This window comes from Toxoplasma gondii, chromosome VIII, assembly GCF_000006565.2.
Source record: "Toxoplasma gondii ME49 chromosome VIII, whole genome shotgun sequence".
Taxonomy (NCBI): Eukaryota; Apicomplexa; class Conoidasida; order Eucoccidiorida; family Sarcocystidae; genus Toxoplasma; species Toxoplasma gondii.
The window spans coordinates 1845374-2336056 of NC_031476.1; the positions used below are offsets into that span (position 1 = coordinate 1845374).

General features: G+C 52.7%; 79 protein-coding genes and 1 non-coding gene across 80 annotated transcripts; 35 read left to right on the top strand and 45 right to left on the bottom strand.

Moving 5' to 3' along the window:
• Positions 1 to 330: 330 nt before the first annotated feature.
• TGME49_232085 (hypothetical protein) lies at positions 331 to 1511 on the top strand (the record flags this gene model as incomplete). Its single annotated transcript, XM_018780317.1, has 2 exons — positions 331 to 623; positions 1328 to 1511. The coding sequence occupies 2 exons, from the start codon at positions 331 to 333 to the stop codon at positions 1509 to 1511; spliced, it is 477 nt and encodes a 158-aa protein (XP_018636825.1).
• A 3388-nt stretch (positions 1512 to 4899) lies between these two features.
• On the top strand, positions 4900 to 7125 carry TGME49_232090 (3-hydroxyacyl-CoA dehydrogenase, NAD binding domain-containing protein; the record flags this gene model as incomplete). Its single annotated transcript, XM_002368038.1, has 2 exons — positions 4900 to 6183; positions 6880 to 7125. 2 exons carry the CDS (start codon positions 4900 to 4902, stop codon positions 7123 to 7125), a joined length of 1530 nt encoding a protein of 509 aa, XP_002368079.1.
• A 1907-nt stretch (positions 7126 to 9032) lies between these two features.
• On the bottom strand, positions 9033 to 13808 carry TGME49_232100 (RAP domain-containing protein; the record flags this gene model as incomplete). The annotated part of the gene is made up of 1 exon (XM_002368039.2): positions 9033 to 13808. The coding sequence occupies one exon, from the start codon at positions 13806 to 13808 to the stop codon at positions 9033 to 9035; it is 4776 nt and encodes a 1591-aa protein (XP_002368080.2).
• A 506-nt stretch (positions 13809 to 14314) lies between these two features.
• Positions 14315 to 16829, bottom strand: TGME49_232110 (hypothetical protein; the record flags this gene model as incomplete). The annotated part of the gene is made up of 4 exons (XM_018780318.1): positions 14315 to 14458; positions 15516 to 15826; positions 16163 to 16221; positions 16798 to 16829. 4 exons carry the CDS (start codon positions 16827 to 16829, stop codon positions 14315 to 14317), a joined length of 546 nt encoding a protein of 181 aa, XP_018636824.1.
• Positions 16830 to 18994: 2165 nt separating this feature from the next.
• TGME49_232120 (hypothetical protein) lies at positions 18995 to 32530 on the top strand (the record flags this gene model as incomplete). The annotated part of the gene is made up of 13 exons (XM_018780319.1): positions 18995 to 21749; positions 22455 to 22642; positions 22909 to 24131; positions 25110 to 25837; positions 26399 to 26535; positions 26935 to 27085; positions 27691 to 27771; positions 28339 to 28457; positions 28963 to 29110; positions 29985 to 30099; positions 30683 to 30854; positions 31490 to 31570; positions 32348 to 32530. 13 exons carry the CDS (start codon positions 18995 to 18997, stop codon positions 32528 to 32530), a joined length of 6081 nt encoding a protein of 2026 aa, XP_018636823.1.
• A 2437-nt stretch (positions 32531 to 34967) lies between these two features.
• On the top strand, positions 34968 to 39166 carry TGME49_232130 (hypothetical protein). Its single transcript, XM_002368042.2, has 9 exons — positions 34968 to 35092; positions 35355 to 35414; positions 35754 to 36526; positions 36664 to 36732; positions 36862 to 36978; positions 37255 to 37404; positions 37538 to 37615; positions 37886 to 37972; positions 38246 to 39166. The coding sequence occupies exons 3-9, from the start codon at positions 35957 to 35959 to the stop codon at positions 38513 to 38515; spliced, it is 1341 nt and encodes a 446-aa protein (XP_002368083.1). The 5' UTR covers positions 34968 to 35092; positions 35355 to 35414; positions 35754 to 35956; the 3' UTR covers positions 38516 to 39166.
• Positions 39167 to 40679: 1513 nt separating this feature from the next.
• On the bottom strand, positions 40680 to 41813 carry TGME49_232140 (hypothetical protein; the record flags this gene model as incomplete). The annotated part of the gene is made up of 1 exon (XM_002368043.1): positions 40680 to 41813. One exon carries the CDS (start codon positions 41811 to 41813, stop codon positions 40680 to 40682), a length of 1134 nt encoding a protein of 377 aa, XP_002368084.1.
• Positions 41814 to 42330: 517 nt separating this feature from the next.
• On the top strand, positions 42331 to 56027 carry TGME49_232150 (hypothetical protein). Its single transcript, XM_018780320.1, has 18 exons — positions 42331 to 44400; positions 44838 to 45209; positions 45816 to 45909; positions 46275 to 46454; positions 47045 to 47196; positions 48052 to 48182; positions 48640 to 48784; positions 49347 to 49441; positions 49933 to 50059; positions 50550 to 50731; positions 51142 to 51252; positions 51682 to 51792; positions 52002 to 52139; positions 52453 to 52648; positions 53014 to 53065; positions 53376 to 53711; positions 54142 to 54256; positions 55106 to 56027. The coding sequence occupies exons 1-18, from the start codon at positions 44064 to 44066 to the stop codon at positions 55160 to 55162; spliced, it is 2931 nt and encodes a 976-aa protein (XP_018636822.1). The 5' UTR covers positions 42331 to 44063; the 3' UTR covers positions 55163 to 56027.
• A 2024-nt stretch (positions 56028 to 58051) lies between these two features.
• Positions 58052 to 62463, bottom strand: TGME49_232160 (zinc finger, C3HC4 type (RING finger) domain-containing protein). The gene is made up of 2 exons (XM_002368045.1): positions 61087 to 62463; positions 58052 to 60446 (listed from the first exon to the last, which is right to left on the bottom strand). Exons 1-2 carry the CDS (start codon positions 62394 to 62396, stop codon positions 59945 to 59947), a joined length of 1812 nt encoding a protein of 603 aa, XP_002368086.1. The 5' UTR covers positions 62397 to 62463; the 3' UTR covers positions 58052 to 59944.
• Positions 62464 to 66233: 3770 nt separating this feature from the next.
• TGME49_232170 (hypothetical protein) lies at positions 66234 to 70563 on the bottom strand (the record flags this gene model as incomplete). The annotated part of the gene is made up of 5 exons (XM_002368046.1): positions 66234 to 67214; positions 67759 to 67953; positions 68518 to 68775; positions 69355 to 69720; positions 70126 to 70563. The coding sequence occupies 5 exons, from the start codon at positions 70561 to 70563 to the stop codon at positions 66234 to 66236; spliced, it is 2238 nt and encodes a 745-aa protein (XP_002368087.1).
• A 2597-nt stretch (positions 70564 to 73160) lies between these two features.
• TGME49_232180 (UBA/TS-N domain-containing protein) lies at positions 73161 to 83799 on the bottom strand (the record flags this gene model as incomplete). The annotated part of the gene is made up of 6 exons (XM_002368047.2): positions 73161 to 73325; positions 73948 to 74157; positions 74564 to 75379; positions 75905 to 77171; positions 80008 to 82301; positions 82927 to 83799. 6 exons carry the CDS (start codon positions 83797 to 83799, stop codon positions 73161 to 73163), a joined length of 5625 nt encoding a protein of 1874 aa, XP_002368088.2.
• A 4062-nt stretch (positions 83800 to 87861) lies between these two features.
• Positions 87862 to 104052, top strand: TGME49_232190 (Sec7 domain-containing protein; the record flags this gene model as incomplete). Its single annotated transcript, XM_002368048.1, has 11 exons — positions 87862 to 91317; positions 91713 to 91880; positions 92505 to 92595; positions 93369 to 93793; positions 94250 to 95743; positions 96107 to 96483; positions 97187 to 98471; positions 98868 to 99530; positions 100269 to 100733; positions 101376 to 101666; positions 102217 to 104052. 11 exons carry the CDS (start codon positions 87862 to 87864, stop codon positions 103384 to 103386), a joined length of 9885 nt encoding a protein of 3294 aa, XP_002368089.1. The 3' UTR covers positions 103387 to 104052.
• A 2118-nt stretch (positions 104053 to 106170) lies between these two features.
• TGME49_232200 (hypothetical protein) lies at positions 106171 to 107026 on the top strand (the record flags this gene model as incomplete). The annotated part of the gene is made up of 5 exons (XM_002368049.2): positions 106171 to 106270; positions 106324 to 106425; positions 106491 to 106627; positions 106688 to 106738; positions 106802 to 107026. Exons 2-5 carry the CDS (start codon positions 106362 to 106364, stop codon positions 107024 to 107026), a joined length of 477 nt encoding a protein of 158 aa, XP_002368090.1. The 5' UTR covers positions 106171 to 106270; positions 106324 to 106361.
• A 117-nt stretch (positions 107027 to 107143) lies between these two features.
• On the bottom strand, positions 107144 to 111974 carry TGME49_232210 (hypothetical protein). Its single transcript, XM_018780321.1, has 7 exons — positions 111166 to 111974; positions 110653 to 110711; positions 109644 to 109748; positions 108886 to 109294; positions 108150 to 108277; positions 107831 to 107902; positions 107144 to 107674 (listed from the first exon to the last, which is right to left on the bottom strand). The coding sequence occupies exons 1-7, from the start codon at positions 111299 to 111301 to the stop codon at positions 107621 to 107623; spliced, it is 963 nt and encodes a 320-aa protein (XP_018636821.1). The 5' UTR covers positions 111302 to 111974; the 3' UTR covers positions 107144 to 107620.
• A 900-nt stretch (positions 111975 to 112874) lies between these two features.
• On the top strand, positions 112875 to 117004 carry TGME49_232220 (SWIB/MDM2 domain-containing protein; the record flags this gene model as incomplete). The annotated part of the gene is made up of 3 exons (XM_002368051.1): positions 112875 to 115580; positions 115989 to 116384; positions 116885 to 117004. 3 exons carry the CDS (start codon positions 112875 to 112877, stop codon positions 117002 to 117004), a joined length of 3222 nt encoding a protein of 1073 aa, XP_002368092.1.
• A 1876-nt stretch (positions 117005 to 118880) lies between these two features.
• RPL30 (ribosomal protein RPL30) lies at positions 118881 to 121247 on the bottom strand. Its single transcript, XM_002368052.1, has 3 exons — positions 120866 to 121247; positions 119778 to 119879; positions 118881 to 119264 (listed from the first exon to the last, which is right to left on the bottom strand). The coding sequence occupies exons 1-3, from the start codon at positions 120987 to 120989 to the stop codon at positions 119164 to 119166; spliced, it is 327 nt and encodes a 108-aa protein (XP_002368093.1). The 5' UTR covers positions 120990 to 121247; the 3' UTR covers positions 118881 to 119163.
• A 1006-nt stretch (positions 121248 to 122253) lies between these two features.
• On the top strand, positions 122254 to 126409 carry TGME49_232240 (hypothetical protein; the record flags this gene model as incomplete). Its single annotated transcript, XM_002368053.1, has 2 exons — positions 122254 to 123231; positions 123848 to 126409. 2 exons carry the CDS (start codon positions 122254 to 122256, stop codon positions 126407 to 126409), a joined length of 3540 nt encoding a protein of 1179 aa, XP_002368094.1.
• A 1006-nt stretch (positions 126410 to 127415) lies between these two features.
• Positions 127416 to 136468, bottom strand: TGME49_232250 (catalase). The gene is made up of 11 exons (XM_002368054.2): positions 136305 to 136468; positions 135781 to 135821; positions 134621 to 134861; positions 134061 to 134120; positions 133803 to 133870; positions 132759 to 133154; positions 131719 to 131890; positions 130823 to 131078; positions 129814 to 130037; positions 129087 to 129191; positions 127416 to 128744 (listed from the first exon to the last, which is right to left on the bottom strand). The coding sequence occupies exons 3-11, from the start codon at positions 134735 to 134737 to the stop codon at positions 128634 to 128636; spliced, it is 1509 nt and encodes a 502-aa protein (XP_002368095.1). The 5' UTR covers positions 134738 to 134861; positions 135781 to 135821; positions 136305 to 136468; the 3' UTR covers positions 127416 to 128633.
• Positions 136469 to 137673: 1205 nt separating this feature from the next.
• Positions 137674 to 140390, bottom strand: TGME49_232260 (hypothetical protein). Its single transcript, XM_002368055.1, has 3 exons — positions 138881 to 140390; positions 138432 to 138474; positions 137674 to 138085 (listed from the first exon to the last, which is right to left on the bottom strand). Exons 1-3 carry the CDS (start codon positions 139682 to 139684, stop codon positions 138012 to 138014), a joined length of 921 nt encoding a protein of 306 aa, XP_002368096.1. The 5' UTR covers positions 139685 to 140390; the 3' UTR covers positions 137674 to 138011.
• A 2931-nt stretch (positions 140391 to 143321) lies between these two features.
• On the top strand, positions 143322 to 146190 carry TGME49_232270 (histidine acid phosphatase superfamily protein). The gene has a single exon (XM_002368056.2). It carries the CDS (start codon positions 143370 to 143372, stop codon positions 145995 to 145997), a length of 2628 nt encoding a protein of 875 aa, XP_002368097.2. The 5' UTR covers positions 143322 to 143369; the 3' UTR covers positions 145998 to 146190.
• A 1394-nt stretch (positions 146191 to 147584) lies between these two features.
• TGME49_232280 (hypothetical protein) lies at positions 147585 to 149536 on the top strand (the record flags this gene model as incomplete). Its single annotated transcript, XM_018780322.1, has 5 exons — positions 147585 to 147617; positions 147735 to 148001; positions 148468 to 148635; positions 148881 to 149211; positions 149508 to 149536. The coding sequence occupies 5 exons, from the start codon at positions 147585 to 147587 to the stop codon at positions 149534 to 149536; spliced, it is 828 nt and encodes a 275-aa protein (XP_018636820.1).
• Positions 149537 to 151092: 1556 nt separating this feature from the next.
• Positions 151093 to 153143, top strand: TGME49_232290 (hypothetical protein). Its single transcript, XM_018780323.1, has 13 exons — positions 151093 to 151176; positions 151237 to 151325; positions 151385 to 151466; positions 151521 to 151542; positions 151594 to 151744; positions 151800 to 151887; positions 151938 to 152004; positions 152066 to 152157; positions 152214 to 152264; positions 152320 to 152399; positions 152456 to 152492; positions 152549 to 152625; positions 152681 to 153143. Exons 1-13 carry the CDS (start codon positions 151125 to 151127, stop codon positions 152762 to 152764), a joined length of 972 nt encoding a protein of 323 aa, XP_018636819.1. The 5' UTR covers positions 151093 to 151124; the 3' UTR covers positions 152765 to 153143.
• Positions 152721 to 154380, bottom strand: RPS3 (ribosomal protein RPS3). The gene is made up of 3 exons (XM_018780324.1): positions 153397 to 154380; positions 153145 to 153284; positions 152721 to 153047 (listed from the first exon to the last, which is right to left on the bottom strand). The coding sequence occupies exons 1-3, from the start codon at positions 153857 to 153859 to the stop codon at positions 152883 to 152885; spliced, it is 768 nt and encodes a 255-aa protein (XP_018636818.1). The 5' UTR covers positions 153860 to 154380; the 3' UTR covers positions 152721 to 152882.
• A 2226-nt stretch (positions 154381 to 156606) lies between these two features.
• On the bottom strand, positions 156607 to 160131 carry TGME49_232310 (endonuclease/exonuclease/phosphatase family protein; the record flags this gene model as incomplete). The annotated part of the gene is made up of 2 exons (XM_002368060.1): positions 156607 to 157962; positions 158522 to 160131. 2 exons carry the CDS (start codon positions 160129 to 160131, stop codon positions 156636 to 156638), a joined length of 2937 nt encoding a protein of 978 aa, XP_002368101.1. The 3' UTR covers positions 156607 to 156635.
• A 2498-nt stretch (positions 160132 to 162629) lies between these two features.
• Positions 162630 to 171090, bottom strand: TGME49_232320 (hypothetical protein; the record flags this gene model as incomplete). Its single annotated transcript, XM_018780325.1, has 9 exons — positions 162630 to 162729; positions 163095 to 163345; positions 163859 to 164228; positions 165180 to 165247; positions 165436 to 166216; positions 166994 to 167160; positions 167477 to 168502; positions 168829 to 169268; positions 169860 to 171090. The coding sequence occupies 9 exons, from the start codon at positions 171088 to 171090 to the stop codon at positions 162630 to 162632; spliced, it is 4434 nt and encodes a 1477-aa protein (XP_018636817.1).
• Positions 171091 to 173744: 2654 nt separating this feature from the next.
• On the bottom strand, positions 173745 to 179863 carry TGME49_232340 (protein phosphatase 2C domain-containing protein; the record flags this gene model as incomplete). The annotated part of the gene is made up of 8 exons (XM_002368063.1): positions 178261 to 179863; positions 177519 to 177737; positions 176968 to 177069; positions 176081 to 176521; positions 175527 to 175723; positions 174606 to 174681; positions 174140 to 174263; positions 173745 to 173908 (listed from the first exon to the last, which is right to left on the bottom strand). Exons 1-8 carry the CDS (start codon positions 178576 to 178578, stop codon positions 173745 to 173747), a joined length of 1641 nt encoding a protein of 546 aa, XP_002368104.1. The 5' UTR covers positions 178579 to 179863.
• A 2817-nt stretch (positions 179864 to 182680) lies between these two features.
• LDH1 (lactate dehydrogenase LDH1) lies at positions 182681 to 185404 on the top strand. Its single transcript, XM_002368064.1, has 2 exons — positions 182681 to 182963; positions 183502 to 185404. Exons 1-2 carry the CDS (start codon positions 182834 to 182836, stop codon positions 184359 to 184361), a joined length of 990 nt encoding a protein of 329 aa, XP_002368105.1. The 5' UTR covers positions 182681 to 182833; the 3' UTR covers positions 184362 to 185404.
• Positions 185405 to 188204: 2800 nt separating this feature from the next.
• Positions 188205 to 202278, bottom strand: TGME49_232360 (exonuclease; the record flags this gene model as incomplete). The annotated part of the gene is made up of 12 exons (XM_018780326.1): positions 188205 to 188532; positions 189266 to 189475; positions 189861 to 189971; positions 190678 to 190773; positions 191374 to 192157; positions 192584 to 193458; positions 194084 to 194769; positions 195192 to 196030; positions 196914 to 197047; positions 197731 to 197795; positions 198095 to 198654; positions 199185 to 202278. 12 exons carry the CDS (start codon positions 202276 to 202278, stop codon positions 188205 to 188207), a joined length of 7782 nt encoding a protein of 2593 aa, XP_018636816.1.
• Positions 202279 to 206645: 4367 nt separating this feature from the next.
• TGME49_232370 (CW-type Zinc Finger protein) lies at positions 206646 to 210318 on the bottom strand (the record flags this gene model as incomplete). Its single annotated transcript, XM_002368066.1, has 2 exons — positions 206646 to 209705; positions 209908 to 210318. 2 exons carry the CDS (start codon positions 210316 to 210318, stop codon positions 206646 to 206648), a joined length of 3471 nt encoding a protein of 1156 aa, XP_002368107.1.
• A 3422-nt stretch (positions 210319 to 213740) lies between these two features.
• TGME49_232380 (WD domain, G-beta repeat-containing protein) lies at positions 213741 to 222557 on the bottom strand (the record flags this gene model as incomplete). Its single annotated transcript, XM_002368067.1, has 11 exons — positions 213741 to 213956; positions 214675 to 214756; positions 215013 to 215236; positions 215654 to 215971; positions 216663 to 217046; positions 217455 to 217851; positions 218730 to 218868; positions 219275 to 219359; positions 219698 to 219841; positions 220145 to 220948; positions 221565 to 222557. 11 exons carry the CDS (start codon positions 222555 to 222557, stop codon positions 213834 to 213836), a joined length of 3693 nt encoding a protein of 1230 aa, XP_002368108.1. The 3' UTR covers positions 213741 to 213833.
• Positions 222558 to 224057: 1500 nt separating this feature from the next.
• On the top strand, positions 224058 to 225862 carry TGME49_232390 (18S rRNA biogenesis protein RCL1 protein; the record flags this gene model as incomplete). The annotated part of the gene is made up of 2 exons (XM_002368068.2): positions 224058 to 225221; positions 225641 to 225862. 2 exons carry the CDS (start codon positions 224058 to 224060, stop codon positions 225803 to 225805), a joined length of 1329 nt encoding a protein of 442 aa, XP_002368109.1. The 3' UTR covers positions 225806 to 225862.
• Positions 225863 to 228079: 2217 nt separating this feature from the next.
• Positions 228080 to 229321, bottom strand: TGME49_232400 (PAN domain-containing protein; the record flags this gene model as incomplete). The annotated part of the gene is made up of 1 exon (XM_002368069.2): positions 228080 to 229321. One exon carries the CDS (start codon positions 229319 to 229321, stop codon positions 228080 to 228082), a length of 1242 nt encoding a protein of 413 aa, XP_002368110.2.
• A 3948-nt stretch (positions 229322 to 233269) lies between these two features.
• TGME49_232410 (PDI family protein) lies at positions 233270 to 236602 on the bottom strand. The gene is made up of 3 exons (XM_002368070.1): positions 235410 to 236602; positions 234738 to 234883; positions 233270 to 234188 (listed from the first exon to the last, which is right to left on the bottom strand). The coding sequence occupies exons 1-3, from the start codon at positions 235543 to 235545 to the stop codon at positions 233808 to 233810; spliced, it is 663 nt and encodes a 220-aa protein (XP_002368111.1). The 5' UTR covers positions 235546 to 236602; the 3' UTR covers positions 233270 to 233807.
• A 74-nt stretch (positions 236603 to 236676) lies between these two features.
• Positions 236677 to 239815, bottom strand: TGME49_232420 (hypothetical protein). The gene is made up of 4 exons (XM_002368071.2): positions 239273 to 239815; positions 238326 to 238595; positions 237519 to 237825; positions 236677 to 237394 (listed from the first exon to the last, which is right to left on the bottom strand). Exons 1-4 carry the CDS (start codon positions 239777 to 239779, stop codon positions 237102 to 237104), a joined length of 1377 nt encoding a protein of 458 aa, XP_002368112.2. The 5' UTR covers positions 239780 to 239815; the 3' UTR covers positions 236677 to 237101.
• A 1570-nt stretch (positions 239816 to 241385) lies between these two features.
• TGME49_232430 (hypothetical protein) lies at positions 241386 to 245517 on the bottom strand (the record flags this gene model as incomplete). Its single annotated transcript, XM_002368072.2, has 7 exons — positions 241386 to 242059; positions 242316 to 242468; positions 242913 to 243017; positions 243375 to 243471; positions 244376 to 244425; positions 244859 to 244924; positions 245157 to 245517. The coding sequence occupies 7 exons, from the start codon at positions 245515 to 245517 to the stop codon at positions 241593 to 241595; spliced, it is 1299 nt and encodes a 432-aa protein (XP_002368113.2). The 3' UTR covers positions 241386 to 241592.
• A 3376-nt stretch (positions 245518 to 248893) lies between these two features.
• TGME49_232440 (Brf1p family coiled coil protein) lies at positions 248894 to 255896 on the top strand. Its single transcript, XM_002368073.2, has 9 exons — positions 248894 to 249204; positions 250391 to 250705; positions 251176 to 251352; positions 251866 to 252091; positions 252593 to 252777; positions 253351 to 253437; positions 253790 to 253993; positions 254306 to 254467; positions 254980 to 255896. The coding sequence occupies exons 2-9, from the start codon at positions 250559 to 250561 to the stop codon at positions 255196 to 255198; spliced, it is 1407 nt and encodes a 468-aa protein (XP_002368114.1). The 5' UTR covers positions 248894 to 249204; positions 250391 to 250558; the 3' UTR covers positions 255199 to 255896.
• A 1460-nt stretch (positions 255897 to 257356) lies between these two features.
• RAD54 (SWI2/SNF2-containing protein RAD54) lies at positions 257357 to 267892 on the bottom strand (the record flags this gene model as incomplete). The annotated part of the gene is made up of 18 exons (XM_018780327.1): positions 257357 to 257554; positions 257999 to 258186; positions 258456 to 258554; positions 258954 to 259072; positions 259628 to 259695; positions 260311 to 260403; positions 260707 to 260844; positions 261454 to 261616; positions 262115 to 262224; positions 262809 to 262941; positions 263432 to 263496; positions 263955 to 264142; positions 265081 to 265321; positions 265939 to 266099; positions 266336 to 266514; positions 266761 to 266965; positions 267374 to 267597; positions 267864 to 267892. 18 exons carry the CDS (start codon positions 267890 to 267892, stop codon positions 257357 to 257359), a joined length of 2601 nt encoding a protein of 866 aa, XP_018636815.1.
• Positions 267893 to 268367: 475 nt separating this feature from the next.
• On the top strand, positions 268368 to 268441 carry TGME49_232460. Its single transcript has one exon. It is a non-coding gene; the product is annotated as a tRNA-Asn (tRNA).
• A 495-nt stretch (positions 268442 to 268936) lies between these two features.
• On the top strand, positions 268937 to 272673 carry TGME49_232475 (hypothetical protein; the record flags this gene model as incomplete). Its single annotated transcript, XM_018780328.1, has 22 exons — positions 268937 to 269249; positions 269304 to 269638; positions 269698 to 269793; positions 269850 to 269999; positions 270055 to 270270; positions 270326 to 270412; positions 270476 to 270513; positions 270568 to 270730; positions 270786 to 270890; positions 270947 to 271028; positions 271082 to 271154; positions 271208 to 271328; positions 271385 to 271442; positions 271502 to 271584; positions 271634 to 271720; positions 271778 to 271943; positions 272003 to 272042; positions 272106 to 272135; positions 272193 to 272226; positions 272281 to 272370; positions 272423 to 272479; positions 272536 to 272673. Exons 1-22 carry the CDS (start codon positions 269072 to 269074, stop codon positions 272671 to 272673), a joined length of 2427 nt encoding a protein of 808 aa, XP_018636814.1. The 5' UTR covers positions 268937 to 269071.
• Positions 272569 to 277165, bottom strand: TGME49_232500 (hypothetical protein; the record flags this gene model as incomplete). Its single annotated transcript, XM_018780329.1, has 7 exons — positions 272569 to 273240; positions 273346 to 273453; positions 273552 to 273782; positions 273886 to 274089; positions 274377 to 274493; positions 274609 to 275148; positions 275369 to 277165. 7 exons carry the CDS (start codon positions 277163 to 277165, stop codon positions 272989 to 272991), a joined length of 3249 nt encoding a protein of 1082 aa, XP_018636813.1. The 3' UTR covers positions 272569 to 272988.
• Positions 277166 to 280102: 2937 nt separating this feature from the next.
• TGME49_232510 (hypothetical protein) lies at positions 280103 to 288452 on the top strand (the record flags this gene model as incomplete). The annotated part of the gene is made up of 8 exons (XM_002368079.1): positions 280103 to 282736; positions 283332 to 283680; positions 284270 to 284568; positions 285524 to 285610; positions 286610 to 286740; positions 287196 to 287256; positions 287790 to 287852; positions 288291 to 288452. The coding sequence occupies 8 exons, from the start codon at positions 280103 to 280105 to the stop codon at positions 288450 to 288452; spliced, it is 3786 nt and encodes a 1261-aa protein (XP_002368120.1).
• Positions 288453 to 289890: 1438 nt separating this feature from the next.
• TGME49_232520 (brix domain-containing protein) lies at positions 289891 to 291958 on the bottom strand. The gene is made up of 2 exons (XM_002368080.1): positions 290873 to 291958; positions 289891 to 290359 (listed from the first exon to the last, which is right to left on the bottom strand). The coding sequence occupies exons 1-2, from the start codon at positions 291781 to 291783 to the stop codon at positions 290065 to 290067; spliced, it is 1206 nt and encodes a 401-aa protein (XP_002368121.1). The 5' UTR covers positions 291784 to 291958; the 3' UTR covers positions 289891 to 290064.
• A 3312-nt stretch (positions 291959 to 295270) lies between these two features.
• On the top strand, positions 295271 to 300610 carry TGME49_232530 (hypothetical protein; the record flags this gene model as incomplete). Its single annotated transcript, XM_002368081.2, has 1 exon — positions 295271 to 300610. The coding sequence occupies one exon, from the start codon at positions 295271 to 295273 to the stop codon at positions 300608 to 300610; it is 5340 nt and encodes a 1779-aa protein (XP_002368122.1).
• Positions 300611 to 303156: 2546 nt separating this feature from the next.
• TGME49_232540 (FAD binding domain-containing protein) lies at positions 303157 to 310551 on the bottom strand (the record flags this gene model as incomplete). The annotated part of the gene is made up of 9 exons (XM_002368082.1): positions 303157 to 303443; positions 303890 to 304369; positions 304790 to 304922; positions 305493 to 305684; positions 306084 to 306374; positions 306670 to 307697; positions 308079 to 308522; positions 309322 to 309468; positions 309939 to 310551. 9 exons carry the CDS (start codon positions 310549 to 310551, stop codon positions 303157 to 303159), a joined length of 3615 nt encoding a protein of 1204 aa, XP_002368123.1.
• A 1602-nt stretch (positions 310552 to 312153) lies between these two features.
• On the top strand, positions 312154 to 314019 carry TGME49_232550 (hypothetical protein). The gene is made up of 2 exons (XM_002368083.1): positions 312154 to 312966; positions 313401 to 314019. Exons 1-2 carry the CDS (start codon positions 312729 to 312731, stop codon positions 313844 to 313846), a joined length of 684 nt encoding a protein of 227 aa, XP_002368124.1. The 5' UTR covers positions 312154 to 312728; the 3' UTR covers positions 313847 to 314019.
• A 1552-nt stretch (positions 314020 to 315571) lies between these two features.
• TGME49_232560 (hypothetical protein) lies at positions 315572 to 324754 on the top strand. Its single transcript, XM_018780330.1, has 7 exons — positions 315572 to 315960; positions 316686 to 317646; positions 318232 to 318266; positions 318884 to 318947; positions 319117 to 319289; positions 319870 to 320987; positions 321625 to 324754. The coding sequence occupies exons 1-7, from the start codon at positions 315901 to 315903 to the stop codon at positions 324680 to 324682; spliced, it is 5469 nt and encodes a 1822-aa protein (XP_018636812.1). The 5' UTR covers positions 315572 to 315900; the 3' UTR covers positions 324683 to 324754.
• Positions 324755 to 325342: 588 nt separating this feature from the next.
• Positions 325343 to 329173, bottom strand: TGME49_232580 (propionate-CoA ligase; the record flags this gene model as incomplete). The annotated part of the gene is made up of 5 exons (XM_002368086.1): positions 325343 to 325949; positions 326249 to 326401; positions 326714 to 327047; positions 327431 to 328396; positions 328768 to 329173. The coding sequence occupies 5 exons, from the start codon at positions 329171 to 329173 to the stop codon at positions 325343 to 325345; spliced, it is 2466 nt and encodes an 821-aa protein (XP_002368127.1).
• Positions 329174 to 330727: 1554 nt separating this feature from the next.
• TGME49_232590 (glutamate-cysteine ligase, catalytic subunit domain-containing protein) lies at positions 330728 to 338509 on the bottom strand (the record flags this gene model as incomplete). The annotated part of the gene is made up of 9 exons (XM_002368087.2): positions 330728 to 332879; positions 333414 to 334004; positions 334442 to 334612; positions 335182 to 335369; positions 335795 to 335922; positions 336318 to 336634; positions 337182 to 337558; positions 337920 to 337982; positions 338350 to 338509. The coding sequence occupies 9 exons, from the start codon at positions 338507 to 338509 to the stop codon at positions 331686 to 331688; spliced, it is 3189 nt and encodes a 1062-aa protein (XP_002368128.1). The 3' UTR covers positions 330728 to 331685.
• Positions 338510 to 341328: 2819 nt separating this feature from the next.
• On the top strand, positions 341329 to 344174 carry TGME49_232600 (phospholipase, patatin family protein; the record flags this gene model as incomplete). The annotated part of the gene is made up of 2 exons (XM_002368088.2): positions 341329 to 342352; positions 343014 to 344174. The coding sequence occupies 2 exons, from the start codon at positions 341329 to 341331 to the stop codon at positions 343985 to 343987; spliced, it is 1998 nt and encodes a 665-aa protein (XP_002368129.2). The 3' UTR covers positions 343988 to 344174.
• Positions 344175 to 344991: 817 nt separating this feature from the next.
• TGME49_232610 (histone acetyltransferase subunit nua4 protein) lies at positions 344992 to 347530 on the bottom strand (the record flags this gene model as incomplete). The annotated part of the gene is made up of 3 exons (XM_002368089.1): positions 344992 to 345850; positions 346485 to 346604; positions 347257 to 347530. 3 exons carry the CDS (start codon positions 347528 to 347530, stop codon positions 345519 to 345521), a joined length of 726 nt encoding a protein of 241 aa, XP_002368130.1. The 3' UTR covers positions 344992 to 345518.
• Positions 347531 to 349359: 1829 nt separating this feature from the next.
• Positions 349360 to 352661, top strand: TGME49_232620 (hypothetical protein; the record flags this gene model as incomplete). The annotated part of the gene is made up of 2 exons (XM_002368090.1): positions 349360 to 350020; positions 350419 to 352661. 2 exons carry the CDS (start codon positions 349360 to 349362, stop codon positions 352440 to 352442), a joined length of 2685 nt encoding a protein of 894 aa, XP_002368131.1. The 3' UTR covers positions 352443 to 352661.
• A 1891-nt stretch (positions 352662 to 354552) lies between these two features.
• TGME49_232630 (hypothetical protein) lies at positions 354553 to 357038 on the bottom strand. Its single transcript, XM_018780331.1, has one exon. It carries the CDS (start codon positions 356037 to 356039, stop codon positions 355374 to 355376), a length of 666 nt encoding a protein of 221 aa, XP_018636811.1. The 5' UTR covers positions 356040 to 357038; the 3' UTR covers positions 354553 to 355373.
• Positions 357039 to 357306: 268 nt separating this feature from the next.
• TGME49_232640 (RNA 2'-phosphotransferase, Tpt1/KptA family protein) lies at positions 357307 to 359042 on the top strand (the record flags this gene model as incomplete). The annotated part of the gene is made up of 1 exon (XM_002368092.2): positions 357307 to 359042. The coding sequence occupies exon 1, from the start codon at positions 357900 to 357902 to the stop codon at positions 359040 to 359042; it is 1143 nt and encodes a 380-aa protein (XP_002368133.1). The 5' UTR covers positions 357307 to 357899.
• Positions 359043 to 360153: 1111 nt separating this feature from the next.
• Positions 360154 to 362601, bottom strand: TGME49_232650 (hypothetical protein). The gene is made up of 2 exons (XM_018780332.1): positions 361501 to 362601; positions 360154 to 361050 (listed from the first exon to the last, which is right to left on the bottom strand). The coding sequence occupies exons 1-2, from the start codon at positions 362093 to 362095 to the stop codon at positions 360317 to 360319; spliced, it is 1329 nt and encodes a 442-aa protein (XP_018636810.1). The 5' UTR covers positions 362096 to 362601; the 3' UTR covers positions 360154 to 360316.
• A 1165-nt stretch (positions 362602 to 363766) lies between these two features.
• Positions 363767 to 365095, top strand: TGME49_232655 (hypothetical protein). Its single transcript, XM_018780333.1, has 9 exons — positions 363767 to 363962; positions 364014 to 364044; positions 364101 to 364166; positions 364221 to 364282; positions 364342 to 364376; positions 364433 to 364515; positions 364573 to 364599; positions 364655 to 364704; positions 364761 to 365095. Exons 1-9 carry the CDS (start codon positions 363837 to 363839, stop codon positions 364827 to 364829), a joined length of 549 nt encoding a protein of 182 aa, XP_018636809.1. The 5' UTR covers positions 363767 to 363836; the 3' UTR covers positions 364830 to 365095.
• Positions 364648 to 368145, bottom strand: HIP (Hsp70 interacting protein HIP). The gene is made up of 10 exons (XM_002368094.1): positions 367970 to 368145; positions 367387 to 367586; positions 367001 to 367165; positions 366700 to 366899; positions 366550 to 366601; positions 366262 to 366363; positions 366067 to 366163; positions 365743 to 365967; positions 365588 to 365646; positions 364648 to 365479 (listed from the first exon to the last, which is right to left on the bottom strand). The coding sequence occupies exons 1-10, from the start codon at positions 367992 to 367994 to the stop codon at positions 365327 to 365329; spliced, it is 1278 nt and encodes a 425-aa protein (XP_002368135.1). The 5' UTR covers positions 367995 to 368145; the 3' UTR covers positions 364648 to 365326.
• Positions 368146 to 370505: 2360 nt separating this feature from the next.
• Positions 370506 to 373909, top strand: TGME49_232670 (hypothetical protein; the record flags this gene model as incomplete). Its single annotated transcript, XM_018780334.1, has 4 exons — positions 370506 to 370559; positions 371287 to 372910; positions 373269 to 373660; positions 373817 to 373909. The coding sequence occupies 4 exons, from the start codon at positions 370506 to 370508 to the stop codon at positions 373907 to 373909; spliced, it is 2163 nt and encodes a 720-aa protein (XP_018636808.1).
• Positions 373910 to 375453: 1544 nt separating this feature from the next.
• Positions 375454 to 384380, bottom strand: TGME49_232680 (hypothetical protein; the record flags this gene model as incomplete). The annotated part of the gene is made up of 8 exons (XM_002368096.1): positions 375454 to 376675; positions 377103 to 377206; positions 377740 to 377952; positions 378615 to 378761; positions 379400 to 379742; positions 380435 to 382105; positions 382572 to 383257; positions 383550 to 384380. The coding sequence occupies 8 exons, from the start codon at positions 384378 to 384380 to the stop codon at positions 375454 to 375456; spliced, it is 5217 nt and encodes a 1738-aa protein (XP_002368137.1).
• Positions 384381 to 385428: 1048 nt separating this feature from the next.
• On the top strand, positions 385429 to 388222 carry TGME49_232690 (DP-fucose transporter, putative; the record flags this gene model as incomplete). The annotated part of the gene is made up of 8 exons (XM_018780335.1): positions 385429 to 386603; positions 386747 to 386784; positions 386896 to 386957; positions 387092 to 387267; positions 387425 to 387535; positions 387631 to 387701; positions 387854 to 387899; positions 388083 to 388222. Exons 1-8 carry the CDS (start codon positions 386063 to 386065, stop codon positions 388220 to 388222), a joined length of 1185 nt encoding a protein of 394 aa, XP_018636807.1. The 5' UTR covers positions 385429 to 386062.
• A 31-nt stretch (positions 388223 to 388253) lies between these two features.
• TGME49_232700 (hypothetical protein) lies at positions 388254 to 389413 on the bottom strand. The gene is made up of 7 exons (XM_018780336.1): positions 389288 to 389413; positions 389180 to 389234; positions 389032 to 389116; positions 388912 to 388974; positions 388769 to 388851; positions 388619 to 388711; positions 388254 to 388563 (listed from the first exon to the last, which is right to left on the bottom strand). Exons 1-7 carry the CDS (start codon positions 389377 to 389379, stop codon positions 388453 to 388455), a joined length of 582 nt encoding a protein of 193 aa, XP_018636806.1. The 5' UTR covers positions 389380 to 389413; the 3' UTR covers positions 388254 to 388452.
• Positions 389414 to 390372: 959 nt separating this feature from the next.
• On the top strand, positions 390373 to 392153 carry RPS3A (ribosomal protein RPS3A). The gene is made up of 4 exons (XM_002368099.2): positions 390373 to 390698; positions 391023 to 391296; positions 391434 to 391669; positions 391818 to 392153. Exons 1-4 carry the CDS (start codon positions 390536 to 390538, stop codon positions 391922 to 391924), a joined length of 780 nt encoding a protein of 259 aa, XP_002368140.1. The 5' UTR covers positions 390373 to 390535; the 3' UTR covers positions 391925 to 392153.
• A 966-nt stretch (positions 392154 to 393119) lies between these two features.
• TGME49_232720 (Lsm12, putative) lies at positions 393120 to 395118 on the bottom strand (the record flags this gene model as incomplete). Its single annotated transcript, XM_018780337.1, has 5 exons — positions 394278 to 395118; positions 393930 to 394173; positions 393544 to 393673; positions 393354 to 393440; positions 393120 to 393227 (listed from the first exon to the last, which is right to left on the bottom strand). The coding sequence occupies exons 1-5, from the start codon at positions 394456 to 394458 to the stop codon at positions 393120 to 393122; spliced, it is 750 nt and encodes a 249-aa protein (XP_018636805.1). The 5' UTR covers positions 394459 to 395118.
• Positions 395119 to 395740: 622 nt separating this feature from the next.
• On the top strand, positions 395741 to 399793 carry TGME49_232730 (acyl-CoA:diacylglycerol acyltransferase 1-related enzyme; the record flags this gene model as incomplete). The annotated part of the gene is made up of 15 exons (XM_002368101.2): positions 395741 to 396030; positions 396216 to 396367; positions 396546 to 396619; positions 396870 to 397029; positions 397222 to 397315; positions 397503 to 397542; positions 397722 to 397808; positions 397934 to 398019; positions 398135 to 398240; positions 398332 to 398451; positions 398568 to 398670; positions 398778 to 398897; positions 399372 to 399409; positions 399529 to 399594; positions 399707 to 399793. 15 exons carry the CDS (start codon positions 395741 to 395743, stop codon positions 399791 to 399793), a joined length of 1623 nt encoding a protein of 540 aa, XP_002368142.1.
• Positions 399794 to 399888: 95 nt separating this feature from the next.
• Positions 399889 to 402464, bottom strand: TGME49_232740 (hipothetical protein; the record flags this gene model as incomplete). Its single annotated transcript, XM_018780338.1, has 19 exons — positions 399889 to 399951; positions 400004 to 400065; positions 400119 to 400212; positions 400276 to 400418; positions 400476 to 400574; positions 400632 to 400683; positions 400748 to 400804; positions 400864 to 400892; positions 400950 to 401033; positions 401088 to 401122; positions 401179 to 401205; positions 401267 to 401326; positions 401381 to 401477; positions 401530 to 401558; positions 401623 to 401746; positions 401813 to 401859; positions 401919 to 402019; positions 402075 to 402142; positions 402194 to 402464. The coding sequence occupies 19 exons, from the start codon at positions 402462 to 402464 to the stop codon at positions 399898 to 399900; spliced, it is 1533 nt and encodes a 510-aa protein (XP_018636804.1). The 3' UTR covers positions 399889 to 399897.
• Positions 402465 to 403088: 624 nt separating this feature from the next.
• On the bottom strand, positions 403089 to 405792 carry TGME49_232750 (23S rRNA (adenine(1618)-N(6))-methyltransferase, putative). The gene is made up of 2 exons (XM_018780339.1): positions 405163 to 405792; positions 403089 to 405014 (listed from the first exon to the last, which is right to left on the bottom strand). Exons 1-2 carry the CDS (start codon positions 405323 to 405325, stop codon positions 403414 to 403416), a joined length of 1764 nt encoding a protein of 587 aa, XP_018636803.1. The 5' UTR covers positions 405326 to 405792; the 3' UTR covers positions 403089 to 403413.
• Positions 405793 to 405958: 166 nt separating this feature from the next.
• On the top strand, positions 405959 to 407757 carry IPP2 (protein phosphatase inhibitor IPP2). The gene is made up of 4 exons (XM_002368104.1): positions 405959 to 406298; positions 406525 to 406630; positions 406976 to 407011; positions 407195 to 407757. Exons 1-4 carry the CDS (start codon positions 406204 to 406206, stop codon positions 407393 to 407395), a joined length of 438 nt encoding a protein of 145 aa, XP_002368145.1. The 5' UTR covers positions 405959 to 406203; the 3' UTR covers positions 407396 to 407757.
• A 2240-nt stretch (positions 407758 to 409997) lies between these two features.
• On the top strand, positions 409998 to 410364 carry TGME49_232770 (hypothetical protein; the record flags this gene model as incomplete). Its single annotated transcript, XM_002368105.1, has 2 exons — positions 409998 to 410117; positions 410167 to 410364. 2 exons carry the CDS (start codon positions 409998 to 410000, stop codon positions 410362 to 410364), a joined length of 318 nt encoding a protein of 105 aa, XP_002368146.1.
• A 4202-nt stretch (positions 410365 to 414566) lies between these two features.
• TGME49_232780 (hypothetical protein) lies at positions 414567 to 419624 on the bottom strand (the record flags this gene model as incomplete). The annotated part of the gene is made up of 8 exons (XM_018780340.1): positions 418550 to 419624; positions 418161 to 418246; positions 417476 to 417562; positions 417144 to 417229; positions 416658 to 416778; positions 415851 to 415949; positions 415412 to 415543; positions 414567 to 415076 (listed from the first exon to the last, which is right to left on the bottom strand). The coding sequence occupies exons 1-8, from the start codon at positions 419568 to 419570 to the stop codon at positions 414567 to 414569; spliced, it is 2142 nt and encodes a 713-aa protein (XP_018636802.1). The 5' UTR covers positions 419571 to 419624.
• A 4043-nt stretch (positions 419625 to 423667) lies between these two features.
• On the top strand, positions 423668 to 428532 carry TGME49_232800 (hypothetical protein; the record flags this gene model as incomplete). The annotated part of the gene is made up of 1 exon (XM_002368108.1): positions 423668 to 428532. The coding sequence occupies one exon, from the start codon at positions 423668 to 423670 to the stop codon at positions 428177 to 428179; it is 4512 nt and encodes a 1503-aa protein (XP_002368149.1). The 3' UTR covers positions 428180 to 428532.
• A 436-nt stretch (positions 428533 to 428968) lies between these two features.
• Positions 428969 to 433050, bottom strand: TGME49_232815 (Erv1 / Alr family protein). The gene is made up of 4 exons (XM_002368109.2): positions 431669 to 433050; positions 431312 to 431460; positions 431024 to 431113; positions 428969 to 430468 (listed from the first exon to the last, which is right to left on the bottom strand). Exons 1-4 carry the CDS (start codon positions 432146 to 432148, stop codon positions 430420 to 430422), a joined length of 768 nt encoding a protein of 255 aa, XP_002368150.1. The 5' UTR covers positions 432149 to 433050; the 3' UTR covers positions 428969 to 430419.
• Positions 433051 to 434801: 1751 nt separating this feature from the next.
• Positions 434802 to 440137, bottom strand: TGME49_232830 (vacuolar proton translocating ATPase subunit A, putative). Its single transcript, XM_002368111.1, has 6 exons — positions 438924 to 440137; positions 438159 to 438338; positions 437764 to 437870; positions 437293 to 437388; positions 436555 to 436905; positions 434802 to 436255 (listed from the first exon to the last, which is right to left on the bottom strand). The coding sequence occupies exons 1-6, from the start codon at positions 439837 to 439839 to the stop codon at positions 435176 to 435178; spliced, it is 2730 nt and encodes a 909-aa protein (XP_002368152.1). The 5' UTR covers positions 439840 to 440137; the 3' UTR covers positions 434802 to 435175.
• A 367-nt stretch (positions 440138 to 440504) lies between these two features.
• TGME49_232840 (hypothetical protein) lies at positions 440505 to 441293 on the bottom strand (the record flags this gene model as incomplete). The annotated part of the gene is made up of 2 exons (XM_018780341.1): positions 440505 to 440679; positions 441229 to 441293. 2 exons carry the CDS (start codon positions 441291 to 441293, stop codon positions 440505 to 440507), a joined length of 240 nt encoding a protein of 79 aa, XP_018636801.1.
• Positions 441294 to 442602: 1309 nt separating this feature from the next.
• On the bottom strand, positions 442603 to 444718 carry HSP20 (heat shock protein HSP20). Its single transcript, XM_018780342.1, has 4 exons — positions 444634 to 444718; positions 444312 to 444396; positions 443804 to 444173; positions 442603 to 443691 (listed from the first exon to the last, which is right to left on the bottom strand). The coding sequence occupies exons 2-4, from the start codon at positions 444393 to 444395 to the stop codon at positions 443588 to 443590; spliced, it is 558 nt and encodes a 185-aa protein (XP_018636800.1). The 5' UTR covers position 444396; positions 444634 to 444718; the 3' UTR covers positions 442603 to 443587.
• Positions 444719 to 445849: 1131 nt separating this feature from the next.
• Positions 445850 to 447632, top strand: TGME49_232950 (hypothetical protein). Its single transcript, XM_018780343.1, has 12 exons — positions 445850 to 446128; positions 446187 to 446243; positions 446304 to 446376; positions 446436 to 446534; positions 446593 to 446616; positions 446674 to 446710; positions 446769 to 446872; positions 446932 to 446969; positions 447024 to 447054; positions 447116 to 447175; positions 447226 to 447290; positions 447357 to 447632. The coding sequence occupies exons 1-12, from the start codon at positions 445955 to 445957 to the stop codon at positions 447399 to 447401; spliced, it is 807 nt and encodes a 268-aa protein (XP_018636799.1). The 5' UTR covers positions 445850 to 445954; the 3' UTR covers positions 447402 to 447632.
• Positions 447633 to 448121: 489 nt separating this feature from the next.
• TGME49_232955 (hypothetical protein) lies at positions 448122 to 448716 on the bottom strand (the record flags this gene model as incomplete). Its single annotated transcript, XM_018780344.1, has 1 exon — positions 448122 to 448716. The coding sequence occupies one exon, from the start codon at positions 448714 to 448716 to the stop codon at positions 448336 to 448338; it is 381 nt and encodes a 126-aa protein (XP_018636798.1). The 3' UTR covers positions 448122 to 448335.
• Positions 448717 to 449818: 1102 nt separating this feature from the next.
• TGME49_232960 (oxidoreductase, 2OG-Fe(II) oxygenase family protein) lies at positions 449819 to 453882 on the top strand. Its single transcript, XM_002368114.1, has 8 exons — positions 449819 to 449971; positions 450430 to 450527; positions 450869 to 450980; positions 451563 to 451655; positions 451861 to 451958; positions 452436 to 452483; positions 452695 to 452815; positions 453260 to 453882. Exons 1-8 carry the CDS (start codon positions 449850 to 449852, stop codon positions 453381 to 453383), a joined length of 816 nt encoding a protein of 271 aa, XP_002368155.1. The 5' UTR covers positions 449819 to 449849; the 3' UTR covers positions 453384 to 453882.
• A 1832-nt stretch (positions 453883 to 455714) lies between these two features.
• TGME49_232970 (hypothetical protein) lies at positions 455715 to 460328 on the top strand (the record flags this gene model as incomplete). Its single annotated transcript, XM_002368115.1, has 1 exon — positions 455715 to 460328. One exon carries the CDS (start codon positions 455715 to 455717, stop codon positions 460326 to 460328), a length of 4614 nt encoding a protein of 1537 aa, XP_002368156.1.
• A 1501-nt stretch (positions 460329 to 461829) lies between these two features.
• TGME49_232980 (hypothetical protein) lies at positions 461830 to 469377 on the bottom strand (the record flags this gene model as incomplete). Its single annotated transcript, XM_018780345.1, has 7 exons — positions 461830 to 461946; positions 462553 to 462594; positions 463071 to 463554; positions 464291 to 464329; positions 465013 to 465201; positions 465855 to 466191; positions 466551 to 469377. The coding sequence occupies 7 exons, from the start codon at positions 469375 to 469377 to the stop codon at positions 461830 to 461832; spliced, it is 4035 nt and encodes a 1344-aa protein (XP_018636797.1).
• Positions 469378 to 470369: 992 nt separating this feature from the next.
• TGME49_232990 (hypothetical protein) lies at positions 470370 to 470870 on the bottom strand (the record flags this gene model as incomplete). The annotated part of the gene is made up of 1 exon (XM_002368117.1): positions 470370 to 470870. One exon carries the CDS (start codon positions 470868 to 470870, stop codon positions 470370 to 470372), a length of 501 nt encoding a protein of 166 aa, XP_002368158.1.
• Positions 470871 to 473034: 2164 nt separating this feature from the next.
• On the bottom strand, positions 473035 to 486885 carry TGME49_233000 (KOW motif domain-containing protein; the record flags this gene model as incomplete). The annotated part of the gene is made up of 17 exons (XM_018780346.1): positions 473035 to 473202; positions 474569 to 474700; positions 475480 to 475612; positions 476014 to 476416; positions 476765 to 476847; positions 477299 to 478119; positions 478522 to 478665; positions 479011 to 479210; positions 479677 to 479817; positions 480523 to 480673; positions 481362 to 481532; positions 482082 to 482321; positions 482982 to 483055; positions 483819 to 484068; positions 484667 to 484882; positions 485812 to 485856; positions 486748 to 486885. 17 exons carry the CDS (start codon positions 486883 to 486885, stop codon positions 473035 to 473037), a joined length of 3510 nt encoding a protein of 1169 aa, XP_018636796.1.
• Positions 486886 to 490683: the final 3798 nt, after the last annotated feature.

The following is a 490683-nucleotide window of genomic DNA, read 5'->3' on the forward strand; positions in this document are numbered from 1 at the left end:
GAAAGCAGAATCGAGACAAGGAACAGCAAGAGCGTCACAAATTGGCCGTTTGCTTTTCACAGCGTTCTCTCTCACAACAGCGAAGACACCGCTGCAGCTAGCAAGAGAGACCTAGGTTATGGGTGCCTCCCGCGGAAATGTTTTCAACTTTTTAAAAAGTGGTAAACGAGAGGCAGTCGGTAGCAGCAAACCAAAAAAAGAAAACTTCGTCGCAAATTTCCAGGCCCCAATCCTTTATAGAACGCGAAAGGCTGGTCATGGCAGAGACTAGAAAAGTAGGACGAGCAGTCGACTCTCCAGATTTCTCACTCGCGAAAACAGCGTCTGCGCATGTATTTTTTCCGATTGCGCAGAAAGCAACGAAACGAGAGGCAGAGACCCTGGAGGAGACTCGGGAAAGGCCCTTTCAAAAGGAGACAGACAATCGATGAAGAAGAAGCCGAGACTACTGTCTGTCGCAAAACGAAACACTCCAAAGTCCCCCTGGTCCGGGCAAAGATGCCTCATTCGCGCTCTCCCAACCCCAGACACGCAACCCGGCCGGGGGCTCGCTGTAAAAGAAAAGAGGATTCTTCGGAAATGTCCAACCCGGCAGACAATTTGGGTATTTCGTTTGTTATTCGGTAGGTTTACAAGTGTAAAGGTTCTTCCATAAGCTGCATACGTCTGCTGTGGTAGCCTCGCTTCTGTCCGAATCTGTAGTGAGGGACTCGTTCGCTCTGTGCAACGGCCTTAGACTTGCAAGTTCTTTCTTTTTATCGGAGCCAAGGGTTGAATCAGAAGACTCCAAGAGTCGAGGGAGCGGCCGAGGCGCGCTTCTGAGACAACAGTTGCTTCAGCTCGGAAGGCAGCGGTGAAAACGGATGCCGACAACAAGCAGAGCACGTGGAACTAGGCACTGGATGGGAGCGAGGTGTGTGCGAGGATTCAGACGTAACAACTGTACTTGAACAGCAACTGTACTTGCGACCATATTCACGTTGACAGGGCTATAGTCTTCAGGCAGGCCGCGGCAAGTGTGTAAACGAGTGCGTAGAGTTGATAACACTCGAAGAAAGGGTCACTCCAAACCTCGATCACGCGGAAGGCACGCTGCACAAACTCAGGGAGCAAAAGATCAGCGTATCGTGTTTGTCAAGTTATCCCTATTTTACATTTTTTCCATCATGTAGGGAGGAGAAACGGAACTGTGCATACCGGTATGCGTTGCTTCAACGCAGTTCTCCTCACGCGTACGGCTGCGATCCTTCTCTGAGTCGAGGGGTTTAAACGGCAAGGGAACAGCAAAAGCACTTCACGGCTTGTCGCATTCTGGTGTGGTCCCCAGCTTCGAGCCTGCCCGGAGCTTGTTTTTCCTTCACAGGTTTGAGAAGCGGTTACCAGTGTTTCAGTTTGTTCCACGCACCTCCCCGTTAGAAACGCGACGCGATATCCGAGAAACGACGAAAAAAGAAACAGAAGATACGCCTTTCAGCCATAAGTGTGTATCCGGATGTTGCATAGTCTCGTAGGATTGCAGGTATGTGTGCAACGATGTAGATCTATGTCTGTGCGTCCTGGTGGTTGCTTTTGTCATCTGTGGCGACGAGCACTATTTCCCGTTCAGTGCCGTACCATCACACCCTCCGTTGTTTGCAGATGCCCAGCATTTCACAACTCTTTGAGAAACCCATAGAGTGTTCTTTCCTGCTCAGAAACCGGCGACAGAATGCATGGATTGCGGCGTCTTGCCAAAAAATATCACTGGGTGCATAGATATCATCGGGTGTCGCCAAAGTTTTTCGCGTGATTCCAGTAGAGATCCAGCTGCCCGGTCTTACGCAATCAATCTGTTGACGGATGCGTTTGCCTTTTCGGATAGTGTCTATGCGGTATGTTGTGAGCGGACAAAAGCCAGAAAGATGCATTCGGAGAAACGGTGGCTCGGGAACAGCAGACACAACTTTGAAGTCGGATATACAAGCGACACAGATACAGAAAGACTCAAGAGGAACAGAGACAAAAACAGAGATTGATGACCTCAACACGCGACCACGTCGACGGGCACGCAGTACAAGTCGATGCGCATTGTTGTTCAGGGATCCAAATCCCTTTCCAATCTACACACATGATCAAAAGTAACCCTGTCTCCGAGATTATTACTTCCGATACGATGGTACTTATCGTGCTATCATATGAAATGCTGTTTTCTCTCGCTGATAATTCCATTGAAGCGGTAATCGCAGAGACGCAAGATGTGCCCCGAATAAAATCAAAGATGTACCGAGTGTTCTCGAAACCAAACAAGCATCTGTGATCCCGTTACATCAGTAGATCTAGAAGAAGAAATGCTGCCCGGTGCTTATTCAGCATCTACCTGGAGGGAAAACTCCGAAAGACGCAGAGCTGCACATGTGTAGGCCTGTTTCGGAAAACGGTTATCTATTCCCAAGAGAGCCTTGAAACACGTGTAAAGTGACCTACACTCTAAATCACCACAACACATGAAACAAGCCCGATTTCTACACATACTTCGGCCCCTTGAAGAGCGACAGGATAAACAGTGAATTCTCAGGCATTCGTGTATCAATGAAAAGTGCTAGCCTTGCGGCAGCTGTATCGACACTGATGTGTGCCGTCGTTATATTCATGTACCAATCGTGCATGCAAAACGAGAAACCGTTGAAAGCAAAGGGCATCATTCGTCCTAGAACGTCAAAGACTGACTCCGCGAGTGCATCCGCCCAGGTGGTAAGGCGATAACATTTCTTAAGAGCAACTGATTTATCCTGGTCGACGACTAAGAGCGCGTGAGAACGACAGATCGATTGTAAGTGGCGCATCTCTACTTTTGGGCGATCTTCCCTCAATTTGGCTGTCCTAGAAAAATCGAAAAACAACGTCAGCTGCTCTTTCAAACGGCTTTACGTCGTAGATACCATTTCCAGGAACCTGCAGCGTTCTGATTGACAGACCGGCGCACAGTAAGTGGGTAGTACACCCAGACACAGGATTCACAACTTTACAGCTGAGCATCCCCTCATTACTATCCAATTATACAAAAATCACTCCAACCCTCTGTAAATATCCTTCAACTCACGCATTCCTCCAATCAGCGAAACCTTCCTGCCGATACGCAGCTTGAGCCCGACCTTCCCCCGACCTACAACTGACGAAGTGACTTTTTCGCATTCACCAGTCTCTCTCATGAGATATCTTGATCAAGTATTTCCTTCGGAATTGCTTGTCTTTGGAGTTCCTCGCGAACGAACGAGTTTTTGAAGGTTGCAGAACGTGCGATCGTTTCTGCCGCACGGCAGCGACAGCCTCTCGAGGCTTTTTCATGGAAACAACTGCTTTCGGCGTCACGCGTTTCCCCAAGGACTGTCGACGTCAACAGGCTCCTGAGAAAGACACCCTGTTGTCTGCTGGAAACCCACAGCCTTCTCTCAAGGTTCGAGTTCGACTCATACAACGAACGTACAGCGCCGAAGCCGCGGCTACCAGGCTGCTTCACGAGCACATGCGGCGACACCCTTGATTTTAGATACTTTTACTCGATGAGCAACCCGATTATGCGCAATAGCGTCGTCCTTCCCCCTTGAGGGAGATCCACCGTTTTTCATTGTCAGGGAGCTCCGCGAAATACAGGCTCTCTGCAGTGGAAGGGACGGTGGCCACGAGACGCGAGTCGCACACGGTATTCCCGTCCAAAAAGTTGCCGTCTCCTGGGCTGCTGCTTTTAGCCCGCTTTGCTTTTTGTGCCAACATATTAGTCAACTTCTTTCCTACTTTGAGGATCGACAGCCGAGCCGCGTTCCTTTTTGTGCCCTCACTGTAGTAGAAATTCATAAAAACGTTGAGCGCATGCACATCGAACAAGCCATGCTGGTGTCAGAGAACCCGCGTGTCGCGTGGGTCTATAGGCGGGCTGCAACTTTTGTTTTTACTTTCAATACAGTGCGTTTCCTTCCTTTTCTTGTCATGTTTCGTGGAAATAGGAGTTTCTAGCCTACTTTGCGCTCCATGGTCCCGGTTTCTGTTGAATTTCCGTGCCATGTCCGTCTGTTTCTCAGTCGTGGAGTGTCTCCTTGTCTGTTTGTGCAGCTAGAAGTGTAGTAGCCATTGCACCAAAGAAACGGGGCTCTCGTTTTCTGTCCTCTCTCGCGCAAGACTCTTCTTAAACGTGCAAAGTTCAGAACGCAGAGTTTTCGCGTCTCAGCAGGCTCCTGCCAAGGCTTTTCCGCGGCACCACTTTGTGTTCCACAGTTAAACCGCGGCTCCTGCCAACTCGCCGGTTGCACACTACCTACCTCATCACCTTGAGTAGATGTTTCCGTATTTCTGTAGAACAAGGGAATGATTTGATGGTCACGATGTGACTCAGAACATGCTTTTCGGCGCGGTCGGTGCAGATTTTTCGGGTATGGAGACACGCATGTAACGAAGGACGACCCCCGCTGAACGGAAAAGTCTTCATCAAGGTTTATTATGCCTGTGTTTGCTCGGTTTTCGGCGTCCTGTCCTGTTTTCGCGCATGCACATCCCGTCTGAAGCAAGATTTCTTGACTTTCAGAGTGGACGCCCCACCAGATCTGGTCCCCTTTCGAGTCGGTAACACCCGGTAGCGCGGACGAAGCTGAACGAGTTTCCCCGGGGCTTCAGACGCGAGGAAAAAGAAAGCAAACAAGTAGGGAGAGCCATGTCTTTCCAAGAAGCTGAGAAACGGAGGCCAAAACCGGAGAGGAAGCTACACTGAACTGTCCACCCGTTGTTGCCTCGCCTGTGGCCTCTGGATCTGTCCGAGACCCGATTTCCCCTCTCCTCCACACTTTCCTTTGCTTCTTTTTCTCTCTCTTTCTTCACCTCCTTCTCCCCTCTCTCTCTTTTTCCTCCTTCGATCCTCCTCGCCCACACACGATGCCTTTCTCCAGCCTGGCGAGGACGGCGAGTCGGCAGCCCAACGCGGCTTCTCTCCCTCCGGTGACCGGGCTCTCTTCTCGCAAGCCTCGGTTCTGTGAGCGCCGTCTCCTCCCTCAAGCGAGCTCGTCAACTCTTCTTCTCTCCCTCTCTTCTCTCTCTGCCTTCCCGGCCTCTCGCCTCGCTCTCTCCTGTCAGCGACTGCCCCTCTCCAGCGCGGCGTCTCCTCGTTCGCCGTTCTCGTCCCCTGCCTCAACGTCTCGCCTGTTCTTCGCCTCTCCGCGTTTCTTCTCCTTTTCCTCGTCTGCCTCCGAGCCTTCGGGTAGCTCGACAGTCGCCGCCGAGGATGCCTCCGCCACCGCCGCCAGTCCGGCCGCAGAGCCCCTGTCTTCCCCCGCGTTTGAGTTTGTGGCTGTGATCGGCGCAGGGCAGATGGGGACGGGGATCGGGATCACGGCTGCGAGGCACTTGAAGCATTCGCAGGTCGCTCTGCTCGACATTTCCGAGACTCAGCTGCAGCGCGCGCGGACTCTAGCGGACATTTGGATGAACAAGCAAGTCTCCAAAGGCCGCCTGACAGATGCAGAGGCGACAGAGTTCTTCAAACGCTTGTCCTACTGGCGGCTCGACCCCACCGCCCTCTCCTCCTTCCACCAACGCCGCGCGTTGTTCGCGAAACCCACCCTGTCGTACTCTTCGCATGCGTCCCCGCCAGGCATGTCGGCATCTGACGGCTCGGGAGGCTTGCGCGCGAGCGAGAAGAAAGCCGAGTCAGCTGGCGACTCCTCGCATGCGGGGAAGGAGGCCGAGACAGGCGTTGAGGCGGATGGCCCTGCACCTCCCGCCTCGGCGGCCTCTCCAGGCTTCTCCGCCTTCGCCTCTGACGTCGCCGCCGCCCCCGAGTGTCTGCGCCGAGCGACGTTCTGCATCGAAGCAGCACTGGAAAATGCCACGATCAAGTCTGCACTTTTCTCCTACTTGGACGCCGTCACTCCTCCGTCGACGATTCTCGCGACCAACACTTCATCGCTGTCCATCACGAAGATCGCTGCAGCTACGCGCAGACCCCACAAAGTTATCGGCATGCACTTCATGAACCCTGTGCCAGTGATGCCGCTCGTAGAAGTCATCACTGGCCTTTGCACAGCGGAGGAGACTCTTCATGCGACCGAACTGCTGGCGCAGCTCTTGGGGAAAACCACGGCGCGAGCCCTCGACCGGCCTGGCTTCGTGGCGAACCGCCTCCTGATGCCCTACCTGAACGAGGCCATCTTTGCTCTACAGGTGAAAACGGTTTGAGTATTTCGCGTTCAGGTCCAGCGCGTGATGGAGAGTGGAACGCTGGGGCGGTCTGTGGAGTTGTCGGGAGCCTTCGTCAAATTCGTAGGACCGTGCATGGACTGGGTTTAGAGCTGCGAGACGCAGATGTCGCGAAAAAAAAGACCTTCTTCGTCAGTGGCTGAACAGAGCGCCGATACAAAGGCAAACGAAGGTCGACGTACTGGGTGGTTCAGACTGGCTTCGCATAAACACACAGTTGTCAGCGAGCAACGGGTCTAGGTGAACAAGGAAAGAAGAACTCGCTGAGTCTCGAGACACACAGACTCACAGGTCAACGCTCAATGTGACGCTGGTAACGGAATGGTTTCAGACCCTGCCCTTTCTGTGCGTTTGCATGCTCTTCTGGAGATACAGCTACACACTTCGACACACGTAGACATCTCCATATATGCAGTACTTAGTCGCAAGTACGCGCGCAGGGGCGCATGTTGAATGCGGACATCTCTCTCTCTCTTTCTCTTTTTCGGCCGGAGCTGCCTGGGCCACTGCCTCTCGCAGATCTCCACCCGACTGCAGTGTGTGTGCATGTGTACTCTTTTTAACGCGAATTTTCTTCCGAGTCAGACACGCATGCACGCGAACCGCGTTGTTGGCTGTGACGGGTGTCTCTCTCAACGTCTTGTCCGGCCTGTTTCTCAGGAGGGGATCAGTTCGGCGAGGGACATCGACACGATCATGAAGTTGGGAACGAACGTCCCGATGGGTCCTCTGGAACTCGCAGACTTCATTGGCCTCGACACTTGCCTAACCATCATGCGCGTGCTCTGCACCGAGTTGGGAGATTCCAAGTACCGCCCGGCTCCCCTCCTCGTGCAGTACGTCGACGCTGGGTTCCTCGGCAGGAAGACAGGAAAAGGATTCTACGACTACTCCAAGAAACTGTAGCCGCTGGAGACCAGGCGTGGTGGGCCGATCGCGCCACCGAGCCTTTTGTCTCGCCGGGCAGACGCTTCTGGGGTCCGGAGAAAACAGCCACAGCGGACAAAGACCGAATCCCCTGAGGCGTCTGCGTCTCGACAGAGCCCCCGGTCGGATGCAGAAACTGAAAAATAAGCTTTTGGTCGAATGCCGTTTTTCCGGGAGTCGCGCTGAGCTTCTTCTCTGCGGGGAACACCATGCGTTATCGCGCCGCGCAGCCGCCCAAGAAGATCTCCCCTTTCATGCATGCTCGCAAGTCAGGGTGCTCTGCAAGCGAAAAAACTCTCCTTTCTGCCGGAAGGAACGCTGTGGACCCTGTTACGCGACTTCCTCAATTCGGTAATGTACACAGGTTTGGAGGTGTATGTACGTGCTAATCCGCATATATACATATATATACATATATATATACATATATATACATATATATATATATACATATATATACATATATATATATATATATACATATATATATATATATACATATATATACATATATACATATATATATATATATGTATATAAATGTGTGCATGTGTCGTTGTGTGTAGAAGGAGATTTAGAGGCATGCCTTGAGAGTCGCCCCGACTCTGTTGTAGACATGCATTTCTGTGCATGTGTGTGTCTCTCTGGGGTAGAGAGACAAAATGTTGTTTAAATGGAAAATCGATATGGCGCTCGTCTCGCGGCGGTCCGCTACCGAGGGCGTTGCAGCTCTCGTCGCGCACCGAAATGTGCAGAGAAATTGTAACCACGCGTTGGTTTTCAGATTTCCGCTAGACGCCACTATACTCGAGGCACTTGACACGATGGTCCTGAAAAGCAGAAAAGACCTTGGAGGAGGCAGCTTGAAAAATTGCTCGAAACGTTATAGCAGACTTCAGGTTCTCTAGGAACGATCAGAGGTGAACATGGCTTGAAGTTAAACAAGAGGACGCAAGACGTAATGGGATGAGTGCCGCGAGGTCAACTGCGGATTCACACTCGCGGCTTTTGGTGCAGCAGGGTGCCGAGAAAGTGACAAGGTGGACTGTGTGCGTTTCGCTTGCGTGACTGTTCGCCGTGTGTCATCCTGGCGTGTGAGAAGGCATTTGCTGTGTCTCTTCTTCTCGGCGTTTTCCGTTCGCCTTTTTTTCTCGGAGCCGTAAAGCGCATGCAGAGAGGCTCAAAAGAAAAGCGACCGCAGCCATGCTACGAAAGACACATGGTTTCTGTAGATACACGACACCATGCTTGGTCGTCAATATGACGAAGCATACTGCGATGCTTGGATCCAGTGAGCTCGTTGCCTCCCTAGATTCGCGACGCTCGGTGTCTTTTTTCGATTTACCGCGCATGCACTTTCGCTCTCTCTACCCTGAAGGAGTCCGAAACGGGTTCGTTGAAGGCCGAAAGGCGGAAACAGACTCTGCACTCAGAACAAGATGGAGAGCGAACTCCTGTTGACAAGGAACAGAAAGCACCTGCTGCATCGACGCGCCACCCACGGCTGCCTGCACCTGTGTCACGAAAAGTAGTCGCCAAACTCCACACGGTACATACGAGATTTGCAGTCTCCTCTCCGGTGTAAGCCGCATCTGCCTAGACAAAAATGGTTCAAGGCTGAGCGTCTTGAAACACACAGCAGAGGAAGGCATGCCAGATGCGCCCCTCACACACACCGCTGCGGCTGCGACGGTTTAGCAACGAGTCCTCGCTGCAGCGCCACCACGCGCCTCGCCTTTTCTCTGGAACGCACTTCGTTTCTCCCCGGCCTCGGTTCAAGTTGAGGAGGCCTTTGCTTACAGCTGGTGCCGTCGCAGTCAGGACTGCGGCCCTTCGCCGCAGAAACACTCGGAGCGCGAGCACAGAGTGAACAGACGCGAGAAGAACTAGCTGTCTCCCCAGCAGCGGTCCTCGGGGAAGATGGGGACTTGATCCGGCGCCGGCCACTCGATAGAGAGGTCCGGTGACACCCAAGTCGCGAAATCTTTTTCTTCGTCTCTCAGGCGCTCTTCTACAGACAGAACTGTGTCCTGTTCTGTGTAAAGGAGATCCGAAAACTGCCTTCTGTAGACCCGGAACTCGCGCGCTTCCTGTCTTGCCTTCCCTCCACTCTTTGGCGCTTCTCTCTGAGCTGGGTGCGACTTCTCCCTGAGAGCCTCCATGCCTCTTGCCTCTGCATTCGTCTCGCGAGTCACCGCCCACACCTCACTGTCGCAACGCTCCTTCACCCCCGCGTGCCTTGTGTCTTTGTCCTCTCGCCGTTCTTCTTCTTCTTCTCTTTCGTCGTCTTCCGATGCGGCCCTTTGGCTATTCGGGGAATTCTTTCGGAGGAGTTGCATCAGAGCCGCCTGTTGATTGTGAGGTCGGCGAGGCCAATCGAACCAGGCAATGTGGAGGACATGCCAACCGGCGCCTGTTAAAATTCGATGTTTCAGGCGCGTTTTGCTGTCGTAGTGGAGTGTACTCAGCTGCGGAACACCTGCGTTGTCGAGCGATATCTCTCCCACTCTCTCTTCTCGGTCGCTGCCTTCTCTACCGCTCATTGTCTTTCTCTCGTCCTTTTCAGAGCCTTCCCCCGTATCGTGTCTGTCTTCCTCCAATACTTCTCCTTCTCTCTCTCTTCTCTCATCTTCTCTCTCTTCTCTTCCTTCTGTCTGTTCTTCTCGCGCCGCTCTCCCCTGGCTGCGTGCGTCCTCCTCGTCCTCGCGTTCTCTGAAGGCTTCCGTTTGTTCGTGTCTCCCTGCTCCGGCCTGGCTTTCTCTCTCGGACGTTGTGTCTCTCCAGGCTTCAGTGTCCTCTGAGTCCTTCTTTTCTGGACTTCCCCTCGCCCGCGCGCCGAGCTCGTCGACGGTTCTCCCCGTCTTCTTTGCGGGAGTCCCTTCTTCGCGCGGCCTCTGAAACACATCCGTGAAGTGCAGGGGACCTTCGATTTCGATGCAGATCGCCTCCTCCTCCAAAGCAACATCCAGGAGGTACGGCCCAGCGGGATACTCGACTTGGTGCCTGATGCCTAGAGCACGCAGAGCAGAAGAGACTTGGCTGTGCTGGGCGCTGCTTTCCTTCTGGACCTCGAGTGCGTCTTCTGTCGACCTGTGGAGCGAAAGGTACTTGAGCATCTGCAAGATCGACCGCCTTCCGTCGCCTTCAGGTGACCATCCTCCGCAGGAACGCGCAGAGTCCGCCGCGACCGCGCGAGGAGAGGCAGGCGGCGCCGAAGCTGAAGGCGAAGACCGGTCGGACGAAAGAGACTGCGCAGGGGAAGAACAGGTCGGAGTCAGAGGAGGCTCCAGCGACGCTGGTGACCCAGAGAGCCCAGCAGAAACAGAGGCAGAAAACGACTCTTCGACATGTTCTTCTCCATGTTGGGTGTCCTGAACTGTGTCTTGTTCAGCACGATGCTGGGTGTCGAGATCCCCCTGTTGTTCGCTGTGCCGGCCTCGGGTCTCTTCTCGCGCGTCGCTTTCCGGCGCGCGTCCGGTCGCTTCTCCGCGTTTCTGCTCTTCTTGTTCTGCGTCCTCTCTCTGCAGTTGCTGCAGTTTCGCAACGAGAAGGGGGAACTCGAAGCCGATGGCCAAGGCCGCAGTCTCGATCTGCCGGCAAAGAAACGGACTGGGCTGTCCCAAACGCCCGCGAGCGAAGACACCCGAAGTCTCTCTCTCTGTGCTCGTTTGACTTCCGCCTTTTTCTCCTGTCTCAAGTTCGCTGCTCGCGACGCCGTCCTGGTCTGCGGAGTCACGCAAGCCGAAGCTCGAGGCGCACGCAGAAAGACGAGCCTCTTCAGACGGACAGCGAGCGGAGGGCGACACCCTCGAGAGAGAAGAAGAAGAAGAAGAAGATCGCGGTGAGCAAGGAACGAATCTTTCCAGTTCACGATCCTCGGTCTTCCCGAGTTTCTCCCACTGTGTGTAGAGGGTGACGGCGCGGAGACAGTTGAAGAGGGTCTCTTCTTGCAGCAGTTTGATCTCGGCGAAGAGGGCAGGACTCCTTCTCGCTTCGCAGCCGCTCTCGAGTGACACGGTCGCGAGGGCAAGTTCCCCCACGGCGACCTGAGCCGTTGCCGCGCTCCTCTCAGAGTGCAGAAGGTCGAAGAAAGCCGGAGAGGCAGTTCGCCGCAGCAGAGGGAGAACAAAGTCCGGATGTGAGGCCGGAGAGAGATCGAGTCGCGCGCAGAAGTGCAGCGTCTTCGACAAGCTGAGCAGCGATCGAGAGACCATCAGAGCTGGCGAAATCCGTGAAAGCAAAGGACTGTACAAACGTCGCAGAGAAACGAACTGCAGCTTCCCACACGCCTCCAGAAGAGGCAAAACGCGAGTTTCGTGGATGGGGGGAAGGCATGTCGTCCGAGAAGCGACAGACGAAGAAGAGGGGAGAGAGAGCGAAGAAGATGATGAGCTCGCAGAAGAGGAAAAGCAAGACGAAGGAGAAGAAGCAAGAGAGGGAGGAGAACTGGAAGAATTCGATCTCTTGATTCGACTGGGGGGTTGATGACCCCCGTCGACTTTTGACATTGTCTCTGTTCTCTCATGGTCCTTTTCTCGTCTCGCAAGACTTCGCGTCACCGCCGCTTGAGCTGCTTTGAGTAACAGTTCGAAAAGCATGCAGATTTCAGTGCGAACAACGAGAGGCTTCCCTTCAGAGGTTGTGACCCATCTCATGAATTCTTGGTCTTTCCTTGCTTCCACCTCCTGTCTGTTCTCTATCTTGCCCGCGTCGTCCTTCTTTTTCGCTGCCTCATGACTTAGCCTCTCATCGAGGCGAAACTCGCCTGCCTCCAACTCCCCCTCGGAGACCTGCTCTGGCTGTCCTCTCCCGGCTTCGCGGTGGCCTGCAGAGCTCGATGGTCTGTGTCCACCGGGCCTCAGTTCTGCAGCACCGCCATACGCATGCAGGGCGTCTCCGCAGCTGCGCGGGCAGTGTCGCATCGCGCGGCTTCTCTCTGAGGAGAAGAAGGTGAACGGAACCGCAGGGTCAGGCAGTCTCTCTCTCGCGAAGAAACGCGCGACAAGCGAGACTTCCTCGAGAGAGAGCACGCAGTCAGGCCGCGAAAGCCGGTACAGAAAGGCGCCCAAGAGAACCGACCGCATGTCGAACTGCAGCGCCTCCACAGACGAACGAAACTCCGGCAGAGACTCCGAAGCAACAGACGAATCTCCTGCAAGCGACGAATCAGGAGATACCGACATCGGACGAGACGGAGAGACAGAAGAAGCGAGGAAGGCAGGAAGGAAAGAGTATGGAGTACAAGATGGTGGAAAGGGAAGGAAGGCGACGAAGGGGGGAGAGCGTCCGTCGTGGAAGTCGAGGCGCTCGACGACGACAAGAAGTCGAACGAGCTGTTTGAGAGTGAGGTGAGGAAGGTAACGGGGATATCTCCAGAGCAGCGCTTCCAGAGGAAGGCCGCCTCGCAGCCGCAGCGACGACGGCGGTGAGAGGAAAGGAACGCCACAGACTGACGCGCTCGAGTCGACTCCAAAGGATACCGAGGTCGAAGACCTGTGCATGCAAGCTTCGCCTTCCGGTGTCTCTACACCCCTGCCGCCTCGCTTCTTCCACACGGGCCTCCCGTGGTTGAGTCTCTCTTCCTGGTCTCTTGCTTCCTTCTCTTTTCTTCTCTCGACTCTCGCCTGTTTCTTCTGCTTCTCTCTCGCGCGAACCTGTCTCCGCAGCGTCTCTGCTGTCTCCATCAACATCTGCAAACGAATTTGGGAGTCTCGTTTCCTTCGCGCGCCTCGCTGGCCCCGCATCTCTCCCACCACGCGCGAAAGGGCCTCCAACGCATGCAGCCATTCCGCCGGTGTTACGCTGAGCAGGTTCTTCAAAACGCGGGAGGCCTCCTCACGCACGGGGTCTACATCCTCTCTTGCTCTCGGGTGTCTCTTCGGCGACTGTGTCTCGCCTCCTCTCTCGCCTCCGCTTTCGCATCTTTCTGTCTTCTTTCCTCTCGGATATCCGTCGCTCTCACGTTCACTATGGCACTGGTCTCTCTCCTGGCCGTTCGCCTGCGCTGGCGAATTCGTCCTCCGGAGACCTGGCCGCGCTGACTGGAGACTGGAGAAGACGCGTCTCTGCGTTGACGATCCGGCGTCGACGTGAGGAGAGAACAGATCTCTCCCTCGCCTGTCTCTCGCTGTCCTTCCTACGAAAGGCGTCGCGCCTGCGGTGCTCTTTTGCAGTTCCTCCGCGGCTTCCCCGTTCCGTCTCCCTGTTTCGCGCCTCGAGTCTCTCGAAAAGAGAGGAGAATGTCTGCGTCCAGCCTTCTCGCGTTTCTCTACATGCAAAGGTCGTCTGAAAGGCCTGCTTCCTCCCCGTTGCCTCCGCAAGCAAGCAGAGATAGGCGAAACTGAGGCAGTGAAGTCGAGAGAAGAGGCGCAAGGAAACGACGGAGAAGGAGTGGAGGAAGAAGAGGGGAACGAGTCGGAAGAGAAAGGGGAGAAAGACCTCCTGGGAGACGAAGAGATGGAAGAAGAGATGGAAGAAGAGATGGAAGAAGAGGCTGGAAGAGAAGCAGCAGGGTGGACAGGAGAAGCTGCGAAAAAAGTAGGACTCGAACCGGGAGACGAAGATCCTGAAAGCAGACGAAGAGGGCAAAGTGAGATTCGGGGGAAGCAGAGCCGCGAAAAAGAGAGAGACGAATGCCGCCTCAGATTCGCAGAGGGCCTCATGGTCTCTACATCATGAATTCTCTCGAGAGACGCAGGGAGGGAGACGACGACAGGCACCAGCCACACTGCCTTTCGCGATGCTTCCCTGCAGTCTCGATCAGCGCGATGTCCGCCAACTGGGTAAAGGGAAAGGACTGTGACGATCTTCTTCAGCCATTGGCGCGTTCGTGGAGAAAGTCGAGACAAAGAAGAAATGGTGGAGGGAGAAAGAGGAAAGAAACGGCTATCTTTCTGCGGGAGGACGACTGCTCGGTGTCTCTCTTCTTTCTGCGCATGCATGCGCGCCGAAGGGCCGTGGTTCGCGCGGCGCGAATAAAAAAGTCTCGCGAGCACCGTGTGAATGTGCAAATACGGAGGAATCCCAGCGAAGCAGAAAAACTCCAGGCCACAAAGACGAGTCCGAGGAAAGAAACGCTCGCCTCCGCATGCAGAGAGGAAAACGCTCGACGAACCGCACAAACGAAGCATCGATGTGCGCTTGACGCATGCAGGCACTCTCGCTGCAGTCAGCGAATCGAGAAGGTTTCCCTCTGTAGAGGAAACGGAGAAACCTTTTTCGAGAAGGAATTGCGGAGAACGCTTCTCCTCCTTGACAACGCACTGAGAAGAAGTTCCCCCTCGAAACACAAATTGACGAGGAAGTCGCGCTTCTGAACAGCACATAGAGGAGAACCGTCCTGGACAAGACAGCAGACTGCGTGGAAAGGTTCTTTCTGCAGATGAATTCCCCCGATAAGGAAGCCAGCGTAATGACGTGGAATTTGAAAAGAAAGCGAAACCTGCAAGTTCCCGCGTTACACCGAAACAGGCAAAAACTGCGTAGAACAGACACACGCCGACTGGCCCACCAAGAGCGTTGGAATGCTCGCAGGCACCCTTTTAGAAATTGAACTGCACATGCAAACATCCCCATAAAAAATAGAACTGTATTTCAAATACCCCCTAACAAAGCAGAATTGCAGGGGGAGCATGTAAATACCCGCATACAAAAATAGAACTGTTTGTGCAGATTCTCGGATGTCTGGAAGAGGTTTGTATTGAGATACAGCGGTGACTACGTCAGGAGACGACTCAAATCTGTATGTATGCATCTACGCGTTGAAAACTACATTATTCCCTCTCCTTTATTCATTAGACCATTAGTCGTCAGTTTCTCTTGCACCTCGTTTTCCAGTTCGTTTGCTGCATGTTGCGGTTGACTGGACTGGCATTTGCCGACAATGGCGCCAAGTGCTTCTCCACACACACTGTTTATAAACGGATTAGAATCTGCGAAAGACTGCCAGAGAAGGCGTTTCTGTACTGTTTACTTTTCACTTTGAAAAATTGTCCAGCGGCGCCGTCCAGTACAGCTCTAACTGAAACTGAGACATGACCGATTACAATCACGTAGTCTGAGCTCGAGACGAAATGGCCCATGTACACGGACGCATACAAATGTGGGTTTGCATATTATCTCTGAGTAAATATAAATATGACCATCTGAATTGCTGAGAGTGCTCTAAGATGTGCCACAAACCTCGAAAACGAGAAACAAACATGTTAGAGGAAGCCAAGCCTGTACAGGGTGGGTCTGGGCAGTACTTAAGCGCGGAAAAGAACATTATTGATCCTTTAATTCGAGAACCTGCCTCAGGCTATAAGCGTGGAAGAGACCGCAGAGAGAAGAGGTGCGAGGGGTGAGGGAGAAGGGATGGCCAGTTGTACCTGAAACGCCTCAGAAACTTGTGTATTTGTCGAAGCGCGTCTTGCCATGCTCCTCAGAGTTCCTTCCTCGCCGACATGGGACGGCGTGTGGAGACAAAGTTTCGGTGGGAGGCAGGGGGCTTGTCCGCAGGCAGGATCCGGTCCGTAGATAAATTGAAGCGTCTGGTTTGAAGCACTGCGAGAGCGATGGGTTCCCAGTCCGATTGTAAGGATCATAGGAGCAGCTGAGATGTTGTGTTCTCTGGTGTCTTCAGAGAAATGGACTCCCAGTACGGTGAGAGAGGTCACACTTGTGTCGTCGATTTCCCCAGCTGGAAATGCGCGTGATGCACTCCATTCCTCCACCTGACTCCGAGGTGGTTTGCTTCGCGTTTTCTTCGCCTCCCCAGAAGAAAGCTTTTTTGCGTGCGGCTCTTCCGTTTCAGATCTGATCCTTCTTTGAGAGCAGTGGAAAACCGTCGCTTTCGGTTGAACGGAAAAATGACGCAAGCGGAAGAGCGGGCCGGAGAGAGATGATATCTACCAGGGAAGTTGGCGTCAGGGACTTCCACATTTTCGATGGATTCAAAGTGGAAGAGGAGTCTTGAAACTCCGTTGCCAACGCATTCTACCGACTTTCAAGTGTCTTTGACTCCTGTCACTCTGACGGTTAGCAAAAAGATGAGCAAAGGACCCGGCCCTGTTGGCGGCCTTCCCGTCTGCGCACCTACGAGAGACAAATACGAACGTTGGTACTTCGACTTTTCCTCTAGTGTTCCCCCATATGAGTTCCACGACGCACTGCAGGGCCGGTCACGAGTGCTGTCTCATTGCATATCCATCTTCGCCCGTGGCGATATTTCCAAAGGATGGAAATTGATAAATCTAAATAGATTGTACCATGATAGATAGGTAGATATATAGATCTAGAGAAAGAGACCTAGGGAGAGAGATACATCTAGAGGACTAGATAGATCTAGAGAGATAGAGATGCACAGGTAGATAGATGGATGTATAGGTCTGTATAGACAGGTCTAAAGAGATGGATAGATCTGAATATATAGAGAGGCCTGGGTATATTGGTAGAGAAATTGATCTAGAAGGATAGATTTAAAGAGAGAAACAGATATAGATACAAAGGTAGATAGACGAACAGATCTACGTATTTCGTCCAGACTCGTCTGAGGAAGAGGCCTGGAAAAGTGAATATCGTGATACGCGTACAGCTTGTTTACACTTTACTGAGAGTTGACGCAAAGGCTCACTATGTTAGCTCGTATCGGATCCATTTTTAATCTCCTACCTGGTCTGCGTACACGTCACACAACAGTCCATCTCCAAAGCGCAAACGTAGAGTTTACGGTTCAGCTACACGGCGAGGTCTGGTTTCCAATCAAACAGATCCACAGGATTTCGATGCGAAAAACGCGTCCGATACAGTGCACCTGGTTATTCATTTTTACAACAAACGAGACCCTTAGGAAGAGCGCGGCACAGAGTGCAAGCGTCCAGATATCTCTATGGCGCCCGGAAGAGGATCCGCACCACTGCTTATGTAAATACGAGCAAGCAGAGCTTCTCCGAAATAGCCTTCCGTCTGTTTTTTAGAACTTGTTTTTCAAATCTCCCGTAAATATATGCTGCAACTTGTGCATTTGCCAGAGTTCAACATCTAGTTAGCGAGGCAGCAGCAGGATGCGATTTCACGGTGCTGCATGCTGCAACACCCTCTTTCGTATTCTTTTGTATGTTCCGGAGTGACTCTCTCTCGACAGGAGAAAGAAGAGTTTTCATCAACCCTGGAACGCCTTGTACTTTCTCCACTCCCCGTCACACTTGTGGTAGGACGGTCAAGAGTCTTCTTCCATATCTTTCCAGGACTCTACGGAATCCTAAGACTGCATCCTTTCACGGCCCGGCTCTGTCTTGTGAGTATGGTCTTCCGGAGTATGAGCGGCGCTATTGCGCAAGCAACATTCATCTTTCGTGGGAGATTCGTTTCTAACTTACACCGAGATTTTGCTGGGGGGTCTAGTCTGAAGGTTTCGACTCGTGGTTTAGATCGTGAAGGACATGGAGGCCCGGAACAAGAACGCGATTCGGGATATGCTTTGTTTCGCGGATCGAAGTTTCGGAACGCGTATCTCATGAGCATACCAACACAGAAAAAAGGATTAAGTTTACCTTTGCTTTCGTGGACGCATCCCGAAGGGTGCTGTCGGCGCCGCCGCATTTGAAGGACTTACGCTCCTCTTCCACGCCTTGTCACAGTCTTCCGCGCCACACTGGGAGACCCGCGCATACGGGGGAACAAAAAAAACTTTCCATCTGCTTTTTTGAGCTTTTTTCCGTTTTCTCACCAAGAGACGTTATTAAGAAGTTCCTGTCTCAAACGAAGAGACTTCCTTTCCCCTCAGTGTCTCCCATTGTCTCGTGATTGCGGCAGCTGAGACGACCAGCGATGTCTCAGTCTGCTGCTTTTCTCATGGCAACAGTCACAGTGGCGGTCAAATCTTTCAAGAGAAAACCGTGTCGAACTCCAGAAGAACCTAGCCGTGAACTTTCCCTTGAAATCGTGGGTTTTCGCTGTTTCCTCTGCATGCATAACTATGCTCCTTCCGGTTCTTCATCCGGGTGTGTGTATGCGACGGGGCTCTGCATTTTTGCCATTTTTGCCGGCCGAGCTCCCGTTTCCCCGTGGTCGATTTTTGCCGCGCGAACGGCGAGAAAGCGACACCGCAGGCAAGCGGAGACTCGTCTCGAAGGGGTCTGTGTCAAAATTTCCGAGGAATTCTGTGTTCCACGCGTTCTGCCTCTGAAAAAGACTTCTCACCGATATACATACACACACCACCAGTCAGCTGTATGCCCCCCGTGAAACAGCCAATGCGTTTGGCTTGCGAGCGCGTCTACCGCTCCTGCTGATTTTCGCGTCCTTTTCCCCAAACTTTCCCGCTTTTTGTCTCGAACTCGCAGCTTTCTCGCTGCCGTTCGGCCGTCTAGCCGCGGGCGCCGTCCCCTTTGTCGTGTGTGTGTAAGGCTGTCGAACTCGCGGCCGTGGACAGGTTCCTTCTGAAGGGCGTCTCAACGCTTTCGCGCTTCCCGGAGTCTCGACTCCAGTCGCTCCTCCTTTTTTGCCGCCTTTTCTCCCGTCGTTCCGATATTTTTGCTTGCGGAGACCTCCTGTCTCCTCTGCCGGAGTTTCCGCGCGTCCAGCTCCTCTCTAAGAAGCATTTTTTTCGCTCTGTTTAGGTGCCGCGGTCGTCAACGAGGTTTGGACGGAGGACGCGCGAACTTCTTTTTCTTGCCAGTCTACGTTTTGGCCCCAAGTCGCTTTTAAGAAACGCGTGTAACCACGGACGCGAACCAAGCGCAGCAACTTGAAGGCCGTCTGAAGCAGGAACGGGGGCAAGGTGCTGGCCTTCAGCAGTCTGCGATCTCGAAAAGGTACTCCCCGTCGGCCATGCTCCAGGCGCCTATTCTAGACTTCTTTTTCTCCGATGGAGTGCAAGACGCAGAGGGAGACAGACGAGACTCTGCTTCTTCCCGGAGGAAGAGGTCTTGCCTCTCTTGGAGCGCAAACGTTCTCTGAGCACTCCTCGGATCGAGACGCCAGTTGCCACCGCCCGAACCTGTCTGTCTCACCTCTTTTCAGAGAACATGCGTCTGCAGATCGGCGTTCGTTCCCCTCGACAGGTCGGTATTTGTCGGGAAGATGGGGAGCCTCCTGTCTCGTTCTGTGTCTTTTCTTGCCGGCGTTTCTTCGACATGGCGACAGCAACGCTCTGTCGAGCCCCCTCGCTGTCGCCTGCGCCCACACACTGCCAACGGAGGGACGTGGAACAGTTTCAGAAGGAAACCATAAACATGTCAGGCCTGTAGACGAAGCAGTTGAAAGACATCCTCGACAAACGAAGAGAAAGGCTTCTCTGGGAGATGAGGATCCTTCAAAAACCGGGATATTCTCCCCCACAGACTGGCTACCCCACATAACCTTTCCGGCCTCTTCCTCTCCTTCCCCTCCTTCTTCCTCTCATTTTTCCTCTCATTTTTCCTCTCCTTCTCCTTCTTCTCCTTCTCATTCTTCTCCTTCTTCCTCTCCCTCTTCTTCTTTGGAGCATGATTTGATCCACTCTTCACCTGTCTTGTTCCGCGAAGGAGATGAAGGTGCACAAACGCGACTTCCCGCTGGAGATGGAGAGAGGAAAGAACTGCTGAGAGCGTTTCTCGCTGCGCCTTCGCTTGCCCCAGATCCCGAGACATCCGCGCAGAACCTGCACCCGCAAAACAGGGTGCACAGCAGAGAAGCGCGAGGAAGGGAAGAAGAGAGAGGAGATGGTGATGTGTGGATGAGAGGTTTTTCTCCTGTGTTGGGTCGAGGTCCTTCCCCGCAAGATGGAAACCGAATTCTCGGTAGAGACTCCTCGTCTTTCCGCGTTCCGTCAGGGGAGACGCTTGACGCTGGAGATCCGCGCTTTGCTTTCGAGGCCCACAAAGACACAAAAGATCCTCCTGACGCGTCCTTCTCTGCGTCTCCTTCCCTCTTCCTCTCGTCACTGTCGGATTCCTCAGAGGCGAGAAGTCGCCTCCCCTGGCGAGTTTTCATCGGAAACAAAAATACGCCTTTACGCATTCAAGTCGTGTCTGGGAAGAAGTCCTTCTCTCGACGCCTAGAGCCTGCGTCTTCCCCGTCTTCTCTTTCGCGTCTCTCCCTTTCTTCTTCTCGTTCCTCTTCTTCGTTGTCTCCGTCGTCTTCTTCGGACGCGAGCCTTCCTGCGGTCCCTCGGGAGGATCTCCTGGAGGTGCATGCAGCGCAGGCGTTCTCCGGCTCCCCAGAAGAGAGCAAGTTTGTGGTGCTGGACACCGAGCTTCGCGGACTTCTTCTCACAGCCCTGTACGACATTCTCCTGTTTCTCTTGGCCCTCCTGTGCTGGCTGCGGCTTCGGAGATTTCGTGGAGACCATCTCTGTCTCCCTCCAGATGTCTGGCGAGCGTCGCTGTCCCTCAGGGAGCCCCCCGTGCTCACCAGAGATCTCTGCGCTGGCTCCATTCCGGTACCTGCTGCTTCACATCCTGTCTCTGAAGCTGTCCGTCCCCCCTCTTCGTTTTCTCATTTGTCTTCTTATGTGTCTCCTCAAACGTCTGCTCCTCCTCAAACGTCTGCTCCTCCTCAACCGTCTTCTTTTCCGCATGCGTCTGCGTGTCTTCCTCACGCGTCTCCGGACGCCTGTCCGCTGTCTCCTTCCTCTGCGGTGTCGTTCGTCTCTCCTCCTTCGGATTTGGAGGCGGGAGGCGTGGAGGGCGCGTTGGCGCTGGAGGATTTCGCTGGGCCGGCGGCGAGGGGATCTGGGCGAGAGGGTGAGGGAAGGGAAGCCGACTGGCGCGGCGGTCCGAAGGGAGCTTTTTCGACGCCGCTGCATGCGCTGAGTCTGAATCCGCCGCTGGTCGTGCCGCTCCTGTCTCCGCTCGAACAGAGACAGGCGAAGGACGGAGACAGGGCCGCGCGGACCGCGGCAGTCGTCGAGAGAGTCGAGCCGAGCTTCCAGGTGTCTCCGTCGCTCGCCGCGCGGCCGCCGGAGGCGGGAGTCCACGGAACGCAGGTCGACACTCCCGCTGTACAGTCACCGGAGGTGAGAGGCGAGGACAGCGAGTCTCGCCAGTCCTTCAGAAGCGCGCGTCGATGGCGGCCGTATCATAGCTTCAAGGTGTGTTGTCGCTCGGCCTTGAAAATGTGGAGAACGTTAAGAGACATATACCTCGCGATGGAGAGTCCAGTGGCTCTGCTGCACCGGAGGTCATGCTCGGAGAAGAAGAGAAGAAGAGACCCTCGCGCAGAACAAGCCGAAGCGCGCCACAGACACCTGACCGACCCCACGCACCTGACCTCAGAAAAGAGCAACGAAGAAGAAGGCGGAAGAAGGGAGAGCAGAGAAAACAAGCGAGAACAAAAGGAAGAACAACAGAGAGAACAAGAGGGAAAACAAGAGAGAGAACAAGAAAGAGGACGAACTGGATGGAGGGGGATGCCTCCTTCAGTGTCGTGCGTGGAAGACTCGAGAGAGGGCGAGGGACGAGCAGAGACACAAAGACCGCGCTCTGGGTCTTGGGAAGGCAAACGATGGCTTTTCCGCGAGCTCTGGCGCACCGCGTCCGAGGGAGACGAACTCGATTTCAATTGTCTCAAAGGAGACATGGCTGTCTATCTCCACTTCCTCAGGACGGCCCGGGCATGTTGTCAGGCCCTCTGCATTGCAGGTGAGAACTGCAGGACTTTTCCTCTCTTCTCCAAGTCCAGTTAACGACTTCTCCCCAGTCGTCTCGCTGTCAAGAGGAGGCACACGAGATAACGTCTCCAGAGAATTTACTCCACGTAATGCATGTACATATACGAACGTAAGGTCTGCAGATGTGCGTTTTGACGTCTGTTCCCGTTTGTGTACGTTTGAACGCAGGTTTAGGTCCATTTTGTCGGGGGAAGGATATTTAAGGTGTGGAGGAGAGTCTGCATATGCTCATGCAGGCGACTTGTAGAAGCCAGGCTGCCTTTTTTTCTTCTGTGTCTGGGTCGCGGTGTCTTCTTCACAAACGCATAAAAGCGCTCACACATCCGCTCTCTTTGTACATATACGCAACTGTACATGTACGTATCTGTACGCGAGCAGACACGTAAGTATTCAGATTCGGAGGGTACGTACAGAGAGATTCGTAGAATCGATAGACAAGGATACGCAGAGCGAGCAAACGCAGAGCGAGCATATGCAGAGCAAGCATATGCAGAGCGAGCATATGCAGAGCGAGCAAATGCAGAGGGAGGTCGACAGCTGCGTGCAGCTTCAGGGTGACAGAGACAGGTGGAAAAGGACAGAAGGTGTGGAGTTTCGAAGGTCGACGTAAGTGAGAAGAAGTCTTTCTTCTGGGTTGTAGCTTTTTGTTCACGCTGCGTTTGTTTGCGTCTTTCAGGTTTCTTGGTTCTGATTCCGCTGTACGTGGTGGGCGAGAAGCCACACAGAGAGTTTTACACTTTCCTCGACATGTGCACCGCGGTCGACAAATCGTCCAAAAGCGTTCTCTGGAGCATGTACGGAGTGTCTTGGATCTTCTCCGTGATGGTCTACTACGCGATCTACCAATTCTGGCTGTTCTTGAAGGTACCGACCGTGACAAGATTGCACATTCTTTTCTTTCTTCTTCCCTCTGGATGCGTTTCGGGTGTCTGGTTCGTTCTCCCCCCTGTCTGCTTCTGTCATTTGTCCTCACTTCCCCGTTTTTCTCGGTGGACCAGACAGGTGCGTCTTCCGTCTCTCTGCCCTCTTTTCTCCTCTTGCATGCTCCGAAATGACTTTTGCTCAACCGTAAAAAAAGCGATCTCCCAACACTCGCTGCCCTTTTTTCTTTGTCGGCTCTCTTCTGGCAGGCGATTCGCAGCCAGCTGATCCCGGCGCGTCCGTCGGTCGGAGCTCAAGTGTCTCCTTTCCGCTTTCCCCGCTCGACAGGGCACGGCTGGTGTGCGCCGCAGGTCATCGGCAGGCGATCGCCGCTGAGTGGGCCTTTGCCCGCGTCTTTCGCTCCCGCGTCCACGACATCGACAGAAGAGGGTACGGCGCTACCTCCCGCAGCAAAGGACGCTTGTCAGGAAATGCCGACGCTTGCGCCGCTCCGTGATCCTTCACAGCATTCTACGAATACTCCACATCCTCACCCTCTGCCCCCCACCCCCCTGTCTTCTTCCTCGTCCTCCTCGTCTTCCTCTGCTCGCGGGATTTCCTCTTCTTTTGCTTCTTCGTTTTCTTCTTTTCCGCCTCGAGGCGACGGTGCGTGGCTGGCGCCGCCACAAGCCTTCGCGGTGATGCTGACGAACGTCGATCGACGCGTAGTGGATGCGCATGCGTTCGCCGCGGCCTTTGTGGACCTCCACCAACTGTACTGCAGTGTGTGTACACCCGGGCGCATGCGGCAGGTGCGCCTGCTGCAGGCGGAACAGGCGAAGAACGCGCGAGAAGGGAGACGCCGAGGCCGGACTCAGGCTCTGGGGACCGACGACTCTGCTCTGCTGCTGCAGGCGGAAGAGCGACGCACAGACAAAGGCCTCGAGAGCACTTTGTCTTGCTCCGTTTCCGACAAGCAAAGAAGCCAGCGACGAAGAGAGGAAAGCGCCAGAAGTCGTGACTCAGACACCCATCTTACAAGCAAAGCGAGAAGCAGACAGAAAGGCAGAGAGAGAAGCGGAGAAGGCAGTGGAGAGAGAAGTGGAGGGAGAAGAGAAGAGCGAAGCAGAGAGGAGGCTGAGAGCAGCGGAAAGGGGGGACAATGGAGAGAGGTGGTTGGCGCGAAGGCCGTGAGAAGCGCGTCGCCTTCGAGAGCGACGGGGGCGGGAGAACTGGAGAGCGACAGAACGAGGCCAGAAGAAGAAAAGCAAAAACTGGAAGGCAGAGAGAAAAACAAATGCTTGCACAAGTCGCCGAGCAATCCTGAAGAACTTACGCGGCTGGGGCAGACACATGCAGACCAAAGAAACTTTGACAAGGGGGATAGCGACTCAGAAGAACTCTGCTCCTGCTTTGTCCCCGGCTCCATCTCCTGCAAGTGCTCGTGCGTCCTCAAAGTCAGACTCGTCATGCAGTGCGGGAAGCGAACATGGTGAGAAATCTCTGATGCACACACACAGGCACATGTATCTTTTCTCTCTGTGTCGATCCGTCGATCTCGAGACCCGTTTAGCTCCGCTTCTGTCTCTGTGCCTATCTGTATGCATTTATCTCTACATATCTCTGCATATGGACAGACGTATCTATTTACAGGAAGACATAGAAATGTACGTAGATGTACATAGGTTTGAATAAAAAACAAAGGTCGACGTACAATGTTTCAGAGAGATTCATGGATGCAACTGTAAATTGTTCTTACAGAGAAACAGGCATATGCACATATATCTGTATATATATATATATATATATGTAGATATATATATGTATGTACCTATATATATGTAGATATATATATATATATATATTGATGCATACATGTATATACATATATGTATTCATATGCAGATGTGTATATGTCTCGTTCTATACATGCCCTTCCGCCCTGGCGGTCCCTGCGGTGTGCAGACGGCCGGACGCCTCCAGTCGACGACTTTTCGAAGTTCCGGGGGAAAGGGAATGTTTGCTGGTAGTTGTTTTTGCCTGGATCTCCACATTACTTTACGTTTCACTGTGTTCCCTTATGTTGTCAGTGGGTTAAATTAGTTGCATTTTTTATCACGGCCTACAGCAGCTGTCTCCGCCCGGTCTCCCTTCTGACGCCGGTTGCGCGAGAATATTTCTTGAACAAATCCATCTTCTGCTCCACGTTTTGTCGCTGCTTTCAAAAGCTTCTTTTCCAAATGTTTGCAGCATTTTCAAAGACGTTTTCAAATTTATTTTCAGCGTTTTTCCAGGATTGCGCAGTTTCAGTTGGTCGAAAGACTGACTTTCCATGTTGTTCTCGCAGTTTGGAAGACGTTCTAGAGATGTTTTCGCGAACCTTCGTCGCACTTGGGGAGCATTGGTTTTCACTCATTTCCACGGCTCTGTGGCATTTTGAGGGATTACAGTTTTTTCACCGTGTCTGCAGCGTCGATGACACCCTGCCGCCCCGAACATATCTTCGCCTCCATCCGCCGGCGGACGGGGGCGGACTGGTGTCTCCGAGCGCCCTCCGACTGTCTCCAGGGACGCCTCTGGCTTCTGTCTCAGGATTCGACGGATCTCATTTCCACGGCAATTCGCTCGGTGCCTTGGCGCTTCCTTCGTCGCAGGAGATCCGCCGGGCCGCGCCGCTCGCAGCGTCTCCGTCGCCGTTCGCGCGAGACGGCCGCTTGCCGCCGCTTCTCTCGCCGGCCTCGCTCTTTCTCCACGACCGCTCAGCTGTATGGACACCCGAGGAAGATCGATTCTTTGCAGGCGAAGAGGCGCAGGATACACCAGTGATTTTTACCCCCGCCGCGCACCAGCAGTCCAGGAAAAGGGGATCGACGCACGAGCCGGGAGAACGAGACAGCGAAGGAAGAGGACAAGCGAGAGAACAAGGAAGAGAACAAGGAAGAGAAGGAGGAGAACAAGGCAGAGAAAGAAGGAGTGAAAGAGAGGGAAGGGAAGGCGAGGAAAAAGCGGGAGGTCGCGGATCGACACGATGCTGCGGGTGTCGAGGGAGAAGCGCCAGATGTGACCGAGACGATGAGGAGAGAGACGAAGCTCCAGTCTCGAGGCGACCCCCATGTCGTCCTCTCGCGCCCTACCGAAACGCTGGAATCGCCTTCGTCGTCTTCGACAACCAAGTTTGCGCCAAGGAAGCACTCCACAGTGCGTTGTTTGTTGAGTCTGTGTTAAACTGAAATCCCCACAGTGTAGCAGGATGGACAGATACCGAGCTGCATGCATTCCTAAGCATATGTAGATACTTTTGTATTTACTGCTGTGTGCATATATTCATGCATATTTTTATATACATATATATATATATATATATTGTATATATATATATATGTGTATATTTCTGTGCATATTTATGTAGATTTCTCCCTCATTACGTACATGTGTAGGCATCTCCCCTGAGGGATTGTCGGTGCGTCTTTGCATGCATGGGCATCTCGGATTATGGTGTCTGTTTCGATTTGTCTGAATGTGCAAGCACGCAAGGGACTCTCGAGTTGCTGCTTCGAGTCCGAGTTTCGGGTCGTCTCTGTTCCGGTCGGTTGAGGGGAAATGAGGTTTCTTCAACGGTGACTGTGTTTGCCTCCTTGAAAAGTGAAGTCTGGCCGCAACATGGAGAACGGAAAGTCGATACGCGGTCCGCAGTCGCCCGGGAGGATCGACAGCAGTCAAACGGCGGCTGTGTCTGCTTTGCATGTTTTTCTCTGCCAGACTCTTATCGGTACCGCGCCGCGAGTCGCGCTCAAGGCCGAGACGCCGCTGTCTCTTTCTCCAAAGTTCGCTTCTCGCCGGCTCCCGCCCCGTCCGACGTCAACTGGGAGCATCTGCATGTGTCTCGCCTCAGTCAGGTACGAATGGTTTTCCTGCCCTTCTCACTGGCGATTATGGAGCCCAATGCCTCGTTCTTTTTCTCTCAAGTGCTTCCTTCTTTCTCTTCGCTGTCTTGGTTTCTTCCGTTTCCGTTTTTTGTATTCTCTCTTCCTCTTCAGAGCCTTCTTCCTCTCACTCTTAAAAACGCACTTACAAGTTGCTTCTGGTCTCCGTCCTTCTCTCGACCTGCGACTCCTCACTCTTTCCCTCTCCTCTTTCGAGCGGCGGTGGCACTCGACTTTTCTTTTTTTCTCCGTTGTGCGCAAGTTGCTCTGTCGCTCGTCTTTCACTGAGACACGGCTGCGTCTGCCCAGGACTCACGCCGTTGTTTTCCACCATCCGCGGTGCGTTTTCTCCCCGCGTTTCTCTCTGTCCAGGTGAGCCGCGTAGTGGGGTTGAACGCTCTCCTCGTCGTGCTCTGCGTGACAATCATTTCACCAGTGGCGGTGTTGAATGAGTTAACACCCATTGTCGAGTCCATCGACGAACAACTCATCGAACACCGCCTGACGCGTCTGACCATCACCGGTAAGGAACTAAAAAAACGAAAAAAAACGAAAAAACGCAAAAAACACGAAAAACTGACAGACAGCTCGCACGCAGTGCACAGCCACCCTCACGAGACGCACATAAAAACATATTTATTTAATTAGTTGTATGTATATATATATATATATATGTTTGTGTGAATATTTGCATATATATAGGCATATGTCGGGAGATATTCGGGTGGGCAAAGAGAGACTGAGAGAAATCGAGTTCGCACGACATCTGCGTCTCTGTCTTTCAAGCGACAGCAGTGCAAAATACAGACACACACACACACAACTCATCTGATAAACATATATGTATATGTATATATATATGCATCTATATACGTATATGTATCCCTGTATTTATTTAGATATATATGTAACGAAAGCAGAAATGTAAGCTATTGATGTAGGATTGACAACAAGGAGTACGCGTGGAGATATCTACATAGGGAAGAACGTAGAGTCAAGGAAGTGTGTCTCTAGATGTTTTGCTTGTGCCTCGGTGCCTCTTGAGGGCAGAGGAACGGGATGTCTAGACAAGAGAGTGAAGAAGAGCGCTCAAGCCTTTGTGCAGTTCCTTGCTTTTCTGTGTCTCAGCCTGGCTGCCGCCTTTGATTCTGCTCTGCATTAACAGTTTCGTCCAGCCGCTCTTGGTGTCCTACGTTGCTGCCGGATCCGGTAAATCCTTTTTCCTGGCTTCTGACGCATTCCAAAACGTCTCGCTTTCTTTTGAGAAGTTTCTTGCATCTGCAGATGGATGTAATGCATGCACACGTTTATCGATGCACGTAAATACATGTATATACCTATACACATATACATACATTGCACGTAAATACATGTATATACCTATACACATATACATACATTGCACGTAAATACATGTATATACATATACACATATACATACATTGCACGTAAATACATGTATATACATATACACATGTAAATACATTGCACGTAAATAGATATGTATACATATTCACATATACATGCACATGTATTAGTCGCATCTGCTGTTTCGCTCCGAGCACCTGCATGGGAGTGAAATCGGTTGAGTTGAGTAGGCGCGCATGGGTGTGTATCGGGGTACGCGTGTGTCTCTCTTCATGCACAGATAGTCCTGCATGAAAGCATGCACTTTTCTAGGACGTTCTTGTGCTGGAGAAGTGAGTGTGTGCAGTTTCTCGAACTCTTCGCAGCTCGCGCAGGCGAGGGCCGCTGTGTTGTCGGATGTATGTACAGGGTACTGGCTCAAGTCGGTGGAGACGGCGTACACTGTGCACGGCAACATCGTTTTCCAGATTTTGAACACTTTGGTTATTCCTCTTCTCTCGCTTTCGTCCATCGACTCGGTCATGCGGGTGAGTTCGGAGGCATTGCCAGCGTCTCCCGTCTGCAGAGAAGCTGGAAATCGGAAGTGATTCCGAGAAGGTTTTTGTGGCTGTTGGCACCCAGAGACGTCGGTGACCCTTTCAGGTTTCATGGCGTTCTCCGATGCGTTTCCATCTTCACGGAGACCGAGGAAACGCGAAGCGTAGTATGTTTGAGAGTGCTCCTTTTGTTTTTTCTCGAAGCGCGTTTCAAACATCGCGGCTGGTGCACATCTCTTCATCATAGAGCGAAAAGGCGTACGCGAGTCCAGGGACAAAGCGTGGACGCGCCTCAAGTGTACAGACACATGCGGGATGTGAGGCAGATCCCGCCGAACAGTGACAAGCCATGCAGAAACAAATTTTCGCAGAATGCCTTTGAAATGTTGGTTCTTCGTCTGCGCTGCCCGTTCTCTGAGACAACGTTTCAAGACCCTCTTTCCAGACTCGTGGACGCTGGCTTTTCTTTTTCGCTATTTTTCACCTGCTTAAACAGATCATGTACACAAACGAAATACGCGACTGGTCGTTGATTCTCGGCTTCACCCTCATGCACTCCAGTGGGAGTTTCGCTCTCCGTTACCTCCTCAATCTTACCTTCCTCGGAACCGCCAACGAAATGCTACAAATCTTCCCTCTCATCAGTAAGTCACGACACACACAAACTATATATATACACATATATATACATATATATACATATATACATGTATATGTTTCTGTGGTGTTGTCTATGTAGGAATATATATATATATATATATATATATATATATATGTAGGGGTGCACTCGTAGAGTCCATCTGCAGAACCGAATGTGGCGACACAAGCTCACACAAGTAGACTGAAATGGATGAAACCTTGTGCATACACGCACTTGACAACGTGCACACAGTGCATATATATATATATATATACATGTATATATATATATATATATATGTATATAAATGTGTGTGTGCAAGTGTGCTGCTGCATCCACGTTCCTCAGGAATTCTGTGTCGCCAAGAAGCGTTTCAGGAGTCCTCTCTTTCTGATGGCAGGGTTCCGATGTAACTGCCCCCCTTCCCGCCGGTGAAACTGTGTCTGCACATTTGCGCCTTTGTGAAGTTGTTTTGTTTCGTTTCTCAGAGCGCGGCCAGGCGGCTGTGTGAAATGTTGTTCTCTGGTGTTTTCTCTCAAGAAAGCAAAGCCCCTCTCTGTTAAAGCAGCTGTTTTTATATCGCTTGCGAGTGGCGTTTATGTGAATGCTTGGTGAGGCGCTCTCGTTCCTGAAATGTCGCCTTCTTCTCACGGATCGAATCAACGCGTCGAGATGTTTGTGTGAAAGTCGTTTTCAGTTCTTCAGTGAAACTCTGCGTAGCACCTACTCTAAATACGAGTCCACGAGCGTTTGCAGGATCTCCGCAGATCCTTCATCCCGAAGTCACACGACTGTTTTGCCGTCTTCTTTTCTCCGGCTTCTTATGTCGACACATAAAAAAAATGTGAATCAACGATCTCCTGTGCACCGATCCGCAGTGTCTCGCATCGATACGTACTTTTACGGTTCGGCGGAAAGACGAAAGTACCCTTTTGATATCGGCTACGCTTACGCACAAGCGCTCTCGGCTTTCACTCTCGTCCTCATGTTCAGGTGAGACGAAAAACAGCAAAGGAATTTTTTCGTGTGTTCCTGGTTAACGTTAGAGGATGGTCTTCGTGAACTGTCTGCTGCTTCGAATATCCGCATATACATTTATGCATTTATTTTTAATCAAGTGTACCTATATGTATGTATATATACGTAGATATATATATGTATATGAATATGTTGCAGCGAGCCATGCATGCGCGTGAATGGGATCTTTGGAGTCTGTTTTGTGTGTTTTGGAAGGTTTGGATGTTTTTTCGCTTCCGCAATTCCGGTGGGCGAGTCTCCAATACGGATGTTTGACCATTGAGACGCCTACTTGTCTCTCCAAAGCGTATTTGCACTTCTACATTATAAAATATATATATATATATATGCATATATACATTCACACAAGCATATATATATATATATATATATATGTATATGTATATGTATGTATGTGAATGCATGTGAGTGTGCACAGGTATCCCCGTTTGGGTGTGTGGGGCTTCGCTGTGCGTGTGTGTCGTTTTGGAGGGCATTCCCCGGCGTTATTCCCTCACTTCCGGGTGCTCCTTTCCGTTGCGTTTGTGTGTTTGCGCAGCGTGGTCGTCCCTTTGATCCTCCCCCTGGGCATTCTTTACTTTTGTTTTCGGTACCAAGTTGACAAGTACAACTACATGTTTCACGTCTACGCCGACCTCGACTTCAACTCGAACGGCACACTCGCTGTGACAGCTATAAAGTACATGCTCTTCGCGGTCTCGTTCATGCAAGTGAGGTTCCCAGGAGGACGCTTCGCCGAGGCGAGAGATGTGTGTGGTGGAGAAAAGACCTGTCTCCGGTGAATGTGCGAGTCTGTCGCTGTGTCGCGTTTTCGGTAAAGTCGATACACGTTCCCCGTCAAATGCTAGTTGGTCGCATTGGTCGCGGCGACGCGGCTCCGTCTCGGACTGTGCAAGTCAGCGTTTACAGCGTGAATATCTGCACCTCTTGACTGCAGCGATGCACGATGGAAACAAAGGACATCAACTGAGGGGTTCGGGAGTGTCCGCGGTTCTGTGTCTACAACAAAATGTCGTCTTAACCGCGGAAAAACGAAGGAACTTGGATCCGGTCAACAGAAACATTTGAGACCCAAACGATCACTCGAAGCCGTAGTGGTACTCAGAGTCCAGACTCCCAAGGTACCGCCGACAGTGCGTGTGTGTGTGAGTGGCGCGGGTGAGCGGTCGCGAGAAAGGCATGCGTTTTGCGGCGCTGTGCGACACTGAGGACATTCCACGCCGGTTTGCTGTTCTAGGCTCAATGTCTCGATTGTTTCTGTTACACGGGAACAACGTCTTGGGTGCGGTCGGGATTGAACTGTGGCTGAAACGGTAGTGGCGCTTGTCTTTTTTGTGTCGTGCAGTTCGCCATGGCTGGATTTTTCCTCTCCCAGGACGACACCTGGATGCCTGTCGCCGGCGGGTTCATGTTGTTTTTCTCTCTCGTGAGTTCTGCACTGAGGGCCAAACGGTTTTACCTCAATTCTGTGAGATTACGGAATCATCGGTCTGGGCTCGTTAATGCATAGACAGTTCCGTCTTCCAGCTTCAAAGTACGCATCAGGGTTGCACCACGCCGTCGGTCTGGTTCGTTTTAAGAAGGCTTTTCGCTCTGTATACAAAAACCTTTTGTTTCCAGCTTCGTTTCCCCGATGCCGATAACGTCCAAGAGCGGGTTCCAGTATTCAATACGTAGACAGCATTCGGTGTCGTGTGTCCTGACTAGATTTGTGCGTCACAGTTTTAGCAAATACCGGCGCTACTTATGCGTACAGGCATGTCTATGCGTGTAATTGAGTCTTTTGGTAGCCATTTGTACGGTGTTTGCATTGAGACTCCATTTTAACCGCAGGTTCAGTAGAGAGGAACGCCACAAGTGAATTCCCAGTGAAATGGCGTACACTGCACGAACCTGATGGTGTGACTAGGTAGCCGGGGACGAATCTGCAGAACATTCCGGTCGTTCGCGTCTAACATAAATAACCGAATCTCAACGCAGGTAGTTAGTTTCAATATTTTTTTCGACAGTAGTGTTATTCCACAGTGGTATGTTCTAGCCGGAGTTCATGCATTACTGCGTGTGTGTGTCATAATGGTCCTTTGTTTCCTTTGTAAACCGACGCGGCGGTCACGCGTTTGTAACAAGTGTTTTGTCGGGAGGCTCGCGACCTGCTTACAAATTGCGCAGCCGTGAACTTTTCTTTGTGATTCTTCTTTTGCAGATGTCCTGGGTGACCCTTTTGTGCTACTCCGTCGTTCCACCAGAGTCCATCAGTGCCAGAGAAGCCTCGCGCCTAAAAAACAGCGAAGGCGTCCAAGTGCTTCTCCCGCGGCAACGGCAAGAACTTCGAGAGGCTTATCGGCAACCGTGTGGCATTGCTTCTGTCTGTGATTGTGCCGTTTGACGAATCAAGATGCAGTTACTTAACAGGAAAATGGGAGAGAAACGCGCAAGAAGAAGACCTATAGCGAAACGGTATCTGGCGCACAGCTCACGTTGCCTCGATCGTGTGCAGCAGCACCCGTTGGATTTTTAGCACGATGTCGAACACAGGCATGCATCTGTGTCGATTTGAGAAAAGAAATGCATGCAGAGACTTGTTAAAACAGGAAAAGGGAAAACTCTAAGCAGATGTCCATCGTGGTCTTTGTGGGTGTTTTATGTAGAGAGGCACAATAGTGTCAGGCAGCTTCACTGGCAGCGATTCGGGAAACGATTCCGACTTTCCAGATGCAGAACTGCGTTACCGGCAAAAACACCAAGTACACAGAAACCCGCTTCTGGGTTCGTGCTTTTGGAAAGGGTTGGACACGGTGGTTGCGTGAAACTACACGTTGGTCTCTCCCACGCGTCCTCAGAAGCAAAAGTAAAAGTGAATAGGCGCAGAAGTACGCAACGGTGAACACCCTGGAACGAACTCAGAGTACGCATATTCTGGTCTGCAGCACTGTGACCACATATCCGCACATGTTTTAGGCTTTGTCACCTTTGAAATAGAAAGTCTTCATTTGCGACAGGGCAGCGGAACATCGGGTGAGAATCAGCGCGGGCCACCAAACGGTGGTTGTGGGCCAGTTAGGAGCACTAGGCATGACAAAAGGACATTGGAACTTAGATTTCGTTTGAGCGAAATGAGTGCCCGCGAAAAAGAGAAGTGTAGAGGAGCGAGCAGATGGGGAACTCCAGAGAAATTAGCATTATTACGGCGGGAAAGATTCGACAGTAATGCATACCCGACAGCCGCAGGTATCAGCGGTCGTCTGCGATAATAAAAAACATTCGTCACAGGAACAGAAGGAATGAATCATGGCGGAGCTGATTGTAGTTAAATATGACGAATCCAGTACGTGGAAAGAGGTTCAGAATAACATTTTCAGTGGATCAGTCGAAAAGTTAGTTGGCAACATGATGCCAGTTCTCATTGTGTATTCGTTGGAAGAACATAATTCTCGATTCGCAGAAAAAAGACGACACTGCCGTACACCTCCCATATAGAGAAGCCTCTTTTGACGTGAGAAGAGACATTCGACAAGATCTTTGAGGAAAGATATAACGAGCGTCAGAGTTTCTAACTTGATTTTCCGGTTCGCGGCGGTGTACAGCTGCAGCGTCACGAGGACGAGCTGCGCTCAATCACAGATAGGCAAATTCTTCACACTCGCTGTTTAGTTCTGCGTTTACAATTGACTGTGATAAGAACAATCATCGCAATGTCAACACTAGATCCGCCGTGACAAGGTATATGCGTGGAAGCGCATCCGTGTGTGTATACATACGATGCATAATTTCTACTGTGTAGCAAGTCGTAAAAAGGATCTTTTAATGAGATATCGTGGAGTCTCTTTCCGCCCTTGTAATTTTCGCTTGCCAGTGTGACACGGTCCTCAGTTTCTGGTCCAGTTTAAAGAACAGCAGTCCAGTCTTCAGTGTTTTCTTTAACTACAAACTAAAATGGCGGCTCGTGTAAACAGACACTGCTCGTCTCCAGATTTTTGATCGGTTGGTACCGAATGTCAAACTCATTACTCATTAACACATAAATCCTACAGGAATGAACTGTGATTGTGTTTCAGTGCCCCGGAGTTGCGTCGTGAGAATCGCGGTGGAAGTCAACGAATCCATTTCTGAAAATTGTGCAGAGTCTGCCTAGCAGATTGCCATGTTACGGCACTACTTTCACGCGTTCTTGCCATGAGCCAGGAACGCCGCAGTTTTGTTGGGGTCTATTGTTTTTCGGTCATGCTTGCTGCTTACAATATCGGCAATCGTTTCTCAGTGTGTCTCTTAACATTACTGGAAGGTCTCGCTTACGGTTCTGCGATGTGGCAGCAAGGGTTGATGCTTGGACGACTCGGACGAGTTATGGGCTGTGAATATTTCAGCCTAGTAAGTCAAGTTGGGTATATTACCCGGATGCTCTAGGAAACGACGTCTGGAAACCGGGTTATGCAGTTCTCTGCATTTACCCTCGTCATTTCTAATGGCCGTGCGTCGCGTGTCAAGGATGTTTACAGTTTACGCTGCGTGCTGGGCTGTTGCCATGCCTCTTGAGGAAAACGTTGGCTAGCTGGTGTTAGTCCTGTTCGCCTCATGGTGCCGGTTTCGAGAGGAGACACAGCCGAGCTTCATCTTCCAAAATTGCCTCGGCCTCATGAGTCTTTTGTCGGAAGGCGTCCGCGCGGAGTCGCCGTCGACAGCGAGCTCGATTGACGGGTCGGATAGGCCCCATGCGCTCGTAATAACGGAGAGGCCAGCACAGAGTGCGCGGACTGAGGCCGGGAGTTTTCCGGTGTTCGGCATCTTCTCTTGCAACAGCGCCACAGTTTCCCCGATGTGAGAGAGGTTTCACGTTTCCTCGCTTCTTTGGTTTGTGGGAATTTGCAACGGACTTGGCAGAAACGAAGATTTCTGTCCACCGTCTGTCCAGCCACTCGGGTCCCTCGTCGGCTGCCGCTCCATAATTTTTGTAAGTCACGTTGCGCGCGGATGACCACTCTGTCAAGCGTCCATTTTTTTCCGCGCCACGGACTTTGCCAGTCAGCCCTCTCTACTTCCGCGTCATTTCTTTTGGGCTTCGGCTCACTTTGCTCGCTCGAACTACCGGTTCTGTTATCCCCAGTGCATCGACCGCTCGAAACCAGTTTCAGCGAAGTGCCGCCAGCTGGCCGCGCAAACCCGTGCAACTGTGGTGAATGTACAGCTGTGCTGCCTTGCATCACTTGTGGCAGACTTGCGAAGGCGTTTTGAAACGTGTTCCAAATTTTTTGTCGTCTGCGGCTGCACACGGGGTGAGATGGTAGGAGGTACTGCCATAAGTCCACGGGTTCTTGCTTCTGTGATCACCTCCCGCTCGTTGCTCGGTGACCAACTCGCCAGCCGTTGTCAAGTAGAAACCGTGTTGGGTTCGTGTTCTACGGCGCGTGAAGCGTTTCTCACCTACCTGTCGTCCACATCTCCCGGTTGAAAGTGCCATCGCTTCTCTTCCTGTGCGACAACGATCTCTCCCGTGGCTCTCCCGTGACACTGGCAAAATAGGCGTGGTTGTGCAGGTATCTTGTTTACCGGCTCTTCCGCGTGGCCGACTCGCCCCACGAAAATCTTCTGTTCGTGTGCTATGTGATCTGCAGAGTCTCCCTCGGCAACGGCTACCACGCATTTCGTCAACGCTTGCATCCGGCTCTGTGCTATAACTACCACGCGGGCTTCTTCGCAAGGTCTTTGGGGTAATTGTCCGGGAAGCGCCTCCTGTGCCAACGCCTTTGCGTTTTTCTGCCGTCTGGTCGCACACCTTTCGTAGAATTTCGTCGAATTCCCCTCTCTGCAAGTCACCATGGATCCACGCGGCCAGCCCGTCGGCCCTGCGCGTCCCGGCGTCCCCCCGCAAATGATGAGGCCTCAAGGCGGCCCCCCGCCGGGCGCATTCCCTGGAGGCCCGCGTGGCCCCGCCGGCGCCCCGTTCGGAGCCCCCATGGGGCCTGGTGGCCCGATGGGCCCCCCCAGAGGGCCTGGCCCTCAGATGGGCCCACCCAGAGGCCCTGGACCTCAGATGGGCCCACCCAGAGGCCAGCAGGGACCCCCTCCCCCTGGAGTTCGCGGCCTCATGCCCGGCATGACGCCGCAGGGTCCCCCTGGAGCTCGCCCAGGCATGCCGCCCCCCGGAACAATGCCTATGGGCCCCGACGGCAAGCTTCGCATGCAGCCTCAGACAGCCCCCGGTGCACCACCTGCGGGGATGCCTGGCACCGGCATGCCCCCCCAACAAGTCCCCAGGGGCCCCATGGGGCATGTCGGAGGCGGCACTGGTGGGATGCCTGCTCCTGATGCGCGGCAACCCGTACCGAGCAAGACCGACTCACACGGCCTCCAGCAGAAGGACCTGGCGCAACGCTCGCGGAATCTGGTGAGAGGGGAGACAACTCCAGAGAGGAAGAGATGTGGAGTTTGAGATGACTTTCAGACAGCGTTATTTCTGTCCTTCACGGAGGTCATGTGACCATGTGTGAGTGTGTGTGTGTGGTATGTTTGTTCGTTGCTCAGAGGACACTGGAAGACGACGAGAGGTCCGACCATCAGTTTGGAGAGGAAATTCTGAACAAAGGCCTGCAGGTGAGCGCGAAGCATTTTCGGGTGGAACGAGGGACGGTGGTGGGGTGAAGGCGGAGTTTTGGCCCCCCGAAGAAGGCGTATTTGTGTGTACAGACAAAGCAGTTTTTGGCTGTGTCCGGTGTTCCGCAGACATTTGCACGTCTTGTCGCTCTGAACGACGTCGGCGACCTAGGGGCCTGGAACGGGTACACCTGGAAATCCAGGCGCCCTCCTTCAGTGTTCTTCATCAATATCACCCACGACCCTGTAAGTTGAGCTGAACTTCGTCCAGATCCCGAAGTCGCCTCGGCAAAGGCCGTGTCTCGAATTGCAAGCGGATCCCGCCACCGGTGGAATAACCGAAGACCCGCGAAAACACACACATACGTAACCGAGGCATCTGAACGGCTACTCTTTCTCCACTTAGCCACGGACATTGGAATGAACAACGAATTCTTACGGTGACGTTGCGTTTAGCGCACGCTCCGGAAAAGCCTGGAATGCACAAGGCGCACATGTGGGGACTGTCCGTATGTTTTTCAGGAGGGTCGCCTTTGGGCCGTCACCGAGAGCAACGAAGTTGGCAAGCTGACTGTGAAGGGCTTCAAGGCCATTGGCCACATCGGCCAGGAAGACGTAGTTGACATCACGTTTGACCCCAAGGACGGCACCTTGTGGGCGATTAACCGCGTCGTAAGTCTGCAATTCTTCTTTGTCTACCAAACGCTCAGGCACTTGGCGTGGTAGCATTCGAGGGACTCGACTCTATGTAAGAGACGGAGTGCAGAAAGAGGGTGCCAGCGATGCGGATTCGCTTTCTTTTCAGGGCGAACTTCTGCACTGGAACGGCTACACCTGGGACAAGAAGTACCACGCTGGCTTCCACAAGCTGAGGGCTGCGACTGTAAGTATTGTTGCAGGTGCTGTGCGTAGTGAGCTAATTAGATACTAAAACCACTGGCAAGCGTCACTTGAGTTTAGGAACCACTAGAAGATATCACGGACGGGACATCTCCCCACGGCATGTGTTTGAAAGGAGCGTAGCTTTTCGTCAGTTTTCGCCGTATGCATTTGCATTGTTGTTTTGTGGCACCTGAGCTGTCTCGGGAACCGTCTCCGTTGAAAAGGATTCTCAAGGGGCGAAAGCCGTCTTGCTGGAGTTTTCTGTTTGCAGTTCGACAGAAAGGGCAACCTCTGGGTCGTCAACACCGCAGGCGAAATTGCCATGTGGGACGAGGAAGAGCAGCAGTGGGATCTCAAGGTAGGTAGAATCCTTCAAATTTTGAAGGACGTGAACTGTATACGGAGTACGTGTTTGGAGTAGGTTTTATGCGTACTTTAGAATAAGGTCTCCGAATATAAAAGTTCATCCCCGGAACTTTCGGGTGTCTCCGTCTTTTTGTTTCGGGGTTTTACTCGTGGTCTCGGGATAAAACTCGTCACCTTTGGAGTTCGAGACCGTCGCTGCGTCGACAAGTTTTCAGATGTCCGCTTACCCTGCTGCGTGTTCTTGTTGGCTGGCTGTACTTTTCAGAAGGTTCCAGGAGCTACACGTTTACACACGCTGGCGTTCGATGAGAACAACAAATTGTGGGTTCTCGGCAGCCATGGCGAACTGATGCTGTTGGCCGCCAACCGCTGGGTCGTGTACGGCTGGGTGGGATGCTGGAAGTTCAGGGACATTTCGTTCAGGTGGAGCAAAACCGCGATTGAGCAACTGCGGGCAGTTCGATCTACGGGGACAGTGTTTGGTGGGCGCTCTAGCGCTCTCGCTGACCGGCTGCCGGTGCCGCAGGGTGCATAGGCCAGTGGGTTGTCCACCTTCACCCGCAGAAAAAACCAGCCGTGAAATGCAACGCCTTCGCTCGCAGGGGCAGTTTGCAGCACTAGCACTGAACTCTGTGGAGTTTTGTCGCCAAGAAGGAACGTGTGGCCACAGACGAAGAGTTGGGAAACGTTGGTTTCCTGGCCATGGGACCTAGACAGTAGAGCTAAGAGTCTGCGGTTTAGGTTGGGATTCGACTGGTGGCGACTAGGGAGTCGCGGAGCTGCGTCATTCCTCAGCCAGGAACGCTGAAGCAGAGGCACATTCGGGGTGTTCTAAATGCAGTTGTCGCTCTCGATGGTGGGAGCAGGTGCGTTCTTCGGTGGATTTCGACACTGAAATCGTTGTTTCTAAGTGAGTATAGGTCATGTGCTGAAACGCCCTCGGGTCTTTCGGGATTTCAGAAGTGTGGGCTGAGCACCGGCGTGCAGCCAAAAAAAGGCCAAGCAACACTCTGAGAGACCCACAGCTCATGTACTTTTGTCTGCTGTTACGCGCATTCGTGTACGGGATATGTAAACTCTATGCACCGTCCGACTTGTCTGAGTTCTTCGACTTGGGCAGCGCCGTGCAGGAAGGTGTGTTTTCTTGCGAGGGAAGTCAGAGCAGGGTGCGTCACCTCGTCGAGGGACGCCTCTCGCTACCAGAGGTTTACGTAGAGACCGTCGTTAAAACGCGCTTTGAAGTTGTCACGTGTAAATCAACATGAAGTTTCTTCACTTGGCGTGGGAAGTGGCAGCCTGCACACCTGGGTGTCACAGCGAGAAGCGGGCGATCATCATGAGCCACTCCCGCGGGGTACACGTGAAGTCTTCGTGGCGCGTGTCGTTTATAACAATTGCAACGCTGTCCGGAACGGACGAAGTTTAAACGCCTTCGGTTTCTAATTTTGAAAGGACCATCAGAACGCAGCGGTTTGACTGCGGTGATTAGCGACAGCAGCGCAGCCTCGTCGACGAGACGATCTGTAGTGATCTAAGGAAACGTGAATCACGGCGAAACAGTTCGATGCGAAAAGACCATTTGAAACCCGTTACTCGGCCGGTGTTTTGCTCCACACACGATGTCAGAGTTGTTGTAAAGTCGCCTGGGGTAGCGTACCCACGGCATCGCGTTACACGAATACTTGCTCTGCTAGGTTTGCAAGAAGATGGAAAATATCGGTTTCCCTCGAAAAACGAGAGCGTTCATCCGCCAGTGCGGTGCCCTCCACTGTGACTCGCGGAAACCTACGATGGCGCATCGGCCGTTCAAGCAGAGAATCGGATTCTAATGGACGGTCTTGTCACGGATGGCCACTTGGTTTTTTAACAAATTCATCCCGTGGTCGTCATGACCACGGGATGGACACATTTCAGTGGTTCCCGAGTAACAAAGAGGCTTAGTTTCGTGAGGTCGGTTATGGGCAGAAGTACTTTATGGGAGAGAAGTCTTCTGGGACGGTGGAGGAGCGTAGTTCGAGAGGCAATTTCTCGAGGCTGATGCTGGCAGGGATCGGATTCTGTGATGTTTTCCCGGCACACCTCTGTACTCCAAAGAATGACATGTCTCTTACCGTCTAGATATACTTGACAAGAACACACAGCACACACCAGGGAGGGAGCGCGGATACCGTTTCTTACTGAGGTATTTTGTGTTGTCGGCGGCGTTGTGGAAGCACAGTGTCGGGAGACACGATGAAATGGACAAAGAGACACCTCGAATGAAGAGCATGTGAGAACTGTGTTCTCCCCAGAGGGGGCGACTCCGTTAGTTGTGAAGAACTCATGTGTGCCAGGCGTTCAGGGTGAGCAATGCAAACTCCAAGAGGTGTACATTGGAATCTGCAGATGGGAATGCACACTGCGTCTTCCGAGAATGTGAACAGGTGACGGACAAGGGAGTTCCGCATGCGTTTATGCTTTTAAGGAACGAACTCGAGGCGCGGAGAAACCTGCGGGTGGTTGCCTCGCTCGCATCAGAGCCGCTGCATTCTTCGTGGCGGCTCAACACAGAACAGAGCGGTGCTTTCGACGGCGTTGCTTGACTCCCGCACGTCCCGCATCTGCGTACGCCGAAACCAAATAGCGTAGAAAGCGTTGCCTTTTCAAAAAGAAGTGTATTCGTTTTTCGGGTCGACAGTAGGGAGGGAACCGTCCCCCTCTCAGTCCCAAGGTGGTTCGTCCTCTGAGTTTTCTTCCAAGTCCAGGTGCTCTATTTCTTCTGCGCGTTCTGCTGCTTCGGCTGCCCGCTGCTCGCCTTGCGCGAGAATGGAAACGATGCCTCTCATGCGGCAAGTTTCTCTTGCCTGTCGCAGGCGATCCGCTTCTTTCTCGTCTCGCTCTTCCCGCTCGACCTCTTGCAGCTGTTTGTCCTCAGGCCTGCTGGACTGCAGCTGCTTTCTGACGAGTTCCTCCGCCTCCGTGCCTCGCAAGTGTCCCTCCCGAAACAGCTGCAGGCGTCTGCGTAGCTTGCGTTTCCGCTCCTGCTCGGCCATTTCGTCGACTCCAGTTTCGAAGAACTTCTTCCGATTTTCCAAAACAGGTCCACACTGTTGCGGACATCCCTGGTGGCAGCCGCTCCAGACGACGCAGCGGGCGGCTTCTGCGCCACACCACCGACACTTCAACTCGTCCGTTAGGTTCTTCCCGAGACCTCTGCAGTCTTCTCCACAGAACTCTCTGCAGTCCCAGTCTCTCGTGCAAAAGTGCTCGGAGAAGCGACAAAGCTCACAGTGCGGCTTCAGCGGGCCAAAACCGTAAATGTCCGTCATGCGAGCCCACCGCTCTGGAGTTAAGAAATGCGGAATTGCATCAAACGGACTCTCTGTGATGGGGACCGCTCCGGAGTTCGGAACATCGCCGCCCGACTCTCGACTTGCTCCCGTAAGCTTTGATTCTCTTTCTGTAACTGTTCGAGAGTCGGGAGCACTGCCAGGAGATCGCCCGCGTGCTCCCGAGGAGATAACTCGTCCCTCGCGGGGTCTTCTTCCATTGTGGCCGACGCCACGGTTCGTTTGTGTCGTACCTGCCTCAGCGAAGTCGGAGAAGACATCTAGGACAGGTGGGCGGAACGGACATGTTTCGGGTCCGGAAAAAGAATGTGCAAAAGCCGAGTGCTGGTGTGCGAGTCTGTCTCCCCCTTTGTTGCTTTCGAGTTCTCTAGGAGTTCTACTATGGACTTCCGTCACGACCGTCGTGTTCGGGAATGTCGACCCTAAGGCGTCTTCACTCTGCGCGACACAGATGCCGACGAGCGCGGCGGCGAGAAGTGTGCACACGCCGGTGCGAACAAACATGATTTTCTTTGTCCTGTGAGGAGCTACCGGAACACACAAATGTGCGAATCGAGCCCGCCGCGCTGTGAAACGATGGACTGGGTTTTAGACACCTTTTCTACCGCGGCGAACTGCCTTCCTGCACTTAAACCTGCAGCGACAGCTCGTCAAAAGCTCCCTGGGACAAACCGCTGGTCAAGAAGAAACTTGAGCGACTTCGCAGAGGCTTTTACAGATGCTAAATCCCAGCCATCGGACAACGCGAACTGTGACTGGCGGCGCTGTGGGCGCGTGCGCGAGGTTCTGTACTTTGAACTGTTTTTTAACTGCCCCGCCAGGCTAACCAGCCGGGCTGAAACTGAATCTCCACAGACGAGTTTCGTGGAGATGCAGGCAGTCTGAGGAAGCCCCTCTGCGACCGAAGGAAAAGAAGACTGAAGTTTGGCAAGTGCGACTGCGTCCTCTTCCGGCACCTAGGCGTCGGTCTACGAACGGAGAAACTCCGCTGATGGTGTGTTCTGAGCAACGAGAGGGAAGGCGCGAAACGGCTGGCAAACGCCTCACAGTCGTTTCAGATGGACTGTGTTTTAGCCAAGTGCGACGACAAGAGCTCTTCGCTTGCTCTCAACTCGAATGCGGTGTCCTCGCGACAACTGTCCAGCGTCTTCGACAGTGAGCGAGATCCCCGTTCTCACAAACAGCTCGTGGCTTTTATTTTTCTTCCATGCAGCGAATCGTGCGACCGGCAAGACAAAAGGCTTTAAAGAAACGCGATCCTCCAGTCCGACAACTTGGCTGCTTTCAACGCCCAACCGTTTCTTTTCTCTGCCACGTGAGTGTCCGAGGGGCAGTGCGACTCCTCGTCGTCCTCCTAACTTTCTTTTTCGCCGTTTTTCGAGGTGCGCCAGCTTTCCTCGTTTCTGCTGCCTTTTCACCGTTCCTACAAAACTGTTCTTGCCTCGCCGCTCCGAACGCGAAACCGTGTGCCAGCTGCAGACCTGGTGGACGACTGCACGCTCTAAAGCGTGTTTTTTCGCGGGCGCGCCGACGTATCCCGGGAGAAGGCCTCGCTTCGAGGAGCAGGGTAAATCTTTACAATCTAGACTGTTCACTTGCCTTTTCTGGGGTCGCACTGGGAGAAACTTGTCCGCTGCCGCTGCGCAGCTGCGCCAGCCTGCCCCTCCCCCTCTCTGAGCTCGCCGACACACCTCTCACTTCGCCCTGGTACTCGCGGATCTTCTACGACAAAGCCGCCTTCCTGCAGAGGGGAAAAACCACGTTATCGCAGTCGCGGAGTGGGTCCCGCCGGGGCGGAAACGCGAAACTGGCAACGTTCCTAAATAGTCGCGGCAGTTCTGACCTCACCTTCTTCGCTGCTCTGCTTTGCTCGGCTTCTCGTCCGACCCGCCAGTGTTCGTCCCTCGAGTTCGCTGTCCAGAAGATCAGAGAGGATCAGAGAGCAGAGTCAACCTTCGTTTCTATATCAGGCTGGCTGTCGACTGCTGTGCGGCTTGCGCAAATTCGCGAGGAAAAAGTGGAAAAGACACAGCGATTTTTTCCGGTTTTCTTCGAGACTCTCGCGTTTTCTTCTCGACCGACTCCGCGAAAGAGTGCGGCAAAGACTGTTTCCTGCTGCTGCGCGGCGAACTGCGCTTTCGTAAGTTTGTCTGCTCTGTCACAGCCGTTTCTCGCGGGCGCGCGTTTCGCTCCTCGCCGCCCTTTTTGCGAATACGCCGCTCTTTTCTCACCACGCGTTTCCGCGACTTCGACTCCGCCGTGAAGACACCCGAAAACTCGCTTCTCTTGTGGCCGCTTCTCCTGTCTTCTACCTGGAATCTGCGCCCTGCTTCCGCACCGCAGGACTCTGTCAAGTCTTCTTCCCGTCCTCTCCCCGTCTGCGACGGTTTCGACGCGAAGCCAGCACTCACGGAGATCCGCAAGATAGCAAAATTGCACGGTTGTCTCTTTTCCGTTTTCGTTTTTTCCTTCCTCGCACCATGCGCCTCTCGTCGGCGCGAAACCGCCGCTTCCTCCCTGAATAACTCTGTTGCTCGTGCCTCCTCCTCCCTGCTCTCTTTCTTCTGCGTCTCCTCTCTTTTTCCCCCGTTCAAGGAGCGGCAACGGCAAACCATCTGTTCGCATTTAAATACTCACTCGTATCTTACGTGCAGAACACCACCGATGTGAAACAACCTCGTTGGTGCAGGATACTGAAGTCCAGCTCTTCGCCGCGTCCGAGGCTCCCGCCGCGTTCCTCGAGTTTTCCCCAAGATGGCTCTCTTCCGCGGCTGCAGCAACGTCATCGACGAGAGTCTCGATGAATTCCTCGTCAAGCACGACCCAGACTACGCGGGCGGCCGCGGGGGCGGTGCCGCAGTCGCGCCGGACCGAGTTGCGTCGTCAGGCTCCGACGAAACCACGGCATTTCTCGGCAGCGGCGTCGAGTCTGGCTTGCAGGACTGGCGCGACACTGGAGGGTGCAAGCGGTCACCGTCTCTCACTGGGAAGCCGCGAACAGAAGACGATGGAACCGTCAGAATCGACACACAGAAGCTCGGCCGCGCTCTCAGCGTCGCTGTCACTGGTCTCGGCGAGCAAGTCAAACACGGTACGAAGAAAGGAAAAGACCCAAACGGCAGAGAAGAAAGCGACGAGGCGAAGGCGGAGAGACGGGCGTCAGGTACTTGGGGGGGGGGGGGGAGGGGGACGGGGGTGGATGGACAGCCGACGGAGAGATCAGACATGAAAACTTGACGACGCCACCTTCACTCGATGTGCCTTTCGTCTTTTGTCTTTCTGTCGCTGTCTCTGGTTCTCTTCTCTTTCTTCTCTCTCGTGTGTGTTCACTCTCTTTCTCTTTTTCTCTCTGCTCGCTCCCTCTCGCCGATCCTGCTCCCCCTTTCTTCCTTTCTGCTTCTCGGTGCTCTGTGTTTCTTTTGTCGTTTCCTTTCTTCGACTCCTTCTCATCTCCGCTTCTCTCAAGTCTCCCTGTCTGGCTCTCTGCTGCGCGTCTCTCCTCCCATGTCTCCTCTGGCTCGGCTGCAGGCGGCGAGCTTCTCTGGCGCTCGGCTGTCACGGCAGCTGGGCAGGTGATTGTCCAGCATGGACTCCAGACGCGCGGCGGCTCCGGGACAGGTCTCTCTTCGCCGTCTGCAGCTGCGCTGATTTCCTCTTCGCTCTCTTCGTCTTCGCTTGCGTCTGCAGTCTCCTCCGCCACTTGCTTCCAGCTGCAACTGTCCGCAGGCCAGAAGGCATGGAGTCTCGACTCCGCGCCTTTCTCTCTCGGCGCCTGGCTGGCGTCGCCCTCAGTGGCGGCCGACGTCTGGGGTGACGGAAACTTCCATGTGATTCTGCAGGAACAGAGACAAAGTGAAGACGCCGCAGGACAACTCACTGCAGAACCCAGAGCGAAAGAAGGTACACACACACTCTCTCTCTCTCTCGCGCGCGCCGTTCGATTCAACCGGAGAAAAGACCGTCTGCGTTTCCTCTGTCGACCCTGTGCTTGCGCAAACCTGAAGGGCATCGAGCTCTCTGACAGGTGCATCGAAGAATGCGTCGTTGTAGAAAACAGCGAGGCGACCGACGAGCGAGCACTGGATGTGCGACCCTGGCGAGGGAAGGCGGCGAGAAAAATCGGCTTCCTGTGTTGCCGACGAGGATGACGGCAAAGTCGAGGAGCTGAAGGAATTCAGAGAAAATCCTGAAACTCTGAAGGCCACCGCCCGCTCTCCTCTCGGGAAATGCAAGACTCAGCCTCCTGCACGCAAGAGTGCAGAAACCGTACAAAGAACGTCTCTGCACACTCGTAGATCTACGCACCGATATATACATATATATACACATATCTATATACATATATATATATATATACATATATATACATGTATATACATATATATGTATATATATATATATATATGTATCTGTTTTGTTTGCTTTCGTGTACCGTCACGGAGGTGTATTCTCGAGATGGAGAGATGTCCTTTTCAGTTTTAGTTTCTTCTTTGCGACTTTTCTCAGGTGAAGGAAGAGTGAACCCAGAGCGTTTCACGTACCGATGGAGAAGAGTCTTCCCGAACGGCGTCCTCGTCGACGTTCCCGATGTCACAGGAAAGTAAGACAAATCGTGCAGTTCTGCTGTCGACCTCTCAGTCTCTCTGCGTCGCCCTCTGTCGAAAGGTTTCTCGTCTCCCCACCAGTCCGTGACTACGAAGCTCTCTCCTTTGTCCGTCTGCCTTTCCATGTAGATTTATACATGTATATATATATATATATATATATATACATATGTATATGTATATAGGTATATATGCATGCATGCATGATTTTTGCGTGGTGTCTCTGTGTTTGTGCGTTTTCTACGGCTTTGGGTCTGCCATTTGAGTGGAGTGGACCATCTCTGGGTTCTGGGGGACGCCCTCGAGTCGTGCTCCGGTGGATGTACACCTGCCGTATTCTGTTTCGGCTTGCTTTCTGCAGTACGTACTTTATTTCTGCGGACGACATCGGCTGCAAGGTCCAGGTGACTTGCAGCTGTCCGCGCTCGGCGTTTGTGGGGGAGATGCATGCGTCTCTGGGACCTTTCCAGGTCGACAGCCGGTCGAGGTCTTGCGTTTTGAACTCTCTCGCGCGCGGCGGCTCGAGATTCCCTTGCTGCGCGTAAGACGAGGTCCACTGAAGAAAAAAAGGGGACAACAGAGGAGAGGGGCGAGGCGAGCGAAGAAGAGATAAGACAGGTCCGGAGGACGAGTGAAGACAGGCGAAGTCATCTCGTTTTGCGTGGTCCTTTTTCTTCATGTTTCAGGATGGCTGAGTGCCCTTCCTCCATGCGTTTTCTCGCGTTTTCTCTCTTTCCTTCGGGATCAGTCTGTGTTTCCTTCTGAGACACGATGCGGTTTTCGCGACGAGGGTGGCGAACGCGAAGGCGCTCGAAGAAAAGAACTCATGTCGAAAGCATTTTCAAAAGTCTGGTGGAGCGACTCTCCTCACTCGAGCCGCAAGCATCTGCTTCTGCGACTGTGCTCGGGAACCCAAAGCATCTGAACAAATGCATGCATGCATTTGTGTTTGCGGGACTGCTCCGTTACGTTCACGTGCGTGCCTGTGGTGATGCTACTACAGTTGCATGCATGCATGTATTTGTTGCGCATTTATGTATATTTTCAGATGTCTGGAGACCGCTGGAAATGTGGAGAGAGCAGTTTCCCTGTGTTTCAAGCAAATGTGAGGAGACTGACGTTTTTTTTCAGAGTTCTGGAAGAAGACCTGGCGGGGAGAGACGGCCGGCTTGCGGCAAGCAGTCTGGAGGCAGACCGAATGGCGCGGAGAGAAGAAGGAAGAGAATTTTTCGTCTACGTTAACCACGAGGAGGTTGTTATCACGCAGAGAGGCGGCCCCGCCAGTAAGCCGGCACCGAGGCGTCGAAGCTCATTTCGATTTTCCCAGTGAACTGGTCGCAAGAAACTCACGTTTTCGGAGCGCGTCTCCCTCCTGAGCGAGAGAGGTGCTCGTCTGTGGCATCTTCTTTGTGCTACGAGCTCCGCGACAGGAGAGGCACCAGCTTTTGCGATGGGCAACGGAGTCTCTGCGCCTGCAGCGAGGCTTTTGCGGACAAGAGGATCCAGGCTGCAAGAGTTTCAGCGAGAAAGAGAAAGACAGAGGCAGACAGAGAGACACAGCGAGACGAAAAAAGAACGGAACAGAGCGAGGACGAAGGCAAATGCGTGTCTGAACATCGATGTGGTGTTCGAACTGAGCCATCCTTTTTTTATAAATCTCTCTCATATATATATGTATATATTTGCTTTTAGTTATATATATATATATATGTATGTATGTATACGCAAAGTTTTATTTGTTCATATATATATATATATATTTGTTGACGGAAGAGGTGATGCGGGCGATGCGTTGTGATGTGTAAACAGCAGTAAGTTTGTCGCTGTTTGCACTGTTGACATGCATAGATGGATCAATAGATACAGACTATAAAACAGTAATCGGTATAGGTAGAGTTACGGTTAGTTAGAGAGAGAAGGACAGATGCAGTTGCCCATATGTATTGATGTATGTGCATATATATATATATATATATATATATATATATATATATATATATATATATATATGTATATGTATTTATATGTATTATATTTAAATGTAGATGGATGTCATTTGGCAGTGTCAACTTAGGACTGGACAAGGTTTTATTCGTGTGTTTCCCGAGTACATTTCTTTGTTTTCGTGTGTGTTTTAGCCTCGAGCGAAAGTGAAAGTTTTCTGGCAAGTGGAGGAGTGAGTAGTCTCCTCGACCGTCGCTGGAGTGCGCGCTTCTCGGCGGAGTATCCGAAGCTGCTTCTCCACTCTCAACATCCCAAACGTTTCACAGTGAGTTTTGAGACCTGTGTCGCATGACCAGTCTCTTTTGCGCTTCCAGATCTTACGGAAGGTCTGGAAAAGTCTTTTCAAAAGTATCAATCCCCGTGAACTCCCTTCGCGGAGTGCCTCCTCATCCCGCGCTTTCTGCCTCGCTGCCGAGAGGACTGTCTGGCGCGTCTCTTCCGCCGTGATGGACTTCCCCTTCTCTTTATCTCCAAATGTTACGTCTCCTCTCTATACAACTGCGCGCGACTGTCTCTGAACGCGGTGTACATGTACATGGGTCCTTCCTGTCGATCTGCGATATATAGATGCTTTTGAATCGTACCTGTCAACGGACGTGGATCCCTGTGCATGTGTGTGTGTGTATTTTCGGTTGGGCTTCGACTTTTTTTCGTTTGCATGCATCGCCTTTTTGCGTGCTTTCCTACTGCGGAGCGCAGAGCTTTGTTCTGTTCGTTTTCAGGTCGCTCTGAGCGAGGAGAAAGTCTTTGTTTTGGATGCGTACACTCGCCACCAGCGCGACCTGGTAGCAGTCACTCTCCGTTCTTTCCACGCTCGCGCAATCGTCGGAGCCTCCACCCTTCTCGACCTTGTGCACTCCATGTCTTGTAAGTCTTCTCCGTTTCCCTCCTTTCTCCCAGCGGGTGTTTCTTCTTCCGCTGTCTGTCTTTGCTGCTTATGCAGACCTCGTTCTTCTTTTTCCTTTCGTCGTTCTCTTCTGTCTCTTCCCTGATCTTTTCTCCGATCTGTGTCGACCTCTCTCTCTGTCGCTCTGCGGCTCTCGTCTCGCAGTCCTGCGTGTGTGTTTCCTCTCTGCTTCTTGCTCTTCACCTGCCTCGTCTTCCGCAAACATCCCTCGCGGCGCCGCCTCAGCCGTCTTCCTGTGCTCAGCGTCAGTTGATCTGTTTGTCCTAGACAAGGTTAAACAATCGTCTTGGCGGTGGAAGCGGTAGAGCTGCATTCCCCAGCAAACGTCTGTCTTCACCAAGAAACACTGCTCCTCTTTGTGTCCGCCGACCCCCGTCAGAAAGTTCAGCAGCTGAGACAGAAAGAAAGAGGAAGAGAAAACAGAAGAAAGAGAATTACCTTCGATCCGTGCTCGGTTTTCTTCCGGCGTCTTCTTGTGAACTGTGGCCGTCTGTTTCTTCTCTCGGATTCTGACTTGGCCAGGCACAGGAAGGACGCCTCCTGCAGCCGATGAAATCATTTCTGAACTTGAAGACAAGCGCGTCGATCTCTACGTGATGGTGCATTCCCTCTGTTCGGTGAGGTCCTCGCCGCGAAACACAAACTAGACACACGTCCGATCCCATACACTCCAAAAAGAGACAATGGTGGCGATGTATTCATGCGTGCATGTCCCCTTATATATATATATATATATTTATTTATTTATAAAGACATGTTTTGATGTACCAGCGTATGTACATTTCGATAGCTCCCTATCTATATCTGTATATACGTATATCTTCCAACGTGTACACTCACATGTGTGTGTATATAGAAAGTACTTTTGTATCTGAGGATGTATCTTTTGATCCATATGCGCATGTATCAACGTACATTTGTATATACATATACATATATATATATATACATATATATATATATATATACATATATATATATACATGTATGCATATATGTGTATGTAGACGTAAATATGTGTATTTTGGAGTTGTTTCTTCATGTGTATGTGAGCTTTTTGCGTTGTTTTAAGTCGGCATTTGTTTTCGAGAAGTGACGCTTTTTTCAGGAGCTCCATAGCGCGGTGGCCGGGCGACTGCGAACGATGCGCGATTGGGCGCGAGTCTCGAAGGAAAAGGAGGCTCTGGAGGAGGAAATGACGTCCACCATCCAAGCGTTTCAGAGTCAGATTGCAGGTAACAGAAGAGCGACGCGAGAACGAGGAATCTGAAGAGTCCGTTCTTCGCTGTGTCTCACTCGCGTGTATCCGGCAATGCGGGAGACGGCATGCCGAGGGGGAGGTGTATGCGGTGTCTCGAAGCGGGGACAGAGCAATTTTTTCAAAAGTTGACTTCGCACGAAGGAGAAAAAAAAGGCGTCCGGCGGTCTCCGAGGTGAAAGCATCGTCGGGATTTCGCGAAAAGCGGACGCGCTGGAAGATCCAGGAGAGAGGCACGAAGAGTGTCTGTCTCGTTTGTTGTTTTTCTTTGCTTTCGCCTGTCTTGACGTGGGTTTCCCCCTCGTCTTTTCCTTCTGCTCCTTAACTCCATTTTCTTCCTCGACCGGTTTCCTTTCTCTCTTCCTCGAAAGCTTCCTCCTCACTTCTTGCCACTCGCGTCTCCATTTCTGTCCATTTTCTCGCCATTTTCTGTCCATTTTTCTCGCGATTTCCTGTCCGATTTCCAGACCTCGCAAACGAGCAAGCTTCGACAGCGGCGCCGTCGGAGGGATCTTGTGGAAACTGGAATTCAAGGCTGCTGCAGATGACGGACGACATGCAGGCGGTTCGAGCACAGAATCGCGCCTACGTGGAGGAAATCGAACAGCTGAAAATCGCACAAAACGAGATGGTCATGCGCCTCGAAAACGTAGGACTCAAAAAACACCAGTCGGCTCCAGGGTCCTCACTGTTCCCTCGCAGGCGCACGCACTCACGCCTCGTTTCCTCTTTCCATTTCCTTCAGGCACTCCACAGAGCGCATGCTCAGCTGCAGTGTGCATGCAGGAATGCCGAGACTGGTCGCTATCCTGTGGGTGTCTGCTCCTGTCTCTCGTCGCTGCCTGTCTGAGTCCTCTGTGAGTGCTGGCCGCCGCCTTCGGACGTTGGCGTTGTTTTCGGCCGTTTCTCTCCTGCGTTCGGTGCCTGTCGTCTCTGCCCAGCTGCAGAGGAGAGGCGCATCGTCTGCGTAGTTTCTTCGAACTGTTCGAAAACGAGACGGCTCGAGTTTCACTGAGAGGCGAGACTGTCGCATGCGCGCCGCCTTCTGCTGGGTTGCAGGAGCGCCACACCTTCCAGGAACTGCTGAGCAAACGACTGGAGACGCTCGTCGAGGAGAACCGACAGCTGCAAGCTGCGAACGAACAGCTGGGTTCCCGTCTGATCAAGCAGGTGCGATCCAGAAGCAAAGGCTCGAGAAATTCAGACGTCTGCTACACGTAGAAGATGAACCGAGCTCGACGCACCAGTGGATACGGGTGTCTGTACAGCCGCACAAATCTCTCTGAGGAGAGATGCAGATGTGTGTTTGTGTCCACCCCACGCGTTCATAGACATATATGCATTCACATATGTACTCACATATATATATAAATATATATGTAAATATATATATATATATATATGTATATATATGGGTGTCTGCATGAGTCTACGTGGCTGTGCATTGTGGTGGGTTAACGTCGGTGAGGAGTGGGTGGGTGGTTGAGCGAAGCGAATAAAAAGGAATTTTCATCTGAATGTGAATTTCGTGCGTTCCGGTGTGAACATGTTTTCGAACTGTATGCAGTACGAACTGAACGCTTCTTTGTTTTTTTCTAGGCGGCAGAAGGAAGCGCGGGAGCTGGCGCGGGAGGCCTGGAGGCGCCGGAACGTCTGCAGGCGGAGCTGCGGCGCCTGAGGAGAGAGGTTGAAGAAGCTCACCTAGGAAAGGTACGACCGTGAAAAGAATAAAGCAAGAAACTACCTGGAAGCGAAGCTTAAGAAGTCGGGATCGGCGAAAAAGTGCAGAGGTGTGGAGTGAAGAATCCAGAAACGCATGCGAAGGAACCCCCCGGGAAACGAAGAAAAAGACACGAACGAGACAACGGACACAGGGATTTCGGAGGAAATATGGAACTGGTTTCCTTTGTTCTTTTCAGCATCAGCTGGCGCATGAGCTGGAGGAGATGAAGGCGACGGCGGCGAGAGAGAGGCAAGAGAAGGAGGCTGCACTCGCCAGTGTGCAAGACGGTCTCGTTCACATGAAAGCGCGCTACGACTGCCTGCTGGAGGAAATGGTACGCTTGCAGACAGCAACATTCCGCGCTTTCGCATTCGCAGGTTACCTGTCAAGTTACAGAACTGGACTTTGCAGTGATCTTCTTTTCTCGTTCGAATATTTAGCGCAGAGGACGAACGAGCGGGGAAGAACAAGAGAGAAAGAGAGCGGAAAGAGTGAGAAGGCGAGGACAGGAGCAAACTTGGAAGGAGCAGTGAAATGGGTCCCCGTTTTGTGTGAATCTGTCGGTCTGTTAAGCGAGGCAGGAGACGTTCAAGGCTTCTTTTTGATTGTCTCTCTGCGTTTTTCGCGTCCTTCCGTGTTTTCTGCAGCAAGCGCTTCGGGAGTCTCGGGACTCTGCTGAAGAAGGCGTCTCGCAGAAAGTAAAAGTGTATGAGGATTTGCTGCTCTCCCGCGAGACGCAGTGTAGCGAGCAGACGAAGCAGCTGGAGGCGGCTCGGGAGGAGTTGTCGGAGCTGCAGGCCGAACGGAATCGCCTGAAAAAAGTTCTTGAATCTCTCACGAGAGGTGCGACAAAGCCTTTTTCTTTCAGAAAGGCAAGAACTGGTTTTTCGTTGCTGGAAGTTGTTGATTTTTCAACCTTTTTTTCGGGTGAAAGTGTGGTTTTCCCGTCGCAGACATGGAGAATTCTAGGAGTTTCCCTGTGTCCAGACAACGCGTCTTTCTCTCTCCCCCGATCCTGCACATCCTGCAAGGGTGCCGTTTTCGAGGGTGGTGAGATCCGCCGGAAGACTCCAGACGGCTGCTTGCGAAGCGAATAGATGCGCATGTGAGAAGCGTAAAGGCGGTGTCGGCTGCGGCCGCGCTTCTCTTCAGAGACGTTTCCTCGCAGTCGTGGATAGGTCGTTCTTGTCTCCGACTGTTTTCTTCAGACTTAGAGAAGTCGCGTGCAGCTCTCGATGCTGCGGCTGCCAGGCAACAGACGTAAGTCGAAGCAGAGAAGCCCCCAGAGAAGAAAACAAAGAACAGAGAGAACGAAGAGCGCTCGGGAGAGAGGACGCCAGAGACACGAAAGCGGTGGAGAGAAGGAAAGGCAGAGAGGAGCGGCAAAGAAAACGAGGACAACAGGGGAGAGACTGCGGTGGAGATGAGGTGTGGGGGCCAAGGCTCCTTTTCACGAGAGAGAGTGTCTCGCCTATGGAGAAGAGATTTGCGAAGCTGGTCTGGCGTCGCGCCGCGTCAAACTGCATGCGCGCGGTTGTCCGTCGAACTGCATGCATGTTTTTTTCGCCAGGGTGGCTTCGGAGAAGCAGCAACTGGAGATTCGTCTCGCTGAGGTAGTGCAGCGGCAGCAGAGACAGGAGCAGCTCAGCTCTCGAGAAGAACAACTGAAGCAGCAAGAGAGCTTGCGGCGCGTGCAGGAGGCGCAGCGGCGGGCAGACGAGGTGTCTAGACAGCTGGAGGAGACGCGGAAGGCGCTGCAGCAGGAACAGCAAGGTCGCATGCTTCAGCAGCAGCGCGCAGACGCTGGCAGCCAGCAGCTGGCGGCAGTGCAAAGCAGACTGACTGAGAAGGACGCGCAGCTCGCGCAAATGAAGGCCGAAATCGAACAGCTGCGGTCTCAGGCGCGGTGAGGAAAGAATGTCACGAGAAGCGCCCAGAGACGACGCGCCGAACTCGCAGTTCCAAGATACAGCTCAAAAGAGACTCACGGCCAGCACAGACACCCTTATGGAGTCTGCTTGCATGCGCCAATAAACAGATGCTGCGCTTTCAAGAGAGGGCGGACGCCATAGGGGTCTTCACAGTTAACGCATATATCTGTAGATGCACATGCATATATATATATATATATATGTATCTTCATATATACCTATATATAGATATTTATAGACATATACATGTATATATATACATATATGTGTGTAGAGAGAGAGATGCAGATAGAGCGAAGCATGTATATACATGTATGAGTATGTAGTGGAGTGTAGGTTGCGAGCGCAGATGGATCCTGGACAGCTCTGAAGATGTTTTGAGAGGTGTGTGGATTGTATTGCAAGGCCGGGACCGGAGAGCGAAAGTGCAGGCGAGGGAGAAGAACATTTGCTGCGAGCGAAGGTGACGGAGTTGACGGACGTTCTCGCTCGACAGGAAGAAGAAATGCGAAGGCTGAAGGTGCGTCGCGGCTCCAGAGAGGCATTTCCCCCTCTTCTTTCAGACTTCTCAGGCAGCTGAAGCTGGATTTCTGGGCCGCAGGTCTCGTGCTCTTCGGTTCTGCCTCTGCACGATACGGATCGCTGTCTGTCGCTGGGGTCTCCGGCCATCGTTCGCACACAATTCTACATCTGAATATAAATAAATAAACATATATATATATATATATATATATATATATATATTTATATGGATATGTAAATCGATGTAAAGTGTGTGGATGTGTTGCGGCTTTCGAATTTTCTTTTTGCTGGCCGATCGACCGCATTGGTGAGTCTGTTTTCTGCTGTTTCCCCCGTTCCTTGTTCATCCGTGTGTCTGTGCGAATGCGTGAGCCTGTGGAGAGTATCTCAGAGTCGTTGCCTCTCAGATTTTGTTTTTCCGGCTTTCAGATGCGTTGAGAAAGCGTTGAGCCAGCTAGTTTTAGTTCAGTATATAAAGGTCGAGTCGTATGGACCAATAGACTACAGAGGGAGTTCGCTTCGTGCTCGCTCTGCTTTCTCTCCCTCTGCAGTCGACGCATCGCGTTCTGCCTCTCTGTGGTTCATTTGTGGTTCTCCGCGACGATCACCGTAGTCTTCTTCCCTATGGGTGCTTGAACTCGTGTTACATCAAGAAGGTTCCGAGACTGTCCTCACTCACGCGACTGCAAGGCGTTGTCGCTTTGTTCTTTCTTCGGTGAGACAAGTCAGGGCAGCGACTTTCTTTCGCCGCGTCACATGTCTTTCGTCCACGCGCGTACGTCTCCGGTAGCCGCGCCGTTTCGAACGTTTTTGCCTGGAGGTTTTTGCGGGTCTTCGTGGTTTTCAGGACGAGAGCTCGACGCTGAAGACTCGCCTGATAAAGCTCACGAAGGCAAACACGTAGGACTTTCTTCAGAGCAAGTCCCGACAGGATTTCTCGTTCGATCTCTCCGCCGCTCCTCGCATGCTCTGCAACGCCAGCAGCTACGCGAGACTTGCAGAGGGTACAGGGGGGTGGGGGGGCGTTCGACCGATGCTGTGGCGGAGGGAGTTCGGCCAACGACGACTGGAGACTTGCGACCGGCCAACTCCTCCGCGTAAACAGAAAGAGAAAGCTGCGTATCTCGCCGAGAAGACTGCGGTCTTTTGCTGGAGCCGGAGAAATGCAGACTCCGGGAGACGTCCTCTCCGTCGAAAGAAATCTCCAAATCTCCCAGACAGCTCGAGGAGCAGCACTGGACTTCTCGAGTCGACGGACGCTGGAGAAAATCGGACTCTGCTCCGAGGAAAGCCTCTGCAGACACCAAATGCCACAAAAGACAGAGCTGCATGCGAAGGATACGCATCTCTATTTATCGACATACGTACACATCTACGCATACGCATATGTTTATGTATGTTGATGTGAAGGTAGACATACGTACACACATATAGGGCTCGTCGAGTGCTCGGACTGAGGAAGAGGTGAAGCGTTGCTGGGCGCAAGAAGATGCGTGGAGGAAGTGAGGCTGAATACGCCGCGACTTTTCAAAAGAAATGTCCTATTTGAAACGCATGCAAGAAGCGTCTGCATGCATGTGAGCCACCGTGGATAGCCGTCTGCTCTCGCACAGAGGCGTGCGGTGAACGCGGCAGCTCTGAAAGCTCGGAAAATCGTTTTCTTTCACTGACACTCGACCAGAAAACTCACCCTCGCAAAAGATATACAAAGTGGATCATACATTCATATACATACATATGCGTGGACATATATATATATATATATATATATATATTTATAGATATATATTTATAGATATGTGCATATGCATATGTGTATTTGGATGTATGTTTTATGTATGGGGACCATTGGTCTGGGTGTTGCTTTCTGCTTGGTTGTTCTTTCGTTTTTCTGACGGGAGAGAAGTCTCGGTGAGGACAGTGAGCGCGGCTGTCTGTCGTGCGAGTTGGATGCAGGCGCTCTTGTGGGAAGTGTGTTGTTTCCATGGGGTTTCTTCGTTTTTTTTTCGTTTCCTTTTGGTTTTGGAGTTTTGGAGTCGCGTGCTTTTGCTCGCTCTTACAACAGGTTTGTCTCGCTTCTTCGCACGCTCCCGAAGTCGCTTAGCAGGTCCAGTGTGCGTTGTTTTTTCGTAGTTTTTCTGGCTGCTTCTTCTCGTCTCTCATGTTACAAAGTGCATGCGGTGCCGTCTGCCGGCCGCTGCTGCCAGCGCGGGACCTAGACGGTCTTGAGGAGAACTGAAGCGTTTTCTCTCTGTGTGGATGAAACTGAAGAAAGTCTTTTTTCGCGCGGAAAAGCCACAGAGCTGTGCGGCCGAACAGCAGAGAACGGAGCTCTGAAAGCGTGAGAGGCCACAGAGGCGATTCGTGGACAGCGAGAGTTCGACGCACATCCCCGAACTTTTTTCGCCATCTCTTCCGGTGTATCTGCTGCTGCGCACGGACTTGATTAAAAACAAAGACGCTCAAGATCTAATCCAGTTCAACTCGCACGATACACTCTTCAGAAGTGGGGTGTCAAGACACATGCGTATGCATATATATATATATATATATATATATATATATATATATATAGTTTGTGTGTATCTATATATAAATATGGTGATGTATAAAGATACCCAGAGTGAGGAAAAGAGGCAAAGTTGGCAAGCTGTCGGCGACACGCCCCGCGACTGTACGTGAAAATTACACAACGGCGGCAGACATGCCGGGGATAAGAGGCCAGGTCCCGTTGGAGGTTGAACTGTTTTCTAGTTCCTGATGAGTAGATGCTGCAAATGCTACACCGCGGATTCCCAGAAATTCTTTTTTTTTCTTATTGGAGTTGTCCGGTTTGGGACGGAATGGCTTCTTCAATGTACCCAGTGGCGCGAGGTCCACCGAAACTCGAGCACGTGAAGAAGGGGAGAGAAAGCGGGGAGGATATGGGTGAGCTCATGTTCGACAAAAAGGGGGAATATTGCCCGTGAAAGAGCAGGCGACCTGCAGTCATCGAGATCCTGCGACGAACCCAACTAGCGAAGGCGTCCATTAACTGAACTTCGATTGGTGGCGTCTGTCTCTCGCGACTGGAGACCTATTTCCCTGCACGAACGAACTACTCTGTGGTCGGATCCGAAGAAGCAGAGGTAAAGAAACCCAAGAAACTCGACAAACGAACACTGGAAGCATCCAAACGACAGAAAAGAGTGGTGTAGCATGTCAAATTTCGTGGATTTCAACAGCCTACGACGTCAAAAACGGATAAACTCTACAGCGTTGTGCTAGGTAGCCGGGAGTCCAACGCGCGGTGCATGCTCCCCAGAAACAGTTAGACCGGAAAGCTGCGACAGAGAAAGCCTTTTCGAGATGACTGCACACCAGCAGTGAAATGTCAAACACGCGACTTTCACGTCTTCCCAATCTTCGTGGATGGGTAGGCGCGGTGCAAGCAGCGCATCCTCAGAGCGTCTCCCTTCTGGGCGAGATGCGAAGACGAGCAGGCTGGAAACTGTGTGTGGTCGCGGAAGGTTGTCCCCGCTTCCGAGATTTGAGGCGGCAGTTCAAAAGGTACCCCTCTCCGGGTGTAACGGCACCTCACCATGTCGACGGCTCTGGAAACTCTACACGAAAACGAGGAGCGCCGACGGGCGCCGCGCGAGGCCAGGCTCCAGTTGCTCGGTCGTTTCGCGTGCATCGACTCGGGAACTCGCAGAATGCAATGCGGCAAACGCAAAAGAAAACGACCATCGTGCGGGGGTGGACAAGCTCTAAAGACGTAGGAGAAAACAGCAATACATGTGTGCAGGATCAGTGCCATCGCTCGAAAATACTGGTCTCTAAGAACTGTCGGCTTTACTGCGGTGTCTGTGCTGCGAATGTCAGTCCTTGTTGAGCGTGCACTAGTCGCTGTTTTGGGCTGTCGCCAACAAGCATGTGCGGCTGTCGAAAGAACCGCAAAAATCCCAACACGTCCAAATGTGTTTCGTTTCTCGACCCTCTGCCAAAGGGTGGGCGTAAAAAAGGTAAGTTGGACTCGTCCGTTGGGACTCCGGCACTGACAGAAAAGAAAAACGAGTGGATGCCTTTTAAACCGAGCACCTGCGGAGACGCGAGACAAATACAGAAACGGTTGACAAACAGACCAAGCCAAAACCGGGTGTCTGTACGCCCGACGCACGCGCCCCGCACACACCTGACTCTCACATTCGAGACAAGGGAAATCGCCGACTTCCCCGTAGCAAACAAGCTGGTCTGCTTTTTTTAGTGTTTTCCGACGGGGGCGTGTGGCGAAAAAGAAAAACTGAATGTGACAGACGCATTCGACCCTTTCTCTCGAACAACGAAAACGACCTTTGCTGTCGCATCGCAAACACAGGGGCAAACGCTGAGAAGCGCAGCTGCTAAAGGTTGCAGCGACGCCTCAGCAGTCCATCTCCAAACGACTGACATAAGCGGACATACGGATACGTAAACGTACGAAAACCAAGCGACAGCTCTCGATACTTTCACTAAACAGACACCTTCGACGCGAGTGAAACGGGGCCTCCAACGTTGGGTCCGCATTACACGCCTCTCCGGGACGGCAGGTGTACGTACACCGGAAGACCTGCCGCCACCGAACTTGGAAGCAAGCGCTTGCACAGGACGCGGGCGAACCGCCGCGAGTCCACCCAACGGAGTCCACAGAAACACTAGAACTGAATTCCTTCGAACTGAATTTATCCGAACGCACGCGAAACCAACGGCCTGTCCTGACGAAGCGAGCAGCGACCGCAGGTAGCTTCTGTACGCCCACCTGCTTGTGCGGCGTTTATACAGAGGAGTGTAATATCCACATGCGTGCACGTGTAGATGGAGGCGCGCATGCCGCAAAAAACACACACTCGAGTGTGCGTGTGTACAAAGGCAACTGGCGGCGAACGCCTGTTACATCTGGAAACGTGACGCGAAGCTTCAGAGATCACGCGAGAAACAGACGGAACAGAGAACTCGAACTTCAACTTGGGCACATCTCAGGGCGTCGATCCCAGTCCTCTCCACCAAGTCTCTTGTTTCGTTTTTAGTTCCCTCCACCCTACGAGGCCTTGTCCGCGCTACCTGTTCTTTCTGTCGGCGTCGCTATTCGCGATCCAGAACCGCCGCACTCAAACGCCTCGGGGCAGGAATACGGAAAGTCTCACATTCTCGTCGCCACATGCAGTTCCGTTCTTCGTCGGATGTACGTACACTGCACAGGCTCGCACAAGACACCCTTTCTCGCAGGTCTTCCTGCGTAGTCGTTGCCCGATTTTCTTACGTTTTGGAAATATGTTTCTTCGAAAGCACTCGATCGCACCGCAAGCGGCTACGCTCGCCTTCTCCCCGGCCCAGTCGTCACTGGACCGGCACAGAGTGCAGCCTTCTGTCTCGCGATTCACGACCAACGTTTCTCACCGTTCAAGACACCACTTGGTGTGAGCCAGTGTCCCACTGCCGTCCTGTCACTACACACAGGCAGACCCTATCATCGTGGGAGTCTCCGTCCTCGTCTGCGGCAATCCCTTGCATGTCTCTTTCTCCTTCTTCTCCGAAAAATTGCAGACACCGAGGGCGTTCCTCTTGACACCAATTCCTTTCTCCCTAGTCCTCGTCCTCCAGTGCAAGGCTCTGCACCCCGGGAGCGGCTGGCGGGTCGCCATGAGTCCGGCCGCGGTGTACATACACCTTAAGCATGGGAGGCAGTGGCGCGCGCGGGGTTACTTTCGCCCGCCCGAAAAAGTTGCGTTTCTTCTCCTGGACCGAAGAGTCGCACATCGACGTCTTCTGACATCCATATTCTCACCTGTTCTCTACCTTCCTCTCTCCCCGTCTGCGCCTCTGCGTGCGCCTGTCTCTCCACCAACTCGCTTTCCTCAGTTCCCTCCGCCGCACCCGCCTCGCCGACACCCCTCTCACTTTCCCCCGAGGCCTGGCGGGCCTCTGGAATTACCTCAGAGCGAGTGACGGCCGCCCGGTGTGCTCGTCTGTGCCGACGCGGAATCGCTCCGACTGCATGCGACGGAGAGGAACTGTACACCTCGCCAGTGAAGAAGTTCACATGACACCTCAGCGGGCAGCTGGCGTGGCTCCGTAGCCACCGCGCGATGCATGCGCTGTGAAAAAAGTGCTGGCAGGGCAGCCGGCGAATCCAGTCGTTCTCCTCAAACTCGCAAAGACAAATCGCGCAGCTGCGAAACGGGCACACATGCACACGGTGGTCGTCCGTCAAGCAGGCACACATGGACGCCGGGAGGAAGTCGGGGAGCGCAGAAAACGCGATTCCGTGGAAAACCTCCTCAGCAGAGCGACTTCCTCAGAAACCTGCTTTCTCGGACGCAGTCAACGAGGCCGACGAGCTGCGTCCTGTGTCTGCCTCGCTTTTCCTCGTTTATTTCCCTCAACGCTCATGTTCTCCCCCCTGTCAACTCTGCTCACAAAGAGATTTGCAAACGCTCGGTGCCCAGGTGTGCGACCTCTCTCTTGTACTTCTTTTCCTTGCCCATCCTTCTTCGTGCTTCGCGCGCGCTTCTTCAGGCACCCCCCGATACTTCTTTCTTCCCCGTTTCGGTGAAGCAATTCCTCCTCACTGTCTTCTCCCTCTCGCTCTCTGTTTACTCGGTTTGAGTTATACCAATGTGAACACATATAGGATCATTGAATATAACGGTATGTTCCTGAATGAAACGGTAAAAACTGTAAACACAGGACTCTTTCTCAACATGAACTGACGAGTTAAGTAGGTACAAACCGTACACGGATTCATTGTATGCACCTGTGCATCTAAGATAACACTCTGCCTCTTCCACTCAGTCCTCTTCTCTCACTTACATGACATCGTCTTCGACTGCCTTGTTGGCGCCAGATGGCCTGTCTGTTTGCCTCGCGGGTCTGAGTTTCTTCCTTCGTCGGCCGACGCACAGGTGCGCGAGGCGTCTCTTTCTCGTGTTTTTGTCTGCGCGTTCGCCTTCGCGGTCTTCCTCCAGTCCGGTGTCTGCACGGGCAGTCGCGTCGACGTTTTCGCGGTCTGCAGCTGCAGAGGCCGGAAGCCACTTTTCCTCCTTCATGCGCTGGAGGAATTTTTTGGGAAGGGCTCGTCCGCTGCGCGGCTCCTCCACGAGCAGGTGCTCGAACTGCTCCGGCGGCGAACAGAGGCAGAGCACGAAGCTGGTGCAGATGCAGGCCAGCAGGAGGATGTGGGGACCGAGCAGCGACAGGAAGACGAGGACGATGACGGAGATGTACCTGAGGAGGACGGGGGCGTCAGCTGACGTCGTGCCGGTGCCGCCGTGGTGGTACGCCAGGTGCAGGGTTGCGAAGTAGACACAAAAGGAGAAGACAAACAACACGCGGCGAGCCTGGCAGAGGGGCGAAGTCAGCAGTGCAACTGTGTCCTTCAGCACGGGCCGGTGCCACCAGGCCGTCTGGAGTGTACGTACAGCCCAGAGGAGACGCACGCGGACCGCGAGCGTCGCGACGCTCAGGCCGAGCATCACCCCGAGAATCGGCAGGAACGGGACAGGCTCCTTCATTGGCGCCTCGAAAGCGCACGTGTAGACCAGCACCACGACATGTGCAGTTGCCAGGCAAGCGGAAATGGAGATGAAAATCAGCTGCTCGTAAAACAAGACGTCCAGCAGACGCCGCACATCCGCCACGCGTCGAGGCAGCGACACGGCGTAGCAGCACCGCCGCGCACAGAAACTCTGGAAGACCCCGAGCCTTCCGGCAGTCGCCGCTCGCGAAGACGGGGCGGAACTCGGTGAGGCCGTCACCTGAGAAGGAGGCGTCAAGGAAGCCGCAGAGAGCGCAGACACTTCTGCGAAAAAACGCGTCGTCACAGGAGACGAGACACCAACGGAAGAAGATGAAGAGGAGACAGGAACAGGCGAGGAAGCGGGGACGATGGCAGAAGAGGGCGCAGGAAGAGAAGAGGGAGCAGGAAGAGAAGAGGGAGCAGGAAGAGAAGAGGGAGCAGGAAGAGAAGCGGGCGCACCCGCGGACGAGGGGGATGCAGAAACCGGAAGAAGGGGGGTTTGCTGCGGTCGATTAAGCGGCCAGATATGAAAGGGAAAGGAACTAGAAAGCCTGTCTGTCCCGGCAGGGACAGTCTCGATGGAAGAGAAGACGGGTGTCTCCATGTTTGTTGTTCGAAGAAGAAAGAGGCAAACGGACGAAACGTCTCGTGGTTCGGTGCGCTGTAGGGTCGCCAGGCTGCGCAGATGGCAGAAAAATCGAGAGAACAGCCTGGCACGGCAGAGTTCAGCCACCTTCTCGGAAGCGTTACACTTCAGGGAACACCGGCAAAAAACACGGAGAGACCTCTGAACAGTGAGGTGAATAGCGGCACACAACAACTGCGCGAGAGTGGCAGGCCACCTCCGGGGTTCCTCAGCGCCACTGACATGGTGCGTCGTCTCTGTGTGAGGACGAATTTCGTTTCCTTTCACAGAACTGCAAAAGGGAGAGGAAAGGCGGTGCCCCGCCAGAGAAGCGGAGGCCACGCTGTCGCCAAATTCTCGACAACGCAGTGCCTAGGCTCTCCCCCCTCTGTACCGGTCAAGCAAGACAAAGATCAGGCCAACAAAGTTCCTTAAAAAAAGAGAAGAGGGAAAGGCGGACGGGAAAAACAACGGTGCTGCTCTGTCTCTCTCGCTAAAAGAAAGGTTTCCTACTCCTACAAACCACCTGCTAGCGCGGGGTCCTGCTGCGCGGAACCAGCGGCCACGCCACAGCGGAATCAGGAGGCTCCCGCCGGGAATTTCCTGCCGACAATTTCCCACGGAGTTGCCCGATTTCCTTTAAGAAGAAAAGTTGCAGAGAAAACGAGAGAACGGGGAGAAACGCATGCGGCTGCGGCGCAATCTGCTCGTGGCCACCGCGGCAAAAACACCCGGGCAATTGCAGTCTAAGAAACGGACCACCGGCTTTCGAACGGTTTCCCGGCACTCGCATGATCAGTAAGAATCCGGAAGTGTGGCGTTTCCTAGGTGGAAAAGGCTCTTTGAACTAGCGAACACTCTTCACTGACGAGACCGCTTTCTACTCCACACGGGGAGGCGGGAGAATCTTCAAGAAGCCGTATCGGCAGTTCGTACAAACGGCAGGAACGGGCATCGACTTCCGCGTGCCTCCAGCTGGAGACAAAACGGCACGCGCAGAAATGCAGGAAGGATCTAATGAAGTCAGCCGTTGCTTCCTCCTGGCCCACTTTACCCAAGGTAATCTGTCGAAGCAAATCAAGAAAGTTCGGAAAATAGTCGAAGCGACGGGGGAAGGAACCCGAACTCTCCAGACTTGCAGGCTGGGGCACGAAAAAAACACAGGGACACCTTTTGCCCGACGGGTTAAATACCGGAAAAAAATTCACAAGAACTTCGCCAAAATCGAAACAAAGAAAGAACGGGTGTTCCTCGGAGGAGGGGAGGGTCTCTTCTCACGTTTGCTCTGGATGACGTTCGTCTCTGAGGAATGACGAGAAAGCGGTGTCTTCTGTGTTCCCGCTGAGTCCACGTCGAACCGGCAAGGAAACGACGCCCGAATTCCGAGAGTAACCACCCACGACCTCGGCAACCACAGAGGCGCCAGAAGCTGGCACACGAGTTTCGGGACACAGCAAGTTTGTTAAGTCCTGAAGTGCCACAAGTTTCGTGTGTTCGAATTCAAGCGGCCTATGCTGAGTTACGAGGGTGGCGGTGTAGAGGAGCACACGCACCCGAGGCAGAGGAAGCTCAGTCCAGTGAAGAATCAGACCCAGATGGACGCTGAGGTGACTAGTTTGCTACACCGGTCAACGCGAGGCAGGTCCGACTAAACGGCCAGCTGTCGCTAAACTCGTTTCAGCTGACAGACACACTAGACACGTATCAGGTTATTCAGATACGGACGCAGTCAATCTTTTACAACCTTTGCAATCGCTTACATGTTCGGTCGTTCAAGACGGTGAGTCGACAAAAGTGGACAGGAAAGCGGGGATCGCCGCGACGTCAAAAACGGCGCACGGGGAGTCTTGCGAACGGGGGTGCTCTCCGGAGAGGGGTCGTGCTCAAAAAAACACAGAAAAAGACATGCACAAACCTGTCCAACAAACGCAAAAATGTTAAAGTGACTTTCGTGCAAAGTTCGCAGAGAGCAAGACGCACAAGCCACCAAGGCACTCCTCTGGTGGCTGCGGCCCGAAGGGCGATCTGTGCACGATGTAATACGAGGGAGACTCTGCGCGGAAAACGGCCACAGGCTCCCAGAAAAGAACAAGAAAATGCATGGTGTTAGCAAGTCGCGACCACTTGCTGTATTAGACAATCCCAGCTTTCGTGCCAGAAGAGCGGCCCTTCGCGGCTGGCGACTGGGACGCTGGACTCAGACGGAAGAGGGGATGAAGGAACAGGGACCGTCAAGATCTGAAATAGTACTCAGCTCGTTGTATCAGTTCCCAGGAAAAGGCAGCTCATATAAACCTAGAAATATCAGCATGGCGTCGCACGGTTGATGAATACTCCGAAGTCTGAATCGGAAGTGGAAACATGGTTGTTGACGACGGCGCGAGCCCATGTCTAAGAGGGAACAAAGTTTGCGATTTGTGGAGTGGCCTGTGTGTCTCTGCAGCACTGGAGGCAAAGCCGCCGCGTCGACACGGAGAAGGTGATCGCTCGCCAGGGTAATGGGTGTTAACAGCAGTTCCCTGTCGCAGTTGGCTCAATGCACTTTCTAATAGTCAAAACGCAGCTGCTCACGCACGGCATGTCTAAACGGTGCATCGTCATTTCTGAAGAACTGGGCACATCTCCAGTAATCCCTCGGAAGGAATGTGTAATCGGAGCATGGCTCTCGGCGCGTCTGTCAGAGGGAAGTTTCAAGCGTCACTTTCGTGCTACTTTTGAGTCGTCACTGTACAAAGAGCTTCTGAAAAGCCCCGTGTGTCAACTATACCCGAGAAGGGACCTCCGGGTATGCTATTCCGCGATGAGTGCACTGTTTTTAACTGATAATGCTATCCTCTGGAACTCGTCGCTTCGTTGTTTCTGCACCCAAGTGAAGAAAGACTAAGCAGACAACTCAGCACAGAACTTGGGGAAGAAACCGTTTGAGGAGAAGCCGCCCTTCAGAGAGTGCGTGTCGTATCGGCTGACCGAACGACATGCATACGATGTGTGCGCATCAAAGCAAACGCACCGTACATTTTTTGCCGCAGGCACACAGCTGCGTCCAAATGTGCATCACTGATTTTCTATCTAATCTACTCGAAGAGACGTCCTTGCGCCACTGTGAGGAAAAATACGAGGACTGGGACTCTTCATTTGAATGTTAAATCTCGGAAGTTGGAATGTGCAAGAATAGTGGCGATCAACTTGATTACATTTTAAGCGGAGGCGTTGTGCGCATACCCCGCAAATGCGAATAGAATAGACATTTACGACACGAACCATACGGCGGGTTTATGTCTGATCACAGTCGCCCCGATCCAGAGTCGAGGGCAGGCGCTCTCTTCCGTGTCCTCGCTCTCCGGACCTGTTCGATTGTGTCCGCACGTGGAAAAGATGTTTTCTTCTCATGCACATCTAGCTAACACTGTTCATGACGGGTTTTGACTCGTGTTCTACCGAATGAGCTACCGAAGGTGGGAACGACTGTCAATTTCTCCTTTGCGCTTCCTTGTGGTCGGAAAATCGTGGATGGATGGATGTACGTGGCGATACTGCTATTGTGGCCCACACTTCGTCACAGGTTTGGCATCTATATTGTTACACACCTGGAAATAGAGCGCCTGCCTACGCTGGCTATACACTTGACTGCCCACGCTGCGCACAAACAATCTGTTGACTCAGGGAGTCGGAATGGTTAGCGACCATCTTGTATCTATCGTGTGCTCGTGGTGCATGAAGTGGAAAGCATGTCCAAGTGGGCAATGCGGAATCTGTGTTCGGTGTGCATGCACGTCTCGAGCCATTGAGGTCGCAGGACGTGCTTTTTCTGCGCGTCTACACCTCCATAATCCGGACGATTCCTGTGGCAGTTCCAGTGATGATTTCTCCGGGCCCGACTTGCGTGGCGGCGTAGATGGAGTTGACCATGGGCCCCATGCCTATGTTGTAGTAGAACTTGGATTCTCCGGTCCACCAGTCGAGCGCCTCCAGGGTCCACATGCCTCTCATGGGGGCTGCCTCACTGCCGAAATGGCCTCTCTTTCCGATGCCGTACATCAGTCCAGAAGTCGCACTCATTGTCGGAATTCCGTTGGGAATCGACACCTCCGTGTTCACCCACGTCACGCGCAGAGTGTTGTCGTCGGGGTTGAACTCGAGCTGCTCGACGCCCTTGGGAGCATCCCCGACAATGACCGGCCAGGCATTGGTGAGCGTCTCGCTGATGCGGGTCGGCACTTCGCCTCCGCCGAGCAGGAGAGCTGCGGGGCTGCCAAACATCTTGAGGAAATTCGGCGTCTGCTTCAACTCCTCAGTCGGTGTGTTATTCACCACGGCCAATCGCCAGCCGTGGACCAGGACGGACTGCTCGCTGCTCGTATGTTTCGCACTGGAGTTTCCAAAGTTGATCGGATGCGCTGCTTTGATTTCACCCGTCTGCGCGTCCATGATCAGTACGTTCATGATATCCGCGTCGTCGGTGATTACGACGTATTTCTTTCCTTTCTCGCCCATAATGGACGGCGTGCTGCCAGAGCCGGCGCCGAGCCGAACTGCCTGCGTTCCGCCGGCCGTCGACGTCGCGTACGGCTTCTCCCAACGGATCTTCAGCTTTCTTCCGTTCCAGTCCACGCGGTGCATGAATTTGTCCGACACCACGTAGATGCCCCCTTCATCGTCGCACGCCATATTGTTCGATACCTCCAGGTCTTTGTCGTAGCCCACAGAGGTCCCGAGCATCAGCCAGTCGGCCGCTTTTCGGAAACTTCCGCCCTTTATGTTGCGGTTCAGAACACCCACGCGGCCGTGACTCGTCGCCTGAAAACACACCGCACAGACACGCGCCACTGAACGAATCATAAATCGCGGTGAACAACACCATATATATATATATATATATATATGTAGACGCAAAAATCCACATGCATCAACATGTATACGCATGTGTTCTTGCAAGTGCATATGGGTCAGCACATGGAACTCTGCATGGATGTATAAAATGTGTCTGTGTGCATGATGTGCGTATGGATATTGACATTTGCCAGAGCTGTACTGAGAACTCTCATGCAATGTGTGTCTGTCGTTCGTCTCTCACTTTGGCAAAAAATTTCGCGCCATACGTCTCCACCAGTACATAGTTTTATGAGACACGGAGATCTATATGAAGGGACAAAACCAGAAACTATGTCTGGCACGTATGCCTACATATAACAGAATAGTCGAAGAGATGGATAGCACGTGGCTGTGTGTGGAGTCTGTTCCAGCACATGCGTGTATATATATATATATTTATACATATATGCGTCCTTGCTCGTGAATGTGTGATGTTGCTCTTGTAGTTTTCTGTGAATTCGTATTGTACCCAGACGATGTGTCCATCGCTGCTCATGCAGAGGGCTCGAATGACTTCCTCTGGTCTTTGAGGGAAACGAACTTCATTGGCGAGCTCGTTGGTGATGTCAAATTTCTCAGGGTGCATCATAATCTGCTGCGAGTTGCTTCCCGGCTTGTCGTAGTACGCCTCCAGGTGGTCGCCCGAAGATACAACGAAAACTTCCTATAAACAAGCACCGTTGAAAGTCACCGTTTCTCGGGTACTCTAATAAAACGGAGATACAGAGGCTACACACGCATACGCCGCCAATGTTTTCTGACCTACCCAATTAGTCATGTCTACATGCATGTATTTTTGAAAAAAACTTCAGCTACAGAGACAAGCATACGAAAGGAGGTTGGTAAACAAAAACACTGGTAAACAGAACTATATAGGACTGGTGACTCATAGAATAAGAGATACAGAGCCAGATATGTAGAGGTTGCGGTCTACACTAACGCTGCTACATTTCTTTGTGCCTAGTGATTCTTAAGGAAACAGTGCAAAGAGATGAGCATGAGGAACTCGTTAAGGCATCGGTCTTTCAGCCCGTAGGCTGCGTGTCTTTCCGGCACCACACGGCTTCGGTTGTTCACAAACAAGAAACGGATGACACCTCGTGTCTTGCCTCCGTGCAATGGCGTCTGTCAAATTAAGGATGGCTTCGTGGCCCACCTCCACAACGTGATCAAGCCTCTTGACTGTTTGCCGTCTTTTTCGCTTTTAACTTCTAATTTTTTCACTGACTTCCTTTGTCAAAAGGGCATAGGCACCGTGGAACTTGTCGGCAAAGACCTTCTCGACAGGCTTGGCAACGTAGTCGACCAGGCGGAGAGAAGACTTTCCGCGAGCCACCTTGAAGATTGTCGTCCAGCTGCTGCCCCAGAGATACTTTTGGTCTTCTGAGTAGAAGAGCGTGATTGGGTTATTCGCAATAACAGCCCGGTTCAGGAAGTTGTGACTCAGGCGTTTGGAGCCGTCGGGACCTCTGTACGGCGAGCTTGCCTACGCCAACGACGAGAGAAGCGGCACGACACATACTCCGTGCAAAAACCGATACGAAACTTACTGTCCTCCACTACACAGATGTCTACAATACGAAACGAGCTCAGTAGGGACTCAGCGAGGCCGATAATTAAGACCTTCAAGACCTACACCAATAGTTCATCTTGTAGTACACACTCCGCACGAAAAGCCTATAAGTAATCGTGTGTCAGAGAGAATTACTTCCAGCACGATGGTACTGGTCATACGAGCAACGGGGTAGTATTTTTCTCTCAAGACCTGAACAAGAGAGGGGGATCACTGGAAAGATGTTCTGTGGCGTCCGTGTGTGTGCAATGCCATTGTTTCTTATCTTCGCGAGTCGCCTGCCGCGGTGAATGTAAGCGCCCAGACACAACCGTACCTACACATGTGTGCATACATATGTGCCTATTACGCGCAGGGAGAGGCAGAGAAGAAATTCGTATGCCTGCACCTCTCTCTGACGGACGGTACAAAAAGAATGAGGAGAGCAGGACAAGTGGACGTCATTCGGTGTACATTTGTGCACATCGGTTGAGCTGCATTAAAAGTTGATACCTGAGCAAAACCTGTTCGATGTGGCGCTGGCCAGGGGCTAGCGGCAAGACCTTCACAGACGCCTGGCATAGCCACAGGTGGGAGCTGCATGGTCCTGTAAAGAGATGCGTCGACTGTGTCGCGGTATTGCTTGAGAATGTCTTTCGACAGCGGGCGTCCTTGAATCACTTGGTCGATCAACACGTCGACGGCGAGTTCCTCTTCTTCTGACGACTCATTGATTTTTCGCGGCGCGAAGGGCAGTGGCGGAAGACCGTGCAGACCGAGCGCGAGATTCAGTTTCCTCAGATTCCGCGAATCTAGAGTAGGAGTTGCATCGACAGTGACTGACGAAGGCTGCTTCGCCGTCCAGTGGAAAGACCCCACCTGCCGCAGAGGCACAACGAAACACCAACGTGCGCACTCTATGTGAACGCCGGTAGATATATGTCGGGGACCAACAGTGGGATGGGTCCGAGTTTCGTGAGTAGCGTAGCATTTCCAGAGCAGCCCCTGCCGGTACAGGTGTCTACGGGAGTTGTATCACGAGATTAGAGTACACATAGGAACTAATCATGTGGGGATGTATATGCTTGGTTTTCGTGAGATTTGGTGCACGTTTCAGCGACAGCAGCGGCTGTCATTTGAAGGTTAGGAGTGCCTATATCCGGAGCCTGTCATCTATCAGAAGAGACATTTCTCGACGTGACTGGACGAGGCTGTAGCGCGTTCTTTGAGGAAAGGTCGGGGTAGAATCCCTTCATTTCGGGATCCGGTGTACACTTTTCTGACCTCGCCAACAGCGCTGATGATGGCTTGGTCCAAAGGAGACATGTTGAACGCAGTGAGAGAGATGGCCCGCCTTCTTCCATCGTCAGTAGGCTGAAGAATCCCTTCTTGGATAACGCTGGGGATGAGACCGCTTGCTGTTTGCGCAACTGTTCGTAGCACTTTCTGGCCATTCTGAAGCGTGGAGCTCAACAGAGCGTTGTCGGCTATTTGAGAAGACACACTGGCACTCTCTTCATTTCGCACGGAAGACAAGGTCGACGACCCGCCGCCGAGGAAGTCGATAGGCAGACGCGACAGCGGATTCAAAGCGCTCGAAATGAGCTGCGAAATCTCCGCAATTTGACAAGAGACAGGATAGGGGAGAGAGGAAAAGGAGAAAACAGAAAGTGAAAACAGGAGAAAGACTGCAGAGGAAAGAAGCCTTCTGGGTGCCGTCATCTTGACGACCAATGCATGTCACGAGACCGGACGGAATCTGTTGCAAGATAAGAAAATCTTGGACTTTTTCCGCGTTTCCGGAGCGGTTCACGTTCTGGGTTCTCTTCTTCGATGAGTTGCCTGCGGCGTCTGCTTCAGAAGAGTGAGAGGGTAAAGTGGTATGCACGGAGAGCTCGCCGGTGGACAAGGAGCGGTTTGTTTGGACATACTCGTCTCGCGATCTCGTTTGGCTTCCCCGAAACTACTGACACAGCAAAGTAGAAAGAGCGAACCTGCAGGCGCTAGCGTCAAGGGGTGTGGAGGAGGCTACCTGGCAACGGAAAACTGGAATGAAACCTGTGGATATGAACCTGCTGACTACCAACGAAGACATTCACAAGGTACCGAAGTCGTTTGCACCGAAACCAAAGTGAATGAGGTAGAAGTAACCTAACGCAGAACGACTGGTGGACTTAAAAGGCACCATAACGCGGACTTGTAACACTGCAGCATTTGGAGAGGCAAGGACACGCGTTTCGCCGGCAGAAACGTGATGCAAGAGCGGACGAACTTGTAGTTTTTGCTGCACGTTTAAAGAACACCACCGAAAATGTTTCTTGGTTTTCCATGGAGAGCACGCTGTTTTTGGCCTCTGTGCACACGTTTAGACACGCAAAGAGCACAGGGCGATTCACACAAATTCCCTGGCCAGACGGGAAGCACTTGTCGAGTTGAAACCCACGCGCACCACCGAGGAAATTGCATACAGAAACACATACACTCACAATTGCCAGCAATTAGGCGCACATATCGGAATGTCTGTTGATTTCCGTCTCTGAACGCTCGCCCACGCTTCGTATCGAACAGAACAACTTTTTAAGCGCGCCGAGGCGGTCTAGCCAGAGGCTTCCGACTCTCCAACCTCAAAAAACGGAAGAACTAACGCGATTTCCTACTTCCTAGTACCATTATCTTCTATGTTTGTAACTCACTGTACTTGTGCTGAACTCACTAGGGTCCTGGTTTGGACTATGTACCTTTCATTAAGTATTAGATTGATGGTTCTAAATCTGAAACGACTGGTTCTTCTATCGAGGAGTCTCCGGAACGTTTCGCCGCTTCCAGAACTCCGCCTCTTCGGCTATTTCTTGTTTTTTCCCGCCAATCGACAGACTGGAAATCTGTTTCTGACACTACGGCAAACCGAGTTTCGTGCGCTCACGTTGTCACGACTATCCTGTCACTCGCAGGCTTCTCAGAACGGACAGCTAACTGAATGAGATGTTCCCTCAACGTGTGACACGTGCAGAACTCCGGAATGTCTACCACGCCAGTGCCTTCACTCGGGGACACCTGCCCTTGCAAACACATGCACTGTGGGACTCCTTTCTTCCACAGTTTCGTACAACCGCAGCCTTGCGAATATGCATGCAGATTAACGACGTATCATTGACTATATATATATATATTCGTCAAGAGAACAGAGAATGCTCCCTAGATCCACCGCCGTTGTGTGTTGGTCCCCGTACTCTGTAGAAGGCTGCGTTGTATGTCATTGGCGCGTTGCAGTTGCTATATTGTGGTAAACAGAACTTCAACACGATGACGGCGCCGACCATCCAGGACTGTTTGTCTGATGCTGAAAAATTGCGTACGCTGATTGTGTGTGGTTTCCTTGATGATCACTCCGCCTGTGTGAGTCTAAGAAGAGTGGCCGTGTGCTCATTTTGTAGTGATCTGCTCAGATGGGAGTTCTCCGAGAAACGCCTAGAGAAGGACGCAGAAATGATACAGCCCCTCGTTCTCGAACAGTGCGGTTCATGAGCCAGTAGAACGGAGAGGCTTGTCTGGGAACTCGCAGAAATTCCTCCACATTTGTGAACAAAGATGTAAGTGCGAGGCCGATAGAAAAGAAACGCGTGTGGTGGCCTTTCCCGAGCGTCTCGCGGTTGCCTCACGCTAGGGCACCTCTCATAAGAGCGGAAGTTCTTCGATGTGTGACAGAGAAGACCCGTCCTCCTTCCGGTTCAACGTGTTTCCGTTCGCCTTTCGGCGGCTTACAAAAACTGCCTCCCGCTTTACCACGACAGCTGTTGACACCACACACGTTCCGAAAAATTAAAGGGATGCACGCCAAACCACACAGCACAAGACAAGAGTGCATGCAACCGTCGAGATGTATACAACGAGTCGTGCTCCTCACAGATGTACCGCTGTTCAGGAAAGGAGAAAGATGCATATGCGCCGCCTTCTACGAAGACACATCGGCACCCACCGGCATTTGTGGTGTGCACCCGCGCTTGTGAGAGAGCGTTTCGGTGTGAAGTCCAGAAGTGCATCAGTTGGGTTGCGTTGTCAAAGTTAGGACGAATGGAGTAGAGAGACACCCCAGCAGTGGAAGCCAATGAACCAAGTGTTGACGAAAAGACTACAGAGGAAGACGAGGGTCACAAAAGCTGACGAGTGTGGCCTGGAGAAGACGAGAGTAGGTCGCCGCCCAAATCCAGTGTCTGTGCAGGTGTGCAAGCATTCTGTTCACGTCCGATTCCTGTAGACAGATCTTCTCTCCGTTTCTTGTCGCCACCGAAACTTGAGAAAGCGCAGAAAAGCGGCGCTGGCTACAGAGCTGCTGCTGCCTTCTCCAGCAGCTTGCGCTGTTTGAAGACCTTGATAAAGCCAACGAAGAGGGGAAGGAAAAACGGGAGAACGACGGGAAGGTAAATTGCACACTTGAACTCGAAGCTAAAGTGCGACTGCCCGGTTACGCTCTCTTCCTGGAGGGCCTGCAAAAAACGCACGCGCGACATCGAGACTCATGCTTGGCTTGCCAGAAAATCTGTTTGCGAAAAGAAACTTGACAGACAATCCTTTCTGATGGGCACAAAATTCAATCCCAGCAGCAGGGGCGAAGACGACAAGATCGAGTGCTATCCGCCCAACCCAGGCGTAGGAGTGAAACCTGCCGATGCATGACTTAGGCACTGAGTTGGACGCAAAAAGAAGCAGACGAAAATACACATCCGTCTTCCATCACACATCCAACCACGGATCAACACCTACGCGCACAAGGACAAACACAACTGTTCGTGATTAGCAGAGGTGAAACCCACACAGAAGAAAGCAGACGTTGAAGAACGGGCGGCGGCGATCCACACATGTACAATTCGAAGAGAAATATCTCTGTCACCGGGACAGGCAATACATGCGAAAAGAGATATATATTCCTGTTCACGGGCACACACGGACATGCATATGCGTTTTGATGCAAACAGGTTCTCCTGCACAGATCCCCACCAAACAACACATGATTGAATGAGGACTCTGAAGGGTCTCCAGGAAGAAGTCCACCTTCGCTGGAATCGTTGTGAGACAGCGAAACCGAAACCGTTCGAATTTCGTGTTTACCTCCAGAGAATCCTGGAACGCTGCGCGTGCGAGAGCAAGAGCGAGTCCGAGGAAGCGCGCGGGGGGGACATGGCGATCTTTCTGAGGCTGAGAACTTCGATTTTTCTCTGCCACAGGTGCCAGAAGTTGTTCACGAACGTCTTCAGGGAGCTGCGAGCAAATCTGGCCCTGAAGGGCTTCTGCACTGCAGTCAATGAAAGTCAGTGCTCTCTGAGGAAGGCGATAAACAGAAAGTGAAAATGAAAATGAGCGTCTGCAACGGTTCCGCCCGTTCATCTGGACGCGTAGGCACAAGGGCGCGCACCGCAACACACACAAACCCGCACAAATTCGTGTACGAAGGTCCTCCCTCGATACAAATATATATATATATATAGAGAGAGAGAGAGAGAGAGAAAACGACTACTCAGATGCTAGCCTGATCAGTAGCACCGTCCTGGGAGTACCTAGGATACTGAATATGACTCCAGCTATGAGATACAGACAACCAAGTTCTGTACCTCTCTCTATATATATGTATGCATCCTTGGGTGTATGCGTGAGTTTGGAGATGCCACCGCTTGAGAAAGAAGCCTTTTCCCGACGTGATGGTAAGTCTGTTTCCAGTCAGCTGTACCTGGAGGGCCTCTCCAACATGGGGGTAGACGGCGAGCTCCGTTTGATCTTCGATGATGGTTTGGAGGCTGCGGATGTTGCTGACGGCTCTTTCGACGAGCTGTACATACACCCGGCGGGCGAGGCGCCAAACTTCCCAGAGCCCCAGGCCGGCGTCGGTGTGTTGCGCGACGACGAGGACTTTGTCTTCTGTGTCGTCCTGTTTCTCGCCCGGGTGTGTCCAGACCATCACGACGTCGTCCACTTGACGCGCTTCCCGTTTCTCCAGATTCAGCGCGCGCGCGAGAAGCGTCTGTCTCTCGGCGGGAGAGGCGACGATATGCATGCGCCAGTGGTCTGCCGCCCGCTCCGCCGCCGCCCCAGAGAAGTAGTCTTCGAGTGTTTCCGGGAGGGAGAAGAAGGAGCGAAGCTGCGCAACCCAGACTCCGCAGATCTGCCGCATTTCTTCCGAGGAGAAACGCGTGACGGCCGAGTCTGAGAAAACGGTGGAGGCTGGCGAGGCAATGACCAAGCCACCCCACCCTGGAATCGCGATCCCGTTCAGAGTTTCTGTGCGCGCGCCGGCCCCAGCCTCCTGCGAGGCAGCGATGCGCCGCCCCGGCTTCCCGTCCTTGAGGACTAGAGGCACCGGAGAACGATACACCGCAAAGTTGATCGCCGGCGCAGGCGCATGCGTCGGTGTCGTGATGATCTGCTCAGGCTGCCAGTTGCTCGCTACTGCATGCAGTTTGTGTTGGGACGCGAGATCCAGGAGCCAGGGCGAGGCAGGCGTCTCCGGCCGCTTCAGAAGCGACGCGATGCTGCTGTGAGGCACCACCTGCGGGGAAGACAGGAGCACATGCGGAGTGCAACGGGAGGTGGATTGAAAAGACACTGCGAGCGAAGAAGCCAAGCGGCCCTCGTTTCTGGAGACGTCAATCCGCGGAGATACTCGGGCGACGGCACAGAACTGTCTCGCCAAAGGATGCACACACTCAGAGACAAAGACACACATTTGAAGACAGACTCGAGGTTCGGACGCCAGCGGTTAATCGTAAGCGCCGTCCCTCTCCAGGAGGTGAGGAAAAGGAGAGGTAAATCGCCGACGCTCAGTCGCAGAGGACATCCAGCAGGTATACGAACAGGAGAAGCTGCAGACGGCCGACGCCCTCCCTCTCGAGTGTAACGAGAACTGCTGCAGAGACGCGCGAGTCACGCACAAGGGGAGTCAGCGAAAGACAGACAGCTTGTGTTCGGTCTCAGAGGCTTTCTCGGCGAAATCCCTCCACCTGTCGGCCGGCACCCCGACTGGCATGCCTGCAGCTTGTGGGATGTCTGCGGAGACGCCGAGTCGCGTGCCTACCTGGGACTGCATGTGCAGGAAGTTGAAGACGAAAGAGAGGCGAGAAAAGAAGGACTCAAGGAAACTGTCGTAGACGTCCCTTTTGAAGCGCCAGGTGAGGCGGCGGCCACTCGCCGCGTGCGCTCCCTCTGACTCTTCGTGGGTCTCTTGACCCTGCGGGGCGGAGGGCAGAGGGTCGCCGCCGAGCCAGAACGTTAGGTCGTACTGCGAAGAGAAGGGGAAGCGAAAAGCAGCTTCGTCCAGGGGAGAGAAGAAGGAGAGACGCAGAAGCTGCGCGAGCGCTGGGAAAGTGACCCCGGCCTTGTCCCTGAACGAGGAAGAAGCGCCGTCAGACGAGTGGACGGACGCCACTGAAATGGACGAGTCCGAGTGGAGCACGAAGTGTGCGGAGAAGGAGTCTGCGGCCTCTGGGGAATGGTCACCTGTCTGTTCGACTAGCTCTCGCGAACCAGTCGAGAAAGCAATCGTGTACGTCAGCTCGGCTTCGTCTAGCTCGAGGTCTCCAGGCGCACAGGCGCAGGAGGCCCCCCGAGGCGGAGCAGCGAGGACAACCCGCAGGAGAGAAGTCGATGTGGCTCCTTGGTCGCCAGGTGGAGCGGGATCTGCAGACGCCAGAAGCAGGTTGAGATCGGTGACAAACGCCGGCGTCGGCTCTGCGGTCTGGGCCGCTTCGCCTTCGCCTCCCTCGTCCAGGCGCAGCCCCAGGAACAGCGAGCCGTAGACGCGCGGCTCCGCGGGCAGCGACACGAGCCCCGAGTTCCGGAGCGACGCCGCCTTCGCTTGCAGCCAGTCGAAGAAGCTGGCCGCATCTCGACGCGCCTCTTCGCAGAGCGGTACGAGCTTCAGCGAGAAACCTGTGACCAGGGGAGGCAGGAGCGCGAAGAAGGGTGGAACTGAGGACGCCTCCCTTCCTTCCCGTCGCCGCTTGGTGTGCGCCGCCTCCCAGCGCGCGTAGGCGGCAGTCGCTGCTTTGCGTCTCGCAGCTTCTCCGCGTCCCTGACTCCCCTCAGCGAGCTGAGAAGCGACGCGCTCCGCAGTGGGGAAAGACGACAGCGCCGGAATCGGCGAACGCGTAATGGACGTGACGTACCACCAGGCTGCGAGCCCCAGAGCCGCCCAAAACAGAAACGCAGAAAGCACCGTCAGGCGGAGACGAATCTTCGCCCTCTCCACAGAAACGAGAGATTCCATCGTCGCAGAGACGCACGGGAACGGACAGGGTGTAGAGGAGCACGCCGGCGCAGAATAATCGACGGTGTACGTACACCTGAAAAAGTGGCACCAGCGGTGTATTGACTGCTGGTGATAGGGCTGCGGTTCGTGGAGAACCGACCCTAGGACGCCAGAGGGAAGGATGCCAGAGGGAAGGATGCCCGGCGCAGAGAAAAGAGAGACGAACCAGCTGGCTTAAACAGACGGAGAAGAGGGCCTGGCCGTCCGTGCACCTAGAACCGCGAGCGAGACGGACTGGCGCGTTCCATGGCTCCGAAGAGAAACGCAGGTGAAGGAGACGCGTGGACCGCCAGCGGAGCGAAAAGGCCGGAAGAGGAGACAGGCCTCGCCCTAGGAAAGAGGGAAGGGGGAGCGCGAAGCAACAGGAAGACAGCAGGAGCCAGCGTGAGGAGTCTCGTAGCAGTGCACATGGTATCCGAACGTCAATACAGCTGGAGGCGGTGCTCTCGAGTCTCTCCACGCCTTCCTGCTCTGGGAGCCTGCGGTGCCTCCTGCCGGAAGGCAACACTGAGGGATCCCCGAAGTCACGACGCAGCGACGATGCAGGCCGCTCCGCACCGCTGAACCGAGAAGAATGAACGAGTTGAAGAGACTCTCCAGGCGAAGAAGGGCCAGGAAAAGAGAGACGCTAGCCGAAGAAGGTTCCGGCGTGAGCCTCGGGTGTGTCGGACTGAGGCGCGACAGAGACAGCCGGCAACAGAGAGAGACTTGGTCGAGGAAGAGAAACAAGAAGAGCGTACACTCCTTCAGAGCATCTGAGTGCGGAAGCAAGTGATCGTGTGTCTCCGGGGAGGAGTCTCAAAAAAACAGTGTCTTCAAAGCGAGCCACCCTCCTTTGGCGTCGTGTGTGCATGCACAGTGCATGTACACCCGAGAAGACGAGACGCGAGCGGAGAAGTTCGAAGCGGTTCGCTTCTGCCTTTGAAGTTGCCCCTCCACAAACAGTTTTGAAGTAGCTTTTCTCCTGGATAAATCTGTCCGACTCTCACCAAGTTACAGCGGGCAACAGGTAAGGGCGTCGCGGCCATCACGCGCCGCCGCGTCGCCTCCGCAGCTCTTGACTGGTCTCTCGCACCGGACTTCGCGCTTTGTCTTCGCGTCTCGCAGGGAAAACATATTTTCCAGAAATGCAGAGGTATTCACATGGTCTTCACACTGGGCAGCTGGGATAGCTGCCTCACTGGATGTCTCTCCACGTTCGTTTCGCCGACCTCACATACACATCCCGCTTTCCTTTTTCGAGGTCAGCCTCGCACAAGTCTGTTCCTCGCATTTATGGATGTCACGGAATCGCCGACACGGATTATGGCTTCTGGAAAGCAGCTCTACATTTCTTTGAGAATAGCAAGCAGCCGTCGCCCTAGCGCTTGGTCCACTTCTGGTGTGTCTGGACACCGCACGAGTTTCGAGTTTCGGAGGCAACGCATTTTCTGTGTCGTGCGCGGAACAAAAAAAAAAGCACAGAGTGCCACCTGGAGAAAACATGCCCTTCTGGGATTTGAAAGTGTCTACTCTCAGTCAGATCTGACTGCTTCTTTGTTTGCTGCCGCATCGAGAGACACAGCCATTCTGGTGAACGACCTCGCCGCCGTTACCAAGGGACAGTCACGCAGCGCCCACAAACGGGTGGGGCCAGAGAGCTTTGAAAACTGCCCCCGGAGGAGGCATGCTGACTCCGCCTCTTCGCTCCCTTTTCACTCGGCTCTTCTCCCAAACACTACGCACAAAGAAGAAGACTGAGATGCAGGCGCATGCGGGTGTGTAGATAAATGGATACCTATTCACATGGGACAAGGCAGAGGAATCTACTAGAGTCTCTGCCGACAGCGATTTCTGTAGTGGCTGAACGAGGCTCTCTGGCCTGCTCCTTCTGTCTTTTTCTGCTTTTTTCCGGGGGAAATCTTGCGCCTCTCTCTCGACCTCTGGAGGGCGCGCAGACAGACGTCCTCAGGGCGCAACGGAAGAAGGAAGCGTAAACGTATCTACGAACAGATATCTCTACGTGTATTTAAGATGCACAGAAATATATGAACGCATTTTCACTTTACATGCACACGTGTGTTTATGCAGATATTTGCGTATGAGCGTGCACAAAAATGTCTACAAGCGCGTGTGCACGCGGTGTATATACACCAGATCGTTTTGTGGAGACTCGGAGTGCAAGACCCGCTGCGTATCAGTTCGCGGAATCCTCAGGCGGCCAGACGGCCGACAAGCAACGCAGGCGTCCGAAAAGCAAAGTGCTTCAGACTCAGATTTCTTCCTGAAAGGCATGGTGCATTCACAGGCCACCACGCCGTTCCACACTTTTTTCCTGCGAATCGAAAACGATACCATGGGCAGGCTCCGAGTTCCCGCGGCTCCAGTCGCTTCTCCAGAGTTTCCAACGCCGTCGAACCAAGGTGTACATACACACGAATACACATACACGTGTATCTATACATACGCGAATATATATATTTAACCATGTGGCTCCGAATACAAGTCGAGATGCGAAAATGTGTAACTGGTGGGGATCTTTGCAGTCTCAGCCTCGTCTCCAGATTTCGTTCCACCTTTCGGAACTCGAACAAAAAGCTGTTCAGAATGCAGTCGCGAGATGGAAAAAAGCCGAGGAAGAAATGTGTGCTTTGTCCTCGATTCCTCCCTTGTCACTTCGCCTCTCCGCGGTTCTGTGTTTTCTTGTCTTCTCTCGCTACGAAAAAAACGCCCTCGCTGCACCTGCCTTGTCCGTCTCCGTCTCTTTGGCGCGTCCTCCGCACTGAGGAGGGTCTCGCGCTCGCTGTCTTCCTCTCCAGGTGTACGTCCACCCTGTGTGTGCCGCTCTCTTCTCCAGCAGGTGTCTCTACAGCAGGTCGTCGAAGGCGCACATTCTGTCCGCGATGGTTCTCGATTCCGCGAGGGCGCCTGCGTCTGTGCCTTCTTGTCTCTCCTCGCGCACGGCGTTTCTCGGTTCTTTCTCTCCCTCTGTCTGTTCCCGCTGCCTCTCGCCATCTTTGCTCGACACCTGCCGCTCTGGCGCCTCCACCGCGCTCCCCGAACTCTCCGTGCCAGAGGAGGATGAAAACTCCCCGCGGCTTCCTCCCTTCTCCCGCTGCGCCTCGCGTTCTCTCTCGCGCGCGCGGACTGGCTCTGCACCTCTGCAGCTCGCTCCGCCGGGAGTCGCCGCGTCGAATTCTCCCAGGAGGTCCGGCAGCGGCGGAACTGGCGCAGCCGAGTGAGTTCTCTCTTCCTGTATGTCTCTCCGCTCGTCTCCGCGCCAGGGACATGTCTCGCGGGTGGTGTATGTGAATGCTTCCTCGAGGTCGGCGAACGGCGAGAGCGGCTGTCGGCTACCTTCAGACCTCTCGCTTCTCTCTCGCCGCTCTCTCGACGTCGCCTTCTTCGTCTGCCCCGCCTCTCGCCTGCCTCTCTCTCTGCGGCGCTCCTCCTCACTCCAGTCCGAGTCCGACGTTTGGCTCATCTCCGAGGACGAGCTCCGTCTCCCGCGTCTCTTCCCCTGGTCTCTCCCCCCGTCGTTCGCCTTCTCGCCCTCGCGCCTGCTGCCTCTCTCTGCCGGGCCATCCAAGAAACTTCCGATCCAGTCGTCGCACCTCCGCTCTCCTCTCTGCTCTGCACTCCAGCGACTCCTCTCGCTGCTTCCTCTTCTTTCTCTGCTTCCGCGTCGTTCTCTTCTCTCGTGCTTGTCTCGCCTGTCGCGTTCTGTGCCTCCCCGACTGCGGTGTCTGCTCCGGAAAGAGTCATGTTCTTCCTCCGAGGAGAGCGACTGAGAAAAGTCCCTTTGCTTCCTCGCGTCCTTTCCGCGACGACCGTGGCGTCGAGAGTCTCTGTCTCTTTTTTCTCTCTCTCGGTCTGTCTTCTCTCTCCCTGCTTGGGCGTCTCGGCGCGTCGTGCGCGAGCAAGCATCTGCTTCGCCGTCTGAAGAGCTCGATCGAGTCTTTCCTCGCGTCTCTCTGACGCCTGCAGGTTCTCGGTGTCGAGACACCCCCCAGTCCGAGGCGTCTCTTCCTGGGTTGTCGCTGAGGAGGTCGCGTTCCACCGCACTCGCGGAGGCGGCTTTGCCTGCGTCGCGCTTCGCGTCTTCCCAAGGGAACTCCGGACTTGTTTCTGCTCTTCGTTGAGAGCCATGCTGAGTTCCACCCTCCTCTCTGCACAAACTCATCTGTCTCCTTCGCTCTCCCTGTCTCCGCGCTTCTCTCCCTCCTCGCCGTTCGCTTCCTTCTCTCCCACTGCCGCCCCCACTCTCACTCTCGCTGCGTCGGTTCTCTCTCTCTGCTTTGTTGTGGCGCCTCCTCTCGCCTCTCGTGTCGCCTGCGTTCGCGCGTCCGGTCTTCCCCGCGGCGTCTCTGCCCTCTCTCCTCTCTCTGCTGTCTCTCCTCTCTCTGCTGTCTCTCCTCTCTCTGTTGTCCCTCCGGTCGCGAGTCTCTCCTTTCTGGGGTCTCTGCACAAAGAAGTCGTCTCCTCCGTGGTCTCCAATCACGTTGTCTTTCGCAGGTTCTTCGCCCTGCTCCGCGTCTCTCTCCGCAAGCGACTCTGCAGCTGCTGCGGCGCTCTCGCGCTCTGCGCGGCGCTTCTGCTGCCATGTTTGTCGCTCTTTCCGCTTCGCTGCCTTCAGCTTCTCCACCCACTTGAGTGTCGTCGGAAGCCGCACGGTCTCCAGTCCTGCGCCGTCCTGCGTCGCGCCTCCACCGCCTCCGCTGCCTCCACTCTGTCCCTCCTCTTCACCCGGGTGAGCGTCTCTCGTCTCCGCACCCGCCCTCGCCTCCTCGCGTTTCTCTTCTCGCCGCTCGATCTCGCGCTGCTCCCGCTGTCTCTGCAGCTCCGCAGAGCCGCCGTTGAGCAGCCAGTCCATGGCGGCCTGTGTATCGTTGCCGTGCATCTGCAGAGCGCGCTTCGCGAAGCCTTCTTCGAAGCCTTGCGCCGTCAACACGGCGAGCGACAGAATGTCCACCGTCACTTCGCTCTCCTCCTCGTCCGCCTCCGGCCTCTGCAAAAGGAGCACTGGCGGCGCCCCCGTCGACGCGTCTGCGACGAGCGTGCAGAGAGAAGCCTCCCGTCCCCATTTCTCCACCAGCCGCTCCGTCGCCGTCAGCCCCGTCAACTTCCCCTGCGCGGAGCCGCTCTCCTCTTCAGCTGCGGCGCGCTCCGCCAACTCCAGTTCCACCTGAAACGAACCAACGACAGAGCTGCAGATGATGCTTCATGCACTCGACCAGACTCCACACAGAAACAGATGTCCACGCTTCAAAACAGTCTTCTCCCTCTCCGTGGAGACACACGCATGCACCCGCGCAACTCTCCGCGCCGATCCACGTACGCGTCTCTCCTGCAGACAGCTGCGAGAGCACCTCGAAATGCCTTCGCAGTGCATCTGGCCGCGCGCGCACTTTCAAGTCCACAAATTTACGTAGACATATATATATATATATATGAGTATATGTATGTATATATATGTATATGTATGTATATGTATATGTATGTTTATGTATATATATGTATATAGATATGTGTATATATATGTATATGTATGTGCACATCGCGATCCACTTTTGTGCATGACTCCATACACGCGTGAGTCTGCTTGCAGATGCTCATCTGGGCGCATTCAAATATCCAGACGTCCACGTCCGTCTACAAGCAGACGCGTATCTCTATACGCCAACGCCAGTACGCAAGCGCATACGATTGGAACTCTTTTATGGACGAAACCTCGACGGCGGCGTCTCGGCGTTTGTGGGGCGCTTTTTTTCTCTCGTCTCGCACGCTCCGGCTTCGGTACGCGTTCACACCTGGGGAAGGAGGAGTTGAGGAGTCATCTCGACCATCGGTCTGAACTCCATGCGGCTGGGCAGGACCCTGGCGACGACGTGAGCACTGCTGGCGAAGAATTCGTACTGGAGGTACTTGAGCGTTTGCAGCGCGCTGTCGAAGATGTCACATTTGTACGCCTCGAGCATCTGAAGCCATTCGAAGAGGACGTCGTCGACCTCCTTGAAGCGGAGCCTCGCTGTCTCGACAGCAGCCTCCGCGAAAAGTATGTCCTTCTCACGCACCCGCGCGCCGCCGCCTCCGCCTAGGGGTCTCTCTTCCTCCGGTTCTCCCTCGCGGCCTGCAGAGGCTGTCTCGAACTTCCGAGATCCCGCAGCTTTCTGCAGATGTTCGAGTTTCTTCTGGGCGAGAATCCACTCCGCGAGGCGTCGATTTCGCGTCTGGATGTCCTGCAGAAGCTTCGCGTTGTGCTCACGGTGTCTGCGCAGCGGCTCAGTGACGTTGAACTGGAGGTCGCGCTTCAGCTTCGCGTAGGCTGCGTGTGGTGCGTCTGCGCGAGTCACGCGGTGGACGGCTTCCCGATACAGACATGCGTCTCGGACGATGCATGCGTCACTCTTCTTCGTCAGGTGGAGGACCGCGGCCTCGGACAGGATGCTCAGACCTGTGCAGAGGTGCTCGACGCCGTCGAGGAAGCGCGCGACTCCGCCCTGGAGAGCCTCGAGGCTCTCGTCAAAGCGCTGGAAGTCGCGAACCATGCCCTCGAACACAGGGTCCTGCGCCTTCAGCGAGGTCTCCAGCGAGCCATGCTGCAACCGAGACAAGAAGTACACCAACTCCGACTTGATCGCCGACAAAGAGTCCTCCATCTTCCCCCGAGACGAACTACTCATCGAGACAGAAAGAACGAGGAGGACGCGAGGGGAGACGAAGCTCACACTCCCGAGAGACACAGGGAGGAAAAGGTCGGGGGCAGAGAAGAGGAAACTGAAACGGGGGAGAAAAGAGAAAGAGACAGAAGAGAACGAGAGAGAAGAGAACGAGAGAGAAGAGGGAAGTGAAAGGGGGAGAGAGAGAAGAGAGGAAAGAGAAACGAGAGACTGAAGGAGAGGTCGGCAGAAGCGCTTAGAGAGGACGGGAGAGCGCTGCTGGAGAGAGGAGGCGTCGACCTCCGGCGAAAAGCATCTTTGGCTGATGCTGCCTGCGCTTCATCTCTGAGGAAGAAAAGTGAGAGGTGAAAGGCCGAGAAGGAGAAAGACGGGAGCGGAGCAGGAGAAAACACACACAGGGGAGACGCAAAGAAGAACGGGAGAGAAGCTGAAGGGGAGAGCAAGGGGAGAAAGGAACGAGAGAAGGAGAGAGAAGAGTTGAGGGTCGACGAAGGCGCGGAACGAAGAGAAGACAACGATGGCGAAGAGAGGAGGAAAGTGAGGAATTAAAAGAATCAGGAGAAGAGTTGGGCGAAGCATATCTCGCTTGCCCTCTCTTTTTACCTGGCCGGCGCGTCGCCTCTCTCACCGAAGCGCCGGCCGAATCGGGAGGGCAAAGCAAGAAACAAAAAGGGAAACAGGAAAGCCAAGACTTTCTCGCTTTTTCCAGACCCTGACACACCACGTCGTCGGCTGTTTCCTCTGCGCCGGGCAAACGCAAACGCGGCGAGTTTCCGCGACGATGCGGTCCTCCTGTTTCTGTGGCGAGGAGGACGTACACCCGACAGCTCGACGCGGAGAGGCACTCGCTTGGGTAGTCTCCGAAGAATTTTTGCCGGAGAAAAACTCCACGGCGAGAGCGAGGACGAGAGAAGCCGCGAACCGCGCGCGAGGAAAAGGGAGCTCGCAAAGGCGCCGCTTTGCTGCCCGCCCGGCGCGCCGTCGTCGGGCCGCGGTTCTTTTCTCAACCCCCAGCACAGACGAAGTTTTTCGCTGTCCAGCGAATCGGCAAACAGACGGAGGAAGTCAGTGAAAAGAACGGCCTGGCGGAGAGACCTGGAGGAGAGACCGGGAGGAGAAGAACCTGCGAAAGAAGCGAAAGTCACCGGCGGGATTCGGAAGACGCTCCAGAGTTTTCTCCGGCTGTATGTCCACCGCGAGTCGAACTCAAAAACCTGAAAGTTGGTGGTTCTCCAAGCCGTCAAAAAACGCCGAGACACCGCACCTAAAACGCTGCTTTCGATGCACAGCGCGACTCTTTCGCAGCTGTCGCTTTTATGAAGCATCACTATACATCTCTGCAGTTCGACGGGAGAGAAAACCAACGGAGGGAAATGCCCGTCAAAACGCGTGATTGCCAGGAGAGGCGCCGTTGCAGCTTCCCCGTAGTCCTCGAGGGAGATTTTCCGCGGGAAAGTCCTGCAAAACAAAGTCGCTTGAGGTCTTCCCCAGCGAGTTCTCCCTCCCCTCTGCCGAAAAAACAAGTGACTCAACTTCAGTGGTACTGCAGTCGCCCCTCGTCTTCTCGCCTGTTGTCCCCAGCGTCCGTGTGGAGGCAGTTAATTCGTTGTCTAACCAACAGACAATCTGCACAGGCGCTCTACAGAACTCGAGGCAGACAGAAATACATCCCAAAATATAAATAAATAAATATAAATAAATAAATATATATATATATATATGTACATATGTACACGTCGTATATCATCTCTAACCTGACATACGCATAAACATGAACCAAGGCAAATACATATATATATATATGTATATCCAAATACATATATATATATATATATATGTATATCTATGTATTATATATATATATATATGGCCGACGGTCTTTAGATCGGCATGTAGACAGTAGAGGGAAGCGAAATACCTGCTCGATCACCTCTCTGTGAGCATGTGGATGTGGAGGGTTGTGTGCCAGTCGATCCGGTCACGCACAGGCTTTTTCCATTTAGCGCTGCATGTCTGAGACGCGTTTCTCGCTCTCTCTTTGTTTCTCGCTCTCTCTCTCTTTGTTCTCGCGAGGCTTGGCGGCGCAGGCCTGCAAGAGTAGCGAGGAAGCAGAGCCCCAAAAAAGCTTCAAGGCAGCAGCTGTGCTCTGTGTGTTGGCGTCCCCTCTCAGGCCGAACGAGGCTGTTCTTTTCACCGTCGCAAGGCAGACCTGCGTTTCAGCTTCAAAACTCCTTGCGACGACCTCTCGCAGCCGTTCTTTCCTGCATTCGCAAAGGCCAAGAGAGGAGAACTGCTCACAGACATGAGCTCTTCTCCACGCAGTCTCGGGTTCCAAACGCTCTCGTTTACCCTGGCGCATGCCTGAGCACACACACACATGCATGCATACGCAAATGTAGGCACACCAGGACCACGGATGCATGCGCGCAAACCACGTACAAGTCGGCAAAACCGAGAGCGACTGAAATTGTCAAGGACTGCCTTGCGCTTTTTTTTCTCTCCAAAGGGCCACGTGAAGCACTCGAGTCTAAGCGAAGACTTTCCTCATGCTGAGTCACATCTCTACCTATATATATATATATATATATACATATATATACATATATATATTATATAATGTATTATATATAATGTATTATATATAATGTAATATATATATTATAATATATATATATATATATATTATAATATACATAATATAGTATATATAATATATGTAATGTAGGATATATGTATATATAATATGTAAATGCGTATGAGTGTATGTATTGAGAAGTTCACGTTGGCCTTCCCACTCTGAAGAACCTTTGCTCCGGGCAGAAACGCACACAGGCTGTCTGCGAGTCTGTGCTGAGACTCCCTGAGGAGTTGAGAAAGACTGTGGCTTCGACCGTCTGCAGAAAGACGCAACTCTGCAGAGTCGAGACGAGGAGAAACAGAGAAACGCGGAGGCGCCGTGATTGTTTTCTGCAGGTGATTCGCAGGCCTTCTTCCGCAGAGCCGCCATCCATCTCGACTGTTCCTTCCTCGCTCTTAGTTCTTATCGTTCTCTCTCTATCTCCCTTTCTTTGCCTTCCTCTCGCTCCAGTGTCTCACTCTCCTGCTCTTTCTTTTCTTCTAAACATCACACCGTCCCCTCGCGCCTCCCAGCTTCTTTTCTGTCTTGTCTCGCGGGTGCCGAGTTCTGCCGGGGAGGCCCTGGACGCGCGCGAGACGCTCCGTTTTTCTGGAGAGAGAAAGGAGTCTTTTCTCGCAGGGATACCCGCTCAACGGCTTTTCTCTTTTCCCCAACGCGTTTCTCCCTGTTCTTCCCTCACGCACTAAGGGAGCGGTTTGCCGCGTCCATAGTAGTTTGTGGTGCAGCTTCAGAGTAGACTAGCGCTGGCGACAGAGGTCCGCTTTTCGGCGGAAGAAGACCGCTGGAAGAGACAAGCGCGGGTGGGGGGAGGGTGGCGACCCGCTGAAAGCAGCAGGCAGAGAAGGCGGCGCGACGTCCTTTCCTTTTGGACTTGTTTTTGACATGAACATCTCCTGAGCGAAGAAGTCGAGAACAGACGCGAGGCCTCGCTCTGTCGCAGCATGTGTGGCGGAGAGCAGAGGGCGGCCCCGTCGCGCCTCTCCACGAAGCCTCGCCCCTTTCGTTCCTTCTGTCTTCTTTTCTCCCCTTCTTTGCTTCTTGTCTCTCCTCGTCTTCTTTCTCCTCTTCTCTCCTCCAATTCTCTCGGCGGAAACAGGACGAATTGTCCGCCGTCAGCCGCAAGACAGACACCCTACGCGGATCGTCCGCGTGCGAACCGCGACTCTGCCGGCGCTGAGAGGCAGGATCGCAGAGCGCGGACCTTCTTTTCAAATTCACCCGAGTCCGAGAGGCGCCGAAAACGCCCTCCAATCTGCTGATTGCCGTGACACCTTGCGGCGTCGAAAGGCTCCCGTAAATCTTCTCTCTTCTTCTCTCTCGTCTTCTCCCTCGTCTTCTTCTTCTCCCTCGTCTTCTCGCTCTGGCGTTCTCCCTCTCTTTCGGGCCTCGTTCTCCGTGTGCTGTTACTCGCTGGTTTTTTCGCGAGGATGGCGTCGATCCGAGTCGTACCGGCTCGCGCATCCGAGCCGTCTGCGCGAGTCGAGAGTTCTCAGCTGTCTCGTTCACCCTCGCCGCAGTCTTCTCCGCAGAGAGGTCGCTTGCCTCCTCTGGCGCCGATCGACTCTGAGGACGCTCCGCCTGCTTCGCTGTCGTCCTCCTTCGAAGCCGACAACGCGCAGACGCCCCTGGCAGTCTCTTCTTCTCTCGCGTCTCTGCGCCGCCGCTCGCTGCTCTCGTCCTCCTCCGTCCCGTCACTCGCGCTCTTCTCTGCCTCCTTCGTCGCCCGGCACCCGCTCCGCTGTATCTACAGCGAGCTTCACACGCTGCTGACTGTGATCCGCGTCGCCGGCTCGGCGTCGAGTCTCTCTGCTTCGCTGCACTCCGCGTCGGCCAGCTGCTTCGGAGATCCGCAGGCGTTGCCTCCGCCGCTCTCAGGCTTCGTCGAGTCCATCGAGAGCCTTCTCGCTTCGCTGCACCGACAGATTCACCGCGAGTCCGACCTCGAGGACTTCCGTTCGCTCTTCTCTGTGTGTGGGCGCGACTCGCGGCGCGAGAGCGCCTCGCGCGCGACGCCCCGGAGAGCCGCCGACGGCGCTCTAGACACCCGAAGCCGCGGTGGAGACTCGCGACAACCGTTTTGTGAGCCGCGCCGCGAGATTGCTTCGAATCGAGCCTCGAAATCGAACGAGTGCGACCCTCTCCCCTCTCCTGTCGCCACCGCTCTGTCTCCTGTCTCGCCTTCCCCGTATTTTCTTCGCTCCTCCGCTGTGACCTCTCGAGTGAACGGTGCTCACCTGGCTCCCTTCTTGTTCGTGGTGGCGGACCTCTGGCCGCTGGTCCACTCGTCGGCGACGCAGAGTTCGCGGTCGCCGTCGCTCGCGCAGCTCTTCAGTCCGCGGCCGGTCGTCGCGGGGGCGCTCGCGTCTCTTGCCAAGTTCGTAGCGCATGACTTGCTCGCGCCTGCACACTGCGAAGACGCCGCGCTGCTCGCCAATCAAGTCGTCCAGGCAGTCTTGGCTTGCGCGCACCAGCAGCTGCACCAGCTGGCGACCCTCGCCCTCTCTCCGCGGGCCTCGTTCTCGGTGTTTCCGCCTCTCGCCCAAGCGTCCACTCTCGCGAACGCAGGCGTCGAGGAGGAGGTCGTCCTGCACCGCGCCGTCAGTCTCCTTCTCGCGGTCGTGGAGTCGTCAGCGGGACCGCTGGTGGCGGACGAGGGCCTCTGGGAAGCTCTGAAGCTTTGCTACTTCGTCGTGCGACAACCAAAGATCTCGGGCGTCTTGCGCAGCCACACAGAGGCCGTCCTCAGCGAACTGCTGCTCGTCATCTTCGCTCCAAAGCGACATGCCTTCTCCGCAGACCGAGAGCGAGACTGCTCCATGGGAGAGGTCGAGGAGGCGGCGTTTGTGAGGGGAGAAGAAGCCGGAGACGGTCGGGTGGAAGACCGGGGTGCGAGGGAGACTCCGAGTGGCGTTCGGCGAGGAGGCGTTTCAGAGAAGAAATCGGATCGCCACGCATTGGCCAAAAGCCTCCAGCCGGCGACCGTCTCCTACCGGCCTCATGGTCTCGGGGGGCTGTACATGGCGCTGCGATTCATCGCCTTTCTGATCGCTCATGGCCTCCCATTTTCGTCCTCTTCCTCTCGCGCCCCGCCGTCGCTCCGCGCCGTCCCCCTCGGAGGCGAAGAGACTCTCAAAGCGCCGGCCTCGTCTGGGGCCGCCGGCGCCGCGCCGGAGTCTTCGAGCGCGTCGGGATCCGTCCTCGTTTCGGAGGCCAGCGCCTCCTCCGAGGCGTCTCCGCCGACTCTGCAGAGTGCGTCGGCGGCGTTCTACGCGAGCGAAGAAGACCTGTCTTCCTCCGCTGTGTCTCCTCGAGACGTCTCCTCGCGGCGCATGCGAAGCGCGGACGCAGGTGCGTCGATTCGCAAAATGGAGCTCGACTTGCTGGCGCTTTATGACGACTTTTGTCAGAAGGGGAAGGGTGACGAAGACTTCCACCTCGAGATGCGCGCGCTCGGCTTGACTCTGTTGAATGGAGTGCTCGAAGCGGCAGGTCCCGCCATCGCCTGCGCGCCGTCTTTGCAGCAGGTGATGCGCGAGGAGGTCGCATGGGCGATGCTGGGCGCGGCGGCGGGATCGGTGTTCGCGTCGGGACGCGACGCGTCGCTCTTGGTGGCCTCCGAGCTGCTCCGCGCAGTGTGGAACCTCCGTACCTTCTGTTTCCTGCGTCCAGTCACTGAGGCGATGCTCTTGCAGACGGCGCTGCTTCGCGTCCTCGCCTCGCCCCTGCATCTGCTGCTCTTCGAGCCTCCCGCACATGCACTCGGACCTCCCGGGACGTCTTCAGCTGGCGTTCAGACCCAATACCAGAGTCTGTGTCAGCTCCTGCAGCAGCAGGTTGCGAGCCACGACCTCCGCTTCCTGACCTTGGACGCCCTCGTCGAACTCTGCGCGTTGCCGGACTTCCTGCCGCTGCTCTTCATCCGCTTCGACTGCGACGTCCGAGCGCCTCACGACCTCTGCGCTCAGGTCGTCGCGCTCCTCGTCTTTCTGCTTCTCTCTCCCGCGGCGCCTCCCCTTCCCTCCCTCGCGCGCCTGCAGCAGTACCTTCAGACGGTCGGAAGGCCCCGCGACGACGGCCTGCTCGCTGCTGGCGACGAAGGCCTCGCGGCTCTGCATGCCGCGAACTCTCGGCTCTTGCCCCCCTTTCGCGGCGTCTACCGGACACCGGCCTTCGTCACGCTCGCTCAAGACGCAGCGGCGCAGTGCTCGCCGCTCTGCGTCGCGCCAGAGGCTCGAGTGCGGCTCCGCGCGGTGCAGAAAGAGCGTCCTGAGGAGGCCGCCGCGACCTGCGAGAAGAAGAAAGGCGAGAGGGATGTGGACCCTTTCTTCGGGACTCGGAGGAACTACTCCGCCCTCGCGGTCGAGATGCGGAGACGCCTCGCCGCTGCCGAGACAGAGGCCGAACGCGGGGGTCTGCTCTTCGACTTTGGGAGACCGCACGCGGCCACAGAGCTGAATCGCCTGGCTCTCCGCGGCATTCTCGAAGTCCTTGCCCTCGCCGTCGCCAGGCTCGAGCAGCGGAGACGCGCCGCAGCCCAGAACCGAGAAAACAACAGAGAGAAGAACCGAGAAAAGAAGGTCGGGAAGTCCATGCAGAGGAAGGCGTCTGGGGAAGAAGGCCGAGACGGCAGTGCAGACGAACGCAGCGGCGAGACTGCAGAAACAGAGGAAGTGGAGGATATCGAAGAGGTGGAGGAAAGAGAAGAACTGGAGGAAAGAGAAGAGAGCGAACAAGACAGGAGGAGTGCGGCGGCGGAGTCCGTTGCTCAAACCATCATCGCTGGCGGAAAAGCCTCCGCTGCGACCGCCTTCGCCATCGTCCAGCCTTTCAGCCGTCTCTGTGAGAGACGCGAAAGAAAGAGACGTCTTGAGGCCGCCGCCGCTGTACGTGCAGAATACGCCAGGCACAGTTGATGACAGAGGGCGCACTCTAGGATTCATCGATGCAGCGGTGTCCAGCTCTCCGGGGGTCTCTCTGGATACTGCATCTATGTCTATATGCATGCCTATGTATGGTTGAATCTCCAGGCGTTGGAAAAGCCTCTGTGGCTGCGTGTATCGTAGATAAAGGAGGTACGCATGTATAGAGATGTGCATGTATGTATGCATTCCTGTATGCGCAGATGCGTATATCTAGGTGTCTCTCTCGGCTTGTGTGACGGAGGCAGTTGATAGATGTGAACGTATTTTTTTTTGACGCAGTTGCATGCATGTGAAGGTTCTCCGTTGGTTTCACTGACGAAGAGTGTCTTGGTGAATTTCTCGAATTTAAAAATCAGATTTTCAACGCAAATCCCAAGCACTTCATTCCGCACTTGGAGGAGTTGGAGCTCTTGCCCTCCCCGGCGACGCCCCGCGCCGTCGCGGCTTTTCTGCGAGACACGCGCGGCCTCGACTTGGTGAAAGTTGGAGAGTACCTCGCACAAAACAAAGAATGGAATAAACAGGTTCGACAAACATGCCAAAAAAGAGTCTCCAAATGCTCTCCAAGTGCCGATACAGAGATATCTCCATATTTTACTCAGACGTCTCGTTCTATCTTTATCCATATATGCATATCTATATCCATAATGTGCGTGTATACATTCGTGTTTGTATATATAATTATATATATTTATATGCATTTATATGTGTATACCCGTGTATGCATATCGATGTATATATATATATATGTATATATGCATATATATAAATGTATTTATATCTGTTCCACTGGGAGATCCTGCTCTCTCTCTCAGCTGTTGACCGTGCGGTCATCTTCGTGGAGCTCTGTATTTTTTTATCTTTGTCTCTTTCTGCGGGGAGTTCCTTCTCTCAGTGTTCGTCTGCTTTGAAACCGGGGATTTTCGGGAGGAGCTGTGGATGCAGCGACCTGGGGGTGCGCGTGCCTGACGTCTACCTCTGCACAGACAAAGATCTGCATGCATCTGCAAACGTATCTCCACAAATACTCGTTTGCATCTCTACTTTGTTCGTCGATGTATAGATCGACGAATGTTTCTCAGGTGCATGCGTCTTTGCGTGGGTGTGGATGAGTGTTTTCGCTCGGGTGAACTCTTGAATTTCTTCAGGTCTTGGTCGAGTTCCTGGCGACTTTCGCTTTTGCCTCTGTTTCTCTTGTTGAGGCCTTGCGGACGCTCCTCGCTTCTTTTCGCCTTCCGGGTACGACCCACACCGAGAAGGCAAAGCAAGCGTTTATACCTGGCACATGTGATATTCATATTCATATATATATATATATGTGTATATAGATAAATATAGATAAATATAGATAAATATATATAGATCTAGATAAATGTATGCAAATATCCCTGCAGGTGTGTTTATCTGTTAAATTATCTGGATTCTTCGCTTCCTGCATCTGTATCTGAGGCTGGATCTGTGTCGCTCTGTATTATCTGCACCTATCTCTCGGCATCTCCACAGTTCTCTCCTCTGTCGTCTCGGTGTATGTTTCTGCCGATGTGTGCACTTTTCTACATACATACATTCATACATGCATATCTCTCTCTCTCTCTATATATATATATATACATGCCTGCATATATATTTATTTATATATTTATATATTTATAGAGGTATGTGTGGAGATCTGCGCGGCTCTGTGAAACGGAACGTGCGTCTGCGTGGACAGACCTGTGTGACTGGGGAGCGTTGTCGATCTCTCTGCCGTTGCGTTGACGCGCTCGATTCTCTCTGTTCATGCTCCCAACGAGTTCGTCTACTCTTCCCCTCTATGTCTCTCTCTCTGCAGTCGCATCCATATATATATGTATATATATATATATATGTATATGCGTGCATCTACCTGCAGGTGCAGACATATTCATTTCTATGTAAAAGTATACGCACAAATTGTGAATATGTGTATACGTGTGTATGTCCGTGTATTTTTCCTTTCCATTGTTCGTCTGCCTCAATCCATGCCTTTTCAGGAGAGTCCCAGCAGATCGAACGCATCATGGAGGCCTTTGCGGGAGAGTATTTTCACCAGCAGCCGTTTGTCACGCGGCCCGAGCTTCCCGGACAACTCGCAGAAATGGAGCTCTTCGCCGCGTCCGCGCAAAAAGAGAAAGAAGGCGAGAGACAGAAAGACAAGAGAAAAGAGACAGAAGACCCGCGGTTCGGAATTCCACGCTGGGTTGTGAGTGAAGCAGCTTTCTGGAGGCTCGCAGAAGAGGAAGAGAGTGACGGGAGTGGACTCGGCGACGACGAAGATAAACTGGTGGAGGCGCTGGAATTGCCAAGGAGACGCTCCTCCGTCGATTTTGACTTCCCAAACGAGGATGGACTCGTGAAGTCCCAAGACACAATTCGTCAACACCTCACAAAGAAACTCAAACAATTCACCCCGGATAACGTACGGCCGGCACATGTATCACGAGAAAAAATATACATATATATATACTCATCTATATGTATATGTGTACATGTATGAGGTGGGGATACTAACCAAGAGCATGCGTATATATATATATATATATATATGTATATATATATATGATAGACGTTCTCCTGGTCAGGAGCCTGTATATACATATATATATATATATACATATTTGTATGATGGAGAGACAAAGCAGAGGGGCATCTCCAGGCATTTAGAAACGTAAGATAGAGACACGGATCAGGAGTCGATGTATATATATATATATATATATATATATCTGTATGTATTCATATAGGTATTCATTCACATATGTATATATAAGTGTATAAAAGAGTATGTTTGTGAACTGAGACAGCGATGTGTACAGACCTCGACACGCTTGTGAATACTGAAGTCTTTAACTCTTGTCACTGCGCTTGTTTGTAGCCGCCGCGGGGTTACGTGACGTTTGAGCACCGGGATACGGTGTTTGTGTTGTCTTACTCGATTGTGATGCTGAACACCGATTTGCACAACTCGCAAGTGAAGGTGAAGATGAATGTGGAGCAGTTTCTTCGCAACAACCGAGGCATCAATCAGGGAAGGAGTCTGCCGGTGTTCTTCCTGACGGAGATTTACTTGTCGATTCGCGACGACGAAATTCGGATGAGGAACGCAGCGTCGCCACACACTCGCGGCGCGGTGTCTGGACAGAGCGACGGCGTCGCCTTCTCAGGTGGGCGAGAAGAGTCCCTCCAGGCCAAGTTCGCAGTCTCTCGCAGTTCACGGCGGAAGCCTGGTGCTTGCCCCTCTGCAGCGCGCAGAGGTCGAGACAAAAGCTCTCACGCTTCTTCTCTCTTCCACTTCCTCCATAAACGCGAGAAGCGAGAGCGACGAAGAAGCTCAGCCTCTTCAGAGCTCCTCTCGGCGCGGTCTTCGCTCTCCTGCGCAAAGAGCCAGTCCACAGGCGTTCCCTCCAGTGCCGGCGAAACCAAGTCCAGTCACTCAGACAAATCGAGGCCTGCGGAGACCAGACGCGGCGGAGAGAGAGGTATCTGTTCGGCTGCTTGTGCAGAAGGGAACGCCGTTGGAGATCTGGTGTTTGAGAAGCAGCGTGCGACTCAAACGTCTCTGTGGTCTCCTTCGTCTTGGGGAAGTGGAGACGGCGAAGAGGCGCCGCGGATCGTGTTGGAGGCCGAGCTGGATGCGTTGTTCTTCTTCACTTTCTGGGAGCAAGGCGTCTTCGACGCGCTCCGAGGCGTCCTCGAGTCCTCCACGGACATCTCCCTCGTGGAGGCTGCCCTGTCTGGCGTTCTCCTTCTCGCGAAACTGGCAATCGCTCTCGGCTTCTCTCAGGCGCTGAACGTGATCGTCGTCGAACTCTGCGCCTACGTCGACCTCTCCATGGGGTTGCTCTCGCAGGCTGTGCTTCCCGTCCTCTTTGAGATTCTGAGGCCTCCGCAGCTGCAGACAAGGCAAGCAGCTGGTGCTCAGCGCGCGCGCGAGCGAGAAACCGACGCATCCTGCGCAAGCCAAGAGAGAGAGCAAGCCTGTGCAGATGGCGAAGGCCTCCCAGGTACTGGCCTGGGCGGCTGCGCGCTGCTCCGCGAAGAGGGCTGGGCCGCGTTTCTGGAAGTGCTTCTGAAGTTCTTTTCTCTTGGGTTGTTGCCGCCGTCGCTGGCGAATCTTCAGGACTTCTGCGACGCACAGGGGCACCCTCTGCCGAGACTCTGCGCACTGTCGCCCCCCGCCTTCGCGGCGCCAGCGCATGCCCGGAAAAAAGGCGGACGCCGCGGCTGGCTCGGAGACCTCACGAACCTTCTCTTCGCCTTCGCCGACACCGACGAAGACAGCGAAGGCGAAAACGGCGAAGAGGAGCCCGGCCGCGCGAGTTTAACTGCGGCGCAGCAGCAACAGATCGTCGCCAGTGTCTTGGGCGAGGTGAGACGGCGAACGGGGGAGACGGGGGGACTACGGTAGAGAGGCGAGGAGAGGAAGCAGAAAGCGAGGAGAGAGCGAAGAATAACGATACACATGAGAGGCGAGTGAGAAGGAGACGACCAGCGGTCGCCAAAACAGATAGGAAGAGAAGGTTGGAGACTTCCGGACGAGGTGAAAGAAACGAAGGACGAGAGGACAGACAGAGGGGAGAGAACTGAGAACTGAGGCAACGGGCCTACAGTGGTGGGAGGGGGGAGAAAAGCGGGCGTGGAGGGCCAGCGAGGACGTCGGTGTTCCGAGTGCAAAGGCGAAGACTGGCAGATTCCTCAGACACCCGAGAGTCCCTGTTGTTGTGCTTTTCAGGATGGAGCCTCCACCTGTTTCTCGCCCTCTCTGTTTGACAAGCTGTGTCTTCTCCGCTGTGGCACAACCTTCTCCTTTCTCCCCACGACGCTGCCTCCGCCGCTGAGTGTCGAGCGCTCCAGTCTCTCTTCGGAGCTTCCACAGTCCGAGAGTTCAGGTCCTCACAAGTTTCCTCAACCTCTCGGCCTCGTCGCCGCCAGTCAGGGACGCAGTGTCGAGGAGGCGGAGGGGAGAGACGGTGGAGAGAAACAACGTCGCGCGCAGCGAGAAGCGAGCGAGAGGGAAGAACGGGAGAGACAGCTGGCGCTGGTCGCCCCCTTCTTCAGATTCAAAGCTGTCTTGGAGCGATGCTTCAAATTCGACCAACTACTTTCACAGTGAGTTTTCTTCGGCGACTTAACGCAGCGGAAGATCTGTGTCCGCAAGGTGGAGGCAAACCGAGAGAAGAGATGTCCTCAGGAGCGCTACTTTTCGGAATCTCTGCCTCGTCTTGTCTTCCTTCCTGGGGTGCACAGCGCTCTGCTCATTCGCCTTCCTTCTCCTTTCTTGTGCCCTGTGTCTTGCCTTCTTCTCTTTCTCTGTGTTCCTGTCTCCCGCTTCAGCATCCAGGCGTCCTCACAAAAGGTTCACTAACGAGTGTACACTGTAACCCCCCATCCTCACATCTGTTAGCGAATTGGTTACAATGTAGACCTAAAGAAACATACACACATACGGGAACACTCACATGTATGTATGCCTGTATTTATGTATGCCTGTATGTATGTATGTCTGTATGTATGCCTGTATTTATGTGTGTCTGTATGTATGCCTGTATTTATGTATGTCTGTATGTATGCCTGTATTTGTGTATGTATGTACCCTAACGCACTCAATCGCATGCAGAGGTTTGTAGATCTGTCGCGGAGCCCGTGTGACACCGCTGAAGCATTTGCGTTCCTCGACTTCCCCGCATGGTCTCTCACGACGCGCGTGCATTTGGCGACGCGATGGCCAGTTCCTCGCAGAGACTGGCCGTCGTGGTTCGGTGTGGACTCCGAGAGACGGTGTCGGTTCTTGTGCGATTCTTCTCGTTTTCAGAATCTTCACTTCGCTTCCTCCGGCGGCGGCGCTGCCTCTCGCAAGCGTCCTCGTGCTGCACACTCTGCCTCTTTCATCTTTTCCCCCGTCCGCTCCCTCTCTCTCCGACTCTCCTCCTGCGTCAGGAGATCCTGCGCGCGCGTCTTCTTCTCTCGCTGCTGTGGCGGCTGGCGATTCTTCTTTCCTCGAGTCGCCGAACGCGTACTTTCCCTATCCGCGACTCTCGGCTTTTCCGCCGTCCATCCCGCTCGCGGCGCTCGACCGCGGCGTCCCTGGGCTTCTCGTCCCTTCCCTGGGCGGACTCAGCAGTCCTCGCGCGGCGGTCTCTGCGAGTGCGGTCGGCGCCTCGCCGTCGGGAGACGCGGCAGAGCCTGTCGCGCCGCGCCTCGCAACTTTGCGCGAACTGTGGGCCGCCGCGCCGAGAGCCGCGGGTCCTCGAGGCCCCGAGGAGACCCTCCGAGAGACAGACGCGGGGGCGCTGTGTGGGGCGAGCATGGCCGAGGACGTGCGACGCTTCCGAACCGTCGGAGACCGCGCGTTTGCGCTCGAAATCTTTGGATTCCTCGTCGCAGATCAAGGCCTCCTGCTGGTCGACCCCTGCGCGCGAGACTCGCGGGCAGAAGGGGAGGCCGAGCGCGAAGAACAGGAGACCGAGAGAGACGCGCAGAGAGAGAAGGAAAGAGAGGACAAGAGTGGACAGGGGACTGGAGAGGAAAACGGAGAGGACAGCTTTGCTGGGGAAGAGGTGGCGGACAGTGAAGAGGCTTCCAAAACAGAGTTCCTGGAGGAACTGTCGACCCAGGAGTTGGTCTGGCTCCTCTGCAACACCCACTTGAACGTCTTGCTTCGCCGCTATGTGATCGCAGCGGCCGCAGAGACCGTGCAGCCGCCGCTTGTCGCCATTGAGGACGCCGTCCGTCTCCGGCGAGCGAAGAGAGAGACGAGAGAGAACAGAGAGGCCCCGGAAGCAAGACAGCGACTGGAAAGAGAACAAGGCGCACTCGTGAGACAGATGCTCGCTTCCTGGGGCAGGCAGCTCTCCGTAGAAACGCCCGCGTGTCTCGACAGAGAGGAACTGCTTTTCATCGAGCGGCTGATGGTCGCGGCGCTGCGTCTGGTGGCAGAGTTCCTTCCCATCGGCGCCTGTCTCGGTGACCGTCCGAAGTGTACAGACACCCTGGAGGCGTGGATCGAGCCGTCCGTCCTCCACCTTCTCGCCCTCATCGTGCACCTCCACCCCAACGTCTACATGCTTCAGACGGAGAGAATCAGTGCCGCGCTTCAGGTGAGGAAGACTCGACGCATTAAGCTGCGTTTTCAGCGGTTTTTTCCACGCACCGTCCGCAGATACGTCCCCTTCTCACCGCCTTCAGACTATCCAAACGGGTACCTTCTCCTCCTAGAAACATCATGGAGAAAGACAGATCTGCCTGTCTCTGCAGAGGTGCATTTTGTGACTTTTTGACCGTGGTCGTTCTCTCCGTCCTGTCTCTGTATTTGGCTATCCTGAGAGATGCACGGAAGCCCTTTTTTCTCCTGCAGTTTTGTGCACTAGCGACGTCCAGCTTGCCTTTCGCCGACCTCTCCCTTTGCTCCTCGTACATCACTCTCTCCCCCGTCCAGAGTCGTCCTCTCTGCTCATCGTCGCTTTGCTTCCGAGGCCCTCTGTGTCTCTCTGCAGCTGTTGACGTCGCCGGAGTGTCTCGCCTCGCTTCGGTCGCCGCTCGCGGTGGATGTCTTCCTTGGAATTCTCCAACGCACAATCCCTCTCCCGCCCTTCTTGCCGCCCTCAGCGCTCCCCGCCTCGCTGCTCCGTCAGCAGCCGCAGCAACTCGCCGCAGGCGCCGCAGACTTCCTCGCTCTCTGGCTCGAATCCCCAGGGGCGCTCCTCGAGGCTGCCCGGCCGGGCCACTTCCAGGGCTGCGTCCAGACGCTGCTCGCGCTGAGTGTACATACACCCCAGCTGGCCCTCCTGAAGCCGGGCGCGGGGCTCGCGGGGCCGCGGGAGCTGGAGGGGCGCGAGTGCGGCGGGGCCTCTACGCCCCACGCGGGCCTCCGCTGGGGCTTTCGGCGCCTCGCGGGCCCCCATCGGAGACCCGCGGGGGGGGCAGAGGCCCCAAGTGGGGACCTGGGCTCGGCCTTCGTCGCGAATCTGCAGGCGCTGAAGATGCTCAGCGACCTCCCGGGTGCAGTCGCAGCCGCAGAGAGGCGCGAGGCCGAACGAGGCTGCGCGCGGGCTTGGCTCGACGCGGAAGAAACCGCCGTGATGTGGGTGAAGGTGCTCCAGGCGCTCGCGATTTGCTGCGCCTTTGGACCGAAACCCGTGCGGGTGAAAGCTCTCGGGGTAAGAATGGAAGAAGGCGTTAGCGGAAGCGTGAACAGAACGAGGAGAAGAAGAGGGAGATGAGAAGCAAAGGGTGATAAGGATGAGGAGAAGAAGAAACGCGTGAGAAAGAAACGGATGAAGAGGATGAAGAGGATGGAAACGGGGACGAAGAAGGATGAGAGGACGCAGAGGATGAGAGGACGCAGTGAATGAGAAGCGAAAGAGGGAGAGACACAGAGAGATATAGGTTGGAAAAGGAACACAATCGAAGGAGGAGAAGGAAAGGGAAAGTGAGACGTTCAAGGGGATTCACGGACGCGGGTTTGCTGCTTCGCTTCGCAAGCTCTCCGGTGCTCACATGGCAAGTGTATCTCCTGTGAAAGTGTGCGCATAATTCACGCAAATAGATATGTGGGGAAGTGGAACTTCACATGTCGATGTTTTGTCTGTTTTTCTGAGATTCCTGTCTTCCAAAGCCTTCCTCGAGACATCTCTCAGGCAACAAAGCAACGTTTCCAGGCCCTTTCACTCTCTTTTCGGCGGAGTCCAGACTCCCCAAGTGAATAGAACGACACTGTATATCTGTTCTGCTTGTCTACAGCTGGTGGCTTCCCGTTTCCAACTCTACACTAGAGACTGTATACTCGATGCACTGAGAGTGAGGTTTGAGAGACGAATTGTCCATACAGGGACCTCGAGAAGCTGTTCTTGGACGTTCAATTTGCCTTCCTCTAGTCTCATCTCCTTCATTTGCAGCTCCTGCAGCAGCACCTGGTCCGCGCATCGTCGCCTCTGCCGGCGTCTGTTGAGCCTGAAGACTCGTCGACTTCCGAAGATGCTGCTGGCGGACCTTCACTTCTGCAGACCGTGATGACGAGCCCTGCAGTATGGCGCCTTGTCCTCCAGGAAGCTCTCTTCCCGCTCCTGACCTACGGCTTCCAGTACCCGTACGAAGCTCCGGCGCGAGGGGCCAAAGAGAGCCGCGGCGCGGAGACAGCGACGAGACGCCTGCCAAAGACAGCGAGGCACCCGCGGGAGGCAGGACCTTCGGACCAGAGCGAGGGCGAAAGTGGTGAGACAGAGGAGGCGAAAGCCGTCGCGGAAAGTCCGTACACCTTCCCGGCGGAAAGCCGAGCGACGCGGCCGCATGCGTGGATGGCGGTGCCTCTCGGCAGACGATACACACTCGAGGCAGCAATTGCCGCTCTCGGGGCCGAGGAAGTAAGCTGCGCTTTCCATTTTTTCAATCTAAGTACACTCAGGTCACTGAGGGATGCCATCAAGACCAGCACACCACGGGCTTTGGATAGAGACTTTACGCGGCGCACCATATGCTGCGCGGCGTCTTCGCCGAGAGATTCAAAGATTTACACAAGGAAATACCGAAACCGAAGACGAAACTCGTAATGGGAGACAGACAGAGCAAGAAAGCCAAAGAAATACAGATGCGTAGATCGACACGTTGCTAGATGTGCACATAGGTGGGGTCGATATTTAGACTACGTGGAGAAATAAGCAAGGTGTCAAACAGATCGAGATACAAAGAGACAGGTGGACACAGATAAGCAGATGGCCAGAGAGAGAAATGAAGAGAGATAGACAGGTAGTTCGATCTACACGTTGATGACATCGATAGGAAGAGAGAATGGAAATAGATAGATTGCGTATATTGGTAAAACGAGAAAGGTGTGAAAACAGATGTGGAGTAGGGTAGACGGAGCTTGAGAGGGCGGAGAGATGGCAACCGTTCCAGTGCCGGTGTCTGATCCCTTCTTGAGTCTTGAGTTGAGCTTAACAAGGAACGTGTTATCTCTCTCGCGGTTCAACAGTGTTTTTCTCTCGAAACGGTGATTGTTTTTCTAGATTCTGCAGCGACGGGCGGCTTCGGCGAGTCTTGTGTGTCGCCTTTTTCTCTCTCACCTGGATTTTCTTCTTCAACCACTCAACCCTGTCTCGCGTTCCTCGAACGAGCGCGACGAAGATCGAGAGGGTGAAGAAAGTGCGCTGCCCCTCCTCGGTCTTGTCGGAGATCAAATACTTAGCCACTTTGGAGGCAATTTCGAGGCCGCGCATGCAGCGGCGACCTCTGGAGGCCTGCGTCTGCTGCTGCCCCCCCTCGTCCAGTTCCTCGAGCTCCTCGTTGCACAAGCCAGCGTACGTCCGTCCTGAGACCTGAGGAACGCGCGGAAATGGACGAAGCACAGGAACGAAAAAAACTGCATGTACACCGCAGCGTAGAGGCAGGGAAGGGAAAAGCAAGTAGCGAGAACAGAAGTGGAACACATAGATATCTATATAAATATATATATGAAATTGTATAAGTAGAATTATACCTATTTGAAGGAAGGGGAAAGCAAACAGAAGAGAGAAGGGAGTTGGAAAACGAATCCAGATTCAGGCTTTGAGAAAACGAAATGTGGAGATATTCCTGTCATGTGTTGTTGATATATGTTTTCGCGAGAAAAAATCTGATGTTCGATTCTTTTTCCACGTCTCTTCTGCTTGACGCCTCGTTACGGTTTTGATTATGTAGAAAGCGCGCGTTGGGGTTCCGTTGTGGAGCGAGTCTCCTACAGCATTCAGGTCATTCCACATCGGTTCCGCTGTAGATGTGTAACTACGTGCAACTATTTTTTTGGTCTTTTGTGACCAAACGCAAGGTTCGAAACGAGACCCTTTTGCAAACGTTGTGCTCTCTGTCCAGGCTGCGCCACTAGTGTTCTGTGACGCTTTTTTGGAAAATTTGAAGAACACACTTTTGGTGGTGCTGACCTCGCCCGCAGTGGCCAGGGCCTCGACGGAGGGGACAGTGGAGCTGCCGCCGCCGACTGCAGCGGACTTTGATTTTCCTGTGGAGGAGAAAGCAGAGGAGAAAGACGGAGACAGAGAGAAAGACGGAGAAGCGAAGGAACAAGACGAGAAAGCGGACGAAGAGGGTGGAGCGGACGCGCAGGGACGCACGAGAAAACGAGTGGGGGCTCGCAGTCAAGTCGGGTCGCCTGCGTTCTTTGATGCGGCGCTGCAGCAGTTATCCAAGAGCCAGCAGCTGCTCATTGTCATTGCTCACCAAATTATCTCTCCGTCCTTCCCGTATCTTGTGAAAGACCTCTTGGCAATTATCCTGCCGACGATACTTCCTCGCTCGAGCGTGGCAGCGTCCCCGTCGGCGTCGTTCAGAACCGCAGAGGAACAAACCTCGTTGGGCCAGGCTCTGGGAGACAGCGAACTGCATGCGCCGGTTCGGCCCGAGGAAACCGGGACGTCGGAGGGAGTGCAAGACGGAGACGCGGTCGGAGAGGACTCCAGAAGCACGGAGAGAGAAGAAGACACGAGAAGATATCCACAGGATCGACCGCCAACGCCGCCACCGCCCCCGCCTCCGCCCCGGCCCCCTTCCTTAGGGACTCCCCCAGATCTCGGAGTGAAGCCCCGGGAGAGTGTGGGCGGAGCGACGCCAGGAGACCAAACAGAGAGTCCTAAAAAAGGGATAGACGAGGAAAAAAGGTATGAAGAGCGCGATGTTGGGGAGGGGAGCTTGTGCACCATCGAGGCGGGACAGACTGCTGACGGCGAGGAAGGGGCAGAGAAAAAAGAGTTGCACAGAGGCCGTGCACAAGATGCCGAGGGGACACTGCCACCTGAGGTTCCACAAAAGGAGGAAGGAGAGGGAAGAGGAACAGAGACACGGAACGAAGTTGATGTAAATAGTCAACATAGACCAGGGGAAGAAAACAAAGAGTCGAAACAACATCCGCGGCCGCGAAGCTGGCGGGAGACGTTCTTCGGGGCAGGCGCTGCAGCTGCAGCAGCCGCCTTGGGAAGGGAAGTCTCTTGGACGGACCAAGCTCCGGATGGCAGGGGACAGAATTCTTAGATTCAGGAACACGAGGACGAAAAAGTTGGAAGCAGTTGTGAACGTCTTCGAGAAGCTGTCAGGCGGCAGACATAAATGAGGAAGCGGATGGCTGCGGTGTAACTCAACGAAAGGGGGAAGGGACGTCGCAGCGGAAGGAAAAGGAGGGTTACTTTCTCGTTTGTTACCGGGGGGACAGCGTTCAAGAACTGGAATCTGCAGTCACTTCTGACGCAGAACAACGTCAGTGTGCTGCCGCGCTTCGGGGATAGTTGCCTGTGTCGAAGTTGGGGGTTGCCGGAAAGAGAATGTAGGACGTGTCAGCTTGGGGAACATTAAGTCACCATAGTAAAAGGATCAGTTTTTCACCAGTACAGGATGATAGGACCCACTGCAAACACCAGACGGCAAGAATGTTGCGTTGACGAAGGGTCGCCTGATGGCAGTGTACTAGGCTGTGCTGATTTGGAGCCACATGTTTGCGGCCTGACACGCGACAATGCGGAATGCTCTGCATCTTACCTCATGCCAATCCTGGCTTGTGCATTCTGTGTGGTTATCTGTGGTCTAGTTCTGTTTTTTTCCCTCAGTGCGACTTATGAAAACCAGTTACCCTTTCGAACTTGTGCTCTGGAACGCATCCAGAGCTCTCAAACTTTTCGTGACGTCTAATTCTGCCGGTTGTTGCAACTAACGCAGTCCTGCAGATACACACTACACACCTTACCAGCTGCTCAAGGATAATTCTGAATCTCGGGCTATCCAGTTCGTCGGTGTTCGTTTGCCTGCCAGAGCCGGCCAGCACGTGAAAAGCGAGCGGAACGCTCCAGTTGCTGGAAATTCGATTGACGTGAATCCTCTCTTTCAGCGTAGTTCTTTTTGCTTGTTGTTAGCACTGCAGAAAATGTCTCTTTGGGACGGAGGACTCATCATGGGGGAGGTATCATCGTGGGTCGTGCTAGTGCTATCATGCGCCGGCTGCACCGAAGCATCAAACCTTTCATCGAACGTACCTCCATGCAAAGCGAGCCGCGAAACTAGAATGCAGCCGCCGGCACTCTCGTCGCTATTATGCCGTACGTTCAGTCCACTTCTGCCATGGCCAGTGGATGAATCACTTTTTATCTCCACCGAGTTTGCTCATCTAATCTTTACTCTAAACGACCGCTGTTCTTGACTTGAGTCGAAGAGGCATGTGTATCGCGACTGCGACGGCCTCACCAACGCGGCTTACGCATGTGCGTGTCTTTCCGCGATCGGAGTGCACCTGCAAGTGAACACAATGGCACCCGTAGAGAAAGTGCCACAGGCCCAGCGACAACATGTGCAAAATATAATGACGTTCTAGCGCAACACAGAGTCCGTCATTGAAACTCAGCGATGTAGGCTGTTTTATGCTTTTTAACACCCTTGCCAAAAACACGATTTAGTGGAAACTGAACGCGAGCGCGAAGTGGGCAGCTGTATGTACAGCCCATTAAAGTTGCCGAACTGGGGATTCCGAGCGTACTCTTCGCAGATGGCGCTTCTGGTCTCGCACCTGCTTGAGTGACTCTCCGTCAAAAACGGAAACAGGATATTCAAGATGGACGCTTACACGCAGAGTCAGGTTAGCGGACGTGCCTTGTCCAGAATTTGTTGCAGGACAACGTAGTATTTTAGGGCTACAAACGTTGTCGGGAACTTCTCGAGATCCTGCACGGACAACCAGATCGCACTGCATTTTCCCAACCTGCTGACGCCTTCAAAACGCATTTGCAAAGCAATGCGTATGCTGCGGAGGTGCTGTTGAAGCGACGCAGCATCCACAGCTTCAGCGTAGGTCTCCCACGTTGCGGTGCATGATTCATAAACGTTTGAACGAATTGGTTCAGCAACCTGCCACAACAGGAACTGGCGCAGAGGACGACACCTTTCGATTATCATGTATGGCAGAAACGCCCTGTAGTGGTGGTGCTGCGCAAACGTTCTCGGCGGCTACTGGCAGGGCGCCAACAAGACCCGCCAACAAGACACAAGCTGAAGCGTTAGCGGTCGCACGGAGGATTTTGAATGAACAAAGAACTGCGCAGTTACGAAGAAAGTCAGACGAAACACAGCCGAGCACAAGGGGCAATCACCTGGAGAAGACACAAGAGAAACTGCAACGGCAGATCAGAGAATCGTTATTATTCACAGCGCCAGTGCTCTTAGACTCTCAGGAAGTTTCTGGTTCTAATCTGACAAGTTCTCAGATGGCATTCAGCAGACGTAATAGCCAGACTTTTTCTGAAGGTCGCTTGCCGCCCAGTCTCACTCACACGGTTCATTCTGCAAGCAACCCGGGTCCCTTCCTTGCAGTGTCAACAAACGACGCAAGACATCCAGTATTTCCTCTGGTAAATCTTTACCCCAGTGAGCTCCTTAGTAAACTTGTTAATAGGTTTGCGCTCCAGGCTATATTAACCCGACCAATCTCTAGCGTGAATGATACGGGCGACCGCGAGACAATGCGTTCGTTGGTATCTTACCACTTAGGAGGTAAGATATCCTCAAGACTGTTGCCTTTGCAGCAGAGCATACGCATTGGTAGCAGGTCTTGAGGCGCTTGATGCAAACCCGAAACGAACCGAAAACCATGAAATTATTCGGACATTTTTCGAGCGCGCGATCTCCATGTGTATCAAACCGATTATTGTCCCATGTGTCACGGCGGGAGTTCCTCTGCTCGACCGAAAGGTCAAACTCGATATACAGAAAATTCTAGGTAGGATATGAACTGCTCCGTGACGGGTTTTGGTGGGCTCCGAAACGTGTCTTCGGGCAGGAGTGGCTAAAATTCAAGCAGACTTTCGCGTGACCTTAACGCACTGCGCTGTGCGAGTGTTTACAGAGTTGCTCTACTCACAAAGCAACTGGCGCGACCGTAGGCCCTTTGATTTAGTTTGAAATCCATTCCATATTTTATCCCTGGTTCAGCACGGGACGTTCATAAATGGTTCGTACGACCCGCCCTTATGGAACTTTTGACATCGTTTGTCGACGAGACCACGTGCAACACTTGTTTTGGGAACTTGATCCGTAGGTCAATTTATCGTGTAGCTTCAAGGTGATGTCTATGGTGATATGCTAGTGGCTTTTGACAGTCGTCAGCGCCGCCTGCGCCGCTCTGGATTGTACTGAACAGGCTACAAAACGTACAGTGAAGCCGGACAACCTGGTTATGGCTCTTGACATTATCAGTTTCGCCGTTCGGAAAATGCACCCGAAGTGTTTTGACCACGTAGGTGTTTATAGCGATAAATTCGCCCATTCGCCTATGAACGATTTCACTCTGACACAGACTGAAACGGAACAACTACGATCAGCTGCCCTATCCGCTGCTGGTGTGCAAGTCAGTCCTCTACACAGAAAATACAAACTACGGCAAAGGCTGTCTCACTGACGGTACTTGCAGATGAAAAGACTTTTGAACGACCGCAGCTGCAAGCCGATTGTGAAGGCACAGATTACGGGCATAGAGCTTGCTCTCGAGCACTTGACAAGCCAGTCATCAATCCTGGCTCTGCAAAACGACGTGGAATCCAAAACGTCGAGAACGCGTTTTCTCCGAACCCTGTCCGGGTTCTGGAAAGTTCGCATGCCACTAGCACTCCAGCGAATATCGAGCACTTCGTGTTGACGTCTTGAGCTAATGTCGTTTTATCAGTCTCAGTGACAGATTAGACGTGCACCTGATGGCATATCCGTGTGACGACAGCAAGACGAGCTTTGATTTCAATAAACCAAGCACATCAAAATTCAGCTTGTTGGTTAGGCTAGATCCTGTCAGGCAGCGCTGTCTCAGCAAGAAGCACGAACACGCCCCGGTGCCCGGTCTATGCGTTTGCTCAAATGCTGTTTCCTGTTCTGTTCAGAGTTCTAGCAGTCTAGGATTTCCGAGGTGGAGAACCGGCTTTAAGCACAGAGGAAGTGTACAGACTGACGGTCTGTTGGCACGACTGCACACAACAAGCGTCGAACGTCGACAAGCTTTTTGTCGATGTAGTAACTGAGCCGATAAGATTAAAAAACCCTTTTCTGCTGTCGCTGCCGAGAACCATTGACCTTGACGAAATTGCGGAAGAACCTCTAAATAGTTCGAAGGGCGCGACGCATCCACAACAAGATTCACAAATGACATTTGCGTGTTGTCGGCTAGCCAACGTTCCACAAACTACAGCAGAGTACAGACTCACGACACGAGTCTGTTTGGAGCGGAGAAACCGCGTCCGTTCTAAAACTTCAGTTCGCCGTAAAAGCGATCGAATGCAATTTCCTGCCTGCCGGCCTGCAGCAGCAATACAGCAAGGCAGCCACAGCGCACATGTGTTTTGATTTTCGGGTTGGGAACCTGATGATGCACTCGCCAAACAACTCTGAAGGTCCCAGTAAATCTGTGAATACCCGCTTCTCTGAATTCAGGTTCTCCCTCCTAATCCCTTACTCGTATAATGCCATGCCGGAGCATTACTCTCCAGTTGGTTGTTTTCTTCCCGCTTGAACCACATCGTTCAACCTGAATGTGCACACGTTCACACAGGAAGCAGGTTTCTGGAGATGCCACAGGAGGCTGCGTGCGCGAAAAGAAACTTTTTTTTGCGTTCATGACCAGACCTCACGCGCGTCAGAAGACATTCTGTCTCTCCGACGCAGTAAGTCATGAAGCAAGACGTGGCGCACGCTTCTTGTAACACGTGGAGGAAAAATTAACCTGCCCTCGCAGTACCAGAAGCCGAAGTATTCGCAGGGAGTTTTCAGCCTACCTTGTCGTAGAGTGCATAGATGCCATCCGTGGCTGCAGGTTCCTGGTCATCGAGATCGGAGACATCGTCGAGTTGCTCTTCTTTTTCCTCAAGCTCAGGGCGAATGTGGCTGCTTGTGTCAGTTCCACCTGGGTCAACCAGTCAGCAAAGGCGGAACGTCACACAGTCGGTACCCGCGAGGTGCATCGGTGATTTCAGAGAACCCGAATGTCCGTTATCAGCTGCTATGTCGTGGGAAACGGATCTCACACGCTTCCGTCTCGCCACATTCTGTCGCTTTTGTCCTCTCGTCTGGCTGCTGACACCTGCACGGGTCGAACCATTCTCACCCGATTTATCGCTCTCTCACTCTCATCTTTGTTCTAGATTCACCCACTCAACTGTCGCTGTCCTAGCTCATTTTCCCCAAAATCCAGACTCCAAAGAATTCGCTTGTCGATGTATTTCGTGTTACGGTCTCTCCCGACACCCTAAGCGATGTCCGTCATCCCCCGAACCCCCATCATTGCAGCTTCACAGCCAATGGACTGGGAGGCATCATCTCTGGGACACGACAAAAGTCCAGTTACGGGATACAGATTGCCAAGTTCGAGGAACGATAGTTCACCGTCTAACGGAATACGTGGGCAGGTTTGTACCTGCCTGACTCCTCAGTTCATGCTGAGGACTCCTGGAACAGGCTCTCTGAGACCTTCACGGACCCTTTTTAGCAAAAGCGTAAACGAGACGAACTCACCTGCCGCGTCAGCACTCGTCGGCGGCTTTTCCTGTTGGCTGCTCTCTTGGGAGGCACCTTGTGAGGCCTCAATCTGGCTGTCAGTTGAACCGAGAGGAGGCCCTGGACAAGGCCCGCCAACGGCTTCAGCTTCGTCGACGTCGGCATCTGCGAAATCATCGTCATCTTCAGCGTCTTTCTCCTGTCCCTCTGGCTTTAAGTCGAGAGAGTCAGAAGGTAAATCCGCTTTTGTTGATTTTTCCGAGTTTGCGTTGCCGTTCTCCGACTCCAAAGGCCCTCCGGATACTGGCGACTCCCTGCCTTCTCCAGGAGGGTTGGCAGACACCCCAGAATGCATTGAACCCGCAGGCGAAGATGCGGCAGGCGCCCCCGCAACAGGCGCAGGAGGCCTCGCCTTGTTTTGAGGTTCCTGAGCAGAACAGCCACAGCACAGGGTGTGCACCTCGTAAAATTTAGAAAGGAATGGATGTAGAATAGCCCAATATCGTGGGACATTGATGTCGAACGCGGTCATAAATCTTACACACTCCAGCGATGCGTCACAAAACAAGCATAAATAACAGGGAGACACTTCGAAAATTGGCACACGCGTCCGAGGTTGGAAACACGCATGAATGGGATTCGGGAGGAGGCGTTTTTGCTTTGAGAAAGAACCATCGTGCAATGACGCGAACATAGATTTCTCTCGTGGTTGAGGAGATACCTGCGGTCAGGGAGATGCCCCCACGAGCCATCACACCTGAGAAAAAAGGCCTTACCGCTGCAGTTTCACATTTGCCGACACTCGTGCTCGTCTCAGTCCCTGGCGAGGGAGCGGAGCGCCGCAGCTCCGCCGTTCTCCTCTGCAAGGCGAGTCTCCATTGCTGCAGATAAAGCCATCGAGAGACACTCTGGTGGTGACGTCAAGCATTTGGGCGCAGACTGTGCAGCGTAGTCGTCTCTCCTGTCAAGTCAATCGAATGCGTTTGATCGCGCCAGTCGAGTCGACCAAGGAAGATGCGACGCTATTGAACATTTTAGAAAGGGATACGTGATTGGTCAAGGCCTAACCTCCAAGCCGTCTGGATCGCGAGGATCTCACTTACACCCACAGCCCCGCATGGTCTGCCGAAACCTTGGCCTGCTGTCTCCACCAAACTTCGGAAAATGCACACTTGCTGGACTTCGAAGCAGGCGGAGAAAGCGGCGCGGACATTTCGTCTCGAGCGGACAGTCGAGAACCCAACATGCGCAGACAAACTGTACAGACATGAGGGTCCCTTTGAACTGTGCAAGCGAAAGATCATCCAAGATGGCGGGGACAAACGATGGAGTGTCTCCACACCGGGGACTTTGGCGCGCAGCGGTCTCGAAGACTGACGGAGGCAGGGGGCGACTTCTCAGTATGCACGGCGCATGCACCGTTTGGGGTGACGTATGAAAGAAGAATTGGACAAGATTCAGTAGGAGGCCAGACACAGAGCAGATGTCTTGTGGCTGACTGGGCAGGGACGGCGTACCCTTTACCGCGAAGCTACAGAATAATCGTGTGTTCGTCGAGTTACGATATTTCGATCAACTACGTTCTGTACTGTTGAGTTCCTGCTCACTGCGGAAGACCCATCACACACATGCACCAAGGAATTCAGGAGAACTCAAAGACTGTTGTCGCCGCCCTCTGCAAGTCCTTCAGTCCAGTCATCAGTCGCAAAGACTCAGAATCGAAGCAGGTGTCGCCCCGGCGTCTCATCTCTCGCTCTGGCGAGACGCGCACCGACCGGAGCTTACTCGCTCGATGGCGTCCATCACCTTCGGGCTCTGGAACTGCGTGCACCGCTGAACGGTCGCTGCATGCAGAAAGAACCCACAGAGCACTTGGCCGCATGCAGGCGAGGGCAGAAACGGAAAAGGCGTCCTGTGGAAGTCAGAGACGAAGAGGAGAGTCACAGACAGGCGCTGAAGGGATTGAGGGAAGGAAGAAGTTGGCGGACAGAGAGCAGCGAGAGCAGGACTGCTCGAAAGGTGCAGCCAAGAGTCCTGACGCGAGCTTCATGACCGTCACAGCCGACGAAGGCGCGACAGAGAAGACAGAAGGCAGCGAGAAGGAGGGAGCAGCAAACAACACGAAAAGTGACGAAGGGACGAGAACCTGCCGAGAGGGAGAACAGGTGGCGTCAGACAGAACGCACAGCTCAAAAAAAAAGTTACCGACAGAGCGCCACTGTTGGACAGAGCGCCACTGTTGGACAGAGAGACCTGTAGCACGCAATTCGTCTGCTTCCTTCGTGGTTCTCTACATACACGCGATAACCTGATTGTAGAGGGCGCTGATGTTGTGAGGAGAGCCGAGACGCTGCAGGAGCACCTGAGACTCAGCAAGGTCTCCGGCCTCTCCTCCACGCCCTTGGCGCCCCCTCTTGAGCGCGGCCGGCTGCATGCTGGCGAAGAAGCGCAGCGGCAGAGGGCGAGAACAGGTCGAGCGCGCGACAGGAAGTACGGAGAGAAGAAATCCGCAGCGGCAGTGGAAGAGAGAAGGCGAGACCGAGGAAACGAAAGGCGAGCAGAGAGCAGAAGCCGAGTCGTGGCGAGGTTTGGACTCGAGAATTCGCGTCTGGAAAAGGAGGACGCTCTCTCGCAGAAGAGGGAGGACAACAGGGAAACGCAACTCGGAGGCGGAGAAGTGAAGAGCTGCTGCATAAGAAAATGCGAAAAAATGGGGATGGTTTCCGTTGTGTCTCTCAAAAACCGAAGAAGACCGAGTCGAAAGACACCCTGTCTCTGGGAGTGCGCGCTCGCAGCTCTCCCTGCCCCTTCCGCAGACGACAGAACGACCGACTCGCGCTGCACAGACTCTCTCTGGGGACGGGCAGCTGAAAAGAGAGGGTGGAAAGAAGGAGACAGCGGAGATAGAGAGACACACCGAGAGACGAAGGGGAGAGACAGCGGAGAAGGCGGTCACGAGACATCTGAGCGCATCAGCGTGCACGGCGCGGTGAGTCTGCGCGCGAAAACCGGCGAGGCGGGAAAAAGACACGCACTGCAGCGCAGAAAAGAAGCGAGCAAAGAGAAGCAAACGAGTCGAAGTGAAAGGAGAAGTCCGAATGAAAAAGAAAGCAGCTGAACGGGACACAGAAGTGAGGCAGACAAAAATACGCGAAAGTCACACGCAGCCGTTCGCTGTGTTCCGGCAACAACGCGCGCGCGTTCGGAAAAGCTGTCTCTGCTTCTTCCATCTTGTTCAGCGACCTCTCCATTGCACCCTTTTATTTACATGTGTGTTGTCTATGTGAGTTTCTCTCCTTGCTTTCTGTGTCCAACAGCTCTCCTGCTTCTCGCCGGGTCGCGCTTCCACTCGGAGTGGCAGATCGGGTGTACATACACACCTGCCTCTGAGTTCTGCGGGCGACTCTCAGGAACGAGAGCCCTCGGAGTCGCTTCGTCCTCTTTCCTCCAGTTTCCTCATTCCCTTGACTCGAGCCAGGACACCGTTTTCTGGTGCTTTTCAGTGTCGAACGCGGACTCCTCCGCTGTAGCGCGGCTCGGCGGAAGCGACGGCGGCGCGCGAGGAGGCTGCCGAGCGGAAGAGGACAGCCGCTACGTGGAGGAGGAGAAGAGCCAGTGGAGAGGAGAAGAAGGCTGAGCACCGAGGGGGCGAGGCCCCCCGTGTGGAGAGAAGAAGCGGAAACGGGGAGAAGAGACAGAAAAGAAGAAACGTCACTGTCAGGGCGCAGACGGCATGGCGAGGGAACTGTCTGTCGCCGACGCCAGACACTGAGAAGAGAGAGAAGACTTGGATGAGTGCCCTAGGCCTTTGTCGAGCGACCTCAACGAGAAAGATTGGGGCGGAGTTCAGGAAGTAGACATCAGCCACCACGCATTTTCCTTCTCTGTGTCTCTCTCCGCTGTCCTGAGGACCAGCAAGACCAGCAAGAGACCCTCTTCTTCTCCCATGCGCACTCTCTGCCTCTTTTCTCGCAGCTAAGAGAGCAGTACTGCTCGAAAAGAGCGAAATGAAGGAGGAAAAGAGACGCCCGAAAGCAGAGGGCGGCCGGCAGGCGTGCAGCGCCACCCGGAGCTCCTCCCACTCTCTTCCACCTGTGAAAAAAAGCGAAACGAAACCTGCCGTCTCCTCCTGTCTCTTCTCCCGCCCCAAGTCCGAGACCCCACTCACGAAGCTCATCAAATCTTGCCCCCAGTCCTCTGTCTCTTCATCTGGCTCTTCTTCCAAGACGACGGCGTGGACATGTCGGGCAGACAAGCAGGCAGCGTTGGCGCGAGTTCGTGCGGCGCAGCAGCTTGGGAAACCGCGTTCGGGAGCCTCGGCCTGCAAGAAGGAAGGTGACTTCCATGTCCCACCGGCGGTGAAGAAGCCGCGACGTCGAAAGACACGCAGAAGAAAGGGGAAGGCCTCGCGCAGGCGCCGGAGGCCGACCGCCGCCCAGCGGGCTGCGGGTCGCGCGACGCTGCTTCGCGAAGTGCGCCTGTCGCCCCTTCTGCGGGAAATCGTCTTCGCCGTATATTCGGAGAAAAGGCACGAGGCGGGAGAGCTGCGCATGTCCCGGCCGCAGGTCACGCAGTGCATTTGGCAGTACGCCAAGACGCAGAACCTGCCGCGCGAAGGCGACGGGAAGACGGTCTGGTGCGACGAGAGGCTGAGGAACCTCTTTGGAGGCAGAGAAAAAGTCGACCTTTTTCGCGAGCTCCAGTCTCTCCTAGTGCCGCACCTTCTCTTCTACGAAGAAAGCGACTACGCAGACTCAACTCAGGGGCTAGCCGAAGGCGAAGACAGTGGAGACGAAGAAGGAGACAGTGGCGACGAAGAAGGAGACAGCGGCGACGAAGAAGGAGACAGTAGCGACGGAGAGGAGGAGAGAACGGAGAGGACGAGGAGAGGCGGTGAGAGAAGGGATAGAGGGCGAACGGCGGGAGGCAGCGGAGGTTTTTCAGACTCGAGCGAGACCAGCAGCGACAGTTCGAGCGCAGGATCCTCGGGAGACGAAGACAGCGACACAGAGAACAGCGAAGAGGAGAAGGAAGACAAAGGGCAAAGCGGGACAGGAAAGAAAACCCAGGGGAGAGGAGAGCACGAAGAGAGCGGAGAAAAGGAAGCGAGAGACAGTGCAAGAAGAGGTGCTGGGACATCAGGGAGAGACGAAGGAAGGGCGGCAGAACAGACAGGAATGGCGAGGAGAAGGAGACTCCTCAGGTGCGACTCTTCTTCCAGTGACAACGATTCTTCAAATGAATATTCAACAGAACGCAGACAGGAACGCGTACGTCTTTCAGCTTCTTCCTCCTCTCCATCTTCCTCTGCGTCGTCCTCCTCTGTATCTTCCTCTTCCTCCTCTCCATCTTCCTCTGCGTCTTCCTCCTCTGTATCTTCCTCTTCCTCGTCTCCATCTTCCTCTGCGTCTTTCTCCTCTTCTTCTTCCTCTTCCTCCTCTGCATCTTCCTTTTCCTGCTCTTTATCTTCCTCTTCTTCTTCGTCCTGTCCTTCGTTCTCGAGTAACAGGTGGGGGGAAGGAGTAGGTGAGGGCGGGGAAGACGCTGAGGAGAGGAGAAGGCGCATTCGCTTGGCTGTCTCTGCAGCTGTCTCGAGCGCGGGCGAGAGTGACAGCGTATGGAGCAGTCGCGTCGGACATCAGACTGGGGTGTCTAGGCAGGTCGCGGTTCCACCGCTGCCGCCGCGCGCGGAAGCAGGCGAGGGCCGGCTGCGGGGCGAAGGCGGCGGCGCGGAGAACTCGATCTTTGTCGCCGACAACCTGGTACGAGTTGAGCATCCGAGACAACCTGCGAGTGCAGGGGAAGCGGACGCCATGCAGAGAAACACACGAGACGCAGGAGAGAGAGGAGACAGGCGAGAGAGAGGAGACAGGCGAGAGAGACGAGACAGAAGAGACGACAGGAGAGACAGAGACGGAGGCTCTACAGATGCTGTTGCAGCCGCGGAAGAGGAGAGACGCGGGAGCGACCGCGGCGCGTCGAGAAGCGACACAGGGCGAGAGAAACGAAGAAGAAGAGAGGGAGATGGTTTGATTTCTTCCTCGGAGTCGAGCGCCGACGAAAGAAGAAAGAGGACGAGGTCGGGCGGAGATGCGTCGTCAGGTGAAGACAGCAGCTGCGATTCTCTCAGTCGGCTGTTTCCGGGCCGTGGAAGGAGGCAGAAGTTTTCTGAACTTCCCAGAAAGAGCGAAGAAGACCAGCGAAAGTGTCTGTTTCCTTCACACTCTGCTTCGCCTCCTCCTCATCCTCTCCCCAGCGCCCCCGGCGGGGCGACCTCGCTCTCCGTCTCGATCCCCAGCGAGGAGTCTGGGGTGTACATACACCTCACGGCGATCACAGCGACGTCCGTGGCGCCCGCGTTCGAGGTGCGACCTTCGCGCCGCGTCGCCGCCGCCTTCTTGGAAGGCCGGCTGAGTTTTCAGCTCCAGTTTTTTCCGGTTTTTCCCGTGAAGACAAAGGGAGGGGGAGAGGGCGAAGGACAGACGCTTAGCCGAGGCGAATGCGTGAAGAGCGAAGAAACGTCTTGTGCGACAGAGACAGCCTACAGCGAGCTCGCGAGGAGAGAGGCTGAGGCCGCCGCAAACTCGGGCGCCTTTTCTCCAGCTGGCGGTTCGGTCTCTTCGGGTGTACGGACAGCCCAGGAGCGCGCGCGGGACGAGAAGGAGGAACCCGAGGACCGCGGCGCGGCGGCGAAGAATCCAGTCAAGTACTTGGTGAGTATCGCCATCTTTGGGAGCCGTCAGAAGTCTCAGAGCTACGCGTGTGAGACCGCGAAAAGTGGAAGGAGTTCCTCAAACATTTGTCGGTATATCCCAGAGCAAGAACCGTAGAGATACATCAAGAAAAACGCGAGATTTCGTCTCGCAGAAAATCCTTTGGAGTCCAACCCCTTGACCCAACACGCACACACCAACACGTAAGCTCATATATATATATATATATATACATATATACATATATATACATATACATATATACATATACATATATATACATATATATATATATAGATATATATCTATATATATTTGCCTATGAGTTTATGCATGTTGCTGCGTATGTGAATATGAAGGTGTGTGTACACGTGAGTGGAGGTTGTCTTTCTCGTTTTTGTGTCTCAGCCGGTGGACACGACGCTCGACCGCGCTCCAGAGACTGGCCGCCTGCGTCTTCGCGGTGTCTGCCGCGTCGGCGAACTCGACCCGGCATTTGCCTACCGGTTTACTCTCCAAGCGCTCAAACAGACACCCACGAAGAGAGACGGACGGGAGTCTGAGGCATCAAATGGAACTTCTTCCTCTTCTTCCTCCTCTTCGTTTTCGCTGTCTGCGCACGATTTGGCGGACGCGGTGTTGATGCAGAGACTGTCTCCTGCGTTGTGGGGTGTCTCCGAAGTGTCTCTTTTTCTGCAGTCCCTCTTGGTTCCTGGGCTGGCGGCCGCGGGCGAGGCTTGCGGACTCGACGGCCTGGGAGTGATGGAGTTGCGCGAAGAAGACTTGACGAGTCTCGGAGTTCACGTGAGCGAACAGGAAAGGACGAGAGGAGGGGGAAGGGGAAACGGGAGAAAAACGCCTCGGCACCGATGAGGGAATGTTGTTTCCTTTTCCTCTGAGTACTAAGATGACTCAGCTCCTCAAGCAAAGCATTTTAAATTCAAAAATGCTGAAAGGGTTCCCTGATCGCTCTCTCTCAAGCTCCGACGGCACTTCTTGAGCGGGGCTATGCAGCCCATAAATATGAACGCACATGCATCTCGAATCTGCACATGTTAGTACTCAAATAATATATGTATATATATATATATATACATATATATGTATATATATATATATATGTATATATGTATATATATATATATATGTTTATATGTATATGAATATATATGTATCTGTATCCGAATATGAACGCAAAGTCTTTAGATGGAGAGACGAGCATGTGTGGTGGTACGTCTGGGACTTGCGTGCATGCATTTCTGCATTTCTCCGTTTTCTGTGATTTTCACTCTCCCACCTGGTAGGCGCCTTTCCTCAGGCGACGCGTTTTGGAGGCGCTGCGCAGGCTGAAGGCAGACGTGGCGAGGGTGGAAGCAAAGGCAGAGGAGGATGAAGAAGAACGAAGGAGCCCGTGCCCAGGGTGAAGACGAAAGCGGCGCGGGAGAGGCGAGGAGAACGCGAAGCGCACCGCATCAGAGTGCAGCCTCCGAGGCGCAAAAGGCGTTGTTTGCCTCAAAAGAACTTTCAGTCTGCTTCGCTGGAGTCGAAGAATATCCGACATCCCCAAAGCCTAAATCCTTGTACCAATAAATGTCGCGATATAGGCCTACCTGTGCATTTGCATGGATATAGCTGCGCGCCTTTGGATTTTCCGTACATGGATATGCGTATTCATGACTACGTACATATATATATATATATATATATATATATATATACATATTTATTGATATGGACGCACATAGAGATGTCAAGTTAGGCGTGCATTTACATACAGGGGTGTGTTCGAACAGTACTACGTGGCAGATTTGTCATGTTGAAGACAGAGATTCTCTCGACTCTAGTTTTCGGTCTTTCTCGCGCTTGACTTCGGATGTATGTACACCCTGTGGACGTGTCCTTTCACTCCTGTGCGCAGAAAGGACCGGCTGTTCGTCGCAAATCTTTGTCTCTTTTCTCGTCGCTCTTCTCTTCTCATGAGACACTCTCTCAGCTTTCACCAGTGCAAACAGAAAAGACAACGCAGACGAAAAACTCTGTCTCACCGTGCATTCAAGTTCTGGGGCTACTTCAGAAGACAACGCATGCGTTTCTCTCGCTAGACACAAATACGGAAATATATATATATATATATATATATGCATTTAGTTATTGATATACTTTTATGCGTACAGATGAATATATATATATATATATATTCGTTTCTATTTATCTTGATCTCTGTTCAGGCCCGACGGATGACTAGAAATAGGTCTCTGAATCTCTTTTTCGCATTTTCATTTTTTTCGTTATCGCTTTTCGAAAGAGTGGGGTTTTGCTGAGTGTCTTGAGGCTTCCGTCAACTGGGAGCAGGAAACAACGAAGATTCTGTCTCGTTGGCGCCTGAAGAATGGCTTTCAAGAACACTCCGTGACTTCACTGCGCGTGCTTTCGACCCGTCGAAGCCTGCAGTTTCGCGTAGTCTGAAGAGTCGAGGAAGATCGCTCGAACTGGATTTGAAGGCGAGATAGGTGGAAAACGAATAAAGCACCCAGAAGGCAAGATCAAGCGAAGCAACTCGTTTGCTAAGTTCAGAAAACAACGGAGGCTAGGCCTCAAGTAAGCAGAGCCTGCGGAGAGATGGCGAGTACCGTACACACAGTTTTCTGACAACTGTGCTCTGCCACGACCGGTCACGTTCCTCAATAAAACCATCTGTGGTCGAAGACCCTGTTTCAGCTCCTCGGTTTTCTCTCCTGGACAAGGTTCCTTCCCGGAGGACTGTCTGGACATCTCAAAGCTCTGACAGGGAACGAGCAGCCTCTCCTAACGCCCTGGTCGACGCGCCAGGCGCCGCTCTAAAACAAATTTCCACCCTCCAGTCTTTACCTGAAACAAAAACCTAAATGATATAGCTGTGCACGGATACTCTCAGTTCTTCTGGGCGCGTAAATTTACATATGCCTTTGTATATGTAATTACATCTACTTGGTGCAGAAGCGAGATCTGGTGTGAGAGAGAGTGAGAGGATAGATTCGAGATGCTCGAAGGGATTCGTCAACCACAAAGGGTAAGACACCTCTGCGGTTGTCCGGCGTTCGTGGCGAGTCTGTTCAGGCCGTTTCCTCTACGGTTTCTCCGAGTTTCGTCCTTTCTCTAACTCAGTTTCTTTCGGGTCTCTCTTGTGCGCGGCCTCTGCTACGACGCTTGGGCTGTGAACGCCTGTGCAGGGGAGTCTCCAGAACAGAACGGAGAGCAGAAGAGAAGGTATAGAGGCCGGCAGAGAGGGAAAAGAAGAACAAGAGCATACAGAGAGGAGGACACCCCGGAGAAAGGAGATGGAAAGCTGACGAAGAGCAGCCGAGTTCAGAGAAGACAGAAACTTCAACGCGGGTTCGAGTCCGACAGATCGACACAGGAGCTGAGGAGCGCGCCTCTCACTTCCCTTTTCACGGAGACAGGAACTGACAATTCGCTCCGTCCCTCGCGCTTGCAGCCGCCACCAACACCCCAAAAGACGACCGACGAACTCCACAGTCCTGCACACCCCACCAAGGAAGTGCGGCGCATGCAGTTGTCTCAGAAGACTTGGCGACTTTCGGATTTACTCCACCGAGCGGATGATGTCCGAGTCGCCCGGGTCAGTCACAGCCAAGCAGCTCACGCGGAAGAGCTTCCCGCACGCAGTGCCGAGCTCGTTGTTGTCTGAGAAAATGAAGAAAACGAAACTGTTCCGAACAGGCGTCTGCGGTCCCGTGGAAAGTCACGAAGACTTGCATGCATGCATCAACATGCACTTTGTGGTTCCTATAATCCGCAAAGACCCGTTTCTGAAAAAACCGACCCTCCTCGTCATCCTGTCTTTTACACAAACGTACACATATATATATATATATACATACATACATAGATCCATAAGCATATGTATGTGTGACTAGTACAGACTGGACGAATACACTAGACACCTATGTATACATGTATACATATACATGCATATATATATCATGCATATCGATACGTACGTAGGCAGAAGAGGTGCTCTTGAGAGGATGTTCTCTTTTTTTGAGGAAACTGAATGAGACGGAAAGAGAGAACGAGAGAGGCAGAAGCTCCACAAAAGAGAAACGTCGAGAAGAACATAGGAACCATGACTGAACACCAACGAGAAGGTCGATTCGAGGTTGCCTCTACTGCTTGCAGTGTACATGTCTGTCTCACCTCCGTGGTAGTGGTGGACGCCGCACTTGGAGAGCATGGCGTAGTACTCGATCTCGGACTTGCGGAGAGCAGGGCAATTGTTGCTGATGATGATGAGCTTCGCTGCGAAAAACAAACAGAAGCGCGGCAAGCGTTATGAAGTCTCGCCAAAAAGAGAGAACTGCATGCAGCCTCGCCTTTCCCGCAGAGTGTGCCGCTCCGGCGACGGAAACAAAGAGGAAGAAAAGAAAAGGTGCGACCCGCTCGGAGGGGGTGGTGTCTCCTCTCGCTCGTTTGACCTCTTTCTTCCCTCGCATTTCTTCTTTTCTTTCCGGCATGTCTCGTCTCCTTCACCCTATTCTTTCGTCTCTCTCGAAGACACAAACCTAATAGCTTCTCCGGTGCATGCCTCCACAGCGAGAGAAAGCAACCTAACTGGGCATTGCCGCGTCTCGAGAAACAGCGGTAGACAGGATCTCCGAGAGAAGGATCCCCTTCGTCCCTTCCCTCGCCCTCTGCACATGCTCCAGAGAGAGTCTCCCATCTCCGAAGACCGCTCTCTCTTCCTCGACCCGCTCTGACTAGGAGGGAACAGCAGCACGGAGAAGAAGAACTCAACAGAAAAGAAGGAAAAGAGAACACAAGAACTGAGGAGAGAATGGGAGAGTCTCTCTTCCGGAGTGTGTGCTCCGCAGGTCAACAGCGGACGCAGATAAAAAGTCCTGGGGTCTCCAGAGGGAAGAGTTCTCGCGAATAAGCAAAGCAGGAAGCTGGGAAAGCGAAAAGGGAGCGAGAGCCTTCTTTTCGGGGATAGCGCTGCTTCTCTCGTTGGCGCTCCGCGCTTGGGAGCGCCCCGTCAGCGGGGCCGAAGAAAAGACTGGCCAGATGGGGGAAACAAGTGAACTCCACAGAGAGAAAAAGACGACATTCTCTAAAATTCCTCCCTTTCAAACGAAATTTCCCTCTCGGCGCCCGCCTCCGGTCTCGACTCGGGTTCCTCCCCCACACAGGGCGCGGTGAGAGTACAGGATCTTGATGTTTCTCAATTTTCTGGAGTTCTCTGTTCTTCGCCGACATCAGAGTTCTCCGCTCTGCTCTCTCGCTCTCACCTTTGCCAGTGCGGAGAGCGTGGATGGCCGTCTTGCACCCGAGGTTGACTTTGCCGCTCTTCATGACCAGCTGGAGGCGGGAGTTGATCCCCTCACTGCCGGACTTCTTCGCTTTCTTTGCCATTTTGAGGAAAACGAAAACAGGAAAACGCGCGAAACTGACGGGCCTCGAGTCCCCTGTCCAACGCCTCGCGAGAAACCGGAAAGAAAGTGAACAAGAGAGCCTGCGGGCAGCAAACCGGGGGAAGGCGACTTCGAATCCGTTGAGAACAGGGTGTACATACACCGCGCGCGATTCTGTGTCTCCCGCTCTTCCCCTCTCTCCGAAAAACGCTCATGCGGGGCACACTCTTCGTTCTAAAAGCCGATAGGGAAAAAGAGTAATAATTGAGAGCCGCCCGCCGCGGTCCTGTGTCGGCTAATAAAACGCTGGCCGCGCCCGCCTCGAAGCTAAAATTGGGGGCCCTAATATAAGCCGACAAGCCCAGAACTGCATGCACGGGCACACGGCACAGTGAGAGCGATCTCGAGACACACCAGTCAGCTGGCCTCCACGGCGCGTGCGCACGGAAGAAGAGTCTCGAGAAGGAGACTTGCGAAGAGACGGAAAAAAAGGATACGTCCATCGCAGCATTGGAACGCAGCTTCATATAGGTCTTTGCGTATGAAACACTGAAGCTGGAGTTTTCGCGCAGAGAGACCTGCGTGTAGATACACCTCAGGATCTCGGTGTCTCGGCGAGTCGCAAGGTTGCAAGTGTTTTGCCACGACGCTGCATTATGGTTTTTAGTTGGACGAGGGAACATCACACGTGAGATGTGTCTTGTCTTTCTTTTTTTCTTTGTGGCTTTTCTCGTGAAGGAAAAGCGACGCTCCAGAGAGGCGAGGAACCTCGATCTGGCAAGCCCCTTGCTATTCGACCCAGTTTACGTCTACTGTTCGAAACTTTACGGGAACATACACGACCGTCCCCCGCCGCTTTCTTCAAACGAATAAGGCGTCTCACACAGTTTCCAGATCATCCGGGAGGAGACACGTTTTCGAAACGAGCACGAAGAGCAAAGCGGCGAACATGCAAGAAGGGAAAACGGAGTAACGCGCGAAGCAACGCCTCCTCTGGCCTCTCAGGCGTGGACCTCAGGCGTTCTCATACACCCGGTCCGGACCGGAAAAGCGTCGCGCGAGGCTACTCGTGTGCCTGACCTGTGAGGCTCTTTTTTTCGCGGGAGTTTCTTTAGGGCGTCTTCGAGAGAGAGCCTCGCCCTTCGCCATTGAAACGCGAGGCCGCGGGCGCGGTACACAAGATGACAGAGACAGGAAAATGAGATGCACAAGTCGCTGACCAAGGCCCTCTGCTTCGTTTTGGGCGCCTCAAAGCGCAAACCACCATGGATTTCGACCACGCGAGTCTGCGGTCCAGCGCTACAGACATAGACTCTGAATCTTCTCCCGTGTCTGCTTCAAACGCGCTCCTTCCTCCCGGTTCTCTATCAACTTCTTGCTTTCCTGCCTCTTCTCTCGAAGCCTCCTCGCTGTACACCAACTGTCCGCCGTCTACCTTCGACTCCCTGCTCCCGTGGAAGTCGCCTTCCTCCCCTACGTCGCAGTCATCTCCGTCTCTTCCTCCCGCGTCTCCTCCGCTTCCCCCGTCCTCCTCTCCTTTCTTGCCTGTCTCCACCTTTCCTGCTTCTGTGCTGTCCACTTCTACCTCCCCGCCCCCGCTTTCTTCTCCTGCCCCCTCTCTTCCTGTGTCTTGTGTCTCCCTCCCTTCTGCCGAGGTGGGTTCTGCAAATTCCTCTACTTCCTCTTCTGCAGTGTCTGCGGGTCTCCAGGCTGGTGCGTCCGGCTCTCAGCCTTCGCTTCTGTGCGATCCTTCGCTTCCCGTTGGCCCTCCGCCACCGCCCTCTTTCCTCTTTGATCTGCAGTCCTTCTCTCCCTCGGCGCGCTTCTTTGCGAGACTTCAACACGGAGGAGTGTCTGCAGCAGAGAGAGATGGAGCCGACTCGCCTTCTCTCTCTTGTTTGCCCTCACGCTCCAAACTGGCTCCTTCACCTGGCGGCGCAGCCGACGAACAAGAGGGTGACTTCCCGAGCCTCAGTGGCCAAGAGAGACATGCGCTACTGACCGGCGGAGGCACCGTGGAAGAAGAAGGTGACCCTCTTCTCTCTTCCTTCGAAGAGCTCGAGGAAGGCGTCCTTTTCCCCCTCCCGTTTTGTCCGCCTCCCGAGTTCCTCTGGCGCACCTCGAGCGACACAGAAGACTTCTGGGGAGAAGGCGACCTGGAAGAAGACAGATTCCCCAGTCTCTTTCGCGGCGACCCTCAGGTGTACAGACAGCTCCTCCACCGGCACTTCGAACCGCGACCGGTACGTCAAAGTCTCTTTAATCTCCATCTGTACGGAATGTAACGCACATCTCGGCAAAGCACTTGCTTTTCTGGATCGCGCCGGTTCGTGAGAAAACGGCTCGGAGCCGCCGATACAGAGTGGTGCAAAGAAGTTACCGTCGCCTGAGTATGAAAGAAAGCGACCGACGGCGAAGGAGGTGTGTGAAAACACGCGAAGCGGAAAAGCATGGAGGGACCTCGTTTTCGAGTGGAAGAGAGAGGAGACAGTGCATGCGTCGAGCGCGCTCAGGACCGGGAGGGGAAGGGCCAGTTATTGTTTCAGGGAAGCTGTTGAATGCGGCCGTATCAAACAGAGGGGTGGAGAGTCACACGGGTGGAGAGAGAGAGGAAGCAGTCAAGAGTGTTGTTTCTCAGAGCAGAAGAAAGGTCACCTGACAAGTTGAAGGCGTAGTTTCTCCTTGTCAAGCTGTTCCGTGACATTTCTCATCTGTCTTCCGTTTCTTTTCATCTGTCTGCATCGTCTTCGCGTTCTCTATGTGCCTCTCTCCCAATTTGCGTATTCTCTCGCTCGCTTTGTGCTGGAGCGTTCCTCATCCCTCCGTTCTTCGTTTCCTTTCTTTTCGCTCCGGTTCCAGGCCAGTCAGCGGTCGTCGCGAGCGAAGGGCGCGGGGTCTCGCAGCGCTGACGAGCTTCTGGTTCCCGTGGAGCTGCAGGACGAGTACCTCGCCTTCTCGCCTGAGCCGTTTGCGTCGACCTGTCTCTCTCCGGCGGTGTTTCGAGAGCGGGCAGACCGCATCTCTGAGGCCATTGAAGCGCTTGTTGTCCCGCCGCCTCCGCAGCCGCTTCCGCTGAGATTCAGAAAGTTCATTTCCCTCGCCGAGAAGCTCCAGAAGAAACAGACAAGCGCCCCGACAGAGGTGCAGGAAGCGAGGAGCGAACCAACAAACGAGGGAAGAGAGAGACGAGATGCAGCGGTGGGTGCAACTAGACACCCCAGCCGGTCTCCTGACTCCACATTGACTCACTCGTCGTCGGCGTCTCCTACGTCTTCCTCTCCCTCTCCCTCTCCTTCTTCTGTCTCTTCCTCTTCTCCGTCTGCTTTCTCTTCGTCTTCTGTCTCTCGCTCGTCCGACCTTTCTTGTCTTGTCAGTTACTTTGCGTTTTTTTTCGCCGCTGGAGTTCGGGTGCCGTCTGTCGAGGAGGCGGTGGGGTGGAGCGTGGCGCGGGAGCTGCGTGCATGGCCTGAGACACTCGAGGTGTCTGTACGCCGGAGCTTGGCCGAGGCGCTGAGGCACAGCCGCGCGCGCCGCTTCAACCGCTTCGCCTGTCGCGTTGCCTGGCCGCCGCTCCTCCCTCAGCTCTGTCCGTACAGCGAAGGGAATCTCTGGGTGGCTTTCCGCGAGGCAGTCGCCCTAGCTTCGTTCAGGAACGTGCAGGATCTTTTTCGCTCGCGATTCAGCCGGCAAATCGACCTCCACAACTTCGCTCTCAACCAGCATACTCTTCAGCAACGCGCGCACCAGCAGAGGGCAAGGCGTCGGGCGGAGCGCGGGTGCACAAGGGCAGGCGAACGCACAGCGACGCCTGCAGAGGAAGGCCCCGATTACAGTCTCGATACAGGGAACAGACCTAGAGACCACAGTCCAGTTCACTCTCCACGAAGAGATTCCAGTACTTCTGTGCCGGGGTCCTCTTCTTCATCCGCGGTGTCTTCGGTTACATCTTCTTTCTCCTCAGTCTCAGGTGTTTTATCTCCTCTCCCAGGCTCTTCTTCCTCTTCTTCGGTCTCTTTTTCGTCGTCTTCCTCCTCATGTTCCGCGTCGGCGCCTTCCAGACTGGACGAGAGGGTGGACGCGAGGGAAACGGTGATTTCGGTGTCTTTTTACCACGCGACGCGGGGCACCAAGTTGGCCTCTTTCGACTTGCTCGCGTCGCAGACGCTGCTGGACCTGCGGCGCGCGCTTCTCGGCTGCTGCGAAGGCGAGTCGGAGCCGGGAGTCCCGCTCTTCCCTGCCAGCTGCTTCCTCATAGACGGCGTCCTGTTTCCTGACACGCGCTGTCCCGGCAGCGAAACGGAGTATGCAGACCTGGTCGCCGACCACTTGCGAGAAACCGGCAAGCTCGCGACGAAGGAACGCGTCTTCTTTAGAAAGAAGCGCCTCAGACATCCGCGCCTGGAGAACCCAGAAGGGAGAACCGGAACAGGCACAGAAGGACGAGGCGAAGGACGCGAGGAAGGAAGAGACGTAGTTGAAGACATGGAAGAGAGAAGGAAGAAGGAAGAGGAGAGAAGGCGGCGGCACCGCGCACGAGTGGAGAGAAGAGGACGCATCCTGGAGAGAAGACTGGAGAGGGTGGCAGGAGCGAGAGGGGTCGTCGAAGAGAGGGAAGTGTGGATTGTCGCCGCGCCTCCTGCCAAGTGTCTGGACGGCGTGCCTCGAGGGCGGGCACAGCCGCGAAGCGCGAGCGCGCGACGCAGCGACGCGAGAGGAGAAGAGAACCAATTCTCCGCAAGAGAAGATGACAGAGAGCGACTCGAGAGGTGGACGGGAGAGGACGGTGGATGTACAGCAGGGGGCGTGAGGCGTTGGAGCGCCGGAGCTCGAGACGCTCCGCGGACTTGGCTGGGAGGCGACGGAGACAGCGGGGCGGGCGCCTGCTTGCCTGGAGGGGAAGGAAGCGAACGCGTCTCCGACAGCAGTGAAGAGGAAATCGAGAGAGAAGAAGACGTCGTCATCATTCCACAGCACGAAGCCGTGTTGAGGGACCTCGTGCTGCCTCTGCGGTCGCCTGCATGTTTCCTCCACCAAGGGACTTGTGAGCACCGCGTAGTCTTTTGGAACCTGCGGCAGTTCGACCCGCGACGGGACTGTACGTACACTGCAGCATACCCCGTGAGGACGTACAAGCCGGCGGGAAAGACGGTGGTGTGTCACGCCTGTGAGCAGAGTCTGGCGGTCAAAGGCGTCGTCAACAGTTTTCTCTGCGCGCTCCACAACCCAACGTACCTCTGCTCTGCGTGCTACCGGCTGCTCTTTGGAGACGGGCAGCGCTCGACGACGCTTTCGCCGAGAAGCAAAGGTGGAGAGGGCGGGACGCGAGTAGAAAGCAACGCGCAAGATGCACTCGACAGAGAAGAAGAAGACGAAGAAGAAGAGGAGCCCTTTGCTGTCCACTTCGACCTGTTCGACGGATAGACTGCAGGGAGGCTCTGCAGCGGGCGTCGCGAGTCTACAGGAACAAAGGGAGCGGTTGGAGCAGCAGCGAAACAAGGAACACGCGGCTGGCGTACGAGTTGAGGAACAGGACGAATGGGAGGAGCAGAATCTCTTGCGAGGAAGCGCGGCCGGGGGAAAGGGCCGCCGACTCGGTGAGCAAAGTTGTTCTCTGCCGCTCAAGAAGGAACGAACACAACAGAGAAGGAAGAAAAAAACAAGCGGAGGAGAACCCGTACAACCGCAACGGTATCGAGATGCGACGGTGTCTTTTTGGTTTGGGGGAGACCGGGCGAAGAAAACCTCAGAAGCAGGGTGAAGACGACACTTACAGGTTACGTGTCTCTGCAGGGACCGGAGGACGAGTTCGACAAAGAGTCAGAGGAGGAACAAGCAGGTGAAGAGAGAACGATGGAAAAGCGCCTCTGGTGCCTTCTGTGCGTGTAGAGAAACGCAGTGACCGAACAGCAGGAAAACATTCCTGGGGTCCTAAAAAAGGTTAAACGTTCTGGAATCTTGTACACTCTTGTCGCTTGACACCAACGATGCTTTCAGTTGTATTTATCTCCCTCCAAGCATTTGAGCGTCGGCTTCCACGAAAATACGCGTTCCACAAGACGTGAAAAGTTATCTGCTCTCCATGAAGAGTTCGAAGCAGCTCACTGAATCAATAAAAAGAGTGTACACGCTAGGTTAGGGGGCGTGGTTCTAGTCAGGATTAGTAAGTACGCGGTCACAAAAGAGAAGGCGCAGCTACCACTGAAACGTACTTTGATTATCTTCGGTTTACGGAACCACGGGAGGATTCACCTGGTTCTATTCGGCAATAATGGTCACCTTAAGGATGATGCGCTAACGCAGGAGATTCGAATCCGGTAGGCAATTTTCTAGCTTTCGTGCACTGTTCAGACTTTCCGTATTGGAACGTGAGGTAGGCGAGGTGTCAAACCTCGTGTTGTCAGCACTCAGCTAACACCAAGTGCACATCGCGAGGAACGAATTTATTCCAAGCTTTGGATATTGTTTCTTGATCCGGAATAAGTCAATGCCGTCTTCCTCTGATGTTAGACCCGAGTGCGCTTTCACGGCTTCCAGGGTCCACGGCGGGAAAACTGCTGGCAAGAGTACGAGGAAAGAAAGTTCTTTTACGTGCACAGAAGGGAAGTGTTTGGTAGTAGAGAGAAATCCTCGTCTCCTCTACCTTCGCGATCCGCGGCGGAAAACGGGCTTCCACCCTTAGGTTTAGAGAGGCTTGTCAGGTAAGTAACTAGCGTCTTCAAAAAGGATGGGGAAATCCTCACAAAACAGTCACTTTTGTCATCTTGCTTCCGACGTCACCTCTTCAGGCGTTTCTGTCGATGTAACGGCAGAACCTAGCGCAATCTTCAGTGCCTTCATTCCATCCGCAGTTTTTTGTTACCGACAGAGGTGATACTTTTGGCACGATCCTCTCGTTCAGAAAGTGCTGTTCCCGCGGGAACGTTTTCTCACAAAAGGTCCGCTTTGAAAAGGGGGAAACACGCTGCAGATGGAATTACGAAATGCTGGGTTGGCTCAGGTGGGTGCACATACACCCGGTCTTTCACCTTTCAGAAACAGTAAATGCAAATCCTTTGAGAAAAAACGCGGATAGATTCCTGAGACCCCCCCCGCGATCTCTACCTTTAGGCGCAAACTGGACACGGCAGGACCACTGGAAGAGGATGCTGAGCCCTCCCACCCTCACATTTCCTTTCCCTTCCAAAAATTGCCAGAGTGCAAGTGATTGCAAGAAGGAAATCAAGAACAAGAATGTGAAACTGACGTCGTAAACGCCGACACCTGCAGTCAAATTGGTTTACCATGGATATGTAGCAGTTCATGCAAGCTTACCCATACACATGCATTTCTCTAACTACAAGTGTTGGAAGACGCAACAGCAGCAAGTCACTACACAACTATCTGTAATTACGCGATGACCAAACGCTTGTGCGCATCGTGACAGAGATAAGCCACATTTACGCAGGTGGACGAACGCTACGGTCATCGCTGTTCGCTTTGTCTTTTTACTCGTCGTTGTCACACAAGGCGACGAACCCGTTGGTCCCCTCAGCGCCAAGAATTCAGACTGCGTGTTTTCCGTCTTCGAAAGGGTCCTGTCTTCCTTCCTTGCGCATATTTAGTCCCTCTATTGTTGGTCTTCTCGCTCAAGCGGGACAACGCACGCCTACATCTTGGCTGGGTAGCACGCCGCAGTCGGCAAACCGATGGCTCGAGCGACGCGCTCGCCATACTCTGGATCGCACTTGTAAAAAATCTTCACCTGTCGCTCTTGAATCTGCGACAGCGTTAAGACAAATCAGAGAGCGGCAATCGTAAAATTCCTGCAGCTGCACTCCCTCTTCCATAGTATAAAACGGGATTCCTACGTGTCTGTAATCTACGATCGTCTAAAGAGTTGAACAGTGTGGAACGCAAATGTGTGCCAGCTCAGAGACCTGATCGATGGAAGGTTGGCCTGACGTCCAAGTTCTGTTCCAACTCTGTAGCTCGAGTGACAGAGGAAGGCAACGGATCTAGGAAGAAAGCCTGGACACGCTATGAGTCTATCGTCATACGATAAAGCACGTCGGTACCACCACGGACAGAAGAATACACGCTAGTGGATGTACTTGCTTACATCTCGTCTCGCCTGCCTGAGATGCTCGGCGATGTTGCCAATGAGCGCTTCCCTCTCCGGCTCACTCAAGACCGTCCTATAAAAGTTCCCTGGCTGCTCAAAGTCCTGTCGGAAAAAATGCGGAGGAAACCAATCAATACTGTTTTGGTTATACATCAAAACTCTCAGAATGGCCTTCCTCGAAAATGTCTACTTGCATGTTCATAGACGAATTCACAACTACAGGCATGCACTGTATATAGACGCACGTATGTAAGCATAAGCAATTTGAACCTTGAATGCTCGCACATCTAGATTTTAAAATCATATATATATATATACTTACATATATATATACATATATACATATGAATGTGTCCTCGCAATAGTGTCTAAATATGTGTAATGTCGTGGCGAGTGCTGCCAGTTCGGGCTCATTAGGAAAAGAGAAAAAATGTTTATCTTTCATGTGAAGACATTGCAGAGACACTTGTTTCATTTCTTTTCCAGGGGTCTCTGTTTTCCGCCAAGAAGAACTGAGCAGCTCCACACAGACACCCTGCATCTCTCTGCTTGTGAAAACTGCCACTGCGACCAGCGTCCACCTAGATGACTCTGTAACACCGGCCCCCAGATGCGCTGTGGAACGTCGTCGCTTGCTGGCAGCTTTTACGCAGAGGTGCTCGACTCGTTCGACAAGCAAATATAAAGATGGGCCAACACGGATACGCTTCCCTCTCTGGCTTACACTGTTGGGGTGCTCTTGAGGATGGCACGCGACCGTGCCACTCACTGTGGTCGTTCCCGACACAGCAGCATTTCTGTCTTCCTTTGGAAAGCCGTCCACACTGTTCGGTTCGTAATTCAGCTGAGACCCTTTGTTCCCGTCGACGCACATTGGACCATCGCGGACGGAGTAGTCGCCCCCACGGGCGTTCCACGGGCGGTTCACAGGAATCTGATGGTAATTGGCTGTGAGAAACAGCAAAAAGGGGGCAAAGGACTAACATCAAACAGGGAAACGAAGTAAAATCAAACAGATCCGCATCCACGCGTCTGAGAGTGGGCACCTCCCCATGTGAGGGTAGCATACAGCTGGACGCACTGTTCCAACCTCAGTTTGTTTCGAAATGCACACGGTCGGCGCATGTATTTCTGAGCACCATTCGCTGTTAATGAAGTTGAAACAAATGATGGATGCGTGGGAGGAATGTCAGACTTTGTTCAAAACCCCCGGTGCAAAGTCTGCGTCGTTATTCAAACGCAAAAAGACGCTGGCCCCCAAAGGCACGCGTTTGCGGTCCGTACAAACCCTCCAAACCCATTCTCTCCACTGCGTCCAGAGAGAGACCCGGTGCCTCAAAGGCTTAGGACTCGCCGCGGGAAACGGTTTCGGAGGCTATGCCAGTTGCAGGGACACACAAGACCTGTTGTGACCCCTCGTGAGCAATCAAGAAGACAGTAAGTATAAAGCAGATGGAAGGAAGACACTCAACCGAGAGAGCGACGACGAGGGGGCAGCCACAAAGAGAGAAACATACTAAAAGAGTACAAGAGAAACGGAAGGGGGGAGTGTACACGAGATCGCTGGCAACCGTCAGTGAAAAAAGGGGAGACGACGCGGAGTGGGGAAGCGGCATGCAGATATGAGAGCCAGGTGAAGAGAAACAACGTTAAAAGCAGAGACCGTCGGGCGCTGAAGACGCCGTGAAAATCGTTCGTAAAACCTTGAGCTTGCCCGCGTCTCAGAGCCTTACCGCCAAGTCTGTGCCGATGAGTGTCGATGTAGGAGAACATGCGTCCCTGCAGCATGCGATCTTCGCTCGGTTCAATCCCTGGCACCATATGAGCTGGCGCAAAAGCTGCTTGTTCCACGTCTTGGAAATAGTTTTCTGGGTTGCGATCCAGCACGAGTCTTCCGACCGGGATGAGTGGGTAGTCTCCGTGCGGCCACACTTTGGTCACGTCAAAGACATTCCATTTGTACGTCTCTGCATCTTTCAAGGGCATTACCTAAAAACGAATCACACGCCAACGACAAAAGTTTAATGCACACATACACCCATGCACATGTGGACGTACAAGCGTACCCACCAGGGGGGATCAACGTAAATCGACAAACGCACCACACCGGGACAGCTTTCGATCTGTCTCGCTGAATGTATTGATGTCATCCGGACTTCCCTGCTCCGTTGAACAGAGAATGAAAAATGGAGCTACATGCCTTAAAGAGCTAAATCTATTCATTTATCCACAAACATGGGAACCGCCTAGAACGCCGCCTTTCACTTTGACACCCTCATAGTTCCGTGAACCTAGAGCGGAGAATTCTGCGCGATTCCCCCAACGCGGATTACAAATAACGACACAGACATCTTAATTCTTCAAGAATTGACTTGAAACCGGCCAATAAAACCCGTTAATCGGCGTGGTTTTCTCGACAACGCTCTTGTCCAAAGAGAATGATCAAGTGGGATAGCGGGAAAGTGGCAGTGGTCCGCACTAGATACGGAATCAGGCAACAACTAAGGACCATCACGCACTGAGAAGCCACCGTGTTGCAGAAGATTCGCAGGGAACTCTTTGAGACCATTTGATACAGAGAAATTACGTGGTTTTCAAGATCCACGAGAAATTGGTATCCGTTCTCCACCTGAATACAGAAGGTCCAAGAGGGAAACTCTCGCTTGGCAATGGCGTTGAACAGGTCGCGAACCGCGTAGTCAGGATCTTCGCTCTCGAGTTCTTTTGCGCGCTGTCTGTTCAGGTTCTTGATTCCTTGGTTTGTCTTGAAGTGCCACTTGACATAAAAGGCTTCGTTGTCTCTGTTTCAGTACAAGCATCAGGCGAAAGAGACACAATGGAAACCGTGAAAGTCAAGAAGACACAGCTCGGCGGGCACTGTAGTGCGCCGCGCCGCAGTAAAGCGGGGGAAGGAGTAGGCCGCGGAACAGTCAGTGGTAATCCAGGTGTTCTTTGTGTGTAAGTTCTGTGTGTTCTTGGTTATGTAGATTAAGCGGCGCAAAACATCTTTGCAATGTAACCAAGACACTCAAAAGACAGCCGCACCCGGCCGAACGGGAGGAGAAACAGAAAACTGGTGGAACGCATAGAGATAGTCTCAGCCTCCAGACGTTCGAGATGCAAATCTCAGGCAAGTGTAACAGGAAGACAAGCAAGTAAGTTTGCCTCAGCAACCGTATATGTGCATTTTTATGTATATGCATGTATGGAACTGCTTTTCACGGCAAAGACACATACGTAACCCGTGCGCAAGGAAGTTGCCCGAATGACATACGGATGCCCCAACACGCGAACGCGTACACCACTTCTTACGAATGCGTTGGTGTGTACAGATCGAAGAAAATTAAAGAATCCTCTGCGTTTATGCAGGCATTCACATGTACGGACTTATTCACTGTCCTAGGTAGGCTCCCACAACGACTCCCTCAGATAACGATGGGCACAGATATATCGAACCGACATGCACAGAGAACGAGCACAAATAAATACATTTGCACAGATATCGCTGGAACCTGATAATCGGAACGGGTGTGTGTGGACGCGAATAAGCAGCCATGGACGCAAAAGTTTATCCTTGTCGAGAAAAATGCACATAGCTGGACATATTGATGCGTCTGAGTACGTGGAAGGTTCTCTTCACGTTCACTTCTCGATCTTTCTGAGTCCTACTTGTTGATGAATTTGAAGGTGTGACTCCCGTAGCCATTCATATGGCGGAAGCCGTCCGGTGTGCCACGGTCCGTGTACAGGAAGGTCACTTGATGCACACTTTCCGGAACGAGCGAGAAGAAATCCCACACCATGTTCGGGTCGTGGAGGTGCGTTTGCGGATGCCGCTTCTGCGTATGAATGAAGTCGGGGAACTTTATGGCGTCTCGAACGAAAAAGATAGGAGTGTTGTTTCCAACCATGTCCCAGTTCCCCTCCTCCGTGTAGAACTTGAGTGCGAAGCCGCGCGGGTCGCGCCTGGTGTCCGCACTCCCCGACTCGCCAGCCACCGTCGAAAAACGTGCAAACACAGGCGTCCGCTTTCCGATTTTCTCGAACAGCTTCGCTTTGCAGAATCTGACGAACGAAGAGAGGCGATGTACCGACAGGAAACAGGAATGGGTGAGAACGAAGTTAAAAACTTAAGCGACAGCCGATAGCCGCGGAGGGGGGAAAGGAAAAAATCCAAGTATCCAGAGGCAGAACAAGGAGAACATTTGGGAGAATAAGCGAAGCTTAAGGAACGAAGCGAAACATAGAAAGCGAAGAGACACGAATGTAAAGAGTGAAAAAACTGGACATGGGCGCAGAAGGCTCAAGAAAGCGAGCCGGCGACAAACGGTGATAAAATAGGAGAGAGTATCCGATCAACCGGGAACAAAGGTAAGAAATTCAGAAACTGCGCCAACGCACGAAACCGGCAAACGGAGCGGAGGACCATGAACCGAGACAATCAAGCGATCACTCACTAATACGTACACACTCAGCGTTTCCTGTTAATGCAGTTATATATATATATATATATATATATATATATGCATATAGGCATATAACCGAAGACATGTACGATGCACACTCTCACCGAGGTATGACCATAAAACATACGTGGTGGTTTCGTAGCGAAACGAAAGAAATTTCGACACGATGTTAAAATTGCAGACACTCAACCGTTTCTTTCAAGAGAGAAACGGTAACAACAGTTGGGGAGGAACAAAATCAGCTCACCTGGTGATGTCATGAGTGACCTCGAAATAGCCAAAGGCGCCACCGCCCTTGGCATGCACAACGCGCTCCTGCACAGAGCACAACTCACGTGAACCCAGAACAAGGTGAGTACTAAATCCGGAGAAGTGTATTCACAAATGGAAAAAAATAACGCGCACGAGTGACGCGGCTCCCCCACCGACTCTTTTGTTCTCTTTGTCGATCTTGAATTCTGTAGAGATCATCCCTGGTATGGAGATTACAGAAAGCGACACTTACGGGAATGCGTTCTCGATCGAAGTGGGCCAGCTTGTCGATGAGATGGAAGTTACTCAGGATCTACGCGTAGTGCAGTGACAAAAGGAACCGCAGAGCAACGCGCGAAAATATGGCTTCTATGACTGCCAATGCTGTGCAGGCAAGCGTTGCTAAATGAACAGCAAACGCAGCGATTGCCCCTAAGCTAAAACAGAAGCAGAACCACAGTGTCATGTCGGCACGAGACAGGGCAAGGTTGCCTGGGTACGTCCAGTCCTAAGCAAAGACGCAGCTCGCACAACTGAGAGAAGAAATAATTCTCGCGCGATATAAATTTGGCAGAGCCAACGTAGCAACATGTTTGTATGTGGTGAGTGGGAAGCAGAAAGGAACGGCACAGCAACCCAAAGACACACGGATATGTACGTACGTGAAGAGAACGCTGCTGCAACGAAGGCAGAAACGTGCATGATGCTTGTGTGGGTACTTCACATAACATCCTCCTCTCTTCCTATGAGAATACATCTACTCATTGTGACTGATTCCAGTACAGGACGCATCACAGATTCTCTCTTGCTTACCGCGGGGCCGTAGGGTCCAGCAGTTACCGAGTTTTGGTTGTCATCGACTGGGTTCCCAGCAGAGGTCGTGATAACCGGTCCATACTGCTGGAATGTTACGGGCGGAACCTGAGTCATTTTCGCTGACGGCGTGCACGTTTCCCTTCGGGGTCAAAAACAGAAGAATCTCCGTACCGTCAAAAGCTGGCTGGCCGACCTTCACCGTGAGGACAAGCAACAGTGGCCTTCACGAGACGCGCACCTACAGGCAAACCAGCAGTGCCCAAGCAAAAGCCGAACGTGGAAACGATTTCCTCCATCCTTCCGCAGACGAATACTCCTATGTACTCAAGATATTGGCTCGATCATACGTAAACGAGTGTCTGTTCGTTTGTGTGTATTTATTTACATACACGAATGAATGTAGTAGAGTGTTTGCGAGTGTTATGTTTCAAGTTCTTTTACTGGCATTGATGTACGGCAAGTTTCGATGTGGTGGGACTTGACAGAGCCCATTCCTTCCTTAAAGTGGGTATTCTAACAAACAGAAATGGTACGGTTCTTCAGTACTCAGCGTACCATTCAACACAAAGATGCACGCAGTTTAACGCTCATATTGGCAACTTCGCCATCTGCATTGCTAGTCCATTTTCATGTAATACACGTCCATATGAAGACGATTCACCGCAAAGGCCGTGCGCAATCACTATGTGGGTGTTAAATTCTGCTCCACAGTAACGACTTCCCCCCAATGTGTACTGAAACGGCCTCCCCGGAAAGCAAAATATGCCGGAAATATGGCCAATCTAACTGGCGAATTCTTTACAAAGATGAGTTGTTAACGTGTCGAGCACCTCCGAAAGTGCAAAAGTACTGCATACAGTGTCTCCAAGGTAAAAACCCCCAAAACCCCTTCAGCATTTCAATTTCCACAATCGCGGTGATTACAGATATAGTACAGATTAACGAAAAACCCGCGTCAGCTCCACGGTAATTAGCGGCGGGCTCACAGTCCATAATTTTCCTAAACGGTACGAATGCTTCTGGTAGATACATGGAATGCGATGACGAATATACCCTGGGTAGTACAATCCGCGACTTGCTACTGTTTTGTGTTTCCTAGTTCATCCTCATTGTTCCGTATGAAAACAATGGAAACTGCGGGCATCAGCCAATCTTACCTCAGCGTTTCACTCAGTCCTTCGAGGAGCCGCACGAGGGTCTGAATTACCGTCACATAAGTTCAAAAGAATGTTTATAAGGATCGCTAGTTGGCATGCCACACGTACCACCAAGAAGTTCTCCACACGACCTCTCCAACCAATTGTTGGGTAATCCAGACATGGCAAAACAAACTGGCAGGTCACATTCCTCAAGAGCTTGGACACGGTGCGCACTCACTATCAAGACATCTGCGGAGTACACACGGGCTAAACGATGAAACGGACACGGATGAGAAGCCGGGAAGTCCGCAATTTTGACCTCGTACTAATGGGGAAAACTGGGGGAACTGCCAGCTAGGAGAATTACACGGGGTGGGGGGTGACAACCTGAGGCACGGTCTTTGTGAAACTGTGTGTTCATTACAGATGTTGCATGAAAATTGACACAAAATGGTTACAGTAATGATAAGATTAGGCTTCCTCCAGCGGCGTCAACGGAAACACCGTTGCTGGATCGTGGTGGCTATTCTACAGTGACTCACGAGTGTGTCCAGAGCTGTTGTCGCGCAGCTATTGTTCAAGATCAGATGTCCAGCCGAGTGTGTTTGGAACAAATGCTTTCATGTCACACGTAACTCGTTTAGACGCTTTGACTGCCGAAAGGCAAAAAAGTTAGGAACTAGCACTCCAGAAGCAATAGTTCCACACTTTTTTGGGAGAAGTTGAAGGAGAGCCTTGTTTGCGTCTCAAATAGAACCAGAGGCCTCACTTCGTCAACTCCAGCGTACAGCCAGCAGCCGCTGCGGGAGGCAATGCCGGGTTCTGGCCACCGGTGCCGACATACTTGCGGTCCTAACTCGTTGGCATTCCAGCGTTGTCAGCGTAGCTGTTCAACTTAAAAAAAGGAAGAACAAGCAAGCCTACCGCCCCAACTTTTAGTGCTTGTGGAATGAAAATACTGAATACGTTCTAGGGTTCAGTTGGTACCCAAAAAAAGGCTCGATATGACAGTGCGTCAGTCAAGTTTGGAGGAACCTGAATTGAAAATTGGACAGAAAGGAACTCTTTGTGGGTGTTGGTGGGGGAGAGGCTGTCGAACAGTTCGACAAAACGTGAAGAGGATTCAAGCTGGAGGTGCGTCACGTTCTGCGCCCGATGATGCCACCCACTGAAAGAATTGCTGTTGCAAACGTCGCGGTACTTCGTTTGACGTTCGCCGCGCCAGCTACCAGTGTGTTTTCTGTTAACTACAACGGTACTTTTTCTGTGTGTGACCCTTCAGTGGCGCGTATCGCTCTGTGTTCCTAAACACAGACGGTACCCTCTTCCACTTACGCGCATATTTGCTACGTATTGGCGCCTTGCAGTGTCACGGGAGAAAAGGACGGCTCGTTGCACGGACTCTTTCGAGCGCAACGCGGTAGTGTTTTGAATTAGAAAACCACAGCACACTCATCCCAGACATTCCATCTTGCGACTTTAAGCCGGCGACGCTTGTGGACACTCTGCTGAGGCGCGAGCCTCGAGGGATATTACGTCGGATAGGATCAGAAAACAAAAAGTCCCGGCCTCTGGGTTATGTGAGTGGCTCTTGCACCACTAGCAGCGGGCTCTCGTGTTCGACCAGAACGCACTCGGGGCGTCGCCCTAGTTTCTTTCTGTGAAAGCAGTGAGCGGAAACAAATGCGTTAGATTGGAAATCCCGGTTGAAAATGCGGGATTTGGGGTTGGTCGATGGCTTGTCGCTAGTCTCCATCAGTTCTATTTGAGACGGGGGGACCTGAACGGTCATGCCAGCCTCCACGCCACAGAGAATCCTTTCACGAGAAACTTTCACGGTATCCTTCAGCGAAGCGCTACGACTGCTCAAAACGCTATTTTGAGGATTATGTCACGCTGGTGCATACCGCATCCTCACAACTGCTAATTGGTGAACGGGTTCGGAGCGTAACACATTCCGTCGCTGATATAGTGAAAATTAGACTGGATAAATCCCTTCTGCACTCTTAGAGGATTTGGAAACGAAGAGACCTCTGGACTGCTTGGTTACTGGTCTCTCCATATTCCTTCCCATCCAAAAGAGTGCCTAGAGCAACACCCGGTGCATTGAATTCGGGCGGCTTCAGTACAGAAATCGTCTTCCCTGAAGTATACCAATCAAGTCAATGTCACCCGGTCTGGTCACCTCCGACTCGTCCCTCATTTGCCTCCAGAGAAACAGGAACAGGGGCGACGAAAGCTGCGTCTTCCTAATCTGAGCCAGGAGGAAGAATGGACGTGCCTCCGGGGACAGGGCCGGCGCCTCCCAGGCCAAGAGTGGTGCCTGACGAGGAAAGACAGCAAAAGAATGTAAATCCGGAAGCTTGGATATTTGAGCATGGAGAACAACGTATTCCAGACTGGTTCTAGGAGAGGAAAGAGTAGAAAATGATCACAAATGAGGAAGCAGGTGCGATACGGTGTACAGACGCATCAGTCTAGACGAACAATGCATATTTTCCAGACATACATGTTTCTTTTCTCTGCCTTGTGTTTGCATGACGATGTCAGTGGAACCGATACACCGTCTGGATCTGCACGTGCTACCGTCGTGTAAAAAACTCTTTGAGTCCCGGAAATGTGAGGCGTCCCTGTTTGGTGCAGGTGCGGTGACGGGAAAGAGGACTTACGTTGTTGTTGGACCCACGTGAAGGAAAGGAAAATGAGGAAAATCTGCATACAAACGGCGTGGAAAAGAAATGCCACAACTGAACGTGGTCGGAACGGCAGGACGCCGCGTACAAGCACAGGAAAGGGTCTACACCTCGCGCAATGCAAATGCTCAACCGTAGCTAGTCTCTCTTCCCCGCTCCTGTGCAAGTTCCTTCCGTGAGAGGAGTGAAATTCCAACCGGATGAACTGTATGTACTCTCCTTCCATCAGCTGCTTCGAAGGTCGTTCGGTTTCTCCGACAAAAAACGGCAAAGACTACCGCTGCTACAGGCACTCATCAGATCAGAGTCACCATTTAACTACAGAGAGCAAAAATACTCCTGTCACAACAGCGACGCTCAGCACCCTGAAGTCGAATGGACCGGAATGAGGCTGCTTCTGCCGTGACGGCAGAAACGAAACTCACCTTGACAAGAAGATTGAATGTGGAAAGACCCAGAGCCCAGTTGTGCATGCCGTATGTCCAGCGAACCCGAAGGTTTTCGCTTTCTGGGAAGCAGAGTTCCGCATCGCCTTTTTCGCAGCTCCACGTTGAGTACGCAATGAACAGCCACGTGATCTCTACTATGGAGGCGATGCAGAGCAAGACAGCGTACTGTCGGGCGCCGCGAAGAAGCCTCTTAACGCCAGTAACGCTCTTCGTCTCGCCATCGACGCACCACAGGTGGTAGCCCACTAAGTAGAGAACGAAGTTGAAGTCGGTCCTTCCGAGGCAGGCGAACAGGGACGAAACGAGAAGCACCATGATGCAGGTGACGATGCCCCCGCGGAGTGTACGTACACCTGGTAAGTCTTCAGACGAGGCGTCAGCGAGGCGACTGCCGAGCCAGCCTGCGCGGAACGAATGTGGGAGCGCAGGCAGCAGAGTCGGAGGCTGGGCTTGACGAACTGTCGAAATCGGTGCCGAAGACATAAAAAAGCTGCCTCCGGGCATGGCACTCTGGGCCGGGTACGAGAAACTGCCGGTCGTCGAAGGCGCGAGACCAGTGGACGGCAAACCCTGAGCCATGACGTACACCGTGCCCGGCGCAGCTGAGGCGGGACACGCGACATAGCTCGAAGGCATTGGGGCGCCGGCGGAAGGCATCACCACAGACGGACCCGTTGGCGGACCGTTGCTAACAAGAACAGCTGGACGCGTAGGTTCGTTCGCCGCCGAAGAGACGGGAGCATAATGCGCCGCATACGGATCGGAGAGTTGCGTCGCCATGGTCAACAGAGGGAGAGAGACGACCTTCGGGGAGTCGACGGCTGTGTCTAGAGGAAAGAATAAGCCTAACGTGAACGCACTGTCGGCTCAATCGGAAAACATACTTTCGTGCTGCACCGGAAGCTATGCGCCTGCGAAACGCGACCGCAAGAAAAAGGCTTAGCGGAGGCTTGGGAGCAAGACAGATGACAGTGCCTTGAAGTACGAGGAAAGAGAAGTGACTGCTGTGCAGAGGAAGCAGCTTTCGAGAGAGGACTGAATACAGAGTTACCGGGGACGAACGACACTCAGAGTATTTTTGGGAGGGCGGCTGGGCCCCTACAGCCCTTCCAAGAGGTGCGGCTGAAAACCATGTGCGGAGACAAAACCGCCCTGAAGAAGTTGCGATTTTGCTGTAAGGCAGAAGGGATGAGTCACGGTCGACCAACGGCCTGGAAAGGAACAGAAGAAAGTGGAAACGGCCGTCGGCGGAGAGTGGTTGTAAAAAGAGAGCGCGAAAAAGCAGGGGTAACGGATCCAGTTTGCTTCAGTCACTGAGTCGAGTCTAACGAAGAATCAGTGAGAAAAGCAGAGGTGGGAAAGGACGCAGTCAGTGTCTTCCGACCGCCACTCGCGCGCACGGCTTGAGGGGTTGAGTTTCCCGGAGAAAGCGCTTGGAACGGCTGATCTACCTCGAGATATCGGTGGTTTTTTCCAAATTCCGTCCAGGAGGCAGAAGCGGCAACCCAGTTGGGGAAAATCTGTGCAAATACAAGGGAGAATTTCGGGCTTCGAACCGAGGAAGCACATTGGGATACGCGCCACCTCGCCAGAACAGCTACCGTAGCAGGTGGGAGGCAGAGCGGGTCGCCACCGAGCTGTGCAAGTCACTGCAAGACAAGCGTGAGAGCACCACAAAAAATCAAGTCCTGTGCTTTCTGGTCACGCATTCCCAGCATTCTTCCGCAGCAGAAATCTACAGCGGTGGGTGGAACCTCGTATAAGTGTAAGTTGGCTGCATAATAACCAAGGGAGGAGATGAGGTCGCAACACATGTTGTTCCCGGTGCGGCAAGACATGCCGTGGCGGACACAGCCTGGCGGCTCTGCTCTTTTCACCACTGGAGGAGCTGGAAACAGACGATCCGGGCTCTGAGTTGCCTTTTTTTATCGGTGGCCTCGACAAACTTTGCGAAGTCCGAGAACGCTGCCGAAGGGACCTTCTGTGCAGTTCCGCATGGAAGCGACACCATTTCGTGTCTTGCGGGAGTCTACCAAGCAGTTTACCCTTGCAACTGAACAGGTGGGGGTCACCAGCTGCAATGGCGCGAAGGTCACCTTTCTCCCTGAGTGAAAGAGAGAGCTGGTTCTTCAGTGTTGAATTTACAAAGCGGGGGACAGCTACACTGACTCAGGTGACGGCTCTGAGCGCCTTCAAGTTGGAGGTTTTTTGCTCCGACATCTGCAGTTGTTGGTGCCTCCGCTTCCGATGAAACCACCTCGTGTCGCTGCAACCCTTCTCCGCTATGTGTTACTAAATGCTGAGCATCATAGCAGAAAACCATTGCTGCTTAGCTCAGTGAACCTCATGTCAAGAGCGATAGCCTGACGCTGACGTCCTTCGGCAAGAAGTCCGGCGGTGATCTGTAGAGACTCTTCCAGGTGCTTACCTTACGGTTTATTGCCTGGCACCGCGCCGGTAGTAGTCTGTGGACTTCTGCGTACCCTGCCGTGGTACACGAATAGTCAGTCTTTTTCTCAAACCTTTGATACCCCTTATGGGGTGTTCAGCGCCAATCAAGAACAGTGCATTAGTATCATCCACCCTGGGGGTGTCCCCGACTCAAGGCCCTTACGGTCTGTTGTGAAGGACCTCGGGTTCGTGCCGTTGTTAGCAGGGTTGCTGGAACCATTTAAATGTAAGCAGAAAATATGTGGGACTATGGCGGTTGAATTCGGACAGCCCAAAGGAAGTTAACTATCAAATGTATTCAGTGTATCCTTGAAACCTGATGCAGCTTAGTCTTCTATGTTGCTATCTTAGTCAACTAAGCTTCAAGGGGAAAGAACTTGTCGAGAGCAGTCGTCGTGGTAAAAGCTGGTCCGACTTTTTGCATGGTACTTGCCTGGCGCATTTTTTACGTACTTTGCCAGAAGAAAAGGCTTATGTGGTAGAATCATTGTGATGGCACCTGCTGTGTGCATCTGACCCCTCAGCTTTTACCAGAAGACACGAACGGGGAACGGGGTCCCTGAGTTCGTTATCCTGGGTGTATGTGTGAGACTCCGGGTTGCCTCGATCTCTTCGACTAGAGTCCCGTCGGCTGAGTTTGGTCAGGTGCAGCATCGGGGGCTACGCGAACGGCACCTAGACACGATGGAGGAGGTAACTGTTCCTCGTTTCGGCCCTTACAATTTCATCGGTATAGAAGAGAAGTTCCTTTTCACGCTCTCTGGCATTTGCCCTTCCGGGTGACACGTCGACAATTTGTGGGTCGTCGATTTCTCTCATCCGTAGGGAATGTCTTTCATTTTTTGAGGACATGTTACCGAGGGGCTAAATGTTCCGAGAGATAGTCTGTCCTGTTTATCCAAACACAAAGTTTGCCAATTGCAGCACCACTGGAGGCGGTCACCGCCTTTCCCGAGGGAAATCGTGAGATATGTATACTTTCTTAACGCGTGCGACTGATTGTACACGGGTTTGCTTCTTGCCTCCAAATAGCACTAAAGAAGCAGTCTCTGTGGCGAAACCCTGTCCAGGCATCTTGTTAAAACAGATGGCAGGGACAGGGCCCCCTCCAGAGATGGCTAGTCTCGATCGAGCACATACTTTCGTGCTCGTCGGAGACTATATAACGGAGACCGATCACAGAAGCAAAACGGCGTGTGTTTTGTTCATTTCCAGCTAGGTACCGCTGAAACGCCCCGTGTTTTTACCGTAACAGGACTTGCCGACCCCAATACAGCTAATATCAACAGTCGTAATTAGTCGGGCCTGCGAAAATTATGGTCCCAGCACCGACTGGCAAAATGCGCACAATGTGCATGCAGCAAGAGGCAAAGCTAGGTTCTCGCGTCGAGAAGTTAGTATTCTCTCGATGCCCAGCGTCCACACTTTGTTACGCACATTTCACTGGAACGAGAGACAGTGGCACCAAAACATACGGTGCATCGCGCACTGACGAGCACGTGCGGTTTCTACAGGGATGTAAAAAGCTGCCGCGACAATGTAAGGAGGAGTTGGAGATCTCTTCGAGCATTGCATTTCACTGCTGATCAAGGCGGGACCACGGGGTTTCGAGCACCCGGTTCCCCCTGTCTCGGAAGATGCCACTCTATGGGCCGCAAACCCTTCTTACGATCCTGGCTTTATTTCCTGCTCCTGTTTGTGTCTCTCATCCAAGAGAGGTACAGTATCAAGCCTCATTAAAGTATGAACAGGCGAAGCAATCGATCACATAGATTGAGGGCGTGGTATTCCATAGGCAAGAACAACTTTTTTCTCTTGAGGCGACAAACGCACCCGAGACGCGCTAGCGCCCCCTCGTCCGCGTAAAGGCGTGTTTACATGCGCGTAGCACTGCGCGGGTACAGGCAGTTGGGGGCACCAGTTTCCACAGGGGTTCTTTCACCAGCGTCGCTGAATATGGTTCTGTATTGAGACTTATTTGCCTGCAAGATGCTAAGTTTCACCCGAAAGAAATATGGAGGGGGTGAACGTGGGCGGTGAGACACGGTCCCATCAGCGGCCGGCGTGTAGAGGAGCATTGAGGCTAAGTAAGCTTCTCTACTGCATCTCCGTGGTTTCTCAAACGGCGCAAGCTGTCAGAAGCGTACAAGATGGCTCTTCTACCACAACCCCATCGTCTTCGATTCCGCTTCTGGGAGAGCGTGGCCGGCAGTTGCCTGTTCCTCTCACCCCGTTAACCGCGACTATCTCTCAAGTCGGCACAAATGGCGGAGGCATCGCGGTGCAGGCTCAAACGAACGGTGGTTCTCAGAGGAGGGACAAAGAGGGTAATTCCACAGAAAGTCACCGAAGAAACGGCGACTCGCCTTCTGAGTTTAGTTTTTGCGAAGTGCAGCACTCCCGTCTCAGCACTGGGGGGTCAGCTACGTTCCCAACATCTGTAGAATCAGCGTCAGGATCTCCTGCCACGTCTGCTGATTTGCCTACAGAATTTGTCTTTGTCCTTCACAGACATGGGGCCCGTTCATCATCTTCATATGCTTCGTCCACGCCCCGATACGGAGGCACACAACCTGGGCAGCTTCTGCCCTTAGGTGCGACGCAGCTCCGCGACTCTGGCTTGGAGCTCAGGCGGCGTCTTCTGTCAACGTTTATCAAAACCCGCAGTGACTCACTTTCTCGCGAAACCACACATCGGCTGACGCGGACAGAGCCAACTTCGTTTTCCTCAGATGCAAGAAATTACAGTATACAACAGAAAAAACCTGGCGCGTCACCCCGTGTAGTCAATGGGCACCTCGACAGTAACGGGTTAACACCCAAGGAGCCGAGGGGATTAACCGGAGAGAACAAACTGCCTGGCATGCCGGCGAACGTGGCAACGGGTCTTTCGAGTAAAAGTGTGCCGCTGGATTCCGATGACATGCTTTGGTGTCTTGCTGAGGCCGATAAGGTGACAGACTGTGGCCCGCACACATACGGACTGTCCGCCCTCCTTCAGCTGCTGCCCCCGCCCAGCGTGTTAGTCAGAGCCACGGCGTACCCTCGGACAAAGTGGAGCGCTTTGGCATTTCTAGAAGGCCTCTACGGCCTTCCTCGTGGGTGTTTCGTCTCTCCAGATGATCTTGCCCGCACCGAAGGGAAGAAAAGTGGGGAACCTTGGTGTGTGACACGAACTGTATGCGCCGACGTAGTGGGTACCCGTCTGACCCAGCCGACCAGCACTGGTTTCACCGGCCTTTCAGCGAACAACGTTGCTGCTGATGAGTTTGCCGGTGAAGCACAACGGTGTGTTGAGTTTACGGTGCCCTGCGTCATGGCCGCACCGGCTGCTTCTGACGGACTCCTCAAGGGGATGATATCCTCAGATGCCCCTCCTGAAGTATGGAAACTGTACGGGGATATCAAGGCGAAACCGGCATGGATACATAAGGTAGGGGAACTAGACAAGGTTCTGCGGATAGCCGCCGAAGTATTTGGAGACAAAGCTGTAGGCGAAATGGGATGGATTGTTGGAGAAATGCTTGTTTCCGAAGAAGCAGCTGGCGAACAAGTGCCGCTAAAGAAGTTAAGCGACTGGTTTGCGAGCCGCAAAGAAGGGGGACATCTGGAGGAAACGGGGCTAGCACAAAGTGTGGGTGGCTCACAGTCTGCGGAGGGAGGAAATTCAAAGCCTTCCGAGACGCACACTAGCCGCATCGGGCAGAGACTTTCAGCGCACGTGGCTGGTGCTGGCGACGCCGGTGACTACATCAAGACCTATCGCGACGCCATTGGAGGCATTCGAGAGGCATTTAGGGCGGGTTTTGATCTAGTGTATGCTGACAAGAAACTGAGTAGATACATTGCGCAAGGGTGTGTGCGTTTGCTTAATGCCTTTCTTCGGGCCAAAGCGTATGGCCGCCCGACAGACATCGAAGAGCTCCGTCGGGCAGCTGCTGAAGTTGGTGGCTTCGAGGGGTTCCTGCGTCCGGAACCGGCAGTGGGAACCGACGAGAAGAACGCCGGGAGCGGTGGGGAGTTTCATTTCAGCTCTCGTAGCGAAGGCGATGACCGGTTTTTACAACAGGTCCAGAACTTAATGGTGATGCTTCTGAGTCTGCACGACCACAGTATCATTGGTTTTTTAGCCAGTCTTGGGGTTTACGACCATTCGATCATTCCTCCTGGCGCGCGAGTCGTCGTGGAACTCGTACGCATGGGCAGTCCAATGCAGGCAACCCCAGGCGCGACCCACGACGCCGAAAATGCGTTACAGCGCGAGGCACCGTTTGCAGGCGAAAGGGGCCCAGGCACTATCCCGAAAAAAGTACCTGACGCTGTACGCCATGAGAAGAGTAAGCGAGAGCAGCAACCATCCACGCGCATCACTGATGTGGCGGCAGCCACCACAACCCGCGTGGCAAGCGCTAAGTCAAGTCATGACCTGCCCTCCTCTGACGGACTGTCTACACAGGGACGCCCAGACTGGTCACCGTCGGGATTTTTCGTGCGAGTTTTATATGGCGAGCCAGAACGCCCAATGCGCGAGGTAGCGTTGCCCTTTTGTGCAGAAGAGTTCACTTTTGGCGGCAGAGTGTTTAGAAGCCTTTGTCCACTTGATATATGGTTAAGGCGGACGTATGAAGCACTGGACCGCTGACTCCAACAGTTCTAAGCATTCAGCTCCATCTCGTTTGTTGGGTACTCGCCGTGGGGCCGTGCGACACAGTATATATCGGTTCTCTTCTCGTAGTGTGGTGAAGTGCAATTCTTCTCGAGAAAGCTAACCCGACACAAACCTCATTCGACTGTCGCATCTTCCGTGTGCGCAGCGTGGTGAATCTCACCAGGTCGTGGAGCTTCGCCGGTCGAAGCTGTCATCGTTAGCGTAGCTTTTTTGGTGTTCGGCTTCGCCGGTTTAAGCAACATTTGTACCGCTCCTCTACGTGCTGCCACTTCTTACGCCCTATTCCGTTGCGTCGCCTTGTCAGGCGGATCACCCGTGTACGTATAACTATGTCCACACACTACCACGTCCTTGCGTGTTCGTAAAGCACATGAGAAAGGGGAGGCGTAGCTACAAGCGAGCACCTGTGTTGGTAGGTGGGGAAGCACCAACTGGTCAGGGAACAGCAGGTCCCAGCCAGCGGCAGCGGTCTTGTCTGAAAATGGGTGTTGATAGCACGACTGAGTGTATACACTGTAGCGGGATATTTGGCAACTGTACCACATGGCTGAAAATTGCCCTCAAGTTTCGCCTGGCACTGGACAACAGCTGTGTTTCCCTACGACGGCGCTGTACTTGGCTGTCTCTTTCAGACTATGCTACTGAAACTTGTGGATCAATTTTCTGTGTCGAACTGCCAAACCAAGGCGCAGCTCAAGATTGGGTGCTGACTTAACGTGCACTTTCATGCGAAGTGCGGGCAGATGAGCCCAGTAGGTTTTTTCGATGCCAGTGCCAGTGTGATTACCACCCACCGGACGATCGCACGCAGGACAGCAGTGGAACAAGCCACGGCGCCCAAACGCGTCCGCAGATGTAATTTTGTGTCATCCAGGCTACCAGAAGAGACGAAAAAAGATATCGAATGTACGTTTCAAGTGAAGGAGTAGGCTTCCAGAAACTAGCCATTCTGTATAACGAAGGTGTTGACGGTGGCCGTCACAAGACAAAGCGGCGCCTACTTCGCGGAGACTCTATCTACCCCGGGAAGTCATTGTTTTGACTTGACGTTGCTTCCTGTCACACCATTCGTGCTGAATGATATCCCCGGGACTGTGACAGTTGGTGCTGTTACTTCTATTTGATCCATTGTGTTGAGCTGCGTTGTATCATCATCGGGCTCGACAATGCAAAGCGCACTTCCCCAGCTTGCTTTGGCGTAGGGGACACGTGTGCGCCCTGCTGAGCGCCTAGCTATTTTCATCGTGCTTGGGGTGTCCCAGGCATGCGCGCGCTGCTGTAACACAGAGCGACTCAGTCTACACGGCGTCGCGAAGAATCGGAATCGACGTTCAAATGAACAGACTAAAACACAAGCCGGATGTTTGCAAAGTCAAATTTCGCTACTGTTTTGAGTAAGGGCGCTACATGTTGCTTTCTTGTGTCCTGTGCTAGCTCCCACTTTTAGGCTTGTAGTGTCACTTTTTGGGTCGATACCGGCCAAACCGCTCTCGATTTCTCTCTGTGCCTCACTGCTGCTCCCCCTCGTGCGTTTTCGCGGAACAGACGCAACTGATCAAAATGGGGGCGGTGTGCGGTAAATCAAAGAAGCAGGCAGCCACCAAGGATTCCCATGCAGCAAATGCCGATTCACAAACGCCTATGCAAAAGCTGCAGACTGCCCGGGCAGCTGTTGCAGCCGCAGCCGCCAATGGGGCGGAAACGGGCAAGGCGCCCCACCTGAAACTGGCAGGTCAAATGAGTTTGGCAGCACGAAGTGCTGCAACAATAGAAGAGTTCAAACCCGGAGACGGCGACGGTGCCTACTTGTTGGAATCTCAGGAGGATCACGTTTCTCTGGTGTCTCAATATGCACACAAAAAACCTACCGAACAAGGAACCGTGCTTCTCCAGGTGAAGGCCCCTCCCTACAAGCCCATCCCTGAAAGCCGCTTTAAACTGCAATCAGGAAAGAGAATCCTCCGGCAGAATATTGAGGTAAGCGTCAATTGTGGTTCTGATGTGAGCATGGGGCGTACACCAAGAGGGAGCGGTCTGTGCTGACGAAACGGCTTGCAAGCTATAAACGTCTGTTGTCCAGATGGAAACAGGGGCGAATGTGAAAACTTGAACGAACGATATAGAAGATTAATGTGTAGTTATTTTACGCGTTTTCGAGACCGCCAACTCCGAGTGATACATGACGGGCGACAGGTGATCTTAATGGCGCCTCCTGGGTCCTCATGAATTCCACGATGTCGCTGTCCGTCCGGTTATAACGTGTCCACGTCACGGCCCTGTGATTTCGCTACCCGTATGGAAGGATGACAACGAGACTTTCATGCGGTTCGGTATCAATCTTCTGTTGAGAAAAAAGGTGCTCCGGGATGTCAAGTGGTGTGTCAGCTTCCCTAGCTTAAGAAGTCAAATATCGTGCTGCACTGCCTTGCCTTTTTAACTGCAGACTATGAAAGATACTCCCGAAGCAAAGGCAAAGTACTGTGAGGCTGTGATGGATTTTGTCCGTCTCGCGGCTACGTACAACGGCTTTTTGTGGGCATCTTCCCACCTGGGCGAAATCAAGCAGCCCTTCACCATTCTCTACTTGGAACCCGAACAGAGGACTTTTGCGGTGAGTATCTATGAGCACAGATTCTCAATATATACTGATCCGACGCTTCAAAGTATGGTGTCACCATGAGAAAATTGGTGCACACAACTGGTGGATTAGATGGCTCCTTGTGTGTCCCGCCCACTACGTCTTGCTCTGGTCGTCTGCCGGGGGTGTTGGCTCCGTCCGCGTGCCATAGTTGTTTCACATAACCGTGGTACAGCTTTTCGAATTTTTCTCCTGCTGGGTGAGTGCTGCTCTTTCAGGAACCAGAACAACCCGACATAGAAGTCAAAGACACTGTTGCAATCGGGAAAGATGCGCTGGAGAAGCAGGAAGAGAAGGCCGCAGAAACCGTTGCTGAAAAGGAAGGAGAGCAGAGTGCGCCCAAAAACGAATCGCCTGAATCTGGACACGATGCTACTGCGCAAAGAAAAATCCTCGTCCGGTATTTAGGTCCTGAGTCCAGTGTTCCTCACAGATTGTTGGCGACTTGTGGCATCCTCCCTCTGCCACTGGATAAAGCGAAGGAACTGATCCAGGAGGGCAAGCGAGTGGACAATGTCGACGAGATCAAAACCATCATCACGGAAGCAGGTAGTTAAACCAGAGATGCTACGCATGACCAGTCGAAAGTGGGCAATATGTTTTCGTATTTTGTTCGCAGTGCGAACTTACTGGTTTTATACTGGATCTGCTGAAGTGAAGTAGCTACGGTTGATAAATCGAACTTGCACGCTGAACATGGCATTAAGTATTTCAGTTAAGCGTGAAACTCTGGCGTATTGTGCTCCATATTTGTGCCGAGTGGCAGTGCTGAACATGACTCCATCTGTAAAGTGACGTAGGTCTGATGGTGATTTATGTCAGGTGTGCTATGGTGACACTCGCAGGTGGCTTCTTTGGAACTCCGGTGGCGTGAAAACAGTAGCTCTGTTACCAGAGAGCTGCTGGCTCATATTTCGTAGTGCTGGAGGAAAACCTCTGTTTGCGAGGTTTTGCTCGATACGTACGTTGATTCGGAGTCAGATAACAACATGAAGAGATGAGGGATTATCCTGTCGTCTTGAACTCAAGGCATCTGGAACGCTTTGTGCAAGGAGATTTGTGCGCGGTCAACGTTTAGCCAAGGGGAATGCCAGTTTCGAAGGTGGTCGAAGAGGGCGGTGTACAGGACAACAAAGTTGGAACCTGGCGCCTATCGATTCGAATACAGCGTTCCAAAAATTGCTGACGGGCCCTTGGATTTGGTCGTTTTCAGATGATTGCAGGGTACACTAGCTAATAGAAAATTTGCTACATGTTGCCGTTTGTGCCTCGAGGGTATGTCACAGAAGTGCTGCGCGTCTACTGTTTTGTTTCATGTATTTAAGACCGTGTTCATCCAGGTGCTGCCAATTGGAAGATTTAACATTTTTTGCCGTGGTTCGTTTGAGAGTCTTCAGGTGGCACGATATTCCGTGGGTGGAGCTCTCGAGGCACGAGAAACTTCCGTATCTGACACCGAATTTGTTTAGTTTCTGGTGGATTGGCTTTTTGGGGTGGGGAACTCCGGTCGCGTTCACCGGGATTTCATGCAGTGGAAACTGAATCAGCAGCGGTTGGGCTCATCTTTGAACTTGCGCGAGTTGTGTAACGTTCGAATACCGAAGAAACCTCCGTGCGTACTGATGATCTTCGGAGAGCCTGATAACTGTCTTGGGCCAACAGCACTGTACTGTTACGTATTCTGAGTCTCATGTCAAGGACTTCCCTGGTTTTGAAGACTTGTGCTAAAATTTTCTTTCTTCCCCAGACGTAACGGCACGCACGTCTTCTTCTCGGCCCGCTGTGCTGGTAGCCACTATGAGAGTCGCCTCAACTGTCATTAAGACGTTCATCTCATAAACTCTTGTCCCGAAGGATCGAATATCGCTCCATAGCGCATACTCTAGGCCACCTCAGGGAAGCACAGTAGCAATGACGAAAATGAACGGATTTCAAGTCCCTCACCGCACAATAGTCCATAAATTCGAGCTGTACGTACTGCCGGAATATGGTGAGCCACAAGGTAGTCAATTCATTGCTGAGTTTTTGGCTGTGGCAACACTAGGGGGTCACATGTCCAGACATCTTTGGCCTAATGGTGTTGCAATAAGGAAGGCAGTGGTATGGATTCATTCCAGGAGAACAGTTGGACCAGAAATCGGTTTTTTTCGCTCAGCAGACTTCTATTTGGTGCTTGAGTTAACGATGCAACTCCGCGTTGCAGGCGCAGCCTGTTTTCTAGGTATTGCGCTTTCTGCTCAGATGTCTGCAAGCGCAAACGTTGGAGGTTCCACGATTTACGAGGAACGACAATTTGACGCACGACCCGTCTTCTACTATGGATATATAAATAATGACCACTACGAGCATTTTCTGCCCGGGCTCCGCGGATCGAAAAATCGGCTTGTTAGTCTCACGCACTACCTCACGAGGTGACACCCCTTTGCAAATATGCGTTTCTAGGGCAACAATATCGTGCTGGAATGTCCTCCTGGAAGCGTCGTACGGGCCACTCGGGCCAGCTTTGGAAATCCTGTGCAAGCGGGTGAGGGTGTGCTCCTGTGTTACTAGCTCCTGCTTTCAACATTGTCTCAGGCGGTGGCAAATGGGAACCCGGTCGCTGCAGCTTTAGCAACAGCCTGTTGGTCGTGCAGCGTAACTGCCAAGGAAAAGAAACGTGCCAGGTTCGTGTTTTCTGAAGAACAACACAACGGACTAGAATGCGTTAGTAAATTACTTTCAGCTCAAGGCAGATGTGGAGCTGTTCCTGGATCATGGCGTTACTGACCCGTGCCCTGACCTGCAAAGCAGATTGTTGGCTGTTGGTTAGTGACAACTCAAACAGTGCCCTGGAACACATCCGACTTCTGATGTTTTAGATTACGATTGCGTTCCCCTGAGGTAAAGAGACAAAAGCATGCCTTTCTCCGAAAGAAATCAACGCACAGTCAGTCGACCGGCGCCTCTTTTCGATGCCAAGAGGGAAACGTTCCGATCTGGAGTCACGCCTCACTACCTGCTTGTTGCTGACCACACTACAAGCTGTGCACAGAAGTCGATTGTCGAAGTATCAGCGACCGAAGCCGCAGAAGTGTATAACCTGGTTCGATGATAAGTCCTAGCCCATTTCTTTTTGCATGTAAAACAGATGGTCGCAGAACGACGCCCGTCGGGTGTGCAGCTTGCACCACCAGTGTTCCTACTTTATCTGGGACTTCAAGAGCCACCAGGCCACTTTCTGCTCAGGTAGGGACTCCGCCTTTTTTCAGGTGACACACAAACTTAACGCTTTGAAGGAGATGGATGGAAACGAACGGAAAAGAGCCACGGCTTCACAATTGGTGTGAAGCCTTCTCAATTCAGGTGCGTCGGTTCCAGCAGTGAAGCCAGCGAGCATAAACGCTTACGCCGTTCCTTGCTACAGTATCCCCGGATACGCCGTCTATCTGAACTACGCAGGCATCTGCACTGAGCCGAACATTGTGGACAAAAAGGGATGCATTAACCACGTGAAAGGTATGCTTGCGCACGAGTTGTATCGTGCAGTGGCTCTTGCGCCAGCACCCGTACAGATGGTGCAATCCTATGTAGCGCTCGAGAACAATGCGAATTCTGGACAGCTAGTGAGTGTCAGCTTGCGCGTGAGAGATGTTCTACACTACAAGCGCCTTATGCCAGGTATATCTCCCGGACTGGTGTCCCTCCCCGGCTACGATCACCACCTGTGGCTTTGCAGTGGCCCTCCCACTATGATGCCGGTTAGCATTATCCATACTATCGACCGTGAGAAGCCACTTCCACTCAAGACGTGCAGAGAGACGGATTCGTATTTGCTGCCAAGGCGCAGAATGGTGAGTCGAGAGTACTGTGGAGAATACTAATCTGATATAAATCAAAAACCACTCAGAAACCAGTGTCCAGCCAGAGGCTCTTCTTGAAGAGCTCGCCCGACCGAGTGAAATAGATTTGTTTCGCTTCCCTCAGGCAAGCCAGAAGTGCATGCCTTCTCTGGTGGATGCATATGCTTGTGCGTACGTAGGGTTATCCCACTGCCTCTGAGGTCGACAGGGCCAAATCCCTGAAGCAAGCAGAAGATTCCAGACTCGTTGGCCAGATATACTAGCCGGAAAAGAGTTTTACGTCACGAAGGAGCATGCGAATTTCGTTAAGCGGCTGCTCCACGGTCACGCACATGTGGACACCCTCCTCCCATAAATCAACAGTCACGCACGAATCACTCATTACATTGGACCGAGCACTCCCTCGTCCATCTCCTCAGGCTGCACAACGGGGATCTCTGGCTTGGGATCCATCACGATAATAGTATCCGGCAGCGGGTTCGCGGGGCCACGTTTGCCCTCCGGGTCATGCGGCAGCATGATCTTGACTCTAACACCAAGAACACCCTGCAAAAAAAACACACATACACTGCCTCTGTACATACTAGCTCCTACACAAATTGCCCATTACTACGTAACTGAGGCTTAATAATTTGAAACTTACTTGTCGAAGTTGCACCGAGCGGATTGCTTGGTCGACGAACATCTTCGAGGGCTCTCCAGTAGAGATCAGGTAACCATCCTTGAACTTCATGCTCTTGGCACGCTGAGCGCGAAGTTTACCGGACACGACGACCTCGCAACCTGAAAAGAAAAAAGTCCGGCGAAGATACGTGTGACAGTCGACTAATGCTTTTTGTTCACACTCTAAATTCAAGTTACCTCATACAATACATGGCACTTTGTCAGCACTCACCTTTAGCTCCGGACTCCATGATGTGGCGGAGGACACCATAGCAGGCGCGTCTGACTGCAAGCCCCTTTAGAAGCTTGTACCGCAACGATTCTGCCTGTGCCATGGCGCACAGACCACGGTTCTCCACACGCTCGGCGAAGAGCTCAACCGAGTCGGGCGCGAAGCCGAATCGCTTCTGAACGACCGACGTCAATTCGCGGATACGCCTTCCCTTGTCGCCGAGCACTTCCCTAGTCCTGGTGGCGCGGATGATGATCTCTGTGCGGATGGGAGTCACACGGACTTCAACTCCCGAGTACCCATCCTCGGACAGTGTGCAGGAGAGGAACTCATTGAGCTCCGCCTGGAAGACACCATCCTTGACGAACTTTCTCTTTTTGCAAGTCTGCAGACGGCATACACACAGAAGCCACAAAAGCCCACCATGCGTTCGCTGCTCACGACGGGAGTGGAACCAGAGCATTGCTGGGCCGCGCACAATATCTCCGAGCGGTTGTTGATTTAACAGTCTCCACGCATATCTAAAAGCATGCAAAAGAACTCGACAAGGCAAATATGTAAACAAGCATTTGGTACCAAGGCCCTGCAAAAAAACTGCGGCCTGCCGCGTGTTCTTCACTCAAAGAGATCCAGACAGTACGATTTCACACGCAACGAGACATCGCGTGCTCCAATACGGAAGCGTCAGACTGCAGACGAAATTCAACAATGATTAAACCGTGCATCTTCCCGTAGACTGCTTCAATCTGCCAACTGGTGGAGAACAGCATGTTTTCACGGCGGCCTTTTCTCCCTCAAGAGAGCAATGCAGTGCGGAGAATCCCCTTACGTTGCCGGTCGACGCCATCTTGGACAAAACAGGGATGAGAACTGTGTCAAATTACCACCTCACAAAAGTGGACAAACAGCTCGTCGTGACAAAAATCCCCTGTTTCCCCTTTGCATGGCAACGCTTTCCTCTGGGAGTCTCCCCCACTGCTTTTCGTCCATGCTGGACAAGGCCGCTACGTTGTGCTGGGGCATGCGCCGTGCCCCACAAGAGGAGCCTCCGAGGGAGGGCTGCTGCCTGCAGCACAGTGGTTTTGCCATCCATCCATCGGGGCAACCGCCTTGTCCCGGCCAGCTTGATGCATGCATGCAACACAAAAAAGCGCACCGCTACAGCAGACACCTATCTTTACGCGGAGGTTAAAGATCTCACTGGCGCATCTGTCCGGGCATACCCAAGAGGGGTCCCTACCAAGGCTGCCACTTGTAGATGACATGCGCTCGGGGCTGTTGGAGGAAATTACATCGAATTGCTTTTTTTTCGATAGCTGGAATACAAGCCTCCGGAGGGGTTATATGCTGTGGGCCCGAATGTAACCAGGATTGTGCGTTAGTTGTTTATTCCTTGTAACGTAGTGAACCCCGAGCCCGTGTCCGTAACGTGATCGGCTCGGTGCACAAACCCTTTAAACCTAGAGACGTTAACAAGAGTGTAGCTTCCCTGCCATTTCTGAAGAAGGAGTGGGATGTAGGCCATTAGAGCTTCGCGTTTCGTGTAAGCTTCGTGCTCGGTCAGTCTCGCAGCAAAAACAGAAAGCAGACAAAAGAAGCGTTGGGCTACCAAGCGATTGAAGTGATGCAGCTTGCTGGTGCTGGACATTCGTGTACGAGTGGAGACGACTTGCTTATTGCATCCATGTACTCGTCAGAACAGTGGAAGCTCTGGCGGGACATCGTGTTAACGCGGACGACGTCGAGACCCCGCGACAGCGGTGCGGTCGAGGGTTGCTTCCGTGGCGCCGCATCTTCCAGAGTGCTTACCAAATGTGGGCTTGGTAGCCAACCTTTTGCGGGAAATACATGGCTGATCGAGTGGTTTCATTTCATCTAGGTTGGGGAAGAGAGCAACCCGAGGCAAACTGCGGGCAAAATTGGGGAAGGCATGTTCACCTTCTCCTCTGCCCTGAGTCGCCTGCAGCAAAGCCCGACTTCTGAAGTTTTCGGGTGTGAGTACAGTGAAGGTGTACGAAGTAGAGACTGCGGCCGGTACAGGGCCAGCGAATGCAGGAAAAGTGCAGCTCATTCGTGTCTCTCGCGTTTCAGTGCGAAAAAGCTTCAACCCCTTCCAGAGGGTAAGGAAGTGGCAGCTGTAGAGTATTCCGGTGACAAACAGTTGAGACCGGATCGGTCGCCGTGAGTGACAGATTGGCTGGAGGGGCCCATGCAGTTTGTCCGCTCCGGACCTCACTGTCAACAGGTTCCCACTGCACTGTTTTCAGCCAGCTGCATTCCTCGAGTCGGTCTGTCGCCCGCGCCAATCGACCGGGTAACACTAGTTCTCTTTCTAGAGAGTTCCGACCTCTGTAATTTCTTAGCTTTCTGACGCACGTCCGAGTTCCCTCACGTGTACACGAAATGACGGCTATCCACCCCCCAGGATGGGTGTGTGGCAAGTACAACACGCATGTCGCCGCGTTGTTTGATACCTCTCTTGCTACTGTTGTTGTCATCTGTGCCTTATCCCCCCTCTTTCCTGCACCGATTTCGTGTCCGTTGTTCCGCCGAAACGTGGCAGAAATACTGTGTGTGTCTCAGCCCACGGCTCCGTCGACTCCACTCAGACAATCTCACTAAGGTCTTTCCGTCCGTATTAACGCGTGGGAAGCTGGGCGAAAGGCGACGGAACTTTCGTTGTTTCTCTAACTTAGATCGATAGCTTATATTTCCCTTTTTTCGTGAACAAAAACCATGCGACTGTTCTGTACAGCGGAACGCACTGCATAGTCAACACCTGGCCATTGGCGAGCTGCGCGTCCCAGCACGGCGTTCATGCCGCTCTTTTGTCGTGCTGCATCATTCTCTTCCCTCTCTGCCATCATATGTGTTCCCTCGACATCCAGTAATTGAGAATGAAAGCCAGTCACTCATCTGCCAACACTCGCGTGCTAGAGAACTCGTGTCAGTTTCGCCGTCCGTGATTCGCCTCTTTCGGACTCGCCACAAAAACAGGTATCACAGAAAACCATCCGGTTCCTCTGCCTTCTGGCGACCTCGCAGTCCCCATCACCGTAGCTACCATCGAGAAATGAAAACGAGGGCGACCGCAGCCGCTCGTGCCTCTCGCTCCCTGAGTTTTGAAGTGCTCACCCGGTGTCCCTACACCCGGCGTCTCAGCATGCGTGAAGATGGGCAACGTGTCACCGTCTTGTTTCTCGAAACTTGCATACACATCAGTACAAATTTCTCCAAACTCAGTGCTCACTGTGCTCTGCGATCGGCCCGCGCTTGAATCGCGCGAGAAGACCAAAGTGGTCGCTTGGGAAGCGGCCACACGTCGGCAGGCGGTTGACGCCCACGAGCCGCAGAGACTGAGGAATCCAGGTCATAGGTGTCTGGGTCCCTGGTGCGCCAGTGGAGAGAAGCGACTCGTCTTTTTTTTCTCGTCCACGCTGAAGTGAAGCAGAAGAAGAGCGGCTCTCGGAGTCTTTTGTGAGAGCTGGCATTTCCGTCTCGCCAGCCCTCCCAGTCTTGTCAGCCTTGGCGATCGTTCCGGGAGCCGGCCCACTCGAAGGCGAAGAGGACGAACTCGCTCTCGGGCTCCACCAGTACAGCCGGTCGAAGCGAAGCCTCGGGCGCCACTTCATTTGTTTGTTGTCGTTTCGCAGCATGTCCCAGGTGTACCTACACTCGTCAGGTCTGCCCAGAACTTCCCAAACGTCTCGGACGCTGCGGGGGATGATCGACACCGATTCGGTCTCCCCTCCTCCACTCTCGTTTGCCAAGCGCGGCCGCCTCTTCTCTTCGTTCGGTGTCTTCTGCGGCCTCCCAGAAAACTTCTCCGCCTTCCCCCCGCACCCCGAGGCGCCGTCCTGCACCAACTCGGAGTCCCGGAGATTGGTATCGCCTCCAAAGACCGCCGCAAACGCGGGCTTCCACTCCGCCATCTCCCCTACACCCTCTCTTTCCTCTGTCTCCCTTGTCTCCCGTGTCTCCACTCTCTCCCCGGTTTCACCGTTTCTCTGCTGCCCCGCTTCCGAAGCTGACTGGTTTGTTTCCTCTTCGCTGACGTGGGCGAAGCTGCGCGTGACGACTTGCATGCAGCGGCGGAACTGGCGGACGCGCTCCTCTCGGTACTCCTTGATCGACTCAAGGTGCGATGTGAGGAAGAGGAGGCGGTCGTCTGGCCAGCTCATCGGCGCCGCGACGATCCCCAGCAGGTGCCGGCCCATCTGGCTGTGAGGAAACCACTCTGTGAGGGCGCCTTGGTCGACGTCCAGCGGCAGCATCTGTTCTCGGCACAGCATCAATACGCAAAAGTACGGACAGCCGAGGGGCGGGGGTGGTCCAGAGACGGGTGAGAAGCTATCCGTTTCACGGAGCAGCGAAGCGGCGGCGTCACCCAGAGAAGAAGAAGGCGTATAGATGTGGTACAGAGGCGACAGATGCGACGCGAGAAGCTGTAGAGACACCGCAACGACCTCCTGAAACATCACAACGGCCGGACGCAGCGTACGGACAGTTGAAGCTACCGCAGCAGTCCGCACGCGCAGCGCCCCCTCGTCGAGGCCGTCCAAGTTCCTACACACAGAAGCGACAGGGGACGACAGGGACAAAAGACACGATGGATCGCAAACTGACAAGAGAGGAGGCACTTGAAGAGGAAGACGTGAAAGAAGATGTGACAGAGAAGGGAAAAACGGATGCAGCGAAGAAGACACACGGCTTGTGAGAAGAGCAGAGAAAGGGATGGAAAACGCGCGGAACAGAGTGGCGAAACAGACCTGGGAAGAGAACGGCAACTCTAAAAAGACCACGGTGTAGGGTTGATATCGTCTCCCTGTAGGTGTGTAATTGGAGGCGAGACCAAGCCGACAGCGAGAGAGAGCGTGAATGAGGAGGAGAAACAGGACAAGAGGAGACACAGCAGTTGATGAAAAAGAGAAAGAGACAGCGGATCGACTTTTAGACACGCGAGACAAAGAATGAAAGTCAACCGGACAGCGCTGTGACAAGAATTGTAGGAATGTGCTGTTATCAGAAAGAGGATTCCCGTCGGCCGAATAAGGTTCTTGAACCCTGTGCAAACGTCGCGTGAAAACTCGCAAAAAATCAGTCACACTCCCCCTACTCTCTTTACCAGGTCAAGACATCGAACTGACTCGACCAAATTGGCAGGCAGTTGCCTTCCTGCGACTCCTGAGGTTCGACCGCCTCGGCGGCCTTTCCCTTCCTGTCCTCCGTCTCCATCATCGCATCCTTCTGCTTGCTCTCTGTCTCCATCCCTTCCGCGAAGCCTCTCTCTGAGGATCTCACGCCTGTCTCCGCCTTCGTCTCTTCCTCCACGACGATGACATCTCGACTCTCCGTTTGCTCTCTCCCTCTCTTTCTCAGCAGACTCCCCAGAGGCACCCCGTCGCCTCTGTCTCTCCCTTTTTGGGGTCTCTGTTCTCTCCTCTCTTCTCCCAGTCGTCTCCCTGGGCCCTGAAAGCGTCGTTCTGTCTCCTCCCTTGTCTCGCCCTCGCGCGCAGCGCGCGCCAGTCGACAGGCGAGAGCGGAGAACCTCTTTTGCTCTTCTTCCTCTCGTTCGACTGCTCTCAGACTCCGTTCCTCCCTGCCACGACCGCCCTGCAGATGCACTGCGTCGTCCAGCTTTCTCTCCAGTCTGAAGGACTCGGCGCGCCGGCCCTGGGGGAAAGTTGCCGGCTCCGAAGAACCCAGGGAAGCGGCGGCCGTCGCGCTTCTGTCTCGAGTTCCCTCGTACCCCGCAGAAAACGCAGACGCGCCGCTGCCCGACGGGGAGGACAGAGACGCGAGAGATGCAAACGACGACGAAGACGAGGCAGGAGGGAGAGAACGGGAAGAAGGTGCAGAAGAGACCGAGTCACTCTGTTTGTGTTCTCTGTATTTGGCAGCACGCAGACGCCGGATCTCAGAAAGCTCACCAGCAAAGTCTGGTCTGCTTGGCAGCGCGGAGCGCGGATCTGTCTCCTGCGCCTGTTGCCTCACGGCGTCCTCTCGACGCTCGCGGTGTGGGGATGCCATGTCGCTCTCGCGTCTCAGGAGAGAAGAAGACGCAGGCGAAAACGCGAAGGCGCAGAGGACAGAGAAACCGGGAGGGTCTCCTCTGTACAGACTCGCGAAGGCGAGCTTCCGTTTCCGGCTTCTTGCGGAGGCACCGGGATACGGGAGGCCCTGCGACGGACACCAACGGCGGCACCCCAGTCGGTTAATTCTCTGAGACGAGACAGAGGATTTGCCAGTCGAATGCACACGATCTGCCTGAGTTTTGGGAGAGAAGAAGAGCGAAGTGAAATGTAGAGGACAGCCAGTGTTCGCCGCAGGAGAACGGCGCTGCACCAGTCTTCTGACTCGCAGTGTAGAGACAGAGGAGACCCACAGTGAAGAGCTAGAACTTGGGTTCCCAACCGTTCGGCGTCTCGGCCGCGGCGAGAAAACGAAGGGGAAGAAGCTGTCTGAGGCGGAGGCGACAAGTCTCTGTTGGGATGTCCATCTTCTCCCTGTTGGAGAAGCGGCGTGAGCTGAAGTCGACAGAAGCGAACCTGGCTGTCTCCTGCATGCAACGAGGCCTCCCGCTGCACAGTGGAGAGAAGAAGAGGAGATGCAGAAGAAAAGGACGAGCAGTCGGGCGGGACCCGCGGAACGAAGCGACCTTGCCTCGTTCTCCCAATGGTTCAGATCTTGAAGATCTCTGTTTACCGAGGCCCCGCTTTGTTGCATCGGATGCATAGATGTGGAGCTGCAAGCAGTTCTCGCGAAGAACTGGGCAAACTGAGAACTTGAATACACTGAAGCACCTGCAGTCCGATGGACTCGGTCAGAGGCTCTCCGAGCACCGCTTTCTTGAGGAAGAGAATCCTCTGTCCCTTGTTTGCGGGGCGCGGATTGCTCAGGTGAGGGAGCAGCGGGAGGAATGACGCCGAGAGGGAAGAGGCGTGCCTGGACGAAGGCGACTGGCGGGGACGGCGCGCTTATAGCAGCGATGGAAGTGCAATTTCATCCACGGAGAAAAGACGCGAGAGGGAACTCCTGGGATTTTCACGGGTTTCCGACCTGTCAAGGCGGCTCCGAGCGCCGCAGGTTTCCCTCTAGGCATCGACGAAGGTCCCGACGGGGTCGCGCGGGAGGAATCATCACCTGGGCAGTCTCTTCTAAACAGAAGGCGCCGGCGTTTCCCCAGCCACACAACCGCGACCCTCAAAGCTGCGACAGGGAAAAGAGTCGATGTTCGATATCCTAACGCATCAAGTTCACATCGCTTTTGTTGGAAAGAAAGTACAAGAATTCGCGAATTCGCGGCGCCCGGGACCAGCCCGCATCTGAGCCGTCGGTGTCTCGTGTGTACATACAGCTCGTGACACATGGCCAGCGCGAGGCGCTTCGAGGGTTCGGATCGGGCGGAAAGACGAAATAACGCAAAGTTTCCCGTGTTTCTTGGAGAAACGCCACACACCTGCTCTGCTTCACGTCGAAAAGTCTCTGCAGAGCCTCGTCTGTCAACGATCCGTGTCTCCCGAGCTGACGGCGAGCCGGGACGTAACGCACTGCGTCGGCAGGCACTCGCGAGCCGACGCCGGTGTCCGGGACAGAGAAAGCAGCACTTGACAAGTCCGAGAAACAGCAAAGTCTCTGACGAACTCGAACTAAAAAGGAGCAAGAAGTCGAGGGAAAGACGCACTAGCCAGAATTGCACCCGTTCCAGCCTGGACGGGTCACTCCGACAATCGCGCGTGTGCATGCGCGTTGCGCCTTTTCTTGCCCTGGGTCACCGACAAAGCACGTGGTTTTTCTACTGCTTCAAGTACAGCCGCTGCGAAATGACAAGAAGGAAATGTTTCTTCTGTTTGTGTCGCCGCTTGGACAGAACATCCGCCCGAAAGTGACTCTGACCGAAGGGATTTCCGTTCCAACGCAGGAAACGCGACGAGTTCTCCCAAAAAGCAGACCGCTGCCCAGTGTGGACGTAGACTGTATTTACATACTGTATATGGCGTGTAAAGATACAGTGTATTTGTATACATAATGCACAGGAAACGCCTCACACAGAACGAGTGCATGCTCTTTCAAGGTGCACACATCGCATCATTCTTCAGGAGTCCGCGCTGGGGTTCAACCCTGTGTTTAGTTCGTTCACATTAAGTTCAACACGGACAAGTCGTGGTGTTTCTGTCGGTTACGGACCTGATGCCGCGTGTCAAGTACCTTGTTTCTCGTCACTTACCTCAATGTGCATATATACGTATTTATCTAGTTATAAGGTTTCGGATAAACTGTTTCGGTGTGGCTGGACCCACATGAAACTACTTCCGTACATTCAGAATATTTGCCCTCCGGGCGCGGGGGGGGGGGGGTGGCGCTGACGCCGCGTTAAAAGTGCCAAGCTGTAACAGTTTGCTCGTCGAGTTTTAGCACCTCTGTGGAGACGACTCGCGTTCTCTGCAATGACAGAAGTACCGTCTTTGGCTTTTCACGGGTTTCTCCACTTCCTTCTGACACTGCCTCATAGGCTAGCGGTGGTCCAGGAGCCGCGAGTTCACACTCGCATTTGCTTTGCATCAGAACGGGGGCGCCGTAAACGTGTCTTCCAGTTCTTAGGTACAGAGACATACGGTGTATTGACACCTCGTGACACAAAAAGAGTCCCAGGTTTCCACGCTGTTGTGTTTTCTTCCTTCTCTCTGTGGGGAGAAGACGGCATTTGCGGCGAGAATGGAATCTCGTCTTCTCCATGTCTCTCTCTATGCCTACAGTGAAGACGGGAAAATCACACATCGCCGATGTCTTTCCCTGTCTCTCCGAGTTTACCTAGAAATGTACGTACGGGTTATTAGTTGCATTTACAGCTGTAGACATGAAGAGAGACACTGGGCCTTGTAAACTGTTTCGCGTTCCTTCGCTGGTGAGACACCAAGAAGACACTCGCTTTTTACATAAAAGAAATACAAAAAGTGTATCTCCACGCCTGCACAGCACATTCTCACACAAACAGGTGGCGTTTCTCGAGCGAGTCTAAGCTTTTTTCCGAAGAAACTGACGGAATTCGTTTCTCCTCGTGTCCTCTTGCGAGAGACAGAGAAAGTAGTCGGGAGTCACACGCAATATCTGAGGTCCTAGAGGGTCTCGGTTTGCTCGACAAACGCTTGCAACCGCCTCTGCACAGAGCCGGCATCGCTGAACAACTTGCGCCGAATTAAAAGCGACGCCATGTAGCTTGCGAGCTGTTTCGATCACACGAGCGGCGAGGTCTCGGCTGCACAGCTCCTCGTAGTGTCTGCCTTCGAATCACCTGCGCAAGTGCACTGCGATGCCTCGAAGCAGAGCGGAGAGCTGCAGAGACACAAAAAAATTAAGAAAGAGCGAAACTGCCTCTTCCTCTTCCTCAGCGCTTACACCGGCACCTCGACTTGCACCGTGCACCGGTGAGCTCTCGTCTTTCTTCTGCACCTCTCGGCCACCCTGGCTCGACCTGTCCATCAAGCAAAGGGAAGCACTTCGCAAAGTCGCCCCTACTCAAACATATATATATATATATATATATATATAGATAGATAGATACATATATACTATACATATATATATATATATATATGTATATGTATACATATACATATCTCTTGTAGTGAATGCGGACGCATATGAGTAAGTACGTCTTTTTGAGCAAGCATGCACGTAAAAACAAATGCGGAACGCACCAGAATAACTCTCCCGTTTCTGCTTCCCGAAGGTTCCCAGGGGCGGCGCGACACCCGCGGCAGGAGCGCCACCAGCGCGTGCAGTCCTCCGCTGTATGTACACCAGGCCGGTCCCGAGCGTCTCCGACGGCTGTTTCCGGTGTTTCGTGATCTTCCTTCCAGGGGGAAAGAGACGAATCAGCGGCGGACGAGGAGGGAGACAGAAGTTCGCAAGGGAGAGGCGCGGAAGACGGAGGGGCGAAATCCACGCTCTAAACGCAAAGCAGAAGCCCCCGGGGAAAACGCATCAGACTGATATGTATGCTCAGGGACGCGTCGACACACACACATACATAGATGTATGTATACATATGTATATATATGTATATATATGTATATATGTATATACATATATATGTATATATATGTATATATATATGTATATATATATGTATATACATGCAAATACGTATGTATGTACATATGCATGTGCAAGAGTGTGCCTACATCGGTACTCGAACACATCTACATGTGCACTTGTACGAAGTTCGAAACCGATCTGAGAAGCATTCTGACAGTCGTGCGTCAGGGGAAGAGTCTCCTCCTTGGTTGGTCTGTCGACGTTAACTCTAGCGTTCAAAGAAAGCCTGTGCGTTTTCGTGAGTCCTGTCTCTTCTGAAAGCGCCGCGCATGCGTGCTGGCGTATCTGTTTCCCTTTCCCTCTGCTCCTGAAGAGCGAAACGAGCACAGCGGCGACAAGGAATTCGTTCCTTCCCTTCACTCACCTCGAGCACATAGTCGACATGGCCTGCATGGCGTTCTGACGCTTCTCGGTTGATTGACAGATACACGATACGCCGCCCTCCTCCCCCCACAGTCGCCGCAACTGGGACTGTCTCTCCGGCTCTCCCTCGCCCGCTGTTTCCTCTCTCGCCGCCGCCATCTTCTCTCTCTCGGCCTCTGTCTCCTTCTCTTCTGTCGCGGCAGGTATTTCTCCTGTTGCCTCCTGCAGGCTCTCTGTCTTCCGTCGATTGTTCTGCGGGAGAGTCTCTCGCCTCTGCGCACCGCAGAGCAGCGTCTGAGAAGCGGAAGGCCGGCGCGGGGAACTGGGACAGACACACCCCAGACCGCAGGTCGAAGGCGCGCGAGAAGTCGCTGCACACCACAGAGATACTCGAAGATTTTTTCAGTGACACCGAGTGCGACTCACCCATCTCAACCGTGTGTCTGGACCTAAGGCAATCGAGCGTCCGCTGTTTCGTTTCAACGTCGTGACTATGCTCTCTGAGAATCAAGAAACCTCGTCACCACTGCACTCAAGAGTTCCAGTAGCTGCAGAGACTGGGAAACCCTCGAGTGTGTCTCCGACACAGGGAGGACATCTTGAGAAGAACAAGAAGATGGACAACATCCCGGTCGCAGGCGAGAGACAGAAGGAGTGAAGAAAGCGTCCCTTTTTTCGCGCGGCTGGCAGGAGGAAGAACAAGCGCCTGAGACTGAGCCGGAACGCGACGCGAAAAAACACACGAGAGAGACCATCGGAAAAAGAACGAAGGCCCCCGAAACGGAACATGTTGAGAGGAAGGACACGAAGGCAGAAGCACACAGCGAACGACCAGAGACAACTGACTTCCTGAAAGAAAGCGACGGAGAGAAAACAGGAGTACGCCTGCGAAACGGGACCCAGGAACAAAGTCATCCCTAGTTCACTGCTGAAAGAAAAGAGAAGCATTTGTCAGAAAGCTCTCTTGTCACGCTGGCAAACCCTGTGAAAGCGCTGCACAGCCACCAAGTGCATGCACAGCTGATCTCAATGCATGTGTGCCTTCACTCGTCTTCCTCAGAGAGATACGACAGACAGTCTCCACACATACACTGAATTAGGGCATACATACATATGCATATATATACACAAATACATACATATATATACACAAATATATATGTATATATATATACACAAATACATATATATGTATATATATATCTGTATACAGATGTATATAGATATATATATGTGCGGAGCTGCAGTGACACCAAAGCATGCATATGCACGTTAAGTATAAACCAACAGCACATGCATGTCCTTTTTTAGCGGAGACGCACTGTGTGGCGACGAGGATGCCCGCATCGAGAAAAAGAGCAAGGCTGTCGACCCGCCAGCCGTCCATGCACTGAAAAAAACACAAGAGCAAAACTTCCAAGAGTGAGAAAGAAAGTGAAAGAGAAGAGGGGAGAAGAGAGAGGCAAGAGCAGGAGGAGCGTCGAACGAAAGCTTAAGTGCACTTGCAGCAAACTGCTTTTTTCCTGTTTGCAGAGGCTACGTCCGACGCAGCCAAACTTCACTTTCGCCGTTGCTCACTTCTCCATTGATGCACCACAGCACCTCGAAGGAAAACTCGCTCTCCTCCTCTCCGACTTCTCCACTGCCTCGGAATCGGCTGCAGGCGCCCTGTGCCGGCGCATGCCAAGGCGCGCGCGAGACATTCCTCTGACCTCCCTCAGCATACACACAAGACGAAGACGTAGAAGGAGAAGAGGAAGACGGAGAGGAGTAGAGAAAGGGAGCTTGCCTGTGTCCGACAGGCTGGCGAGCAGGTGAGTTCTTGTGGGGGCGAGGAGTTCGATGGAGCATCCCGACGAGGAGGGCGCCAGCCGAGCAGCCAACAGCCACCAAGAGCGTGCGAGGCGAAACGACGGAGACAGAAGAGGAGGGGGACCAGGAGGTCGAAGCGGGAGACGCACACGCGACAGAAGAAGAGACAGCAGAGGGAGAAGAGGAAGAACGCGTGGAAGAACTTCTGTGAACGGGATGAGGAGACTGCGCAGGAAGGGTGAGGGAGCCAGAGGAGGAGACATCTGCCTTCGGAGTCGAGGCCAAAGACGAGGAGGGAGACGAGGAGGGAGAGGAAAACAGCGAGGCAGAGAGGACAGAGAAGTCTGTCGCGTCTGAGTCAGAGGAAGGCGAGTGCGAAGACGCCCAGTCGTCTGTCGTCGCGCGCCTGGACTCACTGGAAAGACTGCTTCTCCGCTCTCTCTCCTTGGCCACTGGCGACGCCCCGAAGTCCGGCAACGCCAAAGGCGGCAGCGGATGCAGAGGCGCAACTGGAGAGACCGCGAGCGCGGAAAAGCCTCCAAACTCTCTGCTCAACAGCGCAGTCCAGACACAAAGTTGCGGAACTGAGAAGCAAGCAAGCGACTCCCTTTCCACTGACCTCCCAAGCTCTCTCGCCAGTTGCTCCCTCAACACTTCCCCCCCCCCCACAAACGGAGATGCAAGTCCCCTTTAACCCCCTCTACTCACGTGTGCATGCATGCATGCATACAAACAATTATACATATAGAGAGCTATAGAGAGATAGAAAGAGATAGAAAGATAGAGATAGAAAGAGATGGATAGAAATAGATAGCTCGACAGATAGATAGATAGCAATAGATAGAGAGGTAGCTATAGAGAGATAGATTTAGATAGACAGATAGATATAGATAGAGAGGTAGATATATAGAGAGATAGATATAGAGAGATATAGACAGATGGATATAGATAGATAGATAGACAAAGAGATAGATAGATAGATAGATGTAGATAGATATAGATAGATAGATATAGATAGACAGATAGATATAGATAGATACGCGTGTATGTTTACGTGCAGATCCTTCTCTATATTGATGTTTCCTCCCTGCCATTTTGAGCTTTTCGCTCTTCGATCGAACTCTCTGTCGACCGCAGGACCTAAATCATCAAGAATCTCTTGCTGCTCTTCTCCCTCTGGTTCTCCGATTCCTGTGCCTTTTTTGTCCTCTTCTCCGTCTTCTCTGCTTCTGTTCGTTTTCTCCCGCTCTTCTCCTTCTTGTTCTCATTTTCTCTTCCTCCTCTCCCCTTCCACTTCTTCTCTTTTCTTCTTCTGGGGACTTACGCGGCGAGTCCTGGCAGGGCCTCAAGGTTCGTGTGCCAGTCTGTCGCATTTTCTGCCCTTCGCGAGTCGCGCGGAAGTGACGAGGAGCTCTGCTGTCTCTTCTCACGCGCCAGCCGCGTGATGTGGAGTTCGAGACTTTCGCTGGGCGACCAGAGCAAGAGGTCCTCCTAAAAACAAGAACGAGAGAGGACTCGAACTGAAAAAAGTTCACACATGAAAGAGATCGTCACAGACAGGAGACACGGTCCCTCTAAAGTAAGGGCCGAGGGGGACGACGAGGAGATTCCTGCAGCGCAGGGAGAGAAATGCACATGGCTCACCTACCAGGATGACGGCAAATCGGATCGACCACTGAAGCGAAGAAAAAGAGAGACGACAACCCCACAAACAGGTTGTACAGCGCGTCTCAAGAAGAAGGACAGAAGACGACTTAACCAGAGTGAGGTCACACCACGGAAACCTTTCCAGACACAGCTTGCGTACCACAAGGGCGCCCACCGCACACCCCCACCGGCCTGCGATGCGGTATTGTTTACGACCAAGAACCATCAGCAGGCGATCCTCTTCTTCTCTCTCTGCTGTTTCCTCTCCTGCTGCTTCTTTTCTCTCTCCTGCTTGTTCTCTGTTGTCGCCCTCTTCTTCTCGTCCTCTGTCTTCTTCTTGTTCTGCTCGCGTCAGCTCCTTCAGTTCGCGGTGGCGCCCTCCCTTGTCTACGTTTGACTTTCTTCCGTCGCGGAGGCGAAGCAGACGGTCTGGTGCGTCTGGCGTCGGAGGCTGCTCTGTCTTCCCGCCTCTCCGGTGTCTGTACAGCCCGTGAATGCGCCAAAACACGACAGTGTACAGCCTCTTCTTCCTGATTTTCATTTCTCTCTGCTCTTGCTCCGTCGCCCTCCTCCACACGCTCTCCTCTCCTCCCCGCGCAGCAACTTCCCGAGGTTCTTCGGCGAAAGCTTCCTCCTCTTCGCTCTCTTCTTCTCTCTCTTCTTCTTCCTCTGCTGGAGCATTTGGACGCGGTGTCTGGTAGCAGTGTCTCTGCATGGCGACGATGAACTGGTCGTTGCTCCAGAGGTGCCACGAGCTCGGGAGTTGGCCAGCGAGTTTTAGCGACTCGCAGATTTCCCTCTGCGCCTCTTCGTCCTCTCCGTTTCGCTCGGATGAGAACGCGTTGGAAGGCAGAGGCTGAGCGTCCGAAGCCGCGAACGGCGAGAAAGGAGACGCTGTCTTCACGCCGCCTCTTGGCGGCACAGCGAGGAGAACCTGCCGGCCGTCGCGGGCGCTGTAGAGGTCTAGGCGGAACCAGCAGAGACTGTCGCGGCCTCTCTGAGGCGCACACCACCCGAGAAGGAAGACGACAGACTCTAAGCGACGCGGCGGCGGAGATGACGAGCGAGAAGCAGTGGGCGCAGCAGACAGAGAGAGCGAGAGGAAGTCTGCCGCAGAGGCGCTGGCGACGAAGGGTGGAAACAACTCCGAGACGATAGACAGAGAGGGGAGACGGAAGAGCGAGACCTGCGGACAGCGGAAGTCCCCGGGAAGAAGAGAACGCCTTCACAGTCGAACGGCTCTGAAACGCAGCAGAGACGAGGAGCGACTCCGAAAACGCAGAACGCGCAGACGTCGAAGCCGCACGAACCAGGAGGGAAGAGGAAGAGAAAAGATTCAAGAGCGAGACGAGAGAAGAACGAACAGAGACAAGATCGAGACAAGAAAGGCAGAGAGGAAGCGCGAGGTGAAGGGAAGAATGCAGTCCCAGAAAACGAGGTCCTCGTCACCGCAAACCGAAGCGAAAGCGAGAGAGAGTCGCCTTCTCGACTCACAGTCCTCAAACTTCTTACCTTGGTTCCTCTGTGCAGAACGAGACGCGTCTCCCCCAGACAGAGAAGAGGAGGGCAATGCTCGCTCTCAATTGTCGCGCAAAGGGCGGCCCTGTCTCTTTGTTCTCTCCGCGGGACATCCTCGTCTGCCGGCTTCCCACCGCAAGAGGATGCATGCAAAGGCAACGAAGAGTACGCGACGAGTACGGGGTCCTCGCACTCCGCTCTGAACGCTTCAGTCTCCTCGCGGCGCCACAAGGCCGAAACGCGGTCGAGACGAGGCGTCTGCAGAGACACCAGGGACTCCGAACTGCCACAACCTGCGGCAGAAGAGAGCGAGGAAGAAGAAGGAGACAGAGAGGGAGAAGAAGTTGAGAGAGAGGAAGAGGAAGAAGGAAGACGCCAGAGACTCAAGAGGGGATGAGCAACAGAGTTTGTGAGGACGAGGACGAGCCAGGTGCCTGAAGAAGAAGGCGCGGGCAGAGACAAGCGCTGTCAGTCTGGAAGAGAGAGAACATGTTTCGAATGGCAACGAACGAAGGAGAGACACAGCAAGAAGAACGTAAGCTGCTCAGGTCTTCCGCATGCATGTGCAACGGCCCTCTTGCACTTTTAGTAAACCAAACAAAGCAGCAGATTCACACGAAAAGCGCAAACCCGCGAGCACACCAATCCATAATTTGACACACACGCATGCATCCATATCCAGAGCGTCCTCTGTGGGTATCCATAGACAGATATAGACATATATATATATATACATACATGCATATACGTATATATATATATATATATGCATATATATATGTATAAATATAAATATATATAGATATTATATGTGTAAGCGTATTTCTTCAACTAGAAAGGTATGTATGAAGCTGAGTTCAAGTGTTCATGATTGTACATACATGTAAGCCTACATATGCACATATACATGCGTATATATGTGCGAGCTGTGAGTGGAAGTTGAAACGTGAAGGGAGCCATTCTCAACGTCGAACATCATTTTGTGTTCCAAACGCGAATGTTTTTTGCGTTTCTCCCTCGCGTACCCGATGAGGAGAGGAGGAGAGAAGCGTCTGGCGGGGGGGCGCGGCTTTGGACCCGTTCCGGTATCTCTGTTGAGCGGGTCCTTTCCCGCGGGTGTCCGTTCTTCGGGAGTCGTCTGGAGTCCTCTTTTTTTCTTGAAGAAAAATACTCCGACAAAGGACGTGAACGACAAGCATTCGCGTGCATAGGAAACGCGCCTGCTCGCCGCGAAAAACGGCGCCAGTGGAATTCCAAGTTGCGGACGTAGCAGCAGAGCGAGTAGGGTGTATAGGGTGTACGTACACCTGTCCCCGGGGTGCCTGCAGGGTGTTCAAAGGCGACGAGAACGGAGGACGGAGGTCGACTGGACAGTCTTTCGGACTCTGTCTCTCCTCGCTGACGAGTTGCAGACGTCCTGTCCACATCTGCGACCGCCAGGCGAGCGACAGGACTCTGCGCTCTCGCCGCAGACGCCGCGCTAGCCGCGGCCTCCCTGAGGTATACATACACCTCGACTTGGTTGGCAGGCGAGTAGTCAGTCTGGGTGGATCTATCCGGGGGGCGAACTCCCGGAGATCTCCTGCATCTGTCGCCATCGTTCGCTTCTTCTCCACCTGGGTCTTCTCTGTGGCGATCGACAAAGTCTTCGCACTCTTTTGTGTCTCCCGTCGAGGGGAGGTTCCCCGGCTGCTGTCTCCACCCTTTGGGCCGCGCAGGAGAGGACACCGCGCCTCTCCTTCCTTGCCCTTCCTCTCCCTGGGGCCGCGCGGCAGCAGCTTCAGTATCACCTTCTTCCCAGTGCCTCTTCGAGGATAACGGCGGCGAGACGAGAGACAGCTGAGAGGCGGGCGCGAGGGCGCCTGCAGCGGCGGAAGGACAGAAAGCCGCGACCGAAGAAGGGAGGAAGAAGTGCGGAAGGGGAAGCGTCAGAGTCCACGAGGCAGCTGAAGCGTCGGAGAGAAGACGCAGAAGAGGTCGCGACGCGAGACTCAGAGGCGCCAGTGGACAGAGAGTTGTGAAGGGAGATGCAGGGGAGAAACTCTGGCGATCCAGAGAAGAGGAGGGAAGAAACGAGTGATGCGAAAGATGAGAGTGCGAAGAGGGAGGCACAGCGGGTGTTGAGAGAGAAGAAACAGAGGGAAGAGAGGGCGCAGAGGGGGCTTGTGACGTTTGAGAGCTGTGAAGAAAAAGATGAATAAGAATCAAGATCTCGTCACCAGCGGCAGAAAGAAAGGAGACGAGGTCACCCGCCATGTTTTCGCCATTTGAATGACAGTTTTCTCGAATCCGCGCCCCCAGCTTCTCGACTCTTCAACTACGACCTACAGAGGTCCGCACAGAGCCTTCGAGTGTACATGCACCCAAGTCTTTTGAGTCCAAGCCTGCACACACCTGGGTCTTTTGAGTGTCTTGTATCTATAGCCTCGTTCCTGGGCGAGGACCATGCGAGACATCGGCTTTTCTGTCTCGCCGGCAAGCAAAGGGCAGCAATTAGGCCGCTCTTACTGCTGAGTGGCTCTCGCAGGCAAGCACTTTCAGAAAAAAACGAGGAAAAGATGGAAGAGACACCCCGGGATGAGACAGAAAGCGAGGAAGGCTCGTCCGCGAGCTGGACCTCGCCAGACAAGATCCGTGCACTCTTGAATCTCCCTTTGCAAACAGACTTTTCTCGGTTTTCAGGGAAAGGCGACGAGAAAGAATTCGTTTTGAAACTCCAGAATCCGCAGCAGAGTCGAAAGAAAGCGAAATGGCAGTAGGACCCCTGCCAACATTTACACACCTGTATACGTATTTATCCATGCGCACACAGTTCGCTCTAGCTAGCCACGGCACTTTGGCATCGATGCCGCGTGCATGTGCGGAAAAAACGACTTTGCCTGAAATCCGCCCCGCATCAGCAGGCATCCAGTGTAATAGTGAGGCGGAAATTGCGTTTTCTGCAGTTAAAAAGCGAAATCTCGATGTCCGCGGTTGCAGTTTTCTCCAACACCCCCCTGCAGCCTCACATGCACGGCTTTGCCTCATCTCACCCGCCGTTCACCCTGTCTTTGGCTCCAAGGACTGACGTCCTGACAGCGAGGACAAGCGTGAAGCAGACATCCCGTGTGAATCAGCTGGGATGTGCGACGGCCGCAGCGACAACCGGACTACAAAAGAAAAGCGAAATTCATCGTCGGGGATGTTCCGCCACGTACAAAGCTGCAGCGCCTTAACACTCACAACCTCCTCGGTGAAAAGTCACTCAAGAACAAAAGACTTTCCGCACCAGCGCAGCAAAAACCTTGAGCGCTCCAGCGTCCAGTTCATCACCTGCCGGGCTCCGGAGGAGGAAAGAGGTTCAGTGCTTCAGGGAAATTATCTGTCGCGCCGTCCGCACCAAAACTTCTGCGGCGTCCACATGCATGCACTCAAACCGAACCGCCAGAGTGCGGCCTAGACCGTAAAACCCCATATCGTACATATATATATATATATATATATATATGTATAATCGTACATATATGTATATATGTATAGAAAACGTTATTTTATACCCTGCATCATGCATGTGCATGAATATGTGTATATATACCTAAATATGTAGAGTGTTTTGTTCTAAACACTGAACCCTGTGTGTCGTCAGTTGTGGTGAACTGAAGCATGTTTTTGCGATTTGCTTTCGAACTGTGGGATGTTTGCCAGGGGCTTCGTCGACTCCTGTGCGGCGTTTTGACTGAAGATAAACAGTGTGGGATTCCTGAGTTCTCCAACCTTTGCTCTGACAAAGTCGAAAATGTTGGCGAGTCTGCACATCTGCTCGTCGCCTCGCCCCGCAGGACGACAGGCTGGACGCGTCCGCAGTCGCTCGCGCGTCTCCGTTTGCCTCCGTTTGCCTCGTTTCTGGTCGTTTTCTCTCTTTTCTTTGCGAGCATTTCCCGGGCATGTGGAGGTCAGTTGTGGAAGATGCACGCAAGAGGCGCGAGCGGCGAGGCGCATCCCGTCGCCACTCGAAAGATCACACGTGCGTGAAGACGACAGGAAACACACCCCTGGTGACTCCACCTTCTCTCCCGCGCGCCCCGCTCTCCGCTGCACCCTTTGCAAGCAAAAAAGTAAAAAACAAGCGCGTCGAAGAGAGGCGTGAACAAGACAAGGCACCGCTCTCCAGGAGAGCGGCGCCTCCAGAAACGTCGCCAGAGAGAAGAGTGCGCACAAGAGCGCGCATGCGAAGACGCGGAGTCGCGAAACGAGAGAGAGAGAGAGAACGCAACGCATGCACGACTGAACAAGGTCCGTGCAAACAAGAGACAAGAAAAAGAAACAAAAAAATGAAGCAGCGTGCACAGAGTCTCTCGGCAGTCGCGAAAAAACGGTGCAGCTCCCGCCCGGCCGAGAACCTGGCGGCTGTGCGTTGTGTATGTACACTCCCCGTGCGCGGCGAGCTCGGAGGGAGACGACGATCCAGCGCGCGCGCGCTCCATCTGGAGACTTGCAGACTGAGGCAGACCGCCTCCCGGAGACGAACGGCGGACCGCAGTTCAGTGGACAGTTCGCCAGGACCCGCACTCGCGACCGCTTCTCGGCCGTCTTCGCCGAAGCACCCCAGGCAACCAAGAAACAGATCGTCACCTTGACCGGCGTGACGGGACAGCCTGAGACAACGCGACCAGACAGTCCAGCGCTTGACAAAAAGAGAGGGAGGAGTCTCGCGCGTCTCTCCCCCACAGCAGCCGACGACCGACCTGCTGCCTGTGCGGTCGAGAACCTGCAGGTCGTCTGCGGTGCAAGTTCAGCGCACCTGCATCGCGTTCCGGGGACCGGCCACAAACCGGAAACTTGTTCCTCGCGAAAGGTTCCGGCGCACCTACACCCGAGCGAGCTGGTGTCTCGCCGCGTCGCTTCCTCTCCCCTTTGCGGCGTTTCCCCCCTCACTCGTCGTTGTCCGACTCGAACTGGTTCTCGTCGCGCCCCAGATACTTGTCTTCGCATCCTCCGTACAAAGTGATGCGTGCATCGGCCGTCGCCGTCGCCGCGCTCTTCAGACAGGACGAGAGCTCGACGATCAGGCAAGTCATGTTGTCGCACCCGTGACCTGCGGGACAAACATGCATGCAAGCACCCAGACACGAAACGCAGAGACCCGCTGAAAAACACCGTCTCCTCCTCCGCATGCAAATACACGTGCATACTCATATATATATATATATATATATATATGGGTGTGCATGTATGTATGTGTACATGTATATATAAATGTTTATTATGAGTGTATGAAATACATATTCGGAGAGAGGACAGAGTCTTTAAGAAGAGGTGAGTTTACCTTCTGACTGGAGGGGGTCTTCTGCGAGGCACTCGTCGCAGAGATCTTCGCAGACTTGCTTCAGAGTCGCGGAAGTCACGTTTCCTGCGGCTTGCAACTTCTCGCGGACAAAGTCCACTGCTTCCTGAAAGAATAGTTGAGCGAACACAGGGACTCGGTCAAACATGCGGACCACTAAGAGAGGGAGATTCTCTCCTGAGTCATGAGGCAACGAGAAACCGAGAAACGTCCGGACACAGCCTCTCTTGAATCCTTCAAAACCCACGGTTTCGCTGGAAAAACGTCTCTTCTAAATCCTGAAAAGTTAAAAAAACGTTCAAGCGGGCAAAAAAGACTTCCCAGACCTGACACGACGCCACCCCTGTGACGAAAATGATACTTTGACGCAAAAGAAAAAAAAAGACTTCGACGCAAAAAAAGAAAAAGAGGTCGAACGCTGAGACCAAACTTTTGACGAACGCCTCACCTGGTTACTCTTCCCATCCCAGATGCCGTCGCACGCGATGATGACGAACTCGTCCTCAGGAGTAATTCTCGTGATGCTGCACACACACACACACCAAAACATGCAGCAACATCACCCATTTAAAGCAAAAATTATGACCACGCATTCGCCTAAATACAGTGACATATATATATATGTAAATATATAAATATATATAAATATATTCATCTATTTAAGTACATGCATAAACAGAAAACACACAAGTATGCATGCATGGATGAGCATGTGTACACACGCACATGGATACTCAACAATACATACACCTATGTATATATATATATATATATATATATATGAATCGACGCCATATATATATATATATATGTATATATATATATAAATAGACGTCTTGGGATTCTCGAGAATGGGGCGGGAGATCTGGTGTACGAAGACACGCTTTCCGCGATGCTGTGATTCAGCAGCAGGCGGATTGGCGTGAGCATGTCTCGTCGAGTTGAGCTCAAGATCGCAGGTTCCCAGATCCCTCGAAGTCGAAGGCTCCTGCACTCTCGCATCCTGTGTTTCCTACGAAACTCGCGTCGAAGAAAGCAGTGGGGACTTGCGCACAGGCACTCAGCTTTCGCAGCTGAGAAAGGAATCAAAAGCGCAGACCTGCATCTTCTGTGAAGTCTACGAATCTCTCCACATGCTGCACAGCTCTTTTGGAAACTCGCTGGCGGACATGCACATGCTCGAGCTCGAAACGAGTGACGACACCAGATTTATTTCAGCAACTTCTGCGGGAACCTGCGCAGTTCTGTCCAGCGCTGTGAGCCTCGCTAGACGAGCATGACAACATCAGTAGTCTCTGTGGGAGTCTGGACGCAAGTGTAAACTGCTACTCTCGCGAGCTGCGACTCGCCAGCTCCAGCGTTCCCTCACCGAACGTCGGGGAAGGCAGTGATGCGTTGCGCCTTGGCAGGCAACTCTTTCGTCTGTTTGTAAAAAAGGTCTCCCACAGCTCGAGACAAGTTCAGGTTTCCATCGACGCGGCCGTTCGTCACGTAGCCGCCTGCTGCAACGATTCTCTTCTTCTCGTCGGGATTCGTCGGCTTGTGGTCATGGGACAGTGGGAACGCCTGCGCAGAAAGTGAAGTTTCAAGTGTAACTTTCTGAGCAGAGACGAAGCTCTGAGAAGAAGCCTTTTGAATGGAAATGCATACAGATCTTCAACTGGAACCAATCTCAAGCGCTTCTGCAAAGACCCTCTTCCTCGCAAGTCTCTTGCAAGAAATTAGAGACAAAAGGCCGGGGGCAAGCACGGCTGCGAAATCTCGGCAAACAGAACCTCTCGACTTTACTCTCCCTTCTGCAGTGTGATGAGAAAGTAGACATTTACATAGACTGACAGATATCGTCCCCTCTGAAGTAGAAGACATGTTTTCACATGTACAAATGGGATGTGTGTACTTGTTTTCTGCGGAGAAAAAGATTACCTTTCCACCTCGGCAGATGACACCTCTGGAGTCTCCGGCATTTGCAGTGATAATGACAGGGTCTTCTCCGCCGACGACGAGGACGACGACGGCGGTGGCACCGGAGCCTTCTGGGGTGCTCGGATGGGCAAACAGCGGCCGTTCTCCAGCTTTGTCTTCTTCCTCTTTCTCGGTTTCCTCTTCTTTCTCTTTCTCTGTGTCCTTCTCTTCCTCGCTCTCAGGCTTCTTCTCCGAGTCTTCCTCTTCGATCTTCGTGCTGTTCAGACGCGTCAGCTTAACTGTCTCTGCCTCAGCAGTTCTCTTCTCCTCTCCGTTGACAGCCCCAGACGCCTCTTCCTTCGCCGCTGCTTCCTTCTCTGTCTCGTCCTGTCCGTCTCCCTCTGCTTTCTCGCGAGAGGCGCCTTCCCCGTCCTCTTCGTCTTCACTGGTTCGCGGCACAAACTGAAAAAAGAAACAGAGAGAAGTCCCAGTGCATGCGCCTCTCAACAGCGAATTCGGGGAGCGGACTCCAGCCCAACGACGGCGAGACGCGCGCATTCACACCTCGAGAAGAAGAGTGGAGAGGAGACCGGTCACGCGTCGTCACAGAACGGGTGATTCGCAGCTTCGTTTGCGGAGACTTTCTCACGCATGCAGTTCCGGCTCTCGCGCAGAAGCCCCCAACAGACAGTCACGAAAGGACCGAACTTCCTCCCTGCAGCGGCAGAAAAACAGGGTGAACCTGTCGCGAGAAGACGCAGACGTCTCTCGCAGAGAGGATGGTTCTCAGTTCGCGAACACTCACGACACCCGGCATTCTTCACGAATGAGTCACCGCTGAGAACGCGTCTGCTCTGGAGTGATCCCCGGAAAAAGCTGTGCATGCATGCAACCCCCCGCGCTCGCACCTGGAGGTACTTTTGCCCGTCCATCTCGACTAGACGCACGTCGCCTCCGTCGTTCAAGTACCTCTGGATGTACGTTTCGTTGTCGCGCTGCTCCAGTTGGCCCTGAGAAAAAACCGGAAAGACAAAACGTTTCCACCTTTCCAGAGACAAAGCCGCAGTTGCCGTTTGAGCTCTCCGCTCACAGATCTTCCGATTTCTGGTTGAGCGCCGACTCTTTGTCTCGCAGTTCGCAGCCGAAAACTTTCGCGAAGACGACGGGAGAAAAGAGAGAAGAAAGACCGACGCAACCGAGGCGAGAAGAGCTCCGCAACAACGCTCTCTCGCCTCTTCGTTGCGCCTGTCTCCTTCAAACGGACCCCACAAGAAAGCGAGTCCAGAGTGCATGAGGCGACATCGTACGGGAACAAGACCCGAGAAGGACGGCGACAGCAACGCGAGGGACCTAGGGACGAAGGAGACAGACAGAAAAGTGCAGCGGCAAAGCAGGAGAAAAAGGAGAAGCGAGGAGAAAACATGGAAAACGGAGATGAGAAAAGAGACGTCGGGGGTACCTGTTCAAAGTACTTCTTTAGTTCCTGTCGATTATCCTCTCTCTTCATCTGTTCGTCGACGTCGAGGAAACTTTGCTGGAGTGCCTCGCAGAGGACGGCGTTTCTCAGGCTGAAGATGCTTTCATCCGGCAGTTGTCGAGACAGCGACTCGGCGAGACCTGCCGGAGAGACGCCTTTCTTCGCGTCTGCTTCGATTTGCTCCAGACGATCCAGAAACACCTGGAAAGAAAAGCAAGCTCCTCTGCCGCACAGCTTCAGACGAAAACATCACAGAACCTCTTTGCACAGGAGAGCAGAAGACGCTCGTCTTCCGATACAGAGGAAAAAGAAGAGATCGAACGGACTTTTCCTCGAGACGAGACCTTGAGCGCCGATCACCGGCCAACCTCCGAGGCTCGCCACTCGAGACGTACGTCGAGAGGGGGTGCGCAGACGGCGGAGAAGTTGAGACGCACGAGAACGCGAAGCAACACAGCGGGACGCGACAGGCAACGAAGAATGAAGACGAAGGGTGACAAAAAGGAAAGAGAGGAGAAAGCGAGGAGAAGCACAGAACCGAGGCTCCCGAGAGTCGTCGCGCCCCCACCCCGGGTCTCTCGGGAGACCTCTGCTTTGTCTCGCTTTGCACCAGCAGAGCGTCCATCGGCCGCCAGCCTCTTCCACTGCGCATCCCCGAAAACGGACTTCGTTCTCCCTCTGGACGCGTCGTTTCGGAGTCGGCCTCCTCTGTGTATGTTCGTACCTTGGTGTAGTGATCTGAAACCCAGCAGCTGACGGCGTTGCTCGCATGGCCGTCGAAAACGGCGTAAAGCGACATGTCTTGCGCGAAAGCCGGCAGCGCCTCTTTGCTTTCTCGAGACCCGGACTGTGCAAGTTCCTCGAGAGTCTTGGCGGCCGCAGGCGAAGCAGTCCGAAGAGACGGCGTCGCGATGTGAGCGTCTTCCATCGTCTGTCGCCATCCCTGCATCGAGGCGGCACCGAAGCAGGTGATCGTGCGACCCTCTTCTCCACCTTCTTCCGAGACCTTCTGGGTCTTAGGTTTCGCCAGATACGCTCCCATCTTCGCGCAGCCTTTGAAAGCGCGGAGACGTCCGAGGAACTCTCGCTCGGCGGTGATCACGCAGATGCAGGGTGTACACAGACACCGTCTGAGGCGCGGAGCGGGAGGAGAGCGCGGAGAGGAGACTGCGACGGAAGATGTCAGGCGGGAGACAGAGACCGTTCCGAAAAGAGAACGGCGGCGGACGAACTGAAGAACACCCAGGCGGGAGAACTGACTTCAGAGAAACGACGAGTTTGCTGACGGGGAAGAGACGGGGGAACAAAAGGTTCGGTGGAAGCTGATGCGAGTGGCGCTCAACGCTTGGGTTCCGCGAGACAGGCGAAACGGCATGAAGCCTGCAGGGCGTTGAGCCGCCAAAAGGACAGCAAAAAACCGGAGAGAACTCAGAGGCTCTGAAGTCGCAAGTCTTTTTCTCCAGGAAGGAACGCGCAGAGACGCGGTGGAAGCGGAAAGGCCAGGTCCTAGGCGACTGGGGACTGTTTACCGGAAACAAGAAAAGAGTTTGACCTTCCCCGCGGAGTCAGTTCGGGAGAGGCCGCGAAACAGAGACAACGCGCGCCACCGAAAAACAGATCGCGTTCTGACAAAAACGTGGAACGGCGAGTTTCTCTCTCAGATCGTCGGCGCTCGGAGAAGTCTCCGTGCTCAGATAGTCACGGTTCCGCACACGAGTCGGCAGCCGACGCAAACCACGCGTTCCTCCTCTCAAGGGCAGATGATCCCGGGCTGCAAAGGCGGGCGTTTCCCTCTACAAATTCACGGGGAACGCGAGGGGCGGGACCGTCCGCAGAACGAACGGAGCGGAGGCAGAAAAATGCAGAGAAACTAGGACGGACGGGAGCGCCCTGGGCTGTGTAGATGGGGCGGGCGCACGGTGGGAGTTCTGGAGAGAGCGACTGGCTGCGAAAAGGCGATTCCCGAGAGAAACCCCCGAAAAAGTCTGGGAACTGGAACGCGCGACGGACAGGGGGAGGAGTTTGTCGCCTGCAGAGAACGCAAGAAAAGGGCCGACGAAGGGAGACCGGAATGAGGAACGGGGAGACAAGAGAACGGGGAAACAGGAGAAAAGGCGAAGACAAGCCAGCGCGGTCCCTACGCTCTCGCGGAGGGTCGAACGAAAACGGGAAAAAGATGTTCGCCAGGTTTCGTAGAAGCGCGAGAACCAGGCGCGGGGAAAAGAGTTCTGGGAAGGGCAGCACGAAAGTGCGATTGTGGAAAGAACGCGGTGCCGCAGAAAACACGGATCAACCGGGAAAACGCTCTGTCGCACGTGGTGATTTTACACGACCTTTTTGCCCCGGCGCTCCGGGAAGTTCAGGGCTTTCCGGGACGGCCAGGAACCCCCGAACACGCCGCCGAGAGGGGAAGACAAGAAGACGGTACAGCATAAGGCTTTTTCGCGATGCAACCGCATCTCCCCCTCTTGAACAAGGCCGCACGCTGGACGTTACCCCCCGTTTTAATTGGAAAACGATTGTCGTCGCGTTGCCCCTATCCCTATGTTAGCCGAAGTCGCAGTCCTCGCGTCGTTTCGCTCTCCTTCCGCACAAACTCAGACCCCTGAAAGGCGCCCGAAAAATCGAGACACCGGGAAAAAAACCTCTTCCGCGACATTTCCCTGAATATCAGACAGACCAAGCCGGTTTGTGCAGGAATTCATGCGGTACAATTATCCCACCACCCTTCTACCCGCTGTAGGAGGGTCGCCACACGGACTTGTGCGTCGCTCCTAACAAAGGGGCGGAAACAGCCTTTCTGCCGGGCTTCGACGGAGAAAGGTTACGTTTTCGACGTCTTCCGGGCAACTTTTCCACTTTCGAGTGTCTCTGTAGTTGGGAGACTGTGGGGGAAGGTACGTTTTTGGGGGGGAGACGGTAAATCCAGGTAGTTTGACGCAGCAGCCGTGTAGGCCTGAGGGGAGGGTGTGCCACACAGAGGAACCTGAAGCAGAGAAGGGAGCAGAAACTCGAAGGGACGCGGAAGACTAAATCTGGAGCACATGATCGTGAATTGCCGTACAGCTGATACAGCTGTGTCAGAGGGGACGATCCAGCAATGCCCGCTCCGGCACACTCGGGAAATCGACACAAGCTAAACAGGAAAGGCGGAAATCTGGACGGATTACGTCTTAGTCCGCAGATTGTACTTCGAAGATGCACTCCATCTATCTGAAAAGCGTAGGTTGCGAAATTCTGCCCGCCTCTAGATTGCGTCTGGGAATTTGCAGTCCACTTCGTTACCCCCTGTGCAAACACCGTCCCACTCACACTGAACAACGCAGAAACGTCACGGGCAGCGCATTCGTCGGTCGTATTCTGCTAGGCTGTTAAACGGTTGAACAGGAGGTCCATCGGATTTGTCCTGTCAGTAAACGCGGAAAGACTTGTTACTGACGACAGAGCCCCCGTAATTCGCAGGCGAACCGTCTAAGGCAAGGATCGAACATGCTTCGCTAAGCAGAGAAGAACCGAATCGATATTCACCGTAGTAGCCGTACACATGCACTATGCACGTTGAACGACAAAGTTTCTCAATCACATTTTGTGCTCTGGGCGATCCACTGTATCGTGGAAGCTCCGGCAGAACGTTACTTCGATAGTCACGACAACCACCGAAGATATCACTCCAACGAGGACTGACGTCTCTAACCATGTTGAAGAATGGACGTGGGTGGCTACCACTTTGCCTGTACGTCTTTCCTCCCATCCGACCTCTACCGCGCTTAGGATAGCGTCTGCAGTATGTTACAGAAGCTGCTGCAACTTTGGATTGATGACAGAACACCGTGCAGGTGTGTACGCTCGAAGAGCGAAAAGTCTGGACTTTCCACCATCATTGTCATCTACTCTTAGAACTGCTGATGTCCGAATACGATGGAGTTGATGAAGGAGTCCGCGTACAGAAACACCGTGCAGCGCACAAGAGGGGAGCGGACAATGTGAGAAGTAGTCATCAATACGCGTTCTTCCTCGATTCAGGCAGTCTCCCTAGCACCTCGTGCACACTTCTCAAAACGCAATCTACGTTTACCGGGAGGAAATAAAAGGAAAGAGGCAGGAAGCTGTCGCCTGTCCAGCGTAGCAATCACTGGAAACAACCGAGAGCGCTGGATACTACTGCCGAAAAGTGTGTCTTGCTCTAGCTGAGTACTCGGGAATCGGACAGTCAAAACTTCCCCAAAAATGGATCCTTTTCTTTTCGAGTCTACGTCACGATTGTGACACACGCCACTCTGCAGGCGTGATTTCTGATCTGCAGTGCCCTGTGAACAACTCATTCGCGCTCTGTCCTAACCACCTCTTCCCTACCCAGCAAACTCGTTGAGTAGCGTTCTGCTCTCTGATCGCGCCATGGATCCCTGGTCCCTACGTTCCACCCATTCACCAGAGTTCTTTGAATCTTCAAAATGAAGTCAACAAACGACGCAAAGCACAGTGTAACAGTGAATCGGACGGTCCGCCCTCGGAAGCAACTCTTTCAGAATGTAGCGAGGGGCCTCCGATCCGACTCGAGATGTGTCAGCATACAGAGTCACCCCGTTTGTTGAAATGCCGTAGGTACAGATTAACAGAATACATACGCAATGTATAGTATGCCGTGGATCTCTAAATCTCTACCCGAGGGCCTGCTGTGCGAATGTGTCGCGTCGTTTAAAACTGAACGTGGAAACCGTTTTCGTGCGATCCCAGTTACTCGGCGGCGTCTGAAGTGTGTCCCTCTTCTCCACTTCAAGACTGGGACGGGAACGAGAGTTGGACGACCACTGGAAGCGGGCGCTCGAATTTTCTAAAGTTGGCCTCGGGTGTTCGTCCGGTATCTCGCAGCAGATGACGCAGCACTCCCCGCTGTTTAAGGAACTGGAATCTTGAACTGTGCCCCTCTAACATCGCACCGTCTCTGCGCACCGTCGCTGTTCCGCGACTCCCGTCAGAGCGATATCGCGTTGCGTCACGTCATCGTTATTCGGTTTTTGTTCGGGAAAATGGCAGCAGCGGGACGAACACACTGGGTAGTGTCCACGCCGCTTCCGTCCCACCTGCGAAGGTGCGTCCACCACAACTCACGCGACTAGGTGCTGCGGCTGCGAATTCGCGTTCCCACACTCGACCAGATTTTTTTGATTTTCGATTTCCAAACGCGATTTATTCCAATCCGCCTTGTAGCAGACTAACCGGTGCACTTTTGCACGTGTACGCAAGACAGCTTCGCAGACAACATCTGGCAGCCTCCCGCTCATTTTTAGTCAGCAAAAATGGCACCCGCACTTGTGCAGAGGAGAAAGAAGGTGGCCATGATTGGCTCTGGCATGATTGGTGGCACTATGGGCTACCTGTGCGCTCTCCGTGAGCTCGCTGACGTCGTTCTCTACGATGTTGTCAAAGGTACGACCTCCTTGCCGCAATTGCCACGATTCTCCTTTTGCGTTCCGATTGCCCTTGTGTGTGCGGTGGACATCCGGTCAAGATCGTGCTCCTCGGCTTGCATGTAGCTGTTTTACGGTGCAAACTGAAATCGGAGCGACCAGCGATTTAGCTAGAATTCTGCTGTTTTGCGGTCGATTCGTGCGACGCGGAGGCAGAGGGAACCCGTACCCACCAGGGTCTGGCACGCCTTCGGTGTTTTCGTTTTCTTACGTCGCTGTTACACGGTTATGCTAGACGCGGAGAGTTGTGACCCGCGTGCATGTTTCCTCTGAATGATGCAGGTCGTACCGTACCCATTTCCGGTGTGTTACGGGACCGTATTTTTTGTGTTTCCGGCTTGCTTCCGCGAGCGACCCGCTGTTTATGATGACGTCTCAGCTCGGGGAGTTCCCTTTTTGACACGGTGTGTCGTGAAATATCGTTCTTTTTAATGTGTACCCTGAGTGTGTAGCTTGGACGTTTATCATTTATGCCTCTTGATTTGCTGTGTTTGCAGGTATGCCCGAGGGTAAGGCTCTTGACCTGAGCCATGTGACCTCCGTGGTCGACACCAACGTTTCCGTCCGTGCTGAGTACTCTTACGAGGCCGCGCTCACCGGTGCGGACTGCGTTATCGTTACCGCCGGTCTGACCAAGGTGCCGGGCAAGCCCGACTCCGAGTGGAGCCGAAACGATCTGCTCCCGTTCAACTCGAAGATCATTCGCGAGATCGGTCAGAACATCAAGAAGTACTGCCCCAAGACCTTCATCATCGTGGTCACCAACCCGCTGGACTGCATGGTCAAGGTCATGTGCGAGGCCTCTGGCGTCCCGACCAACATGATCTGCGGTATGGCCTGCATGCTCGACTCTGGTCGCTTCCGCCGATACGTCGCCGACGCGCTGTCTGTCTCTCCCCGCGACGTCCAGGCCACCGTCATCGGCACACACGGCGACTGCATGGTCCCGCTTGTCCGGTACATTACCGTGAACGGCTACCCGATCCAGAAGTTCATCAAGGACGGCGTAGTCACGGAGAAGCAGCTCGAGGAGATCGCTGAGCACACCAAAGTGTCTGGCGGCGAGATCGTCCGCTTCCTCGGCCAGGGTTCCGCTTACTACGCCCCCGCCGCATCCGCTGTCGCCATGGCAACATCCTTCTTGAACGACGAAAAGCGCGTCATCCCGTGCAGTGTGTACTGCAACGGAGAGTACGGCTTGAAGGACATGTTCATTGGTCTCCCGGCCGTCATTGGAGGCGCCGGCATCGAGCGCGTCATCGAGCTCGAGCTGAACGAGGAGGAGAAGAAGCAGTTCCAGAAGTCCGTCGACGACGTCATGGCGCTCAACAAGGCGGTTGCTGCTCTTCAGGCGTAAGCGTTGGCAAAACAGGAGCGGAATGCCACTTTACTGCGCGGGGCCCATGATTTATACACGCGTTTGCAACGGAAGCGAAAAGACGGTTCCGGTTCGCACCACGCGCTCGTCCCGAAAAAGGGAAGTCGCGGCGCTGTCGGTCAACGCTGTGCGGGTTGCAGGTGCGTGCTTAAGCATCACAAAGTGGCAGAGCCATTTTGTCCAGGGAAGTAGCGTCTCAAACAGGTGAACGCGTGCAAGCATGAGAGGCATCCGTCGCTGCGTTCGCTCACATATCCGAAGGCAACAGATTTTGGTCGGCAAAAGCCTCTGCACAACCGTGGCAAGATGATGGAAACAGTTCGTGTTTGGACAGCAACCGCGTTCGCTCTCACTCAAAACCCTGTAGTCGAGAGGGGTGTCGCATGACTTGGCTTTTGTGGGAGTGCCCAAATCGTCTGTGTTCGAGGTGAAGATCACATGTCCGCTGCAGTACTGAAAAACACTTGGTGCGCAGAGGCGAGCGATAGGTGCGCTGACTTTTTTTTTGTTTGTTCAAGGAAGGCATCTTTTTTTTTTTACCGGTTGTCCACTGTCATGTCGAAAACGTAGTCCGTGTGAAGTGGTTGGTCCCCTGTTGTCCTTTGTCTAGCCGCGCGTGTCTCATGGAGCATTTTTCAACGTTGCTTCAAACGAATGCTGGTTTCTCGAGTGCACCTGCACCGAAAGCTGCGGGAAATTCAAAATCTTTCCCGACAATGCGGAGCCGTACGAAAGCCGACGTGGGTTATTTGGCCCATGATACATAGAGGAACTGGTGCTTTGAAGGCGCCCGTAGGCACCTAACACTTCAGATGGCCGTAGGGAAACTAAAACTTTTTGCTGTTTACCCCTTACCTACGAACTCGTGTGACTGCTGAACGCGTCCCCTTTGTTAGCAACAGTGCATCAGGGTGAGCAGTTCAATCCACCGAACCGTCCGGTTGGCGTAGGGAGCAATAGGATAACGGGGGCACGTCCTACTGGTTGTAGGCGGATGTTCGCGAGTCGCTGTTCTGGGTTTTATCGTTCAGCGGCGGTCAGGAAAAGTCAACTCCCTATGGGGGAAATTGTGATCAAGCTGGAGCCGAAAGGTCTCCGACAGCGCGCGCCGGGGAAGGGGAAAAGTCCCCCAAAAGCTCTGAAAAGGTCGGCCACAGGCTGCTCCACTCTCTCAAGAAGCTGCACCACAAAAAGTAGACAGAAGCGGAACGGAGAGGAAGCGAAACTGAGAGGCACGGATCATCCCACGAGGGATAAGGTGCAGAGCAGAGAAGCGCTGAGTTTCAGAAATGTAGGACCGCCGTGTTTCCCGTCTGCGTTGATCCCAGCTTGTAGCTACATCTCATACAGGACAAAAATGAAGTGCGAGGGCACTCTGTGCTCTCGATTTCTGGTGTGCATACACCGCGCCGAAGTCGTGGCGCTCGTGCAAGATTCGATGTGTATGTGCATCGTTCGTTGAATTTCGTCGGGCTCCCCTGAGTGGAGATTGCCCTAAACCCGTAGTGCTGCCAGCCAGTTCTCGAGAATACCCAAGTTCTTTGGCGATGCAGGAAGAGATTGAGAAACTATTTGTCGAAAGAGGTACTATTGGTTTTCGTGAGAAAACCGGTGTTTCGGCCTGTAGCACAGTAAGGGGATCCTTACCTTAAACTAAGTGCTGCTGCACAAAGTTCGAGCGGCGGACGTTCCAACGAAATCTGAGTTTGTACAATTCTCCCACGCGAGCGAACCGGTCGCAGGATCCTTTTACGATCCGTTTCGTACAGTTGGGACTCAGCGACGTTTCCCCAAGCTGGCGTCTCCTCAGGAACGGCCTAGCTTCACGCTCACTTGCCTGTAGATTGCCACATGGTAACCGGACAAGTAGTACCAGCTCCTGTAGAACCGATCAAAAAATTACCAGATGCACTAAGAAGCGAAGTCAGTTGGGAGACGAAGCACGTGCTGCGCGAGCATGTTTTAAACTGAATTGCTTTCTGCAGTAGCGTGGATGAGAGTGAAGTGTCACTCAATCATCATCCGAAAGTGATGGGGTACACCAACGCTTTGGGCAAGCCATGCCTCATAAGTAAGGAGTGAGTACTTTTCCGTGGATCAACAGTTTCGCAAGAATAGTCTGGCCAGCTTGACATTCAGCCTTCTCTGTGCCCCTGCCCTGAAATAAATAGCTGCAAACCACAGCTGCACGCCTACACAGGAAAGAGCAGTCTGCATGTAATATGCGGTGCAAAACTTATCTATTATTGACAAAATTGACTTTATCCATGCCGCAACAGTACGTCCCCGCCAAGCTTCACGCTTGTTCCGCGTTCTTCGATCAACAGTATTTCGATCCACTCAGTGGCGCTGGCTGCTGCGCACGGCTTATCGTCTAAGAGTGTCATTCAGAAACAAACGCTGCACGGGTGTTAGGGTTATTAGCGCTTGAGTACCAAAGATTTGGCAGTAACACGTATTGAAAATCCAGCGTCGGCGTTCTCATGTGGAATATACCGTCACGGGACAAAGATGCACCTCGCGTGCAACTCGAGACTGTTTCGCTCCACAAATTGTTCCGGCGTGGAGCGTTCGGTAAATGAAGGAGTTCTTAATTGCCATCGGCGGGTTAACATTCTGGGTTGTCTTCGTTCCCAGTTTCTCCTCTGTTCTAAAGAACAAACATCAAAACAGCCTCCGGCACACGCGTCAGGTGTCAGTATTTTTGTTATCACTTGGCTTCTACAACAACCTGAGGCTGATAAACAATCCTGGCATGACTAGCATTTCTGTCATTGAGACAGAGGGCCAGTAAGGCTGCAGACAAGCTTCACACGCGTGACCACGCCCCGCGTGATCCTGATCGTGGTTTCTTGTAGTTAGAACACCCCCGTCTTTTCCTACGATATTGCCGTGTTTTGGACAAACAAGAATCGTAAACGGGAACTATGGGTCTGTTGTGTGTTTCACAGCGTATGAATTGCATCCTGTAAGGAGAGCGTCTGTTGTACATCCGCACTAGATCCTGCTCCTGTCACTGCAGAGGTTGTCTATCTGTGCATCTAAGCGGATACTCGGTTACATATGGTCGACGCCAACTTGGAAAACACCTCCCCTCTCGCCGTTGGCATGATTTTAGAGAACCAGAAGTCGACATGCTACCTTCTCACTGTCTATCATGTTTACGCATCCTTTTCCTGTCCTCTTCCTGTCTCCGGTTTTGACAAAAGCCGCACCGCCCCCGGAAAAGAGCGTATTCGTTCTTCGTAGGAGAAAGGCTCACGCGAGTCTAAAGAGAAACGTTGGCGTATTAAAGTGACGTATTCCCTCGGAACTATAGCCCTGATGGTACCTGTACACCCGACAAAGCTCCCGCGGACTTTGCACTCACAATCTGCTTACACGGCGAACAGGGGCTGCGTAGCTGCATACAAAAACCGCTTCCCCACCAGTGTTTTCTCCATCTGTGTCACAAACCGTTCCTGGTTTCTCTTCCCCGACAACCAGTTCTGTCAACGTGACAAGTGCCGGCGTCTCACATGCGAAAGACCCCTTACAATCCTCCTCCCTGCCCTCCGGCCTTTCCTCCGCTTTAAGACCCCTCTGCCTGCCTGCTCTAGACAGAGAGACAAGGCACCACAGACGCGAACCGCGCATCACTCGCTGTTCCTCTATATTCCCGTTCTCTTATTTTTCCTTTCCTTCACCTTCGGTGCCTTGTCCCGCCTCAAGACGCATGCACCACCCTCACATCTTTTCTTCTCTCTGCTGCTTGTCTTCTTCTCGCCTCTCTCCTCCCACTCATCAGTCTTTGGTAGCTTCACCCTCTCCTTCCGAAATGCGCTATTTCTCCTCTGCCTCTCTCTCCAGTCCAACGGCAGGAGGCGAAGACGGCAACTGTTGCCGCCTGCCAGCTCCGCAGCGGAGCACAAACGGCAGAGCCTCCGGCGAGAGTCGGGAGCACACAGGCCCGGACGAGGACAGCGGGAGAGAAGAAGGAAAAGACACAGAAGAAGGGAGAGAAGAGTGTGCAGAAGAAAAGGGGCAGTGAAAAGAGAGAGGCAAGACAGCTGGAGAGTCGGGGACACTCCACTTGGTGGAATAGCCAATTCGGTAGAGATGCTGAATGCATTGCTCCAAAGTGCCGTTTCGTCGAAGTTCGTTGTAACGCCTGCGGAAAACGTTTTGACAACATCTTTCGCAACGCTTTCACACCTTTCCCGTGTTAAGTTACAGCCCCAGGAGGGACTGAAAGTACAACAGAGACGAGAAAGATTCAGACCAACCGTGGCAAGTTTCCTCGAAGAATACGAGAGGTGAAAACAAGCGGGCAATGTGGGCTTTCTCGGATGTGCACATCCACGGAGGAAAAGCGGCGCCAGAAACGTAGTGGAAACAAATGTGTCGAGCGACCTCACAGAGGTACGGGAAAAAGAAAGGGAGAACACAGAAATCCAAAGAAATCCACATCCGAGCGTCTTCTTATTTGCGCTGGCATCGATCCACATCTTCATTTGAAGACGGCTGGAGTTTCTCGTCTGACTGGTGAGGCCCACAGAAACACAGCTTTCCCCCTCTTGCTCGCCAAGAAAATCGACATCAGTCTTAACATCTACATAGCCACGCGGTGTCTAGACGCCACGATACTTGCCTTCTTCGCTACGGAGATGTACACCACCTGTAACTGTATATATTTACGACTGCACTTCTCGAAATAGAGGTGTACGTAAATACAAATATGAATCTGTATGCGTGTAAGTAAATGCAAATTTGTCTGTGTAAACATAACTATTTAGACAGATGTATTTGTGTGCGTAGGTGTTTTCTTGCATGTGTGTGTGCACGCATGCCTCTTTTGCCAGAGGCGTTCGTAGCTCGTTGTTTCGTATTCCCTTTTTCCTCACCTGTAGAGGAGGAGAGCAGAGCGCGCGTCTTCGACAGAGTCGTGGGTTGTCTGCTGAATCCGCAAGTCGAGAAGGTGCGCCGCGAGGAATTTCAGCGAGAGCAGGCGACGTCCGGGAAGACGAAAGAGCTCCACCGTGTCGATGATTTGAGAGGAAGGTACAAACAAGTTGATGATCCGAAAGTCCTGGGACAGCCCGTGGCCAACGAAGCTGAAACGCAGACCGTCAAAAAGCTTGACACGGATGCACAACATCGCTCGACATCGAGGTCTCTCTCGTCACTCCTCTCGCGCGTCCCTTCCATGCTCTTCTGGCTTCCTTCTCAATCTCCACACACTTTACATGCAGCCATCCACCTTCACACACAAGTCGTTCTCTCCTATAAAACTCTACACACATATATGCATGCATATTGATACTGCGCACATACGCATGCACAGGACACACGTACGTGTATGGACAAACATAGATCGGACTAAGAAGTGCTCCTGATCTTGCCGAATATATATATATATATATATACATATATATATATATATGTTTGTATGTATGTATGCACGTATGTATGTGTGCGGAGGCAGGTTTTGATGCTTACACACAACCAGCGTCGACGAGGTAGCGGAGTTTCTGGTGTATCGCTTTTTTTGTGGAGAGCCAGAACTGGGAAGCGTGGAGATCCAAGTCTCCCGGGCGAAGTCCAGAGAATCTGAGGGAAAGGGAGACACATGCGACTTGTCGCCTAGCTGTCTTGACACTCCGCGAGAGACAGCCGCGGAAGAGACGCCTTCTCGTTCATTGTGAGGACCACTCGTGCGGAGACACAAAACGCCTACTTCTGGAACGGCAAAATGCTCCTACCTGTGACAGAGCATGTAATTGAAAAGTGAAATAACTGAAACAAATACAACTTTTCACATGTATTTACGTGTCTCTGTATTCAGAGTGAACATCGATCCGCATTCTAGAGAGACTCTCCCGAGCTGGTCCAGAAGCAGAAAAAGAGGAGGCTTCTTTGGCTCCGCCTGACAGACGAGAACTCACAGTGCCCTTTGCTTCACACATGGACCTTCGTCTCGCATGTCCAGAGGACGTACGACCGAGAATCAACTTGGATGCACACACGGATCTGATTCATCCTTGTCCGGATTGTGGGGTGAGAGTCAGTCCAATCGATCCGGCGGAAGGCCCTCTCGCCGACATACAAGAAAAAGTCACCTTTCCGTGTTGTTCCACACCAGATGAATCTGCGTGAATGTGCAGAGAGGTTCGACGGAGTGTTTGGACTCTTTTAGATCGATTACTTCTCTCTCGCATGGAACTCTGTCGCCCTCTGACCCCCCCCCCCGTCCCTCTGCCTTTTCTGTTGTGCACAAAACCGAGTCTACGGTTCAGAGTTTCGCAACGTCGCTTGCCTTGTCAAGTAATCCTTCGGCGCCACTTTGAAATGGACGTAGTGGTCGATGAAGGGGACACCAGCCTGAGGGCCTTCTCCTCGAAGAACACTCACTCTGATGACGGAGACGACAGACAGCAAGCACTCGAACTTTGCATGCAGACGGGAACGAAACCCCACACTCGTCTGTTGCTCATCAATGTGGAGATACACTCCGCATCCTCGGCCGAGTCGGCAGCACGCACACACCTGAGACACAATATTCTGATGAACAGTGGAGGAGGGGCAAGGTCGAGAGGCTCCAGAGTTCAAACCTTCTCCTGCCGACGCACACCCTTTGAGGTGTACGTACACCCCGCAGAGGACAAGCAGCTGGATACAGACTGTCCTATGACCCGCTGTCGCTGATCTTTTCCCTCGCGTTCAGATCTCGTTTCGAGTCTCGCTTCCTTTGCTCGCGTCTTCTGCTTCTCTCTGTGCTTTTCCTCCCCTCCATTTCTCTCTACCGATCTCTACCTATCTCTATCTGAATCTGTTATCTGTCTCTGTCTCTGATCCATATCTAGCTGATACCTATATCTGTTTCTCTCTGGCTCTCTCTCTATATATCTTTACAAGTCTTCCTCTGTCTCTGTCTTTCTCGTTCCTTTCGCTCGCGTTTCGCCTGAGTTTCCTTCGCTTGGTTTCTCTCTGTCCCTCCCTGAATTCCCTTTACCTCGCAAGAGCCAGCGACTGTGTAGAGACAGGCTTCACGCGATGGAACTCATTCACGAGCGGAACAGCCTCTTCTTTCTCCAAGTCTTCTGCAACGAATTCCGCATCCAAGGCCACCAACCAGCCCATTGGCTTCTCCTTTTCCTCTGCCCCTCTGTCTCTGCCTTCTGGAGAGACTCCCGGGGAGAACAGAGGGGTGAAGACAGGTGCATATGCGTCCTCTTCGTTGCTCGACAGATCCTCTGAGTGCTCGGTCTTTCTCGCGCTCGTCGCTGCTCCCTTCGCCTCTCGCTTCTTTTCCTCCACTCTGGGCTCCACTGTGTGTCGCTCCTCTTCGTCCTTGGCGTTGCTGCCCTCCCTCCCTTCTCCATTAAACTCAATCTTCTCCGCCTCTCCTACCGCGGTCGGCAAACGCCGCTCCGCAGAGACACTGCACCTCGCCACTTCGATTGCCTCTGTCCCTGCGCGGCCTTCTGTTCCTCGACGCTTCGCACTCCCGTCTCGCTCCACGTCCACCCTCAGGCAAGAGGGACCGCACAAGAAGCAAGAGGAAGAAGAAGGAGACGAAGAAGCAGAAGACGCGGGAGAGGCAGAGGGCGAAGACGCAGAAGAAGACGGAGAAGAAGCAGGAGAAGTAGACGAAGAGAGAGCAGAAGCAGAAGGAGTCGAAGAAGAGGACGAGAAAGCTGGAGACGAAAAATCGTTTCCCCTACGTGTATTGCCGCCAAAATGTGTAGTGGAGGGTGACGCTTTCCGGCGTTGAAGAGCCACCAGCTCGTCGTGTGCTGCAGCAAGAAAAGAAGGCGAAAGAAAGGTAACTGAGCACCATCGACTTCTGGAAGCAGAGTGAACTTCTGCTTCAACCTGTGCTGCGGACGCATCCGTATACGGGTCTCAGAGTCTCATCAACTCGGCTTTGGAAAAAAAATCACAAGACGCCTGACGACTCGACCGCAAAGCCACAGAGGTGCCGCGCCCAAGGAGTGAAGTCGGTCGCACGAATCTACGCAGACTTGCATCTGTTACCAGAAACAAAGGAAAGACCTGAAGGTTCACCTCTTTCCACCGAGTTCCCCCCGCAGAAAAGACAACTGCAGTCCGGAGGCGTTTCTCCTTCTCTCTCGAACTTTTCTCCTTCTCTCTACCCCGTTTTGCGTCTCTTCTTCTGCGCAGCTTCGTTCGAAAGGGGAGCGAGGTGTCTCCGCGCTTACTCAGAGGCAGGAACGTCGTGGGTGTTTTGGCAGCGAGCGGACGGAGAGAAATGTTTTCGTCCGCCTGGAAGAGGTGAAAAGCGACAGAAGACGCGAAAAGTTCCTCGGGTTCCTCCAACCTGCCTGGTTTCTCCGTTCTTCCTGCTCTTGACGTCGTCTCTCTCAGCGCGTCCGCTGCTTCCCGTCGGCAGCCGCTTTCTCCAAAAAAACGGCGATACGTCGAACGGCCTTCCGAGTCTACTGAGGAGGCCGCGAAGCCCGAGCTGTCTCCTTTCTCGCCTTCGCACGTTCTGGACGCCTCTCGGAGCTCGCCAGAAGACGCGGAAGAAGCGTCGAGACAGTCTCTGCGAGTGAACTGGAGGAGAACAGGGAGCTTCCAGGACCGCGAGAAATCCAGCACAGTCGTCTCCTTCACGTACGCGAGAACATGGTCATTAATCAACAGCCACCTGGTTCCCTTTGAACTATGTTTCCTCCTCTCCGACCAAGCAGCTGTGCAGCGCTCCTCTTCTCTTTCCTCCTCCTTGCCCTCTTTTCTCGCCTTGTCGTTATCGCCTCCACGGTTCAGAGAGAGACGACCTGCCCCACAGCTTGAAGTTTTTTCCAGCACCACTCTCTCTTCTCCTCCGCTCGCATCCAAATCTCCTTCTTCGCCTTCTCCCCACTGTGAGATCTTCGCGTCCACTGCTCTTCCCGCCTCTGTGCGTCCTGCTTGCGACCTCTCGCCTCTCGCGTGGGCTGTACAGACACCTGACATGCCCAGAGATACCTTCGACAACGAAGAGGAAGAAGAAGAATCCCCGCGTGTCTCGTCGAACTCGTCAGGTCCGCCACTGGGGGAAACATCATGCGTTTCCAGGTACGACTCCGGCACCCTGTTCCAGAAAACAGAAAGAAGAAAAGGAGAACACAGGTCGAGCGTCTAGTGTAGATACACCACGTGGAAACGACGTTGATACAGCATGGAAACTCGTAATTCCATGTGAAGCGTAGAGAATCCATAGACACTTTCTGCGGCGTGTGTCCAGATAAAATTCTCACGAGTCCCTTTCAACATGTCTGACTTGCTTTGCCTCTGTATGTTTCTCACCGTCACTGGCACAGAAACCCAGGACAAGTTTCATGTTCACCTCTCTTGTCTTCTTCACAAGTTCGCGTTTTTGTTTGCGTCACGAAAGTTTGGAACGCGCCTGTTCTTTTTTCTCTTCGCAAACACCCTTCTCTTCTTCTGTGCACCGGCCGCCGTGTCTGCTGTATCCCTCGCTCTTCTCTCTTCTCTCTTCACTCGGGCGCGAGAACGCGAGCGTCCGTGCTTCTGTTGCCCTCACTCTCTCAGTCTTTTTGGCTGTCCTTCCCTTCTCTCTTAACGTTCGGATTTTGTTGACAGTCCACTCTCTCTACTTCCCCGTCCCCGTCACTCCCAGTCGCATGCTTGCTGGAGCGGTGTCTCCGGACTCTGCGAGGACGCGCAGCTCGCCACTTTCCTTTTCGCCTGCTGACCTCACGAAGAGAAGCAGTCGTTCTTCCTCGGCCTCCCTCGGGTCTGCCGGACGCGAATTTCCTTTTGCCTGGCCGCCTGTGACTTCTCTCGCTTCCTCGCTGCTCGCTGCCGCCTGGCGTCCACGAGTTCTGCAACTTGCGTGCGACCCAGACAACCTCTCTTCACTTCTTCTCGCGTTCGACTGCTCTCCTGTAGAACTCGAGAGACACGCGTGCGACGCAGAGACTCCCGGAGAAGAGAGGAAGAGAGGCGCTGACAGCGGCGCCCCAGACGGAAGCAGCGGCGAGGACGCAGACCGAGAAGAAGAAAACGCAGAGGAAGAGGAGGAACGACGCACTGACGCAGCAGAGGACCAGGCAACCGCAAACGAAAACGGAGACGGGAGAGAAGGCTGAGACGTGGAAGAGGGAGTCGTAGAAAAAGAAAAGGAAGGAGAAAGCGGCAAAGAAGAAGAAGAGAGAGCGAAAGAAGAAGACACGCTTGAGGTGACCAAAGGTGGAGGAGAGAGCGCCTCTCGAGTGTGAGAGACAGAGTCGAGAGGAAGACAGCCTGGACCAAGGGAGACGGACTTTCGTCGAGGAGGCGACGACGCGAAGGAATGTGGAGAGCGAACGCAGAATAAAACAGCTGAGAGAACATAGTGGACTGCTCCAGGGAAACGCTCCTGTCGCACTCGAGGGAGTGTCTGAAGACCCGCACAAAGTTGGACGCAAATCCACGAAAACACGATTTCCTCGAGTCAGTCTTTTCCCTCCTTCTCTTTGGACCGCCCACTGTATATGCGCATGCGTGCGCAGTGTACATACACCCTCCCTGCATCTGCGTACTTGGACATGCTCTTGCAGTGTACACACGGCGTCACTGAGAGAGATGGCCAACAGAATCAGACAGAGGTTCCTTTATTCCGACTGAGGCGTTCTACTTCCGACATTCCATACTGTTGCTCGAGACAGCCTGGCGCGACCAGAAGAAGAGAACTGATTTCTCTCTCAGCCTCGAAACGAAGACGAGTACCAGCAGGAAACTGGAATCTGACACTTTTCCTTCCTTTCTTCGGCACACTCTTCTTCCAGGCAAAAGTGACTCCTGAGTGGCTCGCGAACTCACCTCGGTTTCTCCGGCTTCTCCCGACGACTGAAGCTTCACCCAGAACTCTTCGCACAGGAACGCAGGTCGACTGCGCTTCCCTTCTTCTCCTCCCTCTCGAGCCGCTTCCTCAGGTGTACATACACCTCGCGGCGCCCTTCTTCCTCGGACTCGCGCACGCCAGTGGGCGGCGTCCGCTTCGCTCTCGAGGTTTGAATCGATGAAAAGCAAGGGTGGATACGCCGACAGAGGGGACTCGTCTTGTTCCTTTTCTTCTCCGTTTCTCGTTTCGCGCCCACCGATGTCTTGTTCTCGACTTCTCTTCTCTTCTCGGACGCTCCTTTCTTCTCCAGTCACCGTGTCTCTGCTCGAGGCACTGACGGCAGCGGCCTCTTCGCGGAGGCCTCCGTCTGAGCTTCCTGCGCACGGAACGCTCTCTCTCTGTCGCTTCGTCTCCCTCTTCCTCACGCCGTAGACTCGCAGTGAGTGCTCCAACACCTGCGCAAAGGAAAGCGACGAAGCAGGTGACCTCGGAGCGTCTCCAGGGTCCGTACTCGAACAAGAGGAAAACGAGGCAGCAGCGGAGGAAGAACAAGAGAGAGAAGAGGATGACGAACAGCTTGTTTCCGATATTTCTTTGTGAGGATATCGAAGCGGGAGGAAGAATTCAGAGGCGACGTCGACCTCGTCTCCCCGTTCGGCACTAGATCCCGGAGTGTCTCGCAGGTGAAAAAGGAAATCGATAGGAGAAGAAAAAGAAGACGCGACTTGAGAGGAACTATCCTTCAGGTCTTCGTGAAGATGTTCGAGAAGGAGACCGCAGAAGATGCGCGTTCTTCGTGCCAGTGCAGAAAAAGTGCCTACGTGAGGAACATGCAGAGAAACCTCGGAATCGTTTCAGAGAAACAAATTCAGGTGAGAATCTATGAACAAGGCGCACAAGCTTGAGCTGCACTACATTCAACCGTAACTCTGAATACGCTTCAGCGTTACCTCGTTGCAGACCACGGGAGCGAACATATTCGCCTACGGAAACCTCTGAACAAGCGACAGTCAGCACAGTCTGCCTCATGTCGGGTGTTTGTACACCCGAACGTTGACGGGAAGGAGAGCACTTGCTTGGAAGAGGAAACTCCAGACGCCCGGAATCAAACCGATCTGCTCACCTAGCAGCTTCTCCCCGAGATACGCGGATGCACAGGTACTCTCAAATATTTACAAACGCGGCATGAGCGCATGCGCTGGGGGTCTCCGAACTAAGCAAAGAAAACAGTACTTCCAAGCACCTGCCCCAGTCCCTCTCACCCACACAGGAGCACAGAAACACTATATATATATCTCTCTCTCTCTCTCTATATATATATATATATACATGCATATATATATATATATATATGAATATGTGTCTACGTATGTATGGTTTTATATCGTTGCATGTGGGTGTAGGTATATATAGAATGTACGTGCACGTCCGTAAATACACCTGTGTACGCATATTCAAGTTCACACAGAAGTACGCAGATGCATATATATATATATATATATAAATACATACACCTGTATGTATCTCTATATATTGATGCATGCGATAGATGCATCTACACCTTTGAGTCATGAACTACGAAGACGGTAGGAGACGTTTGCTTGTGGCTTAGAATGAATCCGCGGCTCGGCCGGACGTGCGGCAACTTGAAAACTCGAATCGTCTTTGTCTCGCCTCGACTGTTCGCTGTTTCTCCTCACCTCGAGCAACTTCGTTTCCATCAGAAGGGAAACAAGAGTGGAAGACGCGCGCGCGTCGCATGCGAGGCAAGTCTCTCAAAAGCCGCTGGAGATTCGTGCTTTGACAAACGCGTCGGAAAGGATCTTCTTCCTTCCTGGGCGACAGAGGAACGCAGAAACCTTGACAAGTTCTCACACGTTCCGAGAACAGAAGAAGACTGCTCTCGCCGTCGTTTCCACCTGCCAGCTTTCAGTGGCGCTTCCACCGACCTCAGCGCCTCAGAAAAACATGAACGGCGAGAGAACTGACCTATGGCGAGGCCGAGAAGCGGGCAAGCGAAAAAGAGAGACAGAGCGACCGACGCAGAGGCATTCACAGTCTTCTCTGGTTGGAGGCGTTCCACGGCCTGAGGCTCAGTTCTGTGTGCGTTTCAGGACCGTCACCTTCGCGACTTGAGACTCTCTGGAGTACGGAGGTCATCCGCGGCTGCTACGAACGACTTCTGCCGAGCCTCATGTGAACCTCACTGCGCGGAAGGGTGAAGAGGAAGAAGAGGAGACGAAAGAGAGAAGAAGCGCGACACACGGACATGCAGAGGCCATGGGCGCCACAAGACGAGAAGAGAAAGCTTAGGGAAAGAAAAGGCGACGAACACAGACTGAGGAACGCCACAGAGGCACAACGTAGGAGGAGAAGAACTCGCAGCGATCGCACAGACGCAACATGACAGAGAGCTCCATGTAGGTGCGGATCTGCAAAGAAGGATGCCGAAAGGCAAGAGACGACGGCAGAGTCCTCTAAAGTTCTAAAAACGGGAGAAGACAGTGTGTCTCGTACCGAGCCAGGTCGAGCATGTGAAGAAGAAAGCCGAGCTCGCATGCAACGCACGCATGGCGATCGCACTGAACAGAGCGCAGACAGCGTGGGGTCGGAACAATATTCTCTCTTCTCCACAGTCAATCAGAAAACAAACATAAGATTGATTCTCCTACTCGTCCGTTCTCTTTCATATATCTTCCTCTGTTGTTCTCCTCACTCTTCTCCCGCTTTTTCCCCATCCCTCCCCCACTTACTTCCCTCCCTCTCCTTCCGTCTGCTCTCTCGCTTGTTCTCTCTCCTTCCGTCCGCTCTCTCTCCTGTTCTCTCTCCTTCCATCTGCTCTCTCTCCTGTTCTCTCTCTCTGCGTCTGCGTCGCACTCACCTGGTGTCTGGCGAGCACGCCTTTCAAGAGGGGGGCGAAGAAGACGGCTTGGGCGACTGCGTGGACGAAGTCGCGTTCGGTTTTTCCGGATTTCTCGATTCCTGCAAAGGCCGTCGGATTGAGCAGCCGCGGCAGGTGGGCCTCTCGGATCTCTCGCGCCCACGCTCGGCTCTCAGGCGGCCATACCGGGAAATTCATGAAGCGCCAAGGAATCGCCTGCCTCTCTCGTTTCTGCCCTGCTCTCCCCGCAACTCGCAAAGACGGAGAGGTTGAAGAAGCATCCGGTGCATGCGCACGCATAAACAAAGTCGGAGAACACGGGAGAGAACGGGCGAGAGAAGGAGAAAGGGAAGACGAAGCGAGAGAAGAGCAAGCGAGAGAAGAGCAAGCGAGAGAAGGAGAAGAAGAACAGAGAGAAGGAGAGGAAGGACACGAACAGGAGGAAGCCGCGAGCGGAGGAACGAGGAAAGAAGAAGAAGGCCGATGTCCCGGTTTCGAAGATCGCGGCGAAAGCTGCGTCTTTCTCACGTGAGGAACGCGAGGCAAGGAACGCGTCTCTTCTGCAAGTGCGCAAGAAAAACGAAAACGCAACCGATGAGGAACGACGACCAGTCGACTGCAAATAGGAGAGGAAACGAAACTCGATGCGTGACCATGCCCCACGACGACAACGCTGAAAGGAGACAACCCTCCGCATCCTTCCCTTTTTTCTCCTTTTTTGAGGCAGATGCTTTCGGCTTTCCTTTCTTCTATTCCTACTGCCCACTTCCTTCTTGGACGCCTCTTCTCTGTGTTCGTCTTCTCTTTCTTGAAAGCAGGTTTTCGCTTTTAAGGTGTCTTCTTCCAGCCGGACTGGGGGGGGGGGGCGCTTGAAAAGGAGTGAGACTGTGACTCTACCAAAGAGCTGGATCACGCTTTTTCCCTGCGTCCGCTCAACCTACGAGAAGGAACAGAGAGTCTGAGACCAGCCTTTCCTCGGCCTCGCTGAGACACACCTAAGAAGCGCGAGTGGGTAGATCTCTTTCCTCCATCCCCACAGTCACACGCGAAAATGTCTCTTCAGTTTGGATGCACTGTGAACGTGCCTCACTCGTTTCCTCTTCGTCTGCTCCTTCCGACTCTGCGCCCTCTTGCGACCCGTCGCCGTTCGAGATAAGCTCATCGCTGGTCTCGTCTTCCGAAGCCGAAGAGAGGGAAGAAAGGACAAGGGCAATGTCTTCGTAGAAGCGCAGGCTCCGGACTCCCCAGGCGCCTCGCGTTCCTTCTCTCCCGGCTCGCGGCTGCGGAGACCCACCCCCCTTTGCGTGCATAGGCGAAGTCGAGAAGGCATCCTCCAGCGCGGCGAAGGACGACGAAGCCCAAGCAGAACAGGGAGAGAAGGCAGGAGCTGAAGAAGAGAGAGAAGACGAGAACGACGATGCAGAGAACGAGGAGAATGCGGGAGCTGAAGAAGAGAGAGAAGAAGAGAGCGACGACGCAGACGAAGGAGAGAACGCGGGAGACGTCGAAGAAAGAGAAGAAGAGAACGATGCCGCAGACGAAGGAGAGAACGCAGGAGACGTCGAAGAAAGAGAAGAAGAGAACGATGCCGCAGACGAAGGAGAGAACGCGGGAGACGTCGAAGAAAGAGAAGAAGAGAACGATGCCGCAGACGAAGGAGAGAACGCGGGAGACGTCGACGAAAGAGAAGAAGAGAACGATGCCGCAGACGAAGGAGAGAACGCGGGAGACGTCGAAGAAAGAGAAGAAGAGAACGATGCCGCAGACGAAGGAGAGAACGCGGGAGACGTCGAAGAAAGAGAAGAAGAGAACGATGCCGCAGACGAAGGAGAGAACGCGGGAGACGTCGAAGAAAGAGAAGACGAGAACGATGCCGCAGACGACGGAGAGAACGCGGGAGACGTCGAAGAAAGAGAAGAAGAGAACGATGCCGCAGACGAAGGAGAGAACGCGGGAGACGTCGAAGAAAGAGAAGAAGAGAACGACGACGCAGACGAAGGAGAGAACGCGGGAGACGTCGAAGAAAGAGAAGACGAGAACGACGACGCAGAGAACGGAGAGGGGGACGAGGAAGCTAACGAAGAAGATTGAGAAAAAGAAGAACAGCGAATTCGAGGCTTTGTGAGAAACAGCGTCTGAGACATAACACCTGTCTCAAAAGACTCAGTGCTTGCATTTTCGAACGAGTCTCCGTTCAAAGGCGACCGCCGTCCTGCAGACTCCGGAAACGCAACAGTGAGGTCTCCTCGGGGGGTTCGGTCTTGGTTTCTCCTCTGTAGTGACACCCCAGACGGGGCGGAGGGAGAAAACGGCGAGGAGTACGGAGAAAACTGAAAGGGCTTCCGCAGCCTCTCCGTCTCCCCTGAGCATGCAATCTCTGCATGCAAAGGGAACGACGCAGCGGCAGAAACAGAGGCAGAGGCAAGCGAAGCGCCAGAGAGAGGCAGGGAAGCATCTGCGTAGAGGAAGCGAGAAGACGCGGGGTAGAACGGCGAAGCGCGAGAGCAGAGCTGCGAGGAAAGCTTCTTGTCCTCTCGATGAGTTTCGCCTGTCGTCTCTGTCGACGCCGTCTCCTCAAAACTCTGCCGCAAAGCTCCTCTTTGCAGCTCCTCCCAAGAAGGCGCAGAAGCCGAGAGAGCGCGACCCCCCCTCGACGCCCCTGTCCCCCACACCAACGCAGGAGATGCATGGACCGAGCCTTCGCCGCTCGCTCGAGGAACAGAAAACGCCCTGCCCTCGCTGTGCACGCCGTCGTCCAGTGTATAGACACCCTGTGCGTCAAGATACTCGACAGCAGACGTGAACGGCGCAGGCGCCGCAGACGCGGTGGGCGGACGATAAACCGAGAACGGAGAAGAAACCGTCTGAGAGAAAGAAGGCGTTGTCGAAGGAGAGGGATCGCGTCGACGCACTGGCGCGTCTGTCCGGGTGTGTGAGGGAGACAGGGAGCACGAGGCAGTCCCAGGAGAAGACGCGTAAACGTGGAGGAGAGTCGGGGCGACGGCTACACGGTTCCCAAAAGACGAGAACGATTGTCCCTCCTCGTTATCGCTTTTCTCATATCCAAACTCCTCAAAAGAAGCGACAGGTGCCTCCCCTTCCGGCAAGAAGGACTGGTCGCCGTACGGCGTCGGGAAGGACGGACACCAAGCGCAAAAGAACGCGTCAACGTCGCGTGGACCGAGGCGTCCAGCCTCTTCTGGGGGTTCGCAGAACGCCGACTCTCCACCTTCGTCTTCCGCCCAGGACCTTTGGGCGTCAAGCGAAGAGTAGAGAGCCGCTTGCACTGCTTCCCCTTGCCCAGAGTCGCGCAGACCAGCGTCCTCTTTCGCTGCGGCCTCTCCGGCGCCGTCAGTCCACGCCACCGCCCCGAAGTCCGGCGACCCCGGCACAAAGAACCTGCATTCGGGTGTACATACGCCGTCGAACTCGGAGCCGCCCGGGACTACCTGCGCAGCCGCGTGCGAACTTGCAGGAGGCAGGAAGAACGGCGAGCCAGTCTGGGACTCGGCGAAAGAAGGTGGAAGGGAGGAGGAGCGGAGGAGGGAGGCGAAGGTCGCAGGCGCCTCGTGTGCATGAGGCGGCAGCTGCGAGTGCGAGCCGGAGCTCTCCAGCGGTGCCGCGGTGTGCGAGTGGACCGAGAAGAAGGAAAGAGAACTCGCAAACGAAGGCGAGACACCCACTTCTCGACATGCGGAATCGAACGCAGAACTCTCTCCGGGAGAGGTCTCAAATGAAGCAGAGACGTGAGGCAGACCGCACGACCTCCCCAACGTCTTCTCTGAGGTGAGGGGCGATTCTGACAAGCTGCGGTGAAGCCCCGGAGAAGGTCCGCAGCTCTGTCTTCCCGGCGCCTGCCAAGTGCGAGAGAGCAAGCGCCTCGGAGACAGAGAGGAGAAGAAGCCAGAGGCCAACGAGGCGTCGCCAGGCGAGGCTGCATGCGACACCGCGCACGTAGAGGCGAAGCACGACGCGAAGGAGGGATGAAACGGAGACGCATCTCTCCGCAGCTGGTGCGAACGAGCCTTCCCGCCTTCTTCTCGTTCTCCGGCTCTGCATGCGGCGCCCCTTTGGCTTTCCTCACCACACCACACTTCCTTCTGCTCCTCGGAGACAGGCGCAGACGCCTCTGCGCCGCCGCTCTTCTCGCCCCCGCGCCCTTCAGGGGAAATCACGTCACACATTCTCGACACAGAAACGGCTTGCTCTCTCAGATGTGCCGAATGAGAGGAAAGACGCTCCACGGAACGCCTCTCCTCTCGCCTCTTTTCTCTCGCCTCCTCTCTCTCCTCTTCTGTCTCCTCGTCGCCGCCTGCGTCAGCATTTCTGCCCCGCTGTCTCTCACTCGAGCTGCGGCCGAAAGCCGTTCGTCGAGGGTGACCCGTGGAGAGCCGAACGAACCATCGTCCTGCGCCGCTTCTGCGCCTTTTCTCGGATGCGTCTCTTTTCTTTGTCTCTTTCGAAGATTCGCTCCGAGCGGCCTGCTTCGCGTTTCCTGTGGCTGTGTGTGTGTCAGATGGATGCCGCGACCTCTTCAACCTATGTCGCTCGGATCTCTCCAGTGGACGGAGCTGTACGTACAGTCTGAGGCGGGCTCCGACGCGGAAACTGTACAGTGAGGCGCGTGGGTGCCGGGAGAGCGGAGAAAGTGAGAGAGGGACGAGAGGCAGTCCTGGGAGGAGAAGATGAGATGGTCACAAAAAAAGGCAGAGATGACTGCGTGTTCTCATGCAAAGAGGAGACAGAGGCAACGAGAGAAACACCACAGGTGGGAAGAAAAAAAGAGGAAACAGCGGAACGAGAAACGAGTGAATGTCGACGCCTTCTCACAAACTGACAACCTGTGGTGTCTTTCTTATTACAGAGAAGAGCTCATTTTTCGTTTCTCCCCTATCCGTCGGTCCAAGCATTGTCTCCCCTGTTTCTCTGTTCTCCGCGCCCCACCCTCCAACAATCGTTCTGTCTCTCCCGAGGTTCTCAGAAGCGGACGCAGCACGAGAGACCTGCAGAAGCACTCTGGAAGAAACACTGGTTTGACACCTGACTCCGTAGCATGCCTATACACGCAGGTTTCCCTTTCTTCGCAGTGGTGCAAATGCACACGCAGTCTTGCGCGGAAGCAACTGGACGCATACAGCCTGCGGGTGCAATTCAGAGTCTCTCCGAGAAGCGGCACTGGAGTAGGTATTGGAGTCCGAGGTTAGAGTCGTAGAAAAAGTACTGAGTTTCCTCGAACCCATATTAACACGGTGGAGTTTTGATTCGGCAGAATACAGACACCTTGAAGATCGGGTGAAGTCCAAGGAGGGGAGCCGAAACGACTAGTCGACGCGTAAGATGGGTGTCTCTCCAGCTTCGCTATTGGCGACAGCTTGAAACAAAGGCCGCGCGTCACGCGGCAGAAGCGAGGTCAGAGCGCCTGTAGTAGGGATGCACAGCAAAAGAAAAGAGCTGACGCAGACCTGCACAGGCTTCGCCTCCAAGGGACAGCGATTGCACGCTCACAGTTTTCGCGCGAAACTTCTACCAGTTGTACAGACGGCATGATTTCCACCTGACAGTCTCTGCGGTAGTCGCCTTCCCTGTGTTGGTCAGGAGGCCGTGAAGCCGGAAGAGACTTGCGCGTTGTTAGAAGGCTGGCCAGCTGCGAAAGTCTGCAGTTGCGGGCTAACGCGGTGGCGGGACGGCGCTTCTGAGGGAAGGGTAAGTGCGTTGACAGCGCGTTTCATTGAACCCTCGAAACACAAACAACGGAAGAAAAGCAAAGTGGACGCGATAGGCAGCCGCGAAACACAGAGGAGGCTGCACTCGTTGCTTTCCCTCGCCGTTGCGCGCCGTGTGCGATGGCATGCTGTTTACTGACCCTCCATTTCAGCTCTTTCAACGGTTTGCGACGCACACAAAGTCAACAAGTCGCGGTCTTCGGTACACGAGTAGAAACTCGCGATCCACGTCTCCGTTCCCCTGCTCTCTGGACGTTCCTGACAGCGCAGACTCTCCGATTCTGGAAGCAGTTAATTCCGGGAAGAAGGGGAGACAAGCCAAGCGGCAGCCTGCTGCATGCGCGCGCCACGCCGGACGCAGCATCGAGTTTGAGGGGAAGACGGCTGTATATCGTCGGCGATTCGTCGCCTTTTCCGCGCGGCCTTCGCAAAAGCACTCATTTAGCCGACTGCCAGAGACTGCGAAAAAGAAAACGTCTGGACGACCACGCGTTTCCCGCCGTTTTCCCGAACGACCGACCCCTGAGGTGCCAAACAGCCTGCAACGCAGGTTTGGTGTCTGGCTAGTTCCGGCGTCGACTGTATGTACACCCGAGGACTTCGTGGCTGACGGCCACATGCGTCGGAGGGGGAAGGCGCGCCGGCGCATTCTGAAGATGAAACTAAGGAAGAGTCGAGTATTGTCCGCTCTTACTTTTTTCCCAGGCGTAAAAACCGTTCACTCAGATACTAAACAGGTGCCAAGCCAACGGGGGAAATGCGTTCTTGTTCGCGATTGTGTGAACTACAGAATGACACGAGAACCGGCGGGGTTCCTCTGCGCCGCGCCAAGAACTGTCGACCACATACTCGAGTGTCAGAGGAAAGAACCTGCCTTTCCTCGACCTGTTCATTCAGCTACAGCACTGTCGCGCCAGAACAGAATGCCAAAGCTCGTCAGCAGAACCCTTCAGTCCGTGTGCGGCTTTTCCACCGTCCGACACACGGATCACACCGTGGTAAACCGCTCTCCCGTGTGCACGCGTCACTTCGAGTGAAGGCCTTAGCAAGCGAAAGAACCAGTTCCACGCAACACAGACACACCAACTGCAGGCGTGCTGAGTTTGTTTCTGTACTAGGATGCTCACGATCTCAGTCTTTCCACGAGGAAACACACGGCTGGCAAGATTCTTACCAGGGTTGCGATTCATGCAGTGGCAAGCCTGCGCTTCTTCGGGCTGTCTTTCACTTTTTCCGCTGAAAATGCCCGTCATGCTCGTCCCCAATTCGAATTCACGTTTAGCGTTGGGCAGCAGATGTTAAAATAGCCGCAGCACCTCGAGAGATCGCAGCTTTCATTCGGGCGTCGTGACCGCAACTCTCCGCCTGACTACGGTTGTTGTGTGGTGACCACTCATGACAACCACGTCTAGTGGATCCAGTGCAGTGGTATCCGATGTCTATTTCGAAAAACCAACATGTGTATGATGCAAGCTGTAAACAAAGGAATCTTAAACTGAGGACGCATTCTGACGCTGTGTTTTCAGACACATCCTGGAGAGAAGACTTTTAATGAGGTGTCACTGAGCACACTGCGAAAGGCTCTAGGACGCAACATCCTAAACTCCCATTCTGCTGCTACTTTTCTAGATGTAGAACGCTAGCAAATGCACAAGATGAACTTAAAGTAGATGTGAGAGTGATACGTGTAACTGTCTATGTGCAAATGTTATTTCGACTATGAAGACGATAAATTGAGATTCAGGGCACCGATAAAATCCGGTGGCATTCAAACGCGCACTCGGTTTCCGTCTCGGTTATTTGGAGCGCAGACAGGCTGCGGGAAAACACAAACTCTGAGGCAGAGCGAGAGACAGAACAGCCCCCTTGAACTCGATCCTACAGTGCCTCCGGTAAGCATACATCCATTCATACACACTTATATCGATATATACGTTCGGGTAGCATAACTGTTGAGACGTCCAGCTTTGAAGAGTTTTTTCCGTGTCACGCTGGTTATTTTCTTTCTCTTGTCTCCATCTCGGGATGTCGCCTGCGTTTCCCTGCTAAACTGTCACGACTCTCTTGTGCAGAGTCAGTTTCATCCGTCGTGGATGCTGGAAACGAGACACGAAGCGAGTGCTCCTGAAAAGAAGTTCGCGTCTGCCGAAGTCAAGAGTCTTGGCGCAAGTCCGCGTAAGCATGCGGCGTTGACGAAAATTCCCACGTTGAGGTGCTTGTAGAGCGACAAAAGAAAGTGCGCTACCCCACGGCTCATGACAGAACTGGCACCTCTGTCGGTACACCCGTTGGCTCTTTTCACGAGCATGCAAAGTGGATACTCCCTGCACGACTGTCCGTCTCTAGGCTCGCTTCTTCAGTCGCTTTTCCCTCTCAAGAAAACAAAGACAAGACTACACAAAAGTGAGCATAATCAACACAGGCACGTCTACGCATCTACTTGAGCACTCAGCACATCTACCTGCGCGTCTCGCCACGAGTTCGACACGGCAAGTACAGAGCTGTGGACAGTCCTTGCTTTCATCTAATCACACATCAGGATTTGATCTTGTGCATTCGCGAACATAAAACATAAATTCACACGGGTGTCTCGACTGCATCTTCAGAGACACGTTTGCGGACACTGCGCAAAAAGCCTTCACTGTCTCGCGCCAGCTGCTCAGGCAACAGCTCGCAAAGTCTACGCGTCACTCCCTGTGCTCTCTTCTCATTCCCCAGAGACCAGAGACCTGTCCAAGAAAAAGTACCATCGTTTTTCTTGAACCCCCGAACGGCCTCTGTTCTTCGCCAGTTCCTCTGCTGTCTTCCCAGTCCGAGAAGAAAGTTTTCTACGCTGAAAACAAGCACTCGACGACCCTCCCCTCGCTTCTTTCCTCTTGCTGAGAAAGAAGAGCTGTTAAGGGCGGCAGGCGACAGGAAACGGGAAGCACCGGAGAAGAGAGACAAGCGCCAGATTGGAGACAACGCGAAGAAAGAGAACGTAAAGAGAGAGAGGGAGAGGAGAGAGAGGGAGAAGACAGGGACAGAGAGACTGCAGGAGAGAGAGACGGAGACCGCGACGGCGACAGAGTAGGCGAAGAGGCTAGCGCCGAAGAAGACCGAAACCAAGAAAAGTGCGAGGACGGTAGGCCGGCTGTTTTGTGTGTCTCTGCTCCACGAGTTTCCCTGCCAAGTTCCCTGTCGTCGAACACGGACCAGGCAGGGTGTCGTGCCTTTGGGGACGAATCCCCATCTGCGAGCGCCTCTACAGAAGCGAAATCGACTTTGCCTTGAGTCCACTCGACGCGAACACCCTGTCCACTCGAAACTGCAGACGCCTCAGTCGAGGGTGTCGAAGGCGCTGCGGCGTCCTCGTCGCCAGGAGACAAGTCGGCTGCTCTTCTTCCGCATACATCGTCCTCGAGAGACAAGAGTCGAGACAATGAGCGCGGGCTGCGAGGCAGGCGTGCAGACGGAGCGGCCCCCAGAGAGAACAACCGCGAAACAGACACTGACGGCGAACGCAGAGGCGGAGACAGTGGAGACGCCAGAGCAGGAAGGGGAGAGATCGGAGTCAGGTGACCCGTCCCCATCTGGAGAGGACGTTGAGAGGTCGGACTGGAGCAGTTGTCCTGAAGCTCTGGCCGCAGATCGTGCGAGGAATTCGTTGCCTCGCTTCCCGTCTCCTCAACGCCCACTCGCTCCTCCACATATTCGTTGTTTTCGTGCTCCTCACCCGCAGTCTTCCCGCTGTCTTCTCCTTTGTTGTCGTCTCCCCCCTCTCGCTTCTCCGAAGCCTCACCGCCCGACGGCGCGTCGCCCCCAGAGCCGCCCGTCCCTCCCGCCGCCCCGCTTCCACCCTGCGACGGCTCATCGTCCTGTTCTTCATCGCTTGAGTCATTATCTGATTCGTTCTCCTTCCCCTCCTCTTCCTTCTGCTCCTTCTCCTCTTCTTTTTGCTCCTCTTCATCTTTCTCCTCCTCTTCCTTCTCTTCCGCCTTCTTCTCCGTCTCATCCACTTGAGAGTCCGCGGCTGCAGGTTTCGCGGCGTCTGCGCCCTTGTCCCCGACACGGGCCGCGGTTGGGTGGCCCGCGAGGCTGAGGGCGCCTAAGTTGGCTCCCGAACTTTGGAGTTGGAGGAGAAGTTGCAAGCGCTGTTGCGGATTCAGATGGCCGGTCGGAAAGGGGAGCGCAGGGTCGGTCCCAGGCAGTCCTGGAGACTCGGTACGCCCAGCCTCGTGCGAGTTCTGAACTGCATGCGCGAGCGTCGAGAACGTCTCCGAGAGACCCTCACGCGGCGCCGGGGCTCCAGAGGGGTCTCCAGGCGCGGGCGCTTGCCAGGGCTCCTGCGGCGCGGCGCACGACGCATGCGCAGCCGACCAAACGTTCATGTAGCAGCAGAATCGGTCGTTCTTGAACACCGCTTCTTCAGGCACTCGCCGCCATTTGCTGCAACTCGTACACTGGTGCCACTTCAGTGGCTTCCCCTCCACAGTCCGCCCCGCGAAACCCCCAGCGCTGCCACTGCGCCCCGACCCAGGGACCGGCGCCGGAGGCAGCGACGACTGCGAGGAGAGAGAAGAAAGAGACGTAGGCAAAGAAGGAAGGGAAGAAGTGACAGTTGCTGAAGAGCGCGAGATGTCGGGGATGTCGCCCAAAGGGCCAGAGACAACACGTTGTCCAGTCTGGAGTGCGGCGCGGGAAGCGACGGCGAACGACGTCTGCGAGAGCGCGGCGCCGGGGAGGCGAGACTTGGCACCCTCGACCGAGGCAGGATGCTCTTTTTCAGAAACGGCATCTGGTTTCTCGAGGGTGTCGAGTTGGTCGGCTTCGAGAGCGCCCTGAGGAACCCCGCCAGCGTCGGCCTTCTCTGTCTTCGCCTTTGCTTTCGCCTTTGTCTTCGCTGCCCCTGCACCGAGACCCGAGGCACTCCGCTGTCTCTTCTGGGCGCCCCGCGCAGTCCCCCGGCTGGCCTCGCCGTCGTCGCGTCTCGCGCCGCCCCCGCCAGGCGTCTCCTTGGCGACCTGCGCCGCCTCCGCACCTGCTTCGGGGTCGGGCTCCTCAGGTGCGTCGCAGGAGGCGAACTGGGGAGCCCAGGTGTTCATACAGCAGAACCACTTGTCGCTTTTGATCTCTGCGGGGGCGCGGCGCCACTTGTTGCACGAGTCACACTGAACCCAGTGTTCGAGGACGAGTTGCGTGCTGTTCGGGGCACCAACGAACGCAGGCGTCGCGCCGCCCTGCGCGTACGAGTGAATCTGTTGGAGGAGTCGCTGACCCTGCAGCTGCTGCAGCGCCAAGCCGGCGCGGGCCTCGCGGAGTCCGGCACCGCTCGCCCCCTGAAGAGCCCCAGAAGCGAGGAGCGGGTGCTGGAGCAGCTGCTGCGTCTGTGCGTGCTGAAGCGCCGAGAAGGGGAGTCCAGCTGCCATCAGCGCGGACGCCGCCGAGCTGAGGTCCACGACTGAAGGTCCGGCCTGCGGTGCGACAGACTCCTTCGCGGGTCGCGAACCGCCGTCTCCTCCCGGCGAGGCCTTGCGGCCGCGGCCCTTCTTCGCAGCCGGCGGGCTCGCTCCGGCTACACATACAGCCGGCGCCCCCTTCGCCTTCTTCCCGCGCGCTGCGCATGACTTGCTCGCCGGCACTGCCTGGCCACCTTTCACCTTTCCAGGCCCCAGGCTAGGCCCCGCAGGTGCAGCACCGGCGGAGACACCTGCGCCCCTCAGAGCCGCTTGGAAGCCCTGAGTTGCGTCTTGAGGGGGTCCGTCGTCTGAGGAAGACTCCGCCTCGACGTTCGTCTCCTCCGGCGCACTGCAGGAGGCGAAGCGCGGGTCCCAGGTGTTCTGGGCACACACCCAAGTCGACGCGTTGATTTCAAACGGAGCCACCCGCCACTTGTCGCATCGGTCGCACTGCAGACACGAGGAAAAGACGCCTTGAAAAGAGAACTGGGTGGCTCTAGTCGATTCCACATTGGCCTATGAGCTGGTTTGAGAGTGAACCCTCGAAAGGTTGTCCCTACCGCCCCCACGGAGAGTGAAAAAAAAACGAATTCAAACGGAACACCAGGTAAACGGCGCCCACATCGCTTGTTCGCCTTCGCGTCTTCCTCACCTGAACCCAGTGGACTTTCTCGGGAGCCGCTCCGCCTCCAGGCGCCTCCTGCACCTCTCGCTGCGATACTGTTTGCGGCACGCGGTTTGCATGCAGAAGCGCAGACAGTGCGCCAGGCTGTCTGGGCGCAGCCGCGAGCGCCTGCTGCTTGGCCAAGGCGCTTTGCTGGAGGCGCAGGAGGTGAAGTGGAAGCGAGATCGCGGCGCTCGCAGCCGCCTGGTGGTGCTGCTGCAGAGCGCCAGAGGCGAGCAGCGCGGGGGAGAGGCCCCGCGAGGCGAAGGACGGAAAGGCGAGAGACGACGCGAAGGAGGCCCCTGGAGGCAGCTGCGATCCTGCGAGCGAGGCAGGGTGTGCAGAGGAAGCCAGCGCCGGAGAGGAAGAGTGGTCCGAAGCAGAGCCGTCAGACCGCATGGCGCTGAAGATTCACACAGACAAGTCAACATGCACGGAAAAAAGAGTTTTTTTAAAAAACTGAAGTCAGCGAGATAGGCAGAGAAAAGTGTGGTCAACAGCGGGGTCGTCAGAGAATGCGCTCTCAAAAAACTCAGACATGCAGTCACGAAAACCGGTGACGAGTGGAGGGGCTGGAGAGCTCGCACAAACACGGAAAGCAGAGAAACATGGGAGACGGAGGACAAACAGAGACGGAAGTCAGAGAACCCCAGGAGAAAGAGGAACAGCGAGGCAAACAGGAAAGCGCGGAGGACGCTTGAAACTGGAGAAGCACAGAGGGCAGAGAGAACTGGAAGAACAGGGGATGCAACCACGGGAAGCAGAGGAAATTAGGTGACAGAAATGCTGAAAGGATCGTAGAACAATGGCCAGAGGGGAAACGTACCTTTTGCAGAGGTGTGGAAGACGCAGAGGGCAGGAGACTTCTGGGCCGCAGCTCACGCAAAAACGTTTCTCGCAAGGTGGAGTTCAGACTCGAGAAAAGGCGACCAGGAACAGAATAAATGGATAAAGAGACTGGAAGAAGCGACTGTTTGTCAAAAGGAAAGGGCGTCCTTCCATCCTCCTCGGGAAAGAATTCGAGAGTGAGTCGTGTGCTGCGCCGCGGCGCGTTTCCGTCTCAGACAGATAGGAGTGTCGAGAAGTAAGACATTTCTGGACTCCCACCAAATGTCTGTAAACACACGCATACCACTGCGTGAGAAAGCGGTGAAGATCTACGATGCGGAGAACCGTGACAAATCCAGACGGTCTTTGCTCTGTCCCGCAGGCACGAGCACGAGACGCCAAGATGGGAGGCTTGGCTAGAAGGGGGAAGGTGGTCGCCTCCTGTAAAGGAGACAGAACGACAAGTTCGTGTGAAAGAAGGATGAAACACTAGCAGTCTTTGAAAGAAACGAGGAGTGGTCGCAATACTCGACGGAAAAAGCCGTACGGTGAAGGACCGGAGAAAAGTCTCTGGCGCGCGCGCCACACATCACACCTTTTCACGAGTAGAGACCCCTCTAAATTTTTCCCTCTTTTGTTTACGCCGAACTCCGCAGAGAGCTCGGCTCTGCGAAGCAGTGAAATGTTGTTATAGTTTTAGGGCGAATACGCTTGAAGATGAGAGAAGAAGAGTCCAAGATGCACGGAGAAGTGGACGAGCGTCGCGCAACCGCGAGAGTAGAGGTAAACCGAGACACAGACGACACCAGTTCGCTGTGCGCATCTCCAACGCGAACTGCATTGAAAAAAAGCGTCAACGCGATCCGGGTGGCGCAAGGGTCAGCAGGAAAAGAAGAAACCTGGAAAAAGACGCAGTTCCAGTCGGTTACGATGGTCTTACCGTCGAAGGGCCGTGGAGGGAGATGGTGGACGAGCAGTGGTTGTTGTACCAGGCCGCTACCGCAGCACGTCACCAGAACGGGCGACCGAGACAGCCCAGGACTAACATTCGACCGCAGAAAAAGTTGTACATTTTTAGTTCAAGAAGCCGCAGAGAAGAATCGGGAAAACCAGCCAGGAGTCACCACCATCCGCGGGAAACAACCGCATGCAAGAAGAAGCGGGGGATTCTGTTTTGTAGGGCACCCTACACACACCCCAGCTGGCTAAGCGAACTGGGGGGGTGTACGTACACCCGAGGCTGCACTTCGGCGATTGCACCACGGGGCGCCCACCCTCAGTTCTCGCGAACTCGATCGAACAACAGGCAATCCGGCGATTTGGTCAGAAACATACGGGCAGTGTGTACAAAGAAGGGCGGATCCCCGGCACGGGACGGCCATCAAGCGGGAAACACACCGCCAGAGCTAGCGAAACATTCGGCCGAATCCATGGAGTTACAACCAGCACGTTTTGCGTTTTGGACGTGCGTCGACCAAGTCGCGCGGTCGGGTCACACAATTGCAGACGTGAGAAATATTCCATGCGTTTCACACAAATTGCCAACGCCAGTTGGGCGCCAGATAATCGCGGCACGGTGGCACTCACGTATTCAAAGCAGCTGGGTCGGAATTCGTGTGCAGCCCGTGTGTTGGACGCTCGAGCTGTGGATCTTGCAGCAATTTCGTTCGAGAAACCCTGGCCTGGGGAATTTACGATATGGTTTTTCTGAACCTCCAACCTACCTCAGTGCTGAGTTGGATGGAGACTCGAGCGGGGGTGGTGGTCAGAGGCCGAGCTCTGCTGCTGCCGCTCTGACAGACAATTCCTTTGACTCGCTTCTCAGGCCCGTTGCCTACGAGGGGGGTAAATGTTTTTTGTCCAGACCTCGGTCAATGGATCGGGTAGAAGCTACGTCACTTTCTAGGGTAGAGAGTCGTGAAACGCAGTCTTCGACTCTGCCGTTTTCATAGTGCACATCGTTACCTCTCACGAAGGTCCGCAGTCTCGCTCCTTACACAAGGATCTAGGCTCAGCAGCGACCAAGGGTGGCATTACAGATGTTTCTGCAATCACTGCAGAGCGACGAACAGGGCGAAATAAGATGTTGAAACAAATAGAGAAAGCACTAAAGGCATATATGGAACTGTGCGTACTACAGGGAATAGGGCGAAACCACTAGGCTGAAAGGAAGCGTTTACACAAGTAGTTCTAATCGAGTTGGAGGGTTTAGGGTTCTTGCAGCAAAAGGGTGAGCTACGTAGTCGGTCCAAAACTGCCTGCTCCAATCGGTTCGCGGACGAGGGGAAGTTCGCTAGAGCCTTTCAGTGTCAGCAGAAGATACGTAACATTCGTGTAATACAATCTATAGAAGGCCAAAGAAAATGTGACACACGGGATCATTTAATGTTGCGTCAGATACGTGGCAGCTTCCAAGTAGCCAAAGTGGGGGGGGGTGGTGGGGGGACTCGAGTTTGTTTCATCAATAAAGGATCCTATTGATACGTAAAACAGCATCGCGTCCAGTAAACCAGTCAGTAGCCTGAGGATTTAGAACTCTCTTGTTTTAACAACTGACATCGTGGACCGCACAGGTCTTTTCAAGTCGGAGAAACGAGTGTCGCCCCAGATGTGGAACTTTCAAGATCTGGCTACCGCAACTTTTTGCCTTCCGTCCCCATCTGTTCATGAAGGATGCTAAATGCCATAGCTAATTGGAATACACTGTATACAAGTGGCGTTTTGTTTTGGCGTATTCATCACGAAGCCGTCTTTAAATGACGACGGTCCGCTGTGTGAGTCACTTTCGACCTCCGGGGTAGTGTGCACACCTACGATCCTTGTCCAGCAAAAGTCGTTTTTCCTACCAGACACAAGCAACTTTCCTGTTTCTGTAAAGCACCACTTTCTCCTGACAATAAGAAAACGATGTGTCTCGGAACGATAACATCGGTTTTAGTGGGAACCTTCCCAGATGATACGCAGTGTTGTATTCCCCTTCTGTGCTCGAATCCTGGCGTCCGCGTTCCCGCCTGGTTTTCCGGATTTCGGCGTGGGCTGCTGCTTCTATTTCCACGTTTGTTTGTGGACTTTTCTGCCGCAGGAGTTCAGACAGTAGTTTTCTGCCGCTTTGAACCCGGTACCTTCGCATCCGGGAGGGCCTGGAATCGCTCCTGCTCCATTTTTCTCTGGAGAAAAGTCAACGCCGCATTGTTGAAACGCATGCGATCCTGCAAACATACCGATAGGGTTTCGCAGCACGCCACCGGGCAGCATTCAAGAGCTGCCAACAAATACACGCAGTAAGGTCAACCAAAATGGACCGACTGCCTCTCATTCTTTTTACCCCCCTCAGACTCCAACAAAGATACCCCAGGGGGATCCCCCAAGGCGCACGTCAAAAAGCCTTGATGAACCCACTGTTCGTTTATTTGGAAAAAGTGATCCACACACTACGTCCAGAAAACAGCCAATTTGGAATATACCCTTAATGCCGTAGGGTATTGATTCCAACATTTTTAGCTATCTTAGCAATCCAGCAACCGTAAAATAAAGAACTTTGCATCTCGAGACTGGACTCGACGACTATACCATCAGGAAGGAGACTACTGAACACAGTACCGTACAGCTTCCCTGCTGATGTTGGTTTTCCAACTCTACGCTGAATTCTACTCTACTTTTTGTACGTGTAGGACATCGAGATTGCGGAAACGATCCCGAACGCACAATAACGATTGAAACAAAGAAGTTTCCAAATCCTCTAGTAAAATCAGAACCCGACAGCGGGCACAAGTAGAAAACCGGCTAATGAATTTTCAACCGAATCGCTAGGCTGAATCTGTGATATACCTTTCACCTACAACTGTACGGAACAAACCTCCAGGCAAGGAACTCGTTGTTCTGTTCCAATTCCCCAAATTTTCCAGATAATCTAGTGTTGTCTCTTACCCTCTCCCGGACGAGGAGCGGACGCAGGCATGCCTGGAGGCGAGCAAGGATTTGTCGCTGTTTGGGCGAGGCGAGGAACAGCCTGAAATACACATGAAAACGCGAAAAAGTATGTTTTCGAGCAGTTCGTGCTCTCAGTGTCCTTTTGTTTTGTATCAAACAACTCGAATGCAGCTAGGGTAACTCACACACAAGCCCCTACTTCTGCCTGAAGCGGAAGCGGCGCCCGGCTCCAGCACTGGCGTTCGCATGTCTTTACAAGGCATGTATGCACTTCCTAACACAGGTTTTCTCGAGAACTCGATCCCAAACGGAAACCACTTCTCAATGTGCCGTACCTGAAATGCAGCTGAACAAGAATGAGAGCGACGCGAGCGACGCTTTCAATGGGGCAGAGACACAAAATCGCGTCTGTCGATTGCCCTGTGTCCTGACCCTCTGCATGCGCTTCCTTTTCTTGCGAAAAGGCCGAAGACAATGTTGATGTCTCTGTCTCTCTCGCCTTGTCGCTTGTCGTCAAAACATGTAGCAGAGAAAGATGTGCAACCAAGAATTCGAGAAGCTGACAAACACAACGCACGCAACGCAATCCCATAAACATACATGCAAACATGTATAAGCATGTGGGCAACGATGTACATAATATATATATATACACATAAATGTATAAACATATATATATATATATACATATATGTGCACGTGCATATATACATATACAAGTGAACACAGTTCATGATGACACAGTGCTCCACTGACGAAGAATCACACACCTGGAAGCATCAAAAGGAAGGACAAGCTCGAAAAGAGGCGAGCACATAGCATAAGAGGGCAAGAGACTGTGTGCGTCCGTGAAAGGAAACGCTAGTCGTGATACGAGAGTTGAGACAACACAACAACACGGAAACCGCCACCCAGGAGACAGAACAACTGAAATCTCCGACGGATAGATGGGGAGGTGAAAAGTCGGTTTTCCTACTCTGTAGGCGTAGTCGAAGGGAAGAGCCACAAGCACCTCGAAAGTGCTGCCTGCCTTCCATGTCGCGATAGCCCGCAGTACGTGTTCCATTGCACTTTTCCCCATTAACTCCACTTTCTGAGGAGGCGGAGCGGGACGCGGGGGGAGTCCTTCTATCGCCCTTTCCTCCCTGTCTTGGTCGAAAGAGAATCTGTCTCCCTTCAAAGGTCGCTTCAGACCCTGTTTCTGCGCCAGGTCACTTCGTCTCTTCTCCCATGCAAGCAGCGCGGCTGCGTACGCCTCGTCTGCTTCCTGCTGCTCCCGCGCTTCATCCAGAACCTGGAGCACGACGGAGAAGAGAACAAAGACGAATAGAAGGAAGCAAAAGAGCTGAAGAAGAACAGGGGAGGACAGGGAGACAAGAAGGACGACACAAGAAGAAGCGGCAGCACCCCGAGAGAAAGCAGAGGAGAGAAAGACAAGAACGACGCCACCAAACAAGAACTTCTGGGAGTGAAAGACGAATGGAGAAACCGATAGATTCCTTTCTTTGTCTAGCACAGCTGAGAAAAACCTTCTTTCAAGAAGTAAAAAGCCAGATGGCGAAAGAGAGAAACTTGAGCTACGCCCCGACCGCAAAGGCAGTTCACTTGCAGGTCGTTTTCCTCCCCTGTCCTTTCTTTTTTCGGCCTTTCCCCTTTTGTTTTCTTCGTTTCCCCCCCCCCCTCAATCCTCGTCCCCCTTTCCTTCTTGCCTTGCCAGCGAGACCCTCACCACGTTCTCGTTTTCTGCGCACAGTGTTCAGCTGAACTTCCACAGTGCTTCTTTTCTCTCGCCTTTGCTTCCCAATCCCCGAAACGCGCTCTCCCCTCGTCGAGTCTGCAAGAAATCTGCGAAGCGAGAAAAGACCTAGGCAGTGGAGGAGCCGTTGACAAAGCAGTGCGCTCTCTGTTTGGAATCTTCTGCTCTCACTCTCACTCTCTCTCTCCCCTCTGAATTTTTTCCACTTCCCGTCTGCCCTCTCGCTTACTTCCATGAGTCTCTCCGTGGTTCGCACTGTCTCCATCGTGCGTTTACTCGTTCTGTCCATGACGACAGCTGCACTGGTGGCCGTGCTGACGAGGACTCCGTCTTCTCTGAGGGCCTCTCTTTCTGCGCTCTCTTCCCACCTTCTCTCCTCCTCTTCCTCCGCAAACAGTTGTTCACTTGTGCGCCGCCAACACTGCAGCAGGCGACTCGCGTCGGCCACAAACACTCTGTCTCCGTCTTGGCTAGCCGCCAGACAGCGCAAGGGCGAGTTCGACGCTGAGGGGAGAATCGCGACGAGGCAAGACTGTCGGTCGACATCCCAGAGCTTCAAGGAAGCGTCTGAAGAGGCGCTCAACAGATAGTGCGTCCCGAAGAGAAAGAGCACCTGATCAAAGCAAAGGAAGGAGGCAACGTGAATGGGCAAAGAGTGCAAGAGGGAAAGAGAAAGGGGGGCGGGGGAAGCTCGTGAGAGAAAAACGTGTGGAAGCGATGGTCTTCCAAAAACGAAACTGTCACAGTGATGCGGCCTGCTGTTCCCTGGAGCTCTGCTGGGTTCTCTCTTCTTTCTTTTCGCTCGCTTTCCTTCCTGCTCTGGCTTGTCCCGGCTATCGTCTGTCTTCGTGCCGTCCTTTCCAGACATTCTCCGTGTTTCCTTCGCCTTCCTTTCTCCTGCGCCCTCTTCACGTTCTTCTCGACCTCCCTCCCCTTCGAGCTCTGTCCTTCCTTCTTCTCTGTCTCTCCCGCCCTCTCCCTCCCGCCTTTCTTCCGCTCCACCACCTTCGCTTCGCCTCACTTGAGTCACGGCGTCGTCGTGCGCGAGGAGACTCTGTTGAATGTTTCCAAAGTCGAGGCCCCAGATTTTGACAGTTTTGTCGGCGCTGCCGGTCGCGAGGCGCGTGCTGTCTGAGGAGACAGCGAGGGTGAGCACGGGGAGCTGGTGCCCGTACAGCGACAGGAAGAGCTTGCATGTGTCCGAATAAAAGACGAGGACAGTCATGTCCAGCAACGCACAAATCAGGAACTTCCCGTCCATCGAGTAGCGGACGTCCAGCCCCTGGTCCGGCAGTGGAAGGCTCCCGACTTGGCGGAACTGGACGTTGCCTGAGTCTTCCTTCTTTTGAGGCGACCCGCTGTCGCTCAAGTGAAACACAAACAACTTCACGCTCTTGTCCGCAGAGACGGACGCAAACCTGAGAGAAAACGAAGAAGCAAGCAGCAGGCAGAGATACCGAACTACAGAGTCAAGGAGCGACGGAGAGAGACGGAGACAGAAAGAAACAGGAAGAAAGAGAGGGAAAGAGGGGGAAGGAGAGGGAAGGAGAGGGAAAGAGAGGGGGAGACGTCAAGCGAGAAAGAGACGCAGAGAGAGAGAAGGGAGAGAGAAACGGCTCCTTCACAGAAAACGCAACTTCGGATCTCACGGGAACAGAGGTACCAGACCTCGATTCTACGTGATTTGAACGGACTGCGCCCACCTCTCTCCGTGTTCCAAACTCCCCCTCTTTTCTCTTCTCAAACACTGCGTCCAGCACCGTGGATACTCAGACACAAATATACACCGGAATGTACCACGAGTACATAAACCAACATGCACACTTGCACAAGAGTCCAAATATCCGTACGTCTCGATGTAGAATACGAACAGGGAGATCAGTACAGGGAGTCAGACAGACAACACAGACACAGATTCTTGCTTGCCAAGCCGCGTCATCAGACACATGTACGCACGTATATATATATATATATATATGTTATGCATGTATATGTATGTATACGTATATGTTATTTGCAGGTGTGTCACATGCAAGTAACGTTGTTGAACAGAGAGTTGTCTAGACGAGCGTCGACCGCTCCGATCGTGCACAGACACAGAGGGATGTAGATCTAGTCGGCATGAAGCCGAAGAGAGAAACCTGAAGATTCAGAAGAGAAGCGAAACCTCTTGCTTCAGAAACAACCCAAAGGGGTGAAGATTTGGAAGCAAAAGGACGCGCAAGTCCGCAACGTGTGGATCCTGTCGAAAGAGCGGAAGTTCTCCTCTCGCGTCTGGCGCAGCCTGAGAGCCTACCCAGTGTGCTTTGGATGTTCTGCGAGGGCGTTGACTGCTCCACCGTGTGCATGTTCGAGGCGCTGGCGCACAGCGCATGCGCCGACGTCGAAGAGAAGCAGGTCTCCGGCCTTGGTGCCGAGGACAACGTAGTCGTTTCCTGCAAGTCGACACAGAGAGGCGTTTTTTCGAGCTTCTCGTCCCTTTGTTTGTAGAGAGAAGACAGGAGCGGGAGGAGCGGGAGGAGCGGCAGTGGACGCGCACCATTGTCGGGTCTCAGAGAAAAAAAAGACTTTTCACTTTGAAGCGTAAAAGAACAGAGTCTCTCACACTGGAGTGGCTATATGTTGGGCGAAAGGGTGTTTTTGAAAGTTCGTGTCTCGCCGCTGCACTCTTGTTTTTGCATCCTTCTCGCTGTGACCTCGTGAGTGTGGTTTGTTGGGAATGAAAGTGGAAACGAAAGATCAAAACACGAAGGAGTGCCAGACTGCGTTTCTGCTTCCAGCTGCACCTTCCGTCAAAGACAATCGTGCAAATGTCTATTCCGAGATTGCTCCCTTTCTCACCTGCGACGAAGAAGCCACAGAGGGGCAGGTCGATGGATACGCTCTTCACGCACTGTCGCGTGTGTGTCGTCCACACTTTGAATCCCTAGAGAGCCCACGGCGCAGAAGGAGAAGAGGGACGTATAGAACGGTGCAAAAGAAGAGAAGAGACAGGAAAGAGAGAAGGCCAATGGTAGAAGCAGAGGACAGAAGAAATACGAGAAGGTACAGAGAGAAGAGAGAGGGCCGAGAGAGAAGAACTGGAAACTTTCATATGACAAAGAGACACAACGAACATGGGCCAGCGTAGAGACCAAGTGTGACGACTTCATCGCTTCCTGATCTCTGCTGTCCTCCAGTTCGTCCAACGTCTCTTAGCTTTCCCCTCTCCCCTCAACTAGTTTCGTCTCTTCTCTCAGCCTTTCGCGTTGTGTTCCAACTCACCTCGTCCGCAATCGAGAGAAGATATGCGCTGTCGTGGCTAACCGCCAACTGGCGCACGGTGCCTCGGTGGCCTCCTGAAGCCACGCGGCAGAGTTGTTTGAAGCATGCGTCGTCTTTGTCTCCCTGCGTCTCGCTCTCAGGTGTCTGTACACTCCACAGACACGGAACGCGCAGGTGCAGCAGAAAAAAGCCGGCAACCGGAGAGACAGACAGGCGAGTTGGAAGCCCAGACTCGAACAGACCGAAACGAAGGATCTTGAAGTGCAAGCGGTACACAGGAGACCTGGTGAGGAGAGAGTCGCAGACGGAAGACACATGAACTGAAGTGGACACAGGAGACTGAAGGAAGAGGAAACGTAGGAGCGAAAGCATCGAAACAGGCGGCAAGTGACTCAGACGATTCCTCTTGAATTCGGAGCATGCATCGACGCCGAAGGCCTCTCTGACCTTCTGAGAAAGGCGATTGGATAATTGCTGGACGTCCACTCTCCACATCTCAAACGCGTTGTCGGCGAGGCCGAGAACTACCTGCACCTCAGGAGCCTGGCCCTTTGTGCTCTTGTCCGCAGCCGCCTTCTGCGATGTACAGACAGCTCGCACGTGGAAGGTTTTGACGACGCTGGCAGTGTGGAGGCGGGAGAGGAACACAAATTCGTCTGTGACGCGCGCCGCGATGTCATCTTCCCTTTCTTCTTCCTTTTCTCCCTCTTCTTCGTCGAAGCGGAGGTGAGTGTTTCTGGCGTCTCGCGACTTCTCTTCGCGTTTCTTCTTCTTCTCTTCGTTGCGTTTCCGTCGCCTCTTCATCCGCTTTCTTCGCTCCGACTCGCCACAGACTTTGAACACCTCGACGCTCCGACTGTTGCCGCTCCCCACAATGAGGACGCCCTCTTCTTCAGCTTCTTCCTCTCCGTCCTCCTGGCCTGTCTTCTCGCGCCCTCGCCGGCCGCCACGCACTGACCAACAGGCAAACTTGAGACAAGTCGTCTTTTTCTGGCCACCAGCAGGTCGAGGCAGAACCCCCAGGAACCTGGCGAAGCAACGGAGACCGGTGTGTGGGTCGATGTGAAGTTCTGCGTCTTCTCCGCCTTCGTTTGCGGCGAGCGCGTCGTCTGCACCCTCGCCTTCTGGCGCGTTTTCTCCCTCGTTCCCGGTCCCGGGGCCTCTCCCCGAGACGCTCCGCCTGGACGCTGACAGTCCGTACAGTGCGTAGACGCGAAGAAGCTGGTCGCTGCATCCTACGACGAGGCGTGTCTGGAGAAAAACATCGAGGGCACAGACAAAAGCCACAAATGGGAGTTCACGCGCGCCACACAAGGTCGCGTCGCTCTCGCCTCTTCTCTTCCTCTCCGTTCAGCTCCTTTCGTTCCCTCGCCTTTCCCTCATGCACAATTCATCGCTACCGTGGCGGTTTGCTCTCGCAGTGAATTCAAGTCCTTCCTCAACCCACTCGCCTACTCGCAATCCTCTTTCTACTTGCTGGGGGGTCCCACAAACGCCGGTGTTCGCCTCCTTTCTCCCTTTCCTGCGACTTATCTCCCTCTGTCCTCTTCGTCACCTAAAAAAAGGTATTCTTCGCTTCCTCCTCCACGAGTCACCTCTTCCACTTCAGTTGCATCCTCCGCTTTTCCTCGTCCTGCCCCTGCCCTCTTCTTCTCCCTCTTCTTCTTCTCCCTCGTCTTCTTCTCCCTCTTCTTCAGCTCCCTCTTCTTCTTCTCTGCCTCGTCTTCTTCTCCCTCTTCTTCTCTGCCTCGTCTTCTTCTCCCTCGTCTTCTCTCCCTCGTCTTCTCTCCCTCTTCTTCTCTGCCTCTTCTTCTCTGCCTGAAGAGCCTTGGCCTGCGCAGTTTTCTCTGCCGCTGTCCGCTCTCACCTGTTGCGGATTGACTGCGAGACTCCACACCTCTTTGGCTTTGGATGCGCCCGGCACCGTGTCGACGAGGCTCTGCAGACAGAGCTCGAGGTCGGCGTCCCAGATTTTGACGAGTCCGTCTTTCCCTGCGGAGACAAGAAGCAGGCCAGCGCCGGGGAGAGTTCGACTTGCGCGGGTGCTTCCAGGACCATCGAGGGCGCGCGAGGCAGCGACGCGCGCCGACGCAGAGCCACGCCCATCCTCCACCTTTCGCTTTCCACGCACCGTCTGCGGGGCCGCCGCCTGCGCCTCCTCCGCGCGACGCATGTCCTCAGCCGTGTCTCTTCGGCACTGCCAGCTCGTCTCGCTCGCGAGCGCCGCCCTCGGTCTCTTGAGGGCAAGGACTTGGGTGACTTGCCCGGCGTGAGCATGCAGTCTGTGGAGGCCAGCGCCCGCGACGCAGTCCCAGACGATGACGTCTCCGTCTGCAGAGCCGGAGATGAGGAGGTGATCGACCGCGGCACCGGGCGCGGCGCGCGGCGACTCGGGAAAGGACGTCTGGTCCTCGCCAGCGCTCCAACAGAGCGCAGTGATAGCGCTGCGGTGGCCCTGGAGAGTGAGCGCGGGGGGCGGAGAAAGCAGGTGCGTCCCTGAGGAGACGCTCGAGGGCAGAGCCGAAGCAGCGAGCTGAGAGAGGTCCGCAGCCGTCGGCGTCGCCCAGACCCGCACGCTGCCGTCGCTGTAGCCGACAGCGAGGTGAGACCGGCTCTCAGAGAGCGCGAGGCGGACAGCGTGATGGTAGGAAGAGCCGTGAGAAGAAGGAGGCGAGAAGGAGACGAGTGGGCACTGGCGAACGGAGTTCCAGAGGGTCACCGACGCCCCCGCGCAAGTCAGCACATACGCCGAAGGCCGGCCGGGAGACCCCGCCGGAGAGAAGAACGCCACATTTGCATGCGGAGAGGAGAGGAGGCCGAAGGCCTCTTCGTGGACGTAACGCAAGTATGCCTTCACCATCTTCCTCGACGCTTTTCCGCGTCAGTGGAGTCCGCGTTCCGGCGCCGCAAGAAGGAGACCGCGCCCGTGTGACCAACGGAGAGGGGCGTTCCAGCGAGCACTTGGGTTCGCTGCGCCGTCTGACAAAGAGGCCGCGCACGAACTGCAACTCCCGCCCGCTTGGGAAGGCGAAAAAAGTTCAGGAACTCGTCGCGAAAAAGAAACGCGAGGACGCAGCCGGACTTCCGGTGTCCACACAGACGCAGCAGCGGCGCCCGCGAGCCTCCCAACGACCCCACGGACGAGACGGCAGCAGCTGCTGTCGTGGACGAAAGGGACAAGCGTGGAAGACGAGAAGACTCGCTCGAAGTCGAGAGGCGAACGTGTCCCCCGCCTTCGGACGACTGACGGCCGCCCGGTTCGGCTTTGCCCTCTGCCAGCGTTTCCCCTCAAACGGTTTGCGGCGGCAAAAGAGAGGGCGGCGAGAGGCGAGAGAGACAAGGGAGGAACCACCCACAGGCGCGGAAAACGTGGGAGGGAAGAAGGGGCGAAAGATCCGAGGAAATGAGGCGAAACTCCGTCGCACTCTGCAGGTTTTCCCAATCAATCCTCGAGTGTATCGACAGCGTGCATGCGACGGGGTCGCGCATGCAAGCTGCGAGCAGGGCTCTCTTGCCCCACAAGACGCGAGAAATATGGGCCTTGCAGTTTTGCCACCGCACTTTCATCTTCCTGCAGCCTTCCTTGAACTCGAAAAGAACGGAAAAACCCTTCGTTAGTCCGAGCAAGGCTCGCTGGACCCTTTGTATCGGCGGCGCTCCTGCCGCCTCTGTAGCCCGCCTCTCTAGCCCGCGTGAAGCTTTTCGTGGAAGTCGATTTCCAGGTTTCTCTCCAGGTTTCGCGCGCTTTTTTCGAGTTCTTGGCGAAAGAACGAAGCATGCGTAGCTGACAGAGCAAGCTCGACGGCTCCAAGGAGGGGGCTACCTGCCCCCTCTCTGACGATGCGCACCACTGTCGCATGAACGCCGTTTGTACGCGGAGGTATGTGCCCGCGACCAATCTCTCTTGTCCAGGAAAAGAAGATGGTGTTTCGTCCGTGAACTCTACGCGAGTATGTCCCTCGCTTTTTCTCCGTTTCTTCTCGGTCGTCTCCACTCCTGTTCCTAGTCCTCGTCCTGTGGCGTCAACTCTCTTTCGTCTGCCCGTTCTGTCCGGCCCTTTCCGTCTTCGGCGCCCGTTCGTGGTCTCTTTGCGTCTTGGATTTCCTCTTTTCTTCTCCTCTTTCTTCTCAACTGCTCCCCCACTGATTCGGAGCGTCTCCTCCCCTTATTTTGCTCTGTCTCGTTTCTCTAGTGGCTCTCTGTCTCTCTTCTCTCTTCCGCTGTGCTGGCTTTCTCGTTCTCTTCCCTTCCTCCAGCGTTCCTGCGTCTCGCCTTCTTCCACTCCCCCCCCTGTCCTCTCATCCGCTGCTTGTCTTCATCTTCGTCTCCCTCCCAGTCTCTCTCCTTCGTCCTGACAACCATGAAGCACCTGTGCTACGAAGGCAGCGCGTTTCTGCGCCAGCGTCTACTGCTATCGACGCTGACGGGTCAGCCAGTGCGAATTTCGCAGATTCGAGCCTCGGCTTCTGGTCTGTCGCTGCCTGGCTTGCGACCCCACGAGGCTTCGCTGCTTCGCCTTCTGTGTAAAGTAACTGTGGGGACGCGAGTGCACATCGATGCGACGGGGACGGTGCTGACGTACGTCCCCGGTCAGTTGCTTGGCAGCGACGAGGCGAGTCCAGACCGTCTCGCGCATACATGTCACCCTGGTCGTGGTCTCTCGTACTACCTCGAAGTGCTGCTGCTTCTTGCGCCCTTCTGCAAGAATCCACTCTCGATTTCGCTCTCGGGCGTGACCGACGGCTCCTCCGTCGACCCCCCCGTCGACCTCACGCGCGCCGTCACTGTCCCTACACTCCAGCGCCTCCTCGCACTCGTCGGTTCCCGAGGCGGAGCCGGCGGCTCGTCTCCACTCTCTCTCGAAGTCAAAATTCTCCGGCGCGGCTTCCCACCCGCGGGCGGCGGCGAGGTGTCTGTCCACTGCTCGGGGGTCCTCGCGGGGCCGTTGCATCCCTTTGCCCTGGTCGACGTGGGGCGCGTGAAGCGGGTGCGCGGCGTCGCCTTCGCCGAGAACGTCAGTCCGCTCCTCGCTCGTCGCTGCATCAACCGCGTTCGCCATGTCTTCAACGCCTTTCTCCCCGATGTCTGGGTGTATCTTGACGTCAAGAAGAAAACCGCGAAGGAGGCCGAGAAAGCCGCGAAGCAGGAGAAGCGGCGCGGAGTGGGCGTCGCCCTCGTGGCGGAGACGATCACCGGCAACGTGAGGGGGGCCTTCAGCTGCGAGACCTTCCACGAGAGCGACGGAGACAAAGGCGCCGAAGCAGGCGACTGCGCAGACGCAGACGCGTCGAGAGCCACGGGGAACTGCAAGCTGACGCGACTTTTGGAGAAAGAAGCGCGGGAGAACGCGCAGAGAGAACAGAGCGCAGACGGAAGCGAGGAGCTCGGCCAGTCCGAGAAAATGGGTCAAGACGCCGCGCGCCGGCTGCTCCTCGAAATCATGCAGGGCGGCGTCGTCGACACACACCACCAATACATGGCGCTCCTCTTCGCTGCGGCGGCGGAGGAACACCAGCCCTGCAAGGTAGGCGAACGCGCAAATCGAGGACCGGCTTCTGCGTCGAGGGCGAGAAAGAAGCCAGGAAACTGAAGAGCACAAAAGCACAGACACTCCGACACGCGTTCTCCCAGACATAGTGAGGCCGGCTGGATGTAGAGAATTCTAGAGGCGGGAGATACCACTCACGGAAGGGGACGGGGGAGGGGAGTCGAGCGGACACAAGAACAGACCTGCAGAAGCTGAGGTGCAGATTCGTCACGCGGGACCTCATTTTGTACGGTATTTATTTTCTATCTGGTACGCGAAAGACCTAGCGAAAGCAACTTGCTCGCACAGCAACTTTGGGTTTTCGCGCGGCGTGTCTGTCGGGCACATTATAAAGTCATCCCTCGCAGCTATTGGCCAACTTCGTCAGACGTGTTTCCTTTTGTGTGGATGTACAGCTGAGACTGTCGCGACTGACACCGTACACGACGCAGTTCCTGCGACACTTGAGAGATTTTCTTGGTGTCACGTTCCACTTCGAGGAGACGAACGCCGACACCCCCGAGGTTCTTCTTAGATGCGTTGGAGTCGGTTTGAGGAATACTGCCAGAAAAACTTTTTAACCGTCTGCACTGCAACGTTGCAAAGCCGTTCCATCGCTCCCAAGCACACAGAGCAGCCGTTGCTGAGGCGACCGTTTTCCAGTCGGTTGTCGGCGGACTGACACGGTCAACTGGAGGGAAATTCAAATCGTTCATGGCCTTTGCCGGACTGTAAAAGAACATGTGTACAAACCGTGCATACCTTTTGGGAAGCAAAAGAGAGGGTGCTGAGTCCCTACTTTTAAGGTGCGCGCGTAACGCTACCTCGTACCATCGGATTTTCCAGGCAAAGCCTGAAATCCTGCTGAGAGTGCACATGTTCAACTTTCAAACGTTTCTGAAAGGGAGGCGGTAGTCATCATGCAGCATATTAAATCTCCACCCTACTGCTACTTCTCTAACAAGATGTTGAATGCTGGCGGATGGACAAGATGCTTCTGAACTATACCTAAAAGCTAAAGAATTACCTGAATTATCTGAAGCATACAGGCCAATACAACTCGGAAACCTTTTCGCGCAGAATCACGAAGACAACCCGAAGAAACAGTGATTGATGATGTGCCCAAAGTAGGGAATCTGGGACAGGGATACATAGATCTGCTGCTCATGTAGCATTCTGACACTTGTAGCTCTGTTAAGCATTCCTGCGGGGCAGAGCATAGTTAAGCTGATAATTATTGTGAACCGACATTGTGAATGACTACAGCTTTTGGAGCCAGGATCGTAGACCCAGCCAGGTGCGCGGGGGTCTGGGAAATATATACATATATATATATATATATACATAACCGCCGGTTAAAACAAATAGCTTATCAATGGTCAAGTCTACGTTGCACAATCTTCAGTTATTATCGAGCCTTGCACTTTTCCGCACGACTAATGCCACTGGAACATCGTACACAATCGAACAACCGCAGACTGAGTGTGCCGCGCTCTGATTGCACTTCAGCACCAGCATTTCGTATGTAAATCAAGAGTGCTCTGTTTCTTGGAAGAGCGGAGGATCGGAGGGCTCTAGGCAACGAGTGCCCTTGTGCGGCATTTGTACAGCTTGTAGTCAAGTTTTGGTTTTTCGAGGGGCCACCACCTTAGGCGCTTTTAGTGGTGTCGACATTCTATGTGTAAAACCAACATTCGTTTGAAATAAATTACCATTCAGGTACGATATTGCCAAGAGATGCTACGAAGAGCTTGACTGGGACTGACTTATTTGGGCGAGACAGTTCCATCAAACCCCATGTGGGCTGCGAACTCGACATGCACCGTTTGATGAGGAGGGGCAAGCCCGGACATTCTGGTGGCGCATTGCGTTGTGTAGCAGAAAACTCGCATACGAAATCTTTAGAGATTTGTTCTGGCAGCGAAACCGCTCCATTACGGAACCGTTATGGACTCGGGGTCCGTGTGCCGGGTACAAGGTGCATCGCGTCTTCGGCGAACGCGTGTGGAGTCTACATGAATGGATCGATTATCACCGGTTGCATTATGTCTTTTGTGCGTCACTTGTCAGACAGTTTCTGCATTTCAGGGGGAGAAGACATGAAGGGGAAAGAAGATTAAGGGAAATGAAACATTTAACAAGACGGCGCCGTACGCTGTCAATGCTTACTCTCCATGTGGGCGTGGAACCGGACGAACTCGCAGGGGAACAGACAGGGGCGGAGCCCCCTGTTGACTGCATCTACCCAGCATCAAGCGCACAACGAACGGAAAGAGTTTTCCGCAGGCGGCAAAGGATTTGCTATCCGCACGGACACAGCGGATCAAGGACCTTGGCTACGCGTTCATTGTTTCAGATGTGAGCCGCACACCGCGAGGCGGACAAAGCTCGATGGACCAGCCAAAGAAAGCGTCGCTACCCCAAGCAGAACAATTCCGGTTCACCAGACGCTCTGTCCTTGGGACGCGAACTTCTGGTTGTGTCCCAGCATCTCTCAAACCGTCTCGCGCATCCTCCACTGCCTCACGCTGTGGCAGTACCTTCACGGTCGCACAAAGATCCGTTCCACTAACAGTCTTATCCGCAGAGCGCTGGTCCGGACCCCTGCTGCGGAAGAGACGACACAATCAGATTTCGGCAGGCCCTAACCGTCTCTCTGGATACACAACTGCACGAAGCGTACGTCTCTTCTTGAGTGCGTCGGCCCAAGTGACGTGCCTCGTGCGTGTGTGTCCACCTCGTTGATCATGAGCCGGACACGGTCGCTTCGTCGAGGCACATGCCTGTTGTCAGTGCTCCGCTATGTCCCCATATCCAGGTGAAAGATCAAGAGCCTTGTCGCGCAGCCGGTTTCTTTATATGCCACAGTTCGTGTCGCCAGAGATGTATCCCTCGACGTCCTCAGCGACGGAACCGAGACCGTGTAGGAAGCAGCCTTCGGGGCCGAAGCTGTAATGGAAGCATCGGTGGTTTTCCTGGCACCTCCTTTGGCAGCCCTTATTGGTCTTGATGGAGTTGGGGGAGAAGGACATGAGGAAATCTCCGGCGCGTCTCTTACCCTGGGTTTCACACGCCTGAGGCAGGCCGCAGCCAGGGGGTCCGAAGAACGACCCGTTCTGCGGTGCGACGTGATCAAACGCACTGGCGGGCTTGAGATGACACGCTTTGGAACCTACGTCGAACGAGAAAGCTGCGCAGCCTGCATGGTTCAGGCAAATTTCGCTGCAGTGCAAGGGGCCGCTGGCGGTGGTCGTCTTCAGGGTCTCACCCTGGAGCGTGTGGTTGGGTGCAAAGCACCAGGAGTCCGTGTTTCGGCAGTTGTGAAAGCCCACCTGTAACCCCTGTTGGGGGCGGATTGCGGACTGGATGCCGTCGCGGTGGCGCTTGAAGTGGCACTTCTTCGACTCCTTATCGTAGACGTAGAAGTTGCACCCCCTCGTGCGGCACTCCGAGGCGCACCCCTGCACGGTCATCGCAATGACGAGATAGTCGTCTTCCGTGTCAGCCACATTAAAGTTATCGAGCAAACAAGTCGGGCATCGCTTACGGGAAAAGCGGGCAGTTGCCTTCTCGGCCAGATTGCCCGTTCGCGAGTGCAGCACGCAACGTCTGCTGTCCGCGTGGTAGGTGAACGCTGCACATTCGGGATGCTCCGCGCAGTATCTCTGGCAAGTCGCGTTGAAGGGCACTCCGGTGAACTCTGCCATTTGGAAATTTGTTTGCTCTTGCTGGACTGGGCAGTCATTCGGGATGTTGAGTCTCAGCAGGTCTTCAGCATCGACCTGCGCATCGACGCGCTGCACACCGCTCTTGGCCAGCAGAAGCCCTGGAAGAAGAACCGCTAGTGCGGTTTGAACACGCTTGGAAACCATGTTTGAAAAGGGGGAAAAGGATAACGGACACAAAGCAACAGGGCTCTCGAACCGAACACCGCAGACTGCTGCGCTTGTGGCTGCGTCCCGCCGGTGGGCACTCGAGGTGGCGAACAGGGAAATGACGTTGCGGGGAAATTTGCGTAGGGAAGAAAGAGGGAAGAGGCTCGGCCGGAACAAGTCCAGATGGAGAAAGATGCACATGAAAAAGTCTTTTATCTCCATTAGATTCGGGCCTGAGGCAAGCCAGCGAGAAGGGTTCTACGGGAGCCCCAGTACTTCAACCGGGTGGGCTAGCTGATCCCGGGTGTGGCCATCCCCTCCGGCTAGAGTGGCCCACTGGATGCCTATGGCGCTCGCTTGTTCCAGAGTTGAGCTAACCCACCAAGGGGCTGGAACTAACAGCCAGCTCGACTTGTCGGCGAGACACGCTGGGAGGATCGAAGAAAGAGCGACAAGCCATGCTCAGGCGGGTTGCCGCCGCTCCTATTGGTGTTGTGCCCTGTGGGTAAGCGACCCGGTACGGGGAACCGTGTGGATTGCCTGAATTACTCTGTTCACTTCGCGCACCCCCAAAAACTGCGAGCGCTCGTCTGCACAGGAGCTCACGACAAACACTTTTTAAAGGGCGAATTATCTCATAATCTGCGCCAAGACCGTGCTTGTCAAGGCAGTCTGGGGACCGCTAGCTGACCCTCACCGCGGTTTAATGGGTGTCGTGGGAACCCGAAACGTAGAGCATGTAGAATAAATATCTAGTACAGCGATACTCTCGTTTCAGAGTAATGGATATGAGAAGACAGTTGTGTGAGATTCGACCGCCTTCCGCCATGCTTACGACGCTGTTATCTTCAAAAAGGGAATGGAAAAAAGCCAGGGGTGGGAAGGCACCAGAATGCGCTCGCAAGGTCCTACGTTATAAACAGTACTTCTTTCCCCGCTACCGCCGAAGAGGTACCGTTTTTACCGGTGAGGCAGTTTACAGGCTCTCACAAAAGCGTTTTGGTGCGATAATGCCTTCAGAAGGTTGCGTAGTCGGGCGAAGAAGGAATCGGCAGCTCTTATCCTCGCCACAGTAGCACATACTCTGCGGATCAGAAAACAGCACTAAGAACTGCAAGTGCCCCAGAACGGGGCGAACGAATACGTCAAGGTTTGCCTCTGCTACTCAGACATCTCCCACTGTCGGAGAAAGCTCTCTACAATGAGACAGTGAAGGGGTGGGATGAAACCGACCGAGTGCACCCGAGAACTTTCTCCGGAAATCGACGTTGTTCAGGTCGCATTCGGTGAGCTGTCGTTGGCTCCTGGTCCACGCAGGCGTCCGGATTCTGTGGAACAGTAGCATTACAAATGGCAACGTGTACGAAAGACGGGTTATCTCTATGCTAGTCCAGACTCGTGTGTTGTCCCGTTCTATGCCAAGTGGAGCTGTAGATAAATTCCCAACAGCCGTACGGATGTTCAGTATAGTTCAGCGGGCAACAGTGTGTCAGCGCTGCTGTTGGTTTGACGGTGGTCATTTTCGTCGGTAAACAGTGGGGGGTAATATCAATACTAAGGTACTGGTCGCTGACTGTGGACGCTGTCGCAGTTGAAATTGCATGGATTTTAGCACCAAATTCTATGCGTCTTAAAGCGAGCCTGGAGTGGAAATGGCTGGCGGGATCTACCTGCTACTTCTTCGGTTACTGCAAAGTGGCCCCGAGAAAGATAGTGAAACAGCTTAAGAATCGACTGACGTCGTGGCCACGTACACAAGACAAAACAAATATTTGTCACGATACTGGCATGCATATGCACTGAGATCGTGGAGCGGATGGGAACTGAAGAGAATCGACAATGCTATGTGCGGAAGGGTACCGTTACACAATTGTCCCCTTATACGATAATCTGCGCCTACGGCGCTCCTGGGCGAGTCTGTCTGCTATCGGTGTTTCTGCAGCAGCTTATCACTTCTTTTGGCTCTAGTGTGAAGCAACTTTCAGACGGGAATCGAGTAACAGGAGACCAGCCGAGTTTTGTCGCTTAGCAAGGTACGCGAGAGAAGAAAAGATCTTCGAGACTGACTAGTACCATACATAATATTTTTATGATCCTAGGATGGTTTAATAAGTCATAGTTTAGCCGGGAAGTCAGCGTCTACCAGATATAACCGAGTATCAACTTAGATGCGCAGATGGACATAATTAATCCTTGTACGGTTTGTACCTACTTGACGCCTCAGTTTAAGTTAAACAGCCCTTTGTTTACAGCTTGTTCCGTTATATTCAGGAGCATACCGTTATATTTGATGATCTTATGTGTTCACATAGGAATAACTCAAATCGAAGAAACAGAGACAGTATAGTACCGAGGATACTGAATATGACTGCAGTTATGAGATACAGACAACCAAGTTCTTTATTATTGCTGTGCACCACCGCCCCACTGGACTGCTTAAGACAGCTAAAAGTGTTGGATTTCAATATGCTACGACATTAAGGTTATTCCACATCGGTTATGTTCTACGCGTAATATATTGATTACTGTTATCACGTGTATTAACAGCGAGAGAAAACTACTACTCAGATGCTAGTCTGATCAGCACCATCGTACTGGTTGTAATAATCTCTGAGACAGGATTATTTATAATCTTTTTCTGGGGAGTGTATACTACGAGGTGGACTACTGGTTTAGAGCTTGAAGGTCTTTGTCTACCGGATCCAAGTTCTATTGTGTTAGTACGGTTTCGCGAACAATCATGATATCTATGAGTCTATTTCGGGCACATCTCGTCTTTTATGGTGTGCTCTATATCTAAATTCACCTTATAATTTTGGTTTCTTAGTTGCAATGGCCTTTGTACTACAAACACTTGCAGTTTTCAATCTAGTGTTTAGATATACTTCAGAAGCGTCGTGTGCATTTGCTAGCGTTCAACATCTAGTTAGAGAAGCAGCAGCAGGATGGGAATTTAGGATGTTGCATGCTATAGTAGCCTCTTTCGTAATCTTGCGTATTTTAATTCACATGAGTCGAGGATTTAATAACTGGAGTTATAGTTATTTAACTACCGCTTGGATGTCTGGTTTAGTTTTATATCTACTTACTATGGCCACTGCCTTCCTCGGATAGGTACTACCATGGGGACAAACGACTTTCTGGGGTGCTAAAGTCGTTACAAACCTCCTTTCTCCAGTACCATATTTGGTACCTTGGCTACTTGGAGGATGCTACGTATCGGATGTAACATTAAAACGATTCTTTGTATCACATTTTATCTTGCCTTTTGTAGGTTGTATTAGAATAGTTTTACATATGTTCTACTTACATTTAAATGGTTCTAGCAACCCTGCAGGTATTGATACCGCGCTTAAAGGTGCCTTTTATCCTCATATGTTAATGACATGCTAAATGTCTATCACATTTAATTGGATGAATCTTCTTACAAGCGGCTCATTGTATTATGTAGTTTATTCGGAAGATGGAAAACGGAATCGTTATTAAGCGCCAGGTAGTCCTGGACACTGAATCCATGAACGTGAACATTGTTGTTCTGCTGTATATATTTACACAATTTTAAATGGTAGATAGGGAACAACCTGTCTCCAAGTCAACAGCTACGCGTCCTCAACAGCCAAGTGTGCTTTTATAGGTCTCACTCTGTGTATGTCAAAAGCTATCGATCAATCAGCTCTGACGCTTCTCTCCATATATAGTACTGACGTGAGGAGGATGGCAGCTTTGTCCCCAACTCCACGTGTCACTTCGTTCAAGCGCCACGTCTCAATTAAAAAGCGACAGTATAACGCTTCGAAACAAGGGACTGGCATCACCAGCGGTCTCTCAAACTTACACCATCACAAGCACATACTACTTTACGCTATTGTCGATCAACAATGGGAATACGTCAAATCCTTAGCGCGGAAGCGTAACGATTTCTGACTACTGACTCAGACGGCAGGGTGTGAATTGCGTCAAGTAGGGGCGACTTCACTACCACACCAAGCTGAACTGGGGAACCAAACTGGCTGGAGAACTTCCGTCACCCTGAAACTGCTCGGAAACGCAACCTGGTGTGTGCACCAGCTGCTTTTCTTCCACTGTGTGTGGCCCATAACAGGAAGGCCGTTACGTGGATGCAGTTTCAACAACAGGGTGCAGGCTCACGTCACGGTGGCTGCTAGCATTGTGCATGAGGCATTACCTTTTCGAAACATTGTTTCTTTCTGTCAGGCCGAGGAAGTCACATTTTGAGTACCGCTCGCCAGAGACGCATCGCTGTAAAGGTCGACAAGTTGATCCTGATGTACTCCCGGAACGTCACAGAAAGAGAACCAGACACCCCACCAAAGAGCGAGAGCGTGTCCAGTGGGCCAAACGGTGGCGACACGTTGTGGTACGTCACAGAACCACAAGTTCTTTTCTTTCGATGTTTCCACCACAAATAATCGTGGCGCGTGGCGACCCGATCACACAGTCATTTAAGCCATGAGAGTCTGATGCCATGTGCGACGGAATTCCCGAAGAAATTAGTACGAAGCAGCTGCATCACGACCAAGACAGTCAATGCTTAAAAACTCGGCTTCAGGCAGTTCTCCACTCATGGCATGTTACAACAGTCGGCACGTCGCCTCGTCCATTCGTTTTCGTGTCCAACGACTAACCGGTGCGGGGACCTCTATCCACGCACCTTCATCTGGCTCCGCGCTTTACACCGGCTTTGTCCCTACTGCTCTAAAAGGGTTGGGCGAACGTGGAACTGGTCAGAGGCGAACTTCGTGTTTCTCCAGTCCCAGCGAAGAAGAGCTCTGTCGCCTTCCTCGAGGCCGCTGCAGATAGGGAGGAACTGGGCTTCACGCCCGTCACTGCCAATCACGATGACACTCGGGACGCCAGTCCTGCTGCCGTATCCATACGTAGGCACCTCATATTCCTTCATGACTCGAAAATGACGCTTTAAGATCTCTGTCAAAGGATTTTCCAAGTCGATGCTGAGCCACGGCATGTGCGCTCGATGACTCTCAAAAGCCTCGCGATCTCGATCCAAACTAACAAAAATGATCTCTATCTTCTGGTTGGCGCCGCCCTCATTCATCGTCCGGTAATACTGCAGAATCGCATGCCACACGCAGAGAATGGCGTTGAAACGTCAGATATGGATTGCGTAAAGCCCCCCCCGGTGAGTATGCGTTTGCAACGACAGGAATGTTCCCGTGTATCACGATTTGATGCGCCTGGGCTCCTGAATGTAACGGCACAAGCTGTAAACAAAGGCCTCCTTAACTTAAACTGAGGCCAAGTATGTACAAACCCGCTGAAGAAAATACCGGTGAGATCTGTTTTTTGCTAGCTATAACATTCAGGAAAATAAGGAGAGACTTATGCTAATGACTACCTCTGTGCACTCCCCGAACTACAGTGACGGACCACAACTGAGGCCGCAGATATTGCAGCCAAACGTTTCAGTTGTCGTCACTGTCTCCACACCGTGACTGGTTGGGAGACGTTTACGCTGTAGTCAAAGAAAGCACAAGTTAGCTCCCCATGGCCACTCTTCAGGTGCATAGAGAAATGTGGAGCGACTGTACCACCTGGGCGAGCAAATGAACCAGCTGCCAGCCTTCCCCCACATACCGCAAAGGAAAGAATAACTTACGTTGAGCAGAAAGGGGAGGAGAGACGCGCACTTCGGGTCGGCACCATCAGCGAAGTAAAGAGCCACGGATTTTCCCTTCAAGTGGGACTGAGGAATGACCGTGTTGTTCGAATTCTTCAGGCTGCCCTCCGGGAAAAGGATGAGGTCTGAAAAAAGCATACAACCGACGAGCATGCGTGCCGTGTCACATGCAAGTTTTCTGTGTTCTTCCGATATGTGCAGCTTAATGTCCTGCTCTGGGATTTGTTCACGCAGCGTTAGAGAACACATTCCCGTAGCGACAGGCAAACACACGTGGCGGTTGACTTCAGTCCCTGCTGCTTGCGTCACCATCGCGTGGTTGCCAGGAACACACGCCTGGCGCATAGTGTAAGTCAAAAAGAAAGCAGTTGCCTGACAGCTGGGTACTTGCAAATACGCGTGCAGAAAACGCAAGGGATTTCACAGGGGCAAGCGGCTGCCCTGGGCGACCGCATAATCCCGGCCTCTCAAGCGGGCCGTACATGTCCCACCCCATGTACCCAGCATGTGCTTAGTAAGAGGAAAATCTGCACACTGATACATTCTCGCCAGATGCACAAGATGAGTAGAACTTCGAATTAGTTGCTTAGCACCGCGGGGAGATGACCGCATGTGCTCCGCGTCCGCTAAGGGCTTTCGGTTGACTCTTACCCATATCTCCGTAGTTGGGTGGCAATTGAATGTTCACACCTTCACCGCCTGCCTTCTGGGCCTGCATCAAAGCCCGCTCTTCATTAAGCCTCCTCTTTTCCACGTTCAGTGGAGACGCGAACACAGGTTGCGACATTTTGGCGGCACAGAAAAGGACACCAACTGGCGGTATCAACTGCTAAGTGGCCCTCGTGAGCGCGGCGAATGGAGCAGCGTCAACATGAACGAAACGCCGTAGCAGGTGACGGGGAGTAACTCTGGAGAGGAAGGGAAAAGGCGCAAAGTTTGAAAAAACAAGCTGAACTTCGCCGACGTGCGTCAACAAGCAAAGTGAAAATTGGATCCGCACGTTCCCAGTCGCGCGGAGAGCACCCAAGCAGATACTCGCGCCCGCGAATTTTCTTGGGAAAACGCATCGCTAGCCGTTGCATCCGACCGTCATCTGTTGTGTGCCGTGTGCGCGAATGGTGTGGGCCGAATCTGCTTGGGACGGCGACACCGAGACGCCCGCTCGACACTTTCCCGTGAAAAGCCCGATTTGTGAAGTACGCTAGAGACGAGAATAACGGCGTCGCTTTTGGACCGCCTTACGGATCAGCGAGAGTAATGAGCAGTTTCCTACTCAACATGTCGATTCCAATGCACAGAAGATTCCGAAGGTGTCATCGCACACTCGCTGCCAGACTCGTTGAAGCGAGAAAACCGAAAGCCAGGTAATAAAACAAGCTCGCTTACAGGGTCTCTTTCTCTCGCGACAAACGAAGAAGCCTCTAGATACGGGAGAGGTGAGTTGACGTTGTGTTGCCAGTTTTGAAATTAACGTCAGTAATTGAAGTGCTGTCTAAGTTTGCGGTGGTGACTTCGATCCTCACAATGAACTACGGCGGGCACTCACGAAACACTTTTTTCGTGGACGAGCGTAATAAACGAACAATCAGAGTGCCAAAACCAAACGCATTAGGGCTTGATGGAATCCCACCCACCTACCAGCAGCTATATTTACGATCGACATCGAGCGATAGATGCTCGAGGACCGTCAGCCGTGATAAACTACGGCTGCCGGACAGGTGAACCTGTGGAGTAGCGCTCTTCCGAAAGATGACCGGAGAAGTCTCCGTATGCCAATCCAAAAGCGTCAGTGTGCGAAGCGGAAGGAATGTACGCCTTGTTGTGTGGTTTTCTGTGGATTGCGGTGGCAGTGGCAAGTACTCAGGCAAGTTGTGAGTCACAACATGACTTCTGTGTATTAGAGTGGCAATTACGGCTGTACGACTCTGGAACTACTGCTGGAAGAGCCAATAAGGAAACGGAATTTACACTGTCCACAAGAAAGAACAGTTCACCTGCCCACAAGAAAGAACACTTCACCAAGTGCTACAGCGAGGAAACACGATGACCTGCTAGTCGCTTATAGAGACCACAGCTGCCCTCTACGGCACCGGCACGTGAGATCGCAGGCCCGAGCAGTGTGCCGAGAAGCATGCCTTTAACCCAATAGTACTCGACCGATAAGAATTGTACAGGAGTGCAAACAAAAGCGACAATATTGTGGAAGTCGTTTTGCCTCCTGTGTGAAAGGGAAATGGACTACTCGCTCGCGTGCAAGCAGTGACCCAGTTCCGGCTACGCAACACTTGTGTGCACGTACAATTCATGCTTCCTTGTTTGACAGCTGATCCCCGTGTAAACTTCCTAACTGACAAGGATGAAGTCTGGCAAGCCATCCCGCAGCTGAATCTTGTACTTTATTGTGCCGAGCGTCACAGATCCTTCCAGCCGGTCGTCTTGGAAACCCAACCCGATGTCCATGTCCTTCGCCTTGAAACCGGCATTTCCTCCCACCTCACGGTTATCGTTCCGATCTGCTCCAGCAGAAACAGAGGTGCCGGCTTTCGCGTTTTCGACCTCTACTCGGGCTGATACTGCCTGGCTTTGGGCGTCCTTCAAGTCGTTTTCCCACAGCACCGTAAACTCGTCCAGCTGGCCTGTGGGCAGCAAGACGCATTATCACTCGTGGAGTTCATTCGAGACCTATATTTACAGTGGTGCAATCCACGTCCTGGTGATAGTGAGAAGAATCTCCAGCGGCTCAAGCTTCTTGTGACGTACCTCTCAAGTGATTTCGACGTGCATCTGAATCCAGCGACGCTTCAAAACGCCCCTTCGGAACCATAAGCGACATGCCATACTCAGTTTGGAGGGGATCGAATTCCAATGATATCCCAGAGTCCTGGTACGAAACCGTCACATTTGTGGGTGCTGAAGCAGTCCCTTCGAAGCCGTGAAGAACACTGACGTTCGTGTCTCCGAGTGCTACTTGTTGGCCATACACTTTTTCGTCTGCGTCGTATATGGTCTTGATTTTTGTGGTGTTTGACTTCACGTCAACAGAAATATTCTTTCCGCCGATTGGTACCTACCGGGCAACCGTAAGCCAACAAGACCACATGCTACTCTAAAATAGACCTGGACCCTTGCACAACACAGCCAAGGGAGAGTATCCAGCTTCCTCAAAGAACATCGTCTTTCTGCAACCAGCTTGCTGTGACCGAAGTCCACAAGCACAGTTAAACGCCATGGCGATTTCTTCAGCGACAAACTACTCCTGTGGGACACCCATGAACTGCCACCCAGACTGACTGGCTCCCATACAACTTTTTCCTGAATACCCACTACCTGTATCTACAACTTGCGAAGAAACACATTTCTTGCATAGGATCCGACGGGTGTAAAGCATCCTGTGACATTCGGCCCTAGCCTATTTGGCCACAGCTGGCTTGGGATCCGAAGCTCCCAGTCGCACACTCATTTATTCAGATGCCCCTTATTTCCTTCTACATACCTCGCCGCGTTTTTTGTACACAATGCAGGCAGACAAACTATCATTTTTTACACGTGTGATCTACTTTGTCTCACCGTATCAAATCTGGTTTTGGTGTTGTTAACAGGAATGCGGATCATCTGGGGTTTCCCTGCAGACACTGTAACCTTGGTATCTCGATATCCAACGGAAACTGCGGCCCGCTGAGGAAAGGGTGAGTAGCCTATTTCTATGACACCTTTCCCTGCATTGATTCGAAATGGCCGAGAACGTGGCAGATTCAGACCAAGCTGCTGCCTCATAGCCACCGTCGCAAAGCTTCTCATGGTGCCAGCAAGGTCAACCTTCCAAAAGGGTAACCTGGTCTGAGACAGGATAACCACAGTTTACGAAAAATTTTGCGCAGCTTTAAACAGTAATGGGCAATACGACTCTGAGACAATTGACACGGAGAAGAGAGTTCACTCATGAGTTGTGCGTCTGTCTTGCAATATTCACCCATTGGTGCGAGAGCAAACAAACCCACGGAACGCACATACATTCCTAAGTATTACACGCTTCGTGCTCGATACAGCCACAGAGTCAGTGAATTCTCATTGCGTAGTTGAGCCGTAGCGCCGTGGGCTGAAAATGCCTAAATACAACACCTGAATATGATTCAATGGTTTACGAATCTGAAGAGATTGTGGTTCGCCCGCTTCCCTGATGTTTGTTTTTACGGGAGACCAATGACTCTCCATATATCCGTGCATACAGTGGCAATACATTCAGTTGTCCAACAGTTCATAGCGCCAATACGTGAATGCAACGAAGGCCCGACAACACAGCTATCGCATGGTCGAAATCCAGGTATAAAGACACGATCTTCAGACTAGTTGTTTTTTGCATTTGCTCTGGAGGCAAGACCATCCTCATATGCCGTAAGATCTGGACAAGAAGTTCTGAAGTGAGACTGGACATGATTCACCGCAATTGTGGCACATTATTTTTGTCAGGGTCGGTGGCGCGTTCGTGTCTCACAACGTAAAGGAGAGAGGCTTACCGTTGCAATGAGGCGTCCCGTCTCGTCAAGCTTCAAATGAAAGCCACTGGAGAGATACTCGGAAGGTTGACTCTGAAAAAGCTCGACCATTCGCCAGGAGTCTTCAATCAGCCTCCAGTCGTTGCTGAGTCGGACGGACTGAGCTTCTTCCAAGAGGATGTTCTCTATCACATCATTTACTTGCCAAACGGTGTCATTTTTGTTGGAGGCAGGATGCCCCTTCTCTTTGTTTCCGAACAGTTCCGGCGTATGTGTCTCTGTGAGTTCTGAAGTGTCCGCTCCCGGAATTGTTTCAGCCGAATTCGGGTTTGTTTGATTCATGAAAACCGATATCCGTCCTTGTCTTGTCCTGTTATCGGGCCCACTGTGACTGGTGACGTCAGTCAGACTGCGCGAACTGTTTCCTTCTGCCTTTTCCACACTGCCGATGCTACCTGCAGTAACAACTTCCCCAGGATTGTTGTATACTCTCGTGATCACGGTAGGCGCCGCAACGCATCTCTCCATTCCTGAAGATATACAGAGCGCGCTAATAACGAAGCAGATGCACGCACATGGTAAGCGCCACAACGCGCATCTGATGGTATGCCTGGCCAATTGGGGGAGGACTGGGAGACGGCTGAATTTTTCGCAGGTTCGATTGCTTGGATGGTGATATAAATAAAAAGATAGGAACAGTGTCATTAGCATTATTGAGCTACTGGTAAGACGAACCTTGGATTGGTTCCCGCCACGGACCGCGTCGATTTACATAGATATGACATACATTACGCCGTCGAAAGCGTTGCATGCTATGTGTTGAATGAAAAAAATGGCAACAAAGTGCTACACTTGCGCAGTCGGCTCCTGCCAGCTGACTGTGTGAGAGCTGTCGCTTGCGGAGCATTCCTGCTCGGGCGAAGCAGCAGAGGCTTCGAATCGGGAGAAAGGTTATCCGTTTCGTTTCGCCGCCAAGCAAGCGGATATCAGAAGGCAGACAAAAAGTCCTGGTTTGAACTGTCGCGACCATGCACAAACAGTGTTTTTTGAAGCCGCCTCTGGAAACATAGTTTCCCAATAGTCTCAACTCCACGTTTTATGCAGTGGCGGCTTCCCATGTCCGTCAACGTTTGAAGCAAATTGTAATAACAGTTTGAACAGGAGGACTATCCATCAGCACGGCTACACAGCAATTCGGTCTTCTGACCCGGTTGTCACTTTACGCTCCCCTGTGCTTCACGCCAAGCCGATCGACTGGCTCGTGTATGCGTTCTGTACGATCTCAAAGCATCTCCCCGCCGTTTCAGATTGCAACGGTTTCCACTTTCTTCACCCTTCGCCTGCCTGTACGGAACTGTGGCTCCAATGTGAAGGCTTCACTGCGAGGAAGCCTTCAACGAGCGTAGCTTACACCCAGTGAAGCAAAAATCAGGCAATGCCAGTCGCGTTCCAATGTGGTCGGCAGCACGCGTGACTATCTAGGAAGTGGCAGACACACATAATCGACAAACGCATGGCAACGCCCGCGAGCCTTGCGCTGTATAATTACTTGTCTATTCTGCGGATGCGAACATGCATCTCGCTTCTCGACGAAGTCATGATCGAGACGTTACTGTCGCCGAGACAGCCAGTTTGCTACAAGTGGATTACCCTTGAAAAACTCTGTGTTCATCACAATAAAAGCAACTGCAGTTCCACCGCAGTTCCGGACGGTGCACAAGAAACAGATTTATGAAAATATCGTTTGTACAGCCGATCCTGAACGCGCTTTCATCTAGTTAGACGGCTTGTCTCGTCACAGCCGGCTCCCGATATGTGAAGACTTAAGGTACGGAACTTAACGAACCCCCGTGCAAAGAACTTGATATTCCACTTCAATTCACCATGGTAAACTTGACCAACCAGCGGCGGAGGGAGCACTTCTCCGCTATGCAGTGTCACAGGCGATAAACTTATCGCTGTACTGTGTCTACCATATTAAAAAGCCACGCGGCAACACGCGACCGCGACTCTGATGATGTCCATTGTTATTTCGCGTTGACAACTATTTCCATAGTAGTGTCTTGTTCGTCGCTCCCACCTTCAGGAGACAGATGCTACACTATGGACACTTTCTCAGGTCCTTGGGATATCCGTTTCAGTGCAGCACCATAGATGCGTCCCAGTTCTTCTCTCAGCCCATCTCCCCCTCCTTTCAGTCGCGTAAAAAGACGGCAAACTCGTTTTACGAGATGTCTGTTCCAAGCATAAGCTGTCTATACACCTGGTGTTTCTTTGGTAAGAGGATGGTTGACCGAACGCCCCCCACGAAAAGGTGTCCCTGTTAACTATAATGTGCATGCTAGTTCTGCCATCTTCGCTGGACTGTTTCGAATTCTTTGTTACCCGACCCGAAAACAAAGAGAGACGTGCGATCCGCTGCGTCTTTCATCTTCCTTGCCTCTGGCTGCTTCTGCACCCGAGCCCCTGTAAACGCGGTAACCTGCCTGTCATTCCCAGCCACATAGGAACCGGTTTGCCAGGTTCGTTCCGGGGGTGTTGCTCCTCTCTGACTCGAAGAAACTGCTTTAGTGACCGGGCGGTCGTCTGAGAAGGCCGGATTGTCCTTCTGTTTATCTACCACTCCTCTCAAGGCCGGCTCCCGCCGCATAGGCAACCGTGACTGCGCGGTGGGAGCAACGCAGGGCTTCCGCCATTCTTTGAAACTTCGTCGCATACATGCAACCACGATGGGGAGAGAAATCTCGGCTCGGCCAAACGCTTCCATGACATCTTCGAATATATCCACAGGCGGCCAACAATGCGCATCTGAAACCACACAGAACCCGTGAAATCGACTCTGGATAGATACACATAAAGGTACACACAGATCGACCTAGATCGACATGTACAGGCCGCTAAAACAAACAGAAAGAGAAGGGAAGCAACGGAGACGCTTTCGGCTCCGTGAAAACGCGATGACAGCAGGCGCTAAACGAAACTAGAAACGACTGATATCTGCGAAGAATGCCAATCTCGCGTTTATCTAAGAATAACTCCCTTTCTTCCTTCTTAGTGTGTGTACCTGAGACAGCGCCGTGGGCGTCGAGCTGGAAAGCAAAGAAACACTCGCCCTTGTCCGCGTTCTCTTCTTGAACGGATTCTTCTCCGGGTGCAACGCTGCGCTTCGAAGCTCCAGGGAATAAGCCAGAAAAGCGAATGATCGTGGGACCGCCGGCTGTTCCAGACATGAAACGAAACAGAGAAACGCGAGCGATGTTGAGAGCAAGGAGACAAATACTTGTGTTGTCAACCTCGACAAGAAGAGACAAATCACCAGCGCAACAGAAAAAGCGTCGTGGCTGTCATCTGAGTAGAGGTGGAACATTGGAGAATCATGGGACAAACGGCAGGAAAACAGATATTCAGGATCGAAACCAATAGTCCAACCTTTAGTGCATACTCCCTGGAGAGAAAGGTCGTTTACAGAACCTAGAAACCCCACTTTATGTGTACCACAGAGTGCAGCTTCAGTTGTTATCTGAATGGTATTGCATGCCTGGAAATTCATGACTCGTATGGAGCAACACTACTCGTGCCATATCTCCACTGAGTTGCAGACGTTTCTTTGCGGCAGCAGCCCTTTCTTCGATCGCTTCGACCTGTTCCTGTCCATTCTCACCGTCGTCCTGATGAATCCGAATGCCAAGCGCCTTCTCGTAGACACGAATCTTTTCTTCCCACGCGAGTAAAGCGTATTCATTTTGCTTTTGAACAAGTCTGTACTCTGCGAAGAAAGAGAAGGCACCAATTTGAAAACACACGCTCCATTCGAATGCTGCACGAAAGACCAACTCGACTACTTCACGAGCAAAGTCTTGCAGACACGCCATCGCGTAAACTCGTCCGCCAGTGACCCCTACATATTCCGCCCGTCACGGACTACACGTGGTGGGATGGTTTCGGGTGTACAGACGCTCACGTGCATCGCAGGCTTCCCCTCCCATGTCTAGTGACTAGAAGTTGATCGCCGTGCAGAAACAACTCAGCTCTCTTCAAATTCGAACAAAAGTTTTTATTTCTAAAAACCCCGCCTCGACGCTCGCTACACGGTGCATGCGTAACGACACGAGGAAAGCCTTGCCTGCTCTGGCGGCTTCGAGAGACGCTCTCTCTTCTTCCCGGAAGACGTCCAGACTCTGCAGCTTCGCTGGTAGCTCCTGAAGTTCGTTGTCAATTGCCTGAAGAAGGCAGAGATAAGAAAAACGCTCTTGACCACTCCAAGCTGCCTCAGCGCGGCACGAAAGCTTGGACTGTACGTTGTCCGTCCTTTGTCGGAGACAGACTTTCACAAAGTTACATTCGAGGCGTGTTGTGGCGAAGACACAGACTCTTCCACCGACTGGGTATGCATCTTCCCTTCATCTCTACGAGGTTGTGTGCATTTAATCTGTTAGAAAATCTCCCCAACCCTCACTCTTGAACTGAAGATCAGTCACAAGTAGTCTGTCTTGTCCCCCTGCGACTTGGTTGACGGCGTCGCCAGCAAAGACGTGAAGACAGAGGGAGAGAGATTTTGCGGCCACGCTAAAGGCCAGAAAGGGAGCATGTTTCCGAGAAAAAAGGTGTTTATTAGCCGGAAAGCTACCCAGCAGCAGACCTCCGGCTCTGCGGAATTTCATTTCAAGCTGCAAGCTCATACATGATCCTGGCGCAGGGACGATAACTGCCAGATGATGGTGATCTGATCACGTAGCATCTGCGTAGTCGGTGTCTCTCGCTGTTAATACGAATGACAACTCCCCGCTACACTGCTTAAGACAGCTGAAAGCGGTGGATTTCACTATCTTGCGACATTAAAGTTGCCCTGTACCGTTTATGTTCTAGGCGGGGGACTTCAGCTCTTGTGCGTGAGTCTCTCTCCGCAGCCTTTTTTCTGGTGTGTCTTTCCTTGTCCCATTTGCTTTCGACTGCCTCAAGTGAAACGTCCTTCGACGGAGCTGAATACGTATTGCAATTGGCGCACTGCGCGCAGAAAGTGTCTCCGTACAAGCGACCCGCGATCCGCAACCGGAGAAGTGAAGCAGGACGAGGACGGGGACAATTTCTTTCATATCTCGGCGAGGTTCTTCAGGATGCACGTACCTTGTCTTCTTCTTTCAGTCGCTCGATGAGATGAAGATTCTGCTGGCGTTCTGAGAACCGCAGCACAAAAAGTGACGGGACTTGTTCCAGTAAGGCAACGCGCTTCCAATCGAGAACTCACCCGTCGTAGAGGCGTGGGAGCTGTCGTGGCCAGCGATGGTGTGCCAGGAGTTTCTGCGCCACGAGCTCATTCGTATGTCTGCGATATGCCTTTCTCTGTTCGGCCGCACAAGCGGCATCTGCTTCCTAAACTTTAAAGACAGCCTGTGTGATTTTCCGATTCACTCTTTCGGAGGCACCCGCACCAGTGGTGAAACCCTTGCTGAAATGATTAAGTGAATACGGGTATCCTGTCTTGGAACAGTTTCAAATTCAATATGTGAGGTTTGGGAAGCAGATCCTCTAGCTCCTTCAGGAACGCGAGTCGAGAACAGACACTGCCACCTGCAGCGCCGCCCCCGAAGGCCAGGTGTCGTTCCTCACTTCTTCGGCAGTCTCTGGCATGTTCTCGCATCTCCTCTGCCTCCTCGACGAGCTTGCGGATTGCATCTACACGCAGAATACGCATTTACCGTGACTGCGTTGTACCACACGTCTCGCAAGCAGCGGGGATGAGACACCAGCGGAGCAGGGCGGGACATTCGACGTGATGCGCCATAGGTCGGTGCGCAGAACCGACACGAAACCAAGAAACTAGAGGCTTCTCCGACAACACAGAGGACGCCGCTAAGAGCTGCGGCTTCGCACGCCATGCTTTGCATGTACATCGAAAAAAACGCACCTGCTTTCGGCTGGAGCTGCTCCATGGTCTCCTGTAACCGGTGTCTGTCGCTGGCCATCGACCGACTGCTATCCCTCTCTAATGTATCGAACAGCATACTGGCCGTCTCTTTCAACTGCTGCAGTTGATGGCACTTTGCGCAAGGCTCTCTTCTCAACGGAGATGCCGCTTTTAGGGGAGTTTCTCTTCTGTACGACGACACAGGTTTCGGTGACGCCTGTCTCTCGTGCGACAGGCTGGTTGCCGCCCTGGCTCCTGTCTGCAACGTCCCACGCTCAGGTGTGTGTACACTCGAGAGGTCGTTGCGGAGATCCGCAGAGCAGGCATCGCTGCTGGCGGATCTGAAATCGTTTCCGTCCATGCCGTGGGACTCTGAATTTTTGAATCCACGGCAAGGAGTGGGAAGTCCACAGACGACCGGGTTGACAGTTATGGGAACGAGAAGAACCCTCAGGTTTCTGCCACCATGTCGTGCGCTTCTGAGTTGTGAAGAGTCAGAAACGCACGCGTGGACACACACGCGCACATCAGACGCGGAAAGGAACCGAGCGCGACCGGCGGAGAAAAAAGAGGCGAATTCGGGGGGTGGAACGGCAAAGACAAACGCGTGCAGTTAATCAGAGGTCTGTTCAGACTGTTGATACAAAGAAAGCAGTCTGCCAAAGGAAGTGGCAGGAAACCAATGTGCAGGAATACTTGACGAGCGCGTCGCTGGGCGGCTCGAGTGCAACGAAGGGTTCGGGCGCTGCACACAGCGCAATCGCTTCTCGACAAAGCTAGGAGAGATGCCCGATTAGGTCTCACCACACAGACTTGAGAAAATCCTCATTCCATGCCGCGTTCGCCGGCTCATTGAGACATCATTCAAAACCAAGGTTCCAGGGGAAACGGTTGGATACCGTCCACTTGCGGAAGACGGACACTGCTCCAAAGCGCCTGAAGTTCAGAAAGACTAAAACAGATTAGTAAAGTCAGTTAAAGGCGCTCACAGCCATCTGTACAGGCACAGATTTGTTGGAGAACAGTCGCTCGGACAGCTCCTTGGTTACCCTGTGCCAAAAAGTGGCGACAGAGAACGCCTTTCTCGCATGCTGGGCAAAATCGCCGCGAGGGAACCGCTTGTGCAGGCGTCTGTGTGCAGCGAACCGCTCACAGCGCAAAGCTACTCAGATTTACAAATCTGCTTGCAACAAACGCCACGATCTCGTCTCGTCAGGCTCGCGAAATTGCATCGTTGTACACCACCTGCTTCAACTGAACCAAGATGCCGTAGACCACACCGCCTCTGACGCATCGCTAGAAAAACCCGAGTCGGGTTCGGTGTCTACCACCGCTTGTCTTCCTTTTCATCGCCGGCAGCGTGCCAGCCTCCGAGCTGAGTCACTCAAAATACAGGATTCTTTCGGGTGTTTTATCACACCACCAACGACTATATCGGGGAACGAAGGGAAAACCGAATTGTAGCGAGCTGTACGAATATCCAGTGTCAGTTTACGAGACTGGTGGCTTAGCGCGGTTGACAGAACACAGCCGGCCAGAGGACGCAAATCACGGCAAGGGGTTCCCCAAACAAAACACGAAGGAACGTGTTGTAGCATCGCGTGGCATTTTCAAATCAACAATGCTTTATTGCGTTGCTTTGATCAGCACAGCGCAACGATGGGAAGGAACGAGGCTTTGGGTAGCCTAGCCTGTTTTCGGAAACATCACACATGCGCCAACTGCGAATTGGAGTGCAATAGAACCTGGATAGTCTGAAGCCTTCTTGGCGTGCACAAATGGACACAGTCCATCCTTTTACGGCGTAAATGTGGAGGGCGACAGCTGTTCTTCGGCACCGGCAACGCGAACGTCGGATGTACCGTGTCCGAGTAAAACTGTTTGCGCTGGGAGACAAAAAGAGATCCGTCTAGCTCTGCCGGTTCACTTTGGTTAGAGGACTGTTTCCCACCTCAGCCTCTACATCTTCCGTGGACAATTCCTCAGCTTCACACCTAGTGGAATCTTCTACTGTTCGTGAACTTTTGTTGACATCTGCGCCTTGTGCAGAACCACTTGGATCCTGGAGCGGGCTCGTAATCTTCGCGTAGTCTATCTCCATCAGGCAATCTCCAACTACTCGTCACGGGACGCTTACTTCCTTAAGATTTCGATTCCTACCTTCAACGTCATTCGCTATTCACCCGACATCGCAGTCAGCCACAGTGACATGAAAGAAGGAGCAGAGGAAGAGCACATTTTTGTGATTCAGGCGGGTCTTTTCAAATTCGAGTTGCTCTTTTGCCAGCGGCCCCGTCCAGACTTAGTCTGATACGTTCTCCTCACGGTCATTAAATGTCTACTTGTTCTCTTTGTGTGCCACGAACAGCTGCACACTCGGTCACGGTACACATCACGGAAAATGCCGGTTCTGCGAGACACTCTTTTGCCAGACGACCAACCAACACTATCTGTGTCGTCACCGGCTGCGGCACTTAAGAAACGGGACATATCAACGCCAGTTTAGTGTGCCAAGACATCTCTTGCACGTGCGACTTCAGCTTGAAGGACACTTTTGATCACCTGTCGCCTACAGGATTTTCTGACGCGAAGCCCTGCAGTGACCTATCGAAGTCTGCCTCTGTTGTCAGCGGACGGTGACACCTATCTTCTGTCCGACGGCCACTCCGGTTATCCTTTCTCCACACGGAAGCGAGGAACGAGAAGAGATTTCCTGATATTCAGAGAATAAAAAAGCAGTACCTAATATTCTGTGTGCTGTCTTGCAGGGCATCCGTTGTTATGTTGTGGCTGTAGAGGCAAAAGTAACAACGGCGCTGTTGTTCCTTGCCACTCTCAGGAGAACAGGAACACATCCAGCATGCCTGGTGTTCCTTGGTGCCTCACTTTTGGCCGTGGTTCCTTCATCACTGAGAAAGGGATTTGTGCGCTTGTACACATACACAACGACAGATGAGATTCAGCAGAGAAGGCACTGGCGGAAAAGCTGCACACGTCAGAGAGTCGATTCTATCGATGTATCTGGAGAATGTCCCCCTGTTGTTCCACCCCCTAGTTTTTCTGCTGTGGTGTACTTAGAGAGTCCGTAGTCTCGTGTCGCTTTCCTTCTCTGGACAGCTTGGTTGTTTCGCTAAACATTAGGAGGGGGGTGTAGTAAGGCAGCGAAACTGTTGAACTTTTCTATAAGAGCAGTCTTTTTTACCCCTTGGCTGTTGCGAAGTTTTGTTCCATTTTTCCCTGCGTTTTTTGTGTCTATGGGTATTTTGGAGAGAAGTGGATGCTTTTGCCGAGGTCAGCTCCACGGGGATTCAATACCCCGACGGTGCAGGGGGTAAAAAAGGGGAACGAGAAACTCTGGGAGTGACCGCACTTTGTGCCCGGCCTCGTTCCCCACTGCAAGTCTTGCAAAGCGCTAAATGCGCGATTCAGTCGCGCCACATCTCGACCTGCGGGGTTGCTATAACCACGTAAATTGTAGGTGTAAAACAATGACAGAGCATATGAAAGGTGTCACATTCTGCCACGGCTACTGTCCGTCTTCTTCCTCTATCTTCCACTTTTCTTGTATTAGACGATCTCCGGTTACGTTTCGGACCAGGTCGCGGGTCGCTGCGAGCGCAGCAACGCGCTTGCGAGAGGGCGTCGAAAGGCGGAAAAGTTTTCCCCCCTCTAAGCAAACACGAGAGGTGGAAGCTCAGCGCTGTGCCTGGTCTGGCGCCGGTGTCTCTGCACCGTATATTCCTTGCGCCGATTGCACCCCCACTTCTGCTTTCTTTCCGAGTTTTTTTTCTCGGCAAACTGCGATACAACCGGCTCCGCAGACACGAATCTTTTCTGGAGGAGTCTGGAGAAGCTACCCCGTCGCTTCGGACAGTCCCCCTCGCAGCAACTGCCCCTTCGTTTCCGCTTTTGACAACTCCTCCCCCCAAGACCTGTCTCCCGTGCCGTGTTCGTTTCGCGAGTTTATCTCTCCTTCCTGCCAAGTCTGTTTCTAAATAAATGCGTCTTTTCCGCGAAAGCCTCCGCCTCCACGTCTACAACCCTGCAGGTACGTCTCTTTTTTCTCTCCGGTGGCGCGCAAAAAACATTTTCTTCCGTGACGGAAAACGCACTTGTGTGTGCGTTCCAAGTCGCTAACACTTCTCTTCGACTTCCGTACACCCTTGCTGCGATCCACGATCCTTGTCTTGATGGCTGAAACACAATTGCGGGGAAGTGCCTGCGAGTGCTGGTTTCTGCCTTTCCGTACCCTCCATTTTTGACGATTTCCTGAAGAGAGCGTCCTTGCACGGTCGGGAACTGTGGTACTCGCCAGCGGTTTCGCTTTTTGAACACACAACTCCTCTGCCGTACGGGAGAAAACTTCTATCAGTAAATTGTGGACCTTCAAGGAAATGCAGAAAGGTGCATTCGGTGGTGAAACTCTGCGATGTCGACCTCTCCAGTCACGTAGTTCCCGGGGAAGTCAGTCACTTTGAGGAAATGCCCACGGAAGGTGGCGAAAGCCCTCTTGGATAATACGCGAGCTTTCACAGCTCAACCGCGTCTGCAGGGACTGCACATCCGCATTATAGGCACTCCTCTCATGTATCTGCTTCTTCCGATTTCTCGTGTGCCCTTTCTTGACTTCGTCGACGGAGGATTGGAATTCTCGGGAGTAAATCTGCGGACCACTCTGTCGCACTCCAGTGTCTGCCGTCTTTTTGTTTCCAAAGCTTCCGGCGGCCATTTCTTCTGACGTCTCAGTGTGGAGGGGAAAAGGGTCTTACCGTTTTGTGCCGAGTTTGTGTGGAGGCTTTGGACACTTTTTCGGACAATTCACTAGGGTTAGGCTCGACTTTGTGTTCGAACCAACCTGAACTCCGTCATCCTGTCTATATACATATCCTGAGACCAGTCCACTTTCTTGTATCTCGAAAGCTCACCTCGTGCCTTGGGCGAACCCAAAGAGCGGTGTTGAAGTGGAAGGCGTTTCTCCTTTCGTGGCCGGCAACGGCGCCTTTCTGCAGATCTGTCCTGTCAACCGCTTCCGCTTCTTCGCGTGCGTATCACGGTTTCACTTTTAGGTCTGGAGGATCCACGGAATCGGTAAACGAACGGGGTGCCAACGCAACTCAACAACCAGGTTCCGTGTGTCTTCCCGGTGTATGTACACACTCGCCACGAGCCCACTTCGTGGCAGCGCCTCGCACATCTGCACCGCCCCCAACATCTGCCGTTGCTTGTTTCTTCAGGTCTTTTTCGGGAGGCTAAAATGCTGTAGCGGAGCTCCTGCGGCGCCAGGCCCTCTTCTTCAACAGTCGCGCGTTTCTCGTGTACGAAGAACAGTTGATCTTTTCAGGATTTTTTTCAGCGGCCGCAGCCTCCGTCTCTCGTCTCAGTGAGATTTCCCGTTTTAGAAAATGGCGAACGCTACGGAGAAAGCCAGCCCTGCGGGCAAGAAGGACCACAAGGAGAAACTCGCTCCCGTCCCGAAGCCGAACGACAAAGAATTCAAGGACCGCATCGAGGCCGAAACGAGAGCGATCGATGAGTTGAAGGCGAAAATCGTAAGGTTTTTAGCTGCTGCTTCTCCGGTCCTCAGCCCCGCAGGAGAGTTGCTGACTGGAAGCCGTGCTTTTTTGTGTTTTTTTATTTTGGACCAGCCGGCCGAAGAAGCTCGTCCGTTCTCCGTATTTCTCTCCATCACGTAGCAACGCTCCCCTCGGGTTCCTGGGCGCCGTCAATTCCAGATATTACACAGGATCTCTGCTCGACTCAGCGGCTTTGATTTCCATTCTTTCGCTACGAGGTGGAATCCCACGTACCGGCACTGATTGAAAGTCGTGCCTTTCGAGAAGTGCATGTTTCGAGTCGAGAAATGCCTGGCTGCCGCGTAGACCGTGAAGTCTTCAGTCGCGCGAGCGTTGCCCCATCGGCATCTCCGTGTAGGCTCGTCTACCTTATCGCGGAGCAGAGTCCGCTGTTGCTGGACGTCGAGAGCTTTCGGTCTCTCGTTGCTTTCTGTCTCTGCATGCAGAACGACTTGCAGCAGCGTATCACTTCCGTCGTCGGCGGCCGAGACGAATACAACCGGAAGAAGCAGGAAATGCGCTCGCGGCTGGACGAGCTGCAGGCGCAAATGGACAAGTACGAAGCAGAGAGAAAGAGGCTGACTGAGGCGATCGACTCCCGACAGAAGGAAGGCTGGGAAATGGTCAGTTCCAAACTCGAGGCACCGTACAGACTCGATCCACATGGTGGGAACTCCGCTGTTTTTTTGGCATGTCGTCCTGCGTTTCCGGTGACTCCGTCGACACACAGATTCAAGGGGGAGTCCGCTGAGTCCAGTGGCACATCCAGTGGCGGTGCAAATCTCCAGGTCGCGCATGCACGCAGTTCGCATTCGTGATCTTTCCCGCCCTCCTTTCTTGTGCGGATAGTCTGCTCGGATTGCGTAGTTCGATCTGCGTATTTGGGCCGAGACACACACGGGCGCGTCGGATGATTGTGGTGATATCCGTTGTCACATAGAGAGAAAGGCACGTTGTCGGCGGTAGCTGGAGACACAACGCGTCAGGGGAGGTCTTTGCTTCCAAGGTGGAGGACGGAAACGGATGGAACAACTTGTCAGAGAATCGTGTGAATCACACGCGAACCTGCGACATGTGGACGACACTCGCCTGGATGTCCCGCCGCTGCCTGCTGCTCGCGTCTGCCTTTTTTGCAGAAGCAGAACGTCCAAGACATGAAGCGAAAGCTGGGCTTCTCTTCGACAGAGGAGATCGACAAGCGGATCGCTGCCCTGGAACATTCGATGATGACGAGCACCTTGACTCTGAAGGAAGAGAAGAAACTTCTCGACCAAATCAAGCAGCTGAAACACAACAAGCCTCTCGTCGGCAAATTCGCAGGTCTCGAGGCGGGCGCCAGCTCCTTCGAGGAAACCTCCGTCTGTACGCATCTGCCGTTGAGTTCCCGCACGCACCCGCAAACACTGCGCTCCCGTTTCGACGAAAAATCACACACACACACAGATGCAAGGCGCTACACAGTGTATCCCCAGTATACATACCTCTATATGTGTGTGCGTATATATATGTATAGGTGTATACAGCTACGTATATATATATATATATATATGTATAATTGTTGCATGGGGTTTCACTAGTTTCAACATACATACACACACGTATATATATATATATATATACATGGATGTACATTGTATAGCGTGGAGAGATCCGCGTGTTGTGTGGGATGTTTTAATCTATGTAAGGTTTTCGGCAGGGAGTTTTCGTGGTTGAGATCGTGTCTTTTCGTGAAATTCCGTGTCTGGGATTTTATGCATGATTCACGAGAAACGCCTCCTTTGTGAAACCTGGACGCATTTACCCGCTCGATGTAGGTGTCAAGATCTTGTTCACGATCGTCATGGAAGTTGAGTCTTTTTTCAGATCCTCTGCGCGCGATGCTGGACGAGGCACGCACCAAGTTGCTGGAACTGCGAGCGCTGAAACGTGAAGAGCAAGAAAAATATTTCGCTCTGGTCAAACAGCGACAAGAGGCCACTGCTCCCGGCCGCGAACTGATCGAAGAGCGCGACCGACTCTCCAAGCAGATGAGTGAACACATGATCAAGGTGAGCAGAAAAGAATCAAACAGCGACGAAAAAAGGACTAGCGAAAAAACTCATGTGATCCAGTGAGACAAGTAAGCAACTATGAGAGAAAACGCTCTGCATGCAGGGGTCACGTATGGATCGCAGTCGATCCTCGGCGTCCGATGATAGACTTTGTCCTCTGTATATGTGCCTGAGAATTCGCCCGCTTCGGATCCACCGCAAGAACGCAGTGAGTTGCGCAGATGTTCCTCTCTCAGAGAAATGCACTCTAAGCTGTGTAGTTTCACAGGGGGGACTTTTTTCTGTAGGTTTTGTGTAGACGCATGTTCACAAGTGTACTCGATATCGCGAGCAAACGAACAGAGTGCACTGGTGGCACTCGGAGTTGGGGAGGGCGTCTGCGACGGGAGGCCTGCAGTGTCAAATGCCAAAAAGGAAAGAATGATCCGTTGAAGTGTATTCCCGGTCCCGTTATGCGCGAGGTGAATTGAACTCTGTCCTTAGAAATGTTTTTCGCCAGTTTCTTGTGTGTTGTGTGTTTCTGAAGCACCATCTTCCGCGTTTCCTTTGATCTCTGTGTGTCTCTTCCAGCGTCGGGAGATTCAGGACGAGTATAAGAAGGAAAACTGGAAGTACCAGGCCTTCCTTGCTCAGCAGCGACAGGAGAGGAATGAGAAAGTGAGTTTTCATTCGTTTCCATTTTCCTTGGTTTACCGGAGACGAGAACGCAAGCCTTTTTGCTCCCCCGCATTGCATGGCGTCCGGCCGCCTCTCGCTGCTCTAAGTCTCTCGGACCTTCTCCGGGCGACGGTGACTGTGTGCATGCTCTGAGAAAAGAGATTCGGTGTTCTCTCTGTACCCTTGTCTGTGTCATCTCTGGGATTGCCAGTCTTTTTCTCGCGGTCTTGCCCTTTTGCGTGCTTTTGACGCTCCAAAGCCGATCTCAAGAACCTTCGCAGTTCTAGAGATTCTTTGAGAGTGGTGGAAGGTTTCCAAGAAAAGGTTTTCACTGTTTTCTCGCGCTCTACAGATGAGGGAAGAGCGCGCGCGTCGTCAGATTGAGCAGGAGCGAGCAAACTTGGAGAGACAGCTGGAGATGGTGGATGAGGAACCTGTCGATGGAGAGTTGATTCTCCTCACCCAGACCATCGCGTACGTCCAGAAAATCATGGACGAACACAACCAGACCCAAGACGGCAGTCCCGGAACTGAGCAGAAGAAGACCCCCGAGGCGGTGAGTCGAAAAATGCTTTTAAATTCCTTTCGTGTCGGAAAAGCCACGCCGTCAATTGTGGGTTCAACATACTTGCATTGATGCTTATTTGATCGCATGTGTATCTGTGTTTATGTCTCTAAATGTTCATATATATATATATATATATATAAATAAAATATATATATAAATGTGTATGTATAAATACATAATTATATATATATATATATGTATGTATGCATATAGGCGTGTCTTTCTGCTTGTGTCGCGTGTTGCGCGGTTTGCTTCCGCGAGTTGACGCTTGGGATGGAATATGATGCTGTGTCTGTTCAGCCCAAGGGCGACGGCATGGCGCTCTTGCCGAAGAGCCAGCGCGAGGAAGAGTATTTCTTCGCGCCCAAGGGTGGAAAGAAGAAGACCGAAGGCGGGAAGAAGGCGAAGCCGAAGAACATCAAACACGACATCGGCACGCTGCTCTACTTTGAGCAGTGCGGGGTACGTATCCCTCGAATCGGGTCGCAGGCGTCCGGAGACACCTCTCACTTGACTCGAGACGGCGGGAACAAGCGTTTAGAGTCGACAATTGTTTCGACGAACCGCGAGAACTTCGCACCTCGCTTCGCGGTCTCTGGTGACGCCTCGTCTGTCTTTGGCAGTCGAGCTCTCGCCTGCAACCGACAGAAGTCGCTCCGTGTCTTCATCCGAAACACGGAGCTGCTTCCGCGACAGACGCTCTGGAAGGCCTTCCGCACCGCAGGGACCCACACAGTGCTCTTTCTTTCATGCCAACAAACCGAACTGCACTCTGCCACATCATACTATATATATTTATAATTATATATATATATATACTTATACATATATCTACTTATACATATATCTACTTATATATGTATCTACTTATATATATATATATATATATGTTTATATCTGCATGTAAATCTGTCTCCGTCCCTCTCGTTTTGCACGTGTGAGTGCGGCGTCCGATGATCTGCGTTGGTTTCCAGGTTGCGGCGCCTGTCTGTGAAGGAGATCTGGAGCCATGCATGAAGACACTGGAGGAGAAGCTGGCGGCAGCAAAGGAGTTGCAGGCGACGAAGGCTGCACGCGTCGAAGCTCGGCGTCAAGAACTTCAGAGAGAGTTGGAGGCGATCGACGCGCGCGTCGCGGGCGTCTCTGAGAAACGGGAGGCCGAGAGCGAAGACGCAGAAGACACGGAGGAGTAGAGAACGAGCAAAGCGCTGCAGAGTGAAGACACACTCTTCTCGGCCACAGCTTCGCGACGCAGAAGAGGGTGAACTCTGTTTTGAAACGCGCACGAGGGAGGAAACCTGAAGCAGTGAGGAGAGGGGACCATGGAGAGTTTTAAGGTTCGCTTGGGAGCGAAGAGACGCACTGCAAAGGAGAGGTGCTCAGTTGCCAAGGAGGCCGCGGAGACGGTCTTCCCTTCTCCCTGGCGTGCGTCACCATGAAAGAGAAAGACATGCAGCGAGCTAATTGTTGTGCGAGAGAGTTCTGCTTTTTGCCAGCAACATTTGCCTCGGACTTCTCGCCTCCTGTTTGTTCTGGTGTCTGCGGACTAATGAATCCTTTTCTGTCTCCACACAAGCGACTCTTCTCGCCGCAGAGCGAGTCTCGCCCAGAGGCTCCGGTGGCGGGAGGCCTTACGCAGCAGACACTCGACACGGAGACACCCTACACTTTCGCAGAAGCTTGTCCAGACACTAAGTGAATGCATGTCTGGGGGGGGGGGGTTTCCCCTCTTGACAACCGCCTAGCACTTGAAACGACGAGCTGCCCTTTTTGAGTCTTTGGGATTCGACCTGATTCTTCTTTTCGCGTCTGGTGCGCGTGCCTCCCATAGGATTTTTAATTTGTTTCAGTCCTGAAAAGACTCCTTTCCATGCGATTAAAAGCTTAGAAACTGCTGTCGGTTGTCCAAATGAAAGCTTCGTATCTCTAGAAGATAGTGTCAAAAGTCGTTACACCTTTGTTTCGCGTCTGAAACGGATCGAAGGTCACGCAAAGGGAACCCTCCGTTCAACCGCATTCCACAGAAAACAAAGGTTCTTCTTGTTGAAAGTCGAGTCTGTGCATTCTTTTCGAATCGCCTCGGAGAGAGCTCAGAAGATGGGAACGCGCGAGTAAGGGGAGATCTAGGACAAATCACTCGCTGTTCGGAAGAGGCCAAGAAAAACCTCGTTCCTCCTTGAGGCGCGCCCTGGGCCTCAAGGCCTTTAGCAGAGGTGCAGAGGCAGAGGCTCTATCCTGCAGGGGCGATGACTCACGCGGGCGCCGCAGGAAGAAGCCAGAATATGCGTACGCCTCTAGTTCCACACTCGCCAGTCCAGTGTGTAAGTTTTGTGTATGCTGAGGTGCTCATGTAGTGAAACCGTGAAAACTGGAATCGTTTTTGAACAGGAACACTGCGGTGGTCCGACGACACAAAAGATACAAGCTTTCAGAGGAACTCGCACTGTACCGGAGCAGTTAGAGATCTCGACACCCAGTAGCGAAACTGAAGGGGTGCATGCGGCGGCGCGGCGTTCTGACTCTAAACTCAACGCAGTTGAGCGTGCTTTCTGGCATACAGCGTTTCCACGTCCCTCGAGCTTCTTTACCGAGCAGAAGACGCCCCAGTCGCCTTAACTGTGAACGATGGCCACTCGGCCCCGGAAAAAGCGTTACTAAAGCTGCAGTCCCGCGAAAAGGCGAGACAGAGAGTTGCCTGCAGAGACGCGACAACGACAGTAGCGTGCAGCATCCTGGTTTCCACTCTGTGCTACTATTCTAACAAGATGCTGAAAGCAAGCGAATGCACACGATGCTTCTGGTTTTTCTAATATCTGAGAACTACACCGAGTGATAAAAACTTAAAACTTTAAAACGGAAAACAAAATATATAAAAAAGTAGTGTAAATCCACGCGAGAGCCAGCCAGCTCGTGCTCTTTAATGTCGGGAAGAAGTCGAGTTTCTTAAGCAGGCGGTATGCGTCAAATCGCCTTCGGTTTGCAGCCAACAACAGAAAAAGGCAAACGGGACAAAGAAGCATTGCCAAACGCATCCTCATTCATGTTACATAAACAAACATATATATACGTATACATATATATATATATATATATACTGTACAGAGGAATATGTCGGAGAAGCAGAGCTTCAGAATCAAGGCCGACAAAGAGTGCAGGAACAAAAAAAGAAGAGAGAAAACTTGTGCTTTTTAAGGAAGAGAGAATTCGAGAAAAAGGGTCCGAGACACGGCGAACGAAGAGAGAAAATGATGCATCTCGTCGCTCTTGCTGTCGTCGCTGCGTCGGCTCAGAGCGCGTCAGTTTCGCGTTCTTCTCTCTGGTTGTTGTGCGCTTCGAAGCCCCGCGGCCTTTTCACTCTTCCTCACTCGACGTTTCGTCGACGCAAACGACAAACTCCTCGTCTTCTTCTGAATCTGCTAGTTTCCTTTTCTTCGACAGCCCCTCAGAGAGAGCGACCGGGGACGCCGGCGCACGCGCCGAGAGAGTTTCCCCACACGGAGAAGCCTCAGCAGAACTCTTCCCGCAAACCGGTGCCGCAGCCGCAGGCGACTGACAAAAGAAAAAGAACATCAAAGAAAAAGAACTAACAGAAAAGGTCTAAGGAAAGGAATAAATGCACGCCAACACAAAATCGGACTCTGTCTTCACCGCGGGGACTTGGAACAGAACATCGAGTGCTTTCCCTGAAGGCTTGATTCGCTCCGCACAGTCGTAGGTAAAGAGGAACTTGGAGACTGAGGCTAGCGGCCGACAGTACAGTTGACGGGGATTAAAGTTAAGTGCGCAGGATACTGGAGAACCAAACTCAAGCACTTTGCTTTGTTTTCATCCGGTTTGGACAAGGTGCACAAGCTTGGCAAACTCAGTTGCTTGTCGAGCTTAAAACCGGTCTTCGGTTTCCTCGACTGTGAACCAAGGGGGGGAATAAGCTTGCCGCTTTGGGACATCGAACCTGTTTTTCTCTGTTTCTTCTAGACTCCCCGGAGTCTTTACCTGGGGTTTCCCCTCGTCCTTGAACTCGATACGACAGGACATAACGAAACTGATAGGCTGCTCAGAAGAAATCATTTCTTCATCTTCCCTGTCACACGCGAGAGGATCGACGCAGGCGAGCGCCGCCTGCCGAAGGCAAGGATCAGGCACACTCGCCAGGTCTCGGTGGTGCGCCCAGGTCACCAGATCTGCAGTCGGAAGAAGAACATATCGTGGAAGGGGAAACTAAGAGAGAAGCAGAGAAAGTAGAAAGAAGCTGGGAACAGCGGAGAGGGGAGTAGAAGAAAAGGAAAACAGTGGGAGCGTACGGAGGTATTCGATTGGAGAGACAGAAGACGCCCAGTGAGAGAGGAGCAAGCATCTAGATCGCTTTTTCTATCTACGCCATGTACGCGTTTGCGACCTGGTGCTGCGTAGAAGATCTTTTTTCCGGTTGCTCTCTGGATTTCGGTCGTACCGTCCTCGTCAAAATCCTCGTCAAGTTGGGGGACGGAGCCCAGCATCTCTTCTTCCGTCTCTCTTCTCTTCGCCTCGCGCCTCTCGTTTTCGCCTTCGTCTGCCAACGGCAAAACAAAGCCTGGCTTTCGGCTAGATGAAACCGCAGCAAACACTCGCCTTCAACGCTGGATATATAGCGCGCAAGATACTTCACCGCCTCCCAGGCAAAAGCACGAGAGAACAACCTGACCTTGGCCTGCCCGGCCGAGCTGAAGGCACACCTCGTGGAGACGCGCGTCGACCCCAGAGGCCACAGAAGAAGCGAGAATGAGACTGCAGGACCGAAGGCCAGGGAACGGAGATGCGAGCGAGAGAAGAAAGGAAGGCGAAAGGGCAGAGAAGCAGAGGAGACACGAGACACTGCCCAGAGGCGTAGATACAGAGAAGTGCTGACATAGTTCTGGGACGAAGAGAGAGGGACCTCGAAAGAAGGAAGCTGCGTTTCTCCTTTTCTTACTTTCAACATCCTGGCCAGCCGCGCGGCAACCACAGCGTCTACACTCGAGCATGTCGTGCGTATCCGACAGAGTGTCTTCTCTCAGGCGAAACAGATCTTTCACCAACTCGGTAGACAAACTGAACGAAGCGTGTGGGAAGAGCGAGGGAAGAACAAAGACATGAAGAAAGAAAAGATGCAGACCGACGCATGCACTCAAAGGCGAGACCAACATAAATAGATTTCTGGAATGAAAATTCGACAGGACGTAGAGTTGATACGCTCCACATTTGAGGAATACGAGTTTTCCTGTTATGAAACGAACAACGTGCTTGGCTGTCGGCTGCTTCTCTCTTGACTCGCACGATTGACCTCCATGAAAGACTTCTCCTTCAGCACAGACACCGAGAAGACACGCATGCAAGACTGCAGCAGGAGGCGTCAGGCCACCAAGAACTCAATATGCAGAAGTCGTGTGAAAACATCAGAAGACTACTCAAAAAAAAGTGAGCACCACACCGGACAGCGTGCATGCAACTGTTGAGCTTCACATCGACGCTGTCTGCACGACTATTCTTCCTGCAGGTTTCTTAACTTGGTCAGGGAAAACGCGACAGAGCTGGTGCACCTGAAGAGAGGAGAGGAAGACAGACAGACATAAAACTTGCATGCTTTCGTAGCACGCCTGCGCTGACCTGTCTTTGATTTGATTCTCCCCGTCGCTGACGAGCATCGCACTCAGGCCGTCTTTGCAGATCTGGCGCTGAACCAACAAAAAACAGAAACCGTGTTTCACTCGGCACCTGCTTTGAAATCGCCGTTTCTCTCCCAGAAATAGACCACAATTCTGTGCATGCAATTCCACGTGGACAGCTCCTGAGACGCACAAGTTTGTACTGACACACATCTGTGAATGCGCACACGCATGTACACAGAATATCCACAAATACATATATGTTTATATACATATATATACATATGTAAATATATATATATATATATATATACCTGAGTATAAATGCACTGGAGGTTTGTTGACACCTACATATTTGTTTCAAAACACATCTATACAAACATGCATAGAGACTCCCATATGCGCATACATTTATATATATACATTTATATATTTATATATTTATATATATATATATGTTTTGGACACCTGTTGACAGCTACAAGTAAGCATGCAAATATATCTACATATACACATAAATGTATAAACATGTCAAGAGTTGCCCGTGTATATATATATATATATATGTATGTATGCGTGTATGCATGGAGATGCGTTTCGATGTGCTTTAGAGAATACAGAAAATGACGTGGTTTGAATTTTTCAAAAACGCGGAGAAACCTTCTCCGGGGCACACAGACGAACTTGGTAGATTTTTTCTTCAATCGTTCCGGTGCTGAAGAAACGATAAATGTAGCAGGACTTCTTCTGGCCATCTCTCCACACGCGCGCAAGTGCCTGACACGAAACGCAGAGAGGAGGGAGCGGGGGAAGCGAAGGTGGAACAGCGGCGAAAACGAGGCAGCCAAGAAGACGAAGAAAACGTGCGAAAGGAGATAAAGTCGGAAAAGGAGGGGGACGGAAAACGAAGGAATTGCGTGGGGACCGATGTGACGGCAGCGACGAGGAACAGAGAGAAGGGTGGAGAACAAGAACTCCGAAAGAAACTGACGATTGTGGAGAAAGAAGAAAATAGAAGCAAACGAGGCAGCGAAAGGCACGAGGAAAAGAAACGCAAGAAAAACAGGACACAGGACGAACCTGTTTATCATTCGCAGGATTCCAATCAGGGTCAAAGAGCACCAGTCGATTTGCGCCGATCAAGTTCACTCCGCATCCTCCGGCTTTGCTCGACAAAAGGAAAACGAAGCTGTGAGGATTCATAGGATCATTGAACTTCTGAAGAAAAGGGCATGTAAAACACATGCGTGCACAGACACCTAAGGAAAGGTAAACTCGCCTTCAACTCTCCCCCAAAACAGCTTATACAGCACTTGACACAGACTCCTACATATATACATACATATATACATATATACATATATATATATATATATATATATATATGTATATGTATATATTAGTGTAGAGGAATTCGAGTGCGTACATGCGTGTGTGTGTATTTGTGTGTGGGTTTGCGTGTAGGCACGACTGCGTCGAACAGCAAAAGAAAGAACTGGAAGAAGAGAATGAACTCAGGATAGATCCACAAACGAAAAAAAAGATGGAGAACAGGACAAGGACACACGCAGACGTCGGTCTAGCTCCTGTCGAACCTCGACGTGCATGCAGTTGCCCAGACATGCAGGCCGGTATGCATTCGTCCGTTCACATGCAAGTACATGCGCATCCACATAAGTATATGGATATCGACTATTTAGGGACAGATATGAATAAATGTGTACGACTGCGTTTTTGCATGTATGCGTGTAGGTATGTGTGTGTCTATGAAGGTGGAGAAACTCAATTCAGCGTGTCTGCGTTTTGGCCTGCTTCTCGTTTTCTGACCGTGATCATCGCATGACGCTTTTTGATGGAAGTCTGTCCATCGAGACGCATGACTGGGTAGCCACAGTCGCGGCACATGCGGTCGAACAAGTCGAGAGTTTGTGTGTAATTGCTGATGAGGACGATTTTATCATTTGTGGTGGTTCTGATGACGTCGAGGAGCCTGCGAAGAGAGAGGCGCACGCGGGGCGCAGGCGCATAGAGAAGCGATGCACGGCAGGAAGAAACATGCAGGCCGCTCTGAAGGATGCGACGTCGAGAGACGAACTGGAAATGAGCAGCAACAGTGTACGCATCATGCACTGCAAAACCCATTCATGGCAGAGAGAAAACAGAAAAGCAAGAGAATAAACTGACGAGGACGACAACAGGAAATGCCCCAGCGAAGAAGAAGAAGCAAGAGAGGAAGACAGAGACGAAAGGAGAAGAGAGAAGAGAGTAAAAAACTCGAGGAATAAAAAGACGAGAAACAATCGAGGGAGGAGAAGAAAGAGGATGAGGTCAAGAAGACGGAGAGCAAGGAGAAGTCGCGGGAGAAGCACACAGAGGAGGAGACGATGGAGAACAGGAAGAAAAAGGAGGACAAGGAGCGACTGAAGCAAACGCAGGGAGTGCGAGGGAAAGAATGAGAGTAGAGGAATAGACGAAGAGAGTGACCGACCTAGCAAGAAGCAGAAGCTTCCCGGAGATTTCAGTGCGGACCATCCTTGAGCGTGCCTTCTGGCCTTCGAGGTCGAGTTCGCTGAAGTATTTTTCACATTTTTCAAATCCCTGAAGAAACCGCGAGAAAAGGAAAGCATGCATAGTCAACCAGAATACCAATGAACATCGAGAAAAGAACTGCAGGAAAGGACAGATCAAGTACAACTCGCGACTCATCCGTTTGCAAGTAGACAGACACGTTTGTATCTTTCTACTCAGATGTCTGCAGATGGCAAATATCTGTGCATCTTTTATACAGGTGGCCAGTTTTCAAGCATGCGCTGGATATTACTTTTTTACTCCGCAGCGGTGGGAAGCTGGACATGAGGACGCTTGTGAAAACTCTACAGGTGGCGGCGCCTTCGTTGTTGTTCTTCGATTGCAGATTCGAGTTTTACTTTTATCTCAAGGCAATCTGCTGACGCAGTGGATCTGAACTTGCCTTGGTTGGGGACCTCACCTGTGTTCCTGGGTTTTCTCCGTACTCCATGGACTGTATTTTCCACCAGTTTTTTCTTGAGTTTTCCCTTCTTCTTGCCTTAAGATTTTACCTCTCCTTTGTACCTTCCGTGTCGCCTCTTATTTTTCGTTGGTTTTCTCCCCTTCCTTTTCGTCCGATTTGCCTCTCATTTGTTTCCTGACTCGGGAACTACCTGGAGCATTTGCGCTTGGGACTTCACCAGCGACGGATGGTTGCAGAGCTTCATGAGTCCCTGAATGCTCGACAGCACGCGCCCTGTGAAGCCACCCTTCCCTTCTGCCTCCGCCGTGAACATCTTCCGACAGCTGAGCATCAGGCGCGCAGAGATCCTCCGAGTTGCTTTGTACGCGTCTCTCAGCTGCTCGGCACTGCAGTGGCCGATACAGGCAACTCGCGAGTTACACACGCGCAGCTCAGTGAATCCCGCGACTACGACTCCCGGGGCGAACGTGGCGAGGAGAACGACGTACAAACAAGGAAAGCGACGAGAAGCGGTGCAAGATATCCGAGAGAAAAGAGTCGCGCAGGAACGGAACTGTGGGGAGACGAGACACGCGAGAGAACGCAGTTCGTCCTGTTCGGAGCGACGCTTTCACAGCCAACTCGAGGGCCGAGAGAGAAAACGAGGTTCAAGCATGGAATTGAGAGGAGAGAGCAGATGAAGCCGAATGGGAGTGCGAAGAGAGTCAAATGTGCAGCTCCCGCAAAAACAAAGTCAGAAGAAACACTCCGGTTTCTCCAGCAGCGAGAAGCACGAGAGAAACGGACAACATGGTGCTGTGTAGACTTCCGTACCTTTTCGAGCTGAGGAAGGACCGGTAGAACTCCTTCTGAAGAGGCGTCAGGCGACAAAAAACATTCTAAACACCGCAGAAAAAGGGGAAACACAAAGACACTCTCGCCGTGAACCATCGCTTTACTGATCGCTGAAGATACGCACATGCCGAAAACAAGTGGCGTCAAGACATAATTACACATTCATATGCATTGACATATATGCTCATATATATATGTATATATATATTTATAATTGGATAGATGTGGAAATATGCTCAGGCTCAGGAAGAAGAGCAGGACACAGACTTTCTGGTTTTGCATGCATAGGTGTCGTTTTCCGTATTCGACGAAGAGCGCCGAACACAGCTTCCTTTAAAGGACGAGGAAAACTTTCTGCTGAGAGAAGAGTAGCCCAGCTCGTGTTGAAGGCAGTCAATCTTTTCTTCGGCTGGTGGAACTCTGAGATCATCCTCAAGGGGAGAAGAAGCGTGTGGCTGAACGAAAGGCAGATTTGGTCGCGTCTTGTTCGTAGAAGGCGTACGAGAACAACTTTGGGAGGAAGGACTTTCGCGAGGAGAGAATTCGTTCGACGAAGAATAAACAAGTTGGTCAGCGACGAAAGCTCCGTCAGCCTCTCTGCCGCAAGTTGCTGCTGGTCTTCTGTCGCGTCAGGTTCTCGTCCAACCAGAATTGGATTCGCGTATCGCCTTCGAAAAGTGTGGGCATCTCCTGGATCCCAGAGAGAAGTAAAAGAGAGACAAAAACGATGGATTCGACGGATGCCCGAGAAAACGCTCGTAACTCGACCTGTCTCAGAGACGAGGACTCTCAGGACGGTGGTCCTGACCAGGCTCGCATCTGAAAAGGCGTTTCCTGTCGCTCTAAACACGAGTGATAATGGTGATCGATATGAATGTCGTATGGAACATAACCGATGCGGGGTAACCTTCCCGCCGTGAGACACTGGAATTCGACATTTTTACTCGCTTTTCTCGACAGACGACTTGTGGCTTCTAGCCGCCTACAGTTTCGCTCTGTGTGTCTGATGAAAACGGAGACGAAGAGGAAAGGGATACCATCATTCGTCGCCGAGTGATGGATTCTGAGCGCAAACTAGCTGAAACTGGTCTCAAGAGCATACACCGCGTTCTTCCGGAATCCGGTATTGAAGAGGCACCAAAATGTGAAGCTTCTTCTGCTTAGAAAGGAGACTGGCGCTCAAGTGCAGAACGACTCGGCCACTGGAGAGGACAGAAAGAGGACGAGACCGAGGAACACGCAAACAGCGACGGCGAGAGAGAAAGGAGCAGTCTGAACCTTCTACACGAAGTTTTCTCGTTTGTGAGAGTGTTAATTTTTTTCTACAAGCACAGATTCGATTCGGAAGTTAGCTTGAAGGCGGCAGAAAATCTACCATCTAACGCATATGTAGCTTGCACAGGAGCCTTCACATCTACAGTATTCAGGAAGATCCGAGTATTGTACAGCCTCGTTCTGAGTCGGTTGTTCTTTTCAAGGAGTGCTTGTTACGAAAAAAGTGTTTTCTCTTTTCGCGCTCTTTGTCTTGCCGGATTCTTCAGCTGACTCTGAATGCGCGCGCCTAATTTTAACTCCTGAGACACCGCACCACATGTAAAAGCTCGAGTTCTTTCGCCCCAGCGACTCACCAACTACATTCGGATTGCAGAGGGAAACGAGAGCGAAAAATTCGTCGAGGTCGTTCTGAATCGGAGTTCCACTGAGAAGCAGCCGCTTCTTTGCAGGCAACTCGATGATTGCCAAAGAGGTCTTTGTCTTGTCATTTTTCAGACGATGTGCCTCGTCGCAGACAACCATGTCGATCGGGACGCCTTCGAGGCGGTGAACATGCATCCGGAAGGTCTCGTAGCTCGCAATCAAAATCCGGGACTGAAGGGGCAGGGACAAAGAGAGATCAGAAACGAAACGATGGATGAGAGAAGAAAGGAGACAGGTTCCACTGCCTAAGCACGTGTCTCCATGTGGGATCTTGTGCAAAATGGAAATACTCTATCTTCTGCATTTGGTCTACAAATGGCGTACAGACGTGCGTTGAGAGAGAGACAGCGGGGCTGAGACCGGCCAAGGTCGCAGTTGAGAGGCGCAGGCAACGAAAAAGAGATGCGAAAGACTGCTGGACGCCAGCAAAAAATCGAGAGGGTCAAAGAGAAGAGAAAGATGCGACAGCTGAGAAAGAGACGAGGAAACGCAGAACGAAGACAGGAGAAGAGAGAACTGACTGGAGGCGTCCGTCGGCGAGAAAGAAAACAAAGGAAGAAGGCCACCAGAAAGAACAGAGGAAGTCGTCGGGTACTCTGAATAGCGACGTCTTGTGACCCCTTATGACCTTTCAGTTCTTCTCCGGCATTAAATACACCAGGTTCGAATGTGTTCTTTCTCACGCGTTCAGCGCCGCCGATGTAGAATCAACGTAGCAGTTGTAATGTCACGCCGTTTCTGAAGCCTTTTGTCTACAAGATGCCGCCATAAACATAAACGAACCTCACCTGTCGGTCGTACTTGAAGCCCTCGAATTTGGAGACAACTTTCTCCTTGCAGTTGTCAGCCACAGGCGTGCAGCCGCAGCGCCCTTGGAGCCACTTTTGAATTTCTGCCGCCCAGTTGTTCACCAGAGAGGCCGGACAAACGACGACTGCTCGGCGGACGGCTGACGACAGAGGCGGAAGTAAAGGGCAAGAAAGGGACCCAAAACAGAAAGTCAGGAGGAATGAAAAGAATCCACAGGAAGACCGAGTTCCCCTGGAGTGTCTCGTGCGTACTGTTTTGATGGAAACAAAAAGGGCAAACGGGTTCGGGGTTCTCCCGGCGATGGTGCGTCTCTCTTTTGGCGCGTGATAAGTGCGTGGTTCCCGTCGCTTCCTAGTTGTCTTTGCCTGCATTTACCCGGTTGTGTGCCCTCAATGTTTTGTTCCAGAAGCGTCCAGAGAATGGTGATGCTCTGCAGAGTTTTTCCCAGACCCATGTCGTCTGCCAGGATGCACCCTTCTCCCTGAAACTCCTTCAGACCCATCAAACAATCAAACATGAACTTCACGCCTTGTCGCTGGTGCTCGCGCAGCCACCTAAAGAAGCAATCACACAGAAAAGAAACCGAGCATGATACCTCACGCAAACGAAAAACGCAGAAAGACACACCTACAGAGACCCACAAATATACATATATATATACATGTAAACACATATGCATTTACATAGACGTACACTTATAGATGATAGATACATATACGTACGTGGACATGCGAACGTCGATGAAGTTCTGTTTTTATCTGTAAATTTGATTTTGTCGGAGCAACGAGCAGTGCACGTACCGCGTGAGCATGGGGTCGACTTCAACCTTTTTTTCATGAGGTCGATCAGGTGGGGGGATGTAGAGAACAAGGGGATTCGCCTCAGGTAGCGCTTGAGATGTGGGAGCGGGGGGGGGGCTCTTGAACTGCTTGGAAGCCACTGCAAATGCCGAGGACCTTTTCAGCCTCACACCCAGCGTTTTCCGAAGGGACTCTTCGCTGACTCCTAACAAACAGTGCAGCCGGGCAGAGCGACCGAGCAGTGTCAAGAAAAAACAAGAACGAAGAGCAAATTTGTCCTGCGAGAACCTGGCAACTGAGGAGCAGCGGAGGAACGAGGACTTTGTGTGGATGGGAACAGTACAGTATTTTCCGCTACAGTCGCGGGCAAGAGAAAGACACTCGGAGCGATAGACAGAAAGGTGATAAGAGAAATCGTGTCGTTGTGTGTGGTTCAGGAGAGGAACCTTTTGCAGGTCAGCACGATAGACATGACTTGTGATTCACGGAGCACAGATCCTGCGGCTTATTTAGAAAAGATTTTCAATCAAGTTGCGTCCCTTACTGATCCAGTCAGTTCGGGTAAGACCTTTTCGCACGGCTGGTTGCCACTCGAACGCGGCGTTCCACGTACCTGGTTGATGTCCTTTCAGTGGGCTTTTGAAAGGACGAAAGAGTATCGATGGGCCTTTCTCCACAGACAGAAGAGGCATAATCGGTGCCCGGACGAGACAGACACAACTCGTCCTGCCGCCAAACAGGCCCGACGGAGGCCCGGCGTCACTGGGAGTTTCTCCATCTTTAGAATCGTCACAACGGCGCTTGCTGGGGGACGAGGAGCCCAGCCCGATACCAGTCCTGCAGATACACGGGACATACAAGAGGCTGGAGAGGTGATCCAGCACCATCTCGGCTCAAGCTGCTCACGTCAGTGATCTCCGTGTGTGATTAGGTTGAAATGCCCGAACGTGGCGTCTTAATAGCGACAGAGTTTCGCAACCAGACGAGCGGATAGTCTCTGGAATGGCATACACTCAGTGATGCAAGAAACAATTGCGCCAGTGTCAAGAGGCGACCGTCACCTGGATCCTTGCGAGTGACTCGTTCTGCGAAACTTTGCTTACTGAGCCACGCTCAGGGGGATTCTTCTCATCGCGTCTGTTCTTTCGGCAGGACACCATCGGGTGGGGGCGTGCGTTACTCAAGCGTGTATGCAGTTGCGAGCCTCAGCGATAGACGCAGTCGAGTTGCCGTGGCATTTTTGAGCGCTACGGAAACGAGCAGAACGCCGAAATTCAACGGAACGCAGAGGAGGGACGGTCCGCAAAGAAATTGGAGAAAGCCGTGGCCCTGCTTTACACCCAAGGGGGAAAAATGGGGGGAAATGGGACGGGACTCAACTCGAACTGTGGACAGAGAAGTCGAAAGGCAAAAACCAACTCAAAAACGTCCCATTTGCCTAAGAATAGACGCTTCCAAGTGTATGGATGAAGATGAACAGCGACGCAGATTCTGTGACACTATCGTTTTACACAGTGCACTCTGACAAGACAAGCCCTCCACGAAAGCGAAATCCCGACGACTTGCATGCGAAATAAGTGGAGACATCCGGAAGATATCGCCTTCCAGGTTCCGTAGCTCAGCCGGTTAGAGCGTGTGGCTGTTAACCACAAGGTCGCTGGTTCGATCCCAGCCGGTACCGCGCCTTTCTTGTCGCATATCCTTTCCTCAAGATTTAATTACTTTTTCCCTAGCTGAAGTTCTTTCTTCCGACATCATTGAAGAATTGTTGGTTTCACAACGCCTCCATCACGACACGCGGGCATTCCGGCGCACGGAGCCAGCACCGACAGTCATGCTTTGAGAACAGGTCACTCGGTGTCCGTTCGCGCGAGTCTTCTTCGTACGAGCCTCTGCCACCTCCAAGTGTTTGACATGAAACGACGAGACTTAACCCACACCTGCGAGCGAGTGATGCACACAATCGGATTGGGCATTGCTAAACGAATAACCGGATTCGCCAGTGACGGAGCTTGTGGTGCTGCTTGTCTTGACTGTGGCCTGACAGTCACTGACCACTCCTGCGCGACAGCAAGTCAAATACCGTGCTGGTTGAAATGTCACCACTCACATCCTAAGCTGTATATACACCCGAGTCGTCATTACAAAAGCCTCGTGTCGCCGTGGGTCCCGCTTTGTCTATAACTCTGTACGAGACAACCACACTGTCACTCAAAAAAAACGACCTCATTTACGACACCTCGAACCATAGTTGCGTACGTGCTTTCCTTGGTCCCTGTTGTTAGATTGGGAACGCCAGCTGTTGTTTATCATGGATGTTATACATACGACCTCCAATGGACAGGGCCGTTTGCTGCCTAGCCCCTGTCCGGGCAGCAAAAAGCTCAGACTGCACACTGACAACTCACCGGAGTCACACAACTGTTTGGAATCTGTGGGAGCCAGTATCCACTCGTTGTCATTGACCATCAAAAATCATGCCGTCGAAGGTAATCCTCAGTCTGTGATTAGGACATGCTGGTTTTACATCGGTAGTTTTTCAGCCAACCCTTTGAATGCACGTCTTCAGAAGCATCTGCTAGAAATCCGAAGAGAGCTGGCCGCTGCTGAGAAGTTTGAGGCTGCAGTGGAGAAAGCCTGCAAGCCTCTTCTCTTATCGCTCGAAAATCTGGTCGGGAGCAGCTCAGATTCGTCAGCGGGAATCCTTCCAAGTGTCCTACTGACGGAGAAAATGGTGGAAACCGCATCCGAAGTGCGCAGCGTAATAGATACAGTGTTTAAAAAACGGGACAGTCTGTCGGTGAAAAGAGACCGCTTAAAGGAACAAGTGGAGGAAGCCGCTGCTCTTATGAATAGCAATCAAGGAGAAGTTAAGCAGGTGAGGTTCGACGCAGCTGACGTCTCCCTTCACCTAACTTGAACTAACGAAATCCACAGATAAAACAGGAAATCAAAAAAATATCCCAGCACGCCAAAGAAAGAATTCAAGAACAAGAACATCTGCTTCACTCTTGTACCTCCCTTGCTGAGATGGTAAGGAGAATCAGGCAACGCTACGTAGCTTCACACTCCCAAAAGGTTTTGCTCAGGCTCGGGAGAGATGCCAACAATGTGAAGAGCTGGAGGCGAAATGTTGTGCCAGGGAGCGCGACATAAACTCTCTGCAAACAAACCTGGAAGCAGCCAAACTAGGAGCCGAAAAAGAGAAACAGATGAAAGCAGTCCTGTTGGGAGAACTGGTATTTCCACGTTCAATTGCTCTCTGGTGTCAAATGATGCTTATACTAGAACCAGCACAAGCAACTCGACTCCGTGAGGCACGCAAATTGCCTGAAGAGCGAGGAGGCGTTGTCCCTTGTTCAGAAACTGACAGAGGTTGAGGATATACTGCAGCGGGATCGCGCGTCCTTGAGCATGATCAAATGCCAAACCGACAGTCAAGCATTCTGTCTGACGCTCCTTGACAAAAGGATAACTGATATGGAAACCGATTTTCCATCGCTTCAACAGGTGCAGCGTCTTTAATAGATGTGAAGGCCACTTACATGAGGCTCGAGCGTTGCAGACTCTCACAGATCTGCAAACAGAGTTAAATGAGCTGTCGAAAACTTTAAATGCTTCTGCATCGGAACTTCCAGGAGTTAGAAAGGAGGTAACCATGACTTTGCTAGTCCGGGGCAGACCGCCTGACACCAACCGGGTTATTTAATTGCAGATATATCTTTGTGAGGAGACGCTCACCAATATCCGCCTGTAAGCTCTGGTGGTGTGATGGGTGCAGCTTCGAGAGACTAATTCGCAAAGCAGAAGCACTCAGGAAAAGGAGCAAAGGAATGTTCAGCTTCACGAAGAAAACGCTGCACTGGTGCAAATGCTCCACCAGCGTCACGGGCAAAGCGAGAATTTGTCAATGCAAGCCGAAGAAATTAGGTCAGAACTGGAGCTGCTACAAAGCCTCAAAATTGAGAAGGTCTGGTTGGCTAGAGACTCCCCGTGAGAGGGCATCTCATCGCCAGTGAATTCAGGAGGACTTTCTGTTGGCGCTTCCGACTGAGGCAGGTGTGACGCTAGCCCTTTCGGGCAATGTAGTCGACCGAGCAGCAGAAACATTGACCGCGTTGGGAAAGGAGGTGACTAATACAAGATCAAAGCGACTTAGAAGTGCCTTATGCTAGAAACGCTTCAGATTCTCCAACAAGAGCAAGCATATCATTGCCTTCTTGATGCTATCAAACGCACAGAATCCGGCGACATGGCGCTAAAGGAGGGTGAGTCATACTTGGAGGCAGAACACCAACACAACTTTAACTTTTCCTTTCAGAAATTGACGTGGTGGCACGTGAAATTCAAGAGTCGGAAGCTGTTTCGTTGTGTATGGAGGAAGCGAGAAGAGTGTAAGGACTTGGATTCTGCTGTTGTGAAGTTCGATTAAAGAGTGCATGGTCAGCTGTTCAAATATGACGGCCGAGCGTCTCCAAACGCTGCAGGCGGAAATTACCACGAAGGAACATGCTTTGGAGGAGCTGGTCAAGTTGCAACGTCTTGCCGAGCAAACGAAAACAGAAAAGGTATACAGCACACCAGAGATACTTGACCAAACAACCCTGTACCGGATCGAATTCAGGAGAAACAGGAGATGCTTATAGCCGAGGTGCATGACAGATACAACAGAGTAAAAGAAGGTGGGCCTTGCGAGCACAGTTTGTGAACCTGACTGCAGCAAATCATTGGTGGTCACCAGCTCTGACTAAGGAACACACTAAAAAGATCGAAGAAATCATGGCACCGAATTCCATTGTTAGGACAGCACTGGAGCAGCGCGAAGTAAAAAACGTTTATGGATGCGATCGGAAACCGTATCACGTGGTAGCAGGTGGCAGAGTGCGACGCAATGTTCCGAGCAGAGTCAACTCGTCTGCGTTCGGAGCTGTCACAGAAGGTCGAAGAAGCTAGAAAAAAGGTAGATCTTGTATTCATCACGACAGAAGAAGCATCTATGACGTTTCATATCCCGTAGCTATCGGAAGAGAAAGAAATCCTACGCAAAGAAGAGGCATGCGTTTCTCGGTTAAGAACTGAGTTGGAGGAACAGACTCTGCTACCTTTTGCAAACAATGACGCTGCGGAAGGTGGACCGATCACTGTATCTCTAACGTTCTCCGACGGCAAGAAAACGCTAAAAGGTGGCTGTCCCGATGACGCAAGCCAATGTGTACATCAAAACATTCTTTTCCACCCGCAGCGATGTTGGCCCCGGAGACTGGAGATGCAAAACATGCTAAGTAGGCTGGATCATATAAAGTTATTGCCTGATCCTATGCTAGTCTCTGACGCTTCGGCCTCAGGTCTGCGCTAGACGCAACTGGAAAACGAAAGTAAATAGTGGCTTCTGCCTTCTGGCTTGGGAGCGTCGAACCTCACTGTGTATTCAGTGAAGCGGAGCAAGCCCCTCTGGAGGGACTCAAGGTATATAAAATACAGCCGATGTTACCTCTATGACCGAATGTTTATCTGCTTCAGTCACCGCATCTGTCTGCCTTGCGAGAGAAGCTATTCCATTCAGCCCGGCTACCAGAAAAGGGCCCGCTGGACAGCCTCCTTCACCTGAAGGTAAGTTGTGTTGTCAGATAAAATAGAAAACGTATATCCTATCGAGCAACAGAGAACCACTAAAGGGCATGGAGCATCTGAGAATGCTTCCGCCCGTCCTTCCAGCCACGTAGGAAAGCTCTGTTTTCGTGACACCCGCCAGCCCCATCAGACTGCCTTCTTCAGAGCTCTTTCGCAAAATTTTCTCGAAGCACTGGCCCTTTTTATAACCTCGGATGTTCTTCAATCAGGAAACAGAAGACAACTATCTTTACTCAATCATTAAAAGAAGGGACTCACGAGATTGACATTTTCTCACCATAGTGCTCTTTACTCTTTTACGGGAGCTATCTACTGTAACACAGACGTAGAAGCGAGACCTGTGTGCTAGAGCACAGTGTGTATCGACATGGATTTCTGGCAACGAAGACAAGACCATAATTGAACTTGCGTTCCTTCACTGTGTCTTAACTTCTGTGACCGACACTCCAGATCTACACTTTTACAATGGTACAGGAATCAACTCAAGTCGGCACCACGAGAACAGCCGGAAAAACGGAATGAACACGGCATCTGGTGCGGGAACAAATATCACCGACCCATCTGCATGGGTAAACAAGCCTCGCTGGACGGCTTATCCTAGGAAAGAACATCTCTCCTGAATTTGGAACATTCGGGACTGAACGCATCCGTTAGCGACCGCCGCCGTGCACTCCCAGACTCAAAGGAACCAATCGAAAGACGCCGGGGAAGTGCATCGTCTACACTGCGTCGCTTTACTTGACAAACTTCGTGTTGGATTGAAGCTTTTGGTCCTGGAGAGTTGGGTGATGTGTTTTCGTCGTCGTTCAGGCGTTCGTGCAAGTGGTGGCTCATTGAAGGTCTCGGCGCCTATAAAGACGATCGGATACAACAGCATTTCACTGCTGAATTGAATATTAGAAGAAACTAACCGAGTCTGCTGCAGCTGCTCCGCGCTCACACATACATACTCACCTGATACTTGTGACATCGGGGGTCGTTCCAAGCGAAATTTTCAGTTGGGTTTGGCGTTACACAAAAACACACCTCGGCGTGGAAGACGGTCTCCGTCTTGTCATCAGTCTGCAAATCAACAGGGGAAACACCGACAAAACCCCAGAATGACGCTGTGGCTGGCTATCAGGATGGCTGCAAAGAGTATCGAAAGAAGCAAAGCTCACCTGTCCGTTCGCCTCCAACATCCACATAAACTCTTCAACGGTGACGGGGTCGTTTCGCCAGTCCAGATCCAACTTGTACTGTTTCTTCCAATGCGTTTTGAACGAAGAACGAACCTTATCCCATTCTGCTGGGGTCACCGTTTTCCAGAGATCCTTGAACTCATAGAACTGAGCCAACCGGCGGAACAGAGGGTGAGATACACGTGCTGAAGGAGCAGTTGTGCTGTACACCTGTAAGCAGATCGCAGTGAGTTGAGACGCTGACGCAGGATGCATTATCATCAGCCACAGCACGCTCCGTCGACTTATACACCCACGTGCACAAAAAGCTTACCTCATAGTCAAAGACGTCATCCAACTCTACACAAGGCAACGACGAGCCAAAAACTGAGAATGGGTTCCAGCGTTCTTGCTCCTCAAGTAATTTCTTCATAGCCGTTCCTTTCCCGTTAGGCTTCGCCATGCCTGTCTCGGGATTCTTTGGTCTATACCAGGTTGCCTCTTTCATGTCAAGACCGATTTGATACGTCCCATCGACCTGCAACAAGCACAGCCGTACAGTGTATATGCAGGTAACCGATATTGAATGGAGGTGACTGAAACTAGGAGACGCACTCCGTGTCAGACGCTGATACACACCGACGATTACAGGCCTCAAAATTATCTGACCTGTTATCCCGGGAGTACCTTACGGCCGTTATATAATGTAGAGCTGTGTAACATGGATCAGTATCCACACTCGCACAAGATAACCAAAAACCACAGACATTACAGGACCAAGGACTGAATATGTCCCCAGTTATAAAACACAGCATCCTTGCTTACTTTCGGTATGTCTGCGAGGAGTTTCATGTGCAGAAATCTCTCTTGTAGAGTTTGGGTCGGCTTCTCCGTGACTGACGGAGTGATATATTTTTGAGGAACAATGGAGAACTCCATCAGCTGCAAATACAGAACAGCAGATCCCGGGTAACATGAGCGCCGAGAGACGATGACCTCATAGAGGGTGTACAGGTCGGTACAAACCTGTCTCACACCCAAAAAGATTGCCACATACCTCCTTATCCGCAAGACAGGGGACAACATCGTCTGCATGCTTTGAGAGCGCCGCAGTTCGCACCATGAACAGACCAAGATCGAACTCGGGGGCCTCTGCAACCGGCGGAGTCGGGCGCAAGACTTTGTGGTGGAAGAAGGCAGGCGGCTCGGCAGGCGCTTCGCTGGAAGAGAGAGCGGGTGAACAGAATGCTCCTGTGTCAATTTCAGGACTGTGCGGGGCGTCCGCAACGAGGAGCCTAAGCGGCGGGTTCGAAGCGCCTCCTCCTGAGACGGTCGATGCAGTGGAGAGCATCCGTCGTGCTTTGTCACTGGACTCGTACAGCCCTTTGATCTTGGGTCGCGGAGCTTCTCGCATTTCTTCGTCTTCATTTTGTTCCTCCGTTCTCCAGTCCGCTTCCGAACTGGGCATCATTCCATTCGGAAGCAAGAAATGCCTTGCATCGCCGTCATCCGCGGAAATGTGGTCAGACAGGCTTGTCACTGGCTTCACAAAGACAAGGTCCGAGAGAGGCGTTTGTATTGTGGGACCGTTCACAACCTACGGAACACAACAAAACAATTCATTTTTCATGAGTCAACCCCTTCAGCAACCTTCACCTCCTTCATGCGCGCTGTAGGTAGAGATCGACACAGGGAGACACAGACAGTCACACATATACTTTGTGTGTCATGCATATATGTGTGGATGTACATGCAGATACAGTAGTACTTGGATTTGTGAAGAATATGTGGTAGAACCGAGAGGAAGCACGACTTACGGCCGCGTTTCGTGGGTCTGGCTCAGGCGCGGACTCCTCGTCAACCAGTGCGTGTTCGTTGTCTGTTTTGGATGTGCCACGGGAGGTACAGACACTGTCGGTTGTGCCATCGACTGTTTTTACACTTTCCAACGGCCGTTCGACAGTTTCTTTCTTAAGCTGATGCTTCTTCCGCTTGGAGTTTGGAACCGCTCCATAGTCATCTGTGTCACGCCCTCGCTTCACAAGCGACAACGACGGCGAGAGTGAAATGGAATAGGCTTCAAACTCAGGCGTTTCTTCTGTAGGTCCGTCGACCGCCGTCTGCTCGGAGGTCAAGGTGCTCTTGGCAATTTTGGTTTTCCGGGCTCCTTTCTGTCTCTGCTTCGACGCAGGACGCGGCGTTTCTTTCCTCGGAGAAGTACCGCGAGAACCAGTGTTCGACCTGCGGCGACATCCAGCTGAGACGCCGGCAGATTCATCCTTTTTTTTCGCGGCAGATTTCTTCTGATTGCTGCAGTTCAAAGCGTGAGACCTTTCGCCTGCACCACCGCCTGCCGAAGCGGTCTCGACAGGCTCTGCGACGCTTTCGTGGAGGATGTTGCCTTGCGACGCCTTCCTCGGGGACGCTAGCTTCGAGGTTATCTGTTGACCCTTTCCCTTTCTGATAGATCGTTGCCGAGAACTGTCACCCCCCTCAGAACGGAGCCGCGAATCGCCTGCCCGCGTTGGCGACGGGGCACGAAGCTGGAGACGCGGACTAGACCTCGTGGGCGTGCGAACAGACAGAGGTGTGCTGCCGTTTGTGGTCTTTCTCGCTGAGAGTTTCACTGCACCGGGAGAAAACCTTGGAGACGCACGCAGCTTTACAGGAGAGGCGCGTTTGTCGTCTCCGTTCTGGTCGCGCCAAGACGCCTTCTTTTGCCTGCCCCTCGGGACAGAGGACTCCGCAGCTCCGCCCGTCTCACAGGCACGCTGAGACTCCTCAGACGTGCGAGCGGACCCCGGCGAAGCCAGCTGTCTACAGAGTTTGAAAGACTTTTTAGCGGAGGCAGGCGACGCCTTGGGCTCAAACACAGCGGGTACGTCGCTGGACAGACTACCGTTCGGCGAGCAATCCGGAGAAAGCGGTCCGTCAAAGTGGCAGAACGATGTCGAACCCAAACCCTCTTGCGTAACGAAGAAACTGGCGGCAGCGAAAGGCGAGGTGGACGACCACGACGAAGATGTGGACACCCTCGCTGGGCGAGACGGCTCCGGGCACGACGTCGTCGTGGTGGAGAAGTTGTCTTGGGCCTCCGAAAGGAAAGGCACACGCGCACCCGAGTCCAAATGAGATGACAGAAGTGTTTTCGAGGCACAGGCAACCTTTTGTGAGGCAAACACCACAGAGGTCGACGGGTGCAGGCCGGTTTTGTGTGCCGACGGAAGGGGGGAGACGGGCTCTCGGGCGCCGTTCACCGCACCACTTCTCGCAGCTTTTCGAGCAGACTGAGAAACCCACGAAGAAGCGGTAGCGAAGTCCATGCCGCATGGCGTTGTGACAGACTCTCTGAAGGTGTCTGCCGCCGTTCCCCTGGGAGTGGCGCAGGACAGAGCACTGGCCAACGAGGACCGGCGCGAAACAAATGCGAACAAGTCGTTGAGTTTCTGCTCATCTGCACACTGCAAATGCGCCTTCAAAGCCGTGAACGCGGTAACCGACATTTCGGACACGCTGCTTGGCTCTGAGGCTTCGGCATTGACACCCGCTTTTTTGCGTTCCGAGCTGTCGTGACCACCACACGTCGGGGGAGTCTTACCCCGAGAGCTCGGCATCTTCGCAGATCAGACAGCTGCGGAGAAGTCCTGACAGGTGTGTAAGCAGGAGGCGAGGGCACGTGAGAAAAAAGTCGCTACACAGTTTCGTTTTTCATGGAAAAAATCATTTGTTTCGTTCTCCGCATGCGACTGACTAGCTTTTCATAACCCGGTTGGAGGGGGTGGCGCACACGCACGCGGCGTTGTGTGCCCCAGATGACCGCCAGAGCCGGCTTGTGTGAGTCACAAACCTTCCAAAGGAAATCGAAGAGAAGATGTCGGAGACAACGATTCACTTGTGCTTTAAACACAGAGAGGTAGCAAGAACGAAGCGAGGAAGACGTCCCCCACTGCGCGAAAAACCGTGGTGGTAGGTTCCAGAACGCTGCACTCCACTCCGGTTGGAACACTGCAATGTGGCAGCCTAGAGTTCTCCGGTGCGAACAAATTAAAGTTCCCGCAAGTCCACGAAGGTCGTTCGAATCAAAGAAAGGGGCAAAAAATCGGAGGGGAAAACACAAAGTGTGGTTGAGCGGAACCAGCCGCTCTGTGGTAAAGTACTAGGAGGGTGACAGGGTTCCGCACGCGGCCGCCCGCCAACTTCAAGACATCGATCTAGACACCAACATGGTCGCCAATCGCTCTGCCGCCACGCTTTGCCTTGCAAATGCAACTTCATCTGCACTTTCCAAGCTTCCGAATTCTCCCCCGGACAGTAAGACTAATTTGTTTCCTTCACTGAAACAAATACGCGTTGAAAAGGGTTCACAAGAGACGACACTTTTTTTTCGATTGCCTTCTACGTGGGTGGTCCTCTGGCTCAGAAAACAGGCCGCGCGGCCGTACCAGCCTTAGCGACAGGCGTGTGCACAAAGGAACGTGGTACCTGCACGCGTCCCCATTACCTTGGTAAACGGGTTAAACAAAAGAGGAATCAGAGAAACAGATTTCCCTTCTATGTCGCCGGTTACATACCCTTCGCTGAAGGAAGGGCATCCTCCCCTCTAGAGAACTGTCGAAACGAGCTCTCGTTCCGGATTGCACGGCACGATGCAGCCCTCGCAAAACCTCTCGTGATCGCAATCCTTCTATTCGCGGTCACAAAAGGAAACAGACTAGTGCGTCGGCCACAAAGACGGTTTTATGCGTTTTTTTTCTGCGAGCACTGGCCGGCATTGCGTGCGACAAGGAAAATGACCGACGCGTTACTGTGCAGGGGCAGGACCTCCCGTTCCGGGATGCTTACTATATCGCTATTGTCGGAACTGGCCACACCATCCAGTCTATCTGCGCATTTACATGAATATGCAGCGTTTCATTGATGAAGAACATTCGTGATGCCCGCGTACGGAGTCCTAAACCCATATGGCACCTGTAGTATCGGCAACTTTTCAGTAGTCAGCACACGTTTCTGTCGTTTTTTGTCGCTCGCAGTACGTATCGTTTGTGTGTTGTGTGTGTCCCGGTCTATCGGCACAAGAAAACTACGTTTATTTCTGTAAGAGAAGCTGCTTCCGTCTATAACACATCGCCCTCGTTTCGAGAGGCAACCTGATGGGGCGCCTAGAAAAGATCGCCTCTCCCTGGGCTGGTTAGCTGCTTCAACATTTCAGCTGGTGCAGTTTTCAGGAACCAAGTTTCACTTCCACAGCCGTGTTGGAGTGGCACTTGAGAGAAGAGCTTGCAGAGGCAGCAATACCGAACACCATGTGGAAGGCGCATTTCTACAAGGGAATGTTACACACTTTAGCAACCACGTTGTTGAAAAACATCGGTGTTGTCTTGCCACATATTCGCATGCTTTTCAGAGTCCAAGGCCTTCTCTTTTACGAGCAGTTCCCCTCGACTCCTCGCTAGGTTTTTCAGGACGTGCGGGAGTTGGCGGTTGGTCATCGCGGACGCGAATTCTTTGCGGTGCGCTGACTCGCAGCAGGCATGTTAGCGTACTCTACGGGGCAGCTTCTCATTTTAGTTGCTGTCTCCGAGTTGGCGTACTTCAGGCAGCTTTAAAACCCCGTTTAGTCCCGTATGCACTGTATTCCACTTTCCTGTCTGCTGACCACAGTACTTCACTGATGATAAACCACCGCCCGCGCTTGTCTCGATACGCAACTAAACACGCTCTTGGTTCTCACGTACTCGCTGGTGGTCTCTATGCTTGACACGGAACCAGAGTCACACACACTACGGATCGCGTGGAAGCTGTGAGAAACTGAAAAAAACACTAGAAAGAAAGGAAACTGGAAAGGCACAGGGCAAGTTAAAAACCTCCTGTGGCCAGATGAGTCTCGGCGTATGCTGCCTGCGCATGCACGCAAAGCGGGCGGCCACGATCTTGAGTAAACAAACGAACTGTTTCTTTTCCGGTAAGACATCATTTTCCTCCTTTATATTTCTTTGCCAACTTCATCGCTTTGCACAGTGTCCAAGTGTCCCGACTACGCTCAGTTTGCATCTTTCTTTTGGTTGTTTTGGCTAGCCGGCTTCGGCGGTGTCCTCACACGAGGTAACGGTTCAATTCCAGCGATGCAAAGTTCACTGTCACGTTAATAATCAGCCTTGTCTCTTCACCGGAAGCACTTTCTTGTCGATCGACTGTTCAAAGTTTCCGCGTATCACAACGCGTACGCTGGAGCGCGGCGGGTGAGACGGGGCATGAAACACACCGCGAAGGGTGTTGCATGCCGAGTCCGTTTGGTGACCGAAAAGCTGTTTCAACGCACGCACTGGAGACGGCATTGGAGAGAATTCGAACTGGCATCCAAAATGCTGATACGGAATACGTCTTTCCTCACCCATGAAAGGCGGACAGCCGACTGTCAAAGGGCGAAAACTGTTAAGCGTCAACGATCTACGGCAGTGGCCGAGTGGTGACGCAAGCCAATTTTGCCCGTGAGCTTTCCGAAACGGGATAAGTCCGTGGTCTTTCTCCTTCGTTACCTCAGTTGTGAAGCTATGGAATCAAATTCTACTCCAGACGCGTCTGTTCCTTCCTCCCCGCTTCGTTCCCCAGTGCCGCCATTGCACAGTCGAGGATGTTGTGACGCGGCGTTTTTTTCCGCGTTTTTTTCGACGCCAGCAGGGACGCCTTTCATTGGGGGTCCAGGTGTGTCCTCCCTTCCACTCCAACAGCTTACGAGCGCCCAATTGAAGACTTCTTCTGGTCAATCCCCCGCGCTCTCTCCCGCCGTCTCGTCGCTGGTTCCCAACTCGCCGGGTGTGTGTACAGCGCCGCCGAGTCCCACTCCTGCACTGGTTGCGTCATCCTTGACAGCATCTCTTCTCACACGCGACGTTTCCTTCTGGTGCGGCAATCCTGCCATTGAGCGTCTGAGCGGAACATTGCGGTATTTCTTGACTCCTTCCCAGGCAACTGCGGAGCGTCTGCTGCGCAATCTCCCGCCGCCCGCTGCTGCGTCCCCCGCCAGCGGACTCCAGACTGCGGCCTCGTCGGTTTTTTTCCCGTCAGGTGGAGAAATCGGACAGGCCGGTCGTCTCATTCAGCCTTCTCCACCCGACGGGTCGGGAAGCGCCGGGCCCGCGCCTTTCTCGCAGAAACAAAAGTGCAACGCGTGCGGCTGCGACGTCTGGCAGTGGCTGCAGGAAGAGTGCGTGCTCGTCGCCCCCAGAGTTCCCAGCTACATTTCGCCTGCCGAGTTTTGCGACTTCCTAGCGCCATTCAGCCGCCGCCTCCTGCAAGCGAAAGTTCTTCACGGCCCGACTACGGCGGAATACCTCGTTCTGCTGCACTGCAACCGCCTCACGGCCGTCGATGCGATTGCCACTTTCAACGGAGTTCCCCTCGTCGACGGAGACTCCGCCGTCTGTGAGCTGCGAATCGTCAAAGAGGTTCTCTTCGACGTGGCGTCTCCACTGTCCGGGAAAAAAGTGAGCCCGGATACCAACAACGCCTCGTTTTCTTGCTCACCTGCTGAACCGCCTTCGTGCCCGCCTTCGGGGCCGCCGCGCCTTCAGCAGGCGGAACGAAAAAAATCTGGAAAGCCACGGGGGACTTTGCCGGAACCGACGAGCACACTTGCGCTCCGTTCTCCCCGTCCCCAGTACGCCGCGTCTGGAGAAGACGCCAGAGAGAAACGAGGGGCCTCTCTCCATCTGTCGGAGCCGGAATCGTGTCGGCGACCTATCCCCGGCGAAGGCAGCCGCGAGCGGAGCGCGCGGCGCCGCGAACCGTCTCGGAGCGTACGGACAGCCAGTGAAGCTGCGACTTGGGACAGAGCGGGTTCACCCGATCCTGACCGGGACTGGAGTTCTTTCTCTTTTCGATCTGCAACTACCGCGCCGCTTCATTCGCCTGAATGGGGAGAAGCGGACGACCGAGTTGGCGACGGCCTCGTCGGCCTCGGCGGCGAGCTGTCTGTGGGAGAGAGCGACCAGCTTCGCGGGCAGCACGTCCTCACTCGCGAGCCTTGCGGAGGACTGCAGTTTTTTCTCCAGCGAACGCAAGAAGATACCCAGCAGGAATTCTGTGCCGTCTGCCTAGAACGCGTTCAAATCCCCACGGCTCCCGTCGCCCCCGCGTTGCCGGCGAGCCTCGGGCCTCCTTCGAATCCTATCGCCTTCCTGCAAGCCCGAGAAACGGACGATGAGTCGCAAGAGTCTCAAGGCGGACGTCTCGCCGCTGGCGCCTCTGGGTGCTCGCCGCCGCTGGCCTCTAACCCCGCCTTCACGGCCCCAGCTCTCTGTGCAGCTGGCGGAGGCGCGGGTGGGAACGCGGGGAACCCGTTGTCTGTTTCGACGTCCGACTTGCCGTTTTCTTTAGGTGAGGGCTCGCTGTCGAGCGCTGTCGAGAAGGGGGTAGGCGGCGCGCAGGGAGGACACGCAGCTCTTCCAGGCGTCGCCGTCACTGTGCTTTGCGGCCACTCGTTCCACTCGAGTTGCTTGAGGAAGTGGAGTGACCCTTCCTGTCCTGTTTGCCGATATCAACAGCACCCTTACCAGCCGTGGTGCTGCTTCGTCTGTGGAAGTACAGAGGGCGTCCGCGCGTGTCTCCTCTGCGGCTTCATCGGCTGCGGAGACACGCTGGCACCCTTAGGCGAGACAGCTTCAGATGCTTCTGCTCTAGCTGCCCCCGCACAGGCTTCTTCGTCTTCTTTGGCGGGCACAGAACAGCGGGCAAACTCGGAAGTGCAAGGCGACGGAAGACTGGAAGCCCTCGCCGCGTTGGCAGACAGCTGTGGTAGGACGCAGGAAGGGAGAGAGAGTGGAGAAGCGGGAGGAGAGCTAGCCAACAGAAGCATGGGAAGACCTGTACTGCGTTCGAGAGACGCCGATCGTACGGGGAAGGCCGATCCGCAGGCGTTTGTGGGAGATCAGCAGACGGCGTCTGACGGAATCGAGGCTCAAACTGAACGCGATGACGAGCGAGGGCGAGAAGAGTCCACGAATCCAGAAAAAAAGACCTGCGAGGAAAGAGAAACCCACGGCGGAGCAAGGGGAGAAAACAGTCTTTCAAATGAAGTCGGGAGGAAGAAAGAAACCCACACCCCAGACAGACACAAAGAAGGGTGCTTCACACCGGGACACTCGCGACTGCACTTTGAAGAAACTTCACATCCTCATGCTTTAGAGGTGAGAAAGAGACTCGCCATCGTGTGTGAAACGTCACATCCGCTAATGGACCCATACGGAGACCGGAACCTCCACATGTATATATATATATATATATGTATCTATGTGTGTATTTGTGTGTTTGCGTACATATGAGATTCTGTATATATGTATGCGTATTTTGCCGATCTTTGTGTGCACGCCCAAATGTGTGCGTTGGAAATAGAAACAGAACTGTGTAGGCATATTAAAGGACTCGTCTGGTACGTGACAGGAAAAGATGAGAGTAAAAGTGAAGAGGACACTTGAAACGGCTTCCATCCTTGGGCGTCACTGTTTCTTTTACGACCTGAGCTTCTGACGTTTTCCTGCTTTCTGCGATATCTCCAGCCTTGGCTCCGTCCATCGATGTGTCTCGCAAGCGTCGCCTTCTTGTTCTATCGCCTCAGCTGCTGGCCACCCTTCGTTTCTTTACCTTGTGTCCTTCTCTGCACTCACCACCACGCGTTACCTGACAACGCATCTTAGTTCACTAGGGGACAACTGTCGCAGGACGTTATTTTAACCCCTTTCTCCTCTCTGCTTTCTTCTCTGCATGCGCATCTGTCGCCGCCAGCTGGGCACTGACTGCGTCTGGGACTTCGTGAGTGAGGGGTACGTACACCTGATCGTGCAGAAGCGGTGCCAAGCGAAAGCGGCTCGTCTGAAGAAGGCAGAGTTCGGGTCAACAGAGAGGTGCGGCGCTCTTGGAAACAGCGAATGCGCAGACTTGTTTGTTTGCCCGACATGCCTGGAGAAAACTCGCGAGGGAGAACAAGCGACTCAGGAAGGAGGAGATGACAAGGCCGGAAAGGAAACGCTTGCCGGCCTTCAAGACGCACAGTCTGCATCCCCGGAAGCATCTGAAGAAAGGCAGTCAAACTGGTGCTGTCTTTGCGGCAAGGGCATCTGTGGGGGTTCGTCAGGTACGCAAAGTGTGGAGACAGAACCGATTCGTGGCTCCAAAGGTGTGCAGTGGATGGGTGGTTATTTGGGGAGCTTTTTGACAAAATACACAGGATAATGACCTCGTGTAAACCCGTCTCTAACTTACCCCTCGTGAAGCGCGTGGCCATTGCAGGGATTTAGATATTGCTGCATGCAGTTTTTTCGAGGGTTGTTGCGGAGCTACACTCCAGACCGACTTGAGTGAAGGCGCCCGACAGGGACCGGGGCCTAGAAATGAAAAAAGGAGGCTTTTGAACTCTAGGGTTTTCGTCGATTTGCGTCACGACGAACGAGGGGATAACTTTCTTGGGAAGAGACGAGCTCTGATATTTAGTGCTTTAGGTCGATTTCGCAAGCGTTTGCACCACATGCACGCACAGATCGACGACAAAAAGAACGCGCGTCTGCTTCTTTTTCTGCTCGAAAGATTGCAAGAAGCGGAGGAAGTAAAGAGGATGATGTCTTCGTCGGTTACGTCTTTGAACTACAAGTAATGGATTTCAGCATCCTTCGACATTGCCACCCTACATATCGGGACGTGACGATCGATTGCTCCACTTTCCGCAGATCTCTCGAAACCCGCGACGGGATCTCCGGTGCTCCGAGACGGAGAAACAGACGACGGCTGCGGCGCCGGTGGCCGCACACTTTCTGAGGAGCCTGCCTCTTTCGATGCGTCGTCTAAGAGAGAGCGAGGCGTGTCGGAACCAAGTGCACGCGATTCGCCGCCCTGCACAAACTGGAAAAAAGTTAGTGGCTGGGTCGTTGAGTTCAACCACATGCTCGCCGCCTCGCTAGACAGCCAGCGCGACTACTACGAGGACCGGCTTCAGCGCATGGCGCAGATGTATGCACAGCCTCTGGCGGTAAGCCGAGTCCTGCATGCAGTTCAGAAGAATTTGTTGTTCGTGAAGTTCTGCAGGCAGTTGAGGGGAAAGCGTTTTTGTCGAGAAGGCGTGCATGCAGTTGGGAAGAAAGTCCCTTCTGTAAAAGAAGGCGTGCATGCAGTTACGGAGACAGTATTTTCAAAAATACAATTCATAGTTCTTTTTCCGTGCATGCAGCACTTCCGTCCCAGAACTCGCTTAATGATGTTAGACGCCACATCCGGGGTAAACCGCACTGAACGCGCGTTTCACACGTGACGAGCTGCATGTTCAAGGCCCGTGTACACGAGAGCACTGTAATTCCTAGTTTATTGGGAGGTTGAAGAACGGAGTCGTTGCTAAGCGGCAATGACTTTTCGGATGGAATCACAGGTAGCACCTTGTCATACGCTAGAAAGTGCCTTCTACAGACAGCCATGCGTTCGAGCACCCGCGCATGCAGTGCAGGGTTCTCGCGTGTACACTCTCAGAAGCTGTAAGTGTGTCTCTGAATGGCTGAGAGCCCCGTCTGCTTCCTAGAGTTCAGAACTCTATTTTTCAGAAGCGGCTAACGGTGCTTTTAGAAGACAGAAAACTTGGAGTTTGGGAGAGAAGCTTTTCCAAACAGTGCAGCTTGCCCGTTCTTTGATGTACTTGCACTTGCGGCTTGCCTGTTGCTCGAGAGGACGCGTACTTCCTCTTCCTGGAGACCGAAACGTTTGCAGAGACACAGACTGTCTTCAGCGGGACAGAAAGACCCTAGGAAGCGTTTCCGCAACTGGAAATCGACGTGACATTCTCTCACAAATACGATAGTGGAGCTTTTGCTGGCACGCTGAGAGAAACGCGAACGATTTTCGTGGAAGGGTTGTAGTCTGCCGCATGCAACGACTGCAGGTCCACAATATCTCACTCTGTGGCGCGTTTCTCTCCTCGGTTTTCCCTGTTGGGTCAGGAGTGCCAGGCGAGTGTTTTGACAGCCCAGCAAACGGTCGCTGAACTCGAGGCGCAGGTGACCAAGGAGGAGACAGCTCTGGCTGCAGTAAGCTCTTTTTCTTTCTTGTACCAAACTTGTTTTCCTTCCTCGTACAACTCTTCTTCGTGTTTGTCGCTTCCCTCGTACCTGACATGTTGTTGCTTCTATATACAATTCCTCTTCGACTTTCTTGCTCTCCTTGCACCAGACTTGTTTCTGTTTCATCGTCGTAGCCTTCACCTACGTGCTTCACGAGGGCAGGCCGACAAGCCTACGCTTTGAGAGCTGCAGCTTTTCTCGTCTTTCATTTTCCCGTTGATGCGGTTTGCTGCCCTTCTCCGCATCTTTCACACATGGCCGCACGAGAGACTATGTGAAGCAGTCAGCGTCAACTGCCGAGGGCGTCTTCATTTCTTCGTTAAATGGAGAAGTTGAGTGAAGCGATGAGCCGTCTGCGGCCGTTGGTTGGGGACAGTTGGCAATGCAGCAAGTTTCTGCTTTTTCTGTGAAGCGCACGAGGTTCGGGGTTCCTCCACCTCGAATGTGAGTCTCAGTGCTTTTCAGTTTGTTTGGAACTACACAAAGTGAACTGTTTTTTGTGCAGACAATAAGAAGCTATTCACTCCCCATATTCCCAGTTCTAAGCAGTCGTACATCCACGGTTAGGCAGAGCAGTGTAGTGACACTGAAGTTGGACTTTCGGTTCAGCTGCTACACGTGTAACGCATGTACAGTGGAGTGGGGAGGCTACATACTTTGCAAAAAACGCGGAACAGACACGTGAGGCGAGTTCGTTCTCCTTTCAGGACCTTTACGTTTTTGAACATGTCCATGCCTTTTTATCCCTAGAGTAACTTCAACTCGGTACTCGACAATCCTACCACCGACTTGTTTCTACGATTGATTTCAATGACTGATAATTGATACGTAAATTGAGATGACTTCTGTTTGCACGGTCTGCTCTGGAAAACAGTTCCAAGTTTGAAATCAGTCCATTAGATTCTTCGAGAGACACTTTTGTTCGCCCCTCAGGCGTTTCGTTTTTTCTACTTCTGCTGGATGCAGCTGGAGGCCGACACGACCGCCCTAGTTCAGGAGAGTGGTCGCTTGGCGACTCAGAATGCTATGCTTCAGCAGTTGCACGAGCGACTTCAGCAGGAAGCGAGCGAAGCTCGCAAGAAGGAAGAAGAGGAAAAGTGAGTTTTTTGGGCTTCCTGTTTCTGATCCTTCTGCCTCGACGGGGTTTGGCCTGCTGTCGACATTTAAATTTTCACCTTTCGTAGCTTCAACTAATCCTGAAATAGCTTCAAATAGCAACAGAGTTGAACTGTGGGTTAGTTTTTGAGTTCCCAAGACAGAGCAATGGATTGGATAGACCCGGGGAACTGTGCTGGAACATTTGTGGTGCGAAACGGAGGTTCTGTTGTTTTTGGTGTAAATTTGAAACGCTGTGTTGACAATGTGGTTTTCTTCCATTCCGGTTCGTGCTGCGGGGGTTCTTCTGTCTCGACGCGTTCTGGTCTGCTGGAACACGCGAGCAAACAGTGTATCCCTGATGAGAACGAAACTCGCCTCATGTGTCTGCTTCGTATCCTCGAAACAAGTACAAAATATATGACGCTGGTATTTCTTGGTGGGTTGGGACTCTCAGGAAAAGGCTGGCGGAGAGAATTCAAGAACGCCTTGCAGAAATCGAGGATCTAAAGCAGCAGGTAGGTCTTCGAGAAAGCAGTGTACGGTGTACGTACACTCGACGCGAATCATCAAGTGCCTGTTTAGGGATTTAGAACGAAAAAAGTGAGAGACTTTGCAAGGGTGTGCCTACGCTTTGCGCGCGAATTGAATGGCTGGAGAAGCATGCGTGACATTAGTACCTTCCTACTGAAGAAACAGTTTAGAGTCGGTGCGTATGTCTTATGTCGCAGCGCAATTCGTGCTGGTCGCCGTAGCGACTAATTGATGTGCCTCACATAGAAACAAAAGTATTCTCTCCCCCGAATTGTCACGTTGGATGATGCTCGTATGACGAGGAGGTTTCACTGAGGAGCAAACTGTAGTAGGATTGGAAGGGTTCCGTGTGCACTGCCGATAGCCGCAGAGCGAGGCCGCATGTCCATATCGACAAAGCACATACCTACTGGGGTTCTGCCCATATCATGAAACAGCAAACCAGATCCAGATGCGTCAGAAATCATTGCAGAACTTGGGCGTCTGTATCTCAACTCTTTCTTCTCTGCTTTCCCAGATACGCGATGTCTCTTTCCACGTCCAGGCTTCGGCAAGCCTGTCGGTTGTCCCTGAGGCCAAGGCAAGTGTCGTTGCGGTTGAGAATTTGTGGTTTTGCCTGGATGTTCTTCCTTCAGAGAACTTTAGATCTCTAGAAAAGAAAAAAAAGTACCATGAGCTACTTTCTTCCCGTCTGTAAGATCGTGGGGAGCCACCAGCAAATCTAACCCACTCGAGTGGACACACCTATATAGGCGTCCATGTGTTGTATGTAATCTTGCATGTCTTTTTATGTGGTGATGGCTGGGAGTTTCGGCATTGAAATGAAGCAAAAGTATCGTGTTTCGTGAATAAAAGAGAAGTGAGAACGCCGATTTAAGCAACTCGGATGTTAAGAAGAATCTAACGCCTCTAAAACGTGGTGTCGGCTGAGCGTCACCCGTTTGCACTGTCTGGATTTTCGATCAAGTGTCTTTGGGGTGTACGGACCACAGCGGAATGCTTTTCTGTTGGTTTTCAGGAGTCCTACGTACTTCTAGGGCAACGCGAGGAGGTAGGTAGTTCGAGAGGCACTCGTGGCCATTCGAATCGAGAAGCAGGAGGTCCAGGCGGAGTGACGGCAGGCGGTGGCTCAGGCTGTCGGCGCGGGGAGAGGCGCAGAGGAGGCTGTGCAAGGCGATAACTCGCAGACAGAAAAGACGCGAAAATGCATGCCTCTTGTTTTGACGGTATTGCAGTCAATCTAGATGGTGGCACCTGGAGACACAGCGTTTTTGACCGTTCAAAAATACGCGGACTTTTGGCGTGCGCGCAGCAATGATACTTTTGTCTATCTGTCGAGAGCGCTGAGCACTCGAATTCATCGATGGTTTTCAAGATGGGATCGGTTTTTATCATGTATAGAAGCTGAGAAGTGATGAATACGGTCGGGGGTTGAGAGGGACGTGGCCCCATCCTGGCTTTTGTTCTTGAGAAGCCAAGAGTCTTGTCCAGCAACACCGAGGGACGCTAGACTGGCGTTTGCGGCGGTAGACTAATGATGTCATCGCCTGTGCATCCGAACTTTTGGGTTCGCCTGCCAGTCTTTGTTTTCGAGTTTGCCTCCCTAAAGGGAACAGGGACGTCTGGAAAATTTGCAGCTGCCGCGTCTTGGTCGCAGCAATACGGGTGTTCGTGGCTGCCTTCTGTGCGACACACTGTTTTCATTGTTTCGGGAAGCCAATCTTATGAGTGGCCTCCAGAACACGTTCACCACACGTCTCGGTAGTGTGCAGACTCTCACTACTTCCACCGGACAAGACTCGTAGATACACTTAGTGTCCTCGAAACAATGGTAACACTATAGAACTTCGATCCCGTAAACAAAAAGCTTGAACATCTAAACCAGTCGTCCATCTCGTAGGATATACTCCCCAGAAAAATCGGACAAACGCCTTCTCTCTCCGTTTCGCGTGGATAAATTTGACTTATTCACCATTCATCGACTTGCAGCGATACCCTCAGGTAGTGCACGAAAAACCTACCGTTACAGACAGCAATTAGCATATGACGATAGGCTACTTTTTCATCACTGTGGAAAAGACGTTTCCATAAAATCCTTCTCAAATCCATTCCTGACACATTCCGACGCTTCTCTCTAGGACTAGCAGTTGGGAACGTGGACAATTGATTCCAAAGGTGTGTACGCCCGTGCGCCTCAATTTAAGGTGTGCACATGCAGTCGTGTACAATAATTCATTTGCATCCCTAGAGAATCTGTTGTCAGTTAATCTGGGACTGCAAATAACACCTCTGTGTCATGACTGCCAGCGTATCTCGGCCCAAAGTAGAACCGCAAAGCTAGGTGTGTACCGCCATCGTCAGCTTCTTTTCTGTCACTAAGAAGCCGAATTATCGCTGCGAGCACGCTCTCGAAACGCGTTGTGGCTGCTGAGGCAAAAATGTTTCATCAGAGTTCTCGTGATGAGCCATTATTTGGGCAGCTTTCCGGAAGGCAGAAGACACACGCCAGAAGAGAGGTGCCAGCGCGTCGGCGGAGCTGCGGTCCGGCAAATGGGACTGCCGACCCCAGAAGAGCAGAGGAGAAATCCGCAGGGGTCGAGGCAGGTTCTCGATAGTTCGCATTGGGTGGCAAGTGCCAAGAAATTCAGAAGTCCGGACGAGGAAGGGAGTCAGAGGAGAGAGTCGAGCAAAGTCAACGAAAACAAGAGAAGGCTGAATCGAAGAGCATACAGGAGAGAGAAGGAAAAGACGGAGACTGAAGTGACGCAGAGGGAGCGATGTCAGATCAATGATCAGGCATCAGCTTTCCCGCCGCTGTTTGCCGCATTTGCCCGCGCCAGTTTCTGCCGTTTCCGATTGTGCTTGATGAGCAGCACGTTCTTCTGTGCGTCGATAGATTTCCAGTCAGGCTTGTCGACGAAGACGCGGCCAACGACGTCGCCAGTCGTCGTCGTTGTGACGTTCTTACGCTTCTTGCTCTTTTCTGCCTTCGGCGCGGGCGAAGACGAGGAATCTGCTGCTTTTGTTTCGCGAGTCTTCGTTGCGCGCTTCCACCGGCTGGGATCTGCTACGCGATGCCGATCCAAACTACAGGGGAACACACAGGATCCACATACAGCCAGGTCGCTTTGTTGTCCCGCGGTATCACTCTTCTTCTACACGATAAAAGAGAACGCCGGCTTGGCCCGCTTTTAAGGAAGCCAGTTTACCCATTACGACGAATCGTCCCCACTAATGAGTCTAGGCACTCTTCTCTAATGGACGATCCTCCTTAGCTTGTCAGAAACATTTGCAACATAAATATTTTTGGTGTCTATACATCATGCGCTAACTGACACTCGCGGCTTTCCTCAATCGCGTCCACGCACACTCCATTGGGGTTTCTCGCCGAGGCTCGCGTCCTTTGTTTCCCTCGACCCACCCGTTTGTTTGGACGCCACATGTTTCCAGTAAGCACCTTTCGCAACTGCTGTGTGTGAACTATTCGGAAGACTGAGTCACTGACACGCTGGAGTTGAAACCGCTGTGACCATGCCCGACAGCAAAGCATCTTCCTTGATGTACAAATCCCCGTGTTCTGCAGAGAAACTTGAAGCTTACACCATATCGATTTGAGGCCCAACTTCGACCAGCTCTACCCTCGGAACTTTGCTGCCGACTTCCCCGCGGTGCATGACGAGTCGGTACTGACGCAGACAGATGAGGGGTTTGCCTGCTGCAGCTGTTGCTTTGTCTGCGCTGGGCCCGGAACCCCCCTGGTCGTTTCCGGCATCGGGAACGGGAAGCGTGGCGGCGACGGCCGCGTTCGCAGCGCCTTCAATTGTCGCGGTTGTCCCGCCTGCCTCGAGGTGTAGCTTGCGACTAAGATGCGATGCTGCGCCGTCTGTTTCTAGTGCGGTGATGGCCACTACACGATCGATTCCCTTGAGGTAGAGTTTCGCGGAGCCTTCTCCTGCAACAGCTCCCGCGTGGCTGGCGCCGCCCCGGAAAACATCGGCCATGATGTTTCTGAGCCCTCTGTGGACTTCGGTGGACTCAAACGCGGCACCTTGGAGAAGCACCAGCGGCCTGCTGCCCAGCCGAGGTTTCTCGACGCCTGTGAAGGAAGAAGCCCCCATGTAGTGGACCACCTGGAATTCGTACATATCGAGCAGTTCGTTCGCGAACATCCGCCCAAAGACGAGGCGGTTTGGCCGCTTCTTGGAGCTCGAACCCATACAGAAGGTGCCGCAGTCGTTTTTCTGGCAAAGGTACTCCGCTGTCGAGACGTCTTCAAAGGGGTGGAAGTCTTTCTGATTCCGACTGTGAAGGTAGATCGCATCGGGCTTCTTCAGATCGCGCAGGTCGGCGAGCATGTTCTGGACACTCTGGCTGGCTTTGTTCCCTTTCATTACGAGTAGCCGCTTCGTCAGCTCATGGACTTGCGGACCACGAGCCTTCAACACCTGCTTTCCCTTGCGCGTTTTGGCCACGCGACTCACGGCCAAATTCAAATTTTTCGCGCCCGCCATATCTCACAAAAAGTCCTGTTCTTGACCCTCTGCGATACACAGCGTTCGTTATGGGGGCGAGCCCCGCCGTCGTCACTCGAAAACGTGTGATACTGCAGACATGTGCGTACCTCCAGAATCTGCCACGTTCGCTGACACTCCGTTTGACTGAAAAAAGGAGAAATGGACAATACAACACGAGAAATTTCGGATACTGCTAGTCTCCTTCCGAGAATCGCCTTCTGTGGGGCAGCCTTGCTGACTTCGCGAAACAGAAAATTGCCTGCGGCCGCGGGGGCCGTTTGCATGCCCAGCACCTGCCTCTCGCTGTCTCTCACAATGTTTTGCCTCCGGACAAAACTGCAACAGTACAAAAAACCTGCTGTTCTTGGGCTTCAGTTGAAAACAACGGGGACTGCTAGCGAAAATGTTGGGAAATAAACGGGGGACTAAGGGTCGAGATAGCAGCGCTCGTAAAATCGACTCTGTGACCCGCTGAGGTGAGAGTAAGTCTCTCGGGGGACTAGTGCAACGGTTAATAAAGAGAGACCTCCCTTTCAGTTCACGTGACTCGTTGATTGCATAGCTGGTGTGCTAGTCATTTAGCTACCGCCGGGATGTTTGCTTTACTCTAAATCTATTTACCATAGCCAATGCTTGACTCGTATACGTCCAGCATACGGACAAAGGAGTTTGTGAGGGCTGCACGCATTATAGACTTCTTTTCTCCAGTACCCTATCGAGTACCTCGGCTGCCTTGAGAACGCAAAACAAACGAAGGGTAAAACGCTATTGAAGCACAAAACAACCGTCTCTGTAGATGAATGCGCTGAGCAGTTTTCAGCATGGAATTCGTTTGTGAGTTGGTTCGAGGACGTGTGGAGAAAATGCAGCTTCTTCCGAAAGAAGGGCAACTGGATAAAAAGCGGTAGGTGTTACAATCATGGTAGCAAGGAGTGTAAATAGATTCGACGTATCAAGGAATAAGTACTGTAGTTTTACTGAGGACGAGCGCGCAACGCAGTTAGTGAGGTATTCACTGTTCTCGAACACGCTCACCAGAACCGAGACGTACTGAACAACACCACAAGGAAGGCGCTGCGCTCTGTACATTCCTGCAACTCGTGCCGTTGTCCTTCTGTTGAGATGAATAATCTGGCATCTTGTCTGGTAAATTCCTTTCGTTCTGTGCTCGGTAGAAACACTGTACGGGAACGATGTATGTGATAGATTTTGCTTCGTGTCTCAACAACGCGTTAGCCCATCAGAAGAATGCTCGTAGCAGAAGCTTAATTCCGGGGGGTATTCTCGAGGTTCATGACATCTGATCTACTCTCTGAAACACTTTCCACTGGAACGATTGACAGTGCATTGCATCACATCACGTAGCGTTTCCAATAAAACAGCTGTAAACTGAGATTTCGGCCACTATACAGAGCGTCGGCATGGGCTGCTTCAAACTGATCCAAAGATCATCGGGCATTCCTTCTCCGTAGAAGTTACCCCTGCAGAGTAGGCGTACCAATATACAGTCCTTCGCTCGTGGTGATTACACCCAGGGGGGCACTCTTTCAATTTCATTACACAGAAACATACGTTAGCGCTAGAGTTAGATGGAGGCTTCTCAGTGATGCGCACCAAGAGCTCTGTCCCATACTTCATTCTGCTGATTCAGAACTGCGCTGTTTTTGCTTCACAAACCCCGGTTGGCAAAACGTAGCCAGGGCACACGGTTAAGAACCAAAATCATAAGATGCATTTAGATCTATCGCTCTCCGAGAAAAGACAGCATGTGCCCGGTATAGACTATCACAACTAAATAGAGTCTTCGGAACCATACTAACACAACGGCTTTAACACTATCTCACCGTTTCTCCTGCTGCCCGTGCAACGCGTTGACTTCCAGCACCCTTCCCGTTCTGGAGACTGTTGTCTCTATAACACACATGCAAGTTTCCTGTTTCTTGCCTATACGTAGAAGCGTGTGGATCTTTATGTATATCTGCGCCTCATTCCGGAATCACCAAATGCACATTGACGGTTATTTCGCAACTCCGTGATGCGAGAAAACGAAGACACTGACGCCACCCTTCTGAGAAACAGAGTTCTGCAACAGGTCGCTGGTTTCAGTGTCTCATACCAGGGATGGCAGGCCCTAAAGTAATGCGACTATGGATCCAGTACGCCATAAGTTTCTCAGTGCCAGCTTTGTACAGAGTTTACGAAGTGCAGCCCATAAATCGACAGTTCGGAATCAGTACGGTGTCCTTAGGTCCGTCTACTTTTGTTACGGTAGTGGATTTGGCAGCAGTCTTTATATATTTATGACTGTACAGTTCAGTCATGTTTTAGCCGGTGCTATCTTGGGAAACCTTAATCACGGTAGTTCCTGTTCGTTGGTTTCACACTTGCCAGTGAACGGCATAGCTTCGAGTTCACAAAAGGGTGCGGTCCCAAACACCCTGACAGAGTAGGCTACGTTGGAGATTCCTCCGTTTCGCGAAACCACTTTTTTCTCGAGAGGATTCTCAGGTGTAGTCCGGCGGAGCCTGGTCAGCCCTCCCAATGCGCCACTCCGGTGCTATTGCAGTTCGCTAACTGTTCCGTAACGCCAGGCGGGTTTGTTCAGTGGATTTTCTCAAGTACACGCCTGGCACCTTTTCCATTAACTGGAGAAGGCCAGCTGCTTGCCTCTAGAGATAAAACGTTAATGCTTTCGCCGTGACACTACATAGAACTTGAGCCGGAGAGGAGCGTCCTGTATGCGATTTGCGAAAAGCTCGACTTCTCGAGCTATCCCGATGCTACCGCAACTGTCACAGGAAGGAATGATTCGTCCCTCGGGTTGAAGTCCTTGATTTCTTTCCTTTTCAGAAGAGGGTAAGTGCGAGAGGCAGGTTCAGAAATCTCTTCAAAGGATTCACGTCCACTTGCGGATCAACACAAATACGTGGCAACGCCGTCTCTGCTGTCTAGAGTCCACCAGCTGTCTCCGCCGCCGGTTGAGAGCCTTTCTCCAACTCATTTGCGTACCGTTGCGGCCAATGTGTGAATCTTTTTCGGAGGGAACACGCTTTCATGTTTTTCCTCCGAAGCGCGTTTCTAATCTGGGAGCGTGAAAACGTTTTCAGTTCAATAGAAACCTAGACTGTGTGTATCCGTCTCGTCGTTGTCAAGCTGCGCACATTGTTTTCTCACCCATTTCAATACAGAGTCGTCCGCTTGTACCACGCTTACTTTTTGTCAGCATCTTCCATTGTCACTAAATACAGAGGGACCGATTTGTAGGACTTGGTCTTTCTGTCCAGAAGGCTTTCAGATGCACAGTTCGCGGTTATCCCGTCCCCGAGGGGGCACTGTCGAGCTGTGACGGCGAAATTCCCTCTGCTAGAACGTGGGAATTTGCCGCAAATTTTCCCTCCGCGCCCTTTTTTCTTTTGCAGGTCACCTATAGAAAGGCAATGATGGGTAGGATCGCGCACAACTTCGCTGGTTTGCGTCTGTCGAAATGAAATCACAATCTCTTCACAACGCCGTGCGTATTACCGGACGTCTCTGGTCTCTGTTGTGCTCAAACCACGGACTTGCTTTTTCGGCTGGCCACAGAGTCGGACGGCGTCAGCGAGGAGAGCAGGAATCGGTGGAGCAGTGGACTTCAAAATCGTCGTGTTCTGAGAGGCTGGAAACCTCCAGACAGTTCCCCTGCAAACTGTCGCCGCTCGAGCACGACGAGGAGGAAGCCACCTTTTCGTCGAGTCTGGACTCTCACGCGTTCACTTCTCGGACGTGGCTTGGAGGCGGTCAGGCGAAACCCGTCAGAGTGATTCCGTGTCCAGTTGTTTCAGATCCTCCGTCTGCGTCCTCCTCAAATCGTGGCTCGTCCCCCCTCCTGGCAGACTCCGCCCGTCCCTTGGGCGCTCCGCTTAAAAGGGCAGACGTTTCTTCGACACCGTTCTCACCTTCGTCTCCTACAGCTTCGCCAGCGTGCGTCTCACCTTCCGACGCACCTTATAGAGGGGGTTCTTCTCTGCTGCAGTCTCCAGCGAACTTGCCTGGTTTCCCGTCCTGCGAAGAAGAACTCCCGGCAGTCTCGAACACCTCTATACAGAGAGATCTCGCATCACTCCCTCGAAATACAGGTAGGCAGAGGGAGAGACTGGTATTTTCGGGGCACCGAAATCAACATGCGCCCGCGGCACAGGGTTCGCGACACCCGTCTGGAGAGGCAGCCTCACAAGGGGAAGCGCCACAAAGTTTTACGGCGGCAGAACGCGGTCGATGCTTTTCCTCTGAACACACAGGGGACACGATTAGGGGACGCATGCAAGGGATACTGTTCCCCGTGTCCGCAGATCCAGGAGAACGAGAACTGCAGTCTGTCTCGCACGACGGGCTGCCGCTGTATGCCAAGGTGTACGTACAGCGGTTGGCGGTGACGCCGTTGAGTACCCAGGAGGAGGCAGCGATCCACAAAGTGTGGAGACAGTTGCTTGAAGAGAAGCGACTGTGTTCTCACCTGCAGAAAACATGGGGCTTGCCGCTTTTCTTCCTTCGGCACCCAGGGCTTCAACAAGAATCCCTCTCCTACCTGAAAACAGAGATCGAGCGCCTCGGGAAAAGGAGGGCACAGTTGCTCCACATGGAGCACAGTGGACTCCCGAAAGAGTTGCCTGTCAAAGAACACCCGCCAGCGAGGCTGACAGTCGACAGAGACGCTGGCGAGGCGCTATCGCGAAGTGGTGGAGACCGGGGCCGGCCGCGACTTCGAAGGCAGCGATCCTTTCACCTTGGTCAAGGGGACACTGAGAACTCGCTTTCAAAGGGAGAAAGCGCGAATGGCGGCGGCGCAACCTGGTGGTTCCATCCAGATGACGAACCAGATTCAGGAAGAGATTCTGGAGGCCACCTCGGCGAATGTGAACCAAACAGTCTGCGCGACCAGCAGCTCCTCTTTCTTCTTCAAGAGCTCCGCCTGGTGGCGTCAGGGCATGTCCCGTCCCTTGAACGCACGGAAGCGAAGACACCAGAAGCCGCTTTGGCGAGTTCTTCGGGTGTGCGCACACCTGAACGCGAGAGTGTGCGCCAGATCGACAGCCCACGTTCCGTCCAAAATGGTGCTTCAGAGGTTTCGTGGCCTCAGCCGAGCAGTGCAGGCCTCGACACGATGCGGAAATCGTATGACTGCTGGACAACAGATACAGGACAAACGACGACGGGACTCGGGCCAGAAACCAACATGCTTCTTCAGAACCCGGGTGTCTGTGGCGATACGTACAAACTGCTTTTCGATCTGAGCCGAGGCCTACCGCCCGACCGCGTGTCAGAGAGCGACGTAAGGGCTTCGCAGCGGACTGAAGCTTTAGGATCGGCGCCGCTCCTTTCCCGTGAAGCAGCCGGCAGGTACGCGCCGCTGCTGGCTCTCGCGCGTCGGTTTCTCGCCGACAGACACGCGGACCAGCTGCTGCTTTTCAAGAATCTTCGCCGGCTCGCAGATCTTCGTGGCCCCGCCGGGTTCTTCCCCTCGGCCCGGCACATGCCTCGCCAGGTGTACGCGCACGTCGGGCCACCGAACAGCGGGAAAACCGCTAACGCTGTGGAGGCGCTCAGGAACGCCTCCACGGGGTGCTACCTCGCGCCGCTGCGCCTCCTCGCCTGGGAGGTGTACGTACAGCTGAAGCGGGAGGGGAAGCGCGTGGCGCTCGTGACTGGCCAGGAGCGCGTCGTCTGCGAGGGCTGGACCCACTTGTGTTGCACTGTGGAAATGGCGCCTCTGGATCGGCGTTTTGCATGCGCAGTGCTCGACGAGGCACAGCTGCTGGCGAACTCTCAGCGGGGCGACGCGTGGACGAACGCATTACTCGGCTTGCAGGCAGAGGAGCTTCATGTCTGCAGCGAAGTGCGGGCGCTGCACTTGCTCGAGACACTTGCCCAGGAGTGTGGAGACCGTTTCGTCGGTCGAGTCTACCAGCGCCTGTCGCCGATTAGCGTAGACGCAGGGCCGGTAGCGAGGCTCGAAGACCTTGAAACTGGCGACTGCCTGCTGTGCTTCACGCGACTCGACGTGCTCCGCCTCAAGCGAAAACTCGAACTCCTCGGCTTCCACGTGTGCGCGGTGTACGGACACCTGCCGCCGGCCATCAAGCAGCGGCAGGCGCGGAAGTTTAACGCCGCAGTCGCAGAGGCGGTGGCCGCCGAGAAAGGTGCCTTCCGGTGTTCAGAGGACGTGTGTGAGAGGAGAAACGAAGACGCTGGGTCGGTGGGTTTTCCGGAGGTTCTCGACGATGCAAGAGAAGCGAGTTTCCCACAGAGACAACGACCCGCTCCGACCTGGGGTACGGCTCTCGGCGAGGCCTCCGACGGCGACCGCAGGGAACCTCCCGAAACTCCTGCCTTGGTTCTGCAAGACGGTGTCCCCACCCTTTTCGCCTCTGCGTCTCAGTCTCACGTCTCTCTTTCGCATCCAGAGCCGTGCTTGTCCGGCTCTAAACCGTGTCATTCTGAGCCTAAACATTCCCGCAAGACCGTCTTGATTTCGACCGACGCTGTTGGGATGGGTTTGAATCTGGAGATTCGTCGCGTGGTGTTTTGGCGGTTGCAGAAGTTTTCGGGGACAACGAAGCGTCCCTTGACTGTCTCCGAGCTTCGCCAGTTGGGCGGCCGGGCGGGGCGTCGCGGTCGCGTATTCGGCGAGGAAGGCGGGCGCGTGACGTGCATGGAGGGGGAAGACTTTCTACGATTGAAGGCCGCCTTCGAGTCCGCGTCTCCTCTGTCTCCTCTGAAGAAGGCGGCGCTGCTGCCGCCGATGGCGCAGCTCGTGCGTTTCTGCGAGGAACTCCGACGGGGGGGGCTCTTGTGCGAGAGTGCCGGGAGAGGAGAGACGAACGGTTTCTCATCCAGACACGTCGGAAGCTTTTACGCTGAGGCAATCCAGCTGTTCTGCGACCTAGCCGCGGTCGATGACGCCTTCTTTGTGCCGCGACACAAACTCAACCGGATGCTGACCGTCCTCCACGCTCTCGCCGACCTTCCGCTGTCTCGACAGCAGCTCTTCACCTTCGCGCTCGCGCCGCTCCCGCTCTCGACGCCTCTGGCGTTTCTGAAGGAGACACAGAGAACGCCGCAACCCACCAAATCCTCACATGAGGAAAAGGCTTCAACGTGTGCTCTCGACTCTTCGGGCTCAGAGGTCGCCGCCGGCGAGGAGGAAGATCTGTCGCGAGTGAGTGTGGAGAGCGAACGAGAAACCTGCGACGAAGAAGACGAGTGGCTCGCAGCAGAAGCTGAGCATGGCCTCTTCTTGGCCAGACACAGCGAACAAGGCACGGCGATCGCGGCTGGGTTCGGCGCCGGCCTCTCGCCCCTCGTCCTCGGGGCTCTGCGAACCTTCGCTGTCCTCCTCACAACATGCGGAATCGCGCCCTTGCCTCCAGAGCTCCGATTCTGGAGTTCTGCTAGGGAGCAGGAAGAACGAGAGAGCGAGCGAAGCGCAGGAGAAGATAGAGGAGAAGAGAGCAAAGAAGATCCGACAAGAGAGAAGAAGGAGACAGGTTGGACACTTCCCCAAGGGACACAGGAAGTGTCTCTAGTCTCTGGCGAAGACCCGACAGCGAATAAAGCGTCTGTTTCGTGGTTTCCCAGCGATGTATGGACAGCTGGTTCACCGTCTCCGATTTCGTCTCTAAGGGAATCGTCGGGAGAACCGAGCGGGGAGGACGATGCCCTTCGGAGTTTGGAGGAGCGCCTGAGTCAGCTGGAACAACTTTACCAGGTTCTCGATCTCTACCTGTGGCTGTCTCTCAAGTATCCCCACGTCTTTGTCGATGCGGCCGTTGCTGGCGAATCTCAGAAGTGTATCGCTGTATACATAGAGGCCCTGCTTTCAACCGGAGCTTCCTCCACGCCTTCGGCTTTGCTCCCGACTCACCCTGGGGACGTCTCCTCATCTTTCGTCGTGTCCCCGCTTAGGCAGAGAGACCTCACAGGTGAGAGCAGTGCATGCGGAGACCGACAAGCCGGTGGGATGCAGCTGAGGAGCGAGACGGACGCTTTCCTGACTCCCTTCGCTTCACTTGAAGACGGTCGTTCTCAGGTAGAAGGATTTACGGGAGAATGGGGGGGCGACACGACAGGCGGAGGTTTTGTCGTCGCTGCATGTGAAGAGAGAGGCGCCATTCAAAATGCAAAGGAAGAAGCTCTCAGTGCTTTCCTCGCTGCCCTTGCTGGTGGCCGGCAACTCTTTGACGGCGCGTGCAATCCAGATAAAGCTTTCCGGACAGCAGTCCAGAATGCGTTCGGGCACGGACCGCGACGCGGGTTCGCGGAGGCTAGCCCCGGCTGTACGTACATCCCGGAGACGGGCAAGCCAGGAGGCGATCTGCGAAGCGGGCGGCACGCTGGAGCAGAGAAGCCGTTTGTGCTCGATCTTCAGGCGAAAGAGGCCTCTGCGGGAAAGGCGTCTGCAGCGATCCGTTTGGGGAAGACAAGCTCGCAGGGGAGAAGCGAGAGGAAAGGCGCAGAAGGACAGACAGTGGACGGAACGAACGAACGGGAAGAGGCGCAGAGGCAGGATCAGTTGATGGTGGGGGTAACCAGAGCCCCCGGCGGAGGAGTTGTGGAAGGCGAAAACGGGGGAAGCGCAGTGACAGAGAGTGGCAGAGACTCGGAAGAACACAACGAAGGCGAAAGAGGAACAAAACCTACGCGCATGAGCCGACTGTTAGCAGAACTCGCGTCGCTGACCCATGTCAGTGACAAGGAAACTGAAGAGGCCCTTGAGGACATCATCGACCGCTTAAAGGGCTCCCGATATGGGGGAGAGGAGGAAGTGAGGTGTGCCGAAAAAGAATAACGAGTCTCTTGGCTCTCATGGGGGGAGTGTGGCGGCGGTTTCAGACAAAATGGAAGACACCGAGCTTCTCGAGGTTGGGGGGTAATCAGAGGTGAGCGCGGAACACAACTGTACAGGTTAGAGTTGGCCACACTGGGCCTTCTTCAAGAACCAAGAACATTTTTGCTGAAAATAGAGTTCTCAGACGGGGTTGCTCTCCTTAGCTCCCTTCCTCATGGCGCTCTCGTATCGGGACGCAGACCTGCACTGAAAGAGAAAGAGCAGACGACGGAGTAGAAAACGCAGGAAAGAAGGGAGGCCGAGAAGGGACTGCAGGGAACACTCTGGAGTGACAGCGAGACAGGGAATTGCATGCTCTCTTTTCAAGATATATAGAGAAAAGGGCTTCTGACAGTCTGTCCAGTGCTGGATTTTGCTCCATCGGATGTCCATGTCCCCTGCAGTGTATAGACACTTGCTGGGACGTGGTCGCTCTTTGGAAAAAGCTGATTTTTGCTTTCTGAGTATTTGTATTCTGCGGCTGTTTCTTTCATCTCGGACCAGACTGCACTACACTGTCGGAAGGGAGGTGTTAGTGGTGTCTGAGATTTCAAGTGCCAGCGGCTTCAGGTGTTTCTCACTTGATGCACCTCATAAACTCGAGGAAACCAGCTCTTCCTGGAGAGGATACGCTACGAGTTGGACAGCTGGTTTAGATCTCAAGGGCTGTTGTCTACCGGATCAAAGTTATGCTTTTCACGACCACCATGTTGAATGCATACGAAGTATGAGGTATCTACGGTTTGTACAAAGAAAACGCAAAAAACATGCTCAAGCATGACTGCAGAATCCAGAAACCTCTGCTTATAACCGTGCTGGTACTCCGTCGCCGACAACAAAGACAAAGAAGTCGGTGTCCGCCTACGGATGGAAAACAAATCTCTGCCAAAAATCGGTTTCTGAGCAAAAGCGGATTTATGAGTTGCCGAGCGGACTTCAATTGCCGGTAGTGTGGAACAGCTGGAAAGCTTGTGGCAACGCTAATGCCTCCCCACTTTTTATGTAGACAGATATAGTTGTGTATACGATTTGGAAAACACTCGTTTGCTTACACGCATTGCTGGGTGACATACAGGCTGCTCCGTTTTTGAAGCTGTTTTTGTCACACCCACCGGGACATCGTCGGTTTAGTAGAAATTTTACAAGACCTCCAACGTATCGCGTGCCCCGGTGTTCGCGTAACGCGGAGTGTGGCTTCAGTTTGGCTGTCTGATTGATATTGCGTGCATAATATCTGGAACGCTGATTCGACTTACAGGCGACCCAGCTCCCTGGATGTCCACGCCGCATCTCCATGCACGTAAGCATTGGAAGGAACAGCTTGTGGAGTGCCATCAGGCGACTGTATTGTTCCCAATTGAATCGTGCTCAGAACAAGAGATTTTTCAAGATGAATGCAGAGACCCAAGTATATATTAACGGAAATGAACTCGATCATGGTTTGTCCACGACCCAGTTCATGTTGTCTGTTGGTTGTAGGGAAAAGCGTGGCAAGAAGCGCGAACTCCTCTCACCTGGAAACCTATTAAACTTGTTTATTTTCAAAGGTGTCCCTCGCATCGATTGTTTCGTATCTACGGACATGCGTCTGCACAACTTAAATTGGACTTGGTGATCAGAGACCGTCAAGATCGAAACGAGCAGTCCAACTCGTAGTAAACACTCCCCGAAAGGGCGTAAGTGATCGTCTCAGATTGGTGGCTGCTACTGAACTAGTGGCTGAAAAAAACACTCAAAGCGGAATCGCGCAACGCCGTCGAAAAACAAACACAACTTCTGAACACCTCTCTCTCTCTCATATATATATATATATATATATATATATATATAGATATATCGAAATATCTATATCCGCATATCCATCTCTACAATATCTCTGTACATATCTACAGGTATATATCCATATATAACTAAATCTATTGATATATATAAAAAATAATAACTATGTCGAAGTATCTATATATATGCGTCTGTATCTGTAAATTTCTAAATGCATATGTTTACCTTCATTTATATATATCTGTAAATTTCAACATCAGTATCTATACATGTGAGAGAACCAGCCCCGTTGTCCCCTGGGAAGCGCTATCTGCTTTCTTGGGCGGCCGTGTTGCGCACCATTTTGTCATCGAGGATTTGCTATTGGGACGCGTGTCTATCGGAGTCACTTGTTCCTCAGTGTCTTTCGACTCCAGTTCCTCGACCCTCGGAAGGCACGCCTTGCTTAGAGACGGATGTTCCCGTTCCTTCGTTGTTAAAGCGTTCTCTGCAATCGATGAAAAGGCAAGCCAATCGTCAAAAAAAATTCTCGTAGTTGTAGTCGTATGAGTTCAAAAACGATACACGCACATGTGTGTTTTGTATATATCTTAGATTTTATCCCCAGAAGAAGACCGTCGTGCCACCGGCTCTGAGTCCCCACCAGAAGCACAATAGATCCGCTTCATGCCTCCCCAAAAGCGGATTTCGTGACAGTCCGTTTCAGTGGTAAAAGAAGTGCTTCCTGTTTAAGCGAGCCTCTGTAGAATATCTTTTACAACGGCTTCCACAGTCTGGTGTTGAGTCGTTTCTTCCAACTTCTCGCGTGTGTTTGTGGGTGCGTTGTGCTTCTCTGCTGCGCTGCTTCCCTGCAGTGTCTCCACAGCTGTCTCGACGCCTGCTTTCGCTGTCGGCTGGAGATGCCGGACTTCAAGAATGTGGCCGTCTGGCCGCAAAACAAGAAGAAGGTTTTCCACGGAAATTTGCTCGGCGCCGTCCTTCACGCGCGCCTCTCGAAGGAGCTCCAGAAATTTCTCTGAGCAAAGCAGACACTGCAAGAAACGCGGGAGTTTCAAACGTCCCCACTAGAGCTGGTGCTGCGCCTCATTCTCCCCATGCATGCAAACTCGGCCCCCAGTTCGACTCACGTTTGCCTGCGTTCCTCACCACGTTTGACCGAATTCAAGCTTTCCTCTGAGCCGCTAACCGCTAAGAGTTGCATACAGAAAGAATGGGAAAGAACCAACACCAGAGTGAAGCTTTCTCTGCACGAGAGAGCCGTCGGGTGTAACTGGCGGTCGCTCGACGCGTGCACGCGCAGAATACGCACTTTACAGATTTCAGATCAGCTGGGACAAAGTTGCGAACCGACTACGACTTGACTGAACTGATTTCTTATCCTGCCTAATCTTGTTTCACCAAGTTAAATAGTACGCGACTGAATTGTCTGAAAATCACCTTTTTTTCGACGTTCCCCCTTACCTCGCGTCGAGTCTGCACTCCACAGCCATCTAACCGCCGTGGTGTCTCGTGGATTCGATTCGTTTGTTTCCTGTCGCTTCAGTTCCCCGTTCTCTTCTCTCTCTTCTCCGACCAACGAGGCGAGTGAGAGGCGGCCCAGTCGACTCAGACGCGCGCCGTCCAACACCAGAGGCCGCCGATCGAGTCGAACGCACTCCGCCGATTCGAAGAGCGAATCCCGGTCTCCCGCAGACTCCCAGCACACACAGAACGCCTGAGCGAAGCAGCCGGTTTCTGTACAAGAGAGCGACCCCCCACCACGAGAAGACGACGAAGGAGAGGAAGAGGAAGAACGGAAAGAAGAATGACGTTGGAGTCCTCGATGGTGAGCTCGGAGGGCGGAGACAACAGCGGGAAGATGGTGTTGAGAGAACAAGAGGAAGGAGTAGGCACATGGAGGGTCATGGAGGAGAGGGATGTCGACCGTCGAGAGGCGAAAGACTGACAGCAGAAGAGGCGAAAGACAGCAGAAAGCACACCCACATTCAAAGAACAGGACAACGTACACAAAGGTTTCTTCTATCTAAAACGCCTTCTGTTAATTGTGTTTATACTTACAAAAGTTTATCTACAAGCTTGAAAACAGCCTCTGGATGCCAGAGACTGAGGAACGGCTGTTGGAAAGCCCTTTGTCTTCGTGCTTCACATCGACCCACCAGAAATTCCGAGAATACACCGGGACTCAAGCAATATGCCGAAAGAGCAGGAAAGGCAGTTCATGAGAGGACTACATCCTACGTGTTGGACTGCTAGTTTCGATTTAGAAGGTCTGTGTCTTCGAAATGCACCGGATACAAGCGACAAACGCCTAATACCACAGGAAGTCCTTTCCTGCGGCGGGACGCATGCTGTGTCCCTCACCTTTTCTCTCAGTCTGGCCGTCGCTTCCTCGCTCCGAATATACGCCGCCAGGCGAGGCCGCATAGAGCCACGCATGCGGAACGCGACACCCTCGCCAGCTGGTCGGCCGATACGCCAGGGGGGACTCCGAAACCTGAACCGCGTGGAAATCAAAGAGAGGCACACTTCGTTTCGCAGTTGCTTCCTCGTCGCTTGTACAACGACTGAACGACTGACAAAAAACTCAAGCCCCAACGCGTCTTCTTGCTGCGTGTGCCTCTTCAGCCTTCCCCCAACGCTCGCGAGTGGCCGAAGCACTTTTTATTTGCATGCACAAGCATGTGTAGAAGAAAAACCACGCGTTAGGGTATGTTTTACACCTGGAGTCTCGGCAAAGTCTTCATAGGTTCTCGTGCTTCTTGTGGACTGTCGTGGAATTGCAGATTGACATGAGGTTCCTCTCTACACTGTTTCTCTCTCCAAACGCAACAAGGGGAACTAGATGACGTGGTGTGCCTCATAGCGACCGTCCCCTGGAATTCCTGGGGGTTTGCATACGTTATTTTGTGCACCCTGGGATCTAAGTTGTTGTAAGAAGGAAATGTGAAGAGGAGCGACAGGAGAGAGCAACCGACCCGCGAAAGAGGGTAAGAGCCGCAGAGGAACGACCTGTGCATGCAGGCAGAGAGCACGAAGTAGCTTGCTGTGTTAGTACTTCACTGACCATGACAGCAGGCCCGGAGTGGGAGCGGCCAGCATCGGAGTGTCGATACAGCTGGGAGGCCGTGTACGCGTAAGCGAGATCGGCGCCGGGGTAGTGGAGACTCAAATTCCGATTTTCATCTTGAAGAATCGTCTTAACTGCCTCCACACGTTTGCCCCAAACTTGTGGCAGCCACCGTTGGCAGAGCATCACCTGCAATAAACAAAGTGCGGCAGTAATGCTTCACTCTGGACTACCTGAGCAGGTCACGAAAACACTTAAGGTTAAAAAACCACCTCCATTCCGCCAACAGGCGTGCATACTAGCCTCGGGCGAATCACACCGTCTTTCCTCCCACTTCCCCACCCTGCGAACGCGTGCAAACCTCTTCGCAGACAGGCGAAGACTGATCTTCAATTGACTCCAAAGACGCACGCAAATAATACACTTAAGTCCAAGCATCGCACACATAGGTGCATATATATATATATATATATACATACATACATACTACAAATATATACTCATGCATATATATATATATATATATATATCTTCGTAGATACTGTCAAGTATCGTGATCGGATGTGGCGTTTCTCGGCCGTGTCTCACCTGCTGCCTCCCAGTCTGAAGAGCCAACTGAAGAATCCGTTTGGCGACAGCAGCAGGAGCTTGAGGAGCTTCTGGAGGGAGGAGCGGGGAGAGGCGAGCTTGTTCGCCAGAAGCTTCCTCAGACCTCAGAGACACAAAATCCGATCTTGCATGCGAAAAAAATCGCGCGACTGTCTGGGCAGCCTCGTCGAGGCAAGAAGAAAGAGCCTGGCCTGTCGACCAGTCCAGTCCTAGTTCTGACGGCGCGTTCAAGCCTCGGGAGAAGTTGTCCACGGCGACGCTGCATGTGTACTGAAGTGTGCAGACACACCGGAAGGGGAGCAAGAAAAAAAAGAGGAATCACGCAAAAACCATGAATCTGCGAGCACACAACGATGCCGAAACCCGGAGTCTCTGTGACAATATGTCGGCTTTTAGACGCGCGTTGGTTGTCCTCTGGAGCGAGCGTTTTCCCATCTATGCGAAAAGAACAGAGTCCTGTCCACCCGACACTCACCACGTTAAGTTGCTACTCCACTCAGAGCAACAGACCGAAGGGTAGAACACATCCAGATTCTGGAGTGTCCGCTTTCCTGTCGTGTCTTACCTTGGCAACGAGTCTTCGCTCTTCGTCGTAACTCTGCAGCAGTCTTCTAGCGGTTTCTTCGTCTGCTCTCGCCTTGCGTCCCCCGATGTCGTGCTGTCTTTCGACCTCCGCTTCCAGTTCCGTCCCGCGCGTTTCTTTTCTTCCCTGCTTGCCCAAGTTCTCTTCCTCTGACTCTCCCTGTGGAAAAAACGCGGCGTTTCTGCGAGCGTAAAGCTGCCCGAGGCGCCAAGCGAGTCCGACGACATCTCCCATCCCGAGATTCATGCCCAGGCCGCCAGCGGGAGGTAGTTGGTGCGCTGCGTCGCCCGCGAGGAGAATTCGATGCAGAGACAGATTGGCTTTTGTTTCCTCTCTACCCTTCTGTTCGGTTCCACCTTCACGAGCGGCAAAGCTCAAGCTTTCACAATGCCGACCGCGTTCTTCGCTTAGGTTCTGCCCTGAGTTGGGAGAAGCACCGTCGAGAGGAAAAGACCCGAGGAACGAATTTGACACTTTGGCAGCCATGGTCCATCCGCGTGCCTCGACGATCCGCACATCTCGGAGTCGGAGTCCCGCGAGGCGGTGGACAATTTCTTCGCAGACGGAGACAGGGAAGTCTTCTCGCGCGCGCTCATGTGGCGCGAAAAAGGGAATGTGGGCCACGAACTCGCCGCGGGACAAACTGTGGAGCACAACGACGCCGATGACGTCCGCATTCATCACGTAGTAAAGCATCGACGGTGGGGGCGTGGCCGAGGATATGACTGTGGATCTTGGAGAGCGAGATGGAGTGTCATCCTGGGTTCGGAGTACTTCATGGCTCTGAATCAGAGCCGCCAGGTGCCGAGAGATGAAAGTGATGTTCACCAGACGCTGGAGGCAGTCCACCCCTTCTCGATGATACCCTGGAAGCTGTGTAGCGACACCCGAATTCGCGCCGTCGCACGCAACCACAAAGGCGCTGTCAACCTGAATTTCTTGCGGGGCATTGGTCCCCGCGAGTGCGCGACTCAGCAGCTTCGACCTGACGAAACTTGCCGGGCGGGGATCTGCGCATGCATGTCAGAGGCAGACGTGAGAGAACAAACGAACCTTTTTATAATGATTGTGGTGGAGTCGAGGAAACGTGCGAAAGACACCGACTCTCGTTTGCTAGACTAACGAAAAGAAAAGCAAGACCTAAAAGTAGCAGGAGCCCCATGATCTACGACAATCGAGTGAGTACGTAGTTGAGAGAACAGGGATACAGGTTGGAAAACAACTCGCGTTATGCACATTGCCGGATACAGCGACATAGTGGCAGGATGGGAAATGAACGTGTTTCGTATGAACAGAGAGAATTCGAGAAACGAATCGCGTTGAGCACAGTGTTGCAATCGATGGTACAGTGCGGCGTGCTGATGACAGTGTCACGTTCTGACGAGCCTTACCGGGGAGAGACTGGGTTTGAGCCGCAGGGCGAGAGAACCTGTCTCCTTTCTTCTCAACAGTTGTGGCCGACAGCCACTTGGTTCGAAACAGAATCTCTGGACTGTCAGGTGAAAAGGCGCGAGGCGATTGTTCGGGTGAAGACGAGTCAGGGGAGTGTTTATGGGCGACAGAGGACCGGTTTCCGAAGTCAAAAGGCTCCTCTCGGCGCATGCATTCTGTCTCTGCAAGCTTGTTGCGAGTGGACAGAGACGTGAGCGCGAGAGAAGGCGCCGGTAGCGCTGACCACGTGCCTAGGCAGTCTTCAGACTCTTGACGAGCCCCAGAGTGGAGACGGGCGTAGAGAAGCGGCAGAAGAATATGTTGTGGCAAATGCATCACGCGACAAGGACTCTCGCTTTCGAAGTACCTTGTTCTCCCATCCGGCAGCTTGAATGTGTAGGCATCTGGACAAAGCCACGGCAGCCACACATGGCATGCGAAGAAGAATGAGATGGGAGACGCGGAGATACCAGAGACTGGGATGACATGAGCAGGAGAGAAGTGACACGCTTGAGCGTTCCGCACTGCATTTGTGATCACAGGCAAAAGTCAAAATGCACTCCGGAGGTTCTCGTATCGAAGAAGTCTCGTCCCGCTGCATCTCAGACTAAGATCGAGAGTCCAGCGGTCACGCATACACTGCAAGCCGCCGAAGGTGAACTCCCGCCAAATGTTATTCAGGTCGATTTTTGATTTTACCCTCTCTGTGACGGAGAAAATAATATTCACGTCTAGAAACTGTAGCTTCTCTGTGCGTCCCCAAAGTCCTGTATAATTCGCGTTCTCAACCATCCTACAAAACATACTGCACTTCTGGGGCTGCGGCACATTGAAGATGAAATTTGGTTATACGCTTCCGCGAAGATATCCCCGGCAAACATTCCTTCTCTTTGACGCACCTCCCTTCTTGTTGTGAGCATGTTGTCGCAAGACTCAGAGCCACGTAGTCAGGGAATATCCACTTCTGATGAGAGTGTCACCACAATTCACGGGCAGGACCGTTGTACTCTTCATGTCAATGTGTACAGAGGATGTTTTGGTGACTTGTTCGTTCCACAAGGTGCAATCTAAGGGTCGATCTTGATGTGGACAGATAGTGTTTCAACACTGTAGCAACGAAAAGACAACGGCAACGAGAACGACCAACGAGAACGAAACTCCTGACGCTAGAACAGAGAGTCCTAAACGAAGGGCACGCCTCACTGCTGAAGTGGTCTCTCGCCGCGATATTTGGCCGCGGGTGGTTGCTGGAGCCGACGAGATGGGTGCAGTAGGAGAAGTGCTTCCAGACATCCAGTGAAGGAACTTCATTCTCCATGGCCTCATCCAAGTGGCCAAGCATTCTCCAAACTGCAAACGGTCATACGAAGAACCTTCTCGTGGCCCCCTGAGATATTCGAGCGGATAACCAGCTGCTGTACAAGGGCTCGACTTGTAAACATGACCCTGCATCTTGAACCAATCGGCTTCCGGAGCACGGCCACATCGCCACGGATCAGGAAAGCACCTTCTGTACTTGGAAAAGCCAATTTATGTACCGTTTCTATCCTGCCAGTCTCCCCGTCCGTATTATAAAGGTCAATTCGCATGAGTCGACGACTGGTTGGCTGGAATCATAGCTATTTAACTGACGCGTGAACACCTCCTTTTGATTCTTATATATATATATATATATATATATATATATATATATCATTACTATATATAGATATACATATATACTTACTATATATATTTACCAACTGTGGCCACTGCACTCCTTGAACGTCACCGAGGAAACGAGACACACTCGGGGGCTAGTTCCCGACTGCCTTGCGTACCTTCCATGGATCGACTGCTGCAATAGTGCGCTTTGGGTTGACAGCGCGCCTCTTCGTCGCGTTCAACCACGAGGAAAGGAACCCGCATGCGGCGAAGCAGCAACGCCAGAGAAAGGCCAATTGGTCCCGCACCCACGATCAGGACTGGCACGTAGAGGTATTGCCCGCCGTCGCGCTGGGAAGCAATTGCGCAACCATCCGATCCTTGCGGAGCCGCGTTGGTGCAAAGTCTCCTTGCACAGCCGCCGTGTGTGGAAAAATCTCCCGCGTGGAACGAGATGCTTTGTGCAGATTTCCAACAGTGAGGTCCAAAAGCACCAGGAGATCGTATCGTAGGTTCTGCGACTCGTCGCCCGCAGGTTCGCGTAGAAGCGGGAGCCCGGATACGGAAAATTGGAGGGGGAGAGGGAAGGCATGACTTCAGCGTTGTCAGCGGACGATGTGACCATTCATTTTTCTCAGTCTGTCCAACCGCTGTGGCCGGAGGCGTTTCTAAAGGATGGACGCGGTCGAACTGGTGAACCCATTCGATCGACCTCACAGATCGCGAGCGAAACGCTCCAAGCAAAAACGCTGTGGCACCGTGGCGCCTTCCAGCTAAAAACGGTGCCATCCTAGCAATCCAGGGAAAGAGTGGGTGACGACAGAGCCTTAGGAATGGCTTTAAATCGAAACTGCACGGGAAGGGAGTGTTAACGCGGGGAAACACGTGGACGTTGATACACTCTCATCTTTCTCTATTCAGATCGTACATACACGAGCATAGTTCTCAGAGATGACCATTATGATTGCTATTCCTACAGGTACTAAAATCTTGGATAGATGAGTCTGCTGCGGGATTGGAACTCTTGGCCAAACGGCAGGGCTCCGAAAAGCTCCAGACCGGTGGTGTCCACATCTGCCCCGTAGTATTCTTGGGGGTTCTCGTGGCATAAGTAAGCGAGTACGGAGACAGAAAACTTCTTCCACTCGACTTTTCTGTATCTATTTCGTCCATGTTCTCCACAAATCGCCAAAGGAGCCCGAAAGACGCGGAAGTTTCTGCCAATCCCAAATCCACATGAGACGGGTGCAGACGATGAGAGTTTGCGGTGGAAAAAACCGTGGAATGTTTCAATTGCAACAGTCAGTGTCTCCGAGATTGACACATGCGTGAAGTTCAAACGTACGCAGAATTTGTAAATTGATGTAGACGAAGTCTACGTGGCCCGAGTAATCGGGGCTGCGTTAGTTTAGCAGAGTACCTTCTGACCATGCAGTTCTGCCCAAGACTTCTCCCTACTACATTCATACACACATGCACATGGAACGCGTGGAGAAATGTGTCTCGGGAACAGAAGGTCAGACTTGTTAAAACTTAAAAAACACTGGAACCAACAGTCTCATTCGACAACGACGTCTCCCACCAAGGCTCACGACCGCATGTCTTTCCCCTACTGCGGTTCCCTTGGGCGTACGCCGAGGGATTTAATGCCTTAGTAGCCATATGATGCTCAGGATGCGAGAAGCGTGACTTATCCAAAGAGGAGAGAGGCAGTTTCCGCATTTTTTCATCAAGGACCTTCACCTCTTTGGTGTTGCTCACACGGGGGGTTTCCCGTCTCCAGAGGGGGACCAGATCAGCGTAAGCTTGTAGTGCAGCGCCAGGTCGCCAGGAGTCCCATGATGAAAATTACTGCATTTACGTCTAATCGAGGTCTAGTAAACTTCGTTTCGGTACCAAAGTCCCTTCCTCCCTCACTGATTAACCTCGTGCACCAGTGATTTCTTTCTTTTTCTGCCTTTCTGGTTCCATTCCAGTCCGCGTGTAATGTAAGGGTACGACGCTAACCACGAGTTCACAGGGAAGTGCTTGAGTGTGTTCGATCGTTGAAGTAAGCTGCTCGGCCGGTTGGATGTCTGATTTCTCGTCAGATTGGCGTATGCTCGTTTCATTCAGGGATACAGCTTCACGCGTGTCCGTTCGTTTTCCTTATTCTTGAGCGCATTTAAGCACACATGTGGGTACACGTGTGTACCTGCGACTATCTGTGGAATGTCTTGCCCCTCTGGGCTAGGAGGCCTGTCCGAGGGGAGTCAGAGAGTCTGCGCAAAGACCACCCGCCCGCAGCCTAAGATTTTGCTCCGAATAAAAAAACACGATCGAGGTCACGCCGGCCACAACAGAAGCAGCACCCGCCGCTGCACGACAAACGCTGAAGAAAGGATTGGAACCAGACAAAGAAACATTCGAGAGTTTACTGGGTTTTCTACAACTTTCTTCTCTGCACGATTTCCAAGAGTTTCACTGTTAACATCCTCGATTTTTTGTCTTTGCACAGGCGCGGTGGGCGGCATAAAGACAGAACCATGAACAACCACCGCGAATTTCGTTCGGGTATCACTATCGGATGAGGACGCTGGTCGATGAAAGCAGAACAGTTCATCTGATGAATTGTCTGTTCACCTGTTCCAAGAAATATCGTCAGGATTTGGATTAAATTCCTCGTTGTCTTGAACACTTTCTCGTGGCTGAGTAGACTGCAACAAGAAAGTCTCACACTGGAACTATTTTTCTCGTGTGATCCCTTGTCTTCAAACCGCCCACCAGGTTGCTCCGTCTCTGTTGCCTTTCATTTCCCTGTGCTTGTTGTGAGATGCTCCACGTTGCGGGCTCCCGTCTACGCTAGGAGTTTCGTAGGGAAGCACACGTCAGCGTGGCAGGAAAACAGGCACCCCGACACGCGGGACGAACGGAGAGGAGCCCCTTCCAGAATCTTTCTCTGAATCCGTTTTTCCTTTTCCACAAAAATGTCGGCGGCCGTTGATGCTCAAGCTGTTCCTCTGGGAGGCCAACGAGTTCCTGCGGGCATGGAAGACCATGCTGACTGGCGCAACTTTCCTGTTGTTGCAAAAACTTCGGAGCCCGAGGACCTCGGCGTTGCGTATGCCAGCGTGCTGAAGCTCCGAAGTGAACTGGGAGAAATCAAAAAGCTCCTCACAGCCGTAGCTCCCGCGGTCAAGAATCTCATCTTCGCATCAGATGGCGGTGAGCCTGGCTGCTTCTGCGTGGGCAACGACGGATACAGTTATAACTCCACCTGAACCTACATGCTAACGCAGTTAGTAGGGTTTACGGCTACGATTTACCTCCAGGACATGGGTTGTGATTGTGTACCGGCATGTTACAGAACACAGTGACAGTTGCACCACTTTAGAGGAATTGTTGACTGACTGAAAACATCTCTGATGTGTGCATCTCTAGTTCCCGACACACAGCTAAAGGTTTGAACTTCAATGTCCCACGACAATGAGGTTGTTGTACATCGGTTGTGTTCTACGCGTAGTATATGGATTACTGTTATCACTCGTAGGAAAGGCAAGAAGGAAAGAACGCTTTAACACAGAGGCGGTACGGCTTACAATAGATGCGTAATCTCGTCACTTTGCGCGTGTTGTTGCTTTTCCTTGCTGTGAGACCAGGCAATGAAGAGGAGGCGTCGAGTGCTAAGAACCAGATGGAGGAGCAACTGCAAGAAGTTGAGAAACGAGTAGAAATCGTCCGTACTGACATGGCTGCTGAAGCCTTGAAGGGTGCCGCCACGAATCGTGCTGAGGGATGGTTGTCCGAGTCAACGGAAGAAAAAGTAAAGAGTGGGACCGAGAAGGCGGCCCAGCTGGCAAAAGATGTTATGGCAGACAGTGCTGAGCTCTGCCGGAAATGTCTCGATGGACCGTCCCCCAGCGCCAAAGACAGATTTGGAGACTTCAATCTGAAGCTAAACAGTTACACGCGTAAACTCTTTTCCGAACAGGGCAGACTGATGGACGTGTTGAAGGCAATCCGGAAAGAGAGAAACCAACGTCAAACCCAATTGTCTCAGCCGTCCGAAGACGCGCCAGATGATCAGGCGGCCCTGCCGAACTAGAAGCGGTGCATCCGTATTCTGTATGCGTAGAAACGAAATGCATCGACAGACTTGTTTCATACATATCCATGATATTAGTATATATTCATGGTGTGTGTATACATGGACTTATTGTATAGATGTTTTATCGTTTTAGAACAATCGTTTGGCTCTTGTTAATCTTCTGAACTGGGGATGAGTACTCACTCTGCGTTGTCAATAAAACCGAACAGGAGGCGTGAGAGTCCGACCAAGCTGTCTGTCTTCTCTGGAGCGGAGCGAGCTTGGCTCAGTAACACCGATCCGTGTGTCAGGATAATAATGCAAAGAGAAATCAGGATATATGACGGAACGTCAAAATAGTCTTGATCTCATGTCTCTGGCAAGTGCGTGTCTATATCGTAACGACCTTCTGCTTGTGTTTTATTCTCACTCAAACCAGTCCCTGCATCCGCAGACACGGCTGGAAAACGGGGTACACGAGGTCGTGCTGCAACCGTTACGATGCTGCGACAGCAAGGCCGACTTGGGCTGACTGAAGCATTTTTCGCGGGCGGCACATCCGGCCTCATTAGAGGGCTGGTGGCAGTCATCTCCTGCTAGCAAAACTTTCAACGACGTGCCCCAAAGGGTTACGAGCCCTCCGCGACGTGCGGCCAAGTCGTGCTGCTACGCGGGTGGCGCAGTTTCTCGTTTGGGTCAATTCCGAATGAAACTAGCAAACTGAGCTGCACGGCAAAGAGAAGAACCGCACGGACACTGCAGTCTGAAATCAACAAAGTACACAACGCCGGCACTTCCCGCACGTCATCCGATGCTGCAATGTGTCTACGGCTAGTGTCTCTCCCATTCTGTGGCTCAAAAAAGTGAACAGCCAGTAGAGGTGCACTTCTGTTCGACAGAACAACATCGCACACCGAAGTTAGGTGTTCTTCCGTCACATCGTCCGATATTCCTGCAAGGCGTGTTCTTCATTTACAAGGGGTAGCGTAAGGTTCGAAAGCAACGCCTAGAACAAACCGCCGCTGAGGCTGTGTACGAAGGCGGTTTGCTAGGTTGTACTTAACAATCCCGCCATCAAAAAAACCAGACGGTACCGAACCCACGCTTTGAGCTACTTGGTGTACGCCTGGGTGTAGTTGGAAGTGCAGTAAAAACGGGATAATCCCACGCACTGGCTGTTGACGTGCCATTATCTCGGTGCCCTGGCCGAATGTTGAACCGCTCTACCACATTCTGTTGGAAGTGTAAAATCATAAAAAAGCTTCCTAAATATTTCAGCGTGTGTCGTCCAGACGCGTGTCCGTTTCTAAATGAGAGTGAGGCGCCACCGGAACACGCCGCTTGATTTGCTGGGAAACCACTGGTGTGTCGCGTCTAAGCCGTCCAGTTATGTGCGCTGCTGGCGGAGTTGTTAGGCCACCCGCCTCTACTCGACGTGAGAGTCTTTTCGTGGCTATAGCAGGTAAACTGCCTGTATGGAAACCAGTAGGGTGTAAACTCGGTCTTCGAACTAGGCATTTTAAGCTCTTTCAACGCCTTCTCAGCTACTTTTATACCATTCGTTGTCTCTTGGATGCATAGCAACGGGGTTCTATTGGGATCGTCTTCACGTGGCTCACTGGGGCCTTGTCACTCTGCGCCTCAAAGCAAGAGATCGCGTGTCTTGTGCTTCAGCTCGTTCGTCCGTGGTTCCCGAAGGCTTGATTCTCCGCAAAATCTATTTATCCTCGGATGGTCCTCTTTAGGTTTGAAGAAGAGAAAAACGAACTTTTTGTGTCATAACTCCTCTTTCGTAATTTATGAGGACTAGTTTTTCTTCTCCACCCCCCTCCGTCGTTGACGAATGCCTGGGGGCGGCTTGGTTTTCAACTTCCCTACTGTACGCAGATAGTCTCCATCCAACTACAAAAGTTGTCCACCGTTGAGTTTCCTCCTCCCCTTTGCACGCATGTTTCATCGTTTGAGATCTTTGCATGGATTGTGTTCACAAAGTTCACCCGGCTATTCCCGTAGCCCCGTAATTCGACACCGGCGGCGGGTGCCGGAACGTCTGCCGTTGTCGCAAACAAACAATGGCGAGTAGTACGTCTCAGGCACCGTCATCCAGGTCGTCGTGGAAGCGACATTTTGAGGTAAGTCTCATTTGCCCGACGGTCTTAGGGTGATGGCCTCATTCTAACTCTGGTTCACGTAGAGGAGATCCGTGAACAACTGTCACGCCGCCCGCAGGTCCCCGCTAACCAGTATTATGGTGTGTCCTTGCTGGCTTTTTCATAGATACGCGCATATGAATTATTCACTGGATAAATAATACTAAGTGTCCAAACATTCCACAGGAGTTTTTGTGGTCTGCGTAGGGTGGTACAATTTCAGTGGCGGTTCTTTCCATGGCTACGGCAACAGCTACTCCATTATAATAGATGGTTCAGGCGAAAGGCTTCTTGATTTATTGGCTTGTCCTTCGAAAAACAGTTTTTTCCAGCATTCTCTGTGGCACTGGATGTGTCGAAGTGTGGGCTGCGGTTCGCTTTTAGCGGTGAGCTAAAATGCTGTGAGATAACACTGAGCTGTGGTCCCTGTGACCTGTTAATTGTGTTAATGTATTCAAGTCATTCACTTGGTGTGGACACAGTTGTCTACGTTACCCATTAAGCGCGCTGACTTCCAGTAAAGGTCGTTCCCTTTCGTCTCTATGTAGCGTCACTTCCCCGGTCGCTGCATTCCGACCTGCACATAGAGGGACACTGCACCTTTTGGGAATGTAATTTGTCTCACAAGGACACTTCGTGGATCCTCCACCATCGTACGTTGTTATACAAAGCTTTTGCTGGTTTCTGTCGACTCGTCGTTCTTGCAGACGGCCCTCCAACGGGCGACAGCTTCCGCAGACAAGTTTCTGCAGTGTTCATCCAGGGTTCTCCTCAGCAGCAGGGAAAACGCACCTTCGGTTCGAGGCCCGTCGTCCTGCACAGACAGCGTATCTCCTCTTAGTGTAGTTAGTTTCCCGAGGCAGTGCGGCCTACCTTCGGGGGATGCTTTCTTTCGAGGAAGGCCACCGGGGAACGCAGCACAGGGGGGGTCGAGTTGCGGCAAAAATGCCAGTTTTGGCTATCCCCTCGTTTCCGGCACAAAGGAAGCCAGCGTATCTGCCGTCCACAGCGATTTCATTTCATACGAGGAGACGAAGGCGCTTGCGCGCTTCAAAGGCAGAGGACGCGAGTATATCCCGCCGAAATTGACAAAGGATGGCGGAGTGCTCTTTGGCGGCTCCGGTTCGAAGGTCACTTCGCAGATGAAACGGCAGTTAGAATGCGTCACAGTGGTGACGAAACGGGAGAAGGTGAACAATATTTTGGATCTGACAACGGAGGCATCCCAGCGCACCCTGAGAAATACAGATCTTCCTTTATGTCAGGAACCTGATTTAGGGAGTTTGTACACCAAACAGCTGAAAGAGATTGAGAACGCGAAGGAGTGCCTCAAAGACATACATGTCCAGAAACCGTGGCAAACCTGGCCACCAAAGGAGGAGACGCTCACTCTCGTGCACCACACTGCTTCTCGAAATCCACTCTCACCCTTCACAGAGCTTCATGACCCCATCGAGAATCGAGAGTATGCAGACAGCTGGAGATGTCCTGCACCACCCTCTCTTGGTTCCGGTTTCCGGTATTCGGAACAGTCAGGTTTGAATTCGCCCACTCCGTCGGATGCCATGGCTTCCTGGTTCAAACACAAAAAAGCCGACGAAACACATGACGATTCTGCTCAAGAACTCTCCAACTTTGTGGCTCTTTTGCACACCATCTCAGAAGAATGTAAGGCTCGACACCTAGTCACGCCAAGAAAGGAGGGCATGCATTCGACAACAGTACAGGCAGACAGCTGTCGCTGAAGACTCCCGAATGGGGACAAGTCAGTTTCCAAGCAAAGCGTGAGGATGAAAGTTAAACAGCCACAGAGTTTACCGACACTGGTACTTCCTCTGTATCACAGCATTCGATAAAAAATTCGCTTTCTTTTAATGTAGAACGCTCCCCTTGCGCGACGTGCCGTTTGAGCCACCGGAAGGGTTTCGCCGCCGTGACATAGGTAGAGGCATTTAGCGGGCTGAAAAGATAACGCGGAGGCCTAAATAAGTTGAAGAAACCTGTGTTTTTCGTCGCTGGCGTGTCTTCGTTGCCAAGAGAGACCGGCATGAGAGACCGTGACCCTCGACAGCCTCAGGGTGTATCGAAAATGCGTCGAACCGAGTCTATGTGTGATGGAGCATCGTTTTCAATCCGTTGCTCGCATTAATTGCCTTCCTTTCATGAGAGACTTGTGCGTCTACAAACGTTGTGATGTGTCTATTTTCATATATCTGAAAATTCGTGTTTTCTGCGCTTGCATGTGCTTCTCAGCAATGAAGCTGCCACCACCGAAAAAAAAGGTTCAGGTTAGCGGGCTCTGCCGTTTCTCCAGACGCAGAGATATTTGACAACATGTATATCCTCGCAATCCAAGGTTTATTGCGGCGGGTTGGACGTAGAAGTCGACCAGAGCATTGCCGCGGCCATGAGAGAGTGTATTGGGGCAAACTGTAACAGTCCCATCAGACTAAATTGCTCACTTTTTTGGACAAGAGACTCTACGTTTTTTGCTTTATTTGCGCAAGTGAATTCAGGAACATTTCTGAAGAGCCGTTTCTTTCGCTATCGATTCAGCTGCCGAGTACCGAAACACCTAACGTTGCATGTTCTTTTACTTTCGTCCCTTCATAGCATCCACCTGCCAGACCGGTCTATCCGTCTGGCCGATCTATGCAGTTGTGTAGCTGTTTGCCAGGGTCCTCCTGCGGATCTATATGTGGTTCCTCCCGTCTTTCTGAATCCTACCGTTGTCTATCTGTGTTGACAACGCACGGCAGTTGTTCAGCTGTGACATAATCAATCCTTGTACGTTTTTTACCCACTTGACTCGTCAATGTTAAGGAGTCCTTTGTTTACAGCTTGCACTGAAAAATCGTAAAGTACACTCTATCGCATCCTAGCTGTGTGCCACACTTGTTTGCAGACGCCCACGAACCCCCTTCACCCCCTGTTGATCAGGGACACAGCCGGAAGTGCGGATGCTTCAGGTGAGCGCCAAACGTTTTTGAAGATCAAAAACTCCACGTAGCCTACCGGGTGGTCTTGTCACCTTTGTAGGTGCGCTGTCTCTCCTGGTTGACCAGGGAATCTCGATACCACCCATCAGAGGCAGCCTCCGCGTCTGCGTAAACTATTATGCTCGACTCGTGTACTCAGGGGCCCCCCAGCCAGTGGTCTTGACTGTTGTGCGGCAAGAAGGATTGAAGGCCAAGCTGGAAGCAATTGATGGAGACGCCGTTAGTGCTCGGGCTGCTCCTGCCGCAAAACGCAAAAATGAGAAAGAAGCAAGTGTACAGACAGCCGATCCGCCTCCACAGCTGAAGCCCACGGTAAGTTGGCCGCGTGCTGGTGGTGCGGGGTCAATCACCTGTGACAAGAAGGCGCTTGCCTGAGAAAACGGCCGAGTGCATAAGCATACATGTGTATATATGTATGGATATATGGTAGACTTTCTTTTGGTCGAAAATACACGAGAATGGGTTATGTTTTATGTAGTCATTCGTTCAGGTCGGTGCAGTGGAGGTAGAGCATATTAGAAGAGAGCAACAATCGCCCTCTGATAATGATTGTGTTTGTGTTTAGTAGCGAGACCCCCTCATGTCTGCAATGGCTGAAACGTCCCCATACAATACCAGGATTCGCGTGTTGCGTTGCTGATCTGTACTTAGTCATTTGGAAGTGAGTGTCTTTGCTCTGTCACTATAGAATGCTTCACTAACATCCTTTCTTCGGTGACGAAAAGGGTTATCAGACCGAGGATCCTAAGAAGAAAAAGATCACCAGTCGCCGAGTCTCTATAGGGCGAAACGGTGCTGATTAACGTAACATCATAAAAGCTGACGCTGCATTACTCTGCACTTTACCGTGGGCAACAAATCACCTGTGTCTTCCAAACCTTTGGTTTTGCAGGAGGCGAAGTCGAAAAGTCCGCCCACGAGTGCGCCCAAGGGTCCGAAAATTTCCAGAACACTAACAGACTTGGCGGTCTCGGAATCGTCTACGTCTGAGTCGGAGGCTTCGCCAAGACTTGTGCCCTTGTCGCAAGCAATGGAGCCTGTCGCCATTGTTCCAGCAGAACTGTCTGCCGCAGCTCCTGCGGCGGCGACTTCGTCAGGTGTAACGGAGTTGGGAACTCGCTCTCGGACTCCTAGAAGGGCGAGTCGGATGGAGCTTCGTCGAAAATCGATACAGGATATAGAACGCGCCATTGCGGAACGGAAAGCGCGAGACCGTTACAACGAATACCTCGACCTGGTTAACGGTTTACCGCGACGGTGTCTGCCGCAGCTGAATGGCGACGAAGAGGACGACTCAAGTAGTCGCAACCTACGACAGAGTGAACTGTCTGTGGACTTGCCTCCATGGCTATATTTTCTGGACACTCACACCACGCTACCAGAGCCTGTGGGCATGTCCACGGTGGTTCCAAGCGTGATGGTGCCTCGACTGCAAGACGCAGCCTTTGAGGAGGATGAGTTGTCGGCCGAAGATCTTCCGGGGTTCGCTGCATTCGAGCAACTTACGAATCTCTTTGCTCCCGGATTCAAGGAATTTTTATATCCGGAGTACGACCCCAGCAGCGCGTCCCCGATGGCCATTCCCATGATCCAACTCGTCGACCCTGACAAGGTCAACGTGTGGCAGGAGGTTGCGGAGAACGCCCTGCACGAGGAATGGGAACTCACTCAGAGAGAGTGGGGAACCCCGCTGCAAGCTGAGATCGAGGCATACCAGAAGCTTGAGCGGAAGCTTTTCGCCAGGAGGAAGAAGCAAGCTCGTCAACGCGTTATCGCGGAGCGCAAAAAAGATATCAACCAGGACGTGGATCTCGTGCAACGGCGACTGCGACAAGATATTCAGCAACAGTACGACGAATTTGTGTCGACTGAAGCGCCGCTACAACAGTCCATGCAGCATGAGCTAAATAAGGGCCTTCGAGCGATCGGAAGCTGCCGAGGCGGAAGGCGAGCCTGGGCAGTTTTTAACCGGAGTATCCGGAGTGAGGCGACGCAACGCAGAGAAGCAAGGTAGGCTTTTGCCCGACGTGCAACGCATGTGCGCCAGAAAACGCCTCTCCTACTTCAGAGACGCCACATCTTTGTATGGAGCAGAAACTTGCCAGTCCCGAGAAGATCGAGGCATCTCGTTTTTGCCGCATTAGATCAATTTGCACGACATGGTGTCTCCTGAGGACAAATGTGTGTGTGCAACTGGAGTGCGCTGTGACAAATATGTTCAGGAAGATCGAGTACTCACATGCGTGGACCATACGACTGAAAGTGCACATCAGTGTTTAGACTAAGGTGTAGTTGCAAATGTCATTCCCGGAGATCGGTGCGAAGAAGAGTGTCACCAGGTGTGGCCCTTTTTTGCGGACTGCCGTAGCAGGGGGCACGAGAAACAATTGGTCTAGTGCCCCATAGCAGCGGTTTAGGTTTCTTTGTTGCAGTTGCTTCTCGATGTATCCGGCATTTCCATTTTGACGACCACGCCAGCTTCTGTGGCTTTCAACCTTACCGGTTTATAAAGGAGAAAATGGTAGGACCATGCCACTGGAAGCGAAAATGTACGAGTCACGGTTTGGGGAGTAGGCTACCATTTTCATTGAGAAAGTGTGTATATTGCCTCTTCCCTTTGTATGGTTGTCACTTTTCTTACGCGCAGTCCAAGCTACAAAAGACGGCTGGAAGAAGATGCCTTCGGCTTCGTTCCTCCTCCGGCTGTAGGGCGACGATGCGGGAGACAGGCGACTAGAGCAGGACGTGGCCGAATGCCTGGCGGGCATGCCCGTGCCTCTGAAACTGTCTCATCTCAAAAAGGCGAAGACAAATCCACTGCAATGGGGGACCGTGGTATAAAAGGAGCTGGAGGTGCTGGGCAGAGGCGTGAGCCAATCGAAGATGAGTCAAGTTTGACTAGCGAGGAGATGGAAAATCAAGCCGTCGACCTTTTACGACAGCGTGACCTGGACCGCATGTTACAGGATGCTGCATCGCAAATTCGTCCCGATTTCGGCAAGCGTGTCGCCTCCCCACCTGCCAAAGTGGAGCAGACCCGGCTCTCGTCTCCAGCTGACGGTTCTTTGCAGCAGCATGATGCTGACAATGGTTTCCATGTCCGGATGCTTCAGCAGCGCATGCGTGCGAGTGAGGTAGCCACTAAGATAGAAAACACGAGTAGTCTTGTCGCATATGGAGAGGTTCCATCCCAAGTAAAGGAACTTTTTGGACACGGAGTAAATCGTCTTCCGAACTCTGCTGGTAGTGTATCAGAAAATGCCTTCGTTGGGCTTCTGGGAAGCCACATTCCGCATGAAGTGGGCCCCTCCACTGTCAGCGACTCGAAGACGAGAGGCAGTTCTGCGGGCAGGCTCATCTGTCAGGCTTCCCAGAGCAAAAGCGCGTCAAGCCAACTCTGTATAGGAGGATCGGATCCTCTTAACGTGGATGGGAATGAGCGGAGAGATTCACGTTCGGGAATCGCACAGGGGCTAGAACGAGTACCCACCCCCACGGAAGCCGACAGCGATTTCGAGGAAGCAAACCGAGATGAAGATGCCTTTTGCCCACTTCCAACGTTGGGGCGGCACATTGATGCAAGCGACTATGAAAGACAGCCTGAACCCATGGAAGTCATAACGTCAAAAGATGCAATAGATGTGACCTTGCATTCAGCGAACCTCCGGGACAAACAATCCTGTCGATGGACGCAGGTGCCGAGTTTGCCGTGTGACGAGCATTCTTTCCACGAAGAGCCAACACAAGAAGAGCTTCAGGTTGACTGTCATGTCAGTCTTAATAGGCACGATTCGCACGACGAGGCACAGACAAGTTCTCCATCATGTCGTTCGGGAAAGGGCCGTTTACTTTGTTCTTGGTCGGCGATCGGAGACAGCGGCAATGATGAGAATGAGGGAAAATGTCGTTCTATGTGTGAGAGTGGACACGCTGTCCGCTGTGTGGGTGCAAGACGTTCGGGCAGGTGTCAGGCCTCCCGCCTGTCGAAGATTGACAAAGAATGCGACGCAGACAAATGTGGTTTCGATGCAACAAAGGATGGCACTTCATTCAGTCCACGATCTTTTCAGACCCTCATTAACGAGGAAAAACAGGGGCAAATCCCCCATGCGAAAGGCAAGAGATTCGGGGAGACCGCTTCTGAACTCGACGAACCAGGAACAAGCTCGGTGGCGCATGAAGGTGTTTTTGATTCTCCTTCCAGCTACATCAGTACTATATCTCCTCGATCTCCTCGAGGACAGCAGGCGCTGGTAAAAACAGACAGTTTCCAGTCAGTACCAAGGAAGCATGCATTTTCTAAGGAAGACGTGAGACAGTGCCCTGGACAGCGTCAAGGATCTCCCGTCCCCAGAGATCTCGGCAAACTAGAGCACTCCTTACAGGAGAGTAGTGAGGTTGTTGAGGTCACTCGGAGAGGTACGACAAATGCGCCGGGTGAGGAGCAAGGGGTTACATCCCGGTCTTCTGTGACCACGGAATCAGACTTCAACCACCAGAAGCAGTTGCTCTATAAACAGAAACCCCACCTTCGATCGCTGTTTAGGCCCCTCAGCGCAGAAAGGGTCCGCCGACCTTCTAAATTCCCTTGGGACGACGAGGTCATCCCAACTTGCCGTGCCCAAGGAGAGACCCCTGTGCTGTCTCTTGGTGAGGACCCCTCGTACGCAAAAGATAATCTCTGTAACTTCAACTCTTCTCCCCGGACGCGTGAAAAATCTAGAACCGAACGTGGTGCATCAGTAACGAATAGTTTTTGTGGAACATCCGGAAGAGAGACACCTCCTGGTCAACAAGAGTGGCCATGCATTCACCATTCTCCCCAGCGTCAGTCCCAGCCTTTTCTGAGACGGGGTTGTGGTGAGGGAGGCGGAAGATACCACAAGAGACACGAGAGCAACCGAAAGCGTCCTCCCGTCAGAAATGAACTGACTGTCTCACCAAGGAACCAAACACAACTGGAGGTATGCAATTCGGCCGAAACTGTGTCGGGTTTGAAACTATCTCCATTCAAAGAGGAAATTGGCGTCGGTAACTACAGGAAATCGTCACCTCGTGATGCAGCTACCGTATTCGATATTCAATCATCGCGTTCTGCTTCTGATTTATGTACAGTGTCAATTTCTGGAGGATCAGCTGACAGTATGATCGACTTCCCAGTGCTGTGGCCGAGCATCCGTTCCCTCTATAAAAGCTCCGAGTGTTCGCGACGTTGCAGAAAGTCTCCATCTGACAGGAACCCGCTTGTGTGTATCGACGAAGCCAACAGATGGGACGGAACACAGGATCGCAGCAAACCCCACGAATTTCTGAAGAAAGGAAGCGGCAGATGTGCAGGACAATCCAAGCAAAAGGAGGAGTCGTCTGCTACCAGCAGGCCTACGACACCCCGGCACGCGTCAACCGCAGGAGGCGCGAGCCCCCGTGTGGAACCTGAGGATATTCTTTCGGCGACAGGAGAGGGAAGAACACGGGTGTGTATGCGATTCGAGAAGGGAGAGAGGAATTCTACACCTGGCAGTCAATCAGTGGCGACAGAAAGAGCTTCTTCTGGATCCTTGAAGCGTTCGTCAAGTGAAGACGCAGGCAGACGAGCAGGAGAGAAAGATAAAGTCCCGTACACACGTTTAGTCGACTTGTCTTCCCATTTCCAACGTCCGCGTGTGCGGTGGGGGAATCCAATTTCTCAGGCTTTTTGTGAGTAGCATTGCTTAACTTCGTGCTCGTTAACATATTCAGTAGTGCCTGGAAGTGTACACTTGTGTCGACACGTGTCTTCAACATCCGATAATAAAACATCCGCACAGATGCAATTTGTACCACGCATGCGTTGCACCGGTTGAACGGTGAGAGGCTGTTCGAAATTGAAACGAAGAAGTTGTAGAGAGCATACACACAAATATATAAATATATGCAAGCTCTCCCTCACGCACTTTCGAACTTGAACTTCGCATGTAAAAAGAAGGCACAAGAACGTCAAGGGAGGTTGAGGGACAGGATAACAAAGGGTCGTTGCCGACGGGAGGGTGTGTGCAGGACAAAAAATGAGTATAACGGAGAGGGACGGTTCTTCCGATACAATGACGACGCCAGGAGTCTTCAAAAGATTATTGATGAGAGAAGGAAATATTTCACTGGTTTCCTTTTTGATACAGCTGAAGCAAACCGGGCCAATCAAAGGAATCAGCGCAGATACCGAAACATGTTTCGTTCATTTTGCCTCCACTGAGGCTTGCAAAAACGACCTTGGAAAACATCGTTGAACAGCGCGGATACCTGTGGGTTCGTGTGACATGTTACCTGTGCCGGTCTCCACTTCTTTTCGTTCAGACTGTGCCGTGCACAAGTGAGTTCGATTGTGGTTTTTACTTATCTTCGACGTCCTTTACAGTTACAGGATATCCATTCCTCCACATGCAGTGATTCTGTCCAACTGACCTCTCTTCAACACCTAGTTGTTCCTTCACAGCTTGCTTGAGCTCTGAGAGAGCAGATGGATCGTCGATCGTAGGGGGTACAGAGTACCGATGCCCTTCGAGAATTAGTGTTATGGTTTTTCGTAGTGTCTTTCCTGACCTGGTGTGTGGTAGCTTCTCTACTATGACACATGTTCTGAAGCATGCAAACGGGCCAATACGCTGGCGGACATTGTGAACTAACTCTTCGATGACTTTGTTCCTTCTTTGTTGCTGTTCATCCTTACTTTGACGAGGCGATTGTGGACGGAGAATAACCACAGCAACAGGAACATGACCTTTCATGGCGTCGGTGACGCCAACAACTGCAGCACTGGCAACTTCTGGATGTTTGGTGAGGACCTCCTCGATTGACAAACCGGAAATACGATGGGCGGATACGTTGATGACATCATCAGTTCTGCCTTCGATATGCAGGTACCCGTCATCATCAAAATGTCCACTGTCTCCTGTATCGTAATATCCTGGAAAACGCGACAGATATGTGCTGATATACCTGGACGAACGCAAATAGAGTCAAACACACTTGACCAGAATATGCACATGGTTGCGCGCTTACACATCGACATATAGTCCTGCAGGCATACACATAGAGCGCATGTGTAGGTGGGTACGTTTAAGTCGAGTCCCGTGGGTCAGTGGCTGAGGAGCAAACCCCAGTACGAGACTGGGGTTCACGGGGGGTCTGCTGCAGTTGTTTTTCTAGTTCTATGGTGCCCGGGCTATTTTGAGAGGACTTCACGTCTTACTCCCGGGTCACGGTTTTCCCTTCGAAAAGGGAATTGGATATTTTACCTGTTGTCGTTCTGATAAAGACTCTTGAGTGATCCGGGAGGCATTGGCAACTTCACAGCGATATGCCCGGTCATCTCATCTTCCACTTCTTCGCCGTCGTTGTCCAGGATTCGGAGATCCCAACCGGGGCAAGGTTTTCCGCAGGAGCCTTCCCTGGGGGAAAAGCTTGAATAGATAAGATAAAGCGACTGCTACTAACAAGGAAAAACAATTTTTTGGGCAAGTTACTGCCGACATGCCGGACGAGGTCTCCGTCTCTCAGCCTCTCTCATGTTCGCTCCCTTTCGTAGTCTATATTTGTGCCTATCTTTTTCTCCCTCACTATTTGTTCCGCTTTCACCCTCCTCGCTATATCCCTCTATCTCAACGCTGCCACAACCCTTTAATAGTGACAAGGTTCAAACTGATGTCACAGAGATGGTGATGAACAGTCAGATTACGTTGGTACTGAACGAGTTTTGTTACCTGAGGGGAGTGTAGTCATCTTCGCTGAACGGCTGGCCAGCCATAAGGCAGGTCATTGGCCAACCAGTTTCAGACTGCCACCAGTGGTCAATTACAAGAGGTGGAGTACGGCTAGGATATGCCGTGGCAAATGTGTCTTCAAGGGCGTTTGTAAACCAGCGAAACGTGGCGTGGTCTGTTCGCTCGCCGACCAGGTAAACAGTCCGCAGCCGCGACAGATCGTAGGCTCTCAATCTCTCCCCGTGTGGATCTGCAACCCTTATATTTCGGAGTGCAGACGGTGCGGTAAAGATTTTTGAAACGCCGTACTCGCTCGATATTCTCCAAAAGGCACCTGCGTTGTGTCGAGAGAAAAAGTCACTAGATTGGGTGACCGGGCAAGAGCTGAGCGTCTTCCTACAGAGAGAAATCAGAGTGGCTGTTGGCTCGTACAAATACGTATTTGCGGCGACAAAGCACACCTGCATTTGAGTGTCAACTATAATCATCAAGCGAAACAGCTACTACTGAGGACACGGGCAATTTTAGCAGTAGCAGCAATAAGTTACCATGCATCGAAAAACATTCCCGTTGCTTCAGGTGGGTCGCGTTGATCTTCAAACTAATCTGACTGAATATCGGCTTCACCACCAAAGCTAGGCATGGTAATGCTTGACGAGAGACGACGGTGCTGTCTTACAGAAGTAGCTCAGAACCATATACTTGCTACTGGCTTACCCGCATCCTTTGCCATGACCGGTTTTCCTTCGTACATGACAGATGTTCCACCGCCAATCAATGTTCCATAAACCATTATGGAGTGACCAAGAACCCAGCCAAGGTCCGACGCACAGAAAACGGTATTCCCGGGTCTGATTCCATAAATTGCTGAGGCAGTATAGTGACTTGAAACACACTGGCCAGCGTGATCGCGGACAATACCTTTTGGGTCCCCAGTGGTACCGGATGTGTATAGAAGATATAGAGGATGATTAGAATCAACTGGAAGGATATCACACTGGCCAGACCCGCTTTTGATGAAACAGTCCCAGTCAATATCACTGCTCTCCAATGTACATTCATGCTGAGATCTCTGGAGAATAACCTTGAACTCTGGTTTGTGAGATGACAGCTGCAAGGCATGTTCAAGACCCTCCTTGTAAGGTACGATCCGCCGGGGTTCAATGCCACATGAAGCCGCTATTATCGCTTTCGGTTTTGCATGATCAATGCGGGTAGAGAGCTCCTGGGTTCCAAATCCTCCGAAAGTAACGGCATGCACGGCGCCGATGCGTGCGCAGGCAAGCATGGAAATAGCTGCTTCCGGTACCACTGGCATATAGATCAGAACCCGATCACCTTCATGAACTCCTGCCTTTCGCAGGGCGTCAGCAAGGGCGCTGACCCTCTCCAGGAGTTCTCCATACGTGATTTTCTCCTTTGATCCCGTAGAGGGGGAGTCATAGATAATCGCATAGGCACCAGCTCGTCCATTGTGGACATGCGAATCGACAGCTTCGTAGCAGGCGTTGACGTGACCTCCTGGAAACCACCGGTAGATCGGAGCATCAGATGAATCGAGAACTGCCGAGAATGGCTTGAACCAGCGAACACTTGCAGCCTGCTGCCTCCAAAAACCTATCGGGTCTTCCAGAGATTCCCTGTGCAGTTGATCCTGGAGACATTCCGACGGAGGGTAGTTCTCTGCAGAAAAACGGGAGCCGACAAGCTCACAAACCTGGTAAACAGGAAGAATGAGGCCTGTCTGAAATCTTCTTTGTAAGTCACCCCCAGTCACCCTGTATTGCAGATATTTTTTCTCTTCCAATATCATCTGAAGAAGAGGGCCGGAAAAGCGTGGAGAAACTACGTGAAGCATCGAGGAGGCAACGCATCCTTGGCAGGCACCAAACAAAGACCACATACAAAGTATTTCACTTGACAACGAAGAAAGTCATAAGTTCTTCGTGTCAAGCTTCAGTAAGCAATCAACTTCATAATAAAAACCGTATGCGTGGTTTCAAATAACGGGTGCAGAACATCAGCAATTGCAAACTGTTTTCGTTAGAACGAACCGTGAGCTTTGGAAACAAAATACCGGAATGAAGAAGTTGCCCCACAGGGCGCAGAGAGCTGTTGGTCAGGAAGCCTAAACAACCATCCGGGGTCGCTAGGAGTCTTAATGTTCCATTGAGAAAGCGACGCGTTCTTTCTTTCCTTGAAATCGCTTGGACACGCAGCTGAGGAGATGTAAGATGAAAAAGACCGAAAAAGGCAAGTCCGAGAGAAACATGGGTACGTTCCCTTTGATGAAATTATGGTCCTAAAAGTCCCACTTCTGAACGGGGGCGGTACCAGTCGTTTTCCACTTATTCCAGATCGGCAATCTAACTTTGGTTTCCAGGAAAAACCCTGCTGCTCTGCCGAGCTCGCGGTATAAACTCTTCGTAGAGTATCTCGAAGAATCTCCCTTTTACACATGGCTGTCCCACCGAAACAAGCGTAGTGTCGACAGGTAATTTGTAGCACTGAAAACATGAAATATTGCCTGTTACGTCTATTTTCTCCTGTTAGGGTTTTTCTTGCATGCAAACACAATGCCCTGCACACGTATGACAGAATGCCGTTGATGTTTATTGCCGCTCGTAATAAACACCGATGTGAAGCATCGGACGTAAACATAGAATACCAACTGGCGAAAACAGAAGGATACTAGCAAAGAAATGCCAAACGGGAGAACAACAAAAGCGAAAAATTCAAGTTGACTCTCGGAACTGACACGACTGCACCTGAATCGCATGAACCTTGTTCGCGTGCTGACTATGTTACCCTGTTGCAAGAGCGTGATGTAGCATCTCTCCCTGGCAGCATCGGTACTACAGTTGTGTCTCGATTTCCAGAGAAGGTCTTCAACTCAACAGATGCTCAGGCACGCAGCTTGTAATTAACGTAAAACGGTTTCAGTGGAGTTCGTCGGGCACTGTTCTCACTTGCTAGAACGCCTGGATACCACTACTGTCAATCGGAGTTTGCAGATGTGGTCACGCAATGCCTGGGAATACCTTTATTAGCAGAGCACTCCCATGCTGCAGACTTAACAAACGCGTTTTGAGATACTGTCTCTCAAATGTGCGAGCTATACCGCCAGCGACAGTATCCGGCATATACTACGTCTAAAGCATTCCCACCGACGGAGTGACTAAGGAAGCGGTTATCAAAGAAAAGTTTTCTCGTTATAAATATTCTCTTAAGAGAATCCCTTGACCCGGATTATCTTCACGTATCTTCAAATCTCTATCTACGGAGCTATTTACTTACACATGTGTTGACACCAGCATTTTAGTATACTTACCACGGAAACGTCCAGCGCTAGCGACCATTTTGGGTGCATCTCATTTCATGTTACTCGTATAGGCGGCTTGATCAAGCTGTTTAATCTCAGTTGGGTGCTCAGTGGGGCAAATGTGGCTATCAGGTCGTTTCAGTTTCCCGATTCTTTCTCGATCAGGATATCGCTCTTTTCCACAGTGGATAAATCCTCCTACGGATACAGTACCCTTTTTGGATCACACTATAAAACCCCGTTGGCACGCAGGTAACGCAAAGAATCAAACAACATAGCTTATACGTCTCGCGTCCGCCCCCCAGCATTGCACAGACAGATCCATAAATCCGTGAGTGCCTGTGACTGTGTGACGGAGCAGAGCCGACGGCTCCTGCCCAAACATAGGCACAACTGATGAAACCTTTAATTTCGGCTTCTCGTCCAGTTCGTTACAAGACAGTTTACCGAACCAGTCAGTTATGAATCGTCTTCGTGTCTCCACGTACCCACGATCGTATGTATCGTGTTTACCTACAGCCCAAAGTCGCCTGCGAAAAGCATCCTCCCTGTTGCCTTTCTAGTTCCTCGCACTGTCACTGAGGAAGCTCAAGGGTGTTCGTTTTGTGGTGCAGTCGTGCAACAGCGAGACCCCAGCTGATTTAACCAGTCACGATTTTTCCAAGATTGGAGTAAAAATTACGAATGACGCATTAAGCGACAGAACCTTATGCCTATCGTTTTGTCCCTTGTTGACGAGTTGAACTTCGAAATCAGGAATTTACAATAACGAGTAGTCCCCACACACGGTGTCTAAGCTAAGAACGTGTACAGGCACATTTGGGGATATGTTTTGTGTACCATATTTGGACGCACAAGTGAACACATGATGCATTTTATATGTATATGTGTTTTTGGACACCCCAGCATTTCTTTGGTTCCCCTGTCTCCATCTTAAACCATGTTCACTGCGTCGGACCACAGCATCAGTAAGTCGGAAATGAAAGCGTCAAAATCACGTGCCATCATTTATAATCCCCACATGAATTCTTATTGTGTGTGTTGAGAGTGCTGGAAACAAAACACCTAGCATTTCTTTGACTCGTCCTACACGATATATATATATATATATATATATACATATACATACTTGTACATGCATATATTCGTAGGTAAACACTACGCCTATGCAGCCCACGCACAAAATGTGCTTTTTCCAGTCGCTTGAAGACTGCAAAGGGAAACGGCGTTTACCCTTTGCGCCACAGACGTCTGTAGAGCAAGACAACAGGTCCTCGAAAGGAAAGAGAAATCACAGAGGTACTGAGCTGCAAGAGGTGATGGGAAAATAGGTGAGGCGCACCTACGTCTCTGGTAACGCCTATCGCAAATTAACCAGAAGCCGGGTAAATGAAAGACGTTCAGACCATATGTGAGTCGCCAGGCTACCATCGATGGCATAAACTCTTTGCTCGCCTTGTGGCATGCATTTAACTGAGAAACTCTACATCCCACATCCACGTGGAGACCCTTTAGTACACTGCGCATGTATGCACACCTCTTGTCTGCCGTACTCTCAGCTGTCATGCGGCGTTGAACGAACTCAGCCAAGAGGACAACATAACACGGTGCTTACGGAGGTGCACATTTCCGCACCGTTACAGCCGCAGTTTATCCCTGAGAGCAGGCCCCTTCCTGTTCTCTCGCTCCATTATATCGTTTCTCTGCCTGTGCTTCGTCAGAAATATCCCCGATCTCGCCCAAACTCGGACAGGAAGTGGACCCATTCTCATCGGAAGCGCCAGTGTCCGTGTCCGGCCCTCCTACTGCAGTGGAAAGCATCCATGCCCATGTCGACTCCGCCTTATTGGTCGTGATAGGGCGATGAGACGAGCCACGGAATTCGCGCTGGACTGGATTCCAGACGTCTTTATGGATCCTGAACTCTCTCATCTCCATTTTACTGATGCTGTTCTCGTTTCTAAAGTCAAAAAACCTCTGAATCTGTTGGCTTTTCCACGCCTTCTGTAATGTAAGTGGCACACGGCCTCCAAGGTAAAAACTCAGTCCAGGGTCGGATTGGGGAGGATCCATTTTGGTTCGCCTAGAAAGGCACAGACCGTATTTTTCCGGTGAGAAGGACGCACCCGCACTGTGGTTGCACAAGAGGTTCTCTGGTGTTTTCTGATTCATCCCACTCACGGACGAGTGAGGTTCTGCCTCAGCAGGACCCTTCTCACAATGCTGTTCACGCACAGACGCGAGAAAGCCACCGAGTGGACAGGGGAAATCAGCTGTCACCAGGGGCTTCGAAAAGTCTCCGTACGCCTGGATGCTTTCGTCATCTGAAATCCGCATTCCTACGCGATGTGCAAACGGCCCAAAGAGCTCAGGAATGCGAACAGTCCCGTGCCCTATTTTCGCAGCTAAATCGCATACGCCAAAGCTTATCGTTCGGGATACCACAGAGTCATGCTTGTAGTCGGGGTGAGCAGCTAGGTAGGCTCGCAAGAAGGTCGCGTTTGTCGGAACAATGCCTTGCGTTCGATGACGAAGAAAATCGAAGAATTCCAAAAGCTGTGCAGCAGCGTAGGGCGAGCCGCTAGGCAGCCTTCGCTCCATGTAGGCCAAACATGCCGGAACAAGAGCAACGGCAGGCGTTTGGCGTCCGGGCACCACGGGAACGCCAAAAAGAATTTCATGAAGGTAGAACTCTTCAAAAGAGCGATCGGACGAACTCGATCGGATGTCTTTACGGAACCAAAACTTCTGTGTCAGGATCGAGTTCAGCTGACTTGAACGCCGCATGTTCTCGTCGTTCAAGGACATTGGAATATACAAGTCGAAACGTTCCTCCAAAAGAACCTGAGGCGAAACAGAAAAGCATGCACGAGCAGCCTACACCAAGGCGTGTTCCAGAGCACCGCAAGTAACCAGATGAACACTCACGCGCACACGGTTCTGTACATGCACAGACGCTCCGGGGTTTAGACCGAACGCACACAGACCATTTCTATCCTGGAGTTGGATATTACACACACAAGTAGATTCCTTTCAGACACGATGGCTACGACGGCACTTCTTCTGAGAACGGTTCCGTCCACCATGCGTCTAGGGGTTTCGAAACGTTTCGATGCTGCAGACCCAAACTGAGACGTCACAACCTGCTTCCCGCTGAATCTCACCAATAATAATACACTACTCTGCACATATTATACATACATCTAGTCATATCACTTCATAAATATATACACTTTTATATGTTGGAACGTGTATTCCTACATGCATGTCCACACTGATATCGTGGCGCAAACAGACGTATGCACGCACGCAGTCACTCTGGCACTCCCGCAGCACATACACACGAGAATATCAGTCCTAATCTCGGAAACTGGGTACCTGCACAAAGACTGTAATGAGCGCAATGCATGCAGCATTTTCAAAGTCCGATAGCTGGATCTCGGGTGTTCGGAACTCGACCCTCCAACACTCAACGGTGGGTCCAGTTGTGCCGCTTCTGCAAAGTCTCTGTGCAGTTGCGCCAGGACTTTCTTTGTCCTCATTCCTCAGTTGCCGCCTTTCGTTCGTCTCTGTGAACTCATTCTGCGTTCCACCTTCGTGTGCTGTCAGGGGTTTTGATGTCTGTCCCACAGCTTGTCCGACGAATTGGTTGAACGACGGTGGAGGTTTGAAACGCACAGAATTCCAGTTTGTCGACTGAAGGTTCTCGAAGTCTGCGGTAGTCTGGTACTTTCCGTCATACACGTCCACCGCCCAGTCAACCCGTGCTTCTGCCTCCAGGCGCCGAATTGCTTCTTCCTCTTCTTCGCCCTGGCAGTCGACAAGCTTGTCTCGAAAGATTACCATGGGGTCCCGCACAAACAAAAACGCGACATGGCGAGCGAGAACAGGATCCACTCCACTAGCGACTAAAGCCGCATACGCCCGTCGGTTCACGGGGGCAGGAATGTCGTTGTAGAAGTCGATATGCTGTTGAAACAGGCGAAGCAAAAATGCAGGTAGTAGGACCACGCGAAAAATCAGCAGCGCCCTTCGGAAGAGCCAGTTCCGCGGTTGCCTGTCCGCTGCGACGAAGTTGATTCTCTCAAAAGGAAAATTTCCACGCAGACTCCTCTACTCGTATCTACGGCTTGCTATGAGGGAGTGCAGTTCGTAAATAAGGCCATCACCCCCCCAAAGGCACGCGAGACTGTCATGCGAACGACTTTAAAGCATCGTAGACTCTGAACGGTATAGTCCGCAGCGCACCACGTCATTCATTTCTCTGCACAGCCAAGGAGCCACCACTTCGATCGGGAGTTTGGCCACTGACGTATGCCAGATCCACTTCCCGTCGTTCAAAAACTCAAACAGTTCACTAGGTATGCCGTTCACTACGTATGCCACTCTGACGAAGCGACACTTACATCATGTAAAGAACCGTGGTCGCCGATGTACAGCGAAAATGCTCCGTAACGAGACTTTGGCAGAGCCCTGGACTCCTTCGAAGTGCGACAATCCACCGCGCCGGCAATTGTCGCCCAGCGTGTGTCCGTCGCCGCGACGAGCCCTCGAAGAAATGGAGTCGCCGCTGTCAGCTGCTCGACCACAGAAAAACAGCTCCACATAAAGCATATAACTTCAAGAAGGCCGTACACATAGCCAGAGCACGAGAGACGATGTTCAGAGTCAAAAACGAGCATGGGACGTTCATAGCATTTATCACAGAACTTCGAGAGCCACAAGAACTCCCCTCGGACCGCAAGGCACGAGACACGGACAAAGTGCTTGTGCAACTGCTTGGAGAGACAGATCTACTGATTTCCCCGAACTGAGTGAATCCGGAATCTACAGTGAAGTAAAGTTTTTGGAAGTTTTCGGCATACAAAAATACAGGCGATGGTGGTGCTGCCGCAGGTTTTCAAGCAAGGAGGGCACATACTGCGCCTGTTTATCCACCACACGCGGGCAGCCGGGGGTTTTCTGCAAAGTCACCTCCTTGATTCGGGTGTGCTTACAAACGAGCATCCCTTTCCCTCTGACTACTGCATTCTGTGCCCTGCAGCGACCCCGAACCCCAACGCTCTAGTGCACCTTTAGAAAGAGCAAAACGGCCTCATCTTGAAGCGATAGGCATCCTGAGGCAACCGACACTCGCGAGGCTTACCGAAAGCCACAAAGGAGCAAGGACACCCAACTGATCGTAGAGATACCGTGCATCGGAAAGCGACGGGCAGCCAAAAGTAGCTTGTGCGCAATGCATGCCCATGCCGAAGACCATGTGGTCCATGTAAATCGACCGCCCATCATGCAGAGTCTTTCCCTCCATCATGAGTTGCCGCCGATACTCCTGCTCTGCAAGCAATGGGGGAAGTGGCAGCGCAGGAGGCGAAGACATCTCCAAACAAGGACACTAGCCCACAAAGAAAAACCCATTCTCATAGGAACACGAGCCCTCGAAATCCTAGACGTACATTTACTGTCACATGTATATTCAGAACGAATCAAATCAGATACGCCGGATCGATCTGAATGAACTGAATCGGGTAAGTACCCACAGAGGCATGGGTACTGGCGTGGCGAGCTTGCGCATCACATATTCATACACAGTGAAGTGAAAATACACAACTTTACAAGCACTGCATACCAATTCACATATGTATATACCTTCATGCATAGATATGTGTGTAGGAATACCGGAAGTGTATTTCTAATGCATGCATTGATTCACAAGCCCATTATTTAGATTCACATGGGAGGAGCTCAGCAAGCAGCTCTACCGTGCAGCGTTTTCGCCTTCGCTGAATCGCCGGCAGGCGTGCGGCTTCCGTCTATCCGATCAGCACGGGGAAACGTGCAGACATCCTGAAACAGCGGAACGGTGATGTCGACTTTTTTGCCTCGCCGCCTAAGCAAAGACGAAGCAGAAAAATCCGAAGCAGGAGGTTTTTTCTATTGCCTCGAGGCGAACTGCCACAGAAGAAACAAAACCCGCTGCCTAACGCATGCTACCAGAATCTCCACAAAAACACACCTTCACACAGTGGTAAGAGTTCTCGGCAGCAAATAGAACAGACGGTGTTCTTCACTGAAGACGAAGGTTCACTGCAAACAGCGATAAGTAAAACACTATTAACAATCAAATATCTGTGTCTCAATTCTTTTGTACACAAGTGTACTGGTACTTGCACATGTGCACGAAGTTACGTTGTGCAAATGGATATGAGACAAAGTGGTCTTATATGCGTTTCGGCATTCGCACCAAGGCAGTGTGAAATATCTGGCTGTGACTTCAAAACGCACTCTCGGATGTTCGCGGTAAGAGTGCGGAACCGCGGGTGCTTTTGGATGACCTCGTCGCCGACAAAAATGCTCCTGCTGCAGCCGCGAAACGGATCAGGCACGGCGGCGGGAAACGCAAAATCTCCAGGCTTCAATATACCGGAGTTCGTGGCGCGTTGACCCTCATGAGTACCACCTCCAGTTTCGTTCGTATCGCCGCGGGAGCCTCCGTTCTGATTCTTCTCAGAGTCAGTGCTGGCGTCAAGGTCCGAGACAAGTGCACCTAGAGTGGGAAAGTTCGTCAGCGAGACTACGTAGCAGTCTGCGGGAAGGACAGCCTGTGACGCAACAAAACACCGCCGGACCGCACGGGAGAAACGAAACTTCATGATCGCAAAATGCCAGTTTGTCCGCCACGCGTGGCCACCTTTCCCAACATACGGGGTTGCTAGCTGCGCGAGTAATTAGGGAGGCTGCGAGAAGCGGGACTTTGTCTCAAAAGCAAAAACGGAGTCTATCTGTAAAGAGTAACGAGCCACGTGCGTCCACGGATGGCGTAGCTGAACAGTACGGCCAAGCTCAGGATCCACGGAGATACCATCAGCCAGATACAGCAAAGCCCGACTTCAGGTGAATCATCCAGGAATGTTTCTCATGAACAACGCCTGAGTGCCCTGCGGCAGGAGACGCGTGTGAGGTCCGTATCAAAGCAGACGCAGTAGCACACGTCTAGATCGATTTGGCTGTCCTCATCCACCACGTTCAGCCGGATGCGGTGTAACAGATGGCTTGCATCGGCGGTTTTGCCGCACCTCGCCGCCATGAGGTTCCCCAGGAAATCTATGTGTAAGAAGAGGCACGCGCCTGCGTACCTTTGGAGCGTACCTGGATCTTTTTGCGTCGTATCTGCATGGAGGGAAGGAGGTAGATGAGCGACTCTAAGTCCAGAGGAAAAGGTTTTTCTGGGATGGCCTCGACCATGTGCCGCCCATATTCAGGGTGCCATCCACTGAGCTGCCACACGGGAGCGTTAGCGGAGATGCTGCACGTCGTGTCGCCGCTCTGGTTGGATAACGCAGAAAATGCAAGGACTGCGTCCAATGGGGAGAAGGAAGTGCTGGGACCTCCGCTTTCCGCCGAACCCAACCTGTGGGAAATCGGTTGAGTCAGCGAATTCAACACGCAACGCCACGTCGGCGACGGTTTCCACGTGAGAGCCTTAGACAGCAAAGCTTCTCTTGACCGTAGTTCGTGTAACGCGCCTACCGAAAAGAACCAGAGGAAAACGGAGCAGCCAAACATTCTTAGTTACATACCTGCATATATATATATATATATATATACGAATACATACACACGTAACAGACGGAGATACACATACCTATATAAAGGTTTACAACAGAAGAATGACTACAGATAAACACTAGATATAAACTCATATACTTTGAAGAGACCGAAGAAACGAACTGAGCCTTGAGGTGACCCATCGCTCCAAATCTTGGCTTCTATAACGCAACGTTATCCATTGACTCCTGCAGATCGCGTTGATGCCTGATGTGCAGAGGCCCACAGGCACCGAAACATGGGGGGTTTCAACTAGAAAAAGCCTGAAGCGAAACGCACATTCGGCGGCCAAGAAAATCCGAGGAATTTGAGAGCCGTAGTCCAGCTTGACGAGGCAGAACTCTGTGAACAAGAGCCACAGACGGAAGACAGCGACGAACGTTCTTGGCCTATCCGGGGAAGTTCGACTGCTTAGACCCCGTCGCCCTCGAAAAGTTCTCGTCTGTCAAGGCGCCGCCAACTCGTTTCAAGGTCCATGCCATCGGCACCGCTGCCGCATGCAGGGAAGCCAAATGAAGTCTTTAAAAGGCTACAAAGCAGATCGAAAGTGAGTGGTCGCTAAAGAGCGAGAGTCGTTATACGAAGGCGTCCGGCCTGCCACATGCATCTGGAAAAGATGCTAACTGGTTCGCAGCAGAAACGCAGATTATGCCGGAACGTTGTGCTGCCGGGAAAGCGACCAGCTTTCGAGCAGAGGCCAGATCCTTACCTAGTTCGTCGCCCCACGAGAGACTGGACCGATCACAGTGGCTGTCCTTGAAGTGCCGAAAGAGTTTTACGAATTCACGGACACCGCGCCGTTTCACTGTGGCTCTGTATCTGTCCGAGTCTCTCCATGCTAGTGGCGCGCCTTCCTCCAGGAACCCCATTGTCGCCACACGCAAGGGACGACTCAAAAGGCGAGGCAAATGTCGTGCTGCAGCACGAGGACTAACCACCGCGACAGACGGATGAGAGGAGAACCTGCGCGAGACGGAAAAGTACGGAAAACGAGGGAAGAAGGGGCGGCGAGACGAGGACCACAGACCACGCGTAGACAGAAACGGTTGCAAGTATCCAGATCTCTCCTGTCTGGCAAGTCCTCGACTTAAACACTCAGTAGCCCAGATTCCATGAAAACACGGAAAGCGGCAAAATACTGAAAGCGACACCTTTCGGGTATCTCAAGTAGTTGGGAGGGAAGCCGTACGTGACGTTCCTCGATGGGAAACCCTGAGCCCACGCAGGATTCCTGTATATGCCGATGCGGTGACAAAGACAGATCTGCCAAACTTCGTCTGTTGCCTCTTTCTTTAATGACAAAAAAGCGTGCCAAGGAGAGATGAGCCAGTACCCAAGGTGTCAGCCAACACTCCACAAAGAGAACCCGATTTCCATGCCAGTACCTGCCTGCCGGGCCCTGCACTACACACGCGGGCAGTTGCACTCGAAATGCGGCGATGTTTTTACTCACACGGGTGGCCTGATACTGAAAATCTTATTGTCTGCGAGGACGCCTGTACAGAAATAAATATGTCTGCGCCTGCGCACAGCTGAGATACTGTTAGAGAGAAAGCGAGACACGAGAAAAGGAACTTTGGCAAACCAAGTCCTCGTGGCGAAGAAAGAGGTGCGCTGACGCCACGAACGCTGTCTCCTGAGTATACGACAGACAAAATAGTCTGCTACGACACCAGAACGAAACTGTTGCTGAACTACGGTGGCACTCATACGGATTTCAGACGGGCAGAATGGCAGAAATAGTGCCCAAAAGAAGCAGAAAGACAAGAACGAAAAGAGGGAACGTTTTCTTCAAATCCGAACCCGTCTGCCTTGGGCTCCTGCGGTGTCCGCTGATAGCTGAACAGCCATAAAGAACAGACAAAAATACCATCCGAGAAACAAGAGTCGCGACACTTTCTTGTCCTTCCTGGAAAGGCCAGACCCTTAAAGAAAGACAAAGGCGCTCTCGCGCGATAGACCAATTCATTTACTTTTCTCACTCATTACCCAAGAGCAAGTCAAAACAAACACGCCAGAGAATTGACACACCCTAGTGCTCCGGTGGTTCCTAAACGGTCATCGCTTGTTCAGAAGACGGTCAAAAGTAGGGCCTGGAGTCAAACCGGAAACGTCTGTGGAGTCCCGAGACCTCCTGTGGTTTCCTGCTGCTTTCGCAGAGCAGAACGACAGAACGACGAATAGCAACAACGTCAAAAACGCGGCAAGAACTGCGTGGAAGATACGCTTCATTTGCAAGACGCTAAAATAAACAAACACGCGCACACCCGTGCGCGCACCAGCTACTTGGTTTATGAAACCCGTGGCAGGAGAGAACCCCCAACTTCACTTGTCTTTCTCAGTTGGACTTTTGGCGGGGAAGGCTTCGGGGAAAGGAGCCCGCGCCAGTATACACGCTTGCCAAAGTTCGTTGTCTTAACCCGCAACCCTAGACACTTCACGCAACTTTCGGCGGCGAAATTCACCTTAAATGAGACCCTAACAGACGGCATTTTCCCCTCAGTGGAAAAACATGCTTTGCTACTTGTTCTGGTGGGAAAGATCGAGTTCTGGCTCGCGATCATTTGTCTCGAAACCGGTGAAAAGTGACGTTCGAGCGACCGCCTGGCACACGCGCTGCGTTTGGCGGAAACTCACTCGAGTCATTTCGCACGGTTTTTCAAGGCCGTCTTCCCGGGAGTCTCTGCTCCTGTTTTTGGTTGAAAACACAGCGCAATTATCTTATAGTCCATCTAACAGGCGAGACCGTGGCACTTCGCTTCTTTTCCCACGGACTTCACGTTTGAGAGAACCATCGACACATGCAGGGAAGTCCGCCACTGTTGGAAGGTCTCAAGGTCAGCGGCCGCTCTGCGAGCCACCGTTCGGGGATGGGGAAGTGGAACTGGAGGGTTGAGGAAGACCGAAAGCAGGAAGGCGAGGAAACCGCCATCCAAGGTTGAGAAGGCGAGGAAGTCACCCGCCGGCCAAGGATAATACGATTACCTCTAGAAAAAGACAAGTTCAAGAGTTCTTTCCCGTTGTATTCTGATGGAACCTAGCCTTTTTCCACTATGTGTGCTGGAAACTCTTTAAAGACATGGTCTCTACAGTTTTTCAAACTGTGACGTGCACGCCGGTAGACCCATTCGTAACTTCTTGACCGACCCCCCTTGCATAAAATAAATTGTTCTACCTCTGAGGAAATCATTTTTAATGCATGAACAGGTTGTTCAATGCGTCGGTGTTACTGGCAGCGGGGAAGTGGTTTGTTTGCCAGGCTTCCGAGGGACAGTTTGCGGGGTTTGTAGTGCGCAAGACATGAAACCTTCCAGGGCCATCGCCTTTTCCTGTGTATAACTCAAAGCATCTTGCATTCATTTTCCTCGAAGCACTGCATATCTACTTATTTTGTCACCTTTTCTGATTAGGAGTGCTTCCCCGTGTCACTTGCGTCCCTGCGCAAGACGCTTGTCCTTTTTTCCGTCCAAGCCGTTCTACAGGTTTCCGTGTTTCTGTTTTCTTTGTCTGTCTTACGAACCGATCTGTCGTGTTTCCGCAAAGAGACACCGTATCGTGCGAGCTGTCTTACGCGGAGAACTATCGGTAGGGTCTGCCTACCCGCGGCAACAGACGCTCAGGTGTTTTTTTCGTGCCGAGTCAGGCCTCTGTCCGTTACTGTCTCTAAGCGTCTCCCTTAAAAACGGACATGATGAAGGGTAACAGCGTGTCATTGCGATCTTTATCTCTCTGTCTTCTCTTTTCCCTGTTGCTGTTCTCCTTCTGTATGGACACACGCTCCAGTGCAACCGACGGGGCAGACAAAGCGGAGTCTGCTGTCTCGGCTGCTCCAGAAAGCGCGGAAGAACCGAGTGGAGAGGACGCCAGCGAGTCGAGCTTGGGGGAGGACGAGGAAGACAGCGAAGAGGAGGATGAGAATGAGGACGAGGACTTTTCTTCCCTTTTTGGGTCCCTCGGCGGTGGCGGTTTTGGCAGGGGTCTGGACAACTTGCAGGGGATGTCGGGGCTGTTCGACAATTTGGGAACTGACTCCGATGGAGAGCACAAACTTGGAAACCTAGCCAGTTTACTTCCGAACCTCGGGATGATCGGCAAGGGGGGCGGCGACGGCAAAGAGGAACTCGCAGAGCTCCTGAGCAAGGCCAGCGCGCAACAGAACTCAGGAACCAACCAGGTGTCTCCCGACTTCGTGAACCAGATCTTCTCGATGCTTTCGAAAAACAACACCGCTCTCAACGACATCATGAGCGAGTTCATGCAGGATCCGTACATGGACATCAAAGAGACCGAGCGGCCGAAAATTGATCCAGAGGTTTTCGCGAACCCTCCAGCACAAACAGACAACGCAGCTGGCAACGCCAAAGACGGTGAGACACCTGAGAGTTCCCCTGCAGAGGCTTACGCATCTGACGCGGCGACAGCAGATGGCCCTGAAGAGATCATTCTGTCGAAAATCAAAAAATTCGTCAAGAAACCCGGAGACCGCGACGCTGACAACGCTGCTGCCGACCCGTTCGCCGAAACAAATGACGCTGGCGTCTGCCACATTCTCGTTCTCTCTGGAGGAGGTGCACGATCCGCATTTCAGGCGGGAGGGATTGTCGGACTTGCCGAGCAATACAAGGCGCAAGGCCGTGAACTGAAGTGGGACGTTGTTACTGGCGTTGGCTTCGGCGGTGTACAGGCAGCTTTCGGCCTTCCCTTCAAACCAGGTGAGAGAGACAATGAAGAGGAAGAGGGGATTTTGTGAACCAAACAGCGATGTGGACTGTGGCTCTTACCAGAAAGTGGCTTTTTTTAAGATGTGGAAGTTCGCGTGGTTATCTCACGGTCGTGCCTCTACGTGCAGCCCTCAAGGTGGTGCGTCTCTACAGGCAACGCAAGGGTCACGGGCGTACTCGCATGCAGTTATTCATAAAATAGAGGTGGCACCACACCTTTCCTGCGGGAGAACAGGCAGCAATCTTGGCAAAGACTGCAGAGCACTGAGGAGCCGCCCCAGTCGACAACGAGGCGTGTGTAAATCCTACCTGAGAAGCTTTTGTCCTACATGCATTCGCATGCGCGCTCACCTATTATCTCTCTCTCTCTCTATATATATATATATATTATACATGTATGTATATGTACAAATACATAGGTTGTGAGCATATGTGAGGGCAGGGAGGAAGAGTGTTGGTGTCCCCAAAACTGTCCGTGCGTAATATTGTCCATTCTATAGCATCGCATTGTATGCATCACCATGCGTGCATATGTAAAACGTATCCTATAGACCCACAATGTATTCTTCAACATGCGGTCAAGTGCAACATTTCTGCGTCTTGCGAGCGCGTGGTGAGAGAAGAGCGGCTGCCTGGTAACTTCGTTTTTCAGGGCACAACGGCGAGCTAGACTACGGCGAGAGCCTGTGGAGGTTTTGGCAGGGTTTGAAGAAGGAGGACATTTTGAAGTGTGAGAACGGAATGAAAGATTTGATGGACATTCGCGCAACGATGCAGTGGATCCAGAAGTCCCAAAAGTACGCGTCGAATGTGGCGAAGTTGCTGAAGGTTCCCCTGCCGCATCCCTGCGACACTGCGCCGTTGGCGGCCACACTGAAGAATTACCTTTCCAAGTTGGCGGAGAAAAGCGAACCTGCACCCGACGACAGGGAGCCCCGAGTGGCGGTCTTGACTGCAGCAAAGCTCGGAGGGGGCCGTCACACGTGGACGTTGCTTCCGTCGCAGCTGGAAACAAAGCAGTGCAAGAGCGAAGACGGGTCGCCGTGTTCGGAGGGCTCGCCATCTCAGAGCGCCGCGGATGTCGATACACGCGCCCCGGTCTTGGTCGCCATGGCAGCCACGGCCGCGATCCCAGGCACTTTTCCGCCGGTCGCGCTCCCGAATGCCAAGGGAAAGCTCGAAGGCATGATTGACGGCGCGGTGAACTCCTTTCTGAACGTCCTGCCGGGAGTGAGTGCGTGTCAGGAGCGCGTGAAACGCAGCAAAAAGAATCCCTTCTCCGACGAAGAGGTTGCGCAAGGCAAAGGCATCGTCCTCGACTTTGTTCTGTCCGTTGAAGCCGACAAACCCAACACGGAAGGGACCATGGCCGACGAAGAAGAAGAAGAGGACAATGACTTGTTCGACAACACTGGCGTCCCCCTCGAGAACCTGGCTCTGCTCAAGGAGAAATTCCCTGCCCTCACAATTCGCCATGTCATCGCTCCCGACGATACATACGAGCTTGCCCACGATCTCATGGACCTTCGCAGCACTCAGGCGCTCCTCGAACTCGGGCGGATCGCTGGCTGGGGCGCTCAGGTGTATGCGCCTATGGACGAAGAGGCAAAGTCTGAAGAGTCTTGAGACTTTGGCCTAAGCAGTCGCCACTCCAAGAGAGGCGGAGCTACACGATACACCTCACTTCCCTCGTTCCTGTCTGTTCTTCGTTGTCCCGATTTGTATTGTGGTCGCTGCGAGCCGCTCTCTGCGGACCCTTTTGTTGTTTCCTTATAAAAAACTGATCTCGAGAAATCTTGCCGTCCCGAACCTCGACGTATATATATATATATATATATATATATATATATATATATATATATATATATATATATGCGTGTATACAGCCGACGGCATTTGTGCACACGCATGGGTATGTGCTGGTAAATTCTTCGCATATGCATTCACGTACCATTCGAGGGACGTATGAACGATACCAAATATATATTCGCATCAGTCTATATATTTGCGTATCGATGTGTATCTTTGGCTATCTTTATCTGTAATTTAGTGGAAAGTATGAATACGAAATGGGGGTCTGTTTGCGAACGAACGAAACCTCTGCAATTGCGGAAGATCCGACTGCGGAGTTTTGAGGTTCCATGCACGAGTTTTTTCTCCTGTACGCTGTCAGCGGTTCAATCGAGAGTTTTCTCCAGTGACTTCTGTCCAAAGCGAAGCAAACCATGGGACCGATTCTTTCGCTCAAGTGCTGTATTTGTCACTGATCTCTCTCCACATTCGCCGCGCTTTCCTCGACTATCTGACGAAAGGCCCTTCCCCACTATGGAAGTAATATAGATATGTACACATTCAGAAGTGGATTTACTCATGTAGACATGAATCTGAGTCGGGGATGTAGCGCTGTGGACCTCAAATCGCCATGTTCGAGCGATACACAAGATTTTCAGTAGCGTTTCCTGGTGCAGGGTCTCGCTTCAGACTGGGGCGACGTGTTCGAAACATACTCGTGCGTCGACAAACTGTAGCGAAAGACGTAAAATGGGCAAGTATATAGACTGACCTAGAAAGATATGTGGAGGTTCTCGTATAAATACAACAACGAACTCAAAGCTCCGAGTGGAGATTCTGGAAAGGATGAAAATTGGAACGCTCACTAGTTTTTCAACCATAACTAAGAGCTGGAGAAGAGTTTCAGGAGAGCAGGTGACAGAGGGACTGCAGGGAGGATGTCTCAACAAACCAGGGGATCACGTAACGAACCTCGAGCAAGGACGCTCGTCCGGGAACGCGAGAGATAAGCATTTGCCCCCACGGAAAAAAAGGAAGAGAGCCGCGAATACACGAAGTCAAAGCCAAGTTGGGACGCAGATTCGCAGTCCCCAGCGAAAAAAACGGACACGGCATACAGCAGCAGAACGATTGTAATAAATATAAGAACGGGAAACCCGTTTTATCCTAGCATCTTCTCTGGTTGACAGAGACCGCACTTCACCTCGGTCTCCGTCATAGAATCCACGAACTCGTGGAGTCTTGTCTTTCGTCCTTGATACCCTTTTCGACTTTAGCAAACTAGAAGCGTAAGAGGTGAGAAGTTGAAGACGGAAGGGATTGTTAGCGTGACTGAGAGAAAAGGAAACGCATGCAAGGCATCTGTCTAGACAACTGCGCCTCCACCTCGACCTTGAGGCTCGTCGAAAGAACCACTCCCCCCCGTCCCTTGATTTCCTTCCAAGTCGTCTCTGCTTCCACCTCCAGAGAAGGCCTTTCCGTGCAGCTCTGGTCCGGAACTCGATTTGCTTCCTCTGTCCCCGGACTTGACGATGCAGGAATGTTTGTTCTGGCTGCGCTTTGCCGAGCGAGCTGAAGAAGATGTACAACTCGAGTGCCGTCCAGATACTCCACTGTTTTGGGAAGGCGCGCTCGACGCCTGCCACGAGGATTTCCCATTGCCTGTGGCCGGCGCCGCTGCCGACGGGTCTTCGTCCGCTACAGAAAAGGGGGAGACAAAAGCCAGAGAGAGCAAACTGAAGAAAGCAGAGTCGAGACACGGACCTATTGCCACGCCGCTCCTCTGAACCTCAGAACAGGCGGCCGACGTACGGTGAGGTGTCCAGGAAGTCCAGGATTGGAACTCGCAGCACTTGGTAGGTCGAAGCATTCAAGGAGATACAGGATCCGCAGCAACAAGAAGCAGGCCCACGACGACCCGTTTGAGAGTCAACTAGCCTGGATGGATTTGTAAACGAGATGCAGCTTAATCGTCTGTGTTGTGACGTTGTTCAAATAGGTGTCGCATTGAGCAGCTGCTCAACATTCCGTTTGTTTTGATTGCGACAGTCGCCAGTTCAACAGGGAAACAAACATCCAAAATGAACATACATATCGAAAAAGAGATGCCACTGTGAGCGTTCCGAATGCATTTCCCACTCGACGGAAAACGCGGATGTCGCTTCGACGCAGGCTCCCCCTAACAAACCGCGCAAGCGCAGACACAATCAACGCCTCTGAGCCTCTTCCACACGCAGCCGTTGAGGCGGCAGCTGGCTAGCCGACATGCAAACGAGAAAACAATCATGGTCCCCCGGAGAGTCTCTCAGACCCAAAAGCATGCCAGACTTACTCCACGGCCCGAACTCTCGCCAAACGCGGCTGGTGCAACTTGTCAGAGAAAAGAGGCGGTCCTGCGCTCCTGAGGGGGTGGACAGTTTGCCGGGAGGTCGCCGAGCTTTGGCACTGGAAGCTGAAGCACGAAGAAGCACATCGTTTCAGAAAACGGTGCTGAGGAAACCGGGACAGGCTTCCGTCATCTGCGTGACAGCAACGTGTGTTCTAGCAGATTCAAAGGCAACACGTGGCACATGGCAACCGTCATGTACCCATGGAACGCCCCCGGGAATAGCCTCTCCTGACGTGGGTAGGTATCCAATAAAAAACCTCAAGATTTCGCTACAAATGCCTGTGGTTCCATGTGAAACGAGTGTAGAAATCCTCAGAAATCTGTATCTGTGGCAGTTACACCCTAGGCGAGACAGTCGCAGCACGCGTCCCAGTGGTACTGCAGGGTCAGGGACAATCGGAGACTCAGTCCAGAGAGTTGTCGTATTAGAAGGAACAGAAGACATCTCAACCGGGGAAAGCCACTGAGGGAAAGGCTTTGCAGACGCCATGTCGCCGTCGCACGCACATATTTTAACAGGAAGCAGAAACACCCGCGCATCCTCGATTCCATCACCGACGATTTCGCTGACAAAGACAAGCGAAAGGATTGGTACAAGTCCAAAAAAGAGGACATATCCGCTTGCACGATGATCAACCAGAGGAAGTGCAAGAACATCTACGCAGAACTCCACAGATTTTGAGGTTCTCGGACCAACGTTTCTTTGCCCACTTACAAATGTAGCCTTCCCAGCCTTTGATCATGTTCCCGACGTCCGCGGTGGCTGCGAGGTAGTCGCCCTCCATTTCGTAGATTTTGGCTTCGATGTGTTGAATGTCGCTTTCCAGTTTCTCCTGGAGAGAAATCATCTCATTTAAAACGGGCATTCTGTGCTGAAACTGGCTCTTGAGTGCCTTCTCCCGCGAAGAGTGGCCAGCCTTCCTCCCGGATCCTCTATCCCGCTCCGCCCCGCCTGCAGACGGTCCACGGGTTGCCTCGAAGGCAGGCATTTTGGTAAGTAGCGAACCGAGAGCGGTTCAACTTCTTGTTCCGAAACTGAAGGGATGACCCACCGAAATGGTGGTCTTCTGAAGGGCTGGTCGCGGGTCTTTTCCGATGTCGAGAAAAAGAGTCTCTCTGGGTTTGGGTGAGACACGGATGATCAACAAGAACAGACCCCGCAGTCCAAGCATACAACCTCCAGAGGGTTTCAGGTTTCTGCGGAATCGATGAGAAAAACAGATTGTGAGTTAGTGAGACGAAGATCACGTTCTGGCACGAATTACGGCATATGATCTAGACACGCATTCCAGCGCGACATGATAGCCAAGAACACCTCTGCACCTCCTCTCCTCACACTTTCTGTGATACACATGCATGACCATGCTTACAAATATACGCGTGTAAGGATGAAGTATATGATATGATGTGGACAAACAGGGATATCCAGAAGAACGCAACTTGAAATATTACGTGCTGCAAAGGCTATACACGTACATATATGCGGTGGAAGCCCGAGCTGGAAGGCCCCGAAAGAGGAATGGACGGACCGAAACGCCTCTGCCCTCCTTCGGCGGCAGGCAGCCCCCTGTCATTCGCCTCCATTAGACACCAAGAAATAGAGAAATGGGAATGAGATGCTTTCTGACGGGCGAAGACAGAGACAAGATTCCGTTTGCTGCGAAACTGGAGAGCCAGAAACGCGGGTGCTTCTTTACCGCATGCTCGAGGGAGACAGAAGCAGGTCCGGATTCGAATTAAGTGAAAATTCGCCGCCGTTTCAGCTTTCGAGAGGGCACGTGTCTCTGCTTCACAAGTAGTCGCCTATTCAGGCACACAGCAAGAGCATGCACCGACAAGTTTGCCTTTTCTCGTGTCGCGAAAAAGTGCTGAGAAGCAAGAGAGACAATACTGCAGAGCTTGCCGTATTCCGAGTTGTGACTAGAAATGGTTGTCAACCTTGTCAACCAATGCATCAATTCTCTTCTCAAACAAGCAGAGAACATGAGAAGGAAACAGCAATGCTGCCTTGTATTTCTCATAAAGAACCCGGTTGCTTGTTTCCCCGGAGTCAGTTTCGCAGCTGGTCAGCCCAGCCTCCACACTTCCGCCGTGTGTTAAAGCTGGCCTGCAGGACATGCGAAAAAAGTAGGAACGACACTATTGTTGCTTTTCCTTATTCTTCTGTGACTGTATGCGGATAGCCATGATGAAGAAAGCCAAACTGATATTTCTAGACTAACTCTGTCAATCTGTGTAACTGTTTGTGTTTGTTGGAGCTGTGTGGCGCCTCCTCGGTCGGTTTGGTGTCCTGTGTCTCGAGCGTCCGCATGGTGAGGCAGGCGGGCCGGAGTTCTTTTTCTTCCCCAGGCGATGGTTTCTATTGTTTCCTGAGACTCTTCACGGTCCAGCATGCCGATACACGCCCTGTGTTGATTGTTCCCGCGAGGCAGTCTTCCGGTGTTACAGAATGTCACAAGCATCGGGCAGCGGCCCTGCAAACGCTCTTACCCCCTTCGAATCATTTTACCCTGTTCGTGAGACAGAAACGAAATCTGGTTGAAGCCACTTGTATCATTCTTTTGGAAGAAACTCTTGCACATCCGCAATTTAAGTAGGTGGAGGCAGTTCGCTGAGCCAACTCACCATTTCCGTTCTCCCAAGGTATCAACGTCGTAGTGTTAATCTCAAGTACCTCCGCCTTCGCCACAGCCTCCCATCCGTTCAGTCCCGCAACTCTTCATCCGCGGCAACGCTGTTCCGAGCCCGTTTTTCCTGCATGCCTTATTAGGAGGGTAGTTGGCTGAAGTGTTTTTACATCCATGACCTGTTCGGCAGCATGAATTTTTTCACTGCAGTTCGCAGTCTGACCAGCTCGGCGCATCGGACCCTGCTCCAGGCTGCTGGTCAGCCTAGCCATGAGTCTGAGCCGTCGCAGGACTGGCAACAGAGAGACACAGAACGGTCGTCCCTGAACGGCGAAGATGATTCGCCTCCCTTGTTAGTCCCGTACCTGCCGGGACAGGAACGACGCCCGTCTCGGGCCTCTCAGCCGGAAGACGGTGCAGGAAGCTCCGAAATGTCGGCCGACCCCGTGCTTCAAGCGTGCAAGAACTCCGCTCGACTTTCTGTAGCCTCTCGAGAGGCTTTCTCCGGGACGCGCGTGGTTCGCTGCGGTGGAGTTTCGAAGCGCGAAAGTCCTCTGCCGAAGCAGTCTTTTCCAAAAGCTGCAGGGGAATTTTCCCCGGAAGGAAGCACGCCGGAGAGGGAGGCCAGCAGCGACAGTTTTGTGAAGCGAATAAGCGGCGCGTTCAGCGGGTCGGTGACAGACACCGCGGACAGTGGAGCTTCCTCTTCTGCGACTTCTTCGGTTCTCTTCGACGCAGGTCCAAGCAGTTCCTCAATGTTCGGGTCCATGGTGGTCAATTTCGCTACGGCAGCGGCGCAGTCACTCATTGAATCCATTGAACAGTCCTCTCAGCAACTCTTCAGACCCCCAGGTACGTCCGGCATTCGTTGTCAGTTCTTTCGGTCGCGTAGCCCCTCGGCGGCACATGAAATTGAAGGACAGTGACTGGAAACAGGCGCCTTGCGGAGTTTTGGGATAGGCTTCTGAGAGATTGGTGCGACACTGGCGGTGCGAGGGACAGACTTCTGCTTCAAAGTTTTCAACACTCCAGTTGTAGATGTCGCATTGTACAGCACCGCTATCTCTGAAGGGATAGCAGAACAAGATATGGTTTGAAGCTCATGAAAATGGCGTTTGTGTCCAGCATTTGGCTCCGAGAAGACAAGGGGGACACGAGGGCGGGTCGGGGAGAACATTCCCCAGACCTAAAGAGAGGCCAATAAAATGCCCGGTGGCGTTTGTTTCGTCGTGGCTGTGTGGGCGGTGCAGGCATGTATAAGGTTTCGAAGAACATCTGGATCATCGACTACCCAGATCCCGAAGCGCCGAATACCGGATTCCTCGTGGCCTACCTTGAGCATCACCATGCGAATAAATATTTGATTTTGAACATGTCTGAACGCCAGTACCAACGCGTCTCTTGCCCTCCTTCTGCCTCGACAGCCCGGTCAACGAGTGCTTCTCCGGAAGAGAGAGACTGCCTACAGCCTCCATCTGATTCATTGTTCCCGAGTGGAACGGTGGTTGATGTTGCATACCGGGGCTTGCCCTATCCACCGTTGTCTTTAACGCTCTCTTTGCTTCTCAGCGTGCACAAGTGGCTTGAGTCAGATGCAGAAAATGTGCTGCTTGTCCATTGCGTCGAAGGCTTCTCGCGGTCCATTACATTCGTGGCCGCGTATTTGCACTGGACGGGCTTCTCCCCAACTCTCCAGGACGCTGTGCGATTCCTGGAGGATGTCTGCGGCGTGGACGCCACGGACCCCTTGGTTCTTCTGCCTAGCCAGAAGCGTTTTCTTCGGTTCTTCCAACACGTCTGTGTCAAACAAACGCTATTGCCTTCGCTGGAGGCGAAGAAACTCCGCAGGATCATTCTAAACGGCGTCCCGGCATTTCTTGAGGCGAGGTCCGATCCTGGAGCTCCCCACCAACCGGGCAAGCCGTTAAACCCTGAAAGTGAAGAGGGGCAAGGACGGGCTCTGTTTAGGCCAGTCCTTGAAGTTTGGAACCAAGGCGCCCTTGCTTTCTCTTCTCTCTCAGCCTGCATCCCCCAAAATGGCGTCAACGCGAAGCAGGCAGCTGGCGCTGACCAAACTGGCGCCAAACTTGTGAGTTCCTGTGACGAATGGTGCGTTCCCGACGAAATCGCGTGCCGTCTTCCGGTGTACACAGAGTCTGAGGAAAGCATTCGTTTTGACATTCCCGGAGTTAAACTCTGGGGGGACGTTCTGCTGAGACTTATCCATGTAGCTGTACAGCCCGTGCGTGATTCAGATAGGGACGAATCGGAGTGCGAAGCTGCGGGAAACCAGCAAGCAGACATTCCAGGGTCGAAGGAGCAAACTGCCTCGACCTTCCTCACAGTTGCGCGTAAAATCTCCACTGCCAGGATAGCGTTCCACACAGACATGACAAGAGAAGGCGGGTGTTTGGAAATCAGGAAGGCGGGGATGGACGGCGCTGTGGTTCTCCCCGCCTTCCCAGAGGACTGCTTCATGTCCATCTTCTTCGAGGAACTGAGCCCGGACGAGAAGGAGAACCCTCAGGAAATGGAACGGCTAAAGGAAGAAACGCGCCTACTTGTGCAAGCGCGGAAAGAGGGCACTGCCGTTCGAGCGGGTCGCTCCCAGAGTCCAGAGGGGCACAGTGCTGCGAACGGGACCCGGAGCCACGTGCAACATCCATGTGACGAAGACGAACAGCGAAGAACGCAAAAGAGGCTAGAACTGAGACAACAAGTTCAAGAGTACAAAGCTCTAGCCGAACAGTGGCACCTTGCTGCTTCAAGGCAACGATCCTCTTCCGACGAACGAGTCGCATATACTCCTCCCGGAACGGATGCGCGGGACACGGCACTCGCGACTGGCGAGGCTGTCAGTGAGGAGACTTTGCTTGTTTATGAACCGAAGGACCTTCAGGTGTTTGAGGCGCGACTAACAGATGGCGAAAGCAACGGCGAAGAGGATCGAGATCCAGTCGGGGGACCCGATTTCTTTCCCGATTCGTGCAGTGCGGCAACGCCGAGTGGAAGATCTGCCGAAACAGAGCAGCCTGGCGTGGCAGGAGCTGGAGGGTCGCATCAATCTCTCGTCAGTCACACTTGTGGCGGAACTCTGCGTGAGGCGGCTTTGCGGCCGGTTGTGGCAACAGGTCCGGGTGAGGCAGACACCTCAATCCCTCAGTTGCACGAGCATCTCAAGATGACAGAACTTGGGAGTGCCGACGACTTAGAGAGCGAAAGCGATGTTAGCTGGGGAAACGACGACGACGAACAAGAAAATGGTGAACCATAGCCAACGCGGAGGCTGGGGGAAGTGAAAGTGTCTGTGGCATATTAGCATGTCGAGTCCCTATCGTGTCCTCCCCCCGCTTTTCTAGCCCCCTCCGAACCCTGACCTACCGGTGTAGCACCACGTGAAAGAATCGGTGTCGCGACGCAACAGATCGCTTCACTGCCGTCCAAAAACGCCAACGCAATATGCGATCAGGCCTCAGGCTGGCGGCGACAGACCCAAGGCCACTAGCCGTCCCACGGCATCTCTTGGCGAAGAAGCGTGGACGCCAAAGTGCGGGAGTGCCCTCAGTCGCATCACCATTCATCCACGAAACTACCAGTATGGTTCCATGCCCTTGGATTGAATCCCGAAGAAGGGCGATAACGCAGGCAGCCTCTTGCTGCGAATAGATGGCCCTCTCTGGAGGTGTCTGGGTGCTTGTCACCATAAAATGGTGGCGTTTAGGATCTTTCGGCCCTGTCAAGCCCCCCTAGTGGTTCAGGCATCTCCGCTTGTGAGGGGTACGGACGTAGCCTTGATAAGAAGTTAAGCCAAGACGTGGGCGGTCTCGAGACACGGCCAGCAAGCGACAGGATCTCTGTCATTTCCTCAGGAAGAGTAGGCAGCTCGGAATGGACAGCGCTGACCAGTCAGTTGTCTTCTCCGGTACTGGTGTCCTCCCCAGGCTCGCCTTCAATCTCGGAACGAGCGAGCATCCATAGGTATTCTCCTCGTTTTGAACAAGGTTATGTCTCGTGTCGCGACGGTTCGACAGCGATTATCGGGAGGGATCGAGGGCACCGGGAAGAGCAAGACAGCAGCCATTGCGGGAGGAAGTCAGCTCAGAAGTTTCACTTTGTTCAGGTGCTTCGCTAGAGTAGTCCTCATGCGGAGAGTTCATGGCTCATGCCCCACCCACTTTACAGTCGATTCCAAATTGAGCTGGCATCCACGAGAGTCGCACGCAGATTACTGACAGCGGCATTTCAGACCAACACGATACCCCGCAGTTGCAAACGTTTTAACCAGCCGCATGTCGAGGTGCTGACAACTGTTTGGTTAAACGAGTGACCTCAAAAGCAGCACTAGGTGCATGTTGACACTGACCAGTCATCCGTGGACAGGCTCCTGGGGGTATTGCTGTACTTCAGAGGAAATACTTGTTCGACGGAGGAAATGTGCACGTTGCTGTTCTTCTGTATGTTTTCGATTTCAAGAGTAATTCACTCATGTATGCCAGTTGTGCGCTTGGGGAATCAATTTCCGTATCTATACCTTTTCTTGAGAGGAAGAAATGTCTTAAGTAGCCTTCAGCTGGCGCCTGAAACGTCTATCATGCCTTCAGAGGAATAACGGTTCAAATTCTTGGACGCTCCGCTACGCAGATCAAAGGCAACAGGCGCAAAACACTCAACCCCGATGTTTTCGCCGACTGTTTGTATATATATATATATATGGGGATGCAAGTACCAGCCTAGGCGTTCCTAGATCACAAGAACTCCGCTCTCACTGGAGCTCGTTACAGCCACGTGTACCAACTCCATCTGCGAAGCCACTAAAAACCAGATGCGTATTCGCTGGCAAAGAGTGACGCCGAGAAGACGAGTTCAGTAACTTCCTGTATACCGTGTCACAGAAGGTAACATGTGCGCAGTACCTTCTGCTTCACCGTGCTGCACAGCTGTTCGTCGGCGCTTGTCTCGACTAGCAGGGCGGGTCCAAATTATACAGTAGCATTTGTACGCTAATTGCAACCAACCGTCTACTCCCACATAGTAAAGGAGACGCTGCCGTTTCGATTTTGTTCAAAGCAGCCCATACATCTGTTTGTGCCCTCAGATGTCCCGGCGATTTCCCCCTGTATTTTGGAGCGAAATGTTATTAACGACTGCTGCCCCCAGAATTCTTTTTTTTGCCGTAACAGGCGAGTTGCCTTCCAGTTCACACATGATAGGTGCTGGCCTGTGTTTTCCCCCGCTAGGCTGTGTTTATAACTATCATTGTCCGGAACGTTCCGAAGCTGTAGTCCGGAAGCACTTTTAAAGAGTCGCCTGATCGTTCACACTTGTATCACCAAAATCCAAAGACGCTCTCTACTTGGGTTCAAAAGCTTGGCAATCATGTTTATCCAGGTTTTCATCAAGATTTGACCAGACTGTGAAGAGTCTGCGAGGAACACCGTCGCGCTCAATGGGTCTAACGTCATTGATGCATGGAGAGCACTCGTATGTATGCAGAACTGATATATTTGGAGTGTTTAATGAAAGAGAGAATCTGGTGCGCTGTGCACGGGCATATACTTTTTTTTTGAGGGCGATCACTCCAAAGTAGACGACGCGGTTTCGCAAGGATGCCTTGCATGACTGGGGTTGAGTTACAACCTATGTTAACTTTACAAACGAACATTCATCACAAGTATGCGCCAGTCTACCAGCTTGCGGAGCAGTACCTGCTTCCCTCAAGAATACATCAACAATCATCAGATCACACAGTCGTAGAAAAAATGTCCACCATTCCCAACCCTCATGAGCAGTCTTTCCCATCCCTGAAACAGTGAAATGTCAAGTTCTAATGCCAAGAGAAATGCAGCATCCGTGAACGCAAACGGCATGCCACAAAGCACCTGAAGTAGGTCTGTTTTTCCTGCTGTGGCCAAACTCAAGGGGACCAAAAAGGCGACCCAATACTGATCACGTGACAAGCGAATATATTGTATCCCATGTGAGACATGGAACGAGCATCGACATTCTGGAATCTTCTCGTTCGCTTGCATTGAATGACAAAAGGATGAGGTCACATAACGCGATCTTGGACTACGCCTGCAAAGAACAGAAGAAATCGCAGCATTTTCATAGGCGCCGTTGCTTCCACGCAGGAGGCAAGAAGAGCCGGAAGGCATTTCTTCCGCAGAAAGCAAGCATCACGGAGCACATGTCATACGTCCTCCCATCAGCCATGAACTAGTGAGAAACGCAAGTATGTGCACACATCTGCAGTGAGAGGATTTGGTATCGTCCGGTGGCACAGTGTGACAAGAGGGTTTAACACAATGTACAGCCAGTGCAAGCATGAAGACAAAATGCTGGTTTCAACCGTTAAAGTCAGATGCGCCTGGAGGTTCGCATTTATTAAAGCGTAACTTACCGACGAGAAAGACATCACATGTGTCAGTCCGAATGACCGGCTATGCTTGAGTGCCCTCTCGCACGTGTCATGTTCCTCCGAATGGCAGTCTCTTGATCCGCTGCACGCTGTGCCATTGCCGTCTAGTCTTCTTTTGCCAGGGTTACACTGAGCGACTGCAGCAGCGTGGTCCGCTCCATCGACACTGTCCGAACCCAACGACGGCGCGAAGTCACTCATGCTGCTCGTCGAGCATGATGTGCTTTGCGGAGTCAAATTCCCTGCCGCACCGGCTCCAAGATGACCCGACGGCACCGCAAACCCGTCACAAAATCCAGAGGTGGGCGTGAACAGAGGAGTTGATTCCTGTCGTCTCTGGATGTATTCCGGACCGTTTGGCCCCTGAACGCAGACGTAGGTGTGGTGTCCGTCGGAGTAAAGGACAGGAGGCATCTCCTGAGAGCATGTCGCATTACTGATCCACGTATTCATCTTGCGTGTATTCAACTTTGGTTCAGCCAGTCTACGCAACGCCGACCAATCTCTCTCCGCAAACGTCTTTGTCGGTCACGCAGTCAAAAAATGCATATGTAAATCGAAACCTTTATTTTCCACTCCAGCATTTACTCATAGACGGAATTCGTCGAAGCTGGGCATTCAACTGCGAATGAGCACTTGACCAGAGCACAACAGTAAGGCAACAATAAATCTAGTCCCCTCCAAGAGAATAGGGTTCTGCTGTGACTTTGGGTTTGACGCGGTAACAACTCTACAGTCCCCTTCGAAGAAATAGGTTCAAGTCTGACTTTATTACATTAGTACGTGAGAGCTCGCAAGCAAACGAGAACGCCTCGTCACTGGTTGTCTCTAGGGAACAAAGCAGCCGGCATATAGTGTCCAGGACATGTGGTGCGCTCCAGCTCCAGCTGAAAACGATTTTCCCGGGTATTTCCGCTGCGTTTGATTACGATGACGCGCCACCAAGCGAATCCACGATTCGATGCGGTGCTATCTGCGGGATGCCAGTCAAACAATGACGAACAACATGGCAGCTTCTTCGTCCACGGCCCCTCGCGAAACCGGTTTTCTTTGGTACTAGACGGACCGGACCGTTAGCGACTGAAAGAAGTGTTTTCCGTTGACCAACAGAAGCTGAAGGCGGAAGGTGAACAGGTAGGCCTCACACAGCAGACGGAACTCAGCTTGAAGTCCGAGGCACGCGTGCCTCATCAGGAAATAGCTGGTAAGGTGTAATGACAGGAAGTGTTGCACGAATCCGGTGAGAATTCGCCGCGAAGACTAATGATTTTTTCTTCACCGCAACACTCTGTTCATTTGGCCAAAAGTAAAACGGTCATGCATAAACAAGAAATGGTCAATAATGGCCGTGTCCCGAAAAAACGGAAGTTCAGTGTACGGCAGAAAAGCAAAACAACTGCACCCGCCAGCAGGTCTTTGTGCCACCGATCGGGACGCCACCAGCTGACGATTGCCTGTGGTATGCTCCTCTCTTGGACTCTACAACAGGAGTGCTCGACGCCAGCGGTGGAGGCCTGCACAGGTGGACGGTGACACGTGTTGTGGGGAGGAAACTGGCGTGCGATTTGCGTAAATCGAGATGTGCGTAGTTCGTCGGTCTAGCGTTTCCGAGCAGCCGCGGCACCTCGGAAAGTGGTGCGCTGCTATCACCGGAGGATTTCCCCCAAAACGCATGCTTGCCATACCGCCGCATGCGAGTCACAAAACTCCTCCAGCGCTTACAGTCACGTTGGCGTGGAAACGGGAAAGAGTTAGCGCTTTTCCGTACGTAGCTCGATAGAGCCACAATGAATGTCTCAGGATCCTTGCATGTTTTCCCGAACTACAGTGCCCTGCTTTAGGTAAGAGTCTGGGAGTAGCGGGTTTTATGGAACACCCTCTCGGCATTTTCTCCTGGGGTACCCGGCTCCGCAACTGCGTTTGTGCGTGAGTCACGGCTGCTGGGGCAACGACAGCTCGTGGATCAAGAGGCAGTGCCAAGTGATCCTCGGAAGCCGCTACCGTTACAATTTACGTATGGGTGTATCTGTGCTCCTAGACTCCTTTCAAGAGATAATGTAAGGATGTAGGAAATATTGATAAAGCATCCTCGCACGCCCACTCGACTGTTCTGGTACCGTGGCTGGATGAGAACTGTCAGAATATCCTCCCCACTACAAATATCTGTTGTGAAAGCCGAGTCAGGCAGCGTGGCATGCCCAGATCCTGAAGCGAAGGACACAAGCGAATCATGTGCCTGGGCTACCAAGAGAGCGATTGTCGTTTCTCGGCGACAGCGACGACGCTCAGTGCTATTCCGTATCGTTCGCAACGATGAATCCAAAACTGCAGCAGGAGAAAGATGGTGCGCAGTCAAGTATGGTGGTACGGAGCGGGGCAGCTGGTCCTAAAAGGGTGAGATGTTCGGGTAAGGTGGGGGACAGGGTCATTCGTCGAAACACCGTCGGCGGTCAGAGAAGGAACGGGAGCCCTTCGCAAAAGGAAAACGATAAGCTGTATGCCTTCTCTCGTCGCCTTACGAAACTGTTGCGGCATCAGGCATTGCAAAGGGGCCTGGCAATATCGCCAGATGGTTTCGTTGCTACTCGCGACATACTAAGATTGCCAGAGAATTCAAGGCAGGACGTGATTACGGAAGAAGATATCATCACAGTGGTACAGACTGATGCAAAGCAACGATTCTCTCTTTGCTGGCGAGCGCCTGACGAGGCAGGGGGGAACGAACATTATGAAGAGGTACAGTTTATCTCAGCGCGCACGGCAGTGTCACTGCCACAGAAAGACGCAGGCGATGGTTCAGAGGGCAAATGCAGGGGAAAACACCCACACGAAAACAAGTTAGAATCTCCTGACAGTATTGCAAAACTAGACCGGATTACAACGGACGCCGGTCCCTCAACGCGGACATCACCTCGTGGCAAAAACTGTAGCCGATACCCCGACTCACTCTGCCCTCCTCGGAATAACGGGGCTGTCTTGTGTATCAGGGCGAACCAGGGACATTCCATGGCTTGCATTGACAGTGAGAAACTGCTGCGTCCAGTTCGAAGTGTGTCTGACCTGCCGACTTGTTGTCTTAGTACAGAAGTAACTGGGTGTGATTCAGAAGAACTTGTTGCAACTGTTGTCCATGGAACGTATTGGAATCGCTGGAAGCGGATAGAAACTGAAGGCCTCTCGCGTATGTCGAGAAATCATATTCACTTTGCAAGTGGATTTTCGACCGAGACGAAAGGAGTCATCTCTGGAATGCGGGCAACAGCAGACGTGCTTATTTTCTTAGATGTAAAAAAGGCACTTGACGAGGGTCTCAGGATGTTTGTCTCTTCGAACGACGTCGTCTTGTCGCCTGGGAATGAACGTGGTATTATCGAGACACGCTTTTTTTCAAAAGTTGTCGACAGAAAAACGGGAATGATTCTTTTTCGTGGAGGTGACGGTCGTGGCAGTGCTTAACATTCTGGAGGAGGCTCTGCCCTTCAAGCGCCTAGGGAACTTCCGTACAAACGCAACGTGGTCCTTTTGCAAGCTGTTCCTCAGCAGCTTCTTCCGTGTTATCTCCTTGTCCCATCAACTGGAGAAAACGAAGCTGTCCAGAATAGGGTTTCAGTTTTTTATGTAGGTTCGAAACCTACTAGGCCTAACTAAAAATAGTATGCGGATGTGGCGAAATTGGTAGACGCGTTAGATTTAGGATCTAATAAAATTGCAAGGCTTTTTCTAATTTTTAATTATATCGAAATTTAATATTTTAAGCAAAATATAGTGTTAAAAAGAATTAAATTTTCTAATAAAAAACTATATTAAAATCTTCTTTACACAAAAAAATAGGCTTCTATATTATTAAAAAAGAATTGCCGATATCGACCACTGGGTGTCTCAGGCTTCACTGCACATCAGGTACATTTGGATTATCTCCTGGAACACTCTCACTGCCCCTCATGCATACATGTAAGTTCTTTCCTCTGTTCTTCGCTAATATAAAATGTAAGACGAAAAAACTTTTAATGCATCACAAAAAGTGGCTTTAATGTGTTTGCATCGCCATTTAGATGTGTTTCGCCGTCGTGCTGCATATGTTTTAGGTGTGCTGTCGACTATCGCTTGCCTGCTCCTGCAATAACTGTTACATTATAGTGTTTTGTAGAGACTTTGGATCTACGAAAACAGTCAAGAAGGTACGACTCTTCCGTGTCCAACTTGGTGCCGAAGTGTTGCGCTTTCCTCACGATCTATGGTTTAGTAGACCGGTCACGCCCCCGATGCTTCAGAACCCTGTCAACTATGAGCAAGAAGAAATGGCAATACGTTTTGGCATGATTCGTGCAGATTGCAGCCTCATTAGATCATATGTGCCGCGTAAGTGGCTCACGAAGTGCAGCCGCAGAAAACGTTTTGCGCTACTGAACTCTTGTCAAAAAGATTTCTCCGACATCCTGGAACGTTTTTGCACACCTGTCTCTGCAGAAACAGTGACTCTATTGAAAAGTCTTGCATTTTCTCATTTGGTCCATCCCTTGTGGTATGCTCCCACACAACGACTCGCTTACACATCCTGTGTCTCGAGATATAACTTCCAAAGAATCATACGCAGAATAATGACCAAATGGTGATTTGGCCTCGTCCCAGTATTCCGTATAACAGTCGCACAATGTAGAAAGAATGAATGTGACGGTTGTTTTCTACCCTGCTGTAACAACCGCAGGAAGCACAAAGCCGCGTCTTTCGTGTCACGTAGAGGCACCGCGGTGAAACGGAGCTGCAGCATGCTGATTGCGCTTAGACAAGTACGCGCGAAGAGTAAGGGGAGATGGATACGGAAGCGTCCCAATCTGGCCTCTTCGGTCATTGGGTCTCCACTTATTGTCATAACGTCGCTGCGGTGGGTCGCAGATTGCGGTGAAGCAGAAGTTTGGGTCTTTCATAATCCGAATTGCTCGGTGGGGATCGTATCCTGCAAAGTGGAGCAGTTTGTATGCATACTCTGGAGAGAAGGGTTGCCAGCCAGACTTACTCGTCCAATTCTGGGCGACGCACTGAATAAACGAATTCATTTCTTCGGCATTCTTAATTATTTTATCGCCCGCACCTTCCGCCAGCCTCTTCATGTACACGCGTTGCATGGCATAGGGCGAGTACACCAATCTGGCCGTGTCGTCTGTGTCGTTTGCGTATAAACCCTGAAAATCTGAAAGCGTCTCCGCTTTCCCGTCCCACGCACATGTAGAGTCCAGAAAGAATGGCGGCACCGCAGGCACTTGGTGTCTCGGACCTATATTGACTTTGCATCTGGATGTGCTGCCGGCTTCGCTGTCACATCGTCGCTTTTTGCGACTGTAATGTGACGGACTCGGGCTTGCTGACCGTGGTGAAGCATGATTGACTGCAGCTTTGGGTGACAAAGCTACCGCAGCATGTCGCTTTTTACTTGCCATATACTCCTTCTTCTCGACTGTGCTGCAACCTTCAGCGCACATGGTTTCATGAGGGAGTGAAGCACCGTTAGTTTCCTGAAGAGGTTCCGTGTCATTATCGCCTACTCGAGTGGCCTCTATTACGTGAGCATCGTCCGCGCCACCCCCACATGACCCTTTTCCCCCAGATGTTTCTTCTCCTTCCACGAGAATCCCTACAGCATCGTTCTCGCAACACCTCCCCTTTTCCACAACCCCCTCCTGAACAGCCCCCTGCACATTTTGTGGTTGCTGACCACAAATGTGTCCGTTCATCGACTGGGAGGATAGGCATGCCCACTTTGACGTGGAGCCACTCGAAGGGAGTTCCTGTTCTAGGCGTGCGGGATGTAGGGATTGTCCACAGTTATCGCAGCCGAGCTGCAGTCCCATCCCGCCGCACTGCGAGCAGTGAGAATTACTCCTTCGGTCAGATACCGCGACAGACGCATCTGCCTCACCTGATCGTATCTCAGTTTCCTTGCTTGGCGAGCAAGGAGTACCCGCATCACGGCCTTCGCATAAACTGTCGGCTGATGCAGGAGACGACCCTCTCTCACAAGATGTGTGAGGCTGTCGTGCCGGTGACCTGACACCTTCTCGATCTTGTTTTCTCGTGGCAAGCAGAGAAAAGTTGACCTCTTGTAAATGTTGTGTTGTCTCCTTCACTGCGCAATCATTCGGTAGTCCTTCGGGCTGCTCGTCGCATTCTTGTCTCAAGATACCAGTGGCTGCCGAATCTGCGGACGCGGCACTAGGGCAGCTAGTTGACAGCAGAGGAATAGCTCCTAATCCAGCCTTCGACATTTTCGGAGAAAAGGCGAAGGTGGGCTTCTCGTGTGCACATCTCTCTTGGGATGTGGCAGCCAAGCCCATGTGCGGCCTTCCAGATCCGTTGTCAAGGGCAACGGCTGTATCTAGAATCTCTCCCGCATTACCAGATCCCGAGCGTGTTCTTGACGAAGTCGACTGCAAAGCGGGGCCCTCACCTGTCGAATGGTGGCCATTCTCCTCTTTCCGTGCACCCTCACGGACAAGGCTGTCCCTGGTCTCCATGACTGGAACTGTACAATGAAAACGGACGACCGGTTCACCTCAACGGGACTCCAACGCCACATTCGTTGAGAGGAAGACGTCTTAGGAGCTTCTCAAAGAACACATATGGAGCTTCGATCTTTCAGACCTCCTCGAAAATGCTGACGGCGAAAGTGCCGCGTTTCTACTGATGCCACGTATAGGACACCTGCTTGCCGCTTGCCCCGTGCATGCGCAGATGCAGAGGAAAAAACATCTGCCGCAGCAAACTCAATGACATACCGAAACTGACCATTCGGCCTGCGTGAAAAAAAGCGTAGTGCTAAATTTTTTAAGATCACGCTGCTTTGTCGCAGTAGCAAGACGTTTCCGAAAAAACGTGCAAAGCTGTCATCTTCCAGCGCACAGCTACATCCAGGAGAGGGTGGATTGCGAGAAGAAAAGAGAGAGGTAGAAGCGTGCACAAGTGAAAGAAAAACATGTAGAGCATGTGTATCGTCACAAAATTCTAGATATAGAGTGTATGAGCATTCGTGTAACGTAGAAATGATCCGAGCAGGAACCCATCGAGTCGCGCCGCCAATTTGAGCTTGATGCCACTGCGATGACGGCAGCCTTTGACGGAAGAGACGGGTGTGCGAACCGCAGCATGCCGCGCTGTGTCGCGCAACCCCAGCACGCCGTCCGCTTTCGAACGCCTCAACACTGGTAGATCCTTGGTTGTCCCCGTACCAGTGTCTACAGCGCAGTGAACACACTGTGTCGCCAAAAAAATACTGGTAGATGAGTTCCCTGTTATAGTCATCGCCTTCCAAGTTCGGACGAATGTCCACTGAGATGGCGACAGGAGGGACGATTTTTCCGAGGACAACGCCCACTGGCACACATAACGTGGGAGGACAAACCACATAGCAGTTGTGTGCAGCTGCCCGTCGTCTGCAGTCATCTCTCTGTCTGTGGGGCTTCTTGGTTTCCTATTGGCAGAGACACTTCTAATGTACTGTGACGGCAGGAAATTGACTGGCACGAAGCGATTGCAGTCCGCGAGTGCATCGCGACGCCGCGAAACTCATCGGGTGAACTTCTTCTGCGGTGATTCTCTGATAGAAGCAGAATGTAGCGATTTGCATTGCCCCTATTGTCGGTTCTTCGACTGTCCCAGTACCAGCATCACATTTGAAGAGAGATCGAGAGCGCAAGAATGGCTGTGTCGCGCAGGGCTGCGCGGTACCGCCGGCGTTCAGTCTTGTGCTTGCTTCGATTTGAAACTACACGGGGCATGAGTGAAGAGAATGGCCCTGCGCCAGTACACACTATTGGGGCACCTCCCGGCAATGCTTTAGGGGGACTAGGCTGTCCAGGCCTTTCGGCTTTGACAGCACGGGTCTCTATCCATGCGCTTGCATTCCTCAATCCATGACAGTTCACTTGAAAGCGCCCCAAAACGCCACATCGTTGTTATTTGTCACGCATAACGCAAGGTAAAAGCGCCAAGGGGGAAGGACTTCGAGAGAAAAGAAGCGAGTAGGTTTTTCTGATGCAGCGCATTCAAGGGAGTAAATGTTTTGTCTCATGTGGTGGGCACCTGGCCATATGCCTGCCGTTGCAGTGTGCATACATCAGGGCGCAGCCGACTGTTCTTACACTTCTGTGGATCACTCCAACTGCAAAGCTTCCTTGTTTATGATCTGTATCTCTGTTTTGTGCTACTCCCTCGTTTTGATACCGCGAGGTTGCTTTATTGTTTTGCTGATTTCCAAAGATGTACTTCGGCGGCCCTGATGATATACCCATTGAGGGGATGGAGTTTGAGAAATCAAAGCCTAGGATTCTGGTGGTCGCCATGTTCTGCGTTGCCGCGATCGTGGCTCACTTCTTCGCTCAAGATGTGAGCGATCTAAATTTTATCCGTCCAAACAAATTTCATGGCCATATGCAGATGGGAGGATGTGTGACAATGGCCATCTTCGGTGAGTGAAGTAGACGCACACACCCAGAAGGCCGTTGCTGAGGCTGAGACCATTAGGCTCTCTTTTGTATTACTTCTACAAATCCCCAACCCACTTAAGCATCACCCTCTCGCTTGCCACAAGTAAACTGAAGCCGAACAGCACGGAATCAGCCGGTGTGCACACTGAATCTGTAGGCTTTGCTACTCTCTTCATGACTGGATTTATCTGGCTTGGCATTCTAGTAGCCTCTCAGTTGGTAGGTTCGACCTTCCCGGTTCCGCTGACATCTAAAAAGCACGAATACGCATACGATAGCAAATATGGCTTACAGACAGTGTAACGAAATTTGAGTAAGCAGTACTACAGAAGTTTTGCTTTCAGCTCCGACATGTGTGTCCGTGTGTAGGTTTATTGTGTACTTCCTCGATTCTGTCGCCGCCGGCATCGCTCTCTACCAGATTCAATATGTATTTAATTCACCCAGCTCTGGTGAGGCAGATATCCGCATATCACGAAACGGCTGTATCTGTATCGTCCATGCCTCAGGAGGCCCGCGTTCGTTCCTGCCCAGATGTAAGCCTTCTCGTACGTCCGAAAGATTCTCTGGTCGATGATTCGATTCCCGAAGGGGCTGATTATGGGGCTGGTGGTGGACTATCGAGCTGGAGTCCATTTCAGGTAAGCACACGAGAGCTCTACGTTCTCTGTTACCGACTCATCCGTTTCCTCACCAGGGACCAGCACAGACAGTTGGAGGTGACACAGACGTTTCTCAAGATGCCCAATCAGGAAGCAAGAAATGAATCACCCGAAGGCAAAACTTCCCGGAAAGCAGTGTACGCGCTAAACAACGCGTCGACCAGAGAAAACTGAGATTAACACTCTGTCTGACGCGACTTAGTTTCTCTCGTTACATCACTTTCACCTGGTTGTCAAGCTACCAGTCGTAAACCGTCCAGACACATATATGTACGGTGAACTATCCCTTCGAAAATGCTCTCGCACGCCACCAATCTTGACAGGGCCGAGGCCAACACCCACCACGCTCAATGTAACATCTCGTTGTAGACTCAATGCTCCCGCGAGACCATCAGGTTCAGACTGTCATTCGATTTTCCAAAGACACCTTTGCTGTTGCGTCAGTCTCATCACCACCCAACACGGCAGGCGCCCCACGACAGTCACACGAAGTGGTTTGCCGGCATTACTGCTGTTTGACCATACTATACGCCCAAAGGACTGATAAGAATTAACGGTATGTCAGTCTCAGTCGTAACTAATTATCTCGTAGCTTGAAGCATTACATAGGAGAGCCAGTTGGAAATCCAGCACCAGGCACTCCGCCACCAAATTTAGATGTAAGGCTACCCATAGCCGCCATGACCTCTGGATCACTAGCGTACTTTGAAATCGAAGATGGATTGGACATGATGTCCTGGAACGCGGCCATCATCTGCGAACAGGCAAGCAGCTCAAACCAACTTGCATATGAGACATAAGCAGGCGACACATGCCTACGTTACGCGTGGCATTCTGGGGATTAGTAAGCCAGCCTGCCTACCTTCGGATTCTCAAAAAGCTTCTTAAGTTCGGGATCGTTAAGGGCTCCAAATAGGTTACCTGCGAAATGACACATTCCATTTCAAAAAACGTCATGCGATTCAGTGCGCAAACAACCCTGACATCATGCAAGGAAGCATCCCTTCTGTTCCTTACCCGCTCCACCTGGCACGGAATTAGAAGGCATGCCGCCGCCACATCCTCCTCCCATGCCACCGCAGCAGCCTCCGGGGGTGCCTGTCATCCCAGAGCCTCCACAGCTACTGCTGGGGAAGGTCCCAGGCATCCCTCCGGAGTACCCGAATCCACCTGCGCCTCCCGGAAATCCTGCTCCACCACCAAATCCTGGAAATCCCTCAGGGAAACCCCCGGGGAAACCACCTGAAAGTAACCACAGGCAGCGCATAGATAACGTAACACGACACCAGGAACCATTTTCGCATGGAGGTGTCACCGACGTGTCTAGATGCAGCGACTTGCCTGAGCCTGCAGCATCCCTCTGTTTTTGTTCTTCGTAAGCGCGTTGAGCCGCAGCACGACGCTTCCTTGCTTCCTTTTCACGACGCTTTTTCTCCGCCTGGGCACAGACACAAAAGGAACCGATACGAATTGAGGGAACCCACGGCTCCGGGAGCTATCGAAAACCTGGATCAGCTGCCATAAATGTGAAATTACCTCCTCGCATTTCCGGACAATTTTCCGTTCATGTTCCTCAATCTTCTTGAACTTCTCGTCCACCAACTTCTGCATATCCCACAGCCCTTCGTCATAGTCAATCTGCAAATTGTCACAAAATCCAAAGACACCAGCGAAGACGAAGCACACATTGGCCCTACTACATGCTTTACAGCCCACACACAATCTCAAAAACATCCACCCGGGACTTCAAGAAACAACCTGCCGTCCCCCAACAGGCACCATTACCGTCTCTTGCGTTACTATCAACTTGTTAGGGCGACTAACCTTTTGGCCCATATCAAGGTCACTGTGGGCTTCTCGCCATTTGCCTAAAAGCCTGCAAAAGCAACATGCCGGACGAGCAGATCATAAGAATGCACCTTGTTTCAAAGGAACTGACTCGATGTCGCAATACGCACTTGGTCTGATGCTCACCTATTAGCTTTTCCACGTATTTTGTACGCCCGTGCACTATCGGGGTTTAGTTTCAAAGCCTCATCGCAGTCACGGATGCAAGCAACGGGCCTCTTTAGTTTCAGAAGGACATCGGCTCTTCGTGTGTACAGCAGCGCCGTCGGGTTGCCGATCAGCAGAGCCTCGGTGAACTTCTCCAAAGCCCTTTCAGAGTTTCCTGCCTAGAAAAGACGCAGATGACCACAAGCCAAAGTCCAGTATAAGTCCCTTCAGGCCACGGACAGGTGAACAGTACAATGCTCACTCCTTCCCGTAACCTTACCTCGCATGCTGCGGAAGCCTCTTCCTTCAGCTTTCCCAACTTGTCCAGCTCGTCATCTGTTAGCTCTTTTTCACCCTCCGGCGCAAGCGGAGGCAGGGGACTGGTCTCAGGAGGAATAACTTCACTGTCCTTCAGGCTCTCTTCATCGAACTCCTCAACTTCGGACTGCATACACTCAGAGTCAGATACATTCGGTACATCATATACGTCGCCACAATCCAGGAGTACATTGACTCGACAGTAGCCGCATGCTCTGGAAGCCACCACGAACCCATTACACACGAACCCAGTGTGTTCCCTGTCGGTGCTACGGCATAGATTTGTGATCTTTACCCCACGAATTCGTCACTACCAGCGACAGAATTGCAACTGATATTCATACTTACTTCCAACGATGAATCGTCGGATGATGCCTCAGGCACCGGAGACGTGGTAGGTCGGTCTGGCGATCCTGCCCCTGCCTGCCTCTCAGCAGGGATCGCTGCCTTGAGAGACTGAAGGTATTCCTTGAAAAATGACAACTCCGGTCGATGCAGAATGGACGGGTCCCTTTCGCACATTCCAATGAATGCCTTCAATTCAGCAACTGCAAAAAGCCACAAGAAGCGCGCCGCAGTTGAAACGCATTACGCTCAGAGGCTCCAGTACCGGCGCGATTCGTTTTTGCCGCGGGAAGCTTACAGGAGGAAATACCTGTCATCCACACATCTCAGCAAAACCGTGTTCCGCTGAAGACATGCACTCATTCACGTATGAAGGAGCTCTTCCAGTGACCATGCAACATCGGACGCGGAACGTGTCTTCTCAGGAACGCGTCCCCCGACAAACCTGCATGTCACGCGAAAAACAAAGGGGACACTTTCGCCTGCTATCTAGAAAAGCTGAGACCTTAACTCTCCTCGTTCACCAGCCAGAATAAGCTCATCAAGGTCCGACACGAGACAAACTTCTACAGCCTTCCGGAAGTACCTTTCTGAGGGCTGAGCGCCGCCATAGTTCCTGCTTCTTCGACACACTTCCGCGACGAGGCGCACACTGCAAAGAAGTGCAACGTTCCCCCTTTCTTGACGTCCGCAGCTTCTTCAAACCGTCCGAAATCCAGAATGGATTAAACACGTCCTCAAATATGGCCAAAAACGTTGGATACCCCTCCTGTGGCCCAATGCCTGCAACCTCTCTGCGGGTTCACAGCTCCCGCTGAACTTTCCACACAGGTAGTGTTCAAAGCATACGGACACACGGCGTGGATGCCGTAAACCTTGATCGCCCTTGCCCCGCATATAAGCTCATTGCTGCAGTTCCGTTGCAGCCGTGCATGCATGTTGTGCTCCCATTCAGCGGTGCTGGGAACGAAAGACGGAAACGTCGACGGCAGTGCAACGAGGGCACTGAATGCTGCTTGGTGTTGCGTTGCAAGAGACGCAGCCCGCCTTGGAAGCCGCGCGTGGCGAACCTCTCACAGGCGTCCTGTAGAGCAAGTGTGTCGCTGACTGGCTTGGAGACGCGTACACTGCGGGGCCCTGTGCCAAATTTACCGCTACCGCCGTTAGCTTGGCTGAATTTATTCTGTCCCTTTTGGATTTTTTTATTCGAGATAGATGTTCGTTCCCGAGGTAGTGTATGAGAATAATGATGTAACAAGGGGCGTACTTTCCTGCTATCTGGCGAGCCTCAATTGTACTACGGCAGGTCGAGCTGTGCACCCGACAGTGCTTCGTCTTGCATCCAACGGGGATCCTATCGACGTCTGTGCCGACATCGGCTGTGTTGGTTTTTTGAACCTGACAATATGCGGTGGTGAGAAGAAGTTTCCAAACACGAGACTGGAAAGGCGAGGTGAAGGCCACTCTCGGCTCGAAACCGGCACGGCCATTAGCCGTTTCTACACCAGTGAGAACTTAGATCAAGCCTGCTGTGAAAAAGTGGCAAGGGTTCGTTCCAGCTTCGTTCTGGGGGGGCTGCCTACCTTTGTCGCGTTCATTCGACTCGAAGCCCCTGTTTAGGGCGTCTACGAATTGATGGTTCCATTCACTCCGAATTCGTTCATATGAACTTTCTGTATACAACGATGTGGTATGGTGCCGTTGTTTTTCGTCGATTTACAATCTAGACCAGCAGTGCACAGCGTATTGCAGAGTCCTTGTGAACAGCGTTTGCCGAATCCAAGGAATTACCCTGTAGTACGATGCATTCGCACCGCGCTAGTTGGTTGCATGACAGACGATGGCCCTGTTATTTAACTGTGAAGTGTCTATGTGCGCTTCTGGAAGAGGAACTGTAGGGGAAAGTACCACGGGGTTTTCTTCTGTATACACTTCCGGGATAAGTGGTGGCTATGGGAGGTATACATCGTTCGCCAATGATGAATGGTGTATCTACGAGTGCTAGTGAACTGAGTGTGTTTGGGGAACGCAGGCTGTTGTTAGCTTTTGGTTTGTGGTGATGCACTAAAGTATGTGTACAGGCATCCGTTTCAGGATGATCGCAGTTTCGAGGCGCCATATCTTTGTGATTCGTCTTCTTGAAGCCTTCCATGGACGCATTCCGCGGCACAAGTAGCGGGTTGCCCACACGGTAGCGAGTCGGTCAGGTTTATGGTGTACCTACGCTTCGTGAATTGGAATAGCTGCGTCGCCTTGCCGAATCTTCAAGTCATTTTCTTCAAGTGTGTCTGGTGTTTCGATCTCTCGCAGGCTGGCATCGTGCCAGAGGAAATTTCCTTCGCCGTAACACTCGTTGAAGGCAGTTGTGTGTGGTAACAGGTCTGCCGCCCCTAATTTCCAGTTTTCCAGGCAGTTCGCAGCCTCCCCTCACCTCGTATCTGTCGGATTTTCAGTGAAGTTCCGACGGGCAGCGAGCTTCCCGGTCGTGGAGACGTTCACCTGGAAGAATATACGAGGAAAAGGCATTCCGCTAGGTTTCAGTACTCACGACTTCGGTCGGACTCGGCGCCCACTGGGGGCGGGCTTGTACGGGGCACTTTTTTGCACGCTTCGGAAAGTAGATTATCGAGCCCGAAATGTTGGTACTTCAGGAGGCGGCTGCTTTCTTTCGTGTGTGTTGCGACGATGGCCTTTCCTTCTCCGCAGCTTGCCGCCGCTGGACAGAACCCCGCCACCGAACATGATGCCACAGCCCGGCAAATCAGATTGGCAGGTGGGCTCAGGCTGGACGGCTCGCTGTCGGACGCCGTAACCGCTGCATCAACGTCTCTTACCGGCTCGTCCAGCCTGTTCTCCCCGTGGTTTCGGTGGAAACCGTTCTCTCGGCGCTCGTCTGAGACGGCTCATCGCCCGATGGCTCCAAACGAAAGCGACTGTCCGCCGCGTCCTGCCGACCAAGTCATTGTTCGCCCATGCAACAGAAGTGTTTTTTCCGTTGGCAATCTCTACGAATCGCAGTCTAGAACGGATGGAACTTCTGGACGGATGCGGCGTGTCTTTTCGGCGCAACTTTTTCCGAGTTATAATCCTGCGACCGGGTCCACGGCCTTCCGCGTTCGACAATGCTATGCAGGATCCAGTACAGCAGCAACTGTTCGCAGTGGCAGTTCGAGCAGGTGCGCTGACACTGTGTCAAAAGCCACGGACGCATCAGAGAATTCTCGCGGTGAAACTGACCAGCCACAAGAATTGTATGGTAGTCACGATGCAGGCGATCTGTGTGATTCGCCTGATCTGTCTAGCAACATCCACAAGCAAACAGAACGGCACGACAGTGAGGTAGAAAGGGAGAAACGTATCACGTGCGGGCAAAGCTCAGTCACAATCTCGTCTGTGGAGAATCAGGACGAGCGGGGTGTTTCGTTGACTAAGAATGAGTTGCTATTTGTGGGGCCGCCACATATGGACACTCATCAGTCTGAATGCTCCCAGGATGTGTCATTCGGGTGTGGCGGACTGGATGGCGGGGCAGGTTCAATGTCAAAGAATAGAAGGCCAGAGAATGTAGATGAGTCTTCAGCTTATCCGCAGAGTCTTCGGTCACAGGACAGCGCTAGCGACTGCAAGGAAGCGCGTAATGTAGAATGTAAGCATGAGAAGAAGGCAGGATGGGCTACGATTTCTTCGTCTCTTGATGTGTGTGAAGCGGGCCACCAAGATGGTTTCCAGCATTCTGAGACGCAGGAGGATCGGTCACGGCTTCGGCAACAGCAACTCACTATCAGAGGCGGTAGCGTCTTTGTGTCTTCTTCGTTCACCTATGGAGCCGTTGCCACTAAGAGGGGTAGGGTAGGCAGTAGGGATAAATGGATTTTCGGCAGAGGTTTTGTTTCCTCTCTGCAGAGGTCGAGAAGCAGCGACGAATTGTGCCCGGATGCCGATGCAGCACGTGGGAGCACATACGGGTCAGGTCGACACAACCGTGCATCGGAGTTGTGTGAGGATAGGCGCTCACGCAATCCGATGAGCTGCCCTTACGTTTGGGGAACGGATCAGTCGTTTTCTTTCACAGATGAAACGGCTATTGCGCCTTCGATTGCCTCTGACGGTGGAAGACGGCAACTGGAGAGTCTTCCAGACCACGTGATAAAAGCGTCTTTTCTGGGGGGTAACTGTTTACGTTGCCGGCGAAACACTGTTTGCATTCCGCCATCTGGCAGTGGTAAAAGGTGGACGGAAAGCCAGACCCAGGAGGGTGGCGCCAGCGTTCGACTGGAAAAGGACACGAATGTCTCAGGAGAAATGACGAAATCTCAGAGATCCTCTGCGCGGCGTGCTGGCCGTGATTGCGGATGTCGCTCTGGCGAAATAGAGACGTCGTGTAGGGCCTACGGAGACACCAGTGGTCCCGATGATGGTGGCACTGACAGGGGCATGGTTCGAAAAAGCAGCAGTGGAAGTACAATATGCAGCACCAGCGAATCAGATAGAGGCAGTGGATATTCAGTTGTGAAGGTGATAGGAGGCGCTACCAAACCGACTGCCTCTGTGGCCGCACGAGGGGGTACCTCACACGACGAGAACAGGAGTGTGCTGAAGAAGCGTGAGACTGACAGCAGCGAGCACGAGACTCGCTCGTTGGCAGATGATAGGCACGGGCCAGAGAGTGCGAGCGTGAAGGCGCCGGACTCGTTTGTCCACGTGGAACTGCTGCACGAGGAACCAACCTTCCACCAACGTCTTCAGTTGTTTCCTTGTGGAGCTTCAGGGACGGACTTGGAGATAGAGGGATCCGGAGAGAACTTTTTTTCAGAGGGAGGAGACGTGAATCGTAGTCTGTCACTCGAGCTGTGGGACACGCATGAGGTAGATATGTACATCGCGCCAGCGCTGCGTGTTCTTCGAGAACCGCGAGAGCAGAACGTTCACGACAGCGCGGCGTCTGTGGCGTTGTCATCTTATCCGTCGGCAGTCCCGGAGCGTTACAGTGACAGCGAGCATAGGTCTGGCGAGCAGCCGAGACGGTTAGGGCACAAAATCTCTCCGGGAACAGTACATAGGTGCTCTGCCGTGGAGGCAATTTCGTTCCATCAAGAGGTCGGTTGGAAGCAGGGGAGAGAAGCCAAGGTGCTGGGAGATGCGGAGAAGCAGGATATTCACCAAAGTCAGGCGGGAGCTACTACAACGGATGCGACCAGTCGGTCGTCCGGCTCGCGGCGTAGCTCCGGATTTGCTTCTGTCTCATCGAGCAGAGTATCAAGCAGTGCCCCGTCGGATTCCTCGTCCGCTGCAACTATTCATATTCAGGCAGATGTGATTGAGCAGGAAAGCAGCCACGCAGAGGGACAACAATTTCACAGAAATTATCCCTACAGGTCGCTCAACTCTTGCAAGCTCGGGTGGGGGGTAGCAATGGGCAACAAATGCCTCGACAGCGACCTTCTCGTAGTCAAACGCAAGCACTTCTCCCTCATGGTCGAGGACGAAGACGGACTTCTCCATTTGGATGACATGCCGTCTTTCGAAGGTAGGATACACACCCCGAGTGTCATTCATGCAAACGCAGAAAAATGTCTCGTCGGAAACGGACCGTTTGGGAGGGTCGAATGTGGGCGTGGGAAGGATTTCGGGAAGTATGTGATGTTCATGCTGACGCTTGGACAACTTGAGATGTTGGAGTTAACTGAAAGAAGTCGAAACGACACAGTGGAACGTTGCTGTTTTCTAAATCTGAACAGAGTGGTTAGGCGACTTCATAGTGGCATCATTAGATGTTAGGTAGCAAGACATATGAGGACGCGTGCACATATCGTCGTCAGCAGCGCCATGACATCTGCACAAGTGTATCTGTACAGGACGTTCCTGTTTTCTTCCGTTCTTTTCAGGTTGCCTTTTCGTCATAAAGCTCGCGTCATCGCGGCGTTCTTCTCCGTATTCACGACTGCTGAGGTCTCTCCCATATCGGCGGCATCTGTTCTTCGTTCTCTCACAAGGCCACCTCTTTTGGTTTCGGTCGTCTCGAGACTTTGTTGGTCGTGGTTTCTCAGCTGCTATTGGGAGTGTCTCCCTAATCATCAACCAGTGTCACGTGGAAGTCGCCGAGTCTTCTCCGACTCTTCACGGAGGCCGGTTCCGTCTTGAATTCAAGAATTGGCGGAGAAGTATCGAGCTTCAGGCTAGATCCGACGGTAGTGGCAAGAAGAAAAGAAAGAACCGGCTCGAGGCTGAAAGCAGCCGGGGAGCGTGGGTGCAGCAACTGCTTGCGACGATTCAAAAGGTGTGAACTGCCTACCATTAACGCCGTTCGGTTGAGTTTCCGCGGGTCAAGAAAGGTGCTTTAGAATGTTGATTAAATGTTGCCAGAGGAGTTAGAATAGAGGCGTGAAAGCCGCATCGTAGCAATGTTTTGTGTGAGAATTTTGTGTTTTTACAGGCGGAGCAAATTCGAGATCGTTTCCGGACGGTGGATTGGGAACAGACACAGCACCACGCAAGGTTGATGGCTGAACGTTTCGGTGTAATTTAAAAACTCAGGACTGTGCGTAAAAGCCATTTTCGCACCCCTGCAATCTTTTATGTCAGATGGCAATCGTTTTAGTTTACACGCATCCGTTTCACGTTGTTACGCGTTATCTCTTCCAGATACACGGATTGTGCCGGTGAAGTCGAAAGCCTGCAAACGGCAGTGTGTGACTTCTCAAAACAGGTCATGTGAATTTCACTCAAAGCAGTATTGTGCCCAGTGACTAAGGTAAGCAAAGACTTTCGAACGAGGTGTTCGTGCTAGCTGCTCGTCAGCCAGTGGGCTTAGTAACGTGGAAAAGGATAAAATGTCTGTACTCTTGCCACCTCGTGAAAAGAAGCGACACAGCTCTCTCCGCACGTGTGTCAGTGAAGTGTTGGACTAACGTCTTCACCAGAGCATATTATATGTGGGGTTTTCTGTGTACACAGTCGACATATAGGGGGGCAATGTAGAAAAAGCAGACTGCTTGCAGGTTTTGTCTGAAGTCGCTAACATGCTTGACATTAGGTTTGAAGATGTCATCGAATTATGAAGTCGTTAGCTTTCTTAACGGTGACTGTCATGTGCAGCGACCCGTCAGCTTGTCAAGGGTCTGTAACACTGTTCAATTTCTAACGGTTTTCAGTCTGTAGGATTTCGGTGACGCTGACATAATCACGAAGTGACGCGCCCCTCCGGAGACTTGATTTTTCTCAAACGCGGAAATCCGACCAGCGACACTGATTCTAAAGTGTGGAATAAACTCTCATGCGCTGAATTAAAAGATATGACGCGACAGAACCCAGTTGAGTTCACTCGCAGCCAACATGCACAACACATATCAGGAAACCGAACTGTTCAGGAACAGTTTGTTTCGTGGAAGCGCAGCCATTCAAGCATTTCGCTTTCTGGATCGCCTCGCTCACGAGCACAAGAAGATAAACAGAAACCGCCACCATCGCTACCGAACTCCAGTGACCAAGTGGCACTCGCGTGGTTTGAGTGGACTGACAGTTCTTTCGCAAGCCAGCAGTGCATGGGCTCAGCTACTTGGTCACGCAGCGGGCAACAACGTCGGAATAGAGAAATGGCTGTTTCCGAGTGCAATCCACCCTAAATTTATCGCACAACACGAGTCACGATGCTAGTCATGAATGCACCGCGAGTGTGTGGTAGCGGCTCGTAAGGTGACCGCTCTACGGAGCGAGGCGACAAAGAACCAAAGTACCCGCGTAAACCGGCAGGAATCTGCGCGACTGTGTGTGATGTGCTTGATACTGTCGCTCGGCACGCGCTGATTGATGGAAGCCCGCACATCGGCGTGCGATGCCTGTACAAAGGAAAGGCTTTCTCGTTGCGGACATACCGCTGACATCTCTTAGGGCACCGGAAGTTAGACGATGGAGCCGCGTATGCCCCTTTCACTTCAAAAGCTAGTTGAAACCGTCGCGCTAAAGCACAGAGAGGCAGCAGGGCGCCCCTCTGCGGATCTGCTACTATTTCGTGGACCGGCGAACGTGGCTATCATCTGAATTATATGCGACCTCACCCATTACTCGGTTATGTCAGATGAACTCGTCATCTCCTTCGCCGTCTAAGTCGGGGATCACCACACCGCCCGCGCCGCCCCCGAACTCCTCGCCTCCCTGCCCTTCTGGCGCCGCTCCGGCAGTCCAGGGTCTGAGGAAGAACGGCGCCGTCCCTGGTCCGGCCTCTTGATGGCGTTTCTGCTCTGCCACTGGCGCTTCATCGGCGCCACGTTCAGGTGGTTCTTGCCGATCGAACCCGGCAGCCTGTCGGTTCAAAGAGGACATTTTTCCCGCATTTCCAGGCGCTGCACTACCACTCACTCCCCCTCCAGTTCTCTGCGTCGTATCACCCTGACCAGCGCTTCCCTTCTTAAACTTCGCACCACCAAGTGAGCTGCCCGGCCCTTTTTTCTGGTCCCCGGCAGTGTCATCTTGCGGGCCTCCTGATTTGGCTCTCTCGTCTCGGCGATTGTTCGAAGCCATCACGAAGTCTTCGGGCCGCGCCCCACTTCCAAACAAATCCGCAAGAGAGTCAATACCTCCGGCTGTATCGACACCCGACGACTCTTGGTTTTGCTCGAGGCCACTTCGCGCCGTTCCCGCCTGCCCCACCTCCGAAATCGCGGCCCGCGGCGGCGCATGCGCACCGTCTTTCTGCTGTGCAATTACGCCTTTTTGCGAACCCGCCGAAGGAGTTCCCCCAGAGGTGCCGGCCTTCTTCCGCACGCGGACCCGCGCACACTTGCTCGCTCCTTTCTTGCCTCCAGCGGGCGGCCCTTCCAGCCCCGCCTGAGACTGTGGAGGCTGTGCCTTCACCCCCTGGTCCTGGTCGCTGTACCCTGCACCCGCCAAGCCTTTCGCTGACGGCAGCGCCATCTGTCCAGCTCGCACTTCCCCCAAGCCTGGTGCACCACCAGACACCCGGCTGGCACCACCTGGGACAGTGCCAGCGTTCGTGGCTGCGGGAAGCAAAGCTTGCCCCGCCCTCGTTCCGAGCGGCAGACCTCCTTGAGTATGCGACGGGGCCGAACTCGGTCCGCGAACGCCAGCGGCTGCCGCAACTCGCGCAGCAGTTGCCGCTGAGAACGAAGAGGGAGGAACTGAAGAGGCCGTGGAAGAGGACGCACCGCTTGGCGCCGCCGGATGCGAAGCAGGCGCACGCGGCACCGGATGCCCGATGAGAAGGTGTCGGGCCACTCGAACTGGCGGCGCCTGCAAATCGAAGTGGAGCAACTCAATCAGCTGCAACTGGCGCATCCTGCAGCGAGACGAACAGCGCAGACAAAAAAGGTACACTTTGGATGCATGCACAGAAGCACACTGGCGCCTGTGGTTCGACTAGCACAGCGCGGCTCGGCAAGACTGCGACGAAATTCGTTTATTTTCGAGGGAGTGGCAGCGGAAACCCCGACAGCTAAAGGGGGAATTGCGGCTACTGCGCAATGAGACTCCAAGAGATTTCACGCTGTCTCATCCGGCAGGTTCCTCAAAAGTGACACAGGCAATGCAGTCCGGGACGCTCAAGAAGCCTGCATGCGCAACCGGGTGAAGAGACAGTCTCGAAGTTCTTTCTGGCTGAATGTATTCAGAATTCATAGCTAAAACAAACCTTCTTCCTGGTTGTATGTGTGCTCGATTCATTTTCCTATCAGTGAAAAAGGCAAGTGCAGCAATGCTGCAGTTACCTGAACTGAGCGGGAAACAAGGAGGCTGCTGTCGTCGTGTGGAGGAAAGCTCGGAAGTCGAGGGCCGTGACTTTCAAGAGCAGACACCGCTGGGATTGTGCGACCTGCAAGAATGCGAAAAACAGCACACTTGGAAAGCGTGGCCCGTAGAGGCACGTCTCTAGACCCGTTGAATTGGATCTGGGTACCTCCGACAAAAACATTCCTATAAAAACATTCCTGCATTTTCGATGGTGCCAAAACGGGTTCTAAAATTTGTCAACCTCATCTTGACGTACCATTCTCGTCTTAGGAAATAAGCTCGACGATAGCCTCGTTGCTAAACTATTACACTCTCGCTTCAAGAGAAATACCCAATGTGAAACCCTTTCACCGGCATTCCCTTTGGGATATGTGCTCTCAGCACTTCCGTAGGACACAAATTTCAGCTCTCAGGTTCCGTCACCGGTCCTCCGACACTCTGAATCAGCACCGCATGGGTTACCCTCTCTGTAGTTCGCACTACCCTCCTTCGATGGCTTTGAAAAAACCAGCTCTTCATCTTGGCTTTGTCACCTTCCGTTGCTTCTGCCTTCGCATTCCCTGTTGTTCCGTCTCTGACGCCATCCCCCACCCCCCGCTGTCTCTCCCGACTTACTTTCGCAAATTCGATCGCTTTTGCCTCTGCTACGGCGACGTTATGTCGACGTTGAGCCGCAACTTGCTCCTGTTTTGCTTTCTGCGCTTTCCACTGCTGACTGCCCAGCGGCCCGGCTGAACGCAGCATCGACACCCACGCACTGGGATCCGGTGCCCCTTCGACGGCAGCTCCTGAAGCCGGTCCTCCTAGCAGTGCGGACAGAGTGTCGGTCTGCAAGGACGCAACAGAAAAGAAAACAAAACGACAAGAATAAGTGGCTTTTTGACAAAAAGATCTGGCCGACAGACTTAGCTCCCCCTCCCCCCCTCCGCGTGCAACGCTGGCGTCCGCGCAGGCGCAGTCGTGTCTGTATCGAAAAGTACCACGCATGTTGATGCGCGGCGACCCCACATAACGGATGCGGCAGCTCGCTCCGGTTCTCTTGCAGCTGAGGAAAAAAGAGTTAAGAGCCCGTTTTAGTACAAGCATAGAGCAAATACAGTAACAAGTTAGAAGACAGAACATAAGATGCGTGCTGCTTGTGAGATATCACTACCTCATCAGCAGGCAACAGGTTGCCTGACGCCTCACACGGACCGCAGAGAACACCGGCAGCAGCCACGGACTGACAAATTTACGCAAGAGAGGAAATGAAATTGCAGAGCGACACGTGGCTCCACCGATTCCCGAAGACCGCGGTTCTCGCGTGTCTTCAGCGCACTTCATTTGGGACGGTGGCACCTTCCTAGTCCATGCGCAATGTGAGCATGTTCTACGAGTCACGGAACATCAGTCTAGATCATGTGCGAAATAAGAAAGTTCTACACGTCAGAGGGGAAGTAACCAGCTGGTTTCCGAGGTCTTTCCTGAATACAGACATGAACAAGTCTTACCGGGTCGCCTACGACGTCTCTACTCAAATCATCGCCGACTGTGAGGCCTGTCCCGGCCCCTGCGTCACCTCCCGGCGCCGCTCGCTGTCTTGCCCGACTCGTTCGGTTTCTTCTCTGACTCTCTTGGAGCTTCCGCAGACGGTCCACCTGCAATCAAGGCAAGAGGCAGATGAACCGAAAGGCGCGTATACGGTTGGTTTCAAACTCGGTGAGTCAGTCTGTATGCTCTCTCGTTCTCTTTCTCTTCCTCGGAAGCTGTTTCGCCAGCACCATTGTGGTTTTTCGCCGCTTCCGAGTGGTAAGTGTAAATGGCGGGAGAGACCAGTACGGGAAGATGCGTAGGGGAAAACGGAAGCCCGCGCCATCCCGTTGCTCCAAGCCTGTGCTCCTTTTTTTGTCGGACTCCGTCGTTGAGCTGAATCGACTTAAATAGAATCCAGCAACCAAGCCTAAAGCCCTGTCTTCGGCTGGTTCGCATGAGTGTAAGAAGGGGTTGTTCTCTATCCGTTGTTCCTCGATCTGGGGTCAACGCAAAACCGATGGTCTTAGCCACCACGCAGGCAGTGCAAAAGACAAAGCACAGGAAAGTTTTTCGATATTCCGCGAACTGAGTTGTAATGCAAGCAACGCTGCTGTTATCAAAAGAAATCACTCGGCATGTGGAACCAACGAACACGTGCACCTGGTCGATCTTTCAGAAAGGAATCTTCCTCGGCGCTTCGCAAGCTCCGCTCGGGTGTAAAGACACGTGCTCTAACGGCCCCAGTTCCTTCTCAGTCTCTCACCAGTTGCCTGTCGCTCTCCTTCTGCATGAAGAAAGCCTGCAGTTCATCGATGTCTTGTTTGAGCGAAAAGTGCTGGAGCAATTCCCCAGCGCCGCCTGAGCCAGTAGCAGGCGCGCTGCCAGCTCCAGCGTCTGCGCCTTCCCAAGCGGACTGTCTGCCCCTGGTGCAGGACGGGAACGAGTCTTGCAACAGATCTGGAAAGGCACCGTCGCCCATCCCGTCGCCTTCGGGAAAGTCGAAATCAACGGCGTGGGCGCCTGACGAATCTGGGCGGACAGACAACCGCTGGAAAAGGCGGTCGACGCGGTACTCTGAAAGGGCACTGAGACTCGGTGCCATAGCCCTACACACAGGCAAGAAAAACGGAGACAGAAATAAGGAATTGAGAACCCTTTCTGATAGAAGGGTGAAGCTGCTGGAAAGACTAATTTTCCTAAAGGTTCCACAACAAAAAAGAGGTACCTCAAGGCCAGGATAACAGGGCAAGCCGTGTCGTTCACACCCATCTGGTGCTTGGCCTTCCCCATGTACACGGTGCGTGCCCACCATCAAGAAACACCCGTACGTCTGCATATCCGTCCCTTTCAACTTCGACGCGTCGGTGTCTACACCCTGAATCCTTAATTGACTTTCATACCAGCCCCTGAGTGTCTTCACCAAACAGTGATGTGACATATGTATGCGTGTAAGGACATGTATAAAGGAAACTGCTCCGTCTTTTCAGCCCTCGCCGAGGTTCGCCCAGAACCCCATGTTTGTCTTGGTCACGCCACTTCGCATAGCAGCCAGTTCGCTCCTGCAGTTCGATTTCGGTGCGCAGTCTCAATAGTCGCGCCAGATTCTCAAGAAACGGAACCTGTCAGCAACCAGGCCAGGCCACTCTCTCCCCCACAAGTCTTCCATCCAGCCCTCAAGTATACGCACAGCGCTGCAGCCCAGAACACTTGGAGGCGCAGTCTGGGAACTTCTAGACGCAAAGCAGAAGAGCACAGCCCGGAGCTTTCCTCTGCTCGCCATGTCTTTCTACAGTCTCACCGAATTCGGTCTTTTAAAGCCCGTTTAATCGTGTCTCGAATGGCATTCTCGTCGCGCAAGAGAAATCTCCGGCCGTACACGCCACTCAAGCGCCTCACAGCACTGTCAACCAGGCGCTGAATGTGAGAATCGAGTTTCCCCAGGCGCCGCCGCGGCGCGAAGCGGGTATCTTCAGCGCGACCAGCTCCGGCGACGTTTGCTGGACACGACCCTGCGAGAGCCACGCTTCGGCCACTGGCATCCAGAAAGTATCCCGGCATTCTGCCGCCCTCTCGCAGTGGCCGGTACCCCCCTGTCTGTGCAGGAAAACGAGTAGCGATCTGACCCACCAACGGCATCTGTGCCTGACGGAGATAGAAAGGTTGACCCCTCGGAGCAGCCAGACGCTCCTGCAGGCGGTGCAGCAGGTGCGCGCCAACTCCCGGTTCCACGCTCTCAGCACCTCTCGCGATGGTCTCATGGAATCGCGGATCGCCAGGATACTCAGCAAAAGCTGGCGGGCGCCTCGTCGCACAGCTGCGCAGCGCATCCGACAGAGACTGCGAGTTCGGCCCGATGTACAGACGGCGCGATCCCGCGCAGTCGGAGAAACCTGTCCCAGGCGCTTCAACCGCAACGGCCAAATGCGCTCCGTCCCACGTGTATGGTTCGACGTGCTTTGTGGCTGGGGGCCGAGACATTAGCGCCCGCATCATCCTCACAAAATTCATCCGGTTGTTTCCCACGAGTTGTCTCGTCGCGTCTACAGTAAAGAACCCGTTTCCCACCACACTTCCTCTGTTGTGCGCAGGCCCTTTCGAAGCGGCAAACCCACCGTCCCCCCCGGCGCTGTCCGCTGACGCGCGGCTTCTCGCTCCCTTGTTAACTCCACTCGCCGCTCCCTGGGTCCCAGAACCTGCGCTGGAGCTCTGCGGCCCCCGAAGCCCCACAGACGCAGTCCCGTTCCCCCCACTGGTGTCGCTGGGGTTCAGTGAAACAGCCGAATAACCGGACCCTTGCGTTCGCTGAACCGTGTCCCCCGGCACGTTCTGCACAGAACCCCCGCCACCCTCACAGCGCCGGCCAGCCTGTCCCCCCTGCTCACGGCTGTCAGACTCTCTGCCTTGTCTCTCGTTGTCGGGGCTGTCCGGCGTCGCCTCCGCGCGGCCTCTCCGAACTGCGCTTCCTCCAGCAGCGGAGTCTTGGGTGCCCTCTTCGAACGCGGAGTCGCCGTCAGAGACTCCTGGGGCAAGCTGCGCACCAGCTGCTCCTTCTCTACAGCCGGAATTTTCCGGGCGAGGCCCGCCCAGGAGGGGCTCCGCGTCCAGGCGAGCGCGTTTCGCTTGGTGCGTGTCGGCGTCCTGCGAATCTGACGATGCAGGCGCCGCCCGTCCATCGGAAAAATGTGGGTTTGGCAGTGCGGCGAGCGACGGATCGCCCCCACGGAGGCAGTCCACCCCTTCAGGGGACGCCTTGCTCGGCCTCGGAAACCGGTCGGTGCTGTCGCCGGCCTGGGACAGACCAGCCCCTGGGTTAGCGCCCGGCAAGCTGCCCTCTGCCTCTTGCTGTCTTCTGTATTTTTCCATCGCAGCTTGAAGGAGATCTTGCTTCACTCGCCCCGCGTCCACGAGCTGCTGGATCGCTAGCGACCCCCGAGGCGTCTTCAGCAATTTCAGGAGCAGTTCCATTTGCCTGTGAAGGACGCGATGAAGCCAGGCGAGCACCCAGAGACGGTACAATGTCAAAAAAATTCGACGGGCCGACCAGCAACATGACCAGTGAGAGAGTGGGAGACGAGGTGTCAACAGCCGTCGGAGCGGCCGTGAGAATAAGGCGGTATAGTGTAAGGATGCAAATAGCAAAGGCAAGAAGTGTCCTTCTCCAAATAGCATCAGGCAAGAAGGACCAATTATGTCCGCGTCTCCACATGTTTGCGGACTACACCCTCGAACAGATCTGGCACCGCTCGTCGTGTCAACCCACGGGTTGTTTGCTATGACAGTCTCAGCATCTTACGCAACACGGTTAGACACTGCAACTGCTAGAGTGCTCTTCACGCTTCACGTCCAGCACATACGAAGCAGTTGCTTGCTTCCCTCGTCTGTTATGAACCGTCTGCAGGCTGGAATCGACTATACACATGTGACTGGGTCCTTACTTTTCGTATGACGGATTGCCCGGTCCTCGAGGCTTCAAGCTGCCTGTCGTGTCGCTTGAAGGCGCAGGAAATCCAGCGGGATCTGCGGCGGGCGACTTGGTCACCGTCCCCACCACTCCCGGCATTCCCATCCCCCAGCTGCCTGCCCCAGGTTCGACGTCGACCCCCCGTGGCTGCTGAGTTCCGCGCGCTGTCTGTACACCGCCGTGAGTGAAGAAGCCAGCGGCCGAACCGGAGGTGCCTCCTCTATCGGCCAGGTCTGTTGCATTCGGAGACGAGACGAAGTGCGCAGGAGCCCGCGTCGCGGCCTTGTTTTCCGACGCAGCTCCCTCTTCTCCGTCCCCCGCTTGAACAGAATCAGTTGGCCACGATGTCGCGGGAACCGAAGAATCCACGCCCCCCATTGGCGCATCGCGACACCTTTGCTGATGGCTGAGGGGAAGGGCCACACCGGGGAGTCTCTGTGGATCTCCAGACACTCCGCCGGAGCGCACTGCCTTGCTAGCAGCCTGCGAGGGCGGGCCACTAGGGTTCAGTTTCTCCTCGGCCGCCGCTTGAGTTTGCTGTGCTGCGAGTGCATGCGCTCGGCGAAGGATTTCCTGCTGCTTGATAAGCTGATTCTTCTCCAACTCGTGAAGCAACTGGTGCAGAGCCTTCGCCGGCATGTCAGATTCGATTCGATACATCTACAAGCACAGATGCCATGACACACAAACAAAAGAATCAGGACAGAAGTGAAGGTCCCGGACATTGAGCCGGTCTTAAACACTATTCAAGCATGTGGGACACGCAGTCGGCCGCCGAACCGAAAATCACGCGATTTCTCGTCCTCCGTGTTAAGCTGCTGCATTTGAGTGTTAACAAAAGCTACCAGAGCACAGAGAAACACCGAGGAGTGGCTCTCTTAAAAAAAGCCTTTAACAGCCGCCTGCTGTTGTTCATCGCATCTTCAGTCCTATCCTCAGTGTGTTGTCTCACCTGAAATTTCTCGGGACTTTCTTCAGCCATTTGTCTGAGGAGTGCAATGACGTCTCGAGGCTCAACTTGGATCTGGCCACCATCTCCTGTGGCTCGGCCACTCGCTGAAGCGTCGCTGGTCGCTCTGCCGACCCCCGTCTGGGTCGTTTGCCGAACCAGCTGCTGATACACAGCCGGCTGCGTGGGATTCCCCCGCCGCGGAGCCTGCGAACGCCGTCGAGCTGCGTCCTCGTACATTTGCCCTTTGCCCACGTGAGTGTTGTTCGCTTGATGGTTGTCAGTGAGGTGGACCTGCTGTGAAGGCGCTCCAGTATTTTGAGGCAGGACAAGGCCGTGGAGGTGGTGGCCGCCTGAAGCTGAGATGGACCCACGCAGACCCGGAAATGCATGATGTAGCGCCACGGACTGCTGTTGACTGGCAAGCAGCCGCTGCTGCTCGTAGAAGTACTGCTGCTCCGGCGTCGGCTGGGCCTGGTCCCGACGGTAGGCACCCGTTGCAGGCCGTCTGTCGATTTCCCGCCCCGAGACCACCTCCTGGTGTCCAAGGAGCGTCCCCTGACACATCTGGAAAGCAGGGTCCGCACCGGGAGTCACGTGCTGCCTAGACTCTGGTTGCGCTCGGCCAGAAGCCGCCGTGGCCTCGTGCAGAGCCCCCCTAGCAAACAGATCAACAGGCCCATGGGGAAGGTAGTGGGGATTCTGCGGCAACAGATTCGGATTCTGCAGAGGCGCCTCTGGCTGCTGGCCGTGCGCCGCCTCGTCAGAGTGGAGTGAACGATAGGGACCTTGCTGCATCGGGACCATGTGGCCGGGGCCATCGGTACGATGCATAGCAGAAGCTGCCGGCTTTCATGTGCGGACCGCGCCGGCTCCTGAACTGAAGACTGCTGTTTGAATGTCGGGCTCTTTCGGACCACCGGCGGCGGAGTCGTGCTATGGATGCCCACTTGCAATGGGGGCGCACGCTGTACGAGGAGACGTGTAAATTGCTTTCAGTCACCACGCTAGAACGTAGCCAGAAAAGAGAAATGTTCAGGTGGCTGGCATCAGCCTCACATTACAGTCGGCGTCATGAAGAGGAAGCAGTGCCACAGCGGCGGTGTCGAACGCCGTAAGGCAGTTCTTGTTGCTGGACTCAGAGGCGAATGTAGTGAAGAGAAGGAGACACCGGCACTCTGTTGAAGTGCGATAAAAAATCAAGCACAGACAGGAAAAAGCTCCATGAGAACACAGGAAATTTGGTTAAGGTACTGTGGCCACACGACGTCCTAGCTCATACCGAAGCGTACGCCCTCCGTGGCACTTCATTTAGGGGGTTCCTTTGAAAGGCATGCACGAAAGAAGAAGCAGAGAAGCAGATAATTCAGAAACGTGAAACGGTGGCCGGAATTGCCGAGATCGCCTGTTACATGCGCACAAGCGCCTGAGGTGTCGCACTAGAACGGTCCATCGGACACAATCTAAAGCACAAAGACAGATTTTTGAAGCTTTACAACGTCAGGAAAACCAGTCAGGGACTAAATACACTTCTAACCCATTAACAAGAAATAGCCTTGTCGAGACTGTGGTTCGAGATTCCCGCCACTACTGCACGCGTTTGCAACAGGCACACCAAAACTGAATTTCTCGCTACCGCAGACAATCACGGATAGGCATGCAAGGTAGAACACGACCACGCAACCACTTTGAATGACTGATTAGCCCGCGCACTGTGCGGCATTCGAAAAGAACAATATTCTATGATGGGTATTCTCATTCCATGAAAAAGCGAAATTGACGGGCCGTTCCGGCACGCTGGTGTAAGCTGACGGGGAAGGTCGCATGCGCGGAGCCACTTCATGTCATCCAACGATGTGGCCAGGCAAGCAGCGTAGCCATTAGGTAAAAGGATAAGCTGAATGAAATCAGTGCGTAGTGCGTCTCTTCGGAAATATCCAATATCATTTTCCTGTGTATCGGCCGCGTGACAATCAGTCTTGCAACTGCGCGTGTTCGCAATTCTGTGCGCACTGCTCTTCTGCTTTTGGTATGAGCTGCTCCAGGCCTTCCTTTGTGCCGAGCCAGCGAACTGCAAAGCTGGACGTCGACATCGGCTCTCTGTCTTACTACAGATACAACCGTGTTTTGTACAGTTCCAATTACATGAGGTTTTTCGTGTTCGCTGCTTTCATCTTCAAGCGCTATTACGCTTTCGGATTCGACGAGTGACCCTGCGATAGGTCGACGCGTTTGCTACGGCCGGCTCCCTGTCTAGGCTGGGAATGAAAAAGGCTGTAGCATATTCGCCCGTGTATGTTGCGGCCTGCCGGATCCGGATGGAGAAATGGCAGGCCAAACGCATAGTTTCCTCTCTACGCGGAAACCTGAGCCTGACACGTTTTGCCCGTTAGGGGGAAGCGCAGTTCTCAGGTCCGCAAGATCATACTCTTTTTACAGTTAGGATCGGACTTTCAGCATGACATGTGATCGTGTAAACTCAGGAGAAACGTTGGTAGACAGTCCTGTCTGGCAAAATGGGACTCCTTAAAGGCTCTCGAGGTCACCGAACCTTCCTCCCGCTATCGGCCGCCCGAATTGCTCATCGACTGCCTGTCCTTGAATTGAGCGGAGTGGAAGATAGCCGAGGGCGAGCCACGGCACGAAATGTTACCAAAACGGGGGGAAGTCGTGCCATAGACAGAGTATCTTGCATGCATATGGTATGCATCAGTTTTACCGTTTGCGTGTGGTATACTTCCAGCCTGATCCTCACGGCGGCAAATAAATTCATGTTCGATACTCTGCAGATGCCGCTTCCTTTATCCGTCACCTTCCTTCACTTCTCGTTCACCTCGCTCATTCTGCGCCTCTGCTTTTGCGCCTTTCCTAGTCTTCTTCCACCCATGCCTTCTTTACCTCTGTCGGCGCTCCTTTCTGTGGTCGCACCGATGGCCATTCTAGCGGCAGCCGACGTTGCGCTAACTAACTTCTCGTATCATTTGATTCCCATCAGCACGCTTACTCTCATCAAGTCCTCTCTTGTCTTTTTCACCTACCTTCTGTCAATCGCATATGGTAAGTTGAAGGCACAGTGGCGCCTCCGGTGGCAGCGTAGGTCTTGTTTACCGTCGCGCCATAGGAAAACGAAGCGTTAAAGTTGGAACCCAGCTTCTGCTGACAAACTCTAAACATGTGGACCGGTTCTTTCCTTCTCTCAGGCTTGGAACGGTTCAGCTTGAACACATTTGCGACCATGGTAAGAAGCAAGGTTTGCGATTGCGGCGTGCCGATGTGTAAACCGGTGTTTCGAGGACAAATTTGTTGCAGTTCATATCTATCGGGGAATTGCGTGTTTGTTTCAACTCAGGTGGTCATAATGGGGAGCATCTGTATTACGGTCCCCAAGATGGAAGTGAAGAAATATTTCGGGTAAGAAAATGGTGGACGCCGCTTGTACGATTGCCAACATGCGAAGGCTGCCATACCATTTTGCAGCACTTGGCATCTCTTAAGCTTATGTAGTCTGGTTTGCGGCCGAGCACCCCGCATGCTGATGTACTCAGGGTTGCTGTAGCCTTCGGAGCCGTCATCGTTGGTGCCCTGAGATGGGTACTGGTACATCGGGCCTTCAAGCGCTACCCGAGTCTCTCAATCATACAGCTTTTACTTCTCATGCAGCCCTTGGCAAGCATCGCTCTTTCTCCTTTAGTCGTCTTCTATGAAGTTCCTGCATTCCTAGGTAAGCGCGCTTTCCAAAATTGCCACGCCATGAGATTCCAGCCTTGCCGGCGCTACTGGCATTTTCCCTCGGTCTTACGGAGGATGAGAAACTGAAACGAGTGAGTCATCTTACTTTGACTGCGTTAGCGGTGTTTGATGCCTTTGCTGTGAATTAGGTTCTCTAGCAGATGATTTTGACCCTTCAAAACTGTTCGCAGCCGCTGTCGTGACGGCGTCAGGCGTCGTGGTTGCGGTTGCAGTTGTTTTTTCTGAGTTTCGGCTTGTGGGTAAGTACTTGTACAAGCAGTTACCATCTCGATCAAAAGCATATGTAACAGTGTATCACATAGAAGTCTCTCGTGTAACTGGATGCCTGCTTCAGGTCTAACGTCGTCGGTATCGCTCTGCGTGGCAGGTGTGGGGAAAGAGGTGTTGACGATCCTGATGTCAGTGGTAAGTTTCATTCAGACTTTGTAGACGGCTACCTCCTCCGAGCTGCAGTTGGCGAAAAAAGTTAGTCACCCTTGATGGTTCTGGTGATGCTGTCAGTCGTTCTCGATGGAGCTGACCCTGCAATTTCGGAGATGCCTGCATAACCTGCACAGGTGATTTTCGGCGAAGTCTTGTCACCGATGGTCCTTCTCGGAACACGTAAGTCGATTCTATTAGTTCTCTCAACAGCGACGGAGTAGGAGCATACAATCCGAAGGTGTGATCACTTGCGTTCACGAGTGTCTATCCTCGCACGAATAGTCACTGGATGGGAACTCCACCCCCACAATGATACTGAGTATCAGTGGTGTCCATCCTACTGTGTACTGTGTTCCCCTTCAGTGTCGTCGATAGCGGGAATACTTTTCTATTGTTGGCTGAGGTACAAAGAATCCTCTTCAGGAGCTCGACGGACTCGCGAGACAAGACAGTGTGCTGTAAAAGAGGTTGAAGAAACTCAACAGATAATGGAGAATCAATAATACAAGCGACTTGCTAGTGTGCAGAGGCTTGCAGACACGATGATCCTGTGGCTGCTTGACTAGGTAACCACCACTCTCCGCGGTCAAGGGGCTTACGCAGCTACAACTGTATTGGGAGTTTCGAGGGGTTCTGCATTTGTCGATTATTTCGCAAGTCTGCGTCGTTGTTCTGTTGGCGAGCAGATGGGCACAGCAAATTTGTTTTTTCACTTGTATGTTATTGTTTGGGTCTATTCAACTGGTAGGCTTTGCGGCTTGACAAGAGGGTTTTCGGTAAGGCTCTCTATTTGGATGCGTTTCCTGCACCGCGTTCTATGGGCTCCGCCCTCACATCCCATATACTATAACAACATGTTGTCGTTCGATCAGTAAGGCTTCACAGCCAGTGCGATTTACCTTGAAGTCTTCCCGGGGCACCAGTTCGTCGAAATCTCCGACAGGGCAACTGGGAACGCCACATGCTGTATAGCACACTTCTCCAGATCTCATCTGCAAGCGCGACAGTCTAGCGCTACGGCGCAGGTGACCATTTCAGTTCTTGCTTACGCTCGCTGCACCATTCTCAGTGCATTCAGGGTTTGTAGTTTTTGACAAGCTACACAGGAATCTCCGTTCGCTCAGGGCACACCCTAATTAATGAAGGGAGCGTCTATCTGAAAATTAGTAAGGGCACCCGTTTTTTGTCGTACTTTCGTAACCAGGGGATGCCGCCTTGAATGGCATCGAAGGAACACTCAAAAGGTACTGCCATGCTGCAAACCAATTAGTCTCATGTCACTGCCACACTAATTTGCTCGATGCCCTCCTACTTTCAGCCTGGCCATTACAAGTTGCTTTAGATGGTGTTTCCGAGCACGAAGACCAGCACACTGTGGCAGCGGTCGCAGACTCGGGCTGTTTGGAAATCGAAACTGTACCAGTGGTGCTGCACTGTTTGCAATCGTGCTTCCTACTTACGATGTGTTCGCTGCATAAAGGTATGGAATGTCCAGTCACGCCACCTGTATCTATGCTGAAACCGTTAGAGGTAAAAATCAGCGCAAGTGACCCTTATAGACGACCAACCTTAGCATCCGTTGAAATTGAAAGCGAAATCCAACGACAGTGTGCATTAGAGCACAGCAGCACCACATAAAAAGCCAGCGATGGCCCTCCATTCTGCCGATCAGCGGATATCTTAGCCAAAAGTGCAAATCTTTCGTGACGCTAGGGGCGCGGTACAGCTGGGCCGACACTGTACATACAGTACACCGTTATACAGGAAGCAACTCTATTTGGATTGGCAACGCCTTTTAAGAAAGCGCAGGCGATGCTAACGGTGGTGCGTGGCAAATCGCCACAATGCAAACAGTTCATGCTGTGATAGAACGTGCCTCTTCGGTGCTGGGTGCTCCACCGCCCCTGTAGAGACTTGTACCTAGTGCACAAGAAACGCCGCCACAGTCCTGTAGTCGTCTGAGGGTCAATGAAATAACAATGTAAATTCACATGGTCGCACAGATATGACTCCCGCCTACCGTGAGACAGAGTAATTGATGCTTGAACTAGCAGCTTTAGAGGGAACCAGACCCCGCGAAAAAAAAAAACGGGCCGCCGGTAATCATCCTGACGCCTTTAACAGTTCAACTGTCCTCTTCCACTTACGCTCCTTCAACGATATAAACATGATCTCACCAAACACAAAAGTCCTGCTGTCTCCCTTCGGGATGCATACGCATGTTCTTGTCCATCCGTTTTCCCACCAGGATCCAGCGCAGGTGGACTCCAAAACAACGCCTCTAACAACCAGTAGTACCGTAGATTACGCCCCCCCCCCCCTTGTCGTAGTATCGATGACCGTGCCAGATGTTCGCAATGGACGTTCTTCCAGTTTAGCGGGCGCATTCATTTTTCATACGAATTGCACCAGCTACAACGGCATCGTTTCTCTGCAGCTGCTGCGGCTGCATGTGAGACGCGGTTCTCGTCACCACGCGACGAGTCCTTGGCCCGCTGTGCGATGCAAAGCGCAACAGTCTCTACGTACGCCGGAAGTCAACAGTTGCAATTTTACGCATGCGCATGCACCTACGGTCCGAGATGGCGCCGTAGGCCCCACATGCCGCATGCTGCCTCCAACACGTCGGTTGGTTTCGGCGTACCCGCACCCCACCGCACGTGTCCTTTTCCCTACTTGCAACTTCGACCCTCTTGTTCGCGCTGGCGCCGAATTATTCCTTTCGTCTTTCCAAGCAAGTGTGGCTCGTGCAGAGAGCACACTGTTTTCCGTTTTCCATCGTTGCCTGAAGTGCTCCTCTACCACAGACAGGAAAAATGGCGATCGGAAAGAATAAGCGGATGAGCAAGGGAAAGAAGGGGGGCAAGAAGAAGATTGGTGATCCCTTCCTGAAGAAGGAGTGGTATGACCTGAAAGCCCCCACTCTTTTCAACGTCCGAAACTTTGGAAAGACCCTCGTCACAAAATCGCAGGGGACTAGTAAGCGCGCTTGCGTCGAATCTGCGGGGAAATCAGAAGCCAGCGGCCCCCGTGTGTAGTCCAGACGTCGTTCTGTTTTGCTGGGGAAGTCCATCAAGAAACGGCAGTGTATTGAGTCTTGCATCGCTTTCGCTTCCTGCTGTATGGGTTTTTTTGAGTTGGCTGAGGATACTCGTTGGTGCAGAGTTGGTTGTGATGGTTTTCGCGGCTGTGGGCGTCACTTTCAAATGCATGCTCACGCTCGTGCCGGAGGACGACCGGTAGACTGCCGCTTTCTTGTAACATACACTGGTGAATCTGTGTCTCATTACTTTCTGTTATCAGAGTTGGCCGTTGATGGTCTTCGCGGACGTGTTTACGAGGTGAATTTGGCCGATCTGAACAACGATGAAGATCAAGGTTTCAGAAAGATCAAGCTCTGCTGCGAAGACATTCAGGGCAGAAACTGCTTGACTGACTTCCACGGAATGGACATGACTCGTGACAAGATCTGCTCCTTGGTCCGCAAGTGCCACTCCCTGATTGAGGCATTCGTTGACGTGACGACTTTGGACGGCTACACTTTGAGAATGTTCTGCATTGCCTTCACCAAGAGGAGGTGCGTGCTAAAAAATAGGTGGCTTTACACCTCTGTGTTTTGCCTACATCTCCCCCCCCAATCTTCGAGATTTTCTTCAGATGTTATTACGGAGAGCAACTTTTACTTGTCTGGTTTTTATATGTATTCATGTACAGACCCGAGCAGGTGAAGAGCACTTGCTACGCCCAGACGTCCCAAATCCGTGCGATCCGCAAGAAGATGATGACTATCATGTCTGCGGAGGCGTCCAAGTGCCAGCTGCGTGATCTCGTCAAGAAGTTCATTCCTGAGTCCATTGGAAAGGATATCGAGAATGCGTGCAAGGGCATTTTCCCCCTTCAGAACGTGTTCATTCGCAAGGTCAAAATGCTGAAGAAGCCGAAGTTTGACCGTAAGTCATTTTCGCACATGCTTCTTCGGTATGTTGATTCTTGCGCTGCAAAATATGGTTTCTCTTCCAAGCAGGTGGGGCTGTAGAGCTGGAGAAAGTGTTTTGTGCGTTCATTCTCACTTTCTGTTTGTGTTGAATCTGTGTTCAGTTACCAAGCTCATGGAGCTCCACGGTGAGGCTGAAGACGTTGGCAGGAAGGTTCAGGCAGAGTCCGGTGAAGCCCAGAATACTTTGACGGCAGAGACCAAGGCTTGAACTCCTGTTCCATGGTGAACAGTTTGTTCGACCAACGGCCATGTTACTGTTTTGTGGTTCTCACAAGAGGGACGCGAGTGCATGCTAATGAGTGCCGTACAGTCCGCTTGTGGAGGCGTGCCAAACCTAGTTCATGAGAGTACTTCTATTTCTCTACTTTAAATCTTCCCTGCAACAGTAGCCACTGCACAAAACAGTGGCTGTGTCCCTGCTAGGCTGTGTGGAGACCGGAGACATCACAGCCCTCCTGCGCACGAAAATAACCCTGCCATCGGTTACTTTCATGGATTAACAGGAGTGTGGCAGTGCCCAATTAAGTGTGGTGCCCATTTTGCACTTGTAATTAACATCCGGATAAAAGGCAACTTTAAGGGTTGTATTTGTACGTGCAGGGTCGCTAAAAAAAATTAAATATGAGGTTATGTAGACCTGTTGTTATACAACCTACAGAACCGCAGAGCCAGTTATAAACAAGTTTGGCTTCAATCATGCGCCCTAGTCAGTTTAGGGAGATACGTTAGCGCGTCCATTCCCGGTACGATCTACGTAATGGTTTGATCAGGAACGGTGCGAGTAGTCTAGTAACCCGCTGACTTTGAAGTCAAACTCAGGACCTATGCCCCAGTAAAGCATCTTTGGAAAGCTAGAACTCAAACGTCGGTTAACGGCAGCAATCGGACGTATAAATGAGGTGCTCGCATATATTCTGTCGAACTAAATTTAAGATATCTGTAATCATATAGATGCCTCACCGGCAAAGGACGGACAGCTGTAGCGTTGCCGTAGTTTATAACATCAATTGTTCAAACCACCGTATCGCAACGTACCATTTCACTTTGCATCTCATCGCTGCCTGCGGCGCATCAATGGGTTCTTCTAAAGGTGACTCGTTATTGCCCTAGATTGCCAGTGACTCCCTCAGCGATAAGGCCTTTCAGGTCCCGTAACGGGGCGCAATCTTGAAGTAATGTCACGATGAATCAAACGAACACCTGATTCAAAGAGGAATCTTTAGCTCCAGTTGTATTTTTGAACTAGCCTCACCTGCGCCTCGTACGTGACACCGGAGACTTCGGAGTGCATCGCTTTGAGCACTTCGCCAAATGGATACGGAAGCGACACGCCCAAACAGTTAAGACACACGATGACACCAACTTTTGTGGTGGACCAACTGAACACCGAAAATATTACCCAATCACGCTACACGGCTTGAAACGCCGTCGGCCGCCGTGGCTGCTCCTTCTGCCGACTCTACTGCTTCGCGAGGGACAACAGGGCTATCGCACGCTCCGTTCGTCAGGTTCTGAACAACAACGCAGGAAGATCCACCACATATTTGGCCTCTCGCATTACCAAAGATTCAGTTTAAACCTACATGCGAGGCAGGGGTGGATCATTGCCCCTGATTTTTGTTTCAAGTGCCGCCTACCGGGAGTGAAGTGCCGCCTGGCATAGGCGCGCCATGTTGTGGCTGCCGTGCTGCCTCCCGTTCTCGTTTTTGTCGAAACTTCATGACCTGCAGAACGGTCACCCGAAGACAACACGAGACAGGTACAAGATAAGCTTAAGTCAACCAGGTCGCATGAATGGGCAATCATGTCTTCCTCCGTAAAACTTACCACGCTAGTGATTCTTTCCTTTGCTCGTGTGTCCCGACCAGAGACACTCGACGGCTCGTAGGGGGGTCGGATGGTCACCTCCAGACTTTGAATAACAATATCTTGGCCGCGCCATACACAGTCTGGATGCCTGGAGCACACGCAGTCCAGCAGGGTACATCGAAATGTTGGCAATCCTTCTACGCGTGTTAGTTCGCTCCCGGAATACGGAGGGACTACGGACAGCGCTCATGAAACCCCACAATTTTGTACTGCATCAACGGAAACATATCTGTACGTCATTGTACAGTCAACGAGGAGGAGCTTGTATCAATCATCGCATGTTCCAGCAGGAATGCGACATTAGGGGTACCGCGCCTCTGTCCGACAGATTTGTAACAACGTACGTTTTCCAGATGAAGTCGAAGAGGTCTTGGGCCTCAGCGGTTACTCCGACACCAATTGTGTACTTCCGTTTCTCGAATTCAGCGATGGCAACTTTTTCGTTATGATCCACGGTGCCTCTTTCAATGACGGGAGGCTTTGACAGATTCTGCCGAGCTTCTCCATTTTGTCTTTCGGACACTACATCTGCGACAACTCCTCGGCGAACGACGTGAAAGTTGGCCTTCCCTGGTTCCGTGTCTTCCTCTGCACAAACACAGTGTAGGAAAGAAACCATGACATTCGTCCGTCACCTCCGCGTGGTGCGAGCTGGAGGTAGACAGCAGCGTCCGTGCATTCGCGCGACTTACTTAGAGTGACCAGGCCTGTAGGTCCATTCTCATAACAGTACAGTTCTCCCCGAAACGTCTCCCCTGTCGTTGTCCGGATAGTCACCCGATACCCCAGATCGGCAGAGAAGTCGAAAGAAGGAGGAAGCGTCGGAGTCGAAGACGGCATTGGAGTAGAAGGCGCACTCGCCTGTAGTGCCATATTAAAGAGATACGTGGAACCCCAACATCGGCCGCACAGGCGCAGCACCTGCCGTAAGACAGCGTATGTCTCCTTTCCCCCCTGATTTCGGGTGGTAAGAAAAAGTCGAAATTAATAGTGTTGGTTCGAGGTGGCGTTCATCCCCGACACAATGGCGCTGGATTTCTTCCACCTGGGGCAGTTCTGCCAGGCAACGTCACGGCAGCGCACACAGTTCCTGCGTTCGAATCCAGTTTATCCCTCGGTTGTCGTCAAACAAAATGCGAAAGCACCGTGACCTGTGGATGTCTATAGCCTCCATCCAAGCTGATAGTGCCTGCTCCTCCGTGGAAGCCTCGGACGACGAGCACGTGATAGCATGCACGTCAAATGCAGTAGGAGTTGTGTCGCCCGAACACAAAGAGACGGTTCATAATCGGACCAGCTGAGAAAGAGAGCCCCTGTTAACGCAGCTGAAAACTGAAAATTCGCAGGAAACCTCCGGCTGACTCTGCTACAGTGTCATGTGAAAGTATCGTAGCTGAAACAGCGAAGCAATGAATGAGGGAAATGCGCGAAAAAGTGGCAACTGTTTGCAACTCCCGTAAATACAAGTTCAATGGATATCCATTTTCCGTCCTCCCCCACGCTTCCCTGTTTCATCGCGAAAGGGAGAAACCAGCTGGATTCTTGACGAAAACAGTAAAGTCCGGAACTTGTCCGCCATCTTTTCGTATCTGGCCGGGAGGCTGGTTCCTGGCTTCTATACTGCCTGCTGTCGCACTACAGACGGTAGTGGCCTCCTCTGCCTGTTTGATTTTTTTACAAAATGACGTCTGTTGTCTTCTCGATAAAGCACACAGGATAAATTGAGGCGTTTCTCCGCCTTGCTTCCCCTGCCTCTGTTTGTGGGCGTGTTGGGTTCCAACAAGACAAACACTTTTTTTCGATCCAGAGTCGGGATCCTGTCTCCTACATCGGTAGGAAGCCTCGTTCAGAGTTGGTACTGTCAGACACCCTGACAGCGCATAGGAGTTTTCTTCAAAGAGCAATGTGTGTATTCCTTCCGTTGGTGACGATGGTGATTCCATTTTAGCCACATGAAATGGATACTGTCTTGCTGTGGCTCTTAGTATGCGCGTTTCAGTTTCAAAGCTCTGGCTGACGCTTTGTTCAGACACTGACCGCCGGTTGGCAGAGCTGTCGAAGCAAGGTGCCGAGGACGACTTGACCTGAAGTACGCAGGGCGTATCGATTCTAGCTTTGACAGACTGTCCTAAATCTGTATACGCGTCGGCTCACAATGTCGGTTGTGGAATCGAAGAGGAAGGAAAACGGGGGGTCCGGTCCGGTCACTCCGGATATCGGAGGAACTTCTTTGCTGAAAAGGGAATCAAAAGTGGCCAAATCGCTGTGGCTCCGGCAGCAGGACACAATAACGCGGTTGGAGGAGCTTCAAAGACAGCATGAGGAAGAAATTCGAGCTAAAGAAGGGCGCCAAAACTCATATGATGACCTCCGAACGCCCCTGCGTTCCGTAGACGGCTCCCGACGGCCCTCGGTCGTTAACGATATCAACGATTACAGGGGCAGGTGAGCCGTGTTCTTCTAGATACTTCCACATCTCTATGTGTGTGATATAAGATGTATCACGCAGATAAAGTCGCAGGACGGGGAACTGCGGACTGAGAGTGGCGACTCCGAAACATCGTCCGAAGCCCGACGCGGGTTCTGAACGACCGTATGCTCCTGCGTAGCGTCCCGCTTTTCTTTTTCAGGCCTCTTCACGATCAACTGCATGGTGCCTACCGTGCAACTCTGTTATCTCATCATACGAAGAACTTGAATCTGAGAGGTTTCCTAAACCTCTTCTTTATTCTGCTTTTCGTCATAAATTTCCGCATGGTCACGGACAACTTGATGGAATATGGTACGTTGGTCTCCTGTTTCCTGATGGCTTGCTATTCTGCAGATTTTTGCAAGGAAACACCCTTTCGGTGTATCCCATGAATCAGCCGTGTCGAGACGCCTGGTTAGAGGTCGAAATATTTTCCTCTCGTGTGTTGTTCGCCTTTTCCTGAACTGTTCCGTGCATCGATTCTTTACAGGGCTCATGATCAGGCTGCCGTCTAGCTTCAGAGATATTCTTTCAAACTGGCCAATGCTGCTGTGCTTTCTCCTGGTGAGAAGTTTTTGCGTCGGTTTGCCGGCTGCAACTATGTCGGACGCCACCATACGGGAGTCTTAAGGTTCTCGGCCAGAAAGCACCTCCATCAGTGTGCAATGTTGGGGTTGCCTCCACCTTGTTCGGTGGCCCTTACGTGTAAACCGTACTATCACAGCCCGTCTAGACGATGATTGTTTCTCCACTTCCGTCCCAGCATCTTTTTATGGGTCCCGTCAACGGGACTGTGTTCTTTTTTTCTGGAAAGATGCATTTTTGTATTCTAGGTGCATTCGTAATCGAGCGTTTCGTGGCGGCGTGGGTTCCTCACCTTCTGGATTGGTCCGAGTGTGTCCTTATTGGACTAAACTTCTTTCTGGTCTTCATCGTTCCATACCTCACGGTTTGCAACTCTTCTCCTTCTCCCGGTAAGTCCCCACATCTTATTATACTCCGGACGCCAGAGTTTATTGCGCGTTCTTGCCTTAGCGCGATCGCCAGTTGGCGAGACCTGAGCACCGACAACAATCGTGTTCAAAAACGCAACCTAAAGTATTGGAGTCATTGAAGATAACCGCTAAAAATCCCACAGCGACCGTCTGGTGTCTTTCTTTGTTCAGCAGCGTCTGCCTTACTCTTGGCCTTCTCCATCGTATGGCTATTCAAACTCTTTTCGTTCCATCATGTGTGTCTTGACGCCCGCCGAGCTCTGAGGTAAGCTCCTATGGCAACCTACTAGTTTTTCCCGTTTCAAGATTCGGTTCACGTGTGCTTCGTGGATTGCATCCGATGTACCTCCTGTCGACCATGTAGGGCGTAGATTCCTGGTGTGATAGCGCTTCCAGCAGGTGAATTTTGTCTTGTTGTGTGTTTCCTGCGTGTGTTTGCATTTCAACAACAGGGACGGAGACAATTTCCGTGAGCTGTGCTCTAATAGTGAGGTCCGTCGCGTTTCAAACGATCATTAGTGGCACCTAGTTCGCCGACGCACTGACGACTTTTCCTTAAAACTTTCACCGGGGCGCGAATGGCGAAGATAGCTCACCACTGTGTCGCACCCCTCTTTTTGGTGTGGTTTACTGAGAACGCACAGCTGCGCATATTCTGTGTACGTTTTCAGGAAGCCGAGCATGTTCGGAGATATCCATATTCAATAACCTTGCGGCACCTGTATACTTTCATTTGGATGCCTACCATGTGCTTTCAAGTACGTGAGGACCACAGAACGCGTCTGGAGAGGCATGCGTGGATGTAACATCTTCTCACAATGTGGCAGTTTCCGTTATACGTCGGAGTGAACACCTGTTTCTGTTGGTGTGTTTTTGTTTTTAGTTCTATTACCCTCGAGTTCCCCGTATTAGATGGCTGTCAGTTATCCGTCATGTTTTTGAATCGGCAGCGTGCCTGGCTCTCATGAAGTAAGATCAGCACCCAGCCAGTAGTCACATTTTCCAGGAACAGGGATCGCTGCCTGCCAGAAGTAGACATAAGTCTCATTTCGCTGTTGTCTTTGCCGTCACACTTTTTATGCAGAATTGTTGTCGACCAGCACATTGTGCCCGTGGCAAGAAACTCGTTCACGATAACAGAGATGCAATCCATACCTCTAAGCACGCTTCTCGTCCACTTCCTCGACAAGGTAAGGCACGTAAAGGAGGAGTCTGCCGTATCAGTGTCGATCCAAATGTCATACGATTTCCTCACGCTGTCCCCCGTGTTTCCCTTTGTAGATCACCAGACTTTCAATACCAAACCTCTACGTGTGGCTGCTCATGTTCGTCGGCCTCTTTCACCACTGGTGCAACATTCTCGCGGAGGTCACTCGTTTCGGAGACAGGCAGTTTTACTTGGTAAGGCGTTTCCTAGAGTAGATTCACGGGCACACTGTCTTCTGTAGGGAACGTCGGTATGGTATGTTGTCGATCAACCTTTGAATGGTGTGCTTCCTCTTGCCGGCGGGCTGCAGGATTGGTGGAATGCGTCAAGTTTCGGCGAGTACTGGAGAAAATGGAATTTGCCCATTCACCACTTCCTCAATCGCCACATTAACAAGCCGCTTCGTCGAGCGCGTAGGTTTTTTCTTAACTTTGAAGAAAATTTCGAGTAGCGGATTTCACTCAAAGTACAGATTCCGTTGCAAACATGGCTACGCCGTCTTCCCGTCTGTATTTTGCAGGTTTCCCGCGGATCGTCGCGACTTCTGTCGTTTTTCTTATTTCTGCGCTGCTCCATGAGTACATGATTACGGTGCCATTGCAACTAGGCTGGACAGGCTGGGTTTTCTTGGGATTCATGGGTAAGCCATGCAAATGAAAGACGTTATTTTGAGAGGATCGATATTATATGGAAGACGCCTGTTCGCTGGATTGGATTTGGCAAATCATGTCGTGCAGCGTACGTTTGACGTGAGGGAAGAATGTTCTTGAGTGCGTACCGCTTTTTTGGGATTTGTTTTCCGCTACTGGATGGTATGTCTGAGTTATTCGGAGTTCGTATCGACGTCGAACAAGCAGCACCATGCGATGTAGCACAAGGCGTAGAGCAAAGAAGATGGTACTATTGCCTCGTCGTGGTGAGGTGCGTGAGCGGCGACTCTGTCCGAACCCGTGTTCACCGTCCTGTCACGACGCCCCCGGTGTACGTTTTTGTCTCGATGCAGCCCCGTTGACATCGGAGCAAGTCCGAGCACGAGACCACCAAAGTAACTACTGCTGCTCATGCGGCACATGAAGTTTGATAAAGTTGTGGTGTTTGTGCTGTGCTTTTGCAGCTCAAGCGCCGCTAACCTATATTACAAATCTTTCATTTGTAAGCCATTTTCGCATATGCCGTAACGCATGTTATATGAATGGATTAGACCTTTTGGGGGGGAAGTTTCATGAACTCCCTTGACTCTATCATGTTGCTGTGCATCCTGCTGCCCTCAGTTCCAAAGAAACCCCACAGTTGGCAATTGTTTCTTCTGGTTCATCTTTTGCTTCTCGGGTCAACCAGTAAGTCAAACGTGCATCTTTTGAACCTGCGGTTAGGGGGAACATTGTGTTCTACAGCTAACTCACTCATGCACGTTGATGGTGTCTGCTGTCCTGGCTCATTTGCTTGCAGCTTGGCATTCTGATCTACTGGTACCTCTGGGGGGTCAAGCATGGCACGGTACAGCAGCTAGACCCGAGCAAAATACAGATCATGTAGAATCCCGTCTGCTGAACGACCATGGGAACTGCATTTCTGATTAGGAACTACACTGGAAACAGCAGCGGGATTGCCCAAAGCAGGTAGAGCTTGACCTGGCTAGATCAAAAATGCTTCCATGCGTAGGAAACCGGATTCACAGGAATCACATGGCCAAGCTGCAAGGAAGTGTGCTATCCCTTACACTGGGACATGTTCTGTGTCACTGACCTTGACACTGGGTTGGTATTGCTCTTTAATTATCGGCTTTGGTAAGGGAGCCTCCAATGGGCCTGAACCGCGCACGCTAGTTGCATGCATATAATTAAGCATAAGGTTGTCGTACCCTGGTAGAACTGCTTGCACATCATACAGCAATGCTCGGGTACCGAGGACGGGACTTGGTAGTGTGTCGCCGGCTGCAGGGGCGTGCCCGCCACCTTTTAGTGCGGAATAGCTCGTATGGGACCGACTAATGCAAGTAAGGGCTTTTTGATACTAACCGTCATGGGCTCTGCTGGCTGAAGGTGGCATTGTATTTGAAGAAGAGACCGCTGTCCCCTGCAGTCACATGGCGCGGGCTCCACGTGTTGTGGCGGGCGAACTTGCTCGTAGTCCCGCAGTGTCTTCCCAAGGCTTGGGTAGACTAGGGCTCCAGCGTATTTGCTTCCATCTGCGCCAGGTACAACGAGCAAGGGCTCACCGGGTATTTGTGGTGCCTCTTCTTTTGATGCTTCCGTGATTGGCGACGGCAGGGATTTCTCCAGGTCGAATAACGTATCGGGTGTGTCGTAGAGTGGATCTGTTTCATGTTTTCCAGTGAATCTGAATATACCAGAACGGCTGACGCAGTGCCTACCGAATCTTGGACATTCCTTTGGAAAAGGATGCGACTCGTCGTATGAGGAATACTGCAAATGGCAACAAGAATTCGTTAAACGTGTGCTTTCACCGCCTAGAGTCGCGAGCACTTACCTGTGGAGGAATTCGTCGCTGGTTGATGAAGACAGAGAATGAGCAGAAAGGAGGAACCTAAAATTAGTTTCGTCATATACTGTGGCTGCCGGTATGCAATGACGCATTTTCATTACCGACACATCACTGCAGGCCCCCTCAATGTCTGATAAAGGATCGTTGTTTTTCGCTGAGGGTGGATAGCACCTTGATCGTGACGCACCATCCATCCAGAAGCCGGGACATGCGACAAGCGTTGCCAAGCATTGTGGGAAACAAACTGGCATCGACATGCCCGCGCCGAGTCCTGAACTTGGTGTCTCAGCCAAAGCTGTGAAAAGCACCGTATCGTGTCACTTACCCAAAGGCATCCAGCAAATAGGGAAAATACTAGCACTGTAATAAGATTATGCAGGGTCGTACGTTGTATCTCCTTTAGCAAAGAGGCTTGCCAATACATTCCAAGGTAGGCACTAGCGCTGTGAACAACTTGTTCAATGATGTAAGCACGTAGTACAAAGTCGAGCTTGATGGATTTACCAGATGCGGTACTGAGCTTCGCTCGTTTTGCCGACTTTGCTTTGATATTTCGCCGGGAAACTGCAGCGACGAGTAGTCTTAATAGTATTAGAATGGCGGTAGTTTTTTCCCCACCTGCCTATGACACCATTCATGACGGAGTCGCTGACGTCCGCCGTTGTAAATTCGGACATTGTGATTGGATAGAGCACAGATCCGAGACAATTCGCGCCTGGCGGTGATTCCTTTCATGACAATCGCAGAATTTTTGAAAATTCCTCTACCCGTCAGCATTGGGAGACACGGTAACGGACTGAAAAGAGTGGTGCGTGTAACTATCGGGGCCGTACAAGTGGGGAATCATTCAGAATCCTCACCGGAGTATCCAGAGAGGTGGTGGAATAAAAGGAGGTACGGCATCGATTACAACTGCAGCAACAGACTGAATAAGTCCTTTTAGCATCGTCATGGACATCATTGACATGTTGCTGAGGCCAGGAACTGAAGCGGTCCAGTTGGCATGTTATGACTATAAGAAAACATGGGGATATGCGAATGCCACTTTACCTTTTGAACCGGCTTCCGACTGTGCTCTGCCCAGTAGTCCTGTCATCCTGAAGATTTAACAATATCACCACAGCTTCGGTTTGCCCAAAAAGAACTGCAGTCGGACCATTTCGTGAGATCAAAGCCAAATGCGTTTCGAAAAGGGCCTCCAGGGAATTCAGCTTGGTGTGCAACGGGTTCTGCATGTGTATTCTCTCCCTTATCACACTACACGGCAAATCGTGGCTATCTGTCTTGACGTGAAGCCAACATTTAAGCCTACGTGGGGCTGAGATATATCAATCTTGGCCAGAGCCTGGGTAAACCTCAAGGATAGATCATCATCCATAACTGGAAGGACGAAATTGTCCAATTGGATGTGACAAAGTAACATTGACCCACCTTTGTTCATGAGCCAGTTGTATCCCTCGACATCGAATAGTTCTAGTGCTGAGTTATATAACTGCTTGAACAGTTGTGTTTCTTTTGGGCTGCCTCCTGTTACAACTCGAGCCAGGTCATCCGGATCCGGCAGCAGACGGAACCGAGGGTCATCTTTAATATAATGCACGACGACGTTACCTTGGAGTTCCCGGTCCGTCTCTCCCCCTCTCGTCGGGACGGCTGCGAGAAGGATGAACAACAAACCACTACAATACGTCATGGTCACCATCCTTTAAAACTTTTGGCTGCCTTGACCACAGTAAGACGCATAACTTTCACACCCCACGACATGCTACGCGTGGCAGTCTGTAGGCCGAACGAGGGCATCGCCTGTACGTACAGGTTCATATTCGTTGCCTAGCGCGTTTCGGCCCACTTTTATTTCCCCTCTTGTCTCTGTATAAGTCATTGTGAAAAAATAAACACGGATTTTTGAATATCAAATGTGTCTTTTTTGTTAGCTATGACTGTCTCGTGCTGCAAGCAATTTGTTCGCACGAGATTCCATGTGTGGCAGTGCACTCCTGAGAGTGGGGGGGCTCGCACACGGTAGTGACACGACTCTTCCCTGTTACTGCAACAAGTGCCCGTCACGTCAAAAAGAGGATAATGGGAAGAATGAGTGTAGTCCTGTGAACAAATAACTAAGAAATATTCGCAGGCGCCGCATACCTTATGGCATTTTGCGGTTAACTGAGCCGGCTGACCGATTGCTCAATATGGGAAACAAGGATAAGAAAAAAGCCACCTTTCCGACAACTGAGTCACGCTAAACGCCGACGCTGGCGAGTCGTGAGGCGATACTCGTAACAGGATTTGATAAAAAGTCCATCTGTCGGAGTGACACCGTCTCAGTTTGCTCCACGCCCCACCACTGCAGCATCTGATGCAGACGCAGCATCCCTATCTTATGACTGTTACACCTTCTGCGCTCCCATACGACACGAATTGTCATCGGCCGCGGGCGCTGTTCCCTGCAGTTTCGTCACATGAATTGTCGCCAGTGACAATGCAGTCAACGCATGATCTTTGACAGATCTGCGTCTAATTGTTCTGCAGTTGTTTCGTCCGTTCATTGTTTGCCTTCATCCTTCACATCTTTCCACCATCAGTTTGGACTTGACGGTGTCACCGACTTTCGCTTCACTCGCGTGGTTGACGTAAACCACATTTGACAGTCACGTAACTGGGGACGAGCCGATGGAATCCGTGGCTGCAGGTTCAGAGACTTCTTTGCTTCCTTCAAAAAACTCCCTCACTTGTTTCCGCTGTTCCCTCGTCCAAAATGTCCAGCATATAACCCACCTGGTTTGTTTCCCTTGATACAGCTCTTTACAGCGAAACTCTGTTACTCTCAGTGGCACTCCAATTGTCGATAACGATATTTGTGCCTCGTCTCCGGATGAAGTTTGTCCTCTCTGCCCGGCGATTGTGCTCTTCCACCTTGTACGCATATGCTCTACCTGACCCGGGCTGTCGGCGAACGCGCGTAACTCTTCCCAAAGAAACTTTTTCACTGTTTTCAAGGTAGAAGCCCTTGCCACTAACGAAGTGAACCACATGAACTGAGAGCAGAAAGCTCGACTCTCACGTATCATACTCATTATGAAGTTCAGCTCGCCGCCTTCGCATACCACCTCGTGGTTCTGGGCCTCAAGAACCCGGAATGGGCAAACATTAACCTGGTCGGTAGACTCATGGAATGGCGGATTGCACATAGAGAGTGCGAACAACTCTCCATTCTCGACGACACCAGAGAAAAACTTCGCTGGATCTTGCTGGTGTCGCAAATGCACACATGGCTCAAGGCCATTGAGGTTCACATTTTCACGAGCTAACTCCAGAGAACGCTCACTAATGTCGGAGCCTACAAATGTCCATCCATACTCGGTGCAGCCCAGTAGAGGATACACACAGTTTGCCCCAACACCAATATCCAAAACCTTGATATGCTTACCCCGAAGTGGCTGAGCTTCTTGTACGGCATGCCGAACTGCAGAGGAAACGCCATCGCGCCCGTGCAGAGCCAGATATAATGCACCCTCTTTCTCAACGTCGACCAACAGATCGGCTATATGGTGTATATAATTCGCTCTTGATGGAATACACGGTACAAGGAAATGGCCGTCATGTAAGGGTAATTCGAACTTCAGTCCGTAAAACTCCATCATAATTGCTTTGGACAGCTCGTAGATGGCCATGGTAGTCGTCATATCAAGAGAAAACCCCGCATACTTTTTGGGGGCAAGGAACTTTTTCAGCTCAGGATACTTCTCTCCCAGCACCCCGTAGTCAACGCTATTAGTGCTGTGCCTGCTACGTGGATGCATTTTATTATTGTTAGACGAAGATCTCGGAAAACTCTTACACTGTTTCTTGTTCGGATATTTAATAGCATCTTCACAGCTTCGTTCGGGCTCTGAAGAGCTTTTAATTCCGTCAGAGCAGCCGCTCGCACGATGATTTGCAGCGCGTCTGATTCTTTGTTGCCTTTCCACCGAGGTAATGTGGCTTGCTGGATCCTCTCTGTCCACCTGCAACATGGGACCCATCTTCTGTCTGTCAAACTCTTCCTGTGTATTGCTCGTAGTTTCGTCAGGTGCCCTCATTTGAGCTAACATAGAACGACCAGGATCGTCACTGGTGGCGTCATCTCGCTTCCGTCGCCTCTCCGGCCCAACAACGGTTCCAGAACAGCTGTTGTTGCATTGCGCTTTCGAAACCCGGAAACTCTCACGGTAGATTCGTTGACGAGCTTCTTCACAAGTGGGCGCATTTCCTGAAAGACACCAAGTGCAGGCAGCGGGCACACCGCTCTCTGTAAACACGGTGTCGACGCAGAAGGCACTCTAATTTGAACAGCATGTTGCACACAACCCTCCTGTTCCAAACATCTCCTACATGCAGCAAGAGCACACTTTGCTCACCTTCATTCGGAGATCCCTGAAAGCAAGCGCCACTGTTCGTCAAACAACCAACTTGCTTGTCGTCCAGATGTGACACTACACCTGACTGCGGTGAACCATCCTTGAAAGCAAGCGATTCATTCTGTTGAGCTCCTCCAGACAGAACGCGTTGCTGTTGGTCCATTGCTGCATGACCACTCCAGGAAGAGAGTTCTGAGAAACTGTGTTGTACAATTCACGATAAAATACAACCGAAGGTCCTGTTGAACATGAACCATGACAGTGCTCACGGCGGCGCGATCATGGATGACCCGCTGAAACAAAAGTCCCCAAGTACACGGAGGCGGTCCGCCGTAAACCCTTCTACTACCGATGCCACGAAATGACCAAAGCGTCCATATTCTCCGAGTTGCACGATGAAAAAAACTCTATATGCTGTCGGTGAATGACTGTGTACCCGCGTTACGATGCTGTTGTACGCCCCGCTCTTTGCTGGCGTTGGGGCTGGCGCTTCAGGGAACCATTCTCATCAACTTTTGTTTCCAACCCCTCCTCGAAGCGAAGGGGTGAAGACGGTAGGCTCCATCGAGAGGATTGGGTAAGATGAACATATATGGTCGGATGAGTGTGCAGCAGACAACAACGATTAATGAGCACAGTTAAAGGTCTCTAATTTTGCGTCACTTTGCTGATGAGGTGCATGCACGGCGTCGCTTGAGGGAATGTTTGCAGTCTGCATGCGTTGCGTTCAACGGTAGCGTAGCTGGACACCGCGGCTGATGACCTCACCTACGGGTTCGCCATCGTTCATCAACGCAGTGTACGCATATTTTTCTCAAAAAGATAATTCTTCGGAATGGTTTCACGTTGATGTTGCATAATTTGCCTTTAAGGCTAAGCTATCCTGCCTTGTTTTGCGGATAAGCCCGACAAACTGAAGGAGCCAGACGGCAAAGCCGTCTGGGCTGCAAACTTTGCACTGAATTCCTTCTGCATAATCGCAGATCCCGAAGAGTCCCTCTCGAAGACCAAAACTGCCAGATCTGCATTATAACACTGAGAATGCAGGTGATAGGGAAAGACCAACCAAACGGTTCCAGCGGACAGCCGACCCATAGTGCGCTAAGGAGAAGCACACATGGATCTCCGGAAGAGCAGTAAGTCCATCAGAGCCGATGGACTCGCGCGATCATGCTACAGTAATTACAGGAAACCTGTTTCGTAGACGCTGCTTGCATCTTGCGCTACTACGGATTTCGGCATGGCGACGAAAAGACCTCATAGCGACGGCGGGCAACAGCGCTGCCTTGCTAAACAGGGGCTCTGCCAACAGTGAAATGACCCCTCAACACTGGTACGTGATTGTGTGTGCGTGAATCTCAGCAAGCATCTCACGTGGGATGAGCAGGCCATTGCGGAGCACGACTTGGAACGTGGGACCCGCATGAAAATTGATGAACCGCCGACACCGTATCACAGGCGAGGATCGGTAAGGCGCTTCTAGTGAGAGTACAGTCTTGGCAGGCAGATACGGGGGTCGCTCTTTCAGAAAACGCGATTCCCACTAGCACTGGTATCTGTGAGGGAGTAAATATACTCTTCAGGAGCAGCGTGAACGTCAGGCTGGGAGATGTTCAGCGGGAGAGGTAGGGATTTGCGGAGAAACCAGGTCAGTCTTCGCAGTAGGTTATGTGCCGACAGAGGAATAACTACTTCCTCTTCCTTGTATGGGATGCACCATTTTTCACGAGCGTGAACTCGTTAAAGTCGCAAATAATATCGAAGTCCCTCGCAATTCCAGTGGCTCTCCACATATGATACTTTTTCCTTTTAGGACGCCCACGGCGATAATGAGAAGAATTCGCCGCAGGTAAGAGCGTGGCTGCATCTATCAATCATCCGCTGGCGGAGGGGGCAAGTATCTTGATTTGCTGTTTTTTGTACGAGAGTATCGTAGGTAAATTGATCGGGACAAAATTACGGTGTTATCTGTCTAAAGGAAGGTCATTGCCATGTCCAACTTCCCCTGGCGTGTTGTCCCTCATGTCCGCAGCCTGGCGAAGCTGTTTCCGCTTCGGCCCTTCAGGCGTGCCTGGAACACTTAGCGGTGAATGATAGAGGGCAAGCGCTAAACGAGGAAGAACTGGAACAAAAACGGCGCCACGAGTTCGAATTGAAGCGGAAACAGCACTACTGTGAATTCCAACAAGTTAAGCTCATGAAAGAAATATATGCGGAGGAAGAAGATGAGTGACAGTGTGAATGTTTCGGTCAGCAGTATGTGGCCAATGTATTCCTTTGAACAACAACTGGTACAGGCTGGCGGAAACGACCCGCGAGACAGCTCACCACCTCGCGGGCAGCCTATGTTCGCCGGTGATCACGAGCGCTCTTGCGCAAGGTCGTTCACTGTTCACTTAATGTGGAGACGGCAGTTTCCAGAACGTTCATGTTTTTGTGTCATCAAGTGACACAGTTTGACTTTGGCATTCGATTTTCGGGAGCTCTCTTGGACAGGATTCTTGTAGTGTGTGACACGCACTGAAATTTACCATTATAAAAGACCAAGGTGCGACGTACTAGAATCCTGTGAGCTAAAGCCAAGTTTTGGTTGTCACCCCTAGCGATTTGCTCGCCCGAAAAACAGGAGCAGGGAAGTGTCTGGTTCCTGTTTACTCAGATTCTTAAGTCGATGCTCTGCACAACTCATGCGGCAGCTCCTTCGAACACCCAAGCAGAAAGGCGCAGTGTATATTGTTTGTTGTGGCTGAGAATTCCCGCAACACCTCACTTGCGATGAGGCACACAGGCATAGCGTTGCTGTCACATGAGATGTAGTCGTCACTTCTGTCGACGTTTGCACTGTACACGAAACGGTCACTTGCAGTCATGCATATCCCCGTCGCCTGCTTCAGATTCCCGTGTATCAAAGGCTCGGTTGCGCTTCATGATAAAAACGCTGTGGCATATCTGACCGCCTTTGGTTCTTAAAAAAATGTGATCCACCATACAACCATGTAAACAGATATATAAGTGACGTATCGTGGGCACCCTAACCTGGCCAGTGATACGCAGTGTCAAGTTGCATTCGGTACCAGTCGCAGATTCAGATGTTTTCTTTGTCCACCTTTCGGTCACATAGACGCACAGGGCGCGCTGCCTGGTACATTGTCCGCGCACCAGTGGCAGGCATCTGAAGCATCAAAGATCTCGGCCGTAGTTCGTCGCTGTCTGCGGCATGTGGGATTCCGTCGTTCGAGCTGGTAGCTCACACATATCTAACGCTTCACTCATGGGCCAGAAGATCATGTTCGAATGTCGAACGATCGGCGTTGACGGTCCTCGCAGCTCCTGTGATGTTCGGCAATGAGGGCAGCTGGAACAGGGCCTGTCCAACAAAGCCGCCCCCTTCTTGCGCCCACGGGCTGCTCACAGAAAGAATGTCCTAGTAGAGACTCTGTGTCTTCCCGGCTGAACGAATACCAACTTATTGAGTCAACTATTGAGGCGGTTTTATCGGTTTGCACTTTTCCCCCCGTCGCGTGTAATGAATGGTCCAATTCGGCAAGCCACACAGCGGAAGGTTTTCGAATCCTTGCTTCTGCTTCCCTGGAATCCTGACGCGTTTTATATGGCGCAGAACAAACCTTGGATGCGATACTGGGGGTAGCAGGCATTCTACTGAAGTCGGACACTGGATGATGCAGTGAGAAATTCGCTCGGGAGAGCGAGGTGACAGAACATCTCGATTGCGGTATCCCCAGACCAACGAGTTGAACTCGAGGCGCATCACATTTCGGCGAGGGCATATTGTGGCTTCTGTCAGCAAGCGCCGCTTCTGGCGGAGAGTGCAGCACAAACGCCCCACGAGAATATGTCCACACAATGTCAGCAAAGTGGTCAGTTCCAGGAGGAGTGATGGGCATCGAAGCGGTCTTTTGGTCGTCTATAACCATCGTCGAGCATGAATCAGTAGGTCGCGACGAAGCAATAAAACCTGTTTTATCTGAGAGCTCACGAACCTCTATAGTGGAAGAATTCGCAGGAGCACCACTCCTCCTAGCCGACTCAGTATGAAATAACTCGCCACGGCTCTTCGCCAGATATCCTGCCCGGTGTCCTGCTATCAGGCGAGCAACCACATGGATTTTCCCACCTGACTGGAGTTGTCGTAATGCGGACGTCGTGGCTGATCGATTTAGCGATGCGCAAGCAACAGCGGGTGAACTGTTAGCTGAGAAAGAAGCTGAGTTTTCAGAAGCCGTCCGATGCATACTACTGGTTGAATTGTAGTTACTTTCTGATCCACGTACGGGGAGACGGGCATACGAGAAGCTGCTCGACAGCCTGTTACCAGCGCCAGAATTGCTACACAAATCAGCATTTGCATTCTTTAAACAAATTTGCCGTATCTCTTCCGTGGATCTTTCTACGCCGTACACACGGTAGCCATGATGAGCAGCTGACCACCCGCGTCCTCCTAACAGTTTTGGAGAGTTCGGTGAAATGGAGTCTTCAGTTGTTCCACAAGACGGGAACAGAACAGGAGCCAGACTACCGTTTCTGTGTGTGAGAGCGTTGTTCATAGCTTGAACGTGTAGGGGCACAGCAGGTAACGAGCAGCTTCGGGTTCCTCCCTGGAGCAGATCAGAGAGCTTGGGACGATGTGAGGCTGGGGCAGACTGGTCTCTTGTAGGGTGTGGCCGACTGTTTCTGGGGGGCAGATGACGACGACATACTTCAGTGGCAAAGGCTTCTCGGTCCCCAGACGAGACACGATAACGCCTGCAGCAGTCTTATCGCACTTGTGAGTTGGATGGAGGCTGTCGTGATGCTTTGCCGCAATTTCGTCGCGCATGTCGTCGGGTACATGTGAGACAGTTACGATGAGTATCTACGTGGTCCAGGTGTTGTTGCAGAGAGTACAGCTGGTTTTCTTGCCACAGGTGACATCCACCAACAAGCAAATCCAGTTTGTAGGGGACGTCGAAGCTCAGCCTTGTTGAAGTCGTTCGCTGCGAACAGCACCAGAAACTCCAGGAAGTTGAGTTGGGTACACCAGTCAACCAGTACCAACAAAAACCGAGTAGGGATGAACTCGCGTTCCTCACTTACTTGAAAGAGAAACAAGATTTTGTCGGCGGCTTGCTTCAGATCATCAAGGCCATATACGTCAGCGGTGAGGATCTGCAATTCCTCCAAAGAGACAAACCCCGTTTCTAGAAAATCTACAATACAGCGAAGCTCTTCTTCTTTGTTTACGATGGACAGGGCTAGGTCGTTAGCGACAAGGTCGCAGGCGACTCTGCTTGTGTGGGCAGGATGGCGAAAAGCTGGTTCGTTGTACGGAACACAGCTGAGAAGGCCGTAGCAGAACCGATCGAAGGATAAAACCTGCCCTGCATGATCCGGTGCCGGAAGCGACGACGGCAACGGTCTTGAACTGTAGCCGAGAGGTATTGAGTATGGCGTGGAAGAGAGAATCCGAAAGGTTTCTCGCTTTAGCTTTAAGCTGGGCAAATAAAGAAGGGACGCCGTGACTGCCACCATCAGTCAAGATCAGCCAGGGCCACTACGGAATGGACGGACATCTAGAGGAGACACTGTCGTCCGAGATAATTCCAAGGAAATTCCCACTGACGTTCTTCTTGCCACCAGAAAAAATCATGAAACCGTGCATCTCATGAGTTCTTACGAGTTTTATGTATGCTGTTAGTCCGTCGATAGCTCTACTACGAAGGAATCATGTGCTGTCAGCCGTAGTTGCACCGATTTTATGCCATACCTCCATCCTTGTGGCCATGAACGACGGCATTCCAGCCCGTAGATGAACACAGCTTCTCCAACTTCTGCTTGCCTGCCAAAAGTGTTTTGCCAGAAAGTGTCTAAAGAAAATGGCGCCGTCAGGTTGTGCGCGCGCACACGCAGCCACTGTAAAAGATGGCGAAGATGATCCTGTATGTTACGCTTTGCTTCGACCTCTGTCAGCATCTTGATCTGTATAACTCCTGTCACAATGCGGAATAGGCTGAATGTTGAAGAAGCAACTAAGAACTGCGGAGCGAATAGTTAAAGCGCCCAATAAGATTCTCCGCAAAAACAGACGTTGCATTTAAGGATGATTCTTCAGTCAAGGGGTAGACCACACGTTATCCTGTCCTTCACGCTGCTGAAAAAGAGTACCCATAGGGATTATGCTACCGTCCTTACTGAGGAATGTGAAGATGGAAATAGGACTATATGAACCAAAACTGAAGGTTTTCCAGGACAGTGGGCGTTCTTGGAGTTACTTTGGCACTGACTACCAGATCAATCTTCCACAGCAACGTTAACCCGACTGCATTATATCACGTCGCGCGCCCTATTGAAATACAAAAGGCAATACGCTACTTGTTCTATTGCAACACGCGACAACAGAACAGTCTAGTTGACTTGATCATCCTGTCCGCAACCTAATCCCCCAACGCTCCCACACATTCTTCATGGTTGCAGCACGTACAGGTGAGTTCCCGCCGGCCTTGTCTCTGGTATCTGCTTTCAAGACAACGTATAACGTGACTCAGCACCTGATAGATTCTTCGACCAGTGCTGCGTGCTTTGTTGAGGCTCGGATGGACAGAAACTCGTAGCCGTTGTCTGCTCAAGTCAGAACCGGCTTGCCTTTCGCACTGCTGTGAATGCATTCACTCATTGCCACAATGATAATTTGCATCAGGAGACTCATGCCACACCAGCAAAGGAACGTGACTGCAATGAATCTACACGGTTCGTGGACGCTTGCGCCGTGGTCCCATGTGGAACACACTGCAATAACTTGAAGCCTGCCTACCAGCACAAGACTTATATCCCTTGTTCTTTCGCAGCACGTAAATCCATGTCTTTGTAAAAACGGTGACTAAGACGTCCGTTAGGTCAGGTGGATTTCTGCGGTGGTTTTCTCCGTTAGGATGGGAGTGGATTTATCAAAGCCCAGGAACCGCAACTTTGCGTGACTAAACGCCTCGCTTGTCGCATGCATGCTCTAGTTCTTGGCAGTAAAGAGTGCCTCTAGCTGAAGGTATCCTCTCCGCTCTTTCGTGTCATATACAAAAGAGTTTTACCTTCGAGCTGCTCCTGTGCTACCTCAAGCGCTGCGGTACAAATTTGTGTGTGGCTTCGTCCGCGGTATGTCTCAGAACTGTGCAAAGCTGTGATTCTCAGTAGGGTAACAAACTGTAACTATCCTGTGTAGTGGCACAATGATCAAAACATCACAGAACGTGTCTTTTCGAACGTCGCTTTGAGAATTGTTGTCTACACTTTCTGCAGTGTGGCATGCTGCGTTGGCAAGCAATCGTCGGACTCGCGTTAAATATCCGTCCGTGCGCGTCAGATTTGCCACGGGTTTCACAATCTGTCTGGCGCGAAGGATTCGACACTGCTGTGTAGTGAGTCATGGACAGACATAAGCCTGAAGTGGAAGTCCAGGACACGAGCATCGTCGAGTGCCGGGCCAAAAGTACGTGTCCTTCAAGCTCAGTTGACAAATGGGAAGAGCATCCCTTGTTCATGACAGCCGTGCCATCTCCTGAAGCGTTCCGTCGAAATCCGCTTCTTTGTGCTCTCGCCGCTACGATCGACGAAACCGAGCAGCTCCCTTTTGGTCCTCAGCGAAGGCGCCGGAATAACGAAAGTGCACGTACACAGGACAATGACAATCGGGTACAGTCAGCTCGGCGCAGAAACATCCCCATCGGGCCGTATGCACTGAGGAAAGAGGTGGCATCGAAAGGGTGCCCTCAGCGGGATACAACTGCACCATGTGACTTTAAGAACGAAGCTAATGCCCATGTTGCAGATGCTGATTCGGATCGCTCAACAGCAAACGCTGATGATTCAGGCCCGTCCATGGGCGAGCTGCACATATGTATGCACATGTGGAGTATTGGGAACAAGTGATAATGGAGATGAACGGTCCTTGAGCGTAACCGTAACCGAGAAGGTTTAGAATTTACTCGAACAGTCACGCTGTGATGGTAATTTGATTTCCTCGCCGAAGTTCCTTTTCAAGTGGTCAGCTCTCAAGAGCCTATGTGTACTTACCGGGAGCACGTTTACATGCGAGGTGATCTTTGTATCTCTAAATGTACTTTTGCTGCGAATTTCAAACGTTCCCTCAACCGCGAGAATGCTACATCCAGATCGCAGTGTTTTCTGACGCTCGAAGACGATGTTTCTGGGACTGCGAGGAAACACTAGTGAGTCCGGGCTCCCCGACGGTGTTTTGATGCACCCTCAACTGCTGCCATCGTGTAGAAGTTAGCGGTGCGAGAGTTTTTGAAATACGTGAAGCGTGCACCTGTTGGGATGGCACCAAGAGCCTTTGACTGACGTCAGATATGCGGTGTTTGCTCGAAAACTGATTGCATCGGTATTCATTGTGCGCAGAACCAGAAAGACGTTTCTCAGTGTGGGATCAGGATTTGATTGAGAATGCCTGGGTAGTATTAGCATCACGATTTTGGGCACTGTCTTTTGCTACTGGACAGGTTTACTGCGTGAAATGTTTGTGTCCAGCGCGTGATCTGGTTGGCGAGTTCGTGAACGGGGTCGCACGTGCTGATTTCTGCTTGCAAGCATTCGCTATCATACCCAGATGGTTAGAGATATTTGAATTCGGGTAATGTCTACAAAAGCTCAAATACGTAAGAGAATCTGTCCTCCATGCACTTGAAGAAGTCTCCTGCTCGTGACACGTCTCAGGTCAGTCATCGAGTAGATGTACGCCCTTTGGGGGCTGTCTTTCTGTCTGTCATGCCTGCAAGTGGTCTCAGTCAGCTTCCACTGAAGAAGGCTTTAACCCAGGCGTCATCGGCGAAACACAGGAGCTCCACAGAATCATAAAATGGCTAAAGCACGACTCTGCTTCATCATTTGTTGTCTCTCGTCGACAGGAGAGTCAGGGGTTAACTCACGTGGCATTGCTCCTGCGTCCAAAAGTTCATTTCTGAATCACATCTTCCTATTGTGGATGCAACTTATTAGGCGTATAACCTATAGTTGCTATCCCTCAAAAAAGTATATTTGGCTCAAATCAGATTCAGGTATTTCGTGAGACGGGCCTTGAGCTCCGCATGGAAACAATAACAACGAGGTGCCACTTGTCTGACGACAAGCCAATCGGCCAGTGTGCATAGTATCCCTCAGCCACAATACTAGTACGCGGGACAAGCCACGATCCGTCGGTCGTCATGCCCTTGTACTACAGAACCCTTGTGACTCGCTATTTACGATTAATCGAAGGCATTCACCCTGTGCAGCGTTCTTCCCCACAAAGAAAGCTTTCAACAGCCAGCCCCAAAAGCGTGTTGGGTTGTCTCCATTCACAAGAACACTCTTATGTGTGCTTTTTGGACGTTGCTCTGCCTAACTGCACCCTTGCAGCGTTACTTGTCTGAGACACCTCTATCACGACGACCTGTAACGAAGTGCCTAGGCGAGGCCTCTCCAGCTGTGGCTGTTGCTCCTGGAGCCTTACTTTGGTACTCTCTGATTCTCTGTTCGAGCCGTTTTATGGGTCCCTTGGTATCATCTCCCCATCTGTCTGAATCCTGGGCGTCACGGTCTCCGTCACTCGGCATTCTACGGGGAAGCGCACCGGCTTTTGTACCTTCTACGTCCTGTTTGAGCGAACCTGTGAGCGTTCCGGAAGGTAACCGCGCATCACAGTTTTCTTCGTAGGCACCACGGTTTGCCATCAGTACGGTTCCCAGTTGAGCCGTCTCCCCACTTGTGGATCGCTCCACAAAAATACGGTTATTAGAGTCGACGTTGGTACCGTGCCCAGACACACTGCCCGAGATACTGCCTGTGTGCCTCCGACCTGCAGACGGATTGATACGCGGAAATCGGTCAGCTGCACCTCCACCTTCCTGCTGTCCAATGAACGTCTCGAGCTAAAAGAAAAAGCACATGCTAGAGGCCTGAACGCGTCCACAGTGGCTCATACGCTTGTGTAGATACGGTGCAAGGCCAAGCCTCTCGCGTTAATGGAATCTGCCTGCCCACTGTTATAAAACATCTGTCACGTAGCGAGGAAAGGTTATCGCAACAGAAACTGTGCTTCAGTACGGCGTTGGCACGTGTGGATTACTTGAACCACGCAGGCACCACTGCGCAAACTGTGTCGATGCAAAATCCTTCAGCTACACCTGCTGCAACGGTATCGATCTTTCGGGATAGGCGTAAAAACTAGAGTTGAGGCTGTCGCAGAGTTGGATTAAGTGCTTACACTCATTGCATCGGGGTATCCTGCGCTTTCGTCCGCCGCACTCTGGAGTCTGCTGAACAGATCTCGTAACTGCTTCAGTTCACGTCGTTCGTGGCCCTCCAGCTGGGCGTCCAAGCGCGCCTTGTCCGCATTCTAAGAGAAGTAACAGACAAATGGGTAGATGCTTTTGTGTTGTCACTTTTTCCAACTGATTTGCCTCAGTGGCTGCCACAATTTCGAGATGGACGGGTAGCATTCTCATTTCACCTTTCCCAGAATGCTGGCCTCCATGGCGACTATGTACTCACCTTGGCATAACCCAAACAGAATGCAGAGATCGTATACTACCTAGCATACTGAATATCACTCCAGTTAGGAGGGACTGGCACCAGTTTCTCTATAGTCGCGGTACACTAGTCCGCAATTGAAGGCCTCGTGAACAAACGTGTTGGCGACCCACCTTACAACCCGAAGGCCCCTCATGGGCTTCATTACGGCGGAGCCATTCCACGTGGACGCGGAGTGTGTCATTTTGCTGAAGTAGTTGCATATGATACTCCTGGATAACACAAAAGCAAGCAGATAAAATACAACTACTTCACCTAATTGCTTCCACACATGCAAGTGTTCCGAAAGGGGCGACACCGACATAGTACATCTCCAGAATAGCAAGCAATGTCCAGTGTTGAGTGGTTGTCAAAACTCACAATATTCGAGCTCTTCATGATGAACGAGTATCAGAATAGTAATTGATGTGACCCGTGTAGGATTTTTCCGGGAAAATCACGAATACAGTGTGGACTACGTCCTTCTTGTGGCTCTCACAATCCCCTGGTTTAGTGTGGTGTTATTATCAAGTTCGCCTATGTTCCGCAAGTTTCACACAATAAGTATCAATGAATGAGACAGCGACTTCTAGTGCCGAATAGCGAGCTCCCTATGACTACGATCAGAGGGGCTCCCGCCAAAAAATAGAAGCCATGTAATACATCCTGTGGAGTGACTTCCAGTTGCTGCCCGCTCACCTACGGCGGAGCCAGACCGTGTGCATTACTCAAGGGAGTCAATCTCTCTTCATTACGAATCGATGCATCTTTCGATTCAAACGCGTTACTTCTGAGATAGCCAAGACAACTGACACATCTACTACCATTTTCCACAGACCGGTGGAAACAAATTCCTCCTGTGAATCCCCACCGGATGCAATCGACCGCTTCTGGAACAGAAATAAATCGACATTTTTCATACGACCGGCTGCCAAACTTACTGCTGCTTCTGCCAGGGCCTCTCTCAGTAAAAACACCTCGCGACTGCAGTCTGCCGCGCCTCCGCCAATCACCGCTCCCCGAGTCAACTCAGCTCCTCTCTGGTTCATCCTAAGGGTGTGCCTGAGAGACAAACGAGGAACAAGCATGCTTGCCGTTAGTTTAACCACAAAAAAGCCTCCACGACACAGACGACTGTCTCACTCAAGGCACTGCAGAGGTCCCGTTCTACCGGCGCAGTGGCAAGGAGAGGCGGAGAGGGCACCGGATTGTCTCTCGAAGGCAACAACCATCAAGCTGAGGCAAACTGCATGCGCAACAAACCGAATACTACGCCAGTCTGGCCAGTCTAGCTCAGCTCATCCCGAATCTGATTGGAACTCATATGCGATAAAATAGATGACACATTCGAGAGGAGGCCAGCCCCTGCCGAAGTGAACGAAATTCAAGTGACGAAAAGCTGCGTCTGTAGCATGCCTTCCACCCACCTTAGCCGAAGCAGTTCTTCTCTCGTTGTTCTGACGTCAGCCTCCATGGTCATTTGATTTTTTGTCTGCGCGTCGGCGCGGGCCGTCTGCAGGGAACAGGAGACCAAAGGAACAGAGCCGCACATCCATGGTTTGCTTAGTTGTTACCACGTCTTCTCACAAAAACGTAGACTACAAGTGGCCAGGCTTCAGCCGGTAGTGGATGCGATACGCCACTCATCTAGGGAAGTACCGAATGATCGACATGGTATTTGGGTCTGATCTCCAGTAGCTTACTCCCCAGAAACTTCACCTTGTCGGCCCATCCGACACCTCATTAATGCTCGACTTACTTCTCTGTCCACCTGCTGCTGAAGAGTGAAAATTTGCTTCTCATAATTTTTAATTCGACCTCGAAGCATCTTGTTCTCGACCCCAATCTGATAGTCGCAGTGCACATCGTCCCACAGAGAAATGTTACACACCCACCATTCTTCCAGCACTCACAAAAGGGTTAAGTGATTTCAACCCCTGCTTCCAATGTATACGCATCCGGCACTTAAAGACCGAAAGGCATCCACCATTATAGCCGGCAGTCGAGGCACACCGAGACTGGACAAGAAGCGCCCTTGGCCACTCGGTGCAGAAATTGCAGTAACTTTGCACCTAATGTAAATTTCAACGAAAGATTCTTCAGCGCGTCGCTTCCATGGGGGTCAAAGTGGGATTTTCGTAACATACAAAAAATCATACACTTACCATCATATTACAGACCACTATGGAACGACTCACATATTTATCTTCTGATGTATGATTCATCAGGAAGACCGTAGTTCTTCTACATTACGCATCTATCTCTGGGGAGCGAACCGATGTGAAAAGGAAGAACTCGGAACGAGAGAATTGTCAGTTCCCTAAAGTAACAAACAATCTAGCACTGTAATACAACTTCTCTCAGATGCCGTTGGGTGGACTGGAACCATGAGGCCGAGCTGACGCCGTTATGATTCTTTTCCCGACTAAATTTGGATGGCTCACTTGACGTGCGAGCTCCCGCCAACCCTCTAGATCTGTCGGCTCCCGATGCTTGAGTCGGGAGAAACCATTCGTCTCGTCCTCGTCGTCTGCAGGTCACACCACTCGTTAACATAGACCGATTTCTTACAGCTGATGCTCGAAAGCAACCTAAAACAACATAATTGGCTCAGATTCCACACACCGGATAGTCGAGATGACTAAGCTACTACATGATACCCTTCATGGTGTCACGAAAAAAGAAAAATGTTCGTCCTGTCGTCTGAGTGGATAAAAAAGTAGGGTCGAATGCGAAGTTACCACATTGGGCGCTGCAAAATCTGTACGCGATTGCTGTCGGTGTCCAAGCCTGTCCACGAATCCAAGGAGGTACTTTCTTACTAGGAGCTTACCGGACCAAAAGGAGATGGAATGACTACCGCGCTGATTACAATGTCTAGACACCTCCGGCTGTTCGCCTCCGAACCGCTTCCCGTGGTCGATCATCTCGCCATCTTTCACGAAAACCGGAAGGAGAGCAGCAGACTGCCGATGTCCACCGAGGACTTCATGTTCCTGTTTGTTAATCCCAGTCCTGTGTTCGGCTGCTGAATTTTGTAGTATAGTTTCGCGTCGATCCGTGTGAAACCCCGCTTCAGGACCAGAATTGTAGGAGCTCGCGTTATGTGGTCCATTCCATTCCTGTTCTCCACCGCCAGCGCGAGGAGGGCCTCTGCCTGCGGCGTGAGACTGATTTAGAGAGTGCATGGCGTGCGAATTCGACGAATGTGGAGAAGAATCTGCATGCGCTTGTAGGTATGGCGTCAGCGCCGAGTTGTTTTCCGAGCTACGAAGGTTTGAATATTCAGCTGGTTGCCGAATGCTCGTCGACGCCACCGTTCCCCGTGTGTATCGTGACCGAGAAGCCGACGCTTGGGGCAGGTGTACCTGAGGAGCGTCGGACGAAAAAGTTTCGAAGTAGTACGATCGGCCAGGAGATGAACTCTGCGGCCCTCCTGCATCAGCGCGCTCCTCCGCAGAATGTGCGTTGTGCGTGGCAGATGGTGTCTGTGAGGGTCCTCCTCCGAGGAAAGTTGCGGAAGTGCCTTGGCTAGTGTAGTGGACTCCTGAGGCATACGCAGACCGAGTTGGCGAATATCGAGAAGGAGGAGCATGGTACCCCAGCTCAGATCCACTCCCCAAGGTTTCTCCCGTTGGATGCGTTACAGCTATCATATGACTCGGGAAAGGGGCCGGAAGAGTTAATACACGGTCTGATGACGAAGAAATGCGGTGAATGACAGTACTCTCCGTTGTAGCGGTAGGAGTCTGGCCATTCACCACATAGCCTTGATGCGTTGGCGAATACGGCCCGCCAACACAGGAGTACTGAGTCGCCGGGTATGCCGGCGAAGGCAGTCGAGAATCCGCCATCGCCCGTTCTTCAAGAGTGCAAAAGGCGTTCTCTCGGGTTGAAAACCTCACACACTTTCTCACGTATGCGAACACCGACCTCCGGTCTGCCAAGGTACAAATCAGCTTGCGGTGACCATGCGCACAGCCATGCCGCCCCAGCGCGTTATACTAGCTACGAAGAGCGGGATGTACCAGCTTTCAGGGAATCACCTATTGTACACCCCATTCCAGCGAATCGAAAGCAGCAACTTGACAGGCATAGATTGGAAAAACAGCAGTTTAGCACAGACAACAACAATTTGTATCGAGACAGCAACGCTGCAATGATCTCGTAACGAATGTTTGCTCTGTTCGGCCGGTCAGCTGCTAGCTGTCTGTCGCTCGCGGTGCACTCATAGAAGCGTTGTTCCATCGCAAAAGTGGCAGAGACTTCTGTCGCATAACATGCGTACATACTTGTTCCGAATAATCTAAGAATGCATTGCGGATAACGGTGCTGGAAGTTCCAGTTTTTATTATCGGCAACAACTCCAGGTAACACGCGCTCCTTGTCGCGGCCTTGTCTTCTTGAGTCGTGCGCGTCGAGGCGACGACCGAGCATGTTGACTTTTTTTTTCGCGCGTTGCCACAAGACCACCAATTGCCAACTGCCGTCAGTTGTCGTGCTAGTCCAAATCACACCCCCCGTAGAGATGTTTTGTGCTTCAGTAAATTATTTCAGATTTGGTGCCGGCATGTTGCGGTGCAAGATCTTGACACTTGCCGAATCAGACAACGCGGGATCAGTCCCTCATGTCTGCGAGTAGCACGCGTTGACAGGCACCCGGAAGAACCGCACTTTTCCGGTCACCACAATAGAGGACACTGTAGCGTACGCATGCAATAACACTACCGAAACCTACCTGTCTAACACTGTACAATTTCCCGATCAGTAACAGTGTAGTGTATTGCGCGCACGATGATGCCTGACCTGCGACACACGGGAAGAATTGAACATGAAGCATGGCTACTCCAGAGGTTCTATTCACCGTTATAGAGTCGACAGCTCCTTCGTCCTGCTGCGGAATCTCCGAAAGAGCGGGAATTGCGGTGCTGGTGTAGCAAAATCGAAACACAAGAGATAGCAGCCTGACCCTTCAGTACAGAACCCAGGTCCGGGTGAGCCGTAGCTTGTCATCGACAGTAGGCACTCCGTGGGTGTCTGTCTGAATACGGGGCAAGGAACCCTCACACATCGCAACTGCGGTTGTGAGAATTCGGCACCAGAGTAGAGTCTCTTACGTACCGGTCACCCAAACAGAAGGCAAGACTGGTATGATTAGTACAGAGGCAGTAAGTCCCGCCCCGGTTAGTGTGCAGTTGCGTTTTTAGGTGACAGTGGTTACCGCTAACACCCATGTGACCACGTGCCGAGATGCTTTTGAGTGTATTGTATTGAGGGTGAACCGCTCCGTTGATGCGTTCTTTCATCTCCCACGGATCGAAACAGCAGTCACATAGTGCTGAGAGATACTATCAGGAACTTTTTAGCGGCTCACCTGCCGCCTTCGTATTGCGATGTTTAGCCGGGACGTTAGCGTCAAACAGATATAACCGAGCATCAACTTAGATGCACATATGGACATAGTTAATCCTTGTACGGCTTTTACCTACGTAACTCCTCAGTAATGCAGAACTGTAGCTCATTTCAAGCAGCAACGGAGATCCCGCAAAAACATGTCAGCCGTGCAACACGATCTAATCCACCACCACGGGGAGTCCGCTTGCCGCTTCCGATTGGGTGGACCGAGCATGGCTATCCTGGTGTCAGTCGACATAGGCGGTGGTGTGAAGTGAGAGGCCAGTGACACTATCACCTTCTCATATTTGAACTTCTTTTCAGTCTCATGAAGAAATTCCAGAGGGATAGTGCATGCCACCATTACTCACGGGAGATATGAGCGTCGTCTTTTCTACTAATTACGGTTGGCACTAAGTACTTGCCGCATTTGCTCCAGCATTTCCGCAACGCGGAGGTAGTCCAGTCTTGCTTGCATACATCATCACTGGTGTCATAAAGCTGTGACAGATACAACAGCTGATGCACCACTGATACAGCAACACACACCCTGGGCTCCAGCTTCAGGCAAACATCTACTGTGTTGTCTTTCTCTAGTGTTCCACGGCCCGATGGCTCTCGGATTAGAAGTTCAGTTCAGTCCCATCTGAGGTGTTTTTCACAAAACCACGCAAGCTCGCGATAGTTGCACCTTCGTGCATCGTCGGTGTAAGAGTTGCACACCATACACGACGATAGAACAGCTTTTAAGCTCGCGAGGCGAGCTCTCGGGTGGGCAGAAATGTAGCAGTAGGGCTCGCCATTGGTACGGATAAAAAACAAAGCGGCTGCTCTGCCGGATTCGGTATTTTAACAGATCTCGACGTTGGCTCATTCGTAGTCCATCTCGGCACACGTACAGACTGGACACAGTCAGCCCTTTCCTGCTCACCTCAACGCTTGCAGAGATACTGTGACTGCCCCCAGCAAGAACAACATTGTACTGTTCTTATCAACTGTGATACGCTACCTGTGTACTGAATTAATGATCTGCAGCATTTTTCCCATAACTGTCCTATCCCATCATCGAGAAAACAACTTGTCACCGCTAGGACATCGCGCATAGACCATTCACCCTGAAATCTGGCAGTTCCGAGGGAACGGAACTCTGCAGTTGCAACTCGCCGTCCAAAGGAAGTCGTCATCGTCCCCACAAAAATCCAACAGCGCTTGAGCTTGCAGGTGACGCAAGCGGTAGTGCCCTTTGACTCGACAAACTTGACACGCGGTGTATACATGTGGTAAAAGATGCCACCGAAACAACAAGCAAAAACCGCTACCGCTTCACTAGTTATTCCGAAACTGTGAGCTTGATTTGTAGTCAACAAGGAAGCTGGTTTTACTAGTTACGCGGTCACTATGGCTACTTTGTCGGAGTCCCTTCCACAGAGGTTGGTGGCCTTTGTATTGGCCGGCACTCTCTTCACACATCCCCTTATTTCCCCCCTCTCCCACCTCCCCCCCTCCGCACATTTTTTTGGCATCTGATGCTGCCGGGGCTGCTTCGCTCTTTAAATAATGCAAAGGCGCGTGCGATTTCGCAACATCTACATAGACAAGCATACTGTCTTCGGTTACCGAAACTCTCCTGAAAACATGATGTTCGTTATCGGTTCCGGATACATGTTCATGACAGGAAATCGGGGCAAATCCGGGTGGTATGAGGACTGTGACGACACGAAGAATGCTGTCGGAACTGTGATAAATCTCAGCAGGCACGAAAACGTCTCATGAACTGCGAATAGTGGTTAGAAGAACAAACCTTGCATTTCGTTTCTCTTGGTAGTCTCTTTTCTTTTTTCAGTAGCATCTTTTTTCTTTTGAACTTATCCGCCTTTGGTGTCAAAATACGCTGGGTTGTCTACAGGGCCTCGGCTGATGTCACTTCGCCGGACAGTGCCGATCGTGCTCCTTCGTCTCCAGTTTTTCCCTCGTTACCTTTTGTTAGCAGTTCCCGTTTTTCTTCTTGATCGTTTGACCGTACTACATGTGGAATGTGGGTTGCAACTTCCACGAATTACGACGCTGTACCTCAGTCACGGTGTTGTTCCCGTCGTCATATCGCTCCGCTCCCCCCACCGCTGATTTTTTCCGTCTCCCGCTTTTTTTCTTACAAACTATGTGACTCTTGAAAGATAAAGGGATTCAGGTTCGTGGAAAATACTTCAAGAAGAGGGCCTCCGTCCACTTGTTACGTTCGATTTACGGGTTCCGTTGAGCACACTGGTAATTCTCCCTCTTTGCCGGCGCTCTCGGAGCTGTGTTCCCTCCTGGTTGATCCATGTCTAGTCAAATTTCCCAGCACCAGCGACACTCACAGTCTTTGGTGCTATGCTTCTCTACAAAGGTCCCCCTCTTCAGAGTAAACCACCGCTGACAATCACCGGACAGCTGGGGCATTCCAGTTGGGCCGAGTGCGCGTTCAACTGCTGCATCGTTCGGCTGTCGATACACCGGAGAAGACGCCAGACAGTCGGCTGCCACGGAGTTGAATCCTCCAGCAGCCGTTGTTGGCGGCATGGCAGATTCCGGGCCGGTGAGTAGCACCGACCGTCCTGTTGCGGCCTCGGCACAGGGAAGCGCACGGAACGCGACTTCCACGAAAGAAGGCTCTCCCTCCGCGAGATCGTCAACTATTTCGTCATCCGCGTCCGCTCCGAACGATGGCAATGCCGTTGCAGGTGGAAACACAGGCCGGACAGACAGCAAAGGAAGCACGGCGTCGGCTGATGCTTCAGCGCCTGCTGGGAGCGCAGTGAGTGCCAGCAGTGGCGCTTGTGCCGGCAAGAAGGCAGGCGCTGGAGAGACGCTTCAGAAGGGTACCCAGAAGGGCTCCAGCAGCAAACATGGAGGGTCTACTTCCAGTAAGAGCACGGGCGGAGGCTCGGGGTCTTCCTCCTGGAAAAACGGAACCAGCTGCCAATCCAGCAAAACATCAGGGAGTCACGGTTCCAGCGGACAGGGCAACCAGAAGAACAGCTCGAGTGGCCAGAAACACGGCAACGAGAGTTCTCAAGGGGGCAGCTCATCGGCCAAGAAAGACGTGGGTGGCTTCGACAGTGAGTTGAGTGCGCGCGAATTGCGAAAGATAAAGTACTACGAAGAGATGTTTGCTAGATTGGCAAACGAAGAGCGCCAGAAGCAAGGCACCACCGTGTCCAGTTCGTCGTCCAGCGCTACGGGGGGGACGGGTTCGTCCAGCGGGAGCTCGGAGAAGCAGTCCAAGAAGGGCGGGACGCATCGGGCGGATGGCTCTGGAGGCGCCTCCAGCAAAGCGGGCGCCTCCGGAGCCAGCCGCAGCGAAGGATCCACCAAGAGTCAAGACACACAGCCCGAGAGGAACAGTGTGACAACGTCGCCTGGGGCTCACCAGGCCGTGGCGTCGCAGCCTTCTGGATCAGTTGGTAGCCGCGGGTCTGGCGGTGGGGGCACGAAGCGAAAACATAACCGTGTGATTGATTCATCGGACGACGAAGGGCCGCCAGCGTCGCCACGACCGGCTTCCCACAAACGCGTGGCACTGAGCAAAGGTGGGTCTGCGAGTGAGCCTGTGGCGGCCGTTCCATCCTCTTCGGTTTCTAGCGGTGGCTCGTCTCGTGCATTGTCAGCCAGCAGCGGTGGAATGTCGGATTCGCAGAAGAAGGCGGAGAAAGATGTCAGTCGGCAGCCGGGTGGTCCTGCGGCCGCAGACACCAGCCGCGGAGTGCCGCCGGCAGGGAAAGCGTCAGGGAAAAGCGACTCAGGAGTGGGGCCTAGGCAGGTGCCCAGAGACGCGCCAAGCAGTTTGTCGAACAGCAAGCCGCAAGCTCCTCACTCAAGCGGAGCGTCGGCGAAGGGCCATGGCCACGCCCATCCGTCGAGCACCGGGAGCGCTTCCACACCTAACTCTCGATTGGGCTTCAAAGAGTCGGACTGGGGATGGAAGGGCCGGGGAAGTGGAGGCGACCCAAGTCGAAAGAAACAACGCGCAGCTGTGGCTGCCCCGTCTTCCCGCGGCGACGAGGAGGACAGTAGCAGTAGCAGTAGTAGTGGTAGCAGCAGTAGCAGCAGCAGTGGCAGCAGTGACAGCAGTGAAGGCGAGAGCACTGCACGGAGTAAAAATGGCCGATCCAAAGACATCGCGTCTCGGGGAAGCGATGTCACAGGGGCCGCCGCGCTCGCGAGCACTCGCGCCAAGCGCCTCGCACTTGCTCCCCAGCGGAAGCGCCAGCAAGCCAGTTTCGGAGGTAGCGGGGGTTACGGAGGTGCCGATGAGTTTACCCGCCGAGCCGAGTCTGGTGCTTCCGCATCTTCTGCTCCGAAAAGTGAGAAGAAGGCAACCTCCGCGTCTCAACACCCGGGAGGAGAGGGCGTGAAGAAACTCTCAGGCGCCAACGCGCCCCGTGTGCCAAGCTCGAGCGCGGGGTCAGCAGCCACATCGTGGGCTTCAGCGGGTCCAGGTGGGAAGTCCGCACCTCAGCATCAGCGGCCAACTTCTGCGGTTGCTGATCAAAAGAGCGGGGCAGATCCGGGCTCTCGGGACGAGTCAGCGTCGAAAGCGGGAAGCCCGAGAGGGGGCGATGGCGGCGGAGCGGCGAGATCCGAGAAGAAGGTATTGCCGGACGAGATGCGACGGAAGTCGGTGGCCTCCAGTGCTTCAGGTTGGAGCTTAGCGTCTTCCAAGGGCTCTGCGGGATTCTTGGGGACAGGAGACGCGAGTCACTCTCGCCCTGCCTTCGGAGATTCCCACGCAGGTGAGGAGGGGCTGAGGCCTGCTAGTCGGGTCCTCGTCAAGGGAGAGAAGCAAGAGCGAGCAAGTAGCAGTTCAGGTCGAACAACAGGCAGCGTGAAGCAAGAGAAGGATCAGACCGGGGGGATAATATCGTCGGGCAGCCGTGCGGGTGGGGATAGGATTGTTGTGCCTCCGTCAACGGTCCAAGAAAAGAATCCTTGGGGGGTGGAGGGCGCCGCTAGTTGCTCTCGGGACCAGTCCGCGGATGGAGGCGGCGTCGATGACAGTCACGGAGCGGGTGCCCCTTCCGACGACACGAAGCGCCGGGGGCCTTCCCCTCTTGGCAACGAGTCGCTGGCGGGTCCAGGGTGTCCACCTGGAGATTCCTCGCGGAAGAAAGCTGAAGGGGAAGGCAGGAAGGGAGGAAGCCGCAGTCGGAGCACGTCACCGTCAGGGATGACTGGCGCGGAAGCCTCGTCCAGTGGAGTGGGAAAAGGCAGTAAAGGTGGAGGGACCCACGCGGGATCGGTCGAGAAGGGAAGCAAAGACAACGCTTCTGCCTTGCTCACAAAAGAGACGCAAACGGCAGGGAGGGCCGACGGTGCATGCAAAGGAGCGGTGGGGGGTGCGGCACCTGGGCGCCAAACTGCAGGCAAAAGGGGAAACACTGGGCGCAGTGGAGGGCTCGGATGTGGCGTCATGGCGAGAACCCCTGTTCCAGATTCGACTAGAGAGGGCCAAACAAGTTCCTCGGCTTCGCATCGCGGATCAGAACTCGCTGGAAGGTCGCAGCTTGGTGCATCTAGTGCGGACAATGCTTACGTCTCAGTGCAGTCCCGGTCTAGTCAGACCACGACTGTGCATTCCAAAAGAACTCTTGTGGCCAGTGGGTCGGGCAACGAATCAGCGGCTGGCGAAGAGGACGCGGGCGGTCGTGCAGGAAGGAGAGAAGTCGAGAGAGCGACCGCCTCAACGGGAAGTGGCCGCAGCGCTGGCGGGGCTGTCTCTTCCAACAGAGGTGCGCGGCAGCACCAGGCAGGTGAGGGTGTGGAGGACGCGATTCCTCACAGGTCTGGAGGATCTGAAAGAATCGTTTCTGAGACGGAGTCCGTGATGCAAGCGGGTGCGACGGCTCCAAGTGGAGGGAGCAAAGCAGTCCGCCGGACGCCAGCAGTAGTCGGGGAGTCCGTAGACGGGTCTGCATCTGGGGGGAGTCCTGGCGCCGCTGAGAGAACAGTCACTTTTAGCCACCTTCCAGTCAGTTCAGACAGCCCTGCTGGCGTGGGAGGACCGGCCCCGCCGCATGCGAGAGGGCCGAAGCTGCCCGCAGCTGCGTACCGCGTCTCGCCCTTGCGTCCACTTCAAGGACTGTATCGGCAGATACCTGCTGGTGGACCAGAAGCTGGAGAGGACGACGAAAATGTCCTTTCCCCACCGTTGCCCTTGCTGGCTGTTGCCCGCTCGCTGGCGTCGCAGCCCTCCACGAGCACGCCGCTGCCCCCTGCTTCTTCGCGACAGGCTTCAAGCCCCAGTTCGTCAGTTCAGAGTCGAGAAGCAGGTGCGGGATCGTTTCCCTGGGGTTCTTTAACGGAGGCGATTGGCAACAGACAAAAAGACGAGTCGAGCAAACGCGCAGGCCCTTCGGATCCGCACACAACATATGCATGCAGAAATGCCGTCACAGCGACCGGCGGGCCGAGTACCCAAGGGACCGGCTCGACTTCCGCAGGTGCGGGCGACCGATCAGAGCTTTATGCTCCTCTGACGCCGGCGGCCGGGTCGCGGGTGGGCATGGCGAGCTACCAGCTGGTGGAGGAAAGCACCAAGAGTGTCAAATCGTGCGGACAGACGGCTTTCGCAGATTCCTCAAATGTAGCAGGAAGTGCAGGCGCGACTTTTTCGCTGCCCTCTGACAGCAGCAAAGAGTACGCCGAGGCATGCTGCAATGTAGTCCCAACCCGGGACTGGCGCCGGTTGCTCCTGGGGAGCGGCGAAGGGACACAGGAAGAAAAAGTCCCAGGGGCTGGACCAGTCAAAAGCACGCCTGCGAGTTCAGGCGTGGCCACTTGTGTGAAATCGAGTTTTGACAAACGACCTTCCACTTCTGATGCAGAAAGCAATGCTGAAGTTAAACAGGGATTTGCCATAGGAGAACCGATGAACAAAGCCAGTGCGTCTGCGGCACGGCCACGGGAGCCTTCTCATTTGCCGCTTCCGGAAGGGGTCCAGCAGCCGTTGCCGCTCAACGGGCGATGGCTGACGAGCCTGTCATGGAAGGCACAACTGCTTCGGAAGGTTTACAATGCGGGACGGTCGTAGTCGGTTCTGGCGTGCGTCAGCCACGCAGAAATGTTCGAACCGGGCCGGCGAAGAAGTGAACCCGAAGTAAACCTGGAGTCGAGTGGACCCTGCCGGAGCGATCTGCTGGACGCCGTGGACTCCGGTTTTTTCGTACAGACGGGCGATATCCTGCCTGAACACTAGTCTTAATCTTTCCCGGGACTGTCTTAGGGCAAACGTCGCTGCGGCTACTTGCTGAGGAAGCTTGAACGGCGGGTGTAAACAGTCTTCTGGGGATTCAAGGGAAGTCAGTGTTTCTCGTCCGACGATCCGTGTGTGTCTTCAGAGATCAGGCAGGTGCTCGAGGACTGTTCGCATTTAGCGGCGAGTTTGCTCTTCATGAATCGTGGCGTCGTGTAAAGCAGGCACGGTTCTGGGCACTCTGCGTTCGTGTTGTTCAGTGAGATTCTCTGTGCGGTGACGGGCGAGCTAAACAGTAGTCCCCTCAGGGATGCCGTGAGGCTGGATCCAGTTTTTGCTAGTGCCACGGCGTAACTGATTCGTAAGACGGGACGTGCAGAAAGCGTCATGTTACTCGAATTCCCTTTTAAAAGATAAATTTTGGGCCAGGAGCAACAAATCGTTCTGGAGCTAGGAACTTGGCGTTACGTCGATCACGAAATGTTGCACACGAGCTGCTAAAAGAAATCGCCGGGAACAATTACATTCTCAGGGATCTTCTAGGCAACTTTCCAGTCATGTTCGTCGAAATCAGCGAACGGCTGCGCCATGCACTGGCACACACATATATATCGATATATATATATATATATAAAGAAGTTTGAACGAAACTCTTTGTTCCAGAAGTGTTGTTTCGCCAGTGCCTTTCCTGGCAGGTGCGAGACTACCAGTCCAAAAGATGAACTACCAAACACTTGGGTGGGAAAGTGCCACGATCCGGCTGTGCGCAGGGCGGAGTCAGACGCTAAAGGCCACCGGAGCTGACGCGATAGTGCACGTCGTAAGCTTGATGCTTTTGAACGTAAGGGACAGAAACCAATTGTTTTCATCTCCGCTTGTCGCGTTTTGGATGAGACGTGACCTGCAGCCTTCCGTTGCTGGCATGAGCAACCGAGAACAGTCCGTTTTCACCCTTGCACGGAACATTGGTTCGCCTTCGTGTAAGTCGATATCATGTGTGGAGTTTGCTTAAGAAGGTGTTTTAACGGAGGTGTCTCTGTGTAGCGCCACCGTGCCCGGGACGCAATCAACTATTCTCGGCCCTCATGCTGCTTGTCTGTCGCTGGGTATTCCTCTAGCTCATGCACCCCATGCATTCTTATCTACCGCCGTACGAAATGCTACTAAGCTTTTGGCATTGGCTTATGCATATATGAATGGTTACACATCTATATACCTTTCATCCAGTGTGCTGGATGTTCGCATGTCCTGTTCACGCTTCCCCCGCTAGCTTATGTAGAAAGACAAACACACATGCGACCACTGTAGATGCGCACAATTACTCTATCCTCCATCAGCTCAGGCTGACAGCTGAGACGCATTCGATTTCGATCAGCGCCCGAGCACTACTTATCTATCCATGTTTCGCTTGCATACTCAAAAAATTAGTACGTCATTACGTAGGGGAAGTGTGCAGCGTATTCACAGTTAGCACTCCCACACGGGGCAAAGTGCACGCCGCAGCACATCGTGTGTTGCTAGAGTTGGCATTTTCTCTACTCATAATATGCCTAACCGGCAGACCACGCAGGGTTCACTGCAGTCTCAGCACACTCAATAGCCCACAAGTCCCTAACGGTTTCATTCACTATATCCACTGTTTGACATCCCTCGTATTTCCTTTCAAACTCAGCACTCACAAAAATGCTGACAAATCACCGACCTGATTGAGTAACCCGTTGACGAACACTACTCCCTTATGCCGCCAGATGTCAAGCCTATTCCGCCGGTGCGGTCCGCGTACATCACATTCATTTACAGTACACAGCTATATTGCCCGTCTGTACCGGTTTTGTGATAGAACCGGAAGTGAACACCATCAGCAAAGCAAAGTGGAACGACTTCAGCCTTAGAGAAAGACGGTCGACATGAGATGAACAAACAGATATCGGGCGTGTCAGCAACAAAAAAAGTCCGGGTAGCGATTTTCGGCTTCCGTCATGTGCTATGGTCGAGGCGGTGACGGAGACTGAACTGCCACGAGCAAATTTTTCACTCCCACACAAACGGTCGCTTCCATGCTGACCAGACAGTGCTTTTCACAGGTAGCCATCGTCATACCTCCACCGACGGACGAGTTCGCTGTACCTGAAGCCGAGATCCATCATTCAAAGCAATCGCGTTGGCTTCTTCACAACATGTTTGGTGAAAAATAGAAACACCCTTCCACCGGTACGTTCTTAATCGCTTAACGGCGAGAGTCCGTAAACGGTCGACGCGCCAGATGTGTGGAGCTCTAAGTATTCCGGCACGCAAACAACCTCTGACGTTTCTGTCGTGATGCTGCCGGGGTAAGACGACCACCTGCGGCCGCAAAGCTTTTCGAGAACGTTTATGTCTCTTGAACTCTACGTTTTAATGTCCAGCGGGCGGATACCACTCAAATTAACTGCTGTAGATCTAACTTCATCTTATAATGGATAACACTAGCAGTGCTCTCTGTGTTTTAAAGCTTGCGACAGCCCGGCTGTTTCAAAAACAACACGAGGCCGTCTCGATGTTTTTTCACCTTGCTGCGCTGTGAGTGAGCTACCGTATTCCTGATCCTGAGCGTGTATTTTCCCATGAAACGCATACGGCATGTTGTGCAAAGCCCTCAACTCCGATGGCAAGTGTGCTTCTATCCTCGTGATGAACGCGTACCTGCAAGGCCGTGTCGGCATGTCCAGCTTTAACCGACACTGGTTCTCAACCAAGCACAGCCACAACATCAAGTCCCGCCGACTTTCTACCCTGGAAAAAAACAAGTGAGACGCCACGGCAAACACGCGCATCTTGTTGAAGGTGCTGGCATTGTCAGGCGTTCCGCGCCTATGTATGAGCACCTCCCAATTCATTCCTAGACATCACAGTGGCCGAACGCAATTGTTCTCTCCTTGGGATTCAACCCTCATCCGCCATTTCATCGCAGACCCGATCTAGAGGGCTTACCGTGGTGGGAACGTCTTGACAGCTTCGCTGTAACATCTCGCAGCGGGGCCGAAAGTGCACTGGTCTGGGAATTCTTCGAAAAATACGCGCAGATGCCGCTGCTCTTCAGCACTTGGCCTAGGCGACGCATACGCTGCGTACGTCCACAACTGCGAAAAACGACGCAAAAAGGATCCCAGTTTCTAGTCCAAAGAACCGGCTTTGCAAGGGTCCGGCGCGATCATCGAGATACACGCGACGAGCATTTCTGTCTGCCATAAGATAAGTACCGTTTCGCTGCAAAAGCGTCTCGAGAGTGCTTCACCAATCCTGCGAAGTGGGGGTCTGAGAAGGCCCGCCTCCTGGTTTCCAACTTACCAACAACCACTGCGCGTTGCACGGATCTTGTGGATCGTTTGTTTCTGCGCAGAAGTGAATCGGAGGATGCATCGACGGCCTCTGTGCGTCACTCTCCGGCCCGATCCCGGACTCCACAGACGGGATCGAAATCTGAGCCCCCTGCGGAGTTACACCTGCTGGAGCGGTAGTGACACCGGAAACATGGGCGCCGCCTCCAGAGACTGCTGGCAGAGTCACTCTGACTGCGACAGACCGCGTCCCATTTGAGCTGTCGACCCCTTCGCCCTCCACGCCGAAAGTTGGCATACCAATGAAGTCTGGTGAAGTGTTCGCATTTTGCCCTCCGAAACTGGTGGTAGAAGAGGAAACAGAACCTGTCGATGCATTACTGCGGGAAGGCTGCTTCCTCGCGTCCTCGAGGGAACTCTCTCTGCTTGTCGGCACGGTTGCTGAAACCTGTTGGTTTCGGAACGAATACGCCCCCGCAGAGTTCCCCATTCTGCTCTGTCGCAAGATAACGAAGCGGAGATCGCCAACGAGATGCACACCTGTCGTTACGACAAAAAAAGAGCAGATCACGTGACAGCTGAAATTGTCGAATAAGCATTTGTTCCGAAGAAAACACTTTCTGAGAATAATTCTGGTCTGTCATGCTCCTTTAAGTTAAAGACTTGCGAGCTCCAGCGTGAATGCCGCCGGGAAAAAGACACGGACGCTGGATGGTAATACACAGGCAGGCACGAAGACGACGGACACCGAAAGAAACTTCTTGTACATCCTTTAGGTACCATACATACAATTCCATCAGTCAGTTTTAGCTGAGGGCCATCAAAACGTCCAAAGACGACCGATGCATGCGTCAAGGAGAGCGCTTGGCTGCGTAGAATGTCGGCCAGCGATCAGCAGCGATTATTGATAGGGCTTGTCACTCCGGACAAAAAACAAAGATATCTTTTGCTCTGCTGCCTTCATGCATAGCTGAGTTGCGAGTCTAGTCTCTTTGTTCAGACGCTAGGACCTCCCGAAAAAGAGACAGACCACCAGTCCTCTCAGTTCATTCACTACAGTGGTTTGTATGACTAGTCTTCGTGCGCCGGAGGTTCTTCTCACCCTTCCACTCGACACAATAACTCGCCTCAAAGTCGCCACCACGGGGCCAAAGATGACATTAGGGCGGCAACAGTAAACCAAGTCACACGATCAGGCACATGAAAGCGTTCGCTGCCCCATATAGTGTGGAACCGACATGCAAGGACACTGCGCACAAGCGGCAAATCTGCCCGCCAACTGCACGACCGGAGTCACAGTTCCCTTTTTTAGGTTTAACTACAGTTCCAATCCACAGCTGAAACTTGAGAAATAGTTAAGTTTAAATATTGAGTCTCTTCAGGAAATCTTAGCTGAGAAGAGGCGAAAACATGTTGTTCTTTGAGGCTGTGGATTCGGGCATGCATGCTGTTGTCCCGAAGATACGCAGAGACGGGACCTGGAACGAGTGTCCCCGAGTGCATGCACACGTTATTGGTCAGAAGGAAAGAACGTATGACTCGGAACCAGGTCAATGTTGAAGCGAGTCGTATGGTCCTTCCCTTTTATTGAATTCTACCGTTTTCAGTGATGTCCAAGAGGTGTTCGCGGGTGCAAAAGGCGACTCGGGAGCTGTGAAGCAGTTCTCGTGCGGGAGCTGCTCGTTGCTCCCACGTATGCGCCGTCTCGGCCGTTGTTCGTCACATTGATACTACTGTCTCTCGCATCTCATGACGGCTCAATGTAATGTGCGTTCTGGATCGGCTCGTTGACCATGCATCGTTTTTTGTGTAAATAAGCCCTCTCAAGTACCGCTGTTGACCTGCGTAAGGCGCCCGCCACTACCACGGCACGTCCAAGACTCGTTACTGTCCTGCAATTTCGTTGTCACCCAGAACTGGTTTCAGCTACTCGTCTGTGTTCAGCCTTTCCCTGCTGGAGACTGTCCCACAACAGAGAATCATCCGCTTCGTTTTTGACTCAAATTCGCAGAAAGGCGCGGACGCCAACACTCGTGTCGACAATGAGTGGTGGACCGCAAATGCAGAACCTGTCGCCTGCAGAGCAGGCGGCAGTGATGAAGGAGTTGAATCAGTTGCACATAAAGGATACCATGGATACTTACAACTCGGTAGTGGAGCGGTGTTTCAACGAATGCATCACTCAGTTTCGAGCAAAGGATCTTGATGATACTGAGCAGCAGTGTGTGCGGCGCTGTGTGAAAAAGTTCATGCTGTTCTCGCAGAGGGTTGGTCTTCGGTTTGCCGAGAAAAACATGGACGCTGGAAGTAAATGAGTCAAGTCTGCTGGGTCGGTGTAACAATCTGCTGCCTCTCGAAGTTCAATTAAGCTTTTCATGAAATTCGGTGACCCTCAACATTTGGCAGGTTGTTGTCAGGCGACGTGCATTTGCGTTGCCCGTTTCCAGTAATCATCAGCTGTTTGATCTGAGTACAATATTTGACCTTACTTGTCGCAGACGAAGGTATGAGCTGTCCTTCCATCTTGAAAACACTTGAATACACGTGTAACAGAAAGGGTGCATGCCGTCGCGGCAAACATGTGAAGCAGACGCGTGAGGCCCGCAGCTTTAGCGGCACTGAGAAACCAGGTAGAGCCAGTGAATTCAGATTCCCGCGAAGCAATCAGTTCGTAGCAAAAATTGATGGCTGAATCTCAATTCAACTGAGACGCATGTACATCAAACCCACCGACTGCAGCGAGTATCGTTTGTGGTGCCGCCGTGGCGTTCAGCCTGGGGTTTATCTATTACAGCCTTCAACAAGAAGTAGGGCGGATTGAATATGCACCAAAAATGCTCCGCCACCATTTCGAGTCTTACGTCGGCACGCGTTTCAGGCAGAAACTTATAGTTTTTGCAAGTTGAGGGGTTCGCTTTGCGTCGATAGATTCGCCCGCTCCAGAAAGCACGTCGAGCTCTCAAGTACACCAGTGTTAAGATTCTAGCACGTAAACGCGTTCTTGTACGTATGATTTGGAATAGTTCGAGTTGCCTTGACGCTATCCTTCTCCAGATCCATAAAACTTCCTGAAGCGAATCCCGGCAGAACTCCCACTGGTCCCACATATGCCAGCTACACGGCACCGCGTGCCAATTTCTTAGACGTACATCCAGCTAACCGGGTGCCGCCTGTCGAGCATGGAACATCCGCGTCAAGCTTGGCTGCAACTAGGTAGTACGTTTCAGATCCGTAACGCCTTCAAAAAGACAAGCCAAGACCGAAAGACGGGAAGGTTGCCATCCCGCAGCAAAAATAGTCCGAATAATTCCCGAATTACTTTAAACCGGTATTTCTTGGCCAATTCAGTGTTCTGAATCAAATACAAAGAAATGACCGTAGGACCACGAGGACGGCAGGACACGCCTAATATGCATCCTTGCCTGGCGGGAAAAGGTAGTTTCGGCGAGAGAAAAAACGCGACGGCCCTAGAGTGTCTGCGAAACATACCACCTGATAAACGACAACGAACGATTTTCTACGCATCATCCTCGCCTTGGAGAAGCTTTATGAAGTACAGAGGCGCGAACTTGTATCCGTCGCCCTTGAAGAACTTGTTTTGGAATTCCACCCACTGGAGCCTCAAGGCATGAAGAGACACTTCCAGAAAATCCATACACAGGATGACAGCGAACGTGATGCAGGCATAGGCCGCGAAAATAACAAACAGTGCAAGGGCGACAAACGTCGTGTTGTCCGTGAGTTCGATTGCTCGCACCACTGTTTGCGTGTAGAAGACTAGAGCAAGCTGCTGGTGGGCGAGGGACAGTGCCCACAATCGAAGATAGGACGCCGTGTTGGAGATCGTGCCAAGAATGAACTCGATCGTCTCGATCATCTGGTGAATGAAAATGTCGCCCGGGCCCTCGTGTTCTTCACCAATTTCTTCCTTGATGACAGACAGTACATTCCCTTCTCTCTCTTCCGTCGTACCCTGCTTTCTCAGGCCCGCCTCGATTGCCGAATTCTCGTTCCCGTCTCCCACGGCTGCTGCCGCGCCCGCACCATTCGCACCCCCGCTGGGAGCGTGTTCCAGTTCAATAGTCGAACTGTTTGTTTTTCCTGAGCTTAGCCGCTCTTTATGTGCCCCGGGTGGGTGGTTTTTCTTCAGCCGCGAACAAAGGATCAGCGGCTTTGGAATCAACATGAGCGGAATGGAAATCACCATGAAGACAAGCAGGATGCGCTCCACCGTTTGCTGGTTCGAGAACATCTCGTCTTCGCTCTTGACCTCGGCCAGCATGCACATGTTGATGATCGTGTTGATAAGATTGGGCTTGTTCTGGTCCGCTGGTGTCGCCCATTTATACAGAATCAGAAAGTCCATGTAGCCAACCAAGGAGCAAATGAACATGACTTGAGGAATGAATTCGAACACGAAGTCCAGGGGCTCCCGGAAAAAAATAGCATTCGACCCCTTGAGCAAGACTCCGGCAAACATCTGGGCGAAACCGACAATAACCGAAAATTTCATCTTGAAGGAGTTTGTAAACAACAACTCGTTGGTCGCTCCTTTCCATGCGGGGTCGAAGCCGAACGGGTATGGAAACTCACCATCCTGCAGCATCAGCAACACGAGATCCCAAAAAACCCAGTCACTCGCCAAAAATATGTCTGCACATTGAAGTCGAAACATTGCAACATTGTGGTCCAGAGCTTCAAGAGACGCCTATACCCTAAGCATGTGCTGGCCACTGAAAAGTCGCGGTAACCAACTGCGCTATGGACACAAACGTCCTACAAAACCCCCTCCTTATCAACGCAGCCGAAAACCTCGCAGATACGAGACAGGGTTTTCCCGGTTGCTAGAGGTGCCAACGGTTCTTTCTACGTGCAATCCTTAAACGTTCCGCCTACCTTTTTCCGCATTGTGATGCTGCTACTTCCGGCTTCAGCGCCTTTGAGTGTCCACCGCGATCCAAAGATGTCTAAACCCAGCGCAAACCAGTCGTTGTACATAAAGCCGCCGAAGAAGGCGAAAAAACCCATAAGAAACACCATATACCGGTACTTGACTGCACCATGGAGCGCCGCAGTCCGGTCTTGCTTCAGTGCATTTGCCCGGAACAGCAGCCACAAACCCATCAGCATAACGCAGAGCCCGTGGCCTATGTCTCCGTACATCACGCCAAACAAGAAGGGAAAAGTAATGGTGGTTAGGACTGCAGGATTTGCTTCTTGATACCGCGGAACGCCATAGGTGTCAACCTATACAAAAGACAAGCAATGCACACTCTCTCGATTGAGTCAGAATCCAGTGACACCAGGTCACTTTCGCAACGAAGCTAGACACGAAAGCAGCATGGTTGAAATGCCAGCAAGGCTACGGTCCACACTTCTGCTCACTATTCCCCAAGATGCCACCTTACCACTGCGGAAGTCAGTATACAGTGGTGCGAAACCAGCGTGGACAGCGAGATGGCCCTGAACACGACCCATCTACCGGCACCAATTTCAGCGGCATCCTACGCCAGGAATGATATTACGAAAGTGAGTACCATAAGTTGTGTACAGCTTGTCTTGCAACACTGGTTTTTCAAATGTACGCTGGATATTCCCCCCTGTGGTTACAGACAAAAACTACAACGTGCTTACCATGACCTGCGACGGCTCCGTGAACTCGGTCGTTTTGAAGTACGTGGGCGGCATAGCTGTGGGCTGTCCTTTTTCAATTAACAGAAATGCAGACGCCTGGAGGCACCAGAGAATCGACACACGCAAGTAAATTACCGAGGATGTACATTATGCACGTGAACTCTTAACGACACACATGCATATAAGCGTATCAGCTGTGTGATTCGAGGATAGCTCTATGCAGACACCGATAAATGTGCCGTTCCCTAAACCAAATATACACCGAAGGCTGGCAGAAATGCTGTTCTGACACGTATGCGTGGCGTCCCACTGGTCTCAATTTCTTAGTCTCGCACTCACATCTTCGTGCCAGTGGCTACGTTCCGTGATGGGTGTGCGATTCGCTTCACATTCACTCACGAATTCAAACCACTTCTGCGCCATCATAATCTCGTTTGTGATAGTCCCGTTCACCGACGAGAGGCAACTCACCTGCTCTTCCCCGTTGGGATCAGTGCTGACGTCCTTCAGTATGGACCGAATTTCCTCCTCCTTGTCCCGAGGGATCCAGCAGTCACACCGGAGTGTCATGTCTTTTCCTGAGAGAAACCAACCAGCATACCATTTTCACAGAAGGCATGGCGACCACAAAAAAATTCATCAAAGTAAAGACCTCCGCAAGAACTATAGTTGCCTGCCTGGTGTCGACAAAACCATATCCTCCGATTTTCTATCGCAGCTCTTGTAAGAGCCATAAGCACTGTCATTCTACGTGCATGCAAGGGAGAAACAGCAACAGCAAGCATTTAATTAAGGAGTAATTCCTAAGCACTGACGGCCGTGATGTCGAACTACCCAGTCGTTGTCAAGTTGGGAACCCATCTCACCTTGAAACTGGTTAAGAGTGGCGTACACTGCTTTCTCCTTTTGGCAGAACATTTTCCATTCTTCCAATAAGGAAGAGCCGCCAGGTCTCGTGACTTCTAGAAGCAAACTGATTTCACTGAGAAAATATTTCTCATAGGCAGCGAGGGCGCGCTCCTTGTCGTCCAGCAAACTCTGCAACCCTGTGCGAGCGCCACGAAATACCACACACAAAAACAAATGTCTACAAGCGTAGCATACCTTCGCGGCATTATCCTGTCTCCTCGGCTTTCACACATACAATTGTCAAAGCTGTCAGAACATTTTGGACAAGATCAAAGAGTACAGCCACATCCTGCGAATTACGAATCCTGTCACTGAACAGCGTCACATGAAAAGCTTCAGCGCTAGGATCCTTCGTATGTTAAGAAATCTAGGCAAATACACGTATGAGAAAGTCAACATCACACTAGCCAAGAATACAAACCCACGAATGAGTTTACACTTGGTACATGCGAATAATAGTCCGCTCCTCTATTGTTTGGAATTACTGCTGCACCTCCATATATGAGTACCCGCCGACGAAACGGTCTGTCAAACCGCACCTCTCACACCAACAAAACGCGAGTGACTACAAAACGTCACCACTGGCTACGCAGTGTGCTGTACGCGCGGTAAGAATGCCATCTTTGGAAGGCTGTCAACAGACGTTCTCTAGGGAACTGTTGTGATGAACTCCATGACTATCCATACGCTAAATTCCCTCTCTTCGTTTACGTCTCTCATACCAGCAAGGCGCGTGGCGGCCTCCTCAGCGCTATGTGGCCACTCGTACGGCTTGGCATCGAACGCCGCACAGACCTTCACGATTTTTTCACGAAGCAGGGAGTGTGCGGCTCCTTGGTAGTAGATAACGAAAACACCCTTTTCAACCTCGTTTCCCGTGTTACTATCTACAAGCTTCTCGGCGGTTGACTGAAAGAAACAGAACGCATTTCCCCTGGTTGTCCGAAACAACATGCGCTGGAATCTGCCGATGGCGGATGTGGCAATCATGCCAGCGACTGTCGATACACTGGAACCAGAGCTACCCCCTTCAGTCTTGGTCAACCCCGCCTCTGGGTCATCTGCATTCGGCGTCATGTCTTTATTGTCATCCTGCCTCAACAAAGCCTTAGCAACTTCTTCTTCGGAGTTGCCCGCTGCTGTGCCGTCAGCAGGGCTGTTCTGCGCGCCTGCGCTAAAGCCGTCTTTCATAGCCGACCCTTGCAACTGCTGCACTGCCGTTGTCATCACGCATTTCTCCTCGAGAGCCGCGTTCTTCTGCTGAATGAGGTCCGCGTTGTTACTTTTGAAGCGCACGAACTGTGCATGTAGGCGGTTCAGTGCCTCTTCCACCTTGTCCAGCTGATAGCTCTTATCGTTGTCCAGGAAGTTCTGCGCGCCTTCCGGGCCAACGATAATCTTTGCGCCTGCGTCTTGCAAGCGATTCACTTCCTCTTCTAGAAAGCGGATGATACGCTCCATCTCGTCTATGCGCTGGATATACGTGTTGAACTGGCGAGTCAGAGAGTGAGCGTTCATGTCTAGGAAGTGGACAGAGCCTTGTCTCCCCAACGCTTCGAGGCAGCCATGTGCCAGCGGAAGTGCGGAGGGCAGAACAAGGGTGCCCCTGAGCATTGGCTCGCTGCGTAGAGTGGTCATCTTGTCAAACCCTAAAATTGCAGTATATATGTCCTTGCTCCACGGTGGCCTGTCTCAGTGTCCCAACAGACTTTCAGCTGATACAGACAGCTGAAGCCGCCGCCACACAAGCCAGAGAGAACGGCGGCTGAAAACAATCGAGGATACCCCTGTATCTCCTCAAAAGACATATGATCGATAGCGATCGGCCTGCCTAAAGAGACCGGCGCGAATTGCCCTCGACCAGAGAGCCGGGCTGCATGGTAACAGAAGCGCCCCAGTCTATGAGGCAAGAGACCAAGCAGCCAAGAATAACCGAAGCGGAAGAGACAACAGTACGAACAATGTGGAAAGGATCCTGGTGAAGACTTCACACCATCCCTCGGGAACAGAGAACTACACTGACAGGTTCCCGTTCTCCACGAGAGAGGCCTCGCGGCACACGAACTGCAGCGGTGAGGCACGGCCAGTGACAGTTGTGTCCATGACGCAAAAAAGAGCTATCCGAAAAGAAAAGAAGACTTGGCAATTGCACTGTGAAAGTCGAAGTGGACGACGATAGTCACGGGAGAGAAGGTGATGCAAACGATATGGGAAAAACACAGGAAAAGTGGCAATACTCACCTCCAAAACGCAGGGTGGTGAGAAGAAAAGAAAACAGTCATTCAAAAAGGACGCATAAATCGTTACGCGGAAGGGAAGAAGTCGAGTACTCTTTCCCTACTCCACGTGAAAAAAGCTGGCACGGCAGCCACCAGCTCCCGCGGTCTCCTATGCTGTTCGCTGTTTTGCAATAGCGACGGCAGCCACGCGGCGGTCGCTGCCTTCCGGGCTTTGTACGGAATTATCAACGATCCTTTCCTTGCGGGAGGACATAAACAAAGCAAGCAAAACGTAAGTTTCAGCACGCCTGAGCGTGAAGCGCGTCAATCAACGGCAACTTCCGCTGAGGGCGATTCGCGTGAATTTTATTTTGCTCTTGTGGGAAAATGGTTAGCCGCTGTCAGACGTGCGGCGAGCCTCCCCTGGAGATCTACTGCAGGCATGTGGTGGTTTCCTTTGGCTTGGCCGAACCATCAGCATCGCTTGCGCCGGGTGCGCTCGTGGGCGTTGTCTATCGCTTTTTCCCCTCAGCGACAAAAGTGTTTACTCTGTAAAAAGGGCCTTCTCCGGGAGGTGTAAGTGACGGATTCTGTTCTGCAGGGTGTTCTGCCACCCGTCAGTATTCCATCTCGCTTTTTTCTCCATCTCACGTGTGGTGTGACGTGGCACAGGTGCGCGGTCTGGGACGCATGCATCAGCCAGTGTATGTGCCAACGGGGGGGGAAGAGGGGGATGAGTTTTTGGGAATTTTACACAGCACGAAACTGTCAATATTACGCTACCGTGTGTATCATTCTTTTGGCTTACCTTGTGAATCTGAAGGCCGGTATCAGGAATGCCGAATCTTTCAGTACGGACAAGAGGCTTTGCATACCCACCCTTGCTCAAGCCAAGTGCCGATTGTGCCTGGAAATCGACTCTAATGTCCGGTAACCCGGGGGTATTCAACTCAGAGGCTGATCGCGATGCAGAGGATGCCGCCAGATACAGGTGTGTCGTACGACAGTCGTTATGACTGAAGTGTGACACGACAGCAACTGTGGAATGTGGGATTAGGGCACGACAACCAGGTGAGACCTTTCCCGGAGCACTGGAAATGTACACGTCTAACAGGCGCCATCTCCTGCTTTGGACACTATCGCATGTGCGTGTCGAGTTGGACGAAACTGAGTTAAGGTGTGTTGACTCTCCGCTAGGATCAGCGCCTTCTATCTGCCATGCCCAACCCTGTAAATTAGTTTGCTGATACCACTGCGGAAACAGACGTCATAGGTGCCCTTTCCTCCCTGTTAGGTAGGACGGTGTCTTTTTGCTCCGGTAGGCTAACCACTGCTTACAATCAACAAATCTGAAAAGTGTGTATTAAACCTTAAGAGGACGTCTTTCTTTTACCATAGTATCGTGTAGTGATATGTTCGTGCTGCAGAGAAGAAACCAGCGCTGCGGCTCACACGTCGTCATGGTGTCAGCGCTGGTTTCTTCTCTGCAGCACGAACATATCACTACACGATACTATGGTAAAAGAAAGATGTCCTCTTAAGGTTTAATACACACTTTTCAGATTTGTTGATTGTAAGCAGTGGTTAGCCTACCGGAGCAAAAAGACACCGTCTTACCTATTTACACTTTTAGTCATCAAGCAATCCAGTGGTGTGGTGGTGTACAGCAATCATAAAGAACTTGGTTGTCTGCATCTCATAACTGGAGTCACTTCCAGTATCCTAGGTACTACAAAGTCTCAAGCAAAAACATACCGTCCCACCTAACAAGGAGGAAAGAGTATCTATGGTATCTATGACATCTGTTTCGGCTGTGCTCCCTAAACAGCTAAGAGCGCACAATATGAGTTGTTGGGGGTCAGTGGCCAATTTTAGATGCTGAAAGCTGACGGCGAGCATGTGGTATGTCTCTACAATATCTTTCCAGTGTTGACTTCAGCCTAGCAGTTGACCCAGCACAAATGATCCCTTCGTCTGGGACGCCACCTACACAGAGCTCGCCGTTCGGTTGAGATCAGACCAAAAAACGGAAATCATCCATTAAACTGACTGATCACGCGCCACATACACGCAACCGTTGGATGGTTTTGTACATGTTTCCGTCGACGGTCCTTATGCACAGAGTGGGAGAGGGCGAGCCGTGTGCTTCGATGACTCGCCAATAATGATAAGAAAGAATGGCAAAAATTTCGCTTTGACGCGGGCGTTAGCCTGCAAGTGACTAAGACGCAGTTTCTTTGTTCTGATGCCAGATGCTGTAGCAAGGAGGAAATATCGCCACGTGTACGCCACGCGGATACAGACATTTGATACATATTGTTATGCCTCTAGACTACGCTGCCTCTGGTTTTCTCACACCTTGTGCCTACCTGTACTACCTAGTGTGCGTCGTTCTGTTGGCTAAACTACCATCATGATTCAGAAAAACTCTGTTCGATTTCCGTTCATGCGACAAGCTCCTTCGTGTAGACCTCAACTGCCTACCCTCACTGCTATCCTTATCTCCACCACGGATGTTAATTCCCTACATGATTCACTAATAGGGTATTATATTTTTCTACGAACTGCAAACGTGCGAGAAATCAAACGCTCATCGACCCAAGTCAGATGATCTACAAACATCTGGGTGAATACGCGACGGCGGGATTCAAGCTCACTGTCACCCATACCCCGTTTTGCGTTCACAAATTTAGGGTAACTCAACAGATGTTGACTTTCTTCATAAGCATCCGAAAGGTGCTTTCCAGTTCAGTCGGGGTTGGCATCGCGAGGGTACAGACATAAACTAAGATTCAAATGATGCACTGCCGGAGACAACAAGCTGTGTGTCTGCTGGCTTATCACCGCCGACGAGTTTTACTCAACGGCCATTTAAAGTAGAAACTCGTCAGGTGAGTTAAGACGGAATCAAAGCTTCATAGAAGAACGTACCTGCAACGATGACGCTGTGACAATCCCTGAAACTGCATCGTAGCAAACAGGGTAACATGCGCTGCCTGCGGATACGGAAGCATCTTATCTCAACCGCTGGCGCCTTTACGGTACATCGTCAAAAACGCAGTTCCCCGAGATACCACAAGGAGCGGGAACCCATCGGCTCCGGCCGAAATTCAGCTTCGTATGCAAAGGCCATGATTCTCATTCCTCTGCGTCGTCATGATGTCGTTTTACTTTTTTGAGGCCTTCTCGCCCTGGGCTGCCCCCGGCAGCAAAACCTCCACCTTCTTCTTTTCGTGGGTTTGAATGCAGGAGATTTTAACCTCCAACAATCCTGCGAAACAGTGACGCACAAAAACGAGCCTGTCCCTATGTGGCTTACTTGAACACCCAGGGTAAGTGTACTAACCTCTCACGTCAAACAAATCCGGCCGTTTGACACCTACCATTTGTCATAACTGCGCGGACGGAATCTTCGACGGCGTTCGGTGGCAACTGGAAGGAGCGGAAGAAGAATCCAGTGGGGCGCTCATGGATGGACAGCACCAAATTTGCCCCGTATTTCTCTCTCAGCTCATTCTTCGAGCGAGGCCCAGAGATGAACAGTTGGCCTTCGCCGACCTCGACACTCACGTCGTCCTTGGTGAACCCGGGTAAATCCATTACCAAATCGATGCTGCTCTCCTTCTTATCGAAGAAAATGTCAACTCCTGGCCTCCAGGTGATCTTACTTCGGATTTCCGCCGGTGCTTGAATCTCGGCGATTTTGTTGGCAGCCAGCAGCAGGTTGCCGGATCGCGGAACGGATGGAATGAGCTGTACACCGCATGTTCGAGTAAGAGACTGAGATATGACGCTGAGCAAGACTCCGTCGCAATACTCGTGCGTCCGAAATTTGAAAGAGAACATCGTCTGTCACTGGCTTGTTCGCATTCCACCTTTGCAACAACTCACCTGATCTGGAAGCATCTCGTCCATGTCGCCGGTATTGTCGAGCACTACCTCGTGCTCAGCGACCGTACCGCCACAGCAACTCATCCTGGTAGCACAACAGCACATTTTCGGCTACATTTTTTATTGCAACATCGCAAATCAAAAGTCGCCCAAATCTTTTCCTGACGTCTAATGACTCGTAACAAGGCTTGCTGTTTCGACTCGATATCCTGTTGGGTCTCACCGCCCGGTCGTGTTCCTCTTGCACAGGGTTGCAGCGACTGCCACGCGACTCGCTATCCTACATTTCCCACAAGCTCAGAAGATCTGAAGAACAACTTACTTGACAAATTTGTAACGCAAAACGCAGAGGAGAAGAGGGAATCAAGGATGCTCGTTCTCTGGATGAAGAAGAAATAACGACAGGCGAATCGCTCGTTCAGAGACGAGCGGTGAGCGCACGCCACTCAAGGATGCACATGCGTCGAGGACGACACAATCGGGCTGAACTGCGGATTAGCTGCGCAACAGCAAATCGCACTAGCAGCACATGCGGAGATTCCCTAGGAGACGAGCACGCTACGAGAAACGTGACGCAGCGCCGCCATGTACACCGCTAGGTAGCTTTTCGTAGATGCCCGCACGTGCCCAACTTTTTTCCACAGTCTTTTCTGTTGGACTCTTGTCAGGCAACCATATCGGGAAGGGCCGATGCTTTCTGCTGCTACTGCTGTGAACGATATGGTTAGCGAACGAGCTGGCAAGCACGCGACGTTTCCACTAGGCAAAACAACGCTGCAGAGAGGTGTTCGGTAGAAGACACCTCAGATGCCTCCAGTTCTTGTATGATGAAAATGCTAACGCGAGGCTCTCATGCCACCAGATGGCGCCAACACTCTCACTCAAAAGGCATAAAGCGTTGTTTCAGGGGACGACACCAACCCCAGGTGAGATGCACCATTGCAAGCTGGGAGAGCTGTGTTTGCGACTACTACAAAAATTTTAGAGGAGATGTCGGTCAACACATGAACGGAAGAACATTCGATTGCCTCTGAAGGCGAATGTCTTGTTTCGTCAATTATAGTCGCGACAACTCCCGCCGGGGAGCGTTTATCAACTTGGTATTTGGACCGGTAGTCGAGACGAAGATGCACAGAACTACTGCAGTAGTGTTGGTAAATTACCCAAGAAGATTGTTTTCCTGCTTCCCGGTTTGGCAGAATCTAGCCACTTCTACAGGACGACGGAATTCAGAGCCATAGCAAGCATTCCGTAGGGCGTTCGCTCAGTGTGCCTGTTTCAATGACAGATCGGTGGGGAGAAACGGCGTTCAGATAAGAATCACAATAGCAGAAGGCGTTAGTGCACAGTAAAACACTGAAGGTTCGGGGTCAGAATTGGGGGATAGACGGCTTGGTGTACACAAGCAGACACTGCTTCGATGTTGAGCCGTCCTCCTCACCCTTCACACGCACTGGTTTCAGTTGGCTTTTCCTCCACGCACCTGTATGTACACAGAGACACCTGTACAACCGAATCTTAGTGTGCTTGAAGAGATCGCGGACAACTGAGTCTCGCTATCTTTTCCATTCCTGAAGGGAAACTGCAGGAAATTTACAACTGCGTCTGATAGCTGAGTCCCTTGTAACTTTGGGTTGTCCAGGATGATGGCGACAGTGAAGGAAGATATATCTCTTTTCATTTTGATCGTCTTCAGCGTGAATCTCCAGGTACGAGCCAGTGAAGGACCCGCCGAAGCGTGGGAGGATCTTCGACCGGTCGGCGCGTGCATACGAGTTGACAGACTTTACTCCAAATTCAATACCGATCTGTGTGCGGTGCGTTTGTTTTTGCTTCCTCGTGGGCGCATATTCGACAGAGGGCAGCTATTCCCAGACCATTGGTCTACTACCGTGCACGTCCGTTGCTCTTACTACATTCCAGTTCCGAAGGGTATGGACAGTGGAAAAGCTGGTGCACTTCAACCCGTGTTTGATGAGAACCCTTTTTTAGGGGCTAATTGCTGAGGCTCCTGACCCCTCTCGTTGCTTCAAACTCCTTAGCAATTTCCAAGCAGCCTTTACGTGTGAGATACGCCGATATCGTAAACACTCACGAGTAAAACAAAAAGCTGTTGATCTGCAGGTGAATACAAGCACCTCAAACAATTCATGCTCTACGAAATCTCGAGTGGCAACGTGTACATCGACGCCTGCACAGATACGTGCAGAGAAATGTGGCAAGGTAACACAAATCTCGTGATATTTATTTGGTCCACCCCGTTTCCTTACCTAACCACCAGCATGTTCACCTCGTTCGACATCAGGTAACAAGCGTAGACGTAGTGGTCACTGAAGGGCTACAGCAGCAAAACCATTCTCAGACTACGTCTACCTGCTTGAGGAACCGGATACACAAAGGTGATCCACGGAGTTGCTGAGATGCCACCAGAGTGAAAGTGTGTGACTGCTTTCTCAGGTTCTGCAACTCCCTGGCTCTCCCGGAACGTGGTGTCTTTGTTCGCTATTCAAACCAACCTGCATGCCTCTCAGTTGCGGACTTCTTGCAAGAAGCGGGAGACGGTAGCAGCAAACATGTTTCTTACGAGGAGAAGCGGTATTGTTACCAACACTCATTGTAGGTTCTTCCATCTCGTCTTCCTACACAGCAACTCTCGAGGTTTGGTGACCTGAGCATTATGGCAACCGGCGCGAGTCGATATTGGAGTTACAGTGGATTGGCTCCATTGCGCGATTCGTCATACGTATGCTCTGTGGACGTATCGTCATGCCCCAACAACGTTTCCCGTGCATTTTGGTTTATAGTGATCACCCTCATCGTTTCACTGGCGGCGGCGTTTACCTACGCAACAGGCCAAAATGCAGGTATGCTGTGGTAAATGCTGTCACCTCGAGGTAAAGATGGCTGGTCTCAGGATGGCAGCTGAAATACCTATTTAGTTCCTCGACACCCTGTGGTGGGCGTTCTCTCTATGATAATGTAAGCACCTTTGTGAATCATGTTTGTCGTGGAGTGCATACGGGTTCCGAGAATGTATTCCAGCAGAACATTCAAGACGGCGGAAAAACCACGGAGTTTGACCTATTGTAGTCGTTGAGGGGCGCGCGAACTGCGTTTTGCCCCTACATTTAATGTGCTTTGGCTTTAAGTTTTCCGTTTGCCTTGTCGCTTCACAGCCACACAACTGTTCTTCTCGCGTAATGCACGAGCCGTTGCTATGCTTCTGCACCCGCTCCTCGTTTCATGACGGGCTCGAAAACTGCATCCCACGGGATTGACTCTGAAAAAAACTTCTTCGGCAACTAAACTCTTCTCTGTACACCAGCGAGACGCTTGTTGATTTCAATTGTCCCCACCATTTTCTGTTGTCGCCTCATCGTTTAGGAAACTGTGGAGGAAAAGCGGGGTGACTCTGCGCGGACATATCTGCCATTGTGCTTCAGTCAGTTTCCGTTGAGCTACATACGGCGTCACGTGGGCGGGAGTCCCTTCTAAAATTTCCCGTGCCCAAGCTAGCGCATTTGCTTAGAATAATTCAAACTTCACTAATGGTCCTGCGGGCTAACACCGGCGTTCGTTTCCCATGCATTATGATTCGCGGCGTATACTTTGCAGGAGCATTTCTTCACTAGTTCGATGTGTGGGAGTCCACCACAGATGATATATGCCTTTAGAATACGGATATGACGGTTCGTCAAGGATCTGAGCGCAAAACTTGTACAGACAACCAGCGCTCACGAACCGGCATAACGACAATCGCGTGACGGCCGACAAAAACCACATCATGCTGAACCCAAATTGATTTGTTCTTCAGCGGAACGATGCGGAGTACGAAATGTGGACCAAACGACATCAACAACCCCCGCGTGCGTGAAGAGAAAGAACACTTGAGCACCCTCAGAGGAAAACCAAGTCTCATAGCTTCGTTCCCGGCAGAGTCGCGTTTGTTGCACTCTATTGAAACACACCATGGCGGACACGCATGCGACAACGAAACCTCACCGCTGACCAGCGGGGGACAGCGCTATAACCCGCAAAAAAAGTTTCTTACTCCGGTGTCCTGGAGAAAATTACCATCGAAATGGCGATGTTCACGGAGATTGAGAGGATTGCCTGGAATGCTGGTCCAGTGGTACTCTTTTCCTCTGAAGCCGCTTCTGTAGCGACCGTTAGGTCTCTGCAGGGTCACTTCTGTTCCCGAGGGGGGTGTTGGCATGGCGCCAGTTGCGCAGAAGGAGAGCGTGTAACGGAACGACCGGTGAGCGTAACGTCTCGCTGTCACCTGAGTGGGGGTCGTCCGTTGGTGGCAGGAGAATCGCGCTTCCCTGCCTGGCACCGGGTACAAGTGACAATCTGCCCCTTGCAAGGCCGCAGTCTCCGGTGGGATGGGGACGGAGGTCCCCATCTCTCGGGTGATGATGAGACGCGCAACGCCTCAGGCTGGAAACAGAGCAGGGAAAAGTGTCCGCTGTGGCGCAGAGCAGGGATCACAGAGTGTCACCCCGGCTGAACAGGGCAGGTGGAGGAGCTCCTCACACCGCGTTTTTTTTTATTACAAATTATGTTATGTATATACAACCGACAACCCCTTATGTCTCCTGGTGACGGTTTCCTGCATCTCATGTGCTAGAGGGGGATACAAATTTCCCGGTATGAAGTCAGAGTGTCGCTTGCAGCGCACAAACCCCGCTTTTGCCCACATGCATGGACTTGTGACGCCTTCTCGGGGTATTAGATGTTGTTCTTTTGTGCATTTACTGTTTTAGTAAGCCTGTTGAGAATGAATTCTGCGGACCACATACCTGCAATTGACATTTCTCTGAGTTAGGGTAGCTGGTGTTGCCGGCTGCCGTCGACTGTGTCACAGCGCGCTAAATACTCCGCCGAGTAGCCGCCAGCCAGGAATTTTAGGCTGGGCGCATAACCACAAGCATTCGCCACACTACGTTTCGATGAGCGGGGGCTGTATGCCGCAGGGAACTTGTGAGAACAGAAAACGCAATTACGCTACAGTGGATGGTCGTCAACGGAGTGCTCCGTCCCATCCAAGTGGAAGGTTTACCTGCGGCAGTTTGCACACCTCGTGATTTTGAAGCCTACCCAACCACGGATGTTTCCCCAAGTCCAGCTGGATGCTATCGTGATCATTGTAACTTGTCGCAAGGGATCTGAAATGAGCAGCGAGTGATCCTGCTGCTCATTATCACTTTCAAAAGCACCAGGTTGCGTCACACAGCGACTGCCAGTGTTGACAACGATTTTGTGGCAATCTGCGGCTCCGGCGACAGTTTGAAGACTCTGTCTGTAAGATGGAGTTCCATTCCGAAGAAAGTGTGTGATCTGAATGTGAGTGGGGGACAACTGTTCTCGATGCAGTGTACGGGGACTGAGCTCTGTTTGAGCGACCCTCCCTTGGCTCGGCTTTGAATGTCTGACCCGCTTGTGGACGACTTGCGAGGTTTGAGCCCCTGCTACTCGGTGGAGTGAAACCGCCAGCACAGTCCAGGAGCAATCTTGTGGCTTTCCTTGCCAGTCGAAATGGCTCTTGAGGACCTGCTTTTGAAGCTGCCCCGTCATCTCGTAAGCCAGATCAAAGAAGAGGCTGATGACCGTCCCATTTTCAACAGCGCAGATTCTTCGACTGCTGGCGGCCTTGAGAGGTGAGTTGCTCACTTTGTCGGAGGTTGCAATTCTTGGAAGCACGAGACGACGCAAGAACGGCGGCACTTTGGGGGTCAGGTATGACCAATGAAGGATGGCCCTGCATAGCTTGCAAAACGTCATGAGTCAGCACCTGAGTGAGGGGCTGCGTTAGAACGATTTGAGGAGCCTCATATATCGCTCAAGAGGAGGGTGCCATACGGCGGACTAGACGTCTGACCAAAGGTACACATTACATCATACTTGAAACGCATGCTGCACATTCTCACCCCCACGCGTGGCGGCATTGAAAAAGTCCCGTTGACGAAAATATAATGGGGCGGAAATCCACTGTTAGGCAGTGTTAAAAAACGTCCACGGACGCCGTGTATACCACATGCATGAAGAATTTTGGATGGATGCGTCAAGATTTTTGAACGATGAATGCGTTTTGGCCTGACTCTTTTGATATACACAGGAACCGTCGAGTATACTCGGATCTTTCGTCCTTCCTTAGCGATTCGCAATTTGACCGTCTTGTGGATCCCACAAACAAGGCTGCTGCCTTTGTCGTAGGTGTGTTGCTTGCCGGTACACTTGAAAGAATGTTGCTGACGAAGCTACGTCAACTGCAGCCCTCGTCCACAGCAGCTGGTATATGTACAACGCCTTTCATACTGGAGTGTCCTTGTATTGCAGCTTATGCTTGGTGCTCCACCCAACCGATAAGTGCCGTTTTCAGGATTGAAGCGAGATGGTTAAAGTTTGTGGTAACAGCAGGCACGCTAACAAAAAGACACCCTCGACAGAAACACAGGCGTGCAAGGAAGTGATTGGATTTTGTGTTCTTCAACGATGTCGCCGTCCGCCACCATGAGTCCGGTGACTCCCATGTTTCTATGTCCATACGAGTGCAGTGGACAAGGCGATAGAGGACGCAGACGTGTGCCGTCGCGCAAGACAGGAAGCTGAGTACTTGCGAAGTGCGGGTCGATTCAGACAAGCTTCTTTTGGGGGCGGGAGCAGCAAGTAAGCATCGGAGGAAACTATCGAAAGACGAGGGTATTGCTCGCACATCATCTCAAGAACGCTTGTCGTTTGCTGAACATTACTCATGTCAAACGGACTTTGTTCCAGATGCATCCGGTAGCGGATTAGTATAGTATTGCACCAAACTTGAAGCGCTGACTCGACCGTTTAGCAGCTCCTACACAGCCGATCTAGGGACGAGAACCGACTCGCTACCTATTCTGCATAAAGCCGAATTTCCCCACTGACTGAATGGTCTTATAGCAGCCGACCATTCCTTTAGGACACTCTGTTCTGTTTCAAACGTGGAAGATGCTCCTGGCAGTTCGATGAAAGACCGCTGCGGAGGCCTACCGTTTCGTGTGTGTGAAATCGAGGTTGCTGTGGGCGGTCAGATAGTTGAAAACACAAGAGATGACTTTGACGAATGCCATGGCTTCACGCATCTCGCAAGGTAGATCTTCGCGGGAGGGTTCCACTCGCCGGTGGATTCGGTGCACCCATATTTCCTCCAAGGTGAAGACAGGCGTTGGATGGAGAGCTTTCACTGACGAAGAACGAACATGTCTGTGTTTCGTGTAGGTCTGTGGACACCAGAACTCGCAGTGACGAGATCGTCTGGATTCGACAGCAGGACCTCAGCGAACTCCCTGCATGCACTCAGATTGTTTCCCTGTAAGGCGCGTGGACGGTGGTCCTTGGCAGTAACGCAGACTGCGAATGGAGTTAGATGCGTTTTTCTTGGACAGCTGGAGAGCAGGAATCGCTTGGTCACCTGTGCATTTGCAGTGGTACGTACTTCCCATGCTGCGAAAACGGCTGGTAGGGAGCAAGACGGAAACTTTTTTTCACAGGGTGTCCGCGCGCAATGGCTCTTCAGGTTTGAAGAAATCGGAGTAGCTATCGACAAAGGCTTTGCACGATTGGGCGAAAATTTAGAGGTCCAGCAAACAGAACTGCAGTTGTCGGTCTATCCAAGTAAGCGTCTGTTCGGGTGCGTCTACGTACCCGCTTTTGTGTGTTGAAACTACTTTGGTCCGGTTCTCGGAGTCTCTCTGTGCGCGCAACACACAGACCGACTTGCGTTAGCTATTGTATCAAGCGAGCACTCCACAAACTCGTACGGCTCGTTAGAAAGGTGTAGCATCTGTGGAGATGTGTGCTTTCTTATCCGTGTTACACAGCTGCAACTTCCTGGGAACATTCTACCGTTTGCACATGGATATGCTCCGTTTTCATTGTAATCATTGGCCCGTCTGCACTCTGATACGCTTCAGTCCAAGGAACCACCGTAATGTCGGATGCGTGGTTTTTAACAGTGAGGGAGGGGTCACCACGGTCACAAAGCTCGTAAACAAAAATATGAAGGGACGTAAATAGTTTACGTCTCCATAGCGAGCTGCAGATCCCGGCGGGATCTCGTGCAAACAATGTATTGTTTTTGCGATTTCTCAGAGGGAACGGCCGGTTATGCGGCACATAAGGATACTGGATCGGTTTCAGGTGAGAAGCTGACAAGTAGCGTGCTTTGTAGTAAAGAACATCCATGAGCTGCGCTGCGCAAGCTATCAGGAGAACGTTTGCGTCTGTGTTCAGGTAGCACTCATTCGGAGGCCACCAATATATCTTTCGTTTCGTTCCGACACTTGCGTTTAGATGCCTAGCACCCTTTACATTTCTCTTCAATCTTTCTTGTCTTGTGTCCTGAATGAAGGCGCCGACAGGTTTCTAACGGTAATCCTCTATTTGAACGAAAACTGGAAGCCGGAATGCGGCGGTTGCTTGAGGCTTCACCTGGATGCCTGCCGCGTTGACATTTCTCCCTGCTTGGGAAAGTGAGTGCATACTAAAGTTACTCTTTTTTGAAAACTCGCCTGCTGATGTTCAATTTGCAAGCGTAATGTGTTAGGGTTTAGTTTAATTGGAGGCGGCAAGACGGAATCGTTACGCAGATGGCGTGAACCTTTCGGCAACACCAGAAAGCTGAAGGTTCATCGTCTGTAGTCGAGTGTTCCCTCACAACTTGAGCACGCTTCGTTTCAGCAAAACTATTCGTTTCATTTAAAAGGTCGAATCAAAATGGGAGAAACTGTGTTGCGCCGGGGCGAGCAGCCGACGCCATGTGCCATTGGAAATCTGACTGTCCACAGGGACTTGCACCTTTGAGACGCATAGACATCAGTACATGAACCAATGTGTTCATCTGTTAACCGGATATCTTGTCTGATTCTATGTGATTCTCTTTTGTGCACGATTTCCCATGTGCTTGCCGGTTGCAGACTCGTTCTCTTCAGAAGCGAGCAACTGGAACACAGCGTCTTGCCTGTAGCATGTGCAGACCGTTTCGCAGTAACCTGCTGGTTCTCCGTTCGCCCTCGTGTAGCAGGTCAATCGGGATCGTGAAATAGATGTACTGGCATGGAGTTTATCACAAATTTGGCAGGTGTTGGCATGCACAAACCACGAGTGCATTTACTTCGGACAGTTGGCTGCATGCTTTGCCGGTTCCAAAGCACACGTTTTTCCTTCGTGGCAATCAGTGACGTGGAGGTTCTACTGCCTGGCGTGATCTAACCTTGGTTGACCATAAAGTGTTCTGTCTCTCCTGATTCGAGTGCATCTTTGCCCGCCGTGTACGGGCAATGTATGATAGTTGTGCACCGCGAACAGGAGTAGCTCTCGTAGGATGAAGACAAAACCGTGCCGTGATTTTTTTTCAAGCACGTCGACGCTGTGCGCTTCATCGATGTTCTGGTAGAATCCGGGGTGAGATTGTTCTTACTGCAGAAAGCATTGGCATTGTAGGGGTCGATGGCTACGGTTCGTGACATGGATGTTGTTTCATGTGACATGCAGTGAAAAAGCTTGTCAACATACGCCATCTGAAAACGGGTGGTCCGCATCCTTAGTTGTTGCGGAAGACAACGCGAGGAGCTGTGCGATACCTATACGAAAGAAATGGTTCCTGTCAGGAAGCTTCACAGCAGCTTGCTGGGACACCACCGAGGCACGGAAGAGTTGTCTTATCGATGCGTTCACTGAGATGCTCATTCCAGTTCTAAGTGTCTCGATGACGAATCCGCAATGCCACTTAGCTGGAAGAAGAGTTAGGCCTGGCAGCCGTGATCTCGTGGACGGGTTTCGGCCAATTTGCTTCTTCTCACAAGTGACTGCCTGCACTGCGTGCTCTTCCTTGTTAGCAAGCTGGAGTGGCACATCGACCATTACCAAATCCATTACCGTCACAGTAACTTCATACATACTACGAATACCTGAGTACTGCTTACATACTAATATTAGTAAGGACGCCTGCGGAACCTACTTACGGATACTCCATGAAACCAGTACGCAGAGTTATACTCTTACTGGCAGAAGCATCTGGACCAGATTTTGTTGCCTCTTTGTCCGCCTCAAAAGGCTTTCGGCACCGCCGCACTTGTGCCTGCTGCTCGCAGATAGAGGGCATTTTGCATCTGTCACTTGGCGCGCGTCTGCGACGGTCTTGTGAGCTGGAACAGGCCCAGGCACCGTAGGGGTGAAATACGCTTTCTACAATGCAACACGCTCATGCAAGATCAACAAAGGGTGGGGATTCGCACTCACTGCGAAGGCTGCTAGCATGTACCATGCGTGCTGCACACTTCCTTTAATAGAAGTCGGAACCTGTCGCTGGCAGCTGTCGAGTTACTGGAACACTCACTAGGTGTCAGCACCGTAATTCACGAAATCATTCGCCGTTGCCATAGGTAACCATCGAACGGCTTCAGCCGGTTTCTCTAGACTTCTAAAGCGTCAAAACCATCAGCACAAAGAAACGTATGCGCAATTCCGAACGCGTTGTCCGACGAAATAGTTGCAAAGGGATGCCGCACGGAAAACACTCCCGAGTGGAGTTACGAAAACCGCTGCCACCCCCCATGCTGCCCTCCTCGCTGCCTTCTTTTCTTACGGGACATGCAGTACATCGGGCAACAAAGGTGGCTGATTCATCGACAGAATAGGTCGACAGCTTAAAAACATTGTGTCACACACAGTGATTGTTGATTTTGTTGTGGCCAGAAAGGACGTTGGAAATGTTGTTCCGCCGCTCCGGAGCGTTCGCTGGTAGATGCCTCGCGTGCGGAATTCCTGGTTGATGAGTGACATGATGTGTTGCAGTTTGTGAAATACATGTCCTCCTGACTTCCTGCTGAAAATCCCCACATTCGCAGGTTTTCATCTGAGATTCCTTGTCACACCTCCCTTCCAAGAAGTTCAACCGCGGCCGGGTCCTCGATTTTCTGGGTACATGCGTCATCGCGAATCCACCGGAAAAAGGCTGGAGGTACGATACGTCTGAGTCGTGTTGCAGTTCGAGAGTTCCCTCCCTGAAAGTGCAGTTTTTCGCCTTCTCTCTCATCCTTGCTCATCCACACACACCAACCACTTCTGGCGAAAACGCGGCTGCTTCATTGCGACCGACCTCGCTTCTTCCCCGTTTCGTCACGCCAGACGCAGGACCGTTCTTTGCTCGAGGTTCTACTGAACCCTTTCCTTCACTTGCGTGATTTTCTCCCTGGTTCGGCCCCACTTTATTCGTCCGGACATCCAGGAACGGCGCTTCGGCCGCCAGCTGCCCTGCAGTCCTGCCTGCCCAACCCCCGGTGTCTGCACACCGCAGTTCCGGCGGGTTCTTTCCACACACACACACGCCGCTCCTCGGTCTCCCCTGTTGCGTAGAAAGCGTTTCTCATAATGGAGGAACGAAGGGCCGCATCTGCGCGGCACGGGCAGTCAGCGACCTTGCTAGACACTTCAGGAAGCAAAAAGGGCAGTGCTGACGGCCTCCGAGCGGCGGCAGCGCGCGCGGTTGCGGCCTCCCGGCACCGGCAGTCTGGCTCTCTGGCTGCGACTGCTCAGCTGTCGACTTCTTCTGTGTCGGCGATCTCGAATCCCCTGAAGCGCCGGCGCGTCCGGGATGGCGGCGAGGAAGAGTTCTGGTCGCCCGCGCCTTCACCCGACTTCCAGAGTCCCGTCGTCGTCGAGACGCACACTTCCGAGGCGGCTGTGCCTCGCCGAAATGGCGAAGCAACCGAGCCGCGGCGACTCGCGTCCCGGGCTGGCCCAGCCTCGGGAGTACGTACAGCGGCGGACGGCTGTCGGCCGTGCGGTCTGGCCGAGGATGCCGTCGCGGCGGGGACCGCAGGCGAGAAGCAGAAGCGGCAGAAACACAGGTCCGTTGCGACGCACTCCGGGAGTTCAGAGCGCCTTGACGACGAGGCGTACGAGGTCCCCGGCCGCGACACGAGCGCGGGAAACTCCGACGGTGCAGGGACCGACTCGCTTCTTGGCGAGTCTGTTTCTCGCCAAGATGCCGCGAAGGCCGCTGACCCCCCACCCGCAGAAGCCTCATCCCTGTGTCGCGCGGCTGTGAACAAGAGTGCTGGAGACACTCGGGAGGGGAAGCGCGCCTCCGCGGTCTCGAAGACGGCAACTCGAGCAGGGACGCCCAGTCGCGGTCACGCGGCGAGGACAGGTGCCGCCGCCAGCGAGAAGGAAAACGAGGCTCTTCAGCGTCGACGGCCATTGCCGTCCCTCAAAAACCTGTATGTACAGCTGTCAGACGATGAAGGCGACTCGCCGGCAGCAGCCACGGGAACTCTGCCGCTTCAGTCCTTTCCTTTGTCCGGGAATCGAGCTCCCGCAGCCAGAACGGAGGAGCAGCGAGACGCCGGCGACCATGCACCTGGAGACGCGCAGGAAGGTTTCTCGGAAACCTGCGGCGACGAAAGGCGAGGACTCGCGCGCGCCTACCCCTCGCTTCTCACGCATACAGAGGGATCCGTCTCACACGGAGACAGCGAGAAGGAATTCGCCGTGAGGTCAGTCTCCGCCGCTGGCACCGTCCTCCCTGAATCTTCCTGTGAGGGAGGGCCTCTCGGAGGAACCCGAGAGGCAGAGCGGCAGGCTCAACGCACGCCTACCAGACGAGGAAACAAAGCAACTGCACACTCCAAAGAGGATGGAGACACTTTCGATGATTCTGCGCCGGGTGTCTGCCTGGCTCCGTCCTCTGGACTTCCTGTTCTTCCTCCTCAGGAGTGGAATCGCGGTCTCTACTCACACCCTCCAGGCTTCTCGCCCCTCGCTGCTTCGGCGACTCAACACGCTGCCGCGTTCTCGTCTCCTTTCCCTTCCGTCCCCGCCTTCCAGTCTTCGGTCTCCCCGCATGCACTCGGCGCCCGCCGCCGCGCGTCCACCCTTCCGCTAGACAGCCCGTGGCACGCGGTGCCGGCGCCGCTGCGGAAGGCCGTCGCGGAGTGTATGTACAGCTTTGGACGCGAACGCGCGCGCGAGTTGTCTCGACTCGTGGCGCTGCTCGGCGACGTCTCGCACCCGGTCTCGCCAATCGAGGTGGTGGGCCTTCCCGGGTCAGGCAAGTCCCACCTGCTCCTCTCTTTCTTCGGCGCCTCTCCGCTCGCATGGGGCTACGTGGACTGCGCCGCTGCATGCGCGACTGCAGGCGCAGGCCGCCTCGCCGCGCGCCAGGCGATCTGCGGAAAACTCCTCCTCCACCTCGCCCTGCAGCTCCGCAGGGAACTCCTCGCCGGTCTCCATACGGTTCGAGCGCTCGCAGCGAAGAACAAAAGTCGAGTAGAGACTCAGGCCTCTCAGAAGGCGCAAGAAGCTGAAACGACCCAACACCCTGAGGAGGGAGGGGAATTCGAACAACGGAGAGACGAGAAAAAAGAGACACAGGGGAGACAGATGCGCGCGAGTGCGAGGTCGCACGGCACGAAGCGCGACGATGCTTCGCCTGCAAGCTCGAGAAAGAAGGTCACTTCTTCTACCGACTCCACTGGATCTGCTTCGCCTCGAGCGAGCGATTCGACGGGGCGCCCTCTGTCATCCGACGTGTCTCCGAGTCTCCAGACTTCCTCGGCGTCGCCGTTTGCGTCTTCGGTCGCGCTCGAGAGCCTGGAAGCGGAGTTGAAGGAGAAGAAAACTCTCCTGGACCGCCTGATGCGGCAGATGCAGAGCGGGAAACGCTCGGCAGAGACGCTCGCGTTTTCAGGTTCGCTCTTCTCCGCAGGCTTCTCCGCGAACTCCGTCGAGCAATTCGTCTCCCTCCTTCGCCAGCTCCTCCGCTGCTCTTCACCCCTCACCCGCGCCTTCAGCGTGCCTCTCGTCATCGACGAGGCGTTCACTCTCGCCCAAAACATGCCCGACCTTCTGCATGCGCTCCTGCGCCTCCCCGAGCTCCTCGGCGGCGAGGCCCGCCTGCGCAGCTCGCCCACTTTCGAACTCGACTCTTTCTCGCCTCCGAGACTCCGAAGCTCAGACGCGGCTCGGAGAGGAAATCCGGACGAGACTCAGGGAGAAGATCCGAGAGCGTTGGAATGCTTTCTGAGTTCGGAGGAAGCTCTGGAAGACAAAGAGTTGCTGGTGCCTCCTCGGAACGTGTGCGTGATTTTGGTGGGTCGGTCGCCGCTGCGTCCGGAGATTTTCGAGGGGTTTCCGCAGCCGCCGCGCGTCCATTTCCGAGCCTACGAAGGGAGCGAAGCTCGGGACATTCTCGCGCGAAGTTTCCAGGCTCTAGGCCTCCCGGTTCTGCGCCTGGCCGCTGCGCAGCAAGCCACGCGTCCGAGACTCGGCGCCGAGAAGACCCAGCAGTGTACAGACACCGCAGAGCGCGGCGCGCGACAAGACATCTGGGTGTACGGACACTTGGAGCTGCTCGAGCAGCGAACCGTCGTCGCGCGCGGCTGGAGGAGGAAAGGCCAAGACGACGCCGAGCAGATCGGAGAGGCAGAGGTCGCAGGAGTCGCTTCTGAGCAAGCTCGAAGGCGAGAGGAACGTGAAGAGGGGAAAGACGAAGATTGCGTGTGGGAGAGCCGTCTCGTTTTGCGGAGAATGCGGAGACGCGCGCGAAAGGCGAGCAAGATGGAAGGTCTATCTTCCTCCACGGACCTCGCTTCGGAGACACGGCGCGGCGGCGTTCCCTCAACGGAGAGAGAAGAGCAGGGAGAGGGTGCGGAAGAAGAGTCTCTCCAAGAGGCCAGAGAGCCGCAGATGGTCGCTGGAAAGCGCAGGACGCGGTCCGAGGGTGCAGGTCGGGAAGCTGGCCATGTGCAGGCAGCCTCGACTTCCCTGGACTCTGCGGAGAGCACTGCATGCGCCGGGGAGGGGCTGTGGTCCGCGGAAGAGGTCGATCTCCTTCTTGATGTCGAAGTTCTCTGGTCGCACTTTGTCACGCTGTTTATCCAGGCTTTCCACCAGTCCTTGAAGAGCGACTTCCATGAGCAACGCTTTCTGTGCCGAGAGTTCTGGGGTCAAGCGATGAATCTGCTTCTCCTGCAGAACCGGGACGACGCAGGCATTTCGGCGCTCACTGCTGCGGCGACTCAACAAGCTGCTCTGCACTCCTCGACTGCTCCGTTTTCTTCGTCTGCGTCGGTGAGGGCGGCGTCTGTGTCGGCTGCGTCGTTTCTGTCTCGTCTGCTTCACCCACACTTCCGGGCGGCGCTGCGGCAACCGTTTTCTCACTTCTTGCCGGATCTGCAGAACTGTCAGATTCTAGAGGCGCGCCACCGGACGGTGTGGGGGGCGTCTGCGCAGGACCGCCACACGGCGGCGCGGCGTCTGGAGTTGCCGCGGCTCGGGAAGGTCCTTCTGGTCGCGGCGGCGCTCGCAGCGTACACGCCCGCAAGCAGAGACAAGCGCCATTTCAACGACTGCTTCGGCAACGTCTTTCGAGTCGCGCGCCCCCGCCACGCACCTCTGCTGCAGTCGCCTCTGCTGCTGGCGACCGGTGCGAAGGCCGAGGCTCTGCATCCTGGGACTCCAGGTTCGCCGCGAAAGCCGGGGAAGAGCGTCGCCGAAAAACTCGAGCAAGACTTCCTGCCGCGCGCGCTGCCCAAGACCTTCTCGCTCCTCCGCTGGCTCGCTCTCGCCGAGTGTCTAGACACCGCAGCGGGGAAGCGACAAGCCAGCATCGGCTTGATGGACGCCGGGACTTGCCAGCAAGTGGTGGCCCTGCTGCGGCTCGGCCTCGTCCGACCCGCATCGGGAGGCGGAGAGAGTCGCGCGAACGGCGGCTTCGGTCTCTGGGGCGTCTTGAGCACTTCCTCCCAGACATGGGGGAGCGAGTGGACGCAGCCTCTCGGCTGGGTGCTGGGCCAGCAACAGTTCATCGCCGCGCATGCGCGAAAAATGGACGCGTTTTTGGGTGGGCCTGCAGGCGCCAGCGGCCATGCCGCCGACCTCTTCAACTCGAACGCGCGGCTCGCGCTCCACGCGCCTCTCGCGGTCGTCAAGGAGTCTGCAGACTCGCTCGGAATCAACCTAGTGGACGCACTCGTCGGCTGACAGGAACGAAAGAGAAAAGAGAGAACAAACGAGCGGAGAGCAGACGGAGAAGGGGAGGAACAGAAAGGAGGAGACAGGAGAAAAAGGGAAGGTAGAAGACGAGACCAAAGAAGGAGAGAGAGCAGGAGAGAGAAAACAGAAGAAAAGAAGAGAAGGGGAAAGAGAAGAAACAGATAAAAGAGAAGGCAGAGAGAGGAAGAAACAGAGGAGAAGAGGAAGGAAGATAGAGGAAGAGAAAAGAGCCATTCTGCCGCGCTCACGACAACGCGAAATACAGAGTTTGCAAGGTTTCCCGATGACGGGGAGAGAATTGAGGCGTGTCTTTACGGACTGCACCTGGAGAAAAAAGCGAAACAGGCGACAGTCTGGTGCGTCTTCTGAATATTTCTGAGCTGCTTCTGAGGCGCGTCTTCCGGCTCCACATTCAGACAGCAGGGAGCAGTGAGCACAAACGAACAGGCGTTACTCCAGCGCATGCTCAACGAGCCATGAAAGCCTAAACTCTAAGTTTGCTACTGGCCTCTCTCGTCGAAGCAAAAGTCTCTCTCTTCACTCCTTGAACTGTGTGTGTGGGGAGGAGGAGGACAGTGCACAGGCGCGGCAAGGGACGGAGCGAGGGATAAAGAAAAGAGAAGAAGGAGAGATAACAGAGACAGAAGAAGAGCGAATGTGCAGACGAAGAACGGAGAGAAGAGAGAGATACGTGACCACAAAATACTCCCGTCGTGCTTAACGTTCGTGTGTCTCTGCCGCCCGACGCTTTGTCAGCGGTCGTATTCTTAAGCGCGTACGTCTGGAGTCTGTGTGGTGCAGAGTCCCTGAGTAGCAGCGTTGTGTGTACAGGGGAAATGCAGCTTGTGCCAGAACGGCTGTGTCTCTGCGGAGACTTCCTGCGCGTCTTTTCGAAGAGACAGTTCCGCGCGAGCGAGTCAGAAAACGCGAAACACACACCAGGCGCGACTGAACGCAGCAAGCTACGGAGGCGAGGACAGAACAAAGCACAGAGAGGAGACAGGCTTCGAGCAGCAACAGCTTGACGGAGAAAACGAAGAGAGAAAATGGCGAGCATGAGCGGGGACGCTGGACTTCTGGAAATTGTGGTTCCACGCTTCTAACTCGTAGGAATGTTGCCGTTCTGCCGAGAGTTTTTTCGCACTTTTCAAAGGCAGGAAATGTCGCTGAACGCTTTTTTTTCAGACTTTTACAAGCTGCAGAACACTTGGCCTCCACACACTTCAGACCCTGTTCGCGAGTGCCATTCAGCGATGGACAGGTCGTTGTCTGCATCGCGTAACTGTTTCAAGCGGCTGTTATCCTGCTAGAAACAGGCGCACGGTCCCTGCGAAAGTCGTCACGATATCCCATCCGAGTCGCGTTAGTGCTTAGAAACTCGAGCGCTTCCCGCCGGCTCGGAAATCTCCCGCTGACCAGAGCACGACCACGGTCAAAGAGGCTTCCAGAACACAGCCTGTTTAGCGGCCACCGGTTCGCCCAGGTTTCTCTAGATCTCCGAGTCTGCTCGGTCGCGCCGAACAGCCGTCGGGGGCAAGCAGTTCAGATGCTTTTCGATGACCGCAAACAGCTCAGGGTGTTCGTAGCCGACGCGAGCGTACGCGTCCTGGAGAAACAGACGTACCGGCAGGCGAGAAACAGGACAGTGGGGAAGGCAGAGGAGAACGCACAGAAAGAAGGATAGAGCAGAAAGCGACAGAGACATACACGAGGTGGAGGAGACAGAGAGACACAGGAGAACGAAGCTACAGAGAGAGGAGAGCGAAAGAGGAAGCACAGAGGTAAAAAAAGCGGCAGAGAGAGATAGAGATCGAGAAGAAAGAAGTCACCGAGGGAGAAAGAGGAGAGCCAGAAAAGAACGAACAGCGAATAAGAGCAGTAGAACTCGGGGGTCAAGAAGGACAGAGATGCAGAGAAAGCCACTGAATCTGAGGGAATCCGGAGACAGACCTCATGCGACCGCGACTCACATGCAACGCAGATGGCTCCTCGGTTTCTGCATGCGTTTCTTATTTGTCAAGCCACACCACGAAGAGAAACACCTGTGAGTTTGCTTGTCAACCAGTGAAACCAGTTGCATGCCGGGCTGGCTTTTCAAACCAAAGATTCTCTCGATCCTGTGCACGTCCTCAGAGCCCGGTGTACGTACACCTCGCCACGCAGATGTGTGTTCACGCAAGAGCTGAGGGGAGAAAACTCATCGCAGACTAACCTTGAGAGACTGCAAATCCCAGACGAACGCGCGGTCGAGTCCCTGCAGCGAGACGCAAACGAGGAAGAGACAGCGTCACATGCGAAATCGCGCGGAGAACACCCCGAGCCTCCTCGCGGTGCACAAGCATGCGATGAGTCAAAAACGACTCAGCAGAGGGTCTTACTGAGGAGACGAGAAACGAGACCCCCCAGAGAAGCAGGTTACGAAGGTGAAGGGTGTCTCAGGCTTGCGCCAGGGAGGCGAGCGCATGTGCATTTTCGACTGTTTCTCAGGGATCAGAGCCTGGCTGCTGGCTCGACTTCTCTTTGCAGACACTCTTCTCTCTGTTCGCCTCCGTTTTTTCTGCTCGGTCTCCCTTTTGCCTTTTCTCCTTCGCCTTCGGCATCGTTTTCTCGATTCCTCGTTCTGTTCTCCGATCTGGCCTCCTTCCTCTCGTTCTGCCCTCGCCATTTTCTCGTCTCCCTGCTTTTCTCTTCTTCCTGCTTTTCTCGTCTCCCTGCTTTGCTCTCGCTTACATCAGCGCAAAAGAAGTTCCCTGCCGCCAGGAAGAACGGCTCGTGGCGAACAGCCATCCTGCCGAGAGCGCCGACTAAAGGAACGAGGTGCAGAACACTCAGCTCAATACACGCCTTCGTTTTCTCCCGCGCATGCAAACTCTGCAGACTCTTGCGACCACCGTTGCCTCGGCAGTCTCGTCCTTCCCTTCTGCGGCTCTCAGATCTCCGCTGCGACCCGTACGTCGCTTCCTCGCTGCCTGCGTGCGAAGCAGACTGAGGAGGAGACAGCGACGGATGGCGCGAAGACAGCGAAGAAGACGCAGGAAGAAAGCAGGAAAAGGATTGGGGAGAAGAGCGAGAAGAAGAAGAGGACTGGGGAGAAGAGCGAGAAGAGGAGGAAGAGTAGAAACGAAGGGAAGAGTGCTGCAGAAGATGATCGCAGACGGAGAGAAAGGTCGCTTGAGCGCCGGGGAAAACAGAAGCGCCTCGAAGACGCGAGAAGCTGGAGACATTGCAGAAAGGAAGACGCAGGAGGGAAGAACGAGAATCCAGACAAAGAGGGGGGAACTGCGAAGGCCGGAACACGATCAACAAACACAGCAGTGGAAAGCGAGAAAGACACGACCCCACGGGAGAAACTCTGGAATGTGACGAACTCGAAACTAGAAAGAGCACCGTCCACTGTGTACCGACACTCCGAGAGAAAGACTTTACGGTGTAGTCTCACCTTCCTTTGTGGTCTGGCTTGTTTCCCCCTTGGTGTTTTTCAGACGATCCCCTTCCCCGCGAAAGATCCTTCCACTCGTTGTCGTTTTCATTTGCTACTCTTCCGTTGACATCAGCCACGAACTGAGCTGCCTCTCACGACGTCGCGGACCGCGCGTATACGCGCCGCAAATTGTTTCATTGACTTTGAAGCGTTTTCATCGAGACAGGCGCTGGAAACAGCGACGTCCTTTCGAGTGAACCTTGCCCGAAGTAAGATCTGTTTCTGAAGTATTTGAGCAAGTCCTGGAAAAGTCGAAGCGACCGCATCGTCTGCGGGCGTCCGCGTTTGCGCGCGCATCTCTCGTCGGAGGCAGGCGAAAGGCTCCGCGACTCGACGGCGCAGCACAGCGAATCGGTTCCCAGATCCCTGACTGCACTTTCGCAGCTCTCTGTGGCACCTTTGTGAAGATCAAGTAATCTCTTGAGCAGTGGGAACCGTGCCAAACTGAAGGCCAGCTATAGCGGCTTACCTGGACAACACCGTCACGAGTTGCTGCAGGGTGAAGCTCCTGAAAAGCGAACAGAGAAAAAAAGCAGAGAGACCACAAAAAAAGTCAGAAGGGAGCAAGGGAATGAGAGAACGAGAAATTCGACAGGCCAGTTACCGAATTGCATCGAAGAAACAAACCGCTTTGTCCTCTCGAGATCAAAACAGCAGAAACAGACATCTCATTCAACTCCTTTCTTCAGCAGTTTATCCGGACACAAGAACCCCATATCTACACACATATATATTTACATATATATATATATATATATAATCTATACTACACATAAAATATACACAAACACACATATACACATATATATATATATATATATAAATAGTTTATTTTTGTATTTATCAATCCATTTTGCATTGATTTATCATCGAGATAGAGATGCATGGATACCTGTCTCTGAATCGATTTGCAACTCCGGATACCAAAGGTCTTCAAGTACTCAGGCGGCAACTCACGTACTCGTACATGCACATTTCTCTGGATGGACTCTGCAGACACGGATGTCCGCTTCAGCGTGACGAGCAGACGCGTCAGACGAGTGCAGCGCAACGTATGGAAAGGCGCAAATGCAGCACATAAAGCAGCGTCTGTCCTCTGGGTCCCGACGGATGGTCCGGCGCCTTTCTCGGAACCGAGGAGGGCGTCTGACCGTCTCTCGGTGTGTTCGAGTTTTTTCTCAAAGTCCTCACGGCAGCAGGCGATTCGTAGCTCGGAACAGAGCGAAGAAGACTGCGTCGCGTACGCACAAGTTGGGCGCATGGCGCAGCTGTCTGAACGCGTAGAGGATCCCGACGAGGTCTTGCGGAGCGAGGTCGGCCGAGTGGAAGGGCAACCATGCGTCGAGGGCGAGAAGGAAGTCGCTGTCCGCGATGTTCAGTCTAGAAGAAGAGACACAGGGAGGGGACATGGTGCGAAGGTAGCGCAGAAGAGAAGAGAAAGAAGACGAGAAGAAGAGACAGTCGCCGAAAAGAGAGAAGGGAGACTGCTCGGGGGCGGAGGACAGGAAAGAAGAGGCGAAAGATTCGAAGGGAACGGCGCGCGAGAGAGAACAGCACAGAGAAGAGAAGACGAACACTGAGGCGAGACAGCCGACGAAAGCGCGGTGGCAGTGGGGAGAGGGACGGGGAGGAAGGAAGGTGAAAAAAGAGGCACGAGAGGAACAAGGAAAGAGAGAAACCAAGACCATGCACAGAGACCAATGAAGAGAGAGACTCCGGAAAACGCGAGGTCGATCGAGAAGCGACGCGCAAGGCGCTGACGCACAGTCTTGGCTTCTTCCCAGGGAACTGTTTAGAAGGAAAAGCGAAAAAACCCGAACACCCGGTTCTCACGCCAGTCGGAGCCAAAACAGCCTCTTTGACTGGAGAACCGGACAACAAAAGATCGGCTTTCCACTGGGACTGGACATGCAGGACGGCAACGTCTCCGTTCGTTGCAGGTCGTCTGCTTTCGCTTCAGGGGGACGGAGAGGTCCACCGACAACGAGAGAGTCTGGATGGAATTTCTGCCGCCCCGCTCCATCTGTCCTCACCTCGCGAAGGTTTGGGCGAGGTTGCTGACGTCGCGGCACATGAGGATGTCCTCGCTGGACTCTGCGGCTTTCGCGTCGCCGTGGATCGAAGTCTGAGAAGGGAGCCGGCCTCGCTGCTCTCCGTCCTTCCAGCCTTGGCCCTCAACGCCCTCAGGCAACGGACCTCCAATCTCCCCCGCTTCCTCGCTCTGGCGCTCTCCCTCGGTCTCTCTTTCCTTCGTTCGTGTCTCCTCTCCTCCCGCCTCTGGCTGGAGAAAGCCAGAGGCGACGCGCTGATCTCTCGCGGCTCTCTGCATGGCGCAGCGGGCGCGTCGGACGATTGCGTTGACGAGTTCGCCTGAGAGAAAGGAGACAGAGACAGAGAACGCGCCCCCGTTTTCCGCCGAGGCGCTTGGCTTGCGCGGCAGTCCAGCGACTTGATCGAGAAGCGCAGTGCAGCGAGAGGGCCTCCTGCGAGGCCGCCGGTGTGGAGCTCCTTTGTGCGCTGTCTCCTCCGTCGGCGCGGAGACTCCGTGCTTTGTTTGCGTCTGACTGACTTTGGAAAAGCGAAACTGTCTCGGCTTTTTTCTCGGTTTTTCAGCTCCTTTTTCACTCTGAGCTGGTTTCGATCCCAGAATCGCGCGACCTCACTTGCCTTGTTCTGTTTCCTCGTCTTTTCACCTCCACTCCGCAGCCTCGGTGTTCTGTCCAGCTTACTTAGGTCGCCTTGAAGATGGGCAACGCGTGAGAGGGCAAAGCAAAGCGTGAGGACGCCGCCGAGGTCCATCCCTCCAATTCTGGGCGCCAGTACGCCTCCCAGGTCTCGCAGCATGCGGCGAGAGCCTCCCTCGGCTCGAGCGACTTCTGAGCAGGCCGGAGCGGTCTCTGCAGACGAATCGGGAGCGGCGTGTGGCGACATGGTTGCCTCTCTGTTTGACACTGTTGCAAGCGCATGCAGACGCTGCGCTTCTCTCCTGTTCTCTCTCTTGTTCACCTGCCGGCTGTAGCCCCAGGCCTCGCCGCGGAGAATCCGTTCGCGGGCGTCGACGCCTGCGACCGGCGTCGAGAGAACGCCTGCAATCTGCGCTGAGAAAATGTCGAAAAAAATCACCAGCGACTGCGTCACGGACATCCCGCGCGGCGAGCAGACCGCCGCTCGAAAAAGCAGCGGAGACGCGCCTCCTGTCTCCTGCGAGACGGCAGACCGGGGAGGAGTCTCCGCAGTGTGGGGTGCCTCGGCGGCTTGTCTCGCCAGCGAGGGCAGCACCACGGCCTCGAGGTGTCTCCGAGAGGCCTCGAGCAGGTCTGGGCGATTGCAGCGTACTTTGAAGAAGGCCCGAAGGACCGTCGCCAGAGCCGCGAGCGAGAGGTCCCCCAGAGGCATGGCGAGGCCAGCAGACGCCGAAGAAGATCCAGAAGTCGCAACGAAAGACGCAAAGCCGTAGGCGTCGTCGGGAGCCACAGAAGGAGCAGACGGAGAAGAAGAGAGAGAACCAGGCAAAGACGCACACGAAGAAGGAGAATGAAGAGAAGAAGGAGAATGGGAAGAAGGAGAAGAAGGATGCGACAGAGCAGGGGGCACTGGACAGGCTTTGATGTCCTGAAACGAAGAAGGGAGGCCACAGTCTGGAAAAGAGACTGACTGGCCTTCGTGAATGGGATTTCGGTACGGAGTCACAAGGTAGTCCGAAAACAGGTGGAAAACACGGTGCAACGAGGTCCGCGGAAGCTCGACGGGGGCGGTCGCGAGCGCATGCAAGAGCGTGGCGACAGCTCGAGGCTCGAAGTCGAGGAATTCAACCATGTCTGCAACCGGAGGCCGGCGAGGACCAGGCGAGAACGAAGAAACCTCACTGTGAAGAGCGCCAGCAAACGACGACGGCGAAGAAGAGGATGGAGATGAAGAAGGAGAAGGAGAGGGAGGAGTTCCAAGAAGGAAGTCGAGGACAGAGGAGTAGAATGCTTTGTCCTTGAATCCTGCTTTCACCAGCGCAGCCGTCAGCACGGCTAGCTCACTGCCGCGAAAAGCGAAAGGGAACTCAGAAAAAACCATGGCCCCCAACGCATAAATTTCCCCCGCGCATGCGGACGAAATCAGGCTACCATGCGAGTCTCGCAACCGGCAAGGAGACGCAGAAGACAGAGAAAACGACGTTGCAGGTGGAGAGAGAAACACAGAGGGGGAAGCAGGAGAGGGAGAAGCAGGAGAGGGAGAAGCAGGAGACGGAGAAGCAGGAGAGGGAGAAGCGAGAGGTCGAGGAGTGACTCCGGCTCGAGCGAACGCGTGGACTGTAGCGCAAAGTCCAGCGACGGAGAGGAGAGAAGAATGCAGGACGGCGGAGGAATCAACGAAGGGGGAACTGGAAGGCGAGGCGTCTGAGGGAGGCGCGCGGCTGCTCTCTCCGCATCGCCGCAGGCCTTCAATCCCCCCGCGCAGGTCTCCCTCCCCTTCTTGGCGCCCTTCGACCAGGCGTCTGATGGAGAGAGCGCCAGAACGAGACCTCGAAGAGGGAGAAGACCCTGCAGAAGGTTGAAGACAGACGGGAGATTCGCGGATCTCGAGGTGACATTTTTGGACGACGAAGCAGGCGACTTCATCCCAGAAAGGCGCATTCGGCGACAGTCGCTTCCCAGCCATCTCCGTGCATGCAAACTGCATGTCCTCGGCACACATGCTGCCGCGAGTCAGCGCGGCCGCGAGGAAGGCCGCGCGGCGGCCTAGGCCTGGCCGGGCCTTCTCCACCTTTTTGCATGCATGCAGATCGAACTGGCCTTCGTCTCGCTCCGTCCAAGACCCCCACTTCAGGCGCGTGGAGGCTCGCGGTTCACGGCAGCCTGCGGAGACGCGGCTGTCGCCAGGCGACGTCGCCGGTCTGTCGCCAGGCTGCGCCTGTGGAGGCAGGCGCGCGTATCTCCTCGCCGCGGCCGAGAAGGCAGGCGCAGAAAGCGGTGCAGACTCTCCGTCCAGCGCGGCGGCAGAGCGAGGAGAAGAGGAACCGGAGGAGAAGAGAGGAGGAGAAGAGAAAGAGACACGGAGAGCAGGAGGCCGAGCGAGAGAAGAAGAAGAAGAAAAAGAAGAAGAAGAAAAAGAAGAAGAAGAACGGGGACGGAAGGCGGAAGGGGGAACAGAAGGAGGAGGCACAGGTGAAGGAGGAGAACAAGGAGAAGAAGAAGAGAGAGAAGGAGAAAGAGAAGACAGAGACCGTGAAAATCGCGTTGCGTCGAGATATGGATAACATGGAGTGTCATGAGACGTCGCAGAGTCGCGCCGTAAGTGGAACTCCTTTCGCGTTCTCGAGTGAAGAGGCGACGAAGGCCGAAGAGAGCCAAGACGGAAGACAGCAGTTCTCCCTTTCCAGGGTCGCTGACCGTTCCTCGCCACACAGCTTCCTTCTCTCAGCTGGTCTCTCTCCGCGAACCGGAAACGAAGAGCCGAGTTCTGCAAAAGAGCATCCGAAGAAGCGGCAGAAGGCGGCGCGAGGAGACGAGCTCGGCGACTGAAGGGATCGAAGGCGGAGCGGACTCCCCGGCCAGGCGTCGCCATCCTCGGGGAGCGTCTGTTCCACCTTTCGGAAAAATGCTTGTCAAGTCATTGTTTAAGATGTGCAGACGCCTTCTTTTTCGAGAGCGTTTCTTTCTGAAGCGCGTCTCCGGAAACGTCTCGCCCTCCAGATTTTTTTCCTACTTGTCGCTGCATGCAAAAGCCAACAGAAGCTCGGCGCGAGAGAGGCGGCGAAGAACAGACGCGACGAATAAAAAAGAAAAGAGGAGAGCGAGAGAGGTGAAGTTCAGAGAAGAAAAGAACGGTTGTGAGTTGAAAAACGGAAAAAAGAGGGAACAGACAAAGCAAGCCTGTCTCCTTCATCGCACAAATACAAGCCGCTACCGAGACACACCCATGTCACAAAGCAATTCGGTCACAACAGATGTACAAATTGATAAAAAAAAAGATTTACAGATGCACAAGCATAGATAGTTGAGTACAGACGCATGTAGGTGTACCTGAGCGCGCTAGTCCATATGCACATGCAGCAGAGATGGGGGATAGAGGCAGGCGAAGAGACAGTTCCGTTTACAAAAACTGGAGGACTGGGTATAGAAAGGATCTGCGGGAGTCTCTGAGGCAGAGCTGGAGCTGCAGTTCAACGCGGTTCACTCAACTTGGAATCGCAGCTGGCAGCGCTCGTGCTCCGGGGACTCGTGGATGACACAGTTCCGTGGAGCGAAAAGTCGCGTTTTTCGCGAATGCCTTTCTGGACTGGACAAAAGATTTCATTTGCGGACTCAGAGCTCTTCGGCGCCATTTTTCAGTCGTCCAGAGGCCCAGAAAACCACTCTGGCGCGTCGCTCGTTTGCGGTCCGCGAAACATGCATGCGCTCGCATGCACATATTTTTAACTCCGGCCCAAACACGAACGCATTTTTTGACGAGAAAAAGAAGGTTGACGACCAGTTTTCAGGTGAGAGTCAAGAAACGACGAAAGCATGTCTTCGAGAACCAAGCTTGCAAAGGTACTGAGTGCCACCGCTTCTTCTCTACTCTCTCCCTCTTCCTTGTCTCCGTTCTTCTGTCTCTCTCCGTTCTTCTGTCTCTCTCCGTTCTTCTGTCTCTCTCCGTTCTTCTGTCTCTCTCCGTTCTTCTGTCTCTCTCCGTTCTTCTGTCTCTCTCCGTTCTTCTGTCTCTCTCCGTTCTTCTGTCTCTCTCCGTTCTTCTGTCTCTCTCCGTTCTTCTGTCTCTCTCTCTGTTCCTCCCCGACCTGCAAGTGTCTCTTCCTCTCTGTTCTTCGACTCTCTCCTCTTCTTCTTCTCCGCTGCGTCTCCCTCTCTCCTGCGCTCTCTTTCTCTCTGGATTGACGTCGCGTCTCTTCTGCGCTTTCTCCAAGCTGGACAGACAGTCGAGGAGATGCGAGCTCCCTGTGTCGCGAGTGACTGGAGCGAATCTGCCTCGTCTGTCGCTCCTTCACATTCGCATTTCTTCGCACTGCTTCTGGTCGGCGAACTGGACTTCTGCGTCTCGATTTCGCCGGCAGCCGGCATCGTTGTCGAACCGTCCGGAAGCTGAAAGTAGCGCCTTAAAAACCTTGAGGCACTCGAGAAAGAAAGACATTTCTCTTCACAACAGAAACTGATTTCCACCTTAAACACTTTGGAAATCTATCAAACGGCAAGAGAGAAAATGCGCCACAAACACACATTGGCATTTCCATATATATATATATATATATGTATATACGTATATATATCTAGCTATATTTTCCTTCGCTTTTCTCTATCTATGAATACTTGGGCAAAATTTCCCCCGTATACTTCATGTGTATCTCTATCAATTCATACGTAGACAGTGCATATATATGTATGTATATATCTATATATCTATATATATGAATTTCGAGTCGAGGAGTGAGCTAAAACAGGACTGCTCAAGACAGCTAGAATTCTGGGAGTTCAATGTTTCAAAGAGATAGAGACGGTAAAAAAAATCTGGGACCTCAAGATCTACACCGGACGGGGGCCTGCCTGATACAGGGTCGCGCGCATAAGCTTTCTCCGAACACAGAAAGGAGGACAAATCGAACTGGCGGCTTCGCCGTTGCGAGAAAATTCGAGACAAGAGTGTCTCGCGTACGCTCGAGGCGAAGGAGAGGCAAATGAGGTTCGCTTTTTTTTTCTCCGATTCCTTTTAGTGTACATGTCATCATACCTTCCATAGATTGTAGTTAAGAGTTTGACATATCTTCGACTTGCCTTTAACTGGTTCTAGCAACCATGCAGGCATTGATACCGCGATTAAAACGCATACCACTCTGTTCGAGACTTAATGCCAGACTCAAGAAACGCTTCTCCACCGACCGCTGGTGTCTTCGCGCTAGAGAAAATAAACTTCGCAACAAACATATCTGTCTACTCATCTACTCTTGCATCCATGCACACAGGAATATGTACGTCTCTCTGTGGAGCTCTACACATATATATATATATATATATATATATATGTCTGTATATAAATTGATCATAGAAATGTGTAACGATCTGCCTTGATATACAAATAGATATATATATATATATATATATATATATATATCCATACGTTTCTATGCTTTGGAGAAGTTCCTGAACAGACACAACAAAGACTTTCTGTTCTGGGTATATGCTTTAGACTTGTGCGTGCATCGTTCGACGATAGAGCAGCTCTCGGTGTAGATATCCTGTGTCAACGTTGGACTCAAACAATAGACTTTTCGATGAATTTGCCTTGCAATTTCTCAAAGCATGCGACGAACGAAGACGTTTCAGCGCAGTGAGCAGCGACGCCTGGTCGTGCCATTGAGGATGCGTTCCCGAGAGATAACGCTTGCGTTTGCCTCTTGAGAACCGCAAACGTCGAAAGCGGACGTCGAAGCGAGCAGACACCTGAGCTGATTGCGAAGACGCATTCGCCGTGTATGGCGATTCGAAGTCAAGACAAGTCTGAACAGTCTCTGAAAGAGGCAGAGAGCAGGACGCGTCTAGATCTACCGTTTCACACGAGACAAGAGCGGTGAGAAGGGGGTGGACAAAAGAGAAGAAAAAGAGAGGCGGAACGAGCTTCTTCTTCCGCGTTCGACAATAGAGGTCCATCAGAAAGAATGAAATTACGCGGGAGACAAAGGCGAACGAGACCCTATTGAAATGGGCGGCTCCAGAGAAGAAGCGACGAAACGGAGAGAGGCGGACTCATCGATCACCTCACGGACTGCGACAGAAAATTCTTGTGCAGGTATCTCGATAAAGCCGCGCATGCGAGCACATGCGTGAGTAGGTCGCCGGTACGCCGTGTCAAGATTCAGAAAAAAGACTTTGTTTCTCGCTCCCTCTGGAAAAGACGCCCTCTTCCGGTCCCCGTTTTTGCCGCACAGAAGGGCGTTAAAAGGCCGAAAGGCTAATCACCGGCAACAGGATCTCTCGGCGTCTCTTTCTTCTGTTCCTATCCCTTTCTCGTTCCCTCCGTTCTCTCTCTCTCTTTCTCTCGTCTCTCTTCTTCTCTCACTGGTTCTCTCGGCATCTCGTCCTTTCTTCTTCTTCCTCCCTTCCCCTCGCGTCTTCCACCTCCTGTTCCCTCGCTCGTTCGCTCTGTGCCTGTCGCTTCGCTTCTCCTCGCCTCTGTTCGGTTCTCGTCTGTTCTCTGCGGCTTCGTCGCGCAGCTTCTGCAGACGCTGGTTCTTCACTCATCCTCTTCCGGTGGCGGATTAAAGTTGACGAGAAGGCGCGGATTGCACATGACTTCTCCCGCGTTCTGCGTCCGAATCACCGCACAAGTAGGACTGATCGCCTGCACCCAGATGCCCGTTTTTCCGAACTCCGAGCAGTCGCGGTCGAGAATCATCACTCTCTGCAGAGAGGCGCAGCCACAAGAAAAAGGCGACACCGCAAGACCGTGAGAAAACAGAGGCGCGGACATCCAACATTTGTTCCGGTCGAAGCGCGGGACCAGCTGTCCAGGCGGCCCTCCGGAACTCGAACATGCACTCAGAAACTCAAACGCGCAAAAAGATCGCTTTTCCAGAAAGACGCAGACTCGGAAAGCCAGCCGCCGCTTCGCCGGAAAATGTGCGTCTCTTTCGCGACAAAATGCCGCGCGGTCCCTCAGATGCACAGATTCCTCGTTTCTTCGAGAGTTCCAGCTCCAAACATTTGGAGAACCTCGAGACAAAAGACCACAGAGTCGAGAGCACGCGCGACCAGCTGCATGCGCTCCACAGAGAAAGCGTTCTGCACCTCTCGCGAGACCTCGGAAAAACGCAGCAAACCGGACGAAACGCGGCAGACTGGGGACCGAGGAACGCGAGAGACGGGAAGCGCGACATGTTTGCCAGTTGACATACAGCAAAGGTACACTCTGCGTCGAGAGGGCGTACCGGAAATCGGCTTGCCCGCGAAACGACCTTTCAGCACAGACTCCACAATCAACGTATCCCTCGAGCACTCCCCTCACTCCGACACAGTCCGCTCCGCGTTGAGTTTCCGAAGCGATCACGCGTTCCCGATGACCCTCTGAGCATCTTTGTCGCATGATAACAAGGTGGAGCTGGACCGATGCCCCTTGGACAAGACTTGGCATTTGAACTTCGCGCTGCCAACCGTCGAGTTCGGATCTGGGCAAGAACGATCTCCGTTCAAGATCTAAACAGGACTCCACCGCGAGAACCCCCTGAACTCCCCAGAAAGTCGCTCACAGAAACACAGGACGCTTCCGTTTTTAGAATACGTAACAGGGAAACTGCGACGACGACAGAAGAAATCTCTGTGGCCTGATCCAGCGAGGACTCTCGGACGGAACAGCTGTCCCTCGCATCTCGAGCGCTTGCGTCTCGGTCCGTTTCTTCCGGAACCGTTTCCCCGTCTCGACGTCTCTTTCTCTCGCACTGGTGGTGCGTTTTTTGACTCTTCGCCGAGACGCACGTTTCTCACACAAGAGAGACGTAGAGAAACGCCTGCGCAGACCATGTCTTGCCTCGCTTTCTCACTGTGCGTAGCCGAACGAGTGCCGCGTGATGGATGCGTCTACCGCGTCACCCAGAAGCTCGTTTTTTCTCGTCTACAAACAGGATTTCCCTATAGGCCAAGTCAGTGTTCAGGAAACGCCTGAAGCGTCTCTCTCCATTCGATCTGAGTTGCACAGCTCTGGAAACCTGTCGCGCGTTTCACTGCTCTTCGCGTCGACTCTTTTCGTCCACTTTCCTCGCCTTCCGCTTTACCTTGTTTGGGTCAGGCTGCTCCGGAATCACTGGCGTCAGACTCTCCGCGGCGATGGCAATCAAATCCTCTTCGCCGATGTACACATGACACAGCAAATGGTCATCCTGCGGAAGAATCTGACCAATCGCGCCCTGAAAACCCCACACACACACACACACACATGCAAGTACACAAATAGGCGTACAAGAAATCGTTATACTTTCGAAATCTGCCCACACAGATCTGTCTATCGCCCTATATGTACAGATATGCTATTTATATATATATATATATATATACGTATACACTATATATATATATATATATATTGTATTATATATGTGTATGATGGATAGTATACATATATATACATATATATATATATATATATATTTGTCCATATGCGACCTATGTGTGTGCTTAGGTGCATTTGCATGCGCGAGCCTCTTCCCCGACGTATCTCCAGAGCACCGTTCGCACACCCTTCTTGACCGCGTTCTGCATCTCGAGTTTTTGTTTCTTCGAGCATGCACGGAGTCGCAGGGACCCAATTTGTTTAGTTCGTCGCGTGATGTCGCTCGTCGTTTTTCGCTTTTTTGCATTCCCAGTTGATCACGTCCGAAGGGCAGCCGAGATCTCCGACCAGAGAATCTCCGCAACGAAATGCCCAGCACACGGCAGTCTCACTTTTTCGCATGCATGCAAATATCTGCGTGGACATGCACTTGTATACAGATGAGCATCTCCACCCTCACAAATGAATGCATGCGCGTCTGTTGGCGACGACGCGTGGATCGACCAAAGTGCACAGTCGAAAGCGACGCCGGCGCGTGTGTGTGGGGAGAAAAACCTGAACAGGCATGCAGAGTCTTTCACGGTTTTCGAGAACTCCTTTTTCCGTTGGGGATTTCCAGCTCGCTTCGAAACTCACGATCTTCCCTCGGTAGCCGCCAGTGCCCGCGATGACGCAGACCTCAACGCCGGGGCAGCACCAGTCAGGCGTCTGGGCGCACCCGCCCACGGTCGACGCGTTTGCTACACTCATCGACATGGACGAATTTGACCTGCACGAGCCGAGGGCAACACACAAAGAAAATGACGAAAAAAAGCCATCCACGAATAGCGACCTTCCCGGTTTCCATCTCGCGAATTTCGGTGGATTTCGCTGCACGGTTTAAGCCTCCGTACACATCGTTGCGCACTCGACATCTTCATCCTTCGTCTTGCCTTTCCATCTGCCTTTTCTTCTGCCTTTCGTCTGCCTTTCGTCTGCTCCCCTGCAGTTCACCTCTGTCTCTTTAGATCTGTTTCGGAAGCTTCCTCTGCATGCGTCTCTCTCTGCTTCCCCGTCCTCCACCAAATCTCTCCTCCTCCGTTGCCTCTTCTCTCTATCCCCTTTCGCTTCTTCTCTTCGAGCGTCGTGTCTTCCGTCTCCTGTGTGTCTCTGCGTCGCGATCTGACGTACGCGGCGTCATCTTCTCTGGGCGTTAAGAGATGGCCATCGAAGTCGAGATCGTCGATCTTCATCGAGCTGGCTACGCTCCCGCGTCGCACGCTTTCGCCCTGCGCGCGGGCGTCGAAGAAGCAGGCAGTCCTGTCCCCCTTCAAGTCACCGGAGGCGAGAGACGGCGGCATGAAGGCCGCGGACGAGGAGACAGGCGTCAGCGTTCGGCCGTGGGCAGAGGAAGAGAGCGACGCGCCGCTCGGACCGAGCAAATACGAGGACGCGCCTCGCGCAGATTCGAGAGAAGTCGAGGCGCTCACGCCCCCCTGCGCTCCCGCAGAAACGCCTGCCAGAGGTGTACTCAGACTGTCCATGCCGCTGCCCAGAGACGACGGAGGCGGGGCCGCCATCCCACCTACGAAGCCTGAGAGCATGCCGAAAATGATAAAAAATGAAAAATAGTGAGCAAAAATGCAGAAAACGCGGAAAAATTTAAAAACCGTGAGGGAACATCACTGTGCACACAACTTCGCGAACGCGTTCTCTCAGACTTCCACAAGGAAACGGACGAACAACATGCGGCTTTTAGGGAGCAAGAGAAATGAAGCCAGAAAAATGGGCGAGACAAAGGAAAACAGACGAAGAAAAACGGGCAGAGAGAGTCAGAGACGAGGAATCACGAAAGAGACACAGATGCAAGAAAGACATGACAAAGGCGAAGAGGAAAAAATGCACGCACACAGCAAGTCGGGATGGCTTTCTCGATGCTCACTTTGGTATTCTCTGCTAGATTCAATCAGCTGCGCGTCGGACTTTGGAATTTTCAGTTCCTTCTCTTTCATTTGAAGGAGCACGCTGCAGATAAAATCGACAAATCCGCCATGTCACATCCACAGGAGCCTCCCTAAAACAAAAGAGCTTGTGGACCTCGTCTCTTTGTACGCGCTCCAGGTCAGCATGCCTGCTTTCTCTGTGCACCGGTGTTTCTCACTCCAACCGACATCCGGAGATTCTTAAAGAAGAAGGGGGCGTGAGTCCGATCTGCGGCCAACGTTTTTGCCTGGAAGGACCTGGGTGGAACCGTTGACTCGTTTATCTTTGTTCTTGTGCCCCTTCAACGCAACTCACGCACACTCTCTGCGTCTCTTCATTCCAAAAAGAAGTCTCATACGTGTCTCTCAGGCTCTGCATGCGCGCGATGGACCCAGTCAACAGGTGCATGTTTGCTTTGCTCCGTTTTTCAGAGTCGCTTCCTCGCGAGCGCGTTCGTTCCTCCTGAGTGCTTTCTCCACTTGCGTTTCCTTACTGCAACTCGCTTTGTTCGACGCGTCGAACTGTCGCCATGAGGCCTCGGTATCTGCCTCGCATGATTTTCACCAGTTTTCCAAGGTACGGATTTCTGTGCATGCCACCTCGTCCGCCGCGAGTCGCAGGGCCCCAGCTGCCGAGGCCGCCGCGCAGGGCGCCGCGACCGCGTTGGGCTCTAGCTAGCTGGGAGTGCGCGTTCCGGGTGAAGGCGTCTTGAGGGAAGCCTGGGCTCCTGAAGTCGTGGCCAGAGACGCGAACATGTTTCGCATCCACGGCGATGATGCCGCCGTTCTCGCTTCTGCCCATGACCTTCAAAAACAGCCGATCTCGACAAACGTGCAGCACCTTCGCATGCGCGCCTTTCAGGCCCAAACCACCCGTCCCCGCGCCCCCCGGGCCTTGCGGGCCTTGCGCTCCAAGGCCTGCAGCCGCGGTCGTCGGGATGCCCAGCAGGTTCCCCAGAGTCGAGCCGACGAAGGATCCCGCGGCGCCTGCAGCCAGCGAAGGCGCGGCCTCCTGAGTCTTGGTGATCACCACGGTTGCTCCCTTCTCCACTGTCACCCGCGACTCATCGAGAGTCGTCAGGAGATCTGTGCTCCGCTTGGACGCGAGTTGAGCGGCCGTTGCGCACAGCGCAGAGTTCGAGGGCAGCAGGATGCGAATCGACGACTCGTTCTTGTCGATGAAGACCAGGACGCCCTTCTCGCCGCTTGTTAACTCCACGAAGTCGCCCAGGTGGAAGCCGCGAACTGACGAAAGGCCTTCTTCCCCCAAACCAGCGTCGGGGGCCACAGTCAGAGACTCCAAGCCACAGGTGAACTGCGCGAAAAAGGAGACAGATGACGAGAGGCCGCGACACAACGTGAGACAGCAGAGGCAACGGAGCGCCGGTGGCCGCAAACGAAGGCGACGCGAGCTACAAATGCATGCACTGAGTCATCCTCAGTCGTCCAAACGACGTTGTGTCGAGACAGTCGCAAAGCTTGAAAAACGCCTCTAGGTAGTACACATGCCCGTCTGGTGACATCGCGGCCTCCCCCCTCGTCGATGCCCAGCAGAGTCCACTTCTCAACTTCGACTTCCATGCCGCCTTCTCGCGATGTCTGTCTACACGGTTTCAGATCTGCTCTGTTCATTACGCGCATCTGGACTCAACAACTCGGGCAGTTGTCTCAGGGCTCCTTCTCAGGTTTCTGAGCCGCTGCATGCGCTTTTTCTTACTTCGAGGCCCGCAGCCGGCGAGAAGACCGTCGCTGTCTGCTTCGCGAGGTCGATGGAAGTGATCAGGCCACTGTGTCCTGCGTTCACTCCGCCCACAGCACGAACGTTCTCTCCCAGCTGAAGATCCTTCACTACGTGACTTGCCTGAAGACCGACAAAGAAAGGACTGCCCAAGAAATAAACGAGAAGGCAAGAGTTATGAACAAGTGGAAAACAAGAAATGGAGAGAAAAGGAGGAAAATCCGAAACACCGACTGTCCGCCGGTCCCCAGAACTCAGCGAACCGCAGACATTGCCATATCCACACACACACAACTCTGCTGCACTCAATCCCAAAGGGCAGATAAATGTGCATGCACAAACAGACACACACACAAATTTAAATATATACATATATATACATATATATATTTATAAGTATTGAGAGCATTGGTCTAAATGACTGTAGATATGGATATATGGGGTGGAAATTGAGAGATTCGTTCGTACCTTGAGCATGACAGGTCCGAGTTTTCTGTCGTCAAAAATGACTTCCACTGACTCTTCCTCGTCGTCGTCTTCCGGTTCTTGTCTCCGTTCGCCGATCTTACCACGCATGCCTTGAAGTTCGCCGCCAATGACGCGTACGCGCTCCCCTAGGCGATACGCGCTTCTCTGTCTCTTCAGGAAAGACGACAAAGGGCGTCGAACTAAAACGAAAGCACGGCGGACAGCAACAGATCGTGTATCCATGCGCGTATGTCCACGGAAATAAACTCATCTATGCAGTTGGAGTCACGCGCATTTAAATATGTGTATGTATGTATGTATGTAGTTATGCAGATCAAAATACAATGGTGTCTTCAAATAGAAGGAAGAATTCAAGAGCGCATGATGTATTTCCTGGCTACGACATGCACCCGCAGGATACGAGCGCTGCGTACATCTGCAGATGCCGTCCCCAACCACAGCCTGACTTACGAATGTCTACACATGCATCAGACATAAACATGCACACACACATATACACATATACACATATAATATATATATATATATATATATATATAAAGATAGGTAGAGGTTCGAACCTGTGTCGACTTCTATCACAGATGAATGTCCAGAGAGTCCAGATCCACTCGAGCCGCGAGAAGAGACAAGATGACTTCCTCTTACTTTCGTGTAAATCATCTTCGTCTTTGCCTTGTTGAACGAACTCGGTGACTTCTGCGAGAGAAGGCGCCGCTGCCGAGCCCACAAGAAGGTGACGAACCGCCATGCGCCGGAGCAAGTAGCCGCTCTCTTCAAACGTCATGCCTGCATGCACATAGAAAAGCGGACCAAGTGAGAAGTCAAGTGGAAACGCGGAAGCAAACGAAGCGGGGATCGAGAGAGGAGAAGACGAACGAAGAGGCAAAAAACGACGGAGAAGAAGAAGACGGCCGACATCGGTGAGAGAAGGAAAGACGAGTGACCAAGCAGGAGAAACGAGAACGGACAGACCAAAGAACAATTAGGAGAAAAGAAACGCCACAGAAACGACAAATGAAAAGGCTATATATACATATATATATAAACGACCAAGGCAAACGGTGACATTCTTTTCTGTTGGAATTTAAGGGCGTGCCAGGGTCTCCACATGCAGAGTTCTGCCTGCGTACGCATGTGCACAGCGCTTCACATACATGCGTCTCCAGGTCGACATACAAATATGCAAGAAGCACCAAAACCACACAAAGAACCAGAAAATTACAAATGCACACGCATGTAGACATATATGCATACATGCATATGCATGTGTATAAATGCAGATATACATGCAAATACATATATACAACAACACAGACATACAAGCATATATCCACTTATAAGACTAGGCACATACCCATCCATCTACCTATATACGGATATACAGACATAGACATATATGTATACACTTTACCAACATATACATATATATAAATATATAAATATATATAAAAAATGCATATATATATATATATATGTATATATTGTCTGCACCTGCAAAACGAACAGTTCCAGGGAGGATGCCCTGTTCGACTTGACCGCCTCGCGCGTCGACTTCATCTCGATCGAAAAATCGCTTCTGAGCTCGGACGCCTCCCATTTGCTTCAGCGTCGCCATGTCGCTCTTGCGACTGAAGTCTCCTCTCTGAAGGAAGCATGCAAGAAAAATGAAAACGAAGGAGTGAGAAGACGAAGCAACGCCTATCGAAAAACGGAAGTGAGAAGCCACTGAATACGACTGAGGAGACGGAGTTGCAAGCCACGGGAAAAAACCGGAAATGGTAGCGTCGAATACGCTTTGACACTCTCGAAGTCGCCCATCTACTGCAGAGCTTGGCATCGTTTGATAAAAGAAAAGCTTGGCATCGATTGATAAAGGAAAACAAAGTTCCACTTCAACTGAGAAACACTGTCCGCCCCACACCCGGCATTCTGCATGCGCGTTTCTGATCCTTGGTCGAAATCGCTGCTCCACTCAAAGTTCCGTACTCGCGTCCTCCACGCGCGCCTCTCGCTGTTCATGCACACACGAGCATACGCACATGTCATACACATGCATACATATATACCTATATATGCATATTACATTTACATATACATATACAAATATATACATATATATATATATATACATATATATATATATATATATATATTCAGTTATGTATTCGCACTCGTTTCTACACCCACACAAACAGATGCGTGAGGGAGAGACTTCTCATCCGAAGAACTGTGTCCCTCCAGAAGGACGTATAAATCGAGTAATGTGAGGGGAGACCTGGACGAATTTCTGTTTGCGTGTCTCAGATGGATGGAAAGCTTTCTGTTCCTACTTTTTCTCTGTCCAGGAGCGCATTTAAGTCGAGGCGCGGAATGAGGCGCACAGTCACGACCATGCCTTGTTCCTCGACTTGATGAATCTGGGCAATGTCGTTTGCGTACAGGCCCCGCTTGACACGCACAAAGTCGTTGCGCTGCGGAATATACGGCGCCCGCGAGCGGACCTGCATGGGAGGAACAAGAAAATCCAAAAGAGAGACAGGCGCAAAGAGCTGAAACCGAGCCACAGAGAAAGAGTCGCATCGAAATGCGCGCGTGCAGAAACGTGAGATGCAGTCGCCGACAGACCCACACAGCTGTTCAGATGCCCACATAAATATATATATATATATAAATATATAAATACCTGTATATATATGTATGTATATATATATAAATATATAAATATATGTATATATATATATATGTATATGTATATATTTAGATGTGTCGATACACGTAAACAGCTGCATACATGCATAGGACCGCGATACAGCTACGAGGTTTTCGAGCACACAGCTGTGTCCAGGTGTCTCTACACCACTAAGATTATCCACCTACGCCTGTCGAGGAGACCTGCGCGAGCGTCTCAGTGTAGACCTCTTCACCTGCGAAAGATCGATACCTCCGTCGGTCCATGCATGGACTCTGGAACAGGGATACAGACGTTCGTACTCTGCAGAAAGGAGAGACCGCGTGGAGGAAGTCACGCGACGTCTCTGTTCGTGACTTACGGAGTTGAATACAGCCGTCATTTCTTCGAGGGGAACCATCTTGATTTCTCCGTACGTGCGAATGAGTCGCAAACCTTGAAGTGCCTCTTTGATTGCGTACTGGCTGAAAGCCTCGACGTAGACGTAGCCTTTCAAGTCGTCCGAAGCGTAGCACGAATAAATCTCGCAATCCTTCCCCTTCTCTTGCATCTGAAAACTCTTGTTCAAAATCGAAATGCAGACTTCCCGCTCCACTCCAGTCTGCAGAAAAAGGTGCATGCAAACGGAGACACAGAGCGCATGCAGAGATACGGTAACAGAGAGAGAGAAACAGACACTGGCATCCAGCCTGTTCCGGCACAGACACCTGGGAAGGCGACGCGTCACAGGCTTGCGTTCTCCCATCCGTTGAGAACGCTCGAAGAAAAAGACAGGCTGGAGAGAGAAAAAGAAAGAGAACTGCACTTGCCGCGAAACTCAGCTGAAAAAGGCATGAAGTTGAAGAGGCTCGAACTGTGGGGAACAGAGGCGGGGCGAGTTGCCCGCGTTTCCGGCACAGCGCCGAGACACCAGAAGCTGAACAGAGTAGGCTGGAAGACTCAGATGTCTGTCTGCGGCGCTTCACAGAAGAGAGAAACGGACAGGAGTCTTCTCTGGCGAAGCTGACGCAGACGGCGTCTGCTCGACTTCTCTCGCTTCCCCCTCGCAGGTCCGCGGGGACGGCGCCCCAGCAGAAAGGCTCTCAACGCATGCACATCTCTCAGGTGCCATGCAGGCAGCTGAGGCGCGGAGAAACTGGAAAAACAGAGAGTAAACGAGAAGAAAGAGATCGAACAAGACGGAACAGGAAGACCGAGTCGATGGGGAGAAGCGTGAGACGCAAACGGAAGCGAATGGAAGAAAACAGCCAGGAGAACGTACTTTGTTCAGCTTCACCATCCACAACTTTGGATCCGTGATATCCGGAAGAAGGTTGTTCTCGTTCGGATCTTCGACTGCAAATGGGTGGGGAGGGGGGGAGGGGAGGAAGCAGCAAAAGAGGAAACAAAAACGCATGTAGCCAGAAAGACCCTCTGTGCCGCTTTCACCACTTACTCACCCACGACCATCCGAGTCCAACTGCTTGTCTACCTCACCCTTTTTTCTACGAAAATGTGTATCTGTGTGTGTACATGCAACGGTGCGTCTCTCTTCTCCAAAAGGCGAATTCTTTGCAGAGACGAAGACACTTCAAAGATTTCACAAAGGAAATCCTGGCCAACACCAAGCTCACATCTCCTGAACGCCGATCACAACCTAACACAAGCATTGTCCCCGTTTGTCGCCTCATCCTATCTACAGTTGATCCACATCTAGCTTCGAATCAACCAATAGACATATATGCATATATACACATACACATACACATATGTATACCCATATATATGTATATATATGTGTGTGGTTACCTATATATTTATACCTATATACACACACACATATATATATATATATATACATATATGAGCGTATAGACTACGGAGAAGCGTTGGGCTCTTGGTCGCATCCACAGTTCCTGCAGATCAACGTCCACCCTATATACATAGGAGCACAACGACCCTTGAGTAGAATGTGAGTGAATTTCCGGAAGCGGAGAGCAGGGCATGCCCAGGACGCTTTCACACGCGGCTTCTGCGTTTAAGGAACTGTTTCAGCTGCCGCCAAGATTGTGCCACCGTCGTCGGCACCGAAAATGTCAGTCCGCTGTGTGTCGCTCACGCGCAAAGCCATCTGCATCGAGGTCGTCTTCTTCTTCGCCTTCCTCGAAAGTCTGGTCTTGATAGCGCCGAGTGAGAGAGTCGATCGCGCTCTCCAAATGGCTGGCGCCCCCCCTTCTCTGCTGAGCGCGGTCCTCGCGGCTGCCCACACGACGCTCAGTGGCCTGCGCAGCCAGCCGAGCGGCTTGCGCGGCTTCCTCGCTGTAGTCAAACAAATCGTCGTTGTCTTCTTCTTCCTCGTCGTCTCCTTCCTGTGCGCAAGGCGTCGCCGAAACAGCGAGCAGATCTGACCGCCGCGCCGCCGAAATGTATCTCACGGAGCACCCACCTCCGCGCGCAGGCAGCGCGCAGGCAGCGCGTAGGCAGCAGCCGTGTCTCCGACTCCAGCGGGACTCGAGCAAAGAGAAGAAGGGAGCAAGGGAGACGACACAGAGAGAAGGAGACACAGGGCGAGAGACAGAGAAAGACGCAGAGAAGGAGCGAGACGACGAGGTACAAAAAAGACAGACACACGAAGAACAGCCAGACAGAGCACGCTACAGAAAGAGGGAGAAGACACACAGGACACCGGAGCGAAGTGCGAGTTCGGAGGCTGAGGAGAAGGGAGGATCAGAGAACATATGGAAGACATGTTTGCCTCTTCGTCGGACGCTATATTCGGAGGAGAAATGCGTAGTGCAGAGAGGACAGATCCGTAGAACGGACCGTCTGGACGCAGAGAGGGTACGAATCAGGCATGATGAGGGAGTCGAAGGCCTCTCGCAACAAATGGAACAGTCACGGAAAAATGCGCCAGCACCTGCGAGACTGCAACCTCCTCCGAACATGTTTCCCCACAGCGAGGCATACCTGCGCCTCGACATCGAGGAAAGCATTGACTGCTCTGCGTTTCTTCCGGCGACCTCCATCTCGGCTTCGACTTCTCCTCTCCGTCGAGCTTCTTCGTTTGCTGCTCTTCTTGCTTTTCTTCGAACGCCTGCGTTCGCCTTCGTCTTCTTCAGACGAAGAAGAGTCCGAACCAGAGAACGCTTCTTCATTCTCTTCCGCGTCCTCCGCCTCCGATGCCTACAGGCGCACCAAAAACGGAAACGAAAGACGTTCTGAATCACGCTCAAGCGAAGTTGAGTTGCCCCTCGAAACGACCCTCCCACAGTGCATGCAGAACAATGGATATCCAGTTTCGTTTCTCAGTGTGCTCCCTCGAAAAGACTCTCGACACACCTTGCACAGATTCTGCGACTCTTTCAGAGAGACAAACGCGCCCTCTTTACGCGAGCAGAGTTGGGCAGTGCGTGGTCTCACTGTAGAACGCCCAGTCTACTTAGAAACCGACTGCTGCAGATTCACAAGGGATATACGGTGATACATAAATATATATATATATATATATATATAGGTAGATACATATATATGCATCCATATATATATATATACATATATGTATATATATGTATATGTATATATAAGAAGAAGAAATGCATCGATTCAAGCGTATCGAAGCATGGGAGCAACGCCCTCTTCACCCAGATGTACAGAGAGACACGCGAGCCTATTCATGTCTTGAATAAAACGTTTCGGACAAAGAAGGAAAAGAAGAAATCTGTTCATTCCATGTGCCGTTTGCCAAGAGCCCACTGTGAGCTTCCATGCAGCGCCTTTCTCTTGGTTTCTTTCATCTCTCGACCCCACAGGCGTGTATCTCCTCTCAGACCGGTGTATCGGACACAGGCCCCCCTTCAAGGCGGTGCCTTTCCTCCTCTCGTATACGGAGGAAAGAGAAATGTCGCGCAAAGAGCTCTCGTCCTCTACGGCGCACTGCGTACTCTCCCTTCGTTCGAAAGTACGCTTTTCGCATCTCTTCAGTCTCGTCAAACGAGGCCATGAACAAACCTTTTCGAGCGGAAGACGCTGGTGTAGCAGTGTGACTTCTTTCCTTCGCCTCTCCCCCATCCCGTTCGGTGCGCTGTCTGTACCGCCCGCGTCTCGGCACTCACCTCGCGAGAGGCCTGTCGGTCTTCTGTGTCACTCATCGCTGCGTTCTGGCGAGAAGCAAACACAAGAAGACGAGAGGAAAACCAAGGCGAAGACGAAATCCAAGAGAGAAGAGTGGCGTGACCGAACGCGTTCTTCAGAAGGCCCTGGCAGAATGCAGGGAGACTTGGTATACGCAGAGAGAAGTGGAACCTCTGAGAAAAAATTCGAGATAGGACACCCTGTCGGAGGAAAAGGAATGAAGAGGCCGTGTTTACTGACAGAGCTGAAGGTTCCCTTGTCTGGATGAGGAACGCTACAGCAGAGATGACAGCGAAGAAGAGGCCCGGCGACGACTGAGACTGTATCTTTCGCGACAGACTGAGAGTCGAGACAGAGAGAGTGAGAGAGACTGTCCTTTGAAGGTCACACCGGGTGGAGAAAGCGGCAGACAAGAGACGAGGAAAGAGAAAAGAACCGCTTCTCGGAGAAGCAACAAGAGAAGGGTAATACAACCGAGTTTGGTAGATAGAGATGAGCGCCGAGGTTGTCTGGAACAAATGCTGGCAGGGCGCACGCTCGGAAGGCGAGAGTTGCAGGCGACAGACAGAGGACGGAAGAGGTGAGCAGGCAACCGACGCTTTGAAGAGAGAGGGAAATTTAGATACGCGTGGCTTGAGGCGAGCTCAAAAAGTCGGCATCTCCAGCGCGGTAAGAAAAAGTCTCTTGCTCGGAAGAGCAACGCGTAGCCGAAAAACTCCGTCAGCGCAGCTTCCCGGTTTTTCACGCGTCCGCGACAAAATGAAAAACGGGAGAACCTTTCGGAGGAAAAAGTATCTTGCGACACAAAGAGCGAGGAAACCTGAGTCTGTGCCCTGGCTCCGTGTAACAGTCGAATGCAGGGAAGGAACCGGACGAAGAAAGACGAGGCGAGAGTTTCAGCTCGGCTGGCCTCTCACCGCAACAGTGCCGGAAATCCAGAGTGTAGGAATGCGGGAGACGAGAAAGCGAATCTCAGGAGGCGCCAGCAAAGGCAAAAGCGTCGCCCCGAAGAAACCGGAAAAAGCGTGGCAAAAGAAAAACGAGGGGGCTTGCATGCAGGCTAACCGACGGGGGGGAGGCCAGCATTGCCGCGAAAGAATCCCCGGAAAAGATGCTCTAAAACCCGCAAACATAGAGACGGGTGTGCCTTCGCCAATCGATTCTTTTCCACTCTTCCCGACAGTTTGTTTGTCATGACGCCTTTCCCTCTCATTCCTCTCTCGGCTTCTCAGTCAGCGATCGCACTTCCCCTGCTGTTTCTCTCGACATCCATGGATAAATGCACGGATCTTTTCTGCAAACACAAGAAACAGAAATCATGCAGATATAGAGGTTTCTGTGCAGTGCAGAAGGTCTACCAACGGGCGACTGCGTAGTTCGAGTTTTTCATTCGCCCTTGACGCGGTCTGTCGGACCACAAACCGGCACTCGTGACCGCAGACACGCGTTACGTTTTCCTCGTATCTTTCGGACTGTTGCCGTCCGTCGCGAAACATAACGCCAGAGATGCGTCTTCTAGCGTATCTGCTCCGGGAACCCCAGTGAATTCTTCTAGAATCGAGAACTTGTGAGGAATTCACTGTCGACGTTGCGTGCGCGTCACATGCTGGCCTCGCAGCTGGAATATAGGATACTTTTCTTGTCAATAGATCATCTGGCGGAGCCTGAGCTGGAAACAGCTGGAACGATATTCAGTATCTGGGCACTCTAATGTCCCTCTGTATTCGATCTGCGTTCTACAGTTCTGACTCGCGAACCATTTGTACAGAGACAATGTCTACTAGTATTGTCATGGTTGCATACACGGTCTGCCTACGACCTTCATGATTTTGCTGCCGGCTTTTGACGGAGGACATGGCAACTAAAGAACAAAACCGGATTGTCTGTGGGAGACACGAAGAGCGAGGCGGCGGCAACGTTTCGAAGAGTCGATGAAACACACTGCCGTCCAAGCGGGAGTGGCCGGTAGGACCCAGTAGCAAAGCAGAGTATTCTGCCATTCTCGGGAATCTCTCTGTCCTTTATCCGTTCAAAAAAGACAAGGTATCGAACGCCGGATTTGAGAAGGCGGCGAGCTTCTGGTAGTTGATGATGGGACCGAAGTTTGGACAACACGCTCTGCTCGCCGTAAAAGTATGTCGCTAAGCATTGAAACCACAGTGATGAGGTAGTCATGCTCCTACAGTTCTGTGCCGACATGATTCCTCTTCACGCAAAAGTCTGAAGATCCGGGCGTAGAGAGAAAACTAGACGCTATCCAACGGTGGAGTAATGCTGCACGGTCTTCTGTGGGCAGCACCATAGCCAATTTCTGTCTGATGTCAACGGTCTTGAATTAACAGCGAGACTGCCGTTTGTATACAGAAGTACATACTGGCACGCACATGCATAGACAACATATAAATATGTGGAGGTTTGCAGACGCTCATTCGGGAGGATTGCCCGGACTCGATTTACCCCAACACGCGAACCCAGGGGTGGCATGTTTCGGATGTCAGAAGCACTGATGTTCCAGAGAATGGAGGATCGATCAGGGCGGCTGCCATCTACCGACGTGACCGATTCGAGTTGGACCCTGCATCTACTCCCCATTTGCTTTCGAAAAAGTGGATGGGTAAAAATACAAAAGAGGTGGACACCTACTCATACACGGACATGAGTACGACTTATGGAATGATAGATGCGAATAGGGGGGAAGTAGAATTTTTCTTCGGTTCATTTGGAGTCGCAGAAAAGGATGGAAAAGCAGGGAGGCAGACAGAAGGCTAGAGATAGTGGTAGACAGGCTCACATGTGAATATAATCACTCGCCAGACTCTTTAACACCAGTAGTAGGACACAGGGACAGGCACGCTTCCGGTATCTTCCGACGCCATAGCAAGAAATTACCGCTGAATGGTGCCGGTGCAACAAATGTGCTATCGACGAAGAGAAATTCAAGGACTCCTGCGAACTGATTAGTTCACCTCCTGAAAGCGTTGCGCACACGCCAGTCGTCCGTGGTGTCCTTTAGAAAGCTCACAGAGATTTGAATCCTCTTTTACAAATCAGCAAGTGAGGAGAGAGTTGTTCAATGATGCAGATTGCTGCTTCGTTTCCCACATATTGTAGTTCTGTTGTATATGTTTACACAATGTTAATTGATAGGCAGGGAACAAACTGCCCCAACACGTTCTTAACCCAGCTCATATATTACATCTGACGGTGAGCTATCGTTCCTAAATAACTTTTGCTCAATATTAAGGGAGTAATGAGCCACCATGGAGGTCCTGATACCATCCGAGAATTAGAGCTCCCAACATTATCTGACCTGTTGTCCTCAACATTCCGCCCATCAGAAACAAGTTCACGCCCTGGCTTCTGAGAGTCTACAGCGCAAACGCCCCAGCCCGTTCTTCATGGAGTTCGTGTTACTTTTAAGAGCCACACTGTCCGCAGAAGAGAGTCGTCTTTTGCCCCCAGGAAACGGGAACTCGACTACACACACAGAACTCGTCAAAAATGCCGACACGTCTTCGCGCTTAAAAGCGTTCTGGCTCCAGACGTTCTGTGGTTGGTTTCCAGATGTACACTGGACACCACAACGGCTAATGCACTTAACATAATGATCACGAAAATACTCACAGAACATGGATCCAGCAGCCAAAGGTACACGAGATCTAAGCGAGGAAAAAGACGTAGGCCTTCAATATCGATCAGTTTGGGCGCTGGTCTTTGACGCGTAAAGACGAGCACAGCTGTTGCTGTTCCCTTATGTATAGGAATCATAGCCAGATGATAGAAATCTCCTCAGGTTCTGCGCTCACTGTAGTGACTACTGTGCTTCGTTTTGAGTGTTTGTGCACGAAAGACACTTGCGCTGTACTCAACCAGCCCAAGTCTGTAAATAAACAACTGCGGTGAGCCTCTTGTACTACTTCGCTGGATTCCCAGCAGCGGGATACCAAGGGAATCTAGCGAAACAAAAATACGAGGCAGAGTTCCAGTTCTTTCACGCAGGTGGAAAGGTCGTTTTTTGCATTAGTTTGCTTCTGGTGAACCGCCCGGCGTGAAGCACCCCAAACAAACAACCGTCACCTCGTGCCTACATCTTTTCACTCTCCTGTGGAAATCGGAGAGACTGTGGACTCCGGGATTTGTTCACGTTCAGCAAGGAGTTTAGGTTCATGTGTGTTCCTCTCTTTCGAGAATCCGCTGGCCACTACATATAAACCGGCAGACTGGACGGCGGACGTTTCGTCCCTCTTGGGTCACCCACTGTGTTTCGGCTGGTGGCTGAGAATTGTCTGTCTGTGTCAACTGAGCAAAAGAGCCAGGTGGACTAAGCGGTGGAACTACAGACAGTGAATGAGAGTGTTCAATTCAGCGTGCACGTGGACAGCCGTCCCTGTGCGGGGAGGCTGTTTGCCAGAGGGGTCAAGTCATTGCGTCTGACCCGCGGTGCTTAAACAGGCGCTCTTATTCTCTAGGTCCGTTTTTCATATTTCTCCGCATTTTCAATGATATCTTTGACGGCACTGTTTTCAGAAGAAAATGGAGCACGATTCTTCCCGTCCAGCTGCGACTCACTTCGTTTTCGGCGCTCGCTGCGCTCCCCCTTTCCCGTTTTCCGTGTTTCGCGGCACGCCGCCAGTTTCGTTCGTGAAGAAAAGTACAAACAATCAGTCCTGGGAAAGAGAGCGCTTCCCATGAGAAGTGCTCTTGTTTCTGGACTCCTTGTTTCAGACGCGAATTCGCGTTTCATGTGTAAAAGTATGCGGGCCTGAACGCGTGGAGGTCGACAGCTGTCTGGTCGGTTGATCAGCGATCTTTTTCGTTGCGAGGTTGCACGCGCCTCGCTCCCAAGCAGTTGC

Coding starts and splice junctions, on each gene's coding strand:
- TGME49_232420 (XM_002368071.2), bottom strand. CDS start 239,779: ATGGAGAGATGCGTTGCGGCGCCTACCGTGATCACGAGAGTATACAAC. Junction 238,596..239,272: donor CGGGACGCCTCATTGCAACG/GTAAGCCTCTCT, acceptor ATCCTGTCTCAG/ACCAGGTTACCCTTTTGGAA. Junction 237,826..238,325: donor CCAAAACCAGATTTGATACG/GTGAGACAAAGT, acceptor GTTGCCCGGTAG/GTACCAATCGGCGGAAAGAA.
- TGME49_232520 (XM_002368080.1), bottom strand. CDS start 291,783: ATGGCGGGCGCGAAAAATTTGAATTTGGCCGTGAGTCGCGTGGCCAAA. Junction 290,360..290,872: donor GGGCCTCAAATCGATATGGT/GTAAGCTTCAAG, acceptor GTTCCCCTGTAG/TTTGGATCGGCATCGCGTAG.
- RPL30 (XM_002368052.1), bottom strand. CDS start 120,989: ATGGCAAAGAAAGCGAAGAAGTCCGGCAGTGAGGGGATCAACTCCCGC. Junction 119,880..120,865: donor CGCTCTCCGCACTGGCAAAG/GTGAGAGCGAGA, acceptor TGTTTTTCGCAG/CGAAGCTCATCATCATCAGC. Junction 119,265..119,777: donor CGTCCACCACTACCACGGAG/GTGAGACAGACA, acceptor TCATTTTCTCAG/ACAACAACGAGCTCGGCACT.
- TGME49_232630 (XM_018780331.1), bottom strand. CDS start 356,039: ATGAATACGTGGATCAGTAATGCGACATGCTCTCAGGAGATGCCTCCT.
- TGME49_232950 (XM_018780343.1), top strand. CDS start 445,955: ATGATGGCGACAGTGAAGGAAGATATATCTCTTTTCATTTTGATCGTC. Junction 446,617..446,673: donor TTCACCTCGTTCGACATCAG/GTAACAAGCGTA, acceptor AACCATTCTCAG/ACTACGTCTACCTGCTTGAG. Junction 447,055..447,115: donor CATTGCGCGATTCGTCATAC/GTATGCTCTGTG, acceptor TTTGGTTTATAG/TGATCACCCTCATCGTTTCA.
- HSP20 (XM_018780342.1), bottom strand. CDS start 444,395: ATGAGTTGCTGTGGCGGTACGGTCGCTGAGCACGAGGTAGTGCTCGAC. Junction 444,174..444,311: donor ACGAGATGCTTCCAGATCAG/GTGAGTTGTTGC, acceptor TGCGGTGTACAG/CTCATTCCATCCGTTCCGCG. Junction 443,692..443,803: donor CCGCGCAGTTATGACAAATG/GTAGGTGTCAAA, acceptor ACTGTTTCGCAG/GATTGTTGGAGGTTAAAATC.
- TGME49_232700 (XM_018780336.1), bottom strand. CDS start 389,379: ATGGAGGGCCATCGCTGGCTTTTTATGTGGTGCTGCTGTGCTCTAATG. Junction 388,975..389,031: donor TTGTAATGGCCAGGCTGAAA/GTAGGAGGGCAT, acceptor ATTGGTTTGCAG/CATGGCAGTACCTTTTGAGT. Junction 388,712..388,768: donor CTGAGAATGGTGCAGCGAGC/GTAAGCAAGAAC, acceptor TCGCGCTTGCAG/ATGAGATCTGGAGAAGTGTG.
- TGME49_232150 (XM_018780320.1), top strand. CDS start 44,064: ATGGCTCTCTTCCGCGGCTGCAGCAACGTCATCGACGAGAGTCTCGAT. Junction 44,401..44,837: donor CGGCGAGCAAGTCAAACACG/GTACGAAGAAAG, acceptor GCTCGGCTGCAG/GCGGCGAGCTTCTCTGGCGC. Junction 51,253..51,681: donor GTTCCCGTCTGATCAAGCAG/GTGCGATCCAGA, acceptor GTTTTTTTCTAG/GCGGCAGAAGGAAGCGCGGG.
- TGME49_232550 (XM_002368083.1), top strand. CDS start 312,729: ATGTCGGCGGCCGTTGATGCTCAAGCTGTTCCTCTGGGAGGCCAACGA. Junction 312,967..313,400: donor CATCTTCGCATCAGATGGCG/GTGAGCCTGGCT, acceptor CTGTGAGACCAG/GCAATGAAGAGGAGGCGTCG.
- LDH1 (XM_002368064.1), top strand. CDS start 182,834: ATGGCACCCGCACTTGTGCAGAGGAGAAAGAAGGTGGCCATGATTGGC. Junction 182,964..183,501: donor TCTCTACGATGTTGTCAAAG/GTACGACCTCCT, acceptor CTGTGTTTGCAG/GTATGCCCGAGGGTAAGGCT.
- TGME49_232750 (XM_018780339.1), bottom strand. CDS start 405,325: ATGGACCAACAGCAACGCGTTCTGTCTGGAGGAGCTCAACAGAATGAA. Junction 405,015..405,162: donor TCAGGGATCTCCGAATGAAG/GTGAGCAAAGTG, acceptor GGTGTCTTTCAG/GAAATGCGCCCACTTGTGAA.
- TGME49_232130 (XM_002368042.2), top strand. CDS start 35,957: ATGGATCCACGCGGCCAGCCCGTCGGCCCTGCGCGTCCCGGCGTCCCC. Junction 36,979..37,254: donor TCAATATCACCCACGACCCT/GTAAGTTGAGCT, acceptor TATGTTTTTCAG/GAGGGTCGCCTTTGGGCCGT. Junction 37,405..37,537: donor TGTGGGCGATTAACCGCGTC/GTAAGTCTGCAA, acceptor CTTTCTTTTCAG/GGCGAACTTCTGCACTGGAA.
- TGME49_232260 (XM_002368055.1), bottom strand. CDS start 139,684: ATGGCGACGCAACTCTCCGATCCGTATGCGGCGCATTATGCTCCCGTC. Junction 138,475..138,880: donor CATTCAATCTTCTTGTCAAG/GTGAGTTTCGTT, acceptor GTTTGTATGCAG/ATTTTCCTCATTTTCCTTTC. Junction 138,086..138,431: donor CACGTGGGTCCAACAACAAC/GTAAGTCCTCTT, acceptor TTTCCTCGTCAG/GCACCACTCTTGGCCTGGGA.
- IPP2 (XM_002368104.1), top strand. CDS start 406,204: ATGCAGGTGATAGGGAAAGACCAACCAAACGGTTCCAGCGGACAGCCG. Junction 406,631..406,975: donor CGTATCACAGGCGAGGATCG/GTAAGGCGCTTC, acceptor TTTTCCTTTTAG/GACGCCCACGGCGATAATGA. Junction 407,012..407,194: donor ATGAGAAGAATTCGCCGCAG/GTAAGAGCGTGG, acceptor TCATGTCCGCAG/CCTGGCGAAGCTGTTTCCGC.
- TGME49_232560 (XM_018780330.1), top strand. CDS start 315,901: ATGGCGAGTAGTACGTCTCAGGCACCGTCATCCAGGTCGTCGTGGAAG. Junction 317,647..318,231: donor GCACACCATCTCAGAAGAAT/GTAAGGCTCGAC, acceptor TGTGCTTCTCAG/CAATGAAGCTGCCACCACCG. Junction 320,988..321,624: donor ACGCAACGCAGAGAAGCAAG/GTAGGCTTTTGC, acceptor TCTTACGCGCAG/TCCAAGCTACAAAAGACGGC.
- TGME49_232650 (XM_018780332.1), bottom strand. CDS start 362,095: ATGGAGACCAGGGACAGCCTTGTCCGTGAGGGTGCACGGAAAGAGGAG. Junction 361,051..361,500: donor GGAAACTGAGATACGATCAG/GTGAGGCAGATG, acceptor TGTGCGCTGAAG/GTTGCAGCACAGTCGAGAAG.
- TGME49_232830 (XM_002368111.1), bottom strand. CDS start 439,839: ATGACCACTCTACGCAGCGAGCCAATGCTCAGGGGCACCCTTGTTCTG. Junction 437,871..438,158: donor CACTCTTAACCAGTTTCAAG/GTGAGATGGGTT, acceptor GGTTTCTCTCAG/GAAAAGACATGACACTCCGG. Junction 437,389..437,763: donor ATCCCAACGGGGAAGAGCAG/GTGAGTTGCCTC, acceptor TGGTGCCTCCAG/GCGTCTGCATTTCTGTTAAT.
- TGME49_232815 (XM_002368109.2), bottom strand. CDS start 432,148: ATGGGGAACTCTGCGGGGGCGTATTCGTTCCGAAACCAACAGGTTTCA. Junction 431,461..431,668: donor GCAACGCGCAGTGGTTGTTG/GTAAGTTGGAAA, acceptor CGTTTTTCGCAG/TTGTGGACGTACGCAGCGTA. Junction 431,114..431,311: donor GTCAAGACGTTCCCACCACG/GTAAGCCCTCTA, acceptor GTTTTTTTCCAG/GGTAGAAAGTCGGCGGGACT.
- TGME49_232250 (XM_002368054.2), bottom strand. CDS start 134,737: ATGACTCAGGTTCCGCCCGTAACATTCCAGCAGTATGGACCGGTTATC. Junction 129,192..129,813: donor CTCAAGAGCACCCCAACAGT/GTAAGCCAGAGA, acceptor TTTTTCCGACAG/GACTTTGAGCAGCCAGGGAA. Junction 128,745..129,086: donor TCAGGCAGGCGAGACGAGAT/GTAAGCAAGTAC, acceptor ACGCTGTCGCAG/ATTCAAGAGCGACAGGTGAA.
- TGME49_232210 (XM_018780321.1), bottom strand. CDS start 111,301: ATGCAGCCGGCCGCGCTCAAGAGGGGGCGCCAAGGGCGTGGAGGAGAG. Junction 109,749..110,652: donor TGATGGACGCCATCGAGCGA/GTAAGCTCCGGT, acceptor CTTTATCTGCAG/CAATGGAGACTCGCCTTGCA. Junction 109,295..109,643: donor GCAAATGTGAAACTGCAGCG/GTAAGGCCTTTT, acceptor TGTTCTGCTCAG/GAACCTCAAAACAAGGCGAG.
- TGME49_232960 (XM_002368114.1), top strand. CDS start 449,850: ATGGCTCTTGAGGACCTGCTTTTGAAGCTGCCCCGTCATCTCGTAAGC. Junction 452,484..452,694: donor GGATACTGGATCGGTTTCAG/GTGAGAAGCTGA, acceptor TCCTGAATGAAG/GCGCCGACAGGTTTCTAACG. Junction 452,816..453,259: donor ATTTCTCCCTGCTTGGGAAA/GTGAGTGCATAC, acceptor TGCCGGTTGCAG/ACTCGTTCTCTTCAGAAGCG.
- TGME49_232440 (XM_002368073.2), top strand. CDS start 250,559: ATGGCGAACGCTACGGAGAAAGCCAGCCCTGCGGGCAAGAAGGACCAC. Junction 252,778..253,350: donor TGAGTGAACACATGATCAAG/GTGAGCAGAAAA, acceptor TGTCTCTTCCAG/CGTCGGGAGATTCAGGACGA. Junction 254,468..254,979: donor TCTACTTTGAGCAGTGCGGG/GTACGTATCCCT, acceptor GTTGGTTTCCAG/GTTGCGGCGCCTGTCTGTGA.
- HIP (XM_002368094.1), bottom strand. CDS start 367,994: ATGGCGGCGCTCAGCCCTCAGAAAG. Junction 367,166..367,386: donor CCGACGATTCATCGTTGGAA/GTAAGTATGAAT, acceptor GAGTGTATGCAG/TCCGAAGTTGAGGAGTTCGA. Junction 365,647..365,742: donor TTCCGTGCCAGGTGGAGCGG/GTAAGGAACAGA, acceptor GTCATTTCGCAG/GTAACCTATTTGGAGCCCTT.
- TGME49_232160 (XM_002368045.1), bottom strand. CDS start 62,396: ATGGAGACACCCGTCTTCTCTTCCATCGAGACTGTCCCTGCCGGGACA. Junction 60,447..61,086: donor GCAGTCGAAGACGATGTCAT/GTAAGTGAGAGA, acceptor CCCGTTTCGCAG/CTGCGCGATTTGTCTTTGCG.
- TGME49_232290 (XM_018780323.1), top strand. CDS start 151,125: ATGTCCTCCTGGAAGCGTCGTACGGGCCACTCGGGCCAGCTTTGGAAA. Junction 151,177..151,236: donor GGGCCAGCTTTGGAAATCCT/GTGCAAGCGGGT, acceptor ACATTGTCTCAG/GCGGTGGCAAATGGGAACCC. Junction 152,005..152,065: donor GTGAAGCCTTCTCAATTCAG/GTGCGTCGGTTC, acceptor TCCTTGCTACAG/TATCCCCGGATACGCCGTCT.
- TGME49_232410 (XM_002368070.1), bottom strand. CDS start 235,545: ATGTCGCAACCTGTGTTCGCGTCTCCACTGAACGTGGAAAAGAGGAGG. Junction 234,884..235,409: donor ACCCAACTACGGAGATATGG/GTAAGAGTCAAC, acceptor TGCTTTTTTCAG/ACCTCATCCTTTTCCCGGAG. Junction 234,189..234,737: donor TCCTCCCCTTTCTGCTCAAC/GTAAGTTATTCT, acceptor GCGATTCTGCAG/TATTACCGGACGATGAATGA.
- TGME49_232270 (XM_002368056.2), top strand. CDS start 143,370: ATGGAGGGGGTGAACGTGGGCGGTGAGACACGGTCCCATCAGCGGCCG.
- TGME49_232655 (XM_018780333.1), top strand. CDS start 363,837: ATGTACTTCGGCGGCCCTGATGATATACCCATTGAGGGGATGGAGTTT. Junction 364,283..364,341: donor TTCTAGTAGCCTCTCAGTTG/GTAGGTTCGACC, acceptor CGCATACGATAG/CAAATATGGCTTACAGACAG. Junction 364,705..364,760: donor CGAGCTGGAGTCCATTTCAG/GTAAGCACACGA, acceptor TTTCCTCACCAG/GGACCAGCACAGACAGTTGG.
- RPS3 (XM_018780324.1), bottom strand. CDS start 153,859: ATGCTCTGGTTCCACTCCCGTCGTGAGCAGCGAACGCATGGTGGGCTT. Junction 153,285..153,396: donor CATGGAGTCCGGAGCTAAAG/GTGAGTGCTGAC, acceptor TTTTCTTTTCAG/GTTGCGAGGTCGTCGTGTCC. Junction 153,048..153,144: donor GCTCGGTGCAACTTCGACAA/GTAAGTTTCAAA, acceptor TTTTTTTTGCAG/GGTGTTCTTGGTGTTAGAGT.
- RPS3A (XM_002368099.2), top strand. CDS start 390,536: ATGGCGATCGGAAAGAATAAGCGGATGAGCAAGGGAAAGAAGGGGGGC. Junction 390,699..391,022: donor CACAAAATCGCAGGGGACTA/GTAAGCGCGCTT, acceptor TTCTGTTATCAG/AGTTGGCCGTTGATGGTCTT. Junction 391,297..391,433: donor ATTGCCTTCACCAAGAGGAG/GTGCGTGCTAAA, acceptor ATTCATGTACAG/ACCCGAGCAGGTGAAGAGCA.